The following is a 576,716-nucleotide window of genomic DNA, read 5'->3' on the forward strand; positions in this document are numbered from 1 at the left end:
CCGCCCATCGTGGAATAGTCACAGGGCTGATTGGAGACACCAGCCCGGGAGAAAACTACGGTTCTGCTGGGAATTCTCAACGTGATTTCACCTGTGCGTCCTCAGTGTGAGCCACTGGCTGATGCAGGGAGAGCGGAGAGACTGTGGGAGCGGTGGCACTGGACTTGTTTTCCCACGTGGCTTATTTCAGACGGCTTTTAAATACCGTTTTTCTTCCCAACGGACACACGCACTTTTACATCTGCCACTGGGCAAGAACTGCTGTTTACAACACTCAGCATGTTAGTTCTGGAACTGAAATGGCCCATCAAGATATGTTTCAGGTAACAGCTTATCTTTTAGAATATCATCTACAGTTGGCTTAATTATTTTGAAGCTACATATATTCATCTTAAAACTGTTTCGACTTTTTCTTCACCACACACAACTGTATGTAAGTGTGCGCATTGTAATACCTGCGGGCCTGGAGCTTGGACTATCCATGGACCTTTGAAGTTAAAGGCACAGGAAAAGATGCTGAGGCTGTGTCCTGGATGGGGCATCATTCCCACAGTGGTGAAAATGCCACCCCCACTTTCTTCTGCTTGAGTTTTCTGTGACATTTAATTATTACATACCCTGCACAAAGTAGGTATTCATCTATATGCTTTTTAAAAGATTGTCATGTTGGAAAAGATTTGGGATAACCTGAATTTCAAAGACTCACGTAGCCTGTCTTTCATTATATCCCACCCAGATTCACACAGTTTCATAGGGAAAAAAATGACATAGTAGAGATAGTGTGTAGGATACATGTATAAGGTCAGTTATATTTATTCTATCCCGTATTCATGCCCAAACTCCCATATGTGCACTCTGTTTTTATTAATACTGAAAAAAGAGTATTGACTGAGTTTTAAGATTAAAAACACAAAAAACCCATTATAATATAATCCAGTTTATGGAAATTCTGCTAAGGTGGTAAAATTACTGTGCAGTTTGTACAGATTGTCCAGAGGGCTATACAGCAGGACAGCCTCCGACCTGCTCTGTGAGAACCCTAATTCCTGACATGTGCTGCGGAGGTGTGTTTTAAAGGAAGCACCTGAAACGAAAGTGACTGCCTGCTGAGAACCAGCGTGTCAGTGTCCTTCTTGAAGCACGGCTCCCAGAACAAAAGGCCAGTTCCTGTGTGAACTGATTGGTTCCAGGTGTGTGTCAGGGGTCATGCCGTCGTCTGCCCGTCTTCCTTCACAGTGGGCACGAGGATGACATCGGCGTTTTCAGCAGCTGTGAGCTGCCCATCCACCCAAGGCACCCATCCACCCAAGGCGCCCATCCACCCAAGGTGCCCATCCACCCAAGGCGCCCATCTACCCAAGCTGCCCATCCACCCAAGCTGCCCATCCACCCAAGGCGCCCATCCACTCAAGGTGCCCATCCATCCAAGATGCCCATCCACCCAAGCTGCCCATCCACCCAAGGTGCCCATCCACCCAAGCTGCCCATCCACCCAAGCTGCCCATCCACCCAAGGTGCCCATCCATCCAAGCTGCCCATCCACCCAAGCTGCCCATCCACCCAAGGCGCCCATCCACTCAAGGTGCCCATCCATCCAAGGTGCCCATCCACCCAAGCTGCCCATCCACCCAAGGTGCCCATCCACCCAAGCTGCCCATCCACCCAAGGTGCCCATCCATCCAAGCTGCCCATCCACTCAAGCTGCCCATCCACTCAAGCTGCCCATCCACCCAAGCTGCCCATCCATTCAAGGTGCCCATCCACCCAAGCTGCCCATCCACCCAAGGCGCCCATCCACCCAAGGTACCCATCCATCCAAGGTGCCCATCCACCCAAGCTGCCCATCCACCCAAGGTGCCCATCCACTCAAGGTGCCTATCCATCCAAGGTGCCCATCAACCCAAGGCGCTCATCCAAGCTGCCCATCCACCCAAGACACCCATCCATCCAAGGCACCCATCCAAGTTGCCCATCCATGTAAGATGCCTATCCACCCAAGATGCCCATCCATCCAACGTGCCCATCTACCCAAGGCACCCATCCAAGCTGCCCATCCTTGGCTCCTCTGCTGCAGCACCTGTCACAGAGCCTGGCCCTGAGGTTAATGCTCGACAAATATTTGTTGAATGGATCAAAAACACTTTCACCCAAATGCTCTACATGCTTCTCCCAAGAGCTACTGTTTGGGAGACTGGGCTCCCCTTGAATCTTTTTTTTTTTAATTCAACTATAGTACTTTCTTCTCTAAACAGACTGTGTTAGTTTATCCCAGGGTTTTAACCTGTTAAGGGCTTTACAAACTGTTAATTCTGTATTTCAGCATATCCCACCTCCCTGTCTCTGACTTAGCCATGGTCCTCACGATGTGCCAGGCATGTCTTCATTCTTCCACCGTAAACCTGCATTTTCCATGTGTACTTCTCCAGCTTGGTGGTCGGGTGTGCTTGCAAGCGCCTCACTGAAATGAGGAACATACGTGTCTACTCCCTGCATCTATCGGGGCCTTTTTCACAGATAGGAGGTGCTTTTCCTTAGGGAAACGGGGCTGCCTGTGAATGCTTCCTGTTGCTTTTCTAGCGTGTGTGCACGGACTCCATTCATAACTTCAGGAGGCACCTGGATGCATGGATAAGGACACCCTTAGAGATGGCAGGCACCGGCTCAACTCTGAAAACCCGCTTTTCCTGCTTGCTGAGAACTTCCTCCCAGATTTCTCACCTGATGCCCATAATGAGGTTGTGAGGCGGTGGGGAACAGGGATTGTGACTTTTTCTATTCCATATATGAGCAAAAGAGTCAAACATGGTACATTCTTCACACGGGTTTAACTTGCTTGTGGTCACCTCAGAAAGGACAGAGTTCTCCCAGCTCCTAATCCAACAGTCTTCCGAGCCTCGGCTCCTCTGCTTTTGACAGCCTGTGTGCTGACAACAGTATTTACAAGGCAGGTTGGAAACCTGCGGGGGTTGCGGGGGTTGGGGGAGGGTTATGTACTCTCCACCTGTCTATCTCTTGTCCCAAACACTGAAAGGAGCAAACCAGAACGACATGGAAATGTTCTCCATCTTATACCTGTTTTGAAAAATCCTGCCCTGACTTTTATCTGTCTGAAAGGGCAACAATCAAATGGTCCCTCCACCAGCAAGGGCAGAGCAGGACTCATGGCTGTACATTTATGAGAGGCTGTCGGAGGAGCTGAACATCAGCTCCCATGAACTATGGGCCCGGAGGGGTAAACTAGCTGTCCGGCTGACTGCCAGGATTCCTCTGGCACTGCTGTGATACGCGGCGAGTCCTGGAGGAAGAAAACAGTCAAGAAACACGTGAAAATAGGCTGAGAATGCAAACAGCGGGTCCTGGGCAGGATCAGTGACTGGACGACTGTTAGAAGGCATTTGCTGACTGGTGTCTCATTTTCAAACACACAGAGTTCAACTAAACACTGAAAGTAAGATTTGGAGAAACTTGTTTATATGCTGAGAATGTTTTATTTTCTTCTGTAGTGAAATTCATTTAGTTAGATATTTTATCCTTTGATAACTAAAATGTTCTTGATGTCACTGAAATTCAGACCATAAAATAAGAAAAATAAAGTTCACATGAGTCATTTAAAAATATGATTCCTAATGTTCAAAACCACTTGCTGTCTCACTCTTAATAAAACTGGACCTCACTGTGTTCACTGTCTTCTGTCACAACCCACCGCTAGGTTAATTTCTATCTCTTTTTTCCACGGAGCCGATCCTTCTGCAGAATCATCTCTGGGCTTTGCAAATCCAGTTCTGCTCTTGAAAAAGCTGTTTGTACCCAGTGGCTGGAGACTGTAACTTTGAGCTGTAATTGTGTCTCACCTGATCTTTTCTAAAGGTTTCTTTGCTTTTTGTCCTGCCAGAGTTCAGTCATTTTTCCTGGCTCAGCGCTGTGAAAACCCCGTGTGCTTTGTACGAGCAAAGCCCACATTCAAGACACACGTCTGAGTGAAAGACATACTCGGTGCGTGGTTCTCCATAAAAAAAAAAAAAAAAAGACGTGACGTTTGTACTTTCATTTCCTTGCCTTTCGGGATCCTGAGCATTTTCCAGTCCTCCTTCTAAAAGATGTAAAGAAAACTTCCGGATGAATATTCATAGAGCAACATCACCAATGAGAATTATCTGCTCAGAATAATATCCTGTCAAATGCCCACATATTGGAAATTAAATCAGGTTCAAAAACGTTTTCTGTTTTTGGTGTTCACATGGGATATGGAAAGCACAGCCATGGAGCAGAAGGAAAATGGATCCACGTTTGCAAGATAACGGCTACTGTTTTCCAAGGAGGGGCAAAGACAAAATCGGCCCCCCAGGAGGACTCCCTAGGCCGGCGTGGCTGCTGTGGGTTCGGAGGGTCCCCTGCTCAGTGAGGGAGGTGGGCCCTGTGGTGTGAGGACTCCCAGGTGGGTGGCAGAAGGCCTGGGCTCCTGGCCAGCTCCAGGGCTACAGACACCTTGCTGGGCCCCCTGACCCTCTGCTTCTGTACCTGGAAATGGGAGCCCAAGGCCGGAGCCTGTACCTTAGGAGTGGCGGTGAGCTGGTGACTTCTCAGTAGATGTTAGCTATGGAGATCTACAGGTGACCCCATTACCTTTTGATTAAAACCCAAAGCTAAGGAGATCTTAGAATCAACTACATCTCTCAAATAAAAATAAAACAATTTCTGGCCCCGGGCCCCACTTTGTAAGGGCCTGGTGGGAGGAGATACTGAGGGTCTTGGTTTCAAAGGGGTGTGATCAGGAACAGATTCCGCCCCCATGGGCCAGGTGCGTCAATCATGAGGGGCCACCGCCCCATGAGCCAGGTGCCGTCAATTATGAAGGACTGTCTGCCCCATGGACCAGGTGCCATCATGACGGGCCGCCTCCCTGACACACTGCCAGAAGAGGGAGGCTGGTGCCCGGCCTGTGGCCTCACTGCCCAGCCTGGGCATCTTTACAGCCTTGTACGTGGCCACCCACAGGGATCCAGTTGATGTGAAAAGGAAGGCCTGTGGGAATGGGGTCATTTGTCTCATTTTTACAAAAAAATACTTTTACTGTTTTTAAATTTTAAAAAATAGTGCATTTAAGAATTGTATATCTATACAAATATAAAAATAAACTTTAGTTTCAAATCTTCCTGGGGAAAATCTTTTTTTCATTATTATATAGTAAAGGTTAATTTTTAGAATTATTTTTTACAGAAACAAAAATCTTCCCAGTTTCTTCCCTCCTTGGTGCAGAAGAACACGTTCTATTTTTGGGTGGGTTTAGGCTTTTTGGTGAAAGGGAAATAAATGAGCATCTGTTCATTTTGCAGATCAAAATATCCACATGGAAGGGAAACTGGTGAAAGGAAAATTTCTACCTTTACCTTTTTTGGGTTTTATATATTTTGTGAAATTCTGACTCCTATTGCTATTGATATTAACAGGAAGTTTGAGTTAAAGCCAGAGAATGAACACTGAGACCGAAAAGTACTGTCTGATGCCCCATGAATCACATTCACGGGGCAGAATATTATTTTAAATTCACTTGAGATACTCTGCTCCTTGCTGGAGTCTTCCACAGTAGCCATCAAAATGTCCGTAGTACACGCAGTATTTATTATATAGAGACGTACATCTTCTAAAAAGGATATACTTTCAAACACATAAAACTATTGGTTGTAAATATTTGGTATATTAAAATATTTCCCTCTTCCTAACGTCAGATAGACAAGGGGTGGCTGCAATGTGGGGAGCTGTGGATTTTTGCTGAGATCTTCATTACCTCATGAAATGGAAATATGGAACCTTTCTTTAGCATCTGTACTTTGTTTTTTTTTTTTTCTTTTTTCTTTTTTTCTTTTTTTTTTGTGAGACGGAGTCTTGTTCTGTTGCCCAGGCTGGAGTGCAGTGGCGCAGTCTCGGCTCAGTACAATATCCACCCCCCAGGTACAAGCGATTCTTCTGCCTTAGCCTCCTGAGTAGCTGGGATTACAGGCGTCTGCCACCATGCCCAGTTAATATTTGTATTCTTAGTACAGACAGGGTTTTGCCATGTTGGCCAGGCTAGTCTTGAACTCCTGACCTCAATTGATCCACCCGCTTCAACTTCCCAAAGTGCTAGGATTACATGCATGAGCCACCACGCCTGGCCCACATTTTCTTTTCAACAGAACTGCAGAAGCAGGCATCTGTTTATTTTCTTACTTTCCTATACTTTGTAGATTGATGGTTTTATGTTTGTCCTTTATTTGAAGGCTTGACAAGCAAGTGCCTAATCCTTATTTTTCCATCTAGAGTCCTATCTCTAAAAAAAAATTCAAGCAACTCCAGTCAATTGCCATTAATAACAAAAATATAAAGTATCCCTACTTAGAAGTCATAAACAATATGAGAAACACAGAAACTAAACTGCATGCTATATTTGATGAATTAGGAAAATAATTGAAATTCACATTTATATATGTTATTCAATGTATGATAAATTTATAAGCATGAAGATTGATATGTATTAAGATTATAATATTAAGGAATTAAAGTTGACTTTTTTCCCCCACATATTTTGACCAATGCCTGTTTCTCAAATAATCCTGTCACTCTGATCCCCACTGGAGAAGAAAGGAAGTGACAGCCCACTGCAAAGAAGACCTTTTCCTTCCTGAGGAGAAACGTGGCACCTGCTCAGAATTTTTGATGACATATTTTATGAAAATAAATCTGAGTTTTGCCAACTTGGGAAGTGGCGTGTGCAATGCCCACACGGTTCTCATGCTGCTGGGATGCGGGCTAGGGGCGTGAACTGCATCAGGTGGACTGGAGTTTGAGCCACAGACTTGTGTGGGGGGTGCGGGGGTTCCTCGTTGAGGGGAGACTCGTGGGAAGAGGGGACCAGGCATCTCCCATGTCAGATTTAACAAGGAAGACCCATCTTTGGAAACTAGTGACATGTTTTATTGGTATCACAACTATCGGCTCATTATAAAACAACACAAAGTTGCAATATTATGCAGGAAAGAATCATTTCTTACGAAAATAATTTAATTTTTCAGCACTCAACAGAAACAACCTTTAGCTGCTGAACATGTATTTTCTGGCAAGACTCTGACTGTCCATGAAGCCGGGGTCCACGGAGGCCACCTTAGCTGCTATGAAGGAGTGGATGCAGTGCAGGACAGCTGTTAGGTCCTGGAACTCGAGTTCCTGGAGGAGAAAATCAGATCAAGTGTTTATTATAATTGTTGGAAGAACACGTTACAAAAATATTTAACAAAGTTTGGACCTTGTGAACTCCAAGAAAGTCCCTCCAAAAAAGTAATAATACACAGGAAATACGTATGGTTTAAAGTAAAAGGCAGAGTAATATGATTCAAATTGGTCACAAACATGAATATACTGGGCATTTTTTATTACAACGCTGAGATTGTAACTTACTTGTTTTCTTGCACCTAATGGGAGCTAATACTCACTTCCTTTATTTTGCATCCTCATCGATCAGTGATGGGTCTTGATTAAGTCAGACCTGGTAATCCGGGCCAGGACTCAGTCTTCCCCACCTGCCCAGCACCTGTGGTGATTTTGTGATGTGGATCCCGTCGCGGCAGGCCCCTGTGCTGTGTGAGTTGGCGGAACTAGCCATTGTGTCTCAGGCCTGCGTGCCTTCCGTATGGGTGTGTGTGGGCTTCATGCCAAGGCCGCGCTTGGGAGGAACAGCGCCTGCTGTGTGGTGCAGAATAGGCGGTGGGCACAGCATGGCAGGGAGCGAGGAGGGGCCTTGTTCACTCACCCTGTCCCTATGGCTACGGGAGAGCAGGCAAGGGTGCCCCAGGGAGAATTTCCTAGAGAGATGGTTATGCCCGTTTCCCCGCCCCATACCCAATAAAAAAACTAAAACAAACTGCTGGATCCTCACCTCTGCATGTTAAACACACCAAATGTCATGTAAAAGCAAAAATGACCCAAAAAAGATTCCTCTTCTCTCCACAAACTGCCCCACATAAAGTCCTCGTGTCAAATCAACAGAAAAGTCCACAGTGAACCCCAAGGCTGACGCAGAAGTTGAAGAAACTGGTTTTATAAGTTATTCAGTTACTGGGGAAAAATCATCTTCCTGTTTTTGATGGTAAAGTACGAATCTCGCCGTCCCGCCACCCCATTCCATCGGTAGAAGGTCTAAGTGCATTCTTCTAATGTTGTCTCTCTTCTTTGTTTGCATAACAAAATTCAGTAAGATGAAGAACAACAAAATTTCTTTTTTTTTTTTTTTTGAGACGGAGTCTCGCTCTGTCGCCCAGGCTGGAGTGCAGTGGCCGGATCTCAGCTCACTGCAAGCTCCGCTTCCCGGGTTCACGCCATTCTCCTGCCTCAGCCTCCCGAGTAGCTGGGACTACAGGCGCCGCCACCTCGCCCGGCTAGTTTTTTTGTACTTTTTAGTAGAGACGGGGTTTCACCGTGTTAGCCAGGATGGTCTCGATCTCCTGACCTCGTGATCCGCCCGTCTCGGCCTCCCAAAGTGCTGGGATTACAGGCTTGAGCCACCGCGCCCGGCCCAAAATTTCTTTTAAGGTGACTGGTAATTGATTGACATCCTATTTGCTAAATCTCACCAAAATTCTAGCATATTCTAAACTGCTGAGATGACACCAGAGAGAAAGATAAATCATTTTCAAGAAGAACAGCAACACGAACTAAGGTCCGTCAGTTGCACAGAGGTGCTCCTTTAAGTTCTCAAAAGGCAGGATTTCGGTCATTTTCATTCCATGGCAGAATGAGTGGGTGGAGAATGGGGCCCCAGGCAGGGGTGGAGGTCGCACGTCACTGGGTAAAGCCCTCCCTCCCCAGTAATATCCATCTCAGCTTTTCTGAACTGCTTTTCTTTATAACTCAATGACGTGACATTTCAAAAATGACTTCAAACTTCCCTGACAGCATGAAGTCCCCTCGGCCTCTCCCTGGTCCTCTCTGCATGCCTTTCTTTTAGAAACCGCTCCTCTCTTGCAACAGGTATAGGACCCAGGTGGACCAGGCAGAGCCCAGTGGCAGCTTGGTATAGACAACAGGGAGAGGGAGGCCACGATGCCTACTTTGGTGTGACCAGCTGTGAGAAGTGAATAACTGAAGCTTGTTCTAACACCACTAACGCCAAGCAGAGAGCCAGCGAGCCAGCCTGCTGGAAGAGGAATTCAACACAGAGGAACACCCCATGCGGGGACACACAAAGAACACGGGACGCTGGGTACCAACAGGCTGGGAGCTGCCCCCAACCTCCTACTGACTGCAACCAAAGGCTTTGCCTTTCCTTCATTCCAATGTGATTTAAGTTCCTTCCTTTGCATGTGAATGAATCTTAACATTGACAGCTACAACACTAATTATTTTGATCATTTCAAGTTGTGATGAGCAAAATGTTCAAGATGTTGAGGTGTACTCTCCTGTCAAAGCTTCACAGTCTTTAGGTAGTTTCATAAAGGGCCATTACACTTGGAAACCAGCATCCCTCACTCTGGTCGTGAGTGGAACCCAGGGCCTGCCTAGCCCTTGTGTTAAACTTTAACTCAAGCTGGATTCACCAGTCATACCCAAAGCATGAGACTGTACTTAAAATCTTTTATTCATTTTGACTTATCCCTGTTAGAGGAAAAAAACCAAGTAGCTTTCTAGAAGAAACACAAGGTTCTTGCAAACTTAGCACATATTGTAATTTAATGTATGTATGTGTTTCCAAATAGTAATTACTGAACTTTTGAAGGGGCTTTTGGAGAAAAAGAGCCATAAGACCATGCTTTAGGGTTTTGGGTTTATTATTTTTTGAGACAGAATCTCTCTCTGTCGCCTAAGCTGCAGTGCAGTGGCACAATGTGGGCTCACTGCAAGCTCTGCCTCCCAGGTTCACTCCATTCTCCCGCCTCAGCCTCCTGAGTAGCTGGGACTACAGGCACCTGCCACCATGCCCAGCTAATTTTTTTTTTTTTTGTATTTTTAGTAGAGATGGGGTTTCACCGTGTTAGCCAGGATGGTCTCAGCCTCCTAAAGTGCTGGGATTACAGGCGTGAGCCACCACGCCCGGCCAGGGTTTTGGTTTTATACATACAAATTGAAAATTGCTTTACAAGTTCCCAAGATGTATCCAGTAATAGCACAATGCACAGAAATAAGAAGCCAAACAGCTACCAGTAATAATGCAGGCATTCAAAACAACATCAATAATTTTTGGTATCATAAGTTGAAGTTACACTGCATAATCTTTGAAAGTACTAGCAGTGGCCAGGCATGGTGGAATGGTAGGTCATGCCTGTAATCCCAGCACTTTGGGAGGCCGAGGTGGATGGATCACCTGAGGTCAGGAGTTTGACACCAGCCTGGTCAACATAGTGAAATGCTGTCCCTACCAAAAAAAAAAAAAAAAAAAAAAACATTAGCCAGCCATAGTGGCAGGTGCCTGGTGCCTATAATCACAGCTACTCGGGAGACTGAGGCACAAGAATCACTTGAACCCAGGAGGTGGAGGTTGCAGTGAGCCGAGATTGCACCACCGCACTCCAGCCTGGGCAACAAGAGTGAAAGTCTCTCTCAAAAAAAAAGAAAAGAAAAGAAAAGAAAGTACTAGCTAGCAGTGAAATCAGTCATGCCACTAAATTCCACACTAAAACTCAGTGAGTAGTACTGAAAGCCAGGAATGAAATTAAAGCTTCTGAAACAATACTCAGTCCATTCTGTCGTGATCCAGATACTGAATAAACAGGCATCCTGTGGGCATTTCACTGAACATCTTCAATTCAGCCAAAAGCTGAGTCATGGTAACTCTGGTCTGGTTAAGTTTCTAACCAAGTATTACCAGCAAGGCTATCTTGAATTATAGATTTGTAACTAGAGCTGACCAAAATCACATTCTGACATTTTGTTTGAACAAAATACCTGTGTTGAGTTCTAAGCCTGAGACGCCCTGTGTGGATCCCTCCCTGCGCTCCTCACCCGTGTTCCCGTGTAGGTCACGGGCTGATGCGTTTCTACCTGCAGAGGAAGGGGTGCCTGCTGGCTCTCTGTGCTGGAAACAGTGTGGAATGAACAGTCTGATACGTTGGGTGAGGGAGTGTCAGCCTCATACGATGACAGAGAGAGGCTCTCCCAAAGTTTATCTGGGACTATGTAGGCAATTGCAAGCTGGGACATAGGTGCTATAAGAGATGACAGGGAGGCTGGGATTCAGGGAAACTTAAAGGCAAAGTGAGGAGGGTCACAGAAGTTGTTTCGAAACCATCACCCTTGGCTACAGGGATCAATAGCCAGGGGGGCTTGTGTCCTCGTAGAGGACGTGAAGAAATTAAGGCCACAGAAACCTGAAGTCAAACCGACGTTGTGTGACACAGGAAGAACTTTCGCCCGGCTCTTAGACCCCGTTGCCTGTGAAACGTCTACCCAGAGATATTTGCCAACCCTGAAAAAAAATAAGATTTTAATCTGCTGGAAAGTCCCAAAGTATTCTCTTCTCACATGTCACTCCAGCCCATCGCATTTGCAATGTGTGACACCCTTCAGGTGGAAACGTATCCACTTCACAGATGAGAAAGCAGAGGCTCGGAGAACTCGGGCAGCTGGCTCTGCCATGGAACACTCAGTCCCTGAGCTCCAGCCCGGCGTTCGTCCACTTCCCCCACACCCAGCTCCTACAGCCCCATCATTTTCCTCTGCAATGTATCTGTCCTAACGCCCTAGATTTTTATAAAGTCTTTTAATATTTAATGGTGGCTGAAACAATGATTTTAAATATGACCCACATCTTGGCACAGTTTTCAACAGTTGAGTGTTTTAACACCCTGAATTTTTCCTTAATTAGGTAAAACTTTTAGGACGCCATGAGGCTCTATCCTGTGCTTGTCAAAATGTGAACGATGAGGTCACCCATCATTGGAGAAAACGCTTTTTCTTTCCCTCTTTATGCGCAGGCATGCCTCATCTATCACCAGAGTGACACTTTCAATCAACATATAAATGCTAATATTACCCCATGTCCTCAATCAATCTCCTCCAGTGGAAATCACACCTCCTTACTGCACGGTCCATTTATCCGTCTCAGTGCACAAACTGTTGGACATTTGTCACAAAGTGTCTGTGAGATGACTGGCCCTCCGATGAGCAGCCATCCTGGGTTCTTAGTTTTCCCAGTCATTACCTAATGGTCCTATGGGAAAGGGGGCAAAGATGAAGTCAATCAGCATTGAAGAAAACCATTTCCACTGGGCCACAGCAATCCAACACAGGCTGCCTTTCACCGCAGGCCACTCCTCTGCCACCGACGGACCCATGAATTCCAGGAGGTGGTTATGGGGACTTGGCTCTTAAAGCAAGACTTGAAAGAGATGGTTGTTCAATGCATGAATGAATACCTGGAATACGCGAGAATGCTTTGTAGTTTGCCTTAGAAAAAGCCCAAGAAGTATAGGATGAAACGCAACAATAACCAGGAACAGTCACACCCCGGAACTCAATTCCACACTTGCAGTGCTGCAGAGAGCCCAAGCCAGGGCCCCAGGCACTTCCTTACGTTTACACTATGAGGCTGGAGCCCTCACATATGAACACACTCTGGAGCTCAGGTCGTGCTCCTTCTCCCCACTGATTCTGTGGGCAGGAGGTGGTGTGCAGGTGACCTGGCTGTCCCGGGGGTGGAGGGGGCCTGATGTGCAGCCTCTCTCACTGCTGAAGTGTATGTGCTCCCGCCACAGCCAGTTTCAAGCTCCCAGTGGTTTTGTACATGGCTGGAAATTTTCTGAAAATGCACCATGTGGATTTTTGGGTGGTTGTGAGCCAGACGCAGCACAAGAGCATGCTGGGCAACTGTGCAGCTCGGAGGTGATGTCTTTGTGAGGCAGGACCCCACTGTGCCCCCAGAACTGCTGTGGTGACTGAATGAGGTGGCTGATGAGAAGGGTAAGGTTTCCGGTACAGCATCAATGCTCAACGGACATTGCCATTTTCACCAAACCATCTTTGTCAAATGAATAAGGCATCCTTAGCCTCAAAGCTAAGGTAAAATAAAACAAAATGTAGGTGATACAGTCCTCATTTTTCAAATGAGAAAACAGAGATTTAAATAACCCATGCAAGGTGACAAGGCCAATGTGTTGCAAGACTGGCACCTGAAGTAGAATCTGATCCTTAGCCCAATGGGACCTGATGTTTCACTCATGGAAGATTTCAGAACCTTGACACTATGAGGTCGCCGTATTACAAAACGCCCAAGAATGAACTCACAAGCTTTATGGGGAGTGGTCCTGCTGAGACAGCATTTCCCGGGAGCCTGTTGGACAGGCAGAATCTCAGGCTCCACCCTGACCTACTGACTTTACACTCGCAGGGTTGCTGGACTGTGTGCTCAACCCTGACTGGGAGGGGTTGCTAGGAGGAGGCCAGCACAGGCCCAGCCTCATCATGCCCAGGAGCTCAGTGGGCAGAGGGGCCTGCAGCCCCGTCCAAAGGAGCTCAGGAGGCAAAGGGGTCCACATCCCAGTCCAAAGGAGCTCAGTGGGCAGAGGGGCCTGCAGCCCAGTCCAAAGGAGCTCAGGAGGCAGAGGGGCCCACATCCCAGCCCAGGAGCTCAGTGGGCAGAGGGGCTGGCATCCCAGCTGAAAGGAGGGGAGAAGAGGAGAGGCTGGCACCCCAAACACAGTTAGGAAGCTAAAGGTGCCAGGAGGATTGAACAGAAGATGGCTTTGGTTGTAACTTGTCATTTTCATTGCACCCTGGGGGAGTAAATGATTTTTACCGTTGGGCGTGGTATGGGTGGAGGAGGTTCCAGAAAAAGGCAGGAACCGAGGCACGAGCATGGTGAATTAGAAAGTGATGGTTGCCCTGTGGGGCTGTGCAGGGACTGTCAGAGAGCGGACTCTGCCGGTACTCCTCTGCAGGGCCAGGGACCGCCCAGTCGACTGGGAGACACCGAATCATGTCTATGGGGTGAGGACAGCTGTCCGTCATGAGACAGGAGGGAAAGACTGAGTACAGGACTTTCCCTCAGGAGGGGCTGCAGGTGTCCAGGAAGGGTGAGGGCATGTCAGAGGGCAGGTCAGTGAGGAGGACAGCGCCTCGTGGGCTGGCAGAGAGGGTGGGGTGAGCATTCCACCATGGGGGCTGGCGCTCCTGGAACAACCAGGTCAGAGACACTTCAGAGCAGTGGGATGAAGGCTTCAACAGTAAACTGTAAACGAGGCAGGCGCTTTTCCCCAGAACGGCAGAAACAGCTGGTGAGAGAGAAACAAACCAGCCTGCTGAGCCCAGCTGGATGTGGCCGAGTCGGCAGATGAGCACAGAGGGCTCCATTCACACCCTGTGCGCCTCCAATCTTGTTTGGAAGTTGTTGTGTCAAGTGCCCTCTTTCTTCTACCCGTTCGGATTCATCGGGTTAGATTCAAAGATCCACCTTCCTTGGCAGTGCTCTCTGTCACCGTGACAGGGTACTCCATGACCACCGTGACAGGGTACTCCATGACCACCGTGACAGGGTACTCCATGACCACCGTGACAGGGTACTCCATGACCACCGTGACAGGGTACTCCACGACTCACCTCCTGGGATACTTTCCTTGGTGTTTCTTTGACTCAGGTTTTTAAACCACCTTTTCCCCTTCAGCAAATAATGGAATCATATCTTCATAAATGTTATTTATACCCTCAGTATTATTATCTGGCCAGAAGGCTAAAAAAAATCTGACTTCTGCAAACAACTCTGAATCTATCACTCTTGCCTCTTCCTGTGCCTTCAGAGACATAGTTTAAAGATGAATCCCCGGCTCTTTGGAAAGCTGTTTTCGCAAAGCGTAGTCCTTGCAATTTACTGTAGCTCCAGAGTCAGGCAGACAGAGAGAAAGCAAGGAAATTAAGAGAACCGTGGGGCTGCTTTCTTCTGTTTGTGTAAATATTTTATTTGGAAATTTCCAAGTTCTGACAAAGATAAGTAACTCCTACACTTATTGGCCGAACAAGGTCAATTTTGTGAGGAGATGGTACAGAATTTTACCCATTCCAAACTTGATATTGAGAGTAAAAGTAGTAATAAACATATTAAGGAATTGGGAAGACATTTTCTGATAATTTTGTCTTACAAATAATTAACAAAAACATGAAAATCAGGCACCAATTCAAGTCAATCATGTCCCTATTCACTCAAAATATCATTTGCTTTCGTAAGGCTAGTCATTAGAGCCCATTGGGCTTTTCTTTTTCTTTTCCAATAATGACAGCTAAAAAAACTTCATGTATCTTTTTTGGAAGCACGTTGGCATTTATACTTCTATTTTCTCATTTACTAAACTACAGTTCTTACAATCACTGTTACACTGTTCCCTTTCCATCATCAACATTCATCATGTTTCTCTGAGCCAAAACCTTAGCCTTCACTCAAGTCATCAGTGCCAGCAAATGACAGCGTGCTTATATTTCAAAGCATTATGTGCAGAAACAGCATCTGGCTGTCCTTGCTGGAAAAATCTGTGATTTATAAATTGCCAAACTCCTGCAAGAAGCACCATACAGATGACTACAATAGATAATCATCAATAAATGGGCAATCTGGTAGCTTTTCTAAGAGGCAGAGAACACATTTGCACGTGTATTGGGGCCAGCTGTGTTGCAGGGCGACCTCCTTCCAGACCTCCATTCACACTGCAACCCTTTCCCTCCTCTTTCAAAGGCTTGAAATTAATTCAGCCAAAGCCCAGCAGGAACTAATGTGGTTACATCCAAGTTCCACCTTCCAGGAAGAACCACCTTCTCCCTTGGCAGAGTCTGCTCTCCTGACCGTTTTCTGAGGAATCGCTACATATTAAAAAACCATAATTATCCTAATAGGCATTGCAGGGAGGGCGATGCAATGTCTGAAATGTAGAAGGCACTGGGGGGTGATAGCAAGGCCAGGAGACTGAGGTCATCCCATTTCCTAAATGGGCACACTTCTTTCGTTGTTGTTGTTTATAAAATTTTAATTTAAAAACATTAAATTTTTAAACAGACATTATAAGTTATTATCCCCTCCAAAAGGCTTATAATTCATTATTTTAGAAATAATCATTTCCAAATGTTGACAAGACCAGAGTCTGGGCAGGCTGTGAATCTTAGATGACTTAAGCTTAACTTTGATTCTATGTTTAATAATTCTTTTACCCTAAGCAAGATATTTACACTCATCCCCAGGTTCACGAACAAACCGAGGATAATTATACTGTTTGTGTCCCGGGGCTTGGGGGTGATTAATGCAATCATGCATAAACACTACCCAGTAGAGTCCCTGGCATCTGGATGGCACTTAATATACAAGAGAGATTGAAACTGCCTTTGTGAAACTTATGGAGGCGAGAAAAGTAGCGTAAGTGACCCCACGTTGCTTCTAACCTCACAAGCTGATGGCCTTGTTCATGGCTGGACACAGGCCCAGTTCAGAACACAGGAATTTATCTTCTAGTTTAACCTTAAAGCAAGGATGATAACAGCCCCTTCCCAAAGCTACCTCTGTTCTTGTTCGAGGACCAAAACTGCCTTTGTATAGCTAATGAAGGGCCACAAGTTTAGAATTATGGCAGGAACCTGAATTCTGCTGAAAGCTCTGCATAGGTCAATCATAACTAGTCATTGTTTCTTAACTTGCTTACTGCTCAGGTGTCATGTAGCTGGTGTTCACAAGACTTGTAACTTCCTTAATTGCCTCCATAGATAACATCACTATTGTAAAGACTAAGACTGGTGTCTGAGATATTTTTTCAGACCTTATATTTTAGTGGAACAACTGATGCTGCCTAGACCAGTGATGTCAATCAGGAAACGATGCAGTGCACAAAGACAGTTTGGACATCCCGTCATTTCATCCCCAACCCAGCCAGTTGGCATTTCCCGTTGTCTAGCCCCTTGCTGGAAGACTATCCTATAAAATCCTAGCCTTTGAATTCTTCGTAAGGAAGATTTGAGAAGTACCTCCTGTCTCCTCTCGCTCAGTTGCCTTGCAATAATTAAACTCTTTCTCTGCTGTAACACATGCTGTCTCATTGTATTGGCTTTTTTGTGCATCAGGCAAGAAGAACCCATTGGGCTGTAACAAGATTACTTTTAAAGAAAATAATTTGTTAGAAATGCACCAACTAAGAAAGCTAGATGTGCAGGTATTAGTTTAAGCTGATTTCTGTTCAGCTGCACAACAATTTGTTAATGAAAAGAGTCAAACTCTGTAAAATATTTGAAGAGATTTATTCTCAAATATGAGCGGCCACGGCCTGTGACTCCGCCCTCAGGAGGTCCTGGGAACATGTTCCCAACATGGTTAGGGCACAGCTTGACTTTAGACATTTTAGGAAGACATGAGACTTCAATCAAATACATTTAAGAAATACATTGTTTTGGTTCAGAAAGGTGGGACAACTACAAGTAGGGACTTCCTGCTTAGAGGTAGATTGCAAAATTTTCTGATTGACAATTGAATGAGTGTATGTAAAGACCTGGGATCAATAGAAAAGAATGTCTGGGTTAAGATAAAGGATTGTGGAGACCACAGTTCTTATTTGCAGAGGAAGCCTTAAGGTAGTAGGCTTTAGAGAGAGAATAGGTTGTAAAATATTTCTTTTCAGACTTAAAGAATATGTTGATGTTAATCCCGGAGAGGCATCATGAGGCACACCCAACTGTTATTCCCTGTCCTGGCCTGAACCAGTCTTTCAGGTTAAATTTTAAGAAATCCCTGGCTGACAAGGAAGTCCAATCAGATGGCTGGGGGGCCTTAGAATTTTATTTTTGGTTTTCAAATCATTCATGCACCCTTGCATGTAGAATAAAACATATAAAGGGCATGCTGTGCTCCAGGCAGGGTCCAGTGGCTGTTGCCATAGGGATGTCAACCTAAAGCAAGAAGCTGAGACTAAATTAATACATGTGGAGACTTTCTTTGAGCTAAGCTTGAGAGCTGCAACCTGGGTACCCAGATTTAAATTGCCCTGAATATACACTCCAAAAAGCTGCAGTTATAAATGGACCTTTAAAAAAAAGAGGCAGTTTCTGAGTTGTTTACCCAAAATCTAAATTAAATACCATAAGCTACTGATTGATTGGCTATGCTTTGTTCTTTGTATCACAAATTCCAGGAACATGAAGATGATGGATGAGGCAGCAGGGCAGGGCCCGATGCCTTTAAACAGCTGCCCCAGGCAAGGATGCACATGTGGGACTGCAGGACTGCAGCCCCAAACTCATGTCTCCCTGGGACTGATAAATTCCACAAACCTCACGTAGCTGACTCCTCTGAGCTAGTTTTCTCTTCCCAGGGATGGGTGAGATCCAGCCATTCAGACCCCTTAATGCTGAACTCACAAGGCCTTGGCCAAGGAGCAAAAGGAGTGAAATACGGATTCACACATACAGTGATGGGAGCCAGACAGGGGCCTGACAGGACACGGAGAGACACGGGGACTTCAGAGTGACAGAGAGGAACAGGCAGTGAGAGATGATGTTGTGGTCTTTAAGAAGAGCCTGTGATTATAAACCAGTGCTTTCAAAACCAATTCTGTCCTGGTTTGATGATGGTCTGAGTCTCTGGGCAGGGCTGGTGAGGGTCAGCTGGGGTGTGGCTTGCCTGAGGGCTCCTTGGGGTTTTCATGGGCTGAGCCTTAACACCAGGAAGACCCACAGGCTGGCCAGGAGGCTACTGGACCTTGTCCTGCAGGAGTCCTGGCTGGAGCTCTAATTCCTCTCAAATTCTGACCTTCTTACTCAAGGGCCCAAAGCCCCTGCCTATTATGTTGGTGCCTGGGTAGGGTTAGCACTGGGACCAGAAGGGCTTCACCTTCCTGTTCCCTGATCACTGAACCCTGACCTTTTTTTTCCTCTTTACCAAATTCCTTTCTAAAGGGCCCAGGGAGTTGTGCCCTACAAACCATAAAACCCCCTTGAACAGATTCTTTTTTTTTTTTTTTTTTGAGACGGAGTCTTGCTCTGTCACCCAGGCTGGAGTGCAGTGGCCAGATCTCAGCTCACTGCAAGCTCCGCCTTCCGGGTTTATGCCATTCTCCTGCCTCAGCCTCCCGAGTAGCTGGGACTACAGGCGCCCGCCACCTCGCCCGGCTAGTTTTTTGTATTTTTTAGTAGAGACGGGGTTTCACCGTGTTAGCCAGGATGGTCTTGATCTCCTGACCTCGTGATCCGCCCGTCTCGGCCTCCCAAAGTGCTGGGATTACAGGCTTGAGTCACCACGCCCGGCCAAATTCTTTTTTTTCTTATTAATCCGTATGATGTGGTTGACTTTCTAGCCTAACTTTGGCACAGCATGACATGGTAGATACAGATGCCCTCATCTTAACTTCAGTGTTACTTCACACTGACCTCAAGTCTTCAGACAAAGCTTAGCTCTTTCAACCAACTGCCAGCTAAAGAATCCCCAAAACCCACCTATGACTTGTAAGCCCCCACTTGGAGATGCCCACCTTTCCAGGCTGAACCAGTGCACACCCTCCATGCACTGACTTCTGATTTCACCTGCGATTCTGTCACCCTGAAATGTATGAAACCAAACTGTAACCTGGCTGCTCAGGTGCACCTGCACCTTCTTGGGACCTCAGGAGACTGTGTGTCCCCAGGTCGCAGTCACTCTGTTGGCTCAGAATAAATCTTTAAGTATTTTGGCAGCATTCGATTTCCTGTCGCCATCCTCTTCGTCTTCCTCTAGTTGTGAATGCTGAAGCCCGCATTGCCGGGAGCTTGCCCCTCCAGTTCACATCCTGGCTGCCCCTGGAACTTGGCACTGGAGAGGTTGGGTGGGATGAGCAGAGCAAACAGGACTTCCTGCTCAAGCAAGTCTGGACATCAGAGCTGGAGATGGGGACTGAGACCACAATCAGCTGTGGTCAGGGCGAGCCTGCCCGCTGCCCTCCCTGGGACTGGGGCTTCCTGCCTCCAGAGACATCCCTGGATGTGGGGGGTTCTCAGGAGTCCCAGTGCCAGGCAGGGTGGAGGGGCGGTCCTATCGGCAGGGCTGCTGGGCCAGGTGTGCCCAGAACAGGGGGAAGAGTGAGAGTCCACTCTTCCTATGCACGTCCTGCTTCCCAAATTCACAATCCCAGTCTGAGGAGGCTGCTGCTGTCCTAGACAGGAGGTGCTGTTTGAAATGTAGGACACTCAAGAGACAAACGTAATTCATAACACAACTCACAACAAGCCGGGAGCAAGAAACCGGCCTCGTCTAAGGAGTGAGATCCCTGCCCCGAGGTCTTCACAGAAGACTTGCTAGGAAGGCTCTGATTTGCATTGATTAGGTCCTCAAGAAGGTTTTAAATATTAAAGGAAAATATATTTTCCAGACTCTGAACTACCTAAGTCCCAGGCTACAGCATGTTGTTCATTCAAATAAAATAAAACAGGCTGGGTGAGGTGGTGCACAGCTGTAATCCCAGTGCTTTGGGAGGCTGAGGTAGGAGGATGACTTGAGCCCAGGAGTCTGAGCCTGCAGTGAGCTGTGACTGTGCCACAGAGTAAGACCCGATCTCCAAAAAAACACAAACACAAACAAAAAGCAAGATAAAAATTAGAAAACAGAGCATTGTTGGTTCTCAGCAGCCAGCACCCTGAAGCCTGGCACATGGATGTGCTGAGGGCCCCAGAAGTTGCCTCGGAATCAAGGTCCCTCCAGCCTTGTCTTGTTTCTCTCCCAAGTGCGGGGAGAAGCTCTCTGGAGTCTCCTGACATGACTGAGAAAGCTTCTTTCAAAGGAAATGCAACTGTCTTAAGACCGCCTCCCCCAAGATCTCATTAAACAGCGGGAAAGATCCACCACCAGAGAAGAGAAGGGACTGGAGGCGGCCACCAGGCCCAGACTTTCCCCTCTTCTTCCGAGGGCAGCTCCCGGAGGTCACCTGGGAGACTTGGTCTGCAGCTGAGACAACCTTCACTCCCACGCACCCTCCCTGGAGCACGGGCCTGAGCATCCCCACTCCTCCTCTCTGTAAGGAGCACGGGCCTGAGCATCCCCACTCCTCCTCTCTGTAAGGAGCACGGGCCTGAGCATCCCCACTCCTCCTCTCTGTAAGGAGCACGGGCCTGAGCATCCCCACTCCTCCTCTCTGTAAGGAGCACGGGCCTGAGCATCCCCACTCCTCCTCTCTGTAAGGAGCACGGGCCTGAGCATCCCCACTCCTCCTCTCTGTAAGGAGGGCATCTGGGCCTCGGCCACCTGGACCCTCTCTGAGTTCACATGTCCCATGACCTCCATGAACACACATGAGTGTAATAACTGTTCTCTGCTTCTCTCTTGTTAACACGTGTCTCTGCTGTAGGGGTGTCAGCTGTGGCCCTTTTTGATGGGGAACAAAGGGATCGTCCTGAGCTTCCTGATGCACACAGAAAGCACAGCGTTCAAGTAGGGGAAGATCTGGATGATCACAGGTGAATCTGGTCACCTGGAAACTCCTGTGAGCATCTCCAATAGCAGAGACACGTGGACTCCTGCAAACCCAGCTCAGCTGCCATCCTCCCGTGGCAGCCAAAGGTCTCAGAAAGGCACGTCTCTAAAACTTGGTTTTCTCGCCTATAAATTGGGGCAAACCCCAGTCTGTGTCTATTGGGAGAATCAAGTGAGATACTGAATGTAAACTTTGGCACAATTTAAACATCAAAAATGGCAGCTATAATTTAGGCTAATAACTTCTTTCTTTGAGCCAGGTGTCTTGCCTGTAAAATGGGGATCTTTTGTTATAAAAAAATTAGGAAGAAAATAAACTGTAATTGGCTCTGTGCGAAACATTAATTCAGTGATTATTAATTATGTCCCACATTAATTCAATGATTATTAATAACAAAAGATGGAAACAGTATTTTCCCATTTAGGAAAAAATGTGAAATAATAGCAAACCTAGGATGCTTTTATAATTAATGCAAGTAATAATAAAATGTCACTATTTTACCATTCAATTTTAGAAAAACAAATCACATTTATGTCAAATATTTTATTTTTGTACTGGATCACTTTTGTGAATATATGCACTTACATTACAGATATTTCACGTTAGAATCTTTTTTGGTTGAAAGAATAGAGGTGATCATCTCTTTTTGAAGAGATGCCATTTTCAACAACATTTTGTTATTTGGTATTTACTAATTCCTAGCAGGAACCAGCTCTATAGAACCTGGAAAAGAAAAATGACCCACTTTGCAAAAGAATTTCTCCTTCGATTAGTATGAAATGTTTGCCCTTTCTATCCTGGAAAGGATAAATAATGGCGTTTTGTAAATGGGCTGTTGGGCGATGATCTCATTTATTCAAATGCCAAGTCCACCCTCTGTCTGCATAGACTCCTCTTCCTACCCCTTCTTCCAGGGTGATAACAACTGGCATCTCGGTTCTTTCAGTCACTTCTCCAAATTCACAGTCTCTGAGGTCTGCAGGTTTTGTTACCTAAATCAGTAAATTTAGACAGAGGTGAGGATTTGCTTTAGTTGTTAGCTCCAGTTTTTTTTTTTTTTTTTTTTTTTTTTTTTTTTTTGTGGGGAAGAGAAAAAAGACCTTGGGAACACACAGAAAATTGTCAGAGGCCATGGAGAGGCAGGCGAGTGCCTCGGTGCCTCTTCTGTGACTCCAGAGCCTCCACCCCTCTGGGAGCTCCTGGAAGCAGCCTGTGCTGCATCCCAGCTTGATTCTGGTTCGATGTGGCCAGTGTGTGGATGGTTCAAAGACTTAAGCAGTTTCTAGTCTGCAGATCAGGGAGTGATGCAGCAGCCAATACTCTCATTTGGCCATTAGCATAGGGGCAGGGGGTGCTGCCCTTTTCCCCACCTGACCATCTTGTCTCCAGCCTGTATGCAGGTGCTAGCACACAGCTCTTGGGCTGCAGGGGAACGTGTTTGTTTCTGTGGGTTAAGCAGTTACGGCTTCCTCTACTGTGGTGTGGCAGAAGGGTTTACATTTTCCTCTTGATATTCATCAGCTTAAGATTCACACATCAGAGAAATAACCAGCTCTCACAATGAGCACATCTTTTTACTGTGAGGTGTGGCAAGCCTTCCACTCAACTTGAGGGAAAACTGGCAGGAAGCCCTCCTCCTGGAGTCTGGAAAAATATAAAAACAGCTACAAACCATTCCTTATATCAATGTGAGAACTGAAGTGGGAATTCAAGGTGGCTCCAGCCCCAACTAGCACATGTTAGATAACTCTGGTTAAGTGAGTGTTTTGTATCACGCATTAGGGAGTTTAAAACACTGCTGCCAAATAGCAAAAGAGAAAAGAGATAAAGTGGACTTGATCAAAATAAAAAACTTTTGTACATCGAAGGACATTTTCAAGAGAGTGAGAAAAGACGAACTATAGAATAGAAGAAAATATTTACACATCATGTATCTTAGAATAATTTAATATCCATAATATGTCAAGAACTCCTACACATCAACAACAAAAAAACAAACAATCCACTTTAAAAATGGGCACAGGACTTAAGTTTCTCCAAAGGAGACACACAGATGACCCCTTAACACAGGGTAAGATGCGTCACATCATCAATCGCTAGGGAAATGCAAACAAACAAACAAAACCCTCAAAATGAGATACCACTTCACACCTACAACAATGGCTGTAATATTTTAAAAAGGAGAAAAGAAAAACATTGGTGAGGATGCGGAGAAACTGGAACCTTCGTTGATGGTTGGAATGTAAACAAGTATAGGTGCTGTGGAAAACAGATGAGCAATTCCTTAAGAAAGTTAAATAGAGTTATGATATGGCCTAGCAAATTCACTCCTATGGGTATTCCAAAAAATAAAAAAGGGACTCGAACAGATACGTGCATGTAAATGTGCATTGCATCATTATTCACAATAGCCAAAAGGTGAAATAACCCAGAGTGCTCATCAACAAATATTGAATAAAATATGATGTATCCATAAAATGGAATATAACTCAGCTCTAAAAAAGAATGTTCTGATACTTATTCCAACATGGACGGACCTTAAAGACATTAAGCTCTAAGCAAAAGAAGCCAGACAGAAAAGGTCATCTATTCTACGACTGCACTTCTATGAGGCACCTAGAAAAAGCAAATTCATAGAGATAGACAATAGAATAGAGGGTACGCAGAGCTGGGGGTTGGGAGAAGGGGAAAATAAATTTTGTTTCTATCCCCTTATAATCAACAATCTGAAAAAGAAATCATAGAAACAATCCCATTTACAATAGGATGAAAAAATAAAATGCTAAGGAATGAACTGAACCATGGATGCAAAGGTCTTGTAGAATGAAAACTAAAAGAAATTGTTAAAAGAAAGTAATGAAGACACCAATAAATGGAAAGGCATCCCATATTTATGGGTTGGAAGGCATAATATTATTAAGATGTTAATACTACCAGAAGTGAACCTCAGATTCAATACATTCTCCATCCAAATTCCAAAGACATTTTTTAATAGAAAAATGCATCTGTAATCTTAAAGGATCTTGACCAGCCAAAACAATCTTGAAAACAAATAAAGTCTCAGGTCTCATGGTTCCTGATTTTAAAGCTTATGGCAAAGCCACAGTAATCAAAACACCATTACTGGTATAAAGAGAGACATACAGATGAATGAATGAATAATGAATGATGAATGAATATACCAGAGAGCACAGAAGTAAAACCTGGCCTATGTGGTGCCATGGGAGTCTGCCACTCAATCGGAAATGTCCGTGCTACCGGGAATAAGCAGTTTTTTAATTAACTAGTGCTGGGAACATTAGATATCCACTTGCAACACAATGAATTAGGCTCTTACCTTATACCATATATAAAAATTAACCCCAAATGAATCAAGGACCTAAACACAAGAGCTAAAACTTTAAAAAGTTTAGACAAAAACATAGGGACACACTTCATGACATTGGGTTTGGCAATAATTTCTTGGATATGACACAAATAGCAAAGGCAATCAAATAAAGCAGAGATAAATTAAAAGAGATAATTAGATTGTACCAACATTAATAACTTTTGTGCATCAAAGGACACTGTAAACAAAGAATAAAGAGAAACTCCCAGAATGAGAGAAGACATCTGCAAATCACACACTTGAGAAGCAGCTAATATCTAGAATATTTAAGAACTCTTACAAACAAGCAACAACAACAACAAAAAACAACTTGATTAGAAAATGGGCAAAAAATCTGAATATTTATCTAGAGAAGATATACAAGTGTCCAATAAGCACATGAAAAGATGTTCAACATCAATAATCATTAGAAGATAATAAAACCCCAGTGAGACAACATTTAATATCCATTAGGACGGCCAGTACTCTCCTAGGAAAATCAGAAGTGTTGTCGAGGATGTGGAGAAACCGGAACCCTTGTGCATTCCAATTTCCTTTGTTGGTGGAAATAAAATGGTGCAGCTGCTACAGCAAAGGGTATGGGAGTTCCTCAAAAAATTAAAAATAGAATTACCACATGATCCAGCAATTCTACTTTTGTTCAATACCCAAATAATTTAAAGCAGGGACTCAAGCAGATATTTGAACACCTGTGTTCACAGTAGCAATATTCACAAGCAATATTCACAATATTCACAATATTCACAAGCAATATTCACATCCAAAGGATGGAAGCAGCCTAAGTGTTTGTCCATGAGTGAAAGGATTAAAAATTGGGTATATGCATATAATGGAATATTATTCAACCTAAAAAAGAAAAGAAACTACAGCCAAAGCAATCTATAGATTCAATGCAAACCCTATCAAAATTCCAGTGACATGTTTGACTGAAACAGAAAAAAATTCTAAAATTCATATTGAACTACAAAAGACCTTGAATAGCAAAAGCATTGTTGGGCAAATAGAACAAAGCTAGGGGCATTGCACTACCCAACTTCAGAATATACTACAAAGCTGTAACAACCAAAACAGCATGGTACTAATGCTAAAACAGAAATATAGACAAAAACAGAATTGAGACCCCAAAGATAAATCCATGCTTTTACCATCAATTGCTCCTTTACAAGGGTGGCAAGAACACATAATGGGGAAAAGATAGTCTCTTTAACAAATGATGTGGGGAAAACTGGATATTCACATGCAGAAGAATGAAATCATATCTTTATCTCACACCATATACAAAAATCAATTCAAAATGGATTAAACATTTAAATGTAAGACCGAAAACTATAAAACTACTAGGATAAAACATAGGACAAAATATTTTTAGCATTGGTCTGGGCAATGACGTTTTGGATATGACTCCAAACGCACAAGCGATGAAAGCAAACAGACAAATTAAAGTCCATTGAACTAAATAGTGTCTGCACAACAATAAAAACAATAAACAAAATGAAGTCACTACCTGAAGAATGGAGGAAATATTTACAAGTCATGCATCTGATAAGGAGTTAATATCCAAAATATATGAGGAAGTCAAAGAACTCAAAAGCAAGAAAACAACCTGATTTTAAAATGGGCGAAAAACTTGGACAGTCTTTTCTCAAAAGAAGACAGACAGATGGCCAGCAAGTCTATGAAACAAATGTTCAGCATCACTAAGCACAGAGAGAGTGGGGAGATTGGGAAACTGACGCCTCCAAACTGGTAGGTATTATTGTGTCTAGTACTTTTCTCTTTGAAAATCTGCATCAAAAGAGGCATATTTTGGATTTCTCTCTTTACCAATGCCTTGGAGTTGAAATATTATAGTATTTTAATTTCAAGACTAATATTATTTTGACTTCCAAAATATAGACCCTAATGGGGACAGTCCCTTCCAAATAAAAAGGATAGGAAAACAAAGCAATGAGAATATGATTTGTTTGATCTGGTGACGTAAACCATGACTGTGATGTACCTGAAAGAAAAGTAAAACACACCAGCCTCTCTCTAAGGTCACCCAGCGGACAGGTTTGAAGGCTGCATTTCTATCTTAGAAGCTGGAGTGTTTACCAGGGACAGTTCTCCCAGTGTGAACATCCATCTTATATTTTGTCAAACCCAATCACAAGCGAGTTATTTAAGCTTGTTGGACAGAACCTCAGTGTGCGTCATGCGGTTTCTCGGTGTTCAATCCAGACCCACACAGGCTGAAGTACATGTCTAGATTTAGTGTAATGATACTTGGAAAATGGAATTCACCTGTAGGACTCCAGTCTAATTTTAAATTTATCTTAGAAGCCCTGATGGTTGAAAATAAAATGATTAGAAATTTTCTTGGTTTTCCCTGGGCCCAGACTGGCTTTACTTACCTACGTGGCCATTGTTTTAATACTCTAACTTCCTCACCCACCTGTGAATCCCCAAAGCCAGGGTCAGAGAGGAGCATGAGTCCTTCCCTCTCACACCGAAGCTTTAGCCCTGGTTTGCCTTTCCTGGACCAGCAGGCAGCGTGGTTGGCTGCTGACGGCTCAGGCCTCTGCTGGGCTTCTCTTACTGAGAGAGCCAGGAAGTACGTCAGGACCCATTCCGTCACGTCTCCCAAAAATTAGCTTATATGTTGATAAAGTTTCTCAAAGCATGGTTAATTGCAGGAAACATTTACGAAGCATTTGTCACATGGAAAGCCAGCGGCTGATGCAGCGGAGACACGGGGATACATTCAGAGTCCTCTACGCAAGGAGCATGGGCTCAGTGCGCTTTAGTGTCAACAGTGGCTGGGCCCCAAGTTGAGAGACAAAACACATGAATCTCTCCATGAAAAAGGGAATTACTGGAATAGGGTTATAATCAAGAAGAAAGAACATAGCTATTTAAGAAACACGCAATTCACTTTTCTGTATTCTTTGAGTACTTTGTCCATGCACGTTTTGAACATTCATTTTCATTTTTATTTCAATAGTTTTTGGGGAATGGGGGTTTTTGTTTACATGGTTAAGTTATTTAGTAGTGATTTCTGAGATTTTGGTGCACCTGTCATCCGTGCAGTGTATACTATACCCAGTGTGTAGTCTTTTATTCCTCAGTCCCCTCCCATCCTTCCCCCACCAATTCTCCAAAGTCCATTGTATCATTTGTATGCCTTTGCGTCCTCATCACTTAGCTCCCATTTATGAATGAGAACATATGATATTTGGTTTTCCATTCCTGAGTTACTTCACTTAGAATAATGGCTTCCAGCTCCATCCAAGTTGCTGCAAAATACATTATTTTGTTCCTTTTTATGGTTGAGTAACATTCCATGGAGTATATGCGCCATGCTTTCTTTATCTACTCATTGCTTGACGGGTACTTCAAGCAGTGTACCTGTTGGTTGAAGGTTGGTTCCATGTCTCTGAAATTGCTAATTGTGCTGTTATAAACATTTGTGTGCATGGTGTCTTTTTCATATGACTTTTTTTCCTTTGGGTAGATATCCAATAGTGGGATTGCTGGATCAACTGGCAGTCCTACTTTTAGTTTTTCAAGGAATCTCCACACTGTTTTCCATGGTGGTTGTGCTAGTTTACATTCCCACCAGCAGTGTAGAAGTGCTCCCTTTTTACCACATTCACACCAACATCTATTGCTTTTTTAACTTTTTGATTATGGCCACTCTTGCAGGAGTGAGGCAGCTTATATGTCGTGGTTTTAATTTGCATTTCCCTGCAAATGAGTGATGTGGAGCATTTTTTCATATGTTTGTTGGTCATTTGTATATTTTCTTTTGAGAACTGCCTACTCATGTCCTTTGCCCACTTTTTGATGAGATTATTTGTTTTTTTCTTTCCGGTTTGTTTGAGTTCCTTGCAGAGTCTGGATATTAGTCCTGTATTGAATATATAGACTGCAAAGATTTTCTCCCTTTCTGTGGGTTGTCTGTTCACTCTGCTGATCATTTCTTTTGCTGTGCAGAAGCTTTTTAGTTTAATTAGGTCCCATCTATTTGTTTTTGCTTTTTGTTGCATTTGCTTTTGGGTTCTTCGTCATGAACTCTCATTGGCCTAAAACAATGTGTAGAAGAGTTTTTCTGATGTTATCTTTCAGAATTTTTATAGTTTCAGGTCTTAGATTTAAGTCTTTGATCCATCCTCAGTTGATTTTTGTTTAAGGTGAGAGATGAGGATCCAGTTTCATTCTTCTGCATGTGGCTTGCCAATTATCCCAGCCCCATATATTGGATAGAGTGTCCTTTCCCCAATTTATGTTTTGGTATGCTTTGTCAAGATCAGTTGGCTGTAAGTATTTGGCTTTATTTCTGGGTTCTCTATTCTGTTCCATTGGTCTATGTCTGTTTTTGTACTAGTACCATGCTGGTTTGGTGACTATAGCCTTCTATTATGGTTTGAAGTCGGGTCATATGATACCTCCAAATTTGTTTTATCTTAGTTTTGCTTTGGCTTACGTGGGCTCCTTTTTGGGTCCATATAAATTTTAGGTTTGTCTTTTCTAGTTCTGTGAAGAATGATGATATTTTGATGGGGACTGAATTTGTAGATCGCGTTCAGCAGTATAGTCATTTTCACAATATTGATCCTACCCATTCATAAGCATGGGATGTGTGTATGAAAATAATTCCATTATTTTTGATTTAAAAAATAATTTCGGATCCGTATTTGGGAAGGGGGCGTTGTGCTTCACGAGTATCCTATTAATTGTTTGTCCTCTTCCTTTTGATATCCATCTGCATGAGAACATTTAGAAGCCCCTGGTTTACACAGAGGGAGATGGGAAATTCTCTGTTGGGTGATGTTTTGCTGGGGCTGGCCCTCCCTCCTGGCACCATCTGGCTTCCTGAAATAGTTTTCTCAGCACCCTCGATTCAGTCTTTTCAGTGATAAATGCTGTGGGCATCGATTGGCACTCCTGCCGAGAAAGCCTAGCAGCCAGGCCTCAGTTTCAGAAACACCCCAAATTCCTTCTGGCCTGCCACCCCCTCAGTGGTCCTAAACACACAGGTGCCCAAGCCCTCCATCTGTGGCTGGCACACTCAGCCGACTCACTGATGGCAGAGGCGTAATTTTCAGTGGGGTTTACTCTCACAGATCATTATAGAGTGAAAATACACAGTAGTGTTTCTCCCAGAGACATGATTCTGCAGTAAATTGTGCCTTGCTTTCAAGGACCTCTGCTTCATGGATATATATGTGGGAATATCAGAAACTTCTGTATGTATCTGCATGGAGTCATTAAAATGTATCTCATTTTAATGATAGTAGGAACAATTTTCTCCTTAGAACTGATGAAACTCCTGTGACTACATTTGGCAGTTTCTTTAATACTAATTTACTCCTTCTTCGTTAATTTATTCATTTAAAACATTTATCAAGTGTACATATGTGCTGAACCTCATGCTGAATATAAAAAAGCTAAACTAAAGTTGCCCTTTGGAGGCTCAGCCTAGAGGCAGAAATGGAATTATAAAGAAATATGCAAAATACAAGCAATATGCACAGAAACATGGCAGGGTTTCACTGGGTATCTTTTGTGGGAATTGGAAAAGGGCAGCTTCCCCGTGCAGTGTGCGTCAAGTTATGTCTGAATAATCTGACATAATTTGCATGAATAACACAATTAAACAGCACAAGATGGAAATTCTTCATTCAATAACATTTGCTTCCTTTCCACTCTTTTTTTTTTAGGCAAAAACAGTCAAAGAGGAAGAAAAATATTTTATTTAAAAACTACTACAATCTCAAATTTCCAGCCATTGGAATCCTTGTGAAGTCATCCCACAGTCTTGAATTCTATGTGATTTTTAAATTTCTTTTATTACTTTTTTGTTGAGATAGAGTCTCCCTCTGTTGCCCAGGCTGGGGTGCAGTGGCGTGATCTCGGCTCACTGCAAGCTCCACCTCCCGGGTTCGCACCACTCTCCTGCCTCAGCTTCCCAAGCAGCTGGGACTACGGGTGCCTGCCACCATGCCTGGCTAATGTTTCGTATTTTTAGTAGAGACAGGGTTTCACCGTGTTAGGCAGGATGGTCTCCTGACCTCATGATTCACCTGCCTCGGCCTCCCAAAGTGCTGAGATTACAGGCATGAGCCACCATGCCTGGCCAATTCTATGTAATTTTTGCAAATAATGGATGGTAGGAATTAATATTTCACTCTGCTCCCCAAGCCCCAGAACTCCTCCTTCAGATTTCAGGAGAAACTCAAGTGTTCTCATCATGCACTAATTACTAAGGCAGTGTCCTCGTAGAATATTCCAGAAATATTTTCAACAACTACTAAAAGGAAACTTGTTTCATTGTTACCACTCATTTTACTAGAAAATCAACTTACTAGGAATACTGTTTTTTCTGACATTCCTGGTTAATTGATGTATTGAGGAAATAAAAGGTTCCTATTTCTTTTTTTTTTTTTTTTTTGAAAGTTTTTAGTTTATTAATCTGCTCGTGAAAAATCCAAACTGGACACAGGTAGCCTTTACTGCAGCACCTTTACTCCTTCGGCTGTGATCCAATCTCCAGCTCACTTTTTGCCAGCACCAACATTGGCCTTTGCAGTCCCCCTGACTTTCTTCATTCTGTTCTTGCGTTCCTTTCGTTGCTTTCTTGAGGTCTTTTTCTTCTCATACAGGCCATGTCTTGCAAGTCTATGTTTGGGTTCATTTTTCTTTGCATAATCCAGGGAGTCATAAATCATGCCAAAGCCAGTTGTCTTGCCACCACCAAAATGAGTTCTGAATCCAAATACGAAGATGACATCCGGTGTGGTCTTGTACATTTTGGCTAGTTTTTCCCGAATTTCTGTCTTAGGCACTGTTGCCTTCCCAGGGTGAAGAACATCAATAACCATTTGTTTCCTCTGAAGTAGTCGGTTGGTCATGAACTTTCTAGTGCGGATAGTTACAGTGTCATTCATGATGGCGGCCTATCTTCAGACAGTCAGGGAGGAAAAGAGCAAAAGGTTCCTATTTCTTAAGACGACATATTGCTAACATCCAAGATTTGCAATAGCTTTGAGTCTCAACTCAGAATTCATTCCCGTGGACTCCCTATGTCCTGCATTAGCTTCTAGAGTTTTCATTTCCCAGCCGCCATGTTCTACATTAGCTTCTAGAGCTTTCATTTCCCAGCCGCCGTGTTCTACATTAGCTTCCAGAGCTTTCGTTTCCCAGCCGCCGTGTTCTACATTAGCTTCTAGAGCTTTCGTTTCCCAGCCGCCGTGTTCTACATTAGCTTCCAGACGTTTCCCAGCCGCCGTGTTCTACATTAGCTTCCAGACGTTTCCCAGCCGCCGTGTTCTACATTAGCTTCCAGAGCTTTCATTTCCCAGCCGCCGTGTTCTACATTAGCTTCCAGAGCTTTCGTTTCCCAGCCGCCGTGTTCTACATTAGCTTCCAGAGCTTTCGTTTCCCAGCCGCCGTGTTCTACATTAGCTTCCAGAGCTTTCGTTTCCCAGCCGCCGTGTTCTACATTAGCTTCCAGAGCTTTCGTTTCCCAGCCGCCGTGTTCTACATTAGCTTCCAGAGCTTTCGTTTCCCAGCCGCCGTGTTCTACATTAGCTTCCAGAGCTTTCGTTTCCCAGCCGCCGTGTTCTACATTAGCTTCCAGAGCTTTCGTTTCCCAGCCGCCGTGTTCTACATTAGCTTCCAGAGCTTTCGTTTCCCAGCCGCCGTGTTCTACATTAGCTTCCAGAGCTTTCGTTTCCCAGCCGCCGTGTTCTACATTAGCTTCCAGAGCTTTCGTTTCCCAGCCGCCGTGTTCTACATTAGCTTCCAGAGCTTTCGTTTCCCAGCCGCCGTGTTCTACATTAGCTTCCAGAGCTTTCGTTTCCCAGCCGCCGTGCTCTACATTAGCTTCTAGAGCTTTCGTTTCCCAGCCGCCGTGTCCTGCATTAGCTTCTAGAGCTTTCATTTCCCAGCCGCCGTGTTCTACATTAGCTTCTAGAGCTTTCATTTCCCAGCCGCCGTGTTCTAACTTTCTGTACATCTCGTATGTTGACAAGTGCAGACCCTCAGTGTATGGAGGTGACTTCTGAAAATGCCCACGGCCACCCATGCACTAAGTATTTGCAGTCATCCACATGTCTGTTTCCTACTCTGTGGGATAAGGTGGGAAATGCTGTCATCCTCGTCTGTGTCCCCTCTTCTTCCTGTGTAAGCTGTGAGGTCCTTGACTGCACAGAGCCCAGGGAGCTGGGGGACCCGAGCGACGTGCCCAGGGCCTTTGGGTCACTGCTCTTGTGAGGTCCCTGCCTGTCTCTACCCAAGTTCCTCCCTCTCGCCCCAGAGGTGCCACAGAGAGGCCTTGGGTGGCTCTGAGATCCGGTGTGGGGAAATGGAGGTGGAGGTTTGTAGGGACATATTAATGTGCCCCACATTCATTTCTAAGTGTAGTTAGGTTGCTGTATTTGCAGTTTTACATTTTTTTTTTTCATAAAAAAATTCCCATGAATTGTTTAAGCTTCAAGCCCTACGAATCTTGCGTCCATCCCTGTGGCCTCTGGAACTCCCTGGGGCATTCTCCTTTCCACCCACCCACGATGGAAATAGGTGGATCCAAACACAGCAGCACAAGGCAGCCACGCCTGTCACAAAGCCTCTGTCCCACGTGAATCTAACATATTTCAAGCCCCTCTGTCTTAGGTGACCTGATACTGATGCTCCTTTTATTAACAGATAATCAAGAGCTGACTGATCATTAACAAATAAACACAAAAACATTTAACCTTAACAGACACTGTTAAAAGGGTGTTTCAGATGCCATGGAAGCTGCTGGAGGTCCTGAAGCCTGTGCCCCGGGGATGAGAGGGGCTCAGAAAGCCACAGGGACACCGCAGGCACGAAACCCTCATGGCCACCGGAGACCTCCCGCGCCCTCACAGTACGAGACTCAGAGCTCCACAAGATTAAAGCAGCAAAAGGTTATGGGGCTCCTCCCCTGCCAGGGAGCCCAAGGCAAACAGCTGCATAAATAAACAAACCAGAGGAAGAACCTTCTGTTTTCATCCCTGATCGATTCACATCCATGCCAGTGAAAGATCAGATGGAAATTGATGTCAAGCCTCTCTCTCCACATTCCCAGCTTGCTGGTGGCTGACGACCCCAGGATGCGGCTCAGGGCAGCCTGCTGAGAGGTCAGTGCCTTGCCTGCTCAGGGCCCTGGGGTCAGCACGAGTGCTGCTGCCTCATCACTGTCCCCCACCCCAGGAGCCACAGCCTCTGTACCATCTGCAATCAGGTTTTACTTTTGTCAATTTCCAAAACATAAAAATGTCAAACAATCACATACAATTTCCGTTGTACTTAAAAGCAGCTATAAATTGTCATTTCATTGAGATCAATGAAGAGAGGATCAAAGTTGACCTGAACTTTCACATATAAAAATACCACATGTGACGTGTTGCTCAGATTAATTCCATCAGAGAAAAAAATGTCTGCAAAGTATTGACAATCTGTTTCCACACAATATGTGTTCATGAGTCTCATATTTTTTAAAATTTATTTTTCAGTTTAGTAAATTTAATCTTTAGTTTTATTAAGTTTATATTAAAACTGGCTTGTGGGCAACATATTTATACATAAAATATGGTAAAAGTCAATACCTGTCAATAGTACAATGTCACCTCCAGGCAATGAATTTAAAAGGTCTAAGGTCTTTTAATTAACAAAGAAGTTTGTTCTCAATATTATAGTCAATTTATCACATACAGGGTGCAAACAAAATACAGTTTGTAAAACCCTTCCTTTAAATTTTGACTTCTGGTATATTTTAAAATATTGATTTCCTGCTAATATTTACTAAGATGCTTGTACATTTTAGTCAAATCAAATACTTTGTTTCAACAGTCACTATTTTAGGATATAAACGTCTGTCTGATAGGAAACATCCTGTACAGCTTGAGCATCCCAAATCTGAATATCCAAACACTGAAATGCCCCAGAATCCCAACCTTCTTGAATGCTGGCCTGAAGCTAAATGTTCCAGAATCCCAACCTTCTTGAATGCTGGCCTGAAGCTAAATGTTCCAGAATCCCAACCTTCTCAAATGCTGCCATGATGCTCAAAGGAAATGTTTATTTGAACATTTTGTATTCTGGATTTTTGGATTTCAGATGCTCAATCAGTACCTAATCCACAAACATTCCAAAATCTGAAATCCCAAACACTTCTGGTCCCAAGTATTTCAGATAAGGGACATTTGACCTGGACAGGCTCTTTTGACGTATCTATTGTCTAATTTTTAAGAAGGACTTGTGCTTCGGGACCTATTGGTTTACGTATGTGTGCATGGGAAGGATGGAGATTTTTACCAGCAGACCATCTGAGCTGTACTTTATGTGTGGGTGGGTGGCAGAATAACCCACGCCCCATGCCCCATACCTTCGTCTCAATCTGTTTGGTGTCCAGATTCTGAAACAGCAGCTTTACTCGAGTTTTCCCATCATCTGAAGATCCCTTAAGCTGAGAGAATTTAAATCTCCAGAGCACATTCTGTAAAGGAATAAAATTAATTAGTGATTTATAAACAAGAGTCCATTTATTTAATTAGCATCTCTTACTACATTAAACAGCCTTGTTAAATCAACAGACATTCACAAAATGTTTAAATCGACATTTAGCATGTGATGATTTGTCAGTCTCTACTTTCTCACTCTTCAATCTTTGCAAAGTGGCTTCCTCCAGCCCACCCAGCTCTCCTGCCCCACGGTCCAGCCTCCAGTAGCTGCTCCGCATGTCTTGAGGATGCATCAGCATCCACCGTCCTCAGTCCCACGTCGCCTGCAGTGGCCCCCTCTGGTCTTCCCTTGTGTTTTCCTGTACACAGCCTTAAAACATCTTATGAGCATTGCTCCTTTTTGTGCTTGGAGAACTTCGGAAAAATTCACTAGAAGTTCCAGTTCTTCCTATATTATATAAGACATAGTCGAGAGTGCAGACAAAATGAAAAACTTTAATCCTGACTGACACCACCCCATCTATGGCTATATGTGAACCACTAAACCTTAGTTTTTCATGAACCAATTTGAGAAATGTAAAATTAAAAATTAAAAATATTGCCTTTTAATACTACTGCAAAAATTACTTAATGTTTGCTAAGGTACTTTAAAGATGAAATGTACTCTACAAACTCTAACTCCCATAAATAAAAAAGGCTACAGCAAAGAAAGACCTAATGGATGTCTTCTATAAAAGGTAGTCTTTAATTATACATACTTCATTATAATAAATCTTTATCTTCCCAGAAAAATTCCACCAGGGAACAGTAATTTTTTTTTTTTTTTTTTTTTTTTAGCAAGCCATAGGTCGAATTTCCATTAAAAGCTTTTATTTTTAAACAAAGAACATATTTTTCTCTAAGTGTCAGGAGAGGGAAAGGGGCTGCAGAAAACAGGGAAAAAGTTTCAAGAACACTTTTATCCCATCTGACCATTGACGGGTTTATTTCCTGCCCACATGCTAACCTCAAGATTCTTGGCCACATCTTTTACTTTATATTAAATCCAGGAGCTAAATAGAATCTCTGCATTTTATGCCAAAGTGTCAAAGCACACATTTCCTGTAGGTTTTAGGAAAATTAGAACTTCATAGGATCTTAGGGAACAGTTTCTCTGTCTCTTCCATGTTCACAGTGAGGAAACTGAGCCCAAATCCACCTGGACAGACTTGGGCATCAGGATCCTTTCAGAATTAGAATTGCCAGACACTGTGCAGAAACAGAATATTCCAAAATCATGCTTCAGTCACTGCTTCCCATGTGATATGGTTTGCCTGTGTCCCCACCCAAATCTCATCTTGAATTACAGCTCCCATAATTCTCACGTGTCGTGGGAGGGACACAGTGGGACATAACTGAATCATGGGGGCAGATCTTTCCCATGCTGTTCTTGTGACAGTGACTGAGTCTCACATGATCTGATGGTTTTATAAAGGGCAGTTCCCCTGCACAATCTCCCTTGCCTGCCGCCATGTAAGACGTGCCTTTGCTCTTCCTTTGCTTTCTGCCGTGATTGTGAGATCTCCCCAGTCATGTGGAACTGTGAGTCCATTAAACCTCTTTTTCCTCATAAATTACCCAGTCTTGGGTATTTCTTCATAGCAGTATGAGAATGGACTAATACCCTATGGTCATCAATTCCAGAAGTGAAACACGTGTATCCATTCTTGTCGTGAGCAGAAGAGAGTGTGATGTGAGCACTGGGGCACTGACGCAAGCCCCGGAAGCAGACGGCAGCCACAGCCGGCCTGGAGGGCCTGTCCCAGTGAGGGAGCTGCCCAAGCCACCCCTGCCCTGCTCCACCCACTGCACCTGCCTCCGGAGAGCCTCTTCCCACACTCCACACCCATTCCACCTTGTCTGGGCAGCGCCAAAGCACCCTCTCTGCAAGCTGTTAAGTGAAGGCTGTGACTTCAGCCTCTTACACTGAGGTAAGTCTCATCTGCCTTTAAAAGGACCTATTATCCATCATTTGTAGGAGGGACCTGTGATCATAGGTATGTGCTCATCCATCAGGAGAAGGCAGGCAGTCTTGGCTATTGAGGTTTTGCCTAATTTCTCACAAAATAAGCAATACTCAGACAACTCTGTGAGCAGCAGTAAGAGGCTTTGGCTCAAATTTGATTTTGAAGAAAGAGAGCTCAGTAGTGGTCTACTCCTATTAGGATAGGGTCTTGGGAATAACCTAAATTAATATTTTGCATGGTATCGTAAACTGCTATTAAAACATTATATACAAAAAGTGCAAAAATATCTACGTAAAAGTCCTGTTTATTGTTTAAAGACTTCAAAATGGTCCTCACAGTGAAGTGACTTAGGTATATGATTATTGTCTTTTTGGTCCATTGATACTGCACCGTAACTGTACTCAACATTTGCAGATTTGAGAACAACGTTTCCTCATGAGGCATACACATCCAGTATATATGCTTAAAATTGTGTCCCAATTTTACCATCTAGCTCTTGTTGGGGTAATGGAGGACAAGGATCTCGTCAGCGTCTCTGGTTTGGGATAGGCTGCAAGTGGTCCAGGCACAAGTCGGGGCTCTGTGGGTACAGGTGTGGCTCTCTTTCTGCCCTTCTCAGAGCATGTGGTGGGGACATGGTGGCTCCTCTCGTAATCGTCCCTTCCAAATCGCCCCTGGTGGCCTCTTTTAACTCTTTCACAGTTTTTCTCTTATGCATCTCATAATAGCAATGTTTCTGTAAAAAACGAACTTGTTTTTCCATTATGGATGGCATTTCTGCACACTTTATTTAAAAGTGGTCTGGGTAACAGTTTAATTTCACAACTCTAAGCCCTTCTCCAAAGCGCGATTGGACCTTCTAGATCAGAGTGTGGCATGTGCTCCACTCACAGCTCCAGAGACGCTGTTGGCAGCCAGTCACAACAGAGCCATTTTTATTTGTTCCACAGCCTGGGGGATAAACTCGGGTGGACCCATCCTCCCGTGGCACAGATAAAAGCTAAAGGGAAGCCAGATTTTTAGTTCTCCCTCTTGGAAGACAGTAAATATTTTTCCGTAGTTTTAGTAATTAAAGAGCAGCTTTGCAGTTGAGTGCACGCTACATGAAACATGCTAATGTTTACATATTACTGTGATGGTTTCAGGTTGTTAAAGATGATAATCACATCTCACTTCCTTTGTAACACGGTCTGATTGTTAACATAACTGACAGTGGAAGGTAATACTTCCTCTGTAACGCTGTCTGATTGTTAACACACCGACAATGGAAGGTAATCCTTGAGTCCTTCATGGTGGAGGTGCCATGGGCAGTACCAGGCAACTCCATGATACCAGGGACTTTGAGGCACTCTCAGTTCAAGCTTGATTAATTTCTTGGTGTTTTCCAGGGAGCTGTGGAGACACTTGCTGCTCCTCCTCATCAGGCCAAAGCCAAGGCTGCACTGTGTCTCCCACAACAAACAATTCCTTTTCAGCTTTTAAAAACGGATCTTTTTGTTCCTCTCCATCAACTTTAACTCAGCCCCACAGGAATCCTGTTCCTAGCTAAGGACCAGGCCCCATGGGGGCCAGGGCAGCACCAGGACACTCTTGTGAGGGTCTGCACTGATCACCCTGAATACAGAATCGTAATTTGCTGTGGTATGGGGAGTGACCTGGTGGTACGGTTAGAATAGAAGTTGCCATTTAGAGACAAGGCTAGCTTTTCATTGTGCCCCCAAGAGCAAGTAAATCCTGTGGTGGTTTTACCTCTCCAGCAGCTTTCAGTCCTACATGTGCGACCGGGCCCCATCTTGAGCCCCGTGGAGGCTGAGGGCTCAGGCAAGACGCCTCCCGGACCCAGGGTGCCTGGTGCGCACCCAGGGTCAGTCTCCGCTTCTCTCACACCACTGCGGGTTCTATTCTTGTTGATATTGTCTCCCACTTCTGATTAATTACATGGAATAGGAGGGAAGTCAGTGCTAATCCAGAGAGCAAGAAGAGGATGTGGACGTCATGCAGAGGCCCTACCGGCCTGGAGTGCGCTTGGACAGGGCAGGTGACCTGCCTGCGTGGGGCAGGGACGCCCTCCATCTCTAGCAGCTAGGAGGGTGTTCTAGTTTATCCTCTTTAATTAAAAAAAAATACTTTCCATCTAGAGATTTAGGCCGTATAGATTAGATAACGGTCTTCTCATTTATGTTGTAAGTGCAGAAAATATTTTCGTGGTCAAACACATTTTTGTTTTCCTGCTTAACTCTTTTCTCAACGTTGAAAATAGATGGTTGATGGTTAATGGATTCAGGCTTGGAAATAATTGCTTGTCTTTCTCTGGCAAGCCAAGGTGGGCAATCAAGAAATTTGACCACACACAGGCTTCGAAGCAGGATGTCCCAGCAGATGAGTTGGGTTGGCCTCCCAAGTCCAGAACCTCTTTCCTTGCAAGAGTTTGGTGAATAGGCATTGCTGCCATGTCATGGTCTAGTTTTGACCCAGAAATAATACACAGATGTCCTGAGTTAACAGTATAGTGTGGTGTAAAAGTGCTAATTGTCTTGTGAATATAAGCATGGTAACTCCCAAACAAAATATTTGTAGCCACGTAATCTATTTGATGTTTTTTCTAATAACTAATACAGAGGGCACATGGGCATTGGAGAAAACAACATTTTAAATAATTATTTAGAAGCATTTCATATTAAATGATATTTATTTTCATAACTGTTTCATATCATTCATCATATTGATGTTCTTATCAATATACAAATAATTGGAAGCCTATTGATGCCAAACTTACAAATGTCCTCCAACATTGACATGAGTGACAAGATGCCAAATAAAGCAAAATTATCAACATTTTATGAATTTACAACTCATTGGTTTATCCTTCATAGTTAAGGTGGGAAAGCTTCCCTTCAAAAAATATTAATTCAAATATTGTAAATTCTATAATAAACCCAAGTAAACTACAAGGAACAAATGTTTATGTTGTCATGCGCTATTTTCATGCTGAGTTGCTGTCTGAGTGGACTCAACAAACCAGTGTTAGGCCAGAACTCCTTGAAATAAAGAAATAATCCCAAGAAAAATGTGAGGTCCAGTGCTCTCCTTCAGGAAAATAGGTCAGCAGGTCAGGGCCTCTGAGCCTCAGATTCAGACCACAAAAAGGCATCTTCATTGAATCTTTACACAAAGTTGACCTAGAGTGGAGAGGACAGCGAGCAGAAGAGACCCTCAGCTGAGGAGGTGAAAAGTTCCTCCCTGGAAGGAGAGTGAGCGGGAGGAGGGCTGGAGCCGGCCAGGCCACCTGCCTAGCACGCAGGCAAAGAGGCCCCCGGACTGCCTGCATGCTTACTCTGGCACTGCCCAGGTCATTTTGGATGAGGGATACCCATGCTGTCAAACAGAAAGAGGCACTAAAGGCTATAGACAAATGGACTTTGATTATAGGAGCTCAGCTGAGTTGGACGGTCTGGTTACCAGGAGTTTAAAACACTGCTGCTTTACCAACGGGCTCACAACTGCATTTTGCACAGCATTAAGAAACAAATTACAGCTATTTTAAAAGTTGACTGCATTAATTTTAGGGCTGACTCTGGAGATAGTTCTGTCTGAAATGATAGGAAGTGCCCTGTGAGGCCCCAAGCCCAGCTCTGCCTGACTGTGCCTGGCATCACTCCCACACCAGGGAAATGGGAAGAGGCTCCAGGAAAGGCCCTCGAGGAGGAAAGGCACAGGGCAGCCCAGGAAGAAAGGAAACTCACCGGGGAAACGAAGGTAGGAAATGTGTCATCACGTTGAGCAACAGCCTGGAAACTCACAAACATCGCTCCCACCCCGAGAGCCCCGCGGCCACTCCAGGTGAAAACCAGCCCCTGCAGGTACAAGGCTCAGGGCTTGGCTAAACGTGGTGATGGATGTTCTTTTCATTTTTGCAGACTCAGTTGGATCTTCCTATGGTGAGACCTTCTGGCAGAATCACGACGGGGAGACTCGTGACTTCTGGACACTGTGCTGAGCCCCGGGCATGGGTGAGAGGTGCTGGCTGGGAAGGGCCTGTAAGTACATTACCCTCAGCACCACAGGCACAGAGAGATGCCCCTGGTGAATGCTGACCCAGGCAACGGAGACGGTGGGCCAGTGTTTCTCTCCTGGAAAGGAGGAGCTCCCAGGCTCCTTCCAGAGGAGGGACACACAGGACCCCAGGGGCTGCAGTGAGGGGGCTATGCAAACCTGCTCTAAAGCAGACTTTGGAGTCTCCCCTCAGATTACCTGGAATACTTCATTACTTCAAACACAGAGCAAGAAGCAGAAGTTACAAATCAGGTGTTCTATTTAAGAAGCTGTATGGAGAGTGTGTCCTTACGCTTGAATAGTTGCTTCATGACCTCCCTTATCTCAGAAGGACATGCACAGTGAGGTTACACAGATCTGGCTTCCAAATAATATTCAAAGCAAGTCACCTAGCCTGGAACCGGCAGGTGCATATGGCAGGCCAGGGACAGCGGGAAAAACACCTAAGCGGAACCAGGAAGCTACTTCTCACTCTGTGACTTTAGGGTCCATAGAATTATGAACCTGGACACTGGACGGCAGATGTGAAATCCCTTCTTCTTATTCAGCGCTTATGCAAATATGTGCTATTGTCATTACAAACATGGTATGTGCCCTTGGAGGGGAACAATGACCCCATTAAGTCTTCTGGCCCTGGAATTCTGTAAAGGAAATAGCCCATGGCCCTAGCCGGGGTTTCTCAACTTCCACACTATTGACCAGTAGGCCCCGAACATGCCCTGTGCAGGGCCCTGTGCCCTGAGCAGCATCTCTGGGCTCCACCCTCCAGGTGCCCTGGATATCAGCAGGAACCCCCACCAAGTCCTGACAATAGAAAATGTCTCCAGACATGTCCAAGTGTCCCTCGGGGGCAAAACCACCAGTTTGAGACCCTGCCCAGGAAGGGGTTTTTGTCTTGCTTTTTGTGGAGAGGCCACGCAGTGAGGGTGGCTTCTCAGAAAGAAGGCGCAGTTCCCAGTGCTCATTAACCTACAGATTCAATGACCAATTCACTGCAGAGAGCACCCAAAGGTTCCTGAACACGGAAGTCAGGAAATGACGATGAGAAAACGAACGGGGCTCTATTTTGTAAAGGGGATGCTGCCTGATTCGGGATTGCTAATAAAAGACAATTAGGTCTTTCAACTCAATTTGTTGAAAATTTTTTTCAACCACCATATTTATCCTACCAACACTTTCCATTTCATTCATTCTTAATTAACACAGAGAGTAGGTTTTGAAAAACATTATATGACAAAACAGTGGATTGTCCTCGCAAAGCATTTCCTTAACACTTATGTAGTTAGGAGAATACTCAGATGCGGGTGGAAATGGGTCTCACTCCCTTCCTAACGGCAGCTGTATATTCCTGGCATGCGCCCTCCATAAATTCCCCCAGGCACAGGCGCTGTTCACGGTTACCACGAATGTTCAGGTAGAAGGCAGGCAACGAGGAGTGTTTTTTTCAAAGCATTTACTCAAGTGTTGTGGGTCCCTCCTTAGCAGCAGCACCTTCAACTTCCCTGTCCACCCAACTGACCCTGCTGTGAATCCTGCTGGCCAGACACCCTCAGGGCTTGTGGAAATCCTGGGTCCCTGAGCTATTAGAAAAAAAGAAGACAGTCTATGAAAGCATGGCCTCTGTACAACACACAATCCAGCAGGGGTGGTGGCTTCTATCAGACAGGCCTGAGTTTAACGTCCACGGAATGTAACCAAGCACATGGCAACGGGGTGGCATGGATGCCTGCTCAGCCTCTTACCTTTGTCTTACTCTCAAAACAGGTAAATCCCAACGCGAAATCCACCGTGAAACACAGCACCTCTCCTTGCCAGCTGCACATGTATGTTCTGGACTAGAAAAAAGTATTAATTTTGAGAAAACATTCTTTAATAATGCTGTTTAACTTTAATTAAGTAGGTGCAATATTAACCCGTCTTTGGTCAAAAATTATAAAATGCTCTAACATGAAAGTTACAGGGAACAGAACAGGAGGAAGCAGGGTCAGGGTCCCGGGATACCCGCAGGAACAACTGCGTACAGGGAGTTCTTTCTTGCTTTTCGTCAAGAGGCAAATATTTCCAGCTCTGTAAGGGGGGAGTGTTTGCTGGTACTGCTCTAACTCAGAACAAATGCACAGAGCCCAGCCAATCTCTATTCTCCAATGCGTATGTGAAAACACAGTAAACCACTGAATTTTCCTCCTGCTAGCTCCTTATACCTAGTGGGTAATATGCTCACTTTTCTTTGCATGAGGCCCACAGCATGTTCCGGCAGGAGCTAGACGCGGCACTTCATGAGAAAATTCTGAAGAGCAGTACGATTTACAGCATCACCAAGCAGCAGAACAGAACAGCAGGGATACCGCCAAAACCACACACAAATGACGTCGGTCACACAGTGCGAGAAGTCCCACAGTCTGCAGCACATCCCACCGCCATGGATGGTTTGTGTGGAGGGCGGCCTGGACCAGCACGTGGTGCTTGTGAGGGGAAACCCGGGCTCTGCTCACCCCGGGCGGGTGGTTTGTGTGGAAAGTGGCCTGGACCAGCACGTGACACTCCTGAGGGGAAGCCTGGGCTCTCTGCCCCTGATCTCTGCCCTGAAGGTCTCTGGGCTTCAGGCTGCGGAGCCCGTGAACACCTGCCAGTGCACTCGCAGCCATGTTGGGTGAAAGCGAGATTTGTGCTTTAAATGTTTTCATGTGACTCAAAAGAAGCATGAACCCTAATAACTTGGTAAAAGTTATTTTTAACAATCTCTGTAATAAATCTGCAGGTAAAATGTTCCCATTTAGAAGAGAATTGGAGCCCTCGATTTGAGTTGGATAAATAGAGCCGTGGGTTCTGGGCCTGTCTCTAAGCCAGGGTGGGCATGGCCCTTTGGCATCCAAACACGTTACTCTTGTGGGAAAGGGGTGCTTGATGCCTACACTCTCTCTCTTTCCCTCCTTTTCTCTCTCTCTCGCATACATGCATACACACACACACACACACACACACACACAAAATACATGGCACATACACCACACACACACACAGTCACAGTGCACTGCTAACACCATATATAGACACATACAGAGTGCATGGTTTATACACCACACACAATGCACGGCTTGCACACCACACACACACATACACACACAATGCATGGCTCGCACACACACAGTGCACAGTTCACATACCACACACATACACAATGCACGGCTCACCCACCACAGACACAGACACACACACAGACACACAATGCATGGCTCACACGCCCCCACACACACAGAGCACATGGCTCACACACCACACACACACAGTGCATGGTTCACGCACACACAAACAACCCCCCCACACAAAGCCCATGGCTCACACACCACACACACAGCACACGACACGCACCACACAGTGTACGACTCTCACACCACACACACACACACCCACAATGTGCGGCTCACACCCACACAGCCTACAGGTCTCACACAGCATGCGGTTTACACACGCACACACACAGTTCAGGGCACACACACAGCACACAGCTCTCTGACACACGGTGCATGGCATACACACGTGCACACACACAGTTTGGCTCACAGTGCACTGCTCTGACACACACAGCATGTGGCTCACACACAGCACATAGCTGACACACACAGTGTGGCTCACACACACAGCACACGGCTGACAGTGCATGGGTTACACACTCAGACACACCCTGACTGAGGCGGGCTGGAGTCAGTCAGGTCTCAGATCTCAGGTCTCATTCCTGCCACGGCTGCACTCCATGGGCTGCCCACGCTGCCTGACAAGACCCACACTGCCCCCCGTGCCCGCCGTGCTCGGCCCTGTGGCTGCATAGCTTGGGAGGTTCTTCCTCACTTATCTCTTGTTCTGCTGTTGTCCTTTTCCTGAATAGCTGACTGCGTGCCTTCAATATCTTCACGCCTGTCAACCTTTCCTTAGAGATCGTCACAAACAGTGTAGCTCAAGTCCCTGTCCCTCCCCTCATAGGGAGAGCAGGTGGTGGGGGTGTGGTGGTGGGGATGGGGGGGAGGAGGGCAAAAGGCTGGAAGGACCCATCTGTCTTGGGCTTCACACAGCTCCTGACCCTTCCATGATAACTGGGGGTCCAGCCAACGCCACAACACAGCCGGCGGTCACGAATACTCTACACACCGTTGGCTTTGCGATGAGAATACAAGAGCAGATCACAATGAGTGGTGGCTGAAAAGCACGGTCCCAGCCAGCTCCCCCTGCTCACCTTCCATGAATCTGACCCAGAGTGTGAGGAGATTGAGGTTCTACGTGAAAGTCCACAGGAGGTGACATTCTCACAGCTCAGATTTGAAAGCTACTCAAGCTCTAGGATTTAAATCTAGTGATTATAAAATAGGAAATGAAAGTATTCCAAGGGTAACTGCTATATTTTATGTAGACTAAGTAGCTATCATCATAGGATCTGTAGAAATTGTAAACATCAGTGGCTACCGCTGAATGGCAATGCACACACATTCAGTAATTATAGTCCATCTTTACGGCACAGGCCAAAGTTACTCCAGATGGCTACATAAGCACACAACACATTTGCATAATCTCCAAAGGGGCTTAGGATGGAGGAAAAAGAGAAAGCTTTCGTCTAAGGAACCTCTGGCTACACAAAATCTCATTTTCAGAATTAATCAATCAATATCCTCCCAGACACATAGAAGTGTCTCATCATTTGCATTTTTAGAACTTGAAGGAATTTTTAAAAAAATCTGTTTCCTCATTACTGCTGTACATACAACTCCCACAAAACATTCTTATCATAGAACTTTGCAAACACAGTTCTTTCAACCTAGTGAATGAATGACATGGGATTATTTCCAGGCTTCCTCTATGTTTGTAATTTTCCCTTGATGCCTTGGAAGAAACTCTAATTGGCACACATGCCCCAAATCCTGAAGGAAGGGTTGCCTCATGGCCCACTTCCCACATCAGAGGGAGTATGGGAATGTTTATTTTTGTGTACTGGTTTTTTGAAAGACATCCTCATAGACTGCCGAGCGCATTTTGATAAAATTAGTAATTTAAACATTTTCATGTAACTGGTCAGGGAGAGAATGTCCACATAACTCATTTGGTGTAGTCATTTGGAATTCTCCAAGATGTCGAGGCCACAGGAACGACTTACTAGGACAACATTTGATCTACTGATGAAATTACGGAGAAAAGGTATATGCAGAACACTTCATGGTTTGGCTGAAGATGGGACTGAACTTTATCTCCAGCACATTATATGGTGACCCATAGAAAAATGACCAATTGTAGACCACAGCTCTGGGCTTACAGCAAAGCTTCTGAATCAATTAATGGGTTCAAGAAAAAGAAAAAAAAAAAGTTCTAAGTACCTACTTCCACAACTGACCGAAACGTAAAATAGATAGTTTCAGAACTTTTTATGTGAAAATATCAAAAGCGGTCTTATTAATGAAAGCTTAAAGTAAATGGTTTTGAAGTTCAGCTTTTGGAATAAAATAAATCAAGAGCAATAGCACAGAGCAATCAATATTTACAAAAACTATCAAAAATATAAAGCACAGAATTACCTGGAGAGTTAAAAAAAAAACACTAACAATACCAGAGATAAAACCATATATATACACACACATATATTTATATATATACACGTATATTTATACATATATATTTATACACACACGCATATATATATATATATATATATATTTTTTTTTTTTTTTTTTTTTTTTTTTTGAGACAGAGTTTCACTCTTATTGCCCAGGCTGGAGTGCAGTGGCATGATCTTGGCTCACTGCAACCTCCACCTCCCAGGTTCAAGTGATTCTCCTGCTTCAGCCTCCCGAGTAGCTGGGATTACAGGCATCCCCTACCACACTCGCCTAATTTTTGTATTTTTAGTAGAGATGGGGTTTTACCATGCTGACCAGGCTGCTCTCAAACTTCTGAACTCAGTGATACACCTGCCTAGGCCTCCCAAAGTGCTGGGATTACAGGCATGAACCACCACACCTGGCCAAGACAAGAAAGTGCTGGGATTACAGGAGTGAGCCACCATGCTGGCCAAGACAAGATTTCTTTTCTGTGTTCTCAACACCAAGAACAAGATGCCACAGTCGTGCTGCTCAGGTGAGATGCTGTAACTTCAGGAGATGACAGGCAACTTGCCCCCTTTGATTTGCTCATTTCCATTAAGGAAAACGCTCTCCCAATAGTGGGCAGTAAAGCAAGCAGCCTGGAAAAGGAACTGGAGTCAGACATAAGAGAAATACAGCAGGTGTGCATCTGCCAAGCATAGGTCATCTAGTGTTTTCTTGAAGATTTCGTGTCTGTATTCATGGAGAATATTGGTCTGCAGTTTATTTTCTGGAGTGTTTTTGACTGCTTTTGGTATAAGGGTAATGCTTGCTTCAAAAACTTGTGTTTCCTCCTTTTTTCTTCTAGAAGATACTATAGAGACGATATTGGTGTTCTCTGACATTTGATAGAATTCTCCAGTGAAGTCATCTGAACTACACATTTCATTCTGAAAGTTTTTAAGCCACAAATACAGTTTTCCTAGTAATGATAAGGTTCCCAAGACTAGAGTGATGGAATTGTGGCAGTTCGTGGTTTACGAGGAAACAGTCTCTTCGGTTTAAGTTGCAAGATTTAGATGTGTAGAGTTATTCGTTGTGTTTTCATTATCCTGTCGAAGTTTACAGTCTGTAGTGATACCCCATTTCATTTATTATATTCTCAATTTTTGTCTTCTGTTTTTCTCCTCTTTTTTTGTGTCTTTCTTCTAAACATTTGCCAAACTTAACGATACCTTCAAAGAAACAGCTCTTTGTTTCACTGTTTCACTGGTGTCCTCTGTTTTTCTGTTTTCGATGTTACTGATATCTGCCCTTCCCTGGGGTTTATTTTGCTCTTCTGTTCCTAGTTAATTGAGGCAGAAGCCTACAGTTTTTAGACATTTCCTCTTCTCTAATGAATGCATGCTGTTAATGCGTAAATTTCCTGTGCAGCCCTGATTCAGCTGTGTCTCACAAACTTTGATACATTACAGGGTTCTCATTTTCATATCCTCATTATTTTTTTATTTGCCTTGAAACTGCATGTTTGACACATTGCTTATTTATAAGTGTGCAGTATCTAAGTGTTTGGAGAATTTCCTATCATCTTTCTGTGGTTGATTTCAAATGTGTTTCCATTTTAATTAGATAACATTCTTTGTATGTTTTCAGTTCTTACAAATTGGTTGATGCTTGTTCATGCCCCCAGATATGGCTGATCCTGCTAAAAGTTGCATGGACACTTGAAAATAGTGTTTATTATCCTGTAGTATGTGGTGGGGGATTCCATAAATATTTACTAGATTCTTTTAGTTGATGGTACTGTTGAATTCTTCTATATATTTGCTGATATTTTAGCTAGTTGTCTGTCAACTGTTGAGAAGGAGTGTTGAGGCCTTTCACCGTAATTGTAGATTTTTCTGTTATTTTTCAGTTCACAGTTTTTGCTTCTCATAGTTTGCAGCCCCGTTGTTTTGTGAATATCACTCAGGATGGCTGGGTCTTCTCGGTGGACGGAGCCTCTTATCATCCTGTAACGCCACTCTCTCTGCATCTAGTCATTTTATTTTCTCTGAAGTCTCCTTTATCTGATAATAGAGCTACTCCTGCTTTCCTTTGATCAAGGTTACATGATTTATCTCTTTTTACTCATTTACTTTCAAACCATCTACATGGTTATCTTTGAAGTAAGTTTCTTCATTAGAGCTTGGTCATCTTGTTAATCTACTCTGCCAATCTCTGTTTCTTACTTGGTACATTTACACCATTTTCACTTCATGTAATTATTGATATCTTAGGGCTTAAGACTGATATTTTATTTTTTGTTTCCTGTCTTTGATTTCTCTGCTTTTTTTTTCTGCCTAACTAACTGTAAGTTACTTAAACTTCTTTTTTTTTTTTTCTGCATTCCAATTTATCTGTATTTTTTGAGTGTCTCTTTGGATGGCCTTTTTAGAGGTTGCTCTGGTTCTCTATACACAGTTGTATACACATTCTGTATACACAATGGTCACCCCTACATCAGTTTCGTTGAAGTACAGAAAACTCACACCCCTTCAACTTCATTTTCCCTCCCCTGTTTATAGTATATATATTTCAAATAGTTTCTTCATATACATTTATAATCACATCAGTGGTATTATTTTTGACCATAAAACATAATTTAGTAAACTCAGCCGGGTGAAGTGGCTCATGCCTGTAATCCCAGCACTTTGGAAGGCTGAGGTGGGAGGATCACGAGGTCAGGAGATCAAGACCAGCCTGGCTAACATGATGAAACCCTGTCTCTACTAAATACAAAAAATTAGCTGGGCATGGTGGCGCATGCCTGCAGTCTCAGCCACTCGGGAGGCTGAGGCAGGAGAATCTCTTGAACCCTGGAGGCGAAGGCTGCAGTGAGCTGAGATCACACCACTGCAGTCCAGCCTGGGCGACAAAGCAAGACTCTGCCAAAAAAAAAAAAAAAAAGAAGTAAGAAAACTCAGAAAGACAAGAAATGTCTGTGGTGTCACCTGCACTCTGGCTCACCATGGCCTTTCTTCCCTCCTGATGTTCCCAGATTCCTTCTGTCATCATTTGATTTCTGTTTAGAGAACTTCCTTTATTCTTTTTGGGTAGATCTGCTGATACTAAACTCTTAATCTTTTTTTTATCAGAAAATGTTTACATTCTTTTTAATTCCTGAAATATATTTTCAAGCGAATAAAGGTTTCTGTGTGCCAATTCTTTTCTTTCAGCACTTAAAACAATATTGGGACATTTCTTCTGGCCTCTGTAGTTTCTGATGAGAAAGACACTGTAATTTGAATCATTTTTCCTTCCTAAGTGCTGTATTATTTTTCTCAGGCTGCTTTCAAAATTAGTTTTTTTTTTCTTTAGTTTTCATGAGCTTAATTATAAAGATCTGGGTATGGAATTCTCTGGGCTTACTCTGTTTAGAGTTTGTTCAACTTCTGGAATATGTAGGTTTATGTCTCTAGCCAATTTGGGAAAGTTTGAGGCTGTAATATTTTTTGAGTACTTCTCAGTACTTCTTTTCTCATGGACTCCAGTGATACAGGTGTTATGCCTTAGTTACATCCTGCAGGTCCCCCTGGAGGACAGCACGGCATGGCTGCAGACGGCAGCCAGGCCTCAGCAGGGCGCAGGGTGGGCCGCGGGAACCACAGTGAGTATGTGGACTCTGTGTGACTCTCCCTCAAACTGAGTAAGGTGCCATCCACTGAGAACTCCATGCATGTCACCTCTGGGGGATGCTGAGGCTTGAGCTGAGTGCTGTGAGTGCCCCGTGGGTCTAAAGCCATCCCATCTTAGCTTCAGGCTGTCGGTGGAGAATTTCCTCTCGCACACAGTCAGCCTAATGACTCCTCAAATCTTCTAGGGCTCTTGAGAAGCACAATCAGAGTTCCCTTAAATACCTTTGACTTAATTTTTGGACACCACTATAGAAAATGACACATGCTGCAGGGGCGAAAAATCCAGATAATAAAGATTAAAATAGCTTTTTATAGGACAATAGCTAGTAAACTTCATTAGGATGTGATAAAACAAAACATGGTATTAAATAGCACATTGAAGTTCATTTTCAAATATGTTAAAAATTCACGCTCTCAACAAAAGCATTAAGATTAGCCTTTTAAGTACCATAGACAACAGGCACAAATGAAGGACTGGAATTAATGAAGAAGTTAAAGAAGCGATTCTGTTCATTAACAAAACAGGACGCATGGAGCTGTCGGAAGCAACATCAGGATGGGGTGTGGGAAGGGAGAGAAATCACATGGGCACAGGCAGCTCCGCTGGGATAGACCGAGAGCCACCTTCCAAGCAGGGGCTGGCACGGCCCGGGTGAGTTTCTGGTCCATGTGCACCCTGGGGCTGCAGCTTGTGTCCGGGGGAAACACTGACCCACCCTGGGTGTTGAGGGATCTTTCTGTTTTTATCGTGGGGTCAGTGAGCCCTGGGAGGCCAATGCTTTCTTCAATGTAAAGCAGACGGGATTGTGGAAGGAGACCTGCAGAAAACGCCTTAGCTCACAAAGAGCATCAGCCATGAGTGAACGGACTTTGAAAGGATTTCGACAGTACTTCAGAGCAGTGATGGTAACAGTGCCTTCACTTAAGGCACCTTCTTGCATACCTGGAACTAGGCTAAATGCCTTACACTGAATTCTCATGGTAAACTCACGAGATGGTGCTTTCATCTTCATTTTACAGATGACAGGTGGGGTTCGGGCAGGCACACAGCTTGCCATATGCACAGAGGACGGGCCAGTCTCCTTGCCCCTGAGTCCCGGCTCCTCATTTATCGCTTCCAACACCACAGCTCAGCACTGCAGTTTGCTCCACGTTTCCTGTGGGTTGGTGCACAGGGATGACTTGTGTCCCCCCAAAAGTCATGCTGGAGTCTTAGCCCCAGTGTCTTATTTGGAAGTAGGCTCTTTGCAGAAGAGACCAAGGTGAGGCTGTGCTGGAGCACATGGGGCTCGAATCCCGTGACCAGTGATCTTCTGGGAAAAGGAGACAGAGACCCAGGGAGGAGACCAGGGTGGAGAAGAGGGTGGAAGCTGGGGTGAGGAGCTGCAGATCGAGGAATGCCAGGGACTGCAGGAACCACCCAAAGTGGGAAGAGGCGGGAAGGATTCACCTGAACCTGAGAGTTCAGCCCTGCCAACCCTTTGATCTCAGAAATGAGAGGATAAATTTCTGTTGTTTTAAGCCACTCAGTTTGTGGATGTTCCTTAGGGCAGTCCTGGGAAACAAGCGCAGGGCTAGACCAGCAGGGCCAGGACTGGTGATGGACGTGGGTATTTCCACCGCCCAGAAAGCAGCAGTGCGGGGCGTGTTCCTGCCTCCGACCAGCCTGGGCAACATGGCAAAACCCCATCTCTACCAAAAATACAAAAAATTATCTGGGTGTGGTGGTGGGCATCTGTAATTCCAGCTACTCAGGAGGCTGAGACATGAGAATCTCTTGAGCCTGGGAGGCACAGGTTGCAGTGAGCCGAGATCATGCCATTGCACTCCAGCCTGGGTGACAGAGGTAGACTCTGTCTCTAAAAAACAAAACTACAAATAAATAAATGAATGAAATGTATGTAAAATACACTATGCTGACATGCGAATAGATTGAAATGCTAGTGGCAGGGAGTGAAGATGCTGCAGGTGATGCCAACACTTGGGCTTTCAAGCCAAGTAGAGATGATGGCGGAGAGCAGAGGACAGCCATGAGAAAGTCAGAAAATGATCAAGATGATCATGGAAAAGAGGCTAACGAAGGAGCCGTAATCAACAACGTCAAAGGCCAAGGCTGAAAGGAATCATGCGTTAAGAGTAGACCAGGAGTCTGAACTCAGATCTGTATGGCTAGGGATGACCTGCAAACGCAGGGGCTGGGGGAGATGGAACAGTAGGCAGTTCCCCTGCATGTGTATGCACAGGTGTAAGTGTGTACACAGAAGTGGTTGTGGCATGAGCATGTGTGAATACATGCATGCATGAATGTGCATGTGTGCATGTGTGCAAGCATGTGAGGTTGTCATGTTTACACACTTTTTATGGGTGTGCATGTGTGTTGGCATGCATGTAAGTGCATATGCATAACTGTGAATGTGCACAAAAATGTATGTCTCTTCATGTGTGTGCTGTGCCCATGTGCATGTACACTTTATGTGTGTGTGGTATATGGGTGTGTGCGTGTGTGTGCAGTATGTGTACACATGCATGCATGGGCCTGTATGCACATGTGAATGCATATGTGTCATGTGTGCACCTGTCCATGTATGTGCCTGTGTGTGTGAATGCGTGGGTGTGGGGTGTTTGTAGCCTGTTGGTGAGCTTGGGAAGGGGGTCATCTTGAAGTATAGCTGAGCACCATTAACTTAGTTAAATTTATGTTTTTGGTGACACAAATTTCTTCCTCAGACCTTCAGAGATTTACATGGTGTTTGCTGGATCTCAGATCTCGTGCCTGATGAAAAGTAGCAGAAATGAGACAACCAGAAACACGTTGCCCTAGGTGAGCTCTGCTCTGAGTGGTCTAGATATGATGTCAGATCTCCGCACAGAGATTAGTCTGTTTTGTTCACTGCAGGTTCTCCAAGGCCTAGAACATAAGTGCCACCCAGAAGACTCTTGCTGAGTAAGCAAAAATAGCCAACTTGGATAGCATTTGCCATGTGCCAGGCACCACTGTAAGCCGTATAAATACCAATCACTCATAAATATCGACACAACTCTGGGGATTAATTCTATTATCCTGTTTTCTAGAGAAGAAAACTGAGGCAAAGGCCTTTTTAAAAACTTGCCCAAGGTTCCAGGTGGTCAGGGTGGAAGCTGGGCTCACCCCAGGTGCTCTGCCCCGGGGGCCAGGCTGCCCATCACTATGCTGTGTGGAATCCCTGAGTGAGGTGGTCAGTCTCAGGTCTTCAAGTCAACAGCTGGGAAGGCTTCTCCTTCCATTAATGCAGCCACAAAACAATGGATGGAAAAGGCTGCACCTTATTTTTCACGTGGAAATGCCGCTTGGGTCCTTTTCATGACGGCAGACTCTTCAGTGGTGGCCAGAGGGTGAAACAACAGGTCACGCTGTCAGCGGGTGAAGCTGCTCCGTGACCCCAGCCCTCCAACGAGAACGGCGAGTGCTCACTGTCTGGCACGTGCTATTCAGGGTCTCCTCGTTCAGCGTCATCATCAGGAGCATGTTCCACCGTCACTCTGCCACCTGCACTGAGCACTCTGGGGCCCCCTGCTGCTGTTCTCCACCCCTGCTCAACTAGATGCAGCACCAAGCAATGTGTGGGCTGGGGCTCATTCCTCGAATAAAGGGGCATGTTCACAGTTCAGCTTCCCCATGAACAAGACACGTGGTGAACACGTTTAGAAACTGTCTGGTCAGAGCAGCACAGAGGTGAGGTGAGAAGGAAAAGCTGCCGGACTCGCCTCACCTCCAACTTCACTCGAGGTTGGCTCAGACAAAGGAGCATCTGCTGCATCCACAGAGGCCCGGTGCCTCCTGCTGGACTATTTCTATTTCCAGTTATCAGCTTTTCTCTAAAGAAATTAAATTGTTCAAAAGTTTTTAAGTCTTTCCAACATTCCTTAAATGTGGATAACAATTACTCATTGTTTAGACAGAAGGAAGGAATGAGGAACAAGGGGCAGGTGACTCAGCTGTGACTCCTCGGCGGGAAAAGCACAGAGTGAGTAAAGATGTTCTGCTCCCCAACCCAGAGCTCCTTCCAGACACGCCTGCCCTCCTGTGAGCTTTGTGAGCTGTGTCCACCTTCCAGACACGCCTGCCCTCCTGTGAGCTTTGTCTGTGAGCTGTGTCCACCTGGAGGACAGATCTTCACCAGCCCCTCGTTCTGAAAGAGTGAAGAGCCCACCGGGGAAGTGCCCAGGAATGTGCCTGCCTCCTTCAGTGAGCAAGTCATGACAACCACAGTGACACTCAGGTAACCTGTTGACGAATGTTCTTCAGAGCAAGTGTGATGGTTAACAGAGTGTGAATTCGACTGGATTGAAGGGTGCAAAGTGTTGATCCTGGGAGTGTCTGTACAATACGCCTGCAGCAGAGACCAACACTGAGCCCTCAATATGGCAACATTGCTCGGAGTCACCAGCCAGCTCCCTGGTGGCAGGCTGATTATACTGGATCTCTTCCATCATGGAAAGGGCAGAGGTTTGTCCTCACTGGAATAGACACTTACTCTAAACATGGGTTTGCCTACCCTGCACGCAATGCATCTGCCAAGACCACCATCCGTGGACTCGTGGAATGTCTTATCCACCGTCAGGTATTCCACACAGCGTTGCCCCGACCAAGGCACTCACTTTATGGCTGACAAAGTGCAGCAGAGGGCTCATGCTCATGGAATTCACTGGTCTTACCATGTTCCCCATCATCCTGAATCAGCTGGATTGACAGAATGGTGGAATGGCCTTTTGAAGTCACAATTACAACGCCAACTAGGTGACAATACTTTGCAGGGCTGGGGCAAAGTTCTCCAGAAGGCTGTGTGTGCTCTGAATCAGTGTCCGATATATGGTCCTGTTTCTCCCATAGCCAGGATTCACAGGTCCAACAGTCAAGGGGCGGAAGAGGAAGTGGCACCACTCGCCATCACCCCTAGTGATGCACTAGCAAAATTTCTGTTTCCAATTCCCACGACATTATGTTCTGCTGTCCTACAGGTCTTAGTTCCAGGGGGAGGAATGCTGCCACCAGGACGCACAAGGGCAATTCCATTACACTGGAAGTTAAGATTGCCACCTGGACACTTTGGGCTCCTCCTACCTTTAAGTCAACAGGCTAAGAAGGGAATTACAGTGTTGGCTGGGATGATTGACCCAGACTAAGATGAAATCAGTCTACTACTCCACAACAGAGGTAAGCAAGAGTATGCAAGGATTACAGGGGCTCCATTAGGGCATTTCTTAGTATTACCACGCCCTGTGATTAAGGTCAATGGGAAACTATAACAGCCCAATCCAGGCAGGACTACAAATGGTCCAGACCCTTCAGGAATGAAGGTTTGGGTCACTCCACCAGGAAAAAAAACATGACCTGCTGAGGTGCTTGCTGAAGGCTAAGGGAATACAGAATGGGTAGTAGAAGAAGGAAGTCATCAATACCAGCTACGACCATGTGACCAGCTGCAGAAATGGGGATGGTAATTGTCATGAGCATTTCTTCCTTTTTTTGTTAGAAACACGCTTGTGCATGTATACACTTGTACTAAGAAAATATCTTCATTTCTTTTTTCCTTTATCATGTGACATAAGATTTATTGACTTCATATAAGCATTTAAGTATTGTTAACTTTGTGTAATAGTATTTGGGTTGGGGATTGGTGCGTTTCCAGTTGTACCAAGGATAGTTGTATTATATTAGGTGTAATTATGACATGATTGTCTTTATTTGAAGATTATATATAATCTCAGGAGATGTGTATGGGTTCAAGTCGACAAGGGGTGGACTTATGATGGTTAATACTGAGTGTCAACTTGATTGGATTGAAGGATGCAAAATATTGATCCTGAATGTTGCTATGAGGGTGTTGGTAAAGGAGATGAACATCTGAGTCAGTGGGCTGGGAAAGGTAGACCCGCCCTTATTCTGGGTGAGCACCATCTAATCAGCTGCCAGCACAGCTAGAATATAAAGCAGGCAGAAAAATGTGAAACGTCTAGACTGGCCTAGCCTCCCAGCCCACATCTTTCTCCCACGCTGGATGCTTTCTGCCCTCAAACGTCGGACTTCATGCTCCTCAGCTTTGGGGCTCGGACTGGCTTCCTCGCTCCTCAGCGTGCAGATGGCCTGCTGTGGGATCCTGTGATCGTGTGAGTTAGTAATACTTAATAAACTCCCATATATACATATATATCATAGTTATATATTTATATTTATATAGAGTTATAAAACTAATATGAGATATATATATATATATATAATATCCTACTAATTCTGTCCCTGTAGAGAACCCTGACTAAAACAGTAAGTATAAGGTTTCCTACAACTTGACACACAATGTGCAATAAATGTTTGAGTTTATGATTAATAAGCAAAACTGAATATTTTAGTTATAAACACAAACGTCTATTTTAGAAACATAATATGGTTCCAGTATTTACAATTGGTGATTTAGTTGACATCAGCTTCAATTTTCTACTTGTTTTGTATAAACATATGTTTAAGTGAAATTTTAAAAGGTAAGGCCAATTTAATCTTGCCTTACTCAGAGAAAACATGACATGCTTTTCTAGGGCCCCATACGCCAACCGAAAACACAGCTGGTTTGGAGTCTACATCACAGGGAAATAGATGGTAAGAAATGTTTTCTCTTTTCAGGTGGTTTTGTAAGTTTTTTGAGGGGTGCCTGACTGTGATACGTTGGAGACTCTGGGGTTCCAAAGAAAAACAAGAGAGAGTCTCTGTGCCATCACCGAGCTGGCATCCCAGAAAAATGCTGGGCTTGGGGTTCTCACACTTTGCCAGGTTCAGTTGGCTGCCGCCTTCCTATCAGCACCCGTCAGAATCAGAGCAGCTAAAAGTTGGAGAGAGAGGGAACGTTACAATGTGAACAATTAATACAGGAGATCGAGACCATCCTGGCTAATATGGTGAAACCCCGTCTCTACTAAAAAATACAAAAAACTAGCCGGGCGACGAGGCGGGCGCCTGTAGTCCCAGCTACTCGGGAGGCTGAGACAGGAGAATGGCTTGAACCCGGGAAGCGGAGCTTGCAGTGAGCTGAGATCTGGCCACTGCACTGGGCGGCAGAGCAAGACTCCGTCTCAAAAAAAAATAAAAATAAAAATAAAAAAATAAAAGCTAATTTGCTCTTCCCAGGATGGGGGTGTTAACTGAAGGATTAGATTAGCCCTGAAATAAATGAGGGAGCAGAAATAGAAACATTACCACCAGCACTCTTAGTTCCAATCTAATTAAATTAAGCCATAATGGCTTTTGGAGAAATAAACCGCCAGCTGCAGCCCGCTCCCTACTCCAGCATCTTTCCGGGGGAGAGTCACAGGAGCTCACAGGCACCAAGAGCAATACTCAGCATCATTCTTCACAACGGCAGGTCGGTGGCTCACCGCAGAGGCTTTCAAATATGTACCGTGAGGTACTCCGTTTAAAGCTGTCAAACAAAATTCCCAGCCAGAGCGCAGCGCCAATGTTCTAGGCCTGTTTCTCTCAGCAGCTCTATTTTATATCCCGATGGGTAAAGAAGACAGAGGGCTCTTGAACTGTGTATTCACCAAATAGTTATCCATGCCCAAGACTCGCTTTAATTCAGGAAACGCGGCCTCCACAGTCACTGAGCGTCTGCGGGAACAGGATACGAATGACCGGGCGTGCCTGCTGCGTGATGGTCCTGACGATGCCCCATGTGACAGGGAGGTCCACAGAGAACTGTGGAAGACACAGAGAAGCCAGGGCCACACACAGGCGAGGAGAGGGCATCCAGGCTGGGGCACAGGGTGGGGGACAGAAAGCCACAGAGACAGACAGGGTGAACGCTGTCCTGGGCACAGTCGGTCCTCAGACAAGCCTGGCAGGTCTGGGAAGGAGGGTTGGTGGGCCCTATCCAGGCAGCTCTGGATGCCCTGCAGGTGCACAGCAGCTGTGAAGACTAATTTGTAACTGGACAGCGGACAAGAGACACCTTACAGCCGAGGAACTGTCAATGTCGATGAGTGCAAGGGCCACGGGGCTAAGGAGCCTCCATGTTGGCCAAAGGGAGGCAAAGGGGTGGGCACCCCGGCCCCAAGCAGCCCCATCAGCAGGGGTCTGGGTGTGCACAGGCCCAGCAGGGTCAGGCCCGGAAGACTGGTGAGCAGAGACTTTGGAGCGTGACCACCAGCCCGGTGCAGGGGTGTGGCTGAGGAGTTAGGGTGTGGGCAGCAGCAGTGAGCAGGAGACCACAGACCACCTGCCTTTCCCGGAAGGAGCAGGCCACGGTGGCTTTGTCCATGGCTGCAGCCAGGCTCTGCGAGTCCTGGAGAAGGGATTTTCCTTCTAGGTGTGGGCGGTGCCTGGAAGACTGGAAATCCAGAGACTGGGATCCTCTGAGTTTAGCTACCGACCTTCCGTGGCCACTTCTGTCTTGATGTCTGTATTTTCTGCCTTTTGACTATTTTTAACCTTAATTTAGAAAACAGATGTGCAGGATCTCTGTAGTAAACGGCATCTGTGTGAGCAAAGGGAGCTCATCTGTCTTTCACAGGCTGACGTGTTGGAATCAGGAAATGCCAGCGCTCTGCTTTGAAGTGGTTGATTGTATCAGTCATGAAAGAAAGTCACGAGGCAGGGACTGAACCTGGCCTTGGAGAGCGCCCAGCTCACTGACGTGGGGGCGGGGGGAGTTCCTGGAGGGACTCGCTAGCGGGGGAGGCAGCGTTATTGTGAGTGATGCTTGGTAGGACTTTGCAGGTACAGCCTCTGGATTCCCGTTTGGTGGAATTTTGGGGATTATGATTAAAAAGCATCCAGCACAGATGCCACTCAGCCCAGCTTGAAGCTGGGCCTTCTAAATGTGTTGGGTGCATTTCTGACTTCCAAAGCATGCAGTAGCATTTCTTTGATCAACAATGTTTTCAGCTGAAAGAGTTTAGGTAAGTGTATGAATAATAAATGCAAAATAAATTCCAAAAGGAAGACATTAACTTCATCTAAAGGGCTCACAAGACAATGGCAGATATAGAATTTATATTGTGCTCCTAGTATCGAATGAAAATGGGCTTTTATATTTGGAGTAACTCGGCGGTGCACGTAAACTACTCCCCTACAAGTGCCATTCGCTTCCCCGGCGTCTGGAAAAAGAGCCACGGGAAGGACATTATTATAGTCACACCAAAGCCAGTAAGTAAGGCGGGCACACGTTTAAAAACACAACCATATGATATTAGTATTTATTACGGTTTTGATAATGCAAGACTGACAGCTCCAGGCAGGCTGTGAGGCTGGATGTCTACGTGCAAGCCAGATTCCCAGTCAGGAGATTTTCCTATAGAAACAATTGCTAGAATGGCAGCAAGGTCACGAGGCTCAGCCGTGAGCCTACCCACCTCTTCACAGGCTGGAGGAGACACGCATGGGGGTGCAGTGGCAGCTTTACCTCTCTACGCGTCCACAGGCACAGCCCAGAGCGTCACTCTACCTCTCTATGCGTCCACGGGCACAGCCCAGAGCGTCACTCTACCTCTCTACGCGTCCACAGGCACAGCCCAGAGCGTCACTCTACCTCTCTACGCATCCACAGGCACAGCCCAGAGTGTCACTCTACCTCTCTACGCGTCCACAGGCACAGCCCAGAGCGTCACTCTACCTCTCTACGCGTCCACAGGCACAGCCCAGAGCGTCACTCTACCTCTCTACGCGTCCACAGGCACAGCCCAGAGCGTCACTCTACCTCTCTACGCGTCCAAAGGCACAGCCGCAGAGCGTCACTCTACCTCTCTACATGTCCACGGGCACAGCCCAGAGCGTCACTCTACCTCTCTACGCGTCCACAGGCACAGCCCAGAGCGTCACTCTACCTCTCTACGCGTCCACAGGCACAGCCCAGAGCATCACTCTACCTCTCTACGCGTCCACAGGCACAGCCCAGAGCGTCACTCTACCTCTCTACATGTACACAGGCACAGCCCAGAGCGTCACTCTACCTCTCTACGCGTCCACAGGCACAGCCCAGAGCGTAACTCTACCTCTCTACGCGTCCACAGGCACAGCCCAGAGCGTCACTCTACCTCTCTACGCGTCCACAGGCACAGCCCAGAGCGTCACTCTACCTCTCTACATGTCCATAGGCATGGCCCAGAATGTAATTCTACCTCTCTACATGACCACAGGCACAGCCGCAGAGCGTAACTCTACCTCTCTACGTGTGCACAGGCACAGCCCAGAGCGTCACTCTACCTCTCTACGTGTCCACAGGCACAGCCCAGAGCGTCACTCTACCTCTCTACGTGTGCACAGGCACAGCCCAGAGCGTCACGCTACCTCTCTACGTGTCCACAGGCACAGCCCAGAGCGTCACTCTACCTCTCTACGTGTCCACAGGCACAGCCCAGAACGTAATTCTACCTCTCTACATGTCCACAGGCACAGCCGCAGAGCGTAACTCTACCTCTCTACATGTCCACAGGCACAGCCGCAGAGCGTAACTCTACCTCTCTACGTGTCCACAGGCACAGCCGCAGAGCGTAACTCTACCTCTCTACGTGTGCACAGGCACAGCCGCAGAGCGTAACTCTACCTCTCTACGTGTGCACAGGCACAGCCCAGAGCGTCACTCTACCTCTCTACGTGTGCACAGGCACAGCCCAGAGCGTCACGCTACCTCTCTACGTGTCCACAGGCACAGCCCAGAGCGTCACTCTACCTCTCTACGTGTCCACAGGCACAGCCGCAGAGCGTCTCTCTACCTCTCTACATGTCCACAGGCACAGCCGCAGAGCGTCACTCTACCTCTCTACGCATCCACAGGCACAGCCCAGAGCGTCACTCTACCTCTCTACGTGTGCACAGGCACAGCCCAGAGCATCACTCTACCTCTCTACCTGTCCACAGGCACAGCCCAGAGCGTAACTCTACCTCTCTACATGTCCACAGGCACAGCCCAGAGTGTAACTCTACCTCTCTACATGTCCACAGGTACAGCCCAGAGCGTCACTCTACCTCTCTACATGTCCACAGGCACAGCCCAGAGCGTAACTCTACCTCTCTACGTGTCCACAGGCACAGCCCAGAGCGTAACTGTACCTCTCTACATGTCCACAGGCATAGCCCAGAGCGTAACTACCTCTCTACGCGTCCACAGGCACAGCCGCAGAGCGTAACTCTACCTCTCTACGTGTCCACAGGCACAGCCGCAGAGCGTAACTGTACCTCTCTACATGTCCACAGGCACAGCCCAGAGCGTAACTACCTCTCTACGTGTCCACAGGCACAGCCGCAGAGCGTCACTCTACCTCTCTACGCGTCCACAGGCACAGCCCAGAGCGTCACTCTACCTCTCTACGTGTGCACAGGCACAGCCCAGAGCATCACTCTACCTCTCTACGCGTCCACAGGCACAGCCGCAGAGCGTCACTCTACCTCTCTACGCGTCCACAGGCACAGCCGCAGAGCGTCACTCTACCTCTCTACGCGTCCACAGGCACAGCCGCAGAGCGTCACTCTACCTCTCTACGTGTCCACAGGCACAGCCGCAGAGCATAACTTTACCTCTCTACGTGTCCATGTGCACAGCAGCAGGGTATAACTTCACTTGTGAATATCTGAGTTTGAATATGCAAACTAGTAGTTATCAGATTTGACAAACTTTATACAAAGTTTCTATAATTACACAACACACTTAATGAAAGCAAAGCACTAGCAGTCGAAAAATTGGCATCCGTTAGATACTTTCAGAAAGTTTTTAAATGAATGCATGGAATAACTTTAATATGAGGTCACTTGTGAATTTACTGAAATTCGTAATTTGCTTCAGTGGTTAAGAATACACTACGGAGAGGATTTAAGCAAATGAGTAACAATTTTAAGGAAAAGCTGAAATTTAACATAAATTTGGATGAAGCTCCAAAATGGAGAGGAGTCCCAGGAGCCTCTGACCTTATGCTTCTCCTGAGAGGGGCTGCAGAAGCTCAAGAGGAATCAAGGGGTCCCACCAAGGCCAGTCCCTTCCCAGACCATTTGTGCAACTGCTGTGTATTTAAGGAAAATAAAACATTTAAGAGTCATCGACAGAAGCCACACAATTATATTTGCGGTTTTAACTTAAAATAAAGCTGGCTGCCAAACCAGCTCTGAAAGTGATGAGGTAAATTACAACTGCAATAAGGTTCGTGTACATAATGAAGATAATCTAAAACTTAATTGAGTAACTAAACTGGAGGTTCTGGTAACAAATAGTTATCTTTTAATGACCCCATAAATCTGTTATAATCCAATGTTATTCAGTATTTCACCTGACTTTCTCTTAGGTTCTCTTGATTTATTTTTTTCAGGAGAAACAAAAATACATTTGTAGTATTATTCTATATCATATTTCAAAATCTCATTAATAATAGTGGTTTGTTAAATAATTCAAGAAAGATTTTTTGAAAATTTATCTATAAAATTAATTTAAGCATGTAAGAAAATTATGTTTTGCATATTTCCATGTGAAGTGCTTTATAAACATCAATTAATTAAATTTTATAATAATATGCAAAGACAAAATAATCTTGTTAGGAATAAGTACACAAATTCTTAGGAAGGTTCAGTGACTTATTCAAAACTATCTTCCCAGCCACTTATGAATTTCAAAAAGGCAGCACGTGCATCTGTCTGTCTCATATACAATGAATCTAGCTACGGTGCTCAGAAAAGATTTCGCATCACTGCTGGATGCTATCTGCAATGCCCAGAAATAGAGGTCCTGGAACCCTGTACTCCAGCTGCCAGTGCAGTGAGAGGGTCGCCCTGGGGGAGGTGGACACCTGACTGACCACTGGAGAAAAGCACCTACCCCTACCAGCTTCCCATCTGAAAACGTTGCAAAAAGCACGCAGCACATCAGAGATGCTGTGCAGATACAAGGAAAGAAAACCTTTCTGGTTACAAAAAACAGCACAAACCACATGAGAAATGATATAAGCAAAAGGCTTCAGAATGACCACACAGCCCACACACGAACACACGAAAGCTTAATTCCTGTACAGGAGCCCCTGCTCCTCCAGGAAGGTTACATTCTGAGACCTTTAAGGAATGGCTGAAAGCATGGAGGTAAGGAACCCTATCTATGCTGTATACTATGTTTCTTCCTACATACATACATACCTGCAACAAAGTTTAACTTGTGAATTAGGTGCAGTAAGAGGTTAGTAACAAAAACTAATAATAAAGCAATTATTACTGTATACCAGCATCTCTACTCTTGCACCTCAGTCACCCTCATGTGACATGACTACATCCGATAAGAGTGACCTCAATACAAGCACTGCAATGCTGTAAGAGTCGATCTGATCACCGAGATGGACGCTAAGTGACTAATGGGTGGTGTGCAGCCTGGATGCATTGACAGAGGGGTGATCCGCGCACCGACAGAGGGGTGATCCATGCACCGACAGAGGGGTGATCCGCGCACCGACAGAGGGGTGATCTGCACACGGACAGAGGGGTGATCCGCACACGGACAGAGGGGTGATCCTCTCACCAATGGAGGGGTGATCCGCGCACCGACAGTGGGGTGATCCGCGCACCGACAGAGGGGTGATTTGTACACTGGGGGGATGCAGCAGGATGGCACAGATTCATCACAGTACTCAGAAGATGTGCAATTTAAAACTTAGGAATTATTAATTTATGGAACTTTTCATTTAATGTCTTTGGACCACATCTGGCCACGGGTCACTGAAAGCTCAGAAAGCAAAACGGAATCGAAGGGAGACTGCTGTATGTCACACTTACATAAAGGGGCTGACATCTTCACTTGGGTTTTCTTTGCTCTTGGTTTTGAAAGAAGAGAAAGAAGCATTAGTGTTTGTTTTCTTGGCTGCCACTGCACTAGAAATGGCCATGAAGTTTGCGGGGAGGCCTACTACAGGAAGCAGCAAGAAAAGCAGAATTAATGCTTGTAGGATGAGTAAGGAATCTAAAACTGAACCTAGCAGATGGTCAGGTAACAACATACCTCACTAGCACCTGGTGCCCTCCATAAACAGCAACATTGTACAGTAACTGACATGGCCAGGTAACAACATACCTCATTAGTACTTCCTACCCTCCATAAACAGCAACCTGGTACAATAACTGACATGGTCAGATAACAACATATCTCACTAGTGCCTCGTACCATCCATGAATAGCAACGCAGTGCAGTAACTGACATGGTCAGGTAACAACATACCTCACTAGCACCTGGTGCCCTGTGTAAACAACAATACTTTGCATTAACTGACATGGCCGGTTACTTAGTTGAGTTGCCCCAAAATGAGGTTACTTGTGCACTGTGATTAAGCAGGTGAAGTGCATATGATATTGTGAAACTTAGTCACCAAAAAGTCGTTCCAGATTTGCCTGGAACTGAAAGAGATGTCCCAGTTATCTGAAAATTTTGCTGATTAACTGATGACATTTGACAAATGAAATAATCACCATTTTAGTAATGTGGTGAAGTTAATACTCAGCACGAAGTATGGGAGAGAATGTTACTCATTGGAAAACCAGAGAAGCATTATCTTCCCCCGCTTTCCAGTGGGGATGGAACCCCCACTGACATGGAGACCCTGGAGTGGTGCCGGACACTTCCGGCGGGATCTCCGTCGAGCTTGTCTGTGAGGCCGTGCCCCTGCCGCCCTCTGAGAAGCCACCGGGCTGCCTTCCCTCCTCCCCTGCATAGCCCTGCATGAAAACCTCTTGTAGGTGCCTGGTTTGCGTGCCACCAGCTGCCTCTTCCCCGGCATCACGTGGAAAAGCTTGACTCCCTGCTACGGTTTGTCCCAACCAAAACTCATTGAAATTCACAGGCTGACTTCAGAGATATCCCAGCTTTGGTTCTAGACCACTGCAATATAGCAAATGTCACAATAAAGCAAGTCTTACTAATTTTTTGGTTTCTGGGTGCATATAAAAGTTACGCTTATATTATACTGTAAAGTGTGCAAAGCATTATGTCTACAAAGCAATATACAAACCCTAATTTAAACACACTTTATTGTTAAAATAACCTAGTGGTCATCTGAGCCTTCAGTGAGTCTTCCTTTTATAGCGGAGAGAGGACCTTGCCTGGATGTTGATGGCTGCCGACTGATGCAGATGGTGGTTGCTGAAGGTTGGAGGGGCTGTGGCAATTTCTTAAAATAAGACAACAATGAAGTTTGCCTCATCGATTTACTCTTCTTTTCATGAAAGGTTTCTCTGCAGCATGTGATGTTGTTTGATAGAACTTTCCCCAGGGTAGAGCTTCTTTCAAAATTGAAGCCAATTCTCTCAAACCTTGCTGCTACGTTAGAGCTAAGTTTATGGAATATTCTAAATGTTTTGTTGCCATTTCAGCAATGTTAATATCATCTTTACCAGGAGTAGATTCCATCTCAAGAAACCATTTTCTTTGCTTATCCATAAGAGTAACTCCTCATCTGTCCCAAGTTTATCCTGAGATTGCAGCAATTCAGTCATCTTCAGGCTTCACTTTCATTCTTGTCCTCTTGCTATTCCTACCGCGTGTGCATCCATGACATTTGGAATCAACTTCTTCCCAGCTCCTGCTAATATTGATACTCTGGCAGCCTCCGACGAGTCACAAGTGTTTCTAACGACATCTAGGCTGATGAATCTTTTCCAGAAGGTTTTCAATTTACTTGTTCATCAGAGGGTTCACTATCCATGGCAGCTATAACCTTATGAGATATATTTCTTAAACAATAAAACTCAAAAGTGAAAATTACTCCTTGACTTGTGACCTGTAGAGTGGATGTTATGTTATCAGGCATGAAAACAACATTAATCTTGGATATCTCCACAAGAGCTCCTGAGTGACCAATTGCATTGTCAATGAGTAGCAATATTTTGAAAGGAATCTTTTTTTCTGAGCAGTAGGTCTCAACAGTGGGTTTAAAATATTTACTAAACCATGTTGTCAACAAATGTGCTGCCATCTAGGCTTTGTGGTTTTGTTTCTAGAGCACAGGCAGAGTAGATTTAGCATCATCCTTTAGGGCCCTAGGCTTTCCGGAATGGTGAATGAACCTTGGCTTCAACTTAAAGTCTCCATATCCATTGGCCCCTAATAAGAGAGTCAGCCTGTCCTTTGGTGCTTTGAAGTCAGGCAATGACGTTTGTCCAGCTCTGAAAGTCCTAGATGGCATCTTCTTCCAATAGAATGCTGTTTCATCTACACGGAAAATCTATTGTTTAGTGTCGCCTCCTTTATCAGTGTTGTTAGCTGGATCTTCTGGAGAACTTGCTGCAGCTTCTTCGTCAGCACTTTCTGCTTCACTTTGCACTTTCATGTTCTGGAGACAGATTCTTTCCTTAAACTTCATGAATCCACCTCTGCTAGCTTCAAGTTTTTCTTCTGCAGCTTCCTCCCTTCTCTAAGCCTTCATAGAATTGAAGAGAGCTAGGGTCTTGTTCTGGATTAGGCTTTGGCTTAAAGGAGTATTGTGGCTGGTTCGTTGTTCAGCACGTTGATCTTGTTCAGAACTTTCTTCACAGCAGCAGTATGGCTGTTTTGCTTTCTTGTTATTCATGAGTTCACTGGAGTAGCACTCTTAATTTCCTTCAAGAGCTTTTCCTTTACATTCACAATTTGGCTGTTTGGCACAAGAAGGTTTTGACCTGTCCTGGCTTTTGACATGCGTTCCTCACAAAGCTTAACCATTTCTAGCTTTTGATTTAAAGTGAGAGACATGTGACTCTTCCTTTCACTTGAATACTTCAAGGCCATTCCAGGGTTGTTAACTGGCCTAATTTCAATATTGTTGTGCCTCGTGGAATGAGGAGGCCCAAGGAGAAGAAGAGAGATGGGGAAATGACTGGTCAGTGGAGCAATCAGAACACACATTGCAGTGACTGATTAAGTTTGTCATGTTATATAAGCAAGATTGGTGGTGCCTGAAACCAATTACAACAGCAACAACAAAAACTGATCACAGATCACAGTGACAGATACAGTAATAAGGAAAACATTGGAAATACTGCAAGAATTCCCACAATGTGACAGAGACATGGAGACATAACAGAGCACATGCTCCTGGAAAAATGGCAGTGATAGATTTGCTTACTGCAGGGTTGCCTTAAATCTTCAATTAAAAATAAATAATAAAAAGAGTATCTGCAGAGCTTAACAAAGCAAAGCACAATAAACCAAGTGGAGTTTGTAGTTGCCAAGGTAAGGATGTTGGGAGGTGAGCCTTTCACAGGTAAGGACTAATGCAGGTCGTTTGGGTCATGATGGCTCCACCCTGGTGGGTGGTTTGATGCCATTCTCCAGGTAGTGAGAGAGTTCTCCCTCTCAGGAGACTGGACGAGTTTTTTCAGGAGTGAATTAGTTTTTACAAGGATAGGCTGTCGTAAAGCCAGGACACACTTCCTATTTGGCCCCTCTGCACATGTCGGCTTCCTCTTTGATCTACTGCATGTGAAGACTCAGCAGAAAAGCCCTGGCCAGAAGCCAGTGCCTTGCCCTTGAACTTCCCAGCCTGCAGAACTATGAGCAAAATAAGCCCTTTTTCCTTTATAAATTACCTAGCCTCAGCTATTCTGTTACAGCAACACTAAATAAACTAAGACTCTCCCACTGAGCCTTTGTGCAGGGGTCCACCAGCCAGGCGGATCCCCCTTCCATCTACCTTGGCACACATACCAGTGACAAATGTGAATGTGCAATGGTCATGCTCCTAGATCAAAATCCAGGCAGAATCATCCTGGTCGAGGGCAGAATGGTGAGTTCTCAGAACAAAATCCAGGCAGAATCATCCTGATCGAGGGCAGAATGGTGAGTTCTTAGAAGAAAATCCAGGCAGAATCATCCTGATCGAGGGCAGAATGGTGAGTTCTTAGATGTGACACCAAAAACATAATCCATAAAAGAAAAACTCAATGAAGTAGACCTCATTAAAATGAAACTATTGCTCTGGAAATTAGACAGAATGTACTCTTGTTGCTTTGGGAGTCTTCCACATCATTGCCTGTGCCAGTAGCTCATTCTTTCTGTTGATGAATTCCACTCCTTTATATAGATACACACATGTTTTTGATTGATTCCTATGTCAGTGACCATTTGGGTTGTTTTTAATTATTGGTGTTTACAAATGAAGTTGTTATGAGCAGTTTTGCGTACACCAGGGTAACGAGAAACTTTCTGGATCTTATGGTGAGTTTGTCTTTACATTTAAGACACTGTCAAGTTGGGTGTGCCATTTTCCACAGCCACCAACAGTGAATGAGACTTACAGTTCCTTCCCTTCTCCACCAACACCTGGCATCATCACTCTTTTAAAATTTACTCATTCTAGTATGTGTGCTGTGAGATTTCACTGTTTTAATTTGCACTTCCCTACATGCTAATGATTTTGAGCATATTTTAACATACCTATTTGCCATCTAGAAATCTTTTTTGAAGTGTTTATTCAAGCCTTTTCCCAAATTTCTTATTTTTTTTCTTGTCATTGAGCTTTGAGATCCTTTTATACATTATAGATAGAAGTCCTTTATCAGTTACATGCCTTGCAAATATTTTCTCCCAGTTTTCATATCTTCTCTTCATTATCTTAGCAGTGTTTTTCAAATAATAGATGCTTTTAATTTCAAGTCTAAATTATCAATTTTCTTTCATGACTTGTGCTTCTGGTTTTGTCTCTGAGAAATAGTTGCATAACTGGAGGACACAAAGACTTTGTTTACTCTTCTAAAAGTTTCATAGTTTTGCACTTAGTTCTATATTCATTGAGTTTATACTTTATATGTGATATTTACGTATATAATAAATCAAAGTTGTTTTTTTTTTTTAATATGGGCATCCAATTATTCCAGCACAATTTGCTCAGAAGGCTTTCCCTTCTCCACTGAGTTACCTTTGCACGTCTGCCATACACAGCAGCTGTTTTTGGCTGTGCTTCTCTTGATGGTACGGTAGGGGTGGTAAAGGCATTAATGAATCACGGAGCCACCTTGACTTGCTTAAAATTCTGTTGCACATCACACCAAGCAGCAACTAATGCCAGGATATTAACCTGTGTGTGAACAAGAACAGTCTCTGGAGAATCTTTATACACAAAAAGGAGAAATTATGAGAAAAATTTCCAAAACTTGGAAACAGGCAGAGGAGAAGATTGGTGTTCAGTGAGAGCAGCTCAGACCCTGAGTTTCTGTGGACTGGGTAAGTTTCAGCTCAACAGAGGCAAACATCAACTGGTAGTTAATGCTTGTAGTTTCTATCTGGTGGCATAAACTCAGAGACGCCAGTTTATAAGCCTGTTGGATTTTAAGGAGTGAGTTTTCTATCTAAGCCAGTGATCATACCCTAATAGACCTTTATTCAGTTGCACATGGACAGTGAGTTTCTCATATGCTCTTTGGACTGCTTAAACGCCCCACTGCTTTCTTCATTAATAAAGAAGCAAAATAAAAACTTTGAGCACGTGTTCATTTTGCATTTTCCTGAGAGCTATGATGGCATCTTTTAAAGTTCTTTTTAAAATCTAGAGTCGTAGCTATTCCAGGTTAAGAAACTGGTGAAACCAGCAGCTAGAAGGCACATTCATTGGTCTGTTCTGAGGGTGTTCTGCGGACGGCAGGTGGGATTGCTGCGTGTTGCTGCTTAATCTGGTCAAATTGAGTTCAGCGCATGTCCTGGCTAAATAACTAGCTCCATTATCCCAGCTTTAGTGGCTACATTTCTGAACCTCAGTTTACCTAAAAATTATGACTAAAATATCAAAATTCCCTACAGTACCATGTAGCATGTATTGATGGGACATAAAAAAGAAAAGAAAGAAAAAAATGGAAAACTTAGGACGAAAATACTTATGTCCAAGACCCATCACCACACTTTGGGGCTGCGTGGCCCAGGGCACAGGACCAGAGCCCTGGCATATTCCTGTGGACCTCAGGCCAGGGCTGCAGGACTCGAGTTCTGGTGTCTTCCTGTGGACCTCAGGCCCAGCCCGCAGGACCAGAGCCCCGGCATCTTCCTGTGAACCTCAGGTCAGGGCTGTAGGACTTGAAGCTTGGCGTCTTCCTGTGGACCTCAGGCCCAGCCCACAGGACCCAAGCCCCAGCTTGGGTAACAGGGATGCTGCTCAGGAACCACGCTCCTGCCACCCCGACATTGTGAACATGTGCAAAGATGGTTTGCTAACTGTAGCAGAACACACTCATATGTGTTACTACCATGTAAGAGAAGATATTTTGTGAAGTTAAAATGCTTAAACATGAAGGTTGCACCCTTGATGTAATATCTGGTATGATAACAGTTTACAACCTTGTAAGTTTCCTCAGCCCATTCAGAATATCCACCACAGACCACGACGTTTATATCTTTCTTTCTTTCCTTTGTACTCTCTCTTCATTACAATGGATAAGGCTTAGAAGGTACCTGAAATAATTAATTTGCATCTTTGAAAAATTCGGGCAACAGAAAAGACCTGGGTTAAACAGACCCCATCTCAATCCCAACACCAACATTCCCAAGTATCCATACAGATCCGCTGTCCCAGGCCCGACAAGCAGGTGGACGTGGGAAAGGAAAGACAGCTACAGGGGAGGGCAGTGTAGTAGAAATCTCATCACCCAGACTGATCCCGAAGACTCAGGCAAGGATGTGACACTTGGGAACCATGGCAGGCCTCAGACACAAAATCCCAGCCGCTGCCTGGTTAAACCACTGTGGGACCCTCCTGTGTGTGCCTGACATTTTATGACAATGCCAAGAGGCACTGAGAGAGCATCCTTCCCAATGGTTTTGTTTCTTGTCAGGAAATCATTGCTCATAATAAAGTCACAGAAGCAGCAGGGCAACTTCCAAGACTGGTGTAGGTCACCTGCCTAATGAAGGTCTTCCTTATTTTATCACTATTAAATTATAGGGCTGGTGGGGACAGCAGAGTTTAAGGCAGGTGGTGCAGTAAATGGAAGACCAAAGGGCAGTTAGGAAGGCAGATGGTGAGGAAATGCAGGCTCCCGTCCCGGCACTGCGTCCAAGCGGCTGTGTGGTCTTGGGAAGTCCCCTTCGCCTCTCTGGGTTTCAGGGTGGATGAACCAGGCTCCTGGTTTCCATGTTTGCCATCAGTCCATGGAGAAGCAGGAGGGAGCCCATCCACCCAGACAATGGGGAATAAAGCCACACACAGGCCAAGGCCCTGCGGCTGGTGCTGTGCACGTGTCTGGTGAAGATGACCCCATGCACACGTGCTGACGGGTTCGTTATTAAGAGTCTCTCTGTGGTGCTCATGTTGCAGAAACAAGTGAAACATGGAGATTGTGTGAAGAAACCAATACCTGAAGCGGGAAGACGGACACAAAGCTGGGTGTGCTCAGAGGAGCGGGTTTCGTGCAGGGCAGGTGGTCCTGGGCCAGCAGGAGCCAGCCGGGCACCGGGCACAGGGAGGGCATGCAGGGCGGGTGGTCCTGGGCCAGCAGGAGCCAGCCGGGCACCAGGCACAGGGAAGGGTCAGCGGTATGGACGGCCGGACTGAGGCCAGCAGTGCACACAGGGGAGCCAGGGGTGGCAAGGCTGGGAGGGGACCCACTGCTGGACCCAGTGCCCATCCCACTGGTTTATCAGAAGCAACACTTTTTAATACACACTGAGTGTGTGCTGTGTTTAATTTTCCTTCAAACTTGGAAGCCCGTGATTTCTATTCCTCAGGTTGAATTCTGAAATGCTTCATCTAAGGAAAGCGCTGATTCCATGAATAAAGATGGTAAACGTTCCCACCAAATTCAGCTTTCTCCTTTGCGAGACAGTTTCATGAGATCACGTTTCTGAAGTTTCCCTAGGTCTGTGTGTGCTATACAGATGCGCACTGTCACCAGCACTGCGCAGCGGCTCTCCTGTTAGCAGGGCTGGTCAGGCATGGTGCTCCGTGGATTTTCCTCTGCAGAGTCCTGACCAGCACGCCCCTGCCTGTCCACCTCGGGGGACGGGACCTCACGGCTGCACACCAGGCCGTCCTCCTTCCACACAGCTCCTGTGGTTGGAGCTTCTCTCTAATGGATCCGTCTTTCCCTCCTGCTCCATTTCTGGACTTAGGTTTGCTCTCTGGTCTCTGGAGTGACACAGAGGTGCCTCTGGCAAGGAAGGAACAGATTAAGGCAGGAGCTGCTGCCCTGGAACCTCCCTCCTTTCTCTCATACTGACACGGGGTGTGTCTTCTGATTCCTGGGCTGAGATAACCTGAGGCTTGAGAACAGCCTGGCTTCAAGACAGACTTAAACTAAATCTTTACAAATGTGCCTATTTTCCTGATGGGGACATTTCTATCCAAGAGGAGCTCTGGTACCATTAACAAAGAAAAACAGGGTGTTTGAGGGAAGCAGAGACCGGGGTCAGTCTCTCACTTGTCCGTCAGACGGCCCCTGCATGTCACCCCGTGCGGATTGCCCCCCAGACAGCCCCTGCATGTCACCCTGTGTGGAGTGTCCATCAGACGGCCCCTGCATGTCACCCCGTGTGGAGTGTCCGACAGCCCCTGCATGTCACCCCGTGCGGACTGTCCCCCAGACGGCCCCTGCATGTCACCCGTGTGGACTGTCCCCCAGACGGCCCCTGCATGTCACCCCGTGTGGACTGTCCGTCAGATGGTCCCTGCATGTCACCCCGTGCGGACTGTCCATCAGACGGCCCCTGCATGTCACCCCGTACAGACTGTCCCCCAGACGGCCCCTGCATGTCACCCCATGTGGACTGTCCATCAGACGGCCCCTGCATGTCACCCTGTACAGATTGTCAGACAGCCCCTGCATGTCACTCGGTGTGGAAGCAGGGCCAGTCTGTGTAAAGGAAAAATGCCCAACACATCTCCCTGACGCAGTGTGGGGAAAACCTTTACACAATTCTCATGTGGGGGTGGGCCCAGGATGAAGGATCCACATGCAGTGCTGAGGTCCGGCGGATCTCTTCCACACATGCTACTGTGCTGGGGGGAGGAAGGTGAACCTTCACAGACAATGGTTGCCCTCCCTGTACATGATGCTGGCTACAGAGATTTATCCTATTTCTATTTTATGTGGGACCAGTGAAAATGGCCCGATAGGCACTTTGCCATCGGGATGGTGATGCCTCTGAGCATACTATAAACCAACCCTAATCCACAGTAACAATCAGGAGACATGACGGAGGTGGGTGGAAGTGGACCGGTGCTTGGTATCTTTCCTAGTTAATTCCCTTTGAATCCAGTTATGTCATCAAATCAGCACTTAAAAGCATGAGAGGGCCTTCCTGATGAGACATGAGACAATGGTTTAAAAAGACTGACTGCCTTGCTGAGACTCCAGCCTCATTCTCAGCCTCATTTCTTCCCACTTAGGGCTAAAGTCTCAATAGTCTAGTAGGTCCTAGTTTACCTCTGGACACTCAGCAATCAAAAAGAAACACGTACTAGGCCTGAGTCCTTTCTTATCCTCTCAGAAAATAAGGCATGGAGGAAAACTTATCTAGTCGTGAGAAGGTTCTGAGGCTGTGATGTTTTGTCCAACCATGAGTCCTTGGGAGGGTTCTACACTGCTTTAAAGCAGGGCTCCCAACCCCGGCTACACACCGGCATCCACATCCTGACCCAGCCAGCATGCCTGGGAGTGGGTTCCCGATTCAAACGTGCAGCCAGGCATGATCACCACTGTCAGACCAGCCTTTCCTGTCCGAGTCTCTGCTGCGTGCTGGTCCATGTCCAACAGGGTCACTGAGCAGTGCATCTATGCATTTTCTTAATGAAACACTGAAGGAACAAGAGAAACACCTGGGAGCTCTGTCGAAATTGAAACATAAAACTCTATTTTAGCCATTGGATCCATGATGACACGTTCTACTAGTTTATGGGAATACAGCAAATCTCCATTTATTCAGGTCATCTTCTGCATCCTTCTGGCACTTTCCTATTGATTACTTTTTGTTCACGTACCGCAGGAGACACTGTTGTCCACCAGTTCTGCACCTGCTGCCTGGGGTGTCCTTTCTACACCTCTTCCCTGGGGTGTCCTTTCTACACCTGCTGCCTGGGGTGTCCTTTCTACACCTGCTGCCTCGGGTGTCCTTTCTACACTCGCTCCCTGGGGTGTCCTTTCTACACCTCTTCTCTGGGATGTCCTTTCTACTAGAATACTTTCTTTTTTTTTTTTTTTTTTTTTTTTTACCAGTACCAGTCTATGGCCTGTTAGGAACCGGGCCTCACAGCAGCAGGTGTGTTAGTGAGCATTACCACCTGACCTCTGCCTCCTGTCAGATGAGCAGAAGTATTAGATTCTCCTAGGAGCAGGAACCCTATTGTGAACTGCACTTGTGAGGGATCTGGGTTGCACACTCCTTATGAGAACCTAATGCCTGAGGATCTCTCACTGTCTCCCATCCCCCTAGATGGGACCGTCTAGTTGCAGGAAAACAAACTCAGGGACCTCACTGATTCTGTTTGGTGGGTTGTATAATTATTTCATTATAGATTGCAATGTAATATTAATAGAAATAAAGTGCACAATAAATGTAACATGCTTGAATCATCCCCAAACCATCCCCCTGACCCTGTCGGTGGAAAAACTGTCGTCCACAAAATCCAGTCCCTGGTACCATAAAGGCTGGGACCGTTGCTGTAGGGGATGCTGACTTCATTTCCAGTCCCCAGAGTGGGTGCTGCTTTGCAGAAGCCAATCAGCCAATGGCGTTCCCTTGACGAGGAGCCAATCAGCCAATGGCGTTCCCTTGACGAGGAGCCAATCAGCCAATGGCGTTCCCTTGACGAGGAGCCAATCAGCCAAAGGCGTTCCCTTGATGAGAAACCAATCGGCCAATGGTGTTCCCTTGATGAGGAGCCAATCAGCCAATAGCATTTCCTTGATGGGAAACGAATCAGCCAATGGCGTTCCCTTGATGAGGAGCCAATCAGCCAATAGCATTTCCTTGACAGGAAACGAATCAGCCAATGGCGTTCCCTTGATGAGGAGCCAATCAGCCAATGGCGTTCCCTTGACCAATACTTTGGTCTGATGGGCTCATGACCTAGGCTGGCATAGCCAGGGTGATGGTGACATCCTCAGTGGGTTATGCAGGCCATTTTCTGCCTCCCCTGAACACCGACATGAACGCTTGTTGCTTCCGTAGGCATCTTATGACTGGAAGGGGAGCCACGCCAAGGCACAATCTAGACCTCAAAGCTCAGCAAGGTGGAGTATGGAAACCCTGTTATGCAAAATAATAGCAACATTCGGTATTGTTTACGGTTGGGTGAGTCAAGAACTTTCTCTTACTTGTAGCCAAAGGCATCCTATCTGATAGATATTTTACACTTTGTGTTTTTGTGTTGCTATTAGGAAAGATATACATTTTTTATTTTAAATTCTAACAGGACATTGCTAGTATAAACACAAATTTAGATAAATCGACATAAAATGTACAAAAGTCTTGTAAACTGCAGAACAACATGCATATGCGATGACTTTTGAATAAAAAGGAAAAAAATACTTGAATATGTGTGAAAACAGTTTGAAGATTATATAACATAATACTGGCATTTGTACCTCAGCTTGGGAGGCAGGGATGGGGAGGTTGGAACATGGAAGGGCTGTTATTCTCTTACACATGTGTGTGACACTGAATTCTGGAAAACTTGGAACAATATTTGTAATGTAGATATTATGTAAGAGAGTAACCATGTTGTTAAGGTGGTCAAGGACATGCACCAAGCTACTACCCTGATGATGGAGAACTTTTCTGTAAAATATACTGACCTCACATAGGCACATTCAGAAACGACTGTGAAGAAATGTCATGAGTTTAGATCCAGAGCTTGTGAAGGGTGCGGGGCTTTCCTTTCAGAAATCCTTTTAGGGAAGGAATGAACACGCTGACCAATGCGGGAAAAGTGTTACAATTAGTAAAGAAAAATCAATGCGATCAACACTATACATATGTAATTCTTCTGGAGACTTAAAATTGTGAGCTGGGTTGGAATACAATCAAAGTCAGGAAATAGTAGAAAAAACTAGCCAAACAAGCGAAACAGAGATAGAAGGTGGAGAAAAGAAATCCATCAGTGCTATTGAATCAAGAAGAACACATTTACAGAGTCTGAAATATGCCAGGGACTGTTCTAGGCACCTTCACACTATTTCATCTCTGTCACATGCGAGGCTGAATGTTTCAGCAGGAAGAACGCGACTCTCAAGACAGCAGTTCTTAAACTCTTGCATAGATTCTGCCATTGTGGTTTAGTCTCTAGGTGACTGAAAAAGTCACATAGCCCTTCTGAACTTTCATTTACCATTTGTAAAATAAAAGGGAAAAGAAAAGAACTGCATCTTAGACAAATTAAAAAAGTTAAATGCACACAATGCATCCAGCCTAGTATAGAGTATTAGGCATTTGACTTAATTCATTCACAGATATTACTAAATGTAATATAATTTTATAAGTACTCCACAATGAGTTATAATACTTAATTTACAGTTTATGTAATGGAGTTTTGGAGAACTATTTTCTCTAATTCATGAAGAGTGAGCGGGTCCATCTGACTAATTTCGAAATGCTTTGTCCTTCCTCTGCAGGACACCATGGGCAGATCTGATAGGAGTCAGGTCACTATGTGGGGTGGAGCCCAAGAAATGCCTGCAGGGGGAATTCCTAACACAGGGGTCCTGAGTGAGGGGTAAACTGGGAATCCAATGCCCTCAGAGGTCCTGCATGACCTTGCCACCCTGCACAAGGAAGCATCCCCTCCAGGCTTCTTGGGGGCATCCACTTTGCTGAGCTGTGAAGATCCAGCAAGTCAGTCATGGGCAGCATGACACAGTCCCAGCAGTTCTTCCCAACAGTGGCCATCACAGCCCTGACAGCCCCCCCTCTACCCAGTCCTGCAGAAACGTGGATGGATGCCCATGCCCACTTACAGTCTCTGCAGGTGTGCCCGCTTGTTACTACCCCCATGGCCTCCATCCCCCACGAAAAGTCTTCATTATCTCAATCCTGGATTATTGAAAACGTTTCCTCTAAAATCCACCTGGGCACACTGCTGCCTGCTGAATCCTAGCCCGAATCTGAGATCTTTCACTCTGCCAAATCGAGCATTAGCCTAATTTTTCAATGCTCCCCATTGGGAATGCCTTCTCTTCTCCACCTGTGCAAGATACCAATGATTTTTAAAAGACACTAACCACTTCCTCTAGGAAAGATGTCCTGACTATTAAAGTCCAACCCCAGCTCTGACCCCACTCCCACCCTACCCCACACCTTTTTTTTTGAGACAGGGTCTCACTCCGTGGCCCAGGCTGGAGTGCAGTGGTGCCATCATAGCTCACTGCAGCCTCGAACTCTTGGACTCAAGAGATCCTCCCCACTCAGCCTCCTGAGCAGCTGGAACTACAAGCATGAGCTACCATGCCTGGCTAATATTTTATTATTCTTTTTTGGAGAGACAGGGCTTCTAGGTTTCTTGGGCTTGGTTGCCCAGACTGGTCTCTAATTCTGAGGCTCAAGGGATCCTCTTGCCTTAGCCTCCTGAAGGGCTAGGATTACAGGCATGAACCACCGTGCCCAGCCTTCACCCCCTTTAGTGGAATAAGGACAGTACTGAACATAAGGAAGGACTATTCACAAAGAAGTTCTATTTTTTAGGAATCCTAAGTAAACTTTCACCTTCTAGAATGCTTCAGACATTCATTTCACGACATCTAGGCACTAGATGAGATTACTAACCTTTCACCCTTCCTCCAATGCTGTAATTCTATGATTGCTCTTATTTAGGATATCTTCTCCCGTAACCTGTCACCTTCCCATAGATGAGTCTGAATGGCCACCGTGACTCTGCTCAGCCAGGCACAGGCCCTGGGGCACTAGAGGGCATGGGGCAGTCCCTGCACACACATGCGAATGGAGAATTCTCTCTACTTCTCTGGTATTTATGTTGAAAGCAAAATGATTACTGCTGTCATCTAAAGAAAACAAGCAGAAAGCTCACCTTGTCCCAGAAATGCTCTTTCACTTTGCCTTTTAATGACTTGAACCTTCAGTACTGATGGTTTCTAAGTGGTTAAATGCCACTATACATTTGAGCAAGTCCCTGAGATGAGGGATCCTATGTTGAGTAATTTTCTATCCAGTATACAATGTTCTATAATGGTTAAGGAATTGGATGCTTCAAATATAAAGGTTATTTTAAGCATCAGGAATCAACCATAATTCCAATTTAGGATGCCCAATTTGAGGGGAAAATCACAGTGGCCTGGTATAAATGAGAATAAATGTTGGTATCGGTTTCTATGAACATCTGGGTGTGACTTCATTCTGTGAACGAACAGATCTCAGTGTGCATTAGTACAGGGATGCTTTGTGCTCTGTGATGGCATGCCAAGGAGCCTTGATACATTTTGACACGCTGAATGAAAGATAAATAACACAGAATATTTTCACATTCAAAGTATATATATATGTGTATATTTAAACGAAGTAGCCATCTTTAGTTACTAAGTTCACACTCAGCATTCTCCGCACTCAGCCAGGCGGGAGCCCTGGACTTTGGAGTGAAGTCAGATCTTCTCTGTGATGCACTGCCTCATTTATCTCCTGTTCCTGTCACTCTTCTTTCCTGCAGCGCGCATCCTCCCTGAAGGCTCACCCCACTATTTAGGATAATGAGGATCATAATGCATTCTTCCTTATCCCGTCACATGATATACATTCAAATTTGTGATTGATGTATTTGCTGTTGTCAGGAAGAGAAAAGCAATTCAGACACACAAGCTATTTTATATGCACCTTTGGACCATTAAGTTTGAGAGGAAGAACCATTAAAGTGCCTTAAAATATTACAAACATCCAAGTAACTGCACGACATATTATACTCATTTGTAAGGTAGGTGTTCCGTCTCCTGGAGCACAGGCTAAAGTGTCATCACTCATCAGGAATTTGAGCACCATGTCAGTGTAGTCCCTGCCTGGAAAGGAATACACCACTTTCCTCACATTCAATGTAGAGACACAGACACAAAATCCTCTCCTCCCCTTCCCTTTCACCTTCCACTACCACTCATGTTATCCACGGAGCGCACGACTCCGTGTGAACGATCATTTCCACACAGTGGCTCAGGTGAAAAATTCCCACCTTCTGAAGATTCCTCTTTTCCCCCAGTAAATTACTACGTATACTGCAATGCTATGTCTCAGACACCCGAGCAGGTGTAGGTGAGAAGAGTGTGAGTTGCTCACTTACCCCAGTTCTCTGAACTTCCATGAACGTGGCTCTTTGGAAGGACTTTTCCCACACGGCCAGCTCGCTGCCAAGCTCCACGTTGAAAACATGGCTCTTCCCATGGCTGGCCACGACGCTGAAGCAATAGGGCCTCTGGTCCTCAAAGTCAAAATCTTGAAGACCCAGATACAAGTTTGCTTGCAACCAGCAGTCCTCTGTGAGCCAGAACTGAAAAACAGAGCATGGATTGGAAACGTGCAGCACTAGAAGGCCATTCCGGGGCTGAGGGCCCTGGCGAGGGGAGAAGGCAGCGTCTGCGTGATCTGGGAAACGGTCTCCTGGGTGCAGACATGGAGGCAAATTTGGAGCAATGAGCCTCTCATGCACAGCTGGTCCACAGACAAATATCTGTAAATAAATTATGTCAAATGCCTGATTCTCTGTAAGTGCCTTTCCCTTAAAATACTGGTCACCACATACTTCCCTGTTTTACTGTGAAGAGAAGGATGAGGCTGGGTGTGGCGGCTCACGCCTGTAATCCCAGCACTTTGGGAGACTGAGGTGGGTGGATTGCTTGAGCCCAGGAGTCTGAGACCAGCCTGGGCAACATGGCAAGACCTTGTCTTTACAAAAATAAACAAATAAATAAAATACAACAAATTAGCCAGGTGTGGCAGCACACGCTTGTAGTTCTAGCTATTTGGGAGACTGAGGTAGTAGGACTGCTTGAGCCCAGAAGCCTGAGGTTACAGAAAGCCAAGATCACACCACTGCACTCCAGCCTGGGTGACAGAGGGAAATCCTGTCTCAAAAAAAAAAAAAAAAGAAAAAAAGATAAAGATGAAAGTCTTGAGACATTGATGCTTGTGTTCATCATAAAACCAAAAAACACTGGAACCACCACCACTCTAACTAAGCGTGTCCCCTGCGCCTCCGAGTCTCTGCAGAATTACTGGCTGCTCCTCTCCCCGCGGGTTCACTGTCCTGAGATTAAGGACGAGTGCCCAGAACGTCTCTGAAGCAGGACCAGGCACCCGACCACCCAGGAGCTCATTCCGCAACCCAAAGGCCTGACAAAGGGAATTGTTGTTCCATTTCTGGTCAATCATTTAACCCGGAGATGTGAGTTACTTACAGCACGTCTATTAATCACAGGTTTTACTTTGTGACCACCAAGGCGACTCCAATGCTGCCAGCCTGTGCTGCACAGAGCAGCCTGGGGTGCTCCCCACTTCTTTCCCCCATCTGCAAGGTTGCACCCCACTTCGAGATTCATTTTCTCAAGGGCAGGAGAGAAAGACTGGGGGTCCCAGTTGTCACAGTTACTAGGTCAACAGCATGGAGGTGCATGGTGAATGCACACTCAATACCTGGCTGGCATCTCTCTGTCTCTGTCTCTGTCTCTGTCTTTCTGTCTCCATTTCTCTCTATGTCTGTATCTCTCTTTGTGTCTCTCTCTTTCTCCATTTCTGTCTTTCTGTTATCTCTATTTTATGTCTGTTTCTCTGTCTCTCTCTATCCCTCTCTCTGTCTCTGTCTGTCTGTCTCTGGACCCATCTCAGTTCTCAGCTCACCCATTCATTTACTGGCCTTCAGATCCACCCTGAAGAACCCCCACCAGACACCTTCCTGGGACGCTGCACCCCAACATCAATTTTGCTGCACCAGTCTCTCCCCAGTGAAGGGAACAAGCGGAGACACCTGGGCTGGGGTTTCCAAAGTCCTGAATGAAAATGTGGTGTTTACCCACAGCCCTGCATATGGCAGCAGAAAGGAAGGGGAGCTGCCCACCTGCTGGGTCTTCCCATCATGATTCTGAGATATCTCCATTCACTTGTGTGATATCTCCATTCACTTGTGTGATATCTCCATTCACCAGCTAAGCTGGACACTCCCCACTCACACTTATGCTCAAGGTCCACTCCCAAAATCCACATGAACTCAGCAGTTGGCCAAATAGTTTTACTTCAAATATGCTGACACATGCACTCTAGGCACAGGTTTGAGGTAAAAGCTACGACTGGTGTGTCTCAGGTGGGCCTCCTGGCCTCTCCGGGGGGATGCCCTGGCTCTCCCGGCCCCTCAGATAGCTCTGCAGGATGATCCTCTGGTCATGGAGAGCATTGCACATTTAACCCTGTGTATCATCCAGACACCAAATGCCTTGTGGTACATTCATGTGAGAACATGTGTGCATGCATGTGTGCACGAGAATGTGTGTGTGTGCGCGCACATGAACATGTGTACGTGTGGAAATGTATGTGCACATGAATGTGTGTGTACGTGAATGGGTGTGGTATGGATACGTTGCTAACCCTAAATGAGCCTTGAGTACAGAAACTGCACTTTAATTCTGGGGCCCTCTGGATCCTCTCCTTCAGCTGGGATACCTGGAACCTCTAGGGTTACACGTCACAAACCAAGAACACCATGTTCATCATTGACCTTATGGTGTAGAACGTATCTCTTTATCCACTGAACTTAAATGTCAAAAAATTGATAAAGAAAAACTTTTGGAAGATATTTATGTGGGAAAGCACATTCCCCACTGAATGGCTCATGACAGTTGGGCCTTGAACAATCCAGGAGTTAGAGGTGCCAACTCTCACGCAGTTGAAGATTCACACATAATTTTTGACTCGTCTAAAACTTAGCTACTAGTAGTCTATTGTTGATCAGGAGCTTTACTACTAACATGAACAGTCAATTAACACATATTCTGCATGTTATACATATAATATACTACATTCTTAGAATAAAATAAGTGAAGCCAGGCACAGAGGCTTACACCTGTAATCACAACTGATTGGGAGGCTGAGTCGGGGGCATCACGGGAGCCCAGGAATTTGAGACCAGCCTGGATGACATAGCAAGCTCCTATCTCTAAATAAATAAATGAATTAAGCAAGTAAGCTAGAGAATAGAGGATGTTATTGAGAAAATCACAGGGAAGAGAAGATATACTTAGAGCACTGCACTGTATTTATTGACACCATAAGTTTACACCATCTGCTTATAAGAGAAATGGTCTGAAATGGTGGCAACCACAGCTGCAGACCTCGATCTGTGGTGCACAGCAAAAATCTGGTAATGCTGTGACCCTCCTGCTTCTTGGAGGCACTTGCATCACCCCTCGTGGCACTTTTGTGGGTCCTGGGGTGTTATTCAAGGTTTACGTTACTGGACTCAACACGAAGGAGGGAAGGTACACAAGAACCCCGAGAGATCACTCGTTACCATGCTCTGCAATTTACTGGAGAGACAAATTGCTTCCACAGGGATGATTAAGACATTTTACTCAGAAACCCAACACTTGAGCTCACTGCAACAGCAGCAGGAGGTGGCTACAAAAATTATCATCACGGTACACTATGTGCTACCATGGGCAGGAAAGATTTAACACTGCGTCTTTACCTTTGTCTACGTTCCTCTCCACTGCAGATGGTGCCAAATAGATCGCTTTATATTTTACAGGCGTAAATGATGAAACAGACCAGTATCTACATATATTGTATGAATTCATGACATCTCTAACTTTTTCTTAATGTTTTGATATTTCTAAGCTACATAGTTTGTCTTAAGAGGTTTTTAAAATTGTTAAATTGTTTTCAAAAAAGTTTCCAACACACTTATAGAAAACAACTGGCATCTAAGTGAGCCCACGCAGTTGAAGCTCATGTTGTTCAAAGGTCACCTGTGTTTCTTCCTATCACTTGCTGTATTTGGGCAGCTGTGGTTCACAATAGAACACCAGGTTTTGGAGTCAGATAAGATTTGAGGCCTTTCTTTGCCCAGTATTAGCTGTTTGACCTTGAGCGATTCACTCTCTCAGAGCCTCCACTTTTGAGCTGTGAAATGGAATCACGATAAAAATGTCGTCATAACTTCACAGGACAGAGCGGCCAGCATGCAGGCTCACATCCCGGATTCATATGAGTTCACTGCCTGTTTTCATAAAGAAACACGTCCTAAGGCAATGCCAAGCCAGGCCATACATGTCGACTTGATGTCTGCTTTGCAGCTACCTGGCCTCCTGGCAGGGTCAGCTCGGGCAATATCCAGAACAGCATTTCCAGCCACCCCCACGACTGAAGAAAGCCAACCCCCCACCTAGGACTGCATGACATAATCTTATTATGTTCCCTTTCCTGAAGAAACAAAAAGCGTTGTATTTTTAAATTACATATTTTTTTCTATTTATATTTATTATGAAACAATTATAGCAACAATAAAGGGAATTTAAAAGATAAATTTATTACTGTGTTTTCTCATCTGATTTTTAAAAATATGTCAATAATTACTAATATGCCCTTAATAATAGGACAATAATTATTAATATTCTCTTTCATGCAATGTGAATTTGTATATATATTTATAATATAATTACTTAAAATATGTTATAAGATTGTAAAATATTTGTCAATAGTCTTTTGATTATTCTTCAAATATCATTAATTTAAGGAATATCCTTAAACATTCTCATGCATACAGCTCTTTGATTCCTCTGAACTCAGTATGGTAATGGACTCTTCTTTAGATTCGATTCTGAGGAGTAAGACTGCGTGATCAAGCAAGGGATTGCTTTTCCACTGTTCAGCCTCACAAAGAATGTGTCGTAAGTTCTACGTGAGGAAAATTAATGACTCATATGTAGCTCATTTCCCCAGATAGTTCCTATAGCTCCTTTAAAAACAATCACTCAGCCCTTGTGGATTGCAGTGTGTTGATATGACTGGAAACCCTGAGCACTGAAGTCCAAGGTCTGCGGCTTGCTGTCAACAGTCAGTCAGCGACTGGCCAGGCCATCGGGTTTCCTCGTCCGGACTGAGCCTTTGGGTTTCCTCGTCTGGACTGAGCCTCCGGGTTTCCTCGTCTGGACTGAGCCTCCGGGTTTCCTCGTCTGGACTGAACCTTTGGGTTTCCTCGTCTGGACTGAGCCTCCGGGTTACCTCGTCTGGACTGAGCCTTTGGGTTTCCTCGTCTGGACTGAGCCTCCGGGTTTCCCCGTCTGGACTGAGCCTTTGGGTTTCCCCGTCTGGACTGAGCCTCCGGGTTTCCCCGTCTGGACTGAGCCTCCGGGTTTCCCCGTCTGGACTGAGCCTCCGGGTTTCCCCGTCTGGACTGAGCCTCCGGGTTTCCTCGTCTGGACTGAGCCTCCGGGTTTCCTCGTCTGGACTGAACCTTTGGGTTTCCTCGTCTGGACTGAGCCTCCGGGTTTCCTCGTCTGGACTGAACCTTTGGGTTTCCTCATCTGGACTGAGCCTCCGGGTTTCCTCGTCTGGACTGAGCCTTGGCCAGGCTTCTTCCTGCCTCTGGGACCTGGAACTCCCTATCCTTAGAGCATTTGCTTTAGAAAATGTATTATTGTATGTTCTTTCTCTGCCATTTGATACCTAAATCTTTCTAAAAGTCTCTTGCTGGCTGTACAACCCAGGACTGTCTTTCTCAAGGAGCTGAGAGCTGTCCTTTCAAAATGTGATCACTGGGAAGATGGCGTCATCTCCCGTCCCTGTGGAAGGATGGAGCCCAGCCTTGGTGAGTGCCCGGCTCTAAGCTGTGCAACCATCTCCTACCATGAAGATGGGAGTAGCTCTCTGTTTATTTGCAAGAAGCCAATTAACAGACACTGATGGCCCCAATCTCCTTTCTAGCCCAACTTGTAGAAACCCTCTCATCCTTTGTTTCAGTGGAGTTGGGTTTAATCTGTCTCTCCTATCATAATATACTTGAATAAGGTCTTCTTGCCTTCTTAGCCTTTAACTTTGGTGCAATTTTGTCCTGACATGGCTTTAGAAATTCTTCCTTTCAGTGTTGATATTATCCAAACAGGACTACCCTGAAGATCCCTGGAGAACATGTTCTAGAACTCTTAATGCCCACTCGCGACAGACTCCCGGAACACCACTGCTTCTACCACGTGGAATAGAGAGGGAATCAGGATGAGCTTTGTAGCCAGGTGAGTCTGGTCCCCATCCCTGCCTCTGCTTGGCTTCTGGAAGGTCCTCATCCACTTCCTGCTTCTGAGTTCTTAGCTACAAAACAGAGTTCTCCTTAGGTGGGGAGAGAATTGACTCAGGGATATAGCTAAGTGCTTAGCAAGGCTACTAGGGAAGCACTCAATAAAGACAGCTGTCATTACTAAGATCCTCTGGCAAACATATGACAACATGGACTTTTCCTGAAAATTTTAATGGGGTATCTTTAGGTTGAGAGGACGGACCCATGCATTTCACACAGGACGCTCCATAGCGTCCAGAGTGCTTTTCTGCCATGCTGCACGAAAGCTGTTTATCATTTCGCTCACGACTGCAATCAGGGCTGATTGATGCAATTTTCTCATCTATTTCATGATGAGTGTTGAAATATAGAATATATAATTTTAAGAGCTGGGAAAAGTAATTTTTAGAGCGGAGAAAGTATCAGAGAAAAAACAAAATCACAGCTTCAGAATTTGATTTCTGGTCTAAATATTAATGAGTACACTTCGAAATGGTAATTACGGTTATTTAAAGAATCTACATGAAAAAGTACTAGTTCTTATGATACTCACATATTTATTTACATTTCTGAAAATGAATTGAATGCGTTTACTTTTAAATTTATGTATGCTAAACGATAAACATCCGCAACTGAATGTGTGTAAAAGCATGCAATATGGTTTTGTAAGATCGCCATTTTAAGACTTCCAAATAGGACATTCAATTCATATAATTTAATCTCTTTTTTAAAAAATATTGAATGCTATAGATTATTATTATTTACCCCATTTTTAGTTTAGTATCTTTGCTATAGCCATTCTACTGGCTAATTTCATGATTTCATAAACACTTCATATAATATTTATTGGTTAATTTTTTTTTACAATCTTCCTGGGAAAATGAGGTGGCTCAATAGCTTACTAATGAACCACATATATAAGACACATGCACACGCATGTTTATTGCAGCACTATTCACAATAGCAAAGACTTGGAATCAACCCAAATGTCCATCTGTGACAGACTGGATTAAGAAAATGTGGCACATATACACCATGGAACACTATGCAGCCATAAAAAAGGATGAGTTTGCATCCTTTGTAGGGACATGGATGCAGCTGGAAACCATCATTCTTAGCAAACTATCACAAGAACAGAAAACCAAACACCACATGTTCTCACTCATAGGTGGGAACTGGACAATGAGATCACTTGGACTCGGGAAGGGGAACATCACACACCGGGGCCTATCATGGGGAGGGGGGAGCGGGGAGGGATGGCATTGGGAGTTACACCTGATATAAATGACAAGTTGATGGGTGCTGACGCGTTGATGGGTGCAGCACACCAACATGGCACAAGTATACATATGTAACAAACCTGCACGTTATGCACATGTACCCTAGAACTTAAAGTATAATAAAAAAAAAAAAAGAAAAAAGAAGATACAATAGTCTCTCAAAGACACCCAGTACCTAAGGAACGTCTCAGGTGCATGGAAGGGGAATCCTCTGAAACAAGAGGGGAGGAAGTGAAAACGTGTTGATGAGGAGCCCATGCAAAGGAAACGAAAAGGTCACGAATCCTTCTACGAATTCCTCTGTGGAACTGTGATCAATGAAACGACCTGCGTATCATCTGTGACCAAGAGGCTCACGTTAACACAAGGCTTCCTTTTTATCATTTTCAAAATAATGCATTTCTGTCACAGATAACTTAGAAAACAAAATAGTTTTTAAAATGAAAGCAACAATAGCTAGAAAAGCCATCACTGAGAGAAAACCACAGTTAATATTTTATTCTATTTTCTTCCATTTTTTAATGAATATGCCTAGCACAGAAATGTTCACTTTCTGATCAATGATTGTTTATTACAACCTGTAATTAGGAGTCTTAATTTAAATACATCCAGCCCTTTCCTTCATCTCCTTCATTACCATATTCAACAAAAATAGGAACAATGCAGAAAAATGTTGCCCAAATAAATTCTTCAAAAATGAGAAATAAATGTATTTATCATTTGACAACATTATTATGGAAATGTATTTCCCTTTCACATGTTTCCATTAAAGGCAGTCTGAAATTCCAGATTTAAATTTAAAACAAAGCAACTACAGATAGAGAATATTATTTTTGAGGACATTTTCAATTTAAGAAAACAAACCAAACTTTGAAAGATAAATCTTTAACTTCTAGGCCGGGCGCAGTGGCTCAAGCCTGTAATCCCAGCACTTTGGGAGGCCGAGATGGGCGGATCACGAGGTCAGGAGATCGAGACCATCCTGGCTAACATGGTGAAACCCCGTCTCTACTAAAAAAATACAAAAAATTAGCCGGGCGAGGTGGCGGCGCCTGTAGTCCCAGCTACTCGGGAGGCTGAGGCGAGAGAATGGCGTAAACCCAGGAGGCGGAGCTTGCAGTGAGCTGAGATCCGGCCACTGCACTCCAGCCTGGGCGACAGAGCGAGACTCCATCTCAAAAAAAAAAAAAATAAATCTTTATCTTCTAACTTTAGACTGATAACTCTTTAAGGCCAAATTCTCAGACTAAAAGGTGTGTTTTTTAAACTTTCACTTAATATGCCTATTTGTCTTTGTTTTGTGTACTCCTACATGAGAACGACACAGGTGGGTTGTTCACGTGATGCACTGAGTCACATACTAGGACACGGTGGCCCCCGGCCACGGTGAGCACATCGTCGCCTGGCTGTGGAGACACCTCTGCGGTCAGGTGGGTGGGGGCCTGGGTAGGGCCCTGCTGCACCTCCAGGCTCCGGGCAGCACCACCAGTGAGGTGTGTCTCCTGGAGGAAGGTTCGGTCCCTACCTACCCTAGGAACCATGAGCAGCAAACTGGCCAGACCCTGAGGCAAATTTGTATCTGATTTGTTGAAAACAATTTCAATAACAGCAACAGCAGCAACAGAACCTAAAGTTCTTGGAATAAATTATTGTAAGTGGACGTCCTAAAACACATCTCTCCCCCAAAACACACACAAACACCACATACCACATACACACAGACACACCGTCATCCATGCATCCTGCCTGGATGAGCAACAGGGTGACAGCTGGAACCCACGTACCGGGTAGGAATGGGGGATGGGTCCAGATCGTCCATTCAAATTTTGCTGTTTCAATGGACCATGCGGAACAAACAGTCCTCTCATTCTGCAAGCCCAAAGGGCATCTTACTGTATGAAAGCATCTAAAGTGCAAAAGATCCCTACCTTGTGAACTTTAAACAGCACCTCACAGAGGTGGTAGGTCCTTTCTGCTCGCACCCAGTCGAATGTGCTCACCTGCAAGAAACAGAAAACGTTCCATGAAAAGCAGCATGCTACTTTTAGTTGAAAATTTTAAAAATTTACAATAGTGTGACTGCATGTGTGTCTACCTCAATTAAATCCTAAGTCCCCATTAGTATAAATTGGTCACAATAAACTTTACGTACTGCTGAGTTTTGATGAGTCGCCACATCCTCATCTCTGTCAGTTTGTGGCAAATATAATAGCTCCATTACTGACAGGAAAATGTCTATCTCCTTTATCTTATCTTAGATAGATAAGATTGATATCTATGATATCTATCACACGCAATTGGGCATAATTTTTGAAAATCATTTAGGATTCCTTTTAAATTAGGGATTAATTTCAGGTAACATTTAATGCATGTGAAAGTAAATGAGTTTATATATTTACTGGAGCAGAAAAATGGACAGAAAATATTGGGTAGACAGTCTTTTGCTTTTTAGAAATAAACTTAGTTCTATTTCAGAAGTGAATGAAAAACTTACTAACCAATTTAATCAAATACATTTTTCATTGGTCTGACCTGTTGTAGTTCACAACTATTTTAATAATAATAATGACCAAACTAATCTCACTTTTGAATAATGCTCCACAGTTTACAATTCAAGTTCAGATACATAATCTCTAAGTTAAATTATTTCATGCAGAAAAATCTAAAATATTCAACAGTGAGTGTAACAAATTTGATGTTTTTTATTGTTGACTCTGCACTTTTTCCTTCAGCCAGTAAAAATAATCCAAAGTGCACTGAATTATGTCCTTGAAACTCTGAAATTGTCTTGGCTTTAATTAATCGGTGACTTTCTGGTAATCCTTGCACCAAATAAAATTCTCAAGACATTTTTAAAGTCATCACAAGTGAAATGTAAAAAATTACACAAATAGTTTGCCATTTAATATGTAATTGCCCTAGAGTCAGCTCATTGCAATTGTGATTTCGGCAAAAAAACACTAAGTAAAGGGAACAATTTGAAAGTGAGAATGCCAATTAGAATACGAACTTTAAGGTTCCTTTTGGATCTAGTATTCAGGTCATAAGAGTTACATCTTGAATTTGCTAGAGAGAGTTTCAGGTGCTTATTTCAGAGTTTAAAAGCCAGAAACTCCAGGACCCCTTCTCTTGAGAGCTGGGGAGCCATGCTGATGGATGCCTGAAATAAAACATCACCCTGAATTCCACAGCAGTGCCCACTGATTCCTCAATACTGCACCTGCCTCTCCCTTCCCTCACCTGTTCCCACCCTGGCCAGTGTTTTATGCTACTGCCTAATGTCACAGCTCAGGTGCTGGTTCTATTACTGGAAAATACAGGATTATGGATCCACCATTTTTAACTTTCCCAGTTAGGACAATGCTGCTTATTTTTGGAGGCTGTAAATATAAAGAGGAAAAAAACCCCACTAAACACCCTATTCAGAGACATCTTCCCAAGTTTACTTGTTGCTGTAAATATACCTTATACATATTCATGGTTTTATACTTTTCAAAACATAGTTTGTAATATCAGCATTTTCCTATGTCATTAAATGTTATTCAGAAATACAATTGTAACTACTGCTTAGAATTTCCGCGTGGAGTTACGGTTTTCATAAGCTTTATCTTTGTGACGGACATTGTAGATTGCTTTTAGGTTTCACCATTGTTATAGTGCTGCGATTAATATACGTGGTCACTGTATTAGATTATGTCACATTGAATATATTTTCCATACTAGTCTGTTATCAACATGTGGCAGAACAGCAGGGATTTGAGTCCTGTTCTAAGACAAAGCTTGGAGGAGGCTGTGCTCTTTGCTGTCCGCAGAAGGCAGGTCTAGTCTTTCCCTCCTTCCGCTGCATCCATCAACCGTTTATTAAGCCCCTTTCTGTTTGTCCCTGTGGCGTCTGCTGTTCTTGCCATAGTCCTGCCTTCCTCCTGCTCTTTTACTCCTCCTGCCAGTGGCTGTGTCTCCCCCGGGGGATCCCTTCTCCGCTCCCAGAGCTATGACCTTGCCCCAGCCCAGGGAGGCGAGGCGCAGTCCACACACAATTCAGGCCAGAATTCTCATCATCTTCACCACCATGATTGATCCGGGGAAGAGAATGTGCCTCCATCGGAGACACAGGTAAGAAGGTGCTTGGGCTTCCGAGGGAACCATTTCTATTGCGGACTTGAAGAAAATGCCGCCACCCTGAGAGCCCTGGGAAGTCCCCTTGAGCCACGTGGATGTTATGAGTGTGGAAGTATCTACACTAGCTCCTGCTGTGATAATGCACCACAGGACAAGTGTGAGGAACAGGGAAGGTGGGGGAGGTGAGGGGCACAGGCTAGTCTTTACCTTCCACTCAGTTTTCTGTAAATCTAAAATCGCCCAAAACACAAGCCTATTGATTTTTTTTAAAAAGCGGGTCTTTCTCATCATTGTTCTTTCCCTGCCTACCTGAACCTCATGGCTTCTTAAGGACTCAGCTCAGACCCAGCCCTGAGGCCTTTCCTGACAGCCCTGGCAGGTCTCCCTCCCCTCTTCCAAGTCCCAGCGGCCCTGCCATCCGCTCCACCCTGCTGACCCTCAGCCGAGGTGCCTTCATGTGTGTGATCCTTTCTGCAGAGCACCCTCAGCCTGGCTCCAGCCTTCCACAGATATCCTTCCTCTCCCTACGTGGCTGTGACGTGAACACTTCTCTAATTTAGTGAAAGTGCAGGCATCAGGTTCCTCTGAGTTTCCGCCAGAAAAAAATGATCACCAAAAAATTCATCATGTCCTTTAGGGCTCTTCTCACTTTTTATTTCACTAGTTATAGCTCTAGAAAATATCTAGGCTACAACAATTCAATGCTGAACATGACCATGTAACAGAAGGGGATTATTTAAGATAAAACCATTTCCAAGGTATCCAGGAAGAGCATCTCGTGCGTTGGTTAGGTTCTGCGTAGCTTGTAGTCCAGATAGGAAGTAGGCTGCTGCAACAAACGTGAAAAAACTTGGCTAAATTGAGCTTAATGTTAGGAAAGCTAGTAAAAGGCCTCTGTACACATATACAAATGTGTGTGTGCGCGTGTGTGTGTATATAGTCATGCACACATCACAACCCTTCAGTCAACAATGGACTGCATAGACCATGGTGGCCCCATAGGTTCTAATGGAGCATATACAGAAATCCGGTCGATGGAATTTGATAATGGCCTTGCAGATCGACTAGAGGAAGGGAGTCATAGTCAGTAATGGTGCTGGAGCATTTGGTTTTCTATATGTAAAAATACATAAATAAAAATATACAGATCATCCAGGTTTCTGTAAGTACACCCTATGATGTTTGCACAATGACAAAATTGCCCAACTGTGCATTTTCTGGAATATATACCTGTCCTTAAGCAATGCGTGGCTATACATACATATGTGTATTAATACATGTAGAGAGAGATATATATATATACCTTTGTGTATATATATAAGCACACACACATTTACATTAATGTAAAGCTCAAAATTCAAGGTGTGCGTAGCCCACAATGCAGTGACAATACTGAAAGTCTGGAGTACTGTTCTGAAGCAGGGCACACCTAGTGTGTTTGTGCCATGCCTGAGTGGGGCCAGGTGTCACCTGCCGATGCAGATTCCTGCACCCCATCCGAGCGGTTCAGATTTAGCAAGTTTGGAGTGAGGCTCAGAGATCCCGACTTTTATTTTTAAGCAATTTACTGTTGATGTATCCACGACTCCCTAAGTGCAGCATGGCCAGCAACAGCCTCGGCATCTCTGGGTCCCTGTTGGTGATGGCAAGTCTCAGGTCCGCGCCAGACCTGCCATGTCAGTGCAGCATAGCCAGCAACAGCCTCGGCATCTCTGGGTCCCTGTTGGTGATGGCAAGTCTCAGGTCCACGCCAGACCTGCCATGTCAGTGCAGCATGGCCAGCAACAGCCTCGGCATCTCTGGGTCCCTGTTGGTGATGGCAAGTCTCAGGTCCGCGCCAGACCTGCCATATCAGAGCCTGTGTTTTTAAGAAGTATTCCCAGGTGACTCGTAGGACATTGGTGTTCTTGATGTTTTATGAGGGGAGTCTGATGTGGTGGTCTTGTGGGAAAACAACCTGAGGATAAGAAGCCTGACACCTTTTAAAAGGAAAGGAAGGCTGAGGGTGGGATGGAAGCAGCTGCTGTGAATTGCAAAGCAGAGGCATGTTCAATCACCGCTCATCGGAGAAACGAATGCCTGACTTGGTAAACGACTGGCTCCACACCACGGCTTCCCGAAATCCAGACTCCATGCCACGGTGCCCTGAAATCCATTAGTTTTCTAAGTATCTGGCCACATTTGGCTTCAAATGCAGCAGAAATTGTAGATTACAAAATGCTGTATCTTGGTACCTTTGACTATTATTGTAGAACAATGAACATATGTCCCCAGAACAATGTAGTTTGTTCCATCTACGAATCTTCAATTGAATTATTTTTTCCAAGTAATATTTTTAATGATAGAATATACCTGTGTAAAGATATTCTTAAAATTGTGAATATTCCTTGCATATGGATAGGCAGTTGCTATATCATTGATATATTAATTCCATACAATTCTGTAAAATTGACTTTATAACTTAATTTAATGCATTTTAATGTTTGAAAACAGGAATAACTGAAACATCTTTCAGATTCCAATGTACAAGTCAGAAATAAATACTCTGGCTAATGAAGGAGAGTCGGGTGTGTGAGAAAGAGTCGAGAGTCCCGGCTTTAATCCTAGCCCTTCCCGCATCTCCTGGTGCATGGGAAAGACAGGGATTAGGGATCCACCAGAGTGGGCTGGGCCCTCCTTACGGAACAACTGAGCTGTGAAACATGGATCTGCTTTTTCCACTCCGATTCCTCCTTCCCATTCTTCTATCCCGTTTCCCTTCTGCTACTGTTGGAGTCTGTGACTCCGCCCAAATCTCATGTCAAATTATCATCCTCACTGTTGGAGGTGGAGCCTGGTGGGAGATGATTGGATCGTGGGGGTGGATTTGGTCTTTGGTGCTGTTCTCATAGTAGAGTTCTCATGAGATCTGACTGTTGAAAAGTGTGTGGTGGCATCTTCTCCCTTCCTCTCTTCCTCCTTCTCTGGCTATGGTGCTGTTCTCGTGACAGAGTTCTCATGAGATCTGATTGTTTAAAAGTGTGGTATCTCCTCCTGCTCCCTTCCTCCTTCTCTGGCCATGTAAGACACACCTACTTCCCCTGTGCCTTCTGCCACAATTGTAAGTTTCCTGAGGCCTCCCCAGACATGCTTCCTGTACAGCCTGTGGAACTGTGGGTCAATTAAACCTCTTTTCTTTATAAACTACCCAGTATCAGGCATTTCTTTAGAGCAATGTGAATGCAGACTCATACACCTTCTTTTCTGTCTTCTCCTTCAATATTCTTCCTCTTCCTCATCTTGAACGAGCTCAAAAGCCATCGTTTAAAGAAGGACTTTATCTTTTAGTTTTCCCCAAGTTGTCATGATAATCTTTGGGTCCTTGTAAGATTCACTGAAATTTTCTGACGTAGACTGCTGAGATTCGAGGCTCCGTGAGTATTTCTACATTATTGCATAGCGAGGGCCTTGGAATGAAGGACGATGGTGCAGTGACCCGGCCATGGGAGTTGGCAATAGTGAGTCATTCAGGGACATTTCACACGGATGGCCCCTGAAGCCTTTGATTTATATTCCAAAGTGTGATGGAAGAGAGATGGCGTTAGTAAGGGGGAGTCTCTCCTTCTGTGGGGAGGAGGGTGGGTGGGTGCTGAGCATCCTATACAGGCTCCGAGAGTCACAGTCCTGGGTGCTTCTCCCGTGGCTGAAACATCTGTGTGCACAGAACTCAGGCGGGGATGGGGAACCGGCATTGAGACATCTGTGAGTAATTAACAACCTGTCTCTGATCCAAAAACCTCATGTTTCATGTCAGGATAAAATAAATTTATAATATCGATATTAAAACCTTAATATAAGGTTGTTTTAAATTTGGCCAAAGTAAGACTGCTACTGGCAAATTGCTACCAGTGCGAGGATATAAAGTGTCAGGCCAGAAAAAACATTAATACATTATAAATATTTAGATGTAAATTCATTCACCATATTGTGTGTATTGATTTTGCAATGAGAAGTTGCTGAATATTAACAGATAATTTTGTCTGTTAGATTCAAATGCTTTTAGGGCTTTTTTTTTTTTTTGAAATGGAGTTTCATTCTCGTTCTCCAGGCTGGAGTGCGAATATGGAGGGTTGATTTCTCCTTGATAGTCTCATTAGAGAGGATCTGATGACCTTGGCAAAACACTCAGCCCACCACCAAGCATTAACAGGCCCCAGTACTTATTTTATAGATCATTCAACCAGTAACCAGGCAGCATCTTCCCTATGTCAGAGGTGATGCTGGACATGGTGCAGGCAGCAGGAGCCCAGCACGGGCAGCTCCCAGGTCCATGGAAACCAAATTGCATTTCCAGTGTTTTATCAAGAGAGAAAACTTCCACACCAGCCATCCTTTGTATGATATTTATAATGTATTAATCATCCTTTCTTAATCTCCCTAAAACCCTCTCAGGTAGGCATTTACAGTCATCATTCTCATCTTACAGGTGACATTTAGTGCTGACAGTTGGAGGCCATCAGAAACTTATAAACCACATGAAGCCATCAGGAAGCATGCAGATGAAACACGCCAGATCGATCTAACTTTGGATGAATATTCATAAACACCTGCACCTTTTCTCTCTCCACTGCATTACTGGTATTAATGACCACTGAAAAATACAAACTATCCAGATCCAGAAGAAATGAGTGGCTTCTTCATCCCGGATCATCAAGGATCCAGTTGGATGAACTCAAGGGTCCTGGGGCCTCACAGCATGGGGAGATCTCTGCGTACTGGGCACCTCCAAAGTTTCTATGGCCACCCGGTCCTACTGCGACTCGGTCCTATGGCTAACCCGTCCTACGGCCACCCGGTCCTATGGCCACCCGGTCCTACAGCGACTCGGTTTCTACGGCCACCCGGTCCTACGGCCACCCGGTCCTACGGCCACCCGGTCCTACGGCCACCCCGTCCTATGGCCACCCGGTCCTACGGCCACCCGGTCCTACAGCGACTCGGTTTCTACGGCCACCCGGTCCTACGGCCACCCGGTCCTACGGCCACCCCGTCCTACGGCCACCCGGTCCTACGGTGACCCGGTCCTACGGCCACCCCGTCCTACGGCCACCCGGTCCTACGGCCACCCCGTCCTATGGCCACCCGGTCCTACGGCCACCTGGTTCTATGGCCACCCGGTCCTACGGCCACCCTGTCCTATGGCCACCCGGTCCTACGGCCACGCGGTTCTACGGCCACCCGGTTCTACGGCCACCCGGTCCTACGGCGACTCGGTCCTACGGCCACCCCGTCCTATGGCCACCCGGTCCTACAGCGACTCGGTTTCTATGGCCACCCGGTCCTATGGCCACCCGGTCCTACAGCGACTCGGTCCTACGGCCACCCCGTCCTATGGCCACCCCGTCCTACGGCCACCCGGTTCTATGGCCACCCGGTTCTATGGCTACCCAGTTCTTGTCTCTGAACTCAAGACTGGTGGATCTAACTCTACTCAAAAACCTCCCTTTGGAAATCTTTAAACATTTCAAACTTACAAAGATCCAGCACTCACCAATAAGTGCATCCCACAGCTCCCATCTCAGCAAACGGCAGCATCACTGCTGGCTGGAGTCCCTCCTCTCACATCCACACGCCATGGCCTGGGTGTGTATGCATGGTGTGTGTGTGTGGTGTGTGCATGAGTGGTGTGCAGATGTGGTGCGTGTGTGGTGTGTGTGTGGTGTGCACATGTGTGTGGTGTGTGTGTGTGGTGTGTGCCTGTAGGGTGTGTATGTCTATTTGTGTGGTGTGTGCATGTGGTGTGTGTGGTGTGTGTGTGTGTGGCGTGTGTGTGTGGGGATTATGTGGTGTGTGTGTGGTGTGTGCATGTGTGGTGTGTGCATGTGGTGTGTGCATGAGTGGTGTCTGTGGTGTGTGTGTGGTGTGTGGTGTGTGTGTGTGTGGTCTGCATGTGTGTGGTGTGTGCATGTGTGTGGGGGGGTTTGTGTGGTGGGTGTGCGGTGTGTGCATGTGGTGTGTGTGTGGTGTGTCTGTGTGGTGTGTGCATGAGTGGTGTCTGTAGTGTGTGTGGTGTGTGGTGTGTGCGTGTGTGTGTGTCTATGTGTACTTCCTAAGCACTACTAGACTCAAAAGCTTCACAGACTGTGCAGTCTATATTGGTGTAATTAACAGTTACATATTTACACTTAAAAATTTAAATTATGAAACTATGCTGAGGGGGGCGGAGCAAGATGGCCGAATAGGAACAGCTCCAGTCTCCAACTCCCAGCGCGAGCGACACAGAAGACCGGTGATTTCTGCATTTTCAACTGAGGTACTGGGGTCATCTCACTAGGGAGTGCCGGACAATCGGTGCTGGTCAGCTGCTGCAGCCTGACCAGCGAGAGCTGAAGCAGGGCGAGGCATCGCCTCACCTGGAAGCGCAAGGGGGAAGGGGATCCGTTTTCCTAGCCAGGGGAACTGAGACACACAACACCTGGAAAATCGGGTAACTCCCACCCCAATACTGCGCTGTAAGCATACAGGCATTCCAGGAGAATATATCCCACACCTGGCCGGGAGGGTCCCACGCCCACGAAGCCTCCCTCACTGCTAACACAGCAGTCTGCTGCGATCTATCCGCAAGGCAGCAGCGAGGCTGGGGGAGGGGCGCCCGCCATTGCTGAGGCTTAAGTAGGTAAACAAAGCCGCTGGGAAGCTCGAACTGGGTGGAGCTCACAGCAGCTCAAGGAAGCCTGCCTGTCTCTGTAGTCTCCACCTCTGGGGACAGCGCACAGCTGAAGACCAACAGGGGAAGTAGCGGGAGCCGGTGCAGACGCGAACGACTCTGTCTGACAGCTTTGGGGAGAGCCGCGGATCTCCCAACGCGGAGGTTGAGATCTGAGAACGGACAGACTGCCTGCTCAGGTGTGTCCCTGACCCCTGAGTAGCCTAGCTGGGAGAAATCCCCCACTAGGGGCAGTCTGACACCCCACACCTCACAGGGTGGAGTACACCCCTGAGAGGACACTTCCAAAGGAAGAATCAGACAGGTACACTCGCTGTTCAGCAATATTCTATCTTCGGCAACCTCTGCTGCTGATACCCAGGCAAACAGGTCTGGAGTGGACCTCAAGCAATCTCCAACAGACCAACAGAGAGTCCTTCTGACTGTCAGAAGGAAAACTATCAAACAGGAAGGACACCTATACCAAAACCCCATCAGTTCGTCACCACCATCAAAGACCAGAGACAGATAAAACCACAAAGATGGGGAAGAAGCAGGGCAGAAAAGCTGGAAATTCAAAAAATAAGAGCGCATCTCCCCCTGCAAAGGAGCGCAGCCCATCACCAGCAACGGATCAAAGCTGGTCAGAGAATGACTTGGACGAGAGGAGAGAAGAAGGCTTCAGTCCATCAAACTTATCAGAGCTAAAGGAGGAATTACGTACCCAGCGCAAAGAAACTAAAAATCTTGAAAAAAGAGTGGAAGAATTGACAGCTAGACTCATTAATGCAGAGAAGATCATAAACGAAATGACAGAGATGAAAACCATGACACGAGAAATACGTGACAAATGCACAAGCTTCAGTAACCGACTCGATCAACTGGAAGAAAGAGTATCAGCGATTGAAGATCAAATGAATGAAATGAAGCGAGAAGAGAAACCAAAAGAAAAAAGAAGAAAAAGAAATGAGCAAAGCCTGCAAGAAGTATGGGATTATGTAAAAAGACCAAATCTACGTCTGATTGGGGTGCCTGAAAGTGAGGGGGAAAATGGAACCAAGTTGGAAAACACTCTTCAGGATATCATCCAGGAGAACTTCCCCAACCTAGTAGGGCAGGCCAACATTCAAATTCAGGAAATACAGAGAACGCCACAAAGATACTCCTCCAGAAGAGCAACTCCAAGACACATAATTGCCAGATTCACCAAAGTTGAAATGAAGGAAAAAATCTTAAGGGCAGCCAGAGAGAAAGGTCGGGTCACCCACAAAGGGAAGCCCATCAGACTAACAGCAGATCTCTCGGCAGAAACTCTACAAGCCAGAAGAGAGTGGGGGCCAATATTCAACGTTCTTAAAGAAAAGAATTTTAAACCCAGAATTTCATATCCAGCCAAACTAAGTTTCATAAGTGAAGGAGAAATAAAATCCTTTACAGACAAGCAAATGCTTAGAGATTTTGTCACCACCAGGCCTGCCTTACAAGAGACCCTGAAGGAAGCCCTAAACATGGAAAGGAACAACCGGTACCAGCCATTGCAAAAACATGGCAAAATGTAAAGACCATCGAGGCTAGGAAGAAACTGCATCAACTAACGAGCAAAATAACCAGTTAATATCATAATGGCAGGATCAAGTTCACACATAACAATATTAACCTTAAATGTTAATGGACTAAATGCTCCAATTAAAAGACACAGACTGGCAAACTGGATAAAGAGTCAAGACCCATCAGTCTGCTGTATTCAGGAGACCCATCTCACATGCAGAGACATACATAGGCTCAAAATAAAGGGATGGAGGAAGATCTACCAAGCAAATGGAGAACAAAAAAAAGCAGGGGTTGCAATCCTAGTCTCTGATAAAACAGACTTTAAACCATCAAAGATCAAAAGAGACAAAGAAGGCCATTACATAATGGTAAAGGGATCAATTCAACAGGAAGAGCTAACTCTCCTAAATATATATGCACCCAATACAGGAGCACCCAGATTCATAAAGCAAGTCCTTAGAGACTTACAAAGAGACTTAGACTCCCATACAATAATAATGGGAGACTTCAACACTCCGCTGTCAACATTAGACAGATCAACGAGACAGAAAGTTAACAAGGATATCCAGGAATTGAACTCATCTCTGCACCAAGCGGACCTAATAGACATCTATAGAACTCTCCACCCCAAATCAACAGAATATACATTCTTCTCAGCACCACATCGCACTTATTCCAAAATTGACCACATAATTGGAAGTAAAGTACTCCTCAGCAAATGTAAAAGAACAGAAATTATAACAAACTGTCTCTCAGACCACAGTGCAATCAAACTAGAACTCAGGACTAAGAAACTCAATCAAAACCGCTCAACTACATGGAAACTGAACAACCTGCTCCTGAATGACTACTGGGTACATAACGAAATGAAAGCGGAAATAAAGATGTTCTTTGAAACCAATGAGAACAAAGATGCAACATACCAGAATCTCTGGGACACATTTAAAGCAGTGTGTAGAGGGAAATTTATAGCACTAAATGCCCACAAGAGAAAACAGGAAAGATCTAAAATTGACACTCTAACATCACAATTAAAAGAACTAGAGAGGCAAGAGCAATCACATTCAAAAGCTAGCAGAAGGCAAGAAATAACTAAGATCAGAGCAGAACTGAAGGAGATAGAGACACAAAAAACCCTCCAAAAAATCAATGAATCCAGGAGTTGGTTTTTTGAAAAGATCAACAAAATTGACAGACCGCTAGCAAGGCTAATAAAGAAAAAAAGAGAGAGGAATCAAATCGACGCAATAAAAAATGATAAAGGGGATATCACCACTGACCCCACAGAAATACAAACTACCATCAGAGAATACTATAAACGCCTCTACGCAAATCAACTAGAAAATCTAGAAGAAATGGATAATTTCCTGGACACTTACACTCTCCCAAGGCTAAACCAGGAAGAAGTTGAATCCCTGAATAGACCAATAGCAGGCTCTGAAATTGAGGCAACAATTAATAGCCTACCCACCAAAAAAAGTCCAGGACCAGATGGATTCACAGCTGAATTCTACCAGAGGTACAAGGAGGAGCTGGTACCATTCCTTCTGAAACTATTCCAATCAATAGAAAAAGAGGGAATCCTCCCTAACTCATTTTATGAGGCCAACATCATCCTGATACCAAAGCCTGGCAGAGACACAACAAAAAAAGAGAATTTTAGACCAATATCCCTGATGAACATTGATGCAAAAATCCTCAATAAAATACTGGCAAACCGGATTCAGCAGCACATCAAAAAGCTTATCCACCATGATCAAGTGGGCTTCATCCCTGGGATGCAAGGCTGGTTCAACATTCGCAAATCAATAAACGTAATCCAGCATATAAACAGAACCAAAGACAAGAACCACATGATCATCTCAATAGATGCAGAAAAGGCTTTTGACAAAATTCAACAGCCCTTCATGCTAAAAACGCTCAATAAATTCGGTATTGATGGAACGTACCTCAAAATAATAAGAGCTATTTATGACAAACCCACAGCTAATATCATACTGAATGGGCAAAAACTGGAAAAATTCCCTTTGAAAACTGGCACAAGACAGGGATGCCCTCTCTCACCACTCCTATTCAACATAGTGTTGGAAGTTCTGGCTAGGGCAATCAGGCAAGAGAAAGAAATCAAGGGTATCCAGTTAGGAAAAGAAGAAGTCAAATTGTCCCTGTTTGCAGATGACATGATTGTATATTTAGAAAACCCCATCGTCTCAGCCCAAAATCTCCTTAAGCTGATAAGCAACTTCAGCAAAGTCTCAGGATACAAAATTAATGTGCAAAAATCACAAGCATTCTTATACACCAGCAACAGACAAGCAGAGAGCCAAATCAGGAATGAACTTCCATTCACAATTGCTTCAAAGAGAATAAAATACCTAGGAATCCAGCTTACAAGGGATGTAAAGGACCTCTTCAAGGAGAACTACAAACCACTGCTCAGTGAAATCAAAGAGGACACAAACAAATGGAAGAACATACCATGCTCATGGATAGGAAGAATCAATATCGTGAAAATGGCCATACTCCCCAAGGTTATTTATAGATTCAATGCCATCCCCATCAAGCTACCAATGAGTTTCTTCACAGAATTGGAAAAAACTGCTTTAAAGTTCATATGGAACCAAAAAAGAGCCCGCATTGCCAAGACAATCCTAAGTCAAAAGGACAAAGCTGGAGGTGTCACGCTACCTGACTTCAAACTATACTACAAGGCTACAGTAACCAAAACAGCATGGTACTGGTACCAAAACAGAGATATAGACCAATGGAACAGAACAGAGTCCTCAGAAATAATACCGCACATCTACAGCCATCTGATCTTTGACAAACCTGAGAGAAACAAGAAATGGGGAAAGGATTCCCTATTTAATAAATGGTGCTGGGAAAATTGGCTAGCCATAAGTAGAAAGCTGAAACTGGATCCTTTCCTTACCCCTTATACGAAGATTAATTCAAGATGGATTAGAGACTTAAATGTTAGACCTAATACCATAAAAACCCTAGAAGAAAATCTAGGTAGTACCATTCAGGACATAGGCATGGGCAAGGACTTCATGTCTAAAACACCAAAAGCAACGGCAGCAAAAGCCAAAATTGACAAATGGGATCTAATTAAACTAAAGAGCTTTTGCACAGCAAAAGAAACTACCATCAGAGTGAACAGGCAACCTACAGAATGGGAGAAAATTTTTGCAACCTACTCATCTGACAAAGGGCTAATATCCAGAATCTACAAAGAACTCAAACAAATATACGAGAAAAAAACAAACAACCCCATCAAAAAGTGGGGAAAGGATATGAACAGACATTTCTCAAAAGAAGATATTCATACAGCCAACAGACACATGAAAAAATGCTCATCATCACTGGCCATCAGAGAAATGCAAATCAAAACCACAATGAGATACCATCTCACACCAGTTAGAATGGCAATCATTAAGAAGTCAGGAAACAACAGGTGTTGGAGAGGATGTGGAGAAATAGGAACACTTTTACACTGTTGGTGGGATTGTAAACTAGTTCAACCATTATGGAAAACAGTATGGCAATTCCTCAAGGATCTAGAACTAGATGTACCATATGACCCAGCCATCCCACTACTGGGTATATACCCAAAGGATTATAAATTAGTCTACTACAAAGACACATGTACACGTATGTTTATTGCGGCACTATTCACAATAGCAAAGACTTGGAATCAACCCAAATGTCCATCTGTGACAGACTGGATTAAGAAAATGTGGCACATATACACCATGGAATACTATGCAGCCATAAAAAAGGATGAGTTTGCGTCCTTTGTAGGGACATGGATGCAGCTGGAAACCATCATTCTTAGCAAACTATCACAAGAAGAGAAAACCAAACACCGCATGTTCTCACTCATAGGTGGGAACTGAACAATGAGATCACTTGGACTCGGGAAGGGGAACATCACACACTGGGGTCTATCATGGGGAGGGGGGAGGGGGGAGGAGGGAGGGATTGCATTGGGGAGTTATACATGATATAAATGATGAATTGATGGGTGCTGACGAGTTGATGGGTGCAGCACACCAACATGGCATAAGTATACATATGTAACAAACCTGCACGTTATGCACATGTACCCTAGAACTTAAAGTATAATAAAAAAAAAAAAAAAAAAAAAAAAAAAAAAAAAAAAAGAAACTATGCTTACTTGAGGATAACAAAATTTATATATTTCAGAGATCTGACCATTTTGGATGGATGCATACAGTTTAGAGTAACATCTGGCTTCCTTAAATTGCAGCCTAATGGTAAATCTATCTGCGGCTAATTCAACTTCACAGGTTTACTGAATCTTGAGAATTACACTCTAGGCTCATTTGGGTCCTCGCTGACCCTTTACAAGGAATAGCAAGGCCTTCAGAACCACAATGATGGAAAGAAGGACTGCTGACAGCTCTGAAGAGAGAATGGAGATGGTGCCAAGTCATCTTCTGCAGAAATTATTAGAAATTAGAAGTTAATGAAAACAGTCATGTTCTAGGAATGTTCAGGAGTGTATGCAGAAGGAGAAAGATACGATAGATAACTTTTATGGGAAAAGAAAAGAAAGGGGTCTTGAATACAAGATAAGGTACAGGTTCCCACACCGAAGATAAAACTGTCTCTAAGGGACTGGAAAGCAAGTAAAGGAAGAGACCTCGAGAAGAGCAAAGAGTGGGCACAGAAGGAGAGACAGAGAGAAAGACAAAGAGAGGGAGAGACTGACAGAGAGAGACACACACAGAGTCAGACAGAGACAGATGCAGAAAGAGAGAGACATCGAGAGGAGCAAAGAGTGGGCAGAGAAGGAGAGAGAGAGAGAAAGACAGAGATAGAGAGATGATTCAGACAGAGGGAGAGACACAGTCAGACAGAGAGAGACAAAGAGACAGATGGAGAAAAAGAGAGGGAGAGATAGAAAGAGATAGAGACAGAGAGAGACAGAGACAGAGAGACAGGAAGAGATATGGAGGGAGGAGCTGCAGCATCTGGAATGGACAAGCGATGTTGCCAGAGGAAACAGGGTTTGTCTGTTAGTTTTTTATTGTTTTCAAATAGTTTAAATGACCAAGAAAGAAACCCTAACAAACCATGGCAAAGCCAAGTGGCGGAGACAGAGCACGGTCTCTGTGGGCCAGAGGAAGGGCAGGAGGCGGGCAGCCCTGGGGAAGGGAAGCCCCAACCCAGCAGGCTAAGGTGTGGGCACTTCCTCTACGTGGATGAGGAGTTTGCGATTTCCAGCTCCTTCCTGGACACGTGGAAACGGGACTTTGGCTTCCCGGCACACACAGCTGTTCCTGTGGCTTCGGGCAAGGCAGGTTCCTGCCCCTCACCCCAGCGCCACGCGCCCTCCTCAGCCCTCACTCCCCACAACCATATCCTGGTTTCAGACCCCCAGGAAGTGATTCTCTGCCCCTTGCAAATGCACTGCCCAGCCAGTGTGAGTGGCAGCGACCTCAGGACCCTGAGGGAAGACTCGCCTACATTTTAACAAAATGAAACTGCATTTAAAATAAGAAATGGACTCTAACCACAGCAGGTATGAAGAAAAAGAAGCACAGCTTAAAATTTAGATACATTAGGATTTCTTTAAAAGAATTATTTCAAAATCAAATGTAGTTAGGGACTCATAATTTACAACTAAGCAGAATACAAATGAATACTGAAGGAAAGTTGCTTATTTGTATTTATTACTTTTTTTCAGGCTAAGTAAGCCAGTTTAAAACCAATTATGACAGCAAGTATCAAGAAGAATAATGACAGGCCAAATACTTCAAGGCACGACTTCTGAGTTCCAGAAGATGGAGCTGCAGGTGCTCGCAGGGCAGCGAGCGTGTGGATCGGGGTCTAGATGTGGGTCTACATGTTGTCAATAGCCCAAAGGCTCTTGGTCTGCGAGGGAGGTTCTGTCATTTCACAAATGTCAATGACCTCAGAGACAACCTGCGACGCTCACAGAGCCACGTGAAAACAGAGACTCTGGGAGACTGGGTTTCTAGCTCGAGTCAGACTTGTTCAAGACAAGATCTGCCAATGACATCTGTCCTGGCCTCTCCAGTCACTGTTTCCACCAGAATGAGAGGGCTGGTGGTTCCCACTGGGGAAGAAGACCAGAGAGTATACTGCCTGCACTCTGGATTTTCAGTACATTGTAAGAATATTCTGGCATTAAATGCAGTTAACACAGTCTCTTAAGAGAGGATTTTAAATAAATTATCCAAAGCAATCCTCAGTCAAGTACATTTGTTTACTGTTTTATTTACACATGACCTTCATCTGTAAAAGCAAGACGCAAATGAGAAAACAAAACCAAGTGAATGTGGCTGTCCAATGTGTTGCTAAAATGAAAATACCTATTTTTAGTTATCAGTTTATGTTATAATAGGTCTCCATGATAAAACAGTTACAACGTATCAAGATGGAGCTCTGATACTGTGTGCTCTTGGCACTTATCAATAAAATGAGGAGCCTTCAGTTGTCTCAAGAATCAAATTATATAATGGACAGAAGTGCACTAGAAGCTACAAAGGAGTTTACCCACGTTAGCGATTCCAGGGACACTTTGTGATGCTGCAATCAATTTACCAGCCAGGTCTTGCTGAGATGAGTTGGATGCTACGAGCGCCTTGGAGTGTCCCAAGGCATGACATAACTTCCGTGAAGACACACGGCGAAGAAACCTGTCTAACTGTTTTAAACCCTTGCTATTCAATGGTTGTTGAATTAGGGTCTGCCTATTAGGGTTCAAAGAATCCCTAAGTTCCACAAAAGGCCAACTGGTAAACAGGCTGCGCTGGCAACACATGCAGTGATACGGGTCCATGGCAGGCCTCTGACACCTCAGCCCCTTCCTGCGTCTCCAGTGTCAGTGGTAAGTGGTCCAGGCTGGGCACATGCCGTGCCAGCCACCTCCTCCGAGTCTTTCAGCACCTCTGAGATGAGCTGGCATGAATATCTTAGCTCTGCTCAACCAAAATCAGCCCAGCCAATCAGATGTTCACCTCTGGGACTTGAATTTGAAAATATGGAACAAATTAGCAGCAAATGTTAAAGAACATGGTTACGCTTGTTTTGAGGAGAATTCAATCATTATTCATGCAAACATTTAGATGCAGTAAGCACAAAGTGCTGGTTTATTTTAAAACCTTGCAACTAAAGACAATGTGATATCCTATGTTATCCCTGGGGCAGAAAAAGTGCATTAGTAGAAAAACTGCAGTTTGGCTGGAGGGCGAAGTGTGGTTAGTAATGCTGCACCATCGTCAAATGGTTTGCCAGATGCTCCGTGGCCACATAAGTCAGGTGCACCAGGGGAGCTGAGTGGAGGCAGATGGGGCTCTCTGCACTAAATGTGCAGCTTTTCCATAAATCTAAAATTATTCTCAAGTAAAACACTTACTTAAAAAGCCATCCTTATCAATGAAAAGACAGGCAGGGTAATACTGTTTTGATGTCTGGAGGTGAACTTGGTTTTATCTTTTCATTTCCTTTTAATGGAAGAAAGTCCCGTCAACACTGCATGTGACATGCATCCAACATGTGTAGGTACCTGAAGCCATCAGGTTTTTAGTTTGCTTGCAGTTCTGATGGTCAGACTCTCAAAAGTAAAGCTGTTTAAATTGATAAACTTCTAGACATTACACATTACATTTGGTCAGTTTGGGGAGAATGGTACTGGTAGGAATTGGAAAATGAAATTGCAGAACTATAGCATTCAGCCATAAATTTATATTATGGATCCCAGTAAAGCAGGCTGCTTATTTTTTAAATAAAACTTGGGAGACACCAGAGAAAAAAAGCTTTTAAAATTTAGAAATTAGAAACGTCTAAAAAGAGGGTTGTATTTTGTTTCTTGGTTTCTTCAACTACGTAATTTATCCTCTAAGACACAGAGCCTCTGCATCCTATCTCCAAACCAGCTGGCATTTGAGGAAGAAATAAGCTCTACAATATATTAATGGCTATTTGAACTAAACAAAGAAGTAGGTTAATGTATAAATTTGGAGCAATAAATAAGCAATCTATAAGCAGAATCCTTTCCAACCATGTAGAAACAGCAAACGGCAGGACCAAGCACTGTCTTTGTCCTCCTCCAAACACCAGATGTAGCTTTCCCCCTCCTACAGGAACAGCTCTCCCGGCAGCCCCCTCTTCCAAACATCAGATGTAGCTTTCCCCCTCTTGCAGGAACAATCCTCCCTGCAGCCCCCTCTTCCAAACACCAGACGCGGCTTTCCCCCTCCCGGCAGCCCCTCCCTGCGGAGTGTCAAAGGCATCCTTACCGGAGGAGTGCTGAAAACGTAGAAGGACGGGCCCTTCAGTGCCAGGAACTTGGGTCTGAAGGTTTGAGAGGAGTCGGCTCCTTGGAGTTTCTCATTTACCCACCCCATATGCACAACCTGCAGAGGGAAACCTTTGAAAATTACAAACTAAGCCTTAATGAGGGCATAACGTCACAGGAGCAGAGTTAAGCACATGAGCAAGCCGTGCTCCCACCAGGTTAACACACCCAGAATCAGGAGACGGGAGAAACGTGGAGATGTCCAAGTTTCCAAATCAAGTTCACACAATAGGAATGAATCACATCTTGAATTAAAAATTCAGGTTTGCATTGAACCAGGTTTTACATATGAGCACTTTCAGTTTTGGCGAATGGGTTTCTCAGCTGCCTTAGAGTTGTTGGTTTCATTTATCTTTTAGAAAGACGGTATTGAAATATATTCTATTAGAAGGTAGTATTTCAGATTTTTCTATGAGGTAGTATAAACAGCTAATTATATGTTTCATTCCTATAGTGAACACAGTAGTTGGCATATATGGAAAAATAATTGTTTCCCTTTATGGTTCAACTTCTCAACAACAATGAAATAATGCAAAAATATTAGATTCTTACAATGAGCAGTGAATATTTTTAGCCATATAAAATCCAAACTATAAAAATCAGAATATGATTCAAAAACATTTAAATAGCAATCCAGTTTAAGAATTCAGTGCATGAATTCAAACTATTATTGAAGAAAAATCCATGTTATCTAAAATTTTAATGTGACACATATTTTGTAGTGAGTACTAGGAGTAATTTCATTATAATTCTTTCATTTTCTCACTCTGTTATTTCAAGGACATATGCTTAGCGGTAAAAACATAGAAAAATAAAAATAAGTTATCACAGAGATCCCAACCACTTTACCAAATGACACTGACCGATGAGCTATTACAAGCTGAGAACCAGCTGGGACCTGGACCCCCCTCCAGTGTGCAAGCCCCACACACCCGGAGGTGCCCTCTGCTGGAGCCGCCTGGGGAAGTCCAGTCACAGCCAGCAAGGGATCCACGGAGGGTGCATCTGCTTCTGTTATTTGCATGATAAACCGCTGAGGGTCTTCACTCTTAAGCTGGATGACAGACTTCCTGGGACATCGAGAGGCTGGACGACAGAATCCGAGTTCTACGAACGGTATTTCTAGCAACGGGAAAGAAAATCACCAGCACTGTGCTGCAGGGCGGGGCGCGTAGCCGAACAGCGAACATCATCGTGGTTTCCAGTGTTGAATACGAATCACTGAATGCGTTAAACGTTTTAATGTTGTCTTTCTTGACTGTTCTGGACTTACAAGGCTTTTAAAAGTAACCCAAATATTTCACTGGATCATGAACTTCCAAGTTCCTAATGGGTTATACGTACGTCCCATGGAGGCTCAGGAACCACATCGATGTGGTGTTAATATGATAATAACACAGGATGACTTTATCTCCCCAGAGACCCTCCCCAGCAAAGCACATTTAACATTGCCAAGGCTCTCTTTTTCCATCATGAAATGGGATAGAATTATAGATCTCACGTGAGAACTGTGGGAATTTCAATGCACCACAGGAAGCCCCTCGTAAGGCACTAGCGGGGGGCTAAGGCCCAGGACATTCATACCTGGAAAAGCCACTAATGTGTAATTTACTCCTCCAGTGTCTGAACTTGAAGCCAAATACACAGATTACTTAAAAATACCTAATATATTTTTTTCCCTTTTTTGTCTGGTTGGGTCACATATTTTTGTTGATTATAACACTAGCATTTATACTCTGTAAATCATAAAAAAGCTCCATTTAAAAATGCATTTTTTTCTAGCAAATTTAGCAGATGCTTGATGTTTCCATAATCAACGTGAATTCAATGCGTGATTAATTCCAACTCGCTACTGCATGAGTGTAGTGATTTGTACAGTTTAAGATAGGATTCATTGAAGCACAGTTACCAAAAACAACTAATTGCAAACACGGAGGCTTCCATACGGTCATGAAAAGAATATTATGTGGGCAGTTTGTTCAGCACGAAAAGAGTTCACATGCCGGGAAGACCAGGCACATGGCCCTGAGCAGCTGCCCAGGTCATCTTACGCACACTTGAGTGCATTGCTAAAGCCTTGAGGAGGCCATATTAGGCCAGGTTTCACAAGCAATGATGACCATATCTTCAAATCCAAGTCTTCAGGAGCCGCTGGCCACTGGATAATTGCAGCAGGCAAAAACAAGTTCACTGTATTTGTCAGGATGGCTGAGTGGAAGACTTTTCTTTTATTGATTAGCATCAAAGTGTGGAACCAGAATTTCTAGAAAATGTAGGAAGCTGCTTGAGTCCTAAATTATTGCAAACTTTTAAGAATCAGCAACAAGCACAAAAAGTCTGGTTTGACCCCATATTTATTACAAGGAGTCACACCAAGATCCTCATCAAATCACAGAGTTAGTAAGAAGGAGGGGTAGAGAATAATCACATCCAGAAAAAAGAGCAAAATAAAAAACGAGGGAATGGCGAACACATTCCCTTCTGCAGGTCCCTGGCAACGTGGTCTGAGATTCTTTAACATTCATAAAACAAATATTTCCTCTGATGAGGAATTCTAAGGGTCAAAGCCTAATTAGATTCATACGGGGTAGAGAGATTTAAAGTGATATTTTTCTTTTGCATGTAGGGCAGACAAACTCCGCTGGTTTTACTTCCTTCATTTCCCCAGCCCTCCCCATCACCACCCCAGCCCCAGGCCGGAGTCTTGCTCTGTGGCCCAGGCTGGAGGGCAGTGGCACCCTCTTGGCTCACTGCAACCTCTGCCTCCAGGGTTGAAGCGATTCTCTTGCCTCAGCCTCCTAGGTAGCTGGGATTACAGGCGCGTACCACCACGCCCGGTTAATTTTTGTATTTTTAGTAGAGACGGGGTTTCACCATGTTGGCCAGTCTGGTCTTGAACTCCTGGCCTCGTGATCTGCCCGCCTCAGCTCCCTCATTTTTTAAGTCATGTGTTCACATACTGTTGAGTTTCCTTGATCTTACTCTTTCTGCTCACGAAACACTTAATCATACACTGCAATTTAGATTTCACAAGGGATGAACTGTGAACAGGAAACTGACATGCAGGAACTTAATCTACGACAGGGCTGTAACACTCAGGAATATCTAAATACAGGGGACACATGGGTGAGAGATTGATTTACATTACAGGTAGATCAAGGGAGAGTAAGTTGAAAGTATGCATTCTTGAATCTTGGCGAAAATAGAGAACTTGGGATTCTTTTTCTAGCATGGCAGCAGCAAGCCTTCTTTTAGGAGGAGAGCTTGATCACACGGTGGAATTATCGTCTAATTCAGGTTCAGTAGAGTTACTCTGTTTCCGAGGAGCTGCAGGTACCAGCCAGAATCCGAGCACCCAGACCTGGGAGGCTCTGTGAGCTGCACACCCACCTCCCTTCCCCAGGTCTGCTCTTTCTTCCCCCTGGGCTGAGACAGTATTGGGCTCTTCTTCTTTTCTGTATCTGGTTGACACAGTGTTTGGCACAAAGTTCAAGGAGAGTTATGTATTAAGGAGTGAATAAAGAGCTACTGTAAGCCCAAGATGGCAATAACAGACTGCCAGTAATCTGAAATATCTGTTAGTTGAATGTGAGCTTAATTAAATCACACATGTAACTGAATTATGCTAGATTTAGCGAAGAAATAGGTTATAGCTTTGCTAGTGTTGGAAACATTGGATGCTTTCTGAATCTTTCTTGGGTATATGCAGTTCATAAATAAGTTTAAGCAAAGCTAATTTTATCTTCTACATTATGAATTTTCTAATTACACGTTCCAAGAAGTGTGTATCACACCTTTAGAAACATCTCCCTGATTGTACCACCTTAATAGAATTAAGATGTCATAACCATTCTAATAAAGAAACGTATCTTTTATCTTTTCTGATACCATTTCTATAGGAAAGTCCTTTTCTTTTCACCTGATCAGTCAAGATAATCAGACGTCCACCAGATGAGAACATGCAGCTGGTCTTTTCCTTGAGCTAGAAAAAGCCAGAATTACCTGTGTTATTGAGGGTTGTCTGCAAGGGGTCGGGGTGATTTGGCGATGAAGGCATCAATATCTACGTAAATTAAAATTCAGGTTATTAAAAAATAAGTTTAATTTGGAAAGAAATAGGGCTGCTTGCTGTTTGGTGGGGTGGGCATGTGTTTGTCTGCAGTTATCTTGGTATGGTTTTCAGGTTAGTCTTTGTTCCAGACAAAAGTGCTCTGGTTTGTGTGATAAATTATTTGGTTATTTTTTATACCAGATTCATGAGAGTCTAAAACTGCATACATTATGCTTTTTGTAGATTCTCCTAATTCTGTTTTTCATGTGTTTTTGTTTTCCAATTTCAATGGTTGTTAAACACCTTTATTTATCTTTTCACAAAAATTCTTTTCACATAAAATCCGCATTTTTCACATTAACAATTATCTCACAATTATTTATTAAATACCAAAATCAAGAATGAATTGTTCAGAGTGAGAAGAAATGTTCCTCCTGTTTTAAAGGGCCTAACGTCTTAAATGCAAACTCCTAACATTTGTACAACACACACCACTTTTGGAGAAAACGTGAAACCATCCTCCACCAAAAGCGCATCCGGATATAGCAGGGCTAGTTCTTCATCATCCTACACAGTGAAGCTCAGTTCTAAGATTAATTTCCAAATAAGCTACTCCAAGCCGCTAAGTAAATTCAAAGTTGTATAGAACATGTAAGGTTGTAAAAAGGACCTTAAATTACCCAGTACAACTTTCTTGTATTACAGATAAAGAAATTAAGCCTCTGGAGTGAATTTGCTGAAATCACACCACCAGATAAGGGTTTGGTCAGGTCCAGGGTCTGCCTTTGGCTTTTTGCTTTGTCAAACAAGGCCACCCAGATGGATGTGACACACACGAGGTTTAACGTGGTAGAATTTCACCGAGAGGAAGCAGAAACAAGGCCCCCGACTGCCTCTGAGGTCTCTGGAAGACAGACGGTCCTTCGACGTGCTCCATCCCAGGAGATGTGCTCCCTACAGGTTTTTGTTTCTCTGAACTATTATTTCATCATCTCTTGTGAGTCGATGATAAGGAGGATTAAATTCCAAAGTAAAAAGAAAATGCCTTCCTCTCCGGAGCAGTGCTCTTTCCAACATGAGAAGTAATTCCAGAATAGCTACAAAAGTCAGCACGTTCTCTGAAGCACGTCAAGGCCAAGTCCATAAACGCTGCCCATTCCCACGCATGCTGTCCACCTGCGGGCATCGCTGTTTAGCATCAAGGATCTGTCTGCAAGGTGACAACCCCTCTGGGGGCCAGGAGAGGATGGCTGTCCTCATGGCAAACAAACTGAGAAACAGAGAAGCAGCAGCCAAAATTGAGAAACACCAGAAGCTGCGGCTCCTCCTAAGATCTCGGAAGAGTCTCAGGTTTGCCACAAAGAGGATCTCAGGAGACATTTTGCTAATTTGAGTGTGTGAATAAGATACAATATCAAATGGTGAATAAGACACAATATCAAATGGTGAATAAGACACAATATCAAATGGTGAATAAGATACAATATCAAATGGTAAACTATTCATAGAGACTATGGCAAAACTTTGGCCCCCTGTCCCACCAGCCTCGATAAAAAGGTGGAGACAAAGTGTTTCCTGTGTGAACCACAGAGAGATACGTACTTTGTGGAGAAGCTTCAGAACTTCTGTTACAAAAACACATAGTAGGGAAATTATGTATAAGAATATGAAACGAATCCTATATTAATTTGAAGAATTTATATAAATAATCATTAAATAGCTATGCAAACAAAAATAGCTGATGGTAAATTTAGAATAATATTAAGAGATAAAAGATTTAGAAGAACTATTTATTCTGTTTCTTTTCTAATGCAGAAATGTTGACTAGAGAGGTTTAATGTAAAACACAGCTCTATTTTCCCATTCTTTCAGTAAATATTTGATGGGCAGGAGACCTGCTCTTCTCAAGTCCTCCATCGTGAATTCAAATATTCTTGCTAAGCACTATTTTGTGCGCTATTTAAAGCAAACTGAACATGGTTTTCTCAGTTTTCTTGAGGCTAAGATGCATGCTTCTTTAAGCCCATAAGAGATATAACCAAAAATGAATGAACTGTAAGTAACATACTCCCTTACATTACAAGTTAAACCATAAGTTTATTATAAAGGAAACAGAAGAGTAACACAGTGGCTTAAAAGCTGATTTGCCTGATATTCAAACAGCCTGATTACAATAGAGTTTTCCTAAGTACTCATAGACCTGGGAAGTGAGCAGAAAATCAGGCCTGAGGGTGGCTACAAAGGTAGCCACTGTGAATCCAGGACAACGTTAAGGGCATTGGGCTCCAGGTGAACAAACTGCCTGGATCTGGGGATGGCAGGATCCTATCCACTGGTAATAACACCCACTGGGTCAAAGCCCGCCTGAGAGTGAAGCTTTCCTAGTAAGGATTTTATTTAAGAAAATGATACAATGCTTAAAATTTCAAATTGCACAGGTGTGTCATTACAAAGCCCTTCTCAGTTTAAACAATCATATCTAAATCATCATTTAAATCACAATTCCTTACAAAAAAAATAACTGCCAATGGAGAAATCATCCACACGCAGGAGATCAGAATGACCTATGCTATTCCCATCGACAGAGCAGTTTTACAGAATTAACAGGGAGGGCAGAGACCACAAAATGCAGTCTGAAATGTGCTAACGTTTTCCTATCAACATTTCCAAATCAAATTTCAAACAACCAAAGAGACCACTTTTCGAGATGTGTTTCATCATGAAGCAGAAAATACAAACCCTACCTGGTTGGAAGGAGAGCAGCATTTGTTCGCCATCTTCATCTGTGGAGAGAAGGCAGAAGAGTCAGCGCCACAGCCACCAACACCAGGACGGCTCACCTGAGTGACAGCTGGAAGTCATCAGCCACACTCTGTCCTGGGAAACAGGCTTCTTTAATGACACATTTCCTATCTGAAAACCTAGCCAGAGTCAATACAAGCATGACAGCAGTAGAAAAAAACTAGCAGACTTCAATTCCTCTTTTTCACATATCAGTATTTATATGAGTGAAGTTATGGGAGAGCAGGTGCTTAAATTCCAATACCTGAGAAAAGTGAGGAAATGATTTCTGCTCTACATAACCTTCTGGCAGTCAGTATTACTGTGATGGTAATTATGGTTATCACAGTTGATAATCTTTCTGTTATTTAGTTCACTCAATGACCTATGGAAGTAGATGTTGTTTTCCAAAATTTTACTAACGAGGAAGTGGAGGTGCAGAATCATAACACTCCCACAGCCCACAGCCACACACACAGCCACACAGCCACACACACAGCCACACAGCCACACACACAGCCACACAGCCACACACACAGCCACACAGCCCACAGTCACAGTCACACAGCCACACAGCCCACAGCCACACAGCCACACAGCCACACAGCCCACAGCCACACAGCCCACTGTCACACAGCCACACAGCCACACAGCCCACTGTCACACAGCCCACAGCCACACAGCCACACAGCCCACTGTCATATAGCCCACAGCCACACAGCCACACAGCCCACTGTCACACAGCCACACAGCCCACTGTCATATAGGCCACAGCCACACAGCCACACAGCCCACTGTCACACAGCCACACAGCCACACAGCCGGGAGGTGGCTCAGAGTCCACATTTCCATTCTAAAGTGTTGGGGTGTCTGACTTCTCTACCCTGCTTACGAGGGGTGATGTGTGAAATGACACAGAACTGAAGGGCGCTCCTTGTCACAAGCATTTCTGCAAATATGAATCAAGAACCATCCTTTCTTCCCTTTCTATTTGTTCAGATAACTTTGGAATTCAAAGTGCCGCATCTGAAAATTACGATATCAGGAAGGTCCTGGTACTTCCTTCTATGGTTGCAGAAAGGACGCCCCTGAGGTCTTTACAGGAGAAATCTCACACATTACTGCTTCCCCCAGTGACAGGTTAACTTCTGTTTAGCAGCCACAGGAAGAAGTGAGGTTACAAAGGAGATGTGGGGTGGTGGGCAGGGAAAGGCATGGCAGGGGCTGGGCGGGTGCCTCTGCAGGGCTGCAGGGTGGGCCGTGCCTGGCCGGTCTGCAAGCTGAACCCAGTCTCTGCAGCCTCCAGGCTATGCCGGAACAGAGCAGGGATCGAAGTGCAATTACAGGGCAAGTCAGCTGGGAGGGAGCAAGGACAGTAAGGTCAGTCCAGGGCCCCCTCCAGGCAGGGCCTGTCCTGCCACAGTCTCCAGGCCTGCGGCTACGGCTCCATGTCCGTATCCAGACACTCACCACTCCAGGCAACTCCCACATCATCAAGTCTTTGCTCCCACCCCATCTCTTTTCATTTCTTTAATTTTTAAAATGTCCTGTTGACTTTTATTATCAAACACATTACTTAAAGAGATAGAACATTTTTTCTTTTCTGGGGGACTGCAGCACAGATTTGAGAAGTAGTGTTTTTGCTCAATTATGCCTTTTTCTAAATCTTCATAATGTTTGGGGGAATTATACTTTTAACCCAGTTAGGTTTCCCCAATTCAAAATGTCACACTGTATCAATGCATTTGGGTAAAATATAAAATTATGACACATAACTATTTCTGATATGTGTGTGGAGAGAAAGAGAGAGGAAGGGAGGGAGAGAGACAGAGGCAGACAGAGGGGAGGAGGAAGATAAAACCAGGTGGGAAATTCCCAGCTGTCAGACGTAGCCACACTCTTTGATTTGGAAACATTCTGATGGCTTGATTTTTAATGTTTATAGTCAGGGATTTGACACATTGAAACAAGTACATGATTTTGTTTAGGGTTAATCATAAATCATCAAAAATATGATGTCTCAATTATTTTTCATGCACAACTGAGCATCAGCAAAGACTGAGAAACACTGTGTGCTCACGTTCTGAAGGGTCAGCTCCCTGATGTTGGCTGAGACCGCCCGCAGCCAGTCGGCGCCTTCCTGGGCCGTGTAAAACCGGAGGATCCCAGAGCTGACTCCATCCAGGGCGAGCACCTCGAACGCGTTCCACCTGCGGGGGAAAGAGAGCTGTCCAGGAGGCCCCGCAGCGAGGGGCGCAGGCCTGCCTCCGTGAGCTTCAAGGCTGATGCAGGGGTCTACCCTGGACCCTAGACATGGGGCAACTGCACCCCTTCCTCAGGCACCTCAGTACGGTCAGCAGACTCGCTGAGACCAAGGCCAAACCCCGAATTCCCTTGGTAACAGGAGCTACTTCTAATTCGATGAAACATGAAAAGCAATTGTCAGGGGAAGGACAGTGCTCCAGAAATTTTGGAGTTATTGTCTGCAAGATTCTTACTCGTTATTATTTCAAAGACCCTTTGGATGGAGCACTTAAACCTCCTGATGGGGTGAGGCTGGAGCAGCCCAGGCACCCTTCGCACTCAGCATCCACCCTTCTCTAGGACCACGTGTGCACTTCTGATTGACAGGGGAGCTTCGGGAGAGGCTGGGTCCCCTTCCATTGCTCCACGACACTCCACTTGCTGAGAACCCAATCATGGCCAAGTATTAACGACAACAAACCAACTGTCTCAAATTCAGTAGTTCATCCCTGTCATGCAACATCTTTTAAAAGCATACTTTACATATACCTATTTGCAAAAGAGAAATGTCATGTACACTTTTGTAGACTTTTTCTTAAGAAAATAGTGCATATTGCCTGGGCGCGGTGGCTCAAGCCTATAATCACAGGACTTTGGAAGACTGAGGTGGGAGGATCCCTTGAGGTCAGGAGTTCGAGATCAGCCTGGCCAAGATGGTGAAATCCCATCTTTACCAAAAATACAAAAATTAGCCGGGCATGGTGGCACACACCTGTCATCCCAGCTACTTGGGAGGCTGCGGCAGGAGAATCTCCTGAACCCAGGAGGCAGAGCTTGCAGTGAGCCGAGATCATGCCACTGCACCCCAGCATGGGCAACAGAGTGAGACCCTATCTTAAAAAAAGAAAGAAAAAGAAGAAAACAATGCATATTAATTTATATGACCCATAATACCTCCATGGTCTCAAGTCGCTAACTGAAGATAAAATACAGAACAAAACAAACATAACTTTTGTTAAAAAAAAAAAGTCTTCACTGAGTTATGCTTTAATAATCTTTCCAATGTGAGTGTCATCGCTGCTTTCTTAGGCAGGGAGGGGTGTGTAGGAGAAGGGGTAGGAAACAGAGATGGTATAACACAGTTCTGCATATTTTTGAGCCAAATCTATCAGACCAGAGTTTGCTATTTTAAAAATCATTCTTTTTAAAAGCAGACATCCCTGTCTAGGGGACATTCTCATCCTAATTAGTGTTTCTTGAATCAGAATGTGAAGTTTATCTACTTGTAGCTGATATTCTGCCTGATGGCGATGAACAAGATACTCCTGACTTTGCAGGAAGACAGAGGTGAAGGTGGAGGTGACTGAGTGGAGCTGGAGAGGGGAAGAGGCCGGAGAAAGCAGGTCCCCTGCGTGGGGAGGGCAGGCAGCTCCGCCTCCACCTTCGCACAGCCCTGTCTGATCTCCTTTCCTGGTCTTCCTGGTGAGCACCTGTCCCTCAGGGTCCATCACTTTCCGTGGGGCCTTTGCTCCTGGGTGTCTGCTATAATAAATTAATCTTTACACTTTAAAATGCTGGGAGACTATTTTAGGCACATCGTGTAATATTCCACATGAATTAGGTGCTTATTAAATATTGACAGACTTATATCCATACTTTTGTCCAAGTATCCATTAATTCTTATTAAATAAGTGCTGACTATAAATGGGCTGGTCACCATAATTTCTCGTTTGTTCATGTTAACCGGTGTGACATACACAAAGCAAGGCTGACCTTCATCTAATGGTAAACAAACGGCTGGGTCAAGCAGATGACTGAGGACAACAGCCAAGTTCCCTGGCTCCCCACATGAAGAGGGCAGAGACTGTTATTTTTAGGCACATTTTACACTGAGCTACAGCACACACACACACACACGCACACACACACACACAACTCACCAGTGAACACCTCCATAAACAGTCATGTATTCAGTACCCTTGGCCAACCAACCCTCAGACCAAAAACAGACTTTAGAAGAATCTTCAAAAGTTCCCTGTGTCCCACCCTCCAATTTTCCCCATCTCAGAGCTCCACGCTTTTATTCTTTCAGGAGAGCCTGCTTTTCTCCAAAGACCTGAGGAGGAACAGGAGGTGGTGCCAGTGTGGGCCAGGGGCAGCTTTGCCTGGAGCTAGCTGGACTGGGGTGGGGCCCGCAGGGACCCCGGGGCAGCGTGGGGCAGGGGCGCCCCCTCTCATGAATCAGGGACGCCTGGTGGGGCGTGTGAAGGACACTCGTGGTCACCGCTTGGCTCCAGCTCACATGTGCTAACAACAGTGTCTCCTCGGGGAGTTGGCGTTTCCTGATTCTCAGGGTTGGTGACGTATGCACCAAATGCGTGGAGGGCTGAACACCGAGCGCTCTCAACAGGGTCAGTACTGTGGTCATCCCCGTAAAGTCAGTGGTGAGAAGGAATCCGAGGCCCGAGTCCTAACTCTGCCTTCAGATGTTTACACCGTCATTCATGTAGCGGGAATAAGACGTGAGGTAGAGATGGTGGGCCCAGGCTCCATGAAGGACCCTTTATTGATGCTGTGGTCTTGAGAAAGATCATCAGCTTTGCCCCCTGAGGCACTGAACACACATGGAGCCCCAGAGGCTCATGGCCTCGCACGAGGGGCAGACGGCTGTGACCTGCAATGAAAACGGAGGCGTCTGCAGTCCAGGCACGTTTGTGCCATAGCTACATGAGGCAGGCTGGACATCTCACCTCTGAGCTGGCCTTTCCTTGTCCTTACGATGGGCTTCAAATGCCAACTGTACCATAAAATAGAAATACTGAGAGAAACAAATGGAATAACCTAAACAAAGTTATTTGTAAGCCCATAAGTTCCACATAAACATTATTGGTCTGTACTTTGTCAAAGAGAGCAATAAAAATTAAAATCAAATGAACAGAAGCTGTGAAAGTTGTTGACAATAATGCTGATGGCAGATACTAACATGTTAATAAAACAGGGAAAGGACGGTCACAGCTTGGCTTATCGTTGGTTCACTGTTTGGTTTATTGTTATAGAAGCCAGGTAACTGGTGTAAGTTACGCAATCTGCTTTCAGGCAAGTCTGGATGCGAGATCAGCAGCCGCTTCTTCCAGGGCATTTCTGGGCCTTTGTTTCCTCCGAGTTTCCTCCGTGGCTCACGGATGGAACCTGGCCTCTCTCCCTGCCTTGCAGTGGCCGCTCAGGCCTTTCAGGATGGTGTTCGTGTGGTCAAGGTCATTGTCAGAGCTGAAATTCACAGAGCATCTGCTCAGGAGCTAACATGCTCTTCGATGGCCATGTGTGAGATCATATGAAGCTGCCGTAAGCAAAGCCACACCAAGCAAAGTCAGAGTGCTTGGTGCCCCGGGGTTCCCCAAGAAGAAACCAAGCCAGCTCCGACACTCACCATCCTTAGGGAAGCCAGGAACCGACTGTGTTGGCACTTTTGAAAAGTCTACCCTCCTCCCAGGGTTTCCTCATGCCCTCAGAGAATTTTTGAATTCCAAAGAGAAAACTGAAAATAGAGTTTTATGCTCTAGGAAGTGAATTGAATCACAGTTTTTGGCTAAGAGAAATAAATTTATTTCAATAAAGTTCAAAGCACACGTCTTCATGTATTAGGACATTAAGGAATTGAAGTTACGTGCTCAGGTCTGCACCTCCCATGGAGGACATCCAGTCTCTTTGGGCCGCTCTTCCTGCGCGCCTGACTGTGGGCTCAGTGCCAGCCTCAACCCTGCACCCTGCGGCTCCTGCCAGGAAAAGCCCCACAGCCCAGCTCTCAGGCGTCCGGCCACACTGCCTGCCTTCGCTGTAGTCTTCAGGTCCACATCCAGAAAGGCCTCTGAATCCTGCCCAACCGCTGGGAATCTTCCTGTCACAAAACGCACCTCAACACATTCGACTCTTTTTCAAATCATCTGCTTCAGTGGAAACCAATTATAGAGCATTATCAGTTATTATTAAAGCCCCGAACCGAAACCCCTGCTACGTCTGCTACCAACGACCACTCTTCCAACCTCCTGCTCCACTTGTGCTGTGGGATTCCAGTAACTATAAAATTTGACCCTAAAAACTGAGAATTCTTAATTGCTTGTCAAAGCTTCAGTGTTGGAGAAAGGAAGTCAAAACGTGTAAATCACCTTTTTAGCAAGCTGTCCGGTTTTTAAAGGATAAATACGTTGAACTTTACACAATTTAACCCAGGATGCTTTCATCCATAAATGATGGCTGGTGGCCGTCATTACCACCACAGCCTGTCACTCCCCATCGGCTCTGGCCACCACCTCCCTCTGTGCCTGCGGTATCAGGGAGGAAAGGTGTGCATTGCACACACGCCTGTTTACTTTACTTAACTTTAAGCCTTTATGCTTTGGAAAATAAGGACAGTGTGTGTGTGTGTGTGTGTGTGTGTGTATTTTAGCTCATGACTGAAAATTATGAGTACTCATGAGACAAAAAGATAACGTGTATGTTTCAGAATTTGAAAAATCTTGAAATTTAGTTCACATATTTTATTTCAAAACTGTCTCTGTAGTATATTATTTTTAGTACAATTTAGAAAAATATATTTTTTCTACTTCCCTGTCATGCAGTGGCGTTTCTAAATATTCCATATTAAACATTAATAAAGAGGGCTAATTTAAGTTCAGGAACGTCTGAACTTAATGGAGTAACTTGTTCATTAAAAAGTCATTGTGGGCTGAGCGCGGTGGCTCACGCCTGTAATCCCAGCACTTTGAGAGGCCGAGGCAGAGGATCACCTGAGGTCAGGAGTTGGAGACCAGCCGGACCAACGTGGTGAAACCCCATCTCTATTAAAAATACACACACACACACACACACAAAACAGCTGGGCGTTGTGGTGCATGCCTGTAATCCCAGCTACTTGGGAGGCTGAGGCAGGAGAATCCCTTGAACCCAGGAGGCGGAGGTTGGAGTGAGCGGAGATCGCATCATTGCACTCGGGCCTGGGCAACTAAGACTCTGCCCCGGGGTGGCGGGGGGAAGTCATTGTTACCAGAAATTCAGGCCACAAATAAAGTGTTCACTCGAGACAAAGAAAAGTTCAATAGGTCCAAGAAAGAGAATTTCTCCCCTGTGGTGTCTCACAGGGCACCTCCTCACCCTTCTCTGTCACTTCCCATTGCCTCGTGAGAACAGGGCTTGGGTCTTCTGAGCCCCTCACTTTCCCGGGCAGGGCTGCCGAAGCAGGAAAGGCAGGAGGCCCCATCCATGCAGGCCATGCCCAGGCCAGTGAGTGGGGCACTGGAGCGCAATGTCCAGGGACTCCCTGAAGGCCTCCCTGTGGATGGGAAGGACGGGAGGCGGCCTGCAGGGATGCCGCGCATGTCCATGCATCTTACCGTGGGGCCGTCACGGGCCTGTGTGTCTGCTGCAGGCCTCAGCAGAGTGGGCGTCCTGCGCTTTGTTCTTTCTACCACGGCCGGCACTAAGAGCCCTGGCACTCAGTAGGCACACATGAGTGTTCGCTTTGTGAGTAAATGTTTGAGAAGACCCAGCAGGATTCCAGCACCTGAATTTGTCACAGGAAGGTGGTGTCTACACTCCCCTCTGCCTGCGGCCTCCCCTCTGCCTGCGGCCTGCTAGTAGGACTGACTCCACCGGATCTCAGCCACATTGTGGGGTTCCCTCATCTGACAATGGGCTCACACCACTGGGCCATGAGAAGGAAACGGAGGAGGGAGGTGAAGGGACGAGCTCATGCCTGGCGTATGCACATTTAGTGCATCCTCATGATCATTTTCCTCTCCACCGGGGACCATCTGGAGCGAGGCACGGTGCTGCACTGAATGGCTTGTGCTTCTTTTCACACCCACACTGCCGGGCAAGTCACCTGATGATAAGAACTGGTCATATACGATAGTGGCAGCAGTAGCTGTAACAACAACAGAGAACTAAAGGCCATCACTCATTACGAGCTGGCTTTGTGCCAGGCTCTATCCTAAGTAACTTACGTTTGGATCTATTCCACCCTCACAGTGACCCTATGGAAGAGCCACTGTCATTTCAACCGCCCAGGGTGCAGGACGGTGGCGGGGGCTTGTGCCACAGGCCGGGCCGGACAGCTGCTGAGTGTGGGACCTGGGCCCAAGCTTGGGAACCTCTGGCCCCCGCGCTGTCGACCCGGGCACTGTGCTATCCGTAAGGCGGGATCCGTGGACTCGGGCGCTGCGCTGGCCACAAGGTGGGATCATTATCTGCGTTTACTCCAGGGAAGCTCAACCAGCATCCCAGGGCTCAGTGCTGCTTCTCGGTTATCTGAGATCCAATGAGACCAACTAATTGGCCTCGACCACCCAGGTGGACACCCCCAGCAGCGGGCAGGACAGAGGGTGACCTGTGATCACAACGGGACTTCGCTTTTCATCCAGGTGAAGGCGTCACTCACAGAACTGTCCCCTAATCCTCTCAGCTTCAGCGTTGGCCTTTTCTTCTCTGTAAACTGCTCCTGAGTCCCGGCCCCCAGACATCCAAGTTTCCCGTGCCCGTCCCTCGGAGCCTGGCTGCCAGTGCTGTCTGTTTATAAAACTGTCTGACACACTGGGCAGGTCATCCTAACACTACAGCCTGCCTGAGTTTACTCACTCATCTTCGTTTTCTTTTTCCATTTCAAAGGATAAAACCTCATCATTAAACAGAATGCCTGTATCCTGGTAGCTTGCATGAATCCAGAGTGAAGATTATCTGGACTATCAAATGGAACACGGGTGGAGGCTGCATACCTGACAATGAATGGAGCAGCAGAAGTCGCAGCCATGTGCTTTTACCCAACACCAAAGTCGGCTCCTGTCCCCTTAGGCCACAGCTTCCTAAAACCAGGTGGCTCAGGGCCCGGGTCACAGCAGTAATTTCTGGGTAACGTGAGAAAATGTAGAGATTTGTTGATAAAAGGAAGCCCAGAGCAGGCCCCTAGGTGGGCAAGAGCGGGCACGGACCATGGGAGTGGAAGTGAGGGTCTCCCAGGGGCTGCACGGCTGTGCTGAAGCAGGCCTGGGTGAGAGAAAGGCGCTCCCCACACAGCAGGGACCCGCAGCCAGGGACTGGAAGGATCAGGGCCAGAGCAGGCCTTGCAGTCCATGTTCTCTGATCCTAAGAGAACCATATTTTATAAATGTCAAGGCCACATTTTAAGCATACATGTGAACATGGGTAACTCAGTCCATGACCACGAGGACCCTCCATCATCTCTAAAGTGCAGACGCGAGTGGAGCTTTGTCCCACGCTGGGAGGTCACAGGGCTGAGTGTGCACAGGAATGACAGAAGCCCTAGCTCAGATGTGAGACTCGGTACAGCACTCAGCCCACACAGCGCAGCACTCAGACCCCAGCCACGAGACACAGAAAGGCCTGGACACTGCGGGCGCTGTGTGTCATCCCCCGCACGGGCGCTGTGTGTCATCCCCCGCACGGGCGCTGTGTGTCATCCCCCGCACGGGCGCTGTGTGTCATCCCCTGCATGGGGCGGGTGTCATCCCCCGCACGGGGCGGGAGGCTGCCAGCCTCTCAGGCTGTCTTCCTCGTTTTTAGAATGGAGGTCGACCTGCCCAGCAGAGCGGCATTTGGAGCCACAGAATGCAGCCAAGTGCCCTCGCTTAGACCCAGCAGAACTTTAAGAGCGGCACCAGTACGAGCAGAAGAATCACCAGAGAACTTGTTTATATTTTACACGAGTTTACTGTGAAATGTAATCATGTCTCAGAGGAATTAATTCATTCCACCAGATGACAGACACAAGGCTGACTGCAACATGCCAGTGCCACCTTCAAGCCCTAACTTCAGTGGAGACCGAAGCTCAGCTTCCCCAGCTGTGGCTGCACAGACCCGCACTCGAACAGGCCTGAGGAGCTGGTGTGGAAGCTGCAGGACTCCAGGGTAGATACGGCAGGGAAATGGATCCACACCTGAGCGGAGGAGCTCAAAGGCTGTCTGTCTGCCGTGACCCTCCTTCCCACACCAATGGACTGTTGATTAGAGTCACACGGGCGGCTCCTCCGCTTCCGGAGAGAACACCTGCCTGCAGCAGCAGACGCTGGACACCAGCGAGGGGCCGACTGTCCTCCATCCACCCGTGGCCTCGGCACAGCAGCCATCAGCTGGACAGGCTGTTACTCCTGTAAGAATCCTTCCTACCTTGGAAAGTGCACACAGTAGGTGCTCAATTCCTGCTTGGAAAGAAATGCATTTTTTTGTTTGTTTTTGTTCAAGAGCTATTTCATCATCACTAGAAGAGATTTTGTATGTTTTGTTTGGTTTTGTTGTTAAGGGCAAATGCAGAATTAACTTAGGAAAAAACAAAGAACCTCTTTCAGTGATGATAAAATAACTCTTTATAAAAATGTACACACTGATTTAAAATACACAGTTGGGGGTGCTGAATGTACAAGGACACTTAACACATCGCGCCCCTCTCTTCGGGCAGACAGCAGGCAGGACACCCGCTTTCCGTCCAGGGAAGAAACGCAGCTGCCTGTTACAGGTGCTGTAACGTGTGTTAATGAGCTTGATTATGGGCTCGAATTCCTCATGTTTGAAAAAACAAACACATTTTAAAAGTTCACTTTACATAATGAGTGAAGTTACTGTGAAAAATTCAAAATACAATCAATTTGAAACACAGATAGATTTATTGTCTATAAAAGTAGAACAGTCTAAAAGAGTCTTAGAGGCTAAATCTACTGGGACTAAGTCCTAACCTGAGACTTCTACCTCTCAAAATTTAGTTTTCTATAACTATTTTGCATAAGAGAACTTGCGGTTTTGCCTGTAGCTGAGAAAATGAACATAAGAAGCCGGCTCGGTCACCACCTTTTGTCTCAGTTCAGTCTAAGAGCGTCCTCTACATGCTGGGTCCCAGGTTTCTCTCGGTGGGAGCCTCGGTGTATCACAGGCTCCGTGCCCAGGAGGTCACTGCTATGGCCTCGAAGCCTTCCACCTCCATCTAGCAGAGCTTTAGTCCCTAGGCCCCTGCGTGTCTCTCCACACTGATGGGGTGACTCCAGTGGAGATGCCGCCTGTGTTCCCAGTTGGTGCTGGGACGGAGCGTGGCGCGGCCCCACCCACTGCTGCCTACGCTTCTGATTTAACCTCTGCGAAGCTGGGTGACTGGCAGAAAGGGCGCCGTGTACATGGAGAACATTCTGAGTGATCATCTTGTTTTTGAGAAGCACACATTGTGTTCAGCAGTCCTCCAGGTCCTCTTCCAGGGATCAACCTTCATTTTAACATCCAAATCCAACTTTCTAATGACATGGCCACTCAGGTTTCCTCTGAATTCACAATAACCTCATAGGCTCTCTCAAAGCCCATGCAGTCAAAATCAATGGTTTAAAACCAGTAGAGTTGGTGTCGGTCACCAGAATGCCTTAGTTTCCAACTTTTATACACTTTTGAAAGTTCTCATTTAATCACATGTTCCACAGCAAGGTTTTATTTATTTATTTATTTTCTTTTTTCCACTGTAGCAAGTGGTATTAAATGGTGGTCAAGAAATGTTTCCTGCATAAAATCTGATCACCGAATACACGGCTGGTGTTACTGGGCCTCCGTGTGCCCACAAACTGCACCATGCCCGGGTGTGCTAACCTGCACACACCGTGGGGCTGCACTCCTGGGCCAAAGACGAGAAAGACGTGGTGTCACTCGAGAGCAGGACGAACCGTCTCCGAGTGTCTGCACTTTTCCACTTCATTCAGATCCTTGGCAGTGAACGTCTCTGCAATGATTTCTTAGTCCAGACAGTGCTTACGTTCCACCCCAAAGCGCAGACGTGAGTGGAGCTTCGTCCCACACTGGGAGGTCACAGGACTGAGTATGCACAGGAATGACGGAAGCGCTGGCTCAGAGAGCCACTTGTCAATGTTTCCTGCCGACCGTAAGCGACGGACTTCATGGGAGCCCAAAGGCAGTAAAAGCCGACTCTCAAGAAAGCAGCGGACACAAGGATGCACAATTCCCCACCCGTCTCCTCCTGTCTCTCCTTTTCTGCTGCTTATTTTACAACCGATGATGTGCAAAGAATTCTTAGGCTCCTTTCACAAAAGCATCCTGATTCTTTTCATACTCTGACATATGTCTTTAAAGTTAAATATTTAATACTTTTGGGAGAAATGAGGAAGGAAAATACATAGATTACAAACAACTGCATTTATATCGAGGATAAAAAGAACCAGCTGGCATTTATTCACACCATGTAATAAACACTGTGTAAATACTTTATATGCTGCAGTGGTTTTAACCCTCACAATCATCCTATGAAGAAAGTCCTGTGGTTATCATGTTAAAGATGAAGAAATCGAGGCTGATGTAGATAAACCAATTTTCCCAAGGTGACTCATAAGGCCAGAAGCGGTAAAGGCAGGGACACACACACACAAGTGAGCTTTATAAGGAACTCCGTCTCCGATTCACACCTCAGCTCTTAACTAACAAAGAGCCTCTTCTGGACCTTAGAGCCATGTGAATAACCACGGCTTGTGTATTTGTTGAGGTGTTAAATACAACGGCACCTGCTGGAGGGGATCCGGGAACTCCAGCAACGTAACCGTTCTTGCGACCTGAGTTATCACGGCTTCCATTCTGTCAACTCCAGCAACGTAACCGTTCTTGCGACCTGAGTTATCACGGCTTCCATTCTGTCAACTCCAGCAACGTAACCGTTCTTGCGACCTGAGTTATCGTGGCTTCCATTCTGTCAACTCCAGCAACGTAACCGTTCTTGCGACCTGAGTTATCACGGCTTCCATTCTGTCAACTCCAGCAACGTAACCGTTCTTGCGACCTGAGTTATCGTGGCTTCCATTCTGTCAACTCCAGCAACGTAACCGTTCTTGCGACCTGAGTTATCGTGGCTTCCATTCTGTCAACTCCAGCAACGTAACCGTTCTTGCGACCTGAGTTATCACGGCTTCCATTCTGTCAACTCCAGCAACGTAACCGTTCTTGCGACCTGAGTTATCGTGGCTTCCATTCTGTCAACTCCAGCAACGTAACCGTTCTTGCGACCTGAGTTATCACGGCTTCCATTCTGTCAACTCCAGCAACGTAACCGTTCTTGCGACCTGAGTTATCGTGGCTTCCATTCTGTCAACTCCAGCAACGTAACCGTTCTTGCGACCTGAGTTATCGTGGCTTCCATTCTGTCAACTCCAGCAACGTAACCGTTCTTGCGACCTGAGTTATCACGGCTTCCATTCTGTCAACTCCAGCAACGTAACCGTTCTTGCGACCTGAGTTATCGTGGCTTCCATTCTGTCAACTCCAGCAACGTAACCGTTCTTGCGACCTGAGTTATCACGGCTTCCATTCTGTCAACTCCAGCAACGTAACCGTTCTTGCGACCTGAGTTATCACGGCTTCCATTCTGTCAACTCCAGCAACGTAACCGTTCTTGCGACCTGAGTTATCACGGCTTCCATTCTGTCAACTCCAGCAACGTAACCGTTCTTGCGACCTGAGTTATCACGGCTTCCATTCTGTCAACTCCAGCAACGTAACCGTTCTTGCGACCTGAGTTATCACGGCTTCCATTCTGTCAACTCCAGCAACGTAACCGTTCTTGCAACCTGAGTTATCACGGCTTCCATTCTGTCAACTCCAGCAACGTAACCGTTCTTGCGACCTGAGTTATCACGGCTTCCATTCTGTCAACTCCAGCAACGTAACCGTTCTTGCAACCTGAGTTATCGTGGCTTCCATTCTTTTTCCTGGGATAGAAACGTTGCGTCTGAAATGAGCCATGGAGCGAGGCGAGCTGCCGACTCGGAACACCCAGCCAAGGCTTGGATACTGGACCCAGTCTAGGTAAACATAAAAATCTCTATGCCAGGAAACGATTCAGCCAGGAGAATATTTTTGCTTTCCCAGATAAGGCTGAGTATGAGTGAGGGGAACGTGCAATGTGTTCTGCACATGCTGCTGAGGGTTCCGTCTGTACCTCCTCCTCCCACGCTGGGAACATGGCATCAGAGGGGCCCTGGAACACTCCAGGTGAGGGGTCTGGGAGGCAGAGCATAGGCAAGTTTGGTCTCTGAGGTAAGCACAGAGCAGGTAACAGGAGGGGAGAGGAGCAGAGGAGGTGAGAGGGGGATGAGGAGGCTGGGAAGCCAGGTCAAAGGTCAAGGGTCAGGTGGCATCCCCAGGACTGTGCTCCAGGCAGAGGCACAGATAGAAAAAAAAATGAAATTAAATCCAGTTTTTGACGAGTGTGACTTCCATAGTAATGGAAAAGTTTGGCCTAATTCCTAAAAGTGGGGTATCCCTAGCAACTCCCATCCCCAAGTCTGGGGTCAAATTCCCAGTGGATTGAATGTGGCTCCCCAAATGTTCAGTGTTGAAATCCAAGTCCCCAAGGCCACCCATCTGTGGGACTCTGGAGGGCTACGGCCTCCAGAGCTTGAGGGACGCATGCCTGCTGCGTAAGGCCACCCACCTGTGTGCTGCGTAAGGCCACCCATCTGTGTGCTGTGTAAGGCCACCCATCTGTGGAACTGGGCTGTGGCCGCCCACACTGACTAAAACGAGGCCTTCAGAGCCAGGTTAGTGTGCTGAGGTCATGGACACCCTGAAGATCTCGTGCCTCTAAAACCTTCTCCATCCACTCTGCTGGACACGCCTGGTTCCCCCCTGCTTGGGGATTAATACGAATTATGCCACTGATAGTTCTCCCCTTTCAGCAGCAGGAAAACTCAGGGACTTTGGCTCATGTTTAGTTGTAATGGGGAGGGTGCTGGGAAATCGAGGTGAGGGGTTCATGGTAAAATGACTCTGGCCACAGCTGTGGTCGTGGGGCTAGGAGCACAGGGATCCCAGGAGGCGCCGAGGAACTGGACACAGTTGGCGGAGACAAAAGATCGGCGCTGGGGCAGCAGGCAGGACAGGCAGACGCCCTCCGTCACCGCACTGCTTTCATCTACAGTGATTCAGCACCTCCAGCTTAAAAAGCCCTTCCTGTTCATTTTCATCACAAACCCTGAGAGCCTATTAAATCTCCACACACAAAGGAAAGAAAAATCAAATTAATGTTTAAAGCGGACAACTTGTTATGAATTTATCCTGCTTAGATACAAAGAAAAGATCTTAACGTCCCCAAGCGGAGACTTCGCAGTTCTCTTTTCATAGACAGGGCACTAATCCCTTACAGTCAAAATGAAAATAAAACGGATAATCCTCGGAAATGAAAAGATACTCGACTGAGAGACTGCAGAGGGAGAAAAAGAGAGACAGAAAGACAGAGACAGGCAGAGACAGACAGAGACAGCGAGAAACAGAGACAGAAAGACAGAGAGACAGAGAGACAGAGACAGAGGCAGGCAGAGACAAAAACAGAGACCAAGAGGAACAGACAGAGGTAGAGACAGAGACAGACAGAGACAGAGAGAGGGACAAAGAGAGGCAGAGACAAAAAGAGACAGAGACAGAGAGGGACAGAGGGAGGGGCAGAGAGACAGAAAGAGGCACAGACAGAGACAGACAGTGACACAGAGACAGAGACAGAGAGAGACAGAGACAGGGAGAGACAGAGAGGGACCAGGAGAGGCAGAGAGAGAGACAGAGACAGAGAGGGTCAAAGAGAGACAGAGATGGAGAGAGGCAGAGGCAGAGAGAGGGGCAGAGACAGAGACAGACACAGAGACAGAGGAGCACCCAGGGCATCTTGGAAGCAGCGTCACACAGTGCGGTGGGGACCACTCCCCCTGAGGAAGCGTAAAGGAGCCTCGAGAAGTGAGCCGGGAGAATGACGCAGATGCAGAATGATTTCTCAAGAATGATTCTGAATTCCCAGGAAAGAAGGAGCAGATGCTAGAGAAGGCAGCTCAGAGCTGCCCCACACATCTGTTGGATGGGGAGGGGCTCAGGGTGCCTCTGTAAATCAGCAGCCCTTGTTCTCTATCAGAGCAAACTCAGGAAAGCTATATTATGTAGTCACTGATCCGCTCAGCAGCGGGTCCACGGGTGCCTCGGGGCAGCTCTCCGTGGTGCTCACAGGACACCCTGATTCACCTGCGGGCCCGTGGAGGGGGCGGCCCAGGGCGGGGAAGCACGGAAGACGCCCCCGCCAGAATTGCCAGGTGGTGAAGGCAGCACTGGCTTCTGAGAAGACTTAGGGACCTCCAGATCTTAAACACGTGGCCTGTGCCCTTATCAGGGTAGGACACATGCCAGAGAACTGGGCGTTTGTAGAGATGTAAGTAGAATGGGATTATTCTCTTTCCATCAACATGAACACTCTAACCTTCTGTCGTCAAAAGAAAGTTTTCAGAAAATTTAAAGATGGCGTAATGAGAAACAAACAGCAGCTCTACCACCTGCTAGCAGCCAGCAGGGCTGTGGGGTTCCTCTGAAAAACAGGGTCCCACACATCATCAACCTCAGACCGGGGCTCTCCAGGGACATGAGGGAGCAAGGCAGAGCAGGAACAGGGGACACATGAGATGCCCTCCAGCCACAAAGGCCCCACAGGTCCCTGGCAGGCTGCTGGTCTGAGGGAGGGGCTGCTGCCCCCACAAGCCTGGCCTGGCTCTGGCCCCTGCCTGTCTCATGCTCCTGGATAGAAATTAAGCCAGACGCTGCCGACACAGCCCACACTCTGATGGCACCCAGTGCAGGGCCAGCCCTGACCTCCTGGCCCTTCCCAGAACCACCCGACACATTCCCAAATCCCATCACAAGCCTCCCTTTCCTGAGGTGCCACAGCCACCAGGACGCTGTATCCCTGGAAGCCCAGGTAAGGAGCCCCGTGTGTGCGGGATGCGTGAGCTCAGAGCATCGAGTGCTGTGCTCTCGGGATGGACGAACTCCAGAAAATTCACCAAAGGATTCTTTTTGGTGTGACTATTTAAATATGGTAATCTCCTTTGCAAAACAAATTAGAGTATTTAACAGTAGAATTCTAACTTGTGGTATCACTTTTCAAAATCTGCTTATCTGCAGTAGGTCTGTTTCCATTATGACTACTACAGAGCCCATCTGCCTTCTTCTTCTGAAATAAAGTGAGTGCCTACAAAGCACATGAAATTTTATTGAACTCACAAAACATAATTTAATTCTGTTTTTAAAAAAACACGGTAGATGTGGGGCAAAAAGATCCCTAAGTTCTGGGTTTTGTCTCTTCCTACCTTACTACTTAACTCCCTCCCTTTCCCTCTCCCTCTCCACCTCCCCTCCCCTCCCCTCCCCTCCCTTCCCTTTCTTTCCTTCTATGTTTTAGAAAAAAAAAGAAAGTCAATTACTTTTAATCAATTTGAAGCCTACCTAAAACAAGAGGCATGGACAGGGCTCCTGTGAGCAGGTAAATAAAAATTAGTTCCTCCTGTAAAGAGTTGCAAAGTGACGCGGAGTAGTTCTGTGGGACAGAGATTCTGGAGCTGTTTAATTGCTCTTATTTGGGGATAATCACTGAAATCTGAATTTCCTTCCTTCTGTTCAGTCATTCCCTATTCCACAAACAATTTGTATTAGTCCATTCTCACACGGCCATAGAGAAATATGCAAGACTGGATAATTCATGAGGAAAAGAGGCTTCCTTGGCTCATGGTGGCACAGGCTGTGCAGGAAACATGGCGGCATCTGCTAGGATTCTGGGGAGGCCTCAGGAAACTTACAATCATGGCGGAAGGCAAAGGGGGAGCCAGCACTCGACACGGGCGAAGCAGGAGTTGGAAAGAAAGAGGGCAGGTGCCACACACTTTTAAACAGCTGGTTCTCATGAGAACTCGCTTACTATCATGAAAACAGTACCGAGGGGGTGGTGCTAAACCACTCATGAGAAATCTGCCCAGTGATCCAGTCACCTCCCATCAGGACCCACCTCCAGCACTGGGGACTGTATTTCAACATGAGATCTGGGTGGAAACCCAGACCCAAACTGCATCACAATTAAAAATCACTGAACTCCTGCTGCTTCAAAGCTCCTTTAAACATACAGCTTTATTTTTTGTTACCTTCGTAAACTATCTTAGAAAGCAGTAAAGTATGAATATCATCTCCCACCCTACTTGGTTAAACAGGCGAAGAAGCCATCACAAGAGCCCCCATGAGTTATCTAGGTCATGGCCCCAAGAGGGTGAAGCAGGATTAGAAATCTCTTAGTTCTGAACCCTATACTATTCCTTCATCCCACCTGCCTCCTCAGGGGCACATGCCAGAGACACCACAGCTTTATCTCTTTTCTGAACCTCTCGTAAAGCTTCCTCACTGGTAAAATGACTGTGGATATTTTTTAAGCATAGACATTTCTCTTGTTCTTAAGTATTTCTTCTCTCTATTTTCTGAAACACACAGGCTATGGGCAGCAGCCTGGCCCAGATCCAGCTTTGTCCAATGGCACCATGTGGAAGAACAGCCAGCCGTCATCCAAGGCCACTTTTGTTCTAAAAGGATAAATTTCTAAAAAGCGTGGACATGCTATGGGCTTTCCAGAGTGAAACAGAGGTTGAGACACTAGAGCAGGCAGAGTTCCAAGGCAGCCCCCAGTTCTCAGCCCTTGGTAGAAACATCTGCTCCAGTTATTCAATCAACAGAAACGAGGTGTTTGTGTGAAGGGATTCTGCAAATGCAATCAACGTCTCAACTCGGCTGACCTTCAGTTAGGGAGATTTATGCAGGGGCACAGCCTGAACACATGGCCATTTACGTCTGGGTCTAGAGGTCAGAATGAAGGAAGTCATAGATTTTAGGCTCATGGAGTTACCTGTTACCTGCTGTTGGCTTGAGGGCAGAGGCTGACCATGTCAATGAACATGGTGGTCTCTGGTGGTGGAGAGCAGTCCTTGGCTGACAAAGGTGGGGAACTGAGTCCTATAAAGTCAAGGGACTGAATTCTGACAGAAACCCTGAGTGAGCCTTGACGATGGGAACACAGCCTATCCGACACCTTGATTTTAGCCTGGTGAGATCCCAAGCAGAGGACCAGCCGGGCGCTGCTGGACTCCTGACCCATGAGAACTGTGAGATAATAAACAGTCTTGTGTTACCTGCTAAATTTGCACTGGTTTGTTACATGGCAATAGAAAACTGATATGGTAAAGATAGGCAAAACGCTAGCATCTCCACCACCATGGCCACCCCATCAATAATGCTTTTCTTCACCTGATATCAGAGAAATGTCTAGATAACTAAGCCAGTAGTCAGGATCGCATGATTATGCTAAGTCACGTGTGATGCTGCGTGACAAACTGCCAAGTGTCACAGGACAGGGGTTATTTTCCTGTTGGATAACTTGAGGGAAAGTCCTGTTCTATGCTGTCTGCTGATGTCCATTAGGAAGTATGCTTATTTTTTATGTCTTTTTTAGTTTCATCTCAATATTCTCCCTCCAAATTCTTAATGAACAATCTTTTCTGGTACTGTGTAGCCAATGATTTAATCCTCATTCACAGTGACATATAATTTATCCAAAAGCATAGTTCCCATTTTACCAAAGAACCACTTGAGTATAAGCTTGATCTGACAATGGAATGGAGGAAAATAATTTCTGCCAGTGCACGGGCTTGTAACATGTTGGAGGCAAATGGAAATAAAAACAGTTGCACTTATTACACATGATTTGTATCATATAAATACGTATTTAAAATGAATTAGACTTAAGTATGCATCTACTCTTTACAGAGTTTTTTGTTTGTTTGCTTTTAAAGAACTCAGAAAACTAAGGAGCCTCAACCATCATTGGTCTAATTACTTAACAAAAAAAAGACCCAAGGGTGATGTCAGCACATGGTGGAATAGGAGGTCCCCCTGCTCATATTCCCCATAGCAACAATGATTTCACAGCTATCCACACAGAAAAGTGGCCCTTTTGGGAGCCATGGGATTCAAACCAGAGGTTGTCAAACTCTGGTGGAGTCCCTAGCAGGGTCATTTTGAGAGAACACAGCTGCACCAGGTGGCAGATCTAACTATGGTCCCAGCCCCAGATCTAAAAATGGCTCTGTTACCAATTTCCAAAAAGCTCAGCTATATCCCCTTTGGGCCTCAATCCTGCTACCCAAACCACCTAGCAAGGGTTCTGGGAGGAAAGTTGCACACTAGTGCCTGGGCAAGCAGGACTGATGATAATGGTTCTGGCAGTGAACTACACACAAAAAAAAAAGAAATTAAGAAAACAATTCCATTTATAGTGGTATAAAAATATGAAATACCTAGGAGTAAATTTAATGAAAAAGATGAAAGATCTGTACAATGAAAAATATACAACATTGATAAAGGAAATTATAGATGACACACAAAAAATGGAAAGATATCCTGCAATCATGGATTGGAAGAGTTAATGTTGTTATGATACCATACCACTTAAAGTGATATACAAATTCTATGACGTCTCTATCAAATCCCAATGATATTTTTTCACAGAAATAGAAAACACAATCTTAAAATGTATATGGAACCATAAAAGACTCTGAATATCCGATCTATCTTGAGCATAAAAAGCAAAGATGGAGGCATTACACTACCTGATTTCAAAACATACTACAAAGCTATAATAATCAAAACAGCAAGGTACAAGCATAAACACAGATACATTGGCCAATGGAATAGAATGCAAAGTCAGAAATAAACCCACAGATCTATGGTCAACTGATTTCAACAAAAGTGCCAGGAACATATTATGGGGAAATGACAGTCTCTTCCATATATGGTGTTCAGGGAACTGAATATCCACATGTGGAAGAATGAAACTAGACCCTTATCTCATACCACATGCAAAAATCAACTCAAAATGGATTAAGGACTTAAATGTAAGACCTGAAACTATAAAACTACTAAAAGAAAACATAGGGAAAAGCTCCACGACTTTGATTTGGTTAATGATTTCTAGAATATGACCCAAAAGCACAGGTGACAGAAGAAACAATAATATCTTCGTGAGGTTTGCATGTTTGCTCTGTGTCTGCATGGGTTTTTCTAAGCACTCTGGTTTCCTCCCCACAAAGATGTGCAGGTAAGGTTACTTGCTGTGTCCAAATGGTCCCAGGCTAAGTGACTGTGGGCGTGTGTGAGCTGTCCTGCAGTGGGATGGTATTCTGTCCAGGGTTGTTGCCCAGCTTGAGCCCTGAGCTTCCAGCACAGACTCCAGTCTCCCCAACCCTGAATGAAATAATTGGGGAAATACTTATCTTGTTTTTATTAATCTTAAATGCATGCATAGCTCATATTTATTTCACTATTTAATATTTGAAGTGTTTTGGTCTTTATTTATAAGTTTGGTGATGTTTTGTGACCAAAAATATGCTGTAGGATTCTAACTCTTATTTATAGCTATTAGCCTATGGGAAAATTGGTTTCTTTATACATCTTTTCACTCAAGTTGCAGTTTCTGAGGACCAATCAATGATGTTAAGTGAATATGTACTGTATTGTATATTTCAAAATTGCTAAAAGAGTAAATTTTAAATATTTTCACCACAAAAATGCTGCTAAGGATGTGATGTTATTGATATGCCAAGTAGCTTGATGTAATTATTCCATGACATAAACATGTATTGAAACATAACATTGTACCTTAATTATATATGATTTTATTTGTCAATTTTTAGAAAGGACCCAGAAAGTGGTGGTTATAGATTGAGGTCCTATACCTGGACAAGCACAGAGTCAGAGGGGACACACGAGATACTGGCTTCCAACCTCTTCATCCTATTTATGTTTCTATTATATGATATCTAAAGGTTCCTCCTGGGCTACAGCTTACAGCTTTTGTTTTAAGGTTCTAAAACCTGTTTGATTTAGAATTGACAATTTCTAAACTTGTTCCTTACCCTCACTAGACTGAGGAGCCCTCAGGAGAAGATACACAGAAATTTTAGAATTCCATCCACTGGGATCAACACACCCAAGTCTCTTCTCTTTTTCATCCATTTTAAAATGAGACCTGAGGAGCTTACAGGTAAGATGGAGCTAAGAACAGTATCTCAGCCTCTAAATGGAACTTTAACACAAATACGTTTCAGAACAAACAGGTTTTATAAAATTCATAGCTTGAGCCCTTACGTGTTTTATGATTTGCCCTTTCCTGCCCATACTAAGTCTTGCTTAAAATCATAAAAAAGTCAACAAAGCTAGTCAGATATATTTGCCTTTATAAAACAAAATAATCTTGTCTTATGAAAAATTATAAACCTTTCAGTTTGCTGTTACAGTGCGTATTGGTCCGTTCTTGCACTGCTATAAAGAAGTACGTGAGACTGGCTAATTTATAAAGAAAAGAGGTTTAACTGGCTCACAGTTCTGCAGCCTACACAGGAAGCAAGGCGGCTTCTGCTTCTAGGGAAGCCTCAGGAAACTTCCAATCATGGTGGAAGGCAGAGGGTGAGCGAGACACCTAACAAGGCAGGAGCAGGAGCAAGAGAGAGAGTGGGGAGGGGCCACACAGCTTCAAATGACCAGATCTCAGGAGAACCCGCTCACTTTCAGAAGCACAGCACCAGGGGGGATTTTGCTAACCCATTCATGAGAATCCACTCCATGATCGAATCCCACCAGGCCCCACCTCCAACATGGGGGAATACATTTCCACATGAGGTTTGCGTGGAGACACAGATCCAAACCAAATCAGTGTGTGATCGCTGTTATAACAGAAAAAGAATTTGAGACTCAGGCAGTCAGTTGATTTCTTGAGTTCCTTTTCATTCTCCTGGATGTCACGTATTTATCCCAATGATTGTGGTATGAACGGCTTAGTGGGTCAAAATATTCTATCACCAAGAATAACACATGTGTTTCTACATGTTCTCAAGCTGCGAGAATGGGTGGGCAAGTCTGCATTTAGTTAAGAATCACTAGTGATATGGTTGGGCTGTATCCCTGCCCAAATCTCATCTTGAATTATAGCTCCCATAATTCCTACGTGTCATAGGAGGGACCTGGTGGGAGGTAATTGAATCATAGGGGTGGGCTTTCTTCCATGCTGTTCTCATGACAGTGAATAAGAATCACAAGATCTGATGGTTCATAAAGGGTAGTTTCCCGGCACACACGCTCTTCCCTGCCACCATGTAAGACATGCCTTTGCTCCTCCTTCGCCTTCCAACATGATTGTGAGGCCTCCCCAGTCATGTAGAACTGTGAGTCCATTAAACATCTTTTCCTTTATAAATTACCCAGTCTTGGGTTTTTCTTCATAACAGTATGAAAATGGACTAATACAACTAGAGACCCTATCCTGTCCTCAGAGTAGGAGACATTTTATCTTACGACCTGAATTCATCCTTAAACCAAAGCTAGAATGGCCAGTCTTCATCACATTCAATGGTAGATGGGCTAGGAAGTGTTTATGAAGTTGAGTGGCTCTATTTTTCTAAAAACCCATTTAATTCAAATTTGCTAATAGACAAAGGTCATTTCATGCACTGTTTCCATCTTTGTCAAGACAGATACATGCCCAGATCTCTACTTGGTTCCCAAACTAACCCCAAACCAAAGAAACATGTTGTAAGAAAGCCACATGCACGCGTTTTAAAAGGAATTCACAGTGACAGCATGGACTGTTAAAACAATTTGCTGTATTGTACAAATGGCTATTTACCTATCCATCTATCTGTATCTCTGTAATCTATCTATATTTCAGCCCCTCTGTCACTGCAATAATTCATCTATATATCTACAGTCATATGTTATTTAATGATGGGGATACATTCTGAGACATGTGTCATTAGGCAATTTTGTCATTGTGTTTGCACCATAGGGTGCACTTACAGAAACCTAGATGATACAGGCTACTACACACCTAGGCTATATGATATAGCTTATTGGTCCTAGGCTACAAACCCGTACAGCATGTGACCGTGCTGAATACTTACACAACTGTAACACAATCATATTTGTGTATCTAAATACACAAAAGCAAGTATCTGTGTATGTAAGCACATCTAAACTTAGAAAAGTGAAAGTAAAAATAGGGTATAAAAGTTAAAAAATGACACACCTGTGCAGGACACTCACCATGAACAGAGCCTTCAGGACTGGAAGTTGTTCAGGGTGAAACCATGAGTGAGGAGTGAGTGAATGTGAAGGTCCAGGACATTACTGCTTCCTTTTATATGACTGGCAGTGCAGTAGGTTTGTCTATGTCAGCATCACCATAAACACGTGCATCATGTCTTTCATCGTGAGGTTATGATGGTTGATGTCACCAGGCAATAGGGATTTTCAGCTCCATTACAATCTAACGGGACCACCATGGCATATGTGGTCTGTCCTTGACCAAAACATTATTATGCAGAACATTATCTATCTATCTATCTATCTATCTATCTATCTATCTATCTATCTATCTATCTATCGATCGATCTAGCGATCTATCGATCTATCTATCCATCCATCCATCCATCCATCCACTTTATCTATCATCTCTATCTATCCAATTATATTTACCTACCTGTCTTTCTACTTCTCTAGCAATACACACATCTACTAGGTTTGTCTCCCTTTACCAAAGGTGGGCACAAATCTGCAAATCAAGCTTACTGTCCCTGTTCCTGCAATGGGATCATAGACATCCTTCCACAAACATGAACACCCTTTGTGAGAGGCTGTACAGTTAATACCAATTCATATAGAAAACCTAATTTTAACCCTTCATGAAAAGCAACATTTGCTGGACTTTTACCTTCCATTTCAGGACCAGTAAAGGGAATTTCAGGTTGTACTGTCTGCCCACCACAGACACTATAGCCACACACATTCACACAGATGCACACACATTTTGGGAAGTACAGTGCTCAATTAAAAAAAAAAAATCCTTTGCTGACAGAAGGTTTGCTATTTCTACACATCTGTCTTAAGAATAGAAAGAGGAAGTTCACCAACTCATTACTTGTGGGCCTTTCCACAGTGATTAAATAGCACAATTAGCCACGCATACATTTTTCTACTCGAAAAGCTATGGAAACATCAACTTTTACAGTTACATCTTTGATATTATTTAATTAACCAAGCTCACAAACTAGTTAGCATTTATTTAACATAGTGCTGGTCTAACCTTCTCATTTTATTACTGAAGAAAAAGAGGCCCACAGAGTTTAAGTGGCATTTCTAGAAACATCTGAGACTTGGACAAGAAGTCAGTCTTTATTTCCAGTCTAATTCTGTCAGCATTTAAAACTAAAAATAGAATTTCTTTTACTAATGACTGTTTCATGAGAAGCACCCATGCCACCTTGCCCTAGGTAGAACATTCTTAGTAATAAATTCACTGTTCTGATACCTGACTTCTTATTTTCTCTTGATCTTTAACTTGCTTATTCCAAATGCTAAATCTACCAGAAGACAGCACGTACACTTGCTAATGTCACAGTCAAGCGCTTTGGAGTAACCAGTGGCCTGTAGGAACTGGCAAAAGTGCACGGGGTTCATCAACTTTTCCCATCTCAGACAACGGTCACACACCTTAATTTTTCTGCTCCGGCTTTGTACCTTGAGATGCGAGCCATGGACAGAGGCACGGACAAGGTGTCCAGCCAGCGCTTCTCATACCTCGGGTCCTTAGCTATGGGTGAGGAAGGTGACGATGGAGCCTGTGCAGAAGAAAGGAGAACGAAGCGTCACAGAGGCAGAGGAGGCTGCATGCAAGGAGAGGCGTCTGCAGGCACCTGGAACACAGAACTCAAGTCCAACACATTTTAACTGATAAAAAGCAAGTGAGATCATTTCTGAAAGATCGAGAAAGAAAGAAGTGCTCTTCTATCCGGATTTAAGACATTTTCTCCCTCTATTTTCTAACTGCAAATTACATGAGAGAAAGGAAGCTGAAAGGAAGGAGAAGGAGAACGGGGGCCTAAATTTGGAGGGAAAGTTGCAGACACAGTACTGGGCTCAGTGCATAGAGACCATGAGAAAGACGCAAAACCAAAACAACCTGAAATGTCCACTCAGTGAGTTTCGGTCGAGAGACACATAATAGAATGGCTGATGACATTCTGTCCAGGTCATGGGTCTGCTTTATTATTAGTGGCAACGACCCTGCCCGTGCTGTAGTAGGAGCTGGGCCCAGATGGAAAAGTGAGGAGGCCTTGGAGCCATGCAACCACCGCAGCACCATGCAACAGCCCGGCAAGCGTCCAACAACGAAAGGGTCAGAACACGTAACAGCCCCGCGAGCGTCCAACAACGAAAGGGTCAGAGGTGGGTTCTGCCCACAGGATACAACCGTATAATATTCCACATTCTCAAAGAGGAGCCTGAGTTGCCTGAGCCATCTTGACCTCAGAGCCCAGCTCGCTGTGAATGAACCAGGTGCTGCCACCCCAGTCACCGGCATGGACACACCTCACGGGTGTGCCCCACACTCACAGGTGTGCCCCACACTCATGGGCATGCCTCACACTGACAGGTGTGCCCCACACTCACAGGTGTGCCCCACACTCATGGGCGTGCCTCACACTGACAGGTGTGCCCCACACTCACAGGTGTGCCCCACACTCATGGGCATGCCTCACACTGACAGGTGTGTCCCACACTCACCGGCATGCCCCACACTCATAAGACATTCCTGTTGATTTAATTGAATTCAGTGTCCACCGGAAACACCAGCCCTGAGCTCTGGGCTCTGTGGACCATAGGGTTCAGGGACTGTTGCACCTGGAATCTGAGCATCTGTCGGCAAGAAGACTTTCTGTAAGAAGGGGCGCCACCAGAAAACAGACCTGGGCTTTCCAGAGGCTCAGAAGGGTGGCATGAAGTGTCTTTCATACTTGCTTGTTCATAAGTATTAATCGGCCACATGTCCACTATGTATTAGAATGTTATTTGAGACCTCATACCTCATTCCTTATAAATGTATAACCTTATACATTGGTTAATCCACCACTTAAAGAACCCTGTCCACCTCAAGTCTCCTCTGCAGTCAGCTTTACCTGCCAAAAAATAACATCCCTAACAGTTCTGTGCTGCTGAACTGGCTCTGGTTGGTTTGTGGTGAGAGGAGATGGGGAGCCATTTCCCAGGGCTTCACATGAGATTCCTGGAATCTTGGAGGCTTCGCTTCCATGTGGATGAGGTTTCCATACGACACTCTACACACTGCTCACACTTAACAGAAAGAGTGTGATTTATTTTTCATCTTTGCTGATATACAAGCCCCTTTCTCATTCTCCTCCACCTCAAATCATCTTTGCATCCCTGCCCTAGGATTTAGACGAAAGGCCTCTCACCCAGTGGCAGGTGGGATGAGGGAATGGACGCTGAGAGAGGGTTGGAGTGTCACACAGAAGAGGCGGCATCGTCATCTACAGACGTATCAGAAGGCAGAACAAAAACTCACACAGCCAGAGGCTGGGTTTGGGTTATTATCCTAACATTGTTTCTCTATATTTATTAATTCCATGGCCAATAGCTCAATAGCAAAAGTGGCAATATTGGAACATTTGAACTCTGAGCTGAATTTTACAGATACTCATTCATTGTTACCCTTTTCTGTAGGGCTCTAACATCTGGTAAGAGAGTCACCTTTGGTGCATGCACGAGAACAGCACTGAAATGCCTTCAGATCACCTGCTATGTATTTCATATTAGCTTTGCTGAAATACCATTTGTCTACACAGACTGCTGCAAGCTGTGTAGGAACTCATTATAAATGATTGCATACTGTGGCACGGTTTTAGTTATCACTGTTCACTGAATTTTAACTGTGGTATTTGCATGCACAATAATCCATCTGTGCCATGGGAGTTCATCCTAGTAATGGTGCTGTGTGTTTAGCCACGTAATCTATACCTCTTGTTGCTGATTCAAAGGTTTGATACAGTGTGCTATCTGTTTTCAGAGTTACTAGAATCATACTGCAAAACCACCCCTTAGAATTGCATAGAGGATTCTACTATACAATACACAATATTAAAATAAACAAAATAGTATGCATCCTTTCACAAAATCAGTTGAAGATTACTTTTCGAAGGTGTAGGATCAAAAGCAATTCCCCACTAAGAAAACCCATTTTTTCTTTATAAAATCAGGCTGCATGCAGAGTTTGTCGGCGCAGCTTTGCCTCCAGACTGTGGACTTTTATAGGATTCTTTTCACTCGGAGGCCACTGATAAACCCTGAATTTCATGTCCCATTGAATGTACTTTCCTCTGGAAAAGTATTTTTCACAATCTGGAGAAAATATTTTCTATAACTAGCAGCTAGGGGAGAAGTCAAGTCTCTGTGGGCTAATGCTTAGCTCAGCAGGGTCAAATGCTCCCATCTACTGAGGGCAAAGGAGAAGGAACATGCCAGTATTACCTGCTCCGCAGCTCCTTCCTCTCCACCTGCCCCAGCACACCCAGCTCTTTGCTCTCTGCAGTCACAAGCTGGGCACTGACGGAGGAAATGCCTCCCGCTTCCTCTCCTTAGGAGAAGAGCACATGCAGGGTACCCAGAAAGGCCTTCTGTTCCTGTGCCCGCCTCCCACACTGGCATCTCCAAAGTCGGCTCAAGGTAAGTGCTGCTCATTTGAGCAAACCCCACTGTGAGGGAGTTCATGTCCTGCAGAAAGTAGAGCCTCGTGATTCTCATCGTGGTCCCAAATCTTACATCAACTCAATAGCTTGCAGATATCATGAGGCATGTTCCTATCAATTGATCACAAATCCTATAGCTTGTACCTGTCAGCTTTTTGTAATCTTGCTGCTTACGACAGGAATGCAGAGCTCAGCATCTCCAGGGCTGCAAAAGCATCTGCATCTATCCATGGCAGTGGAAACCAATTTTAGATGAGGAACAAAACAGAACATGTTTTCCTCTATTTAACTGACGATGCAGTCAAAAGTTGCAGTCGAAAGAACTGACCCCCAAAAGCCACCCTGTAGCATTTACATGTGACTGACCAACCAACTCATGGGGCATTTACTACGAGATGCCACAGTTATTGCAAGATTGTCAATCATACATTACACACTGGGGCCTGTTGTGGGGTGTGTGTGTGGGGGGGGGGATAGCATTAGGAGATATACCTAACATAAATGACAAGTTGATGGGTACAGCACACCAACATGGCACATGTATACATAGGTAACAAACCTGCACGTTGTGCACATGTACCCTAGAACAAAAAGTATATAAAATAAAAAGATTGTCAATCAAAAAAATTAGAGAAAAATATCTCCGAATACATTGAATGTACACAAGAATTAGAAGAAAGGATTGTAACCAAAGACGCAAGCCACGCGTGTTTCGAAGAGTGGAGGGTGAGGGCGGCCTCTACTGGTGGAGATGTTCACATGAACTGCCTGGAGACAGAGGCCATCAGGTTCAGAGATCAAAGCACGAACTGGCATCAGGTCACTGGGCAGGTGCTCTTTCTAAAGCATTGTATTCAAACTGCTGCAGTCCCCAAGAAGGAACTTGTGGGGTTTAGTTTTCAATGCAGTCTTCACCTCAGACATGCAAGCACGAGCTCCCCCACTCTGCATTCTCCCAGCTCTGATTCTTTGGGGCTGACAAAAAGTGACTTCATCCTGGCATCTGCCAAACCCACAGGATGAACGTTCTGAATGGAGATCTGTCACATTCACAGGATGAACATTCTGAATGGAGATCTGTCACATTCACAGGATGAACATTCTGAATGGAGATCTGCCACACCCACAGGATGAACGTTCTGAATGGAGATCTGTCACATTCACAGGATGAACATTCTGAATGGAGATCTACCACACCCTCAGGATGAACATTCTGAATGGAGAGCTGCCACACTCACTGGATGAACATTCTGAATAGAGATCTGTCACATTCACAGGATGAACATTCTGAATGGAGATCTGCCACACCCACAGGATGAACGTTCTGAATGGAGATCTACCACACTCACAGGATGAACATTCTGAATGGAGATCTACCACACCCACAGGATGAACATTCTGAATGGAGAGCTGCCACACCCACAGGATGAATGTTCTGAATGGAGATCTGCCACACCCTCAGGATGAACATTCTGAATGGAGATCTGCCACACCCTCGGGATGAACGTTCTGAATGGAGATCTACCACACTCACAGGATGAACATTCTGAATGGAGATCTACCACACCCACAGGATGAACATTCTGAATGGAGAGCTGCCACACCCACAGGATGAATGTTCTGAATGGAGATCTGCCACACCCTCAGGATGAACATTCTGAATGGAGATCTGCCACACCCTCGGGATGAACATTCTGAATGGAGGCGGATCTCTAGAGGGCACTGTGCCTAGATGGATGCATTTTGAAAAGCCAAGTAAAATGGAGTACTTTTAACATACTCTTTATAAAGTTACTGGAAATGAATAAAAATAGATGAAAGCAAAAGCCTTCAAATATTTCAACTACTTACACGGTTCCCAGTTTAACATAAACTGCATATCATCCCAGCATTTTTGCCTCCTCAAGGCATGTACGTATGGACACAAAGTAGTGTTAAGAGCACACTCTTAAGTCTACATTCTCTGATTATCATAGAAATACAACCACATTCTAGAAAAGACGGGAAATATAAAAAGGTTAAAAAAACCTTATCATGCATTTTGTATATTTCTCATGATCTTTTTCTATTTGGTTTTTAAAAGTTAAGATCATACTGTCCAAGATGGCCAAATAGGAACAGCTCCAGTCTACAGCTCCCAGCGTGAGCGACACAGAAGATGGGTGATTTCTACATTTCCAACTGAGGTACCAGGTTAATTTCACTGTGGCTTGTCAGACAGTGGGGGCAGGAGAGTGGGTGCAGCCCACTGAGCCTGAGCATGAGCTGAAGCAAGGCGAGCCACTGCCTTACCCAGGAAGTGCAAGGGGTCAGGGAATTCCCTTTCCCAGCCAAGGGAAGCTGTGACAGACAGTACCTGGAAAATCAGGTCACTCCCACCCTAATACTGCACTTTTCCAACAGTCTTAGCAAACGGCACAACAGGAGATTATATCCTGTGCCTGGCTCGGAGGGTCCCACGCCCACGGAGCCTTGCTCATTGCTAGTACAGCAGTCTGAGATTGAACTGCAAGGCAGCAGCGAGGCTAGGGGAGGGGCACCTGCCATTGCTGAGACTTGAGTAGGTAAACAAAGTGGCCAGGAAGCTCGAACTGGGTGGAGCCCAACGCAGCTCAAGGAGGCCTGCCTGCCTCTGTACACTCCACCTCTGGGGGCAGGGCATAGTCAAACAAAAGGCAGCAGACACCTCTGCAGACTTAAATGTCCCTGTCTGACAGCTTTGAAGAGAGCAGTGGTTCTCCCAGAACAGAGTTTGAAATCTGAGAACGGACAGACTGACTCCTCAAGTGGGTCCCTGACCCCTGAGTAGCCTAACTGGGAGGCACCCCCCAGCAGGGGCAGACTAACACCTCACACGGCCAGGTACCCCTCTGAGACAAAGCTTCCAGAGGAAGGATCAGGCAGCAACATTTGCTGTTCAGCAATATTCGCTGTTCTGCAGCCTCTGCTGCTGATTCCCAGGCAAACAGGGTCTGGAGTGGACCTCCAGCAAACTCCAACAGACCTGCAGCTGAGGGTCCTGACTGTTAGAACGAAAACTAACAAACAGAAAGGACATCCACACCAACACCCCATCAGTACGTCACCATCATCAAAGACCAAAGGTAGATAAAACCACAAAGAGGGGAAAAAAACAGAGCAGAAAAGCTGAAAATTCTAAAAATCAGAGTGCTTCTCCCCCTCCAAAGGAACGCAGCTCCTCACTAGCAACGGAACATAGCTGGACGGAGAATGACTTTGACGAGTTGAGAGAAGTAGGCTTCAGACGATCAAACTTCTCCGAGCCAAAGGAGGAAGTTCAAACCCATTGCAAAGAAGCTAAAAACATTGAAAAAAGATTAGACGAATGGCTAACTAGAATAACCAGTGTAGAGGAGTCCTTAAATGACCTGATGGAGCTGAAAACCATGGCACGAGAACTACATACATAACAAATGCACAAGCTTCAGTAGCCGATTTGATCAACTGGAAGAAAGGGTATCAGTGATTGAAGATCAAATGAATGAAATGAAGCGAGAAGAGAAGTTTAGAGAATAAGGAGTAAAAAGAAATGAACAAAGCCTCCAAGAAATATGGGACTATGTGAAAAGACATCTAATTGTTGTACATGAAAGTGACAGGGAGAATGGAACCAAGTTGGAAAACACTCTGCAGGATATTAACCAGGAGAACTTCCCCAACCTAGCAAGGCAGGCCAACATTCAAATTCAGGAAATACAGAGAATGCTACACAGATACTCCTCGAGAAGAGCAACTCCAAGACACATAATTGTCAGATTCACCAAAGTTGAAATGAAGGAAAAAATGTTAAGCGCAGCCAGAGAGAAAGGTCGGGTTACCCACAAAGGGAAGCCCACCAGACTAACAGCGGATCTCTCGGCGGAAACTCTACAAGCCGGAAGAAAGTGGGGGCCAATATTCAACATTCTTAAAGAAAAGAATTTTCAACTCAGAATTTCATATCCAGCCAAACTAAGCTTCATAAGTGAAGGAGAAAAAAAATCCTTTACATACAAGCAACTGCTGAGAGATTTTGTCACCACCAGGCCTACCCTACAAAAGATCCTGAAGGAAGCACTAAACATGGAAAGGAACAACTGGTACCAGCCACTGCAAAAACATGTCAAATTGTAAAGACCATCAATGCTAGGAAGAAACTGCCATCAACTAACGAGCAAAATAACCAGCTAACATCATAATGACAGAATCAAATTCACACATAACAATATTAACCTTAAGTGTAAATGGACTAAATGGTCCAATTAAAATACACAGACTGGCAAACTGGATGAAGAGTCAACACACATCAGTGTGCTGTATTCAGGAGACCCATCTCACATGCAGAGACACACATAGGCTCAAAATAAAGGGATGGAGGAAGATCTACCAAGCAAATGGAAAACAAAAAAATGCAGGGGTTGCAATCCTAGTCTCTGATAAAACAGACTTTAAAACAACAAAGATTAAAAGAGACAAAGAAGGCCATTACATAATGGTAAAGGGATCAATTCAACAAGAAGAGCTAACTATCCTAAATATATATGCACCCAATACAGGAGCACCCAGATTCATAAAGCAAGTCCTTACAGACCTACAAAGCGACTTAGATTCCCACACAATAATAATGGGAGACTTCAACACTCCACTGTCAACATTAGACAGATCAACGAGACAGAAAGTTAACAAGGATATCCAGGAATTGAACTCAGCTCTGCACCAAGCAGACCTAATAGACATCTACAGAACTCTCCACCCCAAATCAACAGAATATACATTCTTCTCAGCACCACACTGTACTTATTCCAAAATTGACCACATAGTTGGAAGTAAAGCACTCCCCAGCAAATGTAAAAGAATGAAATTGTAACAAACTGTCTCTGAGACCACAGTGCAATCAAACTAGAACTCAGGACTAAGAGACTCACTCAAAACCACTCAACTACATGGAAACTGAATAACCTGCTCCTGAATGACTACTGAGTACATAGCAAAATAAAGGCAGAAATAAAGATGTTCTTTGAAACCAATGAGAACAAAGGCACAACATACCAGAATCTCTGGGACACATTTAAAGCAGTGTGTAGAGGGAAATTTATAGCACTAAATGCCCATGAGAGAAAGCAGGAAAGAGCTAAAATTGACACCCTAACATCACAATTAAAAGAACCAGAGAAGCAAGAGCAAACACACTTAAAAGTTAGCAGAAGGCAAGAAATAACTAAGATCAGAGCAGAACTGAGGGAGATAGAGACACAAAAAACTCTTCAAAAAAATCAATGAATCCAGAAGCTGGTTTTTTGAAAAGATCAACAAAATTGATAGACCGCTAGCAAGACTAATAAAGAAGAAAAGAGAGAGGAATCAAATAGACGCAATAAAAAATGATAAAGGGGATATCACCACCGATCCCACAGAAATACAAACTACCATTGGATAATACTATAAACACCTCTATGCAAATAAACTAGAAAATCTAGAAGAAATGGATAAATTCCTGGACACATACACCCTCCCAAGACTAAACCAGGAAGAAGTTGAATCCCTGAATAGACCAGTAACAGGCTCTGAAATTGAGGCAATAATTAATAGTCTACCAACCAAAAAACGTCCAGGACAAGTCGGATTCACAGCCGAATTCTACCGGAGGTACAATGAAGAGCTGGTACCATTATTCCAGTCAATAGAAAAAGAGGGAATCCTCCCTAACTCACTTTATGAGGCCAACATCATCCTGATACCAAAGCCTGGCAGAGACACAACAAAAAAAGAGAATTTTAGACCAATATCCCTGATGAACATCAATGCAAAAATCCTCAATAAAATACTGGCAAACAGAATCCAACAGCACATAAAAAAGTTTATCCACCATGATCAAGTGGGCTTCATCCCTGGGATGCAAGGCTGGTTCAACATACACAAATCAATAAACATAATCCAGCATACAAACAGAACCAAAGATGAAAACCACATGATTATCTCAATAGATGCAGAAAAGGCCTTCGACAAAATTCAACAGCCCTTCATGCTAAAAACTCTCAATAAACTAGGTATTGATGGGACGTATCTATCTCCAAATAATATCTATCTATGACAAACCCACAGCCAATATCATACTGAATGGGCAAAAACTGAAGTATTCTCTTTGAAAACTGGCACAAGACAGGGTTGCCCTCTCTCACCACTCCTATTCAACATAGTGTTGGAAGTTCTGGCCAGGGCAATCAGGCAGGAGAAAGAAACAAAGGGTATTCAATTAGGAAAAGAGGAAGTCAAATTGTCCCTGTTTGCAGATGACATAATTGTATATTTAGAAAACCCCATCATCTCAGCCCAAAATCTCCTTAAGCTGATAAGCAACTTCAGCAAAGTCTCAGGATACAAAATTAATGTGCAAAAATCACAAGCACATTCCTATACACCAATAAAAGACAAACAGCCAAATCATGAGTGAACTCCCATTCACAACTGCTTCAAAGAGAATAAAATACCTCAGAATCCAACTTACAAGGGATGTGAGGGACCTCTTCAAGGAGAACTACAAACCACTGCTCAATGAAATAAAAGAGGACACAAACAAATGGAAGAACATTCCATGCTTATGGATAGGAAGAATCAATATTGTGAAAATGACCATGCTGCCTAAGGTAATTTATAGATTCAATGCCATCCACCAAGCTACCAATGACTTTCTTCACAGAACTGGAAAAAAACTACTTTAAATTTCATATGGAACCAAAAAAGAGCCCACATTGCCAAGACAATCCTAAGCAAAAAAGAACAAAGCTGGAGGCATCATGCTACCTGACTTCAAACTATACTACAAGGCTACAGTAACCAAAACAGCATGGTACTGGTACCAAAACAGAGATATAGACCAACGGAACAAAACAGAGCACTCAGAAATAATACCACACATCTACAACCATCTGATCTTTGACAAACCTGACAAAAACAAATGGGAAAAGGATTCCCTATTTAATAAATTGTGCTGGGAAAACTGGCTAGCTATATGTACAAAGCTGAAACTGGATCCCTTCCTTACGCCTTATACAAAAATTAATTCAAGATGGATTACTTAAATGTTAGACCCAAAACCATAAAAGCCCTAGAAGAAAACCTAAGCAATACCATTCAGGACATAGGCATGGGCAAGGACTTCATGTCTAAAACACCAAAAGCAATGGCAACAAAAACCAAAATTGACAAATGGGATCTAATTAAACTAAAGAGCTTCTGCACAGCAAAAGAAACCACCATCAGAGTGAACAGGCAACCTACAGAATGGGAGAAAATTTTTGCAATCTACTCATCTGACAAAGGGCTAATATCCAGAATCTACAAAGAACTCAAACAAATTTATAAGAAAAAAACACCACCATAAAAAACTGGGAGAAGGACATGAACAGAGACTTCTCAAGGAAGACATTTATGCAGCCAACAAACACATGAAAAAATGCTTATCATCACTGGCCATCAGAGAAATGCAAATCAAAACCACAATGAGATGCCATCTCACACCAGTTACAATGGTGATCATCAAAAAGTCAGGAAACAGCAGGTGCTGGAGAGGATGTGGAGAAATAGGAAGGCTTTTACACTGTTGGTGGGACTGTAAACTAGTTCAACCATTGTGGAAGACAGTGTGGCGATTCCTCAAGGATCTAGAACTAGAAATACCATTTGACCCAGCCATCCCATTACTGGGTACATACCCAAAGGATTATAAATCATGCTGCAATAAAGACACATGCACACGTATATTTATTGCGGCACTATTCACAATAGCAAAGACTTGGAACCAACCCAAATGTCCATCAATGATAGACTGGATTAAGAAAATGTGGCACATATACACCATGGAATACTATGCAGCCATGAAAAAGGATGAGTTCATGTCCTTTGTAGGGACATGGATGAAGCTGGGAACCATCATTCTCAGCAAACTATCGCAAGGACAAAAAACCAAACACCACATGTTCTCACTCATAGGTGGGAATTGAACAATGAGATCACTAGGACACAATAAGTGAACATCACACACTGGGGTCTGTCATGGGGTGGGGGGAAGGGGGAGGGATAGCATTAGGAGATATAGCTACTATAAATGATGGGTTAATGGGTGCAGCACACCAACATGGCACATGTATACATATGTAACAAACCTGCACATTGTGTACATGTACCCTAGAATTTAAAGTATAAAAAAAAGATCGTAGTGCACATAATTTTTAAAGATGTAAAAGAAAATAATATTTTTAGCTTGTAGATAATAAAAAGTGGAATCTCAAGACAAATCTTTGTTCTCAGGAGGCGTCTGAGCCTTTCTGCTTTAATAATCACCATTTCTTGAATTTAAAAAAGACTCCCAGTGAATGCCTGAAAACTGTGGATAGTACCAAATCATATAGATATATACTATGCCTTTTTTCTATACAAACATAATAAAGTTTAATTTATAAATTAAGCCCAGTAAGAGATTAACAACAACTGCTAATACAATAGAGGAATTATATCACTATTCTGTAAAGAGCATGATGAGAATGTGGTCTCTCTATAAACATCTTATTTACTGTACTCCTCCTCCTTGTGATGAGGGGATGGAGCAGTGTGTGCACAAGGTTTCATCAACTACTCAGAATGTTCACAATTTAAAACTTATGATTGTTTATCTCTGGAATTTTCCATGTAATATTTTGGAATGTGGTTGATTGTAGGTAATTGAAACTGAGGAAAGCAAAACTACAGATAAGAGAGGCATCACTATACACTCGGTGTTTTAATACTTTGTGTTTAAATAAGAGGTTTGAAGCCAAATTTTTAGGTGTTGCTATATTTTCTACAGTGAATCACTGAAAATCTTTGCACTTTTTTTATTTGTAACTGAACTATATTGAGGCATAAAAGGCATACAATAACATGTGCAGATTTTAAGTGCACAGTTTGATGAGTTTTCTCAAATACATACAGTCTATGCAGCTCGAATCCAAATTATGAAACAGAGTATTTCTATCTTATCCATACAACACCTACCCCCACGATACTTCCTCTGTGCCTGTTTGCAGGTAATCCTCTCCAGCCCAAGGAAGTCACTGATTTGGTTTCTGCTGTTATAGACTAGTTTTGCTGCTTTAGAACTTGATATTAATCGAATGATGCACTATCAGTTGTGTGTAAGCCTTTCTTCTCTCAGAATAAAGCCTGTGAAATGCATCCATGTTAATGTGTGTGTCAGCAGATTATTCATTTTTATCAATGTTTTTATCATTTTTATCAATTTTTATCAAGCACTGTATTACTTGCATACACCAACATTTATTCATCCATTCAGCTGTTGAAAGAGATCTGAGTTGGTTCTTGCTTCAGGATATTATAAATAACGTTGCTATGCTGTCATCTAAATTTGGATTTTGAATGTTGTATGAAGCTTGCATTCCTGAAATAAACCCCATTTTTTCATGATACATGATCTGTCTTTTGATTTGTTAATATGTTTTTGAAGAATTTCTGCATCTACATTCATGAGGGCTATTGGTCTTTTTTTCTTTTTTTTGAGACAGGGTCTCACTCTGTTGCACAGATTGGAGTGCAATGGTGTGATCTTGGCTCACTGCAACCCCCGCTTCCTGGGTTCAAACAATTCTCATGCCCCAGCCTCCTGAGAAACTGGGATTACAGATACGCACCACCACACCTGCCTTTTTTTTTTTTTTTTTAAAGTAGAGATGGAGTTTCATCATGTTGGCCAGTCTGGTCTCGAACTCCTGGCCTCAAGTGACCCTCCCTCCTTTGCCTCCCAAAGTGCTGAGATTACAGGTGTGAGCCACTGTGCCTGGCCTGTGTAACATTTGTCACTCTCAATCTCAGGGGAAGGTTTTGGTATCAGTGTTATCCCAGTTTCATAGTTATCTGGGATTCATTTCAACCTTCTCTATTTTCTGAAAGAGTAAGAAAAGTGTACATATCACTCCTTCGAAAGAATTCACCAATTGCAGGATACTTGAGTTTTGTATAAACCTTTTTAGTCCTAAGTAGGCGATCATGGCCCAGCATTTGATCTACCTTGTTGAATGTTCCAAGCTCACCTGAAAAGAAAGTGCATTCTGCAGACTTTGGATCCAGGACTCTATAAATGTCAGTGAGGTCCCAGTTGATTCATAAGGTAGTGTAGTTCTTCTCCATCTTTACTAATGTTTTCTTCTATTTGTCCTATCAACACTGAGCAGAAAATATTTAAATCTCCCATTTTGATTGTGGATTTCTCTGTATTTTTCCCATCTCTACCAGTTTTTGGTTTGTATTCAGAAGCTCTTTTATAAGGTATATACCATATTTACAATTATTATGTTTTCCTGATGAACAGATTTTTAAACCATAATAAAATGTTCCTCTTGGGAATATTGCTTATTTTGAAGAGCACCCATCAAATATTAATAGACCCATATTTTTATGGTTATTATTTATAAAATACATGCTCTCCATTCTTCTAATTCCCACCTGTGGGTATCTTTATATTTAAATTATATTTTCTATATACACCATACAATTGGATGTTGCTTTTTAAAAAATCCAGTCTGACAACGTCTACCTTTTAATTAAAATGGTTAGTCCATTTATATTTAATGTGATTCTCATACTGCTGGGCTTAAATAAACATTGCTATTGGTCTTTTTGTTCCCCTGGATTTTTTCTACTCTGCTGAACAAATTCTTCTTTTTAGAGGGTAAATCTTTTTTTTTCATGATCCTCTTTTTTCTCCTCATTGACTGTATGGGTCATAATATGCATTCTTAATATATCAGTGTTTCTTTAGAGTCAATATTATATCACTTTAAACTTCATATTGACACAACAATCTTCCTATACCTCACTTCACAAATATAAAAACCTCAAAATAGAACAATTTAACTGCGTCCTTGGTTCTATTTTTGCTGTATCTCTTACTTCTACATACATTATCAAGTCCACTTTGTTATAATCTTGTCCTTTATTATTTATCATAAAGAAAACTGAGAAAAGAAACAGTGGATATTTTATACATATACCCACCTATTTGCCATTCGTAGTGCTCTTTACGTCTTCCTATGTATCCAAGTTTCCACATGGTTTAACGTCCTTCCAGCTTGAAAAACATGTATTAGTATTTCTTGTAGTGTAAGTCTACTGGCAACATGTTCTCTCAACTTGAATTTATTTTTTAAAAGAGTTCTGTATCTCATCATTTTTGAAGGATGTTTTTCTCTGGATAGAGAACTTTGAATAAATATTTGTTTGTATCATTGTTCCTAATATGCCCTTTTATCATCTGGCCGCTTCCTAAACCACCTCTTCCTCCTTGGTTTTCAACAGTTTGACTGTGTTATGCCTACATAGTTTTCTTTGTGTCCATCTTGCTTTATGTTCACTCCTATTCTTTGCGTTCTTATTCTTATTCTGGGACTCCATGATATGTAACTCAGACCACTGGAGGTGTCCCACAAGTCTCTGATTCTCAGTTAATTTACTTTTATTTTTGCCCATTTTTATGAACACATAGTATTTTCACACATTTTTGGGGTGTATGTGATACATTAATACATGCATATGATGCATAATGAGCAAAACAAGGTATTAAAAATCCATCACCTCAAACATTTATCATTTCATTGTGTTGGGAACATTCCAGATATTTTCTTCTAGGTATTTTGAAATACGCATTTCAAATGCATATTCCTCCATAAGCCATATAGCATTTGAAGTATTCATTTCAAAATACCTAGAAGAAAATATTTGAAATGTCCCCAACAGAATATATTTATATTAACTATGTTAACAATAGAACTTATCCCTTCTAATTGTATGTTTGCACCCATTAACCAACCTCTCTTCATCACCCCCCACACCCTTTCCAGCCTCTGATAACCATCCTTCTACCCTCTACTTCATGAAATCAACTTTTTTAGCTCTTACTATATGAGTGAGAACATGTGATATTTGTCTTTCTGTGCCTGGATTATTTCACTTAGTATAATGACCTCCAGTTCCATCCATGTTGCTACAGATGACAGGAGTTTATTATTTTATGGCTGAATAGTATTTCATTGTGTATATAAACCATATTTTTCTTATCTATTCATCTAATAATGGACACTTAGGTTGATACCATATCTTACTCTTGTGGATAATGCTGCAATAAACATGGGGACACAGGTATCCCTTTGATATACTGATTTCCTTTCCTTTGAATAAATACCCACTAGTGGGACCGCTGAATCATATGGTAGCTCTATTTTTAGTTTTCTGAGTTGCTTCCATACTGCTTTCCAGAGTGGCTATACTAACGTACATTTCTAAAAACAGTGTATAAGACTTCTATTTTTCTCCTCATCCTTCCAGAGTCTGTAATTTTTAAATCTTTTTTATAATAACCGCTCTAACTGGGGTAAGATAATATTTCATCATGATTTTGATTTTCATTTCCCTGATGATTATTAATGCTAAGCATTTTTTTTCACATATCTGTTCATTGGCCATTTGTTAGCCTGTAGGCCATATGTCTTCTTTTGAGAATTTTCTATTCAGATACTTTGCCCAGTTTTAACAGGATTAGTTTCTTTTTCTTATCATTTTTGCTGTTGAGTCTCTTGTAGATTCTGGATATTAGTCTCTTGTCGAATGAATAATTTGCAAGTATTTTTCTCATTAAATACACTGCTGCTTCACTCTGTTGGTCACTCCTTTGCTGTGCAGAAGCTTTTCAGTTTAATACAATTCCATTTGCCTATTTTTTCCAAAAAAATTGTTGTTTGTGCTTTTGAGGTCTTAGTCATAAAATCTTTGCTTAAACCAGTGTCCTGAAGTGTTTCTACTATGTTTACTTCTAGTAGTTCTATGATTTTGAATCTCAGGTTTAAGCTTTTAATCCACTTTGAGTTGATTTTTTAATGTCGTGAGAAATAGGGGTCCAGCTTTATTTTTCCACAGATGAATATCCGGTTTTCCCAGAACCACGTATTGAAAAGAGTATCCTTTCACCAATGTATGTTCTTGGTACCTTTGTCAAAAATTAGCTGGCTGCCAATACATGTATTTATTTCTAGATTTTCTGTTATATTTTATTGGTCTCTGTGTCTGTTTTTATACCAGTATCAGGCTATTGTCATTACTACAGTTCTGTAGTATATTTCAAAGTCATTCTGCTCTTTTTGCTTAAGTTCTGTTCTTTTTGCTTAAGTTCTGTTCTTTTTGCTTAAGTTCTGTTCTTTTTGCTTAAGTTCTGTTCTTTTTGCTTAAGATTGCTTTGGCTATTCATGTGCTTTTGTGGTTCGATACAAATTAATAAAATTCTATCTTGTATTTCTGTAAAGAATTGTATTGGCATTTTTATAGTGATTGCATTAAATCTGTAAAATGCTTTAGGAAATATGGTCATTTTAACTATATTAATTCTTTTGATCCATGAGTATGAGATGTCTTTCCATTAGTTTGTGTTCTCTTCAATTTCTTTCAACAATGTTTTGTAGTTTTTCTTGTAGAGGTCATTGACCTCTTTGGTTAAATTGATTCCTAAGTATTTTTTCACAGCTATTGTGAAAGGGATTGGTGTCTTGATTTCTTTTTCAGCTGGTTTGTTATTGGTATTCAGAAATGCTACTGGTTTTTGTGCATTGATTCTTTATCTTGCAACTTTCCTGAATTATTTTATTAGTATTAAGAGTTCTTTCGCGAAGTCTTTAGGTTTTACTATATATAAGATCATGTCATCTGCAAAGAGGGACAATTTAACTTCCTATTTTTCAATGTGAATGTCTTTTGTTTCTTTTTCCTGCTTCATTGTTCTGTCTAGGACTTCCAGTACTATGCTGAATAGGAGTGATAAAAGTGGGCATCTTTGTCTTGTTACAATTTTTGGAGGAAAGCCTTTCAGCTTTTCCCCATTCACTGCAATACTAGTCATGGGCCTGTCATATGTGACCTTATGTTGAAGTTTATCCCTTCTCTGACTAATTTTAGTACTTTTGTCATAAAGCATTGTTGAATTCTATCAAATGCTTTTTCTGCTTCTACTGAGATGGTCAAATGGTTTTTGCTCTTTATTATGTTGATGTGATGTGTCACATTTATTGATTTGCATATATTTAACTATCCTCACATCTCTGGGATGGATCTTGCTTGATCTCGGTGTGTTACCTTTTTGATGTGTTGTTGGATTAGGTTTGCTAGATTTTTATTGAGGGCTTTTGTGTCTACATTCATCAGAAATATTGGCCTGTAGTTTCCTTTCTTTGTTGTGTCCTTTTCAGGTTTTTGCATTAGGTAATTCTGGCATTGTAGAATGAGTTATGAAAAAAAAAAAATCCCTCCTCTTCAATTTTTGAAGTAGTTTAAGAAGTATCCATGTTAGTTCTTCTTTGTAAGTTTGAAAGAATTCAGAAGTAAAACCATCCAGTCCTGGGCTTTCTGTTTTGGGAGATTTTACTGATCCAACCTTGTTACTTGTTATTGGTCTGTTCAGGTTTTAGACTTTTTTTTCATGGTTCAATCTTGGTAGGTTGTATGTTTCTAGGAATTTATCTATTTTCTCTGTTTTCACATTTGTTGGTATACAGTGGTTAATAATAGTCTCTAATCCTCCTTTGTGTATCTTTGGAATCTGCTTCAAAATCTTCTTTTTTGTTTCTGATTTTATTTATTTGGACCTTCTTTCTTTTTGTTAGTCTAGCTAGCAGTTTATCAATTTTATCTTACTAAACAACTTTGTTTTATTAATCTTTGCACTTTTTTAGTCTCTATTTAATTCTGCTCTGATCTTTGTATTATTTTTCCCTTCTGCTAATTTTGGCTTGTTCATGTTTTCTCATTCGTTAGGCTAACCATAAGGTTGCTTTTTTTTTTTTTTTTTTTTTTTTTTTTTTTTTACGTTTTTCAATGTATGTCTCTTATTTGTTATATACTTTCCACTTAGTCCTGTGTTTGCTATGTCCTATAGGTTTTGGTATATTATGTCAGATATACTTTCCGCTTAGTATTGTTTTTGCTATATCCTGCAGATTTTGCTATATTGTGTTTCACTTTTCGTTTGTTTCAATAATGTTTTTTACCTCCTTCTTAAATTCTTTATTGACCCAATGGTTGTTTAGGGGCATGTAGTTTAATTTTCATGTACTTATATAGGTATAGTTTCTAAAGCTTTTCTTATTTTTTCTAGTTTATTCCATTGTGTTCTGAGAAGATATTTGATATAGTTTTCATTCTCATAAATTTGTTGCCACTTTTTTTGTGGCCTAATGTATGATCTATCCCAGCACATGTTCTATGTGCTGATGAGAACAATGTGTATTCTGCAGCAATTTTAAAAAGTTCTGTAAATATCTGTTAGATTCATTTAGTCTAAAGTACAAGTTAAACCCAGTGTTTCCCTATTGATTTTCTGTCTAGATAATCTGTCTAATGCTGAGAAAGCAGTGTTGAAATCCCCAATTATTTTCACATTGGAGTTTATTTCATTATCTAGAACTAATAAATAGTTGCTTTATATTTCTGGGTGCTCTGGGTCAGGCATGTTGGCTCATGCCTGTAATCCAGCACTTTGGGAGGTGGAGGCAGGTGGATCACTTGAGCCCGGGAGTTTGACACCATCCTGGGCAACATGATAACACTTCATCTCTACCACAGTACAAAAATGAGCTGGGCATGATGGTGCATGCCTGCAGTTCCAGATACTTGGGAGGAGGTGGGAGGATCACCGAGCCCAGGAAGGTTGAAGCTGCTGTAAGCCATGATCGTGCCACTGCACCCCAAACTGACAGTGAGACCCTGTATCAAATATACACACACACACACACACACACACACACTCTGGATATTGGGTACATGTGTTATAGACTTTTGATGAATTGATCCTTTTATCATTTTATAATGATCTTGTGTTTTTTTTTGTTTTTGTTTTTGACTTGAAGTCTACTTTATCTGACACAATTATAGTTGCTTCTGTTCATTTTTGGTTTCCATTTGCATAAAATCGCTTTTTCTATTCCTTCACTTTCAGGTAATAAACGTATTTACAAGTGGAGTGAGTTTCTTGTGGGCAGCATATAATTGGGTCATTTCATTGTTGTTGTTGTACCTATTAATCCAGTCTATATCTTTTAAGTGGGAAATTTGATTCATTTACATTTAAGGTAGTTATTGATAGGTGAGGACTTATTCCTGTCATTTTGTTAATTGTTTTCTGGTTGTTAGGTGTATCATTTTTTCCTTCCTTTCTCTCTCATTGTTTATCATTGCAGTTTGGTGGTTTTCTGTAGTGGTTAACCCTTGAGTCTTTTCTCTTTTTCATTTACGCGTCTGCTACACCAATGAGTTTTAAACTTTCATGTGTTTCCATGATGGCAGATGTGGTCCTTTCACTTCAGGTGTAGGGCTCCCTTAATCAGTTTTATAGAACCAGTCTAACGGTGATTAATTTTATGTTTTTGCTTGTGCGAGAAGATTTCATTTCTCTTTCACTTTTGAAGAACAGATTTTCTAGGTGTAGTACTCTTGGCTAGAAGTGTTTTTTTCTTTCATTACTTTGAATGTATCATCTCATTTTCTCCCAGCCTGCATGGTTTTTGCTGATAAATCAACTCATCCCTTGATGGAGGTTCTCCCTTACATGTGACTTGCTACTTTTCTCTTGCTGTTTTCAGAATTCTCTTTTTATCTTTTACTTTTGACAGTTTGACCAAACTACGCAGTGGAGAAGACCTTTTTGGGTTGATTCTATTTGGTGATTGTTAAGGTTTCTATATCTAAATGTCTAAATCTTTTGCCAGACTTGAGAAGCTTTCAGCTCTTATTTTATTAAATAGGTTTTCTATGGCTTTGCTCCTCTCTTCTACGTCTGGAACACATGAAATTCAAATATTTAATCATTTTATTATGCCTCATATGTCATATAGGCTTTCTTCATTTTTTTTTTTTTTTTTTTTTTTTGAGACGGAGTCTTGCTCTGTCACCCAGGCTGGAGTGCAGTGGCCGGATCTCAGCTCACTGCAAGCTCAGCCTCCCAGGTTTACGCCATTCTCCTGCCTCAGCCTCCCGAGTAGCTGGGACTACAGGCGCCCACCACCTCGCCCAGCTAGTCTTCATTATTTTTTATTTTTTGTCTGACTGGGTTATTTCAGAAGACCTGTCTTCAAGTTCAGAAATTCATTATTTTGCTTGATCTACTTTATTGCTGAAGTTCTCATTTGTATTTTTTATATCATCCATTGAGTTATTGAGTTCTAACATTTCTGTTTGTTTCCTTGTTTTTATAATATCTATCTCTTTAGTAAATTTGGTAGTATTATCAAAAGTCTTTGATGTTGAATATTCTGACCTAACACGGAGTCTGAAACTATAAAGCAGTTACTTACTGGAGATTAAGAAGAAGGTGATATGCAAAGTTTGAGTTATGCATGACACACAAAAGAAGATTCCAAACCCAAACTTTTATTATATACTGTAGGCCTTTAGAGTTAACTTCTTCATGGTATGCTGTAATATCATGATGTTATTTTTAGATTATCCCAAAAATGTGAGTTTAATTTTTTTCCTGATCAATAAAGATAATCACTAAACCCAGGAAAAGAGTTAATCTTTAATAACATAATATCCACAACTTCATGTTCAATTAAAAATAATTATGCTGTGGGCAAAGACTTCACGTATAAAACACCAAAAGCAATGGCAACAAAAGCCAAAATAGACAAATGGGATCTTATTAAACTAAAGAGCTTCTGCACAGCAAAAGAAACTATCATCAGAGCGAACAGGCAGCCTATGGAATGGGAGAAAATTTTTGCAATCTATTCATCTGACAAAGGGCTAATATCCAGAATCTACAAATAACTTAAACAGATTTACAAGAAAAAAAATGATCCCATCAAACAGTGGGTGACATATGAACAGACACTTCTCAAAAGAAGACATTTATGCAGCCAACAGCCACATGAAAAAAAGCTTATCATCACCAGTAATTAGAGAAATGCAAATCAAAACCACAATGTGATACCATCTCATGTATCACATGGTGATCATTAAAAAGGAAACAACATATGATAGAGAGGATGTGGAGAAATAGGGATGCTTTTACACTGTTGGTTGGAGCATAGATTAGTTCAACCATTGTGGAAGACAGTGTGGCAACTCCTCAAGGATCTAGAACTAGAAATACCATTTGACCCAGCAATCCCATTACCGGGTATATACCCAAACAATTATAAATCATTCTACTATAAAGACACATGCACACATATGTTTATTGTGGCACTGTTCACAATAGCAAAGACTTGGAACCAACCCAAATGCCCATCAAAGACAGATGGGATAAAGAAAATGTGGTACATATACACCATGGAATACTATACAGCCATTAAAAAGGATGAGTTCATGTCTTTTGCGGGGACATGGATGACGCTGGAAACCACCATTCTCTGCAAATTAACACAAGAACAGAAAACCAAACACCACGCGTTCTCACTCATAAGTGGGAGCTGAACAATGAGAACACATGGACACAGCGAGAGGAACATCACACACTGGGGCCTGTTGTGGGGTGGGAGGTTAGGGGAGGGATAGCATTAGGAGAAATACCTAACGAAGATGGCAGGTTGATGGTGTAGCAAACCACTATGGCAAGTGTACACCTATGTAACAAAACTGCACGTTCTGCACATTTACCCCAGAACTTAAAGTATGATAAATAAATAAGCCTGATCAGCACACAAAATATGCCTCTGGGTCACACGTTCATAATTTTCACCTTTATAAAACCTACCGGAGGCCAGTTTTAGTATAATTTTAGAGTATAATCATCACAAACATAATGGGGAAAGAATTTAACTATTGTAGGCGGCAACACAACATCACTAAGAAATCTTAGTTGAAAGTGGCCAAAACTGTAAAATATTGGCCAGGATGAATCAACCAATGTGGTACCTACAGGGCCTTCAGTCCCTTGAGGAAATTTGAAATCTTTAAGTGCCTAAGAAGTTCTAAGAAAGAAGGATTCCTTCACTCCTATGCTGTAAATTTGTGAAATACATGTGGTTTTCACAGCTGCATGTGGTCACAAGGTGAAACTGCCTGAGGCCTTTGCTGGGAGTCTGTAAACACCTGGAAAAGCTGGCATCCAGCAGGATACAGAGAAAGACAACACTCTAGACTGCACCCCCAGCGCTTCTCCCCGATCCTGACCATGCTTCCTCCCTTGTGCAGAGCTCACCCTGCTTCCTCCTACTTCTAACTCTCTGGGAGATACAGCTTCTTATAAAGATACAGCTTCTTATAAAATCATGGGTGGTATAAAATGAAAAGTGGAAACAACACTTCCAACGATAACCACTAACGTGGCAGAGGAAAGGCTGCCAGGACTCCTGCCGTGTGCACACGTGGTCCAGTGCATCCCTCATCTGCACACTCTGGGCCTGGGGATGGGAGACAGACTGGCTGGAGGGAGATGAGGGTCCGACAGAGCTAAGCGTGCCCACATTGTGGCCTGCAGCCAAAGCTCCCCTCAGAAAGTCAGAATAGACAAACTACAAATCAAGGTCTTAATAACAGTGAGAAGTTGTTTTGGTTTTCACGTGTTCAGAGTTATTCAGATGGGTGTAAAGTGTGGTCAGGAATCTAAAGTGTAAACCATGGTTACCTAGAAACATGCAGTAGATGGTGAATTCTTGCAGTCTTTATAAAAATAAATTTACTTCTACCCTTTGCTGTCAGGTGAGAGTCTAACAAAGCCTAGAAATGCTCAGGACTATCTTCTTTATGGCTGAAAAGAAACGGGAAACCCATGTCGAAAATGTAACACATACAAATGTTTCTTTTTTCTTCTTTATTCAGGGGAGATATATTCAGCAATCCTGAGGCAGGTCCATCACTGTGGCCATTAGCAATGAGTGTTTTAAATGATTTACTTTTCAATACAGCAATGGACTTCTAAAATATGTGTTGCTTATTTAGTATCTCAGAAAAATAGACAAGCGAAGAATTAAACAAAAGCAGGCAGGTCCTCGGGTATCAGTGATGAAGCCTGGGCGACGCTTTCCAGTCCTTTTCATCAGGTGGTGAGTGGTTGTCTGCAGAGCCTCCAGGAAAGAGGGCCTTCCCCAATTGTGCCAAGAGCCTCCCCAGTTGTCCACCTGCCACCTGAGAAAACTCAGGAGGTTCTGGGAGTTCCCCTCAGCTTGGCAGGAGTCACCCATTCCAGTTTCAGAGCCACCTATTTTAAAGAGCAACTTTGAAACAGAACAAAGAGTTCTGAATTTGGGATAGAATGGTGAAGCTACTACAACAGGGAGGAATTTGGGAGGTCTGCTGCACACTGTGTGATGGGGCCACAGCCCCTGCCCTGTCCTCCACTAGGACACTGACTACTGGAACCGTGAGAAGAAGGCTACCATCCTCCAGACCCCAGAATGGTAGATCTACTGATAGTTTGCACCATGTTCCTGGAAGACCTGCAGGCACTCAACGCCAGTCTTTGAGAGCAGTCATGAGAGCTGAGCCTTGAAGAGCCACAGCAGTGGGACTGCCCAAGGCCTTGAGAGCCCACCCCTTGCATCAGAGTGGCCTGGATGTGAGACATGTAGTCAAAATAGATTAGTTTGGAGCTTTAAGATTTAATGACTGCCTTTTTGGATTTCAGACTTGCATGGGGCCTGCGGCTCTTTCGTTTGGGCTGATTTCTCCCATTTAAAATGGGCGTATTTTACCCAATGCCTGTATCTCCATTGTACCTTGGAAGTAACTAACTTTTTTTTTTTTAATTATTTTACAGGCTTATAGGTGGAAGGGACTTGCTTTGTCTTAGACGAGACTTTGAACAATGAACTTTTGAGTTAATGCTGAAATGAGTTAAAACTTGGGGGACTGTTGAGAAGGAATGATTGCATTCGGCAATGTGAGAAGGACATGAGACTTGGCAGGGGTCAAAGGTGGAATGATATATTTTGAATTTGTGTCTCTGTCCAAATCTCATGTTGAATTGTAATCCCCAATGTTGGAAGAAGGGACTGATGGGAGGTGAGTGAATCATGAGGGCAGATTTTCCCTTGCTATTCTTATAATAGTGAATGAGTTCTCATGAGATCTGGTTGTTTAAAACTATGTATCTACTAAAAATACAAAAAAAACTAGCCGGGCGAGGTGGCGGGCGCCTGTAGTCCCAGCTACTCGGGAGGCTGAGGCAGGAGAATGGCGTAAACCCGGGAGGCGGAGCTTGCAGTGAGCTGAGATCTGGCCACTGCACTCCAGTCCGGGCGACAGAGCGAGACTCCGCCTCAAAAAAAAAAAAAAAAAAAAAACTATGTAGCACTTCCCGCTTCTTGTTCTTCCTCCTGCTCTGGCCATGTGAAGGCATGCCTGCTCCCGCTTCACTTTCCACCATGATTGTAAGTTTCCTGAGGCCTCCCCAGCAATATTTCCTGCACAGCCTATGGAAACATGAGCCAATTAAACCTCTTTTCTTTATGAATTTCCCAGTTTCGGGTATTTCTTTATAGCAGTGTGATAATGGGCTAAGACAGTAATCATAGTTATTTTATACTCAATGTCTGAAAATCTATATGTTTTAGTTGCCTGAGTCTATTGTTTTCATTTCTATTTTTTGCTCACTCATCTATGTAGTATTTTCCCTTATATGTTTGATAAAATGTGTTGATGTTCCCATATTTGGTTGAACTTAATTTATGGATAACTTTGGGGCCTAAATTAAATGCGTTTTCAGTTACTTGTGCTGTGGGCTGGAATCAACTCAGCCATGTTCCTGAATTCCTGGATTAATGTAGAATTCTCCAATTTTGAACCCTTCTTTCTACTGCTGACCCAGGCTTAGTCTCCTAATGGACTGGGGGTCTATAGAAGTATCAGGACCCAGGGTGGCCCCCACAATCCTTGAGGGCTTGTCACTCAACACTCCACATTCAGTTCATCTCCATTTAACTCTCTGAAATTCTGCAAGCCAAGCAATAACTATTTTATATGTTTTGTAGGAAATAGGGTTTTGTCATGGGACAGCCCCTTCCTAACAGCTATTCTAAGACACTACCAGAAGTAGAAAGCACCTTTCCTTATATTTGTTTGAGAAAAAATGGATATACATGGAAAAACTCGTTTTTTAATCTAACTTCTTTCCTCTTTTGAATAACTATATGTTCTAGGTTTCCTTAATTTTTCCTTCAGCAAGAATAAATTCCTTTTGCATCTGAGCTTTTTGAAAAAGAAAGACTTCATGAACTGAGAGTGTGTAAATAGCTTCTGAAAATATTTTAAGTTGTTTTATATGTGTATACACACACATAAATATATACAATAAAAATAAAATGCCCCAATTGCATCATAAAGTTGCTAATTCCCATCAATTTTTTGAATTTGCTGTTGTGCCATTTTGTTGATGATGCTAAAGAAATACTATTCTCTATCTGTCCAGCCTTACTGGTGAAGGTATATGACACGACATGATGCGAGAATGTGAAACTGAAATTCTCACACTTCACCCTGCTGGTGGTCAGTTGGTACAACTTGTTTGAAAAACTGCCAAGCAGGATCTGCTAAAGGTAAGAACATACACGTATCATATCACCCTGCAACTGCACTCCTGAGTATACACCCAAAAGAAAATGAGTACTACGTCCCCTAAAAGACATGTGCACAAATGATCATAATGGTTTTATATGTAATAGGCCCCAATCAGAAAACTCCAATGCCTACCATCATTAGATTAGACGGAAACATGTTATGAGCATACAGTGAAACACTGGATAGCAATGAAAAATAAAAAAGTATACTGCTGCATAGAATGTCATAATATTGAGCAAACAAATGTCACAATATTGAGCAAACAAAGTCGAACACAAGAGTATGACTCTCATTCATGTGAAATTCAAACACAGGCAAAATGAATCTATGGTTATAGAGGTCAAAACAATGAGTAGGCTAGGTGCCATGGCACATGCCTGTAATTCCAGCACTTTAGGGGGCTAAGGAGGGAGGATTGCTTGAGCCCAGGAGTTCCAGACCAGCCTGGGCAACATGGTGAAACTCCATCTTTACAAAAAAGATACAAAAGTCATCTAGGCATGGTGGCACACATCTATTGTCCCAGCTACTGGGGAGGCTGAGTTGGGGCGATCACTTGAGACTGGGAAGTTGAGGCTGCAGTGAGCCCAGATCCCATCATTGCACTCCAGGCTGCGAAAACAGTGGGAGACCCTGTCTCAAACAAACAAACAAACAAAAATAGTGATTACTTTTGCGGGGAATACTTCTAGATTCTGGAGACATGCTGTATCTTGACAAAGATGCTGTGAAGTTTATTAAGTTGTCATTTCAGAGACACCTACTTCACTGCAGACACCTTGTACATCAATTAAATGTACAAGGTCGTTTGCTCTCTCTGCCTGGGAGGCAGTCTTTCCTCTCAGATTGCAGATTCAATTCTTTCTTTCTTTATTTTCATTATTATAGCTGCCTTTTCTTCTCTGTGACTACTAATCACAAGTTTCTCGTCTGTTCTTTTATACCTTCCATAATTTTTGTTTTCAGACTTTTTTCCTATACCCTCCTTGATTCAATCATTTAATTACAACGACCAGAGTCTTTTTGATTGGTTTTTTTTTTGAAATTTTTAAGTTAGAAAAGCAGGGATTTACTATCAGAAATATGTTGTTCTCTGTAACGCCTTATTCATTTTTGGTAAAGGTGTCTTACAAAGGAAAATTAGTGAGTCCCACATTAGACTTGCACAGGCACAGCTAAAGCAGAAGCCATAGGTGAGCATTTTAAATCCTCTCAAAGGATCTGGTTGGCAATCCAAGAACCCAGAACACTGAGTGAAAGCACCAACTCCCAAGGCGAGGAAAAGCATTTTTGCACATGCACGCCCTCAGGGAGGCAGCCCTCTATGCACCCTTTGAAGGAAAGCTGCACACCAACCAATTAACAAGCCAGTCAGGACAGAATTTGCAGAAGATGGAAAGAAGCAGCGATGGATTCAGCAATGGGTGAGAGAGCAATGGACTCGGCACTTTCAAACCTAAACGCATGACATTAATGTGAGTGGGATTTTTCCTTCATTATAAATGTTTAGTAAGGATTCTTGAGACAAAAATGGCATAGTATAAATCAGGAACTTAAAATCTTAAACTACGTGAGCCATACTCAGGTGCCGGGAGAGGATATGTGGCAACTAGAAACAAAAGTTCTCCACAAGCTTCAACTTTTAGGAGGCAGAAGAGAAAGAAATGAGAAATGTGACTTCTGGGAAAGCAGGTAGTTAGTAATTTAGCTCCAAACAATAACATGGAAAAATTGTCAAATATATAAGGTAGCTCAGGGAATTACTTCAGCTGTCAGGACAGACAGAGAACGTTACACACCACCTATCCTGCCTCTAGAGGAAGAGATTGCTAATGCAGCAGGGGTCAGAGGTTTCCAATTGTAAAGATGGAAACCATTCCTCTGGTTTCTTCTGATTACAAGGCTGCTCTGAACATGACAAACTTTGCTTTTTGCTCCATCAGGCCTGGTCCTGGGAGGATGAAAGTGAAGCTGGTAAGTCTGAAAATGCAGCCATCAAAGCAGCTTAAATCCTTTGAGTCTGGAAAGTTTCCAACTCACCTCTTTCAAGAAACGAATTGTGCCATCTGTTTTATTCTCCAGTCCACAGACACTATCAATGCTAGTATTACCACTTTGCTATGTACTATAAAACATACTCTTGAGTGCAAAGAATAATCACAATGCTTTAAATCATCTCTACAAGAGAGGGCCCAATGGTCAACTAACTGCACAGAAAATTGGCTTTCAGATTATTAAAGTACCATCCAGAAAACCAATTAGAATGTCTCTAAAATTCTCACAGGATTTTGAGATTTTAAAACATTTTCATCTATGTTTTTTTCCTTGATATTATACCAGGAGTGTTTATCATATAATTAAAAATTTTAATGAACAACAAAATAAGTGTTTATTGTCCCAAATTCCAACAATATAGTAGTATGGTTAATATAAAAATTATCTCATATTTAACAACACATGCAATCACTGCTAATATTTTGTGACAAATTTACATAAATGAAATTATTTAAATGTTGTTTTCATTCAGCAGTGTGCCAATAACCTTTGATCACATCAGGAAGTGCATGTCAACTTGAAGGGCTATGTGGGTATGCTTAGTTTCCTTTTCAAAAAAAAATAAAATGAAATGAAAGTGCTGGTCTACTGGAAACAATTATCTCTTTTTTGTCAGAAAATATTGTATTTGTTTCACTTTTGAAGCATGTTTGCTGGGTATAGAATTTTAAACAGGAATTAATTTCTTTTTCATACTTTAAAGTTGTCATTTCATTTTCTCTAGCTTCTCTTGTTTTTGTTGAGAAAGAAGTTGTCAATTTTACTATTATTTTCTTTTTAACTTCTGGCTCCTTTTAAAGTTTTTTTAAAAAAATTTTTTAGTTCCAGGGTACATGTGCAGGATGTGCACGTTTGTTACATTGGTAAACATGTGCCATGGTGGTTTGCTGCACCTATCAACCCATCTCCTAGGTATTAAGCCCATCATCCATTAGCTACTCTCTCTGGATGCTCTCCCTCCCGCCGTGGGCCCCCACCTCTTGCCGGGCCCCAGTGTGTGTTGTTCCCCTCCCTGTGTCCATGTGTTCTCATAGTTCAGTTCCCACTTATAAGTGAGGACATGTGGCGTTTGCTTTTCGGTTCCTGCCTTATTCTGATGAGGATAATGGCTTCAGCTCCATCCATGTCCCTGCAAAGGACATAGTCTTGTTCCTCTTTACGGCTGCATAGTATTCCATGGTGTATCTCTATGACATTTTCTTTATCCAGTCTATCATTGATGGGCATTTGGGTTGATTCCATGTGTTTACAATTGTGATTAGTGTTGCAATTAACATACACATGCATGTATTGTTGCAACAGAATAATTTACATTCCTTTCGGTATATACCCAGTAATGGGACGGCTGAGTCAAACGGTATTTCTGGTTCTAGACCTTTGCGGAATCACCACACCATCTTCCACAATGGTTGAATGAATTTACATTCCCGCCAACAGTGAAAAAGTGTTCCTATTTCTCTGCAACCTCGACATCATCTGACTTTTTAACGATCACCATCCTGACTGGCCTGAGATGGTATCTCATCGTGGTTTTGATTTGCATTTCTCTGAGGGTAAGTAATGATGAGCCTTTTTTCATCTGTTTGTTGGCCACATGAATGTCTTCTTTTGCGATGTATCTGTTCATGTCCTTTGCCCACATTTAATGTCTTCTTTTTCTTGTAAATTTGTTTAAGTCCCTTGTAGATTCTGGATATTAGGCCTTTGTCAGACAGATAGATTGCAAAAATTTTCTCCCACTTTGTAACTTGCCTGTTCAATCTGATGATAGTTGCTTTTGCTGTGCAGAAGCTCTTTAGTTTAATTAGATCCTATTTGCCAATTTTTAAGTTTTTCTTTAAAAAAACCAAACTTTATTTTAGGTTCAGGGGTGCCTGTGCAGGTTTGTTATACAGGTAAATTGGTGTAATGGGGGTTTGTTATATGGGTTATTTCTTTACCCAGGTATTAATACTAATACCAGATAGTTATTTTTTCTGATCTTCTCCCTCCTCCCACCCTTCACCCTCAGGTAGGCCTCAATATTGAGTCTTGATAGCCTTCTAAAAAGAACATCTTAAAACTATGTTAAAACTCTGCAATTCAGATTCTCTGTAATGAGTTTAAATAACCTGATGATGCTTTATTCTGGAGCTGAGCTAACCATATGAGTAACTACAAAGACTTCTGAGTTCAGCACTTTTCTCTTTCTCTTGTTGATAAGGAGGATGAGGATGTCTGAAGATGACATTTTCTAAGCATTAGGCTACTCACTTTACCCATGTCCCTTCCATAATTCCTCAATTACTCGTTGACACAAGGATCATATCCACCAAAGCCTGAAGAACCAGGAGAGTCGGGAGAACCGGGAGAACTGGAAGAACCAGGAAAACCAGGCAGCCTCCCTTCAACGTTGCTGTCATGTTACTTTTCCATTGCGCTTACCAGAGCCGCACAGACTGTCTGACCTTTCCTGGAATGACACCGAATCATGCCTCATGTTCTGTGTCTCCTTCCAGGAAGAGTTTAGAGTCCACTCAAAAAGCTACAGCCACATAGTGGGAGAAAAACCCTGAGGACACTGCACAGAAAGGGTAGGAGGACAGTTTCTCCCTGCTGGACGGTGCTGGCTTGGGGGACGGGGTGTTGCAGACAAATGGAATTGTATAATCCTCTTGTAAAATTAATTTTAAAAAGACTCCGTAGGAAAATATTAAAGAATATGGAAAGAAATGGAGCAGTATTAATTCAAAGGTAGCACAAATAAATATGCTTTCCATAAGCAGGAAAGGTGAGTCAGAAAGGTTTGATTCTTCCCAGTAAATCTGGTGATTACAGTCAAAATCCCAACACTGTTTTTTTTTTGTAGAATCGGACCAAGAGCTATTGCAATTCACAAGAAAAAACAAAGAAAGAGAGAGGATGGAAAAAATAGAGTGAGTTAGGAGGTGGTAAGAGGGCAAGGCCTACAGATGACACAAATTGATTATAAATACCTAGTAATTGCATAGTGTGATATTGCCGTTGATATTGACCATCAGAATACAACAGAGGTCTCAGCAGCACACGCCTGTGCTCATGGCACTGGTTACATGTGAGCCGTGGCATTGCAGATCACCCAGAAACAGTGTTGAGACAACTGGTTATCCACAGAAATGCACCTGGAACTCTACCTTGCACAGGTTTCACAAAAATAGATCTCATGGAATTTAGAGACCTAATGTGAAAAGCAAACATTAACAATATTTAGAGGAAAATATAAGGAAATATCTTTATGAACTTAGGATAAGAAAGATTTCTTGAACAAGATCCTAAAACCACAAAACCACAAAAGATAGCACAAACAAAATGAAAAAGACAAGTTATCAGCTGCAGGAAGAGATTTTTAACCCATTACCACCAAAATATTATTACCAAGTATATATTAAACATTTCAATGGATTTGTAAGAAAAAAGATCACCTTCACAGTAAATGTGCCAAAGAGATGAATAGCATTTCACAGAAGAGGAAAAGCCAAAGGAAAATACAAATAGGAAAAGTAAATAAAACTCATTAGTAATGATGGAAATGAAATAGAGTCCCAGAGAGAGAACAATTTTACAGCAACTGTACTTTGAATATTAAGTCAAAAATTACCTAGCACTGGAGAGGTTGTGGCTCAACTGGAATTCCCCAGAGCTGTGGGAATATAAACTGCACAGCCACTTTCGTAGAAAACTTGCTGTTATTTTGAAAATAGAACATCCCGGTATAATCTAGCACTCAGAAATTCTACCTTATAGAATAGCCAAGAGACATTTATAAGTATCTTTATGGCTGTGGTGGTTTTAATGATGACAAACTAGGAAAACAAACAAACAAAAGCCAAGTGTCCATGGGCAACTGACAATGGATAAACTGTAGTGAAATATCATACAGCAAAAAACCTCATAGGAACAAACAGTAAGTAAACATGCAAATCTCAGAAGACTATGGCAGAATAATATTTTATAAGCCTTGCAATAAAATGAAATTATATATTTACAGATAAAACTTTTTTTAATCAAGAGAATGACAAACACAAAATTCAGGATGTCTTATATCTCTGGGCAGGCCAGAAAATGGAGTATGGAAGAGTGCACAGATGACAAGCTAGGGACAATACTCTAATTATTGATGAGAACTGCAATTTCATGGGCATTTGTTTTATTATTTTGCTTCATAACTGACACAGTCTAAATGCAATTTTTAATTATCAAGAGCTCAATTAATTGGTTAGAAATGGAGTAGTCAGACATCTTAAACATAGATTGTACAAACATGAATATTTTTCTCTATGTTCTCCCTGTGTATGAAGTATCTGGTCATTTTGATGATGTGACTGGAATGATTTATAATCAAACATTTTTTCAAACTGCTGACAGGATTCTACATTTCTCGTGCACTAATGCCTCTGTGGATGATGAATTCCCCATGGGGTGCAGCTCACAGGTCACCCTGCGGGAGTCAGAGTTCAGGCTTCTGAGGGAGGAGGGTGGGAGCCCCGTACCCCAGGGAACTGCAGGTTCTCTTACAGCCCAGGCTTCTGAGGGAGGAGGGTGGGAGCCCTGTGCCCCAGGGAACTGCAGGTTCTCCTTTTGCTCGAGTCTGGTTTCCTTGGGAGGGTGGATATTTGGAATGTGATTAAAACTCACTGCATTATGCAGTGTTTATACCTCCTTAGGTATTTTCCGTTAAGAAATTCATGGGAGTCTCACAGAAGTTTCCTAAAAATAACCTGAATCCTTCCTACAATCACAGTGATATGTAAGTCAGAGGCAGGACTCAAAGTATTCTTGCCTGTTCACTGAGATGCTGTGAATTATGAGCTTAAAATATCCTATAATGCAATCATGAGGTGCCCCACGTGGGAGTAAATGTCAACAGAACAGCACCTTGAATCTGTGTTCTAAGTATTTCCTCTCAAAGCACCACAATTATCTTCACTGGGCAGCACAGTATCTTTTTAATTCTGTCTAGAGATTATCTCTGGGCTACTGACATTTCTGTTAAAATGAAATTTAATGAGAATCTATATGCTTACTGTGTTACTGGAGTTTCCGTTCAGATGCAAACCGCTGTCAAAGAGGGGAGAGGAGGCCCCACTGCTGTGGTCGCTGGATGGCCCTGGGGACCCTGCAGCAAAACAAGAGAAGTTCCTTCCAATTGGTGCCTCGACAAAGCACACTGTGACCACGCAGTAACTTCAGTTCTACCTCTGCATGGGAAGTCACCAGCGCCAAAATGCCTGGTCACTCTCAGAGAAGCGGATGCCCAGTTACGGGCTGGGTCATCCCCAGTGGCCTCTCACCTTCCTGCCATGATATGGTTTCCTCACCAAGATCTGACCTCGGATTGAGGGGAGGGACCACTGCCGGCTCCCGTGAGGGCTCCCCAGGGTGGAGGGACAGCATCGGGAAGGTGTACCCCTGGCAGCCCAGGCCCTCCGTGTCAACACGTCCCCTGGAGTGGCCAGCACGAGGCGCCTTCCGTGATCTTGGTGTTCTCTTTTGAAGGGAGATGATCGTACCAGGCCACTCAAAAGGTTTTTTTTTCCAGAGACGATATTGAAAAGCTCACACTCAAAGCACTTAGCACATTACAGGTAAAACAGGTGCTCATAACATCACTTCCCTGGAAAGACAGGCTCGTACAACCAGAGCTTACACCTGCTAAACAGACGCAAGCCAGTTCACAGATCTTCACGCTGCATGGATTACCCAGGGGACGCAGAGCGCTTTCATGCCATTTCCAAGGTCCTGGGAACAGCTCAGGGAGAAAGGCTATATTTGTTCCTTTATTGCCCTTCCCACCAACATCTTCAGGCTGGACTGTAAGAGTGGGCTGCTCCCATGTGGCTTAGTGTTTCAGCCCAGCATTTCTGTGGTATTGCCATGTAAAGACAGATCCGTGAACACAGTAGCCTGACCATGCTACATTCCCAGCCAGGTGGAACAGAGGCCTCCCAACACGGAGAAAGGAGCCTTTGATGCATCCATGAGTGGAGACCAGGCCCTGTTGTTAGATCACCTGAGTGCCTGGAAAGAGGAAAGAAGCACTGAGAACAGCACTAGCAGGAGGACCTGTCACCAGCCAGCCATCAATCATCACAACCATGTGGTGCTGTTGCAGAATGGAGGCTTGAACTGGCACACTGGCCTCTTGCAGGAAAGACCCCTGTGAAGCTGAAAAAAGCCTGGTGGACACAGCTCCGTGCATTTGTATTTGGGATGCCCTGTCGTGCCGTCTATTTCCTGGGATTAAAGTGAAGATCAATCGTCACCACATATGGAAAGTCATAATGTGACCACCAGCCTCACTTGGTGCAGACAGGAACGCGATATGGCTCGGAGGCTCAAGACCCTCTAACCTCCAATCTGCCTCTGCAAATGTGACGTGCAACGTTCAGTGAGTTAACATGGCTCGCTGTTACCCTTTGTCCAGCTGTATGATATCTACAAAGACTCATATTTTCAGAAAATACTTCATACCATATTCCTTCGTGAAAATTAAGATATTGAGAAACCTGGAGAACTCTGGGTGAAATAAGAGCTGCTTAGCTTTGTCTAAAGGGTGGTTGTCAATTCTACTAGATGAGGAACTTTCCTTTTTCACTGGCCACTGTTTACTGTCTGGTGAAGACGCTGCTGTGGACCAGCCTTCTGCTCCATACAGCACCCAGGGCGCTTCACGGGGTTGCTGCTGAGACCGCCTGAATCTGCCCTTTGGCTTTCAGAAGCACATTTCACTGTTATTTATTTGAAACTCTTTCCCAATGCCTGTTATTTTATATCCGTAATCACCTTATCAGTAATTTGAGAGGGAAATCAAAAATTTTTAATGACTGCAATCTTCTAAAATCCCAAAGTCCATGCTGTAGACAAAGGAGACACATGGCTAATAGCAGCAGATCCAAGTTACCATTGACTGAATGAGCAAACAGGTAAACAGTCAATAAGTTTACATTTGACAGTCACACTTACACTCTAAATTTCTGTGAATTTATTTCTGATGAATGGGTATCTTGTCATCCATATCCCAGAACAGAGATGTGAATAGTTATAATATCTTTCTTCTATCACAAAAAAAAGTCCATTATTTTTAAAAAACCCAATATCAGAAATTCTCAATAAAAATTGACTTGGTGTCAAAAATAAATAATCATATTAGAAAACATATAGTATATGATTAATGTTTATTAAAACACCTAATCTTAGAAAAAACTAACCCTAACCTCTCAAAACTGCTTCGGTTACCCTCAGGCAATGCTGGTTGGAATGTAAAATGGTGTGGCTGCTGTGGAAAATACTTTGGCAGCCACTCAAAAAGCTGAGCCTAGAATCACCAGAGGATTCAGCAATTCCAGTCGGCGGCATCCACTCGGTGGGAGGGAAAGCACCTCCGAAGAAAAACACATTCACAGATGCTCATGGTGGTATAATTCACAATATCCCCCAAACAGAAGCAAGACAAACGCCCATCAGCTGATGAAAGGGTATGTACATGGGTCCATATACACAGACAAATTCCCTATGAGAGATGTTGTTCAGCTGGAAGAAGGCAGCACCGATGCCGCGACATTGGGGGCTGACTTGGAAACTACACTGAGGGAGGACGCCAGACACAAAGGCTTCCCCGTGCGGGATCCATTCACAGAAAACGTCCAGAGCAGGCAAATCCACAGAGACAGGAAGGAGATTCCTGGCTGCCGCGGGCTGGGGTGGCGAGAATCGGGACTGACTGCTAATTGGGACAGGGTTTATTTTTGGGATGATGGAAATGTTTTGGAACTAGATACTGGCAATGCCTCTACAACACAGTGAAATACTTAAAATTGCTGACGTGTTACTTGAAAACGGTGAATTTTGTGTTGTATGAATTGTATCTTTATAAAAAGACCAAGAGCCTGACTTGTGAAAAATAAAAGCCTACTTTGACTCAGTCTCAAATGGCTATTTATTTTCTCTTTGATAAACGTTGTAGAATGTGGAAGCTGGACATTTTCCGCACAGATCTGCTGTGATACTCCCTTTCCCCACCCGCTGGGGCTGCTCTGCAGTCAGAAAGTGAAGCCTGCTCGGGCACCGCAATTTTACCTTCACGGTGGGAATTCAGCAGAAGACGTTTCACCTGAATTTATGGAGAGATTGCGGCTGCCGTGCTTACATTGTTATGGATACTAAGATGTTCGCTTTTTTTACTGTAAAGCATGAAATAAAAAGGAGAACAGACACTTACTGAATTAACGGGGACGCAGCACCCTGGCCTCCGTGATCTGCGCCCCAGGCTGCCCTTTCCTGCATGTGCCCGGTGACCTGTGGAGGACGCAGCACCCTGGCCTCCGTGATCTGCGCCCCAGGCTGCCCTTTCCTGCATGTGCCCGGTGACCTGTGGGGGACGCAGCACCCTGGCCTCCGTGATCTGCGCCCCAGGCTGCCCTTTCCTGCATGTGCCCGGTGACCTGTGGGGTGGTCGGTGCAGCTGGGCCCGGCCAGGCAGAGCAGTTAGAGTCAGCACAGCCCTGCTCAGGACACGGGCAGCAACGCTCACAGAAGTCACCGGGTCACCGGCAACTGGCCCTGGAGCCTGCGGGTTTCAGCGGAGCCCACGGACAGAAGTCAGGATGTGAATCTCGACAGAGGCACCAGAATTGCAAGAGCTGCCCATCCTCAGAGTGAAATACAGGCTCGGTGCTACCTCTAGGCAGGGGCGCACGGTGCAAACCTCCGCCTGGGGCACTTCCTCTGTGATCTGCTGTTGCAGTGTTGCTGCTGCTGTTGCTTAAATTCTGCTGTTTCAACAGCAGCTGGGGAAGCTGGCTCAGACGCAGCACCCATCTCACTCTGCCTGTGAAGGCACCTTGTCCAAGAGAGAAGTCAGGAACAGCCCCAGGGTGAGCGTCCTCCGGCTCCCACTCCCACTTCACAACACCAGAAAGCACCCCCTGCTTTCTGTCTGTCTCCTCCTTTATCTGTGCCACCTCCGCCTGTCCAAGTCACTATCTTCTTTTTCTTTCTGGCAAAAATCTATGAAATGTCTTAGTTTCTTCCTTGGTGAGCCTGTATGGTCACAGCTGCTGCAGAATCCTCAGACACTCAGGCTGCCCCCTCGCAAGTGAGTCCTCCTCCCCTATCTGAGCTCACTGCTGGGTCTCGTGATGTGTCTCTGACACCTGAGTGTGTGTGTCTGACACCTGAGTCTCCCTGCTGGCTCCAAGAACTTCTGTGCAGCTCTCATCACGTCCACCCCCTTCCTGATTCACAGCAGCATTTCTCAAAACTCCAGGGGGTGCACCACTGTGCCTCGTGTGACATTTCGCTCCCTCGAACTTTTGCCCGATTGCTAACATGTTCTGCCTCTACCGCCCTGGGAATATTCGCCTTTCTCACGCACAGCCTCTCAGCACCCCTTACTCTTTTCCTCAAGAACCCTCCAGGTCCTCATCCATGCTCCCGTGGCTCCGTCTAGCAGAGGGAGTGGTCTCTGAGGATGGCAGGGCATGCAGTGAATCTTACTGATCCATGTTTAGTACAACGGCAGCAAGATCGATTTTCCTAAGATTGTGAATAGCATAGTTATTCCGCTGTGATTGATGGGAAAAATGGAGTTGCTGAAAGTGATGTGTTCCTGGTTGCTCAGGAAGATGAAAGCAGAAGTCACACTATGAGTCTAATGATGCTTTTGATCAAATGCTGACACAGGAAAAGTTCACTTGTCCCCCTTGCAGGGCTTGTGATGGCAGAGTGCTCGCCTCTTCCATGCCCTGCTGCTCACACCTGTGGCGGGGCTGCCATAGAGATGGGCAGGCTTTGGGGCTCTGACCCCATGGCAGCATGTAGGGGTGGATGTTTCCAGTTCCTGAAGCCCCACTGGGAGTGTGTGTTCCAGGGTGTTCTTTTAGTTCTGCCGTCTGCAGGCGGCTTCCAGGCTTTAGTTCTGCTGTCGGTAGGCGGCTTGTAGGCTTTAATTCTGCCATCTGTAGGCGGCTTGTGTTAATCAGCTCAATTAGACCCTCTGCCTTATCACGAGGGCAGAGAGCTTTCTGTATCCCGGGGTTCCTGCCTTAGCGTACCTGAAGAATTGGATCCCACGTGGGCTTGGAGGGTTGGCACAAGGTTTGATGGAGTGGTGGCAGCTCTCAGAAAATGGATGGAGAGCCAGAAAGGGCATGGAGTGGCAAGGTGGTTTTCTCCTGGAGTCTCTTCCAACCACCCCAGCCAAACTCCACATCATTCTGCCAGTCGATAGCCTGCCAGTGTCTGCTGGTGCCTGTCAGCATGCTCTTCCACTCCTCTGTTCTTCTCAACATCCAGCCACTTGTGTCTCTGCCCACTAGGGTCTTGAGGTTGCTCTAGGCACAGCATGGGGGCGTGGTGGGCCAGGGTGGTATTGGAAAATGCAACATTTGGGTGCAAGAACAGGAGCGCCTGTCCTCACTTAGGTCCACGGGCATAGGCCAGGGGGTAGATCCCTCGACAGGGACCCACCCTTCTCCTCCCAGCACTTCCCTGCCCCCATCCTGTATCAGTGAAAAACCCAATGCATGATCAGAATTCAACAACTCATGTGCCTGAGAGCTGCAGCCGGGCCACTCGGGGCAGGAGAGAAAGGAAGGCATTGGCAAAGGGGGCATCAATGGAAGAGAGAGAGAAAGTAAAACAGCCAATATGACCCCCAGGGAGGGAAGCCGTTCCTTCCCATGAGCCAGTGGCAAGGAGGACAGGCCACCAGCCCCCATGAGAAGGAACCCGACTGTCAGCTCGGCGGGAGGTCCTCATTCCATGTCGGACGCCATGGGGTAAATGCCATCATTTAGCAGTGATGCCCTCTGCTAAATCAAAGGAACGGTGGTGACTCTAACCTTTATAAAGCCATGATAGATGAATGACATTAGAAAAAGTTACAACTATCTTCACTAAAACATTTTTCTAGATTTGGGGTTCATCACTTTCATATTGGGTCACAATTCAAGTATAATAGAGGATTACAAACTTTGTGCCAAAATATGTCAGGGACTTCATAGCATAAATTTACCATTATTTTCAATTTTTGCACTGAAAATTTCTCAGGTCAACATAGGTATTTCAAATGTAAACTTTGCTTGTATGTTAACATATAGATAAATACAATCATGGTGAGTTTGCATGAAGGAAGAACCATGTAGTTAAGTGACGAGAAGCATGGTCTGATAACACTTCCTTTAAAAAAGCCCGTGGATGTGTTAAAACATACAACGTCATGGGAATGCGTAACGCCATGGTGCCTGCCTATCCTTTTCTTCTCTCTGAATGTACGCTCAGGAAATGATTAATATCCCAGTCCATGCGGTAGCATTTGGATAAATAATGTGGCAAAAAAGGAATTTCTCCAGCACCCTGGAATTTCTCCTCTTCCCACTTACCTAACGGGAGCTTCAGAAATGCCGGCGCTTCCCTGAGATACTCAACGGTGATGGTAACTTCATCGCCAGCATTTCTCAGAAGATGCACCTGTCAATATGACAAAAATAGCTACTTTACCACCACAAAAGAACCAGACACAGAATTGAAAAATAAAATCTCTTTGCCTCTCCTGTTTCCCAAGAATTCAAAGTTCATAGCTACCTCTGAAACACGGAAAACTTTGTGGGCTTCAGCTGGAGTAAAGAAACAGTGGTTATCACCTCCGAGGCCACCTGCCTCCCACACTCTATCTGTGTAAACAAGTGCATGAGTAAGCAGGGGTCTGCCCATATCATCCACAACACCAGGCTCTCTGCATCCCTATGAACGCAATCTACCAGAAAATAATACCCTTGGAGAAATCAGTGTGTTACTACAAACACCCAGTGTTCAGTCACTGGCAAAACATGGATGAATTGTGGCACAACAAACCACAAATACGAATTTGAAGATTTAAATGATGCTTTAGTTCTCAGGAAGTTAGTGGCTATCATTTCAAAAGAATGGAACTTAGTTCTGTGCTGAAACTTCAAATTATACTCACTGTTTTAGTCACCTCACATACAATCCCGTATGTTTCAACACAGCATCTAAAATCAGCTTTTTGTGCACAATGTATTTGCCATTGTTTAAATCTGACTGAGACACTAAAAGTCTAGATGCTACAAAGCTGTGTGTGTCAGAATTCACTGCACCTGCACCTGTGTCTTCCCATAATGCACAACCCTGCTCTGCCGTGTCCTCCTCCTCTGAGGCCAGGCATAGCCCACCCCGCCCTCTCCTCTACACAGGGCCTGCCAACAGTTTGAGCAGGTTCCTAACACACTTCATCCTCCTAGGCCAGGCGTATCCCACCTCACCCTTTCCCCTACATGGAGACTGTCCACACTCTGAGCAGGTTCCTGCCCTACTTCATCCTCCTAGGGCAGGCGTGGCCCACCCCGCCCTCTCCTCTACACAGAGCCTGCCAACAATTTGGGCAGGTTCCTACCTCACTTCATCCTCCGGGGCCAGGCGTAACCCACCTTGCTCTCTCCTCTACATAAAGCTTACCCACAGTTTGGGCAGGTTCCTGCCCTACTTCATCGCTCCCTCTGACCTTTCCTCCTCATTTCTTCAGTCACTTTCTATGCCCGTCATTGCCTACCTGGAGGACTACAGTTCTGCACAGCTCCCTAAGACCCTTGGTGTAGCTTGGGTGGGTTTTGAAGACTGGATTTAGAAAGTTTGAAAGTTCCCATGGCCTGAGATCCAACATAAATGCCTTCCTATTTCACCCAAGGACATTTCCATCCGGCATGGCCGGTCTACCTCTATCACTGGTGCTCCCTCCTGGCCCTCTGAGCCACCCCACGCCAGCCATGCCTGTGGACAACCTTACATATGTCGGTGCTTTCACATAGATCTTGACCTCATAGGACAGCCTCATCTCTTTTACCTCACGAAATCCCACTAAAAACTCCAGACTGGAAACAGCAGAACTGCGGAAACGCTCCCCTAATGCCACTGAGCATTTTCAACATCCTTTCTTCTCCCTCCCCTCGTCCACTTCCATGTGGCTGGTGACCCTGTGCTGATGGCCTCCAGGTCGCAGGTGCTGTTGGCAGGCTTCATACACCACCCACTGTCTGTTGGGAGGCCTCACACGCCCACTTCCTGTTGGGAGACCTCACACGCCCACCTCCTGTTGGGCGGCTTCACACGCCCACCTCCTGTTGGGTGGCTTCACACGCCCACTTCCTGTTGGGAGGCTTCACACGCCCACTTCCTGTTGGGAGGCTTCACAGGTCTGCTTCCTATTAGGATGCTTCACACACTTATTTCCTGTTGGGAAGCTTCACAGGCCTGCTTCCTGTTGGGATGCTTCCCACACCCACTTCCTGTTGGGTGCCTCACAAGCCCACTTCTAGTTGGGAAGCTTCACATGCCCACTTCCTGTGATCCTGCATCACTGCCTTCCTGTCATGCTCCACAGGCTGGGCCCCCCATAGGGCTAAGCCAGGTCTCTCCTGCCAGCTGTCTCCAAGGCGTCTTTCCTCCCCTGCTGTTCAGTACAGGTGCACCCTTGTGAGACGCCTGTCTCCAACGTCCACACCCTGTCTTCATACAGGTTGCTGCAGTGCAAAGTGACTGTGAAATAGAAGCCCTCCTCTGACGAAGTCCCAGAAAGTATCAAAGCTTAACCACTAGCAGATCTGTCTGACCCTATCCTCCCTCCTGCACAAGATCCTGGAGAAAACTACCAAATCTGAATTTCCTTCTCCTCTTTGGTGAAAAGAAGTAGAACCGAGGCTCTCCTTTGATGAATGGGGTTCATGATGGCGACGACACCCTTCCTTTCTACATGGAAGGGCTGGAATCTCACAAGGCCCTGAAAGCCCTCATCCCTGGAGGTGCAGAGTGTGCAGTGTGGGAGGGGAGATCACACAGACCTCCGCTGTCCACTGTCCAGCCACTTCCTAGCAAGTGACGGCCACTGTAATACCGTAGTTGTCTCGGGAGCTCAGTGCAGTGTAATTTTAAAAGAGAAAATGTCACCAGGACAAGAACAGTTTGAGATTCATAAAACTCACCATGCCCCATCCTTAAACAGGCTGCCCTCCTCCCAAAGGACCAGGCCACGCATGGCTCCCCTATGTGAGTCTGTCCCCCAGCCAGTGTGCCTGAAGTCCTTGTTGGAAATCATCGAGGTGTATGTGGACACCTCCCTGCCCACCTCCATACCTGAGGTAAGTGAGTCTATTCAGTGACTTTCACCAGTTTTTCTGGAGAATGACTGTGGACTGAAGCAGGAAAATCTGCCATCCCTTGCTTACAGGAATCTGCACTTATCACAATGGACAATTTTGTCAGAAGTAACAGAACCAATCAATAGAGAGAGGCAGAGTAGCCTGAAAACGTTGAGCACTTTTAATTAAAGATTGGACTTAGCTTCAATTTATTATTAATTTTTAATCCCAAATGTTTACCTTGCCTTGATCTTTTTGGGACTTTAAAATACCCAAACAAGACAAAGGCATTCAATTTGTTATCAGTCTTACCTTTTATTTAGTTTGAAGCATATTTGTGGTGTATGAACAAAATAATTGAATGTTGACCATTGATGCTACTAAATTCAACCAATGCCTTCAAAGATTTCTCCCTCCTGGAATCATGGCCCTAAGCCTGATGGCACGGGGAGAGACCCTGGCCCACACCTGCCCAGAGGGCAGCCTCCTTCTGCCCACAGCAGCAGTCACTGCTTTTTGCAGCAAATTAACACCAGTAGCCATGGCCTGGAGGATTTCCCCTTTTCTGTCTCTCTCTCTTTCTCTTTCTCTCTCTCTCTTTCAACACAGCATCTAAAATCAGCTTTTTGTGCACAATGTATTTGCCATTGTTTAAATTTCATTGACACACTAAAAGTCTAGATGCTCTCCCTTTTTTTTTGACTGGGTCTTGCCCTGTCACTCAAGCTGGAAGGCAGTGGTGCAGTCATAGCTCACTGCAGCCTCGACCTTCTGGACTCAGGTGATCCTCCCACCTTGGCCCCGTAGTGCTAGGATTACAAGTGTGAGCCATCATGCCTGGCCTCTCCCCACCTCCACCTGCAGCCCCCATTCCAGTGCACACCTGTTCCGTGCTGACAAAGTCAGGGTAGGAGGATGCGTTCCAACCTCCAATTCACCAGCACGTCAAGTTCTGACAGGTAACCAAGTCCATTTCTTCCTTAGAAAGGAGTCAGATATGAAATGAAATCTCCCCACACTTGTAAAATGACTCTGAAGCCATTGGATTCCCTGTGGTGTTTGAGTCAGCCCAGCCATGCCTGGTGGCTTCCCAGGAGCAGAGGTTCCTTCCTCGGAATTCCAGAGGCTCAGAGTCCATGATCAGGTGCCAGCATGGGGTTCCTGGTGAGGGCCTGGCCTCAGAGGTTCCTTCCTCGGAATTCCGGAGGCTCGGAGTCCGTGATCAGGGGCCAGCATGGGGTTCCTGGTGAGGGCCTGGCCCTCTGGCTGTGTCCTTGTGTGGTGGAGAGGGGAAGTGTGCTCCAGAAGGCCTCTTCTTACAGGGCACTGATCCCGTCACCAGGATGCCATCTTCATCACCTTGTCTCACCCTAGTCATTTCCAAAGGCCCTGTCTCTGTCTCCTGACACCCTCATTTAGGGGTTAGGGCTTCGACGTGTGAATCTGGGGGGACACGAAGTCCGAAACAGGGGCTGGTGAGTAGCCCAGGACACAAAGTTGGTGACATCAGTGCAGTTCCTCTGTGGAGTCGCAAACTCGACCTGTTGATGGAGGCTTCCAGGGGAGCAGAGAAGAGCACGCCACACGGTTCTACACACAGCAGCCTCGGGTTAACGCAGTTTGAGTTTTAATTAGAAATACAACACATTTGATAGTTTAGATATGAAATAATACAACATATGCAATGGAAGAGTCTGATTTTTATAGCATGTGATCCCTAGTCTGACCCCTCAGAGACAGCTGATGCTGGGATATTGTGTGTGTTCTGGAAATTCTATGCCTTTGTAAGAATGTTTTCTCGTTTGAGGGCAGTTTGATCATCTTGATCAGATATACAATGTATGTGCATTTTAATCCAGCAACCACACGTGTAGATGCATGAGTATGTGGGAATAAAGAGGTCAGTACAAGAATTTTCATATACGATGTACACTATGTATCCCATTTATTTGCCCCATTTTCACTTAAACAGGCCCTGAACTCTGTTAGACATCATTCTTTATCTAACACATCTTGCAGCTTACCCCGTATTATTCATGTATTTCTAGGCTTTCACATGGATGCAGTGTTCCATTTTACGAATGTTCTGTAACTACTTCATTGAATCCTCAATCCTCAAATTCCTGTTTAGTTTCTTAGTCCCTCCCCTTTCATCCCTAATCTTATTTTAATTAATATTTCTTCATCAGTCTTTTCAGAGGCCTCTGTATCTTGCGTTATTACAAACCCACTTTGGGAGACAGAGTTTTGTTATTATTTTCTCTGACTTGTCCTCTATGTTTTCTCTTCTACAAATTCGCATCTTCATTTTTATTATTTCTTTCTCTTTTGCTCCTCAGGCTTCTCTGTTGCTCTTGCCTCAGATTCTTAGGTGACAACATGGCTCTTTTTTTCTTTGCTTTCTTGTTTTCTAATAAACATATCTATAAATTACCAGTCTTCCCTTAAGCCCTACTTAATTGTGGTCCACAAATTTTGATACAAAGTTCTTCAATATTTTTCATGTTAGTATTGTGTATTTTTTCCTTTATGTTTTCTTTTTACACCAGTATAGCTATTTTTAAAGTTTCCAGAAGTGTGGATATTTTTAAAAGCATTTTTCATTTTGTTTACTAGATATCATCTGCATTGCATTTCTTCTTGGGTTCCTTGTGACCTAAATAACTGTGAATGCCCCACATGCTCTGGGAAAAAATGTGAGTTTATGTTGAACAAAGACTCATGAGAATAAACACAGTCACATACATACACACCTTCCCCACATACACACACCTGCACACACACCTGCATACACACACACACACCACACTCCCACATGAACACGCATGCACTCACATTCAGATGTAATTCCACATACACACTCATGCACTCACACACATTCAGACGTAATTCCACACCCACACCCACACCCACATATGCACACCCATGCATACACACGGACACACATGAACACAGGTACACACATGCGCACACACACACGTGCACACACAGGTACACCTGTGGACACATACATGCACACATAGGCACACACAGGGACACACACACGGACACACCCACATGCTGACTTCCTCTCCTCTGTGATCTGCCATCCACCCCACTTTAGTAACACACTCCAAGGCCTTGTATTAGACCTTGCTGTTATCAACATCTGCAAGGGTTCTTACTTTAAATCAAGCACCCAACTACCATGTCTGTCTTCCGGTGTGCTCCCTAGAGCCCTCCTGCACACACGACACTGCAGTCCTTTGGAGACTTAGCATGATTGGCAACAGCAGCTCTTTCTCTTGTTCCCCTTTATTTAGGCTAAATTCCAAGACCCACCCCTGTAGCCTTTCCCTGCACACACCTTTAATTCCCTCACCCCTCTGGCCATGCTGTGCCTGTCTGCCCCAAATCCCAACATGGTGAAATGCAACTCCCCAGAAAATACACTTTGGCGTGCTTACACATAGGTCATTTGAAACATGATTTGGAAATGTGCACTGATGTGTTATTCAATTGTCATGAATCCTCTTCTTTCTTTCTCACTTCTTCTCTTTTATAGAAGCTAAGCACATGAGCAAGGCACCTGGTGCCACGCTAAACACACGAGTCTCCTCTGCATTCTTCCCCCACCAGAAATGGAGCATGGTCCGTGTGGACAGTCACATCCCATTAAATCACCCTCTTTCCTTGAACCACTTGTCATAGTGTACTGAGTTAGAAAATAGTAATTTTCCACTTTTCTATGTACATTTTTAAATCCTTCCTTCACATGAACTTGGGCAAGTAAAGGGAAGGTTTAGTTCATGAATAAGTCCCCTAAATTAGTTTTAAAACCAGGACACTTTTATTATATTTTATTAGAAATGATTCAAGTATCCCTACACACTGCCATAGTCAGCAGCACATCATTTAACACAAAAAACAGCAGTTTATGCAACTGGGCCCTTTGAGCATGACACTGACTCTATTAATCGCCACGAGCCCCGACCTGAGTGTGCGCTGCCAGGAATGTCTACACGATGGGCCATACCAAATCTGCTGCCAGCCAAGGTAACTTTGAAACGCTAACTTTTGTGCCTACAGCAATGAGACTTTTAAAGAAAACTGCCTGAGGCAAACTCCTTCTTCCGTATTAACTGATGCATAAAATATCTATCTATAGCTTTAGCATCCTTCAAAAACCTCCCAGAGTATTACGGTGCTGGGCTCATATCACCCGCAGGGCAGGCTGAGCACATTCATACAGCACATCTCTAGTCTGCGCACACCAGAAGCTGAGTTATTTCCAGAGTCTGAAAAAATCTCTGTGACCTCAACCGAGAAAAACTCCACTGTTGTTCTCCATGGACAATAATTTAACTCATTTCTGCTTAAATACACTATGTTAATAAGGAAACAGATCTCAGCCTATGAAACTCTTCATTCTTAATGAGTTTGCATTCTCGTTGCCAGTATCCTTTCAACATTTAAACTCAGTCTCTGTTATACATAAGGAATCTACTTATGGACGCGAGGGACATGCGTAGCCCTGGACTTTTTCTAAATGTGAAGGCCTCTTCGTGGACACTTTCCCTCCTGTTTGGCTTCCTTGTGCACATGTGAGTGTCTGGGACAGTTTTACCAAGTATGCAGGAGCTGCAGTGCCAGGGTGCATTTCAGCTGCACCTCTGGGTTCTGCAGGGGTCAGGGGTAGAGCCAGGGCACGACTCGATGTTTCCTGTCAAACTTACCAAGTCACCAGTGATACATCCAGTGGATCAGCACTGGTGGCCACTCTGCAGGGTGCTGGGAGTGAAGGGATGGAGGGGAAAGGAAGGTGAGGTGTGGAAGGAGCTGAGTCAGGAAGAAGACGAGTTTTGACTATTTCTGCCAAATCGTAGTGTGTGGGATTGAACTGCGCATGGGGTGTGCTGAGTGAATCCACGCAGGGACCTGCAGCTTCCTGGAGCAAACGACTTTTCCTGCCTGCATTCCCCACGGACTCACGTTTCTATGGATAACCAGGGAAGGAGTTTAAGATGCCCAGATTGGCCTCCAAGGGTCTCACTGCCCACGTTGCTCAACCATACTCCCAATTACCGTGAAAACATCTCTGTTTCGCCAAGAGCTGCCACCCTGCGTTGGAATCTTTATTCTGAGCATCTTGGGTCCTCTTTCACTGCAGGCCCGTTCATTTCCCACCACCACGAAGGCAGGGCTCAGCCACCCACGTCTCAGATGACAGCCCAAGCATCACCTCACTGTCTCTAGCCTGGGCCTCATTGCCTCTTCCTCAAACCGAACCCCATAGCCCCTTGTCCTTCTGCCCTCACCTGTCATGGTCACTGGTTCAGAAACAAGTGACTCAACTCCAGGTCTCCTTCTGCTCTGTGGCTGGAGAAAAACGTAACTGCTGGCCGGTTAATCTCTAAATTCATGACTCTTCACTCAGGGGACTCTAGTGCAGGGCAGGACACGTCCGACCTGTTCTCCCTCCCTATCCCAAGATGGATGTTTCCTTCCTTCTCTTCACTGAAGCCTCTACCTGTTCAGTTGCTGATCGCAGCTCTCAGTTCAACGCGCAGATAAAAGTGAACATCTCTGTGTACTCCTGCTCTGCCCACTTGCGGTGCCCGAGGCCTGTTCTGTCTCTACATTCCCCCACAACAAAAGAGCTGGACTCGATCTATCTAGGGCCACAGGAATCTCTCCGTTTGAGCCTCTGCCCCGTGCATTCACCTTGTCCTACATCACAATGTTTCCTTTATCTGGCTTCCTTCCCTTCAGAGCAGTCCCTGCCATGGAACCCTTCTACCATGAGACCCTTCCTTAGTGCAACATTCATGGGTGGCCCTGTGCCATTTCTCTGTTCCTTTCTACAGCAAAATGCTTTTAAGAACTTGTTTGTGCTCCATCTACCCCTTGGTCTCTTGCTGTTGGCTCCTCAGTGGGGTTCCTTTGTCTGCGGTGTCCTATCCTGGCCTGGCCGTCTGGGCGTCCCCTCTGTCTGTTGGCCCTGCTCTGCTTCCTGAGCTCTGAACGTTGCGGTTCATGAGGAGAAGTGCTTGCACTCCTGCCACTCTGGGTGGCCATCACCCCTACACACTCACTTCCAGCCCAGGGCTCCCAAGTCCACGTGTGCCTGCACCCCTCCCACGTTGGATCTTCAGCCTGTGCCGCCCATCTCAAAAGCTGGCACCTCTGCGAAGCACTTTTCTCAGTCCCAAGCTTGGGGGTGATTGGGAAACCTTCTCAGAGCCCCGCTTGTCTCAGCAACAGGTCCCCTAAGCAATGGGAGAGGCACCTGCAGGTGGCCATCTCTCTCACTGTCACCTACCACAGCCGGAGCCGACACCCAGATTCTTGCACACAGGGCCCCAGGGGCTCTGAGCTCAGCCCTGAAATTTGGACTTGCACTGAAATTGTTGCCTCTCCTTTCTGTATTAACCTTCTGAATTTACTGGTTGAAGTATTTCTCTGGTAGACAGAATATGCTTGCGTCTATGTGTGTGTAAACATGTGATGCAGGGCACGTCTGTGTGGTGTGTACACATGTGTGATGTGGGGATGTCTGTGTGGTGTGCATATGTGTATATGTGTGTGGTATGAATGTGTGTGTACATGTGGGTATGTGTGTGTGGTGTGGGTATGTCCATATATATTTGTATGCTGTTTATGTGTGTGTTGTGTGTGGTCTGTGTATGAGGTGTGTCTACATGTGCATGTTTGTATGTATATGTGGGTGTTGTGTGTGTGATTTGTGTTTATGTGTGTGGTATGTATGGTATGTGTGGTGTATGTCTATGTGTTGTTTGTGTGTGTATATATGTGTGGTGTATGTATATGTGTCTTTGTGTGTGTGTGGTGTGTGTTTATGTGTGTGGTGTGTATGTTTTTGTGTTGTATGTATGTGGTGTGTGTGTGTGTGGTGTGTGCATGTCTATGTGTTGTTTGTGTGCGTGTATATGTGTGGTGTATGTATATGTGTCTTTGTGTGTGTGTGGTGTGTGTTTATGTGTGTGGTGTGTATGTTTTTGTGTTGTATGTGGTGTGTGTGTGGTGTGTGCATGTCTATGTGCTGTTTGTGTGCGTGTATATGTGTGGTGTATGTGGTGTGTGTGGGACGTATGTGTTGGAGGTAGAAGGAAGGTGGGCTCTGAGTTTCAGAGCCAGTAGGAGAGTCCATTTTCCTTAAATAGGGAGAATTAATCTCGTTTACCCCACTTACTGCTACAATATTTTAATTCATGGAGCTTGCTGATCCATTAGACATGCAGTGGTATTTGATGAGAATTTCAGTAAACTTCCAGAATAATTCAGTGACAAGTTGCCACTGTCCGATGCTGGAGGTGCTCCGTGCCTCACTTTTTCTCTTCCTACGCCCTTTTGCTGCTCGTTCCGTCCGACCCACATTGTCTCTGACACACTTGCTCCTTAACCCGACATTCTCATCATTTTTCAAATATATGTAGAACTTTCTATTTTATAAATTGTTAACTTTTATGTTTTCATTCATAAGCTCAATCTTATTAAACATCTTCCGACAGAAAGCTGTGTGCTCTGGGGTCCTGTCCCGCTTACCTTAAAATCGGAAGGACAGGTGGCGCAACTTGACCCTGTGGGAAGATGCCATCTCCAGGCCCATGCCAGCGCCTCAGCCGCAAGGGAGGGCAGCTGCAGCCAATGCCTCTGGTGGTCCCCAGCATCAGCCTCCATGGGGCTGGGCCCTCCCCCCACACCCCCAAGCTCCTCCTGCCTCTCCCCGCGCCCTTTCCCTCTGCCCCCATGAAGCCCCCTGTTGGCTCCCGGCCCTCTTCCTCATTGGCTCAAGACACTTTGCATCTGCTAAGGTTTTCTGCAACTTTTAAGAGTTCCTGTTTTTTGCTTACATAAGTAAAATTCCGTTTTTAAAAAAATCATTGCAAGAGATTTCTGTTCGACTTTTGTATTTCATAGCTGGTTCCTGGAAGTCCTCTTGTTGGATCTTAAATACACACCTCCACCCAGAAGCCACATCTGCCCTCTGGCACAGCAAAGTCCCTATTTTAGCAGTTGCCAACCTCAGGCCAGCTCTCATGGGCATTGTGCCCAAGCTGATGCACTTTGATTTTTGTTCAAAGTTAGGAAAATGTATTTAGTCTTCAATCACCCGCACTGAGAAATAGCTAACATTTTCAGCATCAATAATGTTTCATTTCCTTAAATAACTTGCATTTTACTGCTCTGTGAAATTAGTTATTATCCACTTGTCTTTGGAGAGATTATTTGTAAAACATGAACAAGTTATTGCCAGGGAATAATTAAATTCACAGAATTTAAGTCACTCTATGCACTTAGACAAGTGCATTTAAGCTTTTCTGTGAGGCTTTCCCTTTGTGGAGCCACCATCCCTGGGCATGAGATGACTGTGTATGCACTTTTTAGACATTTCACTGATATTCCTAATTGCATACTATTTTCTTTATAATTCAGAGGCAGATCCTTTTGATGTGTCATTCAAACAGCGATAATGCAATCTTTTAAAATGTGGGTCTTTTCCTGCACATAGTTTTAAATAACGGTCATATAACAAGATGTCACAGTTTCTTACTGGCTATAACTGTTAGTTTCCTGTGGTCAACTTGGCTGGGCAGTGCCCAGTTATCCAACCAAACACCAGTCGAGGTGCTGTTATGAAGGCATTTTTTTTTTTATTTTGAGACGGAGTTCAGCTGTTGTCGCCCAGGCTGGAGTGTAGTGGTGCGATCTCGACCCACTGCAACCTCTGCCTCTCGGGTTCAAGCAATTCTCCCACCTCAGCCTCCTGAGTAGCTGGAATTACAGGTGCCTGCCACTACACCTGGCTAATTTTTGTATTTTTAGTAGAGATGGCATTTCACCATGTTGGTGAGGCTGGTCTCGAGCTCCTGACCTAAGGTGATCTGCCTGCTTCGGCCTCCCAAAGTGCTGGGATTACAGGAATGAGCCACCATGCCTGGCCTTGTGAAGGTATTTTATAGATGTGGTTAACATCTATGATCAGTTAACTTTAAATGAAATTACCCTCAATAATGTAAGTTGGGTCCTTAAGATCAAAACATGAGATTTCTCTGAGGAAGAAGAAAATCCACCTGCTGGATAAAGGCTCAGATCCTCTCAGGAGTTTGCAGACTGAGGTGCTGAACTACAAATGTTATACATAGACACACACAGATGCATACATGTGCGCACACACACTACACACGTGTGCACATGACTACACATGCACACACACACGGAATATACACATCCACACACATGCAGACATAAACACACACTGCACATGCCCATGGATATGCACACATATATGCAGTACACACATGTAAACGTGTATATGCACTCCAGCATGCAGCCTCACACGTACATGCGTGTGCACATACAAACATGTATACACATGTGTATCCAATATCTTTCCTACTCGCTCTGCTTCTCTGGTAGAGCCCCAACCAATCCTTTATCAGCTATCATCAAATAATACTTGAAATAAGAGCGGTAGATTGTCCATAATTTGAACTGAAGGTTAATTGCTTTACCCTACATCTTCACACAAATCGAAAGTGGACGCCATGATTGACTGATTGCCTGGCCTGTAACCATCTAATTAGGAGTCAACACACTGATGATCTCTAATATAAGCCCTTTATAAATCCAGATAAATAATGCTAGAATTATACATGATGTGTAAAACAAAACAAAAAAAAATTCTGTTATGTGGTTAACAAATGAAGGACAGTAAATGTTTACATACTTAATATTTGAATAATTGTTCTCTAGATATGTTTGAGAATTTAGTAAATTGAGTATATTATAATAGAAATGACTTAGAATTGAGCAAATCTGTTTTCAATTCTGAGTCCTTCCTGATGCTTAGTGCTCTTGAAAACCCGAATTACACCCCTTATACATGAGGGCCGGTCACCCATTTTCTCTAGTCGCTATGAGGATTAGGTAAAATCATGTGAGCAGGTACCCTGCAGCATGTGAGCAGGTACTCTGCAGCGTGTAAGCAGCTGTGCTCATCTGCATCACCAGGTTCATGAAAGTGACAAAGTGATGAGAAGTGCGGCACGAACGGGTAAAGGGCGAGCAGCAAATCCAGGACGCAAAGGCGCTCAGAGCAGCCTAAAGAATAATACAAGTCATAAAAATCTAAATATGAGCAGGAAAGCATTGAGGATGCCTAGAATGGAAGAAACACGCAGAGGTCACAGGGAAGGGGCACACATGGGCATCGCGCTTCAGTCTAGGGGGAAAGCTGCAGTCTGGTGTCTGGTGTTCCTGCAGAAAGAGTGAGGCTGGGTGTGGAAACAGGTGGAAGGGTCTCAACATTTGTTATCAGAAGGTAGCACCCGGAAAACGAAACATCAGGAAAAGTTTGAGCCAAACAAGCAGCAAACAACAAAGCAACAACAAATGGCAAAGCCCTCTGCTACGCACAGGTGTGGGGCACCCCCGGCCCTCAGGTGTGCACAGGTGTGGGGCACCCCCGGCCCTCTGCTGCGCACAGGCATGGGGCACCCCCGGCCCTCAGGTGTGCACAGGTGTGGGGCACCCCCGGCCCTCTGCTGCGCACAGGTGTGGGGCACCCCGGGAGACAGCCTGCAGCACCAGGGTCCTGTGCACACCTTGACCCCAGAGCTGGTACAGATGGAACCACAGCCTGATCGCAGCCTGCACATGCCTTACACTGGGGCTGAAGACAGCTCACTTCCACAGTATGAGAACAACTGAAGGAACAGTAACTGTGCTGTAAAGGCTGGTTTCTTCCAAAATCACGCACTTTCACTGATATTTTCCACTGTATGTCGTAGCACATATTCTATACTTTTCTACCTCAGAGGTAATTGGAGGTTTTGACAAAACCACTCCCAAATTTGACAAATCAAATGTATCACCCAGAGAGTGGCAGTCACTGAGCCCAAACCACAACCCGCCAGGGATAGCACAGGCGAGAATGAGGCTCTGTGGGGCTCAGGCTCGGGCTTGGGGCTGGGTTCAGCAGCTGCGTGGCTGTGCTGGGCACACAGAGGGAGCCCAGCTCCAGGCACGTCCCTGGGACAGAGCCAACCCCGGCCACCTCCACACAGGGCTTTTCATGAGAGGTCTGGTCTTCCCTCGACAATTTCTGTTCCACAACTAGAAAAGGCCGAAGCCTCTCAGGCATAGATACTGACCCTCCAAATTCTGACGTTTAGACGCTAACACGACATTTGCCACTGAGTGGATCGCACTTAAAACACATGACATCCATCTCTGTGTGTCCTTAAGTAAACTTCACAAGATGTCCCTTTACTTTTATCAGCTGAATTCCATAAGCACATTTTGCTCCCTCACAACAGAAAAATATCTCCTCCCCGTTCATCTTGGCCCTGACCCATCCTGCTGTGTCCTCCTGGTCACACATCAGGAGGCGCACACCAAGCCCCTGGGGAAGACCCTCTGGGCTGCACGTCACCCACCAATTAGAGCCAATGAAATGTCTTATTAAGATGTGTGCCCAGGCCTGCCCACTGGTGCTGTGGCAGGGAAAACCAGAGACGTGGGCTGCAAATGGCAAATTTGCTTTTATACACGTCACTCACTCATGAGTGACAGACAGCCTTTTCGATCCCCAATAGATACAAAGTAAGATGCTTGTTAGCACTGCCCACAGATCTCTAGGAGGCAAGTGGAGATGACAGATACGTTTGCTTGTTAGAACACTAGAACTATGAGAATGGGGGATTTCACACAGACCTCTACCAGGGGTTTCCTTTCCTGAGATCCCTGCATTTAAAAACAGCCTCTCAAAATAGTTCCCTAAACCTTCAAATGCTTGCTGTTACATTAAGTCACTATTCGCTAAGAGATTTGTGATTGTGAAATATTTATAGAACATTATTTCATCCGTGAATGCAATTTTAATAATGGAGAAGTGTCAAATAAAAAGCTAACCAGCTTCATTGATCTGCTGAGGGTGGGCAAGAGTAATGTTGCCACCTGAACCTAGAAAAGACATGGTGGATAGGTTTTTCCAAACCACTGCTGCTCATAGATTCTTGCCAGGAAAAGCACATTAGGACTTGACTTTACAGATTAACCCACAGAGGTCTTGGTAATTCTGTAATGCGCTCATGGAAAAAAGTAAGTGGCAAAGCCCTGAGTAGAGTTTCAATCTTCTGATGCTGTTGCTTCCTTTCTCCTGTGTATATTCCCAACTGTCCTTTTCTCTAATCCTGTTCACAATCCTTGACCACTTCCAACATCTCTTCCTTTGTACAATGAAAAGACAAACTTAGCTCAGCTATGGGGCAATTCCCAGAACTGCAACGTCCACACAATCTCATTGACAAACTCTCACTCTCCCCACCCAGCTAAGCCTCACTGCTCCCCATCACTCTCTCTCTCTCACACACACACACACACCACACATGTCTGACAAGAACATGTATGTTTTAATTTCAATCTAACTGTCAACTTGTCCAGTGACCCCTGGTGTATGAACCATGGAACCCATAATAATTTACTTTGCTTTCCAAACTCATGTTCACAAGACTCGTTTTAAATACCTTCCAGGGAATGGCACCATGAAATACCTTCAGGCACTATGGAGTGGGGTACACTCCATGGCACCTGAAAACAGTCACTGTTTGTTATTTGTAGGGAAAGGGGTGATGCCCAGAAACCTCAAGCAGCCGTGAGACCTCGAGACGCCTGTCTCTTTCATCTGCAGAGGGTGCACCTGCCAGGCTGTGACACCAGGGCTGGAGGCACCTGCAGAGGGTGGACCCAGCAGGAAGGCCCCCTCCTCCCTTCCCTCCACCTTCACCTTCTCTCCCCACTTCCTTATTTCCATTCCTTCACTCCTGAAAGCCGCTCTGGGTGGGCCCAGCTCGGAAAAACATCCAAAGGGCCTCAAGAGAGCAGCCCTCCAGGTGTTCACTCTCATCTCATGCTGGCTTCATCATCTGGGTGATCACACAAGGAGCGGGGGGAACCCTCTCCAAACCACAGGTGCATCTCACCCTGGGAGCTCAGGCTTAGTGTCAGGTAACACACAGGTCGGTAGTGAGGGCCGTAGCAAGCTGGCATCTTCAGCATGAAGAGCTCATAGGCAGGTCCTTAGCTGACTCCTGCTCAGCCTGGAGCTGGGCCTAACACACAACACACACAGCAGCAGCCCTGCAGCCTCCCCAGCTCCGGGTTCCCACTTCTGTGAAGCATGCACCTGGGCTGCCCCAGGAACACAAGGTGATGTTGCCTTCATGTCCTTGCAAACATGAAGAGCTGTCAGGCCCTCTCTTCCCCATGCGGGAAGTAAGGAGTTGGACCAACCAGAAAATCACTAAGGTCATTCCATATTTCACAATTGTCCATCACTTTCATTTTGAATGGCACAGCCTCACAATGTTTCTGCTCTCACTCATCTGACCCTCCTGCAGGGCCCCCTGTAATTGCACCACCTCCTGGGATTGGTTTTCCAGTAGTGAGTAGTGCTCCATCTAGAGGAAGCTGACAAGGAGCCAGAAAAATGCAACCACCAGCTCATTCATTCCAGCACCCTTTCTTCTAGACAAGGTTACTACTTCGGTCCTTACAATGCAAAAACAATGAATTATTCAAGTAATTGGTTCTCTTCTTTTAAAATCACATCCAGACCTCTATTGCTTCAATTGCCTCTGAAAATTTCACATACTTAATGGTTATTAGCAGCAATGTTTTCAGAATAATATTTGTGAAGATAATTACTTTCACACAGAACAATGATGTCTGGGCAATACCGTATTTCATGCCATGCAACTGCAGTTAATCATTATCTTTGTGCTAGCCTCACTCTGCTGACCATCAAAGATTTCCTTCCCTGTGTGGAACAACTTACATCATTATCTGCAGGTTTTCTTGGTGACTCTTACCCCCAATACTTGGGTATTCGTCAGGGTTCTCTAGAGAGACAGAACTAAGGACAGATGTACATAGTAAGGGGAGTTTATTAAGTAGTATTAACTCATACCATCACAAGGACCCACAATAGGCTGTCTGCACGCCGAGGAGCAAGGAAGCCAGTCTGACTTTCAAAGCTGAAGAACCTGAAGTCTGATGTTCGAGGGCAGGAAGCATCTAGCGTGGGAGAAAGACGTAAGCTGGGAGGCTAGGCCAATCTAGCCTTTTTACATTTTTCTGCCTGCTTTATATTCTGGCCATGCTGGCTGCTGATGAAATGGTGCTCACCCAGATTAAGAGTGAGTCTGTCTGCCTTTCCCAGCCCACTGACTCAAATGGTCATCTCCTTTGGCAACACTTACACAGATACAATGAGGATCAACAATTTGCATCCTTCAACCCAATCAGGTTGACAGTCAGTATTAACCATCACAAGCCCGCCCCTTGTTAACCTGAATCCATATACATCTCCTGAGATAAAAAATAATCCTCAAATATAGGCAATAATGAGATTATAATTACACCTAACATAATACAACTATCCTTGGTACGACTGGAAATGCACCAATCTCCAACCCAAATGCTGTTATATAAAGTTAACAATACTTAAATGCTGGTACGAAGTCAATAAATCTTATGTCACATGATAAAGGAGAAAGGAAATACAGTGAAGATACTTTCTTAGTACAAGTGTACACACATACACAAACATGTTTTTAACAAGAGGAGGAGGAAATACTCACGACAATTACAGTCCTCATTTCTGCAGCTGGTCCCGTGGCGGTAGCTGGTATTGATGACTAACTTCTACTGCCAATTCTGTATTCCCTTAGCCTTCAGCAAGCACCTCAGCAAGTCATGTTTTTTTTTCCTGGTGGAGTGACCCAAACCTTCATTCCTGAAGGGTCTGGCCCATTTGTAGTCCTGCCTGGATTGGGCTGTTGCAGTTTCCCATTGACCTTAATCACAGGGCGTGGTAATACTAAGAAATGCCCTAATGGAGCTCCTGTAATCCTTGCATACTCTTTCCTATCTCCGTTGTGGAGTAATAGACTGATTTCATCTTGACAGTCCCAGTCAATCATCTCAGCCAACACTGTGACTCCCTTCTTAGCCTGTTGACTTAAAGGTAGGAGGAGCCCAAAGTGTCCAGGTGGCAATCTTAACTTCCAGTTTAATGCAATTGCCCTTGTGTTTTCTAGTGGCAGCATTCCTCCTTCTGGAAATCAGACCTCTAGGCCAGCAGAATGTAATGTCCTAGAAACTGAAAGCAAACATTTTGCTAGAGGATCATGAGGGGTGGTGGCGAGTGGTGCCACTTCCACTTCCACTTCCACCCCTTGATTCCTCGACCCGTGAATCCTGGCTATGGGAGAAACAGGACGATATATTGGACACTGATTCGGAGCATACACAGCCTTCTGGAGAACTTGGCCAGCCCCAGCCCTGCACAGTATTGTCATCCAGTTGGCACTGTAATTGTGACTTTAAAAGGTCATTCCACCGTTCTATCAATCAGCTGCTTCAGGATGATGGGGAACATGGTAAGACCAGTGAATTCCATGAGCATGAGCCCTCTGCTGCACTTTGTCAGCCATAAAGTGAGTGCCTTGGTCGGGGCAACGCTGTGTGGAATACCTGACGGTGGATAAGACATTCTGCGAGTCCACGGATGGTGGTCTTGGCAGATGCATTGCGTGCAGGGTAGACAAACCCATATCCGGAGTAAGTGTCTATTCCAGTGAGGACAAACCTCTGCCCTTTCCATGATGGAAGAGATCCAGTATAATCAGCCTGCCACCAGGGAGCTGGCTGATCACTCCGAGGAATGGTGGCACATTGAGGGCTCAGTGTTGGTTTCTGCTGCGGGCAAACTGGGCACTCAGCAGTGGCTGTAACCAGGTGAGCCTTGGTGAGTGAAAGTGCGTGTTGCTGACCCCATGTGTAACCTCCATCCCTGCCACCATGGCCACTTTGTTCATGGGCTCATGGGTCATGACAGGGGTGGCTGGGGAAAGAGGCTGAGTGGTGTCCACAGAATGGGTCATCCTATCCACTTGATTATTAAAATCCCCCTCTGCTGAGGTTACCTGTTGGTGAGCACTCACACGAGATGCAAATATCTTCAGTTTTTATCACTCAGCGAGGTCCATCCACATCCCTCTTCCCCGACTTTCTTTGTCAACAGTTTCCCAATCATGCTTCTTCCAAGTCCTTGACCATCCAGCCAAACCATTGACTACAGCCCATGAGTCAGTATGTAAACGGGCATCTGGCCATTTCTCCTTCCATGCAAAGTGCACAACCAGGTACCCTGCTCCAAGTTCTGCCCACTGGGAAGATTTCCCTTCACTGCTGTCCTTCAGGGATGTCCTAGAAAGTGGCTGCAGTGCTGCAGCTGTCCACTTTTGGGTGGTCCCTGCATATCACGCAGAACCATCTGTGAACCAGGCCCTAGTCTTCTCTTCCTCTGTCAGCTGCTCATAGGGAACCCCCCATGAGGCCTTCAGTGCAGGCTGGGGAGAGAAGGCAGGGTGGCAGGAGTAGAGACCATGGGCATTTGAGCCACTTCCTCATGTAACTTACTTGTGCCTTCAGGACCTGCTTAAGCCCAATCACGTATATAAAACTTCCATTTGATGATGGAATGCTGCTGTACATGACCCACTTTATGGAGAGATGGGTCATAAAGCACCAAGTTAATGATAGTTCAGATTGCATGGTGACTTGATGACCCATAGTCAAATGTTCAGTTTCCACCAAAGCCCAGTAATAGGCCAAGAGCTGTCTCTCAAATGGAGAGTAGTTATCTGCAGAAGATGGCAGGGACTTGCTCCAAAATCCTAGAAGTTTCTGCTGTGATTCACCTATGGGGGCCTGCCAGAGGCTCCAAACAGCATCCCTATCTGCTACTGAGACCTCAGGCACCATTGGATCTGCTGGGTCATATGGCCCAAGTGGCAAAGCAGCTTTCACAGCAGACTGGACCTGTTGCAGAGCCTTCTCCTGTTCTGGACCCCACTCAAAACTGGCAGCCTTTTGGGTCACTCCATAAATAGGCCAGAGTAGCACACTCAATTGAGGAATGTGTTGCCTCCAAAATCCAAATAGGCCCACTAGGCATTGTGCCTCTTTCTCGGTTGTAGGAGGTGCCAAATGCAGCAACTTATCCTTCACCTTGGAAAGAATATTTTGACAGGCCCCACACCACTGGACCCTAATAAATTTTACTGTGTTAGAAAGTTTCTGAATTTTAGCTGGAATTATGTTCCATCTTCTGGCAGGTGAATATCTCACCAATAAGTCCAGTGTTTGCTACTTCTTGCTCACTGGATACATAATGACATCAATGTAATGGACAAATGTGCTATCTTGTGGAAGTGATCAAGGTCTCTCTGAATAAGATTATGACACAAAGCCGGGGAGTTGATATACCCCTGAGGTAGGACAGTAAAGGTATATTGCTTGCCTTTCCAGCTGAAGGAAAATTGCTTCTGGTGGGCCTCATGGACAGGAATGGAGAGAAAGACATTTGCCAAGTCAATGGCTGCACACCAGGTCCCAGGAGATGAGTTAATTTGCTCAAGCAATGACACCACATCTGGTGCAGCAGTTGCAGCTGGAGTCACCATTTTGTTAAGCTTACAATAATCTACTGTCCTTCTCCAAGATCCATCTGTCTTCTGCACAGGCCAAATAGGAGAGTTGAATGGAGATGAGGTGGGGATCACCCCCCTGCATCGTTCAAGTCCTTGATGGTGGCACCAATCTCCACAATCCCTCCAGAGATGCGATATTGTTTTTGATTTACTATTTTTCTAGGTAGAGGCAGCTCTAATGGCTTCCACTTGGCCTTTCCCACCATAACATCCCTCACCAGTCAGGGAGCCAATGTGGGGTTTCTACCAGCTGCTAAGGACGTTTTTGCCAATTATGGATTCTGGCTCTGAGGGAATGACCGCAGGATGAGTCCAGGGACCCACTGGACCCACTGTAAGTCAGATCTGAGCTGTAACTCCATTAATTACCTGACCTCCATAAGCCCCTACTTTAACTGGAGGACCAAATGACATTTTGGGTCCCCTGGAATCAACATCAGGTCAGAGCCAGTGTCCAGTGGTTCCCAAAATGTCTGATCATTCCCCTTTCCCCAGTGCACAGTTACTCTGGTAAAAGGCTGGAGGTCTCCTTGGGGAAGGGTGGGAGAAAGATTCACTGCATAAATTGTCAGTAGTGTGGTGGGTCCTTCCTCAAGGGGACCAAGCCTCCCTTCTTTCAAGGGGTCCTGAGTCTGTAAACTGGCTCAGGTCTGGAAACTGATTGAGGGGTCATGATTCTCTGTTGTTATAATTGAAATTAGTCCTTTGTCCATTCGACCTGGAAGTTTTCTGCTCACATAAATTAAATAGAAATGTAGTAGGCTTCCGGCCGGGCATGGTGGCTCAAGCCTGTAATCCCAGCACTTTGGGAGGCCAAGATGGGCGGATCACGAGGTCAGGAGATCGAGACCATCCTGACTAACATGGTGAAACCCCGTCTCTACTAAAAAAAAATACAAAAAGCTAGCTGGGTGAGGTGGTGGTGCCTGTAGTCCCAGCTACTCGGGAGGCTGAGGCAGGAGAATGGCGTAAACCCGGAGGTGGAGCTTACAGTGAGCTGAGATCCGGCCACTGTGCTCCAGCCTGGGCGACAGAGCCACACTCCGTCTCAAAAAAAAAAAAAAAGAAATGTAGTAGTCTTCCTATCATTTTCACTTCTAGGAAAACCGTGATTAGCCAAGGCCAGAGCTCTCAGACTATTCTGATTACTTCTTTGCCTCTGCTGTCCATTACGATAGCTATGCCCACCTTGCCTTTGATGCGTTGAGTGCCGCTACTTGGCTCCTGCCACCTCAGGATCCAATTATTTCTATTGTATTTAAATTTTGTAGTTGAGTGAGTGCAGTTCCCACTGTTAGATGTGACATACAGAGAAGAGCAGTTACAGGGCTCTTCAAAGATGCAGGTGCTGCCCTCACAAATCTATTTTCACAAGGCATTGGTCAAGGGTATAGCTCTGGACCCTCCCAGCTGGGATGAGTTGGTCTAAAGTGTCTAATCCACTTCACCATCCCACTCTTTCTAAGCCTTTGGATCCCTTCCTCTATATTAGACCGAGGGAGATCAGGCATTTCCAGCTCATTCACAGTGGGCCATCTTTTAATCCATATTTCAGCTAACCAACCAAATAAACTATTAGAACCTATTTTAACATCCTGAGCTACAACATTAAATGCAGAATCCCTACTTAGTGGGACCAAATCAATAAATTCAGCCTGATCCCACTCTATGTTCCTTCCACCATTGTCCCACATCCTTAATATCCACTATGAATATGTCTGTTCTCCAGATTTCTGCTTATATAAATTAGAAAAGCAGTCCTTTACGAGTGTAGCACGTCTCCTCATGGCTCGCACTCTGAACCTCACCTTTAGGGGCCTGCCAGGACTTTAGTCTAGTGATAGGTCTAGAAGCAAACCGGGGTGTTGGGGGTGGTTTCTGAGAAGAATGAACATTATCTTGCCTGGCAACTGCCTTGGGGGAGGCCATCACTGTTGCCTCAGGCAGCACAGGGTTTATCTCCTTAGGCAAAAGTGGAAAGGCCGATGGCAGCGTGGGTCAGGGAGTGGGGATGTTGCCACTACTGGGGATCGGGAAGCTGTTTCTTTTGGCAAGAAAGGCTCATCAGAGTTTATAAGTTCAGTGTCCTCAGCTTCATCAGGGTCCTCCCACGTGTCCCCATTCCATGTTACAGGGCCCCCTTCTTCTCCAATCAATGCCCTCACTTTTAACAGGAGACACCTGGAGAGGCTGTGCATGCACCTTTCATTGCAGGTCAGCCACTCACACGATAAGACCTTGTGTCTAATTTTCCAAAATTTCAGCTCTTTCTCTACAGGAGATCAGACTGTCACTCAGGGCACAAAGCCGGGGAGTTGGTATCTCAGCAGATTTGAGGCTCAGTATCTGCTTCTGAAGAGGGGAGTTAGAATCCCTGAATTCATCATTTGCTTTTATCACTTTGTCCAGTGAACTTAGGAGCAAGACCAGCTTCATTATGTTCCTTGGTTCTCCACATATGGTCAAAGGTATTATGTACAGAGTCACTAAACTCCTTGCCTCTCATGAGCAGTGAATCAGGAGTGTCAAATGCATTTATTTTGCATAACTCTCTAAACAGTTCAAGCCGAGGACTATGAGTGTTCTCCAAACTATTAGAAGTATAGTTCTTACCATTTTGGGGTCTAATCACTTTAAGCATCCAACTCCAGAAACCTTAACACCAGTGAAAAAACACCAACCTCAATATTCTGTTTCTCTAGAACCACTCCCAGTACCAAAAATCTGTATTAGTCAGGGTTCTCTAGAGGGAGAGAACTAATAGGATACATATATCCTATTTAATACTCCTTAATAATCTCCTTTTCATATATATGTATGTAAAGGGTGTGTGTGTATCTATGTGTGTGTTTGTGTGTTTTCTCTTGCAAAGGCCTTTTTGATAAGGACTCAGGGGAAATCAAGAACTTATTGAAAAGAACACAATTCAAGGAAATAAATAAATTTCTAAGAACCAAAAAGAAAGCGGCCTCTTTTCTGTTCAGCATCTCTGCCAGCAAAGCTGAGGCGGCAGAAAGAAAGTGTGGGGAGGTCCAGGGTCCTGGGTCTGTGGTTTGCTGGGGGGTGTGGGCAGATCTGGGGTCCTCACAGCTAAGTTTGGGGTTTAATTCCATCACATGATAACTTCACAGCCTGCTGTGAGTCATTTACTATTCCTGAGACTTGATTTTCTGATTTTTGAGAAAAGGCTGGTTAAAAATAAAGCCTCCATCAGAGGAAGGCAGAGCCACACAGGATGATCCACTGAAAGGTCCTCTTTAGTATAAAAACACATTAGAGGTGTTTGCAAAATGTCTGGGAGCCAAACTGAGCATTAACACAAAGATAATGAAAACCCTAGTCCAGAAAGGCTGGTGGCACAGACAGGAACTCACAGGCTCAGCCCCAGGGCTGACTCTGGACCTCTTGACATCTCCTTGTCCCTTAAGTTTTACCAACATATTTTCATTTCTTCCCCTTCTCAGATGACTTAGGTCTGGGGTTACCAACTACAGAGCCTGCCAGTTCCTTCCAGAGCACAGATGCAAACACACACAAACATACCCCATGGAACACACACAAGCCTACATAAACATGCCATACACTCATGTGTACACACATGTTCGCATAAACACATACATCTGACAACCATTTAATTAAATATCTTAAGTCAGCACATTCTCCATTTTTCCCTAATGGCTTACTCAATTGCCCCCCTTTTTTTTAAACAACAAAAAAGAGGACTTTATATGTTTAGAGCAGTTTTAGGTTCACCACAAAATTGAGCAGAAGGTACGGAGATTTCCCACAAACCCCTCCCACACACACGCATAGCCCCATCCACTACCAGTACCTCCACCACAGGGAACATTTCTTACAATCCGTGAACCTACATTGATACATTATTGTCACCCAAAGTCCATAGTTGACATTAGGGTTCGCTCTTGATGTTGTACATTCTATGGATTTGGACAAATTTTTAATGAGACATGTTCACCACTGAATTATCATCCAGAATAGTTCCACTGCTCTAGAAATTATTTCTATTCTGCCCAGTCATGCCTCCCTCCTCCCACTCCCTGGCAACCACTAACCTCTTTCTTGTCTCCATAGTGTTTTTTTTTTTTTTAGGATGTCATCGATGTGTAATAATACATCATGTAGGCTTTTTGGCTTCTTTCACTTGGGAATAATGTTCATTTAAGGTACCTCCAAGTCTTTGCATAGCTTCATAGTTCATTTCTTTTTAATGCAGATCATATGCCTTTGTCTGGGTGAATCACAATTTATTTATCCATTGACCTACTGAAGGACATCTTGGTTGCTTCCAAGTTTTGGAAACTGTGAATAAAGCTGCTATAATCATCTGCATGCATGTTTTTGTGTGAAATTAAGTTTTCAACTCATTTAAGTAAATATAAAAGAGCATAACTGCTGGATTATATGGTAAAAGTACATTTAACTTTCTCAGAAACTGCCAAACTGTCTTCCAAAGTGGCCAAACCATTTTGCACTCTCACCAGCAATGAGTGAGAGTTCCTGTTGCTCCACATCCTCACCTACAACAGTTGTCCTACTCTTGTGATAATTTACATTCCCTGATGACAGATGATATGAAGCATCTTTTCCTAAACTTCACATCTGCCTATCTTCTTAGGTGAGGTATCTGTTAAGGGCTTTGTACAATTTTTATAATTGGTTTGTTTCTTTTCTTATTGTTGAGTTTTAATAGTTCTTTCTCTAACTTGGATAACAGTATTTTATCAGACATATATTTTGCAAATATTTTATCCCAGTCTGTGGCTTGTCTTTCCATTCGCCTGGCAGTATCTTTTGCAGAGAAAAACATATTTAATTTTAATGAAGTCCATCTTACCAATTATTTCTTTCATGGACTGTGGTTTTGGTGTTTTATCTAGAAAGTCATTGCCCAACCCAAGTCATACGGATTTTCCTCCGTTATCTTCCCGGAGTTTTATTGTTTTGCATTTTACATTTAAATCTATGATTCACTTTGAGTTATTTTTATGGAGGGTGTAAGGTCTATGTCTAGATTCATTTTTGTACACGTAGATGTCCATTTGTTGAAGACTGCCTTTTCCCCATTATAATGTTTTTGCTCTTCTGTGAAGGAGAGGTTGCCTATATTTATGTGGTTCTATTTCTGGGCTATTACATTCCATTAATCTATTTGTCTATTCTTGCAGCAATACCACACTGTCTTGATGAATTAGCTTTATAGTAAGTCTTAAAGTCAGGAAGTGTCAAGCCTCCAACTTTGTTCTACTTCAATCTAGTAGAAGTAGAACTAGCCTTTCCATCTCCATATAAACTTTAGAATCAATTTGTCAATATCCACAAAACTGTTTGCTAGAATTTGGGTTGATATTGTATTTAATCTACAGATCAAGTTGGAGAGAACTGAAATGTTAACAATATTAAGTCTCCCTATTCATGAACATAGACTACCTTTTTCATTTTTTTCTATGATTTCTTTCATCTGAGTTTTGTAGTTCACCTCATTTAGACGTTATACATATTATGTTATATTTACACCTAAGTATTTTATTTCTTTTAGTGCTAATGTAAATGGCATTGTGCTTTTTAAATTTCAAAGTCCACTTTTTCATTTCTGGTACATAGGAAGGCAATTAAATTGTGTATAATAAATAACCTTGCATTCCACAGCCAAGAGCTTTCAGCATGATGTTGAAAAGAACTGATGAGAAGGGACATCCTTGTATTGTTCCTGATCTTGGTGGGAAATCATCTAGTTTCTCACCATTATCTATGTTGTTAGCTGTGGGATTTTTTTGTAGCTAATCTTTATCAAGTTAAGGAGGTCCTTCTCTACTGTTAGTTTACTGAGAGTTTATATCACAAACGAATGTTGGGTTTTGTGGAATGCTTTTCCTGCATCCATTTTTATGATCATTAGGGTTTTCTTCTTTAGTTTGTTAATGTGATGAATTACATTAATTTCCAAATGCTGAACTAGCCTTCCATAGCTGCAAAAAACCCCACTTGGTTGTGGTGTGTAATTCTTTTTATACATTGTTGAATTCCATTTGCTAATATTTTGTTGAGGATTTTTTGCATCTATGTTCAGGAGAGATATTGGTCTATAATTTTCTTTTCTCATAATGCCTTCATCTGGTGTTGGTCTTATGATAAATCTGGCCTCATGGAATGCACTAGGAAGTATTCCTTCTGCTTCTATTCTCTGAAAGTGATTGTAAACAATTGGTATAATTTCTGCTGTAATGTTTGGTAGAACTCACCAGGGAATCCGTCTGGTCTGGCATTTTCTATTTGAGAAAGTTATTAACTATTGATTTAATTCATTTAATAGATGTAGGCCAATCTAGACTGTCTGTATTTTATTGTGTAAGTTTTGGCAGATTGTGCTTTTTAAGAAATTGGTGCATTTCATCTAGGTTATCAAATTTGTCAGCATAGAGGTGTATGCAATCTTGACAAAATCTACAGTAATATCCTCTCTTTGATTTCTAACACTATTAACTTGTGTTCTCTTTTTGTGTATGTAGCCTGGCTACTGGCTTATAAGTTTGTTTATATTTTCAAAGAAATAGATTTTTTTCTATCTTGATTTCCTGTCTTCAGTCCTTGATTTCTTCCGTAATTTTCATCATTTATTGTCCTCTACTTACCATGGGTTTAAATTGCTTCTCTTTTTCTAGTTTCCTAAGGTGAAAGCTTAGATGATAAGTTTTTGACATTTCTTCCAATATATGCTTTCAATTCTATGTATTTCTCTCTAAGCACTGCTATCACTACATCCCACAAATTTCGATAAGTTGTATGATTATTTTGTTTTAGTTGAAAATATTTTTAAGATTTCTATTGAGATTTCTTCTTTGACCAGTGTGTTATTTAGAAGTGTACTGTTTACTCTCCAAGCATTTTGTGACTTCCCAGCAATCTGTTATTGAACCCTAGTTTAATTCCATTGTGGTTTAAGAGCAGACACTGTACAATATCTGATATGGATTGGTTGTGTCCCCACCCAAATCTCATCTTGGATTGTAGCTCCCATAATGCCCATGTGTTATGGGAGGGATCTGGTGGGAGACAACTGAATCATGGGGGCAGTTTTTTCCATATGGTTCTCGTGGTAGTGAATAAGTCTCACCAGATCTGATAGTTTTATAAGGGGAAACCCTTTGTCTTGTTTCTCATTCTTTTTTGTCTGCCACTATGTAAGATGTGCCTTTCACCTTCCACCATGATTCTAAGGCCTCCCCAGCCATGTAGAACTGTGAGTCGATTAAGCCTCTTTTTCTTTATAAATTACCTAGTCTCAGGTCTGTCTTCATCAGCAGCGTGAGAACAGACGAATACAATATCTGTTCTTTTAAATTTGTAAAAGTGTGTTTTATGGCCCAGCATGTGGTCTGTCTTGGTGAATTCTTCATGCGATCTTCAGAAGAATGCTATTCTGCTGTTGTTGGCTGAAGTCGTCTGTAGATGCCCATTGCATGCAGTGGATTGATGCTGCTGCTGAAATTTGCTATGTCCTTTCTTATTTCTGCCTGGTGGGTCTATCCATTTCTGACCAGTTGCACTCTTATGGCTGGCTGGGTTGTCTGCTGTCAACTCAGCAACCCTCCATTTCCCTTCTCAAAGCAGAAAGAGAAACCAGGTTCTGTGTTTCTCCAGATCCTTTCCCATATGTCTCAGGGTGAGAGTTTGCTGAAAGAAACTCATTAAAGATCTGGGAGGTAAAGAGGAGATGCCAACCATTTTTGAAGGCAGATAAGCACACCCTTGGGCAGATGCATCCGTGGGGCTACCCAGTGTGGCCTGAAAGCCACAGCTTCAACACTGTCGACTGTGGGAGATGTGCAAATGTTCCAGAGTTTTCATGAGAATCGCAATTTTTATTTTTCTTAAGAACTGACAATTTTATGGTTTTTGAATATACTATTTTCTTTTTTGTGGGGGGAGGTGTTTGTTGTTTGAGACAGAGTCTCGCTCTGTCGCCCAGGCTGGAGTGCAGTGGCACGATCTCTGCTCACTGCAGTCTCTGCCTCCTGGTTTCAAGCAATTCTCCTGCCTCAGACTCCTGAGTAGCTGGGATTATAGGCACCTGCCACCATGCCCAGCTAATAATAATAATTATTATTATTATTTTAGTAGAGACAGGGTTTCACCATGTTAACCAGGCTGGCCTCGAACTCCTGACCTTAAGTAATCCAAAGTTACTGGGATTACAGGGGTGAGCCACTGACACTGGCCGAATATCACATTTTCGACGGCAGATTCTCTGCCCTTTGCATTCAATCCCAACTTGGTGAGAACCCATTTATCCCTATCTTCAAACTGTTACAGCTGGAATTCCTGGAGCTGCTCCCATTTTCCTGGCCAAATCCTAGTGGGTAGAGTTCAGGTGTTCGGTTTTTGGGTAAGGGCAGGGGCTGCTCAAAGCTGCAGTGGAGAACATGGAGAAAGACAATGACAAGGCTCAGGGACTCATATTTCCATTTTAAGCCATGAGTGTAGCACTACAGAGCTTTGAGATTCCCCTGAAATGATTCCTTATTTCTTGTAACTACAGAGTTAAGACTTCTGAAAACTCAGGCCAACATCTGATTTTGCAGGTGGCTGACTAATTCTATCTCTCAGGCAGTGAGTCCCTCTACCGTTGGGGCATTGATGGGTAAAGAGTGGGAATGAGAACAGATCCCAGCATGTCTGTGTCCCTTTTGTTTTGTTTTGTTTTGTTTTGTTTTGTTTGAGACGGAGTCTCGCTCTGTCGCCCAGGCTGGAGTGAGTGGCCAGATCTCGGCTCACTGCAAGCTCCGCCTCCCGGGTTCACACCATTCTCCTGCCTCAGCCTCCTGAGCAGTTGAGACTACAGGTGCCTGTCACCGCGCCCGGCTAAGTTTTTGTATTTTTAGTGGAGACGGGGTTTCACTGTGTTAGCAAGGATGATCTCGATCTCCTGACCTCGTGATCCGCCCCCCTCGGCCTCCCAAAGTGCTGGGATTACAGGCATGAGCCACTGCGCCCGGCCGTCTGTGTCCCTTTTGCACATTCATATCGTACTGACTTTCCTTTGCCTTCGTCCCCTACTGGCAGTCACTTTTGCCCAAAGATCCTCGAATTATGTTTTCTGAGGCAACAATCTGGCAGAACAATGCTGATTTTCCTCAATATTCACCTGGTCACTCCCCATATTTCTAGTCTCATAGCTAGCCCCAAATCTTATTATGAAGCCTAATTTCAGAAGAGCTAGCCCATGATGCAATGGTCATGACAATGGCCGAAATGAACTTTTGATTGTGCATGGAAATATGTGTTTAGGGCTATAGAATCCTCTGTTGGATTAGACCAAATGTATTGATATGGGTGCAATGACTAGAGACTCTGGATTGAATGACTAGAGATTCTGGATTGAATGACTAGAGATTCTGGATTGAATTTGTTTAATTACTTGAGAGAGACTCTATTGGTTTCCTTGGTTAGTTGACTAACATCAGGACTCACAGTGGCCACACTAAGTGAGGTTGAGCGGCCATAGCTTCCTTGGTGTGTGGTCCCAGAAGGAAGTCAAAGGTTTATGGAAGTAGGGTGCCTACTCCCATACCTCCTCCCTTGCTGCATCTACATTCACTTCTTTGCCAAAAGACTGAAAAACCCCTAAGTGAGGAAGGCACCAGCATCCCAGAAACTCTGCTGAGGCACTTCCCTGCTGAGCAGGCTGGTACTGGGTTATGCCACCATTGAAGGTGGCTCCTGGAATCCAAAGAGATGGTGGACCCTGGACAGGATAGCAGAGCCCAGGCAGCAGCACTGAACCTTCAGACCAGGTGGGTTGGTTCCCTTCATGGGCGGCAGGGCTGATGGTGTGACCTGCAGATCTATCTAGCTATGGCTAATTGATCATGGAGTTCTTAGGACTGAAATAGATGGGGAATACATTGCAGTTGTAATTGATTTGCGTAGGTGAAAAATCTCCAAGTGGATAGAGACTGGACTTACCACAGTAAAGAGACCTGGGCTCTCAATCCATTTCAGGGAGAGAGTCAGTTCCCAGAACCTGCAGCCCTGAATGAAGGGAAGTCCAAGTCCATTTGAGGAAAGCCCGCCAAGCCGTCGTACTGCAGATCTCCCTTTTAGCCTCCGTAAAGCACTTGCAGAGATTTGCAGCTATGAGTGGGGACAAAGGGCTCCCGGACCCTGGCTCTGGGCCGATGCCAAGTCCTTGGAGTCCCAGTGCCCACCACAGCCCCTGTCACAATGGGGGGATAATGTGGGTCGGGGGACAGCTGCCTTTGTCTTGGACTCATCCCACACTTGTCTCAGGGCCCCAAACACACCTTGGGGCTCTTTATCTCCCCTCTGAGTACAGAGTTGAACAGATACGTGTCCTACTGGTAGAACCTCCATGTTGGTGTCTGGACCCCTGCACTCAGGCCCATTATGGTTGGGTGACTGGATATCCTAGAATGGCTTTTCCTTTGGAAAACGAAAAACCAAAAGCCATGCTGTAGGAAAGACTTGAAAGATGTGGAGGAGGTAATTTTTATTACATTTCTTTCGATTGCCTCTTGGCTCAGGCAGAAAGCAAATAAATTATTAGCAATGGGAGTGCTCTATTGTAAATATCAACAGATAGAACTCCAGTTCCAGCTCTTGTCCCAGATGTGCCCTGTATCCCAGAGCAAATCAAAAACATCCCTGATACCTGGCAAACAGCTATGAAAATGGCCAGTGGTTCTTTCTCCTGCAGTTTCTAGCTGTTAGCACACATCGCCAGAAGTAGCCTGCCTCCAAATGGCAATAGTATACTTTTGTGTTCCAGCACTGAGGCCAGAACATACTCATTCTTGAGGAAAAAGGCCTTGCTTACACAGGATGGAACGTCCTGTTTCAGTATTAAGCATAACACATGTTGGTAAATGGACAACCTGGCGTAACAGGAAAGAAAGCTTCAGCTCTGTATTAGGAACCCTTTATTCCGCTAACACGGAATGAAGTCCTCATGGTCTGCTGAGTAAACGGTCAGAGCCAATTTCTGTGAACGGGACTTCCCGCCCTGAGCTGCTGTTCAGAGTAGATGATTTGGAAGGCTCCTTTCTACTGAGTGTCCACACCATTTTTCCCAACATAAGACGTCAACCTTATTTCTAACAGTTAAGTTCAAAATCACCTCCCGGCAGGATCTGCCATGAGTTCTTAATCATAGTAAAAGCTACTATAGGTGACTGAAACGTGTTTTTTAAAAGGACTAATTTAAATTTAAAACGGAAGCTCTGTGAAAGGTGTTAGTGACTTCTTTTCCAATTAGGGCAATTTTTATCAACGGTTTTCATAGCACTAAGAACTTAAGACTGTAACTTAGACTAGAAGTAATTTTCCATTACAATATCTTCCTTTCACCTTTGAGATGTCTTTTTAAAGTTTCCCGCTGAACTGTAGAGTTTCTTGTTCTGAGATGCCCCTGGGGTGATTAAAGGCAGAACACACCAGCCTTGCTGTGGCCCTGCCAGGCTGTTGTTCTGTGCCCTGCCTGTGGGGGCGCTGGAGAGCAGCCCACCTCCCCGAGCTCCTCACTCAGGATCAGTGGTTGCATCACAGACCAGGCACAGGGACAGAGGAACCTGCAGCTCCTGCTGCCTGGCCCCCAGACATCCCAATCTGTGTCTGCACAGGGATGTCACACTGAGTGACAGCCGTCATCGATCTCCCTTTTTTCCTGAGAGAGACATGTCTCAGAATTTGCCCAGTGAACATACGGGCAGTTTACTCTGCTGTGGCCGCTACAGTATTACATGCCAGTGTGAATGAAAATGCACAGATGTATTAAAAAGGGGAAATTATATGTTAATGTATATGCATTTATGTGTATTAAGATGATTTAACAACCTAGAGTAGTAAAATTTTCCAAAGCAGTAGAGTGAATAAGATTCACTTTGTGGAGGTAAATCTAATTTTTATATTAAAAAGGATTCTTTGCATTGAGTAGAACTGACATTTTTTTTTTTACAATTAATCGAAGCCAGAATTTACTCTGAAAAATGAGGAAGTGAAACCATATGATTTATAAGTCTTGTAGAATTTTAACATTTTAATGAACTTTATGCATCTGAAAAATTGAGATTATATGTCTCATTAGCATTTCTCTAATTATTTATTTATTTATTTATTTATTTATTTATTTATTTACTTATTTATTTTTCTGAGGTGGAGTCTCGCTCTGTCACCCAGCCTGGAGTGCAGTGGCCAGATCTCAGCTCACTGCAAGCTCCGCCTCCCGGGTTTACGCCATTCTCCTGCCTCAGCCTCCCGAGTAGCTGGGACTACAGGCGCTTGCCACCTCGCCCGGCTAGTTTTTGTATTTTTTTTAGTAGAGACGGGGTTTCACCAGGTTAGCCAGGATGGTCTTGATCTCCTGACCTCGTGATCCGCCCGTCTCGGCCTCCCAAAGTGCTGGGATTACAGGCTTGAGCCACCGTGCCCGGCCTTCTCTAATAATTTATTTTGCATCACATAAGAATGTAGACATATGATATGATCAGTTTGGTTCAAAAAGTATATTTGTATCAGTCCAATATTGTAATAGCTCCATTTATAAGATTTACATATAATTTACTAGATTTTTTTTTTGAGATGGAGTCTCATTCTATTGCCCAGACCGCAGTGTAGGGGCCATGATAGCCCACTGCAGCCTCAAACTCCTTGGCTCAAGTGGTCCTCCCACCTCAGCCTCCTGAGTAGCTGGGACTACAGTTATGCATCACCACGCCTGACTAGATTTTGTTTTTATTTTTTGTAGAGACAGGTCTTGCTATGTTGCCCAGGCTGGACTTGAACCTTTGGCCTCAAGTGATCCTCCTGTCTAGGCCTCCCAAAGTGCTTGGATTACAGTTGTGAGCAATTAGTGCAAAAATTTGTTGTGGCCAAGCATGGTGGCTCACACCTGTAATCCCAGCACTTTGAGAGGTCAGGATGGGCGGATCACCTGAGGTCAGGAGTTCAAGACCAGCCTGGCCAACATGGCGAAACCCCATCTCTACTAAAAAAAAAAATACAAAAATTAACCAGGCATGGTGGTGAGCGTCTATAATCCCAGCTCCTCGGGAGGCTGAGGCAGGGAGAATTGCTTGAACCCGGGAGGTGGAGGTCACAGTGAGCTGAGATCTCACCACTGCACTCCAGACTGGGCAACAGAGTGAGACTCTGTCTCAAAAACAAAACAACAACAACAAACTGTTGCTCACAAGAATTTTACTCTGTCTGGGCTAGGATAGAAGTCATGAAGGCATGTCTTGCCTCTCTTTCAATTGTGATGTGTTTTCCCATAATAAGCAAAAGGGTAACAGCACTTCATCTACTCCAGACTTTCAGGTCTAGGAGGCCAAGAAATATGCTGATCCTTGTTGCTGTGACTCTTTCCTCCGCCCAGCGCAAATTAGAGGTCGATAACTACACATCTTGAAGAAGACACAGGTGAATTCGGAGTGAGCGTGTAGGAAGCGATTCCCTGTTTAGTTACAGACGGCTGCATGTGCCTGCCTTGGGTTCACGGAAATTTACTGCTATGCAGATGGGGTGACTTTTGGGTACTAGGGCTGTTGCCCCTTCCTTGGAACTAAAAGTTGGCTAATTGAAAAGACAAACAAGAAGAAATGAGCGCATGCCTGCTACTCTTCATGGGACGAGTTAAATTACCAGACTGCTTGCCTTTTCTGCAACTCACAGAACTAACCTCCCGTGAGGGCTCTGCTGGCTGCCTGGGGCCCCAGACGTGCGTCCTGGACTCAGCTCTGCTGCCTCTCTCCTTGACCCTGTGTCCCCCAGCTCACTTGTCAGCACAGGGATGCTCTGCCAGGCATCTGACCCGCTTTGCCCTCCACCTCATCTCTCAGCTGTAATACCGTCTCCACCTCTGCCCCCACCCTGCAGGCACCGGACTGACCATGTGTCCCTGCCACATGCTTCCTGGCATCAGCCCCATGGTGAGGCTGCACTTGGCTTCTCTCTTCCCAACAGCCAGAATGAGTACCTCGGGGACAGACATCTGTTTCATCCGCCTTTTAAGCTGACGTGACACTGGAGAAAGCTCATCTCCACGGAAGGCGTCCTGCACCAAATGCATCCTGACCCCCACCATCTTATGTGATCCTCAGAGGTCTCACCTGACATCCTCCACGGCACACATTCTAATGCGTGCGTGCTGCTGCCAGCCAACGGGGAGCAAAGGTGTGAAGGCCCTGCAGGTTCCAGTGCCTGGGCGTTACGGGGAGACCCTGCAAAGCCCTGACACCTCCTGTGCTCAGCACGATGACGCCCCTTCAGGAATTCCGGGTGAGTCACCTGCTCCCTGAGTTCCAGTGCCCTTGTGATCAACATGGGCTTCATCAAGTGTACTTTACAGCGTTTGTGAAGATCCCTGACGGGAACGCTTGTGAAGTGACTTGGTCAGCACACAACAGTCGACAGTGGGCACTTCGTTAAGGTCCTTTCGTAACACGATTTACTAAACCTTTTAAGCTTCCTTTCCAATTCTAAGACTGCATCTATGGATAGACTCAGTTAAATACAAATTACAGAGACAAATAATTCAAATAAAAGAATAATAAACAGAACAAATATAAAATGTAATTCACTTACCACTTCTTCATGAGTTGCATTTTCTACATTTATGCCATTAACCTGAACAGACGACAAAGTAAGAATGTTGAGAATAATAATTAATACAAGTTAAAAATAAAAATGCAATCAAGTTAAGGATTAACGTGTACAATACTGACCTGGAGAACAGCATCGCCTACGAACAACATCCCTGTCTGGTCCGCTGCAGGGTGGCAAAAGTGGCAACAGTGTTAAGAGAAATCTCAGCAACATTATGCTTTGTTATGACAGTCATTTAAGCACAGTGCTTGCAGCAGCTGAAGTGGCCACGTGTGTGTGTGTGCCCGTGTCCACGTGAGTAGATGTGTGTTTGTGTGTGCAGGTGCCGATGGGTGTGCATGTGTGGGTGTGGGTGGCATGCATGGGTATTTGCGAGTCTGAGTCTGTGAATCTGTCATGTGTGTGCCTGTGTGTACACATGGATGTGTGTGTGCATGTGTCCACAGGGGTGTGGGAAATGTCAACACACAGCAGTAGGTGGCCACTTCATAAGGAAAGCTAGATTGATTTACGTGCATTAAGAGAGTTGCTTTCCAGTCACAGAAGACTTGTTTAATGTGGAAAACAAATGTCACTTCCTCCTAATAAAGGGTTTCATTAGGATATGGAAAGTCTGATGCACATTTTTCATTAAATGTGCAACAAACAAGGAATTCCCAAAGTCACTTAGTATTTTCCCTCATTCCCACAAACAAACGTACACAGACAGCTCTAATCAAAATGACTGTACCTAGAATATTAAAGGCAACAAATTGAAAAACTTTGTAGAGAAAGTTTGGCTACAATCCATGCAGCATGTTTTCACTTATGTTTCCATTGTCAGAGTTTCATGTTTCCATCGTCAGAGAGGCAGAGAGAGCCCCATTAAATAAGACCGAACAAATCTGCACAAAAGCTAAGGCTTTTTCCCCCAATTTTTGCCTGCATATAGGTTTGTTTCAATTTTAAGTCTTTGTTTAAATAGTGGAAAACAAGTAATAACCTGTTCTTTGAAAGTGGGAATGCTCTTGACAAACTATAGACAGATTAAATGTCAATTCTAAATATTACTTCTAGTGTTTAGCAAATATCAAATCATGTTGAAACTATAGTTTTCAGATCACTGTACCGATCCTGTACAGCAATGATACTGATGTTAAGTGATCCAAATAAAGTTCTCATTTGTACCGCAACTGTCCATGGCAAAGCTGCCGTGAACAATGCAGTGGTGGCAGCTCTTCTCCCCTGCGCCGTCTCCCTGTGTTCAAACTGCCCCCCCTGTCTCTCACTGTCTCTGTGTCTGTCTGTCTCTCCGCTCTTCGCATGCTGCTCTTCCCCTCTCTAGCCACACCAGGGTGGGCTGCATCCTGAAAACATTTATTGATTATCTGGAATAATGGACTCTGAGCTGAGGCCTCAGAAGCATTACGACCCTAAATTTTAAGGGAATCAAAGGCTAACAGAAAAAAGTACACACAGAATATGTGGATTCCATGTGAAATTACACATGTGGTAGTGATTATACAGATCATATAATATGGATGATAGAAAAGTGCAGAAAATTGCATATGATAAAAAACAAGGTCCAAAATCAATTAATCATCATAATTCTCAATATTTAGTTTAAGAAGCATCACCTTTATTAAATACCTACCTGGCACATCAGAAACTTAGCTTCAGCTTGTCTAACAGTATAGAGATAAAGTTGTTCTTATCAAAGTATTTTACCCCATGGTCTGAATGGATCTACAGAAAATAAAAATCTCTGTGCATTTAGATGCATTGATTTTTACAAAACAAACTTTAGCTACTTATGGAAAGTGTCGTCATCGAACAAGTCCAGTGCAGGAGATAATGTTTTTGCTTTTTTGTTTCGTTTTGAGATGGAGTCTCGCTCTTGTTGCCCAGTCTGGAGTGCAATGGCACGATCCTGGCTCACTGCGACCTCTGCCTCCTGGGTTCGAGTGATTCTTTTGCCTCAGGCTCCCGAGTAGCTGGGATTACAGATGTGCACCACCACACCCTGCTAATTTTTTGTATTTTTAGTAGAGACACGGTTTTGCCATGTTGGCCAGGCTGGTCTTGAATTCCTAACCTCAGGTGATCTGCTCACCTCGGCCTCCCAGAGTTCTGGGATTACAGGCGTGAGCCACCGCGTCTGGCCGAGGTAATGTGTTTTTAAAATGATATGTATGGTAATCCCTTACAGTAAATGACTTAATCTCTTTATTTAATGAAGGTCAGTGAAGACGCATCTGACTCTTCTAACCTAAAGCAGAAAGCAGCATTTTGTTTTGTCAACAAGCCACATGTGAGTCTGAGATCCCACAGAACAGCAGACAAAAATGTCCAAATCCAGGCACCAAAATGCATAACCAAATTCCCTGAAAAGAATGGTATCTAGAGTTTTCAGAATGGAGCTGCCATTTCCTGTCTGGAACTAACGCAGTGAGGTCTATTTTGCTCTAGAATTGGTCAGAAGCTGCCTCCAGATGGCAGAAAAACTCACACAGGGCAGTGCTGAGCCGGTGGGTCAGCAGCCTCCCTTGACTCAGGCTTTTCTGCAGGACCTGGGGTTTAATGAGATGACGATGAATTGCAGCCCAGCATCTGTCTGGGTGCCAGGCCTCCTCACCCAGTATGCCCATGGGGAGCATAGCAGTGCTTACTTGGAGGGAAGTCCGCCTCATTAAAACATTTCACAGACCCTGAAGAGGGTCCTGGACAGCTGAGTCAATACATCTTCCGTTTTGATTTGAGCTCTGAAGCCACCCAGGGACCTTGATCTGGGAGAAGCAGGGATCCCAGGGCTGGCTGCTCCTTACTTGCCTCTGACTGGGAGAGCTCCAGGCTCTGCAGGTCCCGCAAGTTTGGAGGCCGGTGGGCACTGAGGCAGTGGAGACAGGCCCTAAGGAGCTGGCACATAATTTTTGTGTGTACAAAAATATAATGTTATAAATTCTCAAGTAATGAAATTAAAATGCCAGCAGCAGTCTAGGTAAATAGCAAACATTGGCATACACTTTCTGCAGTTTTTGCAGAAAATTAAAGGATCAAATTAAAATCCTTAAAGAAGATACAGAAATCCTTCCTTAACTAAAACTTAGGAGTTTGAACAGCAGGAAAACAATAATTTTAATGTGGTGAGACATGCTTGTTGGTTTATTCTTCATTTTCTTGCCTCCACTTTCTCCTTCCTCTTGCTGTGGGTAACAACTAGGTTCCCTCAGTTCTGGAGCCGACACTTGGGTTAAGCATTTGACGGCCAGACAAACGGAAGTCCAGCCTTTCCTCACACCCCACCAGAGTCCTTCGGGTAGAAAAAAACTGTGTGAAATCGCTGTTTCTTTGTTCAATGGTTTCTTAGATTTTGTTTCCTCTTTCCTCTGTTTGTGGCAATAACCTGGGTCATTAAAACTACTGACAACTGAATTTATAGTAAACCATAATTTCATCATTTCCAGAATGCTCAAGGTTCTTAAATATACTGACTTGAAATGGCTTTACGCTAATTTAGTTCAAGCGTTATCAAAACTTTCACGGAATTTTAAGTCATCATTGTGCTTCGGTCCTAAATGTAGCTTAAGAAACAAAGAGAGCAGAGAAAGAACACATCATGGAGTTCCACGTAGTTATTAACAGCTCAAGTTTACAAACAACATTACAAAAGTGTGAACCCTGTGAAATGCTGGCTTAAAACCAACCTTCTTAAGCAATTTTGGTTCAGTGAAAGGGAAGAGGAAGGAGAGTCATTCCCAGCTATTAAATGAAATGTAATTACAAATACTTTCCAGCTAAATCTGTGAAATGTTTTTCACCTGACAGACACTTTTAGCCTTAAAAAATATTAAAAAGTGGTAAAACGGGTGATAAAATAAAATCAGGAAAGTTCGATTTTAATTCAAAAATTTAATGTCCCTAAATAAAATGAATTTGGTCAGATTAGGCAAGGTTTGTTGATTTTAGCTGAAAAGTGATTCTAGTTAATCCCTATGGTAATACGGCCACTGCCTCATTATACAAAGTGGAAATACAGCATAATGCATTTTAATCCATATAAATATTCAAACTCCTACAAAATGTTATAATGAGGTGATATTTTGTTTCATTGTATTTGCTTTTTCAAGATAAAGTAATTATAGGGTTATCTGAGGTCATGTAAAGGTAATGTAATCAAGGTTTGGAACACAACTGTGTTATGAACATAATTGTGTTTTCTTGAAAATTAATTAGAATTTGTAAAGTTAAGACATCTGTTAAATATTTATTCACATATGCATGTGGATAGTGTTATATAAGATAATATTTGTTACCAAGTCTTAATATTAACTGAGTTAGATTTTATCATTTATTTGAATTAATGATGACTAAACTTACTGAGCATTTCTCACAGGTCAGACAACCTTCATAGTCCTTATGGACTTATTTAAACCACATCACAACCCCACGTGTAAGGCATAATCATCACCCCACAGGTGAAAATTCTAGACCTCAGGGTCAAAATTCAGACCACGTGCCAGGTCAACACCTGTGCATGTCTGACTAGACACTGAGCAGAGAATGTAAGGCAAAGAAGACATATGGTATGATTTTAATTACTGTGAAGTTCAAAACCAAGCAAAACTAAACAAAGTGATGTTTGGGGACACATACGTGGCTGAACTGTAGAGAAAAGCAAAAGCATGGTTCTCACTGAACTCAGGAGAGAAGGGGCAGGCACGGGGCATGGGGCTCTGGGCGGTATTTAGCTCTGAAACTGGAGGGAAGGTGAGTGGGTGTTTGCTCTAGTGTGGTTTAGAGGATGGTATCATGTACACTCAGCCAACACACATCTCAGCTTCTTCCACAGCTTACACTCAGCTTCCACAGTGGAGGATGGCTAACCCGCCTAACACTGCAGACCCGCAGCCGACCCCACAACTCCGCTCAGAGTCACTCCCTCAGTCCCCACCCACTGCCTCACTGCCTCCGGAACAGGCAACCTAGAAACAGAATCGAGGTTTGCTTACCACCACGATGACACATGATCTTTTGACACATGATCAAAAGATAATGTGACAAAACTTAAGGGAAAATTGCCTACATCAAGACAGAATTTTTTGTCTTCAGGTAGTTTGCATGGTATCGAAACAATAGCAGCTGGGTGATCTGAAATCATGCCTCAATTCCAGGCATCCAGAAAGGAGTGCTGCTTTTACTCAGCTTCCCTGTGGCTCTGACTGTATTTGTGTACTTGGGTGTTACAGATTAAATGCATACTGTCAAACCTATCAACTTGTGTATGTATATACACACATATATACACACATACATACACATACAGGTTATATATATGTATATATATAGAGAGAAAGAGATTATCTGATTAAATAAGCTCTAATTTTATTTTATTTTTAAAACAAAAGGTTTCTGAAACTTTAAATAAGCTTACAGTTCAATTTATTGTTTTGTAAAACAATGTAGCAGAGACTATATTAAAATCTATACGAGAATGTGTATTTGACAGTTTAGAGAAAAGCTGTTAGCCTAGGACATGGGTGAAAGTAAATGTAAACATTTTCCCATTAGGTGAAGAGCTCAAAAGATAAAGGATCTGTCAGTGGGTTAAATGGGCCCCTCATAAAGGTGTGAACTAGAAGAGCAGGAGAGTTTCTGCATTTTCTCTGGAACTTTACACTGAGGGAAATGAACAGTGTGCCCCACGTTTGTGCTCATTTTCAAAAAGAGCTCACTTTAACGATCCATGGACTCCAACGATATCACTAAAATACATAATCTGAGAGAATGGAAGTCAAATGGATTCGCCAAAACAACTCAAAGCTTGCGCACTGCAGGCCAGGGTGTAGCTGAATCCATTCCGAGTGTGACTCTGGAACTTAAACTGCCTTTTCACATCCTGATAAGCAAGTGTAGCACTCCAGCACCTAAACGTTTCTACCAACAGTAGCGCTCCAGCACCTAAACGAATCTACCAAGAAACGCCAGCCGCACACAGACACCAAGAACTGCCAGTCAAAACACATCTTCTGATTAAAACTAACGTCAGCAAATTAACTCAGGAATAAATCAGACGGTGCTTATATAATCTTAACAGACCAGAATGTCTTACAATTGGAAACCTGCGTCAACCCCGCAGAGAGCTGACTGCATCTCACTAGCAAGGCACATTATAGTTTGGCCCGAGGCTGTGTCTTATCTGGGGCTCCTGTTGACTGTATAAATCCTATAATCATTGTTTGAATTTACCTTGTGTTACCTGATAAAACAAAGGTCATTAAATTTGTTTTTATTACCATTTAGTCAAAACTATAGAAAAACTACCATAGTATTGATGACAGGCTGCAGGATTTAGCTATCTGCAGCGAATGAAACTCTAAATTGGCAGTGCCAATGTGAACGCCTAACTTTTCAATAGACTTTCTTCACCTCTGCAGAGTACCCAGTGATGACCGACTCACGAAGGGCTATGAAAAATGCTTCTCCACAGAGAGATTTTAATGTCCAACACTGTACTCCAGCAAATGAATCAAGCTTCTTGTCAAGAAACACATGCTTTGTGACTTGGGCACAAGACTTTCTCAGGTTACTCCAAAAATATGGGCCTAGAACATTCTTTTAAATTGTTTCCAGGAGTTTTTGGGGAGGGGGAACAAATGTTGAAAGGATGGACGAGCCATCTAGATGTAGTTTCCACCAGCCTAACTGTGATGATGTATCAAAAAGAAAACTTTGTCATTTCTTAAAATAATTTCAGCAGTGTTACAGTTCTTTTCGAATTTTTCTGGCTGGAAAAAATTGCAATGCAAAAAAAGATTTTATTATGTAACATATCATTAATCTGAAAGGAAAAATGAAAATTTATCTTCTTTTTCATATATGAGTTAGTTTTATTCAACTGAGAAAACCATATTGCTATTTTTAAACTCTGAGTTTATTCTGAGAGTTTGCTAGAAAAAATTATGCAAAAAATTATGTTGTCACTTCACCAAATGGCTCCAAAGAATGTCATCCATGAATTTGGGATGTCAATGTCCATGATAAGTGACAGCCTATTTACTCAGGAGAAGCAGTAAAGGAAGCCGGAGACTCTCAGACTCAGAAATACTTTCATTGCTCATATTCTGTAAAATAAGCAAGAAAAATAAGACAGGCACATATGGCTTTTAAGTTTTTTGGCCAAGAATTTAAGATGAATGAGTTCTTTTGCCTGTAACTCTTATTATCAGGAACTCTACAATCAATAAGAAGTAGACTTGCTCCCTACAAATGTTAAGTGGATGCATGGCCTGCAAGAATTTTTCTTACAACCTTGTGAACACCACCTTCAAATATTTTATATATTAAATTACATGAATATAACGTTATAAAATATTAAAGAGGTATTTAAAGGCATTCTCTTGATGATAGTGAGAGGTCACATTATCCAGGCTCAATAAACTTGGCAATGATGTATTATTGACTGCAGAGTCTATTGCACAGGTCATCAGAAATCCTCCAAGCTCTACTCAACACCAGGACAAGCAGAAGTGGTTGAGGTTTCCAGTTTCACCTCAAAAGAATTAAAAGTGAAATGCCATAAGTTATATGCATATTATAATTGCTAAATTTAAAACATGGAACATTAAGAACTACTTAGAATGACAAATATTACATACAAAGTTAAATTAAGGCAGTCACAAACTTGACCTTCATATTTGGCTTTATGGTTTGGCTCTACAGTTTGCCTCAGATGAGAGATGACCATGATGAAATTATTAATTTCCAATGCCAAATTTATCCAAAATTGTATATTTGCGTCTATTTACCAGAAAAGACACATTTCCGTGGGAAGGAATTCTCAAATCATGATGTAGACCTTTATACAAAAGAAACAAGGTGCCATAATGGACACTGAGTTCAAAAGCACGTTTGCAGGACATGCAGATACAAACTTCATCTTGTCATTTATCATAAAGACTTCTGGTAAACGCCAGTGACTTTCGAAATCAGTGTAAAGAAGGATGCTCTGCAGGGGAGCTAAGTAGTGAGAACCACGCAGAGTTTTCTTGGGAAATCATTCATTAGAAGATTTAGAAAAATGAATGAACGAGTAGCAGATCCTTTAGCTTATCTCAAGAACCAACTGTCTCATCTCACCTTTGGTACTTTCTGAAAATGCCCTGCATAAAAGGTATATGTCGTTTATTCAAGGTCGATTCCCTGCTGTATAACATTTTCTCTGAAGATGGAAAGGCTAGACACTTATCCTAGGTGTATGGATCTCCCCTTCAGCACTGGAAGTAGATGAGTAATCGTTTCCTAAAATCATAAACCGAATCATTTTCCAACAGTTTCCAAGTCGAAAATGCAGATTTCATTTAAAAAAAATCAACTGGAATATCAGAAAGTCACATTAAGTGGCTGTGAAAAGACAAACTGAGCATTTCCTGTGCACTCGCATCCTGGCTGATGGTTATCAGCCTTGGACAAGAAGATTTCCAATGTCTGTTAGTCCAGTGCAGAACCTGTCCACAAGTAAAACCCCAAGCAGAAGTCCTAGTTTCTAACACAGTTTTCACCCTCCACCATATCATGGCAACATATAAACAATATTGAAAGTTGGCACAGGAAACCAGATTAAACTGTGAGGGTCTGAGAGAAGCAGGGAGACCAGAGCTTGTATTCATTTATCAAACACTATTTCTGTACTGTACACTTTATGTTGATGGAGGCATCACTTAAATGAAAGAGAAATAATGACACAGTTATGAATAAATGTGTAAAGGAGATATTCATTATGTTACAAAGTCTGTTGAAAGAAGAAAAATTCCATAATAACACAAAAATAAATTCAAATCCATGGAATCCATTTTTCAAATTACTGTATGTATTCATATGTGTAATAAAAATGTATACAATTATTTTGCTCATTTTAAAAAAGCAATTTTGTCTTTACACAGCCCCAAATGGTGAAATGAGTAGACTCTAGATATGATCACGATTCCCTTATTCACAATACACAAAAATGAATAAATTACATTCCTTACAGAATGGCAAATTAAAAACCATAGGATCATCTAAATAGATTCAGAAAAAAAAGCATTTAATAAAATTTAACACTTCTTCATGACAAAAACTCTCAGTGAATAGGTATAGAAGAAAAGTACTTCAAAACAATAAAGGCCACATATAACAAACCTGCAGCTAACATTATGCTGAATGGAAAAGCTGAAAACTGGAACAAAACAAGGATGCCCACTCTCACCACTCTTAATCAACATAGTACTGGAAGTCCTAGCTAGAGCACTCAGGCAAGAGAAATAAGGAACATCCAAATTGAAAAAGAGGAAGTCAAATTGTCCCTTTTTGCAGATGCAGATGACATGATCTTGCATAGAAAAACCTAAAGGCTTTACCAAAAAACTCTTAGAACTGATAAACGAATTCAGTAAAGTTACCGAATACAAAATCAACATACAGAAATCAGTAGTGTTTCTAAATACGAACAATGAACTTGCTGAAAAAAATCAGTAAACCAATCCCATTTACAACAGCCACACACATACGCACATACACACACACACCTTAGAATAAATTTAACCAAGGATATGAAAGATCCCTACAAGGAAAACCATAAAACACTGGTAGAAAAAATTGACGATGACACAATGGAATGACATAACACGTTCATGGACTGGAAAAATCAAAGCTGTTAATATGACCATACTTCCCAAAGTGATTTAAAAATTAAATGCAAACCCTATCAAAATACCAATGACATTCCTCACAGAAATAAAAAAGAAAATCCTAAAATTTGCACAGAACCACATGAGGCCCCAAGTAGCCAAAGCAATCCTGAGAAACAAGAGTAAAGTTGAAGGTATTACACTTCCTGATTTAAAATTATATTACAAAGTTATAGTAACCAAAATGACATGGTACAGGCAAAAAATAGATAGACTAATCAAACAAGATAAGTATCCCAGAAATTAATCCATGTATCTCTAGACAACATACTTTTTTTTTTTTTTTTTACAAAGGGCACCAAGAACACACATTGAAAACATTTTCTCTTCAATAAATGGTGCTGGGAGAACTGGCTATTCACTTGCAGAAGAAGGAAACTGGACCCCCATCTCTCACTTTGTATAAAAATTCAACTCAAAATGGATCAAAGATCTAAATGTAAGACCCAAAACTATAAAACTACTAGATGATAAAAATAGAAGCAATGGTTCTAGACACTGGTCTGAGAAAAAACTGTATAAATAAGACCTCAAAAACACAGATAACAAAAGGAAAAATAAACAAATGGGATATATCAAACTAAAAAGGTTCTGCACAGCAAAGGAAACAACAGAGTGAAGAGACAAGCCATGGAATGGGAGAAAATATTTTCAAAGTATTCATTTGACAAAGGATTAATGTCAGCATATACAAGGAACTCAAACCTCTCAACAGCAAAAAAATAAAAAAATAAAAAATAAATCCTACTGAAAAATAGGCATATGATCTGAATAGACATTTCTCAAAAGAAGACAAATGACTGAAGATATGAAAAAACGGTTTAAATCACTAATCATCAGGGCAATGCAAATAAAACCCACAATAAGATATTATCTTATCCCAGTGAGAATGGTTATTACCAAATAGACCAAAAATGACAAATGTTGGTGAGGGTGGAGAGGAAAGGAAACTCACACTGCTGGTGGTAACGTAACCTGGTACAGCCACCCTGGAAAACAGTATGGCGCTTTCTCAAAAAACTAAAAATAGAACCGCCATATGATTCTGGCAAACCCGCCACTAGCATGTCTCCAAAGGAAAGAGAATCGGCGCGTCAAAGATGTCTCTGCACCCCATGTTAATTCTCGCAATGTTTGCGACAGCCAAGATACGGAACAAAGCTAAGCGTCCCACAACAGGTGAATGAATAAAGACAATGTGGTGTACACACGCAGTGGAGCACTATTCAGCCACACACAGAACGAAACACTTCCATTTGTGGCCGAGTGGTGAACCTGCAGGACATTACTTTAAGTGAAGTCAGCCAGGCCCACGAAGCTAAACACTGCATGTTCTCACTCATGTGGAAGCTGATCTCAGGGAACTAAGGAGTAGAATAGTGGTTACTAGAGGTTGGGAAGGGGAAAGGGTAAAAGAGATGTGGAGAGACTTTTTTAAGGATACAAAATTAGAGCTACATAGGAGGAATACTTCTAGTGTTCTATAGCACTGTAGAACGATGATAGTTAGCAACAATATATTGTATATTTTCAAATAGCTAGAAGAGAGCATATTGAATGTTCCCAACACAAAGAAATAATAAATGTTGGAGATGATGAATATAATTACCCTGATCTGAGCACTATATATGGTATGCATTGAAGCATCATCATGTACCCCATAAATATGCACAATTATGTGTTAATTAAAAAAAAACACAGCTTCACCCTATCCCTGTACGCCACACCCTACTGTCTACTTCTGTCATTTATTCTATCATCATATCCTGTTCTGAAATTTACTATCTGATCTAATGTGTTACTTTTTGCCACAAGAGAAAGTTTCTCCATTGAGAATAAATTAAGCAAAACACACAACAATATTAAAACAGCTGACATTTACTGTAAATCTGCAAGAAAAGAAAGGTAGCATGTCCATCTCAAGTATGCCAGATGAGTCTTTCCTTCTGTGATTTATATTTACAATAACTCATCTTAGAAAACAATTCTGGTTTGGAGGTATGGTAGGTTATTAAGGGTTTTGAATGACTAATACCAAGATATGAGAGGAAAGCAGCAAACTTCAAACCTAACGATACAAATAAAAATATGCACAAATGTATGGGTGCTTTGAAGGCGAAGGGAGGGAGAGGGAAGCAGCAAGAGGAGGACAGGAGGAAGGGAGAGAGGAGAGGAAAGCTCAGCTTTCTATCACACTCTTGACTTAAAAAAGGACAAAAACTCTACTTTGATAATAAAGTTCATGAATGAAGAAATGAAGTTTTAATATTATGAAATAAATATGCTATGCAAGAAATCTTTCGAGTAGCCAGACTTTAGTAGAGTAACTTAATATTTAGCATATTAAAATGAAGACTTATAAAGAAAAAGTTTTATTTAACATAATTTGAAGGTTAATGCTGTTGATTCAAATTGTGAATGTCCTGTGGATGTCCAGTAGATTTTTGTTACTATTTTTTAATAATAATAGTATGTTTAAGGCATAAAAAAAGATGTTATACATAGTAAAATGGTTACTATAGTGAAGCAAACAAACATATTCATCATCTCACCTGATTACCCATATTTTTGTTTTGTTTGTTGTGTGTGTGTGTGTGTGTGTGTGTGTGTGTCAAGAGCAGCTAAAACGTAGCAGGAATCCCCAACACAGTATGATTGTGTGACCTTTAGTCCTCATGTGGGGCACTGGACCTCTAGACTCACTCACCCACTTGTGCACTGCTTTGCATCCTCTAACCTACAGCTCCTCATTCCTCCCCACTGCCATCTCCTCACTTCTGGTGGCCACTGTTTGATTCTCCTTCTCTGCATGTTTGATCTTTTCCTCAGGTTCCACCCACAAGTGAGGTCATGTGGTATTTCCCTTTAATGTCTGGCTTGTTTCCCCTGGCATAGCGTCCTCCAGGTTCAACCCTGTTGTGACAAAGGGCAGGACCTCCTCCTTCTTTAAGACTGAGTAATATTCCATCCTATATATTTTCAATTGGTAATTGACAATTTACAATTATATAAACTTATAGGGCAAAAACAATGTTACGATTTATGAATGCAATACGAGATAATGAAACCAAGCTGGTTAACATATCTATGACCTCAAATACTTCATGGTTTTATAATGAAAACATTTAAGATAATATTCTTAGCAATTCTGAAACGTACAATAATCTGTTAAAAAGCTATCTTTGCCACACTGTGCAAGAGAACTTAAAAAAAATTCCACTGCATAACTGAGAGTCTGTGCCCTCTGACCATCATCTCCCCATTCTCCAATCCCCAGCCCCCGTAAGCACCGCCCTACTCTCTGCTTCCATGAGTTCAATTGCTTCAGATACCACATATAAGTGACAGCATGTGGTGCTTGTCTCTCTGTATCTGCGTCGCCAATTTTTAATTGGGTTACTTGTTCTTCTCCAATTAACTTGAATGAATTCTTCATACATTTTGAATATTAACCTCTTATCAGATACATGTTTTGCAAATATACTTTCCCCATCCACAGGCTGCTGCTGCTGGTCTTGTTTTCTCTGCTGTGCAGAAACTTTTCAGTTTGATGTAGTCCAATTTATCCATTTTGCTTTTGTAGTCTGAGCTTGTGGTGTGACAGCCAAGAAATTATCGCCAAGGCCAATATCGAGGAGCTCTTCTCCTACTTCTCTTCTAGGAGTTTTATGGCTTCTGATCTTACAGTTAAGACTTTCATCCATTTTTGGTAGATTTCCTATATGGTTAAGCTAAAGGCCCAATTTCACTCTATCACATGTGGAAGTCCAGTTTTCCCAGTAACATTTATTGAAAAGAATATACATTCTCCATTGTAGCCTCTTGATGCCCTTGTCCAAAATTAGTTGAACACATTTGTTTTGACTTATTTCCGGGCTCTGTATTCTGCTCCACTGGTGTATGTGTGTTTTTTATATCAACATCATACTGTTTTGATTACTACAGTAATATAATCTTAAATCAGAAATTGTGATGCCTTCAACTTTTTTCTTAGAACTATTTGGCCATTCAAGGTCTTTTGTGATTCCATATGAATATTTGAATTGTTTTTTTCTGTTTCCGTGAAAAATGTCATTGGGATTTTGATAGGGATTACGTGGAATCCTATATATCACTTTGGCTCATAGATGTTTTAGCAATGTTAATAACCATGAGCCCAGACACGAGCCCAAAATAACTTTCCATTTATTTCTATCTTCTTCAATGTTTTGAATTGTCTTCATCAATATTTTATAGTTTTCATTGTATAGGTTTTTTATCTCCTTGGTTATACTTATTGCTAAATATTTTTTTTCTGGTGCTTGCATTAATAAATGGGATTTTCTTGATTTTTCAGCTATTATTTGTGTATAACAATGCTATTAATTTTACATATTAATTTCATATCCTGACACTTTGCTGAATTTAATTATTGGTTCTAACAGTTTTTCTGTGAAATCTTTGGGGTTTTTACATAGAGAATCATGCCATCTGCAAACAGATAACTTTACTTCTTCCTTTCTGATTCAGATACCTTTTATTTATTTATTTTGTTTTTTGTCTGATTGCTCATGCAGGTACTTCCAGTGTCATGTGGAATAAAAGTGGTGAGACTGGCCACCCTTGCCTTGTGGAGGATCTCAATGTTAAAGCGTTTGTTTTATCATATTGATCATAACGTTAGCTAGGAATTTTTCATAAATGGCTTTATTGTGAACATGCTTTCTATACCTGAACTGCTGAGATTTTTCATCATAGATACTGGGCTTTGTCAAATGATTTTTCTGCATCAGTCTGTTAATGTGATGTGTCACATTGGTGAATCTGAAAACGTTAAACCGGCCTCACATGCCATGGAAGACTCCTACTTGGTCATTGTATGTAATCTTTCTGATGTGCTGTTGGACTTGGCTTGCTAAAGTCATTAGGAGAATGTTTGCATCATTTGTTCATCAGAAAAACTGGCCTGTAGTTTTCATTGTTAGTGACATCTTTGTTCAGTTTAGGTGTCACGGTGATGTTGGCTTTTAAAAATGCATATGTAATTATTTCCTCTAGATTTATTTGTTGAAAGAGTTGGAGAAGTATTGATATTATTTCTTCTCTGAATATTTGGTATAATTCAGCCATGAAGCCATCTCGTCCTATGCTTTCCTTTGTTGACAGGATTTGATTACTTCTTCTATGTCCCAATTTGGTTTTGGTCAGTTCAGTCTTTCAATTTTTTCCTGACTCAAACTTGGCAGATTGTATTTTTCCACAAATTTATCCATTTCTTCTAGGTAGTCCAATTTTCTGGCATATAATCGCTCATAATAGTCCCTTATGGTCCTTTCATTTCTGAGGTGTCCATGGTAATGCCTTCACTTCTTTTTCTATTTGAAACTTCTTTTTCATAGATTATAATATGGTTTGGCTTTGTATCCCCACTCAAATCTCATCTTGAATTATAATCCCCACAATCACCATGATCCCCACGTGTCAAGGGAGAGAACAAGCGGAGGTGATTGGATCATGGGGGCAGTTTCCCCCAGGCTGTTCTCATGATACTGAGTGGGTTCTCACAAGGTCTGATGGTTCTACAAGTAGTAGGTAGTTTCTCCTGCCTTAATTCTGTTCCCTGCCACCTTATGAAGAAGGTGCCTTGCTTCCCCTTCACCTTCCACTATGATTGTAAGTCTCCTGAAGCCTCCCCAGCCATGCAGAACTGTGAGTCAAACTCTTTCCTTTATAGAAATTATCCAGTCTCGACAGTTCTTCATAGCAGTGTTAGAATGGACTAGTACAGACAAAGAGTTTGCCAATTTTATTATATTTTAAAAAACAACTCTTAGTTTTACTAATTCTTTTTATTGTTTACTGTTGTCTTATTTCTGTTCTGATCTTCTTTCCTTCCTTCTGTAAACTTTTGGTTTACTTTGCTGTTCTTTATCTCATTTCTTGAGGCTTAATGTTACACTATTCATTTGGGGTCTTTATTTTGTTTTAATGTAGGTATTTATCACTATCAATTTCCTTCTCACAACTGTTTTTGCTGCATCCCAGAAGTTCTGGTATGTTGTATTTCCATTGTTGTTTGTCTCAAGACAGATAGTTTTCAAATTTCACTTTTGATTCCATAACCCATTGATTGTTCACGACAATACTGTTTAATTCCTACCTATTTATGAATTTTCCAAGATTCCTCCTGTTATTGATTTTTAGTTTCCTTCCATGTGGTCAGAGATGATACTAGATAGAATTGCAATACAAAATTTGTTAAGACTTGTTTTATGGCCTAACATATGGTCTATCCATGTGTATGTTCCATGTGTGCGAGAGAAAAATGTGTATTTTGCTGCTATTGCATGGAAAGTTCTTTATATATCTGATAAGTCATTTTGGCCCAAAGTACAATTCAAGTCCTGTATTTTCTTATTGATTTTCTATGTAGTTGATCTATCTATTGTTGAAAGTGGGGTGCTGAAGTCCCACATTATTGTTGTATTGCTATATATTTATCCCTTTATGTTCATTAATATTTGTTTTACGTATTTAAGTACTCCAATGTTGGATGCATATATGTTTATGATTGTTATGTCCTACTGATAAATTAGCACCTTTTCACTAGATAATGGCCTTTTGTCTCTTGTGACCAGTTTGGTTTAAAGTTTGTTTTATCAGATGTAAGTTTAACCACCCCTTCTCTCTTTTGGCTACCATTTGCATGGAATATTGTTTCCCTATCTTCAGTTTCAATATATGTGTGTCCTTAAAGATAAAGTGGGTCTCTTATAGCCAGTATATAGTTGGGATCATCTCTTTTTCAGTCCACTTCACCACTATATGTCTTGTGATGGGAGAATGTAGTCAATTTATATTTAAGGTGATTGCTGATACATAACAAATGACCAATGTAGTTCTCTCATTTTCTTGTTGTTGGTAATATTCAAGGTAATTGATAGATAAGGAATGACCAATGCCATTCTCTTATTTTCTTGTTTGTAATATTCAAGGTGATTACTGATAAATAAGGAATGACCAATACCACTTTCTTTTCTTGTTGTTTTGTAATATTCAAGGCGATTATTGATGATAAGGAATGACCAATGCCATTTCCTTATTTTCTTGTTGTTTGGAATATCCAAGGTAACTACTGATAGAGAAGGAATGATCAATGCTATTTTCTCATTTTCTTGTTGTTTGTAATATTCAAGGTGATCATTGATAGATAAGGAATTACCGATGCCATTCTCTTATTTTCTTGTTTATAATATTCAAGGTGATTATTGACACATAAGAAATGAGCAATGTCATTCTCTTTTGTTGTTGTTTGTAGATCCTCTGTTCCTTTCCTCCCCTCTTGTCTGCCTTTGTAATGTGATAATTTTCTGTGGTGCTCAGCTTTGATTCCTTTATTTTTACCCTTTGTATATCTGCTATCATTTTGTTGCTGTTGTTGCTTTGTGGATGTTATGAAGCTTATGTAAAATATCTTATAGTCTACAATTTTAAGTTGCTGACAACTTACTTTTTTTGTATACAAAAAAATCGAGCCTTTAACTTCTCCTCCACAGTTTATGTTCTTGATGTCACAATTTGCATCTTTTGACATTGTGAATACCTTAAAAGGTTATTGTGGCCTTAATTTTACTGTTTTGACTTTTTACCTTCATACTGGAGATATGTATGGGTTACACACCACCATGATGACACTGGAGTACGCTGAATTTGACTATGTACTTACTTCTACCAGTGAGTTTGGTAACTTCAGGTGTATTTGTGATAATGATTATCCTTTTCTAGCTGCTTGAAGTACTCCCTTAAGCATTTTAGATACAGCAAGTATACTGATAATGAAATCCTTTTTTTTTTTTTTTTAATCTAGGAAAGACTTACTTTCTCCATTTCTGAAGGACAGCTTTGCTGAGCACAGAATTCTTGGCTAATGGTTTTTGTGTTTGTTTTCCTTGTAGGTATCATACTATTCTTTCCTGGCTTTCAAGTTTTCTGCTGAGAAATCCATTGACAAACTAATGGAGATTCCCTTACATGTGACTTAACACTTTTGCTTCATTTAAAATTATCCTGTTTTGCCTTTGACTTTTGACACTTTTGATTAAAACGTTCCTTGGTGAAGAACTCTTTGGGTTGAATATGTTTGGGGATCTTTGAGCTTCATGAAATCGGATGACCATATCTCTCCCAAGACTGAAAACTTCCAAGTTTACAGTAAGTATTTTATTAAATAAGCTTTCTGTCCTTTTTTTCTGTTTTTGCTCTGAGTCCCATAATGCAGAACTTTCCTCATCTGATTGCTTCCTGTGAGTGCCGCAGGCTTTCTTCACTATTTTTATTCTGTTTTCTATTCAACTCACCAAATGAGTCATTCCAAAAGACCTATCTTCAAGTTCACAGATTTTTTTTTTCTGCTGCTTAATCTAGGTCTGCTATTGAAGTCCTCTATTGATTTTTTTTTTTTTAATTTCATTGAGTTATTCAGCTTCGAGATTTCCATCTGGTTCCTTTTTATGCTACCTGATTCTTATCTCTTCTAATCTTTAAGTAGGGCCTTTTGTAGGGGAAGATTTCCACATACAGATGGGCCTGAGGGTGCCAGCTGGGCAGGGTGCAGGGGTATAGTCTCTGTGCAGGTTCTTCAGTTGTAATGAATGTCAGTAATGACTGTGTGTCTAAGTGGTATAGGCTGTAGGAATTCAGGGCAATGATGGTGGCAGCATAAGTCCAGGGTCCCTGGTGGCAAGGGCTTTACGTATCCTACTGATTTTGTCTTCTCTGTAAAGGGGAGTCTCAGCTGAGGGAATCTGTCTTAGCACAGGGTCTGACACAGCCCTCAGGCAACTGCAGTGGCACTGAGATCCAGGGCACATGTGCACAGGGCAGCTGTGGAGCCAGGGCCCTGGGCTCTGGTGATGTGAAGCCATTGTGGCACCCGGTGCTCAAGGTGCAGATTCACTCTCTGGGGCTCAGTGGCTTCAGATTGTCCACGAAGCTGGGATCTGTTGTTCTGAGGCAGACTCTGGCAGCTCAGACCTGGGGGGCCAGGTTTTAGCTCTGGTTCTGACCCGGAGGGACTGGACACAGCACTGTCATGGCCCTGGGAGATCAGAGGTTCTCCAGAAGCTCAGCTCTTGGGATACAGGGCACAGCTGCAATCCTGGACCCAAAACCAACAGGGCACAGCAGCAACTAGAGCCCAGGAGATGAGGTGCCACACAGTGGTGGCTCGGGGATGGCGGGACATGGCAGTGGCCCAGGCCCTGTGAGGCCAGTGCAGCAGCAGCAAGGACCCAGGAATGGCAAGATGCTAGTGCAGCCTGGGACCCACAAGGTGTGGAGCAGTGCAGTGGGGACTCCACGCCCTGGGGATGCAGGAACCTCTGTAGCTTGAACTCTGGGAAGCTCGTCCAGTTTCAGGGAGGCAGGGAGCTGCTGCTGTTCACCCTGGAGGCTGTGGTGGCACAGCTCCGCCTAGGTTCTGATTCCTGGGGAACTGAGCTACTTGGTCTCCTGAGCCCCAGAAAGCAGAGCCACACACAGGACTCAGTGAGGGCTCCAGCTCGCCAGGGGCCTGAGGCCGTGCCTACCCTGCACGATGCCACCTTATATTTTAATTGATTTCATCTGTTTTGCTGAATTTGATGTTAAATCTTCATTTCAAGGAAAAAGAAAAAAAGGAAAGATCATAGTAAAAGTTGTTTCTATTAAAATTAAATGATACACTGCAGTGTATTAATATTAGAAACTTATTTAAAATTACAGTCACCTCAGACACCTTCTGTGGTTTATATTCTGCAATGACTTCTCTATATTAAACAATCCAAGGCTCTCTGAAACCTTAAAGTGCCTTTGGAATTATTAGAAAAAGACTCAATCATCTTGAGTGATGCTCTTACCTAACTTTCTTAAAATAAACCTGCACATCAGAGCATCCACACGTCAGAGCACCCACATACCAGGGCACCCACACATCAGGGCATCCATACACCATGGCACCCTCACACCAGGGCACCCACACACCAGGGCACCCACACATCAGGGCACCTGTACATCAGGACACTAGTACACCAGAGCTTCCACACAGCAGAGCACCTACATACCAGGGCACCCACACACCAGAGCACCCACACACCAAAGCATCCACACACCAAAGCACCCACACACCAGAGCACCCACACACCAGAGCACCCACACACCAGAGCACCCACACACCAGGGCACCCGCACACCAGAGCACCCGCACACCAGGGCACCCACACACCAGGACACCCCCATACCAGGGCACCCACACAGCAGAGCACCTATATACCAGAGCACCCCCAATTCTGGAGAGTTCTGCATGAACCAGGGCCACGTGTGAGCAGCTACAGCCTTGCCTGTGTAACTGGAGCTATTTTCACACCTGCTTCCCTGGCAGCTTTTGTTTCCTTTCCATTCCAATGTTGTCAGGCTGATAAAGTGTTCTAGTGAATAAGAGAAAGCTATTACAGACTCACACAATCTTTTAAACTAGGTAGCACTCACTAGCTCTGCTTCTCAGAAAGAAAGCCCTAAAACCCGTGACCACCAAGCTCGCTTAACTCACAAGCATCCTAAGCTCTGAAGACGCCACATCCAGCCACCCACGATTCCATCCCCGTTGTCTACGTGAACTGCATAAACATGTTTCCATCATAAATTTAATCATGATCTTCACTCACTAGCGTGTCAGTCATAAGGAAACTGATACTGTTCCCACCAGTCTGTTAGCAGAGGGACCTGTTGGCCCCACCCTCTGCCAAGGTCCTGGAGGGCAGGCCCTGGGCTGTCTCAGAGCGACTCAAAAGGGCACCATGGGGTTTGAACGTTGACCTGAATTCATTTCCAAAATCCTGCTCTTTTAAAATTTCTAGACTTCCCCAAACTTCAGTGATTGTCCCTGCACAAGGGACACTCTTCTTATCCTCCTCAAAGAGTTAAACGTCAGTACAAGCGATTCTTCTCAGAGAGTCTCTCTAAGTGGCCCTGAGAGATTATTTATCATTGATAACAGGGAAGTCTAAATTCTTAAAGTAATTTGAAGGACACTAGACATTTTGAAATATTACGTATATTTAAATTAAAAAGTACTTTTCATCTTCCAGGAAGGTCCCCAGTGGTGGACGCTGACACTTGCCATAATACTGGCTGAACTTGAGGAGCAATGGCAAAGCAGGTCTCAGGACAGCATCTTTGGGGCCAGAAGGATTTGTATCTCAGGCAATTTCTAAAGCAAAAACAACTGGATTATTTGTTGCACACCCACATACCAGAGCACCTAAAGAAAGCTTTAGGGCTTTCTTTCTGAGAAGCAGAGCTAGTGAGTGCTACCTAATTTAAAAGATTGTGTGAGTCTGTAATAGTTTTCTCTTATTCACTAGAACACTATCAGCCTGACAACACTGGAATGGAAAGGAAACAAAAGCTGCCAGGGAAGCAGGTGTGAAAATAGCTCCAGTTACACAGGCAAGGCTGTAGCTGCTCACACGTGGCCCTGGTTCACGGAGAACTCTCCAGAATTGGGGGTGCTCTGGTATACAGGTGCTCTGGTGTAGGGGTTCTCTGGTGTGTGGGTGCCCTGGTGTGTGGGTGTCCTAATGTACAGGTGCTCTGGCATGAGGGTGCCCCGGTATGCGGGTGCCCTCGTGTATGGGTGCTCTTACCTGCAAAGGTAAGAATGGCCTGGCAGCATGCTGACTCCCCTTCCTGCCTCCAGCCACTCCTCAGGACGAAGGCTCTTCCTACTCAGAATTTAAATTCGACCTGCAGTGCACAGCACGCGCACCTCAGCGCTTCTGATGTATCTTGTGATTCTTTTTGAGGTTTCAACATTTCTCATTCAGCTACAAAGTCCATTTTATATTATCCTTGTCAAGTTCTACTTACTTTGATAGCTTTAAAAGCATGCCTTTCATTGATTCATTAGCAATAAAGCAGTAACACTGGAATACTCTTCATTCAATCTGCTGCACTTCAGTCTAGATCTTGGGATTGGAAAATGGGACTCCCTTCATTCTTACGGAAAGCTAACTTGAGACAAAAAGCAGATTTTGGCTTGTGATAGAAAGCCTGGTAAGGAAAGTTAGACCTAAAAGTTCCAAACTGAATTCCACATCCACCCACCCCAAGGTGACAAAAGGTTTCTGACAATCCATTTCTATACACATTTAGCCAGATCCAGGTTCAACCATCTAAAATAGAAGGACTCTATCAAATATTCACATACCTCCAGAAGAAAAAACAGATCGTAGCTGACTTATTTATTAGTGCAGCCACATTGGCCTGAGTAGTTGTATCACATTTTCAATGTCAAAAGCCATTTTTTACAGCCTAGAAAGGAAGATATGGCAGCACAGCAGACACGATGAAAGTCAAAGGCAAAGGCCCAGCGGTGTGAGAAGTGGATGCAGCGGTGTGAGAAGTGGATGCCAGAGAGGCAGTGCTGTGGATTCCAGTTCTGGGAAGAGGCATCCCAGCTGCTCCAGTCTCTGCTTTCTGAGGGACACTGAGGACATTCATCATGGGTTTTTCCAGGGCGTGTGAAGGGCAGCACCTTACATTAACATAAAGACATCTAAGTGAATATTTACATGGGATGGGAGGCAAGCAGAGGAAAAATATAAGTAAGTATTAGGGCGGAAAGGCTTCACAGCAAATTCAGCAAAACAGGTGAAATAAATTAAACACAGAAAGAAATCAATCACAGATCTGGCATAATGAAGGCATGTGCATGGCAGTAAGACACCAATAACAGGTGAAAATTCTAGAGAACAATAAAATACAGGTGGAGGCCCATGCCATGGTGATCCCATCACACAAAGCTCAAGAGACTCTGTGACTCTGGTAGGAAAAGGGTGATTCTTCCTGTGTTTACGGGTGTCCAGGCTGTGACTTTAGACAATGATAGGATCCAGACAAAACCCCGCCACAGCCGCTGTGCCACAGAGACCTGAACGGGGAGCCTTGGGACCTGGGTTTTGTGTTCCCTTTCCTTCCCCAGCAAGTGTAGTATATATATTTGGTTATAGAAATAGTCGTTCTGTGTAAGTGTGTCAACATCTTTATGAGTAACGGTGAGCCTCGTGTCCAACCTGACATTCCCACTATAGTGCAGGCGGCCTCTGTGCAAGAGCCCACCCTTCAGCTGAGGATACTTCCTGGCACTGAACAATGAATGCTCCACATAACGGCTGAAGGGTTCTCGTTCGTCTTGTCTTTCTTTCTGGGACAAAACACCCCTTCCTTTCTGTGCAATTTTCTGAGTATAATTGTCCCATCTGTCTCCCGAATATACACATCAAATCAGCTACAGGGACCAGGCCTATCCAAGGTCTTACAGAAACATTATTATTTATCAAACTATTTATTACCATTTGTTTATTTAAGTGGAATTAAACTGTGGCTGTGAATGAATTTTATTTATATTTTTTATTTGTACCTAATGAGATGATATGCTATAGTAGGAAAAAGCGGATTTTGAGGGAAAAATCTAAGTGTATAAGTATATGACTCTTCACCAGCCCTTGTGAGCCGAGTAAAACTGGGCAACTCATGATTCCTCTGTTTATCTGCTGCCCTATGAAATGTGAATAATCATGCATCCCTCGTCCATTTCATACACTTTTTATGAAGATCCAATGAAAATAGAAGTTATTTTCCTATGACAAAATATCAGTGTCAGGAATTCCTATGCAGATGGAACCCTCTAACTTTCATGTCCTTTTTCACGTGGTTTTCATCATCCATTTTCTGTGTGTTATATGCAATCTGACTTGGGTTTTGAAGGTTTTGCCGTGCTGGAAATACCACATGTAAATTCCATCCAATCAAAGAGGCGCACTTCATTCTTCCTCATTTCGTTAAGTACGAACAGGGTGATCACCAAGAACAAGCCACTGTGAAGGGGAATAAAAGCGGCTTAGGAGACTTTGCAAGCCGCTTTTGTTTTCCGAAAGCATGACATGTCATGATGCAGACGTGCATCCAGCTCTCCATACCATGCACCCGAAAGACAGTGTGCGTCCACTATTACCAAGGAGCTCTCCATACCTTGCACCCCAATGACAGCGTATGTCCACTATTACCAAGGAGCATGGTGAGAAGCCTCAGGGTCGGGCACCAGGTGAGCATCCTGACCCCTCCGTGACATGCGGGGGAGGCCAAGCTTCCAGGTGAGGGTGGAGAGTTGGCGTGGGCATCGTGTGGCACGCATCGGAGCAGGGAGGAGACGAACGTGGCTGTGGGACCTAGGATGCAGAGGTGAGCTGGAAAGCCCAGCCTGCACATTGGCTCTTCTGTAAGCAATGGAGTCATGGATGGTTTCTAGGCCAGGGGCAGCAGGGTCCTGAGAAAGAACCTCATTGGAGGGAGGGTGAGCAGGAGCTTGGCATCCTCACTACTGAACCACGCTCAGAGCAATTCAATCCTCATAAAATCTATGTATAGAACGGTGTCAAATCCAACTGCCCATGGTGATTTTAGGTATTAAAACAGATTTTGTGGTGACCGGCTGCTGAGTAGGCTGGCAGAGCGCCTTAAGGAGCACGCATGTGGTTCCTGACTTGTGAGCCTTGGCGGGTGTACACACCTCTCTGAAGCAGTGAATGAAAGTGTAAAGGACACCGTATCTAAGAATTTAAATGTCTAAGCAGCTAAGGTGGACCTCGTGCAGAACCTCATATGGCAACTACCCTTATCTAAGTTGTAAGCCTTGCAGCAGATGCCTGAAACCATGGACAGAACAAATCCCAGCCAAGGCCTCTGCGCGGCACAGCTGGCAGCGACAGAATGTACGTGGGGCCACCCCACACTCACCCCGCCCCCACCAAACCCTCCCAGCCTCGTGGCAGAGCCCGGCCTGCTCCCATGCTTCAGCAGAGGGAAGTGTGTGTTGCTCTCAGGGAAAGGAACCCCTGAATTCCCCTAACTAAGGGGGTGGCAAAAGGTTGTCAAATAACTCATGAAGAACTGGCTCCCTCAGCCTTTCGGAGGGTGAACTTCAAACAACTCACCAAGAACTGGCTCCCTCAGCCTTTCTGAGGGTGAACTTCAAACAACTCACCAAGAACTGGCTCCCTCAGCCTTTCGGAGGATGAACTTCAAACAGCTCACCAAGAACTGGCTCCCTCAGCCTTTCTGAGGGCGAACTTCAAACAGCTCGCGAAGAACTGGCTCCCTCAGCCTTTCTGAGGGCGAACTTCAAACAACTCATCAAGAACTGGCTCCCTCAGCCTTTCTGAGGGCGAATCTCAAACAGCTCGCGAAGAACTAGCTCCCTCAGCCTTTCTGAGGGCGAACTTCGGTCCGGTTCCAGTGGGTGGGATGGAAATGAAGGAACACCGTGGAGGTTTTTTCCTTCCTGGAGATGGATCCATGGCACTGCTTTGGGGGTGGTACCCTGTTTCCCTTCTTTCCTTCATAAAAAGAAGATACGTTATCTTGAAATACAGCCACCACTTTGCAAATATCCTCAATGAACATGAGGATAAAACCCACAAGCTAAGGATGGTGCCGCAGGATGACAGAAAGATAGTGGGAGGAAACCACAGCACACAGCCGGATTTCTTGTTCAGTGAGAAGAGCAAGCCGTATTCACTCAAACCACCATAAGCTGAGAGGATTTCACAGCACACACGGCCCTTCCTGGGCGGAGTCCCCAGGTTTTCACAATGCCAACACCCTAGGGCCACACACGCTGACAAAATGACACACGGCAGGGCTCAGGCCAGGCCGACAAGTGAGTTTTTCCTTTCTCCATTTGTCTTTTCCCTGAGGTACATACATGCAGAAACCTAAAACTTAGGTAAATATGTGCACATTAGAAGTCTATTGACTTAACAAAAGAAGTTCAACTACAAAAAGAAAGCTCAATACAAAGTGTTTATTTTTAAATTATCTTGAGAGAATCAAATCTCATATCAATAATCAATAAATCATGCATCAAACAACAGACCGTGTCACTCAGCTGGTTGGAAAAGACACTGCTTTTTCCTTTTCTGGTAGTAATAATTTCACCATTACTACACTAGGAAGTTATCAAAATAACATTACTCAACCCTAGGCAACACCAACATAGAGCAATAACCCAAGGAATGTACAAAAATAAAGAATAAATGAAGAAATGTCGTAACCACATTGCACTGGTTCTTTCCAAATGTTTGAAAGACAGGCAGCACCGGATAATGACCCAGAAATGGGTCTTGAGGTCACTCCTGGCTCTGCCATTTACACATGTGTCCCTGTGCAACCTCTTTAACGTATCTTTGCCTCAGTGTCCTCATCTATAAAATCGGAATGAAAATCCCAGTCATTATCTCATAGGGTAGTTAAAGGTCATACCATGAATGCCTGAAAGTATTAGCAAAAATGTAGCTATATTTTTCTCCTTAGTCTTATCCATACATGACATAATTTCATTTATATTTTTGCTTATTATCTTCTCCCGCTATAATGCACACTCTCTGAAAGCAAGAACTCGTCTATTTTTTGCTTCTTTCAGCACAGAGGGCAGTGCTTAGCACTCAGGGGTATACAACGTTTGTTAACCGAACGACGGAATCGATGAGTGTGCGCCTGCAATCACAGCATGCGCAGAGGCTTTGTCTAGTGTTTATGAAGTTTAAAATCATCAAATGGATCATTTGTAGAAATTTATAATCATGGTCAGGCACGGTGGCTCACGCCCGTAATCCCAGCACTTTGGGAGGCTGAAGCGGGCGGATCACGAGGTCAAGGGTTGAGACCATCCTGGCCAACATGGTGAAGCCCCATCTCTACTAAAAATACAAAAATTAGCTGGGCATAATGGCTGGCACCTGTAATCCCAGCTACTCAGGAGGCTGAGGGAGAATTGCTTGAACCCGGGAGGCGGAGCTTGTAGTGAGCCGAGATCGCACCACGGCACTCCAGCCTGGGTGGCAGAGCAAGACTCTATCTCAAAAAAAAGAAAAAGAAAAAGAAAAAGAAATATATAATCATTATTTGAAAGGTTAATGAATTGAAGGAATCAAAATTGGTGATTGACATTTAATGCTCAAGAAAAATTATACTCAAATGTAATATTAACAAATTTCCCATTAAACACAATAAAAATAATATCTCCCCGAAAATATACAATCTCACCAGGTATTCAACAATGTCTAGACATATGTGCTTAACCCTATATCTGCACTGAGGAGAGTCTCAGACCTATCTCCACCTCTCAGCCTCTCCACACCCACAACGTGGACCTGTGGATCCCGAGTCCCCTGTGATAAGTGTGAGGTCTGAAGGTCTCCACATCAGAGGGACCAGGGGTCGGGGGCTCCAGGGCGTGGAATCCTGCATGCAGGTCGCACCTCAACGGTACAATCAGAGCCTCTCTCTGTCAGGCTCTCCACAGCTGCTCAGGCAATTCAGATGCTCAAGAGTCACTTCGCGAAGAATTCAAGGCGCAAGTGAACTGAGCCGGGCTGCCTGGCTCCACTCTGACATCAGGCAACCGTCCAGCCTCGGGATGTCCACACTCCTAACTCAGGCCTCAGGAGCCTTCTCCGCTCCACCTACAGCAAGTCTCTGGGGAACCACCTCAGTGCCATTCATTTAATTTAAATGCCTCTCTTTAAAAAGTGTCTTACCCTGATATTGTCCTCTGAGCCTCTCACAGGTACACTCCGCTGGCCAGCAAATCAGCCCTGAAACACAGCACAGATCCCCTGCTGTCCACGCTCTGCTTCCGACATTCACTCAACACCCCAGGACCTGTGCGGGCCATTTCACTAAATGCACCATTGGCCCACCTGGTGCTGAGGCTAAATGGAAACCTCAGCCTGGCCTGAGTCCTCCTTCCTCTCAGACACACAGCCCACTCTTCAGCAGCATGTGACATGGAGCCTCCGAGGACATCCCGCTTCTGGCCACTTATCTACAAATTCACCAAAATCCCAGAAGGGCAGGGACGGCTGCCCCTCCTGCACCCTGCACGGGCTCTCCACCTTCCTCCCTGCTTCCTGGAGCAGCTTCCTCACAACAGCCAGGGTGACTTTTCTTAAATGAGAAGCTACCCCAATCACTCCAATTTTAAACAAACTTCAGCTGACTCTCTCCTACTCACAGGATAAAATCATTAACCACATTACAAAACACAGCGCCCTCTACCCGTCTCCTCCGTACCACGGTGTCGCTCACTCCACAGGAACCGTCATTTCTGCAAATGTATCCCACAAGTGTTCACTGCCAGCCTTCTCCAGTTGTCTACAAGCTCTGCAACGGCGAGAATTCCGCCTCGGTCTCTGCGGATGGCCCGAGAAGCGTCTTATCCATAGAAGTTGTTTATTAAATAGGGTTGGATAAACTCATGGATAAACAAGCAAACTAGTAATTTTATATTTTGTGCTGATCTAACATCTCACAACTGCCTCATTCTTAGAAATGAGCGAGGTGAAGCCTCGGGCTACCTGGCTGCTCTGGCGTCCCTGGAGAATGAGAGCCGGAGAGCCTTCCCACCTGTCCTGGCCTTTCGTCACCTGGGGATAAATGTACACCTGCTCATCCAGAAGAGGATGTAAAACGTGGAGGAATGCAGACAGTTTCTCTTAGCATCCGTAGGTATTCCTAGTTCTAACTAATCACCCTGTGTTTGGTCTGTCTGCATCCTGACCTATCTGGCGACTCCATGCTCTGTGGGGTAGAGGGTATGTGCTCCTGGGCTCTTTTCTGTGGGGTAGAGGTATGCACGCCTGGGCTCCAGCATCGAAGTTCACAGAGCCTCCTGCACTCCCTTCATCCTGAGGCCAGACTCCTGCGTCAGTCTAATACAAGATATTCAGGACAACCCAGGGGCTCTGCTCACCTGTAAAACACTCGTTCTGTGGTTTACACGGAAGACATAAAATAAATGAGACAAAGCCCCTGATCCCTTAAACTCACAATTCATTGCCAGGACTTTCTGTTACTGACTGTGCATACAATGAGGACATAAATGTGTCTCCAAAACATGAACTCTGGCACAGCGGATGAAATGGATCCTGGTGGGGAGAGGCAGGTGCAGGGAGGAACCATGTAAGTTCATCTCCAAGTGCTGCTGAGGTCGCGGGCCTGGGCCTGGAGGGGTGGTGAGGATGGAGACAGGCGAGCTGGCAGGATGAGGGGCAGCAGGGACGGGCAGGCAAGGCTCTGGGTGGGAAATCTGCAGGGGGTACGGAACGCAAGCCTGGAAGCAGGCCCGGGAGGAGCGTGGGGACCTCCCACTGGGGCTCCCCACTGGAGTTACTTGTGAAGCTCCCAATGTCAGAAGAGAAGTGCATCAGCAAGGTCTGCAGTCTGGTAAGGTGGGATCTCCTGGGTCCCAGTTTCTCCTGACCACACCCACCAAGCCTTGGTTGCTTGAGGCAGGGATGCTGGCTTGGGAGGGCACACAGGCTACAACCCCAGGGTCGCACTCACACTCCAGGGAGTGTGGCCTTCTTGACCTGTTTCTCCCCCTACAGGAAAAATAGATTTTCTTTCTGAATTAACCATAAATATCCTTTACTGAATGTTACCTGTTGGCTAACCTGTCTTATTCTCTTTTCTGAGACTTTTCATCATATCCACCAATTAAAAAAATAAAACCCCATGAATGAAAATAACTAAAAATGTTCACAAAGATGAGAGGAACAGAGCTGCATCAGGCCATGCCTTCTTTCCACTATCCACCAGTCAGCCAGATGGCTTCAGGGGTGCAGCAGGAACCAACCACACCCGACACAGCAACAGTGGACCCACGGCTCCGTGTGGAATCACACTTTATATGCGCCAAAGCACTGAGCTCTGCAAAGCTGGTCAACACAATCATAACACTTGATGTAATACATGCAACAAAATACTATAGTTCAAATGAATCATAATGTTTCTTTTGAAATGCTCTAAAAACCTCAAAAAGAGGCCAGGTGCAGTGGCTCACGCCTGTAATCCCAGCACTTTGGGAGGCTGAGGCAGGCAGATCACCTGAGGTCAGGAGTTCGAGACCAGCCTGGCCAACATGGTGTGACACCCCCCCCCCCCCTTCTACTAAAAATAAAAAATTAGCCAGGCGTGGTGGTGGACACATGTAATCCCAGCTACTCGGAAGGCTGGGGCAGGAGAATCGCTTGAACCTGAGAGGTGGAGGCTGCAGTGAGCCGAGATCACGCCACTGCCCTCCAGCCTGGGTGTCTCAGTCAGAGGCCGTCTGGGGATGGGGAGGGTGGGGAACAAACCAAAAAAAAAAAAAACCCTCAAAAAGAATTACCCTTTCATTCAGAGGTCTGCAAAGCCCTCTCACTTTTCCTGCCATCTTGGTTATAACTAACACTGTATTTCCTATAACACTGAAATTCCTAGGTTTCCTTTAGAACAGCCCCTGCTGCCTCTGAGGCTGAGGCTGCCGCTGGGTTTTGGGGCTTGCTGGCCCCTAATTCCTGATTTAATGGAAAGCCCTCTGCTGCGAGTTTGAAGGCAAGGTTGTAAGCTTGCTCAAAAGAAGAAAACTGTGCTGCTGACCTGACTCCTAAATGTCCTTCTGGTGAAAAAGAATCTTTACCCGGATGCAGACTTCATGGCAAATCATTCTGTGGAAACCTCTCTTCCCTGAGAACATGTTCAAAGCTGCCGTGGGGAATTCACATCCCACTGAGACAGTCTCCACAGCAGAACATGATCTCCTGCACCACACATCACTGTCCTGACCATCGTGCCCTCACCGCACCACTTTCAGAGGACCTGACCCTCGCTGTCCTCACCGCACCCACCTTCAGACGACCTGACTATACCTGCCCTCACCGCACCCACCTTCAGACGACCTGACTATACCTGCCCTCACCGCACCCACCTTCAGAGGACCTGATCACTGCCACACCCACCTTCATACGACCTGACCCTCGCTGCCCTCACCGCACCCACCTTCAGAGGACCTGATCACTGCCACACCCACCTTCATACGACCTGACCCTCGCTGCCCTCACCGCACCCACCTTCAGAGGGCTGGTGGTTAAGGCTTCCCCAGCCTGGGACCTCCATCCTCTTCAGGGCACTCTACCTGCATGCTGGGCTTATGGTTTGGGTAAAATTGGATGAAATGAGTAAGAACGTTTTGAGAAAAAGTATGAGCTTATTCTGTGCTTTTCACCCAAAACCTCCACATTTCTGGTAGAGCGTGGAGAGAAGCATGTCCCCTCCAGGGACACAGCCAGCGGTCCCCTGCAGTGGCTGTGCTTTCCGGTGTGAGGCACATGAGGTCATAAGGCTACCCGCCTTGCCCACTCTGTCTTACTTCCTGTTCCCCTGCAGGCCTCAAGGACATAAGCTAATCGCCCCCCACACAGAGCGCATGTCCAGGTGCCCCTTACTCTGGAGAATAGGGGAGGAGCGGCCTGAGGCTGCACACCCAGGAGCTGCTGGACCAGGTGGGAGGAGGCCAGCTCTGGGGACGCAAAATCCTCCTGACAAGGAGACAGATGCATGCAGTTTAACGCGGGGGGTCATTATGTCCAAAATCGAATTGTACGAGAAACAATCTGCCCAATATTGGAATGTGTGGCCAGAAGTCCCACCCTCACTTTCCGATTGCACACAGGGTAATCTCTCCCTGTGAATGTCAGTTATTCTTGTGATCATTCCCATATAGCCAGTGCTTCATTTCATGGACTGAGGTAGCAGTCAGTGCAGTACCGCCAGCTGCCAAGTGCAGAACGGATGGCATTTCAGCCCCGCCTGGCGCGGTCAGCTAGTCCTGCAACAGGCAAGTTACGTTCTTACGCTTGGAGACTGTGTCAGATACTTCAACGACCACCATGGACTTCTCCATCTGTATTTAATTCTCCTCAATTTTTAACATACCTTAAACTCCACGTTCAAACCCCTGAATCATCAGTATCTTTAGAGGATAACCTGATACATCAAACAGAGAATTACTGTCTGTCTTAAGGGCCAGAGGGATCAGCAGAGGTTAAAAAGGGCAGCCTCAGATCAGGGCATAAGAAGCATCCTTTGAAAAAGTCACAGCTACGAAAATAAAACGGAAGTTTAGGTAATCGAGCAAAATACACATCTGCTGATTTTTATCATTTTCAGTAATTTGTTATCTTACAAACGGCTGCGATGCACACACAGGTCATTTTGGCTGTTTTTACCTGCTTGGTCTTTGAATATTTTTGATATGACGACGGGGACGTTGTGCTCAGAACCTCCCTGAAAGGCAAAGCCATCAGAAAGAAACACGGTTATCATGATTCACACTAAAAAGTTCTTCGAAAATAAAAAGCAGGAATACAGAAAACCATTTACCTTTATACTCAGGCCCAAGCCGCCAACTGCCTGTCTGCGAAGTGTCACAGTTCTGTGCTTTAAAAAAAGTTCAGAAAACAAACCAAGTTTAGGTTAAAATGCACTATTGGAAAGTGAATTCAAAAGAAATTCTTCATGTAAACTGAAATACTTGTTAAATTATATTTCCAAAGCAACCTTGGCTAAATATGACAGTAATGACACTATTTCAAACCTTTAATGTGTGGTGTTGCACGTATGAAAACAAAGACAGTGATAAAGAATAGGCCCCGTGAAATCCAGGGAGAGTCTCTGCACAGCTGCCATCCCATCTGCAATCTGCCTGTGAGGAACGGAGCTCCGTGAAGAAACGAGGGGCCCACCTTCTCCAAGGTGGTGAAAGGGAAGTGGGGCAGGACACTCAGTCCTGTTTTAAATCTGGTCTCTTCCCGCCAACCCCAGGATGGGCTCCCTCTTCACTGTGCATCTCTGCTGAGGTCGGCCGTGTTTAGGACAATCTTCAACCAATACTAATTCATGAATGATCAATTTTTCCACAGCCTCTGACCACAGGTGCCTGGGATATTTAAGCGTAGGTTGTGATAAAAAGCTGAAAGCACAATAGGCCCTTAACTGGCTAGTGAAATGGTAAAAATCTCCAAATCTCTTGCGCATTAAGCCATGCACCTGTGTTTGCTAATCTGATGAATGCAACTGTTGCCAACTTCAGGTAGACAAGGGTGACTGGTGCCGCTCTGAGGGGTGTACGAGGTGGCCTGGGGTAGATGGACAGTGGCCAAAGGGTGCCTTTACCTCAAAAAGACACTACAGGAAAAACAGAAGTGACAGACTTTCTTTGAGTTCTAGGTGGAAACATGAGCATGTTTGGGCTGAATGGCTCTGAAAGGAATCTGTTGTGCAAAGCAGGGACGAAGAAGTCAGATGGTGGCAGAGCTCATGCCGAAGGGTGGACCTGGGAGCTCCCGCCCTGGACAGCGGTGCAGGTGCAGATGCAGGAAGGCTGCTGTGAGGACTTCCACAGCCTGAGACACCCCAGGAATGTCCTTCTTAGGGGGAATACTTTATAAATTCAAAGGAAAGAAACCAAAAATTAGAGCAAATATACCTGCATTAAAATTTTTTGCGCATATATTTTTAACTGACAAAAATAATTTTATACACAGAAAAAGAGCTGTATTTCAGGGATCTTGCTACAGAGTGATCATTTTGACTTTTTCTTGGTCTTAGGCTGCGTTCCAGATACTGTGAACAGCAAAGTCAGAGCCACCCTGGGACGTCCATACCGTGGGCTCTTATCACATCCACATTCTCAGTATCTACCTGAAACACCACAGATGTTTCCCAGCCACACTGCACCCATGGCCAGAGTAACAGACGGGCTCTTAAATCCCGTCAAAGCATTACTGACAACAGCCAAGATACGGATACAACCCAAGTGTCCACCAGCAGATGCAAAAATAAAGAAAATGCAGCGGATCCACCAAATGGAGCATCCTTCAGCCATAAAGAGGGAAATCCTGCCATCTGGAACAACACGGATGAGCCTGGAGGGCACTGGGCTGAGCAGAATCAGCCAGGCACAGAAAGACAAATACCACACGGTCTCTCCTGCACGTGGAATCTAAGAATGTTGAATACAGAAGCAGAGAGTAGAACTGTGGTTACCAGGGGTTTCGGGGTTGGGGGCGGCGCGGAGATGCAGGCCAAGGGTGCAACGTTTCAGCTGTAAGGTGAACCAGTTCTGCGGCTCTAATGGAAAGCATGGTGACTATGGTTAATAATACTGTATTTCCTTGAAATGTGCTAAGAGAATAAACCTTATGTGTCCTCACCACAAAAACAAAGGTAACCGTAAGCGGTGATATACATGTTAATTAGCTTGTTTGTAGTGTGCATATCATAAGATATATGCACATGAGAACATACCCTGCACACCTTAAGCATGTATAATTTTTATTAGTTACAGCTCAATAAAGCTGAATAAATAAATGCCATTGTGTGGACAGTGGGTTTCCAAGGGTATCCTCTGCAGAGGAGGGACAGGGAGTTACTCGTGCTTGTGGGAAGCACACGGTTTTCCTCTTCAACACGAGGACCGTTGACGTTGCAGGCCAGAATGCATCTCACGGTGAGTGTGAACTGCAGAACACAGCGGGGGTTCATTCCCTCCCTCAGTAGATAGTAAATTCTGCAGTGTTCATGGCCCAGTGAGGGAGTGGGGAGAAAGGCATCCATCCACCTACTAGCTGCTCCTCTGTGTGACACAGCAAACAGTCTCACGCTTCTAAGAACTTTTCTGTGCTACGGAAGATGAGCACATTGAATTGTCTATGTCATAGTAACTGGAGGCCTCTCTGTATGGAATTTTTGAAAATGCTCTACAACATTTTTAAATTTTAGCTGTTCATATATTTGCAAGCAAGCAAGTACAAGATGAGAGAACATACATTTTGAGAAGAAACAAGTTAGTTTCTGCCTTGATAGACTGCCAAAGAATGACATTTTAAAGCTGTCATTTGACTCACTTATACATGTCATGAAGATATCCTGAAATATCCTAAAATATCCTTGGTATTTCAAAGGAAATACCAAGAAACTGATCACCTGTGGTAAAATCTGGACTAATATGCTTAACAAGACAGGTAAGAAAAAATTACAACTTGAACAACCAACATAAACATTTGTTTACTAGAACTTGAGGAGCTTGTTCTCTATGATTTTAGCTAAGCCAAAATAATATTTATTTCATAATTGCTTTGTGCAGTCTCCTGAAATGTTCCTTTCTGTGTATGTTTGAACCAGCCATTTAGGTATTTAGGTCTCTAAATCTCTCTAAAATCAAGTTTCTGCATCTGGAAAGTGAGAGCCATACTGTGAGCCCTAATGGGAAGTGCTGGGAATGGGACCGTGTCCCCTAAAATCCATGATGAAGTCCTGACCCCCAGTGTGACTGCATTGGAGGCAGGGCCTGTAGGAAGTAACTAAGGTCAGATGAGGTCATTCAGGGGGCCTATTTGATTGGGTTGGTGTCCTTAAAGGAACAGGAAAAGACAGCAGATACAGCGCTCTCGCTCTCTCTCTTTCTCTCTTTTTCTCTCTCTCTCTTGTTCTTCCTCTCCCCACCCCCACCTCACTGTCTCTACCATGTGAGGACACACCTATAAGACTGGCGCCTGCAAACCAGGAGGCCGGCCCTTGCCAGTAACTGTACCATGTGAGGACATACACATAAGGCTGCCGTTTGCAGTCCAGGAAGCCGGCCCTTGCCAGTAACCAAACCCACAGCACCTTGGTGTTGGACTTCCACCTCCCAGAACGGTGAGAAGGGAGTCCCTGCTGCCCAAGTCAGCCCACCTGTGGTTCCTTGTTACTGTGGAGTCCAAGCTGCCTCGACAGGAGTCAAGGACGATCACTGTGGAAAGCACCTTATAGACCATCAGATTTAACACAACTACCAAGGTGGTTAGTTCTACCCATGAAAAATTGTTGTTTTAAAACCACCTCATTCAAACACCAAGGACTTCAGCGTGTTAAAGTTGAGAGGAAAGGCTCAGCCAATTTGTGCTTCCACACTTTTATAAATAACCATTATATAATTATGAAGCCTCTAACATCTTAACATTAGCATATATAGGAACTTTAATTTTCAAACCAAGATTTATAAAACTTACTGGATGATAAAAAGTAAATGGGAAAACTTCTGCAGCTTCTAATGGAACTTTTCACACAGCAGCCTGGCTGAACTTATTCTGCCTCCTGCGTCCTCATTATTTTATGACCCCAGAGTCAATCCAGAGCTGATCACTTTAATTTAACCTTCTGGGTAGCATTTTCATAGTGTTCTGTTAACTGATATCTAGACAAACTAACGCCATCAGAAAGCATGTCTAATGCAACCAAAACAGTCCGCTATTTCATTCCTCTCCTAATACATACCCCTTAAAGGACCCACAAGCAGGTACGGATCGTGAGCTGCCCCAAGGCTCATCATAAATCTAACTTATGGCCTGACTCCCCTATTCCATGCATTCGCCCATAATCACGGCCTCCTCACTTCCCATACTCAGGGACTGCAGGGACTCACCAAAGGAACAAATTCAGAATAGAATCAAATGTATCATAAAACCTCTACAGAACTGAGGTTGAAATCTAAGGCAATTGTTCAATAAATTATTTTCCAATTCAATCCTGCTTTTCTTTTCACAAACATATCAGATAAAAGCTTTCATAAAATACTATTCTGCATTTTCTCATTTAATCCCAAACTATGTTATGACATTTAATTAATGTTCACATCTTGGTAGCAGCATCATTATATTAATAATAGGATATAGCTATCTCCACATTATCCTCTGACCACATATTTTAAGAAGGAGCAGTTTTCTATGACATAGATAACTTATCAATTATACATTTCTCATCAAAAAAATGGTTTGGGGGTATATAAGATCAGATTTCTCATTCTGGTCTTCTAAAACATTGTTCTTCAAGTTATTACTGAATTACATTTATGAATGGGCCTGACAATTCTACTTCAGATATTTAAACTGTGGACTTAACACTAAATTTAAATTTGTTATGGCTGCAAACTCATGTTCAGATGTGAATACTACAATTTCCAGAAAGATTTCAATCATTTCTACAAGTAAAACGCTGTATTGTGGTCACCAGCCAGGGTCCTACCTCCAGGTCTGTTCAGTTCAAAACCCTTCTTGTGGCGAGGACAGGATGACCTGGGGTGTTAATCCCCCTGCTCTCTCCCCAGGTCCTCGTCAATCCCGTTCCCTTCCCTGGTGGTCTTACTCCTCACACAGGCCTGGCCTCACTCTTGTAAGAAGAGAATGGAGATGTGGGAAAGGCCAGGGACCTAGAAAATAAGATTTTTTATTTTTTTTCTCTATAATTGAAGGGTTTGAAAGTTAAATTTTAAAAATTAGAAATTTACAGAAGAACAATTCTGAAGTATTCTATTTCACACCCACACAGGAAAGATGCTTTCAAAAATACCCATAGTTTTCAGAAAACAATGGGTTAACAGACTTCACCCTGGGGCTCTGTGATAGGGTGCTGAGTCACAAGGCATTGTTTCTTGCACAGAGTAGGACGTTCCCTTTGCTTTAGGAAACACTCTGTAAGGCATCTTTCAGAATGGGGTGTTGAATCTCTCTCTACTTTTAAAAAATAATTCACTCCAATAAAATTTCCTAAATAGACTGTGGGAGCCTGGATTTGCCATCTGAAGTAAATAAACTATTTCTCAGTGTCTGGATGCAATGATTTCAAACTAAGAAGAGTTATTTGAAAACTCTTGTGCATATTTGCTTAATTTGGATGTTAAATCCTTATTAGAAGGATTTCAATATCCTGGGATTAGAGTTTTGAAAAGTGTATGATAACTCCTAAATTTTAAATATTCAATGATTCCATAGTAATCCACCTTCTTGAGGAGTTGGATCTGTCTTCTCACACCTAAAGCCCCGCGTATGAGTTTCATCAGGTCTGAGCACAGGCCAGGAATGACAAAGGCTGTCCTTGGCAGGCGTCATGGGGGAGCGGCCCCCCAGCCCCGACCTGATGCCAGGACAACACACTGGGGTCTCTGGGAGCCACAGACAGGAACCAGGCTCCCAGCTGCCATGACCTTATGATGTTTGCATCCTGGCCTCGGAGTCTCTGGTCCATCCAGAGCCTCTGCCTCAATCCCTGACGGGGTACAGGAGGAACCTGAAGACACTCTTCTCCTCTGAATTAGCTTCCAGGGCTTTTCCATCCTTAGCTCTCCTCCCCCAGCCCCTGTGCTGATGGGCCTGGCCCTCCAGGGGAGCTCTCCCAAGTGGTCCAGGGAACTGGGGCTGGCAGCTTTCCTGGTCAGCCTGGCCTGCACTATCAGGGCAGGTGATGAGGAGCAGGGGTGTCCGTCCATGTCAGTTGCTTGTCACCTGCCAGCTTCACACCTGGCAGCACTGCTCCTGCCAGTCAACTGGGCACCCACCACGATTAGTCATGGATGCAAATGGGCCTGTCATTGCCCTTTGACTTCGCTCTTCACAACCATAACACAGAGCAGACATGAGCAGGGCTCTTCACAACCTCACAACCGTAACACAGAGCAGACACGAGCAGGGCAGGAGACGGGCCCCAGCCCCAGGACATCAGGCGACCAGCAGGTGGTGGTCAGGTGGTTGTTACACTTTCTGTCTAAAATGATCACTGGGCACAGCCAGTACCAGGAAAAGGCAATCTCCAGGTAGATAGAAAACACGGGAAGCTGGTGATCAGCAGCTTCCCGATAAGATCTCGGGAGCTGGGCAGTGGCCTCAAGCACGGGCGCTTCAAGACAAAAGGGTGGTATTTAACTGGTCTATGACTTTCCTCTGGGTGGACTCAATTGGTGAGGGAAAAACACCTCAAGTGAACATGTGCACAGCCCCAGGAAACACACGGTGCATGCAGCCCCCTCAAATGCTGGCCGGCCCTGCACATGCAGACAGCCCACCCCCAAGGAAGAATCGGGGAAGGGGTCTGCAAACCTTGGAACCATGTCAATGGAGAAAACCACAAGTCAAGGGCTGGATGGGGCTCTTCATCTCTCAAGTCACCCACCGGCTCTCTTACAAGTGTCCTTCACTTCCTTTCATTCCTGCTCTAAAACTTTTTAATAAACTTTCACTCCTGCTCTAAAACTGGCCTCAGTCTCTCCCTCTGCCTTAAACCTCTTTCTGCCCCTCAACCCAATTCCTTCCTCCAAGGAAGCAAGAATCAAGTTTGCTGCAGACCCTTGTGGATTCACAGCTGGTAACAAGAATTCACCACATATGAGCCCCAAACTAACTTCTAGAGAATGTACACATCATTGCAAAGTTAGGTTTATTAAAATAAATATGTTGGCAATATTGAAAATCTAAATTTTTCTTGCAGGGACTTACACCCAACTAAGAATGTGCAGAAAACTTATCAATCAACTTTGGACAGTTCATGCAACAACTCACAGTCCTTAAAGGGATGGACTAAGTAGATCTACATGCAGCAGGTTTTATCTTCATGCATTGTAGATCCGTACAAAAAGCATAATGTTTGCAAAATGAGCACCTAATGGCATTCCATTTATCTACAATTGAAAAACACACAAAAAAATTGTTGTCTGTGGAAAAATGCATATGAAGGAAGAATTTAAAAATGTAAATGGAACAGTCGGTAGGAACATCAGTTCCGAAGGGCCGGTGAGGAGGCAGTCAGGCTCCAGCTGTGGAGGCATACTTTACTCTTTAAAAACACAGACAGAGCCAAAGCAGTCTAGTGCTATCTTGGCATATAATAAATATTAATGATAACTGCACAGGTCTCTGTTTGCTCACTTCAAATTTTTTAGGTTTGAAAAATTATATACTTAAAAAAACGTTTGGCAGATTATGCAACTGTCTTTGCTGTTAGATTTTGGTTATTGACAGTTCTATTTGAGTGATGCACTTTCTATTTGATTTCTTTATAAAGTGTGCTGCTGCATGCACACACCCTTATACACAAACGTATATAAACGATTATTTTTTTTTCTTTGAGACAGAGTTTCACTCTGTCGCCCAGGCTGGAATGCAATGGTGCAATCTTGGCTCACGGCAACCTCTACCTCTTGGGTTCAAGCGATTCTCCTGCCTCAGCCTCTTGAGTAGCTAAGATTACAGGGACCCACCACCACGCCCAACTAATTTTTGTATTTTTAGTAGAGATGGGGTTTCACCGTGTTGGTCAAGCTAGTCTCAAACTCCTGACCTCGTGATCCTCCTACCTCAGCCTCCCAAAGCGTAAACTATTATTTTTAACTAAACCTTGGTGTAAACTTTTATAATGAATATGGCCAAACTGTTCATTTTTTTAAGGTTTTCATATTCTTTAAACCAGAACTTTCCTTATTAAAGTGAACTCTATTCTGGGTACCATTAAATAACATTTTAACGAGCTAACTTAATAGCTTTGAAAACTAAGGCGAAGGTGAATTTTGCAAGAGTCGGACACTATCCAAGTGATGATAGATAAATTCTAGATGTTTTGCCGACAACTGCATTTTGTTAATTGTTTTGGAAGCCTTTTCAGCAAGACTGTCCACTGTTCTCCTGAAGGTATGAATTTCAAAGCCCTGGTTCATCCTTGCAGCCTTCGGCCCTGTACCTGTGAAATTTCACAAATCACTTGCTTCCAAATTTACCTGCACTTTTCCTGGCACTTTGTGTCTTACAGTTTATGTTCCAGTCATACTGCCTCGCCATGCCATCCTCCTCTGTGGAGACAAATCTTTTGGAAATAAATTCATCCAAGAAAAGCCTGGTGGCCATTTTAAACGTAAGAGAAATCAATTTCAAACAAGAATGGATGCCTTGTAGAAGTTAGTGATTTTTGTAAGAAGGATATCCTCCCACTTAAAGCCAGCCAGGCAATCAGCAAGGACATCTGATTTACCCTGGGATAGAATATAATGACAGAAGAATTCATATTATAGTTTGACTATGGACACACTCTAATAAACTTATATGATTCTTCCACTGGTGGGCAAGTCACCGACAAATGAAAGCTCCAAATGCAGTTGTTTTGCTTTCTGTTTTCTAGTTTCTAGGAACAGTAGCCAATTCTCCTTATGCAGTATTCCATTTGTAAACACGCATGTTTGCCCTACACTGATGAGCTCTGCAGAGGACAGGCCGAGGCGTCCAGCAGACCTTCCCCTAATGGACTAAAGAGAGCTCACAGGCCCTGAGCAGGCCCAGGTGCCAGGCGGAGTGGGATCTGACCCAACCAAGAGAGACAGGTGAGGCGATGCACACAGGCGTCAGAGCTGACTCAGCATGAAGAAGCACACAGAGACTGGTTTTCAGAAACTGTCAAGAAATACATTTTGTGTTGGGATCTGAGAAAAATGGAAGAGTTAACAAACTAATAAATGTTTCTCAACAAAGTTATCAACAGAAAAATATATAATGCTGATAAAGTGTCAGATTAGCTTAAAAGGATTGCTACTAAATTACTTGTATTTTGGCTGAATTATAAAATATTGTAAGGGGAATTGGTCATTTGTCTAAACTTAAGGACATAAAATAATAAAGATTAAGGTCAGAATAAAAAAAAAGTAAAACGGAAGTGATGTCTACTCCTGATTTTGCACCCAAAGAATAAGAAGCAACTTGGGAAATACAGATATAAATTTAGATAAATTAAAGTAGTCATGAAATATTGACTTTATGAGAAACAAGTGTAGAATTTTGTATATTGTATATAGAATTTATCATAAACTCCTACATGTTTGCAAGTGTCATGATCCATTCAACAATCTGAGAGACTTTCAATTCTTCATTCCAAATTAAAATCACAGTTCTAAAATCACAGTTTAGAACTGTGATTTTAACTGTCACCCAACACTGTTTGTGCTGGCGCTGCTTGTGGTTGCTGGTTTCTTGTGCAGTCTTCACTAATTTATCAGAGCGCATCCCTTAGATTGTAAATGAGCAGAGTTGTGCCCAGTGCTGTCTTAACTCTGTGGGTAACGTTGTACTATTAGAACCATACCTCCTTCTTCCTGAATCTTAATTTCCTACATAGTAAAATGAAGAAGTAAAATTTTCTAAAATACTTTCCAACTGTGAATCTACCATGACCTAATGTACCAAGTTTAATATATAGCATCCTACCACATTAATTCAAAGTACCAACATAGACGTATCAATTAAAAGAACATTTAATGCACAATGACAATTATAGAAAAATAAAGCAATCTAAATGGGAATTCTGAAAGGGAAGAGGAAGCCGGCCCTCCCCTCCTGAAAGCCCACACTGTCTCTGGGAGACGGAATCCTGAGACTCTTGGGCATCCACACTTCATGTCAATATCAAGGAACAGGAAGTAAAATAATACATTGATTCAGATTCCGTGCTGCAGGATACATGGGCAGAACTGTTGGCTTTGTTAAAGGTAAAGCTAGTTTTGCTCTTTTCCTTCTATGGTCATCTATATCATTAATGGATAATGTGGTTCTATTTTCAGCAGGTTCAAGAAAACAAAACACACATCTACCCATTAATTTTGTCTTCTCCAATGTTCAGGTGAGAACACAAAAGTAACCAGAGGTTTGGAGTTCAGTGGGAATGTTGGGGTACGCTTCAGGAGACCCAAACTCCTTCCAAGCCCATCTGCAGAGCAGGTGCTGAAGTGAGAATGAACCCCCCACTGAAAACAGGGCTCAGAGCATATAAATTAACTATTAGTATTAGTTGCTATCAAGAAAAAAACCATCTGAAAATTAAAACTCCAGTCGGAACTGTACATGCGGCTTCAGTGAGGACATTCAGAGTAACATGCAGGCTCCGCAGGTGTCTTCTCGAACTGTACGTGCGGCTTCAGTGAGGACATTCAGAGTAACATGCAGGCTCCGCAGGTGTCTTCTCGAACTGTACGTGCGGCTTCAGTGAGGACATTCAGAGTAACATGCAGGCTCCGCAGGTGTCTTCTCGAACTGTACGTGCGGCTTCAGTGAGGACATTCAGAGTAACATGCAGGCTCCGCAGGTGTCTTCTCCAGGACGCGGAGTCAGTGGCAGACACACCAGCAATCCTAGGGGTCGAATGAGCAAGCTACCAACCTCAGGGTCCCCTCAGGGTAAGAGCCTCAGCCTTAGGCTAAGTCACTGTACCAGGGGCCCGTAGGGGTGTCTCCTGCATCAGGATGTGGAGGTTTTAAGCGAATTATAATATGAAATATGCTTAGAAAAGTAATAGCATGTGGTAATAAAATAATTTATATTTGTAACTATTTTTACTAGTAATATTATCTAGGGTTTTGGATATGCTTGACTTTAATACTTATCTTGTGTACTCAATAAATCTGTGCTGAGCTGAATCTGATGATGAATTTTTCATCTCCTGGGATCCACGCAGGGACTCCATAGGCCATGAGATAAAAATCCCCCACTTAGGTTTTCTGTGAATCAATTGTGCGATGATTAGGTCTTCCAGTTCTGCTCTTCAAAATCATTTTAAATGGAAAACAAGGTGTTCTCAGTCAGGTTCGCTGGGGGCCAGTGTGGGAAACCCTCCCTGACGTGGACGAAAGGGTTGTCACTGGGCTCTGAGGCCCCCCGGGGTGTTCTGCTTCTAATTCTAGAAAGAGCTGTGACCTTTGTTAAAAGTAGGCCTTCCCAATCTCCAAACACCTGATAACTTCTCATGGTAAAATGGCTTTATTTTCATAATCAACGGAAGGTGCAGGATTTCAGTTATCCCTCAAACTAATGGGATTGATCCCAATATGATTTTCTGCCTGGGACAGAAACCCTGAAATTCTGTACCTAAAAGAAATCCTGAGAGTCGCCTGAGCCCGGGAGGCAGATGTTATGGTGAGCCAAGGTCGCGCCATTGCACTCCAGCCTGGGTGACAGAGCAAGACTCCGTCTCAAAAAAAAAAAAAAAAAAGCAAGAAGAAAAAAAATCCTGACCTCAATTTCTGGGTATATACTTTTCCCATAAACCCTTTCCCCTCAATTTTCCAGCCCAGGTATTTCCCCTCAATTATCCAGCCCAGGTATTTCCCCTCAATTATCCAGCCCAGGTGAGCATGTGTTTTCACAAACGTGTTCGCTTCATCTCTAAGGAGGAGGGTGTCATGTGGAAGCAGCAAAGATCACTGAGAAATGGACCAGGCACCTGAGTGTTCTGATAGCCCTGCTTCTCGTAGAGCAGGGATCTTAACATTAGGTCCACGGGCTTTTTAGGTGTCAATAATTCACCTAAAATTGTATAAAATTGTATCCGTAAGTCTACACGTATGAGCATACACCCGTTTTTCTTAAGCAGTCTTTCATGTTCACCAACAACCTAACTCTTGGTAGAGAATCTGATGCTACAGACTTTTAAAACGTAATTTATTTTTTTCTAGCCAATACAGCATAAACACATTTAGTGTTTTTACTTTGAGATTTTCTATAAAAATCTCTACTAAGCAGGGTAAGTTTAAAATGATTACAAAACCTTCCTTGATTTTTTTCTTTGCTCAAGCCCACTCTTATTAGGTATTTAGAACAAGTGGAGGAAAAAATCATAATGGTTAGTGATTAGACTACATAAAGGCAGACATGAGATTTATCTACACTTTGGGAAGAAAAAAGCCTCAGGGTTGTGGGAATCCTGCATGAGCCCGTAAAGACCGACCACGGCCTCTGGAACACAGAGGCCAGGGTTAGAATGTCTGTCTCCTCCAAAGCTCACGAGGAAACTTACTACCCAGGGCAGTGGTGCTGGGGTGTGGGCTGTGGGAGGTGACTGAGCCATGAGGGCTACGAGCTCATGAATGGGGTCAGGTGCCTTCACACAAAAGCTTGGCTGAAAAATCTCACCCCTTCCGCCTCCTGCCACACAAGGACACAGTGATCATTCTTTGTGGAAGATGCAGCATTCAAGGCGCCATCTGGAAAGAAAGCAGACCCTCACCAGACCACCCAATCTGCGGGCACCTTGATCCTGCGCTCAGAGTCTCCAGAACTGTGAGCAATGTATTTCTGTTCTTTGTAAATTACCCAGCTCAGGTATTTTGTTACAGTAACCCAAACAGACAAAGACAGATGCAGTCCTGGAGGCAGTATGAAGAGGGCATATGTTGGGATGTGGTGCTGGGGTTCCAGGGAAGAGCAACCGAAAGGGGGACCCTGCCCCCCATCCCAGAACCTTCGCCTCCTTGAGCCACAGGGGACATGTGGGGGAGCAGGAGGGCAGACGGGGTGCCAGCCACAGAAGGAGGGGCTCCAAACAGAAGGTGTGGGCCAGGATGCTCACAGGAGCACTTGTACACGATCCACATCTACACCAGAACCGTTTACGGTGGGATCTTTGTGGACCTTCTCGGGAAACCCGTCACACTTTGCTAACATCCGCACCTCTTCGGAAACACTCGTCACAGGATTGTGAGTCGGGGGGGACATGCCCACCTCATTTTATTTCCAAGGTAAAGGACAGGAGGACTGAGAAAACCAAACAAACACAGGGTCTCCTAAGCCTGTGCCCCCAGAAAGGGCCGGCCTAGAACATAGGAATGGAAATGGTTTGGGGAATATTTTCAAGAACACACTGAAAAGAACCTCTTTTCAACTACATGATTCTTGAACATCAGTTTTTGCAGCTAATGGATGTATTTAAAGGAGAGCAACGAAAGGTCTCTGACTAAAGATGACACTACATATATCTAAAATTATTTACCCCTACTAGAAGGGAAATTAGGAACTGACAAAATGATTGCAGTTTCAATGCAGTATGTTTGATTTGCAGTAGTCCTCTTTCAAATAAAGTTGCAAAAACAAAACAAAACAAAATCCCCAATAGTCACTATTCTGCCGCATCTGATAAATACATTTCTTACCCTTAAGGAAATTTCATTTGTCAGTTAGGAATATAATTGCAGCCAAGAAGGACCTTGTTTTGGCATCAAAATTCACATTTCCATCCACAGATGCATGGCGACCAAGGTGGCCCCAAATGCTGGAACACCCACCGCCTTGCCTTTCACAGCCTTTGCAGACGGAAACCCTGGGGCTGCTGTGCTTTCGGCAAGCACACCAGTCACCCTGTGGCTCCCTTCTGGTTTCCAGGGAGAACATTCCACATCTCACATGGGGGCATTTGGGGCTTTTTATTTTTTTAGACGGAGTCTCGCTCTGTCGCCAGGCTGAAGTGCCGTGGTGGGATCTCGGCTCATTGAAACCTCCGCCTCCCGGATTCAAGCCATTCTCCTGCCTCAGCCTTCTGAAGAGCTGGGATTACAGGTACGCGCCAGGATTGGGGATATTTTTTACATAAGCTTTACATGGAAAATGTATTAGCAAATAAAGTCAGGGAGAGAGTAAATAATACAACCTTAAAAACTGTATTTTATTTTGTGACACAGTCAAAGCCAGTAGTTGTGGATATTTAAATAACAGGCAACAGCTTTTGCTCAGCAATCATTCCTGAACCACACTTTTCAAAGACCCTTCATGGGGCTCCTCTGAAACACTGTGAGACTCCCCTGAAGTGGCGGCACTTACATTCCTGCCCTGGTGGCTTCCGCCCACACAGACGACATCTTGCTTCTGAATTGTCAGCACCTCTTTCGTCAGCTTCAGCCGGACGTCATAGGCATTTTCGGACTCTTCATCGTACAACAGAGCAACAGCGGTTTTCGTCTGTAGGGACAAAGTGGAAACACAAAGAGTGGTGTGAGGCCAGGAGCCAGGGGTGGGGACGGGTGACACAAGCCTCCTGCTCAAGACTCTTCCTAAACGCACGTGTAGCGCTCACGTGTGCACAGGAGATCTGTTCTCGGCCGATAAGGATTTGATTCATTTATGCAAAAAGTAATCAAGTGTTGAATAATTGTTCCCGAGCAGTTTTTGTGGGATTTATATAAGGCGTGTTTTTAAAAGAAAATTAGCCCGGCATTTTTTTTTTTTTTTAACTTGACAGGTTTTATAGTATTTTAATCAATTTTTCCCGCTTCCAAAAATATACAGATTTTTTAGTTTAACTAAAGTTATTTGCATAAAAATGATAGTTTTTAAGATTCATAAAATATCTGTATGAAGGTTTGTCGGCCTGGAGTAGGAAAGGAACACACCGGGAATAACCACAGCCAGGAGGAAGTGGCCTTCTCAGAAGTGAGCAGGTGAGCGTGGCCCAAGCTCCTGCAGCGGCTGCTGCTGTGTTCTGGGAGCTGGGGAAAGGGCCAGGCCTGTTGTTCCTGGACAGCAAGCAACACAATGGGGAACTGCTAGGAAGTATTGATCAGGAGGGACGTGTAATTAGTCATAGAAGATAAATCTATCAGCTTTGTTAGCAGATGAAGGAAGCACCGTTCAGAAAGACACCTTTGGGTCATTAGAAACGTTGCCTCCTCCTCGGGGAGAGTCGGGAAAAGCTGCCCTGGGGGCTCCAGAGCAGACCGCTGGCCAGGTACAGGGCTTAGGCAACCCACAGGATAGCAGTTATGCCCAGCCGCATGCCCAGTGCCTTGTCAGGACCCAGCCTCCAGAGTGCAGCAGCAGGGGCGAGAGCCAGGGCACTTGGTCCTTGCACCACATGGCCGGGGAGCGGGACAGGCACATCTGGAGGCCAGTGGCCCAGCAAGGAGGGCTGAGACCCCACCATCCTCTCTGCCTAGAGCCCCGGTGCTGATCAACCCTCACATTCAGAGCCACACATGAGGGCAGAGCCTGGCCCACGGACACGGAGGTCCCCGTGGGTGAAGGATGAGGCTGTGGCCATATAGGACCCTGCAGCTCCACAACTCAGCTGCCATGAGAACCAAACAGGGGGTCCAAGGAGCCCCAGCGCCTGCGTGTGCCCCAGAGATCTGGAGTTCACCAGGTGAGATCCAGGCTGAGCAAAAGGATTTTTAAAAAACCAACTCATCAAATGCCTCTATTAAGTAGCATGGTTGGGTAGGAAGGGCTTGTTGGGCTTGTTTCCACAGTGGAGGCCTCCTCAGCACTCATGGGAAACACAGACCCTCACCGAGGGAAGCCACCAACCAAGCCAGAATATGCTCCTCCCAACATCCTCAGCTGATCCCCATGCACAGGAGAGTTTCAGGAGGGTTCCAAGTGGTTTCCTCTTGCTTTCAATCAACACAGCACAAAAAAAGAGTGTTTGCCCCACTGCATTGCATCTGTTAATTTAACAACCACACATGCAGGACTGTGCTCACACATACTGTCACACGTGACCATCTGGCCGGCAGCCCAGGGACCGGCCACTACAATCCACACCTCACCCAGCATAAGTAAAACTGCACCCAGTGGAAACTCTAATGGTTTCTTCCCATCCCTGTGGGCGCTGTGTGCTCCCACCCACTTCGCCGACCCCAGGGGGCTATACATGGATGAGACTGCCAGACCAGGTGGGCGCTGGAACTGGGAGTGCTGCTGTGGCTCTGGGAGCTCACAGGCCGTCTGTGGATCCACCAGGTCTCTGTAAGGGGCAGTGCCTGTGGAGGCACCAAGGGCAGCCGGGAAGGAAGCCCAGGTACGGCTGGACCCAGGCCCCCTGGCCCTTTGCAGCTTGATGCCTAGACTTGCCTGACCGCAGGCTGAGCTCACTGGAGAGATGAAGAAATGTAGACATGTCCCTAAGGGCAGGAAGACCCTCCTCAGTATTTTCCTCATGAGTGTGTGTAACGTGTAACTCTTATAAGTGAACACCGATTGGGAAAATAGAATTCTAGCTAACCAGCGTGAAACAGGATGAAATGTAAGTGCCTGCAGCTCCCTGCCTGACTTTGATGTGCGTTCTCACCACACCTGCAAGGATATCTCACCATTGCCTCCTGCACTTACTCTCACACACTGGTGCCTGATAACAGGTGGGCATCCCCCACTCCGCTGCACACAGAGGGAAGCAGGGCCAGCTCTGCCACAGGGCAGCAAGCACTGAGCTCCAAGCCCAGGCATGTGGGCTTGACAATGGGAGGAGCTGAGCGATGGGGCTTCCTCAGGACACAGCAGCCCATGGGAGCCAGAAAGTGGTCCTGCTTGCCTGGCTTGGGAGAGGCCCCAGGTCCCAGTCTCTCTCCTTGCTTCTCCTCGGGCCATGGTTCTCACCCTCCCTGCCAGTCACTATGACTGACAGCTCTCAGGCTTTAAGAAAAGGAAGGACCACCAGAGTTCTTGGTAATGATTCCTGCAGACACACACACCCATGCAACACACATGGCTCATACGCATGCCTCCACACGTGTGCACAAAAACTCATGCACACAGGCTCTCTCCACGATGACCTAGGAATCTCCCTGGCAGTGGGAGCTCTGGCTAGCCTGATTTCTCCAGATCCCCCGGTGACCGACGCATCTGAGCACATTCTTGCTGCAGACTTTCACTAAGCCATCGCATGTTCCCCAGCCACACCATTGCCCAGGACAGGCCCCCTCGCCACCGCCATGGGGGACCTGCGGGGCTCTTGGGGAGGACCTCAGGGGCGGCACTAATAAGCAGCGGACCCGGAACGGGGTGCAGAGACCCCGAGCGGCAGATGCGTGGTAAGGAGTGGCCACGGTGAGCAGTGGGCCATCCCCAGAGAAGCTGAGGCAGTGCAGCCGCCTTCAGAGGAAGGGCGTGCTCTGCTCTTGTTATTCAGGACGAGAACAGTTTTTAGTTTGCATCAAAATGATGCGATATTGGTCGATGCTCTATCTGGATGTAAAGTCCACACTCACATAGAATATTAATTTCCAACTAATCATCACGCTGACTGCTCACCATTGCTACTGGTTAACGGTCCTGGTGAGGACACTGCCTGCAACCCAGGGACTCTAGTAATGGAAAACACTGAACTTAGTGTCCACAGAGAACAGTTTCCATGACAGAGGCCAAGGGAAGGGTGTGCTGAGCTTTAACAAATAAAACATAATATTTTAAATATATAAAATTTTAAATGCTAGCTAAGGAAAGCAAATAAGATTCAACAAAGACCTCTAATGAATCATCTGTTGCTCTATGACGCCATCTGAACCAGATGATGCTATCTGAAATAAACCTAACTTCTGCTCAAAATGTTAAAAAATTAAAGTCAGGAACACAACCAAATTAGAGGTAATTAGGCATTCCAAATCAAAGTTGCAATTTATGCTAATCACTTTCTTCTACAACAACACACGTTCTGTCAAATCGGCCTTACTTTGCCAGAGAGAATTATTTGCAGTAATGTGCGGTAATATGCCCTCCAGGCACTGCTTTCTGTGCCCCTTCCTGTGCCCTGGAGACATGACCTGTAGCCCGCCAGGGAAACCTCTGTGAACAGCCTGAGCATGGAGTTGCTGAGATAAGAGCAGGTCACTCACCAGGAGGAATAAAGGCAGGGGGAGGGGACGCAGGTTCCACCGGGTCCTGCCCTCTCCAAGGCCCACATTTCCCATTGCTTAAGCAATTCTGGGTATTTAATGAGCTAATTGAATGCATTTCCTTGACACATTTCTTGGAAATAAAATAGTAATTCCAACTCAACTTCTTCAAAAGTAAACTTTCAGTCTTTCCCATTGAAAACAAATAAAAATATTTAAAAACTAACAAAAGTAAAACTCCTTCTCATCCAGTGATCCCCCCACCCCAGTGGGTGGCAATGGCATCACCCCGGTGTCTCGGTTGAAGCCCCTCAGTTCCGTGACCTTCCTCCCTCCTGACCCTCGGTGTCCAACTCACCAGCAAATCCCCTGAAATGTCTCCCCCTCTGCCTGGAGTCACAGGGTTCAGCTGCCTTCAAAGCTGCTTCACTGGCCTCATGAAAGACCTACCTGTTTCCAGCCTTGCCCAGTTCAGTGTATTCTTAAAGTCATAGCTGGGCGACCCTGATAAAATATCGTTCAGGTAATGTCATTTCTCTGAACAAAATCTCCCCAAAGTTTGCCATTTCTCAAAGAAAAAGCCAGTGTCCAGCAATGTCCTGTGAGGCCAGCATCCGTAGTCTCTCCCTGTCCCCGGCCCAGCTATCCTGCAACCCCATTGTGTCTGCACGGGATCTGTCCACCTGCCCTGCCCAGCTGTCCGGCAGCCCCGCCATGCCTGCCTGGGGTCCATCCGCCTGCCCTGCCCAGCTGTCCAGCAGCCCCGCCATGCCTGCCCAGGGTCCATCCACCTGCACTGTCCAGCTGTCCTACAACCCCGTCATGCCTGCTGGGATTTGTCCACCCACCCCACCCACTCCTCTCCCCAGTATCCTCATCTCCTGGGGTCTGGGCTGAAAGCCCCCACCTCGGCAGCTTCCCTAACCGGCCAGTTAAAATCAGAACTCCGCCATCCCCCATTGCTCTTCATACCTCTTCCCAACTTTATCTTTCTCCCTAGAACTTTTCAGAACCTGATGCTGCTTGACAGTAGAACAAGAGTTCCATGATGGAAGGGTCCTCTCTACCTTCTCCACTTCAGGAGGACCAGTTCCTACAGTGCAGTCTGGCATATCCTAGGGGCACAAGACAGTTCTCAAACGGAATGCAACAGGAAGCCTACTTTCACCTTGTAACTTTATCCATGCAATTCCAATAAAAATCCAATACAGACAACTTTGAAACGTAGCCTTACAATTCTAACAATATGTTTAATGAAATAAAGACAGCTGCAGAGAAGAGGACCCACTACACAGAAACATGAAAACATAAAATCCACTGTGATATCACAGCAGCCACCAAACAGTGAGGGCATCACCCCGGTGATGAACCCGCGTTCATGAACCCGCGTCAGCACCGGGAGGTCTCGGGTACATGTGGGGTGTATGACATCCCTGGAGAAAAAAAAAAAAAAAAACCTTCCTGCAAAGAAAGATCTTTACTGCTTAATGTAGTAATGCTTTGATAATTGTAAATATGGGTCTCATATGCCTCATTTCACAAAGTAGTTCCAGAGAGATCAACAGTCACAGGGATGTAGAAAAACAAAATAAAAACCTGTGAAGGAAATATCAGTGTGTGTGTGTGTGTTTGTGTGCGGGGATGTGTGCAAGCATATTGGGTTAGAGTGATTCAAAAGCCAGAACTTCTTGAGTAAAGGATTCATTATATAGACATAAAAAAAACTTTCTATAACAAAAATACCATATTCAAAAATAAATGCATGCTGCAGACACTAGTTTCATTGAGCCTCACAAATAAAGATGGAAACATGAGCATCCTGTTAAAATTGAGCAAGGAATATAAAAATAATTCCCAAAAGAAGGAATACAAGAAACTGAATTACAAGTGTGAAAATACATGCAACCTCACTAGTCATCAAAAAATCACAGCCGCGGCCGGGCGCAGTGGCTCAAGCCTGTAATCCCAGCACTTTGGGAGGCCGAGACGGGTGGATCACGAGGTCAGGAGATCGAGACCATCCTGGCCTGCACGGTGAAACCCCGTCTCTACTAAAAAAAAAAAAAAACTAGCCGGGCAAGGTGGCGGGCGCCTGTAGTCCCAGCTACTCGGAGGCTGAGGCAGGAGAATGGCGGGAACCCGGGAGGTGGAGCTTGCAGTGAGCTGAGATCCGGCCACTGCACTCCAGCCTGGGCGACACAGCGAGACTCCGTCTCAAAAAAAAAAAAAAAAAAAAAAAAAATCACAGTCACTACAACACTGATTTCAGATTTTTAAACTACCAGGCAGGTAAATGTTTAAAAGGAACAGCAACACCTCGCATCAGCGAAGACATGCAGACATGGATGTCTGTGCGGTGTTGGCAGGTGTGTGAGTGCTCAGCATGTTCCCAGAAAACGCTCAGAAACAGATGTGAACATTGACTAGGACTAGGTTTTAATGTGGCATTTTTACTTCTAAGAATTCATCTTAAAATAAACAATCAGACTTGGCACTGAGAGTGGTGGGCAAGGTGTTCATTTCATACCTTTCACTTTTAAAGTGCATTGATTTATAGGTGATATTAAGAAGCTGCTAAAAATATTTATTTCAGCACCTCTTGATAAGCAAAGGAGTCCAGAAATAACAAGCATGTGTGAAAAGCAGAAGAGTATGATAGTAACTCTTAAGGATGATGCACATGCATAGATGTAAATATAGCATGGAGGAGACTTCGAAGAACAGGGTTTCAAAACATTAATATTTTATGCAAATGCTTATAATTTTAAAATTATGAAAATGCATCATTTATTATTGATTACTTAAATCTATGAAGGCTGATTTTTTATTAAATCCTGACTTTTGTTGCTAAAGTTGATTTGCTTCCATAAAATTCAAGGTGAGTCTCTTAATAATTTACAAAAACCATAAATACTAAATTTAGCTATTTTACTGCTTTTTGATTTATTTATGCAGCTGAGTGCATCTCTGCTGAGATCATTCATGAATGTCTTTGTTGGAAGCATAGCACACTGATGCCTTCTAGCAGATGAAAACAGAGAAGGCTATTCTAAAATAGAACGTACTTGATATAAAGTACCGCACAGCATAACACTCATCAAATAATCATTGCTATCTATAGAGTCAAAGTGTGATAACAATGTATACAAGTTGTTATAAAGCACTGCCCCTTGGTTATCCAGAAGTAAGTATATTTCCTTCCCTGAGTTGTTGACATTAAGATAATTAGCAAATGCATATCAGGTACTGAAAGAAGCATAAAAAGCCATGAAGAGTCACAGAGGAAGGGAAACTAACCACATAAGTTACTGGGCCATACGGGGTGGCAGGAAGGAACAGACTTCCAATTTAGCCCAGTTTTTAGAAGTTGACAGCTTAAGGGAGCTGTCAGAAGTGCTTGGTTATCAAGAATTCTAAAGTTCTAATACTGTGCCTTTTGACTTGGTCAACTGGGTCTACCAAAGATTAAAGATTGTGTGGATATACACCCATATACTGGCGGTATAACTGGCACTGAAGATGTTTGTGTCACCAATGACTTTGGTCATATGTAGAACATGAGCCCCTGGAGGAGGTGGAGCAAGCCACAGACGCGTCCGACGACATCTACCACATGCTCCCTACACACAGGTGCACAATCTGCCTCACTGCTTTGAGCCTCTGCTTCCTGATCTGTAAAAGCAGATAATTGCAGCTTTATTCAGACACATGAATGGGGAAATGAGACGGTATTTGTGACCACTCCTAACAGAGAGCCTGTCAGAGAACAGCAGTGGTCCACTATAATTCGGTCTTTTTCTGGAAGGTTATCTTTATGGATATTTTCATGTCAGTAAAAATGAAACCATTTTTGGCACAAGAAAGAAAAATAAACTCTGTCAATCCAGCAGCGTATCAAACAAACCAAAAAAATCAAGACATCAGTGAGTAAATCTATCACAGACACCACTGAGTAAGGAAATCCACACTCTCAGTGAGTAAATCTATCACAGACACCATTGGAGTAAGGAAATCCACACTCTCAGTGAGTAAATCTATCACAGACACCATTGAGTAAGGAAATCCACACTCTCAGTGAGTAAATCTATCACAAACACCATTTGAGTAAGGAAAATCCACACTCTCAGTGAATAATCTATCACAGACACCATTTGAGTAAGGAAATCCACACTCTCAGTGAGTAATCTATCACAGACACCATTTGAGTAAGGAAAATCCACACTCTCAGTGAGTAATCTATCACAAACACCATTTGAGTAAGGAAAATCCACACTCTCAGTGAGTAATCTATCACAGACACCATTGAGTAAGGAAATCCACACTCTCAGTGAGTAATCTATCACAGACACCATTTGAGTAAGGAAAATCCACACTCTCAGTGAGTAAATCTATCACAGACACCATTGAGTAAGGAAATCCACACTCTCAGTGAGTAAATCTATCACAGACACCACTGAGTAAGGAAATCCACACTCTCAGTGAGTAAATCTATCACAGACACCATTTGAGTAAGGAAATCCACACTCCTAGTTTTAGATATAAACCAAAACAATTCAGATAAGAAGAAAAACGAACACCAATCAGCCAGCGTCCCACTAAAATCTACACGGAAACAACTACTGCTGCCCTTGGAAGGTTAAATGAAAGCAGAAACCTAAACATTCATTTTCTACCAATGAGCGATGACACTTTCCATTGGAAAAAGGGATAATATTCTGCCCATCAACGCTAGAGTCTGAAGTTTAGGACATAAAATGAAGTCCCCATAAAAGCAGGATCTTTGCCTGAGACTTGCTGGTGGCCACAGCTCAGTCCTGCAATATGTGGCAGCTGCGAAGGATGTAGGAGCTGCCCGTTAGGTTGTCCCCACTCACTTTGCATCCCAAGAGACCAACAGTGCCTAGGACAGGCTGGGGACTCAGTGAACACTTTGCAACTTAAAAACTTGCACACATGCGTCTAATTATGCTCCAACGCTCATCTGATCCATTTTTCTTAGTTATGTGACTTTGGCTAGGTTATTACTCTTTTATGTGCATTATTCTTGGCACCTATAATGATGAGAATATTGGATTTCTATGGTGCATTCTGTATAGTCATACATGATTCCATGATTATTTTATTGATTTTTTTTTTTCACTTAAAATGGTAAAATCTGATTCTTGGACCAACATGGCAATGAAATAATAATTAAATTAGATTACACACATAAAACTAATCCAAAAACTTCACAGTGCCATATGAATCAAATGGATACATTGCTAAAAACTACAGTTTCTCTTAGGATAGTATTACTCAACATAGACTTGTCTAAAAACAACTCGAGCCTATCATAATCATTACATTTTTTTAGGTTCTGCTAATTCAACATTTGATAATTTCCCTTGAGTTGCTTTGTAATTTAATACTTTACTCCTAGGGAAACATTTCCTGAGAAAGTTATAAGGTGTATAAATTGTAGGAGGTATGTTTAATGTCAGATACAGAGTAAGCTTTGAATCTTAGGAGTGAATGAATTAAATTCATCAGGTAAAATGCAACGAATTACAAAATAGTCTTATCTTTTCATTTTTATAGAATTGAAATGCTGATTACTTAACAATACCTTTATCAAATTTCTCAAAACTTAGGAAAATCCTCCCTCAATGTAAAGACCACTGTTTATTCTACCTGTTTGGATGAAGATTTTATATTCCTGAAAACTGTGCACTCAACCACATCTCTTCCTTCCTTCCAGTTTTCCAGGAGTGTGCTCCCTTTAGCAGGCTTACCTTAGTATATTTAGGTCAAAAAGAATGTCAGGGGAGAAACACATCATCTCAACTAAGGTGGTCACAATGATTTACAGTCTGAAAAGGACTACTTGGTGGTGCTCCTCCCCCTGAGCAGGGCATGTCTGAGCATTGCCCGGGCAGACGAGGGTCACACATGCACAGCGGGGCCACACTGCAGCTGCCCGGAGGGACCAATGCTGGAGACCAGAGTCCTCCCCGTGTCTTCACCCTGGTCCTTTCCACCTGGCTATGCTCAAACACCAGCCACTTACTGAGCCTGGGAATCTATCTGGGCAGTTTCCTTTTGAACCCACATATAAATATCGAGAGTCTATCCAGCATCTTTACCTCGTCAAAATTAAGGTTCACCAGCCACATACAAGCTAAAGAAAAACAGGTTTTATAGACACCATTAAAAATTTTCTCAGGAAAAATATCTTTTTAAAATCCCCTCTTTCTACAAAAGAGGCATATTAAATACTGAGACATGTTTTTAAAATATAACCATTTAACTTTGTGTTAATGAAAAGAACACAAAGTTTTCATCATGCAACCTCACCCTAGCCAAAAAAGCAATTACATAAATTTATAATTTCAACAGCCAAAAACATTTAAGGGAAAAAGGTCTTCATGTTCAATAATAGGGAACATTGGATATAATGTTATTACATCTACTTAAATGACTACTTTCCTATGTAAAGTGCATGAAAGAAGAATGAGCAACCTCAAAGATATCACAGGTTTGGTTCTAGACCACCCGAATCAAGTGGATATTACAATAATGCAAGTCACACATTTTTTTGGTTTCCCAGAGCATATAAAAGTTATGTTTACAGTATACTATAGTCTATTAAGTGTGGAATAGCATTACGTATAAAACAATGTACACACCTTAGTTAAAAAATACTTTATTGCTAAAAATGTTAACAATCATCTGGGCCTTGGCTGACTTGTAATCATCTTGCTGGTGGAGAGCCTTGCCTTGATGCTGCTGGAGGATGACAGATAAAGGTGGTGGCTGCTGAAGGCTGAAATGGCTGTGGCAATTTCTTAAAATAAGACAACACTGAAGTTTGCCACATAGATTAACTCTTCCTTTCATGAAAGATTTCTCTGTAGCATTTGATGCTGTTTGGTAGAATTTTACCCACAGTACAACTTCTTTCAAAATTGAGGTCAAGCCTCTTAAACCCTACCACTGTGTTATCAACAAAGCTCACGGAATATTCTAGATCCTTTGTTGTCACGTCAGCAATGTTCACAGCATCTTCACCAGGGTGGATTCCATCTCAAGAAACTACTTTCTTTGCTCATCCACAGGAAGCAATCCCTCATCGGTTAATATTTTATAATGAGATTGCAGCAATTCAGTCACATCTGCAGGCTCTGCATCTAATTCTAGTTTTCATGCTATTTCTACACATCTGTAGGTACCTGCTCCACTGAAGTCTTAAATTCCTCAAAATCATCCATGAGGGCTGGAATCACCTTCTTCCAAAGTCCTGTTAATGATATTCTGACCTCCTCCCACGAATCATGAAATGTACTTACTGGCATCTAGAAAGGTGAATCCTTTCCAGAAGGTTTTCAATTTACTTTGCCCAGATTCATCAGAGGAATCACTCTCTATGGCAGCTATAACCTTATGAGATGTATTTCTTAAATAATAAAACTTGAAGCCAACACAACACCTTGATTCCTGACTTGCAGAGTGGATGTTGTGTAACAGGCATGAAATCAGCCTCAATCTCCTTGTACGTCTCCATCAGAGCTCTTGGGTGACCACGTACATTGTCAATGAGTAGTAATATTTTGAAAGAAATCTTTTTTTTTTTCTTTTTGTCTTAGCGGATCTCAACAGTGTGCTTAAAATATTCAGTGACACGCTGTCAACAGATGTGCTGTTATCCAGTCTTTGTGGTTTTATTTATAAAGCACAGGCAGAGCAGGTGTAGCACTATGCCTAAGGGCCCTAGGAGGAATGGAATGGAATGGAATGGAATGGAATGGAATGGAATGGAATGGAATGGAATGGAACAGAACGGAGGAAAAAGACAAAAAGACTGGCTTTAACTTAAAGTCACCAACTCCATTAGCCCAGAATAAGAGAGTCAGCTTGTCCTTTGAAAATTCAAAGCCAGGCACTGACTTCTGCTCTCCAGTCATGAAAGTCCCAGGCGGCGTCTTCTTCCAATAGAAGCTGTTTCATGTACATAGAAAATCTACTGTTGGGTGTAGCCACCTTCATCAATGATCTTAGCTGGATCTTCCGGAGAACTTGCTGCAGCTTCTCCATCAGGACTTGTGGCTTCACCTTGCACTTTTACGTTGTGGAGGTGGCTTCTTTCCTTGAACCTCATAAACCCACCTCCGCTAGCTTCCAACTTTCCTGCTGAAGCTTCCTGCCCTCTCTAGACCTTCACAGAATTGAAGAGTTAGGGTCTTGCTACAGATCAGGCTCTGGGCGAGAGAATGCTGCGGCTTTGATCTATCCTGGCCATTCAAATTTCCTCCACATCAGCAAATAAGACTATTTTCACTTTCTTCTCATTTGTGTGTTCACTGGAGTAGTGCTTTTTAATTTCTGTCAAGAATTTTCCTTTGTATTTTCCACCTGGCTAACTGTTTGGTGCAAGAGGCCTAGCTCTCTGCCTATCGACGCATTCAACACGACACCCTCACTAAGTTTGACCTTCCCTAGTTTTAAGGTGGAAGTGAGACAATGGCCACCCTTCTTTCATGTAAACACTTAGAGGCCATTATAGGTTTGTTAATTGGCCTAATTTCAATATTGTTGTGTCTTACGAAGCAGGGAGGCCCCAGGAGAGGGAGAGAGATAGAATGGCCGGTCAGAACACACGAGGCATTTATTAAGCTCGCTGTCGTATCTGGGGGTGATTTTTGGCACCTCAAAACAACTGCAATAGCACCACCCACCCCCTAGTTTTCCTTCCCACAGGCTAAGGCTGTCCAGGCGGTCCAGGTCTGCCCCATCCAGGGGAGCCTTCCCCTCTGCACCGGATCACACTGCCCATCCCGACGCAAGGACACCCTTCCAGGCACCTCCCCAGCATGCTCACCTCACACCGGATCCTTCTGTCATCCTACAGCAGGGCATTTCTGTTCCTGTATAAAAATATTCTCTTGACTTTGCTTCCCCACCAAGGGCTGCCCTGCTGTCTACTCACCTGCAGGAGCAGTTCCTTGAGGAAGTTACTCCCTGGCTCCATGGTCTCCCTTCTCCCTGGACAAACCCACTCCTGCCAGGCCTTCGCCCCCACAGCTGAATCCAAGCTGCTCTTTCCAAGGGGCTCACAGCCCCTGTGCTGTTAGGCTCTGCAGTGGGCACCAGCGTCTGCCCCCTGACCTTCAGCCCATGGCCTCTGCCAGTCACCCTCCCTTGGGGGCTCCCAGGACAGCACTGCTGCCCCTCCCAGCTCCCTGGCCACACCGCAGGCTGCTGTGGTGATGCCTCCATGTCTGATGTTAGGACACTTCATGGAGCAGAACGTGGCCCTTTTCTCTCGACTGAAATCCATCCCCTCTGTGACCTCCTCCTCCGTATACACACTGATGAGTTCCGAATCCACATCTCAAGCAAGGATCTCCCTCTGAAGTACCAGATATTTGCACCCAGCCACCGCCTCAACAGACATCTCATACTCCATGTGGTCCCCACAAAATTCCTGTATCTTCTTCCTCAAACCTGCCCCATCCTTGCCCTTCCTTATCCCAACAGAGGGTGGCTCCACCCATCTAACTGCTCAGGTGAAAACCTCAGAGAAATCCTTGTGTCTCTCACAACACACGTCCGATCCACAAAGGCATTCTTCCCGCTTCACCACTAAACACACCCAGATTTCCTCTACTGCTGCCACGCTGACCTGCACCAGTCACCTCTCAGCCACAGAAAGAGAAAGCCCCATAAAATCTTCCTGCTCCCACCTCAGCCTTCAACAAAGGTATCTATGATCTTTTTCCAAAGTGCTAAGTCATAGTATGTCACTTCTGTTCTTAAAACCTCCTGCTACTGCCCAGATTCGCTGACAGGAACAGCTGAACGTCATAAAACAGCCCAGGAGCCCCCACGTCTGCCTTCTCTCTCAGCCCCAGCTTAGCAGCAGCCTTGCCAGCTCCATGTGCTTAGAGGGTCCAGCCAAGCCCTGGGGTCTCTGCTGTACCCATGCTCCGCCCTTTCTCCCAGATGCTACTTAGCAACATCCCTGGCCCCTCAGTTGTGTCCTTGCATTGTGGTGAAGCCTCCTGTGTGGAGCTGGCCAGAACACAAGGCCAAGGGGTTGGACCCCAGACCACCCCACTAATACTTTTGGTCCTGACTGCAAGAGCTGCATCCACACGAGACAACCCTCACTTCCAACTTCACATTCCGGAGTTTCACTGATTCACTAGAAGTACGCACAGAACCCAACGAAAGCGGTTACACTTGTGGCTGCGATTAACTGCAGAGAAAGGATGAAAATTGAAATCAGCCACAGAAAAAGCCACACAACAGAGTCCAGGGGCAGCCCCTACCCGAGACTTCTGTGTCCTCTGCACCAGTCCCACTGCCTGTGTCGGGTGTGACCACCCCATAGTGTTGCCAACCCAGGATGCCCATCAGGGCAGCAGTCCCACTGCCCATGTGGCCACCCCCTGGTGACACAAAATGTCATTCGTTAAATGCACATAGAGGCAGGACACAAGCTAGTTCACCAGCAGCAGGCACTGCACACCCTCATCAGGGCTCACGTTTGCTACATTATAAAATATCACAGTAAATATAGTCACTACAGACTCCACCAGCAACAGGCACTGCACACCCTCATCAGAGGTCACCTGCTTGCTGCAGAAAACATCGTAGTAAAATACAGTTACTAGAGACTCAACGGCACTGATCAGAAGCTTCTTTTCCGGGCCTTCAACGTGAATATAACTCTCAATGTGTGGCGACTGTGAGGCAAGATATATTTGATTTTATGAATTCATTCTGGCATTAGAGAGACTGGAATATAAATCCCTGCTATGTCACCTTCTAATCTGCTGCATGTAAGTAAGATATTTAGCTTTTGTGAGCCGGAGTTCCCTCCTGTGGAAAACGAGGCAAACATTGAAACAGTATTAACATTAAAAATAATATGAATAGCACATATTGTGTCAGAAACTCTACGAAGCTCACGAGCATTATTCCACGTAACCCTCATCAACCGCTAATGAGTAAGGTTTTCCTAAACATCCTCATTTTACAGAGGAGTAAACAAAACTTCAAGAAGTTCCACAACCTGGGTGACGTGATGGCTTCTGAATGTGAGTCTACATCCATTTGCTGAAGAGCTGCAATGTTAGCAATTGCAATGTCTCATCTACCTGTCAAAACTGTTGTCAAGATGAAATAAGAGTGAGTGAAGCACAGACTCAGAGTCAGGTGGGGTCTCCGGTGGGCTCGGGGCAATTTCCGCCCCGCTCTCCTGTCCTCTTGCCCCCCCACCCCTCAGACCGACCAAGAGAAATTGCCAACATCACTTCACTGGCACGGATGGTCCCGCAAAAAGCTCCAAGGTGGCGACTGGCTTTACTCCACCCCTCTGCACACTGACGTCACTGCAGACACACGCGGCGGCCGGGGGTTCTGCAATGACCTGGAGGGAGAAACAGTGGCTGTGGGAACGAGTGTCCAGGGAACCGGGGCGGCGAGGAGCGGGAGTCCCGGGACCCCTGGGTGAGGGGCTGAAGGGGCCCGGGCTTCCCAGGGACATCTTTTGAGCTCAGTTATCCATCAGACAGCTCTCTAGGGTTGTGTTGTTGTTGTTGTTTGTTTGTTTTTGAGACGGAGTCTCGCTCTGTCGCCCAGGCTGGAGTGCAGTGGCCGGATCTCAGCTCACTGCAAGCTCCACCTCCCGGGTTTACACCATTCTCCTGCCTCAGCCTCCCGAGTAGCTGGGACTACAGGCACCCGCCACCTCGCCCGGCTAGTTTTTTGTATTTTTTAGTAGGACGGGGTTTCACAGTGTTAGCCAGGATGGTCTCGATCTCCTGATCTCAATCCGCCTGCCTCAGTCTCCCAAAGTGCTGGGATTACAGGCGTGAGCCACTGCGCCCGGCCTGTTTTTTTCTTTTTTTTTTTCCTAGCCTCAGTGGCTATTTTCTTTCCCTGCTCCATAATCCACGTGCATTGCTTTAGACCAGAATTTTAATGAGAATATTGTTCAGTTTCACGTACAGGTTACACTACTTTCAGAATGTAAATCAGAAAACAAGAGTTTTTTTTTTTTTTTTTTTTTCCATTTTTATAAGAATTTTCTTCATTTATATAAGAGAGGCCTGGGCTATTTTAATGCCCCATTTCATATATTTTGGCATATTTGCCTGAGTTCAGCTTAGAATAAAGCAGCACAGCACATCCTACAAGGATGAATCTTTAAGACATTAATTTTGTGTTAAGGTGCTTAGCCTCTTATAAAATATCAGAGATTAGTTCAAAAAATAGACTTGTGGTTTATGACTCGGGATAATAAACACCTTCCATCATAAACCATGTACAGCACATTCCTCACTGTGACTGGAAACAGATACAATGACACTGACATGTGTTTGAGAGATGTTATTACAAATTCCGTCTTTCAAATGCACATTTTTACTCAGCCTTTTAACTAGAAGCTTTGTTCTAAGCAGCATCCAGGCAAAAACTGGCAAACTGGCATTTCCAGTGGATGAGTATGGTTCTGCCATGGCAAAGACACTTTGACAAACCGCTGGCACACAAGTGACATTTATCTGAATGATTAGAAACTAAGCTGAATGTCCTTTTTAATTACTGTAAACATAGTACGTCACAAGCCAATTAGAGAAGACTGATTATTGCTATCCTTATGCCATTCTGAATATATAAAATAAAATCAAGAAAGTTCTGTGCTGTGTGTTTCATCAGTGCTTTCAGCATACAAATTTAAGATGAAATGTAATGGATTTTTAAGCAACTGTGAAAAGAGCTTTTGTTATTAATATTGAAGCTAAAATCCAACAATAGATGGATGACAGTACAAAATATCAAATGGCTATAAAAATGAGAACATCTGTCTAATTGCATTTTAATGTGTTTCTGATTTTCTTAAGCATTTTATCACTCACATTTTTAAGAATATGCCTGTAGGGAAAAATCATGCCATGAAGGATGCAGGGCCAGCAGCAGCAATAACAGACCATAGCCACTGGTTACTGGGCTCTGCCATTCCACTGTTACCATCTCAACTGTGGAAACCATGTTAATTTGCTTCATGTTTCTACAACCTATCGAATGCCTGATATTCAGAGAAAACGCAAGGGAACTGAGGAATACTTTATTCTATCTACATCTACTTGAACCTCAACTTTCAGGAAAATTTTTAAAAATAAGTCCTGCTGACACAGTTACGGGTGCCCTGCTATGTGAGGATCTGTGGGAAAGTGACTCTCCCTTCCTGGTTTATTGGGTTACCCACTAGCTACTGCATACCTGGTGCCTGACCACTCTTGAGAAAGATACGGGTAAAATAATTTTTAGTTGAAAGCAAGGCAATAGGACCCCTTAGCAGAAATGAGGATGAGCTCAGGTTGACACAGAAGACTGAACCTGGGGAATGCCTGCTGATTCCTGGAGGACTGACTCAATCAGAGGCTACTTCTGTCCTCACCATGCAGAGGATCGGAGGGTCACCCCAAAGCTCCAGCCCCACTCCCGAGGTCTGGGAGTCCAAGGACCGTGGGACCCATAAGCCTGCACTTCCTCCCGGGAAAGTGAAGAACTGTCCCTGGGGTTTGCGTAGAGAAGCCTGTGTTGCACCCAGGCATGATGCACGGGTGGGGTCATTTGATCTGCTGTATCACCTCACTCGAATTTCCTCAGTCTCGGTTTCTGCATCTGAAAAATAAATAGGTGCCCTTCCATAGCTGGATAAGTTAATTCCAGTGCTAAAATTTCACCTCTTTGATTCTATACTGAGATGGGTGCTGCTCCGAGAAAAGGGAATGTTGACAGACTACGTCATGCGTCATCTTGCTCTCTTTGAGCCCAACCTTCACAAACTCATTCTCTGACTCACTTTAGAAACATCAAGGAGGTTAAAAAACAGGCTTCAGAACATCGAAGGAAAAAGATACTAGGTTTCCCTAAAATGTTAACTGATTTTTAAAAAAATGTGTATTTTATCCTTTCCATGATTGTGAATGCTTAGTTCCACAGAACCATAAGTGATCCATGAAAACCAGCTCCTCCCAATAAAAAGTATAAATATATGTTTTTGCAATGTATGGTGTATAGAATATGTCAAGTATTAATTACGGCACAGTGATAAACTGGTGATGTTATAAACATTAAACAGAAGTGATTTTATCTCATTACCCATTGGTGCAAAAGTAATAACAGTTTTTGCATTGTTGGAATTTGCCATTTGATATTGGAATACGTTCTTAAGTAAATGTGGTTACATTACACATCATTTTCATGCACATTCCTCACAATTTTTTTGCTAGTGACTTACTACTTGCTTTTTTTTTTATATTAATTTTAGACTATGGAAATGATGTGAGACAAAAAGCAAATTCGAGCGATTTTCTTGGGTTCAAAATGGGTCATAAAGGAGAGTAGACAATTCGCAACATCAACAATGCATTTGGCCCAGGAACAGTTAGCAAACATACAGGGCAGTGCTGGGTCAGGAAGTTTTGCAGAGGAGATGAGAGCTTTGAAGATGAGAAGCGTAGCAACTGGCCACTGGAAGTTGACAACGACCAACTGAGAGCAATCATGGAAGCCAATCCTCTTACAACCACACGAGAAGCTGCCGAAGAACTCAAAGATGACCATTCTATGGTCGTTCAGCATTTGAAGCAAACTGGAAAGGTGAGAAAGCTCGATAAGTGGGTGCCCCAGGAGCTGAGCGAAAATCAAAAACATCGTCATTTTGAAGCACCATCTTCTCTATTCTACGCAACAGTGAAACACTTCTCAATCAGATTGTGATGTGAGACAAAAAGTGGATTTTATATGACAACCAGTGACGACCAGCTCAGTGGGTGGATCAAGAAGAAGCTCCAAAGCACTTCCCAAAGCCAAACTTGCACCGAGAAAAGGTCCTGGTCGCTGTCTGGGGGTCCGCGCCGGTCTGATCCACTACAGCTTTCTGAATCCCGGCAAAATCATCCCATCTGAGAAGTGGGCTTGGCAAGTCAATGAGACCCACCGAGGACCCAACGCCGGCAGCCAGCACTGATCAACAGGAAGGGTCCAGTTCTTCTTCACAACAACATGTGACTGCACACTGCACAACCAATGCTTCAAAAGTTGAATGAACTGGGCTGTGAAGTTTTGCCTCATTTGCCATATTCCCCTGACCTCTCGCCAACCAACTACTTCGTCAAGCATCTTGACAACGTTTTGCAGGGAAAACACTTCCACATCCAGCAGGAGGCAGAAAATGCTTTCCAAGAGTTCATCGAATCCTGAAGCATGGACTTTAATGCCACAGGAATAAACAAACTTATTTCTCATTGGCAAAAATGCGTTGCTTGTAATGGTTCCTATTTTGATCAATAAAAATGTGTGTGAGCCTAGTTATGATTTGAATTTCACGGTCTGAAACCACAATTTCTTTTGCACCAACCTAATAATGAAATCATTATGGCTACAGTTTCATAAGTGACTGCTATACAAAGCCTTTCAGATAATCTCATTTGATTATTTTTGTAACCTGTAAGTTATCTTCATTTGGCAATGAAAGCCACCAAAGTCAAAAGAAGGTGAGCTTCTCACCAAAATCCAAACATCTTGTTAGTGGCTCTGCAGAGGCCAAAATCTACATGGAATTCAAAGCCACCAATCCTACAACACAAGACTCTTTCCAGAACATCTATTTAATATGGCCATTTGGCTGAAAGACATATAAAAAATAACTGCAAATTTCAAATATATAAAGCTGAGCAGAGTATCATAAAACAGTATTAGGAATAAAGTTCATGATTTGCAACGTATTGCTAAATACAATTTTTTAACAAAAACAAAAATGCCTCCTTTGAAAATAATCTGAACATTTAACTGTAAACATATATAACAAACATTATTTTGTAATACAATGTGTATTACATAAGATAAGCAGTAAGCAAACATCCAGTTGGTAATATTTGGGAAATTTACTCGTTTGACCTCATTCAAAACACTCTCAGAGGGTGTGCTGGGGTAGGTGTGGGGGATGCCACCTCTCAGTTGCCACCTCTCAGTTGCCAGGGGTGATTCCAATTATGCCCCTTATCTCAATGTAATCATAAATATGCTCCTTGTGCTATTCATGGTTTAGATAATTAACTATATGGTCACCCAGCTAGAACAGAGGGCAGTCACTATGTCAGATGCCTTGTGGTGGAGGGTCTGAATACAGGCATCCTGGGAAAGCAGGTGGCCACAGAGCACAGTGCCCGGTAAGTCAGTGGGCAGGGGCCTCAGATCTCCAAGAAGACTGCCTGTTCCTCAAGCTCATGCTGGACTGACACCCCCACATCCCACGTGGATGTGTGCCTGCGGCTATGCGGTTCCAGGTGACATGTAACCAATGGACTGAGTGAAAATAAGCTGGCGATTTTCACACTTTTCTCATAAAATCTCCTTCCCACAATCCACCATGTCTGAAACGAAATTGCCCCACAATGTTGTTGATGCTTAGGATTGACACAGAATATCTTCCCCAAACCCTTTCACTCTGTCTTTTTGCTAAACGTGTTTCTTGCAAACAGCATAAAGTTGGGTCTTGCCATTGATCGCCACTTTTTAATTGAAGTCCTTGTTCCTTTAACCTGTGAGGTAAGTTTTGACGTGGTTTCATTTGATTTCACCATGTTTGCCGTTTGTGTTTGGTGTGGATACTGTATTCTTTGTTCTTCTTTTCTGTCTTCTTTGAATGAATCAAGTATTTCTTAGTATCCCATTGCATCACTTTTAATGCCTTTTTTAACATGTAGATTCTTAAAATTTCCTAACAGTTTCTCTAGCTGAGAATAAAAATTTTTCCTATCACCAACTACCATCAAATATAGTATCACTTCATGAACAATGTAAGAATCTTCAAAGAATTTAATTTTAGAAACTCCTGCCATCCTCTAGAGTCTTGCTGTCATGATTTCCATAGCTATAAGTCCCCAATGTAGTACTTTATTTATATATATCAACTTAAATTTATATTTCAGTATATATACATATATATAATTAAGTATATATAAATGCATTAAAACATACACAAATTACATATGTGGATATGTGCTTTTTATATTTAATTTCAGGTGCTTTATATTTCATCCTGCGGTTCACATTTCTATCTGCTTTCATTTCCTTTCAGTCTGAAGTATGTCTTTTAACATTTTTTGCAGTGCAAGGCTGTTGAAGGGTTTAATCTTTTTATTTTACTTCTGATTGAATGGGTCTTTAATACACGCTCATTGTTGAAGAATACTTTCACAGATACAGAATTCTAGGTTCATTATTTTTTCATTTTAGCACTGTGAAGATATGGTTCTATTTTCTTTTTTTTTTTTTTTTGAGACGGAGTCTCGCTCTGTCACCCAGGCTGGAGTGCAGTGGCCGGATCTCAGCTCACTGCAAGCTCCGCCTCCCAGGTTTATGCCATTCTCCTGCCTCAGCCTCCCGAGTAGCTGGGACTACAGGTGCCCGCCACCTCGCCTGGCTAGTTTTTTTTTTTATTTTTTAGTAGAGACGGGGTTTCACCGGGTTAGCCAGGATGGTCTCGATCTCCTGACCTCGTGATCCGCCCGTCTCGGCCTCCCAAAGTGCTGGGATTACAGGCTTGAGCCACCGCGCCCGGCCAGTTCTATTTTCTTCTGGCCCCTGTTGTTTCTAAGAAGTTGGCTGTCTTTTAAAATTATTTCTACGTAAGTATTTTATCTTTTTAATCTTCTGTTTTTAAGATTTTTCTATTTACTCTAACTTTCATCAGTTTGATTATTGTATGCTTTTAAAAATGATTTTCTTTTAATTTTATGCTGTTTGGGGTCCAGTGAACTTTTCAGGACATGTATTGATAACTCTCACTGATTTCATAAATTCCTGGCCATTGTATGTTCAAATATCCCTTCTGTTCCATTCTTCTGGGAATCTACTTAAGTTAGACTCTGCTATTATCTCATAAATGTGGATGATTTTTGTTTAATACACCTTTAATTCAATGCCTTTTCCCCCATGTGTTTCAGTTAAATTATGTGACTAATCTTCAATTTCAGTATTATGTTATGTCCACTCTTCAGTTAAGCCCAATGATATAATTATTCATTTCTGACATGTTTTTCATTAATAACCTTTCTGCTTGAATTGTTTGTACTTTCTGTTTGCGAAATCACACATGATTCATAGTTATTTTCCACTCCCTTCAGGAGCACTCCGACGTCAGGGTCATCCCTGGGTCTCCTACTCTCAAACCACATTTTGCTGTCCTGCTGAACGTTTTCCTTCCTGGTGCTGCTGGGGAGAGCCAGTTGTGCCTGAGAGGGAACTCTTCTCACGGCCCTGCTGCCCCACTCCCAGGCTTCCGCAAATGCCTCCTGCTTCTTTGAAGGGCTGGTGGGCAAATGCTCCTTGGTTGCAACTCCTGGGAAGTCTGTGCACCCCACCCAGCTACATGCAGCTTTTTAAAGTTTTGTGGAACGTCCAGTTGGTTTCTCCTTAGCTCATCTGTGAGGAGCCCGGCAGCATCACCGGTGGATATCTGCTCCTCTGGGAAGGGCTTATACTTTACGAATTTTTTAAAAACGTATGTTTCTTTTTTAGAAAGCTCTTGCATAGATTTTAAAGAACTGAGAGATTTTAAAGATATGAGAGTTTATCTATGTGTAGTCATGGTTTACAGTGGATACTAAAGTCTCCTGCTACTTTCCACATCTAAACACAAAGTGTGAGGACAATTAAGATTTTTACAGTTATTTCATATCAACTAACAGTAGAAATATCTATTAGGTATGTACAATGTGGTAGATCTTTTGCTAAGCAAAGAAACAAAAATATGCATTGTCACCAAGCTGTGTATGTATGTCTATGTGTGTATATATGTGTTTGTGTGTATGCACATACACATTTTTTTCCATTTTATATAATAAATCACTTACCAACATACCATTAAGTGTAGGTTGACATTTATTAAGCCTAATTTTCAAGCTCAACATCATCACATTTCCTTTTAAGGGGAAGTATTCTATAACTCACAAAAATCAAGGGAAAATTTGTACATGCAAAAATCAACTTAAAATCGTGCTTAACTCAACATTTTATGTACCACAGAAGAGTCATAAGGTAGAGCTGGTGCCCAATACATTTTCTTATTTGAAGAATGACCCTTAATTTTGTTATACTTTGGAGATACAATATTACATCTCTTATTTTTCATTTCTTTTTCTACTGGATTAATCATGCCCTTCACTTTTGGCACTTTCTGATCATTAATCCATGTGTAGCTTTTTATTTAGTCAGCTATTTGACATTTCTTTATTATTGTCATACCCAAAACCATGAGAACAAATCTAATTCTAATAATATAGCCCCCACTTCATTCCTCTGCTCCCACCCAAGGTTGCCAGGATTCTGAATCCTATCTTTTATCATTTCTTGCTTTAATTTCTATGTCTCCCTCTAGACAACCACAAAAGTATATCTTTGGTGCATGGCTGAGAGTGGGCTTGATCATGGTCAAATTCAGGAGATAATGACAAACGTGGCCATCAGAGTTATTGTAGAGCCATTTATATTCCTGCCAGCTGCTTACAATAATTCCAGTGAGTGCACACTCCTTCTAATTAAGTTTATTTTCAGTCAAATGGTGTGAAAATCCTTCATTGTAGCTTTTGTGTCTCTTTCCTCTATTACACTCATGTTTGTGATTAACATGTTACTTCTGTGAAAGGCCTGTTATGTCTGATTCCATTTTTCTGATGTATCACTTGTGTTTTTATTGTGATACATATTTGTTATAGATTTATAGTATACATTCATTTTTTTCTTTGGTAATTGTTTTCTTTATCTCTGCTCTTAAATACTACCAAGTAATACCCAAGAATAATGGAATATTTTTGTATTGCTCCATTCCAAGGATGAAGTTCAGAAAACTGATCATTGACACCTGACAAGAACTGCGAGGGTTTTAAGATTTTACCCAAGTTCAAGCTAACCCATTATCCAGCAACAGCGCATGGACGCTGGCAGAAGACATGAGATGCCTGGCTTGGAGACAAAGGACTAAAGGACTTTGTTACTCAGAGACAAGCAGGACACAGAACACCCACCTTTTCCTTTATGATTTCTTGAGCCTGATATCCCATGAAGCAGCAAGAGGGCCAGATGATTGACAGCTGTCTACCTGGTGGGTTGCGTTACCGAAGAGAAACCCTGAACGTAGGAAACTGAAACTTTCACTATGTTCAATAAGCATGCCTGCCCTTTTATCAGAGGCAAAACACTACCTCAACCTCGGAAAGCTGTTTACTGTACAAACATCCTTGAAAAGGTTGTCTGGAACAAAGGCAATCAGCACTTCTGCACACACGTTGTGCAGAAATGTGACCCCATTGATCATGATCTTACAATACCTTTCTAATATCTAATACACATATTCCATTTTTGTTAATTGACCTAACAATGTCTATCATCATTTCTTCCACTCCAGCATCCAACCCAGGACCACACTGCTCTATGTTGTCACGTCTCATTTACCTTTTCACCCTTTGTTTACCTTTCTTGATCTTGACTTTTTTTTTTTTTTTTTGGAAACATGGGTCAGTTATTTTGTGGAATGTTCCTCAACTGAAGTTTGTGCGATTGTGTGAGGGTTAAACAGGTTCAGGATGTGCCTTTTTTGCAGGAATACCACAAGTTTACATTTCTATCACTGTTGTCCTTCTCGTTCGTGGTGTTAATTTGATCACTTGGTTAAGTTGTGGACCCACAAGTTTCTCCACCCTACTGTGACCATTTTTCCTCTGTAACTTCTAAGTAATTCATGGGAGGACACATCAGGACTGTGAACATGTCCTGCTCCTGGTCTGACTTCACCCACTGGGTTTCAATCCATTGACAGCTTTTATTATAACTTCAGCATCTGTTCTTGATTTATTAGTCGGCATCTAACTACAAGTACACCTTGTTCTTCTTTTCCATTTATTTACTCATTTATTTCAGTATAAACCCACTATTTCTTATTTCATTCAAATACTTGTAATTCGTTAGTATCATTTTTAGGTTCATATTTCAATTATTCCAGGCTTGGCCCATGGGACGCTTTCAAGCTGACTTTTCTGCCCTTCACACCTGTCACTCTTTCAGATGAACCTTATACTTAATCCAGTGCTGGAGCTAGACTGTCCTCAGGGGCCCTGGTTCCCTTTAGTGAAGAAGAAGGGTATTTAGAATCCTAAGCCAGGAGCTGGGATTCTCATGCTAGAGGGTGTCTTTGGTTCCACACCCTCTAGCACTAGCACTGCTCAGTGCTCCACGGCAGGACACTTCTATCTCCGCATCTATGCACCTCTCTCTCTCCAAACACACACAGTACAAACATACACAAGTGTGTTAATGCCTACATATCCATTCGATAGTTATCAATATTAAACAACTGAGTTCACACTGGTATCTTTTCATTTCTTGACAATGAACCTTTGGTTTCTTCTGTGTAGTTTTCAATTTGTAACTTTTTACTTACTTTAATTCAAATGTTTTATTTTACTGTAATTACATTTATCAAATGTTTCATTTATCCCTAAAATCTTTTAGTCTTGGCATTAAACATCTCTCCTACACTAAAGCCTGCAGATAAGAGTACATTCCAGTTTGTTTTATTTTTTGACATGATATAAAGTAGGGATAAAATGTAAGCCTACTTCATGTGGCTAACCATTCTTTCCATCTCTTTACATAAAATATTTTATTTCCACAGTGACCAGCCATGCCACTTTTGTTATGTATCTCCTGTTTCTGAGCCCTGTATTTGATTCCATTGAACTTTTGTACCCCTGAACCAATATGACTCTGTCTTAGTTTATATAGATTCATGGTATGTTTGTAGTAATTAAATGGAAAAATCTAGCTTCCCAGCACTATTTCAGAAATGTCTCAGCTTGTTTTGGATCTTTAAGCTTTAGCATATTTTAGATTGTTTTTTAAAAATGGTCTCTAAGCAAATAAAATTTTAACAACTTTTGTCTAAGATTATTCATGTTATGCCCTCTGAGATAAGAGGGGTGAGGGAGTTTTACATTTCCGTTGTCACGGTTTTCCTTATACTTCAAAATTCCACAAAAGAGAAATTTATAAAATAAAAAAGTTATTTAAATGAAATAGTAAAGATTACAAATTACATATCCAAAAGATTAAAGTTCCAAAAAACATTCAAATCCAGTTGTGACTCCAAGTTTCCATTAGAATCTCAGAACACACTTGTATTTATAAAACCTGCAGAATCCTTCTAGTAAACTTCACACTGTAGAAGCGTCATCATCTTCCAAATGTTTACATAGATATCTTGACTGATTAATTATTATTATTATTATTATTATTATTACCCTTTTTCAGCTGAAAACTCTTAGTCCAGGAGAAGAAGGACTTGTGTTATTTGGCTTTCCCAGGAAACTCCTACATTCCTACTCAAGATTAAATCTAAAAACAGGTTTGTAGAATATTCACTCCAGCTCTAAGAGATGGCAGAAGGCGCCAGGAGTCCATTGCCAGGAACGCACTTTCCTCAGTCTCGCAGATGAACTTGCACAGATGGCAAAGCTAAGCAAAGGGCAGTGCAAGACAGTGGGCAAGGCAGTTCAAAGACGAAGGGGAAAGATGCATTTGCTTTCCGGTTTTTCTGAAAGCAACTGGGACAAGGAAGGAAATGCTGCCCAAAAGTGAGCCCAGCTAGAAGACAAACGGCGACATTTAAAGACGGAACGCAAGTGTGGTCCCATGGCTGCCATCCTGCTCTCCCTCCTGGGGAGACAGTTGTACAGCAGCCCACCTCGGAGAGGGCACCGGACCAGTGACAGTGATGAGAGCCTTCAAGGAGGGCTCTGGCACAGGGAAGCTCAGTTCATCTGACTTTCATTAGGGACCACAGGCTTGTGTGGCACAAACAGGTGCCATTAGTTAGGTACAGCCAGACGCTTTTGATGGTGCTTGAGATGAACCACGAGTGTCTACAAAGACAGGTTGGTCACTTCTGACAAAAACTCCACCCATAGCCAAGGATGATGCTATTCCCATGTAGGTCCCCAATGCGGGGGACACTGTAAATAGCAACCAGGGTTCACCTTGTGCTCAACCAAACTTTAATCAGACAAAAGCATCAGTGTGAACAGCAGCTGAGGAGACACGAGGATTTTTGCATCTATGTGGTAACAGGTATTGTGCAATTATATGGAAAGCAATGTATTTATCCATAATCCAATATGGAGCAAATTAAAATACTGCCAACAAACCCATTAAAATGAACATTATGTAAAATGAAAACAGGGAGAATTTCAAAGAAATAATGTCACATAACTTCCAGTGTCCTTTATTCATTTAACACTACTGGTGTGTTGTTTGCTTTTTTTAAAAAAATCCAATGCCTACTCTGCCTGTACTTTCACCACATGCTGTGGACACAAAGGTCAGACACAAGACAGAGACACTACCCTATTGAGAAGACATTCATCTCCCCATTCATTCTTTTTTTTTTTTTTTTAAATCCTGTACTCTAAATTTATATGTTGGTAGAAAAATATTAATTTTTGACACATAATCCTATCCCTCAGTCAGCAACAACAGATGATGAATAAGGAAAATAACAGCAGAAAAGAATGCTGATACAAATATAAGTTATTTACGTTGATTCAAACATAATTTTTCAAAGTTTTTTTATTTTTTGTCTTTTTGAGATAGTGTCTCCCTCTGTCACCCAAGCTGGAGTGCAGTGGCGCCATTCCAGCTCACTGCAGCCTCGACCCCCAGGGCGTAAACGATTCTCCTGTCCCAGCCTCCTGAGTAGCTGGGACTACAGGTGTGCACCAATTTTATTTTTTTAAATTTTTTGTAGAGATGGGGTCTCACCATGTTGTCCAGCTGGAAGTTTTTTTGATAATGCAAATTTATGGTAATTGTTTAAATATAGAAAGATCCTGTGCACATTCAGAGGTATTTATATTTTGCCACTTGTGATGGTTAATACTGAGTGTCAACTTGATTGGACTGAAGGATGCAAAGTATTGATCCTGGGCATGTCTGTGAGGGTGTTGCCAAAGGAGACTAACATTTGAGTCAGTGGACTGGGAAAAACAGACCCACCCTTAATCTCAGTGGGCACCATCTAATCAGCTGCCAGCATAGCCAGAATATAAAGGCTAGAATGGCTTAGTATCTTTCTCCCGCACTGGATGCTTCCTGCCCTCGCACATCAGACTCCAGCTTTGGGGCTAGAACTGGCTTCCTTGCCCCTCATCTTGCAGACGGCCTATCGTGAAAATCTGTGATCCTGTAAGTTACTGCTATTTAATATGCTCCCCTTTACATATATGTATCTATCCTATTAATTCTGTCCCTCTAGAGAACCCTGACTAATATACCAACTCTCCTTTCAGGCACACAGAAGAGAATCAGGAAGATGAAATACAGCCAGAATCGAGATCAAAAAGAAGTTGATGAGGTATAATTACAGACAGTACAGTGCAAATATTAACACAGTCTTTTATGAATAGTGCCAGGTTAGTCCTCAGAATAAATAAATTACAGCTGTAATTCACAGCTTCCAGCAGAAATAGGCCAGCTGCTTGCAGGACAGGCCTGGCCCCAGCTCCCATGCTCAGAAGGCCCCGTCCAATCCTGCACTCCCAGGTCCTGGAGGAAGCGGCATGCATCGCTCTCCGCAGCACAGCGCTCTCCCTCCCTCCCCACAGCGCAGCATGGCGGTCTCCCTCCCTCCCCACAGCGAGGCGCCGTGCGCTCCCTCCCTCCCTCCCCACAGCCCTGCCCGGTGCCCGCCCTCCCTCCCTCCCTCCCCACAGCGCGACCTCTCCCTCCCTCTCCACAGCGCGACCTCTCCCTCCCTCTCCACAGCCCTGCGCGGTGCCCTCCCTCCCTCCCTCCCCACAGCGCGGCGCCGTGCCCGCCCTCCCTCCCTCCCCACAGCCCTGCCCGGTGCCCGCCCTCCCTCCCTCCCCACAGCGAGGCGCTCTCCCTCCCCCATGCACTCTCCCTCTTAACCACTTCCCTTAACTTATTCAACTCCTTCCTTCAGAAGGAAGCTGGAGCCCATCCTCAGGGAGTCCTCCCTGTGTTCATGGTGGTGTGCACCAGCTTCCCACCAACATGGGAGCCAGCGCAGCCCTGGGTCCCGGCTGCCTCGCCCCTCCTCCCTGCGTCCACCAGGAAACAGTGGGGACAGGGAGCTGTCTGAGAGATGAAGCTGCAGCCCCCCGGGACCCACTGCACGTCCGGGACAGATCAGACCCTCTCGGAAATATCTCTGATGAGATGAGACTGTCTCCTGTCTAGGCAAGGGTTAATTTGCATTCAGCAAGTAACACGGAGCATGGAGGACTCCTGCTGACCCCTCCCAGCTCTGTGGCGTCCTGCCCCAGCCTCACTCCTAAAGGCACCTGGTCATTCCGCACAGCAAGGGAGGGCTGGTGCTGCAACCGAATGGAAATTACAATTCAGAGCCGTCTAAAGAAAGGCACGGTCACCTTACAAGACGGAAGTGTTCGCACTGCTAAATCAAATCCTTCATGGTAACCCGAGGAGAATGGGTAAGATTCCTCCAAATCTGAATTTCTGCAACATGGTTTGATCTCTATGTATGACTAACATTTTCATATTAAAACTGGTAAACAGTTGTACCTGCTACTTGATAAAAACATTTCTGGCATTGAAAATCTGAAGATCACACTGACTCAAAATTAGTATTTTTGTCTCTGACGGGCATTCAGCACACTGATCTAGTGACATCCATGAAAAATCCTGACCCACACAAGGCAGGTCGTGAGCCTCCACAGTGGGTGGAAATGCATTCTTTCTGTGTGGGCTCATCAGAAAACGGTACCCACTCTAGGCAACAGCACTGGAAAAAGTCGCCTATACAAAATAAAAAATGTACAGAAAGAAGCCCCAAGCGGAACAGCCCCAAGCCATGAAGTGCACAGCCAGGCACACATGCAGGCAGACGGCCCGGGCCATGGCATAGCTCACATTCACACTCCTCTCGCACAGCCCATCTCCTGCCAACATGAAGCCACACTCTTCTCTCTTGGCTCCCTGCAGTCAGGGCCACGTCTACAATGTGAGTGCAGAGTGACAGCATTTATAGCATCACACAACATACCTGATGTGGGCTGCACAGAGGAGGTAACAGCATTTATAGCCTCGCACAGCAGTACCTGATGCGGGCTGGACAGAGTTAGTGAGAGCATTTATACTACCACACGGCAGTACCTGACGCAGGCTGGATAGAGGAGGTAAGAACATTTATAGTATCACCCGACAGTACCTGATGGGGGCTGGACCAAGGAGGTGAGAGGCAATTGTTTTCTGAATGAAATAAAGACCAAAGGAATCAATAGGGAAAAAAAACAAAAACAAAAAAACAAAAACAAAAATCACCCTGGCAATATCTTTAACTTCTAAAATGGCCAATTTTCATCTCATATATTTCAAGTGTAATGGTAGACCCTAATTACAATTACATTATTCTGTTTTACTTTCTTCATTTTCCTAATTTAGATTTTTCATTTGAAAATGTACCTCTTTGAAAATCCAAAAATACATCAACATAACTTCAGATAATATAAAAAGTGATATTCTGACCTACGGTCTAGGGAAAAGACTTAATTAGCATGGGGCTTAATTATGCTATTGCTGTGTACCCTGGGATGTCTCAGGAATGTGTCACCTCCAGGGGCTCCCAGAATCACCAGGGCAGCTCTGTGGGGTTCACAGGGATATTACTGAGACCTCCTCTAACATCTCTAGCCATGTAGGACTGCATCCTAAACCTGCTAGGAAGAGTGACAAAACCACTGTAGGAGCCTGGGATTTCCTTTCAGGAATCCTTCAAACTCAGTCAAAATAAGAGCCATACTGAAAATCTCCGAAGTCCTCTAAGTAAACCCCTTATTAGAGTTAGATAATTTAAAATGCTGGACCGTAGAAGAATTAACCAATTCCTTAGCATGAAGAAGAGTGAACTCCTAGTCCCCTGAAGATGCTCCAGCCACAGCCCAGGTGTGGGCTGCCTCTCTCCTCGGGTGGGAACAACTGAGGCCTGACACTTAGGGATGCAGGAGAAAGGGCCAATTTCCACCACGTGACAAGTTGGCAGGGCACCCCCAAGCTGCACCATGGGAAACAACCAAAGGTTCAGGTCCGCTCATCTGAATCAGGATGGCAAGGGCATAGGTCCGCAGTGCCCCAGCAGACATGTGCATGTGGCAGGTGCAGTGCCTCTTACGCTGGTGCAGCACTTAGAGGGCTGTACAAACAAGAAGGGCAAGATATACAGGTTAAATCCCTGTAATCCTGCACCTCACAGGGCCTGCAGAGGGAGCAGGGAACACAAGGTCTCCCACTCATATGGAAGCAAGAGGGGGCAGGAGGAAGGAGGGAGGCAGGAGAGGAGGAGACAAAGGGAGGGAGGAAGGGAGAAGAGGAGGTGAGAAGGAGGGACCATGGAAACAGAATTACCTGAAAGGAAGTCATCAGCTCAGAAAAGAATGGAGAAAAGGCTAAGGAAGGTGAATGCAGGTTAAAGTAATCAGAACCAAAGCCACAACAAAATGCAATACAATCAAATGAAAGCAATCAAGAACCAGAGTCACCACATGGAGGCCTAAGTGCATCACACAAATGAGGTGGGAAATGGTGATATGGAGAGGACAGAGGACGACAGCGATCGATGCCAAGTGAACACGCCCTGGACACCTAGCGTGTAACTCATGTTTCCAAAGTGGAAAACAATCAAAAGGCATAGAAATAATACTCCTGTAAACAACTGCATTTCCGTGAAACTGACATCTGCCATCAAGGGGACACAACTTAGCTGCAAAGGGCTGGGGGGTGGCGGCAATGGAGTGATACTGATCAACAGTCAACACCAGAACACATCCTCTTGGAGTAGCTAGATTTTAAGAATAAAGGAACAATAAAATTATATGATTTTAAAGTTTACAGTAATTATGGAAAATTGATATGTCTGCCAAAATAATTTTCATCTTCAATAAAAACAACTTTTAATGCATTTCTAGAATCATAGCATATAATGAAAAACTCGGGAATTAAAAATAAGCCTGCTTACCTACATTTCAGAAGCATGAACAGATCAACACTGATCTGAACAGTACAGCAAAGGGACGGAAGCTGATTGATGTCTGTTGGACCCTGTGCTCACCAACAGCAGAGCACCCTCCTTCCTACGTGGACAAAACGCAGGGTCATAAAGAAAACCTCAAAAACCTCAAAGGACTGAAGTCAGAGTATGTTATTTTCACATATGTGGCAACAGAAAAGTACCAGAAAAAGATCACAGAAAATCTCCTCTCCTGAAAAGTTCAGCAACATACTCACAAATCACCATAGATCCAGGAGGGGACTCGCACTGGAAATTGGAACATGTTTTGAACAGATGATGAACTTACGACTTTTGAAACCTGTGAAGTGCAGCTGCAACTGAATAATTTGCAGCTGGAATGCATGCAGAAACTAAGGGTGAAAATCAGTGACCTCATCCCAGAGTAGGCCACCCAGCATTCAGGTCCACCGCCTGTGTCTGTCAATAAAGTTTTATTGGAACGCAGCCACAACCCTTCACCTGCTTCCATGCAAGGATGGCAGAGTTGAGCGTCTGTCTGTAAAGGATGACATGGCCATTAAGCCTAAGACACCATGTGGCTTTCAAAACACTTTGGAGACCTCTGATTTCAGTTTCCAAAAACAAAGCAAGAAAAAGGAAAGAGAATAAAGGAAACAAGAGCAGAAATACATGAAACAGAAGACAAATCAACTAATTGAACAAAGCCAAAGAACAGTTCTCTGGAAGAAATGAGAAACAAGGAGAGAACACACAGAAGCAGCAAGATGACGAAAGGAAGGGTGAAGCCACTATGAGTCCCGCAGATATGAAAAGCACACAAGAAAATAGCAAGAATGTTTTACCTTACAGTTTGTGATTTGTGTACAAAGGGTGAACTCTTTAAAACATGCAATTTACTAAAACAGATATAATATTAAATAAAAATATAAATATTCCTGTATGTAACTTAAAAGTTGAATTTAGTATTAAAATTATTTCACAAAGTAAACTATGGGTCCAGTGAATTTCTCTAAATATTTCATAAGTAACACGGATACTATACAAACTTTTCCAGAGAATAGAAAAACAATGACTACCAGTAAACTCATTTATACAACCAACCTAAGCTGCAGACCAAAACCTAACAAGAAGGTTATAATAAAGTAAAATTACATATCAATTACCCCATGAATATAAATGAAAAAATCCTAAATAAAATATTCTGAAATCTAATCCAAAAATATAAAAAACAAAATACTTCTAAAGCAACTACAATAAAAAATGTAAGGGTAGTTTACCATGAAAATCGGTGTAATTCATAACATGGAACAGTTCTCTAATGTTGTATAATAAAATATCCAACAACCAACAGCCTCTGACTGCCAGGACTCTGGGAGAGCCCGGCTGAGTGCTTCTGGCTCCAGGTCCTGCAGAGGCTGCAGCCCAGTTGCTGGGGGTGCTGCCGTCTTTGAAGGCTCAAGTGTGGCCGGCAGATCTGCTTCCAGATCTCTCCTGTGGTGGCTCCTGGAGGCTTTAGTGTTTTGCCACATGGGCCTCTCCAATGGGTAGTTCACAACATGGCATATACTGGAAAGAATGATCCAGGAGGAAAAATGCTTGCCCCCAGCACAGAAGCTGCTGACTTTATAGCCCACTATCAGGAATGGCAGATCATCAGATATGTGATACACCATGACACAGAGGCTGCCCCGAGTACAACAACAGATGGGTTCACAGGGGCATGAATACCAGGTGCCTTCCTCCAGGCTGGCAAGCATACCATATGAACAAATAACTTATATGATCATTGATTAATCTCAAAAAAAGTGTTGACAAATGTTGTTACCTGAAGCCTTATTTTTTTTTTTTTTTTTTTTTTTTTTTTTTTTTGAGAAGGAGTCTTGCTCTGCCGCCCAGGCTGGAGTACAGTGGCTGGCTCTCAGCTCACTGCAAGCTCCACCTCCCGGGTTCACGCCATTCTCCTGTCTCAGCCTCCCGAGTAGCTGGGACTACAGGCGCCCGCCTCGTCGCCCGGCTAGTTTTTTGTATTTTTTAGTAGAGACGGGGTTTCACCGTATTAGCCAGGATGGTCTCGATCTCCTGACCTCGTGATCCGCCCGTCTCGGCCTCCCAAAGTGCTGGGATTACAGGCTTGAGCCACCGCGCCCGGCCTCTGAAGCCTTATTAATAAGAGAACTTCCACAACTGGTTAGAGACGTCTACTAAAGACTTACAGCACATGTCATACTCAGGGTGAAGCACTGAAAATTCCTGAGAAAAGGAATGAGGAAAGGGTGCTCAACAGCACCACTTCAATATGGCATGGTACTGCAGCTCCAAGCCAATACAATAATAAAGCAAACAGGAAGGAAGGAAGGGAGGAAGGCAGGAAGGGAGGAAGGGAGGAAGGTGGAAGGCAGGAAGGGATGGAGGGAAGCAGGGAAGTACGGAGGTAGGGAGGAAGGAAGGGGGAGAGGGAGGGAGGAAGGAAATGTGTAAACATTGGAAAGAAAAAATTAAACTAGCATTTTTCATAGATGATATTATTGAGCATGGAGATAATCTGAAAGTATGCATATGGTATGAAAATAGATAAGCAATTAACCTTTGAAATTAATAAAAATATCAGTTTATTATGTCAATATTTTTATAGTATGTCTCAACATATCAGCAACAAATAATAGTTGAAATAAAAACATGCAATTTACAGTAGCATTAAACATACCTAGAAATAAATCTAATGAAAGATGTGCAAAATTTCTATGATAAAAACTATAAAACATTATTGGGAGGAATTTAAGAAGACCTAAATGAATTACAGACTAGATCTTGTTTATGGATTTGATGAATTATTTTCAAGTTGTCACTTCTCCCCTAAGTAATCTACATATTCAAAACAATAATTGTTATTGAAAGCTGTTTAATAATAATCCTAGAATGAGTCATAGAAATTGATAAAGGGGCTCCAAATTTTAAAAAGAAATGCAAAGGGCCAACTATAATCAAGGAAATCCTGGAAGAAAACAAGTTTAAGATTCATATTGCCAGTTATCAGGAACTATTATAAACTTAGAGCAATTCAATCAATAGAAAATTTGCTCCAGGAAAACAGCCCAACGGAGTACAGAGAATACGAAGTCAAAAAAAAAAAAAAAAAAAAAAAAAAAGTCCACACACACAACTCCACATTTGTGATAAATGTGGTATTACAGTCAAGTTTGGAAAGAATAATCTCTACAATAAATAGGAAGAAAACTAAACTTTGAACCCTAATTCAGAGCATACAGAAGAAAAACTCTAGCTGGAATTTTGATCTAAATTTAAAAGGTAAATCAATAAAGTGTTTAAAAGAAAACAAATGAAACTAATTTCATAACTCTGGAGTAAAGATTTCTTGAAAAGAAGGGGAAAAGTTGTCACTGTAAATTAGCAATTGATAAACTAAGTCTACATTAAAAGGAAAAAAAATTCTCTTCAATAAGTATTACCAAGAGAGTAAAAGGGAATCCATAGAGTGAAAGATGTTTGTGTCTCATACGTCTGATAAAGACTCATACATATAATACGTAAAGAACTCCTAAATCAGTAAAAATAAAAACAAAAAACAACCCAGGAGAAACACTGGCAAGGACCCAAGTATGCAATTGAAAAAAAGAGAATAACACAATCCAATTTCAAAGTGTGCAAAGATCTGAATAGATTTCTCATCAAATGATTTGTAAAGATGGCAGATAGGCGTATGAGAAGATACTCAATAACATATGTCACTGGGGAACTGCCAATTAAAACAGCAATGGGATTCTAGCACACACCAATTAGAAGGGCTGGAATTCAAAACACTGACAACACCAAATGCTGGTGAAGATGAAGAGCAACAGGAACTCTCATTCATTGCTAGTGAGAATGCAAAATGGTGCGGCCATGTTGGAAGACAGTGTGGCAGTCTCTCACAAACCTAAACACAGTTTCACCATATCATCCAGCAGCCATGCTTTTTGCTATTTACCCAAAGGAGCTGAAAACATGTCCACACAAAAGCCTGTACAGGAATGTTTATAGCAGCTTTATTCACAATTGCAAAAACTTGGAATCCACCAATATGAAGGTGAATGAAGAAACAATCAGTGATTTATCCAGACAATACGATTTAGCATTAAAACAAAAGGAGAGCAAGCCACATAAAGACACGAAGAAAGCTTAAATTCATGTTAGTAAGTGAAACAGCCAGTCTGTAAAGGCTCCATATTGTGTGAGTCCAACTGTCTGGAAAAGGCACACTATGGAGATAGTTAAGAGATCAATGGCTGTCAGGGGTTGGGAGGGAGGGAAGCATGGGCAGGTGGAGCACAGGAATTTTAGGGCAGTGAAGTGACTCTGTATGAAACTATAATGGTGGATACCTGCCTGTCATTACAGATTTGTCCAGACTCACAGATTGTACAACACCAAGAGTGCACCCTCGTTTGAACTCCAGACTTGGGTGACAATGACTTGTCAATGGAGGTTCATTGATTATAACAAAAGAAGCTTCTGGTGTGAGATGCTGATAGTGTGGGAGGCTGTGTGGGGAAGGCGGACTGGGAGTACATAGGAAATCTCTATATTTTATGTCCCATTTTGCTGTAAACCTAAAACTCTATAAAAATAAAGTATATTAAAATGTATAATACTCAAAATAAAAAGGCTATGTGAATGACTGATGACAAATAGAAAAGTGCTCAGCATGATTTAATCAGCAGAGAAAGCAAACCAGATCCACAATAAAACATTACCTCACAAAAGAATGAACAAAATCGGCCGGGAGCGGTGGCTCAAGCCTGTAATCCCAGCACTTTGGGAGGCCGAGACGGGCGGATCACGAGGTCAGGAGATTGAGACCATCCTGGCTAACATGGTGAAACCCCGTCTCTACTAAAAGAAAAAAAATACAAAAAACTAGCCGGGCGAGGTGGCGGCGCCTGTAGTCCCAGCTACTCGGGAGGCTGAGGCAGGAGAATGGCGTAAACCCGGGAGGCGGAGCTTGCAGTGAGCTGAGATCTGGCCACTGTGCTCCAGCCTGGGTGACAGAGCAAGACTCCGTCTCCAAAAAAAAAAAAAAAAAAAAAGAATGAACAAAATCAAAGAGGGTGAATGAATATCAAGGTTTACAGAAGGTGTGGTACAGTCACAATTCTCACTTACAGTTTCTGGGGGTGTGGCACAGTCACAATTCTCACTTACAGTTTCTGGGGGTGTGGCACAGTCACACTTCTCACTTACAGTTTCTGGGGGTGTGGCACAGTCACAATTCTCACTTACAGTTTCTGGGGGTGTGGCACAGTCACAATTCTCACAGTTTCTGGGGGTGTGGTACAGTCACAATTCTCATTTACAGTTTCTGGGGGTGTGGCACAGTCACAATTCTCACTTACAGTTTCTGGGGGTGTGGCACAGTCACAATTCTCACTTACAGTTTCTGGGGGTGTGGCACAGTCACAATTCTCACTTACAGTTTCTGGGGGTGTGGCACAGTCACAATTCTCACAGTTTCTGGGGGTATGGCACAGTCACAATTCTCACTTACAGTTTCTGGGGGTGTGGCACAGTCACAATTCTCACTTACAGTTTCTGGGGGTGTGGCACAGTCACAATTCTCACTTACAGTTTCTGGGGGTGTGGCACAGTCACAATTCTCACAGTTTCTGGGGGTGTGGTACAGTCACAATTCTCATTTACAGTTTCTGGGGGTGTGGCACAGTCACAATTCTCACTTACAGTTTCTGGGGGTGTGGCACAGTCACAATTCTCACTTACAGTTTCTGGGGGTGTGGCACAGTCACAATTCTCACTTACAGTTTCTGGGGGTGTGGCACAGTCACACTTCTCACTTACAGTTTCTGGGGGTGTGGCACAGTCACACTTCTCACTTACAGTTTCTGGGGGTGTGGCACAGTCACACTTCTCACTTACAGTTTCTGGGGGTGTGGCACAGTCACAATTCTCACTTACAGTTTCTGGGGGTGTGGCACAGTCACAATTCTCACTTACAGTTTCTGGGGGTGTGGCACAGTCACAATTCTCACTTACAGTTTCTGGGGGTGTGGCACAGTCACAATTCTCACTTACAGCTTCTGGGGGTGTGGCACAGTCACAATTCTCACAGTTTCTGGGGGTGTGGTACAGTCACAATTCTCATTTACAGTTTCTGGGGGTGTGGCACAGTCACAATTCTCATTTATGGTTTCTGGGTTTATGATGGTGCAACCACTTTGGAAAACTGCTTGTCAGTTTCTACAAAAGCTGAACATGTGCATACTCAAGCTGCAATTCCACTCAGGTTTTCACAACCTGAGCTGCACAAACGCGTCCATCTAAAGACATGTGAAAGGATGCTTAAAATGTCATCTACTACCACTGAGACCACATAATAGCACCAGTGTCCAGCAACAAGTAGAACAGACAAGTGTTGGCATCCTCACACAGTGAATACAATATACAAAGTGCAACTACAAGCAAAGTGTGGATATACATCATGAAATATTATGTGATATATATGTATATGTGTATCTATCTATCTACGGAGAGAGTTTGGAATCAGGGAAAATTATCATAGTGAAGTTAGAAGTCATTCACTAATTCACTCTTGACTGGTAGTGACTGACCGGATGTCGGGGTGTGAGTGCTGGATGTCGGGGTATGAGTGCTGGCCACATGAGGAGGTCTTAGTGAAAATTCATTGAGCTATTCATACGATTTGGACACATTTCCCTTTGCATATTGTATATCAGTAAAACATTGATTAAATAACACATGTGTATACAAAAAGTAGGCATTTTGTAGAAATATATCAATAGAAAGAGACAAAGTGAATGATTATGATGAGGTGAAGGAAATAATCAAAGTAGGGATGAAGATTATAAGGAATACATTTATACATTAAAATAAAGAACATTAAAATGTTCAGAAGTGGCCGGGCGTGGTGGCTCAAGCCTGTAATCCCAGCACTTTGGGAGGCCAAGACGGGCGGATCACGAGGTCAGGAGATCGAGACCATCCTGGCTAACACGGTGAAACCCCGTCTCTACTAAAAAATACAAAAAACTAGCCGGGCGAGGTGGCGGCGCCTGTAGTCCCAGCTACTCGGGAGGCTGAGGCAGGAGAATGGCGGGAACCCGGGAGGCGGAGCTTGAAGTGAGCTGAGATCCGGCCCCTGCACTCCAGCCCGGGCGACAGAGCGAGACTCTGCCTCAAAAAAAAAAAAAAATGTTCAGAAGTAAAAAAACATTACAAATCTAAATATATGGAGAAATAATTATGATAAAAATTTCCTTGCAAAGTAGGGATAGGAATTTCCTATATCTGTTGAAGAGCACCTGGTTAAAACCCCTGCAATAAACATTACTCTAAGTGGTGACACTTTAAAATCTCTGCTTTTATGCTGGCATTCAGCATTTTTTGTGTGTGTACCTTAGTCTACCAAAAGATTAAAAAAAAAAAGTGCCAAGCTGAGATACGCAGCCAGCACTCAAATGGGAGAGGAGCCCCTGCTCTCAGATCACTGAAAGGGAGAGGGCTGCAAACGTGAGGAAATGAAGAGGAACCAAGCGGCTGAGCAAGAACCCACCAATCAGCAACGACACGTAATCGCCACCTACTGGACTGCACCCCAAACTGCAACACCAAAATACTGGTGAATTGACTCCCATGTGAAACAAAAGGCAAGAGGTCCGCTACAAATGAAGACCCAGCACTAAGCCTTGGCCCTCTGAAAACATCCAGAAACGAAGCCAACTGACTATACTCAAATTACACCACACAGTTGTAGTCAGCACACATCTCACCACATGGATGAGAAAGAACCAGCACAAGAGCTCTTGCAACTCTAAAAGCCAAAGGGTGTTCTTGCCTCTAAAGCCCCACACGAGATTTCCCAGCAATGGTTCTTAACCAGAATGAAATGGCTGAAATGACAGAAGTAGAATTCAGAATCTGGATGGCAAGAAAGATCATCAGGATTCAGGAGAAAGTTGAAGCCCAAGCCAAAGAATTTATGGAATCCAGTAAAACTATCCAAGAGATTAGAGGTGAAATACCCATTTTAAAAAAGAATCAAACTGATCTGATAGAGCTGAAAAACTCACTACAAGAATTTCATAACACAATCCGGGGTATTAACAGCAGAATATACCAAGCTGGGGAACAAATCCTAGACCTCGAAGACCAGTTCTTTGAATTAACACAGTGAGACCAAAATAAAGAAAAAAACTGAAGAACATCTCCAAGGAATATGAGACTATGTAAAGAGACAAAACCTATGAATGACTGGCATTCCTGAAAGAGAAGAAAAGAGAACAAGCAACTTCGAAAACATATTGAAGGAAAAAAACAACAAAAATTTCCCCATTCTCGCTGGAAAGGTCAACATTCAAATTTAGGAAATTCAGAGAACCCCTGAGAGATACTATAAAAGATCACCAACTCCAAAGACATATAGTCATCAGATTCTCCAAGGTCAATACAAAAGAAAAAATGTTAAATGCAGAGAGAGAGAAGGGGAAGATCCCCTACGAAGGAAATCTCATCAGGCTAACAGCAGACCTTTCAGCAGAAACCCTACAAGTAAGAAGAGATTGGGGACCTATATTCAACATCATTAGAAAAAATAAATTACAACCAAAAATTTCATGTCCAGCAAAACTAAGCTTCATAAGTGAAGGGGAAATAAAATCCTTTTCAGAAAAGCAAATGCTAAGGGAATTTGTTACCACCAGACCTACTTTACAAGAGGTCCTTAAAAAAGTACAAAACATGGAAACAAAAGGTTGTTACTGGCCACCACAAAAACACACTGAAATACATAGACCACCGAACTATAAAGCAACTATTCAATAAAATCTACATAACAACTACCTAATAACACGATGACAGGATCAAACCAGCACATATCAATATCAAACCTCAACATAAACAGGCTAATGTCCCATTAAAAATGCACAGAGTGGCAAGTTGGATAAAAGCAACACCCAAACAAATGCAGTCTTCAAGAAACGCATTTCACATTCAAGGACATCCATAGGCTCACAGTAAATGAATACAGAAAGATCTATGAAGCAAGCAGAAAACTTCAGGGTTTTCTATTCTTATTTCAGACAAAGCAGACTTTAAAATAACAATGATCAAAAAGTTATCAGAAGGGCATTACATAATAATGAAGGGTTCAATTCAGTAAGATGACTTAACTACATATATATATATATATATATATATATATATATATATATGTACCCAATACTCAAGGACCCAGATTCATAAAATAAGTTCCTAGAGACTCACAGAGAGCCTCAGATAACTACAGAGTAATAGTGGGATATTTTTAACACCCCACTGACAGTATTTGAGGCAGAATACTAACAAATACATTCAGGATTAAACTCAACACCTGACCAAATAGGTATCTACAAAACACTTCACACAACAACAAAAATACATTCTCCTCATATGGACATGGCACAGACTCTGAAATTAACCACATGCTCAGCCTTAAGGCAATTCTCAACAAATTCAAAAAACCTGAATCATATCATCCACACTCTCACACTACAGCACAATAAAAGTAGAAATCAATACAAACAAGATGTCTCAAAACCATACACTTACACTGAAATTAAAAAATCTGCCCCTGAATGGCTTTTGGGCAAATAATGAAATTAAGTCAGAAATCAAGAAATTATTTGAAACTAATGAAAACTATAACATACTAGAATCAGGGACAAAGCTAAAGCAGTATGAAGACGAAAGCTTATGGTGCTAAACACCCAAATCAAAAAGTTAGAAAGATCTCACAGTAAGAACCTAACATCATACCTAGAGAAACAAAAAAAGAAAGAGCAAGCAAGCCCCAAAGCAGGAAAAAAGAAGCAAAATCAGAGCTGAACTGAATGAAACTGAGATGTGAAAATCCATAGGAGATCAATGAAACCAAAAGTTGTTTTTATAAATAAATAAAGTTGTTAGACCACTAGATAGACTAATAAAGAAGTAAGAGAGAAGATCCAAACAAACACAATCAGAAATGACTAAGGGGACATTACCACTATCTCCACAGAAATACAAAAAACCCTCCAAAACTGCTATGAACACCTCTATGCACACAAACTAGAAAACCCTGAAGAAATTAATACATTCCTGGAAACACGCAACCTATCAAGATTGAACCAGGAAGAAACTGAAATCCTGAACAGACCAATATTAGGTTCCAAAATTGGATTTGTATTAATAATAAGAAAAAAAAAAAAACACTGACCAGAAAAGCACTGGATAAGAAATATTCACAGCCTACTTGTAACAGATGTATAAATAAGAGCTGGTACCAATCCTATGGAAACTATTCCAAAAAAATTGAGGAGGAGGGATTCCTAACTCATATTGTGAAGCCAACATCATACCAAACCTCTCAGTGACACAACAACAACAAAAAAGAAAACGTCAGGCCAATATCCCTGACGAACACAGATGAAAAAATCCCCAACAAAATACTAGCAAACTAAATCCAGCAGCACATTAAAAAAGTAATACACCACTATCAAGTAGGCTTTATCCCTGGGATGCAAGGTTGGTTCAACATATGCAAATAAATCAATATAATTCATCACATGAAGATAACTGAAAACAAAAAGCATATGATCATTTCAATAAACAAATAAAAAGCTTTCAATAAAATTCAACATCTTTGCATGTTAAAAACCCTCAACAAACTAGGCATCGAAGCAAATCGTCCCAGAATATAAGAACCATCTATGACAAAACCACAGCCAACAACACACTGAATGAGCAAAAGCCAGAAGCATTTCCCTTGAGAACTAGAACAAGTCAAGGACGCCCCCCCTCACCACTCCTTTCAACACAGTACTAGAAGTCCTAGCCAAAGCAAACAGGCAAGAGAAAGAAATAGAAGGGCTTCCAAGAGTCAACCTGTCTATTTTCACAGATGATATGATTTTATATCTAGAAAATCTCATTGTCTCTGCCCAAAGGCTCCTAGATCTGAGAAACAACTTCAGCCAAGTTTCAGAATACAAAATCAATGCGCAAAATTAGTAGCATTTCTATACAGCATTGTATGTCCAAGCTGAGAACCAAATTCACACCAGCCACAAAAACAGTAAAACACCTAGGAATACAGCTAACCAGGGGGATGAAAACTCCCTACAATAAGAATTACAAAACGTTGCTGAAGGAAATGAGAGATGACACAAGCAAATAAAAAAGGATTCTATACTCATGGATAAGAAGGATCAATATTGCTAAAATGTCCATACTGCCCAAAGCAATCTACAGAGTCACTGTTATTCCCATCAAACTACCAATGATATTTTTCACAGAATTAGAAAAACCAATTATAAAATTCATAGGAAACCAAATAGAGCCTAAATAGCAAAAGCAATTGTAAGCAAGAAGAACAAACCTGGGGGCATCACACGACCTGACTTCTAACTATCCTACAAGGTGATAGTAACGAAAATAGCATAGTACTGTTATAAAAACAGACACACAGACCAATGGGACAAATTAGAGAACCGAGAAATAAAGTCATCGACCTATAAGCATCTGATCTTCAACAAAGTCAACAGTAACAAGTAATGGGGAAAGAACCTCCTATTCAGTAAATGGTGCTGGGATAACTGACTAGCCACATGCAGAAGATTGAAACTGGACCTCTTCCTTTTACCACATACAAAAATCAACTCAAGATGGATTAAAGACTTAAATGTAAAACCTAAAACTATAAAAATCCTAGAAGAAACTTGGAAATAGTATTCTGGACATAGGGCCTAGCAAAGACTTCACTACAAAAGCTCCAAATGCAATTGCAACAGAAACAAAATTTGACCCATGGGACCTAATTAAGCTAAAGAGTGTCTGCAGGGCAAAAGAAACTATCAACAGAGTAAACAGACAATCTATAGAATGGGATAAAATATTTGCAAACTATGCATCCAATGAGGGTAGAATATCCAGAATCCACAGGAAACTTCGACAAACCTAACAAAAGAAACAAATAACCCCATTAAAAATGGGCAAAGGACATGAACAGACACTTCTCAGTAAAAGATGTATATGTGGCCAACAAGCATGTGAAACAATGGGCAGCATCACTAATCATTAGAGAAATGCAAATCAAAACCACAGCAAGATACCATCTCACAGCTGTCAGAATGGCTATTATGAAAAAGGTACAAAACAATAGATGCTAGCAAAGTTGCAGAGGAAAGGGTACAGGTACACACTGCTGGTGGGAATCCAGATTAGTTCAGTAATTGTGGAAAGTAGTCTGTAGATTTCTCAAGTAACCAAAACCACATTGCCATTCAACCCAGCAATCCTATTATCAGGTATATACACAAGGGAAGGGAGATCATTCCACCATAAAGACACATGCATGTCTATACTTATCCCAGCACTATACATAATGGTAAAGACATGAAATTAGCCTAGATGTCCATCAACAGTGGAGCAGACAACGTGGTCCATATACACCATGGAATACTATGCAGTCATGAAAATGATGAAATCCTGTGATGAAGCCACATGGATGGAGCTGGAGGCCATTATCCTAAGTGAATTAACACAGGAACAGAAAACCAAACACTGGATATTCTCATTTGCAAGTGGGAGCTAATTACTGAGTACATATGGACACAAATAAGGGAACAATAGACGTGGGTCTTACTTGAGGGTGGAGTGCGAGAAAGGTAAGAATCAAAGCCTACCTACTGAGTACTATTATTACCTGGGTGACAAAACAAACTGCACACCAAACCCCCATGACAGAAAACTTACCCCTCTAACATTCCTGCACATGTACCCCCGGACCTAAAATAAAAGTTGGGAAGAAAAGAAAGAAGATCATTAAAGAAATACTAGTTAAATTGAGAAATATTTGTGAATAAGAAGATGCAATAAAATGATGGCAAATGTCCCAAAATTGATCGACACAATGTAATTCCAATCAAAGTATGAATTAGTTTGAAACTTGACAAAAAAGGTCCTAAAATTTAAGGAAATATAAAGTCCCATGAGGAGCTAATCCACCATTTTAAAAAAGAAAATTTGATATCTGTCATTAGTTCTAATATACATTCATAATTCAGCATCTGTGAAATCAAGTTCTATCTTACAACAGATGTTTCCAATTTCATTTGTAGCCTTAGTTCTTTGTAGTGTTACATAAAATAATGGTGTATGAAAACGTAAATGGCATCTTAGAACTGAAGAAATATGGTATTATTAAGTCATAATAATTGGAACTCTGGAAAAAAGATGGTGCAGGCTTAGAAAATCAACCAAAAGAACAGAACAGAGGGCCCCGAATCAGCCCCACAATTCCAGGGAGACTTGAGCTTGACAGGTATTGCTGACGGTTAGTGTGTTAGGCTGTTCTTGCCTCGCTATAAAGAAATACCTGAGACTGGGTAGTTTATGAGGAAATAAGTTAACCGGCCCACAGCTCTGCAGGCTGTGCTTGGTGCCGGGTTTCTTGGGAGGCCTCAGGGAGCTCTGACACACAGCAGAAGGTGAAGGCAGAGCAGGAGCAAGAGAGAGGCAGTGGGAGGGGAGGTGCTGCTCACGTTTACTCAACCGGATCTCGTGAGAACTCACTCACTACCAAGAGGACAGCACCAAGCCACAAAAAATCCGTGCCCGTGACCCAAACACCTGTCACCAGGCTCCTCCTCCAACACTGCAGATCACAATTCAACTTGAGATGTGGCGGGGACCAATATCCAACTATATCAGCGAGGAATAAAAATGATCTGTACTGGGGTAATTGATTATACACACGAAACAACAACAACAAAAACCAGTAAATTGGATCCTTACTTAAGTCTAGACATATTAAAGACTTTAAGTTGAAAGCTTTTAAAATAAATATATTCCTGACTGTTGGGGCTTAGCAAAGTTTCCTTGCAGGCAGAAAAAGCAAACACCATGTGGTAAAGGCTGATAAATCCAACTACAGTTAACTGTACTTTACACTAAGCACCGCACTGAGAGCAACACAAACGAAACTGCAGATGCAGTTTAAAATCACACTGCAGCGCACACAGTCAGCGAGAATTCGCCTTAGAAAGTACAGGACACATAACATGCTGCGGGACGGATACAGAGAGGCCCTCCGAAGAGGAATCACACTGTAGCATGTGCCTGACAAAAGGTATTCCCTTTCCTCTGCCAGTCCCAGAATTTAACGTTAGCCTCCACCGAAAAGCCATCTGATTCACTTGACTGAGGGCTTCACTGCTTTCACTGGACAGAAAAAGCAAACTGAACACAAAGCAAACTCAGAAATCAAACGGCTGCTCTGACGGTACAGCCAGGCTCTGTCACACAGGCATATTTTTGAAGCATAATTAACATCAAACCTCAAGGGTGGCAGGACAAGGAAGATTTAGTTATTCTGCTACCTACGCTGTCAGTGTGTGTTTTAACCTCTTCAGAAATGATGTTTCTTCATCACATCTTTTGAAATGCTTCATACTATCAGGTATGATGTTAAGGAAAAACATCTAAATTGGTTTTTGTTTGAAGCTTGAAAAAGAGAAATTCCTATTCCAGGAAGCAAAGTTATTCTGTTATCAACAGGTTAATGTGTTTGGTAGATCAATGTGGATTTCAGCAATGGCCAGCAGCAATTCCACCCAGAAGGACCCCTGAACCTTACTGACTTTCCCTGGAGGCCAGAGGAACACAGAGCCTTGGAGCCAGTCAGTGAAAAGGTGGGGCTGGGGAGGGCAAAGTGCTGAAAGCAATGGGGGCGGGAAGGGGAAAGCTGGGGAAAGACAGGAGGAGAGAGGGCCATGGGAGCTGGAATCCGAGGAGAGGTTTAGGCCACAGGGAGGTGAGCAGGTGAGGACCAGAGAAGGGGTTATCAAACTGGGGTCCCCAGTGGAATGGCCTGGGAAGCTTCAAAATTCCCCTTGCCTGGGTCCCACCCACAGGGACTCTGGTGTCACTGGGGCGGGGTGCAGGAATTTACACTGCCTGTGGGTGGTTCTGAGGGACAGGGAAATTGGCAACAATTGATGGTAAGAGAATGATGCAGGCGTTAAGTGGCAGCCACCACCAGGGTGCCTGGAAAGGAGCTACAGGTGAGAACAGAGGCCGGAATGCTCATGTGACCTGCACGGGCCAACCCTGCAACGCAGATCTGGGGTAAGAATAAGGAATGCCTGACCCCAAAGACCTTCTTTCAACTACTGAAGCCCTCTAACAGCCAACTCAATCCCAGAGTGTCCCACCTGCTCAGGGCCAAAAGGAGCCCAGAGGTTCACAGAGTGTGCCCAGGACAGCCGCCAGCCTCCTGTCTGCAGAAAGATGGAGACGGTTAAACAGGTCCCCCGCAACCCTTCCAGAGCAGGGCTGACAGCCCTGAAGTGGGGCTGTGCACACAGCTTCCCAGGAGTGTTATTAGGAGCAGTGCTTAGATTTTTCCATCATCCAGAAAAAAAGTCAACAAATAGGTCTTTTATGATGTGGCTTTAAAATTTGTAGAGAGGCCAGGCGCGGTGGCTCAAGCCTGTAATCCCAGCACTTTGGGAGGCCGAGACGGGCGGATCATGAGGTCAGGAGATCGAGACCATCCTGGCTAATACGGTGAAACCCCGTCTCTACTAAAAAATACAAAAAACTAGCCAGGCGACAAGGCGGGCGCCTGTAGTCCCAGCTACTCGGGAGGCTGAGACAGGAGAATGGCGTGAACCCGGGATGCGGAGCTTGCAGTGAGCTGAGATCCGGCCACTGCACTCCAGCCTGGGCGACAGAGCCAGACTCCGTCTCAAAAAAAAAAAAAAAAAAAATTTGTAGAGAGCCAAACATCAGTCATGACCACACAGTACCATATCAGTGTCTGATAAAAAGAGATTGATTCTGCCATCCCCCCAAAATTGATGGCCCTCAAAGGAAACAAGGAAGACCAGTCAATAATGACCTACTTAGGGAGCATTTTCAAAGCAAAATAATGGTAGAACTTCACGCCGTTGAACGATTTCCATTTTTGTAAAAATGGAATGCTGAAATAAGTCACAAAGATCGAAAGACTTTTTAACAAAATGGCATAACATTTGAATAACTTGAATCTGACACACAGAAAGCATTTTGATGTTATTTAAACTAGACATCTACCTGCTTAAACTGTATTTAAAATGCAGTCTAATTGTGAGAAAAAATGGGAGGAAAGGCTTGTACACATATTTCAGAGTCACAAAATGCATTCAAACTATCACAACAAAATAAATGAATTGCTATTTATCATTTTACAAAAAATCAACTGTCAGTAACTCAGACAACTCCTGTTGAAGTTGTCAAAACATTTCTTTATATACCTTAACTGGAAAGTTTTATCATTGATTTCAAAATGCAGAATTAAAGACAAACCCTAATTACTGTATAAAAGATACCATCACCTTCAGAAACGAGACTCTGGGAGCTTTATGCACACTCCGCATGAACTTATAGGTTTGCAAAGTGGAATATATGGCAAGATGCATGTTTCTGAATAAAGATGTTATTCTTATAAAAAAGGTAGGAGCAGAACAATATGAGCTCATTTGGGAAGAATAAACTGCAGGTGGAAAAGGATGAAAAACAGGCAATGTATCTAAATCTTCCAAATGTGCCACATACTTCATTAGATGCCATGTTTGTGAAATTAAATTAGGACTAGGCTTCTAACTTTCCTTTAAATAATAAAAACTTTGGTTAGTAGATTTACCAGGCTTTTCACACTCACTCGAACCATCTGCAAAACTGTTACAAAGGTGAACCTGAACTTGAGTTCCACGAGTCAAAACAATCACACAGTTAATATTTTATAAGCAAGTTCTTTAGAAGATAAATCCTCTCGAATAATAGCTAAGATCAATCTTATCCGTGTTGAATTTCTTTGAATTTTAACTTACTTAAAAGGAAAATGGCAGAAGAGGTTAATCTGGATGCTGCCAAACATGAACAAAAGGAAAAAACTGTGGGAGGGGCTATGACTTCAAGGAAGATGGAGCTTCCTCGGGTCCGTGACACAATACTTTGAGAAGTCGCTGTTTATTTCATATACAAGTTTAGGTATTCCAGGATGACATTTTCCCCCACAATTAGCTGTGGGCTTTATTTTTGCCAATCTGAAAGTAGAAACTCCCAGGTTCATTCTGTGAGAATGTGGTTACAGAAAATGAATCTTGCCCAAAGTGTATCATGGGAATAAAGAATACACAGATATCTTCCCTATTGAATACTGATGGCAGTTCAGCTTTAAAAGAAAACCAAGTATGAAATTGGTCATGAGGTCGTGAATTTTATTTGTAAAGATGGATCAAGTGGAACCAAAGTTAAGCAAACACCACTGACCAAAAACAGGGCCAGGTTTTGACAACTGATACATAATTGCTGTGACGTGTGAGAACCTTCATACACCACTGGGAGGTACCACAGTTGTTCTGGAAAACAGTCTGAAAACTCTTCCACAGATGAGAAGCAAAGTGACCATGCGACATAGCAAGCCCACCCGAGTACATACCCAAGAGAAGCAGAAACTCATGTCCACACCAAAGCTGGAACACCACCGTCCACTGCCTCAGGGTTCACAATGGCCAAGCTTAAAGATGACCAGAAAGTCCATCCCTGATGAGTGGATGATAACATATTGTAGCCATAAAACGGAATATTATTCAGCAATCAAAGGAAATGAAGAACTGATTCATGCAAACAACAAAAATGAACCCCAAAACCATGATACAAAGTAGAAGAACCCAAACACAAAAGACCAGACGTCCTATGATTCTGTGTATATAAAGCACCAGACGTCCTATGATTCTGTGTATATCAAGCATCAGACGTCCTATGATTCTGTGTATATAAAGCACCAGACGTCCTATGATTCTGTGTACATAAAGCACCAGACGTCCTATGATTCTGTGTATATAAAGCATCAGAAGTCGCAAACCCAGAGAGGCAAAAAGCAGGTCCCTGGTGGCCAGGGGCTGGGGCAGGGAGCATGCAAAATGGGTGTAAATGGCTTCTTTCTGGGGTGATGAAAATGATCTAAAACCTATTGTGCCAAAGGCTGCACAACTCTGTGAATATAATAAAAACACTGAATCACACCCTTTAAATCCATGTCTGGCTCAGAACTGGGGGCCAGGGCTATGGCAGCATAGCCTGGGGATGTGGACTCCTCCTTCAGAGGATGGGCAGGGAGGCGTGGGGCGAGGAGTAGCCTTGGGTGTTAGCCCTCACTGCCTTGCTGTCCCAAAGGACCCAGACATGGTTCAGCTGACTCGGTCAGGTTTTGACCTGTTGTGGGTTCCACGTCACAGACAGAAGCAGAATGCAGATGGAGAGCCCTGAGTGCTGGTGGAACGTCCCCACCTGGCCACAGAAACGGCAGTGTGCAGTCCCCACCTGGCCACAGAAACGGCAGTGTGCAGTCCCCACCTGGCCACAGAAACGGCAGTGTGCAGTCCCCACCTGGCCACAGAAACGGCAGTGTGCAGTCCCCACCTCGCCACAGAAACGGTAGTGTGCAGCTGCGAGCCACTCTGACTTGGCGGGTTTCTACTTTGCTTGTGCTCCATGGACCAGGGAACTTCAGGCAGGCACCTGCAAGGCATGGGTGCCCCTGGGAGCTGAGTCCACCCACACTACCCTCACCTCCAGGTCTGGCAGCACATGATGTGGGCACAACCCAGGCTCCTGAGTCTCTCACACGGTGACAGACACTATAGGATGAATGCCCTGTTCTCACCAAGCTAATAAGACGCAGAGAGAGAAACACGGTGTCTCTGAAAGAACTAAGCTCAAGACAAGCGCTAGGCAAGGTCTTGTTACCTCTGATCAGGGGAATATCGCAGACAGTGAGATTTACATCAGCGCATATTTTAACAGCATAATTAGCACAACTGGGGGATCAGCTGGAAAAATCACAGAACAGTTATAACAAATAAAAACCATTATTAAAAATACTTTATTACATTTCTAATTTAATGTTGTAACAGCACCTAAGAAAATGTCACTTCTATAAACCCAGGCAGAAAGGAATATGGGTGAAATAATCTGCCACAGAAACACAGAGTCACATTAAAACCACAGTGAGGAGTGCGACTAGCTATGTACCATTTTAATTAAAGTGTCAATTTTCCTTGAAAAATTAAATTATCAAAACTTAAGTAGGTTTTGAATCAACAGGAGATCTCAGAAATTTATCAGAGTCATTTTTAGACTCAAGGTGAAGACTGATTATAGATGAGTTCTTTTAAACGTTTGAGAAAAAAATACTATGCCTTGTAAAGAATATCAGAGTACAGATAAGAGGAAGGGATTCCTGCTACATTTGAAAAAATAATAAAGAAAAATGTGACAAATATGGAAAATAAATAAATGAAGAACAAATCTGCCTTTTTAATATAAGTAGAATATCTGTTTCTCTCCAAGAAAATATAATTTAGAAGTACAATGAAAGAATAATACCAAATATATGAGGAGTTCTGTCCGCAGAAGCCGATGCTAATAAACCGTAAGTTAAAAAGCACCTAGGAAAACCAAGAGACAAAAATCTTATGAGCCTATTAACGATGGCAAAAAGTTTAAACATATTTCCACCATCATCACTACCATTTAACATGGTTACAGAAAAATCCCAGTCAAATTAATAAGGTAGGAAATAGAATTATGATGTTTAATGATTTGTAAAGAAGGGAAAATAATTATCATTACTGGCAGACAATGTATTGTTTATTGTGGAAAAAAACAGATTTCCCATGTGGACAAATACTCATGTTCCACCTCCATCCCCTTCAGATAAGATGTGCAGACAAAATAAAGACAAAAACACACTAAAGATAAATGCAAATATACAACAGTTGAAAATAAAAGACTTTAGATACATAAAGCAGGCAAATATGAACCCCGAAAGGAGGATCGTGCCCATTTAAAACTGTTTAAATAGATTTTCCAGCAACAAAAACAAAACCCATGAGAACAACTAAACACGTGAAATGAACAATAAATCAAGATGATACGGCAATCGACACCATATGCAAACCCAGCAAGTATTCCAAATAAAAAACCAGCCACTGAAGTACACAATGAGCATCTTTAGAATTGCAGTTGGAGAGTTGGTTCCAGTCCCTTTTGGTCCATCTCCTGACAGAACAAATGGAGGGAAATAAGTAGAGGTGCTGAAGATTCAGATAACAAGATTAAGGGTCTTGAAAGTAACCCTCAATACGTTTTATGATCCTCATTCTAGAGCACCACAGAGCACTGCCAGGATCAGTTACAGACTCTGCCTGCCTGTCACGGGGCAACAGAATTCCACTCCTTGATGAGAGAATAGCCTTAGACACTCAGCAAATACTGAATGTTCCTTGACTTGGAGGAACAATCAGAAGGAAGCTATGCACTGAATGAAAATAAAGGATTGTTGTATCTTTGTTCTCATTAGTTTCAAAGAACTTCTTGTTTTCCGTCTTAATTTCATTATTTACCCAAAAGTCATTCAGGAGTAGTTTGTTTAATTTCCATGTAATTGCCTGGCTTTGAGTGATGTTTTAAGTCTTGGCTTCCATTTTTATTGCACTGTGGTTGAGAGAGCGATTGGTGTGATTTCAGCTGTTTAGCATTTGCTGAGGATTGTTTTATGTCCGATTGTGTGGTCAGTTTTAGAGTATGTACCGTGTGGTGATGAGACGAATATTCTGCTGTGGTTGGGTGGAAAGTTGTTTAGAGGTCCATCAGATCCATTTGGTCCGGTACTAAATCCAGGTCCTTCATGTCTTTGTTAATTGTCTGCCTCAATGATCAAATACTATCCGTGGAGTAATGAAGTCTCCCATTATTATTGTGTGGGGATCTAACTCTCTTTGCAGGTATCTAATGAAAAAATGCTCAAGATTGCTGATCATCAGAGAAATGCAAATCAAAATCACAATGAGATACCATCTCACACCAGTCAGAATGGCAATCATTAAAAACTCACAAAATAACAGATGCTGGTGAGGTTGCAGAGAAAAGGGAACCCTTATACCCTGTTAGTGGAAGTGTAAATTAGTTCAACCATTGTGGAAGGCAGTGTGGTGATTCCTCAAAGATCGAAAAACAGAACTACCATTTGACCCAGCCACTGCATTACTGGATATATACCCAAAGAAATATAAATCATTCTATTATAAAGATGCTTGCATGCATATGTTCAACGCAGCACTATTCACAATAGCAAAGACATGGAATCAACCAAATACGCAACAATGGTAGACTGGATAAAGAATATGTGGTACATATACACCATGGAATACTATGCAGCCATAAAAAAGAATGAGATCAAGTTTTTTTGTAGGAATATGGATGGAGCTAGCGGCCATTATTCCAAGCAAACTAACCCAAGAACAGAAGGCCACTTATAAGTGGGAGCTAAATGATGAGAACACATGAACACAAAGACACTGGGCCCACTTGAAGGTGGAGGGTATGAGAAGGGAGAAGATCAGAAAAACAATAGCTATTGGGTACTGGGTTTAATACCTGGGTGACAAAAATCTGTACAACAAATTCCTGTGACACGAGTTTACCTATATACAAACCTACATGTGTACCTCTAAACATAAAAGTTAAAAATATACTTTTTATAAAGAAAGAGCAATAAAAAATAAGAAAGAAGAAAGTAAGATTTCAAGTTTTATAAAATCACTATACTTAGCACATTCATTTTAAAAAAATCAGTTTCTGGTGGGGTTAGGAAGAAACTGGAAACACTCATGTGTTACTGCAGGGAGCACAGGCCGGACCAGTAACTAAGCCGAACAATCTTGAGTTCATTTGTGAAAATGCCTGTGAGTGTTTCCTACAACACAGGAATCTCAATCTTGGGTATGAGAAGCCTATCCACAGGTCCACAGGAACTTCTACTCCAAAGTCAATCCAGACCTCCACAAAAGCAAGAGAGCAGATTGGCAAAAATTGTTAGCCACAACTTTTTCAGGACTCCAAAAGTTGATCAAAGGCTAGCAGTGATCGGAGGAGATTTTATCAAGCAACTTATCTGAACGCTGGGAAGAAGAGTAAGCTTTGTGGTATTTTAACACACCCTGTTTCTATCCCAGTCTCCACAGCTCTGTAGCAGCCTTCAACACCAGCAGCCTCACAACTGTCCTAACTGCCACAGGCAACGTAGCAGCCCTCGAAGAAGGGACAGGCGTTTGTGGAGTTTCTCCAAAAGTCCCATCTCCAAAAAACTGTCAGAACTGGATCTGTCCAGCCGCTCCCTGGAAGGCTCCACTCTCTGGACTTGCCTTTGTTGACCTGACTCAGCGCTTCCTCTGTAGGACAACACCCACCCAGGGCATCTGTCAGAAGCAGTCAGTGGCCACTGTTTAGCATCACAATTGTCTGAGGCTACAGTACCAACTGGGATGCTGTTTGCTCTAAATCTCATGTTGAGGTGTAAGCTCCAGTGTTGGAGACGGAACCTGGCGGAGGCAATTGGGTCGTGGGTGTATATTTCTCGTAAATGGTTTAGTGGCATCCTCTTGGTGCTGTTCTTGCAATAGTGAGTGAGTCTTCTCAAGATCTGACTGTGTAAAAGTATGTGAGGTCTCTCCCCTTCCCACTCCCATTCCCACCATGTGACATCTCTCCCCTCTCTCACTCCCATTCCCACCATGTGTGACATCTCTCCCCTCTCTCACTCCCATTCCCACCATGTGTGACGTCTCTCCCCCTCTCATTTCCATTCCCACCATGTGACATGACTGCCTCTGCTTTGCATTCCACCACGATTGGAAGATTCCCGAGCCTTCCCTAGAATCTAGGCAGATGTCAGTGCCATGTTCGCACAACCTGTAGAACTGTGAGCCAAATAAACCTCTTTTCTCAGATGTTTCTTTATAGCAACACATGAATGACCTAATACAATGACCAAGGGTAGATACACCAAGGATGTATCTACCAATGAGGTAGATACAAAGTAACTACCTCAAACTGTTTAAGAGCATTTGCAAACAACCCACAGATAATATACTTAATGGTGAAAACTACACGTTGTCCTTCTTAATTCAGAAACATGAGGAAACTGGCCAACTCTTGGCATGATTCTTATTTTACTTTTGCAGACATCTTGGGCATAAAGGATATCTTATCATTATGTGAATTTAAATGTATCAAATAAGTTAGGGAAGAATTGAAAGTGTCCTAATTACGCATGACCTGAGTTCCCTTGCCTACACCTGTTTATATTTTTGGACCATCTAAACTTTGGGCTTATTCATTTATCTTGTAGATTTGCTACAGATTCCTGGTGTGTGTGGGTGTGTGTGTGTGATTTCACTATCCTTTTTAGACTTTAGGAACATCTTGTAACCTGTCATTTTTCTGTTACATTTATTCATTGTGTGTTTCACTGTACAGTATAACCTGGCCTACTTATTTGTCTTCTGCTCTTTTGCTTAAGAAGTTCTTAGTCATATCAAAATCATGAGACGCTGTGCTCCTGTGTCCCAGCCCGTGGTCCTGCTGCAGCGTTGTTAGGACCCTGCCTGCCCTTGTTTCACTTTGGTGTTGATGATGCTTCATTTCAGATAACACTTTCACCCATCACAAGCAATGCCGTCGGTGGCTACTTCTACACAATGACTTTAATTATATATAATTCACATACTATGCAGCCCACCATTTTCAAATTTAAAATACAGATTTTCACTATATTCACAGTGTTATGCAACCATCGCTGCTAATTTTAGAACATTTCCATTACCCTAGAAAGAAACGCTGTGTGCGCTGGCAGTCAGTTCCAATTTCCCATTGCTAGGAAATGCAAATCTACTTTGTCTCTGTGGATTGGCCTATGCGGGATGTTTCATATGAATGGGATCACACAACATGAGGTCTTTCCATCTGGCTTCTCTCTCTTGAATATTTTCAAGGTTCATCTGTATGGTAGCTTGTATCAGTACTTCATTACTACATAGAAATGTAAAACAAATTAGCTGGGCGTGGTGGCGGGCACCTTTAGTCCCCTCCCCATTACTCAGGAGGCTGAGGAGGCAGAAGAATTGCTTGAACCTGGGAGGTGGAGATTGTAGTGAGTGGAGATCACGCCACTGCACTCCAGCCTGGGCAATGGAGTGAGACTTTGTGGGAAAAAAAAAAAAAGGAAAGGAAAGGAAAGGGAAAGGGAAAGGGAAAGAAGGAAGGAAGGAAGGAAGGAAGGAAGGAAGGAAGGAAGGAAGGAAGGAAGGAAGGAAGGAAGGAAGGAAGGAAGGAAGAAAAGGCATTGAACTATATATACAAAGAGCCAAACACATAAAATTTTTAAACTGCGGAGTGAAAACCATGAGAAAACACATGAAACTATAAGACAAGTCTACTCATGTCAATTAAAATAAAGCACATCGTATAGCAATGGGTTACTGGAAGGAAGCTACAATTAGAGAGTGCCCATCAGACACCCTGAGGACTGTTCCCTGAGAGGGGAGGAAATGGGAGTATGAACAGAAAACACCAGAGAGGAACCCTGCACAGGCCAGCAACAGACCTGTCTCCAACTGTGTAACTCAACAACTCAACCCTCTGCATGTAAAGTCCACTCAACAAAAACAACACCAAGGATCTCCAGAAGTCAGGTGGCTGCCTTTACATTTGTTACCAAAAGTACACATTTCAAAATTCATTCAATTTTACAGTTTCAAGCAATATTGGAGCCTGCAAATTCACTAATTTGGGATTCCTCTCAGAACCTCTTTGCTTTCATAGACTCTGCCATACAAGACTGGAACGGAAGTAGTTGTTGGTGTTTTGACTTAAGAACCTGTCTAAACTAACTAGCTAACTACCACTTGCTTAAAGAATAATCTTCACAACATGTTGGTGTCTTTGAATTTCACAAGTGCAGCTTAAAAGAGTTCATAAAAGTGGAAATCAGTGAATCTGGGGTCACACAAAGTCAGCGGTGCATGTGGCTCTTCTGCAGCAGAACCATGGATTTCTTCCTTTGTCAACGGGGTAAAAAGGAAATCAATATATGCACAATTTATGGCACACTTGAGAACGTTCCAGAAGGTGCCTACAATGTAATACACATAACATGTTGCCAACATATTTGTACTTATTTTGAAATAATTGTCGATTTTTTAGAAGTTGGAAAAGCAGTGTACAGCAGTGCTCAGCAGCCTTCACCAGGCCCCTGACAGGTACACCTGACCTATTGTAGGTGTGTGACTGAGAAAAGGCCATGACTGACATGGCCAAAGTATAATGCTGACCATCAATGCTCACTGGTGCACGTGTGCACAGCTCGGTATAATGCTGACCATCAATGCTCACCGGTGCACGTGTGGACAGCTCGGTATAATGCTGACCATCAATGCTCACTGGTGCACGTGTGCACAGCTCGGTATAATGCTGACCATCAATGCTCACTGGTGCATGTGTGGACAGCTCGGTGTCATTTTGTCACAGCTGCACGTGTGAGCAGCCTCCACTAAGTACATCTTGTTGTGTGTTTGTACCATCCATGCATCACAGGCAAAGTGTCTCTGTGAGTCCCTTGCCCTTTTTTTAACTGAATTGTGTCTGAACAAAGCAACATTTGAAATTAAGATCATGTGGCCCAGGGATCAAGTGGCTCCCACAGTTTCCTCTGAAACCCTCCTTTCTAAGCATGAGGCACATCTCCACCACACGCACTGCACCGGGCACAGTGGAAGGCGGCATGACTGCACTGCTCAAGAAGTTCAGCATCGAATACAGCCAGTGACAAGGAAAACACAAACAGCTAAAGTAACAATCAGTGCATGCAAGGAGAGCTACAAATTATTATCAATGTACAAAAGAAGGAGAGGTCACTTCCAAAGCGGCAAGGAAGCATCCCTAAGACAACCTGCAGCCACTCAACATTTAGATAGAAGATGAAGGAGGCAGCACGCCGGGGAAAGGGAATGGCTGCTGAGTCCTGCAGCCACTCAACATTCAGATAGACGAGATGAAGGAGGCAGCACGCCGGGGAAAGGGAATGGCTGCTGAGTCCTGCAGCCACTCAACATTTAGATAGAAGATGAAGGAGGCAGCACGCCGGGGAAAGGGAATGGCTGCTGAGTCCTGCAACCACTCAACATTCAGATAGACGAGATGAAGGAGGCAGCACGCCGGGGAAAGGGAATGGCTGCTGAGTCCTGCAGCCACTCAACATTTAGATAGAAGATGAAGGAGGCAGCACGCCGGGGAAAGGGAATGGCTGCTGAGTCCTGCAACCACTCAACATTCAGATAGACGAGATGAAGGAGGCAGCACGCCGGGGAAAGGGAATGGCTGCTGAGTCCTGCAGCCACTCAACATTTAGATAGAAGATGAAGGAGGCAGCACGCCGGGGAAAGGGAATGGCTGCTGAGTCCTGCAGCCACTCAACATTCAGATAGACGAGATGAAGGAGGCAGCACGCCGGGGAAAGGGAATGGCTGCTGAGTCACTCTGCATCAACAGTTTCTATTTTGCGAGAGTGTAAAACACTGGAAATGATACAGGAACGTAAGATGTGAAAGGTAAGATGATGCCTAACAGGGAAAAGCCCGAGTACTTCACTAGAAAGAGGTCAGGTGAGAGTCACTTAGGTGGCTACTGTAGGTTTATGACTGAGAAAAGGTCACCACTGAGGGTTCTAGAAAGGCGACTCTTGCCAGCGACTTGCATCAAGGCCTAAGAAGACTCAGGGCTGACTTAGCAGAGGATGAGATGGCACAGAGGCATGGAGGGGGCACCGGAATAAGTGCACCTCAGCGGTGACAGCAGCTTAAGTCTGGAAGGAATGAGACGGGACAGAACGTGTAAGGTCATGCTGTCATGCATGGTCTCAGGGTGAAACGCCAGAACTATGAAGGTCTCATGTATCAACTGATCAGGACGACACTGCTGATTAGTGGAAACATCTACAATGACCAAATTCCATTTCTTAATTTATTTAAAAAAGTAATTATTCAAGCGTAACCAAGCAGCATAACCAAGGGGGTCTTATTATTCTTAGATACTATTATTCAATAATGCAATAAACCAAAACCTGACACTGAGAATTTATTTAGACATGTTATAGCTTGTTTAATCAAGTGTCAAGTATATTTCTTGTACCATTGCAATATATTTTCCTGACCTTCTTCCCCTGCAAAGAAAATCAGTCTATTTTGTGTTAATTGCCAGCTCCTCTTAGTCATTTAAAAATTGTAAATCAAACTAGCCTCCTATAGTTGGCTGAGACTTTTGGTAATGTACCAATTCTAAGTTGAAACACAGAAGTAAAAATAAATTGATTTCTATAAACTGGGGTTTTTGATATGTGCTTTGGGGAGATAAAGGTAAGTAGGCTGGGGTGGCTGGAAAGCCCGGAAACGTGGGGGCCTGAGGCCACCTGAGCCCCCTCTTGATCCTGCCTGAAGCCACACTCCAGCCTGGACAGAAGGTGCTTCCCTCCACATTTCCCAAGAGCCTGGGGCAGGGCCTTTGCTCTTGGATGAACATGGACACCATATTACTAAAAACTCCAGACTCTAGAACTGGTCTGGCCCTATTAAAAAGTAGATATGAATTCATCGTAAAAGCGTGTAGTATGGCACAAAAATGCACACAAAGGGAACAGTACACACCCTGCTTAGAAGCTCAGGGTGAGAAGAATCCCTGGCTTTTATGCAAATGTGATTAGTATTTAAAAACAAATCAAAACAAAACAAAAAACAAAAAGGAGGTTGCCTAGAAAAGAGACGCAGAGGCGGAGAGGACCAGGAATATGGTGGAGTTCTAACTCCTCGGTGTTGTAAGACCCAGAGTCTCTTTGAGTAAAGCATGAGGAAAGACAGATCCACAAGAAGCGACAGCAGGGGGTTTCTGGACCTTTCACGGAAGAGGAAGCTGAGAAGGTTTGGACGTTTTATGTGACTGACACCAGGTCTCATGTCTAGATGGAAATGAGCCCGACCTGAGGAAGGAAGCTTCTCAGCATTCGGAACCAGCTGCGGGGATTTTAAACACCAGAGATGTCCATTCAGGCTCTACCCTATCAGGGTATCTGCGGTCAGTGAAAACCCAAGTATTTTTAAAGGTTCAGTAAGCGTCTGATGTACAGCCAGAGCTTAGTGTCTGTGGGTCTGACGTACCTTCAATAATTCACCTGCTTATCTCTTCACTCAACAGAGATGCATTGAGGAACTTGCTGGGACTAGAAAGCACTGTGGGCCCAGGAGCATCACCAGGAAACAAGCAGACAAGATCCCTGGTCTCTCCAGGGTGCAGGCAATGAGCAGACGGAGGGGAGAGCTGTTTCTAGGGTGTGCAAGAAGCATATGGAAGAGAGTCATGGGACGCAGGAGAACTAAGTGCAGCAGCAAGAGGGGTCAGGATGGAGGGAGGGGCTCCCAGCATCACAAAAGGGAGCCAGGGTAGCACGATGGAGGCTGAGCCAAGTTACTACAGAAGAACCACTCTGTCTGCTGTGCAGACACTAAGCCAAGGAGTGTAGACAGTAAATCAGCAAGGCTGCTGTGCAGACACTAAGTCAGGAGAGAAGGATGCCAAGGGCAGGGGGAGGCCACAGGTAAAAGGAGGAGGCCACGAGCAGGAGGAGGAGGGGCAGGCCAAAAGGCAGGAGGGGGCTCCTGCATTCACCCAGTGAGAGAGGATGGCACTCGGGCCATTTGCCATGGGAGACACAGGTGGAATCGGGGTGTTTTTAAAAGGCAGAGCAAGTAGGTTATTCCAAGGGTTGTTTCCCGAGCTCCACTCCATCCGCAAGGTTACTCGGGAGAATGAGACTGCCGGGTGAGTGCAGGGTTGTCAACAATTTCATGCCTAGGAAAACACGAAGAGCCGCCCTTGAATATTTAATCTCAAAACTCTGGCCCATACAATGATACCTCCCTCCCTGTTTTCCCTGGCAGTTTTATTTATTTGTGTTTTTGGATGTTGGCAAAAGACATCTTATAATTTCCTAAAACTATTGTCAGGGGGCTAAGTCCCTGTACTGATAACGCTAATAATTTCTTTGTGCATTGAATAGCAGATTTTGAATTAATGCCAAAAACTGCATAAAATTTGGAAGGAAGAGAACAAGTCCTCTCCGCAGCATGTTCTTCAGTGTTCACGCTAAGTGCTGGAGAGGAACACCAATTGAGAGTCTGATTAATAATCCTGAATTACCATAAAACAATGCTAGAGTGGGGTTCAATTAAAAGCCATGTGTCTGCATCTGGTGGTGGAGCACTGGGAAAAACAACAACAAAAAAAACCTTTCAAAATTAACTATACAGTGATGAACAAAGCTGCCTGCTTTTCCAGAAACTGATTAACAATTCATATGAAAATTACTCATTACATTTGGACTGGTTTTAAAGAATACATTTTAACTTGTATAAACATGTAACAAAACAAAATGCCAAATTAGTTTGTAATACTGACTTAAAAATCAAAACTCCTGGGCTTAACAACTAGTTTTAGCAAGTCAATTATACCTGCAGAGCCCAAATTTTCAAATCCCTCAAATGCGGTTGACAAGTCTCAGGGTCGAATGAATGAAAGAATGAATGATGCTGTCTATGTTAGGCAAAGGTCCCCACAAAAATATCCACATTTGCAGAGCCTGTGAATGTCACACAGCAGGGGGACTTTGCAGATGCGACTCAGGCTTGGGAGATGGGGGTCACCCCGGATGACCCAGAGGACCCAGTGTCATCACAGGGCTTCCATAAGGCACAGAGGGGGCAGGAGGGCCAGGGTCACAGTGAGATTTGGAGATGCCGCACCGCTGGCTGTGAAGACGGTGTGAAGATGGAGGACGTAGCCAGGAGCCAAGGCGCACAGGCAGTCTCTAGAATCCAGAGGAAACAGATCGTCCTTCAGAATTTCCAGAAAGAATGCAGTCCTGCTGACACCTTGATTTTAGCCTAGTGCAACCCATTTTAGACTTCCTACCTCCAGAAATATAAAATATTAAGCTTGTGCTCTGCAGTAAAAACCAGCAGTTGTGGGAAGCGAATCCCCCATGCTCTTCTCATCATGGGAATTCTAGAAGAGCCGCACACTTCCACAGCCACCTCCTGCATGTCAAAGTGCCCGTGTGGCTGCCCTGACTGGATTCCAGGCACCCATATCCCCTGCCACCCTCACCCCGTCCTGGGCTAACTGGGCCCTTGTTCTATTCCATGAGTCTCTTCGAGTTGCTCCCAGCTGGGATGGCATGCTTCTTCCTGCTCAAGCACTGCTCAGACCCCACATTACTCCTCATCCCTAGGGGAAAACACGGAGTCGAGAACTTGTATCTACTCTTTCTATTAAGCTCTGCAACATCCCTTCAGTGTTCTGGTGGGGACATAGTTTGATTTTGGCAGGGTGAGTGGGGGCGTTTCATATTTTGATCTTTTAGATAAGTTCTCTAATCCAGGTAGAGTGTATGTAGCAGATCTTGACAATATTTCAAAATAACTAACATTATATCCTGCCATTTATTTCATTATCCCATAGATTGCACTAACGAGTAATCATATTGTATTAGTTTCTGCTTTCTTTTCGTTTATTTCTTGGTAGAGTACACAACGTGGACCTGTATTACCTATTTCACCTCAGTGCCACCTTGCTTGACAATGTTTTGACATTTGCTAGCGCGAGTCACTGCTTTATTACTTTATTTTTCAAAGATGCCTTGGGTATTAATTCTCATCTTTTCATTACTGCAGCTAAATTTCAGAATCAATATTTTCATTAAAAACATTCTTGGGTGGTCATGGTGGCTCATGCCTCTAATCCCAGCATTTTGGAGGATGAGAATCGCTTGAGCCCAGGAGTTGGAGAACAACCTGAGCAACATAGTGAGACCACATCTCTATAAACAATTTTAAAAAATTGTCCAAGTGTGGTGGCATGAGTCTATGGTCCCAGCTACTCAGGAAGCTGAAACAGGAGGACCACTTGAGCCCAGGTGGTCAAGGCTGCAGTGAGCCATGATCATGCCACTGCACTCCAGCCTGAGCAACAGATGGAGACCCTTTCCAAAAAAACTTAGTCTTCATGTTTTTATTAGAATATATGTAAAGTATAACTTCACTTATAGAAAAAATAAATACATAATAACCTTCTATCACATCACATTATGATATGACGTAGTCAAGGTTTTATATTTATTTAAATATTTGTTTTCTTCATGTTGGTCCCTCACTTTACAACTGTAAAAACTGTATTATAATTTTTCAAATAAACATCTTCTTCTGCTTTGTTTTCAATCGGTGGCCCATGGACTGAATCTAGGAGGCCCCTGTGGTGTCAGGAAGCTTCCCTGGCAGGCGCCACTCACCCCATACCCGTGTCTACCACAGCCACTTCCCCCGCACAAGGGCAGGACTGTTGCTGCCACAGAATCACAAATAAATATTCACCGTCTCACACTGCACAGAAAAGTTTGCCAACCCCTGTTCTAGATAAGTTATTATTGGTGTGAAGCACACACTAGTTTTTCCACACTGTCAAGGGATACTCCATGCAACGTTGCTCATCTGTGGAAAGCATTCGGGTGTGCTGTCTTCAGTCCCAGTCAAGAGCAAGGAGGTCCAAGAGCAGCCTGACCTGGTGGAAGTGGACGTCAACGGCACATACGCAGCTCTCCTTGCAGACTGCCAAGGTTCTGGATCCACTTGTCCCTGCTGAAGATGAACCTAAAGCTGCCTAAATGTTCCCAGGCTACGCAGGTTGCAGATGTGCTGACAGAGGTACAGGGATGGAGCCAGGGCTGGCAATGCGAGTGCCCTTGCAAGGGCTGACCAGGCAGGTCTGAGTGGGCCCACAAAGGCAAGAATTGACACTGTCCACAATATAAAAATGTCCGATGATGAAACCGTAAATAAAAATAATAACAATCTATTACCCATTTAAGTGTGAAACTTATGTTCCTCCACTTTAACAAAATAAGTCAGGCCTTTTATCTCTGTGATGGAAAATAAAGACAACATCAACTATCTGCACATTCTGACTGCAGAAAATTTCTTTAAAAATAGATTTACCACCATCCAGTCTCCAACACAGCATCAATTCAGCCCAATGTGATGGCCACTCACCTCACACTACAGGAGAAAACACAATCTTGGAGCCACATCCTTCTACTGCTGCCAAGAGAAGGAGATGGCCCAAGAGTATAGTGACAAGTGACCGCCCAGGCCAGGCTGGGGGGTGATTACTCAAATCCCTCATTTCAAACAGGATAAATAACATGGGCCCAGACTAATTCTCTCCTCAACACAAGGGCTAGAAAATAAAATTAAAAAACAAAAAACCTATGTGAGTATCTACTGATAGTGGGTTAAATGTAAAGTCACAACGGATTTATTTTTGAAACACATTAAAAAATCCTCTTTCATGGTTTCTCCCACTTGTAGCAGCTCAGAGGCTTGTGTGCCTGCGAGACTCATTTGCTGCCAGTTTCACATCCTCCTTCCCTGGCCAACTGACTGAAGCCATTTATCTCCTTTATCTTTTCTTGTCTTCTTAAAGTAAATCTTAACTCGCCAGATGACAATCCCTAGGCCTTGTTTCTCAAGGTCTGTGGATTTATATTCGCTATCAAGATGCTACAATGTTAGCTGCAGCTTCTCAGCTACACAAGGGAGATTCTCATAGAAAGGGGGAAAGAAGAAATGACAAAGGGAAAATTCACTATTTAGCACTGACCCATTTTGATTATCACCAATCCCAGGTCAATACCTTATTAATAAAAAATGTACCTGAGCACTTACCATGTACTAGGCAAGTATGCACAAAAACTCAGGGATTCACAAGGATGTAGGAATACTCGAGGATACAGGGATTCCGAGGAACACAGGGAATCAGAAACTCAGGGAATCACAGGAACTCAGGGACTCACGGGAACTCAGGGACTCACGGGAACTCAGGGACTCACGGGAACGCAAGGCTCACGGGAACTCAGGCAATCATGGGAACTCGGGGATTCACGGCAATGCAGGCGCTCACGAGAACGCAGTGCCTCACGGGAATGCAGGGATTCACAGGAACGCAGGGGTTCATGGGAATATAGGGGGTTCGCGTGAGCACAAGGATTCAAGGGAACGCAGGGGCTCACAAAGACAAAGGAATTTATGGGCACAAAGGGATTCATGGGAACGCAGGGACTAACAGGAAATCAGGGACTTGCAGGAACCTAGGGATTCACGGGAATGCAAGATTTCCTTTTCTTAGGATAAATGCCCGGTGATAGGAATGCTGGGTCAATTCATAGTTTTCAGTTCACCTCTGTGTTCTATTCATAATTTTATGAGGCACCTCCATACTCTTCTCCACAGTGGCTATACTAGTTCACGTGTAACTAGTATATTAAAATTTTGAAAATGTATCACATACACATAGAATAATTTAGCATGATAGGGTTATTAGTACCTTGTGTTTTCACTAAATTTAAAAAAAGCACATAAAACAAAATTCAAGCCAGGTATGGTGGCTCACACTTTTAATTGCTGCACTTTGGGAGGCCAAGGCAGGAGGATGACTTGAGGCCAGGAGTTTGAGACCAGCCTGAGAATCAGAGTGAGACCCCCATCTTTACAAATAATAATAATAATAATAATAAAAAATCCGGGCATGGTGGTGCATTCCTATAGTCCCAGATACTCAGGAGGCTGGCGTGGGAGGATTGCTTGAGCCAGGAGGTGTCAGGAGGTGGAGGCTGCAGTGAGTTATGATCATGCCTCTGCACTTAAGTGTGGATGACACAGAAAGACTCTGGCCCTAAAGCAAAAGGGAAAAAAAAGAAAGAAAGAAAAGAAAGAAAGAAAGAAAATTCCTAGAAGTCAAGGCAAAAAATAAGTTATATCAAATTTGAGTAAAATATGAAAAAACATATTTAAACAAAATTTTAAAATAGATTTGCTTGAGGTGTCCAGAAACTGTACCTGCAAGCTTTTGGTTTCCAAATATCCTATTAAAATGATGGATTTTAAAAAGCAATTCTATCTCCTTGGAAAATGGGGCATGTCATTCCTGGATTCAGCAAAGTTATTATGACAGCGTGCCTGAGATATTTTTTATCATCAAACAAAAGGAGCTACTGATCAACAGACTTTTATGGGTGCAGGTCAACAAGATACAGAAACCAGCTTGAACTTCCTACTATTTGGGTCTATTTAACTGTCAAAGATAGTAGTTACTGTAACTAACTGTAGTGCACTGTGTATATGTAATAATACTCAAAAAATTATAGAGAAAGCAAGTGAGAGGAAGAGACAAACATGCCTTGATTGCCCCCACTGGAAGAGATCAAAACACGATTCCTTACTGTGAAAACTGGCAATTCAAGACAGAATTAATCATTGACCTTTCATTTTAAGAGGAACCACAGTGTCTCTATAGTTGATGAGGAAAAGCTATTCTTATTAGGAGAAAGGTCATTAAAAATGTAATAGAAAAATCACCATTTTTCCAGGTTCAATGAAATAATTGACTCAGAAGGATTATCATTAAATGCTAAAGCTATTAAGTAAAAATTGTTGGTAGTGTATTTTCATGCTGTCCAACCGTTAACTATTGGCAAAAATATATGTATACATATGGTTAAAAACAGAGAAGTCTGTGAGTTACTCTCTTAAGTGAAAAACTCAGCTCATGAATAATGGGACTGCCCGATGTGGCAGACAGTTTGACATGTTTGAGATTAAAATTCATGAATTTTGCAAATGATTTTTAATTATCAGCAAAAACAAAACACAAAGAAAATTTATTAAAATATTAGTAATTGAATATGGATGAGGAGTATATTGTTAGACTAGTCTTCCAACTTTTCTGTGTTTTAAAAAATATTCATTGCTACAAATTTGGAGAACTGCAGGAATTAGTACACAGACCCAGCACAATCAGATCCCATTTGGACAGTGCAAATGATGAGTGGGTTTTCAGAACAGCTCTTTGGTAAAAATAAGTCCTTCTGCAGATGTCCCTCTGAGGCTCCACCGTGGCCTGCCTGCTGATGGTTGTAAGTGGTTCCCTCACTCACCATCTGGCCAGTCCAGGGGCCAGAAGTGGGAGGAAAAGCACTCGTGCTGGAGCCAGGGGAACTGGGCCCAAGCCCAGATGCCTGGGCCCTTAGGAAGTGGCCCTGCCATTCACCCACTGGGCATCACCCTGGAGTCCTCCACCATCCACCCCACATCTATGAAAGCTGGAAGAGCACGCACATGTGTATGTAAAATGGGACTTTATTCATCACCAGCTCGTGTATTTGAAATGCACCATTGTTAATATTAGAAGAGATTCACGCCTGAATGGCTGTTGGGAATAACTGTCAGTGGCCCGTGGTGTTTCTGTTGTTGTTTTTCTTTGAGATGGAGTCTCGCTCCGTCCCCCAAGCTGGAGTGCAGTGGTGCGATCTCAGCTCACTGCAACCTCTGCCTCCCGAGTTCAAGCGATTTTCCTACCTCAGCCTCCCAAGTAGCTGGGATTACAGACCTCTGTGTTGATGTTAACACCAAGTCGCCCACCTCGCATGAGCCTCCTAGCACTGTGGTTAAACCTCAGCTAAAACCGCCTAATCCTGCAGCATAATCACCAGTGGAACTATCATTAACTTAGAGAATGCCTGTACAGTTTCAGCAGCCTGCTGTGACATTATAGTTTTTCAATGAATTTCCATTTCCTTTCTTTCCAGAAGAGTGTGCAATCTCCAAAGCTTGGAGCCACTTTGACCCCACCCTCCTTGCCATTTCTTCCCTTGGATACCACACCTGGTCACTCCCTCCACATTTCCAGCACACTGTGGCCTCCTCCCACAACACTCACTCAGACTCACAAAGCCATCTTCTCAACAGCTCCAGTTTGTCCCCTTCCCACTCAACCCTGCACAACATTGCCACGCAAATCAGGAAACACCAGTTTAGAATCACTAGTCCCTCCCTTGCTCCAAACACACTCATTGATGGATTAAAATGAAAACTTCAAAGCACGTTCTCCAAAACCCTCCAAGACTCACAGACATGATATCTGGCCTTTCTGATTTCAACTTCATCACCCATCACATGAAATTGAGCCAAAGGGGGCTGTTTGATGCACAATACACACCATGATGTCCCTCCATCAGTGCTCTGCAGCCCAGCTCAGAATGCCTGTCCACAACTCACACCCTCCACAGCTGCAACCTAACAGCACCTGCTCGAAGAGCTGATGCCAGGTCCTTCTAGTAAAGCATGCAGCGCTGTCAGCACTGTAGAACTCTGCAAGCTGTATTCTCATCAAGTGGGAAACCTGTCAGGACAGGAGGACGACGATGGGCGTCTCTTCACACCCTGGAAACTACCAGCATCCCATGCCCAGCAGCGCTCAGAAAACACCTCTAAGAGCAAACGGGGACTGTAACGTGATGGCCCATTAAGTGAAAGCATGTTGTGCTCAGGCCTCTGCCAACATTTTACAAAACATCATGCAATATTTTAATTTAATTTTATTATTATTTTTTGCCAGCCACTTGAGCATGCATTGGCTCTGTGTATCATTCATGCTGTGAATATTTCCCTGCAGAGCACACGCTGACCCAGGTGAGAAGTTCACGCCCTGGGTCTAAAGAGCTCTCATTCCTGCTCCTTCCTCCTCTTCCAAGCTTTCTCACTGATGTTTCTCCAGGTCTGATGGTTGCCCCAACCCTGCCCACCACGCACTCTCCCCTCCCTGACTGCACAGCCTCCGCCTACCCAGTCAGCTCTGGGCACCAAGGCCCAATCTTTTGCCATAAATAAGTGAACATTAAAGCAGGGATTCCTGGGGAGTCCACCACGGTCTCAGGAGTGGGGACCAGATTTCGAGGGCATCTTTCAGAAGCAGTAGCTCGTGCGGATTGTGGCCAGTAAATGAAGACATGCTCCGACCACCAGCAACGCGCCTTCAGCTCCTCAGGGCTGCTTGTCTCCTCACTACTTTCTGCAAGACAGTGTTTCCCTTGCTTTGATGCACCGAACAGAACTTAAGAGCTACTTCAGAAATCAGCCCGCCTTAACGGGATTTTTAAAAGAACTGTGAATTAATCATTTTCAAATTTTATCCCTACCAGTAAGAAGTGGGAGTCAACAGAGGCTCATTAGCATACTGCAACATAGATATTTTGCTAACTACCTCCATGACCAACAAGTATCTTTACATTTCTTATGTATGGAGGCCAGATACATGCACAAAATTATGAAAGGGCCTGGAGGAAAAGGGATGGACAAAACCCAACTGGAGTTGGTGTGGGGCACTTTCTGAAGGGGAAGAACCTAAACAAAAATATGGAAGTATGAGCTGACCAGACACGACACATCACCTCTCACACCATCCCCATTTGTAGAACACCCACTGTGTGCTCTGAACCTGACAGTTATTGATGCACACCACATCTAATACTGCCCTCACAACAACCCTTTAACATTCACCTGACAGAGTCACAGAACTGTCTAGCAATGCTTATCTGTGATCAGAAACCAAGTAAATTATATAAGATATTGTAACTCTTCTTTTAAAAACTTATTTTATGTATACGTGAGCTCTGAAGCAAAATTTAACACTATGGTGTGCATCTGTATATTCAACGCCAGCTTCATACAATTTTAACCTACACCATAAATACATGTACATACATGTGTGTGTGCATGTGTGTATATGTGTGTGTATCCCTGCATGTGTAGATATGCATATATTCTGGGTGTACATGTGCATATGTCTCTGCATGTGTGCATGCGTGTGCATTTGTTTGCATGTTTGTACATGCACACTGCATGTGTCTGCATGTCTGCATGTGTACACATAGCTCCATGCGTCTGCATGCCTGCATGTGTATGTGTATATACATGTGTCTGCATGTGTGTATATAATTTTGAAAAGATATACTTGAGGATTCCCCTTTTTTATTACATACCTTTTGCTTTACTGAGTCAATTTCATTTCCTAATGAAGTTTTTCGACTTTTATGACACATTTACAGAATAATTAATACTAGATGGTACAGCAGTAAAATAGAGATCGTAAGACTGACAGAGTGGATTCTCTGAGGCAATAAGGCACCAAATTACAAACAGGACCTAAGGCCGTGCCAGGCAAAGGGTGAGTTGTGCACCCTGCACTTAGTAAACCGTGCTTACTGCCACAAAATTGTAGCAGCTGAACCAGCACTGAGATAAGAAAGATTAAAACACTCATAGTTCATCCAGCTCTGAGACACTGGCCAACTGAACCTCTTACCAGCCACAGCTGCAGCTCCAGTTGGATAAAGTATGATTCCAGTAACTTTCTCCTGATAAGAGACCACCCACCCTGGTCTGGTCCTGGCAGGTTTTGCAGAGGCCGTGCACTGAGGGCATTCATGTCCCAGCCTCACCTTTTGACACACAGAGCCTAATTTTGCTACATTTTAATGTTAAGTCCACACCCCAAAGTGAACATGGGTCACACATAACATACATGCTTATTCAAATGTCTCAGAGCCACTCCGTGAATATGCATAGCTCCATCTCCCACCTGCTGAATATGTATATTCGGCCAACCTGTTCAGCAAAAATTCCTGTCTCAGCCTTCCTCCTTCAAGTGCCTGCTTTTGGTGTCTGCTGGAGGCTACACATCCCAGCCTGTCAGAAAGGCCAGCCTGAGGGCTGCAACCCTTTATAAGACATAAAGTTGTCTGCAAATTAATGAACCATGGGATTCCTTGTTGACAACAGTCACATACATATTTTTGTAATTACAGGAAGGGGGTCATATTAAATGCCATGCTCTGTAACTACCTTTCCCAAAGCTGTAATACAATACGGATATGTTGATGGAGATAGTCCCAATTCATCCATTTTAACAGTAATATATTTCACTGCATGAAATTAACAAAGCATATCACATGTATACAGGGTATTAAGACAACCCCCTATAGTATTCTATTTGAGCTATTTCCATTTTTATTTCCTATTACAAGTAATATTGACCATTTATAAACATGGACTGTCTGCTGCATGGGCCATTTGCAAGTCCTTGTCTTGCACGGCAGCAGATACAGATGATGCTGGGACATCCTGCTGAGAGCGGAGGGATTTCTAGGGCACCCAGATATGCAACTCTGTATCTAAAGGCACGTCTTCAATTCTTTCAGAGAACTGATCCTCATAGACATTAGTAACGATTTAAAAAGCTACATGTGAGTTTCTGGCAATCCACTAAACCAGGCAACATTTGGGTTTAACATGCTTTATTTTTCAGTCTCCTACCTGGGAAAAAAACATCCCCATTGATGAAAATTTCTATTTCTCCAATCACAAATGAACTTGAGCATCATTCACGTTCACTAAAGTTTTCCACTTGCTGGATTATCTGTTTGTACCACGGGATACTTTTCCTTTTATGATATTGCCTTATTATTTTAAAAATCTTTACTTAATACAGAAATAAATCCCTTTTAAGTCACAGAAATAGAACACATGTCCTTCCAGCTTGTATTGTCAGTTAACTTGGTTTATGTTGTCTTTTTGAAAAATAACATATATGTATGGATATTTTATTTTAATGTGGCCAAATTTTTAATCTGATTAAGACTGTCATTTTTAATGGTATCTAAAAATCCCTTCTACCAAGCCTTTATCTAGACACTGAGTCCATGTGAGGATCCAGAATCCATTTACTTCTTTGCATCTGAACAGCCGCCACCCTGGTTGCAGCTGCCCACATCTCTACCCCAGACAAGCCTGCAGGACCAGGATACCTGCTAACGCTCCAATCTCTTCTCCTCCTGGCAACTCAGGTTTTCAAAATGTACATCCCAAGGTTTCCCGCCTGCATCTCAGCCCCACACTGCCCACTACCCGGAGGTTTTCACTCCTTAGGATAGAGACACAGCCCTACCCAGCCACATGCAGCCCAGCCCCCTCCCAGACCCCCAGCTTCCTCAGGCTCCCTCTCCACTCCTCAAGGCTGCCCCTCGGGTTCTAGCCAGTTCTCCATCTCCTCAACTCCCACCCATCCCCTCAACCCAATCACAAGGACAAAACCTCAAGGAGATTCATGCTGATGTGGCCACCAAGGCAAATTCCATGTCTCTCTGCCCTTGTTAATCCCTTTCCAGATCACCCTTCTCTCCACCCTTATAAATCCCTTTCCAGACCACCCTTCTCTCTGGCCCTATAAATCCCTTTCCAGACCACCCTTCCCTCCACCCTTATAAATCCCTTTCCAGACCACCCTTCTCTCTGCCCCTATAAATCCCTTTCCAGACCACCCTTCCCTCTGCCCTTACAAATCCCTTTCCAGACCACCCTTCTCTCTGCCCCTATAAATCCCTTTCCAGACCACCCTTCCCTCTGCCCTTACAAATCCCTTTCCAGACCACCCTTCTCTCCACCCTTATAAATCCCTTTCCAGATCACGCTTCTCTCTGCCCTTATAAATAAATCCCTCTCCAGACCTCCCAGGTACTGCTGTCCCTTTTCAGTGTGACTGTTGATTAAGCCTGCAGGTTTCACTGCCCACCCACCCAGCTGTAGGTTCTAAGGGGGCAGAGACTGTGCCAGGTTCTGCTCACCACTGGCCTCCCACACAGGGACACATTCACTTGCACCTAGGACTAATGAACTAATGAAATAGAAAGTAATGAGAGAACTCATGAAACAGAAATGGACATTAACAACGTATTTCAAAATGTTGTTTTGTGGATCTAATGGAAGCTCCACGGTAAGTCCCTGGCACATGCAGGCATCCCACACCTGACAGCCTTGACAGCTTCTCACGCTCAGTATTGTTACGGCTTCTCCACTGGTACCACTGTGATCGGTGCTTGTGTTGATTGTCAGGGAGAAGAGGAGGCAGATTATTATCTCGATAGCAATGAAATTTGCTTATGACTTGAAGATTGCTTGGTTTAGAGGAAGATCCAGGAATCTTACTATTTGGTATTCACTGGGGAAAAGAAAGCTTCTGAAGTCAATATTTGAAATATGCCATCTTTGTCTATATTTAGTTTCTCAGAGAATGCATGCCTACATACCAGTGGACTTCAACATTTTTTCCTAATGAGTGTAATGCAGAGTTTCAATAACAGCTAGGTCTACAATTACTAATATGCATCTACTAATAATTAAAATGTGTTTTTAAAATTTTTTTTAGTTGATAAGCATTTATCTCTTCAGTAATTGATTAAAGTCAAATGAAAATGATACTTCATGCATACTACCAGATTTTCAGATCTCATATGAAACCTGAAGTCATGTCAACAACAAAAGCCTGCAATTATATTAATATACAGAAAATTAAATATATTTGAAACTTTCCTCAAGCTCGGAAATAGCAACATCGTAATCACATTTTTTATGCTGCTCACAAGACACGGCCACCAGTAAACAAAAAGAAATAACAATAGAACTAAAATGCAAATATAGTATGATTTTAAAAATCTGAACCATAGCTCATTCATCAAATATTGTTTCTGAAACTTGTCTCCACATTTGTACCTAATAAATTATATGTGTACTGATGGTATTATCAGATTTATTTAGTGGGTTTTTTTTTTTAACAGCTAAAGGAGAATGGTCCATTGTGTTTATGTATTAAAAGGCATGTCTTGAATTGTTCTATTCTTTCACCAAAGCTTATTTGTATAACCAGAAGTTGGCTCTAGCAGCCGAGAAAGTGCTCAGATGCAAGTGTGTTGCCTGCTGTGGCCCCGCCCTGCTCCCACCTGGCCCTCAGCCACCCCATGCTGCATTAGAGATTAGATCAGAATGAGGGCTTCTTAGGACTTCAGACACCGTGAGGCAGACTGAGCTCACACTTGCTGATTATGTTTTTATAACTAAATCTGTCTCCCATTCAATAAACCAAAAGAAAACCTATCAGAGCACTGAGAAAGGCCTCCGAGATGGAACATTTCCACGAACACACCATTGCATCTTGTTGTAAAGTTAACTCAGTTCTGCTTTTCCATTTTCTGTCCGGAATAGGAAGACTCTAGGCCGGGACAGTAAGTGCTCCCCTTTCTGTGTTCTAGCTTGAAGTGCTCTGGACTCAGCCTGGGAGGGAGCCCCTCCCTTGGGCCCTGCCTGGGGTCACAGTGTTGAGCACAGCTGTCATTCATAGCCCTGTCAGCAAGGCCTCCGGGAGCAGCAGAGACAAAGGTGAAGAGCCCTGCGTACAGGGAGTTGGACAGGCTTTTAGTCACGTTCTAACAATCCTTTCTTCCACAACCAAGCACTGTCGGAAAAAAAGTGTGACTGTTCACTCTTCCAGCGAAGAGACTTTGTCTCTTGCAACGTGTGTTTTGCAAGCATTCAATTTTTCCTGTGGCATCCTGTTGGCCGTATTTCAACTTCTCTAATTATAGTCTGGCTCTGATGTCTACAAGCAAAATGCTCAGATAAATGCTTGAGTGATTCTGACCACAGGGACAGATTCATTCACAATCCCACACACCACACTCATGAGGTTGATTGTCAGGGTCTCCTCTCCCTTGATTTATAACAGCCACTCCTCTGCATGTGTGGTTCACACCGGCTAGACCAGGTCCAGTCTTGGCATATACAACTGATGTATGTTATCTATTCCTTCAGGACATGCAAGTAGGCTTTCACTGTATAAGCTTCACTCTTATACTTCACTTTGCAGCCTGAGTTCTGGGTCCCATCTTTAGTGAGCCCCCGAATGCTCACGCCTCATTCTACTCACTCCATGGACATCCCTCTCCTTCTGACATCTCATAAGCTCCATTTAGTGTGTTCATACCACTTTGAATCACATATTATAAGGATCTCATTATCAGAGGTGAAAAGAGCATGTTCTGATAATGTCTCATCTGTTAGCACAAATGTAAATGACACCAGCAAAAGTACTGCTCCTTCCCCCAGTGACTGAAATTGATCAGGCACATCAGGAGCACACGCAGAGAATCCTGTGTAGGGCATCTCTTCCACAAGTCAGGACTTCTGATTTGTTTAAAAATGAAAGGATGAGAAGAGAGATGGGGGCGATAGGAACATAGGGAAGGGAAGATCTCATTCCCTATCATAAAGCTGAGATCAGGCGAGGGAAAATGAGGAGAGAATTCACGTGGTTCCACGTGGTTGGGAGATGCATTCGTATCAGAACCAGCCTGTCTTCCTGGGGGCACAGGTGTGGCTGCCATACACACGACCCAGGACCAGACGTGACTGCCTTTAGAGCCAGCTGCCCACTCAGCTTTAGAGAGTTTGATACCAGGAGTTTCTCTGTAAAAAATATTTTCCTAGGTGCTCTAAAAAAAGGCGTATTTTCTTTCTAATGGGCTGTAATTTGAAAGGCAATTATGTTCATGCAATTTCAGGTTGCCATACAGTTCTTTCCTGCCATACCAAAGTTCAGTAATTTGAAAGAGCACTTGCTGTCAAATGCAAAATTAGGTAACCTAGGGCCTGTCAGAAAAAAATGAAATGAAAATTGAGTACACAACCTGGGAAACCTGAATTTAATAACAATTGAAAATATATGTAACTTATAAACTTGTATTTATTTTTACAGAAACACAAAAATACTAATTACTATCCAAATCTACTCCAAAACAGATGCTCTTTTACATTACTGTATTTTTTCAAAATCAAAACTATAACTAGAACATCAAATAAAGATTTATATCATCTATCACCAGTTCTATGACATTACAAGTTTCCGTAGTGTTAATAAATATAAATAAATAAGAACCGATGATGTAGATAAGCAGACATTTAGTCTGAAATTCATGCATTTTTTAATGCAGTAGACTTGGTTTTTTAAGTGGAAAATGTTCACAGTAAGAGAGCCAAATACTGTATGTGATGATTGTTACGTGATGGTTACCTGAACATCCATTTTTTGCACATCTCAAAAAAAAGTGATAAAGCAATTACAGAAATGACTAATTTTTGTGAAGCACTAAAAATAATCAAGAATGGAGACAAATAATACTGGTTTGCTCATGTGAAACAAAATAGGTGTAAAATTACTGGAATCTGCTTATAAATGGTGAGTGTGATAAACACACATTCTAAATGTTCTCTAACTAAAGAGAATTGCTTGTTTACAAAACACAGATCAGTCAACTGTTTTCAGAGAAAGATACAGAACAGAAAAGAAGAAAACAAGTACTATTTGCATGTAAAACAGTGTCTTCAATGTAAGCTATTATCAAGCCTTTTACATAAATACAAAGATCAGTAAGGCCAAGAAATAACATGCTCCCCACTCAAAAAAATAAAAAATAAAAAAAGTAACCTGGCCTGGTGTGGTGGCTCACGCCTGTAGTTCCAGCACTTTGGGAGGCCAAGGCAGGTGGATCATGAGGTCAACAGTTCAATACCACCCTGGTCAAGATGGTGAAACCCCATCTCTACTAAAAATAAAATTAGCCAGGTGCAGTGGCAGGTGCCTGTAATTCCAACTACTCAGGAAGCTGAGGCAGGAGAATCACTTGAACCTGGCGGGTGGAGGTTGCAGCCAGCCAAGATCGCACCACTGCACTCCAGCCTGGGTGACAGAGTGAGACTCTGTCTCAAACAGAAACAAAAACAAACAAACAAAAAATCTTCTAAGGTATATTGTCTATTGAGTTTATAACTCAATACTAGTGATGTGCATCTTTTTCTATAGAGGTGAATGCTTACTGAGTGCTTTCACACACAGTACATCATTTTATGATGATTTTTAGGAAATCATTTAAGAGAAGCAGCCTGAGAAGGTAATGCTGCGTTTACTCAGAAAAGTCATTGCCCACCTTGTCTACTACGCCTTGTGGTGCGTGATTTAAAGACATCATCTTCAATCTTCACAACAATGTGTAACACACATAATTAATGCCATTTTTGCTGTAGAAACTGAGGCTCAGGGAAGTTTTGTTTCCTGCCCAACATCCTCAGCTGGAAAGGACAAGTCAGGTCTAAATGCGAGTCCATCTAACACCAAAACCTTTGCTACTTCTCTTGGCAACAGCCAGGTCTCTCCATCGATGAGGCAACACGTTTAGAGATGTGATTTATGATGACCTAAGATCGTGTGGGTCAGGAATTGGCCAAAACATAGAACTCAGGTCTCCTGTCTAATGTCCTTCTCATTAGGGTGTGTGTGAGAGTCATGTAGCGTTCTTTGGGATCTGTAGATTCCAGGACCTCCTCAGATACCCAAACCCACACATGCTCAAGCCCCTCTTATAAAATGTGCAGTCTTTGCAAAAAACCCAGGCACCTCCTCCCCCATACTTTATTTATTTATTTATTTATTTATTTATTTATTTATTTATTTATTTGAGACAGAGGCTCACTCTGTCGCCAAGGCTGGAGTGCAGTGGCACAATCTCGGCTCATTGAAACTTTCCCCTTCCAGGTTCAAGTGATTCTCCTGCCTCAGCCTCCCTAGTAGCAGCTGGGATTACAGGCATGCATCACCATGCCCGGCTAATTTTGTACTTTTAGTAGAAAGGGTGTTTCACCATGATGGTCAGGCTGTCTCGAACTCCTGATTTCAGGTGATCCACCCGTCTCAGCCTCCCAAACTGCTGACATTACAGGTGTGAGCCACCGCGCCTGGGCCTCCCTCATACTTTAAATCATCTCCAGATTACTTCTATCTAACACAATGTAAATGCCATAACAACACTGTTACAATATATTATTTAGGGAATAATGACAAGGAAAAAGTCTATACATAAGTACAGACACATTTTTTATTCAAATGTATTCCATCCACAGTTGGGTGCACCCATGGATGTGGAGGGCCAAGTCTACACAGAAAAGTATAACTAAAAGTAGACAACAGTAAATTCTCTAAGTAAATAACAATATTGAGGTCCGCTCAAAAAAGAAATAATTTTTCACCAAAACACAAGATTAGCCATCCAAATATGTTTTAACAGAATTTTCTTCCAGAGTTTTCAAATATTCTGCTCATATGTTCCTGAAGAATATATTGCTAATTATTTATCTTGGCTTCCTCCACATAATTCAGTTGGCATGTAAAATTTTTCATCCAATATTTAAATAATATAAAGTCTCAAGAGCAATGTCAATGTTAATATATATATTTTTGAGATGGAGTCTTGCTCTGTTGACCAGGCTGGAGTGCAGTGGTGCAATCTCAGCTCACTGCAACCTCCACCTCCCAGCTTCAAGTGATTCCCCTGCCTCAGCCTCCTGAGTAGCTGGCACTACAGGCACGTGTCACCACACCCGGCTAATTTTTCTACTGTTAGTAGATACGAGGTTTCTCCATGTTGGTCAGGCTGGGCTTGAACTCCTGACCTCAGGCAATCCACCCGCCTCAGCCTCCCAAAGTGCTGGGATTACAGGCGTGAGCCACCACGCCTGGCTCCAACGTTAATATTTTAAAGTAGATTTCATTCTTAGAGGGGTTTTAGATTCACAGAGAAACTGAGAGGGCGGTACAGAGAATTCACGTATCCCCACTGCCCCCATACGTGCACAGCCCCTTCATTATCAGCACGCCCCAGGCGGCACATCTGTTATCACTGGTGAACCTACACGGACGTGTCCTCATCACCCAGAGTCCTGGTTTACACCAAGGTTCACTCCGGGTGTTGTACCTGCTGTGGAGTTGGATAGACAACGACACCTGTCCACCACTACAGGATCACACAACTCCGTTTCACCGCCCTGACATCCTCGTCTGTGGAGTTGGACAGACAGACAACGACACCTGTCCACCGTTACAGGATCATACAACTCAGTTCCACTGCCCTGACATCCTCGTCTCTGGAGTTGGACAGACAGACAACGATACCTGCCCACCACTACAGGATCATACAACTCCGTTTCACTGCCCTGATATCCTCATCTCTGGAGTTGGACAGACAAACAATGACACCTGCCCACCACTACAGGATCATACAACTCCGTTTCACTGCCCTGACATCCTCGTCTCTGGAGTTGGACAGAGAATCACATCCGTCCACCATGACAGGATCACACAACTCAGTTCCACCGCCCTGACATCCTGGGCACTCCACCTGTTCTCCCTTCCCACCCCACAGTCCATGATCTCTTTACTGTCTCCAGAGTTCTGCCTTTTCCAGCGCGACATACAGTTGGAATCACACAGTCTGCAGCCTTTTCAGATTGACTTCTTACTTAGTAATTTGCATGTAAATTTCCTCCATGCTTTTTGTGGCATGATAGTTCATTCCTTTTTACTGTTGAATAACATTACAGTGACTGGATGAACCACAGTTTATTTCTCCATCTTCTGAAGGACATCTTGGTTGCTTCCAGTTTTTGGCAATTATACATAATTATAAAATAAACAAATAAATAATGCTTTTGTAAACATCTCTGCATGTTTTTTGTGTGGGTACATGTTTTCGAATCATTTGGGTAAAGTCCAGAAAGCACAACTGCTAGATTGTGTGTTAAGAATATGTTTAGCATCGTAACAAACGAGCAAACTGTCTTCCAAAGTGACTTCACCATATTTGCATTTGCACCCACAATGAAGGACATTCCCCATCGCTCCACATCCTTGCCAGCATCTGGTGCTGTCAGCGTTTTGGGTTTTAGCCATCTAACAGCGGTGTAGGGTTGTCTCGTTGTTGCTTTAGTTTGCGATTCCCTGACATCTGACATTAAGCATCCTCATATGCTTACCTGCCATCTGCAGATCTACACGGGTGAGGTGTCTGTTCAAGTGTTTTGCCCAAGTTTTAATGGGTTCTTCAAGGCTTTGTAGTTGACTTTTATTTCTTTGTATATCCTGTATACAAGCCATTTATCAGAGATTTTTTAAAAATACTTTCTACACGTCTTTGGCTTGTCTTTTCATTATCTTAACAATGTCTTTTGCAGAGCAGAAGTTTTCAATTTTAAGTTAGCAGGTATTTCTTTCATGGATTGCACTTTTGATGTCATATCAAAAGTCATCATCATATCCAACATAATCTAGGCTTTTCCTGTGTTATCTTGTAAGAGTTTTATGAATATAGACTTCCTGTTACAGGGACTAATGATTTAGTTTTTGTCACCGGACAGTCATGTCAGGCACTATCATTAAGAATAAAATATGGTATAACTTTTTTATAGAATTAAAACTAAGTAGGTCGCACAGTTTAGGGGATTCTGCATAGGTATAAATATTCGGCAAATTCTCTTTTCTAACACAGCTGCTTTGTAATAGCTCTCTTCCCAAATGAAGCAATTCAGGTTACGACAGGTATTAAATTAAGCATTCAAGTTTGCATTGGGATTTCAGAAGCCCCAGAATGCAGTACACATTAAGGAATAAATAAAGGGGAGAAGCCTAGCGAGTCACAATTACTTCTTTGAGAAATAATAAAAGGTTTATGTACAAAAAAATATGATGTTTCAACAATGTTACATAAGTGTAATCTGAAGTAATAAAGATTTCAAAATGAAATAAGAGCAAGCAGCTACAGAGTGATGCTTCACAGTGCATTACATTAGGGAACATCTATTAATAGATCGTCACAGCAGCTCCTTCTGAAACTCACAGCTGCTTAGGACATCATTGGAACAGGTTCTGACAGAAACACTTGGCCTAATCACTGTCACCTGCCAGGCAAATGCACCCAAGGTAAGACAGAAGGAAGGAAGCCTGTCCAAATGTGTACAGAAACCCTGGGCCTCTCTCTAGACTCCAATACAACAGAATACAATAGAAATCATAATGGCATATGTAATGAAGTCTAAACATGACAAATGCTTGGTTAATATGTTTGATGTTCCTTCTTAATTATGGAAGCCTCCAACTGGGTCCAGAGTTTGGGGGCTGACACCAATGATGCCTGAGCCGATGCCACCGGCTTGTGTCACCCAGACTTGCACTCTGCAAACCTCCCTCCCTCACCTCACCCAACTCCAGGCCACACTCTTGACTATCCACTGTCATCCTCCCATAATCGATTCACATACTCGTGCAAATCCATTATTTTTTTCTTTTTGAATTATAGATTTAGGGGGCACGTGTGTAGTTTTGCTATATGGATATACCATGTAGTGGTGCATGCAGGCTTTTAGTGTAACCATCAGCCAGATAGTTTCCATTGTGCCCATGAGGTAATTTCTCATTTCTTACCACCCTCCCCACTTTCTGAGTCTCCAGGTCTATTATTCTACTATGGTTATGTGTACACTTTATTCAGCTCTCACTTGGAAGTGGAAACATGCAGGGACGTGCAGGATTTGGTTGTTTTTGAGTTAATTCATTTAAGATAATGACCTCCACTTCCATCCATGTTGCTGTAAAAGACAAGACTGTATTCTTTTTTATGGGTGACTATATATATATATATATATCTCATTTTCTTTATCTAGTCATTCATTCATTGAAGAACACACTGATTCCAGATATTTGCTATTGTGAATAGTGCCACAGTAAATGTACAAGTATCTTTCTGATATAATGATATAACTTTTTTCCCTTTGGGTATATATCCTTTATTGGGATTGCTGGATTGAATGGGAGTTTTGTTTTTTAGTTTTTTTCTAGAAATATCCATACCCTTTTTCATAGACGTTGTACTATTTCTATTTCAACCAACGACAGATAAGTGTTTTCTTTTCTTCACATCTTCACACACATCTGCTCTTTAAAATGTTTAATAATAGCCATTCTGACTGCTACAAGGCAGTATCTCATTGTGGTTTTAATTTGCATTTCTGTGATGATCAGTATTGCTCAGCATTAATTCATATGCTTGTAAACATTTGTTTGTCTTTTGGAAAATGTCTGTTCATGTCTTTTGCCTACTTTTAAGTGTGGTTGTTTTTGTTGTTATTGAGTTTTTTGCATTCCTTGTGTAGATTCTGGGTATTAGTTATTCACTAAATGCAGTTTGCAAATACTTTCTCCCATTCTATAAGTTATCTGTTCACTATGTCGATTTTGTCTTTCACTGTGCAGAAGCATTTTAGTTCAATTTGTCTATTTTTGGGATGTTTTCCATTTGCTTTGAGGTCTTAGTAATACATTATTGGATCATGGCAATGTCCAGAAGAGATTTTCCTAGATTTTCTTCTGGATTTTTTATAGTTTCAGGTGTTATATTTATGTTTTTAACTTGTTTCAACTTTTTTATATGGGGAGAGCCATGGGTCCAGTTGAATTCTTCTGCGTATGGCTGTCCAATTTTCCCAGCACCATTTTTGGATAGGGTATCCTCCCATTAGTGTGTGTTTTCATCGACTTTGTAAAAGATCAGTTGCCTGTAGGTATGTGGATTTATTTCTGGGTTCTCTATTTCTGTTCCTATTTTTATATCAGGACCATGCTCTTTTTGTTACTACAGTCTTGTAGTACAATTTGAAGTCAGGTAACGTGATACCTCCAGCTTTGTTCTTTTTACTTAGAACTGCTTGGCTATTCAGCCTCTTTTTTTAGTTCCACATGGATTTTAGAACTTTTTTTCTAATATTTTAAAAAATGATATGAATATTTTGGTGAGAATTGAACTGAATCTCTAGATTGCTTTGGGTAGTATGGTTATTTTAATAATACTGATTTTTTTCAATCCATGAGCAAGGGAAGTTTTTCCATTCATTTGTTTCATCTAAGACTTCTTTCATCAGTGCTTCATAGTTTTCCTTATAGAATTCTTTGACCTCCTTGGTTAAATCTAATCCTAGGTATTTTACTTTTTGCAGCTACTGTACATGGAATTAACTTCCCGATTTGGTTCTCAGCTTGATCATTATTGTTGTGTAAAAACGCTACTGATTGTTGTACATTGATTTCTATCTTGCAACTTTATTGACTGAATTCATTTCTCAAATATAGAAGTCTTTTGAAAGAGTCTTAAGGATTTTCTAGGTATAAGATCATATCACCAGCAAACAGAGATAATTTGACATCCTCTTTTCCAATTTGGGTGCCTTTTATGCCTTTCTCTTGCCTGACTGACCTGGCTAAAACTTTCAGTACTATGTTGAATAGGAGAGGTGAGACTGAACATCCTTGTCTTGTTCTAGTTCTTAGGAGCATGCTTTTGGTGTTTATCCATTCACTATGATGTTGACTGTGCGTTTCTCATATATGGCTATTATTTTTATGTATGTGCCTTCAATACCTAGTTTGTTGAGGGTTTTATTATGAAGGGATGTTGGAATTTATTGAATGCTTTTTCTGCATCTATTGAGATGATTATATGGTTTTGGTTCTTACTTTTTGTAAGAACGTGGTGAATCACATTTATTGACTTGCATATCTTGAACCACCATTGTATTTCTGGAGTTAAAACTCATCTGATCACGATAAATTTTTGATCACATTTTGACATGCTGCTGGACTTTATTTGCTAGTACTTTCTTGAGGATTTTGCACCTATGTTCATCTAGAATATTTGCCTGTAGCTTTCTTTGTTGTGTTCTTGCCAGGTTTTGTTATCATGTTGATACTGGTTTCACAAAATGAGTGAGAAATGAGTCCTTCCTCCTCATTTTTTAAAATCGTTTCAGTAAGATTAGTACCAGTTCTTCTTTGTACATCTGGTATAATTTATCTATGAAGCCGTCTGATCCTGGGCTTATTTTGGTTAGAATTTTAAATCATTTATTCAATTTAATAAGTTGTTATTTGCTTGTTCAGGATTTCTATTTCTTCCTGGTTCAATATTGAGAGGTTGTATATTTCCAGGAATTTATGTTTTTCCTGTAGGTTTCCTAGTCTGTGTGAACAGACATGTTCACAGTAGTCTTTGAGGGTCTTTTGTATTTCTGTGGTATCAGTTGTAGTGTCATATTTATCATTTCTGATTGTTTAAATCTTCTCTCTTTTTTTTCTTGGTCAATATAGCTAGTGGTCTATCAATTTAGTTTATCCTTTCAAAGAAACAACTTTTTATTTTGTTGATCCTTTGTATGATTTTTTTGGTCTCAATTTTATTTGGTTCTGCTTTTATCTTTATTTATTTTCTTCTGTTAGCTTTGGGTTGTTCTTCTTTTTCTGGTTCCTTAACGTGCAATGTTAGGTTGTTAATTTGTAATATTTCTATTTTTTCATGCAGGAATTTAACGCTATAAAGTTTCATTTCAGCACTTATTTTTCTGTATCCCAGATGTTTTGGTATGCCATAGCTCCATTTTCATTCAGGTAAAGAAAATTTAAAAATTTTCCATCTTAGTATCATTCTTCACCTCAAGATCATTTCAGGACCAGATTGTTTTATTTCCATATGTGTTATAGTTTGGGAGTTTCTCTTGGAAGTGTTTTCTAGTTTTATTCCACTATGGTCTGAGAAAGTAAAGTACTTTATATAATTTTGATTTTTGAAAATTTACTGAGACTTGTTTTGTGTCCTTACATGTTGTCTGTCTTGGAGAATGTTCTAGGCACTGAAGAGAAGAGTATATAATCTGCAGTTGTTGAGTAGAATGCAATGTGTTTGTTAGGTCCATCTGGTCCACATTCAAATTTTAGTCCACTAATTTTTAGTTGATTTTCGATCTCAATGATTTGTCTAGTTCTCTCAGTAGGGTATTGAAGTCCCCCACTATTACTGTATTGCTATTTTCTTAGTGGTAGTACTATTTGTTTTATGAATCTAGGTGCTCCAATGTTGGATGCATATATATTTATGATTGTTACAGCTTCTTGTGGAATTGATACCTTTAACATTATATAATGAACTTCCTTGTCATTTTATGTTTCTACATTTAAAGCCTGTTTTATCTGATATTAGTGTAACTACTCATGATTGCTTTTGGTGTCCTTTGCATGGAACATCTTTTTCTACATTTTTACCTTGAGTCTACTAATGTCTTACCAGTCAGGTGGGTTTCTTGTAAGCAGCATATGGTTAAATAATGTTGTTGTTGTTTTAAATTAATTTAGCCACTCTGTATCATTTAAGTGAAACATTTAATCTATTTATAGTCAAAGTTAATATTGATATGTGAGGTGCTGTTCCTGTCATAATGTTAATTGTTCCCTAGTTGCTTTGTAGTCTCATTTGGGTAATTTTTTTATGAGACCTGTGAATTTTCTGCTTTGTATGCTTTTACTATGGTGAGCATCAACATTTTGTTTCCACGTGTAGAATTCCTGGGAGCATTTGTTACAGGGCCAGTCTCTTGGTGAAAATTACTTTAGTGTTTTCTTGTCTGGGAAATAGTATACTTCTCCCTCATTTATGAAGCTTAGTTTAGCAAGATATAAAATTTGTGGTTGATAGTTTTTATCTTAAGAAGTCTGAAAGTAGAACTTTAATCTCTACTGGTTTGTGAAGTTTCTCTTTGTAAGTCCATTGATGGGCTTAGGAATTTGATGGACTTTCCTTTACAGGTAATCAGATGCTTTTGTCTTGATGATTCAAAGTTTTTTTCTTCACATTGTCTTTGGATAGTGTGATAATTACAGGTCTTGTTGAAGTCCATTTTGCATTGTATCTTTCTAGAGTTCTCTGAGCCTCTTATATCTGGAGGTCTAAATCTCTAGCAAAACTAAGGAATTTTTTTTCAATTATTTCCTCAGATATGTTTTCCAAACTTTTTCACTTTTTCTTCTTCCTCGAGAATACCTATGACTTGTAGGTGTGGATATTTTACATAACCCCATACTCTTTAAAGGCTTTGTTTAAAATTTTTTTTCTTTTATGTTTGTCTGAGTTAATTTGAAAGACAGGTCTTCAAACTCTTGAGATTCTTTTTTCTGCTTGGTCTATTCTATTGTTAATGCCTTCAACAGTATTTTGTAATTCCTTCAATGAAGTTTTCATTCTTAGAAGTTCTGTTTATTTGTTTAATATCTATCTCTTTGGTAAACTTTTCCTTAATGTCCTAATTTGATTTCTTTCTGATTTCCTTCTGTTGGCTTTCAATTTTCTCTTGAATCTCAACAAGTTTCTCTAAAATCAATATTTTGTATTCTCTATCTGTATTTCCATGTTTTCATTTTGGTTAGGATATACTGCTAGAGAATTAGTGTGATATTTGGGGGCTGTTGTAATACTCTGTTCATACTTTCAGAATTTCTGGTTCCTTCTCATCTAGATAAACTATGTCTCCTTGTTATTTTTGAATTTACTTTCCTTTGGATGAATTTTTTCACCCTTGAGGATGTGACTATATAATATATATAGTCACTATATAATGTGTGTTGTGTAGGGTCATTTGGCTTTTGTTTTAGGTGCTTTCAATGGCAAAGATTCTGCATGAACTCCTTAGCTATAGATAGCCTTTGTATGACGGCTTTCTCAAGTGCTGGGTGTAGGAGTGATGTACTGGTTAGGTGAGTAGACTAACAGCCTCATGCAGAGACAGAGTGGTGGAGGTCTCAAGAATCTCATCATGCTTCTTTGTGCTGTTCAATTGTGTCAACAGGTTTTGTAACGGGTTGTGTAGTTCCCTCTCCAGGCTAGTAGGTGGTACATGCAGGTAAGAGCCGGTTGTGGTGGTAGCACAAGGGTTTATGTTTAATCTTTGTTTACCAAGAGAAGCTCCCTGGTGCTTCAGGCAATGGGCTGGTCTCTGGAATGCCTGGTGGCCTGGGCTCCCCACTCAGCCCCAGAGGGGGGTCTGTTTGGCTAGACAGGGCAGGCCTGCCAGACCACACTAAGTAGAAATGCAAGAACTGCTGAGGTGAGTGATGGAAAAGGTCTCCATCTAGTTCTGTCTCTGTCATGGCCACCTCGTCTGAGCTCCTGCCACAGCTCCCATCCTCACATTCTGTGGCCCACAGCACAATCAGACTGAAGTCTTTAATGAAGATCAGATTATGCTACTTTCCTGCTGAAAACCTGGTTGCTCTCACCACAGACAGAATGAAATTCAAATCCATTGCCAATATCTGCATGATCCTACATCTCTCCCTTCATTTCCTGCATCTCAAGTCACTGTCAACAGGCTGGAAATCATGGTCCATTCTCAGCCCTGATACGTGTTCACCATGTCCTTCCCTACAGGTCCTCATGGCTGGCTCATGGCTGACATCCAGGCTTCCGTTAAGAAGCCGCGTGCTTAGAGAAGGTGCCCAGCTTAACTTAGTGCTTGTCACGCCCCCAGTACATGTTCTCATATCCTTCTGCTCTATATCCTACATACCCCTAAACATTTTAATAAAATTATTCTGTTTGTGAAATTGCTTATTTCTTTGCCTTCTTCTGATTCCACCAAAAAAGTAAGGTACAGTGAGTATGAGACCTTGTGTACCCGTAGCGTGGTATCCAGAACAGTGCCTGCTACAAGGCGGACACAAAACGAAGTGCTGCTGAGTTGATGGCCAGACACACATAGAGTATTGGTACTGGCAAAACAGGAAAAAAAAAAGTCTCATTTGACAACCTTAGGCATCTTATCCAGTAGTTTTGGCTTTGTTGACATTTTACATTATTAATACAATATTAAATAAACAATGAAACAGAAGGAATCAGACATTTTCAAACTTTGCTCCTCTTGTTCATTCACTGCTACAGAGCAACCCTCATCTTAATAGAGGAAAATTTTAGGTACTGCAGCATCTCCAAAATGTCTTTCTTGTGTTGCTTTCATCAACACCTAGTGGTAGTAAAAAAAAAAAAAACTGGGTAACTCAAATACAAGCAATATAAATCAGCAAAGATAACTAGTTTCCACCAATATATACACACACATACATATATATGTTGATACAGATACACATATATGTATGTCTATATGTAGATATATAGATACACACAATGTTTGTGGCAGCATAAGCCTATATATACATTTTACTTTCCCACTTTTTATTTAGATGAAGTCACAAGAAATGTTTATATTTATTCCTCAACCCATTTTTCTACAAGGTCTATGGAACACAACAATAAATAGTAGGCTCAGGAACAAACAATCAGAAATCCTGGGAATTCTGTTGAATTAGAAATTGAAGGTACAATGTAAGAGGAAAGAAGTTGCTCACTTCTGAGCTGATTTCTGGCAGCCGAAGTTGCCAGAAAGGCAAGTGTTTGAAAAGTTCTCTTGGTTTTTAAGTGAAAACTACCTAATTGTCAAATATTTAAATTAATCTATTTTAACCCAGTATGGACCAGAAAACTACAATCAAAACACCTCCATGACACTTAGGCCACCTGTGTGCAATCACAAGTTGAGAGTATGTTTGCTTATGGTCAGTCACACCTATCTAACCATCACTAGAGGTTAAGAAAGACAATAAAAGTGTTTCCTCATAACAAGGCAAACAACAACAAAAAATAACTTCCACTAAATAATGACTTTTGGGACTTGCTCAGTTCATATGTTAAAATTTTAAAACCAGAAATTCTATTTTTCTATGTCTTTTTGGAGCAAAAGTTGGAGCTGTTTGCCAACTAATTCCCTCTCTTCTCCTGACTGTGTTCCTTTTCTACATACTATAGGGAAGTTGTGCTGCTCTTCATAGAGAGGAAGGAAGTAATATAAGTCAAAGAAAGTGCGGCGTGAAAGAGCTTTGGGAAAATTATGTAACTTAAATGAAACTGACACATTCCTAGAAAAACATAAACAAAGTTGAATGAAAAAATACATAATCTGAATGTATATCCAGCAAACACAGGCAATGAAATAGTAGTTTCTAGTGAATTCTGCCAAATATTTAAAAAATAATGAATACAAATTCTTCACAAACTCTTCTAAAAACATCAAGAGGATATAATTTCCAACTTATTCCATGGAACAAATATTACCCTGACACAGACCAGACATCACAAGAAAACTACAAGATAATAATCCTCACGAACATAGATGTAAAATGCTAAACAGAATACAAGCCAATCAAATCCACCAACATTTCTAAAAGATTATACATCATGTCTATGTGGGATTTATACCAGAAATGCAAGGTTGGTTTAACATCTAAAAGGAATTTATCCAATACCCCATATGAAGTAAATAAAAGACAAAATCATATGATCACCTCAAGAGATGCAGAAAAAGCATTAGATAAAATCACACAGCCTTTCATGATAAAAATGTCCATCAAACTAGGTACAAAACAGAACTTACTCAATCTGATAAAAGTTATCTGTGGAAAATCCATAGTAAACAATATACACAGGAAGAAAGTCTGAGTGTTTTTCTGCTAAAATAAAGAATGGGACAAATATGTTTATTCTTGCCACTTCAATTTAACATTTTACTGGGTGTGCCTATCAAAGGAATATGAGGAGGAAAAAAGAACTAAAACTCATCTAGATAGGAAATTAAGAAGCAAAATTACTCTATTTGCAGATAACATGATCCTGTACTTAGAAAATTTTAAGAAATCTGTTAAAAATTATTTGAACTAATAAATGAATTTAGCAATGTGGCAGGATACAAGATCAATAAGCAAAAGTCAACTGTATTTATATATGTTTGCAATTAACATTCTAAAAAATAAAATTAAGGAAATAATTCTATTTATAGGAGTTAAACTGAAGAATAAAAACCCTGAGAATAATTTCATTAAGAGAAATGCAAAACTCTCAAACCTATATATCATTGTTAATGAAAATGAAAGAACTAAATAAATGGAAGAACTAAATAAATAGAAAGACATTCCATGTTAATGGATTGAAGACAATATGGTTAAAATTTAATAAAGTCTTAATATTGTGAAGATGGATAATTCTCAGATTGATCCACAGATTCAATACAATGTCTATCAAAATCCCAGCTGACTTATTTGCAGAAATTGACAAGCTAATTCTAAAATTTTATGGAAGTTCCACGAACCCAGGATTGTCAGAAACAATCCTAACAAAGAAGAACAAAGTTGGAGGGTTCACATTTCCTAATTTCAAAACTGACTACCAAGGAACAATAATCAAGGTAGGATGGTGCTGGCATAAGCATGAAAATATTAATACAGCTTTATAAAAACAGAGATATAGATCAATGGAATGGGAATGAGTATCCAGAAACAAACCCTCACATGTATTATATAATTTGATTTTCAACAGGATTTCCAGGACAATTCAAAGGGGAGAAGAAAAGACTTTTGAAAATATGATGCTGGGATCTCTGGATATCCGCATTTAAAAAATAAATATATTTGTTCTTCACACAATACACAAAAATATAAAAATATGCTCAGAATAGACCCTTTACCTAATAGTAAGAAATAAAATTATAAAAGTCCAAAGGAAAACACAGGCATATATCTTTATTATCCTGAGTCAGACAATTGTTTGCTAGATAAAATAAGAAAACAAACATATGGCAAAAGAAAAAATAGATCAACTGAACTTCATCAAAGTATAAAACTTTTCATGACAAAGGATACTTTGAAGAAAATGAAAAGGTAACTCACAAAATGAGAGTAAATATTTGTAAATCATATGCCTACATGTATCCAGAACATAAAGTTATTTTTTAAAACACTCACAACTGAAAAAGATAATTAATCCAATTAAAAATGGAAACACTGGAAAATATACAAATGGCAAATAATCATACGTGAAGATACTTAACATTAATCATTAGGGAAATGCAAATCAAAGCCACCAGCTCACACTCACTAGAGTGATTTTAATAAAAAAAACAGACACAAAGTTTTAGCAGTAATATGCAGACACTGGAATCTTCATACACGGTTGGTGGGGATGTCAAGTGGTACAATTTTCTTCATCCAGTATTATCACATCAGAGACACTACTGATTTCAGGAATTTCGAAAATAATGAAATAGAATTGGAAACAGTGTGGCCAGTAATTCCACTCATAGTTTTTTACTTAAGAGAACTGAAAACCAGATCCATTCAAAATCTTATAAATATTTACAGCATCATTATTTATATTAGTCAAATAGCAGAACAACCCGAAGTCTATCAACTGATGAATGGATAAACAAAATGTGCTACAATGGAATATATCTGGTAGTAACAAGAAAACAGTCTGATACTATAATGTGGATGGAACTTGAAATCATTATGCTAAGCAAAAGAAGTCACAAAAGACCAACTGTATGACCAACACTATGTAAAATGTCCACAGAAGGCAAATCTTTAGAGATATAAAGTAGATTTGGTGTTGCCAGGTTTTGGGGAGGGGGTAATGGGGACTGATTGCTTAATGGACGTGGGGTTTTATATTAAGGGTGCTCAAGAGTTCTTAAATTTGGACTATAGGGATGGCTGCACAGCTCTGTGAATACACTACAAATCAACGAACTGTAGACTTTGGGTGAACAGTATGGTGTGTGAACTGTATCTTAATACATCTAAAAAAGAATAAGACAGCTTTGGGAATAAAGATTTGGACAGGCCACACTGTGTGATGGCCTCAAAGAGACAATATGTTGGCAGCTGCTTTTCAACATGAACTTAATTGTCATAAAATGACCCCCTGCACCGTCACATATGAAATGCAACGTGGAAGGGGAGCGAATTCCTGGTCTTAATCTCATTCTTGTAAATTGGGAAGATATTCCAAAGTTATTCAGAAATGAAGTCTGAGAGAAGGTAGACTTGCGTCAGTCGATGGTAATCTATTCCATTCGTTCAGTCATTCATTCATCTTGTATTGGAGATTCTTGAAGTCTTTTATTAAATATTTTTGAAATTTTGTCAATAGTGTATCCCTGAGGGTGCCAAAAATAAATACTAAATACTGTATCAAGAAAGTTTTGTAGTTGTAATTTGATTATCATGTCTGTTTCATTTCTTTAATTTCTTCAGCAGGAATATTTATCATGTGTTTTGTCCTCTGTATCTATTATCCACTTTCTCATATTTTTACTTGTCTTTTTTTGTTTTCTTAGCGTAATTTTCTCCACATCACTAACTCAATTTCCCCAATATCTCTTTTCTGCTTCCTATTCTGTGAATGCACCTTTTTTGCTTTACAAAATAATCAAATGTGTGCTTTTCAGTTCCATAGTCAGTATTGATAATTTATATAAAATATGTTTCTTTCAAAAGAAAATCCTATTTGAGGTTATTTCCTTCATCTGCTTCGCATGCCTGATGCTGCAGGTGCATGCTGGCTCACGGTGTGTTATTTCATTTACCTGCATCACATGCCTGATACTATAGGTGCATGCTGGGTTGTGGTGGAGTCACGTTTCTGTCACTTTTGTTTCTCGACTTGAGTAACAGGTGAGCACGGCGTCACTCGCAAGTGCTCCCTGCCAGTCTGCTTCAGAACAAAATTTCTCTCCCAGATACAAGCTTAAAGGCAACAATCTCTCATTAAATTTCTTATCATTTATTGATAAATATAATGAACTGAGAATGAATTTGCTGTCACCACTGCTGTCTGGTCTCGGGATGACGTGCAGGGAACTCATTCCTGGGAAACCTGAACCAGCTGTGCCTTCCCTGTGCTGGGAAAATGCTTGTCCGGCAATCAACCCTAGATGCTATCCCTGCGGACAGTGTTGTCCTCGCCATTTTCCAAGCAGCCACACGCCTCCATCTAGGGCTGATGCCCTGAGAGCTACCTGGAGTGAAAAACATGCCTCACATTCCAACTCATGAGTATTATGGCAAAACGACAACAGGATTATGGAAAACAGAATAAGCCAGGATAATTAGTCAGGTATTAACTATAAATATTCTAACTGATAAGGTCCGTTTGTGTGCATAAATCATTATAGCCTGCCTTGTCATCCTAGAATTAAAGTCACAATTGTGTGTGTGTGTGCGTGTGTTTAATATTACATAACTTATAAGCTCCTTCTCTATAACTTCAATTTAATGTACTGACTATTTTAACAATGAGGCAAGACTTAGGAAATTGAATCATTCTTTGAGGTCATGGCATTCATCCTTGAAATCCATTATACATTAATACATAGACTTTCAGGAAGAACTAGCTATAATCCCTACAGTTATGGAACAACACAACTGCCATCTGGTTTTCTCTGTCTCTGGTACTAAATCCTCTCATTACCAGCAGAAACAGGCAAATTAAGAGAAAGTTTTCTCTGTAGCATGACCAGACATAAACCATCAGCATATCTTAAGGTTTTTACTGGTCTCAGGATGGTAAGTACTTAATGAGTAAATGGGAGATTGAAAGAAAGGTCAGTAAATCATGACTAAAAAAAGCATATAGATTTCCCTTTTAAAATAATACAATATACTCCTTCCAACCTGCAAAAATAAAGAGGTAATGACTTCATTTTAAAAGGTAAGTTTTCTAATTCTTTTTCTTTCTAAGAAAAGGGTGCCAACTTTTCCCTCTGACTTAGGATGGCATTTCCAGAATTAGGAATGATATAAAAAGAGTTACTATATACCAATTTTATTGGATTTATTTTAATAATGTGCTTTTTCTCCAAGTTCAATAAAAATGTGCACATCAAAATTGATAATGCATAGAACTGACCAAAAAATTACGTTCACAATTTATAATTGAGATAAGTGCTGTTATGGACTGAATATCTGTGTCCTCCCAAAATTCCTTGGTGATGTTGAAGCTCTAATCTGCAATGTGATGGTGTTAGGAGATGGGGTCTTTGGGAGAGTATTAGGTCACGGGGGTGGATCCCCCTCATGTGATCTGTGCCCCCGTAATAGGAGAAAGAGGCAGGAGAGCTCCACCACCACGTGAGGACACAGTGAGAAGGGGCCGTTCGTGAACCCAGAGCAGGCCCTCATCAGACACTGAAGCCACCAACTCCCTAAACCTTCATCTTGAATTTCTAGCCTCCAGAATCTGTTGAAGCCACCAGGTCTGTGGGATTTGATTGCAGAGGCTTGAGCTGACTGAGACGCCTCTGGTGGAGCCCCCTCCTCTGATTTGCACCTGCAAAGTACAGAGCAAGGCCTCTCTGAGCCGGCTCCAGAGCGGAGGCTCCAGACAAATGGAGGAACTGAATGGCCATGGATGTCCAGCCCCTCTGAGGGCAGTGAGAACCCATGAGCTATTTGCCTTTAGTAAAGAATAGAAGGAAAATGTGGCAGCAATAAAAGTAGATTTTAAAAAGAAAGGTGAAAGATTAGCAAAGGCATAAAGCTGTGTGTTGAGTTAGAATAATCACAAAGGGGCCAGCAGCTGCTCCCCAGCTCCCGGAGGCGCTCAGGGCAGGACACAGAGTGGAGCCGTGACTGGATGCCACCCCTGTCCTGGACCATGCAGCAGGGTCCCCTTGGCTTCCTTTATGCAATAAACTACATAACTTAGATTAAAACAACAAGGGCATTGACAGAGTCCAATAGCCAAAGTTCACTTGAGAAGATACAGATAACCTGAATTGCCCTAAATCTAATAAAAAATTGCATTATTTCCCAAAGAAGGGTCTAGTCTTAAGTCACTTTACTGCTAGGTTATTTCAAAACGTTCTAAAATATGGTAGGAGAGAGAACAAGTCCCAATTCATTTTATAATGCCAGAATTACCCTACTATCAAAAGCAAATATATTAGGAGAGAAAATTGGGGATTATATACCTCATAAAGTTAACTGCAAATATCTAACAAAATGAAGTCAATCATTTTCAGCAGTGGATTAAAAGAAAAATACGTAATCCCTATTGATAGTTATACCACTATTGCAAGTTTGCATAAAATTTGAAAATCTATGTGATACACCATATCAGACTACAAAACTGAAACCATATGAACATCACAATAGATACAAAGTAAGTTTTCCACTAAATTCAACACATTTAGGATAAAAACTCTCAGCAAACTAGGAATGGAAAGGGGGACCTTCTCAAACCGACAATCTACTGAGTGTTAACAATCAATGGAGAAAAATGGACTATTTATTCCTGAAATCAGGACAACCACTAGGATACTCCCCTAATAAAATGTCTTTTTAACATTTCATTAGAGATCCTAGCCAATGCAAGATGGAAGGAAAAAATAAAAAAAGAAGTCTTATGTCAGGGAGAAAGAAGTAAAACTGTCTTTATCCCAGATAACATGATTGCCTACATAGAAAATCTTGAATAATCTAAAAATAAAGCCGCCAAAACTAGTAAACAAGTTTGACAGTCACAAGATATAAAGTAAACAAAAATCAGTTGAATTTATGTATGGTAACAACAGGAAATATTTGAAAACTGAACTTAAAAAAATACAATAAAATAAAGTATATGAACATTTAGTCATAAACTTAAAATATGTGCAAGACATATACAATGAAAATTGTAAAACATGGCTGGTAGAATTTGACGGAGATTTAAATAAGAAATATATTATGTTCACAAATTGAAAAATTCAGTATTTTTAACATGTTTCACAAGTTGAGCTATATACACATAAAATCACAAAACAGCACCAGGTGTTTTTGTAGAAATGGAGAAAGTGATTTTATATTTATATAAAAATGCAAAAAAAAAGTTTCTATAAAACTACAAATATACATCTTATAAGGACCAGCAGGCACACTCCCGGGAGCTTAACCCAAGAGCAATGGAAATCCGTGTCTAAAGAGTCCACATATGAACGTCCACAGCCACTTTATTCATAACTGCCTAAACCTGGAAGCAATCGAAAGTGCCGTCCACAGCAGAAGGCTGAGCAGACTGTGGCACCTCAACCCAACATAACACCCTATTGACCCCACCTCCTCACAGGTGAGTTCTGGAAGCATTGTGATAAGCCAAAGCCGCCTGAAAACAGAAGCCAAAAAAATCAAAACTCCATATAGTAAGATTCTACTTATTCGACATCTGGAAAAGGCACAACTCTAGGGACACAGAATAGGCCAGTATGGCCAGGAGGGGTGGGATGGGATTAACTGCAATGGACTCAAGGCTTCTGGGGTCATGAGTATCTAATCTTGATCAGAGTTGTGGCTCCATGATTACATCTGAGCATGGGCCTCAGGTGGCCCAGGGTCTCCCCACCTGGGTATCCACGCCTCGGTCTCCCATGTCTTTGCTGTGACCTCTTGATGATGCCCCAAGAAAGCCTTGTTTCCTCTCAATGTTACAGGCTGGGAAAGATGCATAGATGCGTATTTCTTTTTTTCTTTCTTTTTTTTTTTGACGGAGTCTCACTCTGTCGCCCAGGCTGGAGCACAGTGGCGCGGTCTCGGCTCACTACAAGCTCCGCCTCCCGGGTTCACGCCATTCTCCTGCCTCAGCCTCCTGCGTAGCTGGGACTATAGGCGCCGCCACCTCACCCGGCTTATTTTTGTATTTTTAGTAGAGACGGGGCTTCACCGTGTTAGCCAGGATGGTCTCGATCTCCTGACCTCGTGATCCGCTCGCCTCGGCCTCCGGAAGTGCTGCGATTACAGGCGGGAGCCACCGCGCCCGGCCAAGATGCGTACTTCTTAAAGGAACTGAAAGTCACTATGTGCCCGCGTCCTGCCAAAGGGGCGGGAGGCTCCGCATGAGGTGATGAGGAGGAAGGCGCGGGCTGTGGCGGGCAGGGCAGGGCGAGGCTGAGCGCGGGAAGAAGCTGCACCTGGGCGGCCGAGAGGCCTGCAGAGGCCGAGTCGGGCGTCATCCTGAGTGCAGACCCGGAGGCAGAACTGCTGGGCGGAAATGGAGCGGCTGCGCCCTTCCACGTCTCCAGAACCTGCTCCTCAGTCTTGTCCTCAGTACCCCTGTCCTTGTCTAGGAGGCCTCCCTTCATCTCCGGAGGTCCCATCAACCCTCCTGTCCTCCAGGCCTCTCTCCACAGCCTCCCCTTGGTTCCCAGAGCTGCTGTGACAAAGGACCACACACGCAGTGGCTGAAAGACGCAGACAAATCCTCTCATGGCTCTGGCACTCGGAATCCTGGAATCCACGCGTCAGACGGGCTGCTCGCCTGCGAGAGTTCTCGGGAGAATCTTCCGTTGCTTCCTCCAGCCGCTAGAGGCGCTCGAGTCCCCTGGCTCCGGGCACGTACCGCGAACCTCTCCTTCCATCCTCATCTCTCGTCGGACGCTGACAAAACCTGCCCCTACTGTCAAGTCCCTCGTGACACACTGGGCCACCGGATCATCCCAGGTCTCCACCCCAGGAGCCTTCACTGAGCCACCTCTGCAGAAGCTCTTGCTACCTAAGGTCCAGTGTCCACAGTTCAGGATCAGGAGGCAGACATCCTCGGGGACCATCTCTGCCCACCACACCTGCCGCGTGCAATTCTCTGGCTGGCTTTAACCCAGCACAGTCTAGCCTCTCCTCTCCTTCTCAGTCATGGCACAACCATCCCAGGCTCCAAAAGCGCCATCTCCTCTAAGCTCCTACAGCGCTTCCGGGACCTAACTGCATTCCGCCTTTTATCACCTCCTGCCACTTCAGGGATGATGTGGCAGATGACAACCACCTGGCAGATGACAACCACCTGGAGGATAGAGGTTGTGTGTTCTAGAACTTCTGCATTTTCCAAAGCACCCAGCACATGGTAAGGACATGATCAACACTTCAGAAACACGTGTCTGAAAATTATTTGTAAAAACATATATAACAATAATCGAATGTTACTCATTTATAAAACAGCCGCAAGTATTCCAATTTTAATCTAAAAAGCATTGAGAATACTCAATAAAATTTAGCCCCTAGTTATGTACTCAAAATTGCTAAGTGTTTACTGGTTTTTCTAATATGTTCTATTTTTCTGTATTGCCAAGGACATTTTCTTTAAACAACACAATCTGTGCTTTAATTAGAACACTGCTACATTTTGTCTTTTCGACTAAAAGAACAAATCTTCTATTTAAGGAAGAAAAAAAAATGTTCCACTTGCTAAGAAAGCAATTTTTCCTGGGCATTTCACATAATCTCCGATAGTCTTTTAGGAGGCAGAGGCTATTAAACACGATGTGAGCATCAGGCTCTGCCCCGGTATGCCGATCCTTCTTAGGGGATCCTGAGCTGTCCAGAAAGTTCCAAATGTGTCTTATCTGAAATCTTCCCCTTTTAACTAACCATAACAACCTCATTCACAACATCTGTCCATTCCTACATAGGAAGTCCTATTTATGTAAATCTGCATTATCTGTTAATCTAGTTCAACTCATGTCAAGGGGCATTTTTTAAAATGTTAAAAATGAAAACAGAAACCTGATTCCAGGTGAGATTTTCTCTTCTCTAAAGGGTAAAGTTACCTTTGTCATTCTATCCCAAACAACCCTGGTAGAGCGTGTGAGAAGAAGGTCTGGGAGCCACCCCTCCCCCGCCCAGGGGCCACAACTGTGCTCAGGCCATGAGGGTACAGAGGCCATCTCGGCCATGTGCCCAAATGAGCTGCCTGTCCTCAGTGCTTCCCCAGCCCCCCATGCAAGACTGTGTGAAAGGAAAATTGATACTCAGCACATGGGAAATCCTCTGATTTTCTCTCGCGCTCTCTCTCTATTATTTGCAGGGAATGTATTTTTCCCTGTAAATAATAAAAATAAATAAATAAAATATAAATCCCTCTCCCCTCTTTTCTGAGCTTTGCTTCTCAGAAAAATAAAATAAAAATAGGTTGGGTCTCCATACACAGTACTTTCTTCCAAATATTGTCTCTTTCTTGTCTATGAAACTGTGATAACACTTGACTATCTCAATATTAATCATTATTGCAAGAAAATTAAAGTTATGAGGATTCACAATATAGGAGAAACATTTATGTCAGTTGAAAGAGTAACTCGGATAAAAAGCCAACCAGTGTGGGCTTCCTTTAGGTGAAACTGCTCTCAGATGGTCCTATCAGAAGACAGGTTAATTACCAACTTGTGTAGCCAAGAATTACCATAAAATCAACCACAGAGAATGCTAGATTTCTGACTGAAGGTCTGAGGTATCAGTTTACCAGCATCTGTTTCTCTCTGAAAATTATCCTGTGCATATCCCCCGAAATTAAAAAGCAAAATGGCCTTAATTTGAGGATTGGATCCTCCCAGGGTGTCTCTGCCCGGCCCAGCACAGGGGGAGCTGGGGAGCTGGGGAGCTGCAGGCCCTCTTATTCCTAGCAGGGTCCCACAGCTCAAGTTGAGGTTCTGGTTTTTCCACTTCCTAGAAAAGAGACACATCCTTGAACTCACACAAACCCTTCTATTTTAGAGGAAGAAAATACCTTAATTACAGAAGTTGCTCTAGCATGAAATGTTTCCTCACCAGTTTCTAAATTTGCCAAAAAAAAAAAACTTGTCTTTCTGTTTAATGGCTGTAGGCACCTGCGTTTCCGTTGCTTTTCTTTGATGGATCCTGATATAAATTCAGCAGGAAAAGCTCTTCCTGGAAGGGAGTCCGTGCTGTTTTCTTTAGGAGGGAGTGGTGTGTGGTCTGCAGAAGCCACATTATGTCTAAGAATGAGAGTGATATATATTTGCTTTTCAGGCAACATTTGATGATTGGATTTTCTGTCTTCACAAATTGAGGTGATTGTTTTGGGGGGAAAAAATGGACATATAATATGCTTCTGCACAGAAAAACTCCCCCAGCAAATTGTGTAGCCTAGAACATCTCTTTTCTAGTGTTATTGAAGAAAACTATGTAAAAGAAACAAATAGGTTCATGTCAATCCTCGTTAAATTCTGATTGATAATAAAACTTCTACTGTGCTCCAATAAAATAAGCATTAGACTTGAAGACCTAAGGTCTGGGTTCAGGAACTGAGAAGTGGGTGCTTCCTTCCCTGTGGAGCTGACGCAGCACCTGGACATCTGTTACCTTTGCCTTCCCCGCTGAGAACACACTGACTTCTTCAGCACTGTCCTGAGTCACGGGGCTAAGGCAGTGCCCTCATGGAGGCAGTTTATGATGGCAGGATACGCCAAGTGAAGGAGCGATTTCAGGACAGCAGGGCCACAGCTGACCTCACGGTGCTCAGGACAGGTGGGGCCACAGAAGGGGGAACCAGGACCAGTCAAAGTGGACCAAAGGGACCGGGGAGGTCGAGAGGGGATGGGAGAGGGTGGATGACATTTATCAGACAGCAAAGAAGCACCGAGTATCTTCTACCCAGCAAATGGCACAAAGCTCCTGCTTGGACTGTGGAGAAACGAGTGGAATGAAAAAGCCTCATCCTGGAAGATTTGAGCCTCACTTCCCTCAGTAGAAGAAACACGCACTTCCCATTTCCATCAACAATCAGAGAGGAGGTTTTGCCCTTTGTTTTTATTTTATCCTAATTAACTGCATGAACGTGTGCTATAAAAATAAAATGAAATTAAAATAAAATAAAAAAGCTTTGTTTCTTTTGGGTAAAAGTGGGAAGACTGTTAGAAATAAGTGAGGCTTCTTTTCTTCTCCAAAAGTGCATCTGGTTTGTACAAGAATCCCAGGATAAAGTGTGATTCAATAGCTTCACCTCACCAATGTCAAGGAGCCGAGGGAGGTGTGGCTCACAGAGCTCCTGCCACCTGACCACTCAGCAATGGAGCAGCTCGGTGCCACCACCCCTCCATGAAGTCCTCCAACAAGGGAGTGTGCCCACAGCTCTTCCAGACACAGTCTGGCCTCCTCCTGACACTGACCCTCAGAGACACAGATACCTCAGAGGCCATGCTGTGTGGAGCCCGACTTCTCCCAAGTGGCAATGGCCAGGTGACTTCTGCACTCACCTCTGCTCTCTGAACACCCTCATCCCTCCTCCCCTTCCTCTGTGATTCTCCAGGCTCCACGGTGGAGGGTGCCCACAAGTGAAAAGTATGTCTTGATCTTTTAATCTCCCTCTACTCAATATATTCTGGACCAATTTCTAAGAAAACTGGTACCTATGACACTTTAAATCCAACTAGGGACATGAATCAGGACTGAAGGTCAGCGCACACTTAGGAGCTCAGAGTTCATCCTGGGGCAACGGGAGCCACTGAGTGCAGAGCAGAAGGGCAGGTGGGGTGGAGGCTGGAAACACGATTCTGGCCCCGGGGCGGGGTGGTGAGTGACTATTTCAGAGGGTGAGATCAGGGACACAGCGACGCCTGCTTTGCAGCCCCACTGAAAAGCACGCAGGAGACACCAAGTTGGGCAGGAAGGGTGGGAGGCAGCACCTGATTAAACCACAGTGTGATGATGGATGGGGCAGCCTGACCACCACCTCTGCAGCTTCTCCCTCCTGACGCCACCTCTGCAACCTCTGCTAAAGACAGCCTCTGCTTCATTCTGACCACCACCTCCACAGCTTCTGCAGAAGAGAGCCTCTGCAACTTCTTCATCTTGACCACCACCTCTGCAGCTTCTGCTAAAGACAGCTTCTGCTTCATCTTGACCGCCACTTCCGCAGCTTCTGCTAAAGACACCATCTGTTTCATCCTGACACCACCTCTGCAATTTCTTCATCCTGACCACCACCGCCACAGCTTCTGCAGAAGAAAGCCTCTGCTTCATCCCAGTCTCCACCTCTGCAACTTCTTCATCTGACCACCACCTCTGCAGCTTCTGCTTCATCCTGACCACCACCACCGCAGCTTCTCTGGAAGAGAGCTCTGCTTCATCCTGACCATTTGTTGCACAGATTCCCTCTCCTTGGGATGGGGTTTTAGTGTCTCACAGCTTCCTCCAGGCACAGTCTCTGCACCTTAGGACTTCCATTCTAGGCGAGGCTCAGTTACAAAGTGACCAAGTCCACAATCAGTGTTGAATCAGGGCCATGGTCAATGCTAACCCGAGGTGCTGAGTGAGCACAAGAGAAGAGAAAGCTGCCCAGGCACAGTGGCAGGGGCCCTGCCCACAGGAGTCCTCTCCACGCTGCTTCTTTCAGAAACCCACTGCATGCACACTGACTTTAATGTGAACGGTGTTCAGGGTATGAGTCTCACAATCTGAAGATGTTTTTGATTGGAATCCCATTTCATATTTTACATTAGTGCATTACTAGCTACTCAACTTTACTCACAAGCAGGAGGGAACAGGCACAGAAAAATCCTAGCAAAGGAACCTGCAGTCTCCAGTGTTTTCACCCCTGCAGTAGGGCTAGAGGAGATGAGGCTGGGACATCCCTGTGTCCTCTGTGTACCAAGGGGGTGTGCAGGGAGCATCCAGATTAATAGGGCACATCTTTGAAACACCAATTATTCTCAAAGAATAAGTGGGGAAGGTGAATTCCTCTAACTGGTAACTATAAGGCTTATTTTATATTAAAACAATGCATACACTGTGAAGGAGGACTACAAGTTTTTGCATCATTAAAAAAATAAAACTCTAGAAAACAAGGAGAGCAGGATTCTAATTAAGGCTTTGTCAATACAGGTGAGTGACTTTAAAGTTATGGAAAGACCAAGATTCAGGTTTGAAGATGGTTGTTAAATGAGGAGATTAGCAGCCAAAGAAAAAGCCTGGAGATGCATGTGTGTGGGTGTGGGCATGTGTGTGCACAAGTGCATGTGAGTGTGCACCTGTGTGCCTATGTGGACATGTGTGTTCACGTGCATGTGAGTGTGCACCTGTGTGCATCTGTGGGCATGCGTGTGCACAAGTGCATGTGAGTGTGCACCTGTGTGCCTCTGTGTGGACACGTGTGTTCACGTGCATGTGAGTGTGCACCTGTGTGCATCTGTGTGGGCATGTGTGTGCACAAGTGCATGTGAGCGTGCACCTGTGTGCCTGTGTGGACACGTGTGTTCACGTGCATGAGTGTGCACCTGTGTGCATCTGTGTAGGCATGTGTGTGCACAAGTGCATGTGAGTGTGCATCTGTGTGGGTTTGTGGACATGCATGTTCACGTGCATGCATGGGCATTTGTGTGTGCACACTTTCATGTGCATGATATACATGTCTGCTTGCAAGTGTGGGGGCATGTGTGTACTCATGTTCCTGTAGGGACACATTAATGTGCATGCATGTATGACTTGTTTGCATGTGCATGTGTATATGGGTGCACTTGCATGTATGCAGGTCTGTGTTCATGTGCATGTATGATCACACGTGTGCACCTGCATGTGCATATGTGTGGGCACAGGCATGTCTTTGAATGTATATGATATGTATGTGTGTGCTCATGAGTTTGGAACATGTGTGTGCTTGCATGTGCAGGACATGTGTGCATTCGTGCACATGTGTAAGCATGTATACATATGCATGTGTATGTTATGCATGTGTGTGCACATGTGCTTGTGTGTGTGTCTGCACATGCGTTTGTATACCTTTGTGTGTACATGCATGTGTGTGCATGCCTGGAAACAGCAACATTAAAGACTACAACAATGAAAAGCATATTTCATGTGAATCAACATGGTCCAGCCTGGAAATCACCCAAACGACTGCTATTTGCTTCATGAAGCTGCTGAGTCTTGAGGAGAACAGGCAGCTATTTGTTCACATATTTTGTCCCCTGCTCAAAGTCACACTCCCCAGTTAGACACAAACACCTGGATCATGAAAAACAAAGCTACAATAGAATGAGTCTGAACACTAGTAAAAATGGTACCTGAGCAGCATTCTGGAGGGTGATTGATATTTCAAATTCAGGACACAGTCTGCCAAGATGCAAATTTCAGTCCTGAATATCACCAGCTCTAACCCTGGGCTACTCATTTAACTTCTTATTGACTAACTTTCCCCACAAGTAAAATAAGAAAAATAACAGGGCTAGGAAGTTGGGCTGTCATGATGATTAAGAAGTCAGTATTTACGACGTCCTGGGTATCTGGAGCATAGTACAGACAGCATGGATGGGGAAAGAAGCTACTATCCTTTATTACCTAATCCATTAATGTCTTTCAAGGAAAATGAAAAATATTTCTTTTTTGTTATGTCAAATATTAAAACAAGGTTTCATTACATCCCTTTTTAAAACAACATATATAAATGTGTGTGTGCGCACATGTGTCTAAAAACACTAGGCCTATCCACTTATAATCATATACTTACACATACTGGATGGCTCATATGAAGCTAAAATTTCAGATAAGCATCAGGTAGTAAAATATGAGCTTTGTAGAAATCACTGTATTCTTGGTAAAATAAGTGATAAACCGAAAGTTCACTTTCCCTTAAATTTAAAATGTAACAGGATGAAAATGTGAGTATGGTTATCCAAAATGTATTGTTTTCTGAATTCCTGGCAGAGTCTCACTGACTTAGAAACACCATATTTCCTTATAGTACTACCTTCCACACAGATCCGTAGGAAACAGAATCGTTGCATGAATTATTCATCATCAGCTGTCTTTAGTTTACTCAAGGAGGCTTATTCTTTCTGGTGTTTACTAGGAAACTCTTCTCCCACCTGCTCACCTTTAAAGAGGAGGCCCAGGACCGAGTTGTAACGGAGCACTGGATCCTAACACATAACTGCAACATGCAGCTGTACCTGGACCCTAACATGAATACACAGCCCTTGTTTAGATGGCTGTATGATGAAGAATTAACTATAAGGAGGATGCTGATTTGGAATTCTGTACTGGAGATCAGTTTGAATTCAAACAAAGAAGTCACATGGAAGTCACAGATGCTCTTTGGATAAAATTTTATAGAAAATAACCTATCTTCTAAAAGATTTCATCCATTAAAAATTATGAATAAAACTTGACTTCTTCTTTGTGTTTTTTATATAATTATTAGCAAAATGTGGCACAATTATTTCATAATGTATTTAACAAAATTTAAATCAAATTATAATCTCTATAAATGTTGGCAGTAACTTTGCTACAAGGTGTTAGTTCTCTGTGGACATTCAATGTATTAGAAAGTTGCAAATATACGATTAAGAGTTAAAAGATCTTAAAATGGAAAATCACTCCACTGTAGCAGCTGTTTGAAAGAAACCCACACATTTGCATAAGTAGGACTGATTTGTTCCCTGTCTTGAGAAAAGCAAATGTCTTTTTAAAGGAGAGAAGAAGAAGACCAGAGACAACGAAGCAACTTTCCTAAAACCACTTTTGGGGAGCATATTCCTTAGCAACAAAGCCACAGGGCGAGTTTAGGACACCTCCCAGCTTCCCAAAAGGCAAGAGGACAGGTCGCCAAGAGGATCTGTCTGTCTGTCTGATAAAAACCACAAAGACATATGGCAACCAACACAGCCAGCAAAGCTGGGCACAGCCCAACGGGCATGCTCCTGTTCATCCTCCAAACCCCACCCTGCCTCCCGGGGATGCCTGTGAGGCCATTTGTGCAGCATTTGTACCTTCTTACTGAATCAATTATCCCACTGAATTCTTCATTGCACCAGCACGGGAGAGCAGACTGTTAAATACTGGGGAATGCTGCAAACTGGTAACGAAACCATTGATGCCTTAAACAGCCACTATGGACGTATTTATACAACAGAAATCAGCTCTCACCACAAACCAGGTCAATACCCGCCCCCAACCCAAAAGCCAGTATACCAGCTGTCCACTGAGGTCATGGTAATATTTTCATTTCAATTTCCATTCAATTTCGTTTGATTTCTAGTTCAATTTGATTTCCATTTTCCTTTCATTGAAGTTGAATTTAATATCACTTCAATGTTCCCTAGGAGATTATGATTAAGAAGAGCAGGGCCTTGGTTTACACACATCCAATCCTCAATGCAGAGAGCCTACAACGCACCAAGTGCTCATTTTTTAAAATACATAATATTCAGCAATCTGACTTAAAATTATCATCAGGTTCATCCTTATAAATGACTTTATGGATGAGGACATTCTAGCCCAAATAAGCTAAGGGACTTTCCCAGGTTCATACACTTGATTAGTGAGAGCATGAGACTAAGACTCGGCCACCTTCCCATTGCGAGACTTATCTGTACTCGGAATTTCAGAACTCCCTTTGTGCACAAGACATCCACTTACTGCACACATTAAAATATCCTCATAGGTCAGAAAATCTGTATTTTAAAAGTCATTTCTAACAGCTTTCAACCCTGGCTAGCAAACTGTACAGGTGGCTACCATGAATCACAGGAGCAGAACGCTTCAGCAAATGTGGGGGAAAATGCCACCTAGAAGGTTGAATCTTATTACTTGATAAGCGGAAAATTAAACAAACGACAGGGAAAATGTATACCTCCTTAAGTTTATGGCATCCCCCCAAATTCCTCTTTTTATTTAATTTTTGAGACATGTTCCTTATCGGATAATAATTAAAGTTTTGGATTTGGTCTTTGAAAAATATCAGATGACATTTACCAACTAAATTTGAATGAAAAGTAATAATTTCAAATTCTGGAAAAAGAACTTTGAATAATGTCTGAATCACTTTCACTAATGTACTTTTCTCCACTATTTTCCACATATACTTAGCTATGATAAAATGTGGGAATAGACACCCCAACTCCATCACCCCCACATCATCCTAAACCACGAGCTGCATCTCACAGCTCAGTAAGGGCCCTCCAGGCCCCTCACTGTGACCTCTGTCCCCTCTCACCTTCACTGGCCATAGGCAATCACTCATCAAGTTGGGTGGATTTGCCCCTGTTGGGTATGTCTCCATCCCATGCTTCAATAGGGTCACACACAATAAACAAGGAAACAAGTATGAATAAATATACAAGAGAAGTACTGATGTTGATAACCTTCATGAAATCAATACATAGGCTGATGTTATAGATAATAACAGCGATTTTACATGAGGTCTTCCAAGAAGGCCATTCTCAGAAACCAGTGAGCTGAGATGAAAGAGATGAGAAGATCAGTTACTTGAAGAGGGATACGTGGCACAAGGCAGGAAGGCTCTGCCATCCTCAGAAAACAGAGAAGAGATTGTGGAGGGTGGAAATGACGTTGAGGAAGAACCATATGGCCATGACGTTGGGAACGCAGGCAGGTCCTAATCTCGGTAAGGTCTAAAGTGAGGCACGGTGAGGCTCTGATCCCATCCTAGAAGCAATGGGTAGCTTTTCGACCAAGGGTATGAGACCTGACTTGACTCACAGGCAAGATGGACCATTGAGCAGCAGAGATGGCAAAGGTTCCCGAGTGGGAGGGAAGCTGTCGGTTATTTTATTAAACAGTGTAAGTGCAGGATACTGGTGCCTTAAAACAGGCTGGAGGCGGCGGGACAGCGGAAGGTGAGGCAGAGGATTGGGTGGTTAAGATGGAGCTTAAGAGAGAAGGGGCAATCCGATAAATCCAGCGAACTATCCCACAGCAGACTCTGAGCAGGCCGTGGGCACAGGGGCCTCCTGCCACCATTCGCGCTGCTCTCTGGACCATCTTCATGGACATTACCAGGCAGGCACCTTTACTAAATGTGCTACGAAAATCTTCCAATACAGGGCAGATAAGCCACAACAAGAAAAGTACAATGGTTTCTTACATAATATTGCATATAAAATAAAACCAGGACAATCCGTTGTCTCTGGATTATATATAATTACAGCATGTATTGCCTGTCAGTGATAGGAACAGGCTCTCCCACAGCTGCTGTTTTCTTCAGAGAAGAGAAATCCTGGATCACCTACATTAGCAGTGGCCGGAAGAAGCTAGGAAGGCCGTGCAGACAGCAGGCGTCTATGATGGTGTCTGCCAGGCAGGGCTGCCACCTCCAATCCTTGAGAAATCCCACAAGACGCTTGGCCTTCCCCACCAGCAGACCAGCAGCCTGGGGCTCCCCAGGGCCCCCACTCGCCTTGGCTGAGGTTGCCTCTGGAGAGCTACTGGGTAAACTGAGCAAATCTGGAAGATGGGTGGGGCAGGAGAGAAAGGAGTCAGGCAGGGAGGGAGATGGATGGGGGTTCTTGAGTGGGGGTTGCACAGACCTGCTCATCTGCTCAGAAGAGGAGCTCAGAGGGGCAGAGGACAGGGCTGGGGAGTGGACAGCAGGTGCCACCATGATTTTACGGATGACAGTACTGAACAATACTCATCACTGATGTGTTCTGAAACAGGTGATAGGAGACCAGTTCAGGCTGATGAAGGAGGAAAGAACAAACGAGGACAGCGAGGTGGGGACAGAGCAGGAGAAGCAAGAACAATCGCTGACTTCCACATTTACTAACAAGGCCTTGGACTCCACCTCCCAATCATTCCAAAGACAATGTGCACATAGAGAACCGCTTAAAAGCTCACACAACATCGATACGTCACAGCATGCAAGCTCATGTTTCTCTTCCTCCCCAGCTTCAAACCTTCATAACTCAAAACACCACTCAAAAACAAATGTTATTTCATGATAAGTATTCTACAGAATTGATAGAACTTTCCACTTCAAAAGATCCATACTTTTTCTATTTACCTTGAATATGAATTGCTTCTAATTATTCTGTTGATAAGCACACCACAAACACCAGATTCATCACCTTGTATCCTTCAAATACATTTCATCCAACTCTTCAAATACATTCTCAGCCGCAGGTTCCTCTTCTCTGAAGACAAGAGCAGTTGTGGAAGAGCCTGTTCCTATCACCGGCAGACAGTACTCACCATAATCATATGTAACCCAGAGACGATGGATTGTCCTGATTTTGTTTTACACACAATATTATCTAAGAAGCCACTGTACTTTTCTTGTTATGGCTTATTTGTCCGGTATCAGAAGATTTTCGTAACACGTTAATAAAGGTCACTGCCTGGTAAAGTAACATCTTGAAGAAGATCTTGGGGAATAAACACAATAATAATAGCTATATGGACATATACCAATAGTTTTTGTTATCAACACATTTATTTTAAAAGTTATATAGCTAAACTCACAATTTACTAAATATATTCAGGATGCGGGAGGCTGAGGCAGGAGAATGGCGTAAACCCGGGAGGCGGAGCTTGCAGTGAGCTGAGATCTGGCCACTGCACTCCAGTCCGGGCGACAGAGTGAGACTCCGCCTCAAAAAATATATATATATATATTCAGGATGAACACACAATTAATTCCAGTCTTCGATTATGCTTAGATTTTTTGTTGTTGTTTGTTTAAAACACAGTAGGGCCTGGCGCGGTGGCTCACGCCTGTAATCCCAGCACTTTGGGAGGTCGAGGCGGGCAGATCACGAGGTCAGGAGATTGAGACCATCCTGGCTAACATAGTGAAACCCCGTTTCTACTAAAAATACAAAAAATTAGCTGGGCGAGGTGGCGGGCGCCTGAAGTCCCAGCTACTCAGGAGGCTGAGGCAGGAGAATGGCATGAACCCGGGAGGCGGAACTTGCAGTGAGCCAAGATCGCACCACTGCACTCCAGCCTGGGCGACAGAGCGAGACTCCATCTCAAAAAACAAACAAACAAACAAACAACAAAAAAACCACAGCAGGCATTTTTTGTCACACGTTAAGCTGTATGTGGTGTAGGCAGACGGGTGGGTAGGTGGACAGAGGGTTCTGTTTGGGGTTTGTATTTTCTTGGCTTATTCCTTAATTGATTAAACTTTAGGGCTTATTGTATATTAAACATCAATGTATTCAATACTCCTAGCCCCAGAGATGTTTCCCTGCAAATCTCCTAAGGGTCACAGGGGAACTGGTGCTGTTTGCTCACAGGTGTGAGTGCAAGTACGTGGTTGCTTGCACGTGTGCGTGGAAGGGTGTGGTGTTATCTGCTCACACGTGTGAGTGCAAGCGTGTGGTGTGGTTTGTTCACGGGTGTGAGTGGCGCAAGCGCAAGGTGTCTGCTCCTCCGTGTGAGTGACAGCAAGTGCGTGTGTGATGTCCATGTGTATGTTTCACCTTCATGCACTGTTTCAAATGACCTCACGTGCAGAATTAATAAAATACAAGGGCAGAAAATTAGGATAGATGAGATTTTATTTTTTGTTTAGTTTGGGGTATGTATGTAGAATACACAAAGCCATGAGAAGGCACAGTGTCCACTCTAAGCACACAGAAGGTCAGAGAGTGTAAAAGTACAAGTTAACTTGAGCCCACCAGAACTAGGGCTTCAAGGCAACAAAGTGAACTACATTCCAGAGAGCAAAAAGCCCGTCTGAACGGAGACAGGACTGAATCCATTCTCAGGAAATGAAGCCATCACAGAGACAGGCCCAGGGATAACACTGGTCCTGAGACACCAGACAGAAACTTCCAAATGACTGGGATTTGGATGTTCAAGTGTGCGAGACACACAGGACTGAACGGAGACAGGACTGAACGGAGGCAGGACTGAACGGAGGCAGGACTGAACGGAGGCAGGACTGAACGGAGACAGGACTGAAAGACTTCATGCTCGGCAGAGCTCCAGAGAAGGAAATGCTGCCAAAAAACAGACTGGGAGGAAGCCAGCAACATTTTAGAAACTTCAGCTGACAAGACACTTTCGAAAACCTAGAGCTTCACGAATGATTCCGAAAATCTCCCTCCGTCACCAGCAGCCTCGACAGGTCCAGCAAAGACTGAGGCAGGGAGGACACCCAAGGGAGCCAGTGTCCAGCTCCTGCAGTCAGGGGCTGCTGATGCATCGATGCCCTAAAGCTCACCCCAGGGTCAAACTGAGAGGGCTGCCTGGAAAAGAGGTAGGATCAGGAAAACCATGGCCAGGTAATGGGTGCAGCTCCCTGTGGAGGAACACTCGTGGGGAGCCCCTGTCCTTCTGCCCCCAGGCTTGGGGTCCTGCTACATCATGTGGAGCATGAACATGGGGCAAAGCTCTCCGGCACCACAGCCCGTGAGCCCACAGGACGAGCAGCCCACCTCGGAGGATATGAGGCTTGTGGTCTCTGAAGGTGACTTCTAAGGGGATGACAGCAACAAAGATCAACCACCCAGCTCAACTCAACACTCTAACATCCAGCCAAAGAAGAGGCCACCACTTCCTTCTTTCTTAGTTTTATGAGCTTAAAAAAAAAAAAAGGCATAAATAAATAAATAAATCCATTCTCAGGAAATGAAGCCATCACAGAGACAGGCCCAGGGATAACACTGGTCCTGAGACACCAGACAGAAACTTCCAAATGACTGAGATTTGGATGTTCAAGTGTGCGAGACACGCGATGAATGAAACACATGGACGGATGGAAAATCTGAGCAAAGAAAGCTGAAACCCTAGACATTTAAAAGACAAAACTAAATGAATGAGAGCAATACAGAACGTCAGCATGAATCCCTTCCATGGGGCTTGTTAGACAACTCGACCCAGGGGAGGAAAGAATAAAGACACCTGAGGACAAATCAAAACGAGGTACAAAAACTGAAACACAACAAAAATGAAAAAGAACAGAAAGAACATATCAGAGCTGTGGGAAAATAGGAAACTCAGTAACAGGCAGTTACAGTTCTAGAAAGAGAGGAAAAGTAAAAAGGCAGAGGCATGTTCAAAGAGTTAATAATAAAGAGTTCCAAAATTAGTAAAAAACAACAATATCCAAGTAAAAACAATGCCCAAGAAGCCCAGAGAATCCCAAACAGGTTAATATGCCCATCCCTCAATGGCAAAACTCAACAAAACAACACAAAGCCTCAACCTTTTACAATCAACTCCAGAAAGCCAAAGGTAAAGAAAATTCCATGAAAGTAGTTAAAACAAAAAACACGGAAAAAACTTTCAATCCAGAAATCCATACTCAGCAAAAATATCTTTTATAAATGTAGGGAAATTTACCTAAATATGCATTCAGAACAACAAAAGCTGAGAGAATTCATGGGCAACAGACCAGCATCACAAGAAATGCTAAAGGATGTTCTCCAGGAAAAACTGTGATGTCAGACAGAATTGCAGATTACCTAAAGGCACAAAGGACAGCATGTCGAAAAGAGGATTGTTTTTAATTTGCTATAAGAATTACTGCTCACTGAAATCAAACAAAGAAACAATGTACTAGAGGTTCCTAAAAATATGGAAGCAAAACATATGCTAACTAGAGCAAAATATGAGAGGTAAGAAATATATGTAAATGTTACAAGACACTAAAATGGTATACTGTCACATAGTAGTAGATACTTGTATTAGGCTGTTCTCACATTGCCATAAAGAAATACCTGAGACTGAGTAATTTATAAAGAAAAGAGGTTTAATTGGCTCACCGTTCTGCAGGCTATACAGGAAGCACAGCGGCTTCTGCTTCTGGGGAGGCCTCACGGAGCTTCCAATCGCGGTAGAAGACAATGCGGGAGCAAGAGGTGATATACGGTGGGAGCAGGAGCAAAGGGGTGGGGGTGCCACACACTTTTACACAACCAGATCTCATGAGAACTCCCTCACTATCAGGAGGACAGTACCAAGGGGATGGTGCTAAATCATCCATGAGAAATCCACCCCCACAATCCAATCACTTACCACCAGGCTCCACCTACAATAGTATGATGATGATTCAACATGAGATTTGGGTGGGGACACAGATCCAAACCATATCACTAGTGTCAAGGGAAAGATGTATATAATAACACATCATCTGTAACTCCTGCTTTTTTTTTCTGTTTGCTTGTTAGATGTGTAAAGAAAAAAAGCAGGAGTTACTACTCTAATTTCGGACAAAATAGAATTTAAACCAATGACAATCAAAGAAGACAAAGAAGGACCTCACATAACGTTAAAGGGTTCACAACAAGGAGACCTGATAATGCTAAATGTGTATGGACTCAACACAGGAGCACCCAGATTCATAAAACACATACTTAGAAACCTATGAGGATACTTAGATACGGTAAGGGTGGGAGACTTTAACACCACACTGGTAGTATTAGGAAGAGCATGGAGACAGAAAACTAGAAAGACATTTGGGACCAGAACTCAATATTTGACCAAATGGACCTAATAGATATCTCCAGAGCTCTACACCCCAAAACAACAGAATATACATTATTCTCACCTGTACATGTTAGAAACTCTAAAATCAACCACACAATAGACCATAAAACAATTCTCAGTAAATTTAAAAAGAATATCAACCACATTCTTGAAATCAAAAATTATTTGAAACTAATGAGAACAAAGATACAACATATCAGAATCTCTGGAACACACCTAAAGAAGTGTTAAGATGAAAGTTTACAGTGCTGAACCCCCATATCAAAAAGTTTAAAAGACCTCCAATTAACAACCTAACATCATCCTAAGGAATAAGAAAAAGAAAGGAGCAAACGAACAGAAGCTAGCAGAAGAAAATAAATAAAGAAAATTAGAGTTGAGCTGCAACGGAAACACACATGAAAAAACATACAAAAGATTAGCAAAACCAGAATTTTGTTATTTAAAAAAATAAATAAGATGGATATACTGCTAGCCAGCCTAATAAAAAAAAGAGAAAAGATCTAAATAAAAACAATCAGAAATGACAAAAAAGACATTACCACTGACCCCACAGAAATACAAAAAAGAAACTATTATGAACACCTCTATGCACACAAACTAAGAAACCTAAAAGAAACGAATGAATTCCTAAAAACATACAACTTTCTAAGGCAGAACTAGTAAGAAATTCAAATGCTGAACAGACCAGTAACATAACAAGTTCCAAAACTAAATTAGTGATTTAAAAAAAAAAAAAAAAAAAAAAAGCCTATCAAACAGAAAAACCCCAGGACCAGAAAGATTCACAACCAAAATCACAGACAAGTCAAGAAAAGCTGGTATCATTCCTAATGAAACTATTCCAAAATACTGAAGGGGAAGGATTCCTCCACAACTCATTCTAGGAAGCCAGCATCATTCCAGTACCAAAACCTGGCAGAGACATAACCAAAAAAAGGAAACTTCAGGCCAATATCCTTGATGAATATAGATGCAAAAATCCTCAACCAAATATTAAGAAACTGAATCCAGCAGCATATCAGAAAGCTTATCCACACAATTAGGTAGGCTTTATCCCTGGGATGAAAGGTTGGTTCAACAATACAAAACAAAAAAATGTAATTCATCACATAAACGTAACTAAAAACCAAAACCACATGATCATCTCAACATATGCAGAAAAGGCTTTTGATAAAATTCAACATCCCTTCATGTTAAAAACCCTCCACAAACTAGGTAATGAAGGTATATTCCTCAAAATAGTAAGAGCCATCTATGACAAATACACAGTCAATATCATACTGAATGGACAAAATCTGGAAGCATTCCCCTGGAGAACCAGAAGCAGACAGGGATGCCCACTCTCACCACTCCTATTCAACATAGTATTGGAAATTCCTAGCCAGAGCAATTAGGCAAGAGACAGAATTAAAAGGCATACAACTAGGAAGAGCGAAAGCCGAATTATCTCTGTTTGCAGACAATATTACTCTACACCTAGAAAACCTCATAGTCTCTGACCAAAAGCTCTCAGATCTGATAAACAACTTCAGCAAAGTTTCAGGATATAAAATGAACATACAAAACTCAGTAGCATTTCTAAACACCAATAACTTCCAAGGCAAGTGCCAAATCAAGCATGCAATCCCGTTCACCATAATCACACCCAAAAATAAAATACCTAGGAGCACAGACAAGCAGGGAGGTGAAATATCTCCATAACAAGAACTAGGTAACAAGATAACAAGAACTAGATAACACTGTTGAAAGAAATCAGAGATGACACAAACAAACAGAAAAACATTCCATGCTCATGGATAAGAAGAATCAATAGTGTTGAAATGGCCATAGTGTCCAAAGTAATTTACAGATTCAATGCTATTTCTTTCAAACAACCAAATATATTCTTCAGAGAATTTAAAAAAACTATTATAAAATTCATATGGGACAAAAAAAGAGCTTGAATAGCCAAGGCAATCTTCAGCAAAAGGAATACAGCTGGAGGCACAACATTACCCAACTTCAAGCTATACTACAAAGCTATACTACAAAGCTACAGTGATCAAAACAGCATGGTATCGTTACAAAAACAGACACAGGCCAATGGAACAGAGTAGCGAGCCCAGAAATAAAGCCACATACCTAAAATCATCTAATCTTCAACAAAGTCAACAAAAACCATCAATGTAGGAAGGACCCCCAATTCAATAAATGGAGCTGGTGATAACTGACTTGCCATATGGAGAAGATTGAAACTGGACCCTTCCTTTCACCATTCACTAAAATCAACTCAAATGCATTAAAGACTTAGATGTAAAACCTAAAACTATAAAAACTCTAGAAGGAAACCTAAGACATTCTGGACATAGGAACTGGCAAAGACTTCATGACAAAGACTCCAAAAGCAATTGGAACAAACCAAACACTGACAAGTAGGATCAAATTAAAATAAAGAGTTTCTGCACAGCAAAATAAACCTATCAACAGAGTAAAAAGACAACATACAGAATGAAAGGAAATATTTTAAAACTATGCATCTAGCAAATATCTAATACCAGAATCCCTAAGTAACTTCAATAATCAAAAAAGATCAATAATCAAAAAAGAAATAATCCCCGGCCGGGCGCGGTGGCTCAAGCCTGTAATCCCAGCACTTTGGGAGGCCGAGACAGGCGGATCACGAGGTCAGGAGATCAAGACCATCCTGGCTAACATGGTGAAACCCCATCTCTACTAAAAAAAAAAAAAAAAAAAAAAAAAAAAAAAAAAAAAAAATTAGTCCGGCGAGGTGGCGGGCGCCTGTAGTCCCAGCTACTCAGGAGGCTGAGGCAGGAGAATGGCGTAAACCCGGGAGGCGGAGCTTGCAGTGAGCTGAGATCCAGCCACTGCACTCCAGCCTGGGCGACAGAGCAAGACTCCGTCTCAAAAAAAAAAAAAAAAAAAAAAGAAATAATCCCATTAAAAAATGGGTAAAGGATATGAACAGACACTTCTAAAAAGAAGACATAAGAACTTATGGGAAGGGGTTAAAGCACCACTCCATAGGTAATACATGGTGGTAAACACTGGCAACAGAAGGCAAGAAATACCCCAGATCAGAAACATAAGACTGCACCTTAAGAATCAGGAAAAACACAACCAAAATAAGTCCAAAAGCAAGCACTGAGAAAATAATAAGCACAAAAAAAAAAAATCAATGAACTTCAAAACCAAAATTTAAAAAATGAGATTTAAAACGTATCCTTTGAAAAGAACACTAAAATTGATAATTAAGTAGGGAGAATGATTTATTTTTAAAAAACAGAAAAGACCTAAATTAACAGTATTACAAATGGAAAAGGGGGGCATCACCACAGAACCCATAGACTTTAAACACATAAGAAATATTGCAAACAACTTTTTATCAATGGATTTCATTACTTAAAAAGGACAAAGTTCCTGAAAGAAAAAACTATCAAAATTCATTCAAGAATGAATAATGTAAATAACCCATTATCATAGAAGCTGCATTTATCGTTTAAAAAACCCTCAAAATAAAATTCCAGGCTCAAATGCATTCTGCATGAATTTTACCAAAGAAATAATGCAAATACTACAGGATATCTGTGGAACTATAAGAAGACACTTTCTTTTTTTTTTTTTTTTTTTTTTTTAATTTTGAGACAGACTCTCACTCTGTTGCCCAAGCTGGATTGCAGTGGCACAATCTCGGCTCACTGCAACCTCCATCTCCTGGGTTCCAGCAATGCTCCTGCCTCTCCTGAGTAATTGTGATTACAGGTGCCTGTCACTATGCATGGCTAATTTTTGTATTTTTAGTAGAGATAGGGTTTCACCATGTTGGCCAGGCTGGTCTCAATCTCCTGACCTCAGGTGATCCATCTGCTTTGGCCTCCCAAAGTGCTGGGATTACAAGCGTGAGCCACTGTGCCTGGCACAAAAAGACACTTTCTAATTCGTATTGACAGGCCAGGATTACACCAATACCCTGATGCCAAAACAGGCAAAGGCACAACATGAACAGAAACAAACCAATATCCAACGTGAACGTAGAAGCAAATGTCCACAGATGAAATACAGCAATTGAATCTAGTAATACATAAAAAGATGATACGCTGTGACCAAAGAGGATTTATCTCTAGAATGTAAGGTTATTTCAAATTACAGAATCAATGTGTAATTTACCATAAAAACAGACTAAAAATAAAACACTATTACCACAATAGATGAGAAACAAGTTTCACCATATTGAACATCTACTCCCAATAAAAATTTCATTAAACTAAGAGAAGGGAACTTCATCAAACCAAAAAAGGCGTCTCTAAAGCACATACAGTGACATTTTACTTAATGATGAACGCTGAATGTTTTCCCTTTAAAATAGGAAATAAGGCAAGGTGGCCATTCTTCCCATGTCTACTAAATAGCATATTTGTGGTTTTACCCATTACAATAGGTCAACAGAAAAAAAGAAAAAGAGTACAAGTTGCTAAAAAATAAAAGAAACACAGAGAGACTGTACTCCCGTCCCTGTTCTGCCTGAACAGGGTGCACATTTTCCCATATATATTTTTGACTAGCGACAATTCTGTTTTAAGGTAAATTTATATCCTTTGTCAATTTTTCTTTTGGACTTTTTAAGTTTCTCATTTCAGAAGCTTTTTAACATTAAAAATATGGCCATTCAACTATTTGTTTTGGAAATAATTTTCTATTTCATTGTTTCGCATTCATTTTACAACTTATCTACATTTCGGTTTGTCCTACATGATTTTGAAAAATTTCCTTATAGTCAGAATTATTGTTCTCTTATGAATTATGCATTATAAAAGCCTTTACAAATCTCAAAAATCTTACAGATAAAGATGAAAGGAACATGTTCCTTAAAGAATTCTCACCATCAGAGTTCAAATGAACACAATGAGAAATTATCCAAAACACAATAAGCAATTTCCCCCAAGGTTAAAAAAGACAAAAGTAACAAATTGCAGAATAAGGCAAAGATTGCAGATATTTAAATTTTTAAGTAAAAAAAAATGTAAAATAAGTACTCTTAATAAATATAAATAACCAAAAGAAGTTATTATAAGTGTAACAACAAACATTTTAAAAATATCAAAACTAGTTCTGATGACCCTGAAGTAACTGAAGACCCCACACAGAATGTGGCACAGAGAAGTGAGGTGGGACAAGGTGGGTTCTGGTCCAGGCCCCACAAATGTGGCACAGAGAGGGGAAGTGGGACAAGGTGGGTTCTGGTCCAGGCCCCACAAATGTGGCACAGAGAGGGGAAGTGGGACAAGGTGGGTTCTGGTCCAGGCCCCACAAATGTGGCACAGAGAAGGGAGGTGGGATGAGGTGGGTTCTGGTCCAGGCCCCACAAGAGCAGACGCCAGGGCAGGACTCGCTGCGCAGCAGGTTCTGCAAGGGACCCTGGGCATGCATGGGGGCGAGAGAAGCAGCAAGGCCATGGTAGGGAGGGGTCCGACACTCACAGGACGGAAGAAGCAGGGACTAAGTGGGAGCAGCCGGGAGGAGCTGGGCCCAGCTCGTTAGCCAATTTTTACCAGGGAGCTAGTATGTGCCAGGCACTATTTCAGCCCGTCAAAAACTGTGGAAAAGAAAAAATCAAGGCTCAAATTTTAGTAAAGTTAAAAACTGGCATATTAAATATATTTCTATTGTTAAAGGTGTAAATATTAGGAGTTGGTCCCAAGGCATACTGTATTGCAATAAGTAACATTATTATTTTGTGTACACATATACCAAATATAGATGGTAACCCTGGTCACCTCATTTACTACGTAAAGGTGTGCAAAGCATGAAAACGGACTTGCTCACCTTCCTAATACTTTTCCCAGAAGAACTAATGTTTAGATAATTGTATATCATATAAAGAGTTAACTTTTTTGAGCATGCTGCCTTTCTTATCTGTTTGAAGCACATTTTTCTGTCTATTTAATGCAATTTTGAATTTTTGGGGTCATTCCATTTCAATTTTTACATAGCATCTTTTCATTTTCAAAAGTGCTTATTTTGTGATGCTGCTGGAAAAATAGGTTTTAAATTCATTATGTTAATGTTAATGTTAATGTTAATCATTTTCAAATAATGAAGTTTTTTTTTAAAAAAAAGTTCAAACCATAGTCAGATGATTAATGAAGGATAAATTAAGAAAAACTGCAGTTAGTTTTTGAATAGTATCACACAAAGCAGGCACTCAAACCAGCGTTAGAATACAGGAGCAGCATGAGAAATCCTGTTACCACGCCAAAAATCATCCATATTCACCTTTTTTGGTTTGAACTATTTGCAGTACCTCCAAATCCCCCATTAGTGGAGGGATCTGTGAACGTGGGATTAGCACAACATTTTGTCTTGCTGAATGGGCACACTCATTCTCTGAGTGAAGGGATGACACTTATCTTCTGTTTTAATGAACTGTTTGTTTTGTTTCGTTTTTTCGATGTATGTGCCTCTCCTCAGTCACATTAAAAGCCAGGACACAGCTCACCACATCTCCTTTACAAAGGTATTTGTAATTTTCTTTATTTGGCTTCATTACTTAACATCATGAGGTTGAATAAAGTATATTTGATTTATTATTTTTTCTATTTAATTCAAAGATACAGTGAAAACTCAGCATAACCTACTTATTCAAAGACAGGCATAATCAAGAAATACGTTGATTCTATTTGTACCATGGATAAATTTCTTACTTCATCTAATTATTTTTCTGCATTGCAGAGACTAGTATGGTTTCAAATAACGCAGCTACTCCAGTAGCTGGATACAGCGAAGGACACAAATGAAGAAGCTGAGAGGGATGTGATTAAAGAGAAGGCACAAGGCAGATCCGGGTCCAGACCCATCACCACGAAACTCATGCTTTCTTGCATGGTAAGAAACTTGTCTTGGGGGTGGGCGTGATGGCTCATACCTAAAATCTCAGCCCTTTGGGAGGCCAAGGCAGGAGGGTCGCTTAAGACCAGGAGTTCAAGATCAGCCTGGGCAACATAGTGAGACCCCATCTGTACAAAAAGTTAAAACGTTAGCCAGGGGTAGTGGCATGTGCCTGTGGTTCCAGCTACTTGGGAGGCTGGGCAGGGGCACTGCTTGAGCTGGGGTGTTTGGGGAGCTCAGGGCTGCAGTGAGCTACGATCATGCCACTGCACTCCAGCCAAAAAACTAAAACTAAAATAAGAAATGTATCTTAAGTTACCAGTATTTCCACATTTCACGGAAGAACCAAGGAGGTCTAAGTTGAATGGTACAACTCCATCCTTCTCAATGGAAATTGTGAAATGTGATTTTTCCATCTGCTCATCTGGGAAGAAGTACTGCTGTTCTAAAAAATAAATTACCCTCAGCAGCTTCACATGGAAGTGTGTGTTTTCTACAAACCCAGGCTGGCTAAAAGCACTTCCTTTCTCTGAGCAAGCTCCGCTGCCATGATCGGTTCAGCACAGAGCCAAACAGGCTGTCACTCTCTTAGACCCACTCACTGGAAATGTACTCACATTTCAGAATAGGGGACAAAATGAACTCAAAATGACAGAAGAGATCTCAGGAAACAAAACAACACACACAACATAAGCCTAAAAATTAAGAAAAAGAATAAAATGCTCAATTAAAAGACACTGCAGGAAACCCAATAATTGAGAAATTCAACTGGCTAATCCTACCATTCTGAGAAAGACAATGAAAATGTAACATTTCCTGGGCACACAGTGGTGTGTTAACTCCCAGCGCGGTACTAACGCAGACGCTACGTGATAGAAAAGTTCACAGACATGGTTCATCTCCACGGGTGCAGTGGCTCACGCCTGTAATCCTAGCACTTTGGGAGCCTGGCCAACATGGTGAAACCCCAGCTCTACTAAAATACAAAAAAAAAAAGTTAGCCGGAAATCGCTTGAACCCCAGAGGCAGAGGTTGCAGTGAGCCAATATCATGCCACTGCACTCCAGCCTGGGCAACAGAGCAAGACACCACCTCAAAAATAAAAAATAAAATGAAATCTAATCGTACTTTCAAACCAACAGCCTCCCAGGGGTGACAGCTTAACATATAAAACAAAATAAAGTTGGCTTTATTTACCATGATCATTTCTCATTTACTAGAAACTCTGGCAATATCAGTGAGCTAAAGATTTATATCAACAGAAAATGGCGATAAAATCAGAAATCACAAATTATTGTGATCAGCACTATCTACAGTAGCTGGCAGCATTCGTGGGAGCTGCCCATCCAGGCGGGAAGTGACGGGAACAGGCAAACCGAGGGCTGTGCCCTGGAGTGGCCGGGAGCAGGCAGGCAGGTGAGCGGTTCCCAGACCATGAGCAGGCAGTAGGAGCAGCCCCCTTCAGAACCCACAGCCAGGCCCAGGAACCCTCAGAGCTCTCCGTGCTCCCAGCTCCTCCATGAGGCCAGAGTCCTCTGTCTGCATCCAGCTGAACCCTGAGTTCCAGGACTCACCTGGGAGACAACAGGAATCCAATCTCACCAACGAGAAAATAAGGCACACATGACCCTACCCTGAAAAGCCCCGTGCACTGAAGCATTCCCAAGAAAGGAGAGCAGGGGAGAGCAGGCAGCCTGAGCTCCCAGGAGAACTGCGGGGCCCAGAAGCCCAGCATTCCCCGCTGTGGGACTCTACCAGGGGACAGGCCTAGCTATCAGCTGGGATTCCCAAGCAATGCTGTCACCCTAGTCACAGACGCCTGAGCCAGCGGAGCAAGGACGGGTGCTGCTTTCCAGACAGAAGAGCAAAGGACCAAAGGAGCGTGTCATTAACAGAGGCTCCTCCTATGGGAACACCTGCCCAAAGCCTCTCCAGTGATACAGAAGAACCTTAAGCAGGGGGTTGACGGTAATTGATGGATATTTCTTAGCAAATTATGAAAATTATCATTTTATAATGAGAATTCTGAAAGCAAGATAGAAGATTCTATCTTGAGGATGAGTTTGATTTACAGAATAAACACCAGAAAAAGCCGGAAGGAAATCCATGAGCTGCTAGTCAGGTATAGACCAGGTCACAGGAACTTTCCTTCCTTGTACTTTTCCATCTCATATGCACTTTCAGTACGGATACTATGCCACTATTCATACAAACGTCAAAGGAATACAGGAAATATATTTACTCCAAAGAAGGTGACAGATTCGAATCGTATCCCTGAAGGTTCCCTCCAGCTGCACAGCGGCACCCCAAACCCAAACTCCAGCCCTGGGTCAGCAAGGCAGGGCCTGCAGGATGCAATTCTGTGACCCTGGCCTGCTCCGTTCACTTTCTCCATTCGGCCCGAGGCCAGTAAAGCAAAAGCCCCCTGAGACTTTGCACAGCCCACTGTGGTAACACCACACCCCCAGGCAGTGCCCTGCACCAGGTGACCCTAGTGCAGCTGAACCCTGGACCTCCCTCTGACTCCAGGCCTGTGTGTGCGGACCCCTCCCCATCCCATTCTCCCTTCCTCCTGCCAACATGGAAATTACAAATCTAAAAGCATTCCGATTCCACTCTGATAAAAACAAAAGAATCTGTAGGTCACGACAAAATTTGATAAAGCTTTGGAAGAAAATAATTGCGATACATAAAGCTCATAGCATTTTCATAGATCTGTGCTGCTCCTCTCCTCAACTGAATAAAGAGGAGTTACATAGGAGAATGTTTACATCCCAACACTTACAAAGCTCGTAATTCACATATGCAGCTGTTTCCTAGTGGGTTTGTATCTTATTCTGATAGGAAAGCTTTCCGTTTACCTCCTTTTTTTCAGCTACTAGCTTTTCCTCTTTATTCGATTACTAAATTTACAGTATTATTAACATAGAAATTAATTTTTTGATATAACTAAATCTTATATAAGGGTTATACATTACAAAGCATATTATGATTTGTTCTACTTCATTTTTGTTGCTACAAAGAACAAATATTTTTATACACAGAGAGTGGTCTTATCTGTGTGTGTTTTTATCCTTTATTATCTTTTGTTATTAGCAGTTTCAGAGTTTGGTTCTAATTTCTTAACTCTTAGCCAAGCATCATTGTTTTAGATATTGTACTATCCCAAAATTTTGACTGTCATAAGGCATGTTTGATACTACAACTCCTAACATCAAAATATTAAAACACTTAAGAAATAGTACATTTTACTGCACTACATCTAGAAAGCTAAAATAGAAAATAATTTGGAAGTCCACATGATTTTTTTCATCTCTGGATTTCAAATGAACCACTTTTTAAAAAATACGATTTATTTAGATTATAATGTATTTTAGTTACAAATTCATGTTCTCAATACCTTTCAAATTCTTCACACCAGTTTAGATAATGGTGATGTCAGAGGTTTCTTCTTAAAGCAGTTACAGTATAGGTAATTGACAAAGCTTCTGCTAGTTCAGCTTCAATAAATTTAATGTCATATCTCTGCAGAGTTTTTGTTTACGAAAAATCCATCTTGAAGCACCAAATCTGGAGAATATCACATAGTACTCTGCATGATCTCAACATCGTTTTACTGCTGTGTGTGGGGAGGGGCTGCACCAGCCGTTGCCATCTACTCGACTTACGAACCTGTTCCCATTTTGTACTACAACCTCAATTATAATAAAACAGTTGTATATTCCTCCTGATTCTTATTTCCTAATTCCTGTTATCTTTTTGTCTCACAAGAAATGACCACTTAAAGGAAATGCGTTTGGGGCCATTTCTCAGCCTTTGCACGTGGGATAGAGACGTCTCTCTCCCAATCAGACCCTCAGGGGCTACAGCCACCATGGGGACCACCCCTCACCTGCCTTCTCTATGGTCTTCTGTGTAAGTGGGGAGCATCAGCAGTACCCTAGGGGTGTTAAAGGAATGAAGCCCTCCAAAGAGCTCTTAGTACCTAGTAGAGGTTAGCAATTAGGTAAGTACTTCTAGGGGTTCTGGGCGCAAATTCCCCATATTTCTAAGAAGATATTCCCTAAAAGCTGTATTATTTACCTAAAAAGACCAATTAGCTTCCCACGGCTGCTATGACAACATTTCCTCAAACTTAGTGGATTAAAACAATGCACATTTATCTTCTCACAGTTCTGGAAGCCAGAAGTCCAGGATCAAATTCCTCCAGAGGCTCCAGGGAGCCTCCTTCCTGCCTCCTCTGGCTCTGGTGGCTGCAGGTGCCCCGGCCTGTGAATGCGTCTCTCCCATCTCAGTCTCAGTACCAGCCTCGCCTTCCGTGTGCCAGTCTCCAAACTCCATCTCCTCTCACTTATAAGGACATGTGGACTTGTATTTAGGGGCCCACTCAAATAATGTAAGGATCCTTCACCTAAGATCCTTAAAGACACACGTTGCACGACCTCATCTGTAGAAGAGAGAACACGTTTTAGCTGCCCTAAGCTGTGTCGTGGCTGCTTGTCTAGAATTTGCCTCTCAGGTAGTCAGGGCCCCACTGGCCTGGTCTGAGAGGTGTTCTACTCTATTTTTATCTTTAGCTTCCAGCTCAGTGTGTGGCAATTAATAGGTGCTCAATCATTCTTCTCTAAATTCTGCGTGTCTGTGTCTGCACGTACGTAAGGTGCATCATCATAAAGCACTTCTCCAAATGGCAGTTAATCGTCACCAAACCCCCATCTTTCGCAAGGAGGCCTGAGATGCAGAACTACTTCCCACCACCGTTCCCCGTCCCTCGCTCCCCCTCAAGCACGGAGGTTGTAAAATCTCCAGTGTTTCCGAGGAGGTAATACAAAGGCTGGACTTTCTCTACCTTGCTACAGACCACGATCGTTTTAGGAATAAAACCAGACTTGGATTTCTTTCAAGAGCATATGACCTATGCTAACTACGACCAAGTCAGCACACGTTTCTAAAAACACTGCATCTAACTCATCGTGTCTAAAAACACTGCATCTAACTCATCGTGTCTAAAAACACTGCATCTAACTCATCGGGTGCTGGATGTCCCCAGGTTTAAGGTATAAGAAGTACTTTCATATTCCTCAGTACATAATGAAAACTTAATCATGTAAAAAGGCAAACTGATAGAGCCATTTTGCAAAATATAATTATCTGCAGAGAAATCATTATGGATAATCTTGAGCAGGATACAGCTGAGAAATAGAATAAATTATATTTACCATTAAACTTATGCTGATGTGAAAAATTAAAATCAAAATATAGCTATTCTAAAAATATGAAAGCACAATTTTACTTAAATCCAAATAAACTGATCATAAATACAAAATAAATTATCAGTTCAAAAACCAGAAACGGAACTTTCCCTCTTGTTCATAGAAACACATACATCTAATTCAGATATATAGTTATTGGCTCAACTGACTCATGGGTCAGCACCACGCAGCGGGGCAGAACCGAGTTCCCCAGGCTATGTCCTTCTGAAAGCAGCCCCTTCCACGGGCTCACAGCAGCACAGGACCCAGGTCCCACTTCCCTTCTAGACGCCCGACCGAGATGGGCCATTCACAGCCACGGGTGGACCGGGGCCCTGGGGGAGCGGGTCCCCTGCAGGAAGGGGCGTAGGTCGGGGGGCAGGTGCTGCGCCAGGTGAGATGCAGCCTCCAGGAGAGGCAGCTGAGCAAAGGCCCTGGGCCGAGGCAGGCAGTGCTCTACACGCCCAACCGAGGTGTGGGAAGGCCCCAAGTGAGGAAGGATGCACCCGCGGGGCCTGCGGTTATGCTCTGGCCTGGGAAGGCCAGAATACAACCCTGTTCCGGCCTGAGCTGCAGAGAGGCGTTTTGGAAAGGAGCACGCAGAATGCCCAGCAGGGGCAGGGGTAGGCTCAGGGCAGTGGCAGGGGCAGGGGTAGGTGCAGGGCAGTGGCAGGAGCAGGGGTAGGTGTAGGGCAGGGGCAGGGGCGAGGGGTGGTGGGTGCAGGGCATGGACAGGGTAGGGGCAGGTGCAGAGTGTTTGGCGCAGGTCAGAGGCAGGAGTGGGGGTGGGGGCAGGGCAGGGGTAGGTGCAGGGGCAGGGATAGGCATGGGGCAGGGGTAGGGGCAGGAGCTGGCATAGTCACAAGGGCAGGGGGTGGGGCCAGGGCAGATGCAGGGGCAGGCGCAGGGAAGGCTCTGAGGCAGGGCTGGGGACAGTGGCAGATGCAGGGCCCTTGGCCTCCTGGGCACCAGATTCTAAAAGGAGGGTGAGGGTTAGGGTGAGGGTTAGGGTTAGGGTCTACCGAAGGCCTCCCTGTTCGGAGTGAGAGGATTTGCTGCCAAATCCAGAATACGTGATGATTTTGCTCAGAATAACTGGCAGCTGTATCCCACTTCACAAATGCACAAATGCAGATTATTTTCTAAACACCAGCTCAACCAACAGAAATGTTCTCCCATGGAATCTGAGTGTGTCCCCGTGGCTGTGCCCTTACCTATAATAATTTATTAACTACACAATAAAACATCTGCAACTATAAGCATTCTTTACAGAAGTGGAATGTAATTCTTGCACAGGATTTGTCATTTAAACTATTTTGATGAAGGTAGGAGTAATCACAGTGATTTCCTGGTCAGTCCATACCTAGAGGCCACTGCCACTGGTTGGATACAAGAAGAAAGTTTGCCTTCTGGAGCTGGCCAATAAAAACAAGAGGAAATAAAACAAGAGGAAAAGTAAATTTATAAAATGGAGGCTAATAAATAAAAACAAATAAAATAAAGAGGAAATAAAAACAAGAGGAAAAGTAAATTTATAAAATGGAGGCTAAAAAGCACATGATATTGAGGACACTTGATTCTAATGTTCTATGTGATTGTTTTTATAATAACACAATTCGATGCTGTCATCAAATGATGTTCACCCAAATGTCGAGTGAATGCTGGTGCCTCCCAAAGTTGACACTCAGAATCTTGACAGTGGAGGGGCACCTTTTTCATTAACAGTAATGCGGGTTGTTGCAAAGTAACAGGCCACGCAGTGATCTAGGTTTCAAGTCAAGAGAAGTGAATGACATGCAGTTGCTTTACAAAGGGTGACAGATAAAACAGATTTAAAACTTAGCAGTTTAGGAGTTAGCAGCCTCTGAAGTTTAATACTTTATGCACTAAAATATAACTTTACATTTTATAAATGTTTAGAACACTATCCCCTAAATAAGAAGCATATTCACGTTCTTAAATCCAAAGTCTTCGCTAAATTAAAATGTAGTTAGTTTATAATAATATTTATAAGATGTAAAAATGTAGACTCCTTAAAAAGCAAACTATTTTACCATGTAATTCTAATTGCAAAATCACATCCTCATATTCACAGCACTGTTAATAGTATTTATTAAAGTGTGCAAGGGCGGAAAACAGGAAGGTTCAGGTTGATGGGGTAAAGAAGCAACATGGTGCCCGGAAGGCAGCCAGAAATGGGTGAGCTTTTGGGGGCCTTCTTGTTTAGAGGGGCAGAGGATGAAGAGCCAGAGGCTGGAGTCAGTCCTCAGGTGAGGGATTATGCCCACAAAGGGGAGCTTAGCATTTAATACAGAAATAGAAAAGATAACCTCGGCTTCCTGAGTTTTACATCGAACTTTAGTATGGACTGGGGGAAAGTGACATCTAGTGTTAGCTGAAAATAATCCAAAGTCGACTATTCAAAACTACAATCATGACAACATGCAGTAACCAGCTGGACAACAGTAACAAGTACACACCAGTTCAAGGTACATTTTCCATGAACTCCTGAGTGCATTTTTCCTCCAAAAGCATGTTTTTAACCTTCCTTGTTGTGTCTCACTCGACAAAGATACCTCTAGAATCTAATTAAAGAGCGAGTTTCTGAGGGATTTGGAATCAGATGCAAAGTGACCTTCAGAACCCAAGCACATATTCCACAGGTGAGAAGCCAGAGCCAGAGAGAATGGCAGTTCCCGAGGTGGGGGTTATCTGAGTTCCCTGGAACCCGGATCTCCCTCCTTCCCTCTCCATTTCCACAAGCACCTGCCTGTGCCTGCCCCTTGCCCAGCACTGCAGGAGCTAGGGATGTGCAGCAGAACCTGAGAGCAGCTCCTCTTTGGGGTCCCTCGTGCGCCTGTTGCCACATGCTACATGAGCTAACAGGAAAGCCAGAAAATCACACTGCTAAGTAAGTCTATCCTGAATATACCCATTTAGTAAATAGAGGGCCTGCGGTGCAAACATAAACTCTCTCACTGAGAACTGCAATGCCAGCCCCTCCGCCAACTCGCTCAGAGCCTCATGGGGTATCTTGGGAAGGAGATCTAAATTAAAAAGCTTAAATGCCTTGTCTACAGTCATCAGCCATAAAGATATCCAGAGATAAGAAGATGTTGCTCTACACACACCATTCAGAAAACAAGGCAATTTTAACATCCCATATTGGGGGGAGGGGGAGGCACACTTTTCTTAATTGAACCTCATCCAAATATTTATTGGGGAACATGTCTCCATGTCTCCTGGTAAAATCAGGTAATTGCCTGCTTTATAATGCGTGAGTTTTGCTTATGATGTCGTAGACATCAACAGAAATTCTACAATTGAAATTAAAGATGAGTCAGCAAGGATGAGAAACATACCCAAAGCATAGAAGGAATGGGTAACCTTCTCAGGAGGTCAGAGGCTTCATTCATCTCATGCAGCAATTCCTATCTGTAAACAGATGATTAAGTGGTGCCCTCAGCAAATGCACTTTTAAAATGACCTACTGTGCTCTCCCTTTCAGTGGGTGAGCTCATCGTATAAACGGGCACGTTCGTAGCTCATGCCAAGGATTCTTCCCGTGCCCCAGACAGAAGAAGTGTTGTCATTTAAAAGCAGCAAATATGCTGTAAACATCAACCAATAGTAGTCTTTGAAGCTACAAGCAAGACACACTTAGCACATTGTACTGAGGGTTGTCTGCCCGTGGGATTTTACCCCCAAAATTCAGGTGTGGTCAGAGACAGAGCTCCATGAACTGACTTAACTTAGAAAAGACATCGGGAACAGGCACGTGAAAGGGGACACAAGACAGTTCTGCTACTGAACAGGAGACCTTCAAACGTGGCCAAATTCCATGATTCAGACAAGGAGTCATGAAAAAGAATGTGCACAGTTTCGACTCCAGATAGAAAAAAATATGACTAGAAAGGTAAGATTTAGAAAAGACTTTCATCTTTTTCCAGTTAAAAGCACCAAATTCTCTTCACTGAAATGATGAAATAATTACACAAGTTGAATAATATTATGCAGTTATGGTAAGAAAATAATTCTGTACAGTTGTCTCTGCCATTCAGTAAGGATGACATTGTATGTTAAGAACATTCAAGACAAACCTGCCAACACCGATACTTAACAGATTCGTTTTAAATAAATAAGAATCTGAGCTAACATGACCATGTCTAATGTCTAAGGTAGGCTAAGGTGTCTAAGGTACGCTCAGCACCTACCTAATTACTTATGACTGCAAAGTTAGGAGTCGTGGTCTTAAAACGCTCCAACTTATTGTAATAATTGGCTTCCAACGCTGAAAAAAAGTTTCTTTCAAATACAATTCAGATAGGCTGTTTCAAATAATCAAGGTCCTTATTACAAAGAAAGCACCAATCACATCGTGTAGCAAACAGGTGAGCAGAGGCCACCCTTGACTGGAAAACATCAAATTCAGCACCTTAATTAACACTGAGCACAAACGAGAACATTTACTAGAACACGCGCAGTTGCTGCATTTGTTGACGTTATTGCCAATAACTCATCAAGTGGGTCAATTACGAAGTATGATGAATCCTCTTCAAAGCTTCTGCTATAATTACAATGATTAAAAGCAAGACTTGCTGCAAGAATGTCTCGAGAAAAACGCACAATTCCTAACCATGGGAGGGCATCATTTTAAAGCTGAAGGCAGTGACCAGACAGAAAGCTGTGATTCCAGAGCGCCTGCAGTTTTTACTGCAGTTTATTTCCAGGTAATCCCCGCGTATTTTCTCGGGTTTGATTACCATGGGCAACAGTGGGATGGCTATTCATGTTACAAAGTACGTCAAGAAATAAACACCCACATTTTACATGAAATCTAATTTTCATATTTTGTAGTAAAAGCCCAGAAAGGTACGACTTGAATGAAAATGCATCTATCTCTATAATTGTTTTTAACATCACACAGTAGCTACAACCACTGTCCTAGTTTAGAATCGTTATTATGACAATAGGAATGTGTAGCAGCCCTCAACCTGTGGCCTTCTGAACCGTCTCTCTGCTGTCCTATTCCTGGTGGCTCCGGGGACTGGGAACTCCTGGGGAAGGAATCCTAAAGGAGTGGTTGTCAATGCATTTTCATGAACAGCCACGCTCCTAGGCAGCTTCCTAGGGCTGGGGTGGCCACGTGCTCCCTTAAACTGTTTTCACAACTTGGGGCTGTGCTGTGGGTGGCAACTTGAAGGTTTCCAAGAACTTTTCGTTTTTCTTTGAACCAACATTTGTTTTCTGTCAATCAATAGTTTAGTTATTTAAAAGTAAGAAAGTGGAGAGGGAGTTATTTAGGGTAAGAACTAGAATAGACTTCAAAAAAGAAAACCGTATTACCCAGTTGGCGTCCCAGCGGCTCCCCGAATGGCCAAGAGCCCCCAGCACCTGCCGAGGCCACACCTGGCCAGGCTCGCTCCAGCCAGCTCAGACCCGGCCTGGGCGCCAGAAGGCTGCAGGGGGGACGCTCCGGTCCGCACCACCGCCTGGGCCCAAAGGAGCTGCTCCTGGGAAGGAATGTGGGGCCGATCTCAAATTCCAAATTCTGGAAAGCGTTACCTCCCACGCACTTTAGGGAAGCCCGGGCACCTCAAAACCAAGCCTTGCAAGACACTCGAAGAGCAAAGCCTGCAAGTTTCCAGTAAGACACTGGGCTGGAGGGAGCAGAGCGGCCGGGGGCAGGTGCCCATTGCTTCCCGAGGCTCCGGCGTCCACCCTCCGACCAGCCGCCCGCGGAGACAGGGAAGGGTCGCGGGGAGCGAGGTGGGCGTAGAGGGAGGAGGGGTGGAGGGAGAAGGGTGCGAAGGAGAAGGAAGGGGCCCGGGGGTGCAGGGGCGCGGAGGGGCCGCACTCACCCGCGCAGGCACCAGCAAGCAGCCCGGCCGTCCGCGGGGGGCGGCCGGGGGCGGGGGTCCCTGGGTGCTCATCGCCACCCCTGCGGCTGGGTCCGCGCTCCGGGCCGGCGGAGCTCAACGCCAGAACCCCGCCTGGAGCCAGGAGCCCGGCGTCCGCGCCCCTCTGCCGGCTCCGGCTCCAGCTCAGGTTCCACCGGGGCGCAGAGCTGGGGAACCCGAGCTCCGCCCGCCGCCCGGGAGCGCCGCCCACGCAGACCCGCCCCGGGTGAAGGAGGGGCCGGGCGCGCACCCGCGGGGAGGACGGCGAGCGCGGATCCGCCGGAGTCGGGAGAGGGGCTCCCACGGGGCGCGAAAGCGGCGCGCGACTCCGGGGAAAGTGCCAGGATGGGGGGACAGGGGCGCTCCCGCGGGGGTGGAGGGGGCACCACCGCGGGGCGGGCGGGGCAGGGGCGGGGCCGGCGCACGAGGCTGGAGGCGGGGAGCGCGCGCTTCTACCCGGGCTGGGTCGCCGAGGTCCGCGGCGCACGGGGCGACGGTCGGTGGGTGGGTGGGTGGGAGGGGGGCCCCTCCGCTCCTTGGGGCGCAGGCGGGCGCGCTGCGGACCGGCTTGGCGACCCTCCCCGCCGCCCCACCTCCCTGGCCAAAGGGTCTCAGCTTCTCATCAGGGACGTCTCCAGTCCGCAGCCTGGAGGCCCGTGGGTTCTCCCGGCCTCTCTGAAGCCCCCACACGTGCCCGCCGGCCGCATCCTCAGACCTTTCCCCACGGCGTCTCCCCAGCCCTGGGAGAAACAGCGCAGGGCCCGAGATGTCCTGGCCCAGCGAAGCTACAGAAGCGCCAATTCCCCAACCCCGCTCCCCTCCTCCCCGCACCCTGCCTTCCCGCCCGCAGAGCTCGGGCCCCCATCCCGCCCCCGGTCCGCGGAGTCTCCCGGACCCTGCGAGGACCCGGCGCTCGGCGGTGCCTTCCTGGGGCGCATGCGGGGGCTGGAGCGGGGAGACCGGCTGGGGAGGGGACCCCAGATCTCAGGCGCCCGCGGCGGCGGCGGTTCCCGCTGTTATTCAGGTTTGTGCCAAAAGGAGCCTCACAGATGCAGTACGGGGTGTGGTGGACTCAAACCGTCCTGTTTTAATGTAGGTGAAAGTAAGTTTAGGATAAATGCCAGTGCGGCGGGGCAGTGAGGGGGCATACAACGCTGCCCACTTTTTTTAAAATGTGGGTATTTTCCTCCCTTTCCAAATCCTCCGGCCCAGGCAGGAGCGCGCACCGCGGAGGCCGGGATGCCCATTTCGTTGCCGCTCTACGGCGAGGAAAAGCAGCGAAATCTGAGGTCTTCAGAGGTTAACCCTATCTAGGAAAAGAATGTGACGCATTGTAAGCAAATAAATATTGAAAAATCGATGTTACACACTTTACTTTTTCTGACTCCGACTTACTTGACTGCTGAGCAGACCTGGGTTTCGAACACAGACGCCTTCCCCATTTCTCTATTCTCTGTATTCCTGTTGAGCCTGCAGGGCAGGCGGCCCGCACTTCTTAGCACTCGGTTTACCAGAGGACGAGTTCTTGAATCGCAAAAGTCAGGTCTTTCTATACCTGGCTCAGTGCCTCTTACAAAGTATGCTTCTTGGGTGAATTGGTAAGAAATATTGTACTACTTTTTATTTGTAGCAAAACCTAGAATAAGAAAGGAAAAGTACAAGAGATTATTGTTTGCCTTCAAGTTGCATTTTTAAAAGAGCATGCATATAATCTCTGAGAAATTAAATGTCTCCAAATACACAAAGATATTGTCTCATTAACTTGAAAAGGGACATCCTATTCCGGGACCTGAAGAAGGAAAAACAGCATGTTGCATGCATGAATGTTGACTTTGAGAGACAAGTGTTTGTTAAAATTGTATCATTAAATGAATAGACACATACATGTTTGTTTTCAGACCAAAGGTAATTGTTAATTCATTTATAAAATAATGTAGTTTTGGCTGAAAATCCCTGGAATCCTTTCTATAATAAAATGTTGTGATTCCAGGACATCTTAGGCGCTCTGGGTCTACTTTTGAAAGGCTGATTAATGCAAGTTTTAACTGCATATCTGCTTTTATGCATCTGTGTTAGGACTGCACATAAGAGTTATTTTGCTTTATTTTAAATACTAGGGTTCTACTGCAATAACAATAACAATAAAAAGTAAAACACTGACTATCCTGAAACTCGGCGAGGGAATGTCCCCCATGAGGTTACCAAAATTCAACTTTCTGGTTTTTGTCATGAGTATAGCTTTGATTCTGAGATGTGTCTAAAATGAGTTGCAGTTAGTGTCTCTTTATTAACTTTTAACTTTGAAATAATTCTGAATTTACAGAAACTTTGTAAATGTAGTACAAAAAACTACAGTAACCCCTCATCCTCAGGGGTGTTCCAAGACCACCAATCACTGCCTGTTACCGTGGATAGTACTGTGTTTATATACATGTGTATATATAATGTGTACATACATAATATATGTATGTGTTATATATGTATATATTATATATGTATATATGTGTGTTATATATTATATACATATATGTATATATGTGTATATATTATATGTGTGTATATATATGTATATAGTATATATGTATGTTGTATATATTATATATTATATGCATATATAATATATACCATATTACATAGTGTATATTATATATTGTGTATGTTATATGTATAGTATATATTATATATTATATGTATATATTATATATGATACATATATACACATATGTATATATTATGTATTTATATATTATGTTTATTCCTGTGCATACATACTGGTAATACAGTTCAATTTATAAATTAGGCACAGTAAGAGATTAAAGCAATAAATAAGTAGAACAATTATAACAATACACTGTGAGAAGAGCTATGTGAATGCCTAATCTCTCTCTCTAAAATACCTTACACTGCACTGTACTCACCCTTTTTTGGATGATGTGAAATGATAGGATGCCTCCTGCAGGCTGAAAGTGAGGTGAGTGGTGCAGGCATTGTGGTGGCGTTAGGATGCTACCGAATGTTCAAAGAGCTCAAAAGGAGATCATCTGCTCCCTGTGATCCTGGATCATCCAACCAGGATGATGTTGATGTTTGGGGATTGTGGATAGTTGAAAATTTTTCCAAAATCTTGGGAAAGAACAGTGTAATTAGGAGGTGTCTCTCATTCTAACTCATGAGAGAAGAGACCCTCTCATGTTGTTTTATATTGTTTTATACTCAGAAAAGGAAAAAGAAGCGAAACTAAAGGCAGGTAGCCCGGCACCTAGGAACCAGATCCGAAACCAAGGAACCAGACCCCAAACCAGGCCTGGGCCTGCCTGACCTAAGCTTGGTAGTTAAAATTTGACCCCTGACCTAGCAACTGATGTTATCTGTAGATTCCAGGCATTGTATGGAAGGACAATGTGAAACCTCCCATTCTGTTCTGTTTCACTCTGACCACTGTGAGCCCTTAAAAGGGACAGAAGCTGAGCACCTGAAGAGCTCAGATTTTAAGACGCTAGCCTGTGGATGCTCCCTGCTGATTAAAGCCACTCCCTTCACTATCTCAGTGTCTGAGGGGTTTTGTCCGCTACATTCCTTGGTTCCCTGACTGGGAAGTGAGGTGATTAACAGGCGGTGGAGGCAGCTCCTTAGGCGGCTTTAGACTGCCCTGTGGAACATCCCTGCGGGGGACTCCAACCAGCCGGAGTGACGCGGATCCTGAGAGAGCTCCCAGGTAGGCATTTGCCCCAGTGGGATGCCTGGCCAGAGCAGTGTGTGGCAGGCCCCCGTGGAGGATCAATGCAGTGGCTGAACATCGGGAAGGAACTGGCACTTGGAGTCTGGACATCTAAAACTTGGTAAGGCTAGTCTTTGGAACTTGCCAACGCTATTTGAGTGGAATCGTGGCCTGATCACACACGGTGTGCCTTTATCAGCACTTTGGTTTTGGTTTTGACTTGGTTTGAATTGCTTGACGGGATTGGTCTTAGGTATTTACCTACTCCATTTGAGTGGAAGTGTGGCCTGATCATGTTATGCCCAGACCGTTTATTCCCCGAAGAAGACCACCAGAGTCCAGAGTCAAAGCCAAGCGGCAAGGATCTTTAATGCAAGTTCGAACTTGGTCCCTCCGTTCCACAACATACAAGAGAGTCCCGAATGATGCATGTGCCCGCTTTTTATAGCCCGATGCATACAGGATATGTAAGGTTACAGAGGTACAAAGGAATTCTTTTGGTTGCAGCATCACAACTGGTAATTGGTTAATATTTTAAGTTATACAATTAACAGTTTTCTATTTGTGCCCGCGCATTTAGTAAAACTACAAATGGTTGTGACCTTATCAGGGGCTCTCTAGGTGGTGTTTCTGAGATGTGTGGGGGGGATGTGTTTGTGTTGGGCTCAGGAAGTTGGGACAAAATAGAGGGATGTGTTTGTACTGGGCCCAGGACTAAGATATGTGGCAGACACCGGTAATTAGAACAGAACAGAGCAGGACAGAGACTTTCACAATGTTTGTCCTTACAATGTCTGGAGTCTATAGATAACCTAATCGGTTAGGTCCGGGGTCGATCTTTAACTAGGCTCAGGGCGCCGCCCGGGCTGTTTGCCTGTGGACTTCATTTCTGCCTTTTAGGTTTTTTTCATTTGATCTCTTTCAATCACTCATGACGTGCCTGTACCGGCACTTTGGTTTTTGTTTTTGACTTGGCTTGGATTTCTTGATTCTCTGATTTTGATATTGATTCTGGTTTGGCGTAAACTGTAAAAGTGTGTGTGCGCCCTTTTCACCCATTCTTTGTTTTGTGGTATGCATGTGGTGTGAGTGTGGTGTTTTGTCTGGAGGAGACATGGGTCAGGCACAAAGTAAGCCCACCCCACTAGCAACTATGTTGAAAAATTTCAAGAAAGGATTTAAGGGAGATTACGGTGTTACTATGACACCAGGAAAACTTAGACCTTTATGTGAAATAGACTGGCCAGCATTAGAGGTGGGTTGGCCATCGGAAGGAAGCCTCATCAGGTCCCTTGTTTCAAAGGCATGGCCCAAGGTATCCTGTAAGCCAGGGTACCCAGATCAGTGCCTGTACAACAGCTGGTTTTAGACCTCCTTCCCCCCAACGGTAGTTAAGAGAACAGCAGCATAAGTGGCTGGCAGAGGCAAGGAAAGACCAGCAAAGAGAAAGAGAGGAAAGAGACAGAGAGAAAAAGAGGCAAAGAGACAAAGGAGGAGTCAAGAAAAGAGAGAGAGAGACAGAGAAAGAGAGAGGCAGAAAGAGAGTAAGAGACAGAGGCAAAAGGAAAGTCAGAGAGAGAGACAGAAAGTCAAAGAGAAAAAGAAAAAGAGAAAGAGAAATATTCAAGTACTTAAGAAAAAAACAGTATACGCTATTCCTTTAAAAGCCAAGGTAAATTTACAACCTGTAGTTGATAATTAAAGGTATTCTCAGTAACCCTGTAACACTCCAATACCACTTTGTTGTCAGTGTAAACAAGGGCGTGTCCCGAAAGCACTGAAGCCATCCTATCAAAAATCCTTAACCCAGTAACCCGCAAATGGCCCAGATGCATTCAATCTGTAGTGGCAGCTGCTTTGCTAACAAAAAAAGGCAGGGGGTGGGGGGAGGCAGAATTTATGTAAAGAGTGTTATATGCTAAATTCTTGTCCTGAAATAAATTAACTGGTTGTTTAAAGAAATAAATGTTTGTAATAAGTCAGAAAGTTGAGACATGTCAAAGAATTGTCTGCAAAATTCGTGAAAGAAAAAATGTTATAAAAAAATTTATGCAAAAAATGTTGTATAGTTTAAAAGTAATAAGGCCTCCTGAGTACTATTGAAGAAAAGTTTATGTGTAAGGTGTGTAAGGAAAGTAAAATATACCTTTGGTAAAAGGCTTATAAGGAGGCATAAGAATGTGGATTTTTACCTACATTAAAAGGTTAAAAAAATTTATTGTTTTGAAAGCTTAAGCGAGTTTTAAAACGTTAATTGTAAAGAAAATTCTGTGTGTAAACATATTAGCTAAAGTTAAAAGGTATCATCCAGTTTTTCTGTGAACTGGACATTAAAGTAAAAACGCAACAGTTTTTTCTTAAAGCACCAACCTGCTCTTTAACAGAAATTATAAAAGGTTAAAAAGAGTCTATAAAATCTTACCTTATGGTCAAATATTAAAAATTAGATAAATATGTCTACAAGGTTTTATTAAAATTAAGTTTAACATTAATAACACACTAATATAAAGGTAAAATTTATCTTCTCTAGTATAAAAATCATACAAAAAGCATTGTTAAATGTAAAATGGTATTTGGCTGTCTTTGGTTTAAAAACTAATAAAAATAGGTGCTAAAAAAAGATTCATTTTACTAGAAGATCATAAAAGTTAAAAACTTAAACTTTGGCAATTACGACAGCATACCAAGATGCAAATGCCTGGTTGGAATGGATCAAATACTCTATCTGCACGTTAAACAAAAGCAATTGTTATGCTTGTGCACATGGCAGGCCAGAGGCCCTGATTGTCCCCCTTCCACTAAGGTGGTTCTCCAGTCGACCAGGTGTGGGCTGCATGGTAGCTCTTTTCCAGGATTCTACAGGCTGGAGTAACAAGTCTTGCCAAGCTCTCTCTCTGCTCTATCCCGAAGTCCAGCACCCTGTGGGTCCGCCCCCGAGAGTCATCCAGCCTCTGTCTCCCAACACTGAGTTCACTTTGTGTCTCTCACAACAGGGAAGAAATGTAGCATTCCTTGGAGACCTGAAGGGATGCGATGGGCTTAAGTATTTTCAAGAGCCTGCCTATCAGTCAGCCCTTGTTCATCCCCGAGCGGATGTGCAGTGGTATTGTGGTGGACCTTTACTAGGCACTCTGCCAAATAACTGGAGTGGCACTTGTACTTTAGTCCAATTGACTATCCCTTTCACCCTGGCATTTCATCAACCAGAAGGAGGAAAAATAAGACATCGTAAAGCGAGAGAAGCCCCTTAGAGGTCTTTCGACTCTCACGTCCATTTAGAAGCAATTGGAGTCCTGCAAGGAATACCAGATCAATTTAAAGCTTGAAATCAAATAGCTACAGGATTTAAGTCAATATTTTCATAAGTGACAGTTAATAAAAATGTAAACTAGATAAACTACATCTATTACAACCAACAGCAACAAGCTTTTCATGAGTTAAAGAAAAATTCAGGTCGGCCCCAGCCCTGAGGCTCCCTGACCTGACAAAACTCTTTACACTCTATGTGTCAAAAAGAGAAAAAAATGGCAGTTGGAGTTTTAACCCAGATTGTAGGGCCCTGGCCAAGGCCAGTGGCCCATCTCTCAAAACAACTAGACAGGGTTTCCAAAGGCTGGCCCCCATGTCTAAGGGCCCTGGCAGCAATGGCCCTGTTAGCACAAGAAGCAGATAAACTAACTCTTAGGCAAAACCTAAACATAAAGTCCCCGCATGCTGTGGTCACTTTAATAAATACCAAAGGACATCATTAGCTAATGAATGCTAGACTAATTAGATACCAAAGCTTGCTCTGTGAAAATCCCCACATAACCACTGAAGTTTACAACACCCCAAACCCCGCCACCGTATGCCTGGTGTCAGCCCAGTTAAACATAACTGTGTAGAGGTGTTGGACTCAGTTTGTTCTCCAAGACCTCCGAGACCATCCTTAAACATCAGCAGACTGGGAGCTGTACGTGGATGGGAGCAGCTTCACCAACCCCTGCAAAGTGACTCTGAAGAAGACGACAAGCCCTGCTCCACTGGTCCACGCACGGCCGAAGCATGAGGAAACTCATCGCGGGACTCATTTTCCTTAAAATTTGGACCTTGTACAATAAGGGCTTCAACTGACCTTCCTCAGACTGAGGACTGTTCCCAGTGTATACACCAAGTCACTGAGGTAGGACAAAAGATTGCTACAGTCCTGTTATTTTATGGTTGTTATACATGTACTGGGACTCTAAAAGAAACTTGTTTGCCTAATGCTATTCTATCCAAGGTATGTAGCCCAGTCTCTAAATGTTGTATTTGTGGAAAAACTGTCATAGATCAATGGCCATAAGCAGCCCAAGAATTAGTGCCTACAGACCCAGTTCCTGATGAATTCCCGGCCCTAAAGAATCACCCCGATCATTTCTAGGTTCCAAAAGTCTCAATTATTGGACAATATTGCATAGCTAGAAAAAGGAAAGAATTCACTCATTCTGTAGGATGACTTAGTTGCCTAAGACAAAAACCGTATAATAGTACCACAAAAACAGTTACATGGTGGAATTCAAACCACACAGATAAAAATCCATTCAGTCAGTTTCCAAAGTTGCAGACCGTTTAAGCCCACCCAGAATCCCACCGGGACTGGACGGCCCCCACTGGACTATACTGGATATGTGGACATAGAGCCTACGCTAAGCTGCCTGACCAGTGGGCAGGTAGTTGTGTTACTGGCACTATTAAACCATCTTTCTTCCTACTGCCTGTAAAAACAGGCAAACTCCTGGGCTTCCCTGTCTATGCTTCCCGCAAAAAGAATAGCTATAAAAAAAAATTGAAAAATAATGAATAGCCCCCTAAGAGAATCATACAATATTATAGTCCTGCTACTTAGGCACAAGATGGCTCATGGGGATATACCAGACCCCCATTTACATGCTCAACCGAATCATATGGTTGCAAGCTGTTTTAGAAATCATCACTAATAAAATCGGTCAAACCTTGACTGTTCTAGCCCGGCAAGAAACTCAGGTGAGGAATGCTATCTATGAAAATAGACTGGCTCTCAACTACTTGCTAACAACTGAAGGAAGGGTTTGTAGAAAATGTAACCTTACTAATTGCTGTTTACACATAGATGATCAGGGGCAAGTAGTTGTAGACATAAAGATGTAGCAAAACTGGCACATGTGCCCATGCAAGTGTGGCATGGGTTTGATCCTAAGGCCATGTTTAGAAATTGGTTCCCAGGACTAGGAAGATTTACAAGTCTTATAAGTTGTAATAGTAATAGGAACCTGCTTACTGCTCCCTTGTTTGCTACCCATACTTCTTCAAATGATAAAAAGCCTCATTGCTTCCTTAGTTCACCAGAATGCTTCAGCACCAGTGTACTGTGTGAATCACTATCAACCTATTGCACAAGAAGACATAAATAGTGAAAATAAGAGTGAGAACTCCCACTAATAAAAAGTGAGAGTCTCAAAGAGGGGGGAAATGAGAGAAGAGAGAGACCCTCTCCTATTGTTTTATATTCAGAAAAGGAAAGAGAAGCGAAACTAAAGGCAGGTAGCCTGGCACCTAGGAACCAGACCCGAAACCAGGCCTGGGCCTGCCTGACCTAAGCCTGGTAGTTAAAATATGACCCCTGACCTAGCAACTGATGTTATCTATAGATTCCAGACATTGTATGGAAGGACATTGTGAAACCTCTCATTGTATTCTGTTTCACTCTGACCACTGGTGCTTGCAGCCCCTGTCACCTACCCCCTGGCTTGCTCAATCGATCACGACCCTCTCATGCTGACCCCCTTAGAGTTGTGAGCCCTTAAAAGGGACAGAAGTTGAGCACCTGAAGAGCTCGGATTTTAAGATGCTGCCGATGCTCCCAGCTGATGAAAGCCACTCCCTTCACTATCTTGGTGTCTGAGGGGTTTTGTCCGCGGCTCGTCCTGCTACAATCAAAGTGGTACTGCATAGGTTCTAATACTTTGGTGACTATAAGGGTGACTTTAGTGCTGCGTGCAGTTCAAGGATTGTATCCCATAATTTTGCCCTCTACCCTTCGTTCAATTAGAAACACTTGAGCAAATGTCGGTCATGTCCACATTGCTGGTTCTGCTTCAGTTTCTTCTTCTTCACCTTCATCTTCGTCTGTAGGTGACTCAGCTCCTCATTTGTTACCATTTCTCAGTGGCCTTCATTTCTCAGTGGTTCTTCCATTTCCTCATCAAGCATGTTGGCAAACCCTTCAACAACTTGTCTTGCTGTGTAAAGGATTTTCCCAAATTCTTCATCATCCCCTGGTTATTCTTTAAAATCATTCATGACTTCACTCCATAAGTTCTTCCAGCTGGCATTCGGTGTTTCTGGTTTTAATTCATTTATTACGGTTTTGAGGAATGTTATTGTGTCACCGGCAGTGACTGATTTTCAGCACTGCCTGATGTCTAGATTAGGGTCTGCGTCAATTGCTGACCAAATTGATGTATGCGGCCTAGACAAACTAGACGATGCCCTGGTCAAAAGGCGGGAGCAGTGAGGTTGTACTTGAAGGTAAAAATACAATCCTGGGGCCAGGCACAGGGCTTCACACCTGTAAACTCAGCAATTTGGGAGGCTGAGGTAAGTAGATTGTTTTGAGCTCAGGCATTTGAGACCAGCCTGGGCAACATGGTGAAACCCCATCTCTGCAAAAAAAATACAAAAATTCGCCGGGCATGGTGGCATGCACCTGTGGTCCCAGCTACTAGGGAGGCTGAGGCTGGAGAATCCATTGAACCCTGGAGGCAGAAGTTGCATTGAGCCAAGATCATGCCACTGCACTCCAGCCTGGGTGACAGAGTGAGACCCTGTCTCAAAAAAAAAAAAAAAAATACAATATTGGCCTTGTCATTTTTATAGTAAACACATTCAGAATGGCCAGGTACATTGTCTGTTATTAATGAGACTTTATATTCCAGCCTTCCCCCTTCCAAGGCTTTGGGAGGAAGTACTGGTGGACCCCTTCTATAAACATGGTGGTTACCACCCACGCTTTCTGGTTGTGTTGCCCGGACACAAGCAGGTAATGTTTGTTTTTTGAGCATAAGGGTTCCTCTCTGTGTGCACCACACCTGGCTTGGCCACATGGCCTACAGCAGCACACGGCACAGGGTAAATCAGCCCTTCAGTGTTTTATGCTCTGGGGACTTCTTTGTACTTTCAAGAACATAGGTTCTGGTGGGTATTTTCTTCCAGAAGAGCCTGGTCCCATTGCAGTTGAAGACTTGTTTTGGATGGCATCCTTTCTCCTTCATCACCTTCAACTCTGCCGCAAATATGGCAGCAGCTTCTTCACTGGCAAACATAGCCTCTCCGGTTTTTGTTTGTTTGTTTGTTTCACGACAAGCCCACTCCTAAATCTGTGTCGCTATGCCTCACTTGCCATGAAGGGCCCAGTGTCACTCACTTCAGGGGACTCACTGCTGAAGTCTTCCCACGGGATTGTGCTTTCTGCGCTGGCGTGCCCTTGGTGGGAACACCTTTCCACTCATGTCTGCCACCTACAAGTTCAGCGTCTTTTTCATCTTAACTAAGCGCTTATCACTCACTGCGGCCATAACGTTTGCAGTTTGAAATGTGACAGCAAAACTAGCATGGATTTCTTTTTTATTTTTATTTATTATTATTTATTTATTTTGAGACAGAGTCTCACTCTTGTTGCCCAGGGAGGAGTGCAGAGGCACGATCTCGGCTCACTGCAAGCTCCGCTTCGCTGGTTGAAACAATTCTCCTGCCTCAGCCTTCTGAGTAGCTGTGATGACAGGTGCCCACTACCACGTCAGGCTGATTTTTTGTATTTTTAGTAGAGATGAGGTTTCATCATGTTGGCCAGGCTGGTCTCAAACTCCAGACCTCAGGTGATCCACCTGCCTCGGCCTCCCGAAGTGCTGGGATGACAGGCGTGAGCCACCGCGCCTGGCTGGGTTTCATTTTCTAATTAGCTTAAAATACCTTCTGGACTGACAGCCTTATGGTGACATCCTTTATGTTGCTTGATTTGCTATCTGACCCTATTCGCCCTCCAGGCATGGTGTGAGTTCCGCGCGAAGACCTGTTACCTTCCTGTCTCACACTTGGTTACCATTTTGTAACTAGTTTTTCTGCCCGGAGACGTTTCATTCTCACCACACCGGGAATCTTGCAGTTTCAGCACACATTGTTTTCTTTCTTTATTAAAGTGAGAACTTTCACTTTTTCACTTAAGGAAGCACTTGACGGCTTCTCTTTGGATTTCTCTATGGCCAGCATCCTTAGTCTTGTGTTTGGGGCCAATAAGACTTGAACAGAAGCACTGTGCTTCCTGGACAGTCAATTTATAACCCAGACAGCTACTCAGTGTCCGGATGTGTGGCACACAGTGAATTCATGGGACAGAGAAGGCGTGAGGATTCGCCATGCTTCTCAGAACAGGGCACGACTTCACTCTTATGACCTGAGATGGGCCATTTACATCCTGAGAGGGACAGAGGTGTCAGCGTTAGGATTTGCCATGTTTGTCAGACACAGTACAACTTCGCTCTTATGAACTGTTTATTTCAGGAAATTTTTATTTAATGTTTTCAGACTGCCGTTGACCACAGGCACCTGGGACCACAGAAAGTGAAACCGCACAGAGCTAGGGCTGCTGTGCTCTTGATCTTGCACTCAAGTCCCAAGTAATACTCTGCTTCTCTCTATTTATATGCAGATAACTTTCCATGAAACCTGTTCAGTAATTTGCAGAAATAATGTGCCATTTCCATTAAGTACTTAACAAATGTTTCCTAAAAAATCCAAAGCACTGTCATGCATGCAGAGTATACTCATCACTTCTCTTCTGTACTGGAAGTCCTAGCCTAGCAATTAGGCAAAAGAAGGAAGAAAAGGGCAACCACATTGCAAAGGAAGAATTCAGATTGTCCTTGCTTTCAGAGGAGCTGGTATTACATATAGAAAACCCTAAAGACTCCTTCAAAAAGCTGTTAGAACTAATAAATAAGCACATTCAGTGAAGTTGCAGAACACAAAGTCAACACACAAATATCTGTGGAGTTTCTATACATGAGTAGTGACTAATCTGAAAAAGAAGTCAAGAAAACAAGCCCATTTATAGTAACTCCAAAAAAAGATACTTAGGCATCTATTTAACCAAGGAAGTGAAAGATCTCTGTGCTGAAAACTATATAATGTTGATGAAAGAAATTGAAGAGGACACAAATAAATGAAAAGATATCTTGTATTTGTGGATTGGAAGAATTAATATTGTTAAAAAGTCCATATGACCCAAAGTGATCTACAGACTCAATGCAATTCCTGTCAAAATACCAATGACATTCTTCCCAGAAATAGAAAAACAAAATTCTAAAATTTCTATGGAACAAAAAAAGCCTAATAGCCAAAGCAATCTTGAGGAAAACAAAAGCCCACACTGAAATAAGAATTCTGCGGGACTTGTTTCCCAAGACAACAGGTCATGTGACTCCACTGATGAGACCAGAGGAAACCAGCTAAAGCCAGCTAGAACCAAGATGGAAACAGAAATGACCTTTGGTCGTACTCACTGCTTATTATTTCTCTAATTATAATGCATTAGCATGTGATAGACATGCCCACCAGCACCACGGCAGTTTACAGATGCCATGGCAATGCCCGGAAGTTACCCTGTAAGGGGCAGAAACCCCAGTTCCAGGAGCTCCTCACCCCTTTCCCTGAAAACTCATGAATAACTCACCACTTGTCTAACACATAATCAAGAAATCACACTAACTAAGACAGCCAGCTAGCAGCAACCCTGGAACTACTCTTCCTATAGGTTTGCCTGCTCTGCCTGTGGAGTGGCTCCTTTTGTTCCTTTGTTTCCTTAATGAACGTGCTCTTGCTTTTCTCTGCCACCTCACTTTTGAGTTCTTTCCTGTGCTAAAGCAAGAACCCACTTGGCCTCCTAGGCTGAGCCCCAGTTTTGGAGATCACCCTGTGACAACACCAGTTGACTTCAAAATATACCACAAAACTACAGTAACTAAAACAGCATAGTATTGGTATAAAAACAAACACGCAGACCAAAGAAACAGAATAGAAAGCCCAGAAATAAATCCACACATCTACAATCAAGTGATTTTTGACAAAGACACCAAGAACACACAGTGGGGAAAGGACTGCCTTTATCAATGGTGCTGAGGAAACTGGATAGCCACATGCAAAAGAATAAAACTGGACCCTTATCTATCACCACTTAAAAGCAACTCGAAATGGATTAAATACTTCAATGTGAGATGCCCAAACTATGAAACTACTGGATTAAATATTTGAATGTGATACCCCCAGACTATGAAAATACTAGAAGAAAACATAGGGTGAACACTTCATGACCTTGGAGTGAGCAAGGACTTTTGAATTAGTCCTCAAAAGCATAATCAACAAAAACAGTACACACAGATGATATTCCAAAAGCTAAGAAGCTCTTGCACAGCAAAAGAAACAATCAACAGAATGAAGGAAAAACTGCCTGAATGGAAGAAAATATGTGCAAATTCTACATCTGGCAAAGGTATATTATCCAGGATATATAAGGAACTCAAACAATAGCAAAAATCTAAGTAATCTGATTAAAAAAAACAAGACAAAAACCTTCTTAGACATGTCTCAAGACATACAGTTGGCCAATGGGTATATAAAAATGTGGTCAGTATCAGTATCACTAATCATCAGGGAAATGTGAATCAAATCATGATGATATATCACCTCACACCTGTTAGAATGGCTTTTATCAAAGAGACGAAAGATAAGTGCTGGAGTGGGTATGATGAGAAGAGAACACTTGTCCGCTGTTGGCAAGGATGTAAAGCACCACTACCGCTACAGAAAACAGTATCGAATTTTCCCAAAAATTTGAAAAATAGAACCACCATATTATCCTGCAATCCTATTACTGGATCTATATCCAAATGATAGGAAATGTGTATGTTGAAGAAATATCTGAACTCCCATAATTATTGCAGTACTATTCACAATAGCTGAGATGTAGAACTACGTAACTGTCCAATAGTGCATGAATGAATAAAAATGGGGGTTGTATATGTGAATTCCAACAATCCAAGGCAGGTCTCAGTTAAATTAGAAAGTAATATTTTGCAAAGGTTGAGGATGCACACCCATGACACAGCCTCAGGAGGTCCTCACAACATATGCCCAAGGTGGTCAGAGCACAGTTTGATTTTATACATTTTAGGGAGAAATGAGACATCAGTCAACATATGTAAGATGAACCTTGGTTCAGCCTGAAAACAAGGGACAACTCCAAGCAAAGGCAGGAAGCCTCGAAGCAGGGAAGGGGCTTCCAGATCACAGATGGATAAGAAGCAGATGGTTGCATTCTTCTGAGTTTCTGAGTAGCCTCTCCAAAGGAGGATATCAGATATGCATTTATTTCAGTGAGCAGAGGGGTGACTTTGAATAGAACAGGAAGCAAGTTGGCCCTAAGCTCTTCCCAGCTTGACTTTTCCTTTAGCCTCGTGACTCTGGGGCCCCAAGATTTATTTTCCTTTCATATATACACAATGAGATCCTATTTAGCCATAAAAAAAGAAGTCCAATCATTCGCAACATGGATGAACCTGGAGGACATTATGTTAAGTGAAATAGACCAGGCACAGAAAGACAATTATCACAGGCTCTTACTCATACATGGAAGCTTAAAAAGTTAATTCAATGGAGGTAGCGAGTAGAACGGTGGTTACCAGAGACTGGGGCAGGAAAAAGCAGGGAACGAGGAGAGCTTGGTTAACAGGTACAAAGTTACAATCACAAAGGAAGAAAGTTCTGCTGGCCTATTGCATGGAAGGGTGACTACAGTCAACAAGAAGGTATTGTGTCTCTCAAAATATCTAGAAGAGAATGTCTTGAGTCTTCCCACCACGAAGAAATGATACCGTTCGAGGTGATAGATATGCTGCGTGCACTGATCACGTTATGCAATGTGTACGTGTACTGAAACATCACGTCCTGCCCAATAAATATTTACAATTGTGTGTCAAACATAAAAACAATTTTAAAATCAGGAAATTATCATTAATACAGTAAAGACAAACCACCTTCAAGCTACACCAATTTTTCTAATAATATCTTTTTGTAGCAATAATAAACACACACAATTAACTAACTTTTCCTTTTCTCTACTTTCTCTTCGGGTTCAAGATCCAATTCGGGATCACGTTCTGCCTGTGGTTGTCTGTTCCTTTGATCTTCTTCAGTCTCAATCTTGATACTTTTGAAGAGTATAGGATTTCTTTCAATTTGGTTTGTTTGAACTTTCCTCATTACTGTATTCATTTGTACATTTTTTGACAGGGTATCACAGACGTGTCCTGGTATTCACAGTGCGTCACTCCAGAAGGCCCATTGTTAACCTGTCCTGATTCTGGCGATATTAACTTGATCATTTGGTTTAGTGAGTATCTGCCAGACTTATTTATTGTAAAATGAAATCATAAATATTTGAACTTATGGATTAGTAAATAACTGGCTGATAAATACATTAAGTGATTACTGCAAATATGTTTCGAGTTATTTAATCCTGTACAACAAATCACCCTAAAAGGCAATGGCTTAAAGCCGCTATCATGATTTACTGTCTCACACAGTTTCTGTGGATCAGAAACTCAAGGTTGGTCATCCGACGTGGTTCTGGCTCGGGGGTCTGCGGAGATTACTGCTGGGTGTCAGCTGGTACTGAAGTCATAGGAAGGCTGGACAGAGCCTCCAACACTGGGATTCGCAGCAGCCTCACCAGGCTGGAAAGTGGGCATGGGCACCATTCTTGGGTCTCAGTGCTTCACCCCATGGTCCTCTCCACGGGGCTACTGAGCATCCTTACAGAAAGGCCGCAGCTTCCCTTAGAGCAAGGAGTTAAAGAGGTGGGGCTTCTGTGCCTTGGCCTGGCCTCAGAAGGCACCTACTATTACTGCCACCCATGGACACTGTGGGTCATGCTGGCCACCCAAGTCCCTGGGAGACACAAGTACATGGACACCAGCAGGCACAGGTCTTCCCAGGTCCTATGAGGGGCCGGCCTGCTGTGCAAGTCGCAAGTGGACACTCAAGTAATCCTTTGGTGGTTCTTCCTTGTATCAGTTACTGTAATGATGGTTGTCAAATGATGACTTTATAATCTTGTCTTTCCTTGGCACATTCATTCTTTGGCATTCTATACCAATGTTCATTCATTCATTCACTGACATCAACATGGACATGTGGATTTCCTTTCTTCAATGGTATACTCCATTATTATATTCAGGCTCCAATTGTGCCAGATTTGGCCAATGAGATCCTCTTGGAGCTGAGGCCTGTGTCCTCTGACAAATTCTCTTCATTCTATGAGGACTTTCTCACTTTCTCTTCCAGGCTCATCTCATCCTTTTCTACCCAATTCCCAGTCTTCTTTCCGAGGAATCTTCTACCCAGCCCTCTTTCCAAGGAGCTCTGATTCTTTTTGTGAAGATTGGCATTTAGAAGTTGAAAGCTAGATGCTGTATGGCCCATTGCTACTGAGCCACCTGACTTCTAGCTCCTCTTAGCAGATGGGGCAGTGAATATATATGTATATTATATATATTACATATATTATATATAAATGTATTAGGGTTCTATAGAGGGACAGAACTAATAGGATAGATACATATAAAGGGGAGTTTATGATCTCAAGGTCCAACAATAGGCCGTCTGCAAGCTGAGAAGCAGGGGACACAGTCTGAATTCCAAAACTGAAGAACGTGGAGTCTGATGCTCGAGGGCAGGAAGCGTCCAGCACGGGAGAAAGATGGAGGCTGGGAGGCTAGGTCAGTCCCTCTTTTCACGTTTTTCTGCCTGCTTGATATTCTAATCAAGCTGGCATCTGATTAGATGGTGCCCACCCAGATTAAGGTGGGCCTTTGCCTTTCCCAGTCCACTGACTCAAATGTTAACCTCCTTTGGCAACGCCCTCACAGACACACCCAGAATCAATACTTTGAATCCTTCAAGTTGACCCCTGGTATTAACCATCACTATATATGTATATATATATAACTATTTATATTGATATATACTTTTATTACTTCTAATTTTGTATGTAACCTATATTATTAAATAAATATATTTATATTTATATATTATGTATAATATATGTTATATTTATATTAACATACTACATAAGATATATATAAACAGGCATTTGTGTGTGTATATGTTTATATATGAAAGATGGATATGTATGTATATCAAGAGTTCATACTTATTTCTTCATTTCCAGACCATGACTGCAGTTTGTTCCAGCCATCCCTTCCCTGTAGCTTGATCTCTTTTCTCTTGAAGGCTCCGATTATCCTCAAGTTTATTTACTTCTTTACTCCAGCCTCCATATCTAACCAAGCCGTCAGAATGGTGAGTCCTCTGCAGGCCTCAGGTCTGCTGGCTCCAGACACAGAAGTCCCTCTCCGCCCCAGCTCACCATACAGTCAGCTCCAGCCAGGTCTGGCCTGGCCTCCCCTCTGTGCTGGCCATGCCTTCCCAGCCACACCACCCAACTGGTGGTTTGCAGACAAGGTGTGGATACTGCACCAGACTTTATCACCTCTGTCTTTGCTCTTCTGGAGGCTCAACATCTCCTTTCCAGCTTCATCAGAATGAGGGAGTGCTCCAGGCATGGCTTCCTTCCACTGTCTCTTCTGCATGGCTGCACCTGACCAGCTGAGCCCAGTGTTACCCCTCAGCCCTCCCTCGCTGGCTCCAGCATCTGTGTGACCTGTGGTGGTGCCCCCTGCACTGGGGAATTGTGTCTGCTCTCCTACCTTTGTCTTGAGCAGATCCGTCGGTGGTGTTTAAATTGTGTGGGTTTTATCAGAACTCCAACTTGTGGCTTAATTGATAATCTCAAAAATGCTTTTGTTTTCTGTTTATTAATGTTATTATTTCCTTCCACTTTTTACAGGTTGGTAATTTTTTCAATTATTGGAAGTGGTACGCAGAGCATTCATTCTAACCCGTTTACTTTTCTAAGATATCCTTTCAATGCTATAATTTTCCTTTCAAGCTCAGTTTTTGTAGTTTTTATAATGTTAACATTTTAATAGTTTTATATTTTTAGGTGACAAAACTCATATTAACATTTTTTATTCTTTTAACATTTTCAATTCAAAAGGTATTATAATTTTCATTTTGATATGACAATTAAGTCAAATATGCCAGTCACATTTTTCCTATTAGCCTAAAGACTAGTGATTTTTATCTGCTTATCATATCATTCACTGAATTAGAGAAAAAATAATCCTAAGAAATACAGTTGTCAATTTTTATCATTATGACATGATAAAAGACATGCCATGTTTTTGAAAACCCTAAATTAAAAGATCTAGCGACAGGTCTCATCACTAACTTCACGTCGGAACTCATGAGCGTGAGTGACATTCCCGGGCACAGACCCTCTGCCATGTGGCCCGACAGTCCCTCTAATTTCTACTGGAGACAATGTTATTCTAAGGTGCATGTTACTGTGGTTTGCTGCCCACATTTCTAACTGAAAGAAATGCTAAATTTCAATTAGAATTTAACGACTAAAAGATATCATTTTATTTTTTTCACATAAGTTGACAGATACCCTGCATGCTTAACTGGACATTCAAAACTGCTAATTTATTTGGTTAAGTATTTGCATTTCATTTTACGTTAAAGAAGCATTTCTGTTTTGTCTAAAAACATCTTTACTTCGTCTTCATCTTTGAAGGGTTTTTTCTGGGATTAGAATCTAAGTAGGTAGCGAGTTCCCTGGTTTTCCTGTAGCACTTTAAAGCCGTATCCGTTTCGCCTTCTGGTTCCCGTGTCTGTTGGGAAGGCAGCTCACAGTCGCACTGGGCTTCCTGGAGATGTCGGCCTCATTTTGCACAGGGGCTTTCTATTAGGACGTGCTGAGGTGAGGTTTCCTTTGCCTTTATGCTTCTTGGGGATTGCTGGCCTTCCTGAGCCTGCGCCCTGCTAGTGTTAGTTCTGAAAAAATCTGATGAGGTATTTCTTGCAACACTGTTTCGGTCCCTCAGTCTCTCCTCCTCTCCTGGAATCTCACGTGTGTGTCTGTGGACTTCTCACCACGGGGTGAGTCCCTTTTGCCTTCTTCTGGTTTTGCATTTTTCTTCTCTGTGCTTGGGTCTGGATATTAGATTCTGGCTTGCCAATCCTTCCGTCTCATGTTCAGTCTGGAATTAAATCGTTTGTGTTAGAATTCTCTGGAGGGACAGAACTAACAGGATAGATGTAAATGGGAAAGAGAGTTTATTAAGGAGAAGTGACTCACACGGTCACAAGGAAAAGCCCCACGATAGCCATCTGCACGTTGAGGTGTGAGGAAGCCAGTGGTGGATCAGTCTGAGTCCCAAAGCCTCAAAAGTAGGGAAGCCCCTCTGTGGCCTTCAGTCCGTGGCCAAAGGCCCAGGAGCCCCTGGCAGGTCACCAGTGTAAGTCTGAGAGTCCAAAAGCTGGAGAACTTGGAGTCTGGTGTTGGAGGGCAGGAAGCATCCAGCATGGGAGAAAGATGAGGCCGGAAGGCTCAGCCAGTTGTCTCCTCCCACCTTCTCCTGCCTGTTTTATATCCTAGCTGCATGGCAGCCGATCAGATGGTGCCCACCCAGACTGAGGGTGGGTCTGCCTCTCCCCATGCACTGACTCAAATGTTCATCCCCTTCAGCAACACCCTCCCAGACACACCAGGAACAGCACTTTACCAGCTAGCTAGGCATTCTTCAATCCAAGCAAGTTGACACCCAGTATTACCCGTCACACCTTTACACTGAATTCTTTGTTTTTATTACACAATTCTCAGATCTTCAAACTCCTTTTAGTTCCTAAAATTTCTATCTTGTCATCTATTTTCAAAAGTTTAATTCAGCTATTTTAAAGTTGATCTCTGACAACGCCTGTATCTGGGTCTGTTTCTTTTGTCTTTTTATTTTATTGCACTTGGTTCTGTCTCCTGTCAGCCTTGGTATTTTTTTTTTCTTTCAATTGAGTGTTAAGCTTTGCTTAAGAAAATTAAGACTCAGGCAGTGACTTTCTCCTAAGAACCTTCCTTTCCTTCTGGCAGGAGTTAGTGCAGAGCCAGGCCACCTCCATTCCAGCAAATGCCGGAGTGATTTGAGGTAAGATTTCATTCTTTGAGAGTCACCTCCCCCGCTGCCTTCTCTGAGGCTTGGGGCACAGCCCGGGACAGGGGGTTGCACCCCGTCTTGGTCCCCACGGCAAGACTGCGCTGTGTCCTGCTCACCTGTACCACGGCCCCGCTGACACCTGCTCACCTCTGCCACGGCCCCCCCGCTGACACCCGCTCACCTCTGCCACGGCCCCGCTGACACCCGCTCACCTGTACCACGGCCCCGCTGACACCTTCTGCTTCACTTCAGGGGTCCTTGCCTGGAGCCTGGAAGGAATCGGAAAATGCCTTGAGGACAAAAGTGCTCCGAAAGTCACAGGGACTCCCATGTGGCCTCACTCCCCTGTGGCATCCGTCCCTCACGTCCTGGCTGCCTTGGCAGCTCTGGGCACCTGTTGTTTTTCCCCAGGTCTGTGGGCAGAAAGCTCGGTTCTGGCTCCACATTGCTGGTCGATGACCGGATCCGCTGATCAGAGACGCAGAGAACAGAAGGTGCGTCTCCGAATTCCTCCCTTCTCCCCAGGGCGTGTACTCTGCAAAACATCTCCTGGTGTTGGTTTCTTCCCCATGCTTTCACAACACAGAGTGTGTTGTATTCTATAAGCTGTGCTAGTATTAAATTGCTTTGAGGCCTCAGGGAACTGCACCACAGCCCAGTGCAAAGGCTTTAACTCAGGACCCAAGGGTGGGTTTTAGGGGGCTCATCAGTGAAATCTAAGATGATAGGTAAAGTTTTACATCATTTACTGCTTTGCACTTTTCCATAGTTTTTTTCCAGTCATCTGATTTACACCTGTAGCATCTATTGACTGGTTTCTGGCCATGTTCTAGAAGATTCAGTAGGCTCCAGGGCTGCAATGATCAATAAAAGTGTGGCCTGGCCCTTGTGGGGCATGAAGCCTGGTGAATTACTCACACAAAGTCACTGCCTCCTCTATTACACAGATTGCAGACATCTCATTACCCAGGCAACAAAAAGGGGTCATACGTTTGTGTATTAACATATATAGGTTAAATATTCTTGATAAGAAATTAATGAATGAACTCTTGACTAATAGTGACTATATTCTTAACTGCATGAGAATATGTTGGGAAGATATCCAGCAGGCAATAGAATATTCAAATATGCACCTGAAATTTTAGAATGGACTTCAAATAGAAATAAACCATGAATACATTTACGCTGGACTCTTCATCAAGTCCCCAAAGCTTGTTTTCTTTTCTTTTTTTTCCTTTTTTTTTTTTGAGATGGAGTCTTGCTCTGTTGCCCAGGCTAGAGTGCAGTGTCACAATCTCAGCTCACCGCAAGCTCTGCCTCCCGGGTTCACACCATTCTCCTGCCTCAGCCTCCCGAGTAGCTGGTATTATAGGCGCCCACCACACCAAGCTAATCTTTTGTACTTTTAGTAGAGACGGGGTTTCACCATGTTAGCCAGGATGGTCTCAATCTCCTGACCTCGTGATCCGCCCACCTCGGCCTCCCGAAGTGCTGGAATTACAGGCGCCAGCCACCACGCCCAGCCAAAGCTTGTTTTCTTAGTTGAGAAATGTACAGAGACTCTGAGTTGAGAATTAGTTTCTGAGTACAAAGATACTTAGACTTCCATAGGCTTAAGAAGGATGAATAGAAATGTTTGAGCAATATTATGATTCTCCCCAACTTGAGCTGTAATAAAAATAGAAGATTATCCTTTCATTGGATTATTTCCTTGTCTTGTTAAGTACATTAAAAATGTGTAAGTATATGAATTTTGAGATGTTTGGGTTTCAGATTTTTTCGTATTGAATATTATGTGTATTCCAGACTTTGTTTTTGGCCAGACGCTTACTGATGGGAAAGTGCTTTCCTAGAACACCCCACTACATCCGAGGCACAGGGAGGTTCCTTTGCTTCATAAGTTAATTAGGCAGCCATTCCTGAATCCTTTTAATTAATTATTTATTCAACAACATGCGCTAACCTCAGGATACCCTTCAGGCACTGTGTGGCCACACTCCAGCCCGACAGCTCCGTGGCCTTCAGCTCTGCCCGTCCTCACTCTGGCCTCTGTCTCCCCAGACAAGTGAGCCAGGCGCCAATTCACCTCCAACACACGCCTCCTTCCAGCCCCTTCCTTCCAGAGCTGCCAGGCAGGCCCTGGGGATCCCACTCCGCGCTTCCCATTGTGTGAGCTCCGGTGTTTTCACCACCGGCCATCGACCGCACCCTCAAAAGGCCTTTTCCTTCCTGATTCTGCTTGAGTATAAGGTCCATGACTAATCATTCTCTTGCAAACATTAACTGCCTGCTGCACTTTGCCTCTGCCATACTTATCTAGGAAGACTGTAGCCTTGGTTAAGCTCAACCATCCATCATCTCCATCATCTTCGCAAGCACCTGAACCATGTGAGAGGGAAAGAAAAGCTTTGCTGACCTGGTTCAGTTTCCACTTAGGATCACATTGCAAACAAGTACTCAAACCCTCCTGCTGCTCTGACTGTCAGAGGCACTGGAATCAGGGTAACCCTGTCTTGAGTAGGGGCTGGGTAAAATGAGGCTGAATCCTACAGGGCTGCAGTCCCAGGTGGTTAGGCATGCTAATTCACAGGATGAGATAGAATTTACAGGATGAGATAGGAGGGCAGCACAAGATACAGGTCATAAAGACCTTGCTGATAAAACCGGTTACAGTAAAGAAGCTGGTCGAATCCCATCAAAACCAAGGTGGCCACAAGAGTGACCTCTGGTCGTCCTCACTGCTACACTCCCACCAGCACCATGACAGTTTTCAAATGCCATGGCAACATCAGGAAGTTACCTTATATGGTCTAACAAGAGGAGGCATGTAATCCACTCCTTATTTAGCATATCATCAAGAAATAACTATAAAAATGGCCAATCAACAGCCCTCAGGGCTGCTCTGTCTTTATTTCTCTACTTTAATAAACTTGCTTTCACTTTACGGACTGGCCCTGATTTCTTTCTTGTGAGAGATCCAACAACCCTCTCTTGGCATCTGGATTTGGACCTGTTTCCTGCAACACACCCTACCTGTTTGAGTCTCCAGCCTCAAAAACTACTACCCTCCCTCCCTCCCTGCTTTCCTTCTTTCTTTCCTTTCTTCCTTCCTTCCTTCCTTCCTCCTTCCCTCCTCTTTCTTCTCCTCCTCTCTCTCCCCCTCTCTCTATCTTCCCTGACTCTTATTTAATCTGCTGCAGATCTTTCTCCCTAAATCAAACACAAATTAGGAACAATTGCATGGGGCTTTCCTCACCCGTCTGTCGCCGAATCTGCCCCCTCATCTGTTTCTCGCTGGACATTCCCCGCCCCCCTTCTTCTTGAGGAATCCTCCCCAGTGACTATGGAACCCGCCACATTTCCCTTTTCCTGCAATGATCCCCTTTTCTCCCTCTGGAGCATTTTTATACAATACTAGATTACTCTCAGTCCCTTGTGGATATAGCCTATTACCTCCTGTATTGAAAAGAATAAACCATCTCTTCCTCTCGTCCTCAGGAGGCATCACCCCGTTTCCCTATCAGAATCAGGGTTTTGGAAGACCAGGCCCCGACTGTTACCTCCGCCTGTTCTTTATCTCACATTCTCTCCGTCATCTGTTCCAGCTAAGGATTTATCTCGCTGCCCCACGAGGAAGCTCATTTAGGCCTTGAATAAAACCCCTGTTACCGGATATTAAAATCCTCACAGCAGAGTCCTACACATACAAGGCCAATGCTAAGTGATTATGAAGCAGAATAATTAATGAAAAATAAGTAAGGCCTTTGTCCTTTGCTGGAGGCCCAGTTGGAAGCTCATCCTCAGAAAATTACAACCCTAATTATTTTTCCTGTAACATTCAAGAAAGAGCCCAATGTCCACTTAGTAGTAACCCAGATAGAAGTAAAAATCTCAATTCAGTTCTGTGGACCTTAAACCCGAGCTGTGGCTCCCTGTTCCTTCTTGAAGATAAAAACGTGCCCTTTGAGTCTTCAGAAAGGAGCAGTTGAGAGAAGGTGACCTGTCAGGGTTCTCCAGAGAAATGAAACAGGTGGGATGGGCTCAGACATGCAGCTCCATCAGTAAGCAGGTGGCTCATGAAGAATTCACTCATGAGATGGACACGTCCACTGTCCTCACGTGGGTCAGCACACTCCAGACCCATGAGGAGCAGATGTTTTAGCCACGGTCCGAAGGCAGGAGAGAGCCAGTTTCTTAGTTTCAAGTCAGTCAACCAGAAGGAATTCCCTCTTATTCTGAAGGAGTGTCTGCCTTTTCATTCTCTTCGGGTTCCAACTGAAGAGAATGGACGAGGGTCACTGACCCTGGGGACGGCGATCTGTTTGACTCATTCTACCTGTTAATCTCATCCACAAATACCCTCCCAGAAACACCCCCAATGACGTTTTGTCAAACATCTGTGCATCTGGTGGCTCAGCCAGGGTGGCACAGAATCCACACTCCACGCAGCCTCAACATCTGCCCGCACAAGACGGCTCCAGAGGACAGTGAGTTGTTCCCTTATTCAGTCAGCTCAGCAGCTTTTTAACACTGACGTCAGATTCTCAATGGGAAAAAAAGGAAAATAGATCCTAAGAGGCTAATCTGTAAATTTTTTTGATTCATCAATACCACATGTAAGAATTTACCACAAATGATTAAAATAATTGTGTAATTTTATTAAAAGCATATTCAAGGATGCTCATTACAGCTTTATTAATAACAGCAAAAATACTGGAAACATCATCTACCTTTAGAGAAAGGGATTAAGTAAAATGTTTATGCAGATGTCACCAAGAATGAGGTAAATTTACATTTATACACGAGACAAGGTCTATAATACATGAAGAGAAAACAATACAGGTGTGAACTGTGCATATTAAATGGTATCTTTTCTGAACACGTGAAGTGTGTGTAGAAGTGAGGTGTGTTCTCAGACAGGCTGTGAGGGCCTTCGTTCACATCTGTTTCCAGCTTGATGGTGAGGTAATGTAACATTGGGAGCTTGCTAAGGCCATGGTCAGAATATTTACACACGAGAAATTGTCAAACAGTAAAAATCGGAACTTTAGAAAAAAAAAAAAAGAGGAATTTGACAAGATCCCAAAACATACACTGTATATGTATACATGTTTGCCTTTCCGTATCATAAAATGTCAATTATGGTTATCTTAGAAGTAGATGTAACTATGAAAAGTACTTTTATTTCACCTTAATAAAATTTGTGATTTTATTTTTTAAAGAAATAATATCTATATTATCAATATAGTTTTATATATTATCAATACCCTAAAATATATACAGTGTGTGGGCCTATGTATATAATATATTTATTGTCAATACTATTTATGTATTTTTTCTTCTAAAAGGCATACACCCTACTTATATTTAACTGAACACTACTGCAAATTTCAAAAACTGATCTAGTCCATGGAATTGGTTCACCAGGGAATACTACTTACAATTCCCTATGAAGTTTTATGTAAAATACAGATTTTAACTTCAATTATTTTCCCTTAATTTTTATTAAAATATCATTATTTGGTAAGTTATTATAAGGGATATCTATATATAGTATATAAAACGTATTTTAAGTTTGTAACAAATTATGATGTTTTTGCATGGAGAGTGTTTGAATCTCAAGTGGAATTTTTTTTCAAAAATAAAGATTTTGGAGCCTGCCAGGGAAACTTCAAACTTGCTGATCTGCACGCAGTGTCTGTATCCGTTCGTCTCCTGTGACTCTCTGAAGGCTACTTGACCCCAAAATCCATCCAACTGAATAAATGTGTGAGACTCTTGTAGACAAAATATTGTATTAATTATCACAGAAGTAAAATAGTCCCCCTACCTCAATGTGGATGGAAAATGCCTCCATGGTATTGACCCACCGATGCCTGTGGCCCTGTGGGTGGTGACTGAGGCCTGTGGGTGGTGACTGAAGCCTGCGGGTGGTGACTGAGTCCTGGGGCCCTGTGGGTGGTCACCGAGGCCTGTGGGAGGTCACTGAGGCCTGTGGGTGGTGACTGAGGCCTGTGGCCCTGTGGGAGGTCACTGAGGCCTATGGGTGCTGACTGAGGCCTGTGGGTGGTGACTGAAGCCTATGGGTGGTGACTGAGGCCTGTGGGTGGTGACTGAAGCCTGTGGGTGGTGACTGAGTCCTGGGGCCCTGTGGGTGGTCACTGAAGCCTGTGGGAGGTCACTGAGGCCTGTGGGTGGTGACTGAGGCCTGTGGCCCTGTGGGAGGTCACTGAGGCCTATGGGTGGTGACTGAGGCCTGTGGCACTGTGGGAGGTCACTGAGGCCTATGGGTGCTGACTGAGGCCTGTGGGTGGTGACTGAAGCCTGTGGGTGGTGACTGAGTCCTGGGGCCCTGTGGGTGGTCACTGAAGCCTGTGGGAGGTCACTGAGGCCTGTGGGTGGTGACTGAGGCCTGTGGCCCTGTGGGAGGTCACTGAGGCCTATGGGTGGTGACTGAGGCCTGTGGCACTGTGGGAGGTCACTGAGGCCTATGGGTGGTGACTGAGGCCTGTGGGTGGTGACTGAAGCCTGTGGGTGGTGACTGAGTCCTGGGGCCCTGTGGGTGGTCACTGAAGCCTGTGGGAGGTCACTGAGGTATGTGGGTAGTGACTGAGGCCTGTGGCCCTGTGGGAGGTCACTGAGGCCTATGGGTGGTGACTGAGGCCTGTGGCACTGTGGGAGGTCACTGAGGCCTATGGGTGCTGACTGAGGCCTGTGGGTGGTGACTGAAGCCTGTGGGTGGTGACTGAGTCCTGGGGCCCTGTGGGTGGTCACCGAGGCCTGTGGGAGGTCACTGAGGTCTGTGGGTGGTGACTGAGGCCTGTGGGTGGTGACTGAGGCCTGCGGGTGGTGACTGAGTCCTGGGGCCCTGTGGGTGGTCACCGAGGCCTGTGGGAGGTCACTGAGGTCTGTGGGTGGTGACTGAGGCCTGTGGGTGGTGACTGAGTCCTGGGGCCCTGTGGGTGGTCACTGAAGCCTATGGGTGGTGACTGAGGCCTGTGGGTGGTGACTGAAGCCTGTGGGTGGTGACTGAGTCCTGGGGCCCTGTGGGTGGTCACTGAAGCCTGTGGGAGGTCACTGAGGTCTGTGGGTAGTGACTGAGGCCTGTGGCCCTGTGGGAGGTCACTGAGGCCTATGGGTGGTGACTGAGGCCTGTGGCACTGTGGGAGGTCACTGAGGCCTATGGGTGCTGACTGAGGCCTGTGGGTGGTGACTGAAGCCTGCGGGTGGTGACTGAGTCCTGGGGCCCTGTGGGTGGTCACCGAGGCCTGTGGGAGGTCACTGAGGTCTGTGGGTGGTGACTGAGGCCTGTGGCCCTGTGGGAGGTCACTGAGGCCTATGGGTGGTGACTGAGGCCTGTGGCACTGTGGGAGGTCACTGAGGCCTATGGGTGCTGACTGAGGCCTGTGGGTGGTGACTGAGGCCTGCGGGTGGTGACTGAGTCCTGGGGCCCTGTGGGTGGTCACCGAGGCCTGTGGGAGGTCACTGAGGTCTGTGGGTGGTGACTGAGGCCTGTGGGTGGTGACTGAAGCCTGTGGGTGGTGACTGAGTCCTGGGGCCCTGTGGGTGGTCACTGAAGCCTGTGGGAGGTCACTGAGGCCTGTGGGTGGTGACTGAGGCCTGTGGCCCTGTGGGAGGTCACTGAGGCCTATGGGTGGTGACTGAGGCCTGTGGCACTGTGGGAGGTCACTGAGGCCTATGGGTGGTGACTGAGGCCTGTGGGTGGTGACTGAAGCCTGTGGGTGGTGACTGAGTCCTGGGGCCCTGTGGGTGGTCACTGAAGCCTGTGGGAGGTCACTGAGGTATGTGGGTAGTGACTGAGGCCTGTGGCCCTGTGGGAGGTCACTGAGGCCTATGGGTGGTGACTGAGGCCTGTGGCACTGTGGGAGGTCACTGAGGCCTATGGGTGCTGACTGAGGCCTGTGGGTGGTGACTGAAGCCTGTGGGTGGTGACTGAGTCCTGGGGCCCTGTGGGTGGTCACCGAGGCCTGTGGGAGGTCACTGAGGTCTGTGGGTGGTGACTGAGGCCTGTGGGTGGTGACTGAGGCCTGCGGGTGGTGACTGAGTCCTGGGGCCCTGTGGGTGGTCACCGAGGCCTGTGGGAGGTCACTGAGGTCTGTGGGTGGTGACTGAGGCCTGTGGGTGGTGACTGAGTCCTGGGGCCCTGTGGGTGGTCACTGAAGCCTATGGGTGGTGACTGAGGCCTGTGGGTGGTGACTGAAGCCTGTGGGTGGTGACTGAGTCCTGGGGCCCTGTGGGTGGTCACTGAAGCCTGTGGGAGGTCACTGAGGTCTGTGGGTAGTGACTGAGGCCTGTGGCCCTGTGGGAGGTCACTGAGGCCTATGGGTGGTGACTGAGGCCTGTGGCACTGTGGGAGGTCACTGAGGCCTATGGGTGCTGACTGAGGCCTGTGGGTGGTGACTGAAGCCTGCGGGTGGTGACTGAGTCCTGGGGCCCTGTGGGTGGTCACCGAGGCCTGTGGGAGGTCACTGAGGTCTGTGGGTGGTGACTGAGGCCTGTGGCCCTGTGGGAGGTCACTGAGGCCTATGGGTGGTGACTGAGGCCTGTGGCACTGTGGGAGGTCACTGAGGCCTATGGGTGCTGACTGAGGCCTGTGGGTGGTGACTGAGGCCTGCGGGTGGTGACTGAGTCCTGGGGCCCTGTGGGTGGTCACCGAGGCCTGTGGGAGGTCACTGAGGTCTGTGGGTGGTGACTGAGGCCTGTGGGTGGTGACTGAAGCCTGTGGGTGGTGACTGAGTCCTGGGGCCCTGTGGGTGGTCACTGAAGCCTGTGGGAGGTCACTGAGGCCTGTGGGTGGTGACTGAGGCCTGTGGCCCTGTGGGAGGTCACTGAGGCCTATGGGTGGTGACTGAGGCCTGTGGCACTGTGGGAGGTCACTGAGGCCTATGGGTGGTGACTGAGGCCTGTGGGTGGTGACTGAAGCCTGTGGGTGGTGACTGAGTCCTGGGGCCCTGTGGGTGGTCACTGAAGCCTGTGGGAGGTCACTGAGGTATGTGGGTAGTGACTGAGGCCTGTGGCCCTGTGGGAGGTCACTGAGGCCTATGGGTGGTGACTGAGGCCTGTGGCACTGTGGGAGGTCACTGAGGCCTATGGGTGCTGACTGAGGCCTGTGGGTGGTGACTGAAGCCTGTGGGTGGTGACTGAGTCCTGGGGCCCTGTGGGTGGTCACCGAGGCCTGTGGGAGGTCACTGAGGTCTGTGGGTGGTGACTGAGGCCTGTGGGTGGTGACTGAGGCCTGCGGGTGGTGACTGAGTCCTGGGGCCCTGTGGGTGGTCACCGAGGCCTGTGGGAGGTCACTGAGGTCTGTGGGTGGTGACTGAGGCCTGTGGGTGGTGACTGAGTCCTGGGGCCCTGTGGGTGGTCACTGAAGCCTATGGGTGGTGACTGAGGCCTGTGGGTGGTGACTGAAGCCTGTGGGTGGTGACTGAGTCCTGGGGCCCTGTGGGTGGTCACTGAAGCCTGTGGGAGGTCACTGAGGTCTGTGGGTAGTGACTGAGGCCTGTGGCCCTGTGGGAGGTCACTGAGGCCTATGGGTGGTGACTGAGGCCTGTGGCACTGTGGGAGGTCACTGAGGCCTATGGGTGCTGACTGAGGCCTGTGGGTGGTGACTGAAGCCTGTGGGTGGTGACTGAGTCCTGGGGCCCTGTGGGTGGTCACCGAGGCCTGTGGGAGGTCACTGAGGTCTGTGGGTGGTGACTGAGGCCTGTGGCCCTGTGGGAGGTCACTGAGGCCTATGGGTGGTGACTGAGGCCTGTGGCACTGTGGGAGGTCACTGAGGCCTATGGGTGCTGACTGAGGCCTGTGGGTGGTGACTGAAGCCTGTGGGTGGTGACTGAGTCCTGGGGCCCTGTGGGTGGTCACTGAAGCCTGTGGGAGGTCACTGAGGTCTGTGGGTAGTGACTGAGGCCTGTGGCCCTGTGGGAGGTCACTGAGGCCTATGGGAGGTCACTGAGGCCTGTGGGTGGTGACTGAGGCCTGTGGCCCTGTGGGAGGTCACTGCCCCCACCTCACTCACTACTAAAGGGGCTGAGAGACAGGAGTGAGGGGGTGGCTCCAAGCCCCCTGTCACCAGTCCCCTTGGTGTGCCCAATCCAGGCCAGGGACTTCACTGTATTGAGAGGTTCAAGAGAGATAAGTCCTTCCCCTCATCCTTTTTTTGTTAACAATAATGATATTTATTTTTCTTTTAAGTGCCCTGTTTGATAAAAATAAAATGATACTAATTTTAATTTACTGTCATAAAATGTCTGTCCAAAGCACACCAAGTGCAAGTGCTCAGTGATTTTGCTCTCCCATAAAACCCTCATGTGAGCGGCTTCTTCTCCACTTGAAACCCTTTAATTCCCATCAGCATTCTCCAACAGGATCTTACCGTTTTGTGAAATAAGAATTTGGACTTTCCCATGCTTTACTCCTCTCTACCCACCTTCCTCTTACCTTGCAACTCCAATCAGCTATTTGTTTTGTTTTGTTTTGTTTTCATTTTTACATAATTAAGGTTGGTGTCACAATTCGATGAGTCTTTAATGCTTTCTCCATATGTTAATTTCAAATCACAACTTGAAACCAGCGTTCACCATCCTCTGGTTAATTCCGTAACAGCTTCTGTTCCTGGGGGGTTGCTGGCATCATCACAATTCCCTCTCTGATTCATGCCAGGAGCAGCCACTGAGGGGCTTCCATCTCCAGCAGCAGCCATGATGGAATCTGGGTATTATTTTGCAACAATGACTCTTCCATGAGTTTTCTTCCTTGGAATGTATTGTTACTGTTCATTTTTTTCTGCTTTTCTTCACCTGTGTCTAGTTCCTATAATTGCTTCGCCAGGGAATTATATTTTCCTCTGAACTTGTCTTCCTTTGACTTGGAGTCCTCTTCCTTCCCACACTTTCTGAATCCAAAATATTTTAATAACTCTTCCTTCTGTCTTATTCCTACATGCTAATTTAGATGACTATGGAAGTCTCAGAAAAATCTTTTTTCCTCGGAAGTTTAAACATACCAATGGTTGTCTCTGAGCCTGATGTACCAAGGAGGGATCTGTTGTCCAGAGGTTTTCCTTTCTTTGCAGGCGCCTCCACTGTCCTGGAGCCCTTGGAGTGTTCGTTTCACCTTCGTGCTCTGCGAGATCTGAATTACACATCAGGCTCCGAGTTTCTCTGATGAGTTGTGCTGGACATACCCTCTGGACTTCTGTGAAGGCGCAAGCGCAAGTCCCCTACCTTTAGAAGTAAGATTTTTTTTTCCCATTATCTACTGTTTATGTTACAAACTTTTTCTTCCTGAAAATCTGGTTACTTAGATCAGATAGTGTTCCTTTCATATTTTTCTTCTTTGTCTATTTTGCATTCTGGGAGGTTTACTGGCCTTAGTTTATTGATATGGGTGTCATTATATTTTCGTTATTTATACAATAATATTTTGTTCTATTCTACTTCTGATTTTATTTCAATGGGGTTTCCAAAGGGATGGAAAATTAAAGTGAGTGATCAGACTGGCATGTTTTCTAGCATTCTTTTTATTCTTTAAAAGTCTTGTTTGACAAGATTGAGCTGGTAATGTTCAATTCACGTTGCAAAATCATCATTAGTTTCTTTATTTTATTTTACAGTAATCCCCTTCTTCTCCCAACTTCATACCCATCCACTATCCTATATCCATATTTAATTATACACCTGCATCCTTGGACATATATGGAGTCATTTTTGTTTTACATGGATGGAATTTTGCTGCAAAGGTCATTCTATTTCTAACATTCCCCACCTTACTATGCTTTTGAGATCTATTGTAATATGACACATAAACGTAATGCATTACTTCAGCTGCTTCATAGACTTTCATCATTTTACTCATCTATTTTCCAAAGGATAAATCTGTAATTTATCTCCAGCTTTTTGCTGCTGTGAGCAATATAACGATGAAAATTCTTTTTAGTCCGTCTCCTGTGGATGTAGGTGAGAGTGTCTTTGAAATACATTAATAACCTAATGTTACAAGTCATACAATAAGTCCTGGATACAATTCATGATTATTGTTTATCCTTCCTGGCTATTGTGACCATTTTAAAAATTGCTGCCATTCTTCCAAATTACTACACTTCAGAATTTCACTTCATGGAAATTTTGATCAGTGAGTTGGCTCAACGTATAAAAAACAATGAAAAAATCTTTGCAAATAAATTTCTGGAAGGAGGATGTGGATATTGAATTTGGACAGTTAGCTCCAGCTTTTTGGCAAAAGCCTTCAGAAAGTTGATTTGGATGGAAAAAAAAGAATCGGACGTTGCACTGTTCTTATAGAACTTTGTAGAGTGTGACATGAGGGTTTGGTCTGATGGCTGATCAGGACCTGGTAGAGAGGCCGAAACCAGAGACGCATAGACTGGACCTCGCCACCACCGGGGGCAGCTCTGCTTACAGCGGCAGCAGGGCAGCAGCCTTGCCCCAGCCTGCATGGCGAGGCCGGGAGCCTGGGGTACTGCACGGGTCATCCCATTCTCTCCGCTCCCTGACCTGTGGGCCCGGGGTTCACATCCCATCCTACAGATACAGAAACGGAGGTCTGGTCTGATCTCAGTCGCTGAGCTCCTGAGGGTGGATCTGAGTGAAGTTCAAGTTCTGCTCCCTGTCTGGGTAACTGAGGCACAGCAAGTTACTTCATTCACTGAGTTTCGATTTCAAAGACAGAATAAGAATGCCTACCTTGAAAAGTCCTCATCATGACTCAATCATAAAATGCCTGAGGTTTTCCAACATACGAAAGAAAATCAACACATGTAGTTATTAACTATAAGTAACCACTAAAAATGGTATCAGTTACTCCAACAATTAGTTAGATTATATATTTGACATTCTAGATGAACTTACACACTTCTGACATGACCCAGAGACATTATAACTTTCACACTCCTCCCGCCACCAGAAATAACTGCTTCTTCCATTAAAACTGTGCTGTTGATTTAAAAAGAAATAAATCTACAGTGTTGCTCATGATTCTACTTTGCCTTTTATGCCTATTCATTCCATTCTATAATATGAAAACCACGCTAATTTGCACTTTGGTAAAATATAATATAAAAGCTCAATAGAAAAGATGTCTTTTGCTTCAGTACAAGTTAGCCTCTGGCATACAACCAGACATAAGAATAACATCCATTTGGCCTGAGATTCACAAGCAGCTTTTCTAATTGGAAATTCTAGGACTCCAGCAGCACCACCTCCACATGCCCAGCACAGTCCTGACTCCCAGCAGGGCCATTCTCCTGCCTCTTCTGCTACGATTGTCCTTCCCAAATGCAGCCTGTTCATAGACTTCATAGCTGTAAACAGAATATCCCCATAAGACCTCGACAGTTGGGAGGTCTTTAATGGTTTCTGACTGCCTGATACTAATTTTGACCCTGTTAGATGTATATCCTTTTATAAAATCATTTTTTCCCAGTTTCCTTGGTTTTGATTGTGGAAACACAGAATACACTGAGCTTTGTATTTCTTGTATCAGACTTGCCAAACAGAGTGATTTCTCCGATGCTGGATTCTCCAAAGCACAATGATTTCTGAATGTGATCTGCACGTGTGGAGTTGGAACGGGATCAGGGAAGGGAGTTCAGCTTTCCTGAATTTTCGTTTGTTTCCTTTTATTTGTTTGTTTTGTTTGTTTCATTTTGAGTTTTCTTTTTTAAAAAAATAGTGGCCTGAGTCTAGCTGAAAGAGTACAAAATATGTATTGCAAATTAAACTATTTCCTATAGGCAAGCACTGCCCAAACTACAAATAAGTGAGAAAAAAGAGAACTTTTACCTGGAAAAAATACATGAACATAAGATGTCCCATCCATTACTTGTGTAAATTGAGAATAAAAAGTATAAGATAAATTGAAGCTACTTTCAAGAAATTTTCCTTCCCAGATAATTGCAGTTCTCATTCTCCTTTAGTTTTTAGTCTCCTGTCAACACTTTAACCAAGTGCTTTTTATTTTTTTGGAGGGTTGGGGCGGGGTGTAGTCTCGCTCTGTCGCCCAGGCTGGAGCACAGTGGCCGGATCTCGGCTCACTGCAAGCTCCGCCTCCCGGGTTCACGCCATTCTCCTGCCTCAGCCTCCTGAGTAGCTGGGACCACAGGTACCCGCCACCACGCCTGGCTAATTTTTTGTATTTTTAGTAGAGACGAGGTTTCACTGTGTTAGCCAGGATGGTCTCCATCTCCTGACCTCATGATCTGCCCACCTCGGCCTCCCAAAGTGCTGGGATTACACGCGTGAGCTGAACCAAGTGCTTTTAAAAACATCTCGCATTGGTGTAACTATGAACACACACACACGTGCACACGCATGTTTTTTGCCTTCCTTCCTGTCTTACTTTCACACTGGAGCCATGTCAGTTCTCTGTTCTAGCTGGTATTTGGAACTCTTACTCCTGAGGGGTCCAGGGACTGTGGACTCAGCTGAACACAGATCCCAGTGGTGCCTGTAGCCCTGGCAGAGCTGGCACAGGCTCAGATCCCAGGCTCTGATCCCAGGCTCTCAGGGCAGAGGCTGTGCTGGAGAAGCATGTTGCTAGACTCACAGACCAGTTCTCCCAGAGTGCCTGGGACCTTTCTTAGGATGTCTGAGATTTCTGAAGCCTGTAGACGACCGGCGAGCCTCCTGAAAAAGCCAGCTTCCCTGGAGGAATCGCTCTCTTTCCCAGCGATTTCACCTCTGCTCACTGTGACACTGATGTGTGCCAGGTTCCCTGATGCACAGTTAAAAGCAGTCAGTAGCCAGGGTGCGATTCAGACCTGAGAAGACAGGCGGCAGAGCCCACCTTTGTTTTCTTAGAAAAGTATACAGGTCAGTCTGGGCAGGAGCCCTGTGGTGCCTGTCTGCATGTGCCTGTGAAGGCGTGCGGCAGAAACACTGTGCCTACTGTCCAGGCAAAGCAAACCACTGCCAAAATCCTGCTCCAGTCCAAGCAACATGGCAAGACCCCATCTCTACAAAAAATAAATTTTAAAAAATTAGCCAGGCACATTGGTACACACTTGTAGTCTCAGCTACTGGGGAGGCTGATGGGGGAGGTTTGCTCGAGCCTAGAAGGTCAAGGCTGCCACAAGCTATGGTTGTACAAACACCGCCCTCCAGCTTGGGTCCCCAGTGAGCACCTCCTGCAGGAGTCAGGAGAGAGGGGCCACTTGGCAGTGATGCCAGGAAGCCTCCTGAAATTCTGTCGGGATTCCCGTGGGCGCTGCCCTGGGTGAGGAGGAGCCTCCGTTGCCCAGAGCTATTCCCTGGCAGACGCTCCTTTTTGGCTGTTCCCTGTGACCGTCGGCTCTGGGAGATTCTGTGTTTCTGGTGGAGAGCTGCCCTCCTGGGGCTCTGCTGGACACTGGGGGCCCAGGGCCTTGGGCGTTCTTCAGCGTCCGCGACGTCCTCTTTCCAGGCTCCCAGTTTCCCTTGAGTGTAATGATTTTCAGCATCTGGTAGGCTCCTTATTTGTTGGGCTCTCTGCTGGAGTCCGTCCATGCTCCTGCGTCTTTCTGAGGTGTTTTTCCTTCTGTCCAGTTAATTCCAGATGCCTTAAGCCCATTGGATAGACAAGCAAGAACGCCATTTAAAGCTCGCTCTATGACCAGTCCTGTGCCGTGGAAAGGGTGTCCTGGGTACTGTCTGAACCCAGGGGGTTTTACCCCCAGCCTCTACCATGGCTGCGAATGCCAGACGCAGCGCTCAGCGCTGGCCACAGTGATGCGCTGTTGCTGCTAATAACAGGGCGTCTGCGCGCGCGCCTCACCCGAGGGCGGCTGCCTCTTCTCCAAACGTCCCTGCTCCTCTGGGCCGTGCGTCCCTTCATTCCCGGGTGTGCGTGTGCGCGTCACCCGAGGGCGGCTGCCTCTTCTCCAAACGTCCCTGCTCCTCTGGGCCGTGCGTCCCTTCATTCCCGGGTGTGCGTGTGCGCGTCACCCGAGGGCGGCTGCCTCTTCTCCAAACGTCCCTGCTCCTCTGGGCCGTGCGTCCCTTCATTACCGGGTGTGCGTGTGCGCGTCACCCGCGGGCGGCTGCGTGCGCGCCTCACCCGAGGGCGGCTGCCTCTTCTCCAAACGTCCCTGCTCCTCTGGGCCGTGCATCCCTTCATTCCCGGGTGTGCGTGTGCTCCTCACCCGAGGGCGGCTGCGCGTGTGCGCCTCACCCGAGGGCGGCTGCGCGTGCGCGTCACCCGAGGGCGGCTGCGTGCGTGCCTCACCCGAGGGCGGCTGCCTCTTCTCCAAACGTCCCTGCACCTCTGGGCCGTGCGTCCCTTCATTCCCGGGTGTAGACGTGACTTTTCTCCAGGCTCACTTCTCTCTCGTGCCGTCTTGTGAAATTGGGCATGGAGTTTTCTGCTTTGGCTGCTGACCAGGTGCTTTTGTTTCAGTTGCTGGTGGCACCTCCCATTTTCTACGTCACAGGCGTTGGTCAGTGCCGGTTTCATCACGTTTTGCCACCGTGTGACACAGGTCGCCATAGGGGTTCCTCCTGCCCCTGTCACCAATTACTGCAAACCCGGTGGCTTTAAAATAACACAAATTGTCTTTCAGCTCTGGAGGGCGGGTGTGCGAGTGGGTTTTACTGGGCTAGAGTCAAGCTGTGAGCAGGGCAGCTTCCCCTGGAGGCTCCAGGACAGTCCGTTTTCCTGCCTGCTCCAGGTCTTAGACCAGTGCCAGCGGCCCTCACTGCCTGGTCCGTGCTGAGCAATGGGGGCCCCACCTGCAGCCTCAACTCCCTTTCGCTGTGTTTCCTGAGGTATCCACAGACTTTGCTGAGTAGGGTATGGCCACGTTTGGGGTCCCTGATTCGGCCTAATTCAGCCTTTTAATCCTTCGTGGTTTTGTTTGTTTGTTTGTTTGTTTAATGTATTTCCTTGTAACCTCTGCCTCCCGGTTTCAAGTGAGTCTCCTGTCTCAACCTCGGGTTCAAGTGATTCTGCTGCCTCAGCCTCCTGAGTACTTGGGACTAACAGCGCCCACTACCATGCCCAGCTTTTTTTTTTTTTTTTGTATTTTTAGTAGAGATGGGGTTTCACCATGTTGGCCAGGCTGGTCTTGAACTGCTGACCTCAGGTGATCCACCCACCTCAACCTCCCAGACTGCTGAGATTATAGGTATGAGCCACCACACCCAGCCCAACCTCCCCTTCTATGTACCATTTTGCATTCCATTCAGGAAAAGCCTACTGCATTGAGGACAGCACTAAAAGCTCCATGACTTACAGAAGTTCCAATTCCTGGTCCCACTACACCTGCATTCCTGAGTGAGAGGGGATCCTGCAGACAGAAGCCACTCCAGAGGATACAGAGCATCTTCACTGCCTTCCACAGTGATGGGCACTCAGCGAGAGGGTCCGTTAGTCTGCCTGTGGCCAGAACTGGTCATGAGGCCTCCATCCCATGGGGGCTGGGGAGACCAGGACAGTGGTGTTGGCAGTAACAACAACATACCTGAAAGTTGTTTTCACTACGAAAATATTTGGCATTCTGAAAGTCACCTTTAAAACTGTCATTCTGTTCTTGTTACAGATTATATTGCCACTTTAGGCAATCTTAATTCTTTCTTTCTCATAATATTTTTGTTAATATATCTATCTCACTAATCCTTAAATTTTTCGGTTTTCTTTCAGATTTTGTCCTTCCTAATTTAAAATTTCTCAATCCATGTTTTTTGTGTCTAATTCTGTTCACTCTTCTCATTTTAATTTTTATGTTGCTTATTAATACTTTATTTAATTATGATATTGTAAATTTTACATATTGGATTTCTAGATTTTTTTCCTTGGACTACATTTGTTTTTGGTCTCATTAGTCTGAACTATTAGCCTTTATTGCGCTCCTAATTCTCTTATTTTAAAATTACAGTAATTTTTCTCTTGAGATTTTGTTAAATTACTCTTTGTTTTAGTGTTCTCTAGATAGTAGACCTTCTTGTTGGTATTTTTTTTAATTTTCCATTTTAATTTATACATCATTTTCATTTTATAATTTGGTGCTAATAATTGACCAGCAAGAAGCTCACATTGAGTGCCTAGGCCAAAAACAGCGAGGCCTTGAGTACCAGGGGGTACCTGTGTGTGTAGGAATTTCACATAGTCCCACATAGATACACCAAGGAGTGCCTGTGTGTGTAGGAACTCCAACATAGTCCCACATACATACACCAAGGGGTGCTTGTGTGTGCATAGGAATTCCTATATAGTCCCACATAGATACACCAAGGGGTGCCTGTTTGAAGGAATTCCAGCATAGTCCCACATAGATATACCAAAGGGTGCCTGTGTATGCGTGGAATTCCAACATAGATATATCAAGGGGTGTCTGTGTGTGTAGGAATTCCAACATAGCCCACATAAATATAACAAGGGGTGCCTGTGTGTGAAGGAATTCCAACATGCTCTCACATAGATATACCAAGGGGTACCTGTGTGTGTGTAGGAATTCCAACATAGTCCTATATATATATATATATATATATATATATATATATACCCTCAAATGTTGGGTAGTATCTGCAAGGCCCTGCCGGGAAGCACCCAGCACAACCCCAAAAGCACAGAAATGATGCTTTTTACTAGTTTTCCAGTTTTGAGTATTTGTTGTTTACAGTTCCCTGTAACCAAAAATATTCTCCAAAGGTTACACTTGACCTCACCAAACCTGGTCTCTTCAGCAAACTTGACTGGTGGTGAATTGACATGTTTAAGCCTATGTGTGCATTATCTGCAATCATCTAAGGCCAGAACATTAGCTTCTTTCTGGATATTTTTTAAGGATTCTAAGATTGTATTTTTAATATTTCCTATAATGTGAGAAAGTGTTTTTGCACTCTTACTTTCTTAAGGGTAGAAAGCCAAATTCAGGAAAAAACCTCTCCACCAGTTTTGCCTGCAGTATGTGGAGACTTGGGAGAGCTCCTCTCTCCCGAGAGTTGCTTGGCTCAGATAGGGTTCTTGCCTTGCCTGGAGGAGGCACTCCTCACGCCCTGTGAGGCCGGGACCTAGAAGGACCCAGAAGCTGTGTGAGCTCAGCTCCTGGGCAGGCTTTGAGGCCTTAGTACTGCCAATGAACTACAACTTCGTTTCTTAATGATGAGCTTTTCATGTTTGGTCAAATCAGATTTATTCTCACAAACCATACTCCATTAGTTCTTGATTTACACACTTGCTTTGGGTAAGTATATCTAGGTAAAAAAGGAGAATTATTTATAATTAAACATATAAACATAATTATTTGCCATTAAAAGTGAGGTGATTCAGTAAAAATATTTTGTTCTGAATATTTTATTTCCATTTGTAAAATTTGGACTGCTGAATTAAATATTAGATATAGATCAAAGGGGAAGAGAAAGGGAGATAGATGATGGACAGATTCAATTTATATACCTGTATATACCATTCTGAAAACAGAGATGAAAAACAATATCAATCTTCTTCTAAAACTAATATCCCTAATTACTTACATATAATGAAGTCTCATTACTAGGCTGGATCTTAGTCCACCTGTTGGCTCTTACGAAGTCATTTACTCTTGAAGGAAAAACAGTGCTGGAGGTGCCGACCTTGCTTCCAGGCATTGCCAGCAGAGGTCCAGTCACCTTCAATGCTGAGGCCTGCACCTAGTGCCTGTTGCTGAAGCACCGATAGTGAAGAGTGCCAGGTGGTCTTCTCCACGGACGTTTGAGGCTGTCTTTCCTCCCAGAGACCCAGTTGCTAGTCTCAGTAAGAGCGGGAGCAAAAGCAAAAGCCACCAACTGATGATGACAGGCAGCTGTGGATAGTTTATTGCAGTAACCACAATGCTGGGTGCGAGGAGAGTCAAATCCCTCTTTCTGCTAAAATACACCTGATTTCTTTGGGACTTGACCCAGGTTCTCCCCCAAGGTGAGGACACATTACTTGCAGGGAGAACTGGCGAAGAGCGAAGCCCCTTTCCCACAGGGCTCTGCAGTGCAGGAGACTCGCTCGTGTCCACACAGAAACACAGGCGTGTTCACAGCACAGTTCACCACTGTCCGAAGCCAGAAACAGCCCAAATGTCCGAAGGGGTGGCCTGCCCCTCCACACCTGTGGGCGTTTCTCGTTAGGTGGAGCGAGAGACTTGAGATAAGAAATGAGACACAGAGACAAAGTATAGAGAAAGAAAAGTGGGCCCAGGGGACCTGCGCTCAGCATACAGAGGACCCACACCGCCCTGGTCTCTGAGTTCCCTCAGTATTTATTGATCAATATCTTTACCATCTTAGAAAAAGGGAAGTGGCAGGATAATAGGATCATCGTAGGCAGAAGGTCAGCAGTAAGACATGAATAAAGATCTCTGTGACATGAATAAGTTTAAGGAAATGTGCTGTGCCTTGATATGCATATGCAAACATCTTCATAAACCTTTTTAGTGCATAAAGAGCAGCATTGCCGCTAGCACGGCCCACCTTCAGCCCTAAGGCGGTTTTCTCCTTTCTCAGTAAACAGAACATACAATCGGGTTTTACACCGAGATGTTCCATTGTCCAGGGACAGGCAGGAGACAGATGCTTTTCTCTGCCTCAACTGCCAAGAGGCCTCTTTCCTCTACACTAGTCCTCCTCAGCACAGACCCTTCACGGGTGTCAGGCTGGGGGACGATCAGGTCTTTCCCTTCCCACGAGGCCATATTTCAGACTATCACATGGGGAGAAACCTTGGACAATACCTAGCTTTCCTAGGCAGAGGTCCCTGTGACCTTCCACAGTGTTTGTGTCCCTGGGTACTTGAGATTAAGAGAATGGTGATGACTTTTAACCAGCAAGCTGCCTTCAGGCACTTGTTTAACAAAGCACACCCTGCACAACCCAAAATCTGTTAAACCTTCAGTCACCACAGCACATGTCTCTTGCAAGGACAGGGTTGGGGGTAGGGTCACAGATTAACAGCATCTCAAATACAGAACAAAATGGAGTCTCTTATGTCTACTTCTTTCTATATAGACACAGTAACAGTCTGATCTCTCTTTCTTTTCCCCACAAAAGTCCATCAACAGATGGACAAGCGCACGCTGTATATCCATGTACCACACACAGAAACACATGTGTGCTCACAGTACACAGTGCACCACTGTCTGAAGCCAGAAACAGCCCAAATGTCCATCAACAGACAGACCAGCATCTGCTGTATATCCATGTACCACGGTCCGGGTGTCAGGACTCCTAGTTTCATATGGGCGACCGATGCTGAACGCCCTTCTGTTAAGAAGTCGGGCCTCTGGGAGGGACCAAGGGTGGGCTCCACCCTCCGGAATGGGGTTAGTGCCCTCACACGAGGCTCCACTGAGCTCCCCACTCCCTCCCACCAGCTGAGGAGGCAAAAGAGAGAGCGATTTTTGAAGCAAGAGAGGAGCCCTCCCCAAACCCCGCATCTGCAGGCACCGTGTGTTCAGGCTTCCCAGACTCACAGCCTGTGCTGCTCAATATCTGTTTATTTATTATCCAGCCTAAGGTATTTTATAGCAGCCCAAACAGACAAAGACACCATAATACAAAATATCATGCAGCCATAAAAAGGAAGGAAGTACTGATGTATGCCACAACATGAGGGAACGCAGAACAGGCTGCCCTGTACAGAAGAAGCTAATTTAAAAAGGACACATATTGCCGGGCGCGGTGGCTCAAGCCTGTAATCCCAGCACTCTGGGAGGCCGAGACGGCGGATCACGAGGTCAGGAGATCAAGACCATCCTGGCGAACACGGTGAAACCCCGTCTCTACTAAAAATACAAAAAACTAGCCGGGCGAGGTGGCGGGCGCCTGTAGTCCCAGCTACTCGGGAGGCTGAGGCAGGAGAATGGCGTGAACCCAGGAGGCGGAGCTTGCAGTGAGCTGAGATCCGGCCACTGCACTCCAGCCTGGGCGACAGAGCAAGACTCCGTCTCAAAAAAAAAAAAAAAAAAAAAAAAAAAAAAAAAGACACATATTGTACAATTTCATTTACATGAAATGTCAAGAATAGGCAAAACTTAGAAACCAAAAAAAAAAAAAAAAAAAAATGGTTTAGTGTTCGCCAGGGCCTGGGGGAAGAGGGGAAAAAAGGAGTGAATGTTTAATAGATACAGCGCTTTTCTTATAGGTGGTGAAATTATTGTAAAGTTAGACTGTAGTTATTGTTGTACAACTCTATGAATAACAAAAAGCACTGCACTGTATACTTTAAATGGATGAATTTGTGGTAAGCCAATTCTCTTTACAAAGCTGGTACAAAATAACAGCAAATCATATCTAGCAACATATGTATCACATATACAATATTATGACCAAACTGTGTTTAATTCAGAAATAAAGTGTTGGTTTAACAGTGAAAAAGTAACCAATTAAACTTGCCACATTAACAAATGGGAAGAGAAAGAATTAATTGATCACCTCCTTAGATAAATAAAAAAAAACTTTTATATGCACTTATGATAAAACATCTTTGTGAACTAGGAATAGAATGATAACTGCATTAATCAGATAAAGTTATCTGCCCAAATCTTACCCAGCTGTAAAGTTCATCTTAACAGCCAGTGGTGGAACATTTGCTCTCGGAGATGAGGACGTGGTGTGGAGGTGGATTTTAACCAATGAAACAACGCAAGAGAAAGCAGCTGCTACAGGAGCGACAGGGTTAACTGCAGGTGTCCTCCCAGTGATGTGACCCCGGAGTCACCATGGCCCAAACCCCCACGTCCAGCATCTGAAGCAAGTCATGAACCCACCCTCAGAGGGTCACCATGGCCCAAACCCCCACGTCCAGCATCTGAAGCAAGTCATGAACCCACCCTCAGAGGGTCACCATGGCCCAAACCCCCACTTCCAGTGTCTGAAGCAAGTCATGAACCCACCCCCAGAGTATGTGTGTCCAGAGTTTTCTCCCTGGCTTCCTGCTTCCATGAAGACAGTTCTCAGAAAGGATGCCTGCCTCAACTGATACCCCTCAACAGAGAAACCTCTGCCAGGCCCTGAGAAAGCCACTGGGCTCACAGCCATCGGGGGGCTGTCAGTTCACTCAGCTCACCGGGCATGGTGGGGGCAGCAGAATCGAGCCTGTGCTGCTTCTCAGCTCCCATTGGCTACATCTGCCCTCCCGGGCCCTTCCGAACCCTTCTCCCCCACCCCGAGAGCCAGGCCCCCACCTTCCCAGGCTCCCTGAGAGGCTGCCTGTGCTGAACACCTGTGCTGAACACACACACGCGTGTGTGCATGTTCTGAGAGCTTGACATTCTACATTCATCATCTTATGAATGAAGAAATGAAAGGTGGCGGGGAGACCTGGATTGTCGGCAGAGGCTGGTTGGCTCCTGGCAGCAGGTGCACCCTCCCTCCTGCCTGCGCGGAGGTGTTCTTTGCACCTGTTCAACGTGGGCCCCTGTAGTCCCATCAGCGCTGCCTGACGCCAGGTCCTGCGCCTCCACCTGTGAAGTTCAGCTACGCTGCGGTGGCCGCTCATTTTCAGTCTGCCGGCCTGGGGGGTCTTCTGAGTGTCACTGAGGAATAACTGTGGCTGCTCTTTGGAGACACCTGCAGTTCCAGGGAAGACAGAGTGGATGGACCTGAGACCCAGGCTCAGATGTGGGACTGAGCTCCGCGTGGCCTGCAGTTCCCTGCCTGCCACAGGGGCCCTCGGTTTCCTCACAAGGAAAATGGGGAAACATTTCTCTTCCTCCGAAGTCTGTTTTGAAGATTCAGTGAGATGACATGAAAAGTGCTTAGTCCGTGCTGTGCTTCTGGTAAGTATTTCATAAATAGCAGCTAGCGATATTAAAATAGACACTGCAGTTAAACACCATGCACATCTGGTGACGTGATTTACTTGTATTAAGTTCCTCACGGGAGCAAATGAAGGAGTCGTGAGAGCTGTTAACTGGGTGAATATAGTTTCCAAATATTAAAATGTTAATCATGTATGTTAAACATACAATATTAAACAGAACAACTTGTCTTAAATTATGTAATGTGCAAGCAGAGATATTTAAACAGAAATTAGGCTGCAATGATGGAAAGCAGTTTATTAGTCTTCTCATTTAGTTTAAATTTATTTTAATTCTCTGAAATATACTTTTATCTTGTGATCAGGGTTGAATTTAAACATCCCACATTCAAGAGGTTTAAGTACTAGTTATGTGTGCATCCATTACTAAAAATGTTTCAGTAGTTTTTTACAAAAGTTTTTGAAGTTAACCATTTTTATAAGAAATGCCATTTCAAACCTAACATTTTCTCAAGAGTCAATTGACGAAAGCTGTGTGTGCCTACGACAGCCTGCACCCCATCCCGATTAATTATAATATGTGGAGTTATGGGGAGGGAACGCATGCGGACAGTCATCAGCCCGACGGCAAGATGCCTTTCATCACCCCACGGCATTCTGTCGGTGTTTCCAAAGCAGGAGACGTCAGGGAAAGTACCGATAAGAGAATACATCTGAAACCCGTGAAATAATGAGAACGAAGCCTGTGTTCTGAGTGCGTCCCGGGGAGACGCGTTAGTGTGTGTGCTGTCAGAAGCAGACACTGAGATAAGAATCGGGGTGCTTTGCTTTATTAAAGAAGTGACCCGAGGAACCCCTGCTGTGGGGACAGCCCAGGCTGGATGCCCCTGTTGTGGGCGGCTGTAGACAGCAGACTTCCTGGGAACTCTGATTCCAGAGAACCGCATCTCAGAGGGTGCAGCCGTCAGCTCTGGCTGCCACAACAGAAGACCACAGCCCGGGGGATAAACAGCAGATGCTTCTTCTCTCACAAGTCTGGATGCTAGAAACCCGGGGTTCAGATGCCAGTAGCATGGTTTCTTCTGAGGCCTCTGTCCGTGGCTGTGGATATGGTGGACAGTGCCTTCTCCGTATGTCCACACGTGGCTTCTTCACTGTGTTCTCATGGGGAGGCAGACAGAGAGAGACAGATAGAGAGAGAGAGACAGAGAGAGAGAGATGGGAGGGAAAGAGAGGGCAGGGGAGAGAGAGACAGAGAGACCGAGCAAGATGGGGAGAGAGCCACAGAGAGACACAGAGAGAAAGATAAAGAGAGAGGAGAAAACAGAGAGAGAGAGATGGGAGAAAGGGAAGGCAGGGGAGAGAGAGAGACTGAGAGAGATAAGGAGAGAGACACAGAGAGACAGAGAGAGATGGGGGAGACAGGAGAAAAGAGAGAGGCAGAGACAGGGAGACAGAGACAGAGAGAGAGGGACACAGAGACAGAAAGAGGGAAACAGAGAAAGAGAGAGATGGGAGAAAGAGAGAAGTAGGGGAGAGAGAGACAGGGAGAGACAGGGAGAAGGGGGAGTGGGTGTCTTGGCATTGCCTCCTCTCCTTGGGAGCCCATGACTCCTGTCAGATCAAGGCCCGTGGTTCTGATCTTATCTAACCTTAGTTACCGCCTAAAAGCCCAATCTCCACGCGCAGTCACATTGGAGGTTATGCCTTCAACTTATGCATTTGGGGGACACAGTTCAGTCCACAGCACTGTGTCAGACACACAGACACCAGGGCTTACACCACTCCCCAGTCCTCAGCCTGTGGAGATCTGCATTTGGGAAAACTGACTTCAGGGCACTTCTGGCTTGCCCTGGGCGGGGCTGAGCCTTTCCAGGGGCAGAAGATTGAGTCTCAGTGAGGCGGAGAGCATCCTCCCCGAGGCTTCGGTGTGTGAGATGAGACACGGGGACCGGGGACGCTGAGGATGAAGCTGCCCTGGTCACCAGTGTGCGTCCCGGGACCAGAGGTCGCCTGTGCCCCCGCGTGCTCACAGGAAAGGGGGCTGGTCCGCAGAGCAGGGGCGGGAGCTCATCTCCGACACGGGTCACTGTGCACACAGCCTTCCCGGATCTGGGCTGGCAGGCCCAGGCTGTCCCTCTCTGGGTCTGGAATCTGCTCTTGGCTGAGCTTCTGAGACCCTCCACGCCCATAGGTCCTGCTGTCCACACGGTCCTGAGTGCAGATCGTTCACTCTGGGTCCTCACAGCCCAGCAGCCCGACACCCGGGTGGGAGAGGCTGCACTCAATTCCTGACTGAAAAGCTGACTGTGGGGTCTCCTACTTAGAGTACAAAATTTAAATACATCAAAATAATCATTTAAATATGTCAAAGAAGGAGGTGAGATTGCCTTGTTGTTCTCATTTATTTGTGAATGTGACGTAGAGAAGACAAGCATTGCTTCACCTGTCTTCACAGTTACACGCGAGTGCTCTTCGAGATCCTGAAACCTCAGGATGCCACGTTGTGCAAAAAGGCACATTCGAGAAGCTGGAGAGTGGACACTTTCACTCCAGAGAGGACGCTGTCTTTGGCCACGTGCCCACACTCATGCACATCACAGGGAGGGCCCAGGGGCACGGCTGTGCCTGCAGAAGAGGACGGACAGGGAGGTCCAGGGACATGGCTGTGCCTGCAGAGGAGGACAGCTGCAGGGACCAGTGGAGTGAGCAGCCTGCTGAGTGTGGATGAGCGAGTGGCCGTCTGGTCAGGGCCACACCCCACCATGCCAGCTGTGTTATTACCGCGTGATGTGGTTTGAATGTGTGACCCTCCAAGTTTCATGTTGAAATGTGAATCCCAGTGTCAGAGTTGTTGGTGGGAGGTGTTAGAGTCATGGGGGTGGATTGTTGGTGGGAGGTCGAGTTGTTGGTGGGAGGAAGAGTTGTGGGTGGGAGGTGGAGTTGGTGGGAGGTGGAGTTGTTGGTGGGAGGTGTTAGGGTCATGAGGGTGGATTGTGGGTGGGAGGTGGAGTTGTGGGTGGGAGGTGGAGTTGTTGGTGGGAGGTGTTAGGGTCATGGGGGTGGATTGTGGGTGGGAGGTGGAGTTGGTGGGAGGTGGAGTTGTTAGTGGGAGGTGTTAGGGTCATAGGGGTGGATTGTGGGTGGGAGGTGGAGTTGTGGGTGGGAGGTGGAGTTGTTGGTGGGAGGTAGAGTTGGTGGGAGGTGTTAGGGTCATGGGGGCGGATTGTTGGTGAGAGGTGGAGTTGTGGGTGGGAGGAGGAGTTGGTGGGAGGTGTTAGGGTCATGGGGGCAGATTGTGGGTGGGAGGTGGAGTTATTGGTGGGAGGTGGAGTTGTGGGTGGGAGGAGGAGTTGTTGGTGGGAGGTGTTAGGGTCATGAGGTGGATTGTGGGTGGGAGGTGGAGTTTTGGGTGGGAGATAGAATTGGTGGTGGGAGGAGGAGTTGTTGGTGGGAGGTGTTAGGGTCATGAGGTGGATTGTGGGTGGGAGGTGGAGTTTTGGGTGGGAGGTAGAGTTGGTGGTGGGAGGAGGAGTTGTTGGTGGGAGGTGTTAGGGTCATGAGGTGGATTGTGGGTGGGAGGTGGAGTTGTGGGTGGGAGGAGGAGTTGTTGGTGGGAGGTGTTAGGGTCATGAGGTGGACTGTGGGTGGGAGGTGGAGTTTTGGGTGGGAGGTAGAGTTGGTGGTGGGAGGAGGAGTTGTTGGTGGGAGGTGTTAGGGTCATGAGGTGGATTGTGGGTGGGAGGTGGAGTTGTGGGTGGGAGGAGGAGTTGTTGGTGGGAGGTGTTAGGGTCATGAGGTGGACTGTGGGTGGGAGGTGGAGTTTTGGGTGGGAGGTAGAGTTGGTGGTGGGAGGAGGAGTTGTTGGTGGGAGGTGTTAGGGTCATGAGGGGGATCCCTCACACACGGCCTGGTGTCCCTCCTGAGGTAGTGAGTGAGTTCTTGCTGTATTCGTTCACTTGAGATCTGCTTGTTAAAGAGTGTCTGAGACCTCCCTCCCCTCTCTCTCCCTTGCTCCCTCTCCCACCCTGTCCCATCTGTGACACACCAGCTTCTCCTTTGCCTTCTGCCATGAGGCTCCTTGAGGCCTCACCCGGAGCAGATCCCGGCCCCATGCTTCCTATGCAGTCTGCAGAACCATGAGACAAATAAACCCATTCTCTTTATAAATTACCCAGCCTCAGGTGTTCCTTCAAAGAGATGCAAAAGGAACTAATACCCCACACACTTATAAATTTTATATCTACAGAAACATCCAGTCGGCCTTCTGGAGGCAGAGAGGCCTGGGCTTCATCCTGAGTGTGCTTCTTACGAGCAATGTGTTCATAATCCATTTGCTGAGCGTCTCTCCTTGTTTGTTCATGTGGATGATGGAGGGATCCTGATGTCCAGACCTTTTCAGATACTTACATGAACTCATGCTTGTGAAGCAGTTAACCCAACACGGGTGTGGCAGCTCAGCTGACGCCAGTAACACCAACCCCTCATGGCACTGCTGATTCAACACGGGCACAACATGCACACACAGGAAAATATGCCTCTCAGCGCAAGTTTGAGGAGGCAAAGGCCTAACATTACATTTAAAACAATTTAATATTGTGCAGAGGAGCGCTGCTCAAAAGATTCTAGTGGATTTGTTACTTTTTAATAGCCAAAGCTTGTGCCTCTTCCCTCCCTACATTTCAGGACTAAAATCACTAATTCATTCACTCAGAAATTCTTTAAACTGAGGCAGGCAGAGACAAATGTTCTCTTGATGAACAAAGGAAAATCATAGAAAGGAAATTCACTTTTCCTTCCTTCCTTCCTTCCTTCCTTCCTTCCTTCCTTCCTTCCTTCCTTCCTTCCTTCCTTCCTCCCTCCCTCCCTCCCTCCCTCTCTCACTCTCTCTTTCTTTTGCCTTTTTTGGTTCTGGGAAGGAGGAAATATAACCATGTGTTAGTCAAGTTTCATGTGTTTCTGCCAACAGACTCCTTCCTCTTTGGTCTCCTGGGCTCGGAGGTGATGGAAGTGGTGGGGCCACCTGATGTGGCTGCTGCCATCATGCTGGCCATTGCAGGGAGGGCCTGGGGAGGAGGTGAACAGCCCTCCACTGCAGCCTGCCCCTTTGGAGGCCACCATGATGGGGCCGAGTCAGGTCGCGTGCTGGGAGAGGGAGAGCTCCAGGTCAGCCCTGGGTGCTGCGGCCACAGAGGGAGCTCTCTGCAAAGTTGCCCCTGCCCCTGATGCCAGCCCAAGCCCAGCGAGAACCTGGAGTCCTCACCCCAGGCTGCAAGGGGGCATGGCTAGGTGCCATTCTCCATCGTGCCAATGGGAACTGGGGACAAGCGGGTAGGGTCCCTTTCCAAATTGGCAAGGCAGGAGCTTCCCAACCTGTAGCTGCAACCTGGTACCTCTGTGCTCTTGGGGGCAGGAGCAGGCAGGAGCCCCACTCTCCAGGCACAGCTGCAGCTGCCCAAGCCAGGCCTGCAGACCCAGGCATCCGTGCACTCTTGGGAGCCTGGGAAGGGTCCCTTTGCCCTTGCAGGCTGTAATGTGCCTGCTCTCACTGCCTGGCCTCTCCCTGCTCTCAGTGCCCAGTATGTTCTTGGAGCAGAGTTGGGGCTAAGTCTGGTGCTGTTACAGCATGGCCAGCTGTGTGCATGCTGGGGGCAGTGCTGCTAACCCCCTACATCCTCGGCCCCCTGTGGGCTGTGGTCATAGAGGAGTGTCCGAGGGGAAGCTGGGGGGATGGCTGAGGACGGCTAGGCACTGGCCTTCAGGTGCTTCTGGTTGCCAGCAGTCTAGGTGCCATGAATGGCCACAGGAAGCAGACAGGCTCCTGGGCAGAAAGGGGTGGGTCCCCAGTGAAGCCCCACCTTCGGGCCTGGGCAGGCCTAAAGTCCGGGGTGCCTGGGCTGCTGTTCCTGCAGACTAGAGGGGAATCTCATAGAGCTTTTTCCTGGGCTGCCCATGGCTGTCCACAGTCCAATCAGCATGCAACCCTCCACCAAGGCCCATAACAGCCCCAGACTCAGCCAGAGCAGGGCAGAGGACAGAGAGATGGCAGGGCGACCAGCTGCAGAGAAGAGCCACCCTCTCTGCTGAAAGCTTCAGAGAGACAACAGGATGAACCGCTGCAGAGAGGAGTCACCCTCCAGGGCCTTCTCTCTGCCGAGAGCTGAACACTCAATGAGACGACCTTCCTGCAGAGAGAAGCTGCCCCTGTGGGTCTCCTCTGAGCTGTTCTAACACTCAGTAAAACTCCTCTTCATCTTGCTCACCTTCCACTTGTCCGTGTGTCTCATTCTTCTGTACAGAGGACAAGAACATAAGCAAAGGCACCACCAGCCACAGAGATTTCCAGCCAGAAAATCAACACCCCAGAGATCCCATAACAACAGCAGGAGGAGCACGGTGAGCCTGTACCCAACTTTGTGACTCCTAATGGTCTCACTGGTACTACAAACACAGGGACATTTGGGACAGAGAAAGGCCGCATGGCCCACAGGGGAGAGAGTGCCTCAACCGTGACGTCATCTTCTCAAGCCCTCAAGCCGGGAGCAAGGGGGATTCCTAAAATGCTGGTAGCATGGCCTTGCCCACTAAGGTGAGTGAAGTTTCTTCTTCTATCTCATAGATAAGGACAGTCAACATCCTGGAGAAGAAATGTGTGTCCTTCACTGGCAACAATCCCAAATCCAGGTGACAACAGCCATGTACCTCACCCTGGTGTTAGGTTCTGTTTAAAATCAGTGTTACTTAGTGGTTCCACGGAAATCTCTGTCTGTCCATCCTCCGAGTAGAAGCTCATCTCTGAAATTCTGAGACTTTCCACTGGGGCCGTGGACTCAGCCTGCGCTGCCCTTGAACAGCTTTATTGATTAGGACGTGCAATGAGCACAGATTCCCAAACGCAGGGATGGCTTTTCCAGTTCAGCGCTCACAGTTTTCCAAATGGTTGAATTTGGAGTTGAATTGACTCAGAACTGACAACAACCTTAAGGCCTTTTGATTAACAGTTGACCTTCCCAATTTGGAAACATGTTTTCTGTTTTTCGAAAGGAATAATTGAGTGCTGATTTAGTTTATGATGCTTGGCAGAAACAGAACACGCTGAAGTCCTGTGCTTTTCTGTTTGTTATTCCTCAAATCAGCATTTCAGACGTTTGGAACAGGTTTTCATTTTCCTTGTTTGTGGGAAGACCATGTTCTGCTTCCTTTGTTCACCTGGAGCGAGTTAAAGAAAAGTCTTCACTTTGCTCTTAAAACCTTTGTGGGATGTCACTGAAGTTAATGCCACGCCGTGGAAAACATCCCTAACCCCTTGTTTATTTGCCTGTCCAATACACGTCCATTGTTTGTATCATGACAACAATTTTGGCTTCATCATGTTTCCACATCACCTGTTTTATTTTAACAGAACATTCCCAAGCCTTTGATATCAGCGGTTACAGCCAGTTTCTTCATGGTCCTTCCCATGGTAACAAGGAAAGTGTTCCAGAGAAATTATTTTGTTTATGTTTTACTGCTCTAGAACGTGGAGTCAAATTTTAGAAAAATATTCCCAAAACCAAAAGGTGTTTTGCAAGTTGTAGCCAACTGATGTTAAATGTATTTGGCTTTATTGAAATCTAAACAATCTTCCATTTGGAAAACCTTATGAAACAAGTTTTATCTTATTACTAGGTGTGACTTTACTACAAATGGTTTGTACAGTTTTATTTGCATATCATCAACATAGAGGAATCTGTGTGAATTTTTCACTTCAACTTAATGCAATGACAAATAAAAAATACAAATATTAAATTTGGACTATTTGAAACTGTCGACCTTATAAACATGCACATCCAAACCATGTCCTATGTATGACCTCATCACCTATTTTCAACAGCATTTGAGAAAGGTAGAAAAAGCAAACAGAAAGCACGTAACATGTTGAAAACACAAAAGCCCTCAGGGACGAGCAATCAGGACGCTTCATCCACAAACGCGGAATGAGAAACGTGATGCTGACGACTTTCCGGAGTTCCGCCTCCCGCCCTGCCGCGCGTTCCTTCCCTGGTGTCTCCTGCTTTGCTGGGAGCAGGTGCTTGGGAAGATGCCGGGGACAGGGCGCATCTGGCCGCGGCAGCTGAGGGCACTGGCGGTTCTGCAGCGAAGGGGGAGGAGCCACGGAGACACCACGTGCCAGGCTTTCTGCGGGCAGGAGTCTGCATTCCGTGCCAGGCGTGCCAGCGCTTCCCTCCAGGGCCTTAGGTGCAGGCAGGGAGCCATTTTGGCTCCGTACGTGCACAATTTCTTAAGGAACTTGAAGACTGAGCAGCAGATTTCCTCTGTGCTGTAACTGTTTGCACATTGATTTCCTCAGGAAACCCCGTCTGTGGGGTCCTATGACCCATGTATTCATCTTTCTGGCCTCATTAATCAGCACACGATGAGCACAGAAAAAAATTCACAGTGAATGTTTGCTAAGTAAACACATGGGGTTTCTTTCCATGCTTTTCAAGGCTGATTGCTAAGTATTGTTAAACTACAAGAATTGAAATCAGAGTGGAAGAACCATATTAGAAAAATTCAGAACTTAAATGGCAATATTAAAAATGCATTAATTAAAAAATTACCTGGACACGTTGGCACGCACCTGTAGTCCCAGCGACTTGGGAGGCTGAGGCAGGAGAATCACTTGAACTCAGGAGGCGGAGGTTGCAGTGAGCTGAGATCGCACCACTGCACTCCAGCCTGGTGACAGACTGAGACTCTGTCTCAAAAAAAAAAAAAAAAAGCATTAATTCATCAGATGCTTTTGAAGAACCACGGTGTGCTGGCAGCTGTGTTAGGTGGTACGGATCCGGTGGGAGCAGGATTCATGTGCTTCCTGTGCTTAGGGAGACTTCTGTGAGGCTGCAGGGCTGTGTCAGTGGCATGTTTTAGCTTTACCAGATGGAGGGGACATCAGCATTGTGAAATGGACAATATATTATCTGCACCACCTTAGTGCTTTGAAGATGCTGCAAATCCCCACTAAGATATCTTTGTAAAACATCTGGATGCTCAATAGGTGTTTGGGATGCATTTTCTCAAAAATAACACAGGAAAAGTTACTAGGGTTGCGTAGAGAGGTAAACACAGAAAACGTATGAAGACCTGTTTGGGGAAGACGCCTTCAGGACACAGCTGACCTTCCCGTCTGGACAAAGCTCTTCCAGGCTCTGCATTCGTTCCAGCTTTCTCACCAACTGCCAGCATTTCAGAAATCCAGGCCCTCCTCATTGTTATCCGTACTCTCAGATTTTCATGGAGTCCGATGCCAGTGGGTTATTCTGAAATGTCCTGTCCCTTCACACCCATGGATGGAGTTGGCCTGCCTTTAACTAATCACAGTGCTATGGGCTGAATAGGGGTTCCCCCAGAATTCATATGCTGAAGCCCCTCTCCCCAGAGTAATGGTATTTGGGGATGGGGCCTTTAGGTGGTGATGAGGTTAGATGAGGTTGTGGAAGTGGGGTCCACATGATGGGATCAGTGCCCTATAGGAAGAGACCCCGGGGAAAACGCTTCCTCTGACCACCACGTGCGGACAGAGTGAGAAGGTGGCCAGGAAGCGGTCCTCACCAGGACACAGCCACGCAGGCACCCTGACCTCATGCTCCAGCCTTCAGGCCTGTGGGGTCATGCATTTTTGTTTGAGCCACAAGTCCATGCTGTTTTTTATTCCAGCCTGGGTTAAGTTATATCATTATCCAAAGTTGGGTAACTTCTTCACATTTTGATTTATTAAACAGCCATTACTGAGAGAATACATTTGGATTCATTTGTAAGTTATGTCAGTCTTTACACAAAGCTTGCTGCTATTGATGACAAATTCATCTTACATTTTTTTCTTTCTAAATAACATATTGGAAGAAAAATGAGAAAATGCAGATACTCAAAAACACAGAGAAACATTACCCAAAATTCTATTACATAGCTCTAGACATTGGTTGTATAAATTATCTTAAACATTGCTCCTTTGGTGTGTGAGTACATTACTTTGTGTAAATATGGTGTCTCTTGTTAGATTACAGAAGTGGTATGACACACTGTTGTCTGCTTTCCACTATCCCTCCTCAGTCAAAGTATATGTCAATGTTTATTTACACAATTGTATCTGTATGCCATTTTAATTGCTACTATAAGGTCTCCTTTTGGGGATATTACATATTTAACTTATTTTATATTGTTTGTAGTGTCATGACTAATTTTATATGTTGGCCTGACAGGGCCATGGGGGTTCCCAGATATTTGGCCAAACACTATTCTCAGTGTGTCTGCGAGGGTGTTTGAATCCGACCCCCGAATAAAGCTGAAGGAGCTCCCCGGTGTGCGTCAGCCCCGTCCAATCTGTTGAATCATGAGTAGAACACAAAGGCCAGCTCTCCCCAGGTCAGAGAGAATTTTTTCTGCCTGCTGCCACTGGCTGCTGCCTTCAGACAAGAACTGACCACTGAGCCATCGACTCCCTGGGTCCCTCGCTTACAGACCCCCTCACAGGGGAGTTTGGGACTCATCAGCCTCTAGAATCATGTGGGCCAAACGCTTAAAATCTCTCTCTGTTTTTCTCTAGATAGAGTGTGGGGAATTCCTAAAATAGATTCCTAAAATCTATCTATCTATCTGTCTCTCTCTCTCTCTATCTCTTTGTCTATCTAGATAGACAGACAGTAGACAGATAGATAGGTTCTGTTTCTCTGGAAACCTTGACTAATACAGATACTTAAGATACTCTCAGCTCTTTTTAATTAAAAAAAAAAAAATATATATATATATATATATATATAAAGAGAATCTCCATGCCTACAGCTTTGAACATATACTGGTTTATTGTTTTAGGTGAAATTTCCAACAGCAGCTCTGCTGGGAGAATTGGGGAGTGCTTTTCCAGGGCTGTGATGGAGGGTCCAGGCCTGAGTGAGGAAGGCTGCGTGACGACCCCTCCAGCTGTGTCTGGATGTGTGATTCCTGACAACCTTGACTTTGGGCCTTGGGAGTCACCTTAATGTGTCCAACTAACAGGAACATGTTGCATTTCATTTTTATTTAATTTAAAATGTCTTGATTTCTAGTGAAGTTGAAGATATTTCAATTTGTTAATTGTTCCTTACCTCTATTCACATGTAGAGACATAATCTGTGCACACATCTACCTTTTATGTATGGGGTGCCATGTTCATGATGTTTAATAAGCCCATTCCCATTGGAATGTCCTTCCCGAATTTCTCCATGCATGTCAAGAAGCTGCTCATACTTCAGATCGCTCTTCAGGGCATTTTATCCAGAGAGAGATTTTATCAGCCTTTATTCAAGTTGATCCCTTTTTCTGTGAATTCATTTATCTATTTGTGTCTGGTCTGATCATTATTTACATATGTATAACTATATTGCACAAACCTGAAACAACATTCCCCAAACTTTCATCAATGACAGCATTAAATAGGATGACCTGCACACAGTAGGTGCTTAATTAATGAATGTTGGATGGATGAGCAAGTCCTCCTCTAAATTCAAGGAAGGTGACTGTATCCATACTACTGGAGATAATCAAAAAGTTACTTATTTTTGAAAAGATAACTCTAGAGGTATGACTGCATTTTGAAATGGATTATTTAAGTCACATTGAATACATTCATCCTTGACAGAACTGTGGCTTATTTGCTACTCATTTTAGGTAACTTGTGAACCAAAAATATAGCTCCCAAGAGGCTTATATACAAAATATCAATTGTAGGCACCAGGGAGAAATTTCCAATATCTCTTTCCTGCTGTGACTTCTACATTGCTGTGGTAAAACTAAAATAACAAAGTTTTATTTATCATGAATTTCGTTCGTTTGTTTCTTGTTATAATTTGTTTTCCCTTAGATAATAGCTGCTATGACACATGAAGGATATTTATTTGGCAAATTGGTGTTTCTCAATCAATGCTACCTTAATCTAGGGGTCTTTTACTCTAAGAACTGTGAGCATTACATTACTGGATGAATTTTCAAAAGGACCAGAATGGCAGGCAGAATTGGATGAACCCCACCATAGAAGCTAAAACATAGTCTTATTATTGTACGTGAATTTCAGGAACATTTCCTTTCTTTGTGACTCCGGGTAGATCCGTCCCAAGGATCACTAGGCACCAAGTCTCAGGGAAGAATCCCTTCCTGGGAGGAGTTTTTCCATGTTCTTCGTTTGTCTTCCTATTGCACTTTTTGTGGGGTCACCGCTAATTTTGCCTTTGGCTGCATCTTGATCCTGTCACTTTGCTCTTCTCACGAAAGCTTCTGCTGTTCACCCTCTCTGCTGATTGAAACCGATGAGTACACTTGAGTCTTGCTGTAGAATTGAAAGCCATAGAATTGTGCATAGTGAATGAAGTTTTAGTCATTGGAAAATAGGCTATATATATGTGGGGGGGGTGTGTGTGTGTGTATGTGTTTAAAACATCCTCCCCTCCCTCCCTCCCTCCCTCCCTCCCTCCCTCCCTCCCTCCCTCTCTCTCTCTCTCTCTCTCTCTCTCTCTCTCTCTCTCTCTCTCTCTCTCTCTCTATATATATATATATTTCAGGGAGTTGGGGTTGTAGGGAGATTTTTTCCAGAATTCTGGGAGCTCCTTCACCAGGGCTCTGACTAGCTGATTGGAAATCTCAGTGTGAATAAGAGAAAAGCCTTCCCCCAGGAATTTCCTCCTTCCACAGAAGGCACAAGTGTTAGTCAGAGTTCTCCAGACAGACAGAACCAACTGCATGAAAGGGATTGATGAGGGGCAATCAGCTCACAGAATCACAGGGCCAGAGAAGTTCTAGGATAGGCTGCTACAAGCAGCAGAACCAGAGATTCTGGAGAACCAGAGAAAATGGAGAACCTGAGATGCTGGAGAACCAGAGGAGCTAGAGAACCAGAGACACAGCAGAACCGGAGGTGCAGCAGAACCAGAGACACAGCAGGACCAGGGTAACTGAAGAACTGGAGGAGCTGGAGAAGCGGGAGAGCCAGCAGCCTGGCTTAGTCCAAGTCTGGAAGTTTCAGAACTGGGGAAATGGACAGTGCATCCCCCAGTCTGAGGCCAAAGCCAGAGAGCCCTACAGAGTCCAAAAGCTGAAGAACCTGGTGATGTCTAAGGACAAGAGGAAGAAAGAGGCCTTGCCCTGAAAGGAGAGAGAGAGCAGAGAGAGAGAGAGAGAGAGAACAGAGAGAGAGAGCAAATTCTTCTTCTCTCTGTTTTGTCCAACTGGGCCCCCAGGTGCCACGCACATGGAGGGCTGATCTTCCTGTCTCAGACCACTGAATTTCAGCCAGTTTCTTCTGGAATCACCTCCCAGATACACTCAAAAGCAACACATGGCCAACCACTTGGCCTCCGCAATCCAGTCGGGCTGACGGCTCCTATTAATCACCACAGCTATTGTCCCTTGGACTTAGCCCGTCTGGGGCTTGGGACCCAAGGAGCAGATCAGGTATTTCAGACAAAACAGATGCAACTCTGTGAGGCCCTGTTGTTCAATCCAAAGAGCATTTGATTGATTCAGTGTACACATGAGCACACATATGCACACAGGTACACACAGGAATATGTATATACACAGGCATGTGCTCACACATGCACACACATAGGAACACATGCCAACCACCACCGCAATACACCCATGCATACATGTACATATGGACACACATGCTCACACATATGCATACTGACATGTGCATGCACACACAACACACACATCTGCACGTGCACATGTGCACACGTATGCACACAGGTATCCGCATGTACATGCATGTGAACACAGGCACACATGCACATATACACACATTCACAAACGGATATATTTACTTTTTCTATGTGACTCTGTGCTAGAATTTGCAGACACAGCAATAAACATTGCGGGCAGAGCCCTGCCCTTTACTGGTGTTTTTTAACTAGAAAGGGAGGGAGAGAGAGAGAGAGAGAGAATTAGAAATGAAGACACATCACACAACCACGCCACACGTAGGAAAAGCCAAGGACCTGCAGGGTGTCGTAGGAAACTCCTGGCACCCAGGCTTTGGGAATGTGGGGGAAGTTTCCAGAAGGAAGTAAATTTCAGTGGTTTGCAATTTCAGGAGGGTTAATGTGGGGAAAAGAAAGAGAGATCAGACTGTGTCTATATAGAAAGAAGTAGACATAAGAGACTCCATTTCGTTCTGTATTTGAGATGCTGTTAATCTGTGACCCTACCCCCAACCCTGTCCTTGCAAGAGACATGTGCTGTGGTGACTCAAGGTTTAACGGATTTTGGGTTGTGCAGGGTGTGCTTTGTTAAACAAGTGCCTGAAGGCAGCTTGCTGGTTAAAAGTCATCACCATTCTCTTAATCTCAAGTACCCAGGGACACAAACACTGTGGAAGGTCGCAGGGACCTCTGCCTAGGAAAGCTAGATATTGTCCAAGGTTTCTCCCCATGTGATAGTCTGAAATATGGCCTCGTGGGAAGGGAAAGACCTGATCGTCCCCCAGCCTGACACCCGTGAAGGGTCTGTGCTGAGGAGAACTGGTATAAGAGGAAAGAAGGCCTCTTGGCAGTTGAGATAGAGAAAAGCATATGTCTCCTGCCCGTTCCTGGGCAATGGAACACCTCGGTGTAAAACCCGATTGTATGTTCTGTTTACTGAGAAAGGAGAAAACCGCCTTAGGGCTGAAGGTGGGCCGTGCTAGCAGCAATGCTGCTCTTTATGCACTAAAAAGCAATGTTGCTCTTTATGCACTTTATGGAGATGTTTGCATACGCATCTCAAGGCACAGCACATTTCCTTGAACTTATTCATGTCACAGAGATCTTTATTCATATGTCTTACTGCTGACCTTCTGCCTACGATGATCCTATTATCCTGCCACTTCCCTTTTTCTAAGATGGTAAAGATAATGATCAATAAATACTGAGGGAACTCAGAGACAGGTGCTGGCGTGGTCCTCTGTATGCTGAGCGCCAAACCCCTGGGCCCCCTTTTTCTTTCTCTATACTTTGTCTCTGTGTCTGATTTCTTTTCTCAAGTCTCTGGTTCTACCTAACGAGAAACGCCCACAGGTGTGGAGGGGCAGGCCACCCCTTCACTGACTATGGAAGGGCGTGGGTGTGTGGGTGGCATGATGTGCTGTGGTATCTGGGGACGGGGTTGTACCCTGTATCTGCATCCAAATCAAGTCCAGCAGGATGAGAGCTCAGAGTTCGAGGGAGGCAGGAGAGGAGCTGAAGTTTCACACAGGCAGCCCCGCCCTCAGCTGCAGGTATGGACACTGGCAAGCTCCATCTCTTGGCCTCTTGGGGTCTGGGCTGCCACAAGGCCTCATGAGGCCGCCTCCTGCCCTGTGAAGCAGGAGTTTGGCCTGAGCTGGCGGGGCTCTTGTTCTGTCCTCCAGATTCTGCTGGGTCCTGGTTCGCACAGGGTAGTGTGAGTCCTGCCGCACACCTCGCTTCTTCATACTCTCTTCACACCTGTTCTCTTCACTCTGGGTAAGGGAGAGAGTGGGAATCAGTTCTTAAAGGGACCTCACCCTCAAAGTCCACTCTGATAACTAGGAGGCTGTGAAGGGAACAATGTTTTCTAGGAATAAAAGGACATTTTTTCTCTAGTGAACCTGTGTTCCTTTTCACAGACAACAGTACAGGTTTCTCCCTGAAGTCCGAGGGGCGTTTACGTGCAGGGTCTCTGTCACATATAATTCTCTTTAATTTTAAATGACGTTTTCACCGCCCTTTAAAAATGTAAAATTCTGTGGCTCAGAGACTCCAAGGCAACCCCTCATGACCCCGACCTCCCAGAGCTCGGGCCCGGGCAGAATCCTCTCCCTGATTGGGGTGGCTCCTGTGACTCTCGCCTGACTCAGAGAAGATGCCAGGGTGACGGCAGCAGGGATGCGGGTCTCCTGAAGCCCACTCCGTCCTGCCGGCTGTGAAGACATAGCGGCTGCGATGTGGCTCCGCTGTGGGGCTGTGGGCAGGACTGACGGCTCAGGGCCAGCGGGGACAGCAAGCGGCCAGCACTGAGGCCGAGCTGTGTAGCAGGGAGGGAGTGGGTTCTGCCAGCAGCCAGGTCCCGGGGAGGCCGGCCCTTCCCTGTGGCGCCTGCTGATGGAAGTCAGCGCCATGGACCCCTCAAGGGCCTCTACGACCACGAGCAGAGGACCCGGCTGAGGCAGGCCTGGACTCCTGACCCCCCGAAACCGTGAGATAATAAATGGGTGCTGTTCTAAGCCTCAGTGTAGCACAGCAATGGATTATGCATCCATGGGGCTTGGCTATGTCCCCACCCAAATCTCATCTCGTCACCCGTAATTCCCGCGTGTTTTGGGAGGGACCCTGTGGCAGACAGATGAATCACGGAGCGGTTTCCCCCATACTGTTCTCGTGATGGTGAATAAATCTCACGAGATCTGATGGTTTTATGAGGGGTTTCCGCCTCTCAAGCGAGTGAATAAGTCTCGCGAGATCGGATGGTTTTATAAGCGGTTTCCGGCTTCACTTAGCTTTCAGTCTCACTTGCTGCCGCCATGGAAGTCGGTTTCCGCCTTCGCCTTCCACCTTAATTGTGAGGCCTCTCAAGCCGCGTGGATCTGTGAGTCCATTAAACCTCTTTTATATTTGTAAATTACCCAGTCTTGGATATGGCTTTATCAGCAGCATGAAAAGAGATGACTACGTGCATCATAGATTACCAATATCAAACGTTCTTAATTGAGAATCACACAGGAAAGCCCACGGGCCCGATTTATCCTCTGGTTGTATTTATAGATCCCAACCTAGGAGAAAGTGGGTGTTGAGTAAATATTTTGTAATAAATATCCTAAATATAATGAAATATTCCTACCGTATCATCCCAGCACTTTGGGAGGCCGAGGCGGGTGGATCACCTGAGGTCAGGATTTCAAGACCATCCTGGCCAGCATGGCGGAACCCCGTCTCTACTAAAAATACAAAAATTAGCCAGGGGTTTTGGCAGGCGCCTGTCATCCCTACTTGGGAGGCCGAGGCAGGAGAATTGGCTGGAATCCATGCGGCGGAGGTTGCAGTGAGCCAAGATGCCAAGATAGCGCCACTGCACTGCAGCCCAGGCAGCAACAGCAAGACTCTGTCTCAAAAAAAAAAAAAAAAAAATGAGGAGGTAACTTATTAATGTTCTGGTGTAAAATCAATTGAACCGTATGCTTGTCTTATTTTTGAAGAAGAAATTGTGTCCTCAGCTGTGGTCTTCCTCCCTAAATCTGGTAAAAGATACAGCCAGTCCTTTAAAACCGCATACCTGGGTTAATTAATCTAAAAGTAAAATCTTTTTGAGACTCTGTCAATCTTGAGCATGGTGTGTTTGGCAACAAATCTAATTTGCAAACTAAAATGGTGGCTGTGCGTCACCCCCAGGGACTGCTCTCCTTCCTGCCGCTTTGTGAAACCGTGGATGAGAGCAAGCAGAGAGATGGAATTTTAGGGCCCTGTGGACCATCTTATTTGCTAAGATAAAATTTTTAGTTTTAGTAAAAAACACATAGAATTTAAGGACATTTGTTACAGTGAGATTGTGTCAGGGTTACGTGCAGGGGACACACCCAGCTATTTGACGTGGGTATGTTGACGTGCATAGAAGCTAAAGCATTTATCTTAGGAAGCACTGGGAATATGGACCTCTGGGGAACACTAGAGGAAGGGTCCACAGCCAGGTTGCAGGATCAGAACAAGGACCAGCCTGGGAAGTATCTGTAATCGCCAGGGGGTTCTGAGTGTGGCTGGTGGCCCAGGCAACAGGGCCCCTGAGCCGGCAGCTTCAGGGAGCAGCAAAGCTGCCTCTTCAAGCTGTGAATGGCCAAGAACCAGGCCCTGCCAGGGTTGGGGATGCCCCTCTCCACTCTGCAAAGTCCTGGAGGTGCATAGCAGATGGAGACCCTTTAATGAGAGGTGAGACGGAGCCCGTGGGCTGTATCCCCTGAGCAGGCGATCCCTGAGCCAGTAGGTATTAGCCCTAATTTTAATGTGATTCTAACGGAACTTTCTCATTCCTGAGTTCTTGTATACACTGAATACACAGAGTAAACCCTGATTTTTTTTTTTTTTCTTTGAGACAGAGTCTCACTCTGTCCCCAGGCTGGAGTGCAGTGGTGTGATCTCGGCTCACTGCAACCTCCGCCTCCCAGGTTCAAGTGATTCTCCTGCCTCAGCCTCTGGAGTAGCTGGAATTACAGGAATTTGCCATCACGCCCAGATAATTTTTTGTATTTTTAGTAGAGACGGGGTTTCACCATATTGCCAGGATGGTCTCAAACTGTCGACCTCAAGTGATTTACCTGCCTTGGCCTCCCAAAGTGCTTCGATTACAGGCATGAGCCACCGCACCTGCCCCTTTTAAAATTTTTTAATGAAATGACTCACCTGAAGCACCACTTTGCCGAGCAGATCTTGTCCTCTTTATCTTTGGTCTGTGCTAGTCGCTTTTCGTGTTTCTGCCCGTAGTGTCTGTAGGGCAGTGCACAGGGAATTTATCAGTTAGCGCTGTGTGGCACATGGCAGGGATATGAAACACAGAAATCAGAAGGAAACCCCTTCCCTGGGTCAGCACTTTCTCTAGGTGAGGGTGATTTGAAGAAACCAAGCTTTTACAATGTGGAAAATTCCAGAAATAAGCGTGCTTGGGCCCCTCCCAAGTCCCAGAGCCCCGCAGCGCTGCCTGGGAATTGTCTGCGGAGGCCCACGCAGGTCTGCGCTGAAGGCGCTTCTCACAGCTGAGACGGTAAATGCGGCTGCTTTCAGCCGAAGCCGGCGGCTTCATCAAGACTTCAGCACTCTGTCAAATGGCCTAAAGAGCGTTAATGAAGACAAGGCGTTGCTAAGTGTGAAATTAAGTCCTTGTAAAAACTTGTTCAGAAAAGTAGTTTTCCTTGCTTCAGAGAAAGACGGGAAATATCTCTTTGAGTGTTGCCGGCAGCATTTGAATAGATAATATAACCAGATTTCCACAACAAAAGTCACATTTACAAGTCTTCATGTTTTCCCGTAATTTCTAAGAGCCATGATTTGGTGATCCTATTCTGGGGAGATAATTGTCTGCAGTCTGGAGGCTGTGTGGAGTCTCTGGCAATGTGATCGATGTGGTCAGGGAGGGCTTCCTTCAGAAGGAGGGGGCACTCTTCCCTCACTGCCAGCATCCATGCCCAGGCCTCTGCCTCCACAATGGCCCCCAGGGGCTGCCTTCAGCATCCGTGCCCAGGCCTCTGTCTCCACAATGGCCCTCAGGGGCGGCCCTTCAGACACTTCTCGATAGAGTGCTCAGAACTGTCACCTGACTCCAAATATCATCATAACTGATACTTAAACTCACATAGGACTTGAGAATTCCAAAACTATTATAGGTTATCCAGCTTTAAGCTTTACTTTATTTGATCTTTGTGACTCTACAAAGCAGAAAGGAACAATTATCAGTTTCAGAAAGATAAGAAAGCTGAGATTCAGACATCCTAGGTAATTTGTCCCAATTGACTCAGCTTCTTAACGATTGGACTGGCACAAAAACCTATGTCCCCATTAGTATACGGTGGTCTTTCTCCTAAACCCAAACAGGTCTGGCACATCGTTTGAGAGTAGAGATAGCGGTCCACTTCCAATGCTTGACTTTTCTCCTGGTGAACTTTCAAGGATAATTTCCAACTTGAAAAAAGAAAGCTGAACAGTCCATGTTCAATGCTTTTGAATTTCCATTTTTGTATTTAACTTTTCTTAATCTCTGTTAGTCAAGATGATATATAAGTTGAATCCATTGAACTTTGGACTTTTGGACAGTTTTTGGCATAGGGTCACATTAAAATGCTTATTGCTCCGTGGATGGGTGGGTGAAGGAAATGATCCTTGTTTTCACTTCTTTGTGTGCCTGTCTGGCTTTGATGAGAACTAAGAAATCATAAAATGCATATTCAGTCTGCAGCTATGAATTTTTTTATCAGTTTGATACAGCGTGTGGTAGAGGAAGGAATTATTTGCTTGATTCTCAGAAAGGGCAGTGTTACTTGATGTCTCAAAGGTGGAGACATTTTTTATCACATTTATTGTCGTGATATAAAATGGCATTTGACCAGAGAACCTGGGATGGCCTGTCCCCACCCCATGAAAATGCTGCCTCTTTCCTAAGCGAAACGAACAGACAGCGCACCATGGGGGAGAAACCAGAGTTCCTCTTGGGACAGCTGAATCCACGCGCAGGGTCCTGTGTGGCCAGAGGTGAGGTGGTGCAGGGCCTGTGGCTCGTGGTCCTGGCCTGCCTGTTGCCCTCCATGGACAGCTGCAAGTCAGTGGCTCTGCACATGCCTGAAATTCAACTTAGGTGAACTTTACCCTGCTTTCAAATTCCAATACAGGGAGGAAGATCTAGAATAAAGTATTCTGCTTGGATAAATTAGGGTCCTAAATATTCAGTGCCACTCTGCTGGGCCAGTTGGAGGATGCTGACCTCAGGTGGTGTCCGGTTCCTGTCTGGCTCCCTCCTGCCAGGCTGAGGGGGCGCCCTGTTTAGTGCTGTCTCCAAAGAGAAGGATGGACACACCATTCTCCCATTCACTCCTGGGGTCCTGTCTGACTCCCTCCTGCTGAGTTGAGGTGGCACCCTGTTTAGTGCTCTCTCCAAAGAGAAGGATGGATGCACCATTCTCCTCCCATTCACTCCCAGGGTCCTGCATGGGGATAAGTCTTACAGGGGGAATTGTTCAGCCATGTGCACTTCCTGACGCTCAGAGGTGGGGGTGGTGTAGGATGGCACGGGCAGCAGGACACACAGCGAGCTCATCACAGTGTGTGTGCGGCAGCCACGGGGTGTGAGCCATCTGCCACCAGCTTGGGACCCAGGAGAGACCAACACTGTGCAACTCAAGCCTTCGGCATCCAGACGCTTCGCTTCCATGAGGCTGAAGTTCCTCGTTTCTTGTCTGGGGGGGCATCTACCTTTGCCTTTTCACTAAGGAGGCATAAATGTCGATCAACCACAGACTTCAAATTGTTCTCATGGTGCTCAGGTCAAAGAGAAAACTCCACGGCACCTGGCTGTTTCATCATCTGAAAAGGAACATTTTTCCAAAAGGAATCTCAGCATCCTGGAGAATTCAAATCCTGTCTTGTATGGAAATAAAATAACGACTTCCAAAGAATTCCACATGATTTTTCAGGACTGATTTCTAAGCCAAGTGAGGACAGGAATGAGCTTATACCGCAGGATGGAGAAACAAGGAGACTCTTCGCTTACCCCAGCACACGGTTCAAGCACAGTGCTCTCATTTGAGTGCAGCTGTTTCAACTGAAAACCACCTTGCTTTTGTCAATAATTTGTGTAAAATTTGGGCAAATCAGGTCAAAAATAACAGGAGAGAGCAGATAACATTACAGCTCAGCCTAGATGGTTCTCAGCAGGCCCTTCCCAGAGTCGGGGAGCAGGCAGCTGGCTTCCGAGAGCCCATTAGACGTCATAGAGCTGGGGAGCAGGCAGCCAACTTCCCGGTGCCCATCAGGCATATCTGTTGTGGGGTTTGCATCTCTTTGCTGGGGCTTGCTCTTCCCAGGATGGAGAGAATATGCTCATCCTGTCCCTGAATGCTGCCACCATGGTCTCTGGGCAGCCGGCTGCTCTGGAGGCACAGACTTTACTACCTTCTGTGGCAAGTTCTCAGCAAGAAACCCGTAGAACCTTTATTTTCCTGCAGCTGCGCTCTCTTGCTTTTGTTCTATGAGAAGGTGGAGAGAGGAAGTCTGCTGTGGACTGCAGACCTCAGGCCATCTCCCTCACCTGTGGATCCCGAGACCTGACCCACTTGACATCAGCAGAGGGGAATCCTGTACCCAGGTCACCCCCTGTTGTGATGACATGGGTTTCCCTTGCATGAGCTTTTTCTTATTTTGAGAATTATCCTGTTCTCCTGCTCTCATAGATACTGATATTTGCTCTATCAGTCTACCTTCTTCCGTTTTGTTTCTTGTTATGTTCAGGCCTGTGGATCTGTTTTCCTCATGTATTTTCATACGTAGGTTTCTCCAGAACACTGCACCTCAAACCTTACCTTGCATTGGAATCACGGGGGTGCTTGTTGCCCACGGATCCTGGGGTCCTGCCTGCATTGGAATCACGGGGGTGCTTGTTGCCCACGGATCCTGGGGTCCTGCCTGCATTGGAATCACGGGGGTGCTTGTTGCCCACGGATCCTGGGGTCCTGCCTGCATTGGAATCACGGGGGTGCTTGTTGCCCACGGATCCTGGGGTCCTGCCTGCATTGGAATCACGGGGGTGCTTGTTGCCCACGGATCCTGGGGTCCTGCCTGCATTGGAATCACGGGGGTGCTTGTTGCCCACGGATCCTGGGGTCCTGCCTGCATTGGAATCATGGGGGTGCTTGTTGCCCACGGATCCTGGGGTTCTGCCTGCATTGGAATCATGGGGGTGCTTGTTGCCCACGGATCCTGGGGTCCTGCCTGCATTGGAATCACGGGGGTGCTTGTTGCCCATAGATCCCGGGTCCTGCCTGCGTTGGAATCACAGGGGTGCTTGTTGCCCACAGATCCTGGGGTTCTGCCTGCATTGGAATCATGGGGGTGCTTGTTGCCCCTGGATCCCGGGTCCTACCTGCATTGGAATCACGGGGGTGCTTGTTGCCCACGGATCCTGGGGTCCTGCCTGCATTGGAATCACGGGGGTGCTTGTTGCCCACGGATCCTGGGGTCCTGCCTGCATTGGAATCACGGGGGTGCTTGTTGCCCACGGATCCTGGGGTCCTGCCTGCATTGGAATCACGGGGGTGCTTGTTGCCCACGGATCCTGGGGTCCTGCCTGCATTGGAATCATGGGGGTGCTTGTTGCCCACGGATCCTGGGGTTCTGCCTGCATTGGAATCATGGGGGTGCTTGTTGCCCACGGATCCTGGGGTCCTGCCTGCATTGGAATCACGGGGGTGCTTGTTGCCCATAGATCCCGGGTCCTGCCTGCGTTGGAATCACAGGGGTGCTTGTTGCCCACAGATCCTGGGGTTCTGCCTGCATTGGAATCATGGGGGTGCTTGTTGCCCCTGGATCCCGGGTCCTACCTGCATTGGAATCACGGGGGTGCTTGTTGCCCACGGATCCTGGGGTCCTGCCTGCATTGGAATCATGGGGGTGCTTGTTGCCCACGGATCCTGGGGTTCTGCCTGCATTGGAATCATGGGGGTGCTTGTTGCCCATAGATCCCGGGTCCTGCCTGCGTTGGAATCACGGGGGTGCTTGTTGCCCACAGATCCTGGGGTTCTGCCTGCATTGGAATCATGGGGGTGCTTGTTGCCCCTGGATCCCGGGTCCTACCTGCATTGGAATCACGGGGATGCTTGTTGCCCATAGATCCCGGGTCCTGCCTGCATTGGAATCACGGGGGCGCTTGTTGCCCACAGATCCTGGGGTCCTGTCTGCAGAGTTTTGGATCCCATGGGTCTGGGTGGGATTTTCAAAGAAGGCCTCAAGGCCTCAGCTGCCTCTGCTGCTGCTGCTGTTTCAGCGACTTCACTTTGCAAAGCTCTGCTTTAGAAGGAAAGAACCAAGGGGCCTCCATGGGAGATAGCCCGTCCTTGTGAGGGTGTGGAGAGTAGGTTCATAGCTCCGAGGAATTTCTCACGGGCTCCTTTACGTGTCTTACTACTCAACCTAACTAAAATAAGTAATTTACTTCAAAGAAGTTCTTAAAATGAGCATTTCCAGACTTTTACAATTTGAACTTTAAGAAAATTTGACTTTATAAGTCATCTAAATCCTCTTTGCCCTTACATTCTGAAATCTAAATTATTAGCAAAATTGATTTTGAATGTGGATATAAAACTTTTATAGGTCAACAACCTATGTGAGATTAGGTAGGCTGAACAATAATTAATCTCAAAACTAAGTAGGAACTGAGCAGTGCAGCCCTAGGTCCAAGTGCGGGGCTCTCAGACATGCCAGGCCTCAGAACCGACCTTGATCAGGCCCCCCACTCCGGCCTCCCTGCTGAGGTCCCTCCTTTTGATGTTATCTCTGCAACACAACCGTGCTCCTGTGAGGCTGACGTGACTCTCCTTCCCGGTTCTGTGGCCCTGTACCCGGGCACTCTCAGGATGATGTATCTAGGTTCTTTTTCTTAGACTGACCTTGTAGCTTGGCATTGACTTGCACTGGATATTTTTGGCATTCTTTTCTATCCTGCTGTGCTACTGAGACGGGGACCAGACAGATACCACTGCAGAGAAGGTGGTAGAAATAAGGTCTGAGTAGCAGTGAGGAGGTATCTGCAGCAATTGATCACGTCATAAAATGATGCCAGGAAGGGACGGAGAGCTTGGGAAAATGTGTTCTTGTTTTCATTAAATTGATTAGAGGTGACCTGCATGCAGAGGCATTGGGAGGCCAGGATGTTCTGGGTAGAGACTGTGAAAGTTGACCTCAATATTCCAGACATAGGCCAGGTTCAGTGACAAGAGATGTGGGGAGGAGCCTGAGAATGAATAACTGCCACTTTGGCTGAAGGAGGAGAGCCCCTTGTCTGAGTCCCGATGTCTTGGGAGACGCTGGGAGACACCAAGCCCTGAGAGGAAGAGCCAGGCGTCCTCATTCCTGTTCGTGCTCCTGACCTCCAGGCTGCTGTCCAGCCCCCACTTCACCAGAACTCCCCTTCTGTCCTTTTCACACTAAACTGGATCTCAGGACACCAACCCCAGGAGGTGCCCTCGGATTCGTCTGTCTCTTCCCAAAGCCATCCAGTACCTTTGGCCTGGCTGTCCTTTTTGAAACACATTTTCCCTGATTTCCAAGAGAACAGTAGGTTGTCCCCCTGGCTTCTGAGCACCCTGGTGTCCCTCCTCAGATGGAAGATTTCTACCCAGCCCCAAACAGGAGAAACCCAGAGAGTCCAGCCCCTCTCCCTCCCAGGCTTCTCATGACATCTTCCATCCCCCAGGCATCACCTGCTGTGGATTCCCTGAAAGGTCAGGTTCACACCTGGTGCTCGCATTTCTCTTCTGAGCCCAGGCTGCCTGCCCGACCCCAGCCCTTGGCTGTCCCAAAGATGAGTCTATTCCAATCTGGACTCTACACTTACCTGCCCACACCCCTCTCTTCCCAGCTCAGCCAGCGGCAGGGGCCTCATCAAGGTGCCGTGCAGCCAGGACAGGGGCCTCATCGCAGAGGAATGTGAAATGCAGAAATGCTAAAATTTCGTTATTCCTGTAACGAGTGCCTGATGCCTTGTGCTCTGTGAAGTGCTTTATGCAGTGTTTTCACCCATTCCTCTCTTTAATTGTTTTGCCAAAACTTCCACTGACCAGTGCTGACTATTACTGCCTTGTGCACTCTTCTCTCTTATTTTCCACTGTTATGGCCTAAGACGGGTGAGCTGTCCGATCCTTTTCAAGCCACAGCATTGTTTATTCCTGTTAATCCCAATCACATGGAAAAAAATAAAACCCACAAATACCTTTCAGTGAAAAGACAATTTAACCAATTTTCCTCATTCTGTTATTGTGGATTTTTTTTAAAAATGTAAATATGGGAGTTTGCATTTGCCCTTCTGTTATTTCATTCCCTTCCCTCTGCCTCATGGCTCCAATCTGCCACCTGCTCATGACGGTGGCTGCCATTTAATGTCTTAACTAGGATTCTTGGCTTCGTGTGTACTGAAAACTGATAAATGTGCTGTCCACGTCTTAAAATGAAATTATTCACAGAAGTGAGGAATACGAATCCAAACAAGAATCTCTGGGGAAGTTGCTGAGACAAATATAAATTAACCAAATTGTATTATTACTAAACTGAAATGAAAAAAACAAAACACAGATATATTAGTACAGGGATATATTAAAAAGAGTAAATCAGTTCTTAGAGTTCTGTGACTTGAAACCATTTATGGATGTGAGATTATGTAGGTAAATATATAACTAAGCAAATAGAGCAGAAACATGTCAAAACTCCACACACAAATTTCATCCTCACTGGTTCTGCAGCTACTTAATGCAATAACATTAGAATGTCACATGGAAGGACAGGAGCTGAGGTCACCTGGTTTTCTGGTATCTGGGAAGAAAACAGTGATACTGACCACTGGGCAGACAGGGACTGGAGAAGAAAGCTGTGGGGAGAGTGGAGTTTCCAGCAGGAAAACCTCAAAACAGAGGCGAACTGGAATAGCTGATTTGCAGACAGTTGGTAGGGCAGAATATTTTTAGAGATCATGGAGTTGAACCCTTCATTTCACAAACATAGAAACTGAATTGTGAAGATTTGGGGTGACAGAGACCCAGTCTCTTAAAAAAAAAAAGAAAAGAAAGCCAGCACGGTGCCTCACACCTGTGCTCACACCTGTGCTGCTCACTCCCAGCACTTTGGGAGGCTGAAGTCAGAGGGTCACTTGAGGCCAGGAGTTCGAGGCCTGCCCTGGCAACATAGTGATATCTGGTCTCTACAAAATTAAAAACAATAAAAAAAGATGGGCATGGTGGTGCACACCTATAGTCCCAACTACTCAGGAGGCTGAGGCACAAGAATCACTTGAACCCGGGAGGCAGAGGCTGCAGTGAGCCGAGATCGTGCCACTGCACTCCAGCCTGGGCCACAGAGTGAGATCGTATGTACAAAAACAACAACAACAAAATAGAGCTTAATAATGAGGTCCCCAAATTGAGACTTTTGTAGTGAGGACAATAAGACATTCATCAAATAACTACAAGCAGAGTGTGACAAATATTGTGTAAACATTATGTAAAAGTAAAGAAATAAGGATGCAGCTGTGACTTCTGGTTTGAGACATGGGGTTGAAGAGGGTGTTGGGCTGATGTGGGGGTCACTGAACAGAAAGGAGGAGGAGCATTGCCTGTGGAAGGAAGAGCCCTGGTCGACACTCAGGAGCCCTCGTCAAGGGTCCTTGGGGACTCTTGGGACATACAGGGGAACAGTTTGCAGCCTGAGAGCTCGATACCGAGACTTTATTCTCTTGCTAGTGGGGTGCACTGACCTAGAAATCTAGGCTTCCTTCTCTGGATCATGGGGAGGCTTTGGGAATTCCTGAGCAGGGTGTTGGGCCGGCTGTCTTCAGCGTTCCCACACTGCAGGCACTAACTTTTGACTAACATGAAACTGTCTGAATTTTGGAGATTATGGACTCGCTGTGAACTTGATCGATGATCTAAGCTACAGCAGGAATTTCTGAGTGACCCATATTTTTTCCCTTTTGAAAGTAAAGGAAGTATTATATCTAACTCATCCTCACTAAAGATCCAGACATCGTCTATTAAAAGAGGTGCGTGTTCTCCTTTTTTCCAGGTCTCGTGTGAGGGTTTGCTCCTAGTGAGATTTCCTCCTAATGAGATTTCCTCTCACAGAGCTCAGGGTTGGAAGGCCCTTCTCCCAGCCGAAATTCCTCCCTGCTTTGAGCCCAGCAATCTCTGTGGGGCAGGGGAGGCTGCCCCAAAGGGACAGAGAGAGAGACGGCCTGTCCAGAGACTCCCAGTCCAGGCCCACCAGCTCCCAAGGGCAGCCCATTGGGGCAGGGACAGCTCTAGCAGTGGAATCAGCCGTGCAGGCAGGTGGCTGAGCACCTGAGCACCACGCCCTGCAATGCATCTCAGGGTGTCTGCAGGGACCCTGGGCACTCACTCCTCTGCTGGCCCACCTCCATTCTCCACCCTGAGTCCAGGCCAGCTAGAGCCCGTGGTTTTCCTCCACACCAGCCTGCAAGCACCTTCTGGAGGCCGGCCCTGTCCCTCCCCTCACTGGACGCTAGCGGCCTTTCCCTGTGGTTGCAGGCCTGTGCTCTGCTCACACCCACCTTTTTCTTTGGGACGCTCTGTCTCTGCTCTCACCTGAGAAGCCCAGCTGGTGTCCTCCCCAAAGACCTCCTTGTGTCAAAATCCTCTCAACACCCTGCTAAGCACAGCCATGGGCCAGGTTGTGCAGTGCCTCAGGATGGAGATACTGACTGTCATTAGGTTAAGGTGAGGGCATTTAGGGTGGGCTCTAATCCAAGATCACTGGTGTCCTTATGACAAGGGGAATTTCGACACAGAGACGGACAGAGGAAAGACAGAGGAAGAGGCCTGTGGACAAACCAATAGCCGGTCTCAAAGCCTTGCAGTGAACCCACTCTGCAGGCCCCTGGAGCTGGGACTTCTGGCCTCAAGAACTATGAGACAATTTGTTTTTAAATCCTGTTGTTTCAACCCAAGAATGGAATTTTGTTTCATCTGCCACGGGAAGCTCGCACACCCCCTTTCCTACATTCCCTGCCCCAAATGTCAGCCTTGAGGTCTACGCATATGACTTTACATAAGGAACTCTTCTCTGCCCACAAGACAAGAAATACAATATTGGGGGCAGCAGGTGGTCCCATGTGCCCCTCCTATGAGCCCAACAGCAGAGGGGCAGTGGTGGGAGGGCACAGATACAGGGAAGGGGTCCTAAGGCCGGGGTCCCTGCTGCAATTACTGCCCTCCTCCCACACCCAGCCTCCTTCAAAGACAAATGAGCAAGTGGCGTGGCGAGGTCTCCTCTGAGGAGACTCAGGGAGAGTTGGGGGCTGGGTGGTGCCTCCCTCTTCTCATCCCCATCGACCCCACACTCAGCATTTCTAGACTAAAGCCCAACAAATGGAAGCCAAACAAATGGAAGGACATTCCGTGCTCATGGATAGGAAGAATCAATATTGTGAAAATGGCCATACTGCCCAAGGTAATTTATAGATTCAATGCCATCCCCATCAAGCTACCAATGACTTTCTTCACAGAATTGGAAAAAAACTACTTTAAAGTTCATATGGAACCAAAAAAGAGCCCTCATTGCCAAGACAATCCTAAGCAAAAAGAACGAAGCTGGAGGCATCATGCTACCTGACTTCAAACTGTATTACAAGGCTACAGTAACCAAAACAGCATGGTACTGTACCATGGTACCAAAACAGAGATATAGACCAATGGAACAGAATAGAGCCCTCGGAAATAATACCACACATGTACAACCATCTGATCTTTGACAAACCTGACAAAAACAAGAAATGGGGAAAGGATTCCCTATTTAATAAATGGTGCTGGGAAAACTGGCTAGCCGTATGTAGAAAGCTGAAAATGCATCCCTTCCTTACACCTTATACAAAAATCAATTCGAGATGGAGTAAAGACTTAAATGTTAGACCTAAAACCATAAAAACCCTAGAAGAAAACCTAGGCAATACCATTCAGGCTGTAGGCATGGGCCGGGACTTCATGACTAAAACACCAAAAGCAATGGCAACAAAAGTCAAAATTGACAGATGGATCTAATTAAACTGAAGAGCTTCTGCACAGCAAAATAAACTACCAGCAGAGTGAACCAGCAAACTATAGAATGGGAGAACATTTTTACAATCTACTCATCTGACAAAGGGCTAATATCCAGAATCTACAAAGAACTTAAACAAATTTACAATAAAAAAATCAACCCCATCAAAAAGTGGGTGAAGGACATGAACAGACACTTCTCGAAAGAAGACATTTATGCAACCAACAGACACATGAAAAAATGCTCATCATCACTGGCCATCAGAGAAATGCAAATCAAAACCACAATGAGATACCATCTCATACCAGTTAGAATGGTGATCATTAAAAAGTCAGGAAACAACAGGTGCTGGAGAGGATATGGAGAAATAGGAATGCTTTTACACTGTTGATGGGACTGTAAACTAGTTCAACCATTGTGGAAGACAGTGTGGCGATTCCTCAGGGATCTAGAACTAGAAATACCATTTGACCCAGCCATCCCATTACTGGGCATATGCCCAAAGGATTATAAATCATGCTGCTAGAAAGACACATGCACACGTATGTTTACTGTGGCACTATTCACAATAGCAAAGACTTGAAACCAACCCAAATGTCCACCAGTGATAGACTGGATTAAGAAAATGTGGCACATACACACCATGGAATACTATGCATCCATAAAATACTATAAATACTATGCGGCCATCCATGTCCTTTATAGGGACATGGATGAAGCTGGAAACCATCATTCTGAGCAAACTATCACAAGAACAGAAAACCAGACACCACATGTTCTCACTCATAGGTGGGAATTGAACAATAAGAACACTTGAACACAGGGCGGGGAACATCACACACCGGGGTCTGTCATAGGGTGGAGGGAGAGGGGAGGGATAGCATTAGGAGATATACCTAATGTAAATGACGAGTTAACAGGTACAGCACACCAACATGGCACACATATACATATGTGACAAACCTGCACATTGTGCACATGTACCCTAGAACTTAAAATAATTAAAAGAAAAAAAGAGCCTGACATCCCCCCCCCTCAAAAAAAAATATAGCATTGCAAGAAAGGGAGATAGGAGGGAGAAAAATGGGTAGGAAGGAGGAAAAAGGAAGGGGAAGAGGGGAGTGAGTAAGGAAGAGGGAGAGGTGGCAGGAGGAACAGGGGAGCCGGAAGGAGGATGTTGAATCCCAGGAAATGAGGATTGAGATGGAGTGGAAACAGGAGGACGGGGAGGATGAGAGGATCCTGCCTGAGCCCCAGAACCCTGCATAGCAGTTTTTAGACTGGGAATGGAATTCAGAGTCGGGAGGCCTGAGCTTCCATCTCAGTGAGATATGAGAATGCTGACCAGTCGTGTGGTTAAGCAATGCACAGAACTGTTTATACTTCAGACACAACATCTCTAGGGTGGCAGCATGTCCCAGCCCACGTCTGCTCATGCCTATGCACCTGCCTCTGTTTGCCTGTCTCCATCTATCATTGATCTATCTACCCATCTCTGACTATCTATCTATCTATCTGTCTATCTATCTATCTATCTATCTATCTATCTAATCTATCTGTTTATCATCTATCACCTATCGATCTATAATCCATCTATCAATCATCTATCTCTCCATCTATCATCTATCATCTAGATATCTATTGTCTGTCATTATCATCTGTCATCTAGATATCTATCTATTGTCATTATCATCTGTCATCTATGATTATCTATCATCAATCTACCATCTTTCTATCATCCATCATTATATATCATCTGTCTACGATCTATCTACCTACCTACCTATCATTTATCTATTATCTATCATCTATTTATTGATCTGTCATCTATCTATGATCTATCATCTATCATCTACTACCTATCATTATCTATAATCTATCACCTATAGCTAGCTAGCTATCTGCCTATCATCTATCATTATCTATCATCTGTTTAACATCTGTCATTTATTATCTATTGTCTGTCATCTATCTATCATCTATCTGTCATCTAGATATCATCTATCATCTATGTATCATCTATCACCTATCATGTATCCTCTATTATCTAAGTATCATGTATCTATTATCTGTCTATCATCTGATTGTCTTATCCCTCTAACTCTATGATCTCTCATCTGTTTGTCTACCATCTATCTGTATGACTATCTATTGTCTATCTACGTATCTATCTGAAAGTGCTTTGCAATCAGCATAGCACATACGTGTTTTTAGACAGATGGTCTTTCGGGGATCTGACAGATCTGAATGGTGATACAGACAGTGTGATTCAGACACTTGAGTTTCCCTCTGTCGGGAGCCACACTATCTTCTTGGCCAGTGACAACTTCTGTCGGGAGCCACAATATCTTCTTGGCCAGTGACAACTTCAGCGGAAACTCCAGACGACTCCAAATTGTGGAGGACAAAGGCCGCTTACCCATCACACCTTGTCCTGCAACCATCGCGCATGAATGTTTGGCCTCCCTGCAGGGACTGTGTGTCGGTCCTCCCACAGGGATGGAGTCAGGCTGCGTCCTCACGCCTCTGACAGGCCTGCTGCACACATAGAACACTTTTGATCAGCGACTCGTGTAAAATGCATCAAGCAGTCCAACTGTAGGAAAAGTGTTCACAACCACAGAGCCTCAAATAATGTTGCATCTCTACCAAGACTTATCTTTTTAATATCAGAAAATATTTTCCTTCACGAGTGGAAAAAGCATTACATTTTGTGGTCATTTTTGCACGAGTCTAACAAATCTCACCCCAGTGCCATGAAGGACATGTCCCAGGTTTTGTCCTGACAGAGGTAGATTAGGTAACTATGAGCACCCGGCATGGGGCGCTTCCCAGATCCTCTGCTGTGGGAAGAGGACGCGAGTTCAGTCTCGTCTCATTGGCTGATGATGCAGTTTGTTTTTGTCCACCTTAGAAGGAGCTTTTCACTTTAGCAGTGGCTCTTCTGAAGACGCTTGGAAGCACTGTTTAGGTCAAAAGGGGAGATACCTTTAGGTTCTTTCTGCCACAAGGGTACTTTTTTTTTTTTGGTGAAAGCCCTTCCAAAATTAAGATTCCAGCTACCGGCATTGTCTAATAAAGTGTCTGTGCTCTTGCCGTCTGAGGCACATGTTGCCAACTGATTCGCTTGTTTAATCTCCAAAGATAAATGCCATGCCACACTAATGGGGAAAGAGATTATTCATATTCACAAGGCATTTTCCAGAGAGAAAGAACTTTTAAAAGGCTTTCAAGAGCCATACTGAATTTACTATATGTTTCTGTGGGTAGAAATCATAGCCAGAAATAGACATTCACTGATTGATTGCCTGTTTTCCATGAAATATGGCTGGTTCATAGGACAAAAGAAGCTCAAGAGTCTGTTTAGAAATGTGCATCTTCCACAGTTAGAAATAAATTTCAAGGTTAATCATATTGATTTTCCGTGAAAAATTGATAGAATAAAGCATCTTCTGGGTGGTTTCAGGGAAAGTTAATCTCATGATTGCCAAACTCTATGCACTTCAGCATAGTGTGAGCATTAAAGGCCACTTCCAGCCAGATCAACAGAAGGTTCAGCAATTTAATTCCTAAGCTCCTGCAATCCTGCTTGTGTTTCATAATCAGATGACACACTCCAGTGACTGTGAGGAATTCTATTTTTTTTGGTGAAAGTCCTTCCACAATTAAATAAGCTCATCACAAGTTGGATTAAGAAAGAAAGCCACTCAGCAGTGCTCACAGAAGAATCGATGATCTCTCATATGCTTTTCCTTGCATAAGGATGTCATAGAATCTTCTTGTGAGATAATTTTTTGAGTAATATTTCTTTATGCATAAATCCTTTGTGGCCCAACACACTTGCCTACAAATAAGGGAATCAACTCCTGGAGCCTCGTGAAGGGGCGTATCTGATCAATAATGCACACTGTGAAGTGGAAAGACTTTTGTATTCATGTATGTGAGGGGAAAGACCTTAGTATTCATGTATGTGAAGAGGAAGGACCTTAGTATTCATGTATGTGAAGAGGAAGGACCTTAGTATTCTTGTATGTGAAGGGGAAGGGCCTTAGTATTCATGTATGTGAAGGGAAAGGACCTTAGTATTCATGTATGTGAGGGGAAGGACCTTAGTATTCATGTATGTTAGGGGAAGGACTTTAGTATTCATGTATGTGAAGGAGAAGGGCCTCAGTATTCATGTATGTGAGGTGGAAGGACCTTAGTATTCATGTATGTGAAAGGGAAGGACCTTAGAATTCATGTATGTGAAGGGGAAGGGCCTCAGTATTCATGTAGGTGAGGTGGAAGGACCTTAGTATTCATGTATGTGAAGAGGAAGGACCTTAGTATTCTTGTATGTGAAGGGGAAGGGCCTCAGTATTCGTGTATGTGAGGTGGAAGGACCTTAGTATTCATGTATGTGAAGGAGAAGGGCCTTAGTATTCATGTATGTGAGGTGGAAGGACCTTAGATTTCATGAATGTGAGGGGAAGGACCTTAGTATTCATGTATTGGTTATGGTTTTACAACTAAATTACATTGGACAAGTTATTTGGACACTCTAAAACTCAGTACGCTAAATTCATAACACAGGAGTAACATCAATATCTACCTCATAAGTTAGCATTAAGAGGAAATATATGTAAAGTGCCTAGAATATGGGAAGCTTGCAGAAAATGTTGGCTAATTCGTTGATCACTGTCATTCTCTTCCTCGTCATCACTGTCATCATTTGATGTGTATTTTGGAGACAACATTAGTAATCAAATCCCATAAATGTCAGCACTTAGATTCCACAAGAAACACTGGAAACGTTACAAAAGGCATTGAAGAGCTGAGTGTTCCTCTCATTCTACAAGTTAACAAACTTCCATGCTGTGTGTGGAATGGCAAACCAGATGCATGTGTGTGATCCTTCAGAGGGAAAATAAAGCTGTTCATGGCCGACTTACACACACATGTATTCAAAACACAGTATGTCTGTTTCCACACTCAAAAATCTTTTATGTGGAAATTATTTCGAGTAAAAGTGTGACGGAGACTAACTGTCAGTTCCCCAAATCACCTTCCTTCTTCTCCCGATCACAGCGATAATCTCCATCTAACCTCCACCCAATCTTCAAAGTCAGGTATGGCCATGAGTTGAGTCCCAGTCGATGGAATATGAGTGGAAATCATCCGTGCGACTCCCAGACCTGGCTTCTGAATGCCCCTGCACAGTGTGGTACCTGCAGGGATGCTGGTGCTGACTGTGTTTTCTTTCTAAGGATCTTTTCCTTTTCATCCTATTTCCTCACAGGCTGCCAGAGTTACATTTCTGAAGCACAGACCTCCCTCTTATGTTCCTCTGCCAGCTTTCCTATTGCGTATGAGACACATCCCTAAATTCACATGGTGATAGTCAAGGCCCTTCATCATCTGGACAGCACCTGGCAGCTCCCACCTGGCCACCGTGCTTAGTGGTCCCCGCTTGCCAGAGCCTCTGAACATTCGCAGAGCTCTGTCCTCGCTCCACAGCTTCTCCTGCGGGGTGTCCTTTCTGGGTGCTGCACCCACAGACGCTTAATCATTCTTCAAGACACAGGTCTGATGTTGAAGTTGTGTTTCCTAAGTTGCCTACACTGCTGTCTCTTCTTGGAGCACTGTCACCCCCTCTGCTAATATTTCACTCCTTAGTGCATATTTTATGCAGTTTTCACAACACTATCACTTTCCAGTAGAACGTGAGCTCTGGGGTGCAGAGGCTGTGGGGTCATCCTCATCTCCCTAGTGCTGAACTTGGTTTCTGACTTGCTGTGGGCCCTCAGGAATGTCTGTGGAAGTAAACTGGCTTGAATTCATTAAATAAACCAACTCAGCTTATGAGAAGGCAGAGTGTCAAGATGTGGGGTCACAGCACACAAAGGGCATGGCAGAGGCACAGCAACTCCCCTGGTGACCCAGTGCAGGCGAGGTCGCCAGGAGGAAATGAAACCCCAGCAAAATTTCTGGATTTGGTGAGAAGCCTCTGGTGTCTGGTTAGTCCTTAAACAAGTGCTGACTTTGGGTTTGCCTGCATTGGTCAGTTAGACTTTCTTGGTTCTGTGGCTTAGAACTGGGAAGCGGCCTGGGGTTTCTTGACGTCGACTCATATGTACGGCAAATTCTATAATCTATTTTCTGGAATTAAATGTCTGTCCAGTTTAGACTCAATTTAAGGAAAGGAATAAATTTAGCAATACACGTAGGTGCGTTGATCATATGCGATGTGAACTGGGGGATTAGCTTGCTGCTTAGAGATTTCCTTAGCGACTCCTCATCAGTAAAATGAAATGCTACTTTTAAGATGCTGACAGAAGTAAATACGTTTTGAACAAGGCAGATACAGATACAATTACACAGAAACATTGCCATAAATGTGCATGATCGAAGGGGTTAGGGGAGATACCTGTATGGGAGAAGGCAATCTGGATGCCAAAAGCCCCAGCAGGCTGTGGAAGAAGGAGCAAAACTCATGGAGAGTTAGCAAGGGAAGCCTCAGAGACTAGGAGTTGTTTGAAGTTGGCCATAAAGAACAGAAGTTGGCCATAAAGAACAGGTAGCAATTTGACTACAATGAAATAAGAAACTGTAGTTACTATTTTAGCACTTGGTTTCATGGGCACATGACAGCTTTTTATTTTTTCTGATAAATGTGCAGGTTTCCTGTATATTTTTAATGTCTCCAGTTTTTTTACTTCCTTTAGCAAATGACGTTTTACCTTGTGTCTTAGTCCACTAAGGCTACTACAGCAGAATCGCATAGGCTGGGTGGATTCTAAACCACAGAGACATGTCTCACAGCTCTGGAGGCTGGAAGTCTGAGACCACGGTGCTGGCCCATGCGGTGTCTGCAGGGTCCTGTTCCCTCCCAGACGACACCCTCTGGCTCTGTCCTCACATGGGCGAAGGGGCAGGGCAGTTCTTGGGGCCTCTTCTGTGGGAGAACTCATCCTACTCAGGAGGGTTTCACCCTCATGCCTTCCCAAAGACCCCACCTCCCAACACCATCACCCTGGGGTTAGCATTTCAACATTTCAGATCTGAGGGGACACACATTCAGTCCACTGCACCTTGCATTTGGGGACTCTGTGTCCATAAAGACTCCAAATTGTCCAAACTGAATTTAACATTCAGGTCATGATTATCAGAATAACTCCAGCTAGTTCTGACCCTGAAGGGAAGAGATATTATTTGTTCAAAGTCACATTTCTTTACTGTCCTTTCCTAATGTAGTCTACTGTTTAAATAGAATTATAAAATTATGTATTAAGTTTATCCTAGTGGAAGGATAATGATGCTTACTGAGGTGTGGCAATCACATTTTAAAATACTTATCACTTTATAAGCTTACATTGAAAAGAGAAGTATTTTCTTTTCAGGTGTACTGATGAATCAAAACAAAACAGTGAAAATGATCTAATATCTACTGTGCATCAACCATGGGCCATTGTTCTAGGGCGCTAGAGAGGATAGGGGTGCAAACAGGATCAGGACATTGTCCTGGCCAGGCAAAGAGCTCAGCATTAATGGGGCAAATATCTATCTACAAGAGTTCTTGCGATCTACAGAAAACGGCAGTAAGGGTATGATTAGCAAAACCAAAGTACCAAGGAACAAGAATAAAGGGAGGAACTCAGTGTAAGCAGATATGCTGCATGGAGTAAATGCCACCTGACCTGACATTTCAGGAGGTGACGTCACCAGGTGGAAAAGAAAGATGTCTGTCCCTAGATGCAAAAGCTTGAGAGAGCCTTGCTGGTGACCAAGAGCCCGGGCGCCAAGGCTTGAGGAGAGCAGTGGCTGGATCTGGTACGAGAATTGCAAACGGTGTGCTGTGGCCTAAAGATAAGTCCAGAAGCTTTGATCTCTGTGAACTCTTTTTTATCCCATTCTTCTTGGAACAACAATACAATATCAATCTTCCTCTGCTGCCCCTGGGTGTGCTTCTCCCAGCCAACAACGTTCCAGAGATTGCCACCAATTACAGGAAAAAAATCCGTACTCCTCCAGCAGGAGTTTAAAGCCTCCTCTTTTCTCTGTCCCCCACCTCTGTGGTCTGACTTCCACTCCTCTCCAGCAGAGATGTGCTCGATCCACGCACGCCTCCTTATGCCGCTTACAACATTGATCCTGCCGGGAAACGTTTCCCAAATTCAACCCGATTAAAGGGAGGGGAGGCGGGAGGCCAAGGATTCTGCATTTATCCAACAAAGAGAAAATGAATCTCTTAATTAGACAGTGACAGTTGGCAAGGATTGGCATCTGTATATTTTTGACAAAGAAGAACCAGTCGTAGGCTTTAGAGTGGCAAGAGACTTCAGAGGTGATCTCATTGAGGGACTATGTCACATTTGAATCTTCCTCATGAAAAAGTAAGGAGACCTCTGCTCTACTGTAATTTTAACCCCCTTCTAGGGAATTTGTTGCCTTGCAAGGCAATGTATCTACTTGCTACATAGTTTTCCCATCAATAAAGTGACTCCACTATAAACATTTGCAAAGTTTGTACAGTCTCATAACAGTAAAATAAAACAGTAAAATTTACATGATTTATTTATTTCTGAATTTCTGATCACATAACTGTATCTTAAAACAGGGCCCTCTTAGCACTATCATACATCAGTGAATTTCGATGTAGGCAAATTGCTGTAAATAGACCTGACATATTTGAAGTGGACAGATTAAGGTTGGAGCAGGGCTATGACATTTTCTGTCTTATGAGGTAGTCAGCTCTTTTGACTATTGTTTGAATCAGTGATTTAGAAAGGATTTCACCATTTCCTGTGACTTACTTTAACAATGTGTACTATGTGCATTCGTTCTAATTAACGTAGATCATTAATAATTATACTAATTACTAATTCTTTCTTATTCAGAAGTTATTTCCAGAAGGACCTAGTGGGCATTGAAAGTGGGCCAGATGAGTATTAAACTTGACCCGCTTTGGAGACTTTGATAAGTCTGTGCTTTAATTAACTGGTAAATTTGAGGTTATGAAGCTCAGGTAATTAAAAATGTATTTTTACTTAAATTGGGATATATGAGACTTTACTTAATGATCTATACAGGAAATTATGGAGTATATATAATATTTGGAACGTGATTCAAGATGCTTTAGCTTGTAAAGTACTAATATAATTTCATGATAATCTCAAATATAGACTAGATAAATTCCTGTTTTAGATAAGATACAGAAGAGTGCATTCTTAAGCAGGTCCACACTAGTTAGAAAGAATGTGGCTGAAAAAAACATTTTCTGTTTGGCTGTTATAGGAAAGATTCTCCTATTCCCACTAAGAACATAGCAAAATTAACTCCAGATACATGGGCTCTGTTAAAAATTGATGAGTTATGGAAATGCAGCTTAACCAACACTGTTTAGTTAAAATCCGCTCCTGGAAACCTTCCTGCGATTCTTATCCTGCTCTTGGAGCCGCTCAGACCTCTGGGCCGATCTCCTCTGCACCAGCCCTGCCCTGAGGGCAGGAGAAGCAAAGGGCCCCCAGCTCCCAGATCCACCCGCCCTGCACTTAGGGCTCCACCGACCATTTTAGCTGATTAGAACATGCTTTTGTCTTGCCTTCCATCCAGAGGCTGCTTCAGCTCCTGAGAGGGGGATCCTGGCCAACAGCGAAGAGGGAAGGAGCTCTGCCGGCCTGGGTCCCCTGACGGCTTCTGCCGCAATGTCAGTGACATGCAGAGGTCACCTGCACCAGACACACCCCAGGTAACTCCTCAGGTTACTCCCCAGGAGCTACAGCTTGTGCCAGCACAGGAGCGGGCAGAGCCTGTGGCATCACACCCAGATGGTGGGTGTAGATGAGACAGACCAGTCACCTCAGCCCACAGATGTAGAGAGACAGACCAGTCAGACCCCAAGCCGGCATATGTGGACTGGACAGACATCACCTCCGGCTGGCAGGTGCAGAAGAGACAGGTCGTAACCCCTGACCGGCAGGTGCAGAAGGGACAGGTCATAACCCCCAGCCTGGTAGGTACAGAAAGCACAGGTCATAATCCATGGCTGGCAGGTGCAGAAGGGACAGGCATCACCCCAGCCAGCAGGTGCAGAGGTGCCCTTGCAGTAGTTGGATGTGAGACCAAGAAGCAGAAGCTAAGGGAGGGGGGCTGGGACATTCCTGGAGATCAGAAGCCAAGGCCCGTGCCTGCCCCAGGGCTGACGCCACACATATCCCAGGCACTGGGGACTGAGGTCAGTCGATGGGGCCCTTAGCAGGACTTGCCTCTTCCAGACTTGACCAGAGAACCCGAGCATGCTAAGGGCGACTTACGGACGCCATCAGGTTGGGACAATTCCACAGGAAATGGACCATCAGCCCTTCTTTGGCCCTTGGACTCTCCCCCCCGCCCCCACTGTGGGTGAACACTGCCTGTTTCCTGCGCTCTTGGGGGAAGGGTCTGGGCTCAGGGGTCACCCCTGCTCGTGTCAGACCACGGTGTGCTCCCTTAGTGCTCCCTGTGTGCTCCCCTCTGGGCTCCCGTGCCTCGTGCTTCCCCTGTTCTTCTCATGCTCTCCTCAGTCCTCCCTTTGTGTTTCCTCCATGCCCCTTTCTATGCTCCCTCTCATGCTCCCCTCCATCCTCCCCTCTTGTGCTCCCCTCCCCTTCTCCCTCCATGTTCCCCGCCCTCCACACGTGGCTCCCTCTCTGCTCTGCAGTCTGAGCTGTGAGGGCCCAGGTGCTGCTCAGCTGCCAGACTCCTGCCCCCCATCCTTTTCCTAACCCTCCTGTAGTCCTTCCTGGGAGCCCCCACACCAGGGCTGCCAGGGAGGCCTAGACAGCCATGCCCGCCATCGCACATTCATCCTGGCCCAGAAACACTCACAAAAATTATGCTTCCACCTTCCTGCGCTTCCTTGTTTTTATGAGAATGATGCACCATCATTCCAGGTTTAGGAAGCAGCGAAATACGAAATACGTCTCAGCTGTGCGAGGCTCATGTAATCACCTTTAAGAAGTGAATGAAAGTGTTACACTAAAGCTTTGTGAGACAGCCAGAGCCTATTTCCCTCATAAAGACGTTTACACCTGACACGTATGTGAGAATATTGCCAGGCAGTTGAGCTTCCTCCTGAGGGTCCGAAGGACTGAGGAAAAATAGAAACAGAGAAAAAGAAAAGGGGAGTGTGTGTAAGGCAGAACAGGCCGAGGGCAGAAACCAAATCAGCTGCCTGGTATAAAAATGTGCTTTAAAATAAGATAAATTATGGGATTTCATGTTGTTCTAGGATAGCGTACATGAGGGATAAAATCTACTTCGTTATTAACTGATTTCGTTTAGTTTGCTTTAATTAGAAAAACGATTACAAATAACTAAATGCAAAATTAACAGGTTGATGAGTGGCAACAAAATAATGAGTCCCATGGTGATAATTATGTAAAATATGTAAAATCCGTGTTCTAATCATTGATTTACCTTAAATAAAAACATTAATTTGACTTTGGGTTGGCTGAAGATATCGGCAGCCACCTGAATCTAAATCTTCCCAAACATCTCCAAGATGAGCATGAAGAACTACTTGACGTAGAGCTCTTCCCTCGGCAAGCCTGGGAGAGAGACACACGGTGTGTTTCAACCACCTGCAGGTGAAATAATAAACAACATACAACAGCAGATCGATTACCTTTGATCCCAGTGAACACAGTGGTGGACACTGAGGAAAGTCCAGGGACGTGGACAGGAGGGACATGGAGAAAAGGAGCAGGAGCTGCTGTTAAGCAAAACCCACTTCGTGGTGGTAAAACTGCAGAGAAGCCTCCCCGGGGCTGGCGGCTCCAGGGAAGGGACACATGCGTCTCCAGGACCTACATGGCATGCCCAGAGCTGCTTTGCCTCCAAAGAAGAGGGTAAATAGAAGGAAGAGGCACCCTTAGGAAGCAGAGGGGTGAAGAAATAAAAAGAAGCGAGAGAGGCAAATGTGGGGTTCCGCAAGACCAAAGAGGAGCAGAAACTAGAGGACACACCACCTCCCCTGGGACAGCAACGAGAAGCGGAATGCTGCTGCACTGACAGGAGAGAGAGCTCTTGAACAAGGAATCCCATCCACTGCCTCTAACGGCCAGCTGCATGGAAGAAATAAGCAAACAAAAGCAGCCCAGTGTTATAAAAAGCTATTTGTAGAAGAAAACACAAAATGAGAATCAAGCCATTTCAGGTGATAAAAATGCACTGCCAAGAAACAGCTGTGAAGGAGAAGGGACCTGAGCACAATACTGCACCTTCAATTAAATAGCCTCACCAAGCAGCTGGTTGTACAAGGAAAAGGACCTTGTAGCAGGAAATATAAAAATGACCAAAACCAAGAATGACTGGATCGAGTGACAATTTGAGACATTCAAGAAAGGCAAGAAAACAAAAAACATTAAAAATGATTTATGAGCGTTCTCCAGTGAAACAGAACCCCTGGAATGAAGAGTGAGCTCATGTAATTATGGGGCTGGCAAGTCCACAGTTTGCAGGTTGGGCTGGCGGCTGAGACCCAGGAGGGCCAGCACTCCAGCTGGAGTCTGAAGCAGGTGGGCTGCAGAGTTCTCTCAGAGCCAGGGAGGGGGGTCTTTAGGCCTTCAGGGGTGCAAGGCCTGGTGCAACCCCCATGTTATGGAATCTGCTTTTTACTTAAAGTCCACCAAAGTAAATTAATCTCATGCACCGACATCCTCACGAAAACACCCAGAATAATGTTTGACCAAAAACCTGGGCACCCCATAGCCCAGGCAAGTTGACACATAAAATGAACTGTCAAAATGAGTTACATAAAAAAAGGGTCAGAGTGACATTGGTGACATGCAAGAGAGCCAACAACAGCCAGCATACATGTGACTGGAGTCCCATACAAACCCAGGGCCAGAGCTAGAGAAACTAGACTTAGACAACTTTTCCAGAAACAAAAGAAGCATTGAAGCTACATGTTAGGAGGGCCTGGTGTATTTAACTGAGACATAGCCAAATAAAACTATTAAACTTTAAAGATAATGAGACACAATCCTAAGGGCCTGAAGATAAAATATCACATTCCTCATCCAGGCCACAGAACAAAGTAGGCATCTGACTTCTCAAGAGTGACCTGCAGAGTGAGGCCACAATGGGGCTGCGTCCCAGAAACCCCCTAATGGTGGTGTGAGCACAGGATCCTATGCCAAGCCAAACTGTCTTTCCAGCATCAAGACTATAGAAAAATAGTCTTAAGCATGCTACAAACTCAGGAAACGTACCTATAAGCACTTCTCGAGGGATTTACTCCGGCAAAAGTGTCTGGAGCAATTATAGGTATCACTGTGTTGATCTTTCTAGGAGAATACATCGACCTATAGACCACCTGGTCTCCAACATCTGAAAACAGTCGTTTCTTGTCTTCTGCCCAATTTTGTAGTTGTTTACATCAGAACGTTAAGCCTGCCCCAGTTACTTCATCATGGCTGGAAAGATAATCAACATCTACTGCTTTTTTAAAATTAGAAAAACACAAAACAGTATTTTAGCATCTTCTAGTAAAATAATTGTTTTAGTCAAATTTTAATTGAACAAATGAATGAATGAACAATCAGGCCCTTCCTTTTTTGTTGTTGTTTTTTGAGACAGAGTCTTGCTCTGTCGCCCAGGCTGGAGTGCAGTGGCAGGATCTCGGCTCACTGCAACCTCCACCTCCCTACGTTCAAGCAATTCTCCTGCCTCAGCCTCCTGAGGAGTCTTAAGCATGCTAAAGGGATTACAGATGCCCGCCACCGCACCCAGCTAATTTTTGCATTTTTAGTAGAGACAGGGTTTCACCATCTTGGCCAGGTTGGTCTTGAACTCCTGACCTCGTGATCGACCTGCCTCGGCCTGCCAAAGTGCAGTGATTACAGGCGTGAGCCACCGCGCCAGGCCAGGCCCTTCCTTTTATAATAATATATACAACTCCTGGGTTTTAAACCTTTCACTTTAGTCACAGATAGACTCTTTGAGAGAGAAAATAGCACCCCTGTCCAAACGTCACATGCCTGGCGGTGGGACGCAGCCTGGCCTGTGCATCTGAATGTTGGAGAGTGCACCTTCCTCTCCTTATTTTGCTTTATTTCCAGGGAAAGGGAAAGGAAGACATGCAGGTAATTTATCAACTAAATTACAAGCTGACTGATGATAAAGCCCCGCATCCCCCCAAAAAAGGAAATGATTGTGGAGTTTTAGTGGGTTTTCAATTGTTCTTTCTTTTCTCTCCACAATGAAAATCTATCATTAAAATATATTATTTAGTTCTTCTTTTAAAAGTTTAGATAATTCTATCAGTAAAAATGAACTTTCTAAAAATTGCACACAATTTGTCACTGGTTAGAAATGCACAAATCTACCAACTTCTCATTGATCTTAGTTTTTATTGTATGACTTCCTTGTGCTACCTACCAGAATTTCTTGCAGCCAGTGGGTAACTCAAGTCATACAATGTTAGAATAATAAAGGATGTTAGACTTTTTCTAAAATCTTCAGTTGTATATTTTTATCACCAAATAAAGTGCAGTATCCAAAGCAAAGTTAAAGTAATAGATTCCTTATCTTCTATCTACAGTCAGTTCATACGGACTTCATTTATTGGATCATTGAATATGTTTTCTTTAAATATCAAGAAGCAATAACATCACAACTATTAACCTACCTATATAATTTACATTCTAAATGAAATGTCAGGGTATGTATGTGAATAGAGACATATGAAGATAAATATTCTGTCATTTAGACTTTTAATCATGAATTGCAAAAGCATTTCTACTATGAATCATAGAAATACTTATTGCATGATAATAAAAGATCCGTATCTAAATACAATTTCATCAGAAAAGCAATGTAAAGATGTTTTTGACTCAAATTTTCACTTCAGGCTTAAATAAAATGCATGTATCATGATATTATAAATTTTATATAAATATTTTGATGATGATATTTGGCTTTCAAAGAAAGGTACCTTTGGACACATGAACAAAGTTCAGCCAGTGATGTAATATAAAAACAGGAATATTAGTTATTATATAATTAAGTACCATTATAAAGAATTTTAGTGTGTCAAACAAAATATTAAAACTGCTGCTAGAATCTATTATAAAATTTTCCCTTTAAGAATTCAGATGTTTTGGATAATTCTGTTTGTGCATTCAAATTGTTTCTATAATTTTTATTAATGTTCCAACACTGATCTGCTTCAAGAAACACCCCTTTGCTTTCCTTTTTCGTCTCATTGAAGTCCTAGGGTCACTTTACTCTGCACTTGGATTGATGGATGATCAGATGTCTTCCTTCTCATGCTGGCTAAGACATCAAACACCAGAGTGGGCTTACTTGGCTCCAGTGCTGGTGATGGGCACTTCTAGGTAAGTGGAATCTGGGGTGTACATGTACTAGTGAATTTGCTGGTTCTTAGTGCAGGATCATTTGAAAAAGTATTATTCAGCCAAATTGATCAAATCACTTTGAACAATTTATGCATGTACTTCATTACACAATAGTTTCCATTTCTGCACGTTCTTATACCTATTAATTTTTGCAAATACTATAGCCATAATATCACATTGTTATTTTGATTTATGTTTAACTGAATTCAAATTTTATACTGGTGTTCAGAAGATTGACTTTAGATTTTCTTACTTGTAAATTACCTTTTCATGTGTGTTGCCCATGTTTTCATGGGTTGACCTTTTTTGTTGATGTTACTATGTACCGAACTGCATCCCTGCCAGATTCATATGTTGAAACTCGAGCTCCCAGTACCTCACAATGGGATTGCATTTGGAGATAGGGCCTTTAAATAGGTAATTAAGTGAAAATGAGGTCATTAGGGTGGGCCCTGGTCCAATATGGTTGGTGTCCTTATAAGAAGAGGAAATGAGGACACAGACACACACACAGGAATGACTGCATGAGGACACAGGAGGAGGCCCCATCTACAAGCCAAAGAGAGCCTCAGGAGGGTCCAGGAATGACTAAATTGTCATCGCAGACTTCTAGCTTCCAGCACTGTGAGAAAACAAGTTTCTGTTTTTCCCTTAAAAATTCTGATTATTATTGTTGAAAATAAGCACAATGGCTCTTTTTTTAAATGTTGGTATTCTGTCCGTCTGTCTCAGTGAAAGCTCTTATTAGTGCTAGAGTTTTTTCAGATTTCTTTGAATTTTCTGTATAAAAATATTGTCAATAATACAAAATATATTATCTTTTCCCATATAGTTCTGAATTCTCTTTATTATTTTTTATCTTAATGTGGCTAATAGAAAATAAAGTGCAATGCTTTGTAAGTGAGGAGATAACTTCCTCCTTGTCTGATTACTAAACTTAGTAGAATGTTAGCATGATGTTTGTTTCAAACATTTAGAAGATAATCTTTATCTGTTTAGTGTTTCTGAAATGTAATGTTTTTCTCACTTTAAATTTTCTAGTACTATCTATTATATAGGTGTGAGTATTGTATATTAAACTGATCTTATGTTACATTAAAAAAATCATAAAATATTTTCAATAATTTACTAGCTTTGATTATCTAAAATGATTGTCTCTCAATTCAGGTTTTCTAGTTCCTCCATAATGGTTTCTCCAGTATCACCTTCTGAATGAAAACATACCTAGTGATTTCCCATTAAATATGATGCTGGCTTTAGGAGAAATATAATTATGTTAAACATATTTGCATATATTACATATGTTTATGTATTTCTATTTACTATGTATGGTTTTACATATTTATAGATAACTATATAACTATATATAGTTGTACATATTTATATCTGCATATATCATACATATGAATTGACAAATACTTAACCTACTAAAATGTATAAAACATTCACGTATTACAAGGACAAGATACCTATAATACAATGAAATATAAAACATTATTATATTTTAATGTGTTAAAGAAATATCCATCAATTTATATTTTATGGAATGTTTGTATTAGAATGGGAGTTAGATTTTGCCAAAAACATTTTTAATGTCTGTAAATCTGAGACGGGAAACCAGCAGGACTTGTTTTCTGAGCAGTGGTCAGGACTGCAGCATGACCCTGCTGGCCAGAACAGGATGGGGTGGAAATGGTGCAGTGAAACTGCCAAGCCAGCAGGTGGAGATGGCAGCAGCCTTAACTTCCCTCAGTACTCATTTGCATAAAGACCCCTCCGCTGGTGCCATGTTTCATGTTTCATGTTTCATGTTTCATTTGCATAAAAACCCCTCCGCAGTTTACAAATGCCATGGCAACAACTTGGAAGTTACCTTACATGGTTCTGGAAACTCTCTGCTCCTTTACCAGAAATTTTTTCAAAACAGCTGGCTCACAGCTCACAGGTGCAAACTCTGGATGCACTGTCCATGGGGTATCCCTGCTTCGCAAGGGGCAGCACCACTTCAGTAAAAGTTGCTTTCTGTCACCACCAGCTCACCCTTGAATTCTTTCCTGGGTGAAGCAAGAACTCTCCTGGGATAAGTCCCAATTCTGGGACTCACCTGATGTATTAGTCCATTTTCGCATTGCTATAAAGATATACCGGAGACTGGGTAATTTATAAAGAGAAGAGGTCTAACTGGCTCATAGCTTTGCAGGCTGTACAGGAAGCATGGCAGCATCTGCTTCTGGGCAGGCCTCAGGGAACTTTGACTCATGGCAGAAAGTGACATAGGAAGAGATGTCTTACATGGCAGGAGCAGGACCAAGGTGGGGGGAGATGCCACACACTTTTAAACAACCAGACCTCACAATAACTTACCATCACGAGAGCATCACCAAGAGGATGGTGCTAAACCATTCATGAAGGATTTACCCTCATGATCCAGTCACCTCCCACCAGACTCCACCTCCAACACTGAGGATTACAATTTATGTGAGATTTGGGTGGGGACACAGATCCAAACCATATGTTCCACCTCAGGCCCCTCCCCAATGTCATGTCCCTCTCACATTGGAAAATCCAATGGTGCCCTCACAACAGTCCTCCTAACTCATTGCAGCATTAACTCAAAATTCAAACTTGAAAGTCACACCTGAGACAAGGCAAGTTCCTTTTATCTATGATCCTATATAAAAAACAAGTTAGTTACTTCCAAAATACAATGGAGGTGTAGGCATTGGGTGAATACGCCCATCCCCAAAGGGAGAAATTGACAGAAAGGTGCTACAGGTGCCACACCAGTCCAAAATCAAGCAGGGCAGTCATTAAATTTTAAAGCTCTAAAATAATCTCCTTTGACTCCATGTTTCACATCCAGAGCATTCTTGTGCAAGGGGTGGGCTCCCAAAGCCTTGGGCAGCTCCAGCCCTGTGACTTTGCAGGGGTCAGCCCCATAGCTACTCTCACTGGCTGAGTTGAATACTTGTGGCTTTTCCAGGTGCAGGGTGCAAGCTGCCAGTGGCTCTGGAGGATGGTTGCCTTCTTACCGGAGCTCCACTGGGCAGTGCCCCATTGGGGACTCTATGTGGAGGCTTCAACTCCACATTTCCCCTCCACACAGCCCTCGTAGGGGTTCTCCATGAAGGCTCTGCCCCTGTAGCAGATTTCTGCTTGGATGTCCAGGCTTTTCCATATAGCCTCTGAAGTCTAGGTGGAGGCTTCCAAGTGTCAATTCTTTAACTCTGTGTACCTGCAGGCTTAACACTGTATGGAAGGCATCACCCTCTGAAGCAGTGGCCCAAGCTGTACATTGGCCTGCTTGAGCCATAGCTGGAGCTGGAGTGGCTGGGATGCAGGCAGCAGTGTCCCCAGACTGTGCAGGGTTGGGGAGGGCCCATGAAACCATTCTTCCCTCCTAGGCCTCTGGGCTGTAATAGGATGGGCTGCCACAGAGGTCGCTGAAATGTCTCCAAGTCCCTTTCCCCATTTTCTTGGCTATCAGCATTTTCCTTCCTTTTGGTGATTCAAATTTCTGCAACTTGCTTGAATTCCTCCCCTGAAAATGGGGCTTTTCTTTTCTACCGCATTGGCAGGCTGCAAATTTTCCAAACTTGTAGGCTCTGCTTCCCTTTTAAATACAAGTTCCAGTTTCAGATCATTTCTTTGCTCACACATATAAGCTAAACTGTTAGAAGCAGCCAGGTCACATTGTGAATGCTTTGCTATTTAGAAATTTATTTTGCCTGATACCCTAAATCATCACTCTCAAGTTCAAAGTTTCACAGATTCTCTAGATCAGGGGCACAATGCCTCCAAGTCCTTTGCCAAAGCATAACAAAAGTGACCTTGCTTTCAGTTCCCAGTAAATTCCTCATTTCCATCTGACATCTCCTCTACCTGGATTTTATTGTCTATATTATTATCAGAATTTTGGCCACAACAATTTAACAAGTCTCTAGGAAGTGCCAAACTTTCCCTCTTCTCCATATCTTCTTCTGAGCCCTCCATACTCTTCCAACCTCTGCCTGTTACCCAATTCCAAAGCCACTTCTCCATTTTCAGGTCTCTTTATACAAAGCCTGACTCCTCAGTGCCAATTTTCCATATTAGTCTGTTCTCACACTGCAATAAAGAAATACCCGAGATTGGGTAATTTATAAAGAAAAGTTTAATTGCCTTACTGTTCCACAGGCTGTACAAGAAGCATGTCAGCCTTTGGTTCTGAGGAGGCCTCAGGGAGCTTTTACTTATGGCAGAAGGCAAAGTGAAAGTAGGTGTCTTCCATGGCAGGAGCAGGACTCAGAGAGAGAGGGAGGAAATGCCCCACACTTTCAAACAACTAAACCTCGTAAGAACTCCCTCACTTTCATCATGAAAGCATCGTCACCAAAGGAATGGTGCCAAGCCATTCATGAAGGATCCACCCCGCGATCCAATCACCTCCCACCAAGCTCCACCTTCAACACTGAGGATTACAATTCAACGTGAGATTTGGGTGGAGACACAGATCCAAACCATATCACCTGCCCTGCATCAAATCTAATGCTATTCATTTTTCTCTTTAAAGGGATTGTTACGTGATGTTGCTGACTTCCTTCATATTGGACTGACCCTGAGTTCATGAAATAGACCCCAGGTAACCACTCTTTGCTAATAGTTAATATTTTTGCATCAACATTTATCACTGATAGTAGTTTATGTTTTTTTCTTGGTACTATATTAGGTTTAGGTACAAATGATATTCTTGTTTTATAACTAGAATTTGGTAGTTTTCTTTCACTTTCTATTATATCAGATAATTTTTTGTAATATTTAGAATATCCTATGTTTAATATGTGTTAAAATTGTTTCTTATATTCTTATGAGGAGGTGATTTTTTTGGTGAGGTAATTCTTTATTTCTTCTATTAAGATTAATTGATCTAAACTTTATATTAAATCCGAAGCCAACTTTTATAAACTGTGTTTCCTCCATTTCCCCTATGTTTTCAAATTTATTTTTGTAGGATTGATAAATTATAGTAACTTCTGCCTTTTAAAAGTTTCCTGTTTCATTGTTATTTGCTCTTTCAATTTCTTTATTGTATGTGTTTAAGGTGTACAACATGGTGCTTTGGTGCACATGAACATAGTGATGTGATGGGATTACTATAGCCAAGCAAGTTAGCATGTCTGTCATTTCAAATAGTTATCCTTTTCTTCTGTTAAGTGCATCTAAAATCTACTCTCTTAGCAAATGTCCAGTATACAGTATCACTAACTATAGCCCTCATGCTGCCTGTTCCATCTTTAGCTTTATTCATCCTGCACGACTGCAACTTCCTGCCTTTCATCAACTTCTCCCAACCCTCTTCCCTGCCTCTGGAAACCACCACTCTACTCTCTGCTTCTGTGCATCCAAGTTAAAAACATTAAGATTCCATATATAAGAGAGATCTTGTCTTGTGTATTTGTCATATTTATCTTTTTTGCTTGGTTAAATTATCTAGTTATTTGTCTATTTGGTAAGTTTTTCAAAGAACCAGGATTTACATTATTGATTATATCTACCATTTTATTATTCTCTATCTTTTGGTTGAAAATATTTATGTATATTTTTTGTTTCCTGTTCTTCCTATTTGTTGACTTCATTGCTCTTCATCTAGCCATTTCAATTGGTAATAAAATTTATTCTCATGCTTTGGTTTTTATTGATCTGAGTGTTGAGGGATCTGATTTCTGATCCTGCCAAGATTTGAAATGCCTAATAGTGTTTTAACTTTTCGTTTTGAAATTACGCTTCTCAGAAAAACTGCAAAAATAATAAATAATGCAGATTGTTTTTATAACACTCTTCATGAGCTTCCTCTAATTCTAACCTCTTGCATGAACTTGGAACTTTTTTTTTTTTTTTTGGAGACGGAATCTCACTGTCGCCCAGTGGCATGATCTCAGCTCACTGCAACCTCTGCCTCCTGGGTTCAAGTGATTCTCCTGCCTTAGCCTCCCAAGTAGCTGGGACTACAGGCATGCACCACCATGCATGACTAATTTTTGTATTTTTAGTAGGGACGGGGTTTCACCATGCAGGCCAGGCTGGTCTCGAACTCCTGACCTTGTAATCTCCCTGCCTCAGCCTCCCAAAGTGCTGGGGTTACAAGCGTGAGCCACTGCACCTGTCCGGGACATTTTATAAAGCCGTGATGTTAGCCGTGGTGCAACACTATTAGTTACAGACTTAATCTGGGTTTCACTGGTTTTCTCACGGACATCGTTTACCCCTCAGCATCTGATCTGTGGTATCACCCTGCACTTAGCCGTCTCATTCCCCCACTTCCCTCTGACTGAAGTGGGTTCTCCAGTCATAAACACAAATTCTACACGTGGGTTTGTGACCTTGATACATTGAAAGACAACTGGTCAATAAGCTTGCTGGGCGACCCTGCATCAGGGTTTGTCTGATGTTTCTTCATGATTAGTTTGAGGCTACAATTATTATCCTTTAAGGGATAGCATAGAGAAAACGTGTCTTCTCAGTGTGCCCTGTCAGGAGTGCACTGGGGTGGTGCCTCTTCTGCCTGGAATGTCAGTCTAAACTGATTTGGTTAAGGGGCGTGTCCGACTGGTTTCTCCAGCATAGGGGAACCATTTCTCCCTTTGTCATTAATAAATGTCTTGAGGAAGAGCGCGAACCTAGAGCACCAGAGAAGGACAAGTCCTGCAGCAGTCTGGGGTGGGAGGAGCCAAGGGGTGGAGAAGGTGCATTTGCAGGGCCTGACCTTGGAGGAGGTTGTGTCCTGCTGTTTGCTGGCCACACCAGGTGGAGTCTGCAGCCTGTGGCCAGGGACATGGCCCATCACCCTCAAGGGCATGGACATGCTGGACTCCTCCTGGCACCTCGCCCTGTGCGTCCCCTCCACCCAGCTGTCTATCTATACCCTTTGTCAGATTATAAATACACAGGTTATTTGAGCTGATCGAGCAAATTAGTTGACCCCAAGGAGGGGGCCATGGGAACCCCGATGTATGACTGGTTAGTCCGAGACACAGGTCAAAACCTGGGGCTGGTGACTGGTGTCTGAAGTGGGGGCCATCATGGAAACTGAGTCTCAGTCTGTGGGCTCCGATGCTGTCTCCAGGTGAGTGGCATTAGAAACGAACTGAACTGGGGACACCTGGCTGGTGCCTGTTGGACAGTCTGCTCCCAAATTGGTGGTTGGTAGGAACAAACCCTCACGCATCTGAGGCCACGGAAGTGTACTATGTTGTGAGAATATTGTTGGAGAAACTGTGTTCTGTATCCCCATTTGAACTATTTTAATCTAACAATATTTGCCATCTTCAACACTGATATTATTTTCTGTCATTTTCCTTCTGATCTGTTTGCTTTTACCCATTTCATTTGTGCCATTTCATCTGTAGCTTTTCAAGTCAGCTTTCTCTGTTGTCATTATTTTATCTCTTCTTTGAAACATCACCTTTATTTAATATTAGCAGGAGCACAGAAAGCATTGTTGGCTAACATTCATTTCTATCACTACAGTAAAAAGTCTCAGAATTAGCAAAATAATGGGATGTGGCTCTTTGACATCAAGCCATGTGAATTTTTCTAAATTTAAATCCAGGTAATATATTTTCCTTCGTGTGGCTGTAAGTTAGACCAATGGTATCTGAATTTACTCACAGCAGCAAGAAAACATGTTTTATCCTCAGTCGTGTGTCAGTGGTTCATTCCTGTTTAAGCTATGCACAGCATTCAATATCACCATTACTAGCAATATGTTGTTTGAATATTAAGTGGTTTGCTTTTGGTTTTTGTTGTTATAGCTATATTTGGAGTGATTACTTTGTGTGAGACAGGGTTCTAAGTGTTTATAAATTGATTAGTTTAATTCTGATGTCAACTCTGTGAGATAGATAGATTTAGTATCTGTGTTTTGGGATGAGAAAGCTAACTGTCGAGAGGCTAGGTAATTTGCCAAAGTTAACTCAGCTAACTATAAGAGATGAGATTTGTACACAGGCATTTTGAGAGGAAAGCCTGTCGGTCTACCTCATACATTTTAAGATGGATTTATTGCGAGACACAGTTAGCAAATGTAAAATTTAAAAAAAGGGTAAACAAATACGGCAAAAAAATAAAAATGACCATAAATATTTTATTATTGACGTGTTTTTAAAAAATGTTTCTTAGATTTAATACTGAAGTGAAATTTCACTATTCAAAGAGTAATAGAAATGAGTATATTGTTTTATACTAACTATTCATTCACAAAAGTTTACAAAATTGGCTCATTAATCTACATGCCTATACAATGCTAGAATTCTTTTACATAAAAATAAAGTACTAAGTAACAATGAAATCAGTGTCTTTCTTTACAAGTAGAAATAATAGAAACCTTTAACAATACTATTTGGTATGTTTTCTAATACAAACTGCTGTTTTCAGGAACTCAGTGTTGTTATGTTTGAGCAATCTCATGAATAATTGTTTTGTGTTGTTTACCACGTGCTAAACCTTTTATGTGGATTTTCCATCCGTTTTCAATTAAAAAAATCAAAGCTTGGAAATTCTGAGTCAGAGCACCAAGGTCACACAGCCGTGAGTTATGGAACGGGCATTGAACCCAGGCTCCCAGTGCTTGTGCCCTGGGCCAGCCCTGCTTTCCATGCGTGGTCAGTTCCAGAAAAATCCGAGGCAGGGCTGTCAACAGCCGTTTGTGGAGGGGCTGCTTTGGATGAGTGATGATGATTCTTGAGATGGGCTCCTGAGACCTGGCCACACACACTGGACCAGGCTTTTTCGGGGTAAATCCAGGCATATCTCCCAGGAGGAGACAATGTTTATGTGCAAACTTAGAATGGTGGTACTACTGAGAAGAGTAATTTTTTCACTTCTTGATGTTCTCTTAAGGACTTTAAATAAGCACAAATAATTCTAGAGAACAACGGGAAGACACAACGGCTCATTCACGTTCGATTGCAGTGGAAAGAACAATGGCCAGAGAATCAGGACAGGGTCAGCTCTGAGGGTGGAGCTCCCCGCAGAGGGCTGCAGTGTGAGCTCCAGTCCTGGGGCAGATGCGTCTGCGATGCTCTCCATTCTGGTGCCTTGAGGAGGAATTACTTGGAGCTGAGGGAGGCTGAGCCTCTCGGCTCAGGGACTGGGGAGCTTCTGAGAGGAATGGATGGGTGTTGGGTGGTGCTTAGGCTATTAATGTAAGTGCTCATTACGTTAGAAAGTATTATTTCAGTAAAAGATGTATATGTGTGTGCTATCAAACTAGTGAGAATCTGAGAAGCATATGATGAAAATAGAAAAAGAGTTTTACTACAAAATAGTGAGTGAAGAGAGCTGATAAAATTAAAGGCAAACCTTAACTTCGGGTCTCCCGGCAGACACTGGGAACGCCGGATGGCTCATGCACTTTTGTTTCACCTAGCCTGTACTTCTTTCCCTCACGCAGAACAGCCCAGTTTATCTGTAGAGAGAAACATTCTCTTAAAACAGAGATATTTTTGTAATAAGTTGAAACACAAAATTAAAATAACATTAAGATCTATAGTTAATAAAGATGCTGTGAGCCGATTTTCTGTAAAGACATTGTCTCTACTTGTAGCCTATAAATGAGAAGGCCAGAATCTTTTCATGAATTAAACTTCAAGAAAGGAATCTGACATTGGGAGTAGATATTTCAGAATTGTTCATATCACCCAAATGTTTACCACTTTCGTTTGCCACTGAGAAATGAGCCTGTCAGGTGTGATTACTGAGGAAACAGACCAATTTCACTTCCTTCCATTTCAGAGCTCCTTCCAGCAAGCAGGGTGTGGGAAGTATTCAGAGGCAGTGTTTCTGAGTTTCCTGCAAGCTGGGGTTGTATGTCAAGCTATGAAGCTTTTCATATACATCTTCTCAAATATTTCTTACCCTCTAAACTGCTGGGCTGTTCTTTGAACTGGCATAATTAGCATGTAAAGGGCGCATTTTCATTTAGAGGCACTCGATGCATCTCAGACTTGAAGTCTCCTGGAAAAGACCTCGCGTCTGAGGTGCCTCAGAGTCTCTGCTGGAGATGGCTCTGTTCTCGAGAGTAAGGTGAGGCGTTGTTCAGATGCAGAGTGGACCCTCACGCCAGCCCTGGCCTGAACAATTCATGAGTGTGTCTTTTAAGTCCAGGTCGCCGGGAGCGCCGGCATGGAAGAACACGGTGCTACGTCCCAGCACTTCTCTTGTTTTGCTGCACTGGTCAGCCAAACCCCAAATAATTACCTTAAAATGATGGGATGAAATGGTTCTCCTGTCAGCGTTCAATCACAGATGCTCACTTTCACCTTCATCACCCAGTGGGAACTGCAGTGTCGCAGACCTTTGTGGATCTGAGCGCCCCTGGAGGCTCAGGCCCTCATCTGCCGGCTGTGACTGGGGCCCTTCCTCGTCATCCCTGGGGCTCCGGGGGTTGTGGACATTAACAACCTGCACCTGACTCTGGGGTTGCTGTGAGGTTTAAAGGAGTTCATGTATGAAAAGGGCCTAGACTCGTGCCTGCCTCAGGCTGCAGCCCTGAGTGGACGCTCCTCATGTTTAAGTAGCTGTGGGACCTCCTGGAAGTGCTTTAACCCTGAACCTCCACATCCACTCCATGCAGAGACTTGGACACCGAGGTCCTTCCCAGCTAGAAAAACAGAAGAGCAGCAAAAACGTAAGACCATGGGCTCCGTGTTTATAAAAATCTGAGGTTCATTTTTCCTCTTTTCTTTTCCAGTTCAGGCTGTTTCCAATCACAGGTGACTCACCGCCCTGCCAGGCAGGCACACAGCCGAGGCTGGCCGGCTCTCACATCCAGTGGGAAGGGTGCTGACTTGGATGAGGTGTCTTTGGCTGTACTCCCCCAGCCCTCACTGAGCAGTGATACCGGTAACTCTGGAGGCCATGGATTCACAGGGGCTCTGGGTCATGGCCTCCCGGCGTCTCATGGCTCAGATTCCAGTAGCCTCAGTGCTTCTTTCCGAGTGAGGAATTCCCTAGGTCAGGGCTGGGCAGTGGCGGCTCCTGGGGTTGGTGAACATGGGGCCAGGTTACAGCTGCACATATCAGGCCTCTTAACTGCTGCACAAGCCACTTTGGTTGTTAACATCTGTGTTTCACACTTGTTCCACCATGAGCCCTCGTCATGATTTCAGATACAGGCCTGGGCCAAGGCATATTGTAAGCCCGTCTAGTCCTCACTGCTCCCTTGAGATAAGCAGATGGAACAAAACAAGAACAGGAAAAGCAACAACAAAGCCTTATCTTGTGGAATTTATACACACAGAATTATTCTCAACATCATGACTGAGTTTCTGTTGGATCACAGAGAGGGCAGTTGGGGTCTCTTCCGATCCAACGTAGCCTTGGCCTCACCATGTACTTATGTAAATGGACATGGTACATTGTTTTAGAGTGTGCTAGAACACAGTGGAAGCAGCTTTAACACGATGCACTGTCCTGTGGTAGTAAACACTGAATCCTGAAATACAGCCACACCCCTGAGCACATGTTGGGTCGACCTCACTCAGCATTGCCGAGTGCAAGGTGGAGAGCCATCAAGGGATCTGGCTTCGGAGTCCACACCTGCTGCTCACTGGGTGGGTGGTCCTGCTTGTTTCTGAGTTGTGTTTCCTTCTGTGAAAGGGAGGACAGCAGGACACTTGATCTCCGGCCTCCCACCTGGAATTCCGAGAAATAAATTCTTGTTGTTTGAGCTGCCCCGTCTGTGTCCTCCATCAGGGCAGCCCTGCAGGATGAAGACGGACTTGCCCGTATTCATCTCATCTTAGGGATGCGGCAGGATCCAATGTCTGTAGCCCACCCAGCCACGCAGGTGCAGGTGACAGCTTCTCCTCCAACGCTTTCTGTCTCTTTGGTGCTGAATCTGGCTGGGTCAAGACAAGGAGGAGGCAGGCTCTGTGCCATGTTGAGGGGAGTGGGTGTGAAGGGTCTGCAGGGTGCTCGTGAGAGAGGCAGACCCTGACTCTCCACTCCGGCCCCCTCCTCTGCATCGACCACTGTCACTCAGAAAACTGAATGAGAGTAACTTCTGACTATTTTTATAACATGCTGAAACAGACTTCACACTATAAACCACTTTCAGGATTTAATATTTATTTTACTAGAAGTTGATCTTCTTTATTAAATATACATTTCATGCTGGTTTTTGAAGGGTTGAAAATATTACGAGAATTCTTTTGCAATAGAGTCATTTATTTTCAGGAAAAGGCAATGTGGCTTTTGCAGCAGAAACATATCGATGAGTATCCGGGGTTCAGGGCCCCCACTGTATTTAATCACTCCGCAGAGGCCAAGAGGAAAGTCATTTTCATCTGTTTAATTGTTGGCTTCACCAAGGACAGTTATGCCCTCAACAGGTTCTCTGCTACTGACAGTGCTAATTTACTGCATGGGTTGGCATTGAAATTATTTAAGACCAACAGGTGTTACAAAGGTAATTCCTCAGTAGCTGAGCTGTGTGTGTGGCCCCACCCTGGCCAAGGGAAAGTTGATCTCAGGAGAATCTGGACTTTGATGGGACAAGAGCTTCTTCTGTGTGGAGTGGTGGCGAGGGTGTGGTGTGTGTGCTGGCACGGGGAAGGCATCCCCTCCCACCCCGCGGTGGAGCGGATTCCTCATGACGGACCCTGCATCCTCCCTCTGTGGCTTGTCAAATGAGACCCAGAAAACTGCTGCCTCTGGAAGGGCCTGTTGCCATCGGGGGACCCTTGGCTCCTGATGACGGGGTCTCCATGCAGACATGAAAGGGGAAGGCTGAGTGTTCTGTCACTGTGTTTCCATCAAAAGTAGGTTCTCTGTCACTTCAAAGAAACATGAAGCCAGCATAAAATAGGGCCTTAGCAAAACCAAGGCCATTCACTGGGCTAGACATGGATGGACGGGAAGCTCTGACGCACTTGGCCTCCTTGTCATCTCGTTGTGCGCTCTGTTCCAGCTCAGGGAGCATCAGTTTAGGGAATTCAGGAATGTACGGGTTCCTGTCACTCATGTGCATTCGTGTGCTCATGGAAGTCATCAGATTGGAGGAACAGTCCCTGCGGGCAGGGGTCACCAAGGCTGCATCTTTGTGAATTCATGAGTGCTGGCCTCTGTCCACATCAGTCTCAGGCCAGCTCTTGTGCTTGGAGGAATCTGTCGTGAGAGGACCCACCTCGGTGTGGAGATTCGTGCTACCAGCAGCATGTGCCGCGTTGAGAGCACTGAACAAGGGCCCGGAAAGGTTTGAGTTTACTTCCCTGTGGGATGAGATGTGGCACCGCCATTCATTTCTGGTCTCCGGTCAGACGTCGGCCAGGACAAAGCCATCAGGGACTGTAACCAGGAGGATGGGGTCCTAGGGCCTCCACGGGCTCTGCAGAGCCCCTGATCCTGCTCACGCTCTGCGTTCTGGAGGGCGACCCTGGGCGGCTGGACCCCATCAGGTCAGAGAGCTGGCCTGAGTCTGGGGCTCCTTCGGGATCAGCCATAGCCCGTCTCTGCCTCAGCAGTGGTGTCGGTGCCTCCACGGCTGCAGCCTTGTGGGGCCTCTTCCTCTTCAGCTCGCCCATTTACCCCTAGGCCTCCCTACTTCCCCACATCCTTCTGGCCTCCACACAGGTCCCCCTCAGCTTTGGCCAGGAACTCCCACATCCCCAGTCCACTCCCTCGAGCCCCCCAGTTCCCCTCCCAGCCCCCAGTCCTCCTCAGTCTTTCCCTGAGCCCCTCAGTCCGTCCTGAGCCCCCCAGTCTTTCCCACCCTCATTTCCCTGGGCTCTGGTGGTTCCAGCATTGGGGACCCTGCCCTGTGCTAAGCTTGCCTGTTTCTGCTCATGGAAAACCCTCCAGATGCGTCTGATGGCACCGGGCAGGGCTGACCATGGGCTTGGCATTCCCAGGCTCTGTGCCCTGGGGCTGCGCCACCCTGCATCTGCTTCCTGCCTCCCGAAGGAGGGTCCGGTGCTCACAGAGGAAGGCATCGTGAGGGCCCAGACACCCCTAGCTCGACACAGAGGTCAGGTGCAGTGAGACACTAAGATCACTTCACTTTCTTTCTCCAGGAAGATCTCTAATGTTCCTAGAACTTGAAAAACAGGAAAAAAAGCCAAACTGTTTTTCTTCTGCTACACACATAACACATTCCACACTTAAGTCCTGACACCAGATGTGGGGCTTCTCGCAGGCTGACCTGCTCTCCCTCGCCAGCTGGGGGTAAGATTTGTTTCCTCATTTCTGGCTTTCAAACATTTGGCTATTGTGCATTTGAACATGAATTTCTTAGGTTTTATCCTAATTGGAAGAGGATGCTCGCTTTCTTAAATCTGTAGATTTATGTCTTCCACCAAGCCTGGGAAGCATTTACTCATTTTTTAAAATTTCCAGCTTTTTGCATCCTGTGTTGTTTTTTCCCTTTTGTAGTTGCGGATGGGATGATATGCAGAGCCTTTGTTGAGCCCTGTAGGACTCTGAGGCACATTCATTTGGTTCCCAGTCTATTTTATTTCTGCTGCTGCTGTTTGTTTCAGGTTATTGATGTTATTATTCAGATGATTGATGTTCCTGAAGTTGGCTGATTTTGTTTTTGCTGGTGTTCATTCTCCTACTGGGCCCGTGCATTGAAGTGTTCTTGTTGGTTTTGTGTGAGGGTGTGTGTGATGTTTGATGATTGTACTTTTCCATTTTAAAATTACCATTTGCTACACAACTACATATACTTTTTTTTCTTTTTGCAGAGATGTTTTATATTTCCATGTGCTTCAAGAGTGTTCTCAGCTGCTTATTGTAGCATTTTTAACATGGCTGCTTTAAAATCCTTGTCTGGCTCCTATTAAAATCTTCTATGTAAGACTCTGGTTTTTTAGTTTGGCACGTGTCAGTCGGTTCAGGTTCGAATGCACATCCTGGCTCAGTTTTGCTGTCAGTGGTCCAATGCCAACGTCGATAGACCCCCTGCAGTGCTATTTTGGTCCATGCCGCTGTCTTCTCTAGAAGGTGTGACTTTGCCCCCAGTGTCCCTGTCCTGGGTGGGAAGGGGGAGGCCCCTGCCTGTGCCTGCTGAGCAGTGTGAGGAGGCAGCTTCCACACAGATCCTCCTCAGGAGGTTGCCTTCTCATAGCCTGAGGGGCAGGGGGATCAGGTTTCTCCCTTCGAGGTGGGGGCAGGTGCAGTTACTGCAGCCCACTCTGTTGGGCTTCACTGCTTCAGATCCCATGGCTGGAGAGGGGCTCCTGTGTGTCTGTACCCGTGGGTGTTTCTGGACTCTTGTCCCACCCAGGCTAGAGTATAAAGGAGACTGGAAACCCCCAAGAGCTCACTGCTGGGTCATTTTCAGGGTTCCAGGGTCCCTAGTTAGTTTGCCCACCTTTTCCTCGGTTTCAGAGCCCTCTGGAATGTGGCTTAGTATTTTGATTTTGTGCGGGTTTGGTGCTGTGAGCAGCTAGAGGAGTGAATCAGGTGGAACAGATTACACCTCATCCAGAATGGGAGCCTCCGCCCTTCCACCGTCTCCTGGGGTGACCTTCAGCAAGGGACGTGACTTCTTTGAGGCTCCAGCCTGGCGTGTGAGGTAGGGATGCAGGCACTCCCTGAAGGATTCCGTTCAGAACGAGGCAGGATAACGTGTGTGTGGCACCTTGGGCTGCTGGGCGGCCGCCACTTTCTTCTTTCTGTATTTCCCGCCCACCCAAGCCTCAGGCTCCTCCTCTCAGTCTGCTCTGGTAACAGGAGGGTTTCCCTTTTCCTTGGAACACAACTGCTTCCGTTCCTGGACTGATCTGAATTATGAGGAAAGTCACACTATGTGCAATTAATTTGTGCCTGTCTTATCTCCTAACCTACGTAGACAACATTTAAAGTGTAGAATTTTACCGTTGTGCACTTAATGTGGTTAACATTCCATTTGATAGGGGAGGAATCTGAGGCCAGGGAAGGAAAGCGGCCTGCCCAGTTCCTGGGTTGATGGCACCACGGATGTGGCAGACATAGTCTAAGATGTACTTCTGTGTCTTGTCTCTGCCCACGTGGGCCCAGCCCCCTGAGGTGCATGAACATCCTGGCTGTCCTGGATTCACTTGAGATCCCCCCAAGCAGCAGGTGTCCGGGCATGTCGGGTGGTTTCCTGCACCACAGACCCTGCAGTGCGTGACGGGCTGTGGGGGTCCCATGAAGAGGGCACGGATTCTCAGTGTGCAGCTGGGAGCTCATGTCCCCGTGGGAAGCAGCCCACAGTCCACTCCAGAGTGGACTATAATCGCAGAAAGATGGAGACAAAATTCCACTCACTAAGCAGGGTCTGAATCCCACTCACCACAGCTCTGACCAGGGCCCCTGTCCAGGGACGTTCGTGCTCAGAGGACCTGCCTGGTGAACAGGAGTGCACACTTGGACGGGGGAGAGACTGCGGGAGGGTGCCGGTGTTCAACCTGCTGGCATCATTAAGGGAAATGTGCTTGCGTGTGGAGTGTGGAGGCCCCACTGAGGACACGCAGGTGTCCTGGGTTCCACTTGGAGCCAAGCCTGCCTGGGACAGGGCCGTGTGCTCTGCCGTTCGCAGCCCTATGGGAAACCGGCCTTGCAGCGTCTCCCAAACAGACAAGGCAAACTTCGGGCGGTTCTCGGATTCTCTCCTGGGAAAAGGAGGAGCTGTGTTTTCCAAGCCTTTAGGTATTTACTTATTCATTCATTGCCTTTCTACTACATAAAAAGATTACTAAGTTCCTTGGGGCTCCTTTCACAGAATGCAAAGCTATTCCACCTCTCAAAATAAAAGGAAGAGAGAATACAATGAATTCCAAACAAAATGAATAAAGAATAAGAAGCTACAGAGAAATGAAAGAAATGTGGCCAGTGACCCAAAACAGGGATTACGCAAAGCGTTCCTCTGGTCTTTGACTGAACGGCCCACGGCGGAGGACGGAAGGCAGCTGCGTAGGAGGGCGGGTGGCGATGGAGAGGTCGTCAATATGGTCAATATTCACGGCAATGGGAAAGTCCAGGGCATCCTTCCCCCACTTTCCTTTAAAACTGCAATTCCTTTAGAAGTCCCGTCCCGAGGTCACCCAGACACGCTGGCATCTTCCTCCACTAACCGTGGGAGCGTCGACGGGCCGTGTGCAGAGACTGACAGTGTGAAGTACAAGACAGGTTTGTGCTGTGACTGTTCACAGAGAAATCTCCAAAGGAACCTGGAAATAGTAAAATTTATTGAGCACAGAGTGTGAGTCAGGCACAAACATGCATCGTGTGACTCAGTCCTACAAAGAACCCACCCACTCCTCAGAACCTACGGGAACATACCAAGCTCTCTGCTTCTTCTTCTTACTCGAAGACTGTGGGCTGTCCCCACCACACAGAGGGGAATCCGTGCGCCATGGGCTGTTGAGAGTTCCGTGAGATGAAACCTTTAGTTAGGGTGTCCTGGTTGTTGCTGGCTTGGGCATGAGAACGCCGGGGCAGGGGCTCTGCAGGTGAGGGCAGCTGGGAAACGCGTCAGCTTCAGGGCAAGGAGGAAGAGGTCAGATGCTTCATCCTCAAACCACAACCAGAATCAACCATGACTTTCCGAAGCCTGACCGCAGTGAGGCCATGTTTAGTTGTTAACCCCTTGACCACCTGCCTTGAAGGCTGTCCGGCTGTCCTCCAGCACCTGGGTCTGTGACCCTCCCTCTCTGAAGGAAGGTGTGTGTATGTACCTGTGTCTGTTTGTGCGTGTGTGTAGGGGTGAGAGGGTTTGGTGTGTGCGTGTGTGTGGGTGCACATGTGTGTGTGTGTGTGTGCATGTGTGTGGGCGCACGTGTGTGTTGGGAGGAGTGTGTGCGCGTGTGTGTAGGGGTGAGGGGATTTGGGAGGAGTGTGCATGTGTGCGTATGCGTGCATGTGTGCATGTGTGTGTGTGGGAATGAAAGGGTTTGGTGTGTGTGTGTGCGTGTGTGTGTGTAGGGGCGAGGGGTTTGGGAGGTGTGTGCATGTGTGCGTGTGTGTAGAGGTGAGAGGGTTTGGAGTGTGTGTGTGCATGTGTGTGTAGGAGCGAGAGGGATTGGTGTGTGTGCGTGTTTGTGTGTGCATGCGTGTGTGTGTGTGTGTATGTGTAGGAGGTGTGTGGGGCGTGAAGGGGCCGATGGCTCGGGAAACTCTGGGAGGGACTTGAGCACTCGAGTGGCACAATTCGAACCACATTTCACATTCACTCAGCTGGGTTCGTGCGCGTGTGTGTGTAGGAAACAGAGCCCCGCAGGGAGGCTCACTGTGGTCCAGGTAGCTGTAAGGAGGGTGCCCTGGGCTGGTGGAGCCATGAGGCTGGATCGGGGGATTGTTTGGATGAAGCAGTCAATGGCACCTGCAGGTGGGGTGTGCAGGGAAAGACGGAAGGTCGTATTTGTTTGTTTGTTTGTGTGTTTTTTTGTTTTTGTTTTGTTTTATGCGCCTGAGCAATTGGTCTGATGCTGGCGCCATTTGGAGAAGCTTTTCCCAGGAAGGAGTGAGGTTTCTTGAATTACATGTGACGATTCAGGCTCCTCCAGTGTTCTGAGTGTGGAGGCAGCAGCACAAAGATGCTGGTTTCTTTTACATGTGCATGTTAATTTCTATCATTCAGGTTCGTCATTACTTCTGTCTCAAGAGAGCGCAGGAATGTGCAGACATTCCTGTAAATGTTTGGACATAAATCTTTAAACAACTAATTTTGAGGGAGAATTTGCATAAAAAACCTCACCAATCTGAAATTTAATGGGGGAAGGGTTGAAAACTGTCTAATTGCATCTGAAATTTTGCCATGTAAGTGATTATTATGTGATCTGAGTAACAAAAAGGGAAGTGAAAAACCATGTTCTCATTTCTGCCCCGAGGAATAAGGTGGGGGCTGAGGAGTAAGGTGGGGGCTGAGGAGTAAGGTGGGGGCTCCAGAAACGGATGATGGGACTCTCAGAACCCCCATGTGACCCTTTTTGGGGAAGTGTTTTTAATGGAATCTCAGGACTGTTGAAGTTTTTGGGCTTCCCGTAACAGGTGAGGAAACAAATCCCTAAGGGATGGGCACTCCTCAGGTGCTTGGGGACGCCTGGGGACGCCTGGGAGCACTGTGCGTCAGACGTGGTCAGCGGTCCCTGACACACATCAATGAACAATCGTGCTCCTGCCCCGGAGCCAAGGGCTGGTGTGGAGGGGGCAGATGAGCAGGGGACCTCGATGGCCCCAGGAACTGTCCAGCGCCAGGGAGGGGAGAGGGCGAAGGGTGTGGGTGGGGGTCCGGGGAGGAGGGGAGAGGGCGGAGGGTGTGGGTGGGGGTCTGGGGAGGAGGGGAGAGGGCGGAGGGTGTGGGTGGGGGTCTGGGGAGGAGGATAGAGGGTAGAGGGTGTGGTTGGGGGGGTCCAGGGGAGGAGGGGAGATGGTGGAGGGTCCAGAGAGGGGAGAGGATGGAGAGTGTCGGTGGGGGTCTCGGGAGGGGAGAGGGCGGAGGGTGTGGCTGGGGGTCTCGGGAGGGGAGAGGGCGGAGGGTGTGGCTGGGGGTGCAGGGAGGGGAGAGGGCAGAGGGTGTGGCTGGGGGTGCAGGGAGGGGAGAGGGCAGAGGGTGTGGCTGGGGGTGCAGGGAGGGGAGAGGGCGGAGGGTGTGGCTGGGGGTGCAGGGAGGGGAGAGGGCGGAGGGTGTGGCTGGGGGTGCAGGGAGGGGAGAGGGCGGAGGGTGTGGCTGGGGGTGCAGGGAGGGGAGAGGGCGGAGGGTGTGGCTGGGGGTGCAGGGAGGGGAGAGGGCGGAGGGTGTGGCTGGGGGTGCAGAGGAGAGGGCGGAGGGTGTGGCTGGGGGTGCAGAGGAGAGGGCGGAGGGTGTCGGTGGGGGTCTGGGGAGGAGGATAGAGGGTAGAGGGTGTGGTTGGGGGGGCCGGGGGGGAGGGGAGACGGTGGACGGTCCAGAGAGGGGAGAGGATGGAGAGTGTCGGTGGGGGTCTCGGGAGGGGAGAGGGCAGAGGGTGTGGCTGGGGGTGCAGGGAGGGGAGAGGGCGGAGGGTGTGGCTGGGGGTGCAGGGAAGGGAGAGGGCGGAGGGTGTGGCTGGGGGTGCAGGGGAGAGAGCGGAGGGTGTGGCTGGGGGTGCAGGGGAGAGGGCGGAGGGTGTGGCTGGGGGTGCAGGGGAGAGGGCGGGTGGAGGCTGCAAAGGTGCAGCGCTGTGAAGGAGAGGCTTCTGGCAGAGGCAGGCACTGGGGAAGGCCGGCATCAGGGTGCAGCGTGGAGGCAGCTCCTCCGGCAGCACCTCAGGTGCTGGGGGTGCAACACGAGGCCGGGGACCCCGGGGACGTGTCATCAGCATCTTCAGCAGGTATCGAGGGCCTGACACGAGACCTTGGCAGCATCCTCCGAGGCCTGGGGCCTCCTACACAGCCGAGCGCTTACATAGCGGGCCCAACACAGGACTTACTTTGTGCTCTTGAAGGGTGGGCTTCAGCAGACTGAGCACCCGGAGGGTGAGAGCCCACACACCCTCGTCTTAGCTGATAGCCAGTGCAGGACACACACAGGATCTTAGTGAAAACTTGCCGAGCAAATGAAGGGGCTGCTGTGGAGACTTAAGTAAGAGGTGCTGGGTTTCTCCCATGGAGGCGCCTCTTCCTTGCTGGGTGCACTGTGTGTTTAGGGAGTGGAGGCTGAAGACAAGGAGCTCTTGAAGCCCTAATGTGACGGGGATGAGAGGATGGAGAATGAAAGGCGGCCACAGGATGGAGCATCGGGCTGGGGTCTGAGTCACAGCCAGGCTGGCCAGGGCCCTGCGTCCACCCCAGCGGGCCCCTGAGGGTCCTGGCAGCTTGTACTGACCCGACAAGAGGGCTGCAGGCTGGAGGTGAAACCAGATACTGATTTCTCAACCTGGAGTCTGGGAGTTTGAGACCGCAGTGCAGAGTCGAGTTGATGTCAACACTCGGGACGCGGTAGTAGGAATTCTGACATTAGGGAGGGTGACCAAGACCCCTGGCTTCCCACCCAGGCAACCCCCCAAGTTCTGGGAGGGAGGATGCATTTCTAAAGGGGCAGCTCCTGGAACTTCACTTTGTGCAAATGTTCGGTCAGTTCTGATGTCAAGGTTTTGGACTGTGAGACCTTCCAATGTTGCTCAACATTTAGATCCGTATTTTTTTTTTCTTTGTAGCAAGATTCTCATCTTACAAATTTTTCCCATTGATTTTGAAAACCCTCAACTATTTAGTCTGTTAGAACAGACCTCAGGATTCCGTTACTCAGAGCTTCATTCCTGCAGCATTTTGAAAGAACATTCACGACAAAAGCAACGGGTCAATACCTTTTTATTGTTTTGGGGAAAGTGTTCCTTCACGAAAGTCCACAGTTCTCTCAGGATCCGGTAACAGTGGCGTTTTGGGCGATTCTTCCTCTTGCCGGCACATTTCTAAGCCAGAGCGGCTGGAGGCAGCACAGTCCTTCCCGCTCCTGGTGAGGGAATAAACAGCCTGACTCAGGTGTAGGCCATGGGGCAGTGAAATCACAGCCAGTGTAGATGGTGAGCTTAAAGATGTTACGTTCACTGTGCGTGTGCTGTGAGCATTGGACTTTTAAATCCAGATAAAATTGAGATTTTTTTCCCTCCCAAATGTATGGGAATTCAATCCGACTCGCAGTGGCAATGGAAGGATGTTTTTTCAAATGCTTCTGTCTGTTTCATGGGAAGAATTTTAAGTGGGAGATGACAGGCTCGTGGGAGATTTGAGATCTACACATTCTCCCGTTTGGTGTTGTTGAGATAATCCCTTGATAGTGGAGAAATATGCAAACATCTTCCTGTTTGGCAGACTTTGATAAGTCTAAAAACTGCATGTATGTTAATTATTTTTAAGAGATAAATATACATCAACCACTTTAAAAACGCTTTATTCAGTGTATTTGCCTTTGTGCTAAAATTGAGTTTAATATAAATACACATATATGCAAAGAAGGAAGATAAATAATGAATTTTAGCTTTTGGTGAATATATTCAGCATTAATGTCATCCCTTTTTTTGGTCTGTTTGAGAAAACTGTATTGCAAAATAGTAAACCGTAGTATACCTGCCAAGCTGCTGGTCTTTCTGTTCCACGCTTTCCACCATTGGTTCTAAATAAGTCCATTTCCAGAAGGAATGAGCCAGTAATACTAGCAGAGGGGACCAGAAATTACACTTCTGTGTATAAAATATCTGTGTTAAGAATGATAGAACACTTTGGCTTGAGTTTTAACTATTTAGTGGCAGCTGTTACTTAGCTGTACTGTTCCATTCCTATGTTTGAAGCGATAAACGCGGATATCGCAGCATGGGGCCTGTGGTGAGGCACGTTTTAGGAAACAGATTCTTAGCCTTCATCTAAAAGCCAGAGTCCTGCAGGGCGAATAGTGTCCCCACATCCATAGGCTGAAGTCCTAATCCCTAGTGTCTCAGAATGGGGCTGGAGTCAGGGACAGGGCCTAGAAAGGGGGGATTAAGGTAAAAGGATGTTAGGAGGGTGGGCCCCAATCCCACAGGACGGTGTCCTTATGAGAAGAGGAGATCGGGACACAGACACACACAGAGGGAGGACCCTGTGAGGACCTGGGGGATGTCAGCGTCTGCCAGCCGAGGAGGGAGGCCTCAGGACATAAGGAACCGGTGGATGCCGATATCTATAAACCGAGGAGAGAGGCCTCAGGACATGAGGAACCGGTGGATGCCGATATCTATAAGCCGAGGAGGGAGGCCTCAGGACATGAGGAACCGGTGGATGCCGATATCTATAAGCCGAGGAGGGAGGCCTCAGGACATGAGGAACCGGTGGATGCCGATATCTATAAACCGAGGAGGGAGGCCTCAGGACATGAGGAACCGGTGGATGCCGATATCTATAAGCCGAGGAGGGAGGCCTCAGGAGGAAGCAGCCCCGCCTGCACCTGGATCTGGGACTTCCAGCCCTGGGATGTGAGAGGATGAATTTCTGAGGTGCATTGTCATGGCAGCCTTCGCGCGCGCGCACACACACACACACACACACACACACACACACACACAGCTGCAAATCACGAGCTGCATATCTTGGCAAAATTTCCCCTTAAGAAAGGACAGCCACATCTCAGACCCCTCGACAGCAGGGAGAACACATTGGATTTCTGGAAGGAGGCGAGGAAAGTGTAGCCTCAGGGGGAGACCCAGAGTCTTATGATGACAGTGTCATAAATGACATAGGGCATACATTTAAAACTGAATTTTCAACCTAGAGCCTGAATACGTGGTCTCAATGCTGGCAGCAAAGTGAAGTGTCACTTTCGGGACCTGGTTTGTCTCCCTAAACATCAGCTGCAAAGGAGTGTTTTACTTCACGCATTAGAGTGTTAAATACAGTTGACAGGGGCCATTGTTTTGTACTGAGTCCCTGTACTAGGCCCCACCTGGGCAGACTAGGCAGATTGAAGTCACCTCTGCCAGGTGCCAGGTCACTAAACTCAGCTTAAAAACAGGCCAGCTTTCCAAAAACAGGAGATTCGCAGTCACCCGTCAGGAGCGGCCCAGCCACCTGAGCTGGCAGGATAAGAACGTCCCTGGGCTTTAGTCCACAAGAGGAGAGGAACATTGTATTAGTCTGTCCTGCTGCTAATAAAGACACACCCAAGGCTGAGTAATTTAAAAAGGAAAAGGGTTTAATGGACTCACAGTTCCGCTTGGCTGGGGAGGCCTCACAATCATGGTGGAAGAGGAAGGAAGGGCAGAGGCATGTCTTACATGGCAGTGGGCAAGAGAGTGTGTGCAGGGGAACTGCCCTTTATAAAACCATCAGATCATGTGAGACTTACTCACTACCACAAGTCCAGTGGCAGGGAATCCTGCCTTCATGATTCCATCACCTCCTACCAGGTCCCTCTCACAACATGTGGGGATTTTTACAATTCGAGGTGAGATTTGGGTGGGACACAGCCAAGCCATGTCAAACATGAATGCTACTGATATTATCTGCTGTGGTCTGAATGTGCCCCCCACATCCACGTGTTGAAACTTAAGCACCAACGTGATGGCATCAAGGGGGCCCTTCATAGGGGATCAAGTCCTGCCGGTCGGTGAAGCCCTTGTGAATGGGATTAGTGATTTCATAGGAGAGGCTGAAGCCAGCACCCTGGCCCTTCCTGCCTTCCTCTGTGTGAGACACAGCTCCAGGCGCCCTCCTGAAAACAGAGCCCAGGCCCTCCTCAGACATGGACCCTGCAGGTGCCTCGATCTTGGGCTTCACAGCCTCGGAACTGGGAGAGATCAATCTCTTGTTGGTGACGGTCCATCCTTGGCATTTGTTACAGCAGCACAAATGGATGGACCCGATATCCTGCCAGCTTGCAGCAGGTCACCTCCTCCTCCCCGCCCAAATTGCCTGTGGAAGCAGACCATGGGCATCACCAAGGAAACCCTATGTGTGCTGTAGATGGTACACTATGGGTAGTACGCTGTAGATGGTACGCTGTGGGTGGTATGCTGTGGATGGTACGCTGTGGGGGGTATACTGTGGATGGTACGCTGTGGGGGGCATGCTGTGGGTGGTACGCTGTGGGTGGTACACTGTGGGTGGTACACTGTGGGTGGTATGTTGTAGATGGTACGCTGTGGGCAGTATGCTGTGGGTGGTACGGATGGTATGCTGTGGTTGGTATGCTGTGGGTGGTATGCTGTGGGTAGTACACTGGGTGGTATGTTGTAGATGGTACGCTGTGGGTGGTATGCCGTGGGTAGTACACTGTGGGTGGTATGTTGTAGATGGTACGCTGTGGGTGGTACGCTGTGGGTGGTATGGATGGTATGCTGTGAATGTTACACTTGGATGGTTTGTTGCTTGTCTATGCATCATGAATAGCAGCCAATTAGTCTTCAAAACTCAATTTTTTGAAATTTTGTTATTGGACAAGAGTCCTTAACTCTCCTCAGGCCAGAGGGAGGTCCTGCTGCTCTTCTGAGGCCCAAGGATGAGGTGGTGGTGAGGGCTGGGTCCAGAGAGCTGTGCTGCATGCAGTGTGTGCTACGTGTGAGCCTCTGCAGAGAGAAACACAAGCATGCCGAACTTAGACTTGCCTGAACAATCCTTCTTTTGCTTGACCTGTTAGCTTTTGTAGGAGAGAAAATTTATTTTAATTCAACAAATCTAGTAAATTTTAGCCCAAGGATAGGATAGAAGAGCAAAGCTCAAAGGAAATCAGTGTCAGAGAGAAGAGAAGTGCCTGGGGCCCCAGGGTGATGGGTGCGGGGCTGGGCAGGGAGGAGAGCAGGAAGTTCCCAGGGGAGAAGAAATGCAGCCTTATCTGGGTGCAATTTGGCAGTGATTTTATTTTATTTTTATTTATTTATTTTTTATTTTTTATTTTTATTATACTTTAAGTTCTAGGGTACATGTGCATAACGTGCAGGTTTGTTACATATGTATACTTGTGCCATGTTGGTGTGCTGCACCCATCGACTCGTCAGCACCCATCAACTCGTCATTTATATCAGGTATAACTCCCAGTGCAATCCCTCCCCCCTCCCCCCTCCCCATGATAGGCCCCGATGTGTGATGTTCCCCTTCCCGAGTCCAAGTGATCTCATTGTTCAGTTCCCACCTATGAGTGAGAACATGTGGTGTTTGGTTTTCTGTTCTTGTGATAGTTTGCTAAGAATGATGGTTTCCAGCTGCATCCATGTCCCTACAAAGGATGCAAACTCATCCTTTTTTATGGCTGCATAATATTCCATGGTGTATATGTGCCACATTTTCTTCATCCAGTCTGTCACAGATGGACATTTGGGTTGATTCCAAGTCTTTGCTATTGTGAATAGTGCCACAATAAACATGCGTGTGCATGTGTCTTTATAGCAGCATGATTTATAATCCTTTGGGTATATACCCAGTAGTGGGATGGCTGGGTCATATGGTACATCTAGTTCTAGATCCTTGAGGAATCGCCATACTGTTTTCCATAATAGTTGAACTAGTTTACAATCCCACCAACAGTGTAAAAATATTCCTATTTCTCCACATCCTCTCCAGCACCTGTTGTTTCCTGACTTCTTAATGATTGCCATTCTAACTGGTGTGAGATGGTATCTCATTGTGGTTTTGATTTGCATCTCTCTGATGGCCAGTGATGATGAGCATTTTTTCATGTGTCTCTTGGCTGTATGAATGTCTTCTTTTGAGAAATGTCTGTTCATATCCTTTGCCCACTTTTTGATGGGGTTGTTTCTTTTTTTCTTGTATATTTGTTTGAGTTCTTTGTAGATTCTGGATATTAGCCCTTTGTCAGATGAGTAGATTGCAAAAATTTTCTCCCATTCTGTAGGTTGCCTGTTCACTCTGATGGTAGTTTATTTTGCTGTGCAGAAGCTCTTTAGTTTAATTAGATCTCATTTGTCAATTTTGGCTTTTGCTGCCGTTGCTTTTGGTGTTTTAGACATGAAGTCCTTGCCCATGCCTATGTCCTGAATGGTACTACCTAGGTTTTCTTCTAGGGTTTTTATGGTATTAGGTCTAACATTTAAGTCTCTAATCCATCTTGAATTAATTTTCGTATAAGGAGTAAGGAAAGGATCCAGTTTCAGCTTTCTACTTATGGCTAGCCAATTTTCCCAGCACCATTTATTAAATAGGGAATCCTTTCCCCATTTCTTGTTTCTCTCAGGTTTGTCAAAGATCAGATGGCTGTAGATGTGTGGTATTATTTCTGAGGACTCTGTTCTGTTCCATTGGTCTATATCTCTGTTTTGGTACCAGTACCATGCTGTTTTGGTTACTGTAGCCTTGTAGTATAGTTTGAAGTCAGGTAGCGTGATGCCTCCAGCTTTGTTCTTATGACTTAGGATTGTCTTGGCAATGCGGGCTCTTTTTTGGTTCCATATGAACTTTAAAGCAGTTTTTTCCAATTCTATGAAGAAACTCATTGGTAGCTTGATGGGGATGGCATTGAATCTATAAATAACCTTGGGCAGTATGGCCATTTTCACGATATTGATTCTTCCTATCCATGAGCATGGTGTGTTCTTCCATTTGTTTGTGTCCTCTTTTATTTCACTGAGCAGTGGTTTGTAGTTCTCCTTGAAGAGGTCCTTGACATCCCTTGTAAGTTGGATTCCTAGGTATTTTATTCTCTTTGAAGCAATTGTGAATGGAATTTCATTCATGATTTGGCTCTCTGTTTGTCTGTTACTGGTGTATAAGAATGCTTGTGATTTTTGCACATTAATTTTGTATCCTGAGACTTTGCTGAAGTTGCTTATCAGCTTAAGGAGATTTTGGGCTGAGACAATGGGGTTTTCTAAATATACAATCATGTCATCTGCAAACAGGGACAATTTGACTTCTTCTTTTCCTAACTGGATACCCTTGATTTCTTTCTCGTGCCTGCTTGCCCTGGCCAGAACTTCCAACACTATGTTGAATAGGAGTGGTGAGAGAGGGCATCCCTGTCTTGTGCCAGTTTTCAAAGGGAATTTTTCCAGTTTTTGCCCATTCAGTATGATATTGGCTGTCATATCATAGCTCTGATTATTTTGAGGTACGTTCCATCAATACCGAATTTATTGAGCGTTTTTAGCATGAAGGGCTGTTGAATTTTGTCAAAAGCCTTTTCTGCATCTATTGAGATAATCATGTGGTTCTTGTCTTTGGTTCTGTTTATATGCTGGATTACATTTGCGAATGTTGAACCAGCCTTGCATCCCAGGGATGAAGCCCACTTGATCATGGTGGATAAGTTTTTTGATGTGCTGCTGAATCTGGTTTGCCAGTATTTTATTGAGGATTTTTGCATCGATGTTCATCAGGGATGTTGGTCTAAAATTTTCTTTTTTTGTTGTGTCTCTGCCAGGCTTTGGTATCAGGATGATGTTGGCCTCATAAAATGAGTTTGGGAGGATTCCCTCTTTTTCTATTGATTGGAATAGTCTCAGAAGGAATGGTACCAGCTCCTCCTTGTACCTCTGGTAGAATTCAGCTGTGAATCCATCTGGTCCTGGACTTTTTTTGGTTGGTAGGCTATTAATTATTGCCTCAATTTCAGAGCCTACTATTGGTCTATTCAGGGATTCAACTTCTTCCTGGTTTAGTCTTGGGAGAGTGTAAGTGTCCAGGAAATTATCCATTTCTTCTAGATTTTCTAGTTGATTTGCGTAGAAGTGTTTATAGTGTTCTCTGATGGTAGTTTGTATTTCTGTGGGGTTGGTGGTGATATCCCCTTTATCATTTTTTATTGTGTCTATTTGATTCTTCTCTCTTTTCTTCTTTATTAGTCTTGCTAGCGGTCTGTCAATTTTGTTGATTTTTTCAAAAAACCAACTCCCGGATTCATTGATTTTTTGGAGGGTTTTTTGTGTCTCTATCTCCTTCAGTTCTGCTCTGATCTTAGTTATTTCTTGCCTTCTGCTAGCTTTTGAATGTGTTTGCTCTTGCTTCTCCAGTTCTTTTAATTGTGATGTTAGAGTGTCAATTTTAGATCTTTCCTGCTTTCTCTTGTGGGCATTTAGTGCTATAAATTTCCCTCTACACACTGCTGTAAATGTGTCCCAGAGATTCTGGTATGTTGTATCTTTGTTCTCATTGGTTTCAAAGAACATCTTTATTTCTGCCTTCATTTCGTTATGTACCCAGTAGTCATTCAGGAGCAGGTTGTTCAGTTTCCATGTAGTTGAGCGGTTTTGAGTGAGTTTCTTAGTCCTGAGTTCTAGTTTGATTGCACTGTGGTCTGAGAGACAGTTTGTTATAATTTCTGTTCTTTTACATTTGCTAAGGAGTGCTTTACTTCCAATTATGTAAATTGGACCCTCCCAGCCAGGTGTGGGATATATTCTCCTGGTGTGCCCGTTTGCTTAAAGCGCAGTATTGGGGTGGGAGTTACCCGATTTTCCAGGTGTTGTGTGTCTCAGTTCCCCTGGCTGGGAAAAGGGATTCCCTTCCCCCTTGCGCTTCCCAGGTGAGGCAGTGCCTCGCCCTGCTTCAGCTCTCACTGGTCGGGGCTGCAGCAGCTGACCAGCACCAATTGTCCAGCACTCCCCAGTGAGATGACCCCAGTACCTCAGTTGAAAATGCAGAAATCACCAGTGTTCTGTGTCGCTCGCGCTGGGAGTTGGAGACTGGAGCTGTTCCTATTCGGCCATCTTCAGCAGTGATTTTAAAAGTTGTATATTAGAATGCTAAAAAGCTAAGAGCTATTATAAAATGTATATATTTAGAAATAAAGCAACAGCTTTATTGCTGCGACACTTACACTATTAATTTAAATTGCTTAAATGCACTTCTCATGTGTTAGTTATAAAGCTAGACTAAATTGCAATCTTTAATTTTTTGCTGATGTTTTTATTGCTTGGTGATATATGGAAAATTACGTACCTTCAAGAGTTTTAATTCATCTTTTTCTTTGTCAGCCACTGGAGACAGGAAGCAAAAAGGAGCAATAAAATGAGATTTTGTCAGCATGTTATGATGATAAACCCAAAGCTTACTGCTAACTCATTTACAGTTTTGCAGCAAGCTTACAAAAAAGGCATTAAAAATTTTACATCAATTTGTGATAGACTATATATTCGTTGATATTTCTGAAGTGTTCTATCTATCCTAAGCACCTGCAAGACAAGTTTAGAATAGTTTAAATTTACAGAAAAGTTGCACAGATTGGAAAGCGTTTCCACATCCCACACCCAGATTCTCCTGTTGACACCCGACGTTAGTGTGTTGCTTGCGTGACACAGCTGATGATCCAGTTCGGAGCCAAGTTGGACAGACATGGGGGTAACCAGGGACCCTGATCCCTGGGAGTAGCATCTGAAGAGGGGCAGCCTTGTGGGGCTGAGTCCTTAGCCCAGGGGCCTGGGCTAACCCCAGGCAGAAAGTGTCAGACTTGAATTAAGTTGTAGGGTGCCCAGCTGGTATTTAGGGAGATGGAGAGTGATTGGTGTGGAAACCCCTCAGCCTGCACCCTGACCTGGGGTCCCACGTGAAGTTCTGAGAGGAGCCGGATAGTCAGGGAAAACCGTTTTCCTCCTTCTGTGACCAAAGGACCAAAGGAAGACACTGTATCACACGAAATAGTTAACCATGTTTCCATTCATTGATCTAGTGAAGAAAGTATATTTTGTGCGATTGCAAAACAAAACCCAAGTGTACGTTCCGCACAGGAAATCCTCGGGAAATGAGACCCAGGGATTGAACACACAAGGTGGAGTGACATGATACAAGGCAGACGGAAGAAGGCAAGTACGTGACTCGACATCAGGACCCCAGGCACAAAGGAGGAATGATGATAGAAAATTGCCAGGGATCAATTACAAAATAAATAGCAATCAATATTCCTAAACAGGGAATGTAGCGTGGCGAGGTATGAAGACGGTTCCCTTGTTTCTTGTCTGGCCTTTACCGTTTCCTTCTTTCTGCTAGCTGGGGCTTCGTGTGGCTGCCCTGGGTTCGTGAGGTGTAACGTGAGGCTGTTTATTTGGTGTCTGTCTTCTTTTTGATGTAGGTGTTTTATTGCTCAAAACTTCCTTCTTAGAACTGCTTTGCTGTGCCCCATAGATTTTAGTATGTTGTGTTTTTATTTTCATTTGCCTCAAGATGTATTTAAATGTCCCTTATAATGTTTTCATGGACCCACTGGTGGTTCAGGAGTAAGGTGTTTAATTTCCCCGCCTTTGCGGATCTTCTGAAATTCCTCCCGCTATTGATTCTAGCTTCATACCACTGTGGCTGGGAACGGTATTGATGTAATTTTGGTCTCTTTAAATCAGGCTGGATATTGTTTTGTGCGTCAGTGCGCAGTCTGTCCTGGAGAATGCTCTGGCGCACTCGACAAGAGCATGTCTCTGGTTGCTGCTGGATGGGATGGTGTCAGTGTGCTTGTGAGCCCAGGTGCTTAACACGTAGTTTAAGGTCAATCCTTCTTCATTGATTTTCCGCCTGGATGGTCTATCCCCTGCTGAGGGTGGGACCCTGAGGCCCCTTAACATTATTACTTAATTATCTTGCTGTCTGTCTCTCCCTTCAGATTTACTAACGTTTGCTTATATACTTAGGTGCTCTGACACTGGTAAAGATGTATTTACAATTGTTACATGCTGTTGATGAAGTCACCCCTTCAACCTCATGTAATGACTCTCTTGATCTCTTTTTACAGTTTTGACTTAGCGTCCATGTAATCTGACATGAGTATGGCCACCATTGCTCCCATTTGCTTTCGTTTCCAGGGAATGTATTTTTTCATCCTTTCTCTTCCAGCCTCTGTGTGTCCTAATGGGCTCTCCCTGGCTTCGTTTTCTCATCTGTGAAACAAAACTGCACTTTCCTGAGAGGACTGAATAAAACCATGTGCTCAGTTGTGATGCAGGCTCCATGAGAAGTGGGCTGTCAGGCAGTGCCAATTCTGTTTGAGAAGAGCCTCTGTTGTCCTTTGCAAAATAAAATTATAAGTCTTTCAACCGACTGAATGGACCCCCTCTTTGCCAAGGGATTCCCCCCGCCAAAAAAAAAATTTAAAAAACTGGTTCAGCCCGTGATGGCGGGAAGTGGGATTGGACAGGCCACATTACACCTTCCTCCCTTTGGAGTTCAGGACCAGCTGACCAGCGTTAGCACCAAAGCAGACATCAAAGCATTATCCAAACAGACTGCTTGTAGTAACAAGATTCCCCACTCCAACCTGGCCCTGGCATAGCCTCACATGAAAAACAGCAGGTCCTGAAGGAAATCAAAATATATATTAACCCCAAATATATCTCCCTTACATATTCTGAAATGTCCTGCAAAGGCTTCTTTTGCCAGGAACATCTGCATTCTGTGGAAAATCCCTTCCTAGGCCCTTTTCTGATCCAGGAGAGATTTCACTAAGGCCTGACATCTTTTAAGGTCCTGTAGGAGACATTTGCCATCGATTCTCTCTGAAGTTGCTGCCTGAAGGCTCCATCTTCATACCATGACCCTTGGCTTCCACAACCCCTCAGCTTTCTGCTGCAGCATTTCTTTCTGCTGCCTTCACTCTTTAGGCAACGCTGAAGTCTGTCAACCAATCATCACTCCGAAAATCTTTGACTCCACCTGTGGCCCGTGAGTCCTCACTTTGAGATGTCCACCTTGCTGGGCTGAACCGATGTAAACCTGTAACTCCTGCCTCCCTAAAATGCATATGACCAAGCTGTAGCCCAACCGCCTTGAGCACAGGATCTGAGGACATCTCAGTGCTGCATCACGGGCCATGGCCACTGATGTTCGGCTAAGAATAAACCTCTGTGACAATTTTATTGTTTGGCTTTGATCATCGATACCTTCCAGGCAACAGCCACAGTGGTCCCCACGGCCACCCTCACCTGGGCCTCCCACCACCTTGAACTTTCTTAGTTGAGCTGAATTAAGAATGAGCAAGGAATAGATCAGTCACTGGAACCTGGTACGATAGATTGTTTTCACCCCTTACCAAAAGGTGTTAGGTGAATGTCTAACACATTAGCCACCGGCCTCTGCCCGGGGCCCCAGGCTGGCAGCTGGGCTGGATGTTTTTGGCCTCTTGTCCGGAGGTGCACTTCCAGCAGCAGGGTGTGTCCTCCACGGGCCTGGCACCGCGCCTGCCACACCCACGGTGCCATCGACCCATGAACTGGGCAGGCCGCCTCTACACACACACACGCACACACAGGCACATATGCACACACGGGGTATACATGCACACACACGCACACATGCACATGTACATTCCTCCCAAACCCCCTCACCCCCACACACACACGTGCACACACACCTGCACGTACATATTTATCATTAGTATATTAATACATGACTCAAGTGTGTAATAAACCATGAGGCTTAGGAGCCAAAAAGTAATTGATGCTTCTTTCCTAGAGAAGTCACGTTGGAAAAGGCTGATCAGGAGAGAGGCATCTGAGCTGTGCATTGACAGATCTTTGGGGATGTCAGACAGGCATTTGGGAGACTCTTCCAGGCAAAGGAGAGATGCAGGAGCACATTAAAGATGTCCCTTCTGTTGTCAGCGGGGAAGAACGTAGGGTCCTCATTGGCAGGCAGGGTGAATGAGGGTGCCCATGTTCAGAAACGGCATGAGGGCAGAGCCTGGGTGGAGTGAGGCTGGAGAGGCTGGACGATACCCAGAGTGAGACCAGGCCCGTGTGAGAGGCACTCGCTGTATCTGCAATGCAGACCTCCTGGAGAGGCTGGACGATGCCCAGCGTGAGACCAGGCCCGTGTGAGATGCACCCTGCTGCTGTAGGTGCACCTGCACCTCCGTACAAGAGGTCACAGTTGGACCTCTTGAACCAGTGTTCTCAAATATGGTAGACCTGCCCAGCCACAGTGGCCCAGTGTGCATCCTCCTCCAGGCAGCACAACTCAGGGGCACTGGCTGCATGGCAGGCAGGGGGCTTACATCTGACCCTTCACCCCTCACACTGGCCCCCACCCCTTACTGAGGATCCCCATGTGGACATGAGCTCCCAGGGCTGTGTCCATTTCCCTCCTCCATGTCTCTCAACCATGAACCTCTGTTATCGTCTATGTTAGGGGCCGAATTCACCTTCTTCCCCCATTCATAGGTTAAAGCCATAGCCTTCAGCATTTCAGAAGTGACTGTCTTGGAGACAGGGAATTTAAGGAGGTAATCAAGTTGAAATGAGGTCACAGACTGGACCCTGATCCAATATGACTGGTGTCCTTATAAGAAGAGGAGATGAGGGCACAGACGCACCTAGAGGGATGACCGCCTGAGGACACAGAGAGAATACAGCAGCTGCAGGCCAAGGAGAGAGGCTTCAGGAGGAACCAGCCCTGCCCACACCTTGATCTTCAGCTTCTGGCCTCCAGAACTGGGAGAGGATAAATCCATGTCATATAAGTCACCTTGTCTGTGGGTTTCTGTTATGGGAGCCTGAGCCAACTATTACAAGGAATATTTGTTGAGTCAGCCAATGAGTCTTCGTAGCAGGCAGGATCTAGACAGAAAGCGGCCCTCACAAGCCCAGGCGAGCTGCACTAAAATGTCCTAGCTGCTTACAGTGTGTTCAGTAAAGTCAGAAAATCACCTGGATCTCGGGGATCCTGTGCTATCTAACAGGCACCCCATTTATTTCCTGGAGACGCCTCTCAGCCATCCAGCAGCTTCTGCAGCCATAGCCTGTGGATACTACTCCACACTGACAACACCCAGTCTGTTCAGGAAGGTTTGTCCACCTCGGCTGGAATTAGGTGACCCATGGAAACACGCTCATGCTTCAGTGCACCTGTGGACACTCATGGGAAATGCCCCACAGCCTAGGTTTTTATTCCCCTTGTGAACACTCATGGGAAATGCCCCACGGCCCGTGCTTCTGTGCACCTGTGGACACTCATGGGAAATGCCCCACAGCCTGTGTTTCTCTGCACCTGCGGACACTCGTCAAACACCAGGCTGTCATTGTGGGCAGGGTAAGCTCTGGCTGTTGGTGTAGCGTGGTGGGAAGAGCGCCAGGTCATGGACTCTGGTGATTTGTATTAGACCCTAATTCCGAGCTGTGGTCTTAGCTATGCCTTGGATGCTGTGTTATCTAATGTATGGGGAGGGGGCTTACCTCAGAATGTGGGCAGACAATTACTTAAAATAATCCATGTGAACTTCCCAGTGCTGGAAACACAGTAGAGACCCTAAATGACCAATGTTTTATTTATTATTGTCTCAGAATTGTTTAGAGCTAAAGAATGATTCGGTATGTGATTTCCTAGAAAACTCATGGAAGGAGACAGGACTTGCTTTTCCTGAAAATTGGTACTTGAACAAAACGTAAACAACAGCCACCTACCACTGAGGCTGTGGCCTTAGGACACGCTGCTGTGTGCTTCAACACCATCGGGCAAAAACCGTTGGGGCGAGAGCGAAGCAGAAGGCCAGTGCACAGAGGCCAGCGTGGGCTCACAAAACCTCTCAGAGCTTCAGTGGAGTCAGATTTTGGCAGGACCCAGGGCCTGATTCTTAGCTTATTAATTTCAGTGATTTCTACTCTTAAGCCATTATACATCTAATGTCTGTTTAATAAAAAACAGATGAGGTAGATTATTAAATTACCAAATGGTGCTGTAAGACAGATATATAATAACTGTGTAACAAAAGAACACTACTTTAATATAACCTTAAGCAAAATAACACTTTTTATTGATACTAATGCTTTTAGAGGTAATTAAATAAAATATGACATGCAACAAATTAATGTAATTCAAATGTGATTACTTTTTTCCATTAAAAAAACTTCAATTATTTTCTACTTAGATGGTTTCTCTAAAAACATGCTATTTTTGAGAGTTTTCAAAACAAATACAGTCACGCACTAAATAAGGATGTTTTGGTCAATAACAGACCCTGTATGCAGTGGTGGTCCCATGAGATAATCATGGAGCCGAAATTCTGCAGTGCCTGGTGACACAGCAGTCCTCACGCCAGCGTGCCGCACATTGCTCACGTTTGTGGGGTGCTGTATAAACAAGGCTGCAATGCGGCCAGCTGTACAATGACACACTGTACACAATACCAGATAATGATAATAAGTGGCTATGTTGCTGGTTTATGTATTTACTACACTTTTTATCCTTATTTAGAATGTACTCCTTCCACTTATATTTTAAAAGGCTAACTGTAAAACAGCCTCTGGCAGGTTCTTCAGGAGGTGTTCCAGAAGAAGCTATGTAGATACACAAATGCTCACCATTGTGTTACAGTCACCTGCAACGTTCCGTGCAGTCCCAGGCTGCGCAGGTGTGTAGCCCCAGAGCAACAGCCTGGGCCCCAGAGCCTCTGTGTGCAGTAGGCTGAGGTGTCCTTTCCTTCTCGTTTCAGATATTCCACCTGCTCTCCACACAGCAGCCCTGGCATGGGGCCACTGCTGGGGGATGGGAAAACAACGCGTTGCACAAATCTGTGGTCTGAACCTCCAGGCTTGCTCCGGGGGCCTCCAGGGTGCACCGGGATAGACTGTCAGGGCATTTGTCAAACTATCACAGGGAGAGGATAGCCTACAGAACTAAGTCCAACCTCAGAGAAGCAGGGAATAAGATTATCAGTGAAAACCCTAGTCATGGAGAGAAAAAGAGATGGATGGAGTTTGACCAAAACTGCAGCCCTGTCTCGACCCAGCACTGCCCTGATGAAGTGAGGGCCACTGATGTCCTGCTGTGTTTTCAGAGCAGAGCAAAGGGTGGGCCTTTGCTGGGGGAACCAGTCTTCTGGTACCTCCATGCTTTTTTCATACGCAATGTTATCAGTGTATCAAAAATTACTAGTCACGCCAGGACACAGGATGCAAGACTTATTATTTGATGAATTATAAGAGAAGCATAGATAGCAGAAGCTGCCATGCAGATGGGGCTTGTCAGATTCAGGAAATAAAGACATTGGACAGCCAGCGAGATTTATTCTGTCTGTGCATGTATGCATTGAGACAATAGCTGAGATTGCAAGTCATTCATCTGTAATAATTTAAAGTATAGAAGTTTCACGTATCTTTTTGTAATGATATTTCTCAATAATTTGGTTTGCTTTAACAGTTTCTTGTTTTGCAGAATTTGCTTCTAAAATTCATTGCAGTGATAGTCTGTGTTGCCTTTATCTTGGCACATACCTGCTACAGTAGCCACATACAATATGTTTTGCTCCTTGGCCCGTGGAACCCTCATTACAGAGAAAACACGGTCAGCATCAGCGTGTGAGCCAGTGTGCAGAAGACGAACTGGGATGAAGCCCACCAGGCTGAGAACCGCTCCTTAAACCCGATGTGCTGAAGCACACGGTACCACCTTTCATGGCATCGTATTTCTCTCATTCTTTTTTCAGGATTATATATGTCTTTTGATCAAAAACGTAAAAAGAATACACTGACATAAAGGATAAATGTTATCAATTTTTATTTCCTTCTTCTTCAGCATTACACATGTTGGGTTTTACTCAAGGCCACACTGGTAGCAGGGCTGCTGACATCTGTGTGAAGGAATTTGATTATTTAAGTGTGAAATTCATCCCAAAAATCTATCCCAAAGACAGTCCTGGCCATTCCATAGTAGTCACCTACCTCAAGTCAGAATTTCATTCCTGTTGGTAAATTATGTCATCGTATGTAAGAACAGCCTTGATGCCTAAAGGAATGCATTTCCCGTTGGTTATTTCCTCGACGCATTCAGCAAGGTCTTTCCAGCAGCGGAGAACTTCAGCAGCACTGCTGGCTTCCTTCCTTCAACTTGCATAATCCGATTACTTAAGCAATGATGAAAAATATGAAGAAACAGCAAGTAGGCTTCGCTCAAAGGATTATTTTAAAAGTCAACCAGAATATCTTGGGGCTATTGTTCGGAATTAACATGATTTTAGTGCTGCAGATAAACTGAAGATGCTCTCAGCGGCACTCTTGAAGGAGTCATTGGGTTTTTCAATGCAGAAGAATTGAAGAACACTGAATGCCAAAAATTCTATAACAATCCATTCATCACTCAGTTCAGATCATGTCAAAGCTGCAATAAGAAGACAGTTGCTTCCGCATCTGTAGCAAAGGCATCGGCTGTTGCTTTCACAGCGTCGTGGTCTTTGGGCCGGGGAGCCCCACTTCCCACAGCATCTGTGCTTTGCTTCAACCTTGAATAAATGTCGTCTGCACCTTTACGCATGCATCCATCAAAATCTGTATTTGTGTTATTTCTGCCAAAAGCAGTATAACTGTTCTCATTGCCTCCTAATTCATCAGTAGAGAATCTCTGAGAAAATTGCGATTGTTTCTGAAGTCTCATCTGGAAGAAATGTTACTCTCAATCCTCTTATAAACAAGCCTTTTTCATGAGAGGAATGTTATGCCTATGAAGGGAAAATCCTGTGTACATCGTGGGTTTTGAGCGAGGACACTCCTGGCAGGAACCTGTGTGTGCAGTGGCTGGAGCTGAAAGGCTGGTCATGACATAGTGTGGATGGCACCTTAACTCCTGCTGCAATTAAGATCCCTTCATCTGAACTCCTCTTGATAAGAAATATTTTATCACTCTTCCTGACACTAGTTGAAGAAATAATACTTTTCTTACGCTTAGTGGCTATTATGTGCTGGTTCACATGGACTTTCACCATTTCTTTGCTATTAAATGAACAATTGTGTGCTGAACAACAATGATGACAAAATACAGAATTTCAAAAGAGATTTGGAATCCATAAAATAGTATAAAATGGTCATTCTAGAAGTGCAGATTAGATCTAAGATGAAGAACTCAATGCTTGGCCTTAACAACTTGTTGAACACAGAAAGGGACAGGATTAATAAGCCGGAAGACAGATCAATAGAAGATATTCAAGTTGAAGCATAGAGAGGAATTTAGAGAAAAACGCACGCATTCCATGAAAAACACAAGTTGCCAAAGCTGACAAAATAATACTGAAAAAATACAAATAGCTTGATTCATAGCAGAACCTGACATCGATACACAGCGTGAAAGTATAGATCAATCACATCTATGAACATGCCTGTAAACTTCCTAAACACTAGCTCGTCAAATCCACCGGGGCAGGTAATACACCAGTATGGCGTGTTTATTCCATAAACGCAAAATTTCAAGAATTCAAAGGGCCCTTGAAGAGCCAGTCAGGGCAAATCCCCATGGTATTAATAACATAGTCATATAATCTTATCCATAGATCCAAAATAGCCTTTGATTATTCATAAAACTCCAGTGAGGTTGTAGAAAACTCCAGAAAGGTTGTAGAAGGTTCTTAATCTGAAAAAGAGGCTCTGCAGTAACCCCCACAGCACTCATGGTAGTTCCTGGGGGACTGGAGGACACCACTCATTTCCCCAGCAGCTTCCTTCCGAGCAGCCTGTCCCTGGGGACTGTGGATGAAAAGGGTGCAGGGACAAGCACTGCCTGGGGGTGTTTCCTGCCTCGTGAACAGATTTGCAAAGGAATTTAAGGGTCAGATAGGGAAGACATTATTTTCACCAGTGTTTAATGCAAAACAAATTTTGTAATAGAAATGCTTCATAAAATATATAAATATTCAAATATTTCCATGTGCATATCATAGACATCTGATGAAGATTTAAACTTAGCAACTTGTTTTTAAAAAATAAATGTCCTGGCCGGGCGCGGTGGCTCAAGCCTGTAATCCCAGCACTTTGGGAGGCCGAGACGGGCGGATCACGAGGTCAGGAGATCCAGACCATCCTGGCTAACACGGTGAAACCCCGTCTCTACTAAAAAATACAAAAAAAACTAGCCGGGCGAGGTGGCGGGCGCCTGTAGTCCCAGCTACTCGGAGGCTGAGGCAGGAGAATGGCGGGAACCCGGGAGGCGGAGCTTGCAGTGAGCTGAGATCCGGCCACTGCACTCCAGCCTGGGCCACAGAGCGAGACTCCGTCTCAAAAAAAAAAAAAATAAAAATAAAAAATAAAATAAAATAAACGTCCCGAAGGTCTGAAATATTCATACCTTTAAATTCAGTAATTCTACTCCTAAAAATTACCATAAAATCCATACAAGTATGAATATTAATACACCAAGATCTTTAAATCATGTTATTTTTTGAATGCTAAAATACTGGGAAAAATACATTAAATATAAATTATGGCATGGTGAAATGTTGATCTATGGTTGTCAAATAAAAAACAAATCCTGCCTTAGGTAAGGCGAGACTTCATTTGAGAAGACCACTGCAGCAAGACAGGAAGCCACGGCCATGGAGAAAGCTTCCACCCCAGGAACTAGGACCTCTCCAAGGCCGGACGGCGAAGGCTGTTCATGTACGGGGAGGTGTGAACAGGGCTGGGAGCGCCGAGGGAGTGGGAGGAAAAGCACCTGGTGTTTCCTGAGTGGCCCTCTCCTGCCAATGGCTGAAGCTCAGTCCTCACTGTCTGTCTCTCTCCCTTTCTTTCCCTTCCCATTTCTGCCACAGTGTGGGTGCTGGAAAGGCAGGCGTGATCATGTAATCAGAAAGATTGGACGCCCTGCACAGCTGGACCCCAAAAGTGGGGTCAAGGGCAAGAAGCCCTGCCAGGCTTCCCTGAGCCGGGGTCCCCTGTGCCCTTGCAGGAGCAGCGTGCTCCTGACCACGGCCCTGCTCAGGGTTCTGCAGGATGCACACAGGGAGGACAGGCTGTGTGCACCCAGGTGTGCCGACTTCTCAGAGGCAAGGAGCATCTGATGGAAGCCAAATATCTCGCGTCTGCTCTCCCAGCGTTTCATCAGCGTGTGCGAATGTTATTTGGAAAGTTCATTGAATACATGTGACTGAAGCAGATTTCACCAATTAAACCACTTTCTTTTGTATTCAATTTTATTGAACGTTTACAATTAACTTACTCTTATTTTAATCAATTTTAATTATTTGAAATAAAAACTATAAGCAGAAAATAGCCCAAAATTAGTTTCATATATAAATGACAAAAATACACAAATTTTTAACATACAAATTTCATTTTAGCCTTAAAATACTTTTTAAAATTAAAACTATGACTTTCATTGATTTCATTTTATCTGTGTGTGGTCAGTTAGCACCGAACCACAGGAACAGTGAAATCAAAGATGTTTTAGTTCTTAAGAACTAATACAATTGCAATCACTATGAATATCATTATCCTTTTTCATATTAACAACTCATGAAATTGCTCACGGCATGTTGAGTGTGGCTCGTCATGTTCTATATTTTTGTCTAAAATGAAAGCTATTTAATGTAGTTCGGTAAAGATATTTTGCATTTAATGGTAGGGATTATGGCAATGAGAAATATGATGTTGAATTACTTCCCTTTCTATGCCATACCACTGCATAAAACATATACATTAATTTTCTTCTACATTAGTTATAATTTATTTTGAATTTAAAAATAAGACAGTTTCGTAAGCATTAAAAATATATGTAAATTCCTGCATTATTAGTGTAATTGCTGAAATTGTCTTACAGGTAGAATAGTTGGGGTGTTCATAAAAGGGAGATTTTCATATCCTTTGATTTGGAATTGAAAGTTAGCATGAAGTATTGGAAAAATTACCCCAGACTGTGACAGGTAGAATTAAAAAAAATAATTAAACATGTATTTATTTTTGGCATTGGTTCAACAGATATTTAATAATAAAAATCTAGCAGGGTAGGGGCCATAGACATGCTGACCGCTATTCATTCATGTCCTCCCAGTGAGATGACATCATTCTAATAGACAGAGGCAGAAATTCTTTGGGAAAATCAAAGGGCGAGTAGTGGATAGACGGACACTTACTCTTCCTACACCAGCGTGCCGTTTGCTCTTCTGACCTCCCTCGTTCACTGACCTCGTGGGGAACCTCTTGGGGGTTTGGAACAGGATGTGGAGCGTCCCCAGCCACCACCCTGCATGGCTCTTCCCTCCTGCAGGTCGTGGGAAGGGACCCGCAGCTTCTTCCTGGGCTATTCTCATCCACCACAGGCTCTGCGCTAACCCTGGATTTCTACGTCACCTCTTGACAATCCTGTGGGATAGAGGAGCAAAGACAGGAGAATGAGGGGAACAGGCCGATAGGAAGGAACAGGTTTGTGAATCATGTCACGATGACCACACTGGGGTGTGTGCACCCCCCGTGGCATGCAAGATGATCTTTCAGAATGTTGGATTGATTCCCTGCACCTTTATCTGTATTTATTTCTGCTTATTAAATAGGAAATAAATTAAGTTTATTCACATTTGATAAATACATTTACAGATTTTTTTTTTTTTTTTTTTACTTTAAGTTCCAGGATACATGTGCAGAACGTGCAGGTTTGTTACATGGGTATACATGTTCCATGGTGGTCTGCTGTACCTATTGACTCATCCTCTAAGTTCCCTCCCCTCGCCTCCCACCCTCCAACAGGACCCTCTCTGTGTCCATGTGTTCTCACTGTTCAACTCCCACTTATGAGCAAGAACATGAGGTGTTTGGTTTTCTGTTCCTGTGTTAGTTTGCTGAGTATGATGGCTTCCAGCTTCATCCATGTCCCTGCAAAGAACATGATCTCCTTTCTTTTTATGGCTGCATAGTATTCCATGGTGTATATGTACCACAGTTTCTTTATCCAGTTTATCACTGATGGGCATTTGGGTTGGTTCCAAGTCTTTGCTATTGTGCATAGTGCTGCAGTAAACATACGTGTGCATATGTCTTTATAGTAGAATGATTTATAATCCTTTGGGTATATACCCAGTAATGGGATTGCTGGGTCAAATGGTTTTTCTAGTTCTAGATCCTTGAGGAATGGCCATACTGTCTTCTACAATGGTTGAACTAATTTACATTCCCACCAACAGTGTAAAAGCGTCCTGCACATCCTCGCCAGCATCTGTTGTTTCTTGACTTTTTAATAACTGCCATTCCGACTGGCATGAGGTGGTATCTCTTTGTGGTTTTGATTTGCACTTCTGCTAATGATCAGTGACTTTTTTGGCCACATAATGCCTTATTTTGAGAAGTGTCTATTCATATATATCATTTGCCCACTTTTTGATGGGGTTGGGTTTTTTTGTTGTTGTACATTTATTTAAGTTCCTTGTGGATTCTGGATATTAGAACTTTGTCAAATGGGTAGATTGCAAAAAATGTCTCCCATTCTGTAGGTTGTCTGTTCATTTTGATGATAGTTTCTTTTGCTCTGCAGAAGCTCTTTAGTTTAATTAGATCCTATTTGTCAATTTTGGCTTTTGTTGCGATTGCTTTTGGCATTTTTGTCATCAAGTCTTTGCCCGTGCCTATGTCCTGAATGGTATTATGTAGGTGTTTTTCTAGGGTTTTTATGGTTTTGGGTTTTACATTTAAGTTTTTAATTCATCTTAATTTTTGTATAAGGTGTAAGGAAGGAGTCCAGTCTCAGTTTTCTGCATATGGCCAGCCAGCTCTCCCAGCACCATTTATTGAGTAGGAGATCCTTTCTCCATTGCTGTTTTTGTCAGGTTTGTTGAAGATCAGATGGTTGTAGATGTGTGGTGTTATTTCTGAGGTCTCTGTTCTGTTCCATTGGTCTGTATGTCTATTTTGGTACAAGTACTATGCTATTTTGGTTACTGTAGCCTTGTAGTATATTTGAAGTTAGGTAGCGTGATTCCTTCAGCTTTGTTCTTTTTGTTTAGAATTGTCTTGGCTATATAGTCTCTTTGGTTCCATATGAAATTTAAAGTAGCTTTTTCTAATTCTGTGAAAAATGTCAGTGGTAGCTTGATGGGGATAGCACTGAATCTATAAATTACTTTGGGCAGTGTGGCCATTTTCATGATACTGATTCCTCCTATCCAGGCGGATGGAATGTTTTTCCATTTGTTTGTGTCCTCTCTCATTTCTCTGAGCTGTGATTTGTAGTTCTGCTTGAAGAGGTCCCTCACATCCCTCGTTAGCTGTATTCTTTCATATTTTATTCTCTTTGTAGAAATTGTGAATGGGAGTCCATCTATGATTTGGCTCTCTGCTTGTCTATTGTTGGTGTAAAGGAATGCTTGTGATTTTTCATCTTGATTTTGTATCCTGAGACTGCTGACGTTGCTTATCAGCTTAAGGGCTAAGATGATGGGGTTTTTAAATTATAGATTCATGTCATCAGCAAACAGAGGCAGTTTGACTTCCTCTCTTCATATTTAAACACCCTTTATTTCTTTCTCTTGCCTGATTTCCCTGGCCAGAACTTCCAATACTGTGTTGAATAGGAGTGGTGAGAGAGGGTATCCTTGTCTTGCTCTAGTTTTCAAAGGGAATGCTTCCAGCTCTTGCCCATTCGATATGATATTGGCTGTGGGTTTGTCATAAATAACTCTTATTATTTTGAGATATATTCTATCAATTAATACCTAGTTTATTGAGAGTTTTTGCCATGAAGGCATGTTGAATCTTATTAAAGGTCTTTTCTGCATCTATTGAGATAATCATGTGGTTTTTGTTTTTGGTTCTATTTATATAATGGATTACATTTATTGATTTTACATATGTTGAACCAGCCTTGCATCCAGGGATGAAGCCAGCTTGGTCATGGTGGATTAGATTTTTGATGTGCTGCTGGATTCAGTTTGTCAGTATTCTACTGAGGATATTCACATCGATGTTCATTGAGATATTGGCCTGAAGTTTCCTTTTTTTGTTGTGTCTCTTGCCAGTTTTGGTATCACGATGATGCCAGCTTCATAAAATGGGTTAGGGAGGACTCCCTCCTTTTTAATTATTTGGAATAGTTTCAGAAGGAAGGTACCAGCTCCTCTTTGTACCTCTGGTAGAATTCAGCTGTGAGTTCGTCTGGTCCTGGGCTTTTTTTGGTTGGTAGGCTATTAATTACTGTCTCAATTTCAGAACTTGTTATTGGTCTATTCAGGGATTTGACTTCTTCCTGGTTTAGTCTTGAGAGTGTGTATGTGTCCAAGAATTTATTCATTTCTTGTAGATTTTCTAGTTTATTTGCATAGAGGTGTTTATAGTATTCTCTGATGGTAGTTTGTATTTCTGTGGGGTCGGTGGTGATATCCGCTCTATCATTTTTTATTGTGTACAGACTATTTTTTATTAACCTGTGATGCAAAGAGGTAATGTCTTAGCTGGGAAAATAATGTCCTCAATAGAAAATGACTTTTTTAATAAGGATGATGCATTATGGGAACTGTGTAAGAAGGACCCTGGTCTAATGGGCCGTTTTGATTGGAATATATATATTCACACACATATATATATATATATTCACATATACATATATTCACATATATATACACACACACACACCACATGTGAATTAGAAATACAGCATCTTTCATAGGCAAGCTATTGTAGCAAAAACATGTAAGAAACAGATAAAAATTTTATGGAAGGTGATAGCATTATAGAGGTAATATGTTTTATATTTCTAAAAAGACTTCTAAGTGATGATAGCATCTTATAGTCCTTTACAATAATAAAGCATCTACCATGAGAGTCTTCTGCATCTCACACTGGTTCACAGTCATCTTGTGGCAAAATAATTAGATTACTGAAACTAAAGATGACTGAGACTTTTATTGTTGTTAAAATTTAGTATGTAAGCTATCAAGTATTTTTAAATAAACAATCTGCTCCTCTGAATAAAAGTGATATTCTAAAAATAGAGAAAAGAATGAATATGTTCTAAGTAGGTTTAAACTCTGGAGAGAGCTTATTAAAAGTGAATATTTCTAAGGTTCCAAAAATTTTATTGCTAGAAACAATCATGTATGGCCTTCATAAAACTTCCGTGTCTGCATCATATATCATTGAAACCAAATTTTCTCACCCAGTGAGAATCTTTCAAAAAAAATTTGTTGGATAGATTTTGAATTCATTCACCAAAATATGACATAAAAATATAAAATATTTCAAAATGTGGTTTATTTGCATAAAAATGGACTGATACAAGGAAAGATAGAAACAATGTTAAATTTCAACAAACACCAGAATTGGTAGTTGATATTAAAAAGTAAATATCTTGGTTTAGAAAGTACATCACAGACAGCTTCATGTGGCTTTACACACTTTGAAACTGTATATATGCTTTAACATAACTGCCACAAAGCCAATAACAGAAACCTGAACACAGAATTAGCACTGACTTGTTCTCTCACACCACAAGTTCACAAGTTTTGAGCCAAGAGCTATCAAATAATTCATCATATTCACTCACTTTTCTCTCATCAAAAGCACCAGCTCTACCAACATTTCAGTAAGAACAAAAAAGCCTTCTGCAACAGTCACAAATATAACTAAATAAAGTATCTTAAACCTACTGTTTATTTCAGTTCTATCTCATACTTTAAAAGCTCTGTTTTTGTGTATGTATTATTATGTAGCTGTTGTTTTAGATAGCAGGTACAGCCCAGAACACACAGGTGAGTATTTATAACATCCCTCATGCCTTACCTGTGAATATAAACCCAGCCCCTCAGTTCTAACCTTGTGTGAAATGAGCGTTCTCCTTTCCTAAGGTACCAGAAGTTGAAATTGTGGCCATGTAGCTCTCTGGGGGAGCCTGAGGCTGCTGTCACATCACAGATCGGTGCGGTGGAAAGGAGAGGGGACTCTCATCCTTTTCTCCCCTCAACCTGCTCCCCACACAAGACTGCATCGTCTAGTTGGCGTTTGGGAAGGAACAGCTGGGCTTTCTGGATGACAGAATTTGTAGAACATCAGAAATCCTGCGGACAAGTGTTACCTTATAACTCACTTCAGTGACTCTTGCAGTGCATTTTGTCCAAGGACAGATAACACAGGCTGGAGATGCTCCTTGAAGTCACAGGGCACTGCTTTATTGCTGATGTAACCTAATGCTTTTATCAACCAATACAAAGATTGTTTTCTAGACATTTATTTGTTATTTTCCTGGAAGAGAAGCAATGGGCATGGAGATTGGAGTTCCCGTTTGCACCCCAGCTGTTCATAGGCACTTGGCATTGTGGTTTCTAAAAAGAACTCACCAAGATTAAATTACTGAACCAAAATAGCCTCCAAATTTAGATTCCAAATTTCCCTTCCTCCCTCTGCCCATAACCATGCTTGGAAAGCTTCTGTCTAAAAAGAATTCTGTCCCTTCTGGATGGGTGCTTCCATATAATAACGTAATTGTTTTATATCAATGAAAAGAACTCGGCGGTAACATCACACTTAATGGATGAACCAAAAATATTTTACTATGGAATAATTCACAGGTGTTAATTTTTACTGCAATAAAGTTGTACATTTCCTTTTAAGGAAATTGACCTAACACACTCCTTAATGAAAGAATTCCGGGATGATTCCGGCTGTTCCTGCACAGACACTCACTGTGTTGTCTCAGGTAACACATCCCACGTGCGTTGTGTATTAGAATTTGTCATTCTTGTATGACTCCGGGAGTTGTCTGTATTATTGCGGGGGCAAAAGAACAGAATTAGAAACAATGAGAACAGAATTAGAAATGATGTCAGAGATTCTGGCGATTGAAGGGAGGTTCACTTAACTTCCTGACTTCTGTATTTCTAAGCAGTTATTTTGCAGTCCTGAATGTTTCGTATGGTCAGGAAGCTACTGCAGGGTGAAGGGACTTGCCGTGTGTGTTCTGGGGAAGAGCGGCGAGGCCAGGGGAGACCTGCAGCCAAGACCCTTGAGTGTCTCCTAAACACTCCCCGGCTCCCCCATAATAAGTGGATGAAGTAATGCCTGCAGCAATAAACAGGTAACACAGACTTGCTCTGGTTTGACCACAGTGAGTTTAGATCATGAATGGGAACTGCAAAAACTGTAGAAACAGGCAGCCTGGCTGTCTTGGGAACATGTATTTATCAAGCCTGTTCAGAACTCAGATGGAAGCTTTGAGAACTCATATGGAAGACCACAGGCAAATCAAACTCTTTTTCAAACACTACGGGTAGAGCTGCAGAAGATTGGATCTATATTTCTGTAAGGGCTGCTTTGGCAGGAAGACTGTGGGTGGGATGCACAGCCTCCCCGGCTGTGGGTGTGAGGGAGGATGTCATCACCTGCCAGCCAGCATGTCCCCACTGCTCGTGTTTGGTCCGCAGCTCCTATAAGGACACAAAGGCTGTGATGGCTTCCTCACTGAGACACAGACACAGTTAAAGTGCAGGTCCCCAGGAGAGGAGTCAGCCCAGCATAAATGTTATTCTGAGAGTTCCCTGAAGGAGGAAATCGTTAAGGAAGGAGAGAACATGAGGAAACGGGGCTGAAGGCAAGGGTAGGGGACTTCAGGATTGTAGAAGCGCTGCTGAGGCAGCTCCTGGAACAGTTGCCCGAGGGCTGGGGTTCCCACCCCCCGTTGGTGTTTTGCCCTGTCCTACATCAGCTGTGGTCTTCACCGACCACCCTTCTCCCTGTTCTGTCCCACCCCTCTCTCTTGAGATCCCCCCTCCCGTGGCGTCCTCTTTCTTTCCTAGAATTTCCTGATGGTGGCGTCCTGGAGGAGGCTCTGCGTGCCCCTGAGGCCGTGTTTTCTTTGGAATAAAATGCGTCTATCCTTGGGGTGACAATGCACGTGTTTTTCAAACGGCTGGTTAGGACAGCTTTCAAGTCTTCATGCACAACATGCTTAAATACTTTTGGACATAAAATGATAGCCATTCCATCTAGTAACCACCAAGATGCTTTGAAAGGAAAGAGGCTGGGCACGGTGGCTCACGCCTGTAATCCCAGCACTTTTGGAGGCCAAGGCGAGTGGATCACCTGAGGTCAGGAGTTCGAGACCAGCCTGGCCAACATGGTGAAACCACGTCTCAACTAAAAATCCAAAAACAATTAGCTGTATGTGGTGGCAGCCATCTGTAAACCCAGCTACTTTGGGAGGCTAAAGCAGGAGAATCGCTTGAACCTGGGAGGTGGAGGTTGTAGTGAGCCGAGATTGCACCACTGCACTCCACCCTGGGTGACAGAGTGAGACTCCGTCAAAAAGAAAAAAAAAAATAGGAAAAGCCAGTGAGGATGAAAAATGCTTATGAACAAAAAATCTTATAATTTAGTACATGAGATAAGGGCAACAAGGAGAGCTTTGAGAGCTAAACCTACTTGGAGGTTTCAGAGAAGCTCTGGGTTGTAAGCTGAGTGAAGAATCTACAAAATGAGAAACAGCTCAGTGAGACCAGCCTTCGATGCCAGACAGCAAAGCAAAGTGGTGAGACCTGACCCATCATTCTTCCTTCAGGGCCTTCATGGTTCTGTTCCCCATCACTCTTTGAACTTTCCCACAAGAAGTCAAGGTTATTAGTTTAACCACGAACATGTAAAAGCATTCTGTGCTTACAGATTGGTAGTCATAGTAGTGTTACATTAGGTAGTCTTGAAAGAAGTAGACAAGAGTTTTTGACTCTGTGTATGAAAAGCACAGAGACAAGACATTAGAATTTGGAATCCAGACTAGACATGGTCAGTGGATCTCCCCTCTACAACGAAAAAGAAGCAGGAGTGAGATGCTATGAATGACTCAATGCAAAACCATAATCATGATGAGTCCTGGTCTCCAATGAGTTGTCTTCTGGGTTTGCATTTCTTCCTTATGTACCAAAATTAAATCACAAATTAGTGTATTAGTCCGTTTCCATACTGCTATAAAGAACTGCCTGAGATTGGCTAATTTATAAAGGAAATAAGTTTAATTGACTCACAGTTCAGCATGACTTGGGAGACCTCAGGAAACTTACAGTCCTGGGGGAAAACGAAGGGGAGCAGGCACCTTCTTCTCAGGGTGGCAGGAAGAAGTGCTGAGTGAAGGGGGAAGAGCCCCTTACAAAACCACCAGATTTCCTGAGCACTCACTCACTAGCATGAGAACAGCATGGGGGAAACCTCCCCCAGGATCCAGTTTCCTCCACCTGGTCTCTCCCCTTGACACGTGAGGATTATGGGGATTACAATTCAAGATTGAGATTTGGGTGGGGACACAAAGCCTAACCATATCTGTTGTTTTACATTTAAAAAATTGACTGTAGAAGACGAACACACGAACTGTAATGAGAAAGCAACAGCCGATCTCTTCCTCAAAAGACAGGAAGCCAGTATTTTGAAGAGTCCAAACACAATTAATGAGGTGGCATGTTAAAGAAAAAACTAAGAAAAAAGGTCCAATAAAGTATGTAAGGAATGTTGGCCGCCTCAGTGGCTCACAACTGTATCCCAGCACTTTGGGAGGCCGAGGTGAACAGATCACTTGAGGTCAGGGGTTCAAGAACATCCTGGCCAACACGGAGACACCCCATTGGCTATAATAAAAGCCATGGTTGACAATAAAAGCTTGGGACCCTGTCTCTACCAAAAATACAAAAAATGGCTGGGCATGGTGATGGTGATGTATGCCTGTAGTTCCAGCTACTCAGAGGGCTGCGGTGGAGGAATTGTGGGAGATGGAGGTTGCAGTGAGCCGAGATTGCTCCACTGCACTCCAACCTGGGCGACAGAGTGGGACTCCATCTCAAAAAAAAAAAAAAAAGCATATAAGTCATGCTTGTAAGAATTTTTGGCATCTATTTCAAGCACGTTTCATAAGACTTTATTTTAAAAAGTCACTATAAGAAGAATTTTAAAACAGAGCAGTGATCTCTCTATGACAAGTCAAAGGTATGTAATACATTTTCTGATGGATCATAAAGTAGATTGCTGCAGACATTTTAAATTTATTTTTAATGAATTTCCATGTTTATTGGGTCAGAGAGATTCCGGTGACGAGGGTCAGAATAAGCTCGCCCTCTGGAAGGTGCTAGAGAGGGTGGTGGTCAATGGAAGAAACGTGGGTCGTGAGAAGTTCCTGTGGGCTCCTGTGCAGCACTGGCTGCTGATCTAAAAATACTCTTGCCTGTGAATGGGAAAGTCATTCTACAAAAGGGTTTTGTAAGTTTCCACTAAAATAAACACCCCGTCTGTGATACGCCAGCTTATTTTTATTCCCCTGTAGCATCATATCCATTTGTGTAACAAAGGTCAAGTGAAAGGACTTTATGAGGGCTCAGATGTCTGCAGTGCTAGGTATAAAAACGTCACAGTTAGAATTCACGCAGGTATTTGGAAAAGACGTTGAATGTGACCACAGGCGAAGCCCTGGGTTTGATCCTGGGGGCTGGTATGGAAGCCAGGTGAGCTTCCAATCTCACAGGCCCGGGGCAGGTGCCGGGGGGTGCCCACCAGAGGATCAGTAACCCAGTGTGAGGTGGGCTGGACAGGACCTGTGCGGGAGTCCCACACGAGGACGAAGCCTGCTGTACAGCAAACGGCATGGGAACGCCTCAGCAGGGGTCGTGAGGGTTGGGACAGGCAGGAGAGGACTGCTGGGACAGTGGGGAACAGAGGGTGAGGGTGGAGGTTGCAGCTTCCAGGTCCTTGCCAGCAAGAGAGAAGGGGTATGGTCAGAGTGGGAAAGTGGACACCCCGGGCTGTGCTGAAGAAATGAACTCTGTTGGCAGGAGCAGGGACCACCCTGTGTGTCCACAACCGAGAAAGAGAACCATCCGCCCTGGAAGGGTACAGGCCAGCTTGTGGGGGAGGCCATGTGGGGAGACTGAGGCAGAAAGAGAACCATCCGCCCTGGAAGGGTGCAGGCCAGCTTGTGGGGGAGGTCATGTGGGGAGACTGAGGCAAGGCTTGAGGGGTTGCTGTGGGCCAGATGACAGGGATTCAGGTAGGGCAGCTTGGGATAATGGAAAGTGTTGAGGGAAGTCAGGGACCCTGAAAGGAGGGACCGACTGAAGCCTCGGCAGAAGAACATAAATGGTGAAGATTTCATGAACATTTATTAGTTCCCCAAATTAATACTTTTATAATTTCTTACACCTGTCTTTACTGTAATCTCTGAACATAAATTGTGAAGATTTCATGGACACTTACCACTTCCCCAATGAATATCCTTGTGATTTCCTATGCCTGTCTTTAATCTCTTAATCCCGTCATCTTCTTTGTAAGCTGAGGAGGATGAATGTCGCCTCAGGACCCTGTGATTGTGTCAGCTGCACAAATTGTTTGTAGAGCATGTGTGTATGAACAATATGAAATCTGGGCATCTTAAAAAAAGAACAGGATAACAGCGATGTTCAGGGAACAAGAGAGATAACTTTGAACTGGCCGCTGGTGAGCCAGACGAACAGAGCTATATTCCTCCTCTTTCATAAGCAAACAGGAGAAATATCCCTGAATTCTTTTTCTCAGCAAGGAACATCCCTGAGAAAGAGAATGCGCCCTGAAGGTAGGCCTATGAATGGCCCTCTCAAAGCGAGCCGTCTTTTATGGTTGAAGCCGAAGGGATGAAATAAGCCCGGGTCTCCTGTGGCGCTCCCAGGCTTATTAGGATGAGGAAATTTCCCGCCTAATAAATTGTGGTCAGACAGGTTGTCTGCTCTCAAACCCTGTTTCCTGATAAGATGTTGTCAATGACAATGCGTGCCCGAAACTTCATTAGCAATTTTAATTTCGCCCCATCCAGTGGTCCTGTGATCTCACCTGCCTTCACTTGCTTTGTGATATTTTATTACCTTGTGAAGTATGTGATCTCTGTGACCCACACCCTATTCGTGCGCTCCCTCCTCTTTTGAAAATCGCTGATAAAAACTTGCTGTTTTTATGGCTCAGGGAACACGGAACCTGCCCACATGTGATGTTTCCCCCGGACACCCAGCTTTAAATTTCTCTCTCTTGTGCTCTTTCCCTTTATTTCTCAACCCAGTTGAGACACTTAGGAAATAGAAAAGAACCCACGTTAAACATTGGGAGCGGGTTCTCCGGACAGGAAAGGGCCCTGAAAGAATCAGCACAGTGGGGAAAGGAAGAGGCTTTACAGTTGTGAGTGCCTTACAACCTTCTCAGCAGGCGCTCAGCCCTGGCACTTTTGTTGGGATGAAACCCTGTTTACTGGATCCTAATCTTTAAGTTGTTGTGTTTTCTTGTTAATGTTGAGTGATGCTTTGCAAGGTTTTTTCTCAGTATATAAGGTCTTTAAGGAATTTTTTTTAATAGAAAAGGAATTACTCTCTTCAAATGCCAGACCCTAAAGGGGCCTGCTGTGATTTGTAGCAGAGGCTTGTTAAAAATAGCAAGACAGAGTTTATTCCAGTTACTGCCTCAGGGCTGCGAGGCCAAAGTGCAGGCCTGGGCTCAGCCGAACACAGCAAGAACCTCCAGGGACGAGGCGCCAGGGACGCTGAGGGATCGGGGACATGGGTTCGACTCGGGGAGTCTTGCTAACCTGGGCTCAGCAGCTGAGAAATGGGCCATGGCAGGAGGAGGTGAGGAGGGGCCCGACTGCAGCTGGTGGAGAATGGAGTCCATGTCAGTGTTGGAGGCATTGTGTGGGTAAAGTGACCTCAAAGGAAGCAATCAGAGTTTACCAATTTCAAACAGTGCCAATAAAAATAGACACAAATATTGGTGGTAAAGTAATTTTCCTCTTCTCTACATAGAAGACAAATGCATTTGATTATTGTGTTCACTCTGGCTAGGGCACCATGAAAGGAAACTAAAAGCTCAGGACCACATTTACTCTGCCAAGAGGAAGGAATGAAGCTGGAAGACGAGTCATGCAAGCAGCTGCCTTTCCTTTTGTTCCTAAGCAGAGAGTGACAGATGAAGGTGACGCATCTCCACAAGCAGCTGCTCTATGTCTACCTTGTCTTGTGTTAAGTGCAGAGCTGCTGAGTGGGAGATGGATGCACATTTGACAGTTCTCCTGCCTGTCCTTTCCTCCTGCTGCATGTGGATGAGCACACCCTTCCCCTTTCCCCTCCAGCTCCCATTTCCCCTTCAACTGTCGAAGCCGTTAGCATCATCTTTGGATAAAGGCACACACCATGGACAGTTTTTGTGATTCCGTGGTGGTATTTTTCCCCCGAGCATGCGGTTAACATTGGCAAGACAAACTTCTACATTGATTGAGACCCATCTCAGATACGTTTTCATTTACAGCAGGAATTGGGGAAACCCACCACATTTGCACCGTGCAGAGCTGGAGAAGGGAGGAAAGATGGAATCTCGCCTGGAGGCTTCAGTCCTGAAGGTTCAATTCTGGATGATCCTTTACAGGGAGATTTCAAGGGGAAAACAAAAACATCAAAATGAATCCTTAAGAATAATTATTTTTAAGCCTGAATCTTGGAGATAAAAATGTGATGTGTTCCTCAACAACACAGAGTCAGCAAGAAGAAAGATAATCATTGCTGTCCTGAGCTGGCACGTGACTTATGAGGTTAGCCATGGTGAATCTGTACGAGTCTGCAGCAACCTCAGTTCTTGTCTCCTCAGAAGAAAGACTTTGATCGAGGGGCATAGGCAGAAGGAGAGACTGAGGCAAGTTTTAATGGAGGAGAGAAAGTGTATTAAAAGCCTAGAGTGGGAACAAAAGAAAGTCCACTTGGAAGAAGGCCAAGTGGATGGCTTCAGCAAGTCAAATGTGTGGTTTGACCTTTGACTTGGCGGTGTACCCACTGGCATGCTTTCAGGGGGTCGTGTCCCTTCTCCCCTGATTCTTCCCATGGAGTGGGCTGTCTGCATGCACAGTGGCCTGCCAGCCCTTGGGAAGAGCCACATGCACAGTGGGTTTACTGAAGCTGTACGTCTGCTTGCTTGAGGCATTCTTCCCATACTAGCTGAATATTCCTGGAAGGTCATATACCAGTTAGACTCCACCATTCTGCCTGTTAGTGCGCATGCTTAAGCCTGCTCACCCAGCTCCTGAGATCTTACCGGGAAACTGCTGATCCAGTTTCAGGTGTTTTCTGTCCATTGGGAAACTGCTGTTCCCTGGTGCCAGCTGTGACCAACTATTTTAGAGCAGTTAACCACCTCCTGGCCATCACCCGATAGTTGCCTGACATTCCTGTCCATGGGGGCTCTCACGTCTGCTTGACTTCCTGCTGTGGCACTTCCCCCTAAGAGTCCAAGACCCCGATTTTGGGGGAAAATGGATTAAGGTCAGTCTTCTGTAACTGCTTGCTGTTGACAAACGGGCAGTGGTGGTGGTTCTGTGAGTCTTGGCCTCTTGCTGCTGTCAGGGAAGAAGGGTGACTCTTTGAGTTGGTGAAAGCAGTGTCTAGCCAGGTCTAAGGGAGAGGGGGCAAGATTTCAACTCTGTTGCTTTACACTGATGGGCAGTTTAAGGGTCCTCTGTAGAAGGATGGCTCTAGAATCCTGAGAGGATGGCATCCTGCTGAGGGTCATCTGGAGCTTGATGGCCTGAAGGCAGGAGGAGACAAATCAGATTACTGGATTTAGAAGACATGGACCACAAAGGAGCAAAAGTAGGAGACTAACAAGTGGTCCTCAAAGGGGAAAACCTAGGAGAGCCATTTCTAGGTTCCATTCCAGGTTCCTTCCCCAGGTTCCTTTGTGAGAACAAGCCAGCCCTGAGAGGCTTGTTCCCATAAACAAGAGGCTCCATTTACAAGTTGTCTGATGTTGTCTTGTACTTTTCCTGACTGATTTACCCAAAAGCAATATTTTTTATTTGAGGCTAAGGAAATTCCTCTCTGAGCTGCTGTGAATATTAGTTGACACCGGTCCTCCCTGTGGTGCTGTTAATGTTAGTCCTTAATGATTTGAAGGACTATGGCAGCTAAAGAGTGGATCTGCTCTTGCGTGGTTGTTAAGCCTTTAGCCATGGAGTCAATGTTGTTGGCTATTTCCTTTGAGAGTGGGCTATAGGTTAAGGAGGCTTTTATGAATCTGGCAATTCCAGTTCCTATACTGGTTACAATGTCAAGTCCCATGAGAAGAGGAAATAATTGGATAGCCCTCTTCACCCTGGGCAACATGGAATGTCCATAGATTGGTACTAGAAGAGAGAGATTGACAGGGATGATGAAGATGTCTGTGGATACATAGCCTACGGTACAAGTTGTAGTCCTGTTAGTGGGGAGGCATTGGTGAACTGATTGGCCACAAGTATAGAAGGCTCCTTGAGTTTTAAGACAAGTAGAAAGTCAAAATGAAATAAGGGGGTGAGAACAGTTCCTAAAAATTCTGAGACTGCTGAGATACCCAGGTAGCTGGTGGCTAAGACTCTGGTGCATGGGGCTGCTGGCTGATTCCAATATATGCCCCAAATTAGAATATTGATTCAGATTTTTGCATTACCCATCCCTCTTGTTTCTTCTGAGCTGCAGCCAGACATCATGGTTGGTTGATAGGAGTGAGCAGGATCAGTCTGAATTGCATGAAAAAAAAAAAAAAAAAAAAAAAACACCTCATAAACAACTGATGAGACTGGAATCTAATAGCAGGTGTATTACAGTTCTTGAAACATAATTTTTATCTCTCTAGTCCTTGTTTTTATTAAAATAAAATCATGCTAGGACTGATTTGTTTGCAAAATAAGCTTTAGTCATATTATACTTGGCCTGATTATTTGCATAAAACATAGCAAGAATAATCACAGCCGCTTTTTAAAATTGGCTTTGATAGAACTTTGTTTCATAAGGAGTCTCAGAAAAGACTTTTTAAAGCCTTGAGCCCCATCGTGGACTTGTGCCATCAAATACCTGTATTAGATGCATAAATTCTTCTTCTCTTTAGGTCCCAAGATAACTTGAGTTCCTGGGCCTGTTAGAAAGTGACATTCTTTACTTACTACAGGTCAGGAACCCTGCACAGGGACTGGGTAGACAAAGTATTAGGCCAGTTTTCCCAACAGGCTTTTATTGGCTCTATAAGTGAACTTTGATTCCTTAAAATAGTCTGTTTGTATCTAAAAGCATGCCATTCTAGTCAAAGCCTTGGTAAAATAACCAGTGTCTGCAATTGTGCCCTACTACAAAAGAAAACAGATTCTTATTACACTTATGCAAATAACTATACTGCCGTAAGTTAAGAATATTCACAAATAGTTTCCAAATTTTGGAGAAATCTGGTAGATAGAAATATGATTCAAATTTTGTTTATAGGAGTATACTTAACTGGTAAAAGTTATAAATAGCTTGAAAGAGAAGTATTTTTTATTCTGAAAACAAAACAAAGGATCCACAAGGTTTTAAGCCAAAAGTTAAAAAAAAAAAAAAAAAAAAAAGATTACTTCAGCCTTTTATTAGCTCAGTTTATGCAATTAATTCATGTTTTGCTCAATATTTATAAACACATTACTTTTCCTAGAGAGTCTTGGAAGTTCTTTTCTCTCCATTTTTAATGTCACAATCTCTGAGTTATCAGAAACCTGCATTTAAGAACACCTGTTAGAGTTCTATAGCTGATTATGAAACCACATTTTAAAGAGAATTAGAATGAGACAATTGTCTGTGGGTAACAAAAAACCTTAGGGCAGCCATGGTCAAAGACACAATTGACAAGGAAATTTATCACTTCCGTGGCACACAATTATTTAAAATAATTTTAGTTATTAATAAGGTATACTAAGTCATATTACAATTACAGAAGTTTCACATTATTTTGGAACACATACCAACAACACATTTATGCAAATATAGTTCAAAAAAAGCCAAATTTTACTTTTGCATTAGTGTCCTATTGATGTTAAATCCAATTCTTAATAAAACCTTATGGACAAATCTATTTAATATTAATCAGTTTGACCATAAGGAAAGATTTTCAGAAACCTTTTATAACCCTTTACAATTTTCGGTTAAAAACCAGAGCAATGCTCTAAGAAAACTGTGTTGTGCTTTCATTCCAATGTTCAATTTACAGAAAAACTGAATAATACCCCTTTAACTTTAGCAATGTGATCACACACAGAATTTATTTTGTAAGACTACTTTTTCACAAACTTTCCACAACTTGCTCAAACTTTTAGCTTTATTCTATCTAACTTAAAAGAATCCTTTAACCCTCTAAACTGGGCAAAAAAATACTATTCCCATGACTTATTATACTCTTACCAAAAGCACATTTTACTTTCCTTATATGCCTGGCATAGTCTAAAATATATGTTACACTGTTAACTCTTACCAACTTTTACTTTTGGTGAAAAACTATTAAATCTTAAACAAATACATAGTATATTCTCCTGATCCCTTTATCTCATTTTCATATTATTTATTTATATTCTTTCTTTTGAATTTTTATTAATTATAAAATAGTTTAAGCATTCAGTAAAGACACTCGTGCACTCATCATCCAGACGACATAAAAATTAACATTTTGCTATCTTTTAAATTGTTTGACTGTCATGTTTTTGAGGGGATACAAAATCACAGATACAAAAAAATTCAACATGAAATTCCAGGAATAGTTATTGACCTTATTTACGGTCACCTGACTTGGGACGTTAATTCTGTCTGCAAATCTCCTTCAGGGTGGTGTCGAGATTAGTGTTGACCAGATCACCCTGGACTGGCTCCACTGTGGTCTGGGGCATCTTTTAAATTTTGCCTCCTTCGCTACCTTCAATTCCAGATTTTTAAAGAGAGTTTTATAAAAACAAGCTTCAGTCCTCAGCTTCCTCCACTAAAAACACATATTGTCATCCCAATGCCGCTTTTCTACTTTACATCTCTGAGAACCAAGTCTATCTTCTCAGGCCCCAGCTGTCTCTCCTGTGAAATGGGAATGCGGTATGTTTTGGAGGGTTACCCACCACAAATTCATTATTTTACATAGATAAATATGAGAACATTTTATTTGTATTACAAATTATAACACACATATAAAAAAGAACAAAATGCACAGCTTGGAAGCTTATGATCAATCGAACACTCTGGGCAAAAAGCAGAAGATTGAAAGTAATCTACAGGACTCCCTCACACCCCTCAGTCACTTCCTCCTCCTTTTCCTGAAAAAGGAACAACCAGAGTGATCATTTGTACTTATTCTTTCCTCACTTTTCTTTCTTTGTCCTACCACCTAGACATTCACCTTTGAATACTATGGTTTTATCTTGTTTGAAATTTATGAAAATGGAATTCTGTGATCTGCATTCTTGTATCTACCTGTTTTTATGCAATATTGCATTTGTGATATTTATCTACTTTACTGCACACATATCGCTTCAGTCCATTAATTTATATTGCTTTAAACAAGGAGTCAACAAACTACAGTCAGTGGGGGCCACATTCAGCCACTGTGGCCTGTTTTGGTCTATAAAGTCTTACTGGAACGTAGCCATGCTCACTCCTTTACTTGTTGGTGAAGACTGCTGCTCCCTGCAGTGGCAGAGGCGAGCCCCTGATAGAGGCTGCGTGGCCTGCAAAGCCTACGCCACTCCCTGCCTGACTGTTACAGAAAAGGTTTGCAGACGCCCCTGCTGTGGACGCCTCCTCTGAAGGGCTGTGTCCACATCCTGCTCCTGCTGTGCATTGGCGTTTTTCAGATCTTCAATAGTGTGAATATCCTTCCATGAGTCCTCCTGCACACAGCTCGCAGCCCTGCTCTGTGTCTAGTTAGGTGTGACATTGCCAGGTCATAAACGAGTACCTTTATTATTGCCGGATAATGGCAATATTGCTTCCTTTTGTTTCCCCATCCATGGTGTTGAGGTATCCATTGTGGCTTTAATTTTGCATTTTTCTAATTACAGAAAGTTGTTTGCAAATGAGGTCTAAGACATTTCGTACGGATATTGGGCAGCTGGATATCCTCTTCTGTAAAGGACCCATTTCAGTCTTTTACCCATCTGTTTAATTAGGTCATTTGTGGTTTTGATCCTAATTTATGGCAGTTATTCTTCTGTGTCAGCTCCAAGCTCTCTGCCAGCTATGTGTTGCAAGGATGCTCTTGCACTGTGTGGCTTGCTTTTACCTTTTATTGGTGTCTCTGCAGAGCAAATATTCTTAATACGAATGCAATCCAATGTGTTGATTTATTCTTTTACGGTTGTTATTCCTTGTGTCTCTTTAAAGAAACAATTCCCTAATAAAAAATGTAGATACCCTGTTATTATTTATAATTTGTCTTACTATGTCTTTCACATTTAGATTTAAAATTCACCGGCCGGGCGCGGTGGCTCAAGCCTGTAATCCCAGCACTTTGGGAGGCCGAGACGGGCGGATCACGAGGTCAGGAGATCGAGACCATCCTGGCTAACATGGTGAAACCCCGTCTCTACTAAAAAATACAAAAAAACTAGCCGGGTGAGGTGGCGGGTGCCTGTAGTCCCAGCTACTCGGGAGGCTGAGGCAGGAGAATGGCGTAAACCCGGGAGGCGGAGCTTGCAGTGAGCTGAGATACGGCCACTGCACTCCAGCCTGGGCGACAGAGCGAGACTCTGTCTCAAAAAAAAAAAATTCACCATACGTTTATTTTTGTGTGCAGTATAAAGTATATATCAAGTCTCATTATTTAGTTTTCATATTTATTTGACCCAATATTATCTATTGAAGTTAAAAAAAAACAACACATCCCTCTGCCCTCTACTCCAAACTCAGCCATGAGCTAAGTGTCTGTGTCTGTGAAGGTCTGATTTGCAGCTCCAGGTTCCATTCCATCCTCCTGACCGTCTCTGTGCCCACATCGCTGGTCACTGCTACTGGAGAAACCACCAGTCATGGGGCAGTTCCTGGGGCCTGTGTGTCTGTGTTGCCCTCAGCTCCTCATTTGTCTGCCTGTATTTTATGGTTTTGAAATTATTTTTCATAGGGATGGGATCTCACTATGTTGCCCCATCTGGTCTAGAATGCCTGGTCTCGCAAAGTTTTCTGGCCTCAGCCTCCTAAAGCACTGGGATTACAGGCCATGCCTTATCTCTGCCTCTATGTTAGACTCAGTTTGTCAATGTCCACAAAAGAAAAGGCCCGCAGGTATTGTTACTGAGATGACCCTGATTCTAGAGAGTATTTACCTTTACTGTGCTGAGTCTTCCAGAATCTAAACATTGCTTATTTCTTTAGGTCTTTAATTTCTTTGAAAAACATTTCACGACTTTGAGTATACTGGTCTTGCATAGATTCTGTTGCTTTTGTTAATGCCATTGTAAAACAAATCTTAAATACACACAAAATGTATTGATTTTCAGCCTTTGTGATTTTCTAATATATGGATTTAAAACTATACATTCTCTCCATACCATGTTTCACCACATGAATGTGTCTATTTTTTCTTGTTATTACATCAGTCTTTTGGAAAACAGCTTGTTGAGCTATACTCAAATACCGTACAATTTGCATGTTTAAATTGTGCAATTCGATGGTTTTGAGTATATTCACAAATATGTGCAGCCATCCCCACCCTCAACTGGATCATTTGATCAGCTCCAGGAGAAAAAGAGGAGACCCCTGCCCTTCTCCTGTTGTCCCTCTGTCCCCCGTCCACCGCTCTCAGCAGCCACTAAGCTGCCTCCTGTCTGGACAGACACTCCTCTCCTAGACTTCATGCAGACACAGAGACTCAAAGGTCTTCTGCATCTGGCCTCTCTCGTTAGGCACAATGTTTTCTAGATTATGGATGAATGATGTTCCTTTGTGTGTCTAAGCCGCATCTCATTTTTCCTTTTGTTCACTGATGGATATTTGGGTGGTTTCTGCCTGTTGGCACTTTGACCTTCTTCCCAATGACAGATCCTAGAGAATTTGAAGTGCGTTTATCTCCCACCCCATACGACTATTTCACGGGAACACCCTGCCCTTGCAGCAGGAGGGGCTCATGGCATGGGGCGTAGGAAGCACACCCAGGAGGAAAGCAGGGTGTGGAGCAGCACCTGCAGCACGGTGCCCTCTGACTCGGCAACCCCCACGTGGCACCCAAGGGCACGAAGAGCATCGCCAGTGTGTAGAGACCACGGCGTTTTCCATCTCTTATTCCCGGGGTTCACACAGATCATTTCTTTATTATTATAATTAATGTAACCATTTCTAACTTATGAAAATCACTGTTTCTTTACTCTCTGGATATAGTTGGATTACCTCTAAGTTTGACTTTTTCAAGGACCTTTAATTTCCTTTACTGGATGCTGCTACTGTTTTGGTTTGGCACTCTGTCCCTCCTGTCTGTCTCAACAGCAGCCGAGACTCACTGTTGACCTCTGGGCAATAGATCCCATGAGAAAGAAGAGGGAAAGTCTGGAGCTTCCTGCACCCCTGGTAGAAGGAACCAGAGTTTTGAAAGCCTGCTCACCACCACGGTTCCGAGGCAGTGGGACTCCCACCAGAACCCTGGAAAAGAGGCTTTCATGAATTAATATGCTCAGTTCTGACCCAGAGTGAGGCACGCTGTCCTGCAAAAGCTTATATAGCTTTTCATTTTGATTAAAGAAAAAAATTACTCAAAATTATATTCACCACAAGCATTCTGTATTTGTTATAAATTTAATTGTCTCCTGTGAACTTGTGGGGATAGAATTACAGTACTAATTCCCTGGGAAACTATGTTATCGCTTCCAAACAGCTACTCATCAGTTAATAAGTCAACAGAGATTTACTGTGCAGCTTCTATGTGCCAGACATTAGCCTGGAGCCGGATGCTGAAGGGTGGGCGAGAGCTGAAGGCTTGAGTGTGTGTTCTGTGGCTGAGAAGAACAGTCAGTCAGTAAACGGAAGAGGGCATAATTTAGAATAAGCATAGATGCTTTCCTGAACGTAAATGATAGGCAGAGGATGTGGATAGCCAGGGGATGATAAAAATGTGATAGATGACAAAATTCGTTAAAGACTTGAAAGGAAACTCTTCATTAAATAAGGAACCACGTGATGCAATGTTCGCAATCACCTTTGCTTAGAAAGAAGTTTTCAGGATGTTTTAGAAGGCTCTGGCACCCTGCATGAAGTGCTGCTTTTGATCTAATCAACACCGGAGAGCCCGGGAGGGCACAAGGGCAGCACCCAGGATGGAAGCTGGGGTCCGAGTGTTCCCAGGAAGCCACTGGGAGGACGTGCAGCTGGGTTGGTCCCAGCCCACCTGGCCATGCTGGTTTGTCTCCAGATGCCAGTATCAGGGACTGCTCTGCAGCGAGTGTTTAGGTGGTCAGACCGGGGTAAGGCCCCATTCCCTGTCAAAGGACCAAGCCCAGCCTGCAGGCCTCTGATCCGTAGCTGCACGTGGGCACCTGGCGCCCCCGTCACCACGCTCCCTCCACGGGCCCACCAGGCACCAGCTTTGGAGCCGTCCTGTCACAGGGCCACCTTTCCCACCCCGAGTGATGCCCGCTTTGAGGATCGCCCGGAGCCCTCTTCCCAATTCTGTGACTGGTGAACAAGCTGAAGTCAACCTTTTCTATAACAAAAGAGAAGACACGGGCCGTCAGTTGGCTGAAGCCAGTTATTAGCTGAAAGTACAAATTGACATGATTTTCAAAGCAAACACGCCTGTCTTTTCTTGTATTGTCTCTGTGTTTTAGAGGCGTGGCTGGCGTGTTTACAGGGTGTGTGTGGCAGCGAATGCTTTCCACGAATGTATGAGAGAGGGCTGCTTCTCCTTCCCACTGAACTGCAGTCTGGCGCTGAAAACGCAGTGAGCCCAGGGCGCACACGGCCCAAGAGTCGCACCCAGGCTTTGTCCTTCGCTCCCTTTAGATTGTGTCTGGACTCCCGAAGCCTCAGTGCATCTCGTCAAGTGATGAGGATACCATTTTCCAGTAAGAGTCGTGGAGAGGATTAAATGAATTCCCGAATCTGAACAGCTCAGTGCAGAAGCTGGGAGATGCTTGACGTTCGTCGTCTGCCTTTGCCTGGCTTGCACCTGCATAGGGACCTTCATCCATCGACATCAAACTTGATCTGGTTCACCGGCTTTCCGCGTCCCTCCTCTGTGGTGCGCCGGCCGGAGGCCCAAGACACCTGCACTACCCTTTCCCTTTCAGCATCCTCACAGCGTTCCCTGTTTGTGTTTGGACGCTACAAAAGATTTTGCGCTTGCTCTAAGCCTTCAGCTATTCTGATGAGTTCGTGAAGAAGAGACAGGAATCGCCACAGCTGTGTTAAGGACCTGGGACTCCATATGCCCAACCTAACTGCAAGCACTTTGTGACTGACGTGTACCTCCCACGTGAGGATTTTAGTGAGGAAACGTGTGCGTGAGTGCTCCACTTGGAGTATTGAACGTGGCACCGAAGGCCGAGTGCAGAGACATGGACGTGGCACCGAAGGCCGAGTGCAGAGACATGGACGTGGCACCGAAGGCCGAGTGCAGAGACATGGACGTGGCACCGACGGCCGAGTGCAGAGACATGGACGTGGCACCGACGGCCGAGTGCAGAGACATGGACGTGGCACCGAAGGCCGAGTGCAGAGACATGGACGTGGCACCGACGGCCGAGTGCAGAGACATGGACGTGGCACCGAAGGCCGAGTGCAGAGACATGGACGTGGCACCGAAGGCCGAGTGCAGAGACATGGACGTGGCACCGAAGGCCGAGTGCAGAGACATGGACGTGGCACCGAAGGCCGAGTGCAGAGACATGGACGTGGCACCGACGGCCGAGTGCAGAGACGTGATAGTAAGGAATACATGCATTAAATTAATGTATCTGCAATCATTAATCATCGCCAGAATATTGTGGAGGTGACTGCATTTCTGAGATGTAGGTTGGTGTGAGTTTCTGAGACCATGAAACACACCTGTGCAGGGTCTCAGCCGACCCAGACAACCTTCCCTGCCTACTCAGCGGGGTGGTGCCTGTGGACTTGCTTATGTGGCCTCTGTCATCGTCCAGGGCAATGGACCAAGGACGGCCTCCATGGGCCTGTGACAGACAATGTTACAGCTCCCCTTCCCCAGTGAGGGTCAAACAGCAGCCACAAGAGCCTCGGACTCCTCCATCTCAAGGTCTGTTTTCTGCAAAGGAGAGTTTCTAACACGAGCCTTGGAAAGCCACTGGAGTTTTGCTTTTTGTAACGATAGTCACATTCAAAGGATGATTCCACTGTAAGAAGCAAGGTGCCTGGAGGCAGCAGTTTCAAAGAGTTTGAAATTAATGAGACTTTTATAAAGGAGGCGGCTGTGAATGGAGGGAAAGGCAGGAACTCTGACAGCAACAGGGCCACGAAGTACCCACCCCAGCCTACCAGCCCGGCTCAGTTTCCCCTCCGTGAGCCTGATCTCCTCATCCATAGAACCCAAACATCAGAGAATGGCACATGGAGTATCTCCACGGCCCTCAGATAAGCTCCTCTGTGACACACAAGATACCCCACAGCAGGGCCTAGAATGAGCATCAGAATGGCCTGTTCTGTCCTTCCCATATCTGAGGGTTCACTGTGCACCAGGCGCTTATTCGTTTAGCATTAATTGAGCACCTACTGTATGCCCAGTATCCTCCTGAGTGCAGGGCCTGTAGCAGTGAGATCCCTGGCTGTGCCCCTCATCTCAGGGGCTTCTGTGTAGATGAAGGGATGCCCGGCGAGGACAAGGGAACCAACAACAGAAACGTAAGGACCCGGCAAGCCTGAAGCAGACATTACGGCAGAGACGCACGAGGGGCAATGGGCGGCCGCTGTGGGTTCGGGTGCGGGGCTCCTCTGAGCCCGCAGGTGGACATGTGGGGAGCTGGCATCACATGAGCGACCGTCTCGGGGCCGCCTGTGAAGACCTTCCTGGGGGATGGAGCAGTTGATTCAGAAATCCCGGGCAGAGCGTCTTTTCTCATAGTGTCCTCGTCTGGCTTTGGGATCAGCATAATCCTGGCCTCATAAAATGAATTAGGAAGTATCCTCTCTCCTTCAGGTTCTTCAGGTTTTTGAAAGCATTTGAGGAGGATGGGTGTTACTTCCTTAACTGTCTGTAGGATTTATCAGTAAAGCCATTAGGCCCTTCCTTGGCTTTTCTTTGATGGAAAGTGTTTTTTTTTTTTTTTTTTTTTTTTTAACGAATCCAATCTTTGTACTATTTAGGTGACTTCAGATGTTCTTTTCCTCATAATTCGGTCTTGCCAGGTTCTACGTGTCTATGGATCTGTCCATTTCTTCGGGGCCATCCAGTGTGTTGCTGTTTAATTGCTTACACTTGTTGTGTGACCCTTCGTATTTCTGTGGGCCGTCTGGTTTGTTGCGGCATAATTGTTCACACCGGCCATCTGACCCTTCGTATTTCTGTGGTGTTGGCTGTGAGGTCTCCTCCTGCATTTCTGATTTTATTATTTGAATCTTTCTTAGTCTGGGTAAAGTTTTGTTGACTGTTGATGTTCTCAAAAAGCCAGCCAACTGTTCACATTGGTGGTGTATTTGTTTTTGTTTTAGTACCAAAAACAAAAGACAAGAAAGGGGATCATGATATGAAACCAGGGAGTTGGACCCGGGCGAGGCTGGGATGCAGACGGGGCCAGATCATGGAGCTTCATAAATCGGGGAGAAGAATCCGGAGTCCAGTGGAAAGCCAGTGAAGGTTTTAATTAAGACATGACATCTGATTTAGGTCTTGTAGAAAGATCATCTGGCTGCTCTGTGGAGGCGGCACCACAAGGGGTGACGCCCGAGGGGAATCGCTGCAGCCCAGCCGGATGTGGCCTGGGTGGGTCGAGAGGTGCAGGTAGAGAGAGATCACGCGTCGGACTTTCAGACTCTTCTGAGCACGTGGCCTCTTGGTCCCCTGGCCCGCTCTGGCGTCTCCGTCTCATGTGGGCAGGAGAGAGGCACCCAGGTCTCCGCTCTCCAGAATCCCTGCAGGCCTCTGAACCCGGGTCATCAGACGTCTTCCATTAACAGTCCTTTGAATGGATTTTAAATCAGTTAAAACATTATGGGATTATTTTTACTGGTGAGAAACAAAAGGGAGTTGTGCACCTATGTGTGTGTGTCCATGCGTGCATTAGTGTGTGCCAAGGCATGAACTGCATCTTATGTGTGTCGTGTATGTGTATACACGCGTATCCTGTCTGTGTGCATGAATGTGCACCTATGTGTGTCTGTCCATGCGTGCATCAGTGTGTGCCAAGGCATGAACTGCATCTTATGTGTGTCACGTATGTGTATACACGCGTATCCTGTCTGTGTGCATGAATGTGCACCTATGTGTGTGTGTGTCCATGCGTGCATCAGTGTGTGCCAAGGCATGAACTGCATCTTATGTGTGTCGTGTATGTGTATACACGCGTATCCTGTCTGTGTGCATGAATGTGCACCTATGTGTGTGTGTGTCCATGCGTGCATCAGTGTGTGCCAAGGCATGAACTGCATCTTATGTGTGTCACGTATGTGTATACACGCGTATCCTGTCTGTGTGCATGAATGTGCACCTATGTGTGTGTGTGTCCATGCGTGCATCAGTGTGTGCCAAGGCATGAACTGCATCTTATGTGTGTCGTGTATGTGTATACACGCGTATCCTGTCTGTGTGCATGAATGTGCGTCACGTGCATGTGTGTGTCCATGCGTGCATTAGTGTGTGCCAAGGCATGAACTGCATCTTATGTGTGTCGTGTATGTGTATACACGCGTATCCTGTCTGTGTGCATGAATGTGCGTCACGTGCGCATGTGTGTCCATGCGTGCATCAGTGTGTGCCAAGGCATGAACTGCATCTTATGTGTGTCGTGTATGTGTATACACGTGTATCCTGTCTGTGTGCATGAATGTGCGTCACGTGCGCGTGTCCATGTGTGCATCAGTGTGTGCCAAGGCATGAACTGCATCTTATGTGTGTCGTGTATGTGTATACACGCGTATCCTGTCTGTGTGCATGAATGTGCGTCACGTGCGCGTGTGTCCATGCGTGCATCAGTGTGTGCCAAGGCATGAACTGCATCTTATGTGTGTCGTGTATGTGTATACACGCGTATCCTGTCTGTGTGCATGAATGTGCGTCACGTGCGCATGTGTGTCCATGCGTGCATCAGTGTGTGCCAAGGCATGAACTGCATCTTATGTGTGTCGTGTATGTGTATACACGTGTATCCTGTCTGTGTGCATGAATGTGCGTCACGTGCGCGTGTCCATGTGTGCATCAGTGTGTGCCAAGGCATGAACTGCATCTTATGTGTGTCGTGTATGTGTATACACGCGTATCCTGTCTGTGTGCATGAATGTGCGTCACGTGCGCGTGTGTCCATGCGTGCATCAGTGTGTGCCAAGGCATGAACTGCATCTTATGTGTGTCGTGTATGTGTATACACGCGTATCCTGTCTGTGTGCATGAATGTGCACCTATGTGTGTCTGTCCATGTGTGCATCAGTGTGTGCCAAGGCATGAACTGCATCTTATGTGTGTCGTGTATGTGTATACATGTGTATCCTGTCTGTGTGCATGAATGTGCATCACGTGCATGTGTGTGTCCATGCGTGCATCAGTGTGTGTCAAGGCATGAATTGCATCTTATGTGTGTCGTGTATGTGTATACACGCGTATCCTGTCTGTGTGCATGAATGTGCACCTATGTGTGTCTGTCCATGCGTGCATCAGTGTGTGCCAAGGCATGAACTGCATCTTATGTGTGTCACGTATGTGTATACACGCGTATCCTGTCTGTGTGCATGAATGTGCATCACGTGCGTATGTGTGTCCATGCGTGCATCAGTGTGTGCCAAGGCATGAACTGCATCTTATGTGTGTCACGTATGTGTATACACGCGTATCCTGTCTGTGTGCATGAATGTGCGTCACGTGCGTGTGACCATGCATGCATCAGTGTGTGCCAAGGCATGAACTGCATCTTATGTGTGTCACGTATGTGTATACACGCGTATCCTGTCTGTGTGCATGAATGTGCATCACGTGCATGTGTGTGTCCATGCGTGCATCAGTGTGTGCCAAGGAATGAACTGCATCTTATGTGGGTCGTGTATGTGTATACACGCGTATCCTGTCTGTGTGCATGAATGTGCGTCACGTGTGCATGTGTGTCCATGCGTGCATCAGTGTGTGCCAAGGCATGAACTGCATCTTATGTGTGTCGTGTATGTGTATACACGCGTATCCTGTCTGTGTGCATGAATGTGCGTCACGTGCGCATGTGTGTCCATGCGTGCATCAGTGTGTGCCAAGGCATGAACTGCATCTTATGTGTGTCGTGTATGTGTATACACGTGTATCCTGTCTGTGTGCATGAATGTGCGTCACGTGCGCGTGTCCATGTGTGCATCAGTGTGTGCCAAGGCATGAACTGCATCTTATGTGTGTCGTGTATGTGTATACACGCGTATCCTGTCTGTGTGCATGAATGTGCGTCACGTGCGCGTGTGTCCATGCGTGCATCAGTGTGTGCCAAGGCATGAACTGCATCTTATGTGTGTCGTGTATGTGTATACACGCGTATCCTGTCTGTGTGCATGAATGTGCACCTATGTGTGTCTGTCCATGTGTGCATCAGTGTGTGCCAAGGCATGAACTGCATCTTATGTGTGTCGTGTATGTGTATACATGTGTATCCTGTCTGTGTGCATGAATGTGCATCACGTGCATGTGTGTGTCCATGCGTGCATCAGTGTGTGTCAAGGCATGAATTGCATCTTATGTGTGTCGTGTATGTGTATACACGCGTATCCTGTCTGTGTGCATGAATGTGCACCTATGTGTGTCTGTCCATGCGTGCATCAGTGTGTGCCAAGGCATGAACTGCATCTTATGTGTGTCACGTATGTGTATACACGCGTATCCTGTCTGTGTGCATGAATGTGCATCACGTGCGTATGTGTGTCCATGCGTGCATCAGTGTGTGCCAAGGCATGAACTGCATCTTATGTGTGTCACGTATGTGTATACACGCGTATCCTGTCTGTGTGCATGAATGTGCGTCACGTGCGTGTGTCCATGCATGCATCAGTGTGTGCCAAGGCATGAACTGCATCTTATGTGTGTCACGTATGTGTATACACGCGTATCCTGTCTGTGTGCATGAATGTGCATCACGTGCATGTGTGTGTCCATGCGTGCATCAGTGTGTGCCAAGGAATGAACTGCATCTTATGTGGGTCGTGTATGTGTATACACGCGTATCCTGTCTGTGTGCATGAATGTGCGTCACGTGTGCATGTGTGTCCATGCGTGCATCAGTGTGTGCCAAGGCATGAACTGCATCTTATGTGTGTCGTGTATGTGTATACACGCGTATCCTGTGTGCATGAATGTGCGTCATGTGTGCATGTGTGTCCATGCGTGCATCAGTGTGTGCCAAGGCATGAACTGCATCTTATGTGTGTCGTGTATGTGTATACACGCGTATCCTGTCTGTGCATGAATGTGCGTCACGTGCATGTGTGTGTCCATGCGTGCATTAGTGTGTGCCAAGGCATGAACTGCATCTTATGTGTGTCCTGTATGTGTATACACGTGTATCCTGTCTGTGTGCATGAATGTGCGTCACGTGCATGTGTGTGTCCATGCGTGCATTAGTGTGTGCCAAGGCATGAACTGCATCTTATGTGTGTCGTGTATGTGTATACACGTGTATCCTGTCTGTGTGCATGAATGTGCGTCACGTGCATGTGTGTGTCCATGCGTGCATTAGTGTGTGCCAAGGCATGAACTGCATCTTATGTGTGTCGTGTATGTGTATACACGTGTATCCTGTCTGTGTGCATGAATGTGCGTCACGTGCATGTGTGTGTCCATGCGTGCATTAGTGTGTGCCAAGGCATGAACTGCATCTTATGTGTGTCGTGTATGTGTATACACGTGTATCCTGTCTGTGTGCATGAATGTGCGTCACGTGCATGTGTGTGTCCATGCGTGCATTAGTGTGTGCCAAGGCATGAACTGCATCTTATGTGTGTCGTGTATGTGTATACACGCGTATCCTGTCTGTGTGCATGAATGTGCACCTATGTGTGTGTGTCCATGCGTGCATCTGTGTGTGTCAAGGCATGAACTGCATCTTATGTGTGTCGTGTATGTGTATACACGCGTATCCTGTCTGTGTGCATGAATGTGCGTCACGTGCATGTGTGTGTCCATGCGTGCATCAGTGTGTGCCAAGGCATGAATTGCATCTTATGTGTGTCCTGTATGTGTATACACGCGTATCCTGTCTGTGTGCATGAATGTGCGTCACGTGCATGTGTGTGTCCATGCGTGCATCAGTGTGTGCCAAGGCATGAATTGCATCTTATGTGTGTCCTGTATGTGTATACACGCGTATCCTGTCTGTGTGCATGAATGTGCGTCACGTGCATGTGTGTGTCCATGCGTGCATCAGTGTGTGTCAAGGCATGAATTGCATCTTATGTGTGTCATGTATGTGTATACACACGTATCCTGTCTGTGTGCATGAATGTGCGTCACGTGCATGTGTGTGTCCTGCATGTGCATATACATGAATGTGCATTTTTGTGTGTTATTTATGTGTGTGCACAGGTGTGTGTTTGTCTTGCATGTGTGTGTATGCATGAATGAGCATCTGGAGTGCATGTGTGTCACGAAAGTGTGTGCATATGTGTATCCTGTATGTACGTATGCTTGAATGTGCATCGTGTGAGTCTGTTATCATGAAAGAGGAGGCTTCAGTCCCCACAAAACTTGTATCATCCCTCGGAAGTCTGCAGCCCACCAGCAGACATTTCCTCTGGTGGCAGAAGGTACACAGTGCACAGGCCCTTCCCTGGTGGCAGAGGGTACACAGTGCACAGGCCCTTCCCTGGTGCCAGAGGGTACACAGTGCACAGGCCCTTCCCTGGTGGCAGAGGGTACACAGTGCACAGGCCCTTCCCTGGTGGCAGAGGGTACACAGTGCACAGGCCCTTCCCTGGGCTGCTTCCATGGTAGGGTTTCATCCTCCTGCTAATATTACAGTATCAAGAAAAGCCACATTTCAATTTGGGTAACAATGTTTCAAGATGGAGCAGCACACGGTCTGACTAATTCCAGGTGTGGGACTATCTGGGCGGAGCTCTGGCTGCATTTGTATCTGGGACAGGAGCAAGCACAGACACAGGTTGGATGCCATATATTTGCCTCTGTGAAAGTCCTCGTCTGCGCTAACAATCTGTCAGATAATCCTCTGTCTTGCCCACTATCCCTTCCTTATGCTGGGAAGGTCAACCTTGGTGCAGAATCCCCAGGCCCCTGGCATCTGTGCCCTGTGATATGGAGCTAAGTGAATTCTGTGGAAGGCAGCAGTTTGGAACAAGCTGCTGTGCAGGGCCCGGACCGGAGTGAGCTGCAGGTCCCACACCACCAAGGAGGGGCCGAGATCCTTGTCTGACCTCCGGAGATATCAGGAGAAAGCGCACAGAAGCCAAATTTCCAAACAGGCTGGTCCTAGCTGGCATGGTAAGGAGGTTCCTCTGCTTCAACCTTTACAAGAAAAGTCACCAAACACCCCCCTCGCCCAGGGTCTTTTACAAGAGACGGTGTCTGTCCCACTGCTCTACTCTTTTCCACTGTTCTGCTCTCGTAAACGAGACAACTCCCTCGCGTTGTGTTTCCCACTTGCTTCCTCTTCTGTCTATAAAATCACAGCCGTCTCTGCTTGGCTCACTGGGACGCGCACTCTCAATACCAATCAAGATCTTTTATCTAAACTTGTTGTAATTTTGTCTTCTGGCTGCGGGAGGCTCCGGACTGGCTTCCTGGCCTCGTCCTTCTCTTCTTTGCTCCCCACTCTCCTAACTGTACCTTAAGGGTTCTCTCAATTACGTGTGTGGACGTCGGAGTCCAGTTCTCCATCCAGCCACCCCAGAGCAGCTGCCCTGGCCGGCCCCGCTCCCTGCAAACACCGGACTCCCTGCGAGCACCAAGCTGGGCATGCCTCTCCCTTCTTTGGTGCCCACCCACTTGAGAGCAGACCCGGAGTGACATGGACAGGCAGATGGGGCACACCCCACACACCTGGGCCAAATCTCTGGCTGACTACACTCTCCTCCTCACCATGCAGGCTCAAGGGAGGGACTGCCAGGCCCTGACCCAGAGCCCAGGTTTCTGATCTGTCTTGGCCACAGGGAGGTCACACTCTTCTCTAAAGTTCAGCTTTCCCGCCTGAAGAGGAGGCAGTCAATCACTCTTTAGTTTCCTCTTGGCTCTTACAATCTATGATACCCACTAATTCGAGGACAGAGCCCAGTAATTGTCTTCAACCAAAGAATTAAAACAATAGACAAAAATGAGACCTTGACTTCTAATTAGAACAGGAAAATTAACGTATGCGTTAGAGTTTGAAGTCCAAATTTTGGACCATATTGCCATATGGAAATTAAGAGTAGGCCGATAAAGACAGTCCCAGCTTTGGACATGAAGAATCCCTTTTGTTCCAGATCTAAACACCACCTGCACGGGTTGAATGAGTGATTTAGCCTTGAAGTCAATACTTGATACAGAAAGTTGGTATTTCTTCTTTCCTCTGGTCAACTCTTTGCCAGAGGCACTACTGAGCCATGATGATGTGCTTCCAAGAGGGTCAGAATGAACGATGGGATGCATCTAGTTATAATAATTTACTCTTAATAATATACAATAAACAAAAGCTTGGAAATCCACATTAGAAATGAACAATCTTTAAACATAAAAAGCCAAATATGTGCATTACTTATTTGAAGAAACCATGTGCATAAATTTTTAATATTTAATCTCATCGCATTTGGTGTTTGAGAATTTACTCATTAATATCGTTCACATTATAGGCTAAAATATTCTTTTAATTAGAAATAGTGATGGGAACCTATAAATGGTCACACACTTTGAACAAAAACCTAGATTGTCTTACATAATAAAGAAAATAAAATAAATTCAAATGAGAAGAGAAAAAAACCCTCAAGATTGTTAGAGTAAAGATGGTGTCTTCAGGATCGTTGGAGACTGTGGATGCTTTTGATTCAGGGCCCGAGGACCTGCATGTCCTGAGGACCGGACCGTCCAGGGTGACCTTGTAAGAATCCGCTCCACCGTCCACACCACAGCATCCCATTCGCCGCTGATGCCCGTGATGGAACGAAAACAACATTTTTGTCACTGCAGTTTGAGTTCCTGGCTGTCGGATACCCACTTTCTACTTGGAGGGAACGCCCGTGATTTTAGCCATTGGACAGCTTTTGGTTTTGATTTTTAATTACAAAGAAAAACCACACAACTATTTTAGAGTGCATCTCATAGATGTTAGTTTCAGAGCAAATTTTGGGACAAATTAATAAGTAACCACTGCAAATGATCTCAATTCTAAGCACAGCTCCCTCTGATATTCATTCTGTGGGTGGCATTTGTGAGCCAGGCCCACGTGCTCAGGAGTGATGGACCAGACACCCTCTGCAGTGCCCTCTCGTTTCGCAGGTCCCAGACCACACGGGACAGCAGTTTAGAGAATCACCAGGACTTGGCCTCTCTCCTTTGTGGAGACTGAGATAGGAAAATTCCTTTGTCTGGCCACAGTCGAAGGGAGGGCCCTGTAACATCCCAAAACACTATGGGGAAAACCAACCCACTCAGTTGGCCACTCCCGTTCAGTGATCTCAGTGGACCCTCAGGGATAGGAAGCCCGGTCTCCCTGCTCCAGACCGACTTTTCTCTCCGATCCCCTACTCCTGTGTCACCCTGGAATTTTCAGAGCAAGAACAGGCCTCTGGCCTAAGCATGAGACTCACCCATGCCCTTGCTGCCTGTGATGTGTAAGCGCTTGATGTAAACATTCCCTGCAAACGGCCACATTTGATCTGCTAATCCCCGTCCGTCTCTGGGCGTTGGAGCTACCGGCATTCCTGGTTTCCTTGCTCTTTGGTGTCTGCGTGTTCGGTTTGCTTTGCCCGCTCCTGGTCCACCTGCCCAGAACGGGGGTGACGCTGCATCCTCCCCTCTCCCCAGGAGTTCTATCCCAGTGATCTTAGTGCTTTGTGTTATTTTGATGACCCCCTTCCCAAATGCTACTAATTCCTAAAAATGTGTGTCCCGCTGGGTCCTCATCAGAGAGTTTGGGTCCCATGTGTGACTTTTTGAATGACATATCCACTGAGATGCCACGGAGAGTGTCAAAGCTAAACTCATAATCACCTCCTGCCCCTGGGCTCAAATTCTCTTTGTCCAAGTTCTCCTTTCTCAGTGTGTGACCAGGAAGTTCTCATTCTAGTTACTGTGGAATGTCTGGAGGAACACCAACACTTTGCCAAGACAACTAAAACATTTGGACAAAATCGGGGGGAACATCCATGCGTATGCAAGTTCGGCAGGTCTCGTGGTTTCAGATCTTCAGAAAAAAAGACTCAGAAAAGTGATGGCGTATCAGTGTTGTCTTTCTATTGAGGCATTTAAAAAATGTGGAACCTCCGTGAATCAAGAAGCTAAGAAACCAAAGAGAACAAAGCTGCAAATCAGACTGGATTCTGGGTGGTGCTGGAGGTGGAAGCTGAGACCAGGATTTCTGAAGAGTGAGGGGCCCCAGGCATCCCCTAGGCTCCTTCAGGGTACCCTGGATGCCCCTGCCCTGAGGGGGGAGCGGGATAATCAGAGGCTCCAGCAGGCCACATGCCAGCCTCCTGGTAACTGAAATCTCCACTTTATGTGTAACACACAGCCCAGATATTGGCATTAAGATTGGCCATTTAAATGGCAGCTTTATACACACATGAAATAGATAACACCATGGATAGTTTTACCACAACGATGGAATCCATATAAAAGAAGCAGATAGAAACTCCAGAATCGAGGAGACAATCGCTGTAATGAAGAGCTCACTAGATGTAAATGCCAGAGTAGGCAGAGCAAAGGAGAATCAATGCCCAAGAAGTTACATCGTTAGAAAATATTGAAGCTGAAGAACAGAGAGCCAAAAACTGCGGTCATCATATGAAAGGCATACTGGACGTGATGAAATGTCTAACGTGCATGCAGTTGGATTGATGAAAACCAAAGGATGTCAGTAAACATCATTCTAATTCAAGCATAGCACAGAGGAAAAAAATAAAATAAAAAAAGAGCAACACCACGTCAACTGTGCCAGGGACAGAATCAAAAGCTGGAACTCATGGGCCATGTGAGCCCCAGAAGAAAATAAAAGCATCAAAATGGACGAAGCATTTGTAGAAAATGACTTGATCAGAAACAGTGATTCTCAGCTCCAGGAAGCACAGCAAGTCGTCAGAGCCCAGAGGCTGAAAGCTGAAGATAAGCTGGACTCTCAGGAGCCGCCTGATAAGAGAGATTTGTTACCCCCTGGGAAACAGTGATACAGCTGAATAATGATGCTTTGTCGCAAAAATAATGGAATCCAGAAGAAAATGTCACCAAAAATAAAAAGACTTTCAACTGACAAACATATCTAGAAAAACTATCTTTCAAAGATGAAGGGTAAATGAAAACATTTTAAGATGAATTGGAGCTGGATGAGTGTGTTGCCAGCAGATCCATACTTAAAAAAACGCTAAAGAAAATTCTTTAGGCTGAAGAGAAATTATACCCGATGAAAAATGGTGTTATAAAGTAATGACGAATACTAGAGATAGTAAATATGAAAATAAATAAAACAATTATTTTCCTTCTTTGCTTAAATTCTTCAAAATTAATTGGTTATTTCAAACAAAAATAGAAAGATAGTGAGTTTTTTAACATCAAATTTAAATGTGGGGCATCACTTGCAGATAGCAGGGAAGACAAGTGGATTTATAGCAGCATGAGGTTGTTTTACTGTAGATGAAGTCACACAATATTACATCAGAGTAGACCATACAAATAAAAATGGATATAGTAACTTCAAGAGAAAACACTGAAAAAAATAATGCAGTCAAAAAGTCAATAAAAGGACGAAATGCATAATAAAATTTTACTAATTTATGCTGAAATAAAACAGGAAAATAAAAGGACAAGAAAAGAGGACTCACTGAAAAGGAATGTTTAGGTGGGAGCCTCGGTTCACAGCAGAGCGTCAGTGAGGCTGTCGGTGACCCTTGGGACTCATGAAATTCTTCAAAATGAGGTTTATGTGGTGGACAGACCAGACCCTGGCAGGGTCCCATTTTCATGACTATAATCCCTTCCTCTGAGTGTGGGTGAGACCAATCACTGGTTTCTAACCAACATGAAATGGCAGCATTGACGGGAGTCGCTCTCTTCGTTATGTTACTGTATTCACATAGAGCACCGTCTGGCTCACATTCACCGAAAAGACTCTTTCCACTTCTACCTGGAAGAAGTGAGGTGCTGCATCATGAGAGGCCTCTGGAGGGGCCAATGGCAAGGCACTGCCGGGGACCCGTGTCTGAGGGGGACTGCAGGGGACCCGTGTCTGAGGGGCACTGCAGGGGACCCGTGTCTGCCAGGTGGGAGGAGCCCCCAGCTGCCATCCACAACAGAGCAGAACCTTAGTCCTCCAACTACAAGGAGATGAATTCAGCCAACAACACGAAGGAGCCTGGAAGCAGACCTTTCCCTTCCCCAGTGCAACCTCTGATGAGCCCATAGCCTTGGCCAACACCTGGATTGTAGCCCTTTGAGACCCCGAGCAGATGACACAGCTAAGCTGAACCCTGATTTTTCACCTACAAAAACTGTGAGATGATAAAAGAGTATTGAGCTTCTAAGCTTTTGCTCGTGTCATGCAGCGATAAAAAAACTAGTATGTCCATTAAAACCAAATGAGTCTTGGCCGGGTATAGTGGCTCATGCCTGTAATCCCAGCGCTTTGGGAGGCTGACGCGGACGGATTGCCTAAGGTCAGGAGTTTGAGACTAGCTTAGCTAACATGGTAAAACTGTGTCTCTACTAAAAACACACAAAAAAGTTAACTGGGCGTGGTGGCACATGGCTGTAGTCCCAGATACTTGGGAGGCTGATGCAGGAGAATTGCTTGAACCCAGGAGGAGGTTGCAGTGAGCTGATACCGCGCCATTGCACTCCAGCCTGGGCAACAGAGCAAGACTCCGTCCCCCACCTCCCCCGCAAAAAAAAAAAAAAAAAAAAAAAAAAAAAGACTTCACTAACCACACATGAAACATGCAGGAAGAACACAGTAAGTTGGTATGGAGGTGCCGGAGCGGCGGTTCCCCTTCAATGTTCTTTCTCTTATCTTTCCAGTCATAGACTATAGACTGTTCCCCGAACATCTCAACACAGGATTTGCAGAGTTTTACTGACTGTCAAATAACTTCCCACATGTCCTGTCATCATGAGCTTGTGTCTAACAAGACCCACGCTGCCCAGGGCCACAGGTCCTCGTCGCGTGACAGTTTTATCACTAGGCACAGGTGCACCCCACAGGGGTGTGGATCCCTGTCCTCAGATGAACAACCTGCAGCAGGCTTTTCCTCTCTATGTACTGAAGGGGTCTAGAAATCAGAACTCACAGCCATCTGGATGGAGTTTTCTTTGTAGGAAGGTTTTAATTAACAAATTCATATTTCAGGCTATACTGATTTTATATCTTTTGTTCATCACCTTTGTTAATTATATTTTCAATGAGTTTGATGATTTCATCTACATTGCTATTTATCACATTCCATATAATTTTAATATCTCTAGGATCTCTACTGGTGTCTCCTTTTACATAATGACTTATTTTTTTGGAAATTTGGATTTGTTCATCGATTTGCCTAAGGGCTTATCAATTTTCTAATCATTTTGAAGCACAAATTTTTGCACATAATGGTCAGATCTGCCCCAATGGCTCATCAAGCTTCTCAGAAAACAGTCTGTCCATTTCTTACTATTTGGATATTTAAATTTCTTCTTCTTTTCCACCGACAAATAATGCTGCAGTGAGCATTCTGAATATATGTCCTTATGTAAATAATGAGTGACACTCTAAGATATATTCTCAAAGCTGGAATTGCTATGTTATAGCAGATGCACACTGACATTTTAATGGACACTGTAAAATGGCTCTTCAGCCTGGTTGTATAAATATCTACTCTAACACCTTGTTTATAAGAGTTTCCTTTTCTCTACATCCATGATAACTTGTTTGTATCTGTTATTTTTTTAAAGCAAATAACTAAGAAGTTATATCTTTGATGTCTGTATTCTTAATTAACAGTGATGCTGATTTTTTTCATAAACTCATTATCTGTTTAGTTATTTTCTCCTGGGTGAATTACCCATTCTTAGTCTGTTTCCTTTTGTTCTCATTTGTCTCCATGTATTTGATAAGTAGATGACCTTTATGTAATCCTGATACTAATGCTGTATTACACATTGCAAATAACTTCCCAAACTAAAATCTAGCTAGATATGCAATTTCTATAGTGTATTTTTAACTTGTATTTTCTATCTAGAGAACCACTGTGTTCACAAATAATGAATATTTCCCCCATATTCCCGTTGACTTGCTTCATTTCACTCACTAACACCTGCAGTAAAAGTGTGAAATTTATGAAAATTTATAAAAAAGACATTTTTAGTCTTGCCTTAAGTGGAAATGGAGGTAATTTTTCACTTTTAAAGGATTGATATAAGGTTGTGGTAGATACTTTTTAAAGAAAATCAAATTTGAGAAATCTCTTCTATTATTGTTTTGTAGATATTTGTATTGTAATTGATTGGTTGAATTGCATCAATTTTTTTCTCTCTTGAAATGGTTTTTATTTTTCGCCCTTTCAATTTGTTAAGGTAATGAAGAAGGTAAGTGATAGGTTGTTTAGCTCTTGAATAATCTTTGTATTCCTGAGATAAGTGTTAATTACTCAGGATGGATTTATGTTTCTTTGTACACAGCTACATATGACTTATTTATTTTATTTAAGCTTTTTGTATCTATGTTCATAAATAATGTTGAACTATGATTACTGTTTTGCCTTTAAAAAAACAAAATTTTCACACTTTTTTTATAAAAAAAAAAACTTCAGTTCAGCAACGTCTTGTTTTGTTGCTGACTTTTCCTCACATTGCTTGTAGACACTAACCCTTTTCCTGGGGTCAAATTCTCTTCTAGTTGAAATGATCTTTTAGATTTTTTCAATTGTTTCAGATGAGAGATTGGAGCTCCTAATCCTTATTTGAATAAAATTATTTTATTCTTACACTTTTATATAACTCCTTATTATGGAAAATTTCAAATACATACCTAGGGGAGATTATAGCATAATTAACTCTAATTTACCCATGACCTGTCTTGAGCATTGAGCAGCTCAGAGCCCGTCTCACTTCCTCTATTTCTCACTCTCTCCCCTTGCCCAAGACGACCTCGTCTGATGCCTTGGGCTGGACTAGCCTTCTTTCTATCACTGCATCGGTTCTTTTGTCCATTTTGTGCTATCTGGATACTTATATTTCTTCCATTTTTTCACCTGATCAAATTATGTGCCAGTGAATATCCTTGTGTGTTTCCTTATTCCATTGTGCTCGTAATTCCAACGTATATTTCTGCACATATTTCTAAATATTTCTACGTGTATCTTTAAAAGACACACCAACACCTTTAAACATAGTGACAATTTATTATCAAACTGGAAATTAATCCACAGTAATCTCTTAATATCATCAAATATTCAACCACTCCTCACATTTCTATAATCATTCTAATGAATTTAAAATGCATTTTAAGGCCAGGTGTGGTGGCTCACGCCTGTAATCCCAGCACTTTGGGAGGCCGATGTGGGCGGATCACAAGGTCAAGAGATCGAGACCATCCTGGCCAACATGGCGAAACCCCGTCTCTACTAAAAATACAAAAATTAGCCAGGCTTGGTAGTGGGAGCCTGTAATCCCAGCTGCTCGGGAGGCTGAGGCAGGAAAATCACTTGCACCTGGGAGGTGGAGGTTGCAGTGAGCTGAGATCGCGCCGCTGCACTCCAGCCTGGGCGACAGCGTGAGACTGTCTCAAAAAAAAGAAAAAAAATTAAACAGTTTGTGCAGTTGAAACAATTCAAACGCATGAATTATTATTAATTAAAATGCCCCGAAGGTGCTGCTGCTCTAGCTATTCCTCCTTCATTTCTTTTTTTCAATTTTTTTTTTTTACAATTTTTTTGCTGCTGTTGAAGAAACTGGATTTTTGTTATGTAGACGTCCTATGAGCTACTTTGGTGATACAGTCCTCATGTTGTTTTTTTTCTTTTTTAAGTTTTTTTTTTCTTTTTCTGTTCTCCATACTTACAGTAAATGGATAGATCGAGATGCTGAACTGAATTCATGGCTGATGTTTTTGGCAAGAGTATTTATTGTGATCTTGTATGCACCTGTCAAGAAGGGCAGACGTGGAGGCTGAAGCAGCTCCACCTGGGATGACACCCACCATGTTGACTTTTGATTAACTCCAATTCAAGGAAGTCCTCTAAGATTTCCAGTTTATCTTGTGGCAGAGTAAAGGCAAGACTTGGCCCCCACAGGAACCTGGCCCATTCCCACTGGTGCGTCTTTCCGTGCACATCAGCTAAGCACCCGACCTTGCCTCACCACCCCCACTGGCTCCACAGACCCCGGAGAAACCAAGCTACCCAGGGTTCTGCTGGAAACCTCACTCAAGGGAGCCACCTCTATCACTGCCGTGTGCATGAGACCAGAAGAATGGCTGAGCTTTACCTCTTGCCTCATTAAAAGGTTAAAATCCCCACCCAGGAGGGGCTTAGGTGTTATTTATCATGCACAATGTCTGTATCAGACTGATTTTTCACTGTGCCCATGCACCCCCAGCTCCGTCCCACGCACGTGATGATGTTCCCATGCCTCATGCTTATCCCTGACATCCTTCCTAACACACCAAAAAGACCTGCCCTCAGGGAGCCAGCCCGAGACCTCTCTCTCCAGTGCTGCCCCCTCGTATTCAAGCACAGACTCCTGACAAAGCCTCCTCTGGGGAACGCGCATGGCCTCGTGACCCCTCTGTTGCATGGGAGTGTAAGAACCCGTGGCCTCGTGACCCCTCTGTTGCATGGGAATGTAAGAACCCGTGGCCTCGTGACCCCTCTATTGCATGGGAGTGTAAGAACCCGTGGCCTCGTGACCCCTCTGTTGCATGGGAGTGTAAGAACCCGTGGCCTCGTGACCCCTCTGTGGCATGGGAGTGTAAGAACCCGTGGCCTCGTGACCCCTCTGTGGCATGGGAGTGTAAGAACCCGTGGCCTCGTGACCCCTCTGTGGCATGGGAGTGTAAGAACCCGTGGCCTCGTGACCCCTCTGTGGCATGGGAGTGTAAGAACCCGTGGCCTCGTGACCCCTCTGTGGCATGGGAGTGTAAGAACCCGTGGCCTCGTGACCCCTCTGTGGCATGGGAGTGTAAGAACCCGTGGCCTCGTGACCCCTCTGTGGCATGGGAGTGTAAGAACCCGTGGCCTCGTGACCCCTCTGTGGCATGGGAGTGTAAGAACCCGTGGCCTCGTGACCCCTCTGTGGCATGGGAGTGTAAGAACCCGTGGCCTCGTGACCCCTCTGTGGTATGGGAGTGTAAGAACCCGTGGCCTCGTGACCCCTCTGTGGCATGGGAGTGTAAGAACCCGTGGCCTCGTGACCCTCTGTGGCATGGGAGTGTAAGAACCCGTGGCCTCGTGACCCCTCTGTGGCATGGGAGTGTAAGAACCCGTGGCCTCGTGACTCCTCTGTTGCATGGGAGTGTAAGAATCCGTGGCCTCGTGACTCCTCTGTTGCATGGGAGTGTAAGAATCCGTGGCCTCGTGACTCCTCTGTTGCATGGGAGTGTAAGAACCCGTGGCCTCGTGACTCCTCTGTTGCATGGGAGCATAGGAACCCGTGGCTGGTAACACTCTTGGTCCTTGCGTGTGAGTAACTATCTACTGTAAATCGTGCCCTTGGGTCCAGATAACCTTGATGATGTTGCACTTCAGTTGTCCCACCCATGCTTTCTGAACCAGCCCTTCGCCCTGGCTCATAGGCCCTGGGCCTGGGGATTACGGGCAGGGATCCACCATCTTGTCTGGCTGCAGACACGGCTTCTGTCCCTAAGTTCCTACTAAATGTTTCTTTCTGAGAAACCAGGTTTGCTGGCGTCTTTCTCTGGCCTCTCAGCTTCCTTGGACTTTGAGGGCAGTTGTGCCGGGACCGCCCCACTGTGGAACAATGGAGTATCCAGTGTGTCTCATGCTTTAATGGAAGCAGCCTTGATAATCACCACACAGGCACGTTAATGCATGTGGGTAGCACATTGGTAGTATTTTAATGTTACCATGCTTTTCTTATTTATTAGCTGAAATATTTCCATGGAGAGAAACTTCCCCTTGTTGACTCTTTCCTCGCCCTGAGGTACAGTTTTTATACCAAAGGCAGGATCAATGCGTTTGCCTTCTTTCCATTTTCAAAATTACGAGGTTTTATCCTCTGTTATCTCCCAAAAGTGATCACGGATTCCTTTGATTTTAGGTGTTGTTGAGAATTATTAATAATTCATGGGATTTAAACCATAGATGTGTTTAGAGTCCCTCAAGGTTATCTTCATTCTTGATGTTAAAACAGACCCATTCTTTTCCAGGGAAAGCTGTTCATGTTCTGTCCCGCGTGTTCTCGAGAAAGTTTTGATGAGAGAAAACATCACACAGAAGGGTGCACGTCTCACAAGTTTCCAGCTCCGTGGATTTTTGCAAACTGAGCACATTTGGGGGCCAGGAGTGGGGCCCACAGCGAGGATATCCTTCCTGCCGCTCCTGCCGTCCGACCGGCAGCACAGTTACTACCCGGCCGTGGAACGACACAGGTTAGTTCTGCCTGTTTTGTTGTTTATGCAAATGGGACCATACAGTGTTCAGTCTTAAGTCTGGCTTCCCTGCTCAACTCATGCGTGTGAAATTAACCTGCCCTGATGTGTGGAGTATCTCACGGGTCATCCCGGCTGCTCTGCATCATCCGCTGTGAGTGTGGATAACACCGTTGTTCATTTTACTCTTTGTGGGACTTGCTAGCTTCCTCTTCTGCTGCTGTGACTATTCTCAGACACATCCCATGGCTTTGAAGAGAGTTATCTTTGAGGTTTTTCTTGTTTTGTGTTGTGTTTTGTTTTTTCCTGGCATAACATGATGCTGTGGCTCACTTGGTGCCTGTCTTCACCAGAAATAGAATCAGCCATTTTTTCCAAGGAGCAATGATCCTTTCCCTGGAAAATGAGGGTTAGGAACCAAAGCATTTTAACTGTATTTTATTTTATTTTTAAAATTTTTGCCTAAAACTTAGAAACAATCCTATCCAACTGAATAATTTATAAAAATTAGTAAATAGCAAAATAAATTCCTTTAGGTTTCAAAAGCTTTCTCTTTAATTATCAGTGCTTTATGCAGTTGAATAACACAAATGTTTGCATTGCGGGGACAAGAAAAATAAACCCTGGCCCTGAATACTTCCGAGTTGGAATTTTGAACTTAAAGAAAAAGCATGGTATTAACGAACCCTGTAATCTGCAGCAAAGAATATGGTTGTGGTTTTAACAAAAGGGTAGTTAAATCATTTTCTCACAGTTTATACCATAATAAACTGTTTTCAAATCAAATATTTAAATGTAAAATCGAAAAGTATATAAGCACCAAAAAAAATGAAGATGTTTTCTTATGGTTTCAGCATGAGAAATGCTTCCAAGTATTAATATAAGTAGAACAATTAAAATTTATAATGGGATTAATATTTTAAAAGTGACATGGTTCCAAGGAAATGGACAAATCATGAAATTCGTTGCTATCATAAAGCACATTTTTTACATGGTTAGATTCTACAATCCTGTAATAAAAATACCAATAATCCAACTGAAAAAATGGCCAAAAGATGAGACAATAAACAGAGTACAGATGCGCTAAAGGATGCTTAATTTAATTAAGAATAAGAAAACAATTGAAATCATGAATGATGACTTTGATTTCTGCCTCTAGGATTAGGAATAATTGGATGGCTAAGAATGGGAAAGACATGTGCTGTCTTCCACACTGCTGGCAGCATTGCAAACCAGCTTAACATTCATAAAAGGCAGTTGAAAATTAGACACAAAAGATAAAACGCTCATACTCTTTTGACCTGATAATTTAATGTCTTAAATTTTATTAGATATATGTTATCACATATGTATAAAGTACATCCATTGATGTATTAAAAAATAAAAGACCGAAATACCTTATGAGTAATTCAATAAGGCATTGCATAAATAAACAAGGCCATACCTGCTCAATGGAAAATAGCATTTCTTTTCAAAAGAACGATAAACTCTACACTAGGAAGGCATAATCTTCAAGATATGTGGTTAAGCGATTAAAAAACACCTGATTTTAGATTGTGTGCATCATATGTTTTTGTGTGTATAAGGATTAAAGTTGGAAAACATTCACAGGATATAAATAATATGTTATAAGCAACATATCATAGCGCACCACGTAGGTCATGATGATACAGGAGGGGCAGGAAAGGGCAGGTGGAGAAGAGCAGGCGCACTGTGAGGGCTCCGCCCTCGGGCCTGTGCCCACGGGCCTAAGTGAGAGCAGGCACTCCTGTTTTCCCACCTGAATGTTGCATCTCCAGGACCACTCTGGCCTGCCACACCCCCATCCTGTGCCTATATAAACCCGAGACCTTAGCGGGCAAATGCACAAACCGCTGAATGTCGAGAGGAGTGGAGAGGGGCAGAGAGCAGTGCAGAGCGGCGGAGTGCGGCAGAGAGTGGTGGAGAGCAGCAGAGAGCAACACTGTGGCCCGGCAGAGAAGGAGGGAAGAGGGGCCTGAACACCAAGAGGAGTTCGCTAACAACAGCCAGACCCCAGGGGAAGATGATCTCCCCCGCCCCTCCACCTTCCAGCTCCCCATCCATCTGCTGAGAGCCACCTTCACGGCTCAATAGAACCCTGCACTCATCCTTGGAGTCCGCTTGTGATTCGATTCTTCCAGGACGCTGGACAAGAGCTTGGGATACAGAAGGCTGTCACACTGGCTCTCTGCCCTTGTGATAAGGCAGAAGGTTCGTTGAGCTGGTTAACACTGAAGCCATCTGCAGGCAGCCAAACTGAGAGAGCTCTGTGACATGGGGGTTGCATGCACACACCTCTAGACACTACTGTAGGTAGGGCCAAGAGCCCAAAGTTCTTGCCCCGGCTTCTGCCCCTGCCCCTCTGCATGCTCCTGCTAGGGGTTTGCGCTGCAGGGCAGCCAAACAGGTGAGCCACACTCCTGTTGTACATCTTTCGAGGGGAATTCAGGGAATTCTCCAGTTTCAACAATACGCTGTATCACATAGTGTGTAGCACACAGTGTGTAACATACCACAGGTGTAATGCAGAACATGTAGCATGCACTGTGCACTGTGTGTGTGCGCAGGGGCACCTTCCTGTCTATAAACGGGAATATATATATATATATACACACGTAGCATGCCCTGTGCACTGTGTGTGTGCAGAGGCATGTGTACATATATACATGGAGGCTATTTGCTGTTATTTGTTGCATATGGACAGACTGTTTCTGGGATCATCTAGAAGACACAGAAGAAGCAGTTAACTTCAGATAGGGAGTTCTGTTGCTGGGTGAACAAGTGGACAAGTGGGATTTTAGTTATTTATTTATTTTTTATTTTAAATTTTGAACCAATTAAACACATTCAAATACATTCAAACATTAAAATAGTTGGATTTTGAGAATTACTTCATAGCTGGGCTCTGTAGGAACAGTCAAGGCCTCCCTCCAGGTCATAACTGGTCTGGGTTCGATACCAACTCATCGGGTGAGAGGGAGCCAGAAACAGCTGGATGGGTGCAGGCAGCTGCAGGGGGCCTGGCTCACTCACCCGGGTTCACAACCTCAGGGGCTGTGTGGGGCTGTCACCTCACAGCCAGTTTCCAGAGCCCCATTCTAGACGTGCCCCACCCAACTCACAGGTGAGCACAGCTTCCTGGGGGTGCAGCTGCCACTGTCAGCTGTAGAGAGCCTCAAGCTGCTTCCAAGGGGAGCCCATGACCCTTGGTTCCTTTAAAAAAAAAAAAGGAATGGTTTTTCTTACTCCAGGCACCTCTTTCCTAACAGTGGAGAAGATAGAGTGCCGCTGCATTGAATCCTGGACAGAGTGGCAGCCATGCCCACGTTCCACGCAACGTAGTGTTGATTTACCAGACTGAAGTGCCCTCTACAGCAGCCGGCCCCTGCAGAGCTTTCAAGGAAGGTTGCTGGGGCTGGTGTTTCCCACAGCTGCTGGGCTGCTCGCTTCCTGGGATGCCTGGGTAGAGGTAGGGATGCGTGGCTATTCAAAGTCATCCGGGCGGGAAGACAGTAGCCAGGAGCTGGCAGCACAGTGCAGGATGCAGCCGCCAGGACTGCCTCAGAGTCAGGCCCAGTGAGGGAGCAGGGAGGGCACCTGAGGCCTGTCCCCAAGGGCTTGGGGGAGTGCAGGGGGCCCCCTCTCCTGGTTGTCAAATCAAGTGTGCCCTAAAGCTTTACATATTTTAAGTTCGGTGTGAGCTATAACCTAAGTGGAATTATACACAGACTGTAGCCTGCACTTGCGTCAATCACCGAGATTTGGCCACTCAGACATAGCCAGTTGTTTGAACCCTGTTAAAATAAGGCAAATGCAGGCTGTAACCCATCCAGCAGTCTCTGTCCCTCACATCCGCTTCTGTGACTTTCCTTTCCCTGTGCATGAATCTTCCTCCCCCACGCAACTGCGCGGGAGTCTCTGAGCCTCCTCTGGCTGGGAAGGCTGCCTGATCACTGCTCAGTTAAACTCCGTCCAACGTCATTTGCCTGAAGTTTTTCTTTTATCAAGGGCTTTCACTGTTCGGTCAGACTCCTTCAGACAGAGCCCTGGGGCCCAGCGGGACAGGCTATTTGGGGTTAGGAACTGAGCTGGTGACCCTGGCCCATCATTCCCACCCATGCCAGCTCCTCCCAGGGCCCCCAGGACAGGCTCTGTGGGTCATTCCTTGTGAAGTCAGGTTCCAGGTCCACCTGCTGCAGCTCCTGACTCCACATGTCTGGGCCATGGAGGTCCTGGTGCCCCTATGGGTGCCATTAGTGACAGTTGGTGAGCTCCCTGCCCCTCCGCCTCCCCTGGTCCACACCGAGTGTGTCCCTTGTGTGTGGAGCCTGCGTGTGTGCCAGGTGACCTGGTGCCTGGTCCCGCCTTCTCTCAGCCAGTCAGTGGCAAGCGTCAGGTGTGTTTTTTCCACACCCTTCTTCCTCCTGCTGTGAGTATCTCCACACATTCAGAGCCTCACTGCAATTTTTCATAGGAGCTGCGGAGCTGTGAATCAGACACTTGATCAAAGTAAAGTAAATTTTGTTTAACAGCATGTGGCCATCAGCACCGCAGACCATCCAGGGGCTTCTGGGGAGAAGCCCACGTCTGACTGTCAGGTCTATTCCTCTTCAGCAGCCGTGGAAAAGAGCTGTTTGCTTACTGTGTTTCCTTTTCTTCTAGCTGCGAAAACCAGAGCACAGGATGTTCTTGAACAACATGGAATCGACCCAAATAAAATGCCTCCTGCTGTGATAAAGCATAGAACGCCCACTTCAGATTTCCAGTCTCCAGGATAGCAAAGCTGTCTGAATTCTACGAGACAGCCGGTTCCCACTGGCAGCTAATCCATTTTGTCTAAAGCACCAACTTTTTTGAGCAATAAGCCAAAAACAAGGTTTTCCAGATGGTTCCCCTCCCATAAAGGCAGAATAACCTATGGGGCCTCATTTGACAGCTCCACACGTGGGCCCTGGGACAGGAACAGGTGGCCAGGCCTTTCCTTCCCTGTGGTTTGTTTCCTGCCTTTCCGGCCGCAGACCTCACTTGGTTCAGTAGGTGCCAAAGGCCTGGCCTCAGCGTCTGTCACACGCCTCGGAGCCCAGCCCCACTCGCCTGCCTGGAGCACCGAGCCTCTCCACTGTCTCTGCCCTTGAGACAGCGTCTTCTCCACTAATCTGGAGGGCCGCACACCCCCCTTACACTTACTCACTTGCCCATTTGCAACTGGAAGCTCCACGTGCGTGATCAGCCAGAGATTCGATTCACCAGAATGTCTGCATTCTCTTGCGGGCTTTGCAAATGCTAAATCTTCGAGTGTTTCCGCTTTTAAAGTTTGAATCCTCTCACTGGTAAGTGAGTAATTATTCTCAAAAGTAGACTCTTCTGAAAAGAAGGTCACAAAGAGGGTTTTTTCCATTAAAAATACATTTGTGTTTCTTGAAATGTGTTAAGTGGCCTTTGTCAAGGTGTTTGTAATAGGAGAGTAGATAAAAATGAATTTCCCTGGAGATGCAGCATACGCTAAAGATTTATCATTAGATAATTAGAAATACATAAATCATGCTAACATTTCCATATGTAAATGGAGAACATTAACTCTCCTACTATTTAGCTGTAAAATAACAAATTTAGTAATTATCCTATACTGAATTACACTATATTGAAAAAATACCAGTTGCTCACTTTTAAATTTGACAATGTATGTGATGAATTATAAATTTAATAGCCTGCATCTTTTCTCTTGTATCAAGTTCTCAAAACTTAAGCTTTCGTTACTGGAGTTAAAATGTTGCTACTAAGATGGAAAAATACTGATTTAGAAAAAAATAATGTATATAATGGAAACATCTGTTAATTTAAACATATACATTATGCAAATAAGCATACTCTTTTGTACTTTGAGGTCAGGATAAAATACACAATGTGTGATATAATCGACTCGCAACACTTTGTAATGTCAAAGAATTTAAAAGCTGTAAGATTGTCCAGCCCTTCCATTCATGGGACAAAAAATTAAAAATAACAAAAATTAAGCAATCAGTGAAAGACAACAAGAGCTGGGCTCCTCCCTGTGACTCCCAGGCGAGCACCATTTCTACAGCTTCTCCAGCGTGCGGACGGACGGGGTCAGGGCTTAAACCAGAAGCCTTGACTAGCAGTGAAATAGCCCGACAAATGTTACCTATTTTCTACACTTTTTTTTTCAAATATGGTGAAAGTTGTCAGAATGAAAGTGGAGTCGCTTATGTTAAAACCTGGATGAGCCGAGCTGGGGAAGGCCTTGGAGGGAGGGCTCTGCTGCACGAACGCCTTGACAACAAGACCTAAAGACTCTGCAGACATGACATCCATGCATGAAAGCCCCAGTGGCCTCAGTCAGAAAGCACCTCTGGGAGGACGTCTGCCCAGCACCTGCCTGTCCAGCCTCACACAGGCACCACCCTTGCTATTGGCCCTTGTAGCCAAGGATAATTGTCTCCAAACAACTTATGTTTTCTTTAAGAACTCTTGTCTTCCTTGACCTCCCTGAATGTACTCACTGACTCCCATTGCAATGCACAATTCCCAAACAAATATTTTTTCTTTAGAGGGTCTTTCTCTCTCTTTCTGTCTCTTTTAGGTTGGCAATAATAAAAGTCAAATTACAAAGAACTCAGAAGAAATTTCAAACCTGTTTTCAGGGATGAATGGTCTCTCGACACTGTGTCTTCTTGGAGTAGTGCCTGGTTTCACCTCTGTGCTGGTACCCTCTTTCCTGCCATTATTTTTATTTCCTAAAATGTTTTGCATCCTCTATTCTTCTGTGTTCAGCCTGTGAGTGCAAAAGTAATTGCACTGTTTGCGTTGTCGGAATTTGCCATTTGCCATTGGAAAACATTTTAAAATACATGTGGTTATGCTATATATCATTTTAATGAACATTTCTCACTTTATGTTTTTTTGTTAATGACTTATTACTTGCTGTTTATTTTATGTTTATTTTAGACTATGGAAATGATGTTAGGAAAAAAGCAAATTCAAGTAATTTTCTTATTCAGGTTCAAAATGGATCATAAAGCAGCCGAGACAACTTGCAACGTCAGCAATACATTTGGCCCCGGAGCTGCCAGCGAACGCACAGCGCAGTGGTGGTTCCAGAAGTTTTGCAAAAAAGTTGAGAGCCTTGAAGATGAGGAGCGTAGTGGCCGGCCATCGGAAGTTGACAGTGACCAATTGAGAGCAACGGATCGTCTTACAACGACATGAGAAGCTGCCGAAGAACTCAACGTCGGCCATTCTACGCTTGTTCAGCATTTGAAGCAAATTGTAAAGGTGAAAAGCTTGATAAGCGGGTGCCTCACGAGCTGAGTGAAAATTTTTTTAAAAATTGTCCTTTTGAAGTGTCTTCTCATTCTACACAACAACAAACCATTTCTCAATCAGACTGTGATGTGTGATGACAAGTGGATTTTATATGACAACCCGTGACGACCAGCTCAGTGGCTGGACTGAGAAGCAGCTCCAAAGCACTTGCCAAAGCCAAACTTGCACCGACAAAAGGTCCTGGTCCCTATCTGGTGCTCTGCTGCTGGTGTGATCCACCACGGTTCTGAGTCCGAGTGGACCCATGATACCCCAGACGTGTGCTCAGAAAATCAATGAGATGCACCAGAAACTGCAGTGCCTGCTGCTGGCATTGGTCAATAAAAAGGGTCCCGTTCTTCTCCCCCACAATGCCTGACCACACGTCTCACAACCAACACTTCAAAAGCTGAATGAATTCGACTACAAATTTTGCCTCATCCGCCATATTCACCTGACCCCTTGCCAGCCGACTCCCACTTCTTCAAGCATCTTGACAACTTCTTGCAGGGAAAACACTTCCACATCCAACAGGATGCAGGAAATGCTTTCCGAGAGTTTGTCAAATCCTGAAGCATGGATTTCTGTGCTATGGGAATAAGCAAACTTATTTCTCATTGGCAAAAATTGTGCTGACTGTAATGGTTCCTATTTTGATTCATGAAGATGTGTTTGAACCTGTTATAATGATTTAAAATTCATGGTCCAAAACCACAATTACTTTTGGACCAACCTAATATTTTGTGCTGTATGTGCCTTCCAGTTGACTATTTCAATCACTTCTAATACTCACGTATTTAGTGCTTAGCTGCAATTATTTTATTTTCCAGTTATACAACTTCCATTTGTTGCATTTTTTGAAAAAGATAGTTTATGTCTGATTGGCTTCTCCACCTCATGGCTGGTCTTCTTGGAGGACACCTTCATTGTAATCTGCATCTCTTCACCACAGAGACTGGTGCTCCCTGACCAGCTTCTCTTGTCCTTTTCTTACAGGGTCTTTGGTGTGGCATTTTTGGTCCAGAAATCTCTGTGGCTGGTGGCACCTTTGCCTGAGTTGTGCTCAAGCCCACTGGGCTGGTTCTCCCCACTTGGCCTAGCAGGCTGTGTTCCACTCACACAACTAGCCTGGGTCCCATGCCTGCTAAGGGCACGTTAGGCATGGAGCGGCAAGGGGTGCATGAGCAAGTGTGGGGTCCAGCCAGTGTGCAGTTGACATGCCAGTTGCTGCAGCTGGGCAGGTAGCTCCAGGTGCCAGCATGGGTGCCAACTCTCTGCAAGGTTGTGGCTTGACTAGGCACACCACAAGCAGCTTCCATGGCCGGCACTGGGGAATGCAGTGGCACCTGGCGGCCTGAAGACACCAAGAACCGCAGGGCCTCAAAGAGGGAGTCACAGCCTTGGCTTGGGGAGCTCCAAGGACTGGGCTCCCCACCCGGCCGCAGCTCTTCTCTCCTTCTCTTTGCCTGCAATGTGGTGAGCAAGGGGTGTATTTCAGCCCCTTTTGTATTACAGCTTTTTTAGCCATGCCACTCGGTAGGTCCCAAGTTCTTGTCCTGTGACCAGGAAGAATGAAGTATCCAGGCAAGTGGAGGGTGAGCAGGATGAAGGGGAGCTTTATTGAGTGATAGAACAGCTCAGAGAAGGGGATAGCTTCTTTCCACAGCAAGGGTGCCCCGATGAGTGTCCAGCTCCTAGCAGATGGTAGCTCCTCTCTGCAGCTGGTCATCCCATTGTCTGCAGCTCTCGGCACAGAGCAGGCCCCCTGGAGTGGGTAGCTCCTCTCTGCAGCAGGTCATCCCACCATCTCCCCAGCTCCTAGCAGAGAGGAGGCCCTGGAGTGGGTTGCTCCTCTCTGAAGCTGGTCATCCGGATGTCTGCTCAGCTCTGGTTGAGCCCAGAGCTCTTATGGGCCTCAGAGGGGAGGAAGTGAATGCCCTAAAAAAGACACCACAAGTTTTCACTTTGGTTTGCAAGACCCCAACCTTCAGGGCCTCCCTGATCTGAAGGTGAGGCCTCACCAGAGACCTGTCCCCTCTGCCCGGGAACCTGTCTGCCTCCTGCCATGCTTCATGGCACCCAGACTGTAGGTGCCAAGGATGCATGCAGGCCAGCCCTGAGCTGCTCTCAGCTTCTCCTCAGTTTCCCTCCTAAGCTCCTTGGTGCCCAAAGTCTGGAGGTGGGCTGAGGCAGCAGGGGGCTGGTGTGTCAGCACTGCCTGGAGCATGTACACTCCCAGCCAGGCTGAGACAGTGTCTGGGCTCGGCCCTAACTTTTCTCCAAGATTGGAGTGGGTGCCAATAGCAGTGAGAAGCGAGGCAGCAGAAGCAGGAACTTCTGAGCCTGTGAGGGCAGAGGGGGCACTCTTGGGCCCCCAAGAGTGCAGAGATGCCTGGGTCCACAGCCGTGGTTTGGGTGGCTGCAGCTGCACACATGGGGTGGGGATCCTGCCTGCTCTGTGGAGCAGGAGGCCTGGATCTGCAGTCATGACATGGGTGTCCTGCCTGCTCCCACCCCATCAACTCGGAAGGGGCGGGGATCCCACCTGTCCCCAGCTCCCACTGGCTCCATGTGCAGCCTCCGCTGTGCCTCCCCTCTGCAGCCACTTCTGGCTACTCTAGATGGGCCTCCCCTGCCATTGCTTCTCTCTCTACTTTCCTTTGATTTTTAGTTTGCTTTGTCCTCTCCCTGGTTTGCTTGGTAATCTTTAACTGAATGCTGTGCTACGCATTGAATGGTGACCACCGATTCATAAGTTAACACCTGACCCTCAGTAATTGAGAACGTGACCTTATTTGAAGATGGGGCCTTTGAAAACATAATCAAGTGAAAATGAGGTCATTCAGGTGGGCTGATCCAGGATGATGGGGGTCTTGTGACTTCTTATGTCTGGGGGAAAGGAGGACACAGCCCCACACAGAGGATGACCACGTGAGGACACAGCAGGAAGGCTGCTGTCCACCCACCAATGGAAGAGGCCACAGGAGAACGCAACTCTGCCCCCACCTTCATCTCGAACATCCTTCCAAATCACTAGAGAACACAGTTCCACTGCTTAAGGCACCCAGTGTGTGATATTTTGTTATGCAGCAACCCTAGCAAACAAATGCAGCCAGTTACAATGTGTGATGCTGCAGAGAGTCCAGGCTGGAGCACGATGACCCCCTTGGCTAAGCATTCCCTTTCTGGCTGCAGCCAGATACAATGTGTGAGTCTGCAGAGAGTCTAGGGCAGAGTGTGCTGACCCCTTCGGCTAAGCATGCACTTTCTGGCCTAGGCTGGGCTGGATATGATGTGTGAGGCTGCAGAGAGTCTAGGGCAGAGCGTGCTGACCCCCTTGGCTAAGCATGCACTTTCTGGCCTAGGCTGGATATGATGTGTGAGGCTGCAGAGAATCCAGGCTGGAGCACGCTGACCGCCTGGGCTAAGCATTCATTTCCGTGTCCTGGCTGCAGTTGGGGAGGAGGCAGGACCCACAGATCTGTTCTCGTTTCTGCTGGTATGAGGTGGAGCTGAACTCCTGCTCATGGTCCCCAGCCTACGGGCAGGCAAATGGGCCAGCCCCAGCCAAGGGGCTGTTTGGCGACCTCTGAACCGCAGCTCTCCATGGTCTCTTGTTTTCCAGGCCTGAGCCACTTACAAACGGCAGACGTTTTGTTCAGGGAGAAAGCTGCACACGCTTCGAGACCCACCCGAGAAAGCTCTATCCTCTCAGAATCTGGGCCCCTCTGGTCCTGCCATGTTGGTGATATGCTTTGGCTCCATGTCTCCACCCAAATCTCATCCTGAATTGTAATCCCCACGTGTCCAGGGAGGGACCTGGTGGGAGATGATTGGATCGTGGGGTCGGTTTCTCCCAGGCTGTTCTCAGGATCGTGCGTGAGTTCTTATAAGAGCTGATGGCTGTAGTGTGGCACTTCCCCGCCCTTTCTTTCTCTCCTGCCACCTTGTGAGGAAGGTGCCAGCTTCCCTTTCACCTCCGCAATGATTGTAAGTTTCCTGAGGCCTCCGCAGCCATGTGGACCTGTAAGTCAATTAAACCTCTTGTTATAAATGACCCAGGCTCAGGTAGTATCTTTATAGCAGTGTGTTTATATATAGTAAACCTGAATGCTCAGTTTTTTCTGGACGGCTGTGTTTGTCTGCTCAGAACTCAGCCTACGGTTTGGCTGTCACCCCTGTCTTTAAAGTCAGCTCTCTGAACTCTCCAACCCTAACTAACACCACACTAGCAAATGCCCGGAAAGGGAGAACCCCACAAAAAGCCAGGCCTGCCTCAATCTGCTTCCCTTCTGTCCAGAATGCGGCCGCACCTGTCGAGTCTGAGATAGCGCCTGGAAGACACCTTTTCTTTCATCCAGTGGTTCTCATTCCTGGTGGGAAGATTGGTCAGCAGGATGCCTGTGCTGAAATTGAAAGTGAAATTTTAAGAATACAGTTTTTTAGGAAAATAGTTTGAATGTTCCTCAAGGAAAATGGCAATAGCAAGAAAGAGAATTGATAATAGTTTCTGGAAGAAATACTGTGGTGAGATAAGAACTGATGAATCAGGAAGTTAGCAAAAGAGCTGGTCATTCATTTGATTCACCTTGGATTCACCTGCTCTCACTCCTGTTTCCTTCTCTGTTGAGATACTGCTCTTTCCCTGGGGGTTGTGATGTAGTCACCTGTTTAAACTTTGGAGTTTTAAATTTTATGCTTTTGGGAGTCTTATTTAGGAAATCTACACTAGCCTTATACCATAAAGATGTTTGGGTATGTATTCTATGCACTTAATAATTTTCCTCTAATATTTACATTTTTAAGCTTTAAAAGGATACTTTTATGTGTGGTTTAAGTGAAGGATGGTGATCTATTATTCATCATACAATGAACCAGGTTTCTAACCATGCTAGTGCGTGTGAGAAGGTATCTCATTGTAGTTTTAATTTGCATTTCCCTGAAGATGAATGACGCTGAGCATCTTTGCATGTGCTTATTAGCCATCCACATATCTTCTTTGGTAAAGTGCGTGTTCATATGTTTTGACAAATTTTTAATCTCATCTTTGAGAAAATCAACTGACAGTAAATGTTGGGATTTGTTCCTGGACTCTCGTCTGTTCCCTGGTCTCCACGTGTGTCTTCACACTGGTGCCACCTGTCCTGAGAGCTGTCACTTCCTAGTGTGCTTCAAAATCAGGAAGTTAAAGCCCTTTATTTTTTTTTTTCAAAATTGATTTTGTTATTCTTGGCATTTTTCATTTTTGTATAAATATTAGGATAAGGTTGTCAATTTCTTTAAAAAGCCGTGTGGAATTCTGATGGAGAGGGCATTGGATCCATATCGATTTGGAGAGAATTGTCTTCTTGATGAGCTTTCTATTGCTGATGTAAGAAATTACCACAAAATTAATGGCTGAAAATAGCACACGTTTATTACCTCACAGCTCTGGAAGTCAGAAGTCTAAAGCTGGTCTCACCAGGCTAAAATGAATGTGCTGGCAGGGCTGTGTTCCTTCCATAAGCCCCAGAAGCAGGTCTTTTTCCTGGCATTTCCCGTGTTCTAGAGGCACCTGACTTCCTCAGTCAGTGGCCCTTCCCTTTGCCTTCCTTCCTGTAGCTCTCCCACCTCCTTCTTTCTCCCATAGGGACCCACGTGGTGACACTGGCCTGGCCTGGGCAGTCCTGGAGAATCTCACCACTCAAAATCCTTCAGTACACCTGCAACGCCAGTTTTTGCCAAGTAACATATTCAAAGGTGTCTGGGATTCAAACATGTTATCTTGTGGGGTGGGGCGTTGTTTTGTCCATTAAATCAATGTTGAGTCTCACAGTCCACGAACAGAAAATGTCTCTCCATGTCTTTAAAGTCACTTTAATTCCTATCAGGAACATTTTCTAATTTACAGTGCACGTGACTTGCACTACTTTTGTTAAATTTATTCCCAAGTATTTTATAATTTTGGATGATGTGAATAAAATTGCATTGCTAATTTCCTTTTCAGGTTGTTCATTGCTTGCATATAGAAATACAATTGATTTCATATTAATTTGTATTCTGTCAACTTGCTGTGCTTTTAAAAATTAGTTTTAATAGTTGTCTGTGGATTCCTCAGGATTTTTTTATGTACAGGACTCTGATATCTACAAATACAAATAGTGTATCTTTTTCTTCCAATTTGGGCGCCTTTTTGCCCTGTTCGCACAGGCTGTACCACGTTGGAAAGGAGATGAGAGGAGATGTCCTAGCCTTTTTCCTGAACTCAGAGGGACGTGGTTCATCCCCCTCCATTTAGCGAGATGTCAGCTTGGGGATTGTGTTTAGATTTTCTTTATCAGTTTTTGATTTATTAGGTTCCTAGTTTGTGGAGGGCTTTTGCCATGAAAGTGCACTGCATTTTGTTCGGTGCTTTTTCTGCATCTATGGAAATGATCATGTGCTTTTTGTACAAATAGGATGCTTTACATTGAGTTTCGAATCTTAAACCAACCTCTTTTCTCTGGAACAATTCCCACTTGATCATGGTATTTAGCCTTGTTGTAATGTGGTGTGGCTTTAGTTTGCTAATATTTTGTCAAGAGCTTTTTCCATTTATATACGAGAGATATTGGTCTGTAATTTTCTTTCTTGCTATGCCTTTAGCTTTTCTATCAGGGTGATAGGCAGGTAAACAGCACAGTACACTTTCAGTCTCTTGCTAAAATTCTCAGTTGCAAGCAACAATGAGGATTTCCAAGCCTTTAATTTGATTTTAAAGCCTTGTATTAATTACTTTTTAAAAAATG

The 576,716-nt window shown here is 44.2% G+C and overlaps 1 protein-coding gene, 1 long non-coding RNA gene and 1 pseudogene across 3 annotated transcripts in view; 1 reads left to right on the plus strand and 2 right to left on the minus strand.

Annotated features, from left to right (window-relative positions):
• Positions 1–6,929: 6,929 nt before the first annotated feature.
• Positions 6,930–390,771, minus strand: SNTG2 (syntrophin gamma 2). Its single transcript, XM_030921522.1, has 17 exons — positions 390,564–390,771; positions 260,342–260,479; positions 246,291–246,347; positions 246,137–246,194; positions 214,429–214,472; positions 214,289–214,330; positions 179,340–179,427; positions 172,983–173,074; positions 140,249–140,376; positions 116,661–116,790; positions 114,544–114,582; positions 107,690–107,806; positions 88,969–89,040; positions 79,785–79,991; positions 43,078–43,170; positions 35,201–35,311; positions 6,930–7,200 (listed from the first exon to the last, which is right to left on the minus strand). Exons 1-17 carry the CDS (start codon positions 390,633–390,635, stop codon positions 7,069–7,071), a joined length of 1,620 nt encoding a protein of 539 aa, XP_030777382.1. The 5' UTR covers positions 390,636–390,771; the 3' UTR covers positions 6,930–7,068.
• On the minus strand, positions 31,240–31,788 carry LOC115894322 (annotated as a pseudogene). The gene has a single exon (XR_004054425.1). The product of XR_004054425.1 is annotated as a 40S ribosomal protein S24 pseudogene (transcript).
• Positions 390,772–562,368: 171,597 nt separating the features above from the next.
• LOC104680242 overlaps positions 562,369–576,716 on the plus strand; it is a 19,922-nt gene continuing 5,574 nt past the window's right edge. The window contains exon 1 of the long non-coding RNA XR_750430.2: positions 562,369–562,605. This is a non-coding gene — a long non-coding RNA (uncharacterized LOC104680242). The remainder of the gene's footprint in view (positions 562,606–576,716) is intronic.

This window comes from Rhinopithecus roxellana, chromosome 17, assembly GCF_007565055.1.
Source record: "Rhinopithecus roxellana isolate Shanxi Qingling chromosome 17, ASM756505v1, whole genome shotgun sequence".
In the NCBI taxonomy this organism is placed as follows: Eukaryota; Metazoa; Chordata; class Mammalia; order Primates; family Cercopithecidae; genus Rhinopithecus; species Rhinopithecus roxellana.

Coding starts and splice junctions, on each gene's coding strand:
- SNTG2 (XM_030921522.1), bottom strand. CDS start 390,635: ATGAGCACCCAGGGACCCCCGCCCCCGGCCGCCCCCCGCGGACGGCCG. Junction 214,473..246,136: donor AATATTCAAAGACCAAGCAG/GTAAAAACAGCC, acceptor GCCACCCTGCAG/CGGACCAGACAGGGATGTTG. Junction 179,428..214,288: donor ATGCAACTCATGAAGAAGTG/GTAAGTGAATTA, acceptor TCATATTGACAG/GTGCATCTTCTGAGAAATGC.